At 43.6% G+C, this 576,716-nt stretch overlaps 1 protein-coding gene across 1 annotated transcript; it reads left to right on the top strand.

Annotated features, from left to right (window-relative positions):
• The first annotated feature begins 227,215 nt into the window (after window positions 1-227,215).
• HAPLN1 (hyaluronan and proteoglycan link protein 1) lies at window positions 227,216-557,706 on the top strand. Its single transcript, XM_085632424.1, has 5 exons — window positions 227,216-227,461; window positions 381,128-381,260; window positions 446,954-447,316; window positions 495,555-495,857; window positions 556,032-557,706. Exons 2-5 carry the CDS (start codon window positions 381,158-381,160, stop codon window positions 556,313-556,315), a joined length of 1,053 nt encoding a protein of 350 aa, XP_085488550.1. The 5' UTR covers window positions 227,216-227,461; window positions 381,128-381,157; the 3' UTR covers window positions 556,316-557,706.
• The last annotated feature ends 19,010 nt before the right edge of the window (window positions 557,707-576,716 follow it).

The raw sequence follows: 576,716 nt of genomic DNA, 5'->3' as shown, positions 1-576,716 counted from the left end.
TGGGGGGAAATGACATGCGGGCAGAGGGGAATGTCAGGCAGATTGCCACCACCATGCGGGCGGTGGCGATCCGCCCAACATCCTAATATATTGGAATCTCTTTTTGAAAGGGATGGAATGGGTTAACAGATTCTAACCATTCACAAGTGGACATAGTGCAGTCTAAAATGAAAGACATGATTTAATTTGCTGCCTTTCTCATGATCACAGAGTGCAAAGATGAAGAGGTTGCAGTTTCATGGTTGCTTTGCATGAGAGTGGTGTACCATTCTTGTGCTTAGTTTTTATCAATCCTAACAGTGTCAAAACTATCCAGAAAGAGCGAAAACAACAATATAATCTACAAACTGAATTCACTGGTATGTACATAACTTTTAATCCTTTATAAAAATTACATTAGAAATGAAGATGTATATGGGAGTGTGATAAAAAAGAGTATCACAGTGATATGAAAAAAAATATCAGATGAACTGTATCTATTAGAAAGTATGTGTTTAAGAGGTTAGAGGTGAATATTTTGGGAAGTAAAACACAAATGAAAAGGTGCCTCTTTATTACATTGTGTACAATATTGAAAAATAATAGTATAGTATTTTGGAAAGTTGCACTGAGGAACTAAGAATGTTTTAAATATCTAAACATCATGTGCAGAAGAGATAAATCTGTCTTTTAATAACATTATTAAACAGGAGTAGTGTAGTCATAAACAAAAGATGAGAACAAGTTGTCTGCCTGTATATGAATTATAAAGAAGTAATACTTGTTATGTATTTATTGGGAAGTGATTGTCAATGTGCTTGTCAACTTATATGACTGCTTTGCATATGCTTAGATGTGAGATATGGTTCTTGTAGTTGCAGATATCTATATTTATGGTGGGACTTTTGAGTTTACTTAAATATGCAGAGAGGTATATATTTTTGGAAAGATGGTTTGAAGGTGTACCCCTATTAAGAAATCACATATATGTTTACATGATGATCTATGTTCAGTAAGGCTGATGAAAATGTCACGTATATGATGTATTTTTTGTCTTTAAACATGGTTTGTTTAAAATTGAGAAGGATTAATAGTGCAGAATGCCTCTAGAGGTTATGTGCTATCTTCATTTGTAATGTAACTTTTGTTTGGAAAATGCTGAATATATGTTTTAGAAGCAAGAAAATTATTTGAGAAATGATGTAGCTATACCACTCACAAAAGGTTTTGTGCTTTGATTTTTTTTAATGTTTTCCATTTGAGAATCTTACTGACGCATGTGCATGCTTAGTAACAAGGCGATGTGCTCCTAGAGAGCCTTGTATGCAAGTATATACCAAGTGTAATATCTAGACTTTACTCACACATAGCTCAGTAGAAAAGCATATATACAGTACAACTGCTAGTTTGATACTGACAGAAGGAGATAACCAATGAGTCAGATATATAGTCATAACTGTTCTGTATCTAACAGTAATGAAGGTACTTTCACAGTCAGTCAGGCAGTATTCAGGCATGCATGCAATCACCCAGCCACTAGTGAGGCAGTCATGAAATCAGTGATTTAGTATCCATGGAGTTATTGAATTACCTTGACACTACACATGTACTCTTCAAATCATGGAGGCAGACATTATGTAGTCATTGAACTATGGAGTCACTACCTACACATTCATCTAATTACCCAGACACTAACCATTTACTTATGCAGTTAACAAGTTGCACCTGCACAAGTAACACTTGCGCAGAAGCTATGCAGTCATCTAAACGCACACTTACAACCCATGTAGTCATTGAAATACTGAGGCACACACATGAACTTATGCAAGCACTCAGACACTACTCATGCACTCATCTAATTACGCAGGGAGTACCATTGTAGTAAACCTGTTATCCATCCAGTAGCTATGCACTAATTTAATTACTGAAGGAATACTCTTACAATAAAACAATCACCCCAGCAGTACACGTACTTTCATCCAATCTCTCAAGCTTTAACAATAGAGTCATGCAGTCACTCAGACACTAGTCATGCACTCATGTAATCAGCCAGGCACTACTGATGCACTTATTTAATTATCCAGCCACTACCCATAAGTTATCTAAACACCCAGGAACTACCTGTTTGCTGAACCAAAACAAATGGTAGCCATGTAGTTATGAAATCACTGAAACACTAGTCATTCACTCATCCAATCTGCTAGGTGCTATGTATGTACTTAAACAATCGTGTCTACCCTATCCATGCACTCTATAAATCACCTATATACTATCTATGCACTCCTGCAATCATTCAGGCGCTAAAGTTGCACTCATGTATTCATCATCCAAGCAATATCTATGCATTTACTGAATTATTGAACCATAAGTCATGCACTTATCTAATGACTCAGGTACTACTCATGCACTAATCCAAACACCCAGATAGCAGTGATATACTCATGCAAACATGCAGGCAGTAACTATGCAGATATGGAATGACCCATGGAGTTCTGATATACTCAGGGAATCATCTAGGCAATACTTGAATCCTCAAAGAATCACTTAGGTACTACCTATACATAAAATTCAGTCATCCAGGGTGTATACATGTATTCAATCACAAACACGTGTTTTTACAAGTTTTACTGGGCAATATGTAGTCTTCCAGAACCATCTGGTGAATTATATACTGTAACACACTCTTTGCATGTAATTGGAAGAATCAGGGAGGTATATGCTATGATAGAGATTAACATGCAGATTGTTGTATGCACCATTTCCCAAAATTTAAATCTGATACATTTAAGTAGAACAGTATTGAGATACTAAATGCATCACTATCACAGTGGTAGAGAGGCCTCCAATAGCTCTTATGTTTTGTTTTCGTCTTAGAGTGTTGAGACACTGTATGTACTTGTACACTTGGGGCTAAATTTATAATAAAAGTAATGCAGCTTGGAGCCGCAAGCCATTTGGCTGCGCCATGCATCATTAGTTTCAAAGCACAAGGATGTATCATATTTACAACAATATGATAGATTCCTGTACCCTTCCCGTGCTGGTGCACACCTGGCTGCCATGTGCCAATGGAGGGTGCCTGTGTAGTGGGATGATTGTATTAGTGGAGGTAGGGACACCTTTCTGCAGAAAAACAATTGTGAGAGACATTTTCCTCTTTGTATGTGTGCTACAGAATATAGCATGCATAGAACCAGGAAAAAAGGAGGAGAAAGTAAAGTATTTCTCCTTGTTGCATCTGTGTGTGACTCTGATGCATTCCCAGGGTTACGAATTGTTGTAAATTTGGATATGTGGCAGAATCCATGGGTGTTGTGTGGGAATACCCACAGCAACACCGATGGCAAGGTTCTTTCATGTATAGTGCTGCCTGAAAAGTGCCCGTATTTATAAGACCATGAAAAGCTATGCAGAGTGGCTTTACTTGGCTTTGTAAATATGGAGCACCACATTATGGCGCCGGTGTGTAAAAAAAACCGACTCCCTGGAAAGTGCATGGGGCTTGTAAATATTCCTCCTTGCTGTTCATTTAAAAATGTAGGACACAAGGGATAAACTGTTCTTTCACCATATATAAGTGAGAAGTGAGATATGATGTAGCTGTGTTGTGTGACAGGGTGCTAAAATGTTAAAAGGTAACTAATAAATACAGTTTGGTGTTTTGCTCTGGGTTTGGTATATTGAGATTTAAGACTGCAACATAACATGAAAAATGTTTTTGTATTATGTGTAAGTCAGTACTAAAGTAGTTGGTAGATTGGCTAGGGTAAAAATGTAAACATACTTGTTTTTTTTACAGAACAATATCTACATAACTACACACAGTTACAGTGCCTACAAAAGCTCAGACTAAAAAGCAACAGAAGCAACTACAGTATGTTTGCAGAAATGAGTTACAAAAGCGGCAAAATGCAGAAAAAGAGGTGAATGAAAAAAGAGCTACTGGTAAGAGGACAAAGCCATTTCTAAAAAACATTTGCCAAGATTACAAAATAAAGAAAATGAAATTATGACTATGAGAAACAATGAGAGTGGACAAAGTGTAGATTGCAAGAATAGAAACGATTGTAAAAAACACGGATGCACCTTAGCCAGGAGACAGAAGTAGTTTCAGGAAATCAGAGCCAGAATGTTTCGTTGTAGAGTGGTTGTAAATCTACTAAGAAATTTGAAACAGTATAAAAGAAGGAGCGATGGCCTGAAGCAGAAAGAACAAGTTTAGAGAGTAGTTGATAAGGCTGTTGCTTTTAGAGAAAGCTTTTCATTTTGATTCAAAATAGAACGAAGACTCTTGACAAAATAGTGTTGTGCATGATGAGTCAAAACCAGAAGAAAAGATTAGTGAATAGAGGTAACTTTTGTACAATCTTTAGTGGAGAATAAATGGATAAATACTTCTAGTACTGAGACTTTCTTTAATGAAGAAAGCTATCTCCAGGATAACAGATTTGTTCATGCTATTGATGAAAGCGGACAATGATATAAAATGAAGAATTGCAGTCACTTAGCATAAGAGGTAATGATACCTAGAAATGTACAAGATGGTATTGCAGAAGAGGTACAAGGGAAGCATAGTCAGGCCCCTGTATACAGATGGAATTGTAGTAGTGTTTGTAGTATTAGACAGTAATCCATTGATATATTAAGGAAATACCTACGTATAAATCCAAGGTGAAGTTCAAAACACAAAATAAGTACTTTACAAGGTTTAGATACTTGTAAACTGAGAAAGCATACACATTTGCAGGGACACTCCCTTGCTTGTTTATCAAAGATAGTGTGCCAAAGCACCTTTAATGATTTTAGGATGTTAGCTGTACACCACGCAAAAATGCGAACTTTAGTTAGGAGGCAGTACAATGTGACAATTCCTGATTTATGTTTCAGAGAAATGAACACGTCACTTTTGCATGGTACTGTAGCAGAGGTAGAAAAGGTTTGTGATGATGTGCAGTTTTGTTTCTTTGGTCCAGAACAGGACTGTAGGGAAATTGAAGAGTTGATAACAGGAGGAGTTGTAGAACAGGAAAAAAGGTATTACAGTTGATAGTTTTGAAGATGAGATTACACAATTTAAGACAGTATGTGCTGAAAAAACAGAGTATATTTGTATATGATGTTGATGCACTCACTACAAGAATCAAATGAGGACTGTTGACTTACATTTAAAAAGTGAAATAGAGAATAATGATAACTGGCAAAAGATTGCACTGTACTTATTTGCAGAAGAAAGGTTTTACTTGTCCACACAACAACTGCTACAATAAATTAGAGGATAAAAAATGCCTGATAGAGCTGTGCATAGCAAGTTAAAAGCAGTTCCCATTTCAGAAGTACTTCAAGGTTTAAATATTTATGACTCCATTCTTATCCAAACTATCCATCCATTCCAGGCTATAGTAAGTATGAAGCCAAAAACAGGCAAGTTACCCCCAACAGAGCTGTAAAAATGTCTAAAAGGTAGTGTAGTGTATTTGCCATTAGATGTAATAAAAAAACATTGGAATGGTAGAGGTAGATAGATATTTAGGGGGCGGACTAGTAAGTCTTGTAAATCGCGTGCCTACCAAGAACAAGAAGATATGGTAGGGGTTAGTAGATATTACCAAAGTTAAAATAATAATTTATATTTGGTACAAAATCATGTTTACTATAGAAATGTAGAAATCCTGCAAGATATCACTCATATGGAGGCTCAGAGATTTCCATCAACAGGTCAGATTGAGAAGGTAGATCAGTTCAGAACAAAAGAAATGTATTAACATTATAGCATCAACCCTTTGCATTCTAAAGATGTTTTTGGTGATGCCACTGAGCTGTTTCAAATGAAGGAAGCAAAAGGAGCTCCATTAAGCGTGTGGGAAAAAAGTTTAAAAGCTTGGTATTTTCCACATCTTTTTCCAACTGGAGTAGGTGGCAGGTATGATGAATGGACTGCACAAATATGCGCAGCTGAGTATAGATCTAGTAGACTTTATTCAGAAGATCTTAGTTTTATACAAGATGTCGTTTCGGATTCCCAAGGAAATCACTGAAAAATACATACAATCTATGAAGAACAGAAGCGTCCAAGTACATTAATGACTACAATCCTGTGATTCTGAAGATGTGGAATACAAACATGGTTGTACAGTTTTCTGCAGACTCAATTGCTGTTGCACGCTACGTTATATCTAAGCCTGGGCGTAGTGGGCGCAGTGGGGCTATGTGGAGCAGCGTGTAGTGTGCCCAAATCTACGCACACTCGCGCGCTCCGCGTAGCCCCACTATGCGCCGCCCGCCTCCCGCCCACCCTCCTTTTAAAATAATATCATGCATGATAAAATAATTAAATGCAAAGACTTACCTGCAGCGCGGCGTCTCCGGGGCTACCTCTTCCTCGTTTCCAACTTCTTGTGACAAATGCGCATGCGCGGACGCCCGCACATGTGCATTTTTTGAGTGAACAAGTATGAAAGCTGTAAACAGGTAAAACAGTAAGACATTTGTCTATGTTAATTTAAAGTTTTGGTTAAAAAATATTATATGTTGTTTGCTTGCCAAATGTTTGAAATAAAATTCTAATACATTGTTGTCTGTTTCAATTTTTTCATATTGGTAGGAGGTCGAGATATATTACGTGTGCTAAATCACTAGTAAAGTGATAGATTCATTGGGTTCTACTCATCCCATCTCCTAGACACAACAGTTGCACTTGTGCAATCATCCAGCCACTGCATCAGCTGTCATCCAATCACTCAGGTACTGCCCTTGAATTCATCTAATCTCCCAGCTACTACCCAGGCGTTCATCCAATCACCCAGGTACTACACATGCACTATGCAATCACCCAAGCACTGTATGCACTCATCTACTCACTGAGACACTACCCATGTACTCATCCACTCACCAAGATACTACTAGTGACACATCCAATTACCCAGGCACTATCTGTGCACTCACCCAAATACGTATGCAGTGTCCATGCATTCATTCAATCACCCAGGCAATATCCATGCACTCATCCAATCACCAAGTCACAACCCTCGAACTCATCCAATGATCCAGGCACTACACTTGCACTCATTCAATATCCCAAGGGCTACACTTGCACTCATCCAGTCACCTATGCTCTACCCACACACTCATACAATCAATTCAATTCATTTCAACAACACTTTATTCCGTTACAACAATAACCATAAAAGCACATAAAAACATATTAAGATTATTAAAAACATATCATAGTATTTACAGAAAAACAATGGACCGAGTACATAATCATTAATTATATTACTCATTTGTTCACATCGTGATTGATTTCCTACAATTAAAAATATTTTTTTAAAAGACAGATACAGAAGCTATTACAAATTCAGTTTCTAGCTGTTGTAGAACCACAAACGCTGGGCGACATTGCTTCATACCATATGCTTTTAAGACAGGAACAATCCATAATTTTCTCTGTTCAGAGTAGAATTTGCCAAAAAATACCACATGTATAGTTGATTGTGCCGATATGTCATCACACGGGCATTTATCTAGCTCTCTTGACCAGTCGTATGTCTCTGGAAAGCTTAATGATCTATGCAGAATACCTAGGCGAAGACACATTAAAAAAAATCTATCATAATCGCCTGTCATCAAACATAAATACGGCTGCATTCTAAATGTTGTCAGTGTGAGATTATGTGCTTGCACCCTAATTTTGTTCATTTTCACACATAATCTCTTTTCACTCAATAAATTTAGACAATGATTTTTAAGGTCTTTCCTGGATATCGTGCTCATAGTGCTAGGATCATCATAAAATTCTTGGTGGCCTAATTTATATAAAAAAGATTTAAAGTATGACAGCCACCTAACTTGCTTCACCCCATCCAGGCCCATGCAATCTGTTAAAATCCAGCGATTAAACTGCATCTCCTCTGTGGTCCATATCCTATGCCACAACAGAACAGGTTGAATTTTTATAATATCTTCTAGATAGTGTAACCCTAGTTATATGTGGCATATGAAAGAGGAGGTACTCTTTGGGACCATCAACAGGAATCGTAAAAACATATTTTCAGCTACCTGAATAGGGCCCACATCAGCGTACTCCCAAATGCCAGCCCCATAGGAGGCAACAGTTACGCATTTTTCTTTATAAATATTTAACAATTCAACCGTGGGGCGTCTGCCTAATTTCCTACTAAAATTTGATAAGGCAGATAAAGTCCTTATATACAATAGTCTCCTAGTTTTGACTTCCTGTACCCATGACTCCGTATGGTCAAATAAAATTCCAAGGTAGGAAGAGGTCTTTGTACTTTCGATCCGCTTGTTATCAATAAATATTGTTCTAGACTTAGTGGACCCTGTACCGCAATTCATTTCAAATGTTTTCGATGAGTTAATAGTAAGGTCCCGATCCAACATAAAATTTGTGAAACTGGTAACGTACTTTTGAAGTCCCAATGGCGTGCGAGCCATAAGAACCGCATCATCTGCGTATAATAGTGAGGGAATGGGCCGTTTGCCAGCTACCGGTAGGTCCTTACATTCCTGAACTAAAACTTTGTCAAGACTATTTACATACAATGTGAAGAGGAAAGGTACAAGGACACAGCCTTGCCTCATGCCTCTCCTCACCCTAAAGTGTCTTGTGCATTCCCCCAACCCAAATCGGACCCTCGCCTTTGCCACTGAATAAAGCTGCCTTAGTAAAGAAATTAAAACCACATCTACACCCATCTCCTCTAAAATCATCCACAATTTATTATGTATCACACAATCAAACGACGCTCTTATGTCGACGAATGCCAAGTATAGAGTTCCCTTTTTTACCTTAATATATTTATTCATTCAAATGTTGAGTTTAAGGCCCTGCTCAATTGTACCTAACCTCTTGCGGAAGCGATATTGTAGGTCGCTTATTATTGACCGGTCCTCTGCCCAGTCCTGAAGTCTATTTAATAATACTCGGCCTATAATTTTCACGGTTGAGTCCAAACATACAATCAACCAGGCACTACCCATGCACTAATCCAATTACCCAGGCACTATCTGTGCACTCTCCCAATCACAGAGGCACTATCCATGCACTCATCCAATCGCTCAGACACTACTCTAGTGCTCATCCATTCACTGAGGCACTATCTATGCGCTCATCCACACACCCAGTCACTACTCATGCACTCATCCTATCACCCAGACAAAACAAATGCACTCATCCATTCACTCAGGCATTATCCATGCACTTATCCAATCACCCAGGCACTACCCTTACACTCATCCATTCACTCAGGTACTACACATGTGCTCATCGATTCACTCAGGCACTACCCACATACTCATCCAATGACCCACTCTCTACCCATGCACTCATCTATTCACCCAACACTAATCATGCCCATTTCCAATCACTCAGGTACTACCTTTGCACTCATCCAATCACCTAGCCCCTACCCATACACTCCTCCATTCACCCAGGCCCTACCCATGCACTCATCCTTTCTCCCAGACACTACCCATGCACTCATCCAATGATTCAGTCACTACCCATGCAATCATCCTTAAACCCTGACACTACCTATGCACTCATCCAATCACCTGGGCACTACTCATGCACTCACTCATTCACCCAGCCAATTATCCATGCACTCATCCATTCACTCAGGCACTATCCTTGTACTCATCCATTCACTGAGGCACTACCCATGCTCTCCTCCATTCACTCAGGCACTACCCATGCAATCATCCATTCTTCTCAGGCACTACCCATGCACACATCCATTCACCAAGGCACTCCTCCATTTACCTAGGCATTACTCATGCACTCACCCATTCTTCCAGGCACTACTCTTGCACTCACACAATCGCCCAGGCACTACCCTTGCACTCATCCATTCACTCAGTCACTACCCATGCACTCATCCATTCACTGAGGCACTACCTATGCACTCATAAAATGACACAGGACTTGCATTTTCATGCATTCAGACACACACTACGTTTGTACTCATCCATTCCCCCAGGCACTACCTTTGCACTCGTCCATTCCCCCTTATACTACCCATGCACTCATTCATTCAAACAGGCACTAACCATGCAGTCATTCATTCACCCAGCCATTATCCCTGCACTCATCCATTCACTGAAGCACTACCCATGCATGCCTCCATTCACCTAGGCACTGCCCATGCACTGATCAATTCACCCAGGCACTGCCCATGCACTCATCCACTCATACTGCCATTAGCCATGCACTTATCCATTCTATGAGGCACTACATTTGCGCTCATCTAATCACACAGGCAATACCCATGCACTCATCCAGTCACCCAGCTATTACTCATACATTCTTCCAATCACCCAGGTACTATCCATGCACTCACACAATCACCCAAGCACTACCCTTGCGCTTATCCATTCACTCAGGCACTACCCATGCACTCATCCATTCACTCAGGCATTATCAATGCACTCATCCATTCACCCAGGCCCTCCCATGCACACTTCCAGTCACCCAGTTGCTACCCTTGCACTCATCCATTCACCCAGGCACTAACCATGCACATTTCCAATCCCCAGGCACTACCTTTGCACTCATCCATTCCCCTTTACACTACCCATGCAGTCAGACATTCACCCAGGCACTAATCGTACATCCAATAATTTATCCAGACATTATCCATGCACTTATCAATTCACTGAGGCTCTACCTTTGCACTCATCCAGTCACAAGGCACTACCCATGCACTCTTCCACTCACCCAGGATTTACTCATGCACTCATCCAATCACCCAGACAGTACCCATGCACTCATCCAATCACCCAGGTACTATCCATGCACTCACACAATCACCCAAGCACTACCCTTGCACTTATCCATTCACTCAGGCACTACCCATGCACTCATCCATTCACTCAGGCATTATCAATGCACTCATCCATTCACCCAGGCCCTCCCATGCACACTTCTAGTCACCCAGTTGCTACCCTTGCACTCATCCATTCACCCAGGCAAAAACCATGCACATTTCCAATCCCCAGGCACTACCTTTGCACCCGTCCATTCCCCCTTATACTACCCATGCACTCATTCATTCAAACAGGCACTAACCCTGCACTCATTCATTCACCTAGCCATTATCCCTGCACTCATCCATTCACTGAAGCACTACCCATGCATGCCTCCATTCACCTAGGCACTGCCCATGCACTGATCAATTCACCCAGGCACTGCCCATGCACTCATCCACTCATACTGCCATTAGCCATGCACTTATCCATTCTATGAGGCACTACATTTGCGCTCATCTAATCACACAGGCAATACCCATGCACTCATCCAGTCACCCAGCTATTACTCATACATTCTTCCAATCACCCAGGTACTATCCATGCACTCACACAATCACCCAAGCACTACCCTTGCACTTATCCATTCACTCAGGCACTACCCATGCACTCATCCATTCACTCAGGCATTATCAATGCACTCATCCATTCACCCAGGCCCTCCCATGCACACTTCCAGTCACCCAGTTGCTACCCTTGCACTCATCCATTCACCCAGGCACTAACCATGCACATTTCCCATCCCCAGGCACTACCTTTGCACTCATCCATTCCCCTTTACACTACCCATGCAGTCAGTCATTCACCCAGGCACTAATCGTACATCCAATAATTTATCCAGACATTATCCATGCACTTATCAATTCACTGAGGCACTACCTTTGCACTCATCCAGTCACAAGGCACTACCCATGCACTCTTCCACTCACCCAGGAACTACTCATGCACTCATCCAATCACCCAGACAGTATCCATGCACTCATCCAGTCACCCAGGTACTACTCATACATTCTTCCAATCAACCAGGCACTATCCATTCACTCACACAATCACCCAGGCTCTACCCTTGCACTCATCCATTTACTCAAGCACTAACCATGCACATTTCCAATCCCCAGGAACTGCCTTTGCACTCATCCATTCCCCTTTACACTACCCATGCAGTCAGTCATTCACCCAGGCACTAATCGTACATCCAATAATTTATCCAGACATTATCCATGCACTTATCAATTCACTGAGGCACTACCTTTGCACTCATCCAGTCACCCAGGAACTACTCATGCACTCATCCAGTCACCCAGGTACTACTTATACATTCTTCCAATCAACCAGGCACTATCCATTCACTCACACAATCACCCAGGCACTACCCTTGCACTCATCCATTTACTCAAGCACTACCCATGCACTCATTCCTTCACTCAGGCATTATCCATGCACTCATCCATTCACACTCCCATCCACATATCCAATCACCCAGCCACTTCCCTTGCACCCATATATTCACTCAGGCACTACACATACATTCATCAATTGACTCAGGCACCACCCATACAATCATCCATTCACCCAGGCACTGCCCATGCACTCATCCTTTTTTCTAGGCACTACCCTTGCATTCTTCCATTCACTCAGGCACTATGCAAGTGCTCATCCATTCTCTCAGGCACTACCCATGCACTCATCCAATGACTCAGCCACTACCCATGCAATCATCCTTTCAACCAGACACTACCTATGCACTCATCCAATCACCTGGGCACTACTCATTCCCCAAGCCATTATCCATGCACTCATCCATTCACTGAGGCAGTACCCTTGTACGCATCCATTCACTGAGGCACTACCCATGCTCTCCTCCATTTACTAAGGCACTACCCATGTAATCATCCATTCTTCCAGGCACTACCCTTGCACTTATGCATTCACTGAGGCACTACCCATGAACTCCTCCATTTACACAGGTATTACTCATGCACTCATCCATTCTTCCAGGCACTACCCTTGTACTCACACAATCGCCCAGGCACTACCCTTGTACTCATCCATTCACTCAGTCACTACCCATGCACTCATCCATTCACTGAGGCACTACCCATACACTGATCCAATGACCCAGGAAGTACACTTGCATTCATGCATTAACACACACATTACACTTCCACTCATCCAATCCCCAGGCACTAACCCTGCACTCATTCATTCACCAAGCCATTATCCATGCACTCATCCATTCACTGAAGCACTACCCATGCATGCCTTGATTCACCCAGGCATGGCCCATGCACTGATTAATTCACCCAGGCTCTAACCCTGCACTCATTCATTCACCCATCCATTAGCCATGCACTTATCTATTCAGGGAGGCACTATAGTTGCACTCATCCATTCACTGAGGCACTACCAATGCACTCTTCCACTCACCCATGCACTACTCATGCACTAATCCAATCACCCAGGCAGTACCCATGGGCTCATCCAGTCACCCAGGTACTACTTATACATTCTTCCAATCACCAAGGCACTATCCATGCACTCGAACAATATCACCCAGGCACTCATACCTTCACTCACGGCTTATCCATGCACTCATCCATTCACCCAGGCCCTACCCATGCACACTTCCAGTTACCCAGTTCCTACCCTTGCACTTATCCATTCACTCAGGTAGTACGAATGTGTTCATCCATTCACTCAGGCACTACCCATGCACTCATTCAGTGACCCAGGCACTACCCATACACTCATTCCTGCACTCATGCATTCATCCAGGCACTACACATGCACACATCCAATCACCCAGGCACTACCCTTGCACTCATCCATTTACCCAGGCACTAACCATGCCCATACCCAATGCCCCAGGCACTACCTTTGCACTCATCCATTCCCCCTTATACTACCCATGCACTCATTCATTCACCATGGCACTAATCTTGCACTCATTCATTCACCCAGCTATTATGCATTCACTCATCCATTCACTGAGGCACCACCCTTGCACTCATCCATTCACAAATGCACTACCCATGCACGCCTCCATTCACCCATGCACTGCCCATGCACTTATCCGTTCACCCAGGCACTAACCCTGCACCCATTAATTTACCCAGCCATTGCCCATGCACTTATCAAATCACTGAAGCACTTCCTTTTTCCTCATCCATTCACCAAGGCACTACCCATACACTATTCCACTCACCCAGGAACTACTCATGCACTCATCCAATCACCCTCGCAGTACCCATGCACTCATCCAGTCACCCAGGTACTACTCATACATTCTTCCAATCAAACAGGCACTATCCATGCACTCACACAATCACCCAGCCACTACCCAAGCACTCATCAATTCACTCAGGCATTATCCATGCACTCAGCCCTTCACCCTGGCACTACCCATGCACACTTCCAATCACCCAGGCAGTACGTATGTGTTCATCCATTCACTCAGGCACTACCCACACACTCATCCAATGACCCAGGCATTACCCATGCACTCATTCCTTCACTCAGGCATTATCCATGCACTCATCCATTCACCGAGGCACAACCCATGCACATATCCAATCATCTAGGCACTACCCTTGCACCCATCTATTCACTAAGGCACTACACTTATGTTCAACCATTGACTCAGGCCCCACCCATACAATCATCCATTCACCCAGGTACTACACATGCACTCATCCTTTCTTCTAGGCACTACCCTTGCACTCATCCATTTACTCAGGCACTACACAAGTGCACATCCATTCTCTCAGGCACAACCCATGCACTCATCCAATGACTCAGCCACTACCCATGCAATCATCCTTTCACCCAGACACTACTTATGCACTCATCCAATCACCTGGGCACTACTCATGCACTCACTCATTCACCCAGCCATTATCCGTGCACTCATCTTTTCACTCAGGCACTACCCTTGTACTCATCCATTCACTGAGGCACTACCCATGCTCTCCTCCATTCACGCAGGCAATTCAATCATCCATTCTTCCAGGCACTACGCTTGCACTCATCCATTCACTGAGGCACTACCCATGCACTCATCCAATGACCCAGGAACTACACTTGCATTCATGCATTAACACAAATACTACACTTGCACTCATCCATTCACCCAGGCACTAACCATGCACATATCCAAGCCCCAGGCACTACCCATACACTCATTCCTTCACTCAGGCATTATCCTTGCACTCATCCATTCACTCAGGTACTACACAAGTGTACATCCATTCTCTCAGGCACAACCCATGCACTCATCCAATACTCAGCCACTACCCATGCAATCGTCCTTTCACCCAGACACTACTTATGCACTCATCCAATCACCTGGGCACTACTCATGAACTTACTCATTCACCCAGCCATTATCCATGCACTTATCCATTCACTCAGGCACTACCCTTGTACTCGTCCATTTTTCCAGGTACTACCCTTGCACTCATCCATTCACTGATGTACTACCCCTGCACTCCTCAATTTACCCAGGCATTACTCATGCACTCACCCATTCTTCCAGGCACTATCCTTGCACGCATCCATTCACTCAGTCACTACCCATGCACTCATCCATTCATTCAGGCACTACCCATACACTCATTCAATTCCCCAGGAACTACGCTTGCATTCATGCATTCACACACACACTACACTTGCACTCATTCATTCACCCAGGCACTAATCATGCACATTTCCAATCCCTAGGCATTACCTTTACACCCATCCATTCCCCCTTATACTACCCATGCACTCTTTCATTCACCCAGCCATTATCCATGTACTCATCCATTCACTGAAGCACTACCCATGCATGCCTCCATTTACCCAGGCAATGCCCATGCACTCATCTATTCACCCAGGCACTAAACCTGCACTCATTCATTCACCCAGGCCTTATCCATGCACTTATCCATTCAATGAGGTACTATATCTGCACTCACCCATTCACTGAGTCATTACTCATGCACTCTTCATCTCACCCAGGCACTACTCATGCACTCATCCAATTACCCAGGCAGTACCCATGCACTCATTCAGTCACCCAGGTACTACTCATACATTCCTCCAATCACCCAGGCATTATCCATGCACTCACACATTCACCTAGGCACTACCCTTGCACTCATCCACTCACTCAGGCATTATCCATGCACTCATCCATTCACCCAGGCCCTACCCTTGATTCGGGCACTACACATGCATTTCTCCATTCACTCAGGCACAACCCATATACTCATCCAGTGACCCAGGGTGTGCCAACTCACAAAATTGTTAAAAATAAATCCAGTTATTAATGTACTTTCTGATAAACACATAAGAAATCAAAATGGGAGTGGTATATTATATAAAAATAATGCAAAATACCCAAATATAGAAAGAAAATACAAATATCTTAGAGGTTCACTTAAAAAAATGGACGTTACAATTAAAAATAGAATTTTTTAAAATTTTATCAACTAAAAAACCAAAGGTTACAGGGAAGTTATCTCTCAAACAGAATTTGATAAAGTGGCACAAGGCATCACCTCAGGATCTCCCCTTGACCCTTTGCCTCCAAAAATTTGGAAAGCATGTGGGCACGAACTATTTCATACTCTCCGGATGATTTGTAATCAATCCCTCAGCTGTGGCTTCGTCCCCACTCCCTGGAAGCAAGCGCTCATCACCCCGCTACTAAAGAAACCTACGCTGAATCCAGAATGCCTGTCCAATTTCCGTCCCATATCACTTCTGCCCTTCCCGGTGAAGGTGCTTGAACGTTGGGTCAGTAACTGCCTCTCAACCCACCTCGAACAGCACCACATTCTGGACGAATTCCAATTTGGTTTTCGCCCAGCCCATGGCACTGAAACCGCTGTGCTCACTGCCATGGAGGAGCTTCGAATGCGTGCAGACAGGGGCCAAGCTGTGGCCTTGATTTTATTAGACCTGTCTGCCGCATTCGATACTGTCAACCATGGGATCCTGCTCGAGCGGTTGAGAGAGGCAGGGATCGACGGCACGGCCCTGATCTGGTTCCACTCTTACCTCAGTGACAGAAAACAGGCTGTATCCCTTCCCCCTTTCCAATCGGCCTTCTCCCCTGTCCCTCACGGTGTTCCCCAGGGCTCCTCTATCAGCCCGATTCTATTTAATGTTTACCTGAAACCTCTGGTCACTCTAATTAAATCACACAATATGACAACAGTAAACTATGCGGACGACACTCAGCTCCTCTTCTCTTGGGAGGGCGAAGACTCCATCTCCTTAGAAGCTTTCCATAACTGTCTAAGAGACACCGCAAGCTGGCTGCACAGAAACTCCCTCCAGTTTAATTCCTCGAAAACCGAGGTTCTGTTCTGCCCTACGAGCCGCATACCCCGCCCTCTGCCTGCCGAGTTTTGGCCCCCGGAAAACTCTAACAACCCGCCACCGGTCACCAGTGTTCGCAACCTGGGCGTCATGCTAAACCACCAACTAAGCATGGAAACGCAGGTCTCAAGGACAGTCGCTACCTGCTCAGGCCTTATGCGCTCATTGCGCAAAGTCCTGCCTCTATTACCACCTTCTGCCCGAGCATTGATAGTCAGGTGCACTATTCTTAGTCGCCTAGACTATTGTAATGCCCTGCTATTTGAATCCCCTGCGACACTACTGGACAGACTCCAACGAGTCCAGTCGGCAGCAGCCAAACTGGCTCTTGGCTGGACCAGGAGATCCTCAGCCACCGCAGCATTGGCTGAGCTGCATTGGCTGCCGTTGAAGCAACGTATTGCTTTTAAAGCCCTTTGCCTGGTCTTTAAGGCACTACACGGTGCCGGACCCAGACCTCTCCATCGTCTGTTCTCGTGGTACATTCCCACCAGAACACTTAGGTCTACAACCGCCTGCCTTGTGAAAGTGCCCAGATGTAAGAAGGCCAGGACTGGGGGAAGATCGTTCAGAGTAGCTGCAGCCAAGCTGTGGAACAGTCTGCCTGTCGATATTCGCCAAATCCCTCATCTCCTTCCCTTCAGGAAACGAATTAAAACATGGCTCTTTCCTCCTCCCCTTTAAATCCCCTGCCATAGTTCAAACCCCATTTAAGAACCCCAGGAGTAGCCAACAGCGCCAGGATACCTGCCAGGTGACAGTCGCGCTCTATAAATACTTTAAATAAATAAATAAAATAAATAAGTTATAGTTAAGAATTAGCATTTAAAACATCTTAGAAAATCACTGCAAAAAACAAAGGTTACAGGAACGTTATGGTTAGGCTGATATTTCACTTGTATAAAACCAGAGAAATTCAGCAGACACAGTTAGCTGAGCTGTCTAAAACCCATGCCCTCACAATGCACTGCTTATGACCTCACATATTACATCACTCATGGTATGGTCAGTGACATCACTGATGACATCTCAAATGACATCACTCATGATATCATTGATGACATCATCCACAGAATCTCTGATTCACCCACTCACATCCCCATGTAACCTTTCCTACACCAACCTCAACTTCTACCCTACCATTCTAAAAATCATTGACACACCCATATCAGTACTTACATACCCACTCACTGATTCATAGGTCTACACACATATCCACTCTGTCACATATACAGCCAATCGTACACCAAATCACTCACTAATAAATCCACTAATATATCTACTCATACAGCCACACAGCCACTCGCACACTCTCAGTCACACATAGAGCTAGTCACAGACCTACTCACTTACCCAGAGTCAATCGCACAGCCACTTACTCACCTATACAGTTATTCACACACCAACTCACTTATTCATACAGATACTAACACATACTTACTCACCTATAAAGTCACTGGCACAAGCACACATTCCATCATAAAGCCCCTCTCACAATCACTCACTCTCAGAGGATTACCCTGGGTATCTAGTTTTCAAAATGTGCAGGTTTGCTAGGTTTCCCTAGGTACCAGCTGAGTGAGGGTCCAAAATCCACAGCTAGGCACATTTCACTTAAAAACTCACATTGCATTTTGGGCCGTTTCCTGTGGCGGGCACTAGGTCTACCCACACAAGTGAGGTGTCATTTTTATCAGGAGACTTTAGGAAATGCTGGGCAGGTGGAAGTTTGTGGCTCCCCACAGATTCCAGAACTTTCCATCACCGGAAATTGAGGAATATTTTTTTTTTGCAAAGATTGATATTTACCAGGGATTTGTGGTAACAGAACCTGGTGGAAGCCGCACAAGTCACCCCATCCTGGATTTCCCTGGGTGTCTGTTTTAAAAAAAATTACATGTTTGCTAAGTTTCCCTAGTTGCTAGCTGAGCGAATGTCCAAAATCCATATATTTAGTTTGAAAAACATTGTTGATATAACAAATATGTAGCTAAATATGGAAACAAACTTACAATGCTGTTGTTCTATGTATTGCATTTTTTTTTAAAACACCATATCCACGTGCACTCAAGAGAGAGATTGGTTGAACCATCTTGCTCGCTGATCAAAGGACATGATCAGCTGAAGAGTAGCCATAAATTCTGTGACAGTCGTGTTGAAGCATGAGACTCATCTGACGCTTATTTCTAATGGAAATAAGGCTGGCAGCAGGCCTGTTCATATGCGTCTGTTGGTCTTAGGAATTTGATCATTTGGGTTTATTTATAAAGAAATTAGGAATGGGGATCATGTCTCCATAGCAAACGAACAAAACTTTTCTGTTCAGCGATCATTGTTTAGTGTGGGAGTTTATGAGTTTACAGGCAATTTTACATGGAGAAAGCAAATAAACCTAAGAAAATGTGAAACATGTTAATTGTATTATTATACATATTTCAAGAAAAAGTCAAAATGACTGAAAATACCATTGAAAAGTCAAGCCAGGAAAGCATAAGTAGAAAAATAATAAGCCATGAGTTGCATGATGCTGTCCAGGAAACAGTAACACAAGTACTAAGTAGAAAAAGGGAAATCAGATATGTAGATGAAGAAGAATATTTCTCTATTTCAGATCAGGAGTATCTTATTAGAGGTCCAGGAGGAAAATGTATAAAGGAAAAAGAAACATATGGATGGCAAGTCTAGTAAGAAAGGAATCCAAAGCAGCTCAATAAGAGTTGGTTTCCAAAATGACACAAAGTAAAGTCGGTTTAACACTGAGAGTGAATTTGATCCTAAGGATGAATTAGAAATGAGAGATGAAACATCCAATATGGATGAATATATCCTAGATTGGAAATATAAAGATTGTCGAGAAGATGAGTTTCATGACAATCACAAAAATAAGCATAGCGAGATAACTGCAGTGATAAATCCATTAGGAGAACACATATTTGACCCTAGAGATATAAGACACTCAAGGGGTAAGGATTGTTGGCCCTTAGACCATGTGTCTAATTATATAAAGAACATGACAAGGAGGCCCCTAGAGAAAGATCAGAGGAACATTATGAGGGAGAAATGCTCTCATTGGTGATAGACGGAAATTGGACCTTAACACCAAATCTTGACCCGGGAATAATGACATATCTCTTTAAAATGGGGAGAGACCCAAGAAAGGGTTTAGAGAGATCATTAAAGCAATGCCAGGACAGGGTTCTGGATATCCTGAGTCCACTGGCTAGAATTTTCAACACAATGCAAGATGCATATTTCAAGGCGAGTGATCAAAACATTAATTTACTAAGAGGGTAATGTCAGCGTATAATTTGTTTTTTAGGCAATGCAAATGCAGGGCTTCTGGCAGAAAGACGCAGAACAGTGCTAATGCATATTAACCCTAAATTTTGTGAATTAGCCAGAAAAGAGGCTAGTGACGAAGCCAAAGGATTACTATTCGGAGATGGGATGGTTAAATCCCTGAGTCAATACGTTCAGACTTTTACAAGTCTAGATAAAGCACAATATTCAATGTGCAGAGTATTTACAGCGAACAGTTTTTATGGTAAGGTTGGAAGGAGAAGGCACCCTTTCAGCCGAGCAAATTATAAGTCCCACTATCAAAAAATGGAATGTCAGGATACCATAGCTATAGAAACTATAGAGGGGAACCAAGAGGTGCCCAATTTTTATCCCCAACTAGGGAGAGGAGGAAAAGGTGGATCTGGTAGAGGAAGAAGTCAAAATACTAATTAGGGACAAGGTGAGTATGAGGACTGTTATTGGTTCTATCCCTAAAAAGGTGGGAGGAATGTTAAGATTTTTCTAAGCTCAATCGAGAGGATTACATAGGATACATGGGTATTAAAGGCAATAGAAGGTTATCAAATAGAATTTGATTCAGAATCATACCAGATGAAAGAACACGACAAACTGATTTTTTAAAAGACTGTGCAAGAGGACATTTTACAAATGATAGTGAAAGAATTGGCAGTTATACTCCGATATACACCAGTTGTTAGAGTGCACAAAGATAAGAGTTTCGACCACAGTCATGATAAGAGGAATGCAAAAATCATGTGGTCCATGGATTATGTTGACTATTCTATGAAACAAATAGGTGTGATCACACTGTACTTGAATATTTAGGCTATAATTTGTGTTTTTAATATAGTGAACTGATCCTGAAACCAATGGCACATTTATTTGCCAATAGTTTTAAAATATATAGTTTTAGTGAGGGAACTCATGACAAAAGTCATGCAGGGCCACTATTTCATCAGAGGAGGAGTCTGGGAAATTAGGGTTCATGTTCAAAGGTCATGAAACAAGCAATGCAAACACAGTGTAATAGCAGATGCTGAAGCAGAAGTGTAATGATACACTAATTGTGAGGTTAGCAGTCTAGAGACAGCATCAAATCTTACACCGGAAGTGTAGATAGTTTCTCTACTCCTATCAAAACTCTAGCATGTTGGCATGACTCGCTAACAGAATGAGCTCCTGCAGTTGAAAGCCATGGTGTCATATTATGGTTACGATGAACTGCCCCAAACTTCTCCACCTCACACCTTTAATAAGGTGCACCCAGTGCCAATGGATGTGTACTCTATTACCATCAATGTGCTGCTGCCATTACAGCTGCCAACTTGCCACTCCCCTAAAGGAGGTGTGTTACTGAAAGTCAGAGCTGCTGCTTGAAGCAGCTGCTCTGGTCTTTCAAAGTGCAGGCAACACCTACCTGCATTTCAAAAGGGGGGCAGTGATCCCCCAGTTCTGGAATGCAGTGAGTGACAACACCTACCTGCAGGGCTTTGTAGAAGGAGGTCTCTGAGACCCTTTATATCCCATCAAGAGAACTGCTATCAGGAGACACTCTGACCATGTGCCACCATTTTTGTGGTGCACAGTCAGTGTGCCTCCAGACAGCTTTCTGGAGTGTAGCCATGGTTCCAGCATAGAGGGCATTAGCGTAGTCCAGCCTGCTGCTGACCAGTGCCTGGGTGACTGTTCTCCTGATTTCGGTGGGGTTCCATCTGTAGATCTTGCGGAGCATTCGCAGGGTGTTAAAGCAGGAGGTGGAGACGGCATTGACTTGCGGGGTCATGGCGAGCGTTGAGTCCAGGATGAACCACAGACTGAGTGTGTGGCTTGTGGGCTCAGTCGGCCACCAGGAGTCATCCCATGCGGAGGGGGTGGAGCCGAGAATGAGGATGTCTGTCTTGTCCGAGTTCAGTTTCAGGTGGCTGGTCTTCATCCATTCTGCGACGGCCTTCCTTCCCACGTGGAGGTTGGATTTGGCGATGGCCGGGTCTTTAGTGAGAGAGAGGATCAGCTGCATAACGTCGGCGTACGAGACGATGTTGAGGTGGTGTGCTCGGACAATGTTAGCGAGCGGTGCCATATAGATGTTAAAAAGGGTTGGGCTGGGGATGATCCTTGGGGTACACCGCAGTGATCGTGGTGGCTTCGGATCAGTATGGGGGAGGCAGACTCTCTGGGTTCTGCCGGTGAGGAAGGAGGTGATCCAGTCCAGAGTTTTGCCTCGATCCCTGTGTCATGGAGGCGTGTGCAAACGGTGTGGTGGCAGACGGTGTCAAAAGCGGCCGAGAGGTCCAGGAGGATGAGGGCCGCGGTATCGCCCTTGTCCAGTATGGCCCTGATGTCGTCAGTGGCGGCGATGAGGGCGGTCTCGGTGCTGTGGTTGCTGCGGACGCCGGATTGGGATGAGTCCAGGATGTTGTTCTCCTCCAGGAAGAGGGTCAGTTGTTTGTTGGCGATCTTCTCAATAACTTTTGCGGGGAACGGGAGCAGGGAGATGGGTCGGAACTTCTTGAGGTCCTTTGGGTCTGCTTTGAGTTTCTTGAGGAGGGCGTTGATTTCGGCGTGTTTTCAGCTCTCTGGGAACGTGGAGGTCTTGAAGGAGCTGTTGATGATCTTTCAAAGTTGGGGTGCGATGATGGGGCTTGCCTTGTTGAAGATGTGGTGGGGCATGGGTCTGAAGGTGAGCCAGAGTGGATGGTGTTCATGATTTTGGCGGATTCTTCTTCACTGACGTTGTTCCAGGAGAGCAGAAGGTCGGTGCGTTCGGTAGGTGTTGATTCTGGGGTGTCGGCGTCTGCTGTTTGCATCTGGGTATCGAAGCTGTTGTAGATGTCTGCGATCTTGCAGTGGAGGAAGGCAGCCAGGGAGTTGCAGAGTTCTTGTGACGATGGTATGTCATTGGAGCTTGAGCTGGGGGTGGCGAGTTCTTTCACAATGTTGAAGAGCTCTTTGCTGTTGTGTGCATTGTCTATGCGTTCATTGAAGGAGGTTCTTTTGGAGGATCTGATGAGCTGATGGTGTCTGCGTCTGGCGTTCTTGAGGGCTGCGTTGCTGTCTGGTGTCTGGTGCCATTGCTTCTCGAGTTTTCTGCAGCTGTGCTTGGAGTTCTGAAGGTCGTCGTTGAACCAGATGGCTCTAGTGTCAGTGTGTCTGTTGGAGGGTTTCCTGATTGGGGCGAGGGTGTTGGTTCATAGTCTGAAGTTGTGGGCTGCTGCGTCGGTCTCGGAGGGTTCGGGAGGAGGGTCTCGGGCGAGTGCATCATGAGCTGGACTTCGGTGACTTTTTTCCAGTTGCTGTGTGGAATACATTGCGGTTGGTTGTGTGTGGTGTGTTTCTCAAAGGAGAAGTGGATGCAGTGGTGGTCGGTCCAGTGGAGTTCGGTGGTGTGGCTGAAGGTGACGTGGTGGCTGGCGGAGAAGATGGGGTTGAGTGTGTGTCCAGCAGAGTGGGTGGGTTTTGGGACGAGTTGTTTGAGTCTGAGGTTGGCGAGGTTGTCGATCAGTGTTGTGGAGTTGTTGTCGTTGGCGTTCTCTAGGTGGAAGTTCAGATCTCCGAGAAGGATGTAGTCTCTGGAGGCGATGGCGTGCGTGCTGATGAGGTCGGCGATAGATTCGCTGAACTGTGGTCGGGGGCCCGGGAGTCTGTAGATGAGGGTTCCTCTGAGGGTGGTGTTGTTGACGTGGATTTGGAAGTGTAGGTGTTCTGCCATGTTAAGGGCGTCTTCGGTGCTGGTTGATACTCTGATGGTGTCCTTGTGGATGATGGCGATTCCTCCTCCTGGATGGCTGATGCAAGTAGAGCATTGCTGTAGTCCAGTTTGATAATAATCAAGGCCTGGACAAGGGTTTTCCCAGCGGTGAGACCAAGATAGGAAAAAGCTTTCTTTAACAGATGCATCATACTAAAACAGCTGCCGCTGGTCTTTCCTGGACGGAGACTGATCTATTTTAAGACCAAGATACTTCACTACCTGTTTGGGTATAGGAGCAGGCCTAAGTCTTGAGGCAGCCATTCTGAGGTCCAAAGTTGCTGTTACTTTCAAAATAGTATGATCTCAGTTTTCTCTGCATTTAATTGCAGACAGTTAGTTATGTTATGTTATGTTAATTGCGATTTGTAAATGCCTAATACCGACAGGTCTCTAAGCCCTGAGAGAGAGTAGCCACAGCCCACCCCTATGAGTGAATGTTAGCCCCTGATCAGTCTGCGTTATGCCCAGCAATCTGTGAAGAGGAGGGTCTTCAGTTTTTTCCTGAAGGGGAGAAGGGCTTCTTCTAATCGGAGGTGGCCAGGCAACTTATTCCACAGTTGTAGGATAAGAAAGGAGAAGGCTCGTCCTCCTTTTCTTTGTGTGGTTAAACCGTGGGTAGGCCAATTGGCCATCCAGCGTGCAATAGCTTTCATACCATTTGAGAAGTGGTCTTTGATCCTGTCCAGGTTTTTGTATTTTTTGGGGGGCTTTTCACTAACGTTTGAAACAACTTTTTGGTGGATTACTTTTTGGAACTGTGCGGATTTGGGCAGAGATCTGTGGCAAAAAATATATAAGTTTATTTTATTCAATTACTATGCGTGGGAAATGTTACATATTTAAAAATATCGTTATGTTGATAGAATAGTATTGTTGTTTTGTAGAAACAATGTGATGTATTTTTAAAATTATGTGCAGGTAGTTTGTTATTTTGTTTTATGTATTAAATAAATTAAATAATTCTTAAAGAATAAGATTAATATTTGTATTATCTCATTGAGTAATGCAAAATGTAGAATTATTTTTTCACTGACAATAATATTTCACTACTTTAAAAAAAAATATGTTTACATTATTTTGGTGTATTATGTTGTCGTTTCTTAGATGCCTCATACATTTTAAATGTGGTTTAGAGGATATATTTGGCTATTACTTCTAAGTAATATACTCCTTTGTTGTTTACAAATAGTCTTACTTTGATTTGGAGATTTGTGTATATTTTTCTAGTTTGTTTTGTTAGTTTAGGACAGATTTCTGCAACAGATTGTTCTTGTTTTAGGGCTAGATTATGAGTTTGGCAGTCAGTTTAGGACAGATTTCTCCAACAGATTATTCTAGTCTTAGGGCCCGCTTATGAGTTTGGCAATCCAAGCGCCAGACCGCCATTGCGGCATCCCGACCACCTTATAAAGATTACACTGCTGGTGGTGTTGTGTCAGCGATGCCACGGGAGTGGCATGCTTCGACTCATAGCGAGCCTGAAGCATATGCCACTGATGTGGCAGCTCCACTTGCACATTGGGTGCACAGTGTACCATGCACTATGCCATGTATAGCACACAGTGCACGCATGACAGTGCAATAAGAGGGGGGCACAGCATATGTCCCCATGTGCTTTGGCCAATGGGCAAAAACACCCTGGGGCCCTTCATGCCTTTTAACCAACCTTTTCATGGTGGGATCCCCAACATGAAAAGGTCAGCGGAAAGGCAGGTAATGATTGGGACAGCGGTGTTGACATCAGCACCTTCTCCCATCCCCTCTGTCACTACTGCAGGATCCAGGATCATGGTGGTGGCAGCAGTCAAGTCGCACTCTGAACACCATAGTCATAATCGGGTGGTCGGACCACCGAGGAGGTGGTGAACGAACTGCCACCGCAATGACCCTAAATTCTTGGCAGATTTGCCCTTTTTGTGAGGGTCATAGTAATTTGTTTAGCGTAGGTTGAGTTCTGCCTAGTGTGGATTGGAAGGCATTATGCCATCCTTCCACTGCATTGTTTGTTTTTGCCTCCTGTGCCAAGGTGCTGTTATAAACATTCCACCATGGTATGTGAAATTTTTACTGCCATTTGTGTCCTGACCTATGTAGCCTGAATTCCCATGTGTCCTCGAAGTAGTCCATTAGGGGTGCTAGTTTCTCTTCATTATTCTGGCAATAGGGACTTTCTATTAGGATGTTGTAATGGTTGTCTACTTCTGTCAAAGGGACATAGGCTAGTGCAATTAGCTTTTTGATTTCAAAGGCAAATTGCATGTTGGTTGCGTATTTCACACTTGGGTCCTGATTATGAGATTGGTGGTTTGATGGCCACGTCCACTAGAAGACGGCAGTGCCAGCGGTCTTCTGACCACCGTATTATGAGTTGGTCATGGTGCCCGCAGTGTGGCTACGGAGGTCTTACAGCATAGGTAAATGGTTTTCTATACATATCAATGCCTGTGTGTGCATTATGACTGCATCTGTGTTGAATGCACACACATATGCATGATACATGTGAAAAATATCACTTATACATTGCCGGAGTCCTGCTGTCATGTGGGCTGTCTAGGAAATGTGTATATGGTACAAAAAGACTTACCTGTATATCACCTTAAACAGTACTGTAGCCCTCGGGGTGAACATGCTGCCGAGAAGGGAGGACCTGGGGAAAGGGATCCACTATGAACTCTGATGGGAAGAACAGGAAAGGGGTGAGTGTGCACCCCAAATTCTTCTTTTCCGCCGACTTGAAGACAGCAGTCCCACCGCCAACTTGTAATACGGGCGGCGGTGAGACTCCTATGTCCCACTCTATGGAAGCTTATTTTCTGCAGCTGCAACAACTGCGGTCTTTAGCAGTGTCAATGGTTCAACCGCGGTCTTTGCAAAGACAATCCGACAATTTCGAAATACAGCGATCGGACCGCCGAGCTCATGACAATTAGACTGCAATGGTAGGCATGGTGATTCCCAGACTGCCAAACTCGTAATCAGGCCCTACGTGCAGAATTCTGTAGGTGTCGCCAAATTCTTTCATTAGTAACATCTCTGTATGGCCGTTTTGGGGGTACATTTTTGGTATTAGATTGGATCATAGCTTGCTCGAAGTTAACATTAATTTTTGGGGGATTGTAGTTGTTGGTCTGTTGCTTAATGTGATTTAGCAGTTCCACATAGGTGCTGCCTTGTTTGTTTGGGAGTAATACACACAAAAGTTATGGTTTTTTTTTAGTTCACCATTCATGCTTTACAGTTGATGGAATTGTTTGGGACACGTTTTAAATGTGCAATACATCATCTATGTTTGACATTGGGTTAGTTTGAGTACGTTTCAGGGGTAGCAAATATAGGCATATGTTTTTCATGGCTTTTATTGTCAGATAATACAAATTCTTCCTCTCCGTGGGTGATTGTAAGCTGTGGTGGGATCTCTATCTCTTTGAATGTTTTAGGAGCAGGTAGGGTTTCACTAGTGGCCTTTTTATTGATAGTGTTAAGGCATTTTGAGATGGGTATTGATGGTAACTGCCCTGTTAAATGTTCAGGTACATGGAGCAGTATTTCTTCAAGTATTTGTGCTGTTGGTTCTTGGGAATTAGTGCTTGCTTCCCTTATACTTTCTAATACTTCTCTTACTTCTATTTCTGTTACATCTGGAGGGTGGTTATGCTCTTTTGCATTATTTACCAGTTTCCCCGGTACTTGCCCTCCCATAACATTGATTAGAATAATATTTGTTACATTTCCAATTTATATGTTCAGTAGAAGCTTTTTATTGACTGCACATGTATCTCATGTAACACAGTAAAGATTTCCCCTTCTGTGATGCTATAAATGTTGCACCTTTTGTCATTATTTCTTTATTTACTGTAATAACATGAATATAGTTATTAATACATATTTTTTATCAATGTACAGTTAAATAGACATTTTAGTTTTTTGAAACCTTCAAAGTATTGTCTCCGTGGAAAAAATTTCTTCAGCAAATAAAGGTAGTTTAATTTATTGCATGTATTCTATTTTTGATGTTTAAGGACGTTTAGGTTATTCTGAGTTTTAACTGTTGCTGTTTTAGTACATTTAAAGCAGTTTTTTAGATATACGTACTTATTTTGGTAATATTTGATGTGTGCTTATCGAAGAAGTGTAGTTAAAAGTTCGATAATCTGTAGAAAAGGATAAACATTAAAAACTGTATTAGTAATGGTTCAATAAAAATTGTTCATTAAGTTAAAATTATTTCAGTTCTAATTTTAAGTAAAGTAGTCCTTACTTGGAAAAGTGGATGCACGGTTGTATAGGTTGTAGGCTTCTCTGTTGCAGGGAAAATCCAGCATAGATTCCCATTTTTCAAATGGTTGGCTTTATTTAGCAATTTTTTCATTAATCTATAGTGGCTTTTCTATTGTTTGTTTAAACGGTTAAGCTAATATATTGGCTATAGTTTTGTGTAGTTTAATAATACTGCTTGTTTTAGCTATCTTTTAAAGTTTTTTTGCAGTTATGTCCTTAAAACACGAATAAATATTTTTTTTGCTCGTATTAGAGATAAATTATTTAATTTAATATTATATGTATTTATTTTAAGTAAAGAAATAATATTATTTGTAAATATAAATATTCGTTGAATGTAAGTAGGATGTAAATATATGTATTATATAATTAGGAGGAGTTTTATATTAATCAATTTCAAATTGATTACTTTAGTGAAGTAAAATATATATCTTTTTAAAATAAATTATAGTTATTAATATGGGATATATTTTTTGTCTGTTTGTTTAAATAATGTGTTTTTAGTATTTTTGCTATTTATTACTCCCTTTAGTGATATGTATGTCGTCAATATTTTTGATTTCTATATTTTTGACCTTGATGTTTATCATATGACATGATTGTATACTTATAATTTATTTTTAATCTTTATAAGGCCCGGTGTTGTTGCTCCACCTGCCACTACAGCAACATCTGCTCCTAGCAGTACAACTAACCCTGGACTGGTACTGCAAAGAAGATATGTACACATTGTTATGTTAAATGTGTGCTCTTTTACATTTGTATTTAAACTCTTCCTCTATTAATGACAGGCTGTGTGTCTTTTGTCACAGATCACTGTTGTCACCTTACTTAATATGTAATGCAAGTGATTGTTACCTTATGCATTGTTTTACAGACTTTTTCTTGGACTTGCCAGTGTAAGAGTAAAACTCTAAAATATCTGTTAGACCTTGTATAAACTTGCAGGAGAGCAATATTTGTGATTACTGAAGCCATATAAATAGCATCTTCTTATGTGAATTACAAAGAGTTACTACCCTATGTATGTCTCCTTCTCCTGTCAGGCTTCCGTCATCCAACATCCCCTAGTGTACACCTTAAGAACATACGCATCAGGGAACAACTTAGCAGCAGCTATTAGTACACTAATATCTGTTGGTCAGGTAGCTAAGTCCACAAACCTCTTATCTTAACATCTGCATCTTATCTTTAGTCCATTTAGTAACTCATTTATCTCAAATGTATTTATCTCAAATGTATAAGTGTATCTTATGTTAAAAGTCTTCTTATTGGTGTGGTATTTTCTTCCTGTCCATTACTTATTACTAATGTGTCCGTACTTGTAGTCATGATGACTTTTATAGATTTACAATACCCATTGAACATAAATCTCATTTATTTAGCTGCTGGATCTGGAGATATTTTGGAAACACCAAACACAAGGGCAAAGGTTCAGTAGCTGACCCCTCAGTGAATCTAACCTCTGTAACTGGAGCTTTTATGTTCACATCTTGGAGATATATTAATTCCATCTATAGATCAAACCCTACTTTCATATGTTTCTTATGCACAGATGGTACTAAGTTTATTATGTATTTGTAGAACATGGTTTATTTAAGTACTGTGTCAAAAATTTACTCAAAACTGTATTTAATGCACTTCAACTGTTGACATCTTGCAAGTGCTGGTATTATTTCACCAGATTATGATACAGAACCCTCTACAAGAGGAGGACAGTGGGTAAACTAAGGGTCCTCTAAGCATGTATGTCAAAGGCCAGCACTGCTTGACAAAAAGAGGATTAGCTGGTTGAGGAGCCAACTATCCTTAACTAGAGCAGTCAACAACATTCTGTGAAGAAAACAGAGTTGCCTGCCCCAGGAGGGTACATATGGACTCTGTGTTAGTCATCCACCATTCATCATTGACAAGAGAATATCCAACCATATAAATGCAGTTACCAAACTAGCATGTAAAGAGAAACATTATTTAACTAGCTAATCTCACACTTGCATACCCTGACCTGTATTCTGTACCCACCCCATGTGGGCATAGATAAGGTTCAAGATCCATATGTTTGGCACTATTGTACAACATGAAACAGGCTACTATAATCTTGCACGCAACTTCTAGGGAGTACACCAGCATACCCCTTGTTTGGTTAAGAAATCTGGATTATGATTTGAGGATCCGAGAAGCGCATTAAATAATGTCTGATATATGTATGTGTGCTCTATTGTACCTTTGTTGAGATAATGTTTTTGAATGCCTGTGAGGTTTATGAGATGGAGGAGGTGTTTTTTACTTACAACCCATAAATCCCCAGCAATGAACAAGAGATGATTGTCGGCAAATGTAGCTAGCTATCATAAGTACTTTCAAGTCAGCACACGCATCAGTGAAACAGCCCCGGGCATTGCAGACAGCGTACATGTTGATGGAGTACCAATGGTGTCTGTTATGGAAAAGGTGTGCTGTGTAGTAAGGACATGAAGTGTCACATGGGTGCAATCTATGGCACCTAAAACACCAGGGATAAGGCCAAAGGCAAAAAATTACTGTGCCATACTTTGCCATCCCCCAGTGACTGTGACGTTGTGATAAACTGGTGCATTTCTCTGTTGATGCATCTCTGTACCTAAAGCAAGCATCAAGACTCGCTTGTCTGTGAGATGTGAACATTGTCAGATGTGACCCTCTAAATATTTCTTGTATCTATGAAATAGAGTTGCAACTGTTGTAATCCTTGTTAATCTCCAGTATTTCTTCATATTTCAAAACTTTTAATATATATTTGTTTTTATTTGATCAATAGTATGATGATACACATACATAAAATCACATAGCAAAGAATATTCCATAAAAATGTTAAAAACACAAGAGCTTAAAATAGCATCAACTTCGTAATCCTATACAGCATTCAGTAAAAGGTTGTGAGATTATGACTTACATGATATAATTAAAAAGATTTCCATTTTTATCTGTAAAATCAAAGCTGTAAATTAAAAAAACAACAGCCATAAAAACAGTTCAACCCCGTCATTTCCCTACTTTCCCCCTGAGTGGCCGAAGCGCCGGCTTACTCTACATATTCAATGGACCTACGTCAAGATATTATTTTACCACTTTAGACCTCTGCCACCAGGCGCAAAAGCAGATATCATGATATTGTGAAAGTAAGCCATCTTGTCGTGCCTGACCTAAATATGCATACAGAATCAGAGGGGCGTGAAAAGGAGAGCAGTCGACAGGCCGAAATAATCCATGTTTTTCTTAGGTTTGCATAGGCGGAACAGAAGAAAAAAAAATGTTCTATATTCTCTGGGGTAGAGTGGCAAGATGGGCACAGAGGGGTCATAGTAACATTTGCCCAACTATTTTTTATTGCATTCAGTGGGAGGATCCCAATCCTAAATTGTATGTAAAGTGTTCGTGCCTGAGGGGGTTTAACATCATCCATATAGAAATCAAACTTAAAACAGCTCTTCACATTTAAAAAAATGGAGGTTAAAGTGCCAGGTGCCCTAATGTCAGTGCAAAAAGAACCAACAAAATCTCAATACCTTTTTTTTAACTGGTGTACCATTTTTTTTGTAATAGACTGCTGGTCCTTTCACATAATTCCCAGGCCCAGTCTGAATAGCCACTCCTTAACCTTATTAAACCAGATTAATCGCCCTGTATGTTTAAGAAGAGTAAGTAGTTCCCCCACTGCATCCTTTACAGGAATCTGGGTACTACTTGTCCAGAGTATTACCCAAACATATGCAAAAACAACAGTTGATGGACAGAATGAGGAACAATGTCATACATTCACCCCAGTACAGATATCAGGGCCTAAATCCATTTTTTTTGCTCAAAATGCCATTCCAGTTTGAACCCAGCCATATGGAAATCAGTCTTGACCCTGTGCCTCATAGGAGCAGTTCAGCCCAAACTTCCAAGCAAGGTCCTCCCTGGACTGGAAACAAGCATCCTAGGAACGGATTCGGGCTTTCAGCCCTCATCAGCCAGGATATCTTCATTCCAGTGGCATGGAGAGCACAGGACCCACATCTGGGCATGCCCGTCCCACTCTGGGTGACAAATGCAAAAACAACAGTTGATGGACAGAATGCAGAACAATGTCATACATTCACCCCAGTTCAGAGATCTGGGCCTAAATCCATAATTTTTTGCTCACCATGCCATTCCAGTTTGAACCCAGCCATATGCAAATCAGTCTTGACCCTGTGCCTTATGGGAAAAGTTCAGCATGAACTGCCAAGCCAGGTCCTCCCTGCACTGGAAACACGTATCCTAGGACCAGTTTCGGGCTTTCAGCCCTCCTCAGCCAGGATAGCTTGATTCCAGTGGCATCGAGAGCTTATGACCCACGTTTGGGCATACCCGTCCCACTTGGGGTGACAAATGTAAAAACAAAAGTTGATGGACAGAATGCAGAATAATGTCATACATTCACCCCAGTACAGAGATCTGGGCCTAAATCCATAATTTTTTTGCTCAACATGACATTCCAGTTTGAACCCAGCCATATGCAAATCAGTCTTGACCCTGTGCCTCATGGGAACAGTTCAGCCCGAACTGCCAAGCAAGGTCCTCCCTGGACTGGAAACAAGCATCCTAGGAACGGTTTCGGGCTTTCAGCCCTCATCCGCCAGAATAGCTTCATTCCAGTGGCATGGAGAGCACAGGACCCACGTCTGGGCATACCCGTCCCACTCTGGGTGACAAATGCAAAAACAGCAGTTGATGGACAGAATGCAGAACAATGTCATACATTCACCCCAGTACAGAGATCTGGGCCTAAATCCATCATTTTTTGCTCACCATGCCATTCCAGTTTGAACCCAGCCATATGCAAATCAGTCTTGACCCTGTGCCTTATGGGAAAAGTTCAGCCGAACTGCCAAGCCAGGTCCTCCCTGCACTGGAAACAAGTTTCCTAGGACCAATTTCGGGCTTTCAGCCCTCCTCAGCCAGGATAGCTTGATTCCAGTGCCATCGAGAGCTTATGACCCACGTTTGGGCATACCCGTCCCACTTGGGGTGACAAATGTAAAAACAAAAGTTGATGGACAGAATGCAGAATAATGTCATACATTCACCCCAGTGCAGAGATCTGGGCCTAAATCCATAATTTTTTTGCTCACCATGACATTCCAGTTTGAACCCAGCCATATGCAAATCAGTCTTGACCCTGTGCCTCATGGGAACAGTTCAGCCCGAACTGCCAAGCAAGGTCCTCCCTGGACTGGAAACAAGCATCCTAGGAACGGTTTTGGGCTTTCAGCTCTCATCCGCCAGAATAGCTTCATTCCAGTGGCATGGAGAGCACAGGACCCACGTCTGGGCATACCGTCCCACTCGGTGTGACAAATGCAAAAACAGCAGTTGATGGACAGAATGCAGAACAATGTCATACATTCACCCCAGTACAGAGATCTGGGCCTAAATCCATCATTTTTTGCTCACCATGCCATTCCAGTTTGAACCCAGCCATATGCAAATCAGTCTTGACCCTGTGCCTTATGGGAAAAGTTCAGCCGAACTGCCAAGCCAGGTCCTCCCTGCACTGGAAACAAGTTTCCTAGGACCAATTTCGGGCTTTCAGCCCTCATCAGCCAGGATAGGTTGATTCCAGTGGCATCGAGAGCTTATGACCCACGTTTGGGCATACCCGTCCTACTTGGGGTGACAAATGTAAAAACAAAAGTTGATGGACAGAATGCAGAATAATGTCATACATTCACCCCAGTACAGAGATCTGGGCCTAAATCCATCATTTTTTTGCTCACCATGACATTCCAGTTTGAACTCAAAACATAAGCACCTTGAGGACAGCGAAATGTGTAATAGGCTATAGACCAAGGTCAAGACGTAGAGGTAATAGTGGCGTATTCATTGGGAGGTTGAGGATCGCCCTTAAAAAATTATTTTCTGCAACCTCCAGTTGTTTCAAATGCTCCAGCCGCCACAGTTCTGCCCCATAGAAGGCCGCACCTAGGCCTTTAGCTCGATGTATTTCTAAGACAGTATTTACTTCTAGGGGAAAACAAAAATGATTATCAACAAATATATTTACTATGAGTCAAACATTAAACAGCAATTAGATTTATGTAAAAACAAAATACCCTTGCTTCAAAATTGGACAGGGATTTTACAGTAACAATCATGACAATATTAATGAGAAAACAAAAAAAACTGTATGACTTTACAAAGGATTTTGAGAGAAGGTTTCACTGTTTTGGATATTAATCTAGCGGTGGATATCTGCGCCTCCCATAACTCCTCATTACCGCTTCCTATACCCCTCTCATTTTGTAGTAGGTATTCATCATTTTCCAGACACTCCTCTTTGTCCCTTCCACATCACTACAAAAAACAATAGACTGGTCTATGGACAGAAAAAGATAGGAGTGGCAAAGGCATGGATGCCTGAATGTAGCCGTGTGACTATCATTTTATAGGATGCAAGTAGTAGTATGGAAGTACTACTATGTGTACCACTAAATGCAGGTTGTGAATAGGCTTCTTACAGTACAGTATTAGCAAGCCTTGTGGAAGGGGGAAGCACATGGAACTTTCGGCTAGCCACAGACAGTGAACATGTAGTTGTGATTTTTAAGAGATCTCTCTCTTGCTCCATTCATAGATGAAGAGATTCCAATGCAGCCAATGAAGTCTGAAAAAAAATGTTGGTGTAGTCTGATTGATGGAGGAGGGGAGCAAGTGCTCAATACAGAGAGCCTGATTCACAACAATAACTTACTTTTTTAAGTAATTTACACATTTGGGTAAGTTTGCTACTTTTTGCATATTTACGAAATCCCAGTGTAAGCTCCTACTAATAGAAAAGAAAGAGAAAAAAACCAAAAGTAAGTCCAGCGCTACACAAAGCTAACCACTGTTACTACAACACCCTCCTCTAGAACGTACATGGATGTGAGCAATCAAAATAAAACCCCAGAAGAAATAATTTATTAAAAATATTTAGAGGTAACAATTTAATGTTAAAAAGTAATAGAATAGCACATATTTATTATTTAATAAAGAATTATTTTAATACCCTATTTTGAATTACAAATTTATGTAACAATATGTTCTACTCAAATATAAATAGAATTGTTTTAATTAATTTAATACATTACTTATAATGAATAATAATGCATAATACGAATATTTTACCTTTAGGTGGGTATTTATTTTATAATTTAAACTTAAATTAAGTTAATAAGGTTCCACATTTAAAATAAATATATAAAATTATAAAATTTAAAAGAAAAATATTTTTATTATTTATTTTCGAGTTAAAAAACTCTTTTGCTTTTTCCCTATACTCTACCATGCAGAGATCTCTGGCCCAACGGCAGAATCCCCTCTCAATTGTTTTGAGACCGCATGAGACCTTTGCTGATTATAAGACTACGCTCAGATACTTCTTCTTAGTAATGTATGCTGTCTGTAACAAGGCTACTGATCTAAGCCTTATATTGGAATTTACCACTCATATTATATCTGCACAAAAGCAAGAGCAAGCTCATTAAGATTTTTCAGATGATTTTGAATATAAATTAGACGTACCAGAGCTACAGTCACAGGAAATTCCCTTATACCCAGGTTTAATAAAACCTCCCAGATCTCAACCAAGCATTGAAACAACCATATAAATTAGCCCAATTGACACATTTACCAATATTCACATACCTGGTACTGACTCTTGAGAGCCTTGAGAAAGCCCTAGGCCTGCACACCATGATAGGGAGAAACACGAACGAATAAGTCATACAAATTTACATTAAGTTCTGTTGATTAAATGTAGGATTAATGCCTGTTGGACTTGGCCCTTTTGGCCGGTTCACCCCTGAACTTTTTTTGCCTTAAGCTCTGAGATAGTGGTAGCGATTTTAGGCCTCTGGGCACTTTAGCACTGTGGCCCAGTGTAAAGTGCGTGCGTGCTCTGAGTGCGTGTGGTGAGATTGGCGTGCCCTCCCATAGGAATGCATGGGGGATATGTGTGTCCATGGTAATTCCTGGTATGAGAGGAGTGCAAGTTCGAGTTTAGTATGTGCGAACTCGTGAGTATAAATGCTGCGCAATAGTGTGCGCAGATTTATGGTCACTGGTGGAGAAATGCCACTTTTAGAAGTTGGCATTTCTGTGTACTGTGTGTCTACCTGCTTGATGTGAATGGCATGTCTGGCTTGTGATTGACAGTAGCTGAGAAGTGTGGGTGACTTCAGGAGACAGGGGGAGTCTGCCCAGTGGTGAATAGAGAGATCTGCATGCAGATGGGAGGGAGGGACCTGTATAGGGCTGTGCCTTCCCTCCACAATGCTGGCTCCGCCCCCTGTGGTGCGTCTGATCCCTGAGCCCCCACCTGACAAAGGAGAGAGGAGCTGAGCAAAACAGAGTGCTCCAAAGCTCCCCCAAATCAGTTCTGGCTGGTATCCCTAAGCCCTGTGCTGTTACACAAAGGGAAAAGTGGTATAAATATAGGGGCTGTGACCCCATGAAAATGTTCTGTTCTGTTCTTGATCCTGAGGGAGGGGGGCTTGCTGCTGCTGGGGCTCAGGAGGGACCGCAATGGGGGTGCCTCCCTGCTGGAGGGCCCTGTGTGCTGGCCCCTGGGCCCAGCTATGCCCCTGAGACTCTCCATGACACTTTGCTTGTATCCTGGAAGAGGCGCTTTATTCTCCCTTGGACTTTGGTGATAGCGCTTTGGCAGCGTTTTACTTTTCTTTTCCAGAGTGCTTCTATTTTTAGACTGACAGCCTGGAGCTGCGATCATCCTGGAGGGAATCCCCGGCGTAGGGATTCCCCAGCATCGCAGCATTTTATTGTTCCCTAGCGGGTGCCCACCCAGCTTATTTCTTTATTTAAAAGGCGGGTGCCCATCCCGCATTCTTATGGAGCTTTTGCGGATGCCCACCCACTCATCTCATTATTTTTCAGAGCGGGAGCCCACCGAGCGTTTCACCGCCGCGGCCCGAGTGAGTAATGGCTTCCGACCCGGAAGCCAGGCAAAGTTTGCCTGCTTCTGGGCGGGGCCGGCGGCGGGAGCAGAAGAAGCATAGGCAGAAGTGAGGATGGAGCCTTCCCCGCATCCCCGAGCACTGCGGCTAAGTCCCGGGTCCCAGGAGGGGGCCCGGGTGAAGAGAAGAGGCCGTAGAGACCGCCGATGGCAGCGTGGGGCTCCCAAAAGTGAAAGGGAAGCCCTGCGCCGCAAGAGGAGTGCTGCCGTTCCCGCAGCATAGAGAAGCGGCCGGATTCCCAGCGGGGCTCTCATCAGCGGAGAGAGCCCCGCGTGTTGCTGCCCAGATGAAGAGGAAATGTGGCCGAGGCCGCCAACAGCTACGGCAGCGCAGGGCTCTCAGGAGTCCAGGGAAGCACCGCGAGAGAAGTGCTGCCGCCGCAATGAGGAGAGTCCTGCCTTCGGTCCCCAGCCGGTGAGTGGGGCTCGAGGGATGTACTGCCTGGGAGAGGCACAGAGTCAGAGTGGCCCCGTCTGGCATCTTTTGTGCCACCGAGAGGGGCATCTTTTGTGTACAGAGCCTGTGTGGCTCCACATGGGGCAAGATATTTTAAAGGTCCCGTTGGGGCCAGAGGGCCTCGTAGTGCCGGGCCCTTATGTTGATTTCCAGCTGCCCTGCTTGCTAGGGGGCAGCTGCTATGTTTGTGGGGCATGTTGAGGTTCAAGAGCCATTGCGCTCCAACAAGGGGGGGCTAACTTGATATAAAAAGCCCTGTGTGGTGCCAGGGTCCAATGCTTGGGGCCAGTTTTATATGGCTAAGAGAGCCCCAGAAGGCACAGTAGTTTCGGGGCACCAGGGGGGTTCCCGAGAGCCAGTGGTGCCCGTGCCTGCATTTTTGTTGATCCTCAGCTGCACCGCACCAGCGCGAGTAGCTGCAACGTTGGCACATTGAAATAGAGGGCACAGTGAGTGCCAGGCCTCATTTTGAGATTCACAGCTGCCCAGCAAGTAGTGGGCAGCTGCAACGTTTAGGCCATTCTTTTCTTTGGGGGACATGTCTGAGTTAGGAGTGAGATGCACTCCTTTACCCCATATCTTCACAGCCACGCAGCACTTAGTGCCAGCTGCACGTTTAGGTTTGCGCAGTGGCGCCATTGGATTCAGCTGCTAGGCGGCAGCCCTAACATTCTGGACACAGGACGTTTGAGCCCCTTTGAGATGGCCAGTTAGCCAGGGGGACTGGGAGGTAAATAGGGCGCCAGGCCCTAATGTAATTTATGCCTCTACTATGGTCTTTCTTAGGAGACTATGTGCTAAATGTGATTTATGTGGTGCTAGGAAATGTTATTCATGTAGTATGATTTACGCACCCTGTTTATACCTCTAAATGTGGTTCTTGTGATTAAGAAGTTGGTTCGCATATTATGGTCTATGCTAGTGAGATTTATTTCCTAAAGTGAGTTATGCTTAGGAGGTGAGGGTCTAATGTGTTTAGACTTATGAGAGAATTGCATATTGTGTTTATGCTGGTGAGGTTGGTGCAGAATGTAATTTGCGCCTAATGTGATACTGTGTATAATGTAGTTTATGTTACAGGCTGATGCTAAGTACAGTGATTACTAGTGGTTACTGGTTGTGCGTTTATGATCTGTTTTACTTTTACTAAGTTCACTTTGTGATGGTTCTGACAGTGGTCCAGTGGGCCCTGTCAGGTGTATATAATCCCTTGTAAATATGACCCAGTGCCAGGTGGCACCATGTATATTATGTGTTCACTATTCTAATGTGTTATGAGAATACAAAGGCTATTTTTGATATAACCTTGTGTGGAGTTCCTTTTGTAGTGTGCCTGGGATGTTGTTGCTGGGTGCGTGCGCAAATTCTTTACACATGGCCTCCGGGATAAGCCTGACTGCTTGTGCCAAACTACCAAGGGGGTGAGCAGGGGTTATCTTTGGCATGTAACTCTCTTGCCCTGACTAGAGTGGTGGTCTCTGCCTGGCTTTGGGGCAAGCCTTAGCCAACCAGAGATCCCATTTCTAACAATGCCTCAATAAATTGTTTGAAATTTCTTGTGTCATGTTTTAAGTATTTGAAAAATAAATATTTAGGGCCCAATTACAAGTTTGTCGGTTCGGCGGCGGGACCGCCGCCTCCGCCACACCGCCAAACACGCGTGAGTACCATCTGCCGTATTGTGACTTTTTAGTGACTGGCAGGTGGCTCCTTTGGCGTTTCCCCAGCAGTGCCTATAATTTTATAGGCACTGCTGTGGGAACGCCCAAAAAAGTTCCAGCATGCCAGTGATGGCGGTTCCCGGGCAGAGTCAGCGTTCCCAGGGCGGCACGACTGTCAAGGTCGTAATGTGGCGGTCAGAATGGCCGGCCCACCACGAGTCTGGCGGTCCGAGGACTGACAGACTCGTAATGAGGCCCTTAGTGGTGAACATGTGTTTTTAAGATACACTGATATATAAATACTAAAGTCCACCAGAAGGAACAAAATGCACAGCAAGGGCCTGGCAGCGCATAAGGCGAATGTTGAGTGTTGTCCTACTTTATTACCCTTTGCTGCCTCTCAGTTACCTCCCGAGTATATCCCTGCTTCAAGAAACAATATTTCATCATTTTAAAAAGCGCACCGGTATTAACACTTGGGGGGACCTCTTCCATAATGGACGCTTCCGGTCTCTCGAACATGTCTTTCAGGGTCTGCAACAGACCCCGTTTGATGTCTTCCTGTCTATCCGCCTTCGTCTTGGAATTCGGTCTATAATTCCGGATTTCCCGGCGGAGCCGCAGCCGCTAGCCCCACTCCAATTAATGCTGAAAAGTAATTCAAATAAATGCCTTGTCTCCCTGATATATAGGACGGTGCATGCGCAGAGTGTACTGCCGGGCACGCTCTCTCTTATGCGGTGGAACGACGAACTGCGCCTTGTTTTGGCAGATGAACAATGGGAATATTGTTGCTTGCAAACTGAGAGGGTCTCGGCTAGCAGCAGGCTCCGCATACTTCATTATAAGTTTCTCCATAGACTATACTACACTCCAGTTAAGATGCACAGGTATAAGTTGCGGGACTCGGACAGATGCGATAGGTGTCACGCTCCTGGGGCAGATTTTCTTCATCTGGCGTGGGACTGCCCGGAGGTGCATGAGTACTGGGGGCAAGTTTTTGATGCTTTGGCTCTGATGACGAATACACGCATTGAACCTATGCCACTGATGGCGTTGCTTGGCTACGTCAAACCAGTGCAGTCGTTGCATCGTAAGTACGTAGCTCTTGCCCTGCTTATGGCCAAGAGACGGGTGGCCTGTCGCTGGGGTAGGGGACGAGCACCCAAATTCAAGACCTGGATTGCGGACTTGGTGACCTGCCAAGAAAGACTTACCACATATGCTGAAATGTTGCCCAGGGCCTCTAGACCTAGGGATATATGGGCCCCTTTGACATGCTACTTATTGTCGGGTAGGCAGGGGACAGCGTCCTCTGATGCAGACGTTTCCTCCTAGTGACTCTGCTCACTATGTTGGGAGGGACAGGTGGGTTCCCCTGGGCGGCAACCAGACAGATGTTTCCCGAGAGAGGTCCTGGGGTTGGTGGTACGAGCTCCTGAATAGAGATATGTATGGAAGTTATGGAGTCGGTGCTGGATTGCCGAATGTAAGAAGGAGGCGAGGTGAAGGCCCGGAATACATAGGTCTGAATGAGGGACCTTCTGATATACCTCACAGTGCGTTGCAAGCGGTACAGTTCATACCAAATGCATACAGAGTGCTGGAGTACACACAGGCCGCCTTACCTGCATTGGTGGGAAAGGATGACTAGCAGGGAAAGGAGATGAGTCCATGGAGTCTGGGGGGGACTTTCTACTCCATAGTGTGATGGCATTATAATGTGATGTATTGCTATATTTTGTAAACTGGTCTACTACTGTCAGTGTTAGGGAAACAACAATGCTACTGTTATAATGCGTAATGCTCGCAAAATCGATTGGAATGCTCTTTGTTTGAATGAAAACCAATAAACAGAAGTTTAAAAAAAAAAAAAATTGATGTCAATTATTCGGTGCCCTATTGACATAGTGGTTCTTGATTGGAGGCACACATTTGTTGGCATTTGAAGGGCATCATGATATTAATTGTTTTGTACATGGTTGATATTAATAAAATCAGGCCACATCGTCTCCCCGGGTAACAGTGGGGCTTGTTTGCAGGCCCCTTGCGCCGCCGGTGCGTCACTTTTAAAAAGGGAGGGGTGGCATACCGGTGGCGCAGGGGACTTGTTGGTAGGTCCAATGTTTTTAAGGCCTCTTTATTCAATATTCTACCAATTTTTGGTTTTTAATTGTGATTTTATTGGTGTCAATCATGTGTGGAGCAATGGCATGGTGCTTTTTGAATGTTAATGGATGTGTGTTTTTGGTTGGGAACCGTTGTTGTGTCACTGGGGCATTGAATGGTTGACAATACATCTTTGTATTTTTGTACCCTGGTCGTTACACTGAGTTTATTATTATCACATACATATATCACATTGGTATAATTAAGTTGCCTAGGAATTTATTTTTCATTGTGTATTACCCTGTCCTAGGAATTGTACTACCAATTTGTCAGGGGGTCCTTGTTACTCATGTAGTTTTAATTTGGCAATTCTAAGCATGCGCCTAGAAGTCCCGGCCGGCAAAGTGAAAAATGTCCTCCTCAAGGCATGGGCTAGTTGTCAAATCTACGATTGGAGGTTGCAAGGCTACTGGGGACGGGGTTGGGGAGAGAAAAGTGCCTGACAGACTTAAGCCTGGCAAACTCTCAAAGAACCCTTTCTTGGTCTGTCCTGAGAAACCCTGGCAGCTTCCTTGGCATATAACCTGGCATCACTGCCAAGCCTGCCTCGGCCTCTGGTTTCAGACCTAAACATAGAAAGAAGGATAATTGAGCGAGACATCAACTGTTTGGCTAAGATTTATGGGGTCCAACAGATAAGTTCCTCTGTTTGCAGTTGCTGGTGAGTGCATATCTGTCTGTACAACACTGGAGGGAGCAGACCAGGGGAAAAATTGATTCTTTAGTTTTCCACGACACTGCCACGACAAATGTCTTGATGTTCTTTTTTTCAATAAACCCCTTGAAGATTGCGAAGTTAAAGAGCCTGAAAAACTCACTCGAAAAGTTGACTTTGTTGTGAAAACCCATCCAAAAAATACTTACAACATGAAAATTCTAGAAGAGTGCAAAGTTGCAAAAACACTGACATCGTGTAAAGTGGACCGATTTTTACTTGAACCCTGTGTTTTAAAATAAAATAGAAACAAAGGAACACAATTAGTCCAAATAATTTAAATTACATGTGATTTGGAGGCCCAGGGGATCACGAAGAACTAAGACGTTCTTTTAGTGTGTTAGAACAAGTGAAGTTGGGCAGTTGATCACCCACGCTCAGGATGAATGCGCTCTGTCACACAGCGCCACACATCACCTAACTTCGTGCTGAATCCAGCGTGATCAATTTTCCAGAAAGCACTCAGAAAACTCTATTTTGTTTTCCTCCCCGAAGCTCATATTTCCCTGATTTGATAGATTCCGTGCTGTATAACTCGGCTCCGTCCTGCCCTGTTCCTTTTCCTCCCTGAAGCATTCTTCATTAAACTGGTGTTTTTGACAAACCGGAGCCTTGTCAGAACTGCCGCCTTCTGAATGGATTACTCTTCTTAAAGCAAGCGTCTAATCTCTCTTGCCACAAAAGCGGAAGCGGAACGTGTACGTTGTCTTTTTGACTGGGGAGCCATTGCTTTGCTGAAGGGATTTTCCTTTTCCCAGCTTTATCATCCAGGAAAGAGGGCGGCAGTGGAGCCGCTGCTATCAAAACAATAGCAAGGCATGCAGCTCACCAGCCAGAACCAAACAAGCCATCCATCTTTATTTTAGCACCATCAGAGCAAGGCTGGGGCCACTGCCAGAAAAGCTTTGTCTGGGATTTAACCGAGCTGAAAGTAGAAACACCTTCTTGTGTAGCTGTTTACAAGAAGGGCTGCGTATTCTCAAGTGTTTATTGCCCTGCGCTATGGGCGTTAATGGTTGCTAATTTCCCAGCCCCAATTAGGATCCTAGCCTTAAAGAAGGTGCAAATAAGGAGGGCAAATTTAAATAGTAAGAAGGCTATTAGTACCTGTCCCCTCAATCAAAGTCCTCCGCGCAGAGACAACCGCGCCAGTTCGGGTTGCTTCATGTCCCGGCTCCAATCTATCAATGCGTTTTTATCGCACTCAAATAGACAGTGCTTAATGGCTGCATGTTAAGCCTTCGGCTCCTGCATTGGACGAGAGGAGCTATTCATTGCTTCACTAGAATCCGCCTGATGCCTTTGCAGCATCACTAGTCTACGTTTCTAAAATAAAGAGCATTTAGGGCCTGTTACAAGTGTCCCATTAAATTAAGCACCTGTCGTGCAGGGAACCCAATTATAAGTGGTGCCGTGTTTATGGCACTTGGTGCCTACCAGAAGCAATCATATGTGCATCCTATCTTAAATGTCTGCACCACAAACATGCCGGGATTCAGCAGATGACAAAGGGGCAGGATTGTAGTGCGGAGAGTCACAGCGTCTGAATGTTATTCCCCAAAAGTCAGCTAAGACAATAATAATCACATTTGATAAATTCCAAACACCTCTATGTCAGATTGTATTGTGTGCAATAATTATCATATCCTACAAAGGGCACTCATGATCAGGCCTCTCACGTGACACAGTGTGTGAGCCAATCATTCAACAAGAAGTTTTCATGCAGTATGCCAGCTAGCATTAAATTAAATGAACACTGTGTCTCACAATCAGTGCAATTTACAGACTCCTCAGACTCTCTGTTCAATATTACATAAAAAGGCTTCCCTACTACGAATCCTTACAGCGTGGACAATTAGACACAACATTTGACACAAAGAAAGGACCATATTCCTAGTAAACACCACAAACTGTTATTGGTGCCAGCTCATACCTCCACCAACCCATTCTATTTATTTCCTGCAACAAGTCGAATGGAAATATGCTTCATTTTCCCCACACTACTATTCTACCAACAGCATATATTTCAGTGAAGACAACCATTCAACAAAAAAGTCAGACTTTTCTCCATGCAGAAAACATGTTAATTTTTTTAAGAGACTTAGATGTCTAACACGTTTCAGCTAAGGAGACACAAAGGTTATTTGCCGAGGAAACTCTTTCAGTGCACATGAAAACGTGGCCCAAAGACTGCTGAGATGCTAACAAGGACATGGAAAAAGAAGTGAGGAGAAACCCTAGCACAAGGAGAGTGTGGCTCTCGGCTAGACAGAAGATGGCTTTGGGCCCCAGCTGCTTAGCTTTCTGCGTGCATATGGATACTGTTAGAAATTGCGTTACTGGTTGACTGGGATGTGAGTCCTTGTAAGGCAGCAGCCACAATCCTAGTCAGGGTAAGGCACAAGCAAACCCAGAATGAACCCGTGCTCAACCCCTTGGTGGCTTGGCACAGAGCAGTCAGGCTTAAATTAGAGGCAATGTGTAAAGTATTTGTACAACACTCCAAAAGATAACGAAGAGAAAACACCAAGCAAAAAGAATATCACACCAGGTTAAGAGCATAGAGCAGAATTCAATAAATAAAACAAGACCAAAATGACAAAAATTTAATCAGGTGAAATGGAGTTATTCATTTTTAAAGAATAAACTTCAATATAGGCAGTAAAAGCATAAAGCGCTAACCACAGCTATCTGGTAAAATCCAAAAGTTCAGGCCGAGTGCGGGTAAGATACAGTCTCAGATTAGTCCTGCTGAAGGTCTGCCTTCTCAGGTTATGTGCTGAGGATCTGGTTCATGTTGGAGAGGGCTGACAGGACCAAGGACAACATCACTGATGATGGTCAGTGTGGCACAAGGTGTAGGTCTGGCATGAAGGATAGGCAGGCTAGAGCCTTGTGTTGGCGGTCCTCCGCACCAATTGATGCTTTCTGTGCAAAGAGATGGGCTGGCAGTGGCTCACACTGATTTTCAGTATGAGCTGCGTGGTTTCGTTGAAAGTGGGCCTATTTGGTGTCATGAAGAGCGTAAAAAGCTTGAATGTAAGAGCTCAATAGCCACACCAGGGGTCCAGGGCCTGAAAGGCACCTCTTGAGGTCAGGAACTCGCTGAAGAGAGGTCCAGGAGCTGTAGGGGAGACTTTCATGTCCCTGTGGCTCAGATCAGGAGGTCTGAAGGTACAGGTCTTCCTCCCCAGGCAACAGGGCAGCAGGCAGCAAGATAGCACAGTATGGCAGTAGCTCCTTCAGAGTAGAAGTCCAGCAGAGTGACAGTCCTTTCAGCAACACAGCAGTCCTTCATCCATCAGAGTATCAACAGGTCCAGACGTGTACTGAAGAATTGGTGCCTGAGGTCCTTCTTTTATACACTGATGCACTGGTTCTGGAAGGTGGGAGACGCTTCTAGACAGTGTGTTTGGAGTGCATGGAATTCCCTACCTCCCCTGCCATGGCTCCAAGCTGGCTGAAGTGACAGTGCAGGGTCGTTAGGCCCTTTATGTGGAGGCAGGACACAGCCTATTCAGGTGTAAACAATGCTGTGCCCAGCTCCACCCTACCATCCTGTCAGTGATAGCCCATTCAGTTACTCTTAAGCTCCCCATTGTGTGTGGCTGTCTAAGAGGAATACACAAAACCCAGCTACCAAATACACCCAGTCAAGTAATCAGAGACAGTCTGCAAGCACCAAATTGCTAAGGGAAGACATTCCTTCTTTCTAAAAGTGGTATTTTCAGAATTGCTGTTTAAAATCCGACTTCTCCACAAGTTAGACATTTAAATTGTGATTCCTGAGACATCAAGCATGAACCAGTCATCTCATCCCATTTCGAAACTACACTTACAAAATGTAATAAGGTAACTCCAATGTTATTCTCTGGGAGAGATAGGCCTTGCAGCAGTGAAAAACAATTTTTAGAGTTTTTCAATACAAGATACATACAACTTAAAAACACATGTCCAACCTTTTAAATACACTGCACCCTGCCCTCTGGATTGTCCAGGGCCTACCCTAGAAGTGATGTGGATGTATAAAAGGGAAGGTTTGGGCCTGGCAAAAGGTTTACTTTGCCAGGTCGAAAAGGAAGGTTAAAACCACACACACATGCTCAGCAATGGCAGGCAAGAGACATGTTTAAAGTGCTTATTAAGTGTGTGGCACAATCAGTGCCACAGGTCCACTAGTAGCATATGATTACAGAACCTGGACACAAATAGTGCACTTTACTAGAGACTTAAATTTGATATGGCAATTGGGTATAAGCCAATTTTATTATGTTTTAAGCAGCAAGCACAAGCACTTCAGCATTGGTTAGCAGTGATAAAGTGCACAGAGGCCTAAAGCCAACAAAAAGTAATTCAACAAAAATGGAAGGAGGACAGCAAAAGGCTTGTGGAAGACTTTTCAGAAAGAGCCATTTCCAACAGATACGTTGGTGTAAAGGTGAGCTTTGTGAGGCATCAGTGACTTACATATGCAATGAGACAGTAGCATGGTATTGCAGCAAGGCAATGTATAAAGCAACCCTTACATACAATGTTTGTGTCTATGCTTAGCAATGTTTGTCTGAATTATCCCCTTAAAGTGTCTTCCAATGTCTGGTGTTAAACTGCAAAGATAGACTTTCCCTGTAATGCTCAGTTTATAAGGCCATGGCTCAATAAAGTCGCTTACTTCGCCTCAGAAATCTTCAGTAGAAATAGGCAGTTTTCTCCATGCACTTTTAAAGCTTACTGAACACATCCCAAATGTATCCATCTTAGCCAGTGTCCAACCTCAGAGTTCTCCGTAGAGTTGTAAATGAGTGACACTGGAGCAAGTTTGAGTGCTCAAAGTCCAGTCTGTAGCACTCTAGGTTAGACAAGAGTTATGGGTAAAGCTCCTGTATCCTGGAGAGAGTTATGACTGGGTGTAGCTGACAGTTGAGCTTTGCGTATTTCTCCTATACAATGGGGAGCTTAGGTGTGACTGGATGGGCCACCACTGGCAGGATGGGTGGGAGGAGCTGGGCCCAGCCCCACTTACACTTTAATGGGCTGTGTCCTGTCTCCACACAAAAGGTTGCATACCCACTGTTCTAAGTCTGGAGCCAGGGTCAGGAAGGCAGGGCAACTGTGCACTTCAGCGCCAAGCCTCTAGAAGCTTATCCCGAATTTAAAGGCACAACTTGGTATAAATACTGGACCTCAGTCACCCTCTCTTCAGTATACTTCTGGACCTGTGGATACACTGCCAGTAATAAGGACTGGAGTTCTGCTACAAGGATTGCCACTCTGCTAGACTCCTGCTCCAAAGGAACTTGTGCCCTGCTGTGCTGCCCTCTTGCCTGGGGAAGGAGAACTGGACCTGCAACTTCATCTTGAACCCAGCACCACAAAGTGACTCCAAGGGCTAGTCTTCTGGCTCCCTGAGCTAAGCCTCAGGCTCATAAAAGACTCCTTAACATCCTGGACCAGGACCTAGACCCAGGTGTAGCGAGTTTCTGACCCAAAATTGGTACCTCTCTCTTCTCAACTGCAAACGGGCCATTTGCAAAGAGACCTGGTCACTTCCACAGCAATAACAAAATTAGTATGCAGTTCCTAATGTGCAAGCAGGCAATTTGTGTTGAAGAGTGAGCTCTAGTGTGAGGGTCTTTTTCCAACAAGGAGAAGTTTCTTCTCCCCTCCTTCATTCTAGTACTTACTAGAGCTCACCCTTCAACACAAATTGCCTGCTTGCACATTAGGAACTGCATACTAATTTTGTTATAGTTCTATCAACGGACCTGTATGCTGGACCTGGGTAATTAATCGTCCGCTTTTCCCCTTTTTTTGAATTCATGTTTGCACGGGCGCTGGCTCGTGGGATTTTTGATTAGGCTACCAGGAACATATCTTATGTTACTCTGGACCATATCTTTCGTTTTTACAGAGTTTGACTCACCCTCTTCTTATTTCTATCTATTTGTGTCCGTCCATTAGTTCCCCATACTAACCATATGGAGGACTACCAGGGACTGAGCTTCGGCGACGAAGCAGCAGCTGAGATTTTGAGAGCACCATCTCTACTAGGGCCTGATGGCAGCGTAGCCTCTGGTAGCCATTCAGAGGATTGGGCTTCATTAGCCAACTTGAAGCATGAGTGGCTTAAGATCACTCTACATGGGGCAATGATGACAGAGTACCTTAAAGCCAACATAGTCCCCAACGGCCTGATTGTCAATAATGTCCCACGTCTATTTCTTGAGGACACCCTTTTCAAAAAAGAATGGTTCCTAGTTGCAAGGAAATGCACTAGGGACTGGCTGATTCTCATAATTAATACAGCCAAGAGAATCGCGGATGCCCTCTTGATCAGGATCCAAACAGCAGAAGGGGCTATTAAAGTCATTGTCCAGACGGCAGCACCAAGAGTAAGCTGGCTGAGATAAATGCGGAAATAGCAGACAATCGTGAAAACTTAATGAAACAAAAAATTTCCAAACTTCAGAAGGATATTCAGAAATTTTCAACTGAGAAAGTCTATCCATATCTAAAAGCGGATTACATCGCCACAGTCACAAGTTATTCCTCAGATGAAGGCTCTACCTCATCACGTAGGGGGTCCTCTACCAACAGAGACTCTAGCACTGGGAGTTGGAATAACAGACAACACAGACCATTTCAAAATCAGGGATATGCACCCTACAATATACCACCATATCAGGGACCTCCCTTCTGGCAATTTCCCTTCTACCAACAAGGTCCCCTGCCCTTCTTCCAACCTGGGGTTGAGCAACCACCTTTTTTAGGCAGAGGTTGGGGCAGAGGAAGAGGGCGCAGAAGAGGACAAAAAAGAGTCCAATGGCAAGATCAACCGACACGATCGGTGGAGACCAGGAGCCAGACAAGGGGGAAGAGAAACTAATCATCAACCTCTCCGCGAGAACCTTAACAACAACAGAAGAGAGGGTCCTACAAAAAGGTCTGGGTTTTGTCCCGACCCCAAGGATTGACACGTTTCGAGACATATGTGAGGTACAGGGCTTCTTCCGTAAAATTTGTTTACAAGCCTTTTTTCAAAATCAAACACCATTATCCAACAATGACTCCGGTTTACATAGACCATCTACGTTTACACCCAATAACAGCATGGTTCCCAACGAAGTACTGACTTTTGAGAAAGCGGTACTCCAAGACCTTAATAATATGACAATCTCTACCCCTTTTCACAACCTAACTCGTGATGAAGACACTGCCATTAAGACCTAGGCAAGTGATACAGGCATCACCATTAAACAGGCTGATAAGGGTGGGGCCACAGTCATTATGTCTACTTCTGACTACAACGTAGAGTGCAATAGACAACTGAGTGATAGAAGGTATTACACTCCAATAGGAGAGGATCCCACTCCTAGGTTGAGCAGAATAATCTCTACAATGGTTTTTACTGCAGAAACTCAGGGGTGGATTACCAAAAAAGAAGCTGATTTCCTTATAACTAAGGAACCTATTACTCCTTATTTCTATTGCCTTCCGAAGATTCACAAAAACACCTCCCCGGTCCTGGCACGCCCCATAGTCTCAGGGATCGGATCCATTCTGGAACCACTGTCTAAATTTGTAGACCACTTTATACAACCACTGGTCAGGGCAACACCATCCTTCTTCAGGGACACCACAGATATGCTCCGTCTACTGGAGGGCACCCAACATCCAGAATCGATTGACCTCTTGGTCACACTGGATGTTGAGGCATTATACACCAATATCCCACAGAGAGCCACACTTGAGGTGATTGAAGATGCCTTGTCCAACAGCGAGTGGAGTTCGCAGACACCAGTAGCCTTTATACTAGAGTGTGCTACTCTAGCATTGACAGAAAACTACTTTGAGTTCAACTCCCAACTTTACCACCAAACACAAGGTACATCAATGGGCAGCACATTTGCGCCGAGCCTGGCATGTATGTACATGTCGGCGTTTGAAGACAGGGAGATTTTTCACACTGAGAATCCCTACCTGCAAAACATTGGCATGTGGAAAAGGTTCATTGATGATATCTTCATCCTCTGGAAAGGGGAAAGAGCAAAATGTGTTGAATTTTGTTCATGGATCAACACCTTGAACCCTTACTTGAGATTTACCAACACTATCTCTTCTTCAGTAATCCCTTTTCTTGACCTCACGATCAGATTAGAGGGTGATAATATCTCCACCACCCTCTATCGTAAACCAACCGATAGGTACAGTCTCCTACTTTTTAGTAGTCACCATCCGAGGACCCTGAGACAGAACTTACCTTTCGGACAGTTCCTTCGTATCCGAAGGAACTGCAGTAATCTTTCCGATTACAAAAAAGAATCGCACACATTGAAGAAAGACCTTCTCCTGCGTGAATATCCTAAAAAGATTGTTGATACTGCTTGCAAAAGAGCTTTAAACAATAACCGCGATAACCTGTTGGAAGACAGGGTCAAAGTACCAGATCCAGCGATAACTTGTGTCACAACATTTACTCCTGACTCGCATAGAATAAGAAAAATTATTTGCAAACACTGGAATATCCTGAATATAGGTACACTTAATCTTCCCACTCCATGTTTTGCTTTCAAACGAACAAGCAACATTAAAGATATCCTTATCCACACTAGGCCAAAGAAACAACCAATCATTCGCCAAAGCATCTTGTGAGGCCTTCCCCCGGTCGCGGGTCATTACCCCTGCGGCTCTTGTTCTGTCTGTCACCTCACCAAGGCGACAAAAAATCTGGAGTTTCCTAATGGGGTTTCGTGGACCATCAATGCACACACCAACTGCAACTCCTCTAATTGCATCTATTTGTTGCGGTGTAAATGCAACTTGCTCTATATCGGCATGACCACAAGACAGGTAAAAACATGTATAATGGAGCATAGGAGTAATTTCAGATGCTTGAAGAGTAACACCAAGATGACCACACACTTCAAAGACACACAACATTCACCAGACTCTTTCGAATGGGGTGTATTAGAGACTCATCCTGGAATAACAAAAAATGCTTTATTCCGCATTGAGCAACGATGGGTCCTACGATTAGCCACTGATAAAACCGGGCTAAATGAGAATATACCTTGGAGCCTTCTGACCTAAATCAGTCAAGGTGAAATCGTTTTGATACCTTGTTACAAGTAGCTCTGATTTGACATTAACCACTACTGTTAACAAGCAATGACCATATGGTATTTAATACAGCCATACGACCTAACCTTTGCCAAACGTTATCCTCTGGTGACTCACAGTACATAATAGAATCTATTTGTGTATTATCACGTTTCCATCTTTATAGCTACTGGGCACTTAGTCCCTGCTGAGGCTCACGACAGATTTACTCCATGAGCTGCCTTCTGTTCTGTACTGTTTTTAAACCCTACTCTGTGACTGCCCTTCACAATTAATACATGGGGTCATCAATACATGTTGGCACCTCCTTTATTTTTATTTTTAATCGCACAACATAAGCAGAACACACTGAGTCGGTATTCCACTCATACCACAGGGTGTTCTTGTGAGCAGCACACTCCGTTTATTCGGAGCTCTAAATTCTTAATTTTAATTTTCTTCTAAGGCTCCCCTTTACCTATTCTAGCATGCGTTGTAGCGGCATGACTGGTTTTTTGGGGGGTGCGGCGATTCCTGGGCTTTGGCTTGTGCGGTCGTGGAGGGTTCTCAGTGTTTCCCCTCCCAATATGGCGCCTATACCATGGTTACATTCTAGCCTTGCCCGCTGTTACGGTGAGGTAACCCAGAAGTCCTTCCCACCATTGTACGCCATCCACGGGTATATTACACGCTAGATGCCGGCATACATTTGTAATTCCCGGACCGGCGACGTGGGGGTAGGTCTACCACCACCTCCTTCATTGGAAACCGTGAGTACTAGCTATCCCTGACTAACCAAGTCTATGATTTTACGTGCCTTGCCCCCCCACATACCTGGCACCGCACTGTGTGGGTTCGTTGATTGCACGGGCTCGCGGCATTGTTTTCGCGGCGGCCAACACCAGCAACGCCCCGTAATCCTGACCTCCGCTGTATTGGTGATTGCGCCCGATTCTGCCCGCGCTGTCACATTGCCTTCATCGTTATTACACGGTGTTGTTTCAATTTACAGTCCTGGGTTGACACCCTCGCGCAGGACCCTGATAGGCACCTTGTTTGCACTCCTGACCTCACCGCGGTGATGATGGGGGCGGCGACCATGCCTGCCGGGGTACCACGCGACGTCCCCCTGGGCTCCTGTATTTTTTCTAACTTTTTTTTGCGCCCACCTTGGAGGCGTGGCACTATTAGAGTTCACTCTGAACCTTTGTTTTACCGATTGGACACGCAGATTCACTGTGTGGCCTCCTCGACCCTGGGCGCATAGGCCCGGGACTTTCTGTACAGTTCCTCATTTATCAATTATGTCTCTCTTCGTTTCGTTTATTTTTCGTTTTATATTAGGACACTACACCTTAGTGTCTCCACTAGCCGGATCTGATACCACATATCCATGACCCTATTGGGGTGAGTTAACTTTCTTTTGTGTGCTCCTCTTGCTGCCTCCGTTTTGTTTCATCTCACTGTTAAAAAACTGTATGGCAGACACGTAAATATGCATGTCACGAGCAATCTTATATAGCATGAGATTTGCATCATTATGCTGCATGTTCTGTCGTTTACAAATGTTATATATTTTGACTTGATTTTCTAATATTGTAAATTCGTTTTTTACTTTGCAGGCTGTGTTTTTAGAGTTATAGGTACCACACTTTCTTTGGGTGCTGTAAGGGTGGTCACCTGTATATTATACTTTAGACCACCACCACTTAAGTGTAGGTAGTTCTTTCTGGTCCTGACGAATTGCCGTCAAATAGACTCAAGGGCAAGAAACATGTTGACCACTTGACAGACGCAATTAACCGACATCCTTATAGTTGGTTTTATCGTTGGTTTGTCTTATTATTTTTAATTAGGTTAGGGGCCACGTTCATTAACATTTTCTGAGTGGATCTCCTCCCCTATTTTAGATTTCCCTACACATCACTATCACCTACACTATTTTAGGGCCCTCACACGCACTTCACCCACCGGCTTCTGGAAAAAAGATCTCCGCCAGGAAGGCCCCATCTCGGGTGCCGATCGGGGATTGCTGCGCCGCCCCGATAAGGAGCAGACCCGATGATGAAGCATGACACCTAGCTGGCTGGGTGTGTGAGGGTCTTTTTCCAACAAGGAGAAGTTTCTTCTCCCCTCCTTCATTCTAGTACTTACTAGAGCTCACTCTTCAACACAAATTGCCTGCTTGCACATTAGGAACTGCATACTAATTTTGTTATAGTTCTATCAACGGACCTGTATGCTGGACCTGGGTAAATAATCGTCCGCTTTTCCCCTTTTTTTGAATTCACTTCCACAGCAAATCAGCTCAAGGCTCCATCATCCTGACTCTTGGCACTGCAGCACTGACCGCTTGTGGGAAGCGCTACCACGAAGATCCAGCAATTCTTGCCCATGACGCCGGCCTGTTCCTCACACTTCGCGGACCGCATCCCGCAATGCTCTTGGTGCACCTCACAGCCCTCTATGACACAAATGGGACTCTTGGCACAAACTTAGGAAGATTAACCTTCAGCGGGACTAACCTGGAAAATATACAACCGGCGCTCGGCCTGAACTTTTGAATTCAATGTTGTCCAGCGCAATCAGATAGCCATGGTTGGCTCTTTGTGCTTTTAGATTTAATTTTTTACTTTAAAAATTAATAGTTTTGGTTCTACTGATTGCATTGTTGTCAATTTGATCTTATTTTATTTATTAGAGTCTTCTCTATTTGTCTAACCTTGTGTGGGATCTTTTTGTGTGGTATTTTTCACAGTTTTGTCTGCACAAATAATTTACACCTTGCCTCTAAGTTAAGCTGGACTGATCGGTGCCATGCTACCATGGGGGTTGAGCACAGGTTAAATTGAGGTTTACTTGTGCCTTACCCTGACAAGGATTGTGGTTGCTGCTTGACCAGGGTTCGCACTCCAGTCAACCAGTAACTATATTTTTTACAAATTGCTCACTGCAACTAACAAAAGCCTAACATAGCCATCTTAGAAACAACAAAAGTGTAAATATATATTAACATGTGCATGTGGAACAGCACACAGCGTGTAACATATGCTAACACAAACTATAGTCCTACTAAACAACAAGAACTGAAGCAGAAACAGCAGAAAATTCACAGAGAAACCCTTAATGCAGGAAAACCTAGTTCCTTCAACTGGTGAAGAAGTACGACATATTTGCAAAATGCAGACCACATCCAAAGAGACTTCTTAGCGCTGTAGAGGGAAGTGCAACAGGTAGCCAAAAACTGCCCCTGTAGAAACCCCGTGGAAGAACAGATTGATACACTTAATCTAGGTTGGAAAACGTGGTCTTGAGTTGCGTCCTGAAAGTAGGAAGTTTCCGTATTACTCTTAGGGATCGAGGCAACATGTTCACACAGAAGGAGCCTTGACTTCTAAAGATTGTCCCTCCCTGCTTTTGGAAAACGTTCTTGGATAATAGCGTAAATATTTATATTATATTTAATTATTATTCTTTTAAAAAGAAAAGCCCTCTAGATGTAACAATCCGATGCACCGTACAGTTAGGTTTTAAGAGCTGTATTTCGACCTAGGTGCCACCACAGATTACATATTCTGATAAACAATGTCAAACTGCTTGCTCTTACTGCCATTAGTAGCACCAGATTTTGCCAGATTCCTTTCAATTTCCCGCACAGGACGTACATTACGCCAGCAAATGCAAACAAATGGGAGCCACCTATCTACATATGACCTGGGACTGTTCAAAGTTGCAAGATTATTGGAAGTAAGTTGTAGATACTGGTGGATTTACAGTCTATCCACCAAACGTGTCTATTAGGTCTATCTGTGGGCGTATTAGAAATAAAATGAGGAGCAAAATGATAAATTCCAGCGTCCTACTGGTGAAAAGGCGATGAGCAATACACTGGATGAGCCATAGACCGACATCAGCGGAAAACCGGCTAAGAGATGTGGGGGAATGTAACACAGCAGAGGAACTCCGAATGACGCTCACTAGGTGAGATAAGAAATTACCAGAAGACTTTGAGACATGGCAGGATTTGCTCAACAACCTACAATTCCCCCAGACCATCATGATTTAGTGTGTAAACTTTAATATGACTTTTAAATCTTTGATTGAACTTGTGCACAGGGTAAATTAGAACAATGGTTCCACATAGACGTTTTCAGAAACTTTAGTCTACTATAATTGTTTGAGCATTGTATGAAAGACATAATGATGACATGCAACCTACAAAAAGCATATGTCTGATCTCCTTCATAATGATTTGCTACCGATTGTTTATTGTTATTCTTCTTATACTATCATCAATATATGGGGTATATTACTTACTCCCTTGCCGTATATAATAAGGAAATTGTAAGTCACAAAGGAGTCCCAGGACCATATAGAGGAACAATTCCAAAGGCCAAGTTCAGTTACAAGGTTTTGGCACTCTGAGGTGACTTGCAATATATTTATCATGTACAGTAGGTGGTACTTTACTCCTTATAAAGCATGGTTACACCATCCCTTTTCCAACAAACTACTTAAATCCTTGGTGGTTGCTCTTTCCTGTGAAAGAGAGAGCAAATTTGCAAACATGAATAAGAATAATAGAATTTCTAGTGCACAATTACACACATTAAAAAAAGCTGTTAGATATTTACTACAAAAAGATATTGGAAGCAGCTTAATACAAGTTCGGTTTTTTTTTAAAGGCACAGTAGAAACTTGTAGAAAGATTCTAACTTTTCTATAAGTACCCAAGAAGGTAAAAAAATGAACATGTTGCCTTAAATGTCTCCTTTCTTCTAGCCAATGTACAGCTCGAAAAACTGGGCAAAAGTTAATAAAGCAAAGTTCTGTTTTTGTCTGTAAACAGCTGTTTTAATTATTCTCTGTGGCCTAACCTGCCTTTCACTTGGCTGCTGGCTCTTGCAGCAGACATAGTGACTTCAGAACTCAGGTAGTTGAGTTCTGGCATCATTTCTTTATATTCGTTGACTTGGTGCATTAGTAGTCGCAGATTAAAAAGAAATTAGAGATTAATTTTTGTACAGGGATTGCAGAATCGTAGGTTTTATAAAGATATATATAGAAAACAAGGTCAAAGTCCTTGAGACCAAAGATTTGTCCTGCTAGTAGCATTTTGAATATGTTGAAACGTTTTAAATAATTTCTTAATCAGACTAAACTAGGCATTGGTGACTGTCATTCTTGATCTAAAGAAAGGAAAGTGAGCACTGTTTTAAAAATCGGGCTTTGGAGTTGAGTGTAATTTCTTGCTAGACAGTGAGTGCAAAACCTAACATGGTGCCCCACTTTTGAAGGGATTGTAGAACAGCCCATCAATTTAGAAGACACAATGGATTTCCAAGATAGATGATGCACTCCTATCAAAATTAATTCCAAGAGTGAGGCATTTTACTTTAATAAATGTTTGTTCATCACCCCACAACCTAACAGTTTTAAGGTCCTTCAGAAGGCAGGATATGCCTCTATCATTCTGATCCTCAATGTTGAATAGATCACTCAAACTATTCATCAGTCGCAGTTATTTCTACTTTCTGACAGTTTAAGTCCCTTGCATTTTCTCCGATCACCAATTCCTCACACTAGCCAGTTACTCCTGCTGCCCACCAATGTCAGCTTCTTTTTCAACCTACCAGTCACATATCCCTCTTCTGCTCACCTATACCCACTCCTCATACTGTACATCAGTGGCAGCTCCTCACTGCCCAGCAATGCTACCTCCTCTCACTGTACACCGATGCAATCTTCTCACTGCCTACCAATCACTACTTCCCACACTGCCCAATAGATCCAGCTCTCCATACTACTGTCCACTGCCGACTTTCTCACCTATGCAAATTCTCACACTGCACACAAATTACACCTCATTACACTAATGGTGATTTTCATATTGACAACTAAAACTAGTTCGATATGCACTTATCCAGTGCAACCTCTTCACACAGGCCACTAACACACTGTCCACTTGTGGTGGTTCTTCACATTTCACACTGACCATAAATCATTGCTCCTCATCTGCCAACTGGTTATGGTGCTGGAGCAGGGTTTTCTATTGAAAATGTATTGAGATTTAAACTCCAGTTTATGTTATATGTCATGATTAAAATTACTAATTTATAATCATTAATATTAATTTTGTTGAAAGTCTTGATTAACCAACATTACTAATGAAGAGAAAATTACACGCGGGAATGCATATATGTTGCTTTATTAATACGTGAACTAAATTGGTGAGCAAATTAATTAAATGGGTGTCGCAAAAGTGCTATTTGTTTCGTGTTTGCGCTTTTAAATAACGTGCTCTAATGCTTCTTTGTGTTGCAGACGGCTAGATAATTACATACACATAAGGGTATTAGTGGGGATTAACACTGTATAATCATTACGATGTGGTAACGTTGTTTTGTGTTTCTTTTAAATAAGATGGTCCGTTTTGGCATAAACCAAGATGGCCGCTATTTACAGCCTGCACTCGAGTGATTGAGATTTGACAAGAGGCCTTGCTGAACATGGTTGGAAGTCACCTGACCACAGCCTCTGTCTGAGTTAAAAGTTTCCGTGAGGACAGCAGCTCCGGGTTGCTTCCATTTGCCCTTGGAAAAGAATAAAGCCACAATGAACTGTGATAACTTGCGGTGGCTTCACTATGGTACCAAAGAAGAGCATTCATAAATGTATCGTTCTCTCAGCTCGAGTTTCCTTCTTCCGTGTTTTTATTTTTGTGATTTTTTCTGAGCGGAGGTTTTCTAAATGTTGCTAAACGACATCCTTTCCTGCTCGCTCTGCTCAGCGGCTCAACGGACATTCAGAATTTATTTGTTACTTTTATTTTGCAAGTTTTATTATAAATAATGTTAGACTAGGGAGGGTCTAAGGCCACTTCTTCCTGAACCTATGTTCGTGAGGATCGATGCTGATCGTGAGGACGGCGACTCGGGAGACTTTACTGAGAGACCTGTCCTGACCCTTTTAGCTAGAATAGGTAACTATGAGGATAATGATTTTGCTATTGATTGACTTTCATTTGAACTAATTTAGATAAACAACCATTTGTTTGAATTCCAGTGTCGGGTGGTTATTTCTTTGACATTTATTGGGTTTCAAATGTATTTCCTATGTTTTAAATCATGACTCAGGACAATTTCTTTATGGTTGCATTGACCTCGCTTTAGGTGCAGATTGGTTTAGGTTTCTCTCCTATATTCGGTGTGGATAAAGTAATAGAATGAATGTCAGTGTGATGGGCCCTAGCGTATGATGAGTGTATGTGCGTGCGACTGTGGATTTACTCTGTCCGTGGAAGTAGGGAGATTTTATATGCGCCGATCTGCAGCAGTTTCCTGGTAGCAGTATGATGGTTTTAGATTATTGTCTTGATCTGATAGATTGCTTGTACATAGGCTTTTGATTCATTGATTTATTGATTGATGTTGGTATATGTACTAATACTATATGTTGAGGTCATCGTATTGAGTTTTATGTAGTGTGTACGGCTTCTGGAACGTGGGGAGCTGGTGACGGTTCCGTAGTAGGGCAGAGGGAAGTGAGTGCTGCTCTCGGGAAAGACGGGATTGTTGGCCCTGTACGTATGCGGGGAGAAACGTGTGACAATTGAAGTTGCGCGTCACATTGTCTGGGTTCGGAATCAGTGACATCGTCGTGTGTTACTATTAGGGACATATTTTCAGTATAAAAGGAGTGTGTATGGTAGCGAAGGTTATCTGTGAAACTCTGGTCTTAAGTCCCAGGGATCCGTAAGGTTCGCCGTTAAAGCTTATCGCTGGAGGAGTAATAGGTATTCTCTGAGCTTGTCTGTAGGACTGGGCAGAGGTAAGCGCTGCTTGGTTAACGCGTGTTATAATTCTGTAGTGGGACAGACTGTTCACTGTTCTCGGGAAAGGCAGGATTCTGTGTGCATGTGCTACATTTTCTGGTGTGAAAGTGCGTGAATGTATGAGCATTTAGTTGATTGTGAGACTCTTTGGAGCAGTCCTAGAGGAAACAGTTAATGGATGCATGTTAGAAGGGCAGAGTAGAGGGATGTGCTACTGTGTCAGCGAAAGTAATAATTCCGTGGTAGGGCAGAGGCAAGCGCTGTTGTAGAGAGAATCGGGATTCTTGTGAGAAAGACTTTCTTTACTATTCTGTGGTTAGCGAAGCAGAGAATGGAGATGTTTATATGTTGTAACTAATAGATTTTGTAGAATCTGAAACGAAGTCTACTGAGAAGGCTTTGTAAAGGAGGGGTAGACGAGTGACAGGAGACAGAACAGAAGCGTCTGCAGCAACTACTGACGTCATACAGACCGCGCTGTGATTGGGTAGTGGATTGGAATAGTGCTCGCGCTAGGATTGGTGCGTTGGTGTGAGCCGCGCAGGGATTGGAAGGAGTACAGGGTGACGTAGACGCTCCAGGATTGGTGCGTTGGTGTGAGTGGCGCTGTTATTGGACAAAAGATCGTACAGTTGCGGAAAGGACTAGAGGGTTGTAGTGAACGGGAAAATGTATTATCAACCGGTGGAAAAGAAAAATAAATCCTTGTTCGGTAAAATTAAAAGATGGTTCGACAAGGATAAAAACATAATAACTAGAGAAGGTGAATTGCTACCTCCGACAAGAACCCCTGCATCCTTCATGGTTGCGAAATATGGGTATCATACCTGTATATGGTTAGATAATTGGGCTAAGTATACTAAAGAGGATGGTGTCTTAGCCTTCCCGGAACATGGTTCATTTAATCTGGCCGTGTTGAGAAATTTACGGGAAAAGATGATGTGTCTAGAGCCTAGACCAAGGCCGACACAGTTCGAGGCGTTGGTGGAATGGGAAGATGAGGTGCATGAGCAAGAAAAGCAGAGGAGTGGAGGCAATTATAGGTATATGTTCGGGAGGAAATATGATCGTGAGACTCATCGTGATCGAATGAGGAGATGCTAGTATGTCAGAGGGATTATATCCTATGAGAACTGTTGAAGAAGCGGAAGGGAGGAAAGGTGCAGAAAAGGTGCCTGATACAGAAGTGAGAAGGTATGGGGCTAATGATTATGAGGATGAGGTCTTGGATGACATGATTTATAAGAGACCACCTCCATCTAGACCTGAACCAGAAGAGAGTACGCCAGCTACTACTCCGGTAAGAGATACTTTACTAATTGTTAAAACTGAGGTTGTGACACCTGATCTGAAAAGTGGTAGCTCTTTCACGGAAAGGGAGAGAGAGAGAGAGCGAGAGAGAGAGAATCGAATTGGTGATGAGAAAACAAGAGAATTAGCCAGAACCACATCTGAGCTGACTGAGAAAATTAGAGAGCTGACGAAAAATCTTGAAGCTGTTACAGTGCCTGTAACAATTGGTCCGGTTGTGCCGATTTTTGATAAACAAAGGATGGGTGAAAAAGGTTTGACAGTTCCCTATGTAGGTAATGGTTTGGTTGGTTCTTGCACTTTGGAGGAATCAAGAATGAGGACTGGTGGAACTAATTTGAGGCAGTCGAGACATGACACATGTAGTGGAGGAACAGATGTACAGCCTAATTCAGGATTGAATACTGGTTGTTTGGGAGGAACGATTTTGGAACCACAGAGGATGGCAGAACAAGTGGGTGCAGTGAAAAAGTCTACTGAAATAACAGCTGAAGATTTGAATGATTGGTTGAAAGTTCTTCAAAAGAAGGATAAAGATTCACATGCAATTGATGTAGCCAGGTTGCGTATAGAATTGGAGGAGCTTATTGCAGGAACAATTCCTACAGAAATGTTAAAAAACCATCATGATGGAGAGTTGTTATTTATGTGCAAGAGTATCACCTGGAAGGCTAAAAGTACACATGACAGGTTAAGGGCAATAGCGAGTGAACAAGGAGTTGACATGGATAAGGTGAAAGCTTTGCAGAAGCCTTACAGGGTGGATTTCACCGACAAGGACATTGAGAATCTAAATGGTGTTGGTAGAACAGGGCAGATTAAGGAAATGATTGCCTTATTGCGAAAATGGGGTGATGTGGAAAAATGGAAGGATAGGTGGTACAAGAAAAGGGAAGATTCAGTGGACAGGACTTACTCAACTTTTCCCATGAGAGAAAAGGAAAAAACAGTGGATGCTTATCCTATGAGAGAGATTCCTGGAGGAGGATATGTACATGTCCCATGGACTAGACAGGATATTTTGTCATTTACGAATGATTTCCCTCGATTGAGAGAAAAGCCCGTCGAGTGGTATAGGCAGGTAGACAGGTTTGTGAAATTGTCAAAAGTGCTGTGGATTGACCTGAATAGTCTGTTTGATATAATTGTTCCAGCAGACTTGTGGGCAGAGTGTAAAATAGTTGTAGATTGGCCTGCTAAGGAGTACCCAAGAGATCCGAAAACGGGAGCACCAGACCCAGAGGTTATGAAGAAGTACGAGCAGGTAATTGTGTTCCTTTAAAAATAAGGTACCCCCGAAAGAGACAGACTGGGTTAAGATAGATCGAACACATCAGGAAGCAAAAGAATCAGTTCATGCTTTTTATGAAAGGCTGATACTGGCTTTCAAACAGTTTAGTGGAGATGAACACCTGGGTGACAAGGATTTGAGTCATTTTGTATACAGATTTGTATATGGCCTGAGACCTGAAATCAGTGAAAGAATACGTGAGCACACAGTTGATTGGCAGAGTAAAAAGATTGATGAAATCTTTAGACATGCAAAGTACTTCAGTGATGAGATTGAGGCAAAACAGAGAAAGCTGAAAGAGAAAGCAATGTGGGCACAGGTGAAAGTTGCTGAAAGACAAGAAGCACAGTTGGTGGAACAAGCGAATAATCCAGGAAATAGGCCCAGAAATGCAGGAAAAGGGAAGGGGAATCTAGAAGAAGCAAAGAAAAAGTTCCCTTGTCACAACAGTGGACAATTGGGGCATTGGAGATCCGAGTGTACCGATCCACCATTAGTGAGTAATGAGAATAAACCCTTGAATCAACAGGTGCAGAACGAGGGGTGTAATCAACAGCAACAACAGCAGAAGGTTGTCAGACAGCAGAGCCAAGAGCCAAAACAGCTCTTGCCGCAGAATAGAGGGTCCCAAAAGTATAACCAGGACTCAGGATTCTACAATGATGAGCAGGTAAACAAACCGAGACGTTCTAACCTGGTACAGCAGTACTGGTTAAAGAATGAGGGAAGTGAGTCTGAAGGGGACTATTGACGGTGCCGAAGAGAGGAGGAAGAGTGCATACTTGGTGCAACTCTAGAAAAAGACCAGGCAGGACCATTTTTAGATGGGAAAATAAATGGGGAGAGTGTTACTTTTTTGGTAGACACAGGAGCGACGAGATCAACTGTCAGGTCAGCAGATATTAGAAATCTTCCTCTCTCGGACGAAGCAATCCAAGTGGTTGGTGTAGCTAATACACAGATTAAGACTCGTCTTACCGAACCAGTAAGGGTAAGAATAGGGAAATTTTCAGACATGCACAGGTTTGTAGTTTGTGACACTAGTCCAGTGAACTTGTTAGGTAGGGACCTATTGTGCAAGATGATTTGTACAATTTTCTGTACTCCGGATGGAATAGCTTTTGAGACACCAGATGAGGATGTCTTGTACAGGATGACTCTAGACAATAGAGAGAGTGAGATTGTTGGTACATATGCTGTGTTTAATCCAGATGATTTAACTCAGGAGTTGAGACACACAGTGAAAACAGCGGTTTGGGATTTTACTGGAGAAGATGTGGGATTGATGAATAATGTAGATCCAGTGAAGATTTCAGTGAAAGAGGGGATTGTTTATCCTAATATCCCACAGTACAGATTGACACTAGAGATAATTGAAGGAATAACTCCTATAATTGACAAGATGATTCAACAGGGTGTTTTGAGAGAATTACTAAGTAGCCCGTGTAATTCACCGATAATGGGGCTAAAGAAACCTAATGGAAAGTTCAGGATTGTACAAGATTTGAGAAAAGTTAACAAAATTGTGGTGGCATGTTGTCCCATTCTGCCAAATCCTTCAGTGATTTTGTATCAGATTCCTCATGATGCTGAATGGTATACGGTAATTGATTTGTGTCATGCTTTCTTTTCAATTCCATTGCATCATGACAGCCAGCCGATTTTTGCATTTCGGTTTGGACAGCGTATTTTAGCATGGTGTCGTATCCCACAGGGGTATACAGAGAGTCCTTCGATATTCAATCAGTTATTTAAAAAATCATTGGAGAGTTTGATCATGCCTGAGAGCTCAGTACTAGTACAATACATCGATGACCTACTTGTGGCATCGAAAACACGTGAAGCTTGTGAAGTAGATACCATAGCTTTACTGAATCATCTGGCAGATGGAGGGTTAAAGGTATCTCCAGCCAAATTGCAGTTTTGCAAGAAAGAGGTGCATTATCTTGGACACAATATTGAGAAGGGTCTGAGAAAGGTGACCGATGACAGGATCAAAATAATCAGAGGAAGGAGAGCCCCGATGACCCAGAGAGAAGTGAGGATGTTTCTGGGGATGGTGGGTTATTGTCGTCAGTGGATAAGTAATTTCTCCCTGATAGCAAAGCCACTGATTAAACTGACCAAAAGTGAAGTGAAAGACCCATTGGAATTGGATGCAGAACAAATGGCAGCATTTGAAGAGTTGAAGAGCAGAATGTGTGAAGCTCCTGCTTTGGGAATGCCAGACTATGAGAAGGAGTTTGAGTTGTATTGCAGTGAGAGAAATGGATGTGCACTTTCAGTGTTAATTCAGAAACATGGGCAACTGAGAAGGCCAATTGCGTACTTCTCATCGACACTTGATCCCATAGCTGTGGGTTTGCCAGGTTGCCTGAAAGCAGTAGCTGCTACATGCAGAAGCTTGGAACAGAGTGAGGGTATAATAATGGGATATCCTGTAAGGGTATTCGTACCTCATGATGTGGCAATTCTTTTGACAAGAAGCAGGACTCAATATATGTCACATAGTCGGCTGACTAAATATGAGAAAATCATTCTGGGAGCATCAAATGTGACTCTCGAGAGATGTGTGAATGTGAATCCAGCAACTTTGTTGCCAGATGCTGACAATGTGAATGTGGGAGATGATGTTGATCATGATTGTTTGGATGTGTTTAACTACTGCACAAAACCAAGACCCGACATAAGAGATTTGCCATTACCTGAGAGTGATCATGTGTTGTTTGTGGATGGATCGTGTCTGAGAACTGATGATGGTGTGCTGAGTGCAGCATATGCGGTGTGCAAGGTTTCAGAAGTTATGGAAGCTTCGTCTTTAAAAGGAGTAAGATCTGCTCAAGTGGCTGAATTGGTGGCATTGACGAAAGCTTGCAAGATTGGGAAGAATCTGAGGGTGACTGTGCTGACTGATAGTCAGTATGGATTTGGAGTGGTTCATGATTTTGGCCAGCTTTGGCTACAGAGAGGTTTCTTGACGTCGAGTGGGACTCCAATAAAGAATGCTGAAGTGATTGGAAAGTTGCTTGAGGCAATACAGCTGCCTAAAGAATTAGCAGTTGTGAAGTGTGCAGCTCATGGACAAGGAGATGATTTTGTTACTCTTGGTAATCGTTTTGCCAATGACATAGCACAGTATTGTGCAAAGAACAATAATTCGATTAACAAGGGACGAGAAAAGGAGATGTCTTTTTGTTCTGTGATGTTTACTAATGTCCTAGAAACGTGGGATGAAGTGAAACAGTTGCAGGATGAAGCAGGAGATGAGGAAATGAGAGATTGGATCAAAGCAGGTTGTGCCCCAAGAGAGACAGATCATGTTTGGATCTATAGAGATGGTAGACCAGTCATGCCATATAGCATGCTGTCAACAATGGCAAGGATGTACCATGGTCAGGGACATCTGGGGAGGGACGCAATGATTAGGTCATTCAAACAAACCTGGTACAATGCAAAGTTCAGGCTTATTGCAGAAAGCATCTGTCAAAGATGTTTGATTTGTCAGCAGTTCAATACTGGGAAAAAGACAGTGGTGAGCCTAGGAACAATAGGCAGAGAAGGAGGTCCTTTTACCAGAATGCAAATAGATTTCATTGAAATGCCCCAAGTGAACAGATTGAGGTATGTTCTAGTGGTAGTCTGTTTGTTCTCGAGATGGGTGGAGGCCTATCCGACTAGGAGGAATGATGGAATAACAGTTGCAAAGTTACTGTTAAGAGAGTTGATTCCTAGGTATGGGTTCCCTGTGACAATTGAGTCTGACAGAGGTGGACACTTCTACAATGAGCTCATGGGTTTAATTTGTGAAGCATTGAGCATACAGCAGAAGCTACATTGTGCATACAGACCAGAGGCTTCTGGTGTCGTTGAACAGATGAATGGCACAATCAAAAACCGAATTGGTAAGATGTGTTTAGCCACTGGAATGAAATGGCCTGATGTCTTGCCTCTAGTGCTAATGACTATTAGGTCTACTCCAGATAGAACCACAGGGTTGAGTCCGCACAAAATATTAATGGGACGTGCGATGAGACATGCATTCGTGCCTGTCAATAAGTTGATGACAATAACTGATGACATGATTTTGGATTACTGTAAAGGCCTGGCTGACGCAATTCATTCTGTGTTTCACCAGGTTGGAGAAGACGCTACCACACTTGAGAAGAAGCAAGCCCATGATCTGAGTCCAGGGGACTGGGTGAGGATTAAGGTGCACAGGAGAAGAAATTGCTTGGTTACAAGGTGGGGAAGGCCAAGAGAAGTCATTCTGACTACGACAACTGCAGTAAAGTGTGCTGGTGTGAAGAACTGGGTTCATGCAAGTCATACTCTGAGAGTTCCAAATCCAAAAGATGGGACTGGTAAGGAGTATTTTGAAGAGTCAGATTCCAGTGATGATGCAGAAACTGAACCAGTGAGAAGAAAGAAGAATCCTGAAAGGGGTGAAGGAGAGAGAGAGTCAGGTGATTCTTTTTTCTTTCCAAGAGAGGCTTCAAGAGAAACATTTAGAGTCTCAGAGGAGAGATCAGATTCTGTAAGAGTGCCTGAAGTTCCAACGAACAGTGGAGAAGAAAGAGGAGAAAAGAGCAATTCCACAGAAACTACGCCTGAATCAGAGGTTGAAAATCCACTTGAGATAACACCTGAAGAAGCAGGGTCAGAAGAAGATAGAGAGGGACAGATTGCGGAAGACCCCCGAGGAGGTGTAGGGAACATTCCTGATAAGCTAGGTGAAGGGATAAGTAGACAGCAAGAAGATTGCATGTCGGAGACCCGAGGAGGGACAGAATTAGGGAAATCTCAATCAGTGGTGGAAAAGACTGTGGAGAAAAAAAGAATTGTTCATGGACAAGAGGCAAATGAGACAGAATCAGATGAGAGTGAGAATGAGAAATCAGAGGGTCGAGTTCTGAGAAAGAGAACTTGGATTGGAGAGAAATAATAAAGAAGTGAGACCGAAGAGGAGTGTAAGAGGAGATCTTTGGCCTAACAGAATAAAGAGGCTGAGGTACAGACTGACACGAGCAAGTGCAAGTTCAAGTTCATCGAAAGCTGAACAGGTGAACGAGGTGTCCAGTCAGAATCAAGCAAAAGGTGGAAAACAAAAGGTCTCAAAAGAACCGGAGGAGATTAAGAGAATCAGAAAATCTAACCAGAAGTATAGGTCACCGGAATGGACGTACGTGGCACTGTCTGAAGGCGAAGAGGCAGAGAGTCAAGGAAATCCAGAGGGGACCGTATTAGAAGTGGTTGAGGAGAAAACTGTTGGAATCCTGAAAGTTATCCTGACTGACATTGGAGAAGAGTCGGATGCACAGGATGTTGTTGAAGATCTGATACAATTTGATGTTGCTGAAGAAGAAGTGAAAAGTGATGAAAATCCAAACTGAGTGAACTGAAGGAGTCACTTGGAGGAAAGTGAAAAGAAAAAGTCTGAAATTAGCTGTTTGAAATAATCTAGTGTTCTAGTGTTTCAGTAGTGGAGTAGAAGAGGCTAAGTCAAAAGACACTGCCAAAGTAGTAAAATGGCTAACACAGAAAATAATCAAAGTAGATGTGCCTTCTTGAAAAGATGGTGTAGAATGTGCTGCTGCTGTACTGGATTATTAATGCTGTTATGGGATGTACTAGCTTTATTAGTTACTTTTAGGGTTACAATAGACACTTTTGGGATGCATACTGAGAATATAACTAACATAGAGAAGAATTCACAAAAAGTAGTTCCAACTAGAAGTAGTAACATTTACATACATAAAGATAGGTCAATTAATGATTTTTCTAGCAATGTTTTTTCAAAGTTGTTGTACGAATACGTAAAGACAATGGAATTTAGGGATTGCTACGTTTGTATGCAATTACCTGCGTCCGTTTCAGAGGGTGTTACTTATCACCATTTACCAGCTATGTATGGGATTTCATGTAGTGTGCTAAGTAGTGTTTTTTATTTGCTAGGGAAAATAGATTATGAGATGGTTAACAAAGATAACATTTTTGGGCAATTACCTATGGATAAGAAGCTGAATCCAGCTAGAGAAGCTAATATTTTTGGTGAGATTTTTATTGAGGCAGAAGAATTAACATTAGATTACATTTTTAGAAACAATTTAACCTGTAGTTTAAAGGAAGAGGAAAAGGCTTTCCTAGACTTGGTAGAGGAAAGGAGAGTGAGCATGCATGAGAAGGCAGGGAAATATAAAGTGAGTGAGACAATATGGGATATTGAGATGGGAAAGGAATTGAAAAATGGGGCCAGTCCAACTTTGGCTTTAGATGCACCACAGAATGGTAAACTATGCATTACCAGAAGGAGATCCCAATATGATAGTTATTTTGTTGGGACTAGTGAGTGTCATGATACATACTTTATTGCAACAGGATGGGGTTTTAAAGGTGGTGAAGATCCAGTTTTCCCGGGAGTGTATTATATTTGTGGGAACAGGGCTTATTACAGGTTGCCTGACCATTGGTATGGCACGTGTTATGTTGGCCTGGTCTTTCCGAAGATTTTTCATATAGATAGAATAGAAGATGTAGAACACATTAATCTACTAACACGTTTTAAGAGAGAAACTTGGTCAGAAATTGTAGGTGATATCTTTGGAGCTTTAATTCCAGCAGTGGGAATTTCTTTAAATGCATATGGAATTCGGAAACTGTCAACAGTGGTGGATCGCTTATCGACAAGTACCGCTGGAGGGTTTCTTTTGGTAAATACGGAGATGATTGCCGTACGTGCCATGTCTATGCAAAATCGACTTGCCCTTGATATTCTATTGGCCAAGGAGGGTGGAGTTTGTGGAATGCTGAAAGTTCAACATTGTTGCACTTACATTCCTGACGAAAGCAGAGATCTAAAGGTCTATATCAAAAAATATTACTGATTTGCATGAAGAATTAGTACCACTGGAAGCTGAAAGTATCTGGACTAAAATAGCTAATAAGCTACTAGCTGTTAAGAGTTTTATTGCTAAGATAGGTAGTACCATTATTGGTAAGATATTATTCCCTTTGACATGTGTGATTGTTGCTTTATTGCTGCTTAGATTAGGGTGTTTGTGTTGTAAAAACAGGGGAGGGGAAAAGAGAATAATTAGAGGAAATGCTGCAAAGAAACAAAAGAGGTCAAAAAGAGATCCACAAGAAATAGAATTAGAAGAATTGAGGGAGAGGGTTTATTTGGAGTCGAAGAGGGATGATGAAAGAGAATCTGGTGTTTAATGTTGTGTCATAAAAGACATTTTCAATTTCTCCTAAAATTGGGACTACATTTTTTTTGGGGTTGGTTTTTTGTGGTTATATATATCACCAAAGGGGGGATTGCTGGAGCAGGGTTTTCTATTGAAAATTTATTGAGATTTAAACTCCAGTTTATGTTATATGTCATGATTAAAATTACTAATTTATAATCATTAATATTAATTTTGTTGAAAGTCTTGATTAACCAACATTACTAATGAAGAGAAAATTACACGCGGGAATGCATATATGTTGCTTTATTAATACGTGAACTAAATTGGTGAGCAAATTAATTAAATGGGTGTCGCAAAAGTGCTATTTGTTTCGTGTTTGCAAGTTTTAAATAACGTGCTCTAATGCTTCTTTGTGTTGCAGACGGCTAGATAATTACATACACATAAGGGTGTTAGTGGGGATTAACACTGTATAATCATTACGATGTGGTTACGTTGTTTTGTGTTTCTTTTAATTAAGATGGTCCGTTTTGGCCTAAACCAAGATGGCCGCTATTTACAGCCTGCACTCGAGTGATTGAGATTTGACAAGAGGCCTTGCTGAACATGGTTGGAAGTCACCTGACCACAGCCTCTGTCTGAATTAAAAGTTTCTGTGAGGACAGCAGCTCCGGGTTGCTTCCAATTGCCCTTGGAAAAGAATAAAGCCACAATGAACTGTGATAACTTGCGGTGGCTTCACTATGGTACCAAGGAAGAGCATTCATAAATGTATCGTTCTCTCAGCTCGATTTTCTAAATGTTGCTAAACGACATCCTTTCCTGCTCGCTCTGCTCAGCGGCTCAACGGACATTCAGAATTTATTTGTTACTTTTATTTTGCAAGTTTTATTATAAATAATGTTAGACTAGGGAGGGTCTAAGGCCACTTCTTCCTGAACCTATGTTCGTGAGGATCGATGCTGATCGTGAGGACGGCGACTCGGGAGACTTTACTGAGAGACCTGTCCTGACCCTTTTAGCTAGAATAGGTAACTATGAGGATAATGATTTTGCTATTGATTGACTTTCATTTGAACTAATTTAGATAAACAACCATTTGTTTGAATTCCAGTGTCGGGTGGTTATTTCTTTGACATTTATTGGGTTTCAAATGTATTTCCTATGTTTTAAATCATGACTCAGGATAATTTCTTTATGGTTGCATTGACCTCGCTTTAGGTGCAGATTGGTTTAGGTTTCTCTCCTATATTCGGTGTGGATAAAGTAATAGAATGAATGTCAGTGTGATGGGCCCTAGCGTATGATGAGTGTATGTGCGTGCGACTGTGGATTTACTCTGTCCGTGGAAGTAGGGAGATTTTATATGCGCCGATCTGCAGCAGTTTCCTGGTAGCAGTATGATGGTTTTAGATTATTGTCTTGATCTGATAGATTGCTTGTACATAGGCTTTTGATTCATTGATTTATTGATTGATGTTGGTATATGTACTAATACTATATGTTGAGGTCGTCGTATTGAGTTTTATGTAGTGTGTACGGCTTCTGGAACGTGGGGAGCTGGTGACGGTTCCGTAGTAGGGCAGAGGGAAGTGAGTGCTGCTCTCGGGAAAGACGGGATTGTTGGCCCTGTACGTATGCGGGGAGAAACGTGTGACAATTGAAGTTGCGCGTCACATTGTCTGGGTTCGGAATCAGTGACATCGTCGTGTGTTACTATTAGGGACATATTTTCAGTATAAAAGGAGTGTGTATGGTAGCGAAGGTTATCTGTGAAACTCTGGTCTTAAGTCTCAGGGATCCGTAAGGTTCGCCGTTAAAGCTTATCGCTGGAGGAGTAATAGGTATTCTCTGAGCTTGTCTGTAGGACTGGGCAGAGGTAAGCGCTGCTTGGTTAACGCGTGTTATAATTCTGTAGTGGGACAGACTGTTCACTGTTCTCGGGAAAGGCAGGATTCTGTGTGCATGTGCTACATTTTCTGGTGTGAAAGTGCGTGAATGTATGAGCATTTAGTTGATTGTGAGACTCTTTGGAGCAGTCCTAGAGGAAACAGTTAATGGATGCATGTTAGAAGGGCAGAGTAGAGGGATGTGCTACTGTGTCAGCGAAAGTAATAATTCCGTGGTAGGGCAGAGGCAAGCGCTGTTGTAGAGAGAATCGGGATTCTTGTGAGAAAGACTTTCTTTACTATTCTGTGGTTAGCGAAGCAGAGAATGGAGATGTTTATATGTTGTAACTAATAGATTTTGTAGAATCTGAAACGAAGTCTACTGAGAAGGCTTTGTAAAGGAGGGGTAGACGAGTGACAGGAGACAGAACAGAAGCGTCTGCAGCAACTACTGACGTCATACAGACCGCGCTGTGATTGGGTAGTGGATTGGAATAGTGCTCGCGCTAGGATTGGTGCGTTGGTGTGAGCCGCGCAGGGATTGGAAGGAGTACAGGGTGACGTAGACGCTCCAGGATTGGTGCGTTGGTGTGAGTGGCGCTGTTATTGGACAAAAGATCGTACAGTTGCGGAAAGGACTAGAGGGTTGTAGTGAACGGGAAAATGTATTATCAACCGGTGGAAAAGAAAAAGAAATCCTTGTTCGGTAAAATTAAAAGATGGTTCGACAAGGATAAAAACATAATAACTAGAGAAGGTGAATTGCTACCTCCGACAAGAACCCCTGCATCCTTCATGGTTGCGAAATATGGGTATCATACCTGTATATGGTTAGATAATTGGGCTAAGTATACTAAAGAGGATGGTGTCTTAGCCTTCCCGGAACATGGTTCATTTAATCTGGCCGTGTTGAGAAATTTACGGGAAAAGATGATGTGTCTAGAGCCTAGACCAAGGCCGACACAGTTCGAGGCGTTGGTGGAATGGGAAGATGAGGTGCATGAGCAAGAAAAGCAGAGGAGTGGAGGCAATTATAGGTATATGTTCGGGAGGAAATATGATCGTGAGACTCATCGTGATCGAATGAGGAGATGGCGAGATGCTAGTATGTCAGAGGGATTATATCCTATGAGAACTGTTGAAGAAGCGGAAGGGAGGAAAGGTGCAGAAAAGGTGCCTGATACAGAAGTGAGAAGGTATGGGGCTAATGATTATGAGGATGAGGTCTTGGATGACATGATTTATAAGAGACCACCTCCATATAGACCTGAACCAGAAGAGAGTACGCCAGCTACTACTCCGGTAAGAGATACTTTACTAATTGTTAAAACTGAGGTTGTGACACCTGATCTGAAAAGTGGTAGCTCTTTCACGGAAAGGGAGAGAGAGAGAGAGCGAGAGAGAGAGAATCGAATTGGTGATGAGAAAACAAGAGAATTAGCCAGAACCACATCTGAGCTGACTGAGAAAATTAGAGAGCTGACGAAAAATCTTGAAGCTGTTACAGTGCCTGTAACAATTGGTCCGGTTGTGCCGATTTTTGATAAACAAAGGATGGGTGAAAAAGGTTTGACAGTTCCCTATGTAGGTAATGGTTTGGTTGGTTCTTGCACTTTGGAGGAATCAAGAATGAGGACTGGTGGAACTAATTTGAGGCAGTCGAGACATGACACATGTAGTGGAGGAACAGATGTACAGCCTAATTCAGGATTGAATACTGGTTGTTTGGGAGGAACGATTTTGGAACCACAGAGGATGGCAGAACAAGTGGGTGCAGTGAAAAAGTCTACTGAAATAACAGCTGAAGATTTGAATGATTGGTTGAAAGTTCTTCAAAAGAAGGATAAAGATTCACATGCAATTGATGTAGCCAGGTTGCGTATAGAATTGGAGGAGCTTATTGCAGGAACAATTCCTACAGAAATGTTAAAAAACCATCATGATGGAGAGTTGTTATTTATGTGCAAGAGTATCACCTGGAAGGCTAAAAGTACACATGACAGGTTAAGGGCAATAGCGAGTGAACAAGGAGTTGACATGGATAAGGTGAAAGCTTTGCAGAAGCCTTACAGGGTGGATTTCACCGACAAGGACATTGAGAATCTAAATGGTGTTGGTAGAACAGGGCAGATTAAGGAAATGATTGCCTTATTGCGAAAATGGGGTGATGTGGAAAAATGGAAGGATAGGTGGTACAAGAAAAGGGAAGATTCAGTGGACAGGACTTACTCAACTTTTCCCATGAGAGAAAAGGAAAAAACAGTGGATGCTTATCCTATGAGAGAGATTCCTGGAGGAGGATATGTACATGTCCCATGGACTAGACAGGATATTTTGTCATTTACGAATGATTTCCCTCGATTGAGAGAAAAGCCCGTCGAGTGGTATAGGCAGGTAGACAGGTTTGTGAAATTGTCAAAAGTGCTGTGGATTGACCTGAATAGTCTGTTTGATATAATTGTTCCAGCAGACTTGTGGGCAGAGTGTAAAATAGTTGTAGATTGGCCTGCTAAGGAGTACCCAAGAGATCCGAAAACGGGAGCACCAGACCCAGAGGTTATGAAGAAGTACGAGCAGGTAATTGTGTTCCTTTAAAAATAAGGTACCCCCGAAAGAGACAGACTGGGTTAAGATAGATCGAACACATCAGGAAGCAAAAGAATCAGTTCATGCTTTTTATGAAAGGCTGATACTGGCTTTCAAACAGTTTAGTGGAGATGAACACCTGGGTGACAAGGATTTGAGTCATTTTGTATACAGATTTGTATATGGCCTGAGACCTGAAATCAGTGAAAGAATACGTGAGCACACAGTTGATTGGCAGAGTAAAAAGATTGATGAAATCTTTAGACATGCAAAGTACTTCAGTGATGAGATTGAGGCAAAACAGAGAAAGCTGAAAGAGAAAGCAATGTGGGCACAGGTGAAAGTTGCTGAAAGACAAGAAGCACAGTTGGTGGAACAAGCGAATAATCCAGGAAATAGGCCCAGAAATGCAGGAAAAGGGAACGGGAATCTAGAAGAAGCAAAGAAAAAGTTCCCTTGTCACAACAGTGGACAATTGGGGCATTGGAGATCCGAGTGTACCGATCCACCATTAGTGAGTAATGAGAATAAACCCTTGAATCAACAGGTGCAGAACGAGGGGTGTAATCAACAGCAACAACAGCAGAAGGTTGTCAGACAGCAGAGCCAAGAGCCAAAACCGCACTTGCCGCAGAATATAGGGTCCCAAAAGTATAACCAGGACTCAGGATTCTACAATGATGAGCAGGTAAACAAACCGAGACGTTCTAACCTGGTACAGCAGTACTGGTTAAAGAATGAGGGAAGTGAGTCTGAAGGGGACTATTGACGGTGCCGAAGAGAGGAGGAAGAGTGCATACTTGGTGCAACTCTAGAAAAAGACCAGGCAGGACCATTTTTAGATGGGAAAATAAATGGGGAGAGTGTTACTTTTTTGGTAGACACAGGAGCGACGAGATCAACTGTCAGGTCAGCAGATATTAGAAATCTTCCTCTCTCGGACGAAGCAATCCAAGTGGTTGGTGTAGCTAATACACAGATTAAGACTCGTCTTACCGAACCAGTAAGGGTAAGAATAGGGAAATTTTCAGACATGCACAGGTTTGTAGTTTGTGACACTAGTCCAGTGAACTTGTTAGGTAGGGACCTATTGTGCAAGATGAATTGTACAATTTTCTGTACTCCGGATGGAATAGCTTTTGAGACACCAGATGAGGATGTCTTGTACAGGATGACTCTAGACAATAGAGAGAGTGAGATTGTTGGTACATATGCTGTGTTTAATCCAGATGATTTAACTCAGGAGTTGAGACACACAGTGAAAACAGCGGTTTGGGATTTTACTGGAGAAGATTTGGGATTGATGAATAATGTAGATCCAGTGAAGATTTCAGTGAAAGAGGGGATTGTTTATCCTAATATCCCACAGTACAGATTGACACTAGAGATAATTGAAGGAATAACTCCTATAATTGACAAGATGATTCAACAGGGTGTTTTGAGAGAATTACTAAGTAGCCCGTGTAATTCACCGATAATGGGGCTAAAGAAACCTAATGGAAAGTTCAGGATTGTACAAGATTTGAGAAAAGTTAACAAAATTGTGGTGGCATGTTGTCCCATTCTGCCAAATCCTTCAGTGATTTTGTATCAGATTCCTCATGATGCTGAATGGTATACGGTAATTGATTTGTGTCATGCTTTCTTTTCAATTCCATTGCATCATGACAGCCAGCCGATTTTTGCATTTCGGTTTGGACAGCGTATTTTAGCATGGTGTCGTATCCCACAGGGGTATACAGAGAGTCCTTCGATATTCAATCAGTTATTTAAAAAATCATTGGAGAGTTTGATCATGCCTGAGAGCTCAGTACTAGTACAATACATCGATGACCTACTTGTGGCATCGAAAACACGTGAAGCTTGTGAAGTAGATACCATAGCTTTACTGAATCATCTGGCAGATGGAGGGTTAAAGGTATCTCCAGCCAAATTGCAGTTTTGCAAGAAAGAGGTGCATTATCTTGGACACAATATTGAGAAGGGTCTGAGAAAGGTGACCGATGACAGGATCAAAATAATCAGAGGAAGGAGAGCCCCGATGACCCAGAGAGAAGTGAGGATGTTTCTGGGGATGGTGGGTTATTGTCGTCAGTGGATAAGTAATTTCTCCCTGATAGCAAAGCCACTGATTAAACTGACCAAAAGTGAAGTGAAAGACCCATTGGAATTGGATGCAGAACAAATGGCAGCATTTGAAGAGTTGAAGAGCAGAATGTGTGAAGCTCCTGCTTTGGGAATGCCAGACTATGAGAAGGAGTTTGAGTTGTATTGCAGTGAGAGAAATGGATGTGCACTTTCAGTGTTAATTCAGAAACATGGGCAACTGAGAAGGCCAATTGCGTACTTCTCATCGACACTTGATCCCATAGCTGTGGGTTTGCCAGGTTGCCTGAAAGCAGTAGCTGCTACATGCAGAAGCTTGGAACAGAGTGAGGGTATAATAATGGGATATCCTGTAAGGGTATTCGTACCTCATGATGTGGCAATTCTTTTGACAAGAAGCAGGACTCAATATATGTCACATAGTCGGCTGACTAAATATGAGAAAATCATTCTGGGAGCATCAAATGTGACTCTCGAGAGATGTGTGAATGTGAATCCAGCAACTTTGTTGCCAGATGCTGACAATGTGAATGTGGGAGATGATGTTGATCATGATTGTTTGGATGTGCTTGACTACTGCACAAAACCAAGACCCGACATAAGAGATTTGCCATTACCTGAGAGTGATCATGTGTTGTTTGTGGATGGATCGTGTCTGAGAACTGATGATGGTGTGCTGAGTGCAGCATATGCGGTGTGCAAGGTTTCAGAAGTTATGGAAGCTTCGTCTTTAAAAGGAGTAAGATCTGCTCAAGTGGCTGAATTGGTGGCATTGACGAAAGCTTGCAAGATTGGGAAGAATCTGAGGGTGACTGTGCTGACTGATAGTCAGTATGGATTTGGAGTGGTTCATGATTTTGGCCAGCTTTGGCTACAGAGAGGTTTCTTGACGTCGAGTGGGACTCCAATAAAGAATGCTGAAGTGATTGGAAAGTTGCTTGAGGCAATACAGCTGCCTAAAGAATTAGCAGTTGTGAAGTGTGCAGCTCATGGACAAGGAGATGATTTTGTTACTCTTGGTAATCGTTTTGCCAATGACATAGCACAGTATTGTGCAAAGAACAATAATTCGATTAACAAGGGACGAGAAAAGGAGATGTCTTTTTGTTCTGTGATGTTTACTAATGTCCTAGAAACGTGGGATGAAGTGAAACAGTTGCAGGATGAAGCAGGAGATGAGGAAATGAGAGATTGGATCAAAGCAGGTTGTGCCCCAAGAGAGACAGATCATGTTTGGATCTATAGAGATGGTAGACCAGTCATGCCATATAGCATGCTGTCAACAATGGCAAGGATGTACCATGGTCAGAGACATCTGGGGAGGGACGCAATGATAAGGTCATTCAAACAAACCTGGTACAATGCAAAGTTCAGGCTTATTGCAGAAAGCATCTGTCAAAGATGTTTGATTTGTCAGCAGTTCAATACTGGGAAAAAGACAGTGGTGAGCCTAGGAACAATAGGCAGAGAAGGAGGTCCTTTTACCAGAATGCAAATAGATTTCATTGAAATGCCCCAAGTGAACAGATTGAGGTATGTTCTAGTGGTAGTCTGTTTGTTCTCGAGATGGGTGGAGGCCTATCCGACTAGGAGGAATGATGGAATAACAGTTGCAAAGTTACTGTTAAGAGAGTTGATTCCTAGGTATGGGTTCCCTGTGACAATTGAGTCTGACAGAGGTGGACACTTCTACAATGAGCTCATGGGTTTAATTTGTGAAGCATTGAGCATACAGCAGAAGCTACATTGTGCATACAGACCAGAGGCTTCTGGTGTCGTTGAACAGATGAATGGCACAATCAAAAACCGAATTGGTAAGATGTGTTTAGCCACTGGAATGAAATGGCCTGATGTCTTGCCTCTAGTGCTAATGACTATTAGGTCTACTCCAGATAGAACCACAGGGTTGAGTCCGCACAAAATATTAATGGGACGTGCGATGAGACATGCATTCGTGCCTGTCAATAAGTTGATGACAATAACTGATGACATGATTTTGGATTACTGTAAAGGCCTGGCTGACGCAATTCATTCTGTGTTTCACCAGGTTGGAGAAGACGCTACCACACTTGAGAAGAAGCAAGCCCATGATCTGAGTCCAGGGGACTGGGTGAGGATTAAGGTGCACAGGAGAAGAAATTGCTTGGTTACAAGGTGGGGAAGGCCAAGAGAAGTCATTCTGACTACGACAACTGCAGTAAAGTGTGCTGGTGTGAAGAACTGGGTTCATGCAAGTCATACTCTGAGAGTTCCAAATCCAAAAGATGGGACTGGTAAGGAGTATTTTGAAGAGTCAGATTCCAGTGATGATGCAGAAACTGAACCAGTGAGAAGAAAGAAGAATCCTGAAAGGGGTGAAGGAGAGAGAGAGTCAGGTGATTCTTTTTTCTTTCCAAGAGAGGCTTCAAAGAGAAACATTTAGAGTCTCAGAGGAGAGATCAGATTCTGTAAGAGTGCCTGAAGTTCCAACGAACAGTGGAGAAGAAAGAGGAGAAAAGAGCAATTCCACAGAAACTACGCCTGAATCAGAGGTTGAAAATCCACTTGAGATAACACCTGAAGAAGCAGGGTCAGAAGAAGATAGAGAGGGACAGATTGCGGAAGACCCCCGAGGAGGTGTAGGGAACATTCCTGATAAGCTAGGTGAAGGGATAAGTAGACAGCAAGAAGATTGCGTGTCGGAGACCCGAGGAGGGACAGAATTAGGGAAATCTCAATCAGTGGTGGAAAAGACTGTGGAGAAAAAAAGAATTGTTCATGGACAAGAGGCAAATGAGACAGAATCAGATGAGAGTGAGAATGAGAAATCAGAGGGTCGAGTTCTGAGAAAGAGAACTTGGATTGGAGAGAAATAATAAAGAAGTGAGACCGAAGAGGAGTGTAAGAGGAGATCTTTGGCCTAACAGAATAAAGAGGCTGAGGTACAGACTGACACGAGCAAGTGCAAGTTCAAGTTCATCGAAAGCTGAACAGGTGAACGAGGTGTCCAGTCAGAATCAAGCAAAAGGTGGAAAACAAAAGGTCTCAAAAGAACCGGAGGAGATTAAGAGAATCAGAAAATCTAACCAGAAGTATAGGTCACCGGAATGGACGTACGTGGCACTGTCTGAAGGCGAAGAGGCAGAGAGTCAAGGAAATCCAGAGGGGACCGTATTAGAAGTGGTTGAGGAGAAAACTGTTGGAATCCTGAAAGTTATCCTGACTGACATTGGAGAAGAGTCGGATGCACAGGATGTTGTTGAAGATCTGATACAATTTGATGTTGCTGAAGAAGAAGTGAAAAGTGATGAAAATCCAAACTGAGTGAACTGAAGGAGTCACTTGGAGGAAAGTGAAAAGAAAAAGTCTGAAATTAGCTGTTTGAAATAATCTAGTGTTCTAGTGTTTCAGTAGTGGAGTAGAAGAGGCTAAGTCAAAAGACACTGCCAAAGTAGTAAAATGGCTAACACAGAAAATAATCAAAGTAGATGTGCCTTCTTGAAAAGATGGTGTAGAATGTGCTGCTGCTGTACTGGATTATTAATGCTGTTATGGGATGTACTAGCTTTATTAGTTACTTTTAGGGTTACAATAGACACTTTTGGGATGCATACTGAGAATATAACTAACATAGAGAAGAATTCACAAAAAGTAGTTCCAACTAGAAGTAGTAACATTTACATACATAAAGATAGGTCAATTAATGATTTTTCTAGCAATGTTTTTTCAAAGTTGTTGTACGAATACGTAAAGACAATGGAATTTAGGGATTGCTACGTTTGTATGCAATTACCTGCGTCCGTTTCAGATGGTGTTACTTATCACCATTTACCAGCTATGTATGGGATTTCATGTAGTGTGCTAAGTAGTGTTTTTTATTTGCTAGGGAAAATAGATTATGAGATGGTTAACAAAGATAACATTTTTGGGCAATTACCTATGGATAAGAAGCTGAATCCAGCTAGAGAAGCTAATATTTTTGGTGAGATTTTTATTGAGGCAGAAGAATTAACATTAGATTACATTTTTAGAAACAATTTAACCTGTAGTTTAAAGGAAGAGGAAAAGGCTTTCCTAGACTTGGTAGAGGAAAGGAGAGTGAGCATGCATGAGAAGGCAGGGAAATATAAAGTGAGTGAGACAATATGGGATATTGAGATGGGAAAGGAATTGAAAAATGGGGCCAGTCCAACTTTGGCTTTAGATGCACCACAGAATGGTAAACTATGCATTACCAGAAGGAGATCCCAATATGATAGTTATTTTGTTGGGACTAGTGAGTGTCATGATACATACTTTATTGCAACAGGATGGGGTTTTAAAGGTGGTGAAGATCCAGTTTTCCCGGGAGTGTATTATATTTGTGGGAACAGGGCTTATTACAGGTTGCCTGACCATTGGTATGGCACGTGTTATGTTGGCCTGGTCTTTCCGAAGATTTTTCATATAGATAGAATAGAAGATGTAGAACACATTAATCTACTAACACGTTTTAAGAGAGAAACTTGGTCAGAAATTGTAGGTGATATCTTTGGAGCTTTAATTCCAGCAGTGGGAATTTCTTTAAATGCATATGGAATTCGGAAACTGTCAACAGTGGTGGATCGCTTATCGACAAGTACCGCTGGAGGGTTTCTTTTGGTAAATACGGAGATGATTGCCGTACGTGCCATGTCTATGCAAAATCGACTTGCCCTTGATATTCTATTGGCCAAGGAGGGTGGAGTTTGTGGAATGCTGAAAGTTCAACATTGTTGCACTTACATTCCTGACGAAAGCAGAGATCTAAAGGTCTATATCAAAAAATATTACTGATTTGCATGAAGAATTAGTACCACTGGAAGCTGAAAGTATCTGAACTAAAATAGCTAATAAGCTACTAGCTGTTAAGAGTTTTATTGCTAAGATAGGTAGTACCATTATTGGTAAGATATTATTCCCTTTGACATGTGTGATTGTTGCTTTATTGCTGCTTAGATTAGGGTGTTTGTGTTGTAAAAACAGGGGAGGGGAAAAGAGAATAATTAGAGGAAATGCTGCAAAGAAACAAAAGAGGTCAAAAAGAGATCCACAAGAAATAGAATTAGAAGAATTGAGGGAGAGGGTTTATTTGGAGTCGAAGAGGGATGATGAAAGAGAATCTGGTGTTTAATGTTGTGTCATAAAAGACATTTTCAATTTCTCCTAAAATTGGGACTACATTTTTTTTGGGGTTGGTTTTTTGTGGTTATATATATCACCAAAGGGGGGATTGCTGGAGCAGGGTTTTCTATTGAAAATTTATTGAGATTTAAACTCCAGTTTATGTTATATGTCATGATTAAATTTACTAATTTATAATCATTAATATTAATTTTGTTGAAAGTCTTGATTAACCAACATTACTAATGAAGAGAAAATTACACGCGGGAATGCATATATGTTGCTTTATTAATACGTGAACTAAATTGGTGAGCAAATTAATTAAATGGGTGTCGCAAAAGTGCTATTTGTTTCGTGTTTGCAAGTTTTAAATAACGTGCTCTAATGCTTCTTTGTGTTGCAGACGGCTAGATAATTACATACACATAAGGGTGTTAGTGGGGATTAACACTGTATAATCATTACGATGTGGTTACGTTGTTTTGTGTTTCTTTTAATTAAGATGGTCCGTTTTGGCCTAAACCAAGATGGCCGCTATTTACAGCCTGCACTCGAGTGATTGAGATTTGACAAGAGGCCTTGCTGAACATGGTTGGAAGTCACCTGACCACAGCCTCTGTCTGAATTAAAAGTTTCTGTGAGGACAGCAGCTCCGGGTTGCTTCCAATTGCCCTTGGAAAAGAATAAAGCCACAATGAACTGTGATAACTTGCGGCGGCTTCACTATGGTACCAAGGAAGAGCATTCATAAATGTATCGTTCTCTCAGCTCGATTTTCTAAATGTTGCTAAACGACATCCTTTCCTGCTCGCTCTGCTCAGCGGCTCAACGGACATTCAGAATTTATTTGTTACTTTTATTTTGCAAGTTTTATTATAAATAATGTTAGACTAGGGAGGGTCTAAGGCCACTTCTTCCTGAACCTATGTTCGTGAGGATTGATGCTGATCGTGAGGACGGCGACTCGGGAGACTTTACTAAGAGACCTGTCGTGACCCTTTTAGCTAGAATAGGTAACTATGAGGATAATGATTTTGCTATTGATTGACTTTCATTTGAACTAATTTAGATAAACAATCATTTGTTTGAATTCCAGTGTCGGGTGGTTATTTCTTTGTCATTTATTGGGTTTCAAATGTATTTCCTATGTTTTAAATCATGACTCAGGACAATTTCTTTATGGTTGCATTGACCTCGCTTTAGGTGCAGATTGGTTTAGGTTTCTCTCCTATATTCGGTGTGGATAAAGTAATAGAATGAATGTCAGTGTGATGGGCCCTAGCGTATGATGAGTGTATGTGCGTGCGACTGTGGATTTACTCTGTCCGTGGAAGTAGGGAGATTTTATATGCGCCGATCTGCAGCAATGGCCCCTCACACTGTCTACAAGTGTGAACTCTTCCAGGGCCCTGCAGTGACAGTTTTTTATTAAACTACCTGCTATTGTCAGACCCCTTATTTTACCATCTTTATGCTCTCCTTATTATATCCACCAATGCAAATCTCCATACCTTCCCACTGTCCAGCAGTGCTTACAACTCATGTTACCCTCAAATATCCCTCAAAGCTGATCAAAGGGGGATGGGTGGCTTATCCTCCATGAGATGTTAGTCCTTGCCCTGTCTGTTGAGGTGGAAGCCATTGTTCTGACTGTGATTTTAATTTCAGGCTATAGCTTACCCTCTTCCATATTCTTGATTGATCTTCACTATCCCCTGCCTATATAACATTATGATTCTCACCTCCACTATTATGTTTCTGTAAGAAAAGGGGTTTCTGTGTGTGCAAGGTATTCAGCCAGGCCGGGCAGAACCCAGCACTCTAGTCAGAGTAAACTAGATGCACAACTGAGATAACCTGTGCTCACCCTCTGGTAACTTGGCACAGAGAAGACAAGCTTATCAAAAGATGCAATTAGTAAAGTATTTGTACAACACACACACACAATAACACAATTAATCCACCAAAAAAAGACACCACATCTGTTTATAAAAATAGCTTTCAGTATTATCAGCAAAACAAGACCAAAACAATATAAATACACAGTATACTTCTTCAGATCTGTGCATTCAAAGTTACAAGCGAAAAATGCAATGCTCGGTGCTCTCCCCATAGTTCACTGCTCATGCACAGTCACACTGGACCAAAGAGAAATGATAAAATGCTGATGGGGGGGGCCTGCACAGAGACTGCCACCCAGGATCAAGTACAAATAAGACCCCGAAGGTGGTGGAAGGGACTCAGTGGGCCATTCAGGCTGAGCTCTGTTAAAGGGGAGCCGCCTGCAAGTGAGCATGCGTCGACAAAGCACAGTACCTGGGAGCGTGTCGAAGAGTGGAAGCCCACAGTGCCTGGATTGATTCAGGAGTCAGTCTGCATGAGTTTATCATTGGGCCTCAGGAGCAGGGACCGCATTGTCAGCTAATCAGGATCTCCAGTGGTGGCTGACGCAGGGAGCACCTTGCGCCTCTGATATGTGGAAAGGGCTGACGAGCCTCACACTTCAAGACCAGCTCCTCGTTAAAAGGGTAATGCATCACAGTGAGCCAAGCTGAAGGCACTACAGCTGCAGTGAGTGCTGTGGTTATTGGCAGGCATTCAGCCGGTTGTTGAAGAAAGGAGCACAGAGTCCTCAGCAACAGGGGGAGTACTGGCCATTTTGAAAACAAAGTCACTTGTAGATGTGAGTCAGAATGGACTGCTTGACAATTGTAGAGCCCCTTCTGCTGTCAGGGGAGCTAGAAGTCTTTTCTGGCCTTGAGACTTGGCAAACAGGGGTCAAGCCAACAAGCCATCAGAGAACACAAGTAGTTAGCACAAGCGAGAGATAGCAGGTAGCAGGTGAGCACACAAGGCAAGTCGCAGAGTGGTAGTCCCTCCTGCAGCACAGCATTCAGAAAGCAGCAGGCCAACACAGCAAAGTAGTTAGCAAAGTGGCAGATCCTCCTGGCAGCACATCAGTCCTTCTGCAATGTTCAGATGTAGAGACACATGTGTGGTTAAAAGTCCCACACAGTGTCAGATTAGCAAGGGTCGGAGCCCCAGTTTTTATACTCAAAATTGCCTTTGATGTTGGCAGTGACTACAAAAGAACTCTCTGAAGTACACAAGGATCCCTTTCAGCCCAGTCCAGTTTGCCAGGTTAACCAGGGGGGTTAAAGCAGTGCTTTGTGTGAGTAAAGGACACAGCCTGTTCAGATGTAAGTGTGAGCCACCTCTCCCCTTCCTGCCCGAGAAGGCTATCAGAATGCAGTTGAATGCAGCTAAGTGTCCAGAATGCAGAGGAACCACACCTTCCTATGTTTGGGTTTGTCTAGAGGGAATGCACATAGGGTAACTGTCACCCAACTCAGACATGTATTGGAGACAGGCTGTCAGGCACAAAGATTATTAAGTACGGAGATATATCCACTTTCTAAAAGTGGCATTTCTAAAACAGTAATGTCAAATCCAAATTCACCAGTAAGGAGGATTATCATTACCATTCCAGACATATGAAACATGAAAAAGCTACTCTTCCACAATCAGGAATTACAGCTTAAAACAGAGGTCTTCAATCTGTGGTCGCGCTCTTCCTTTGCTAAAAGAAAACGTTCCAGACAGGGTCGTTAAAATGCCTTCCCTGGAGCGGTATTCAGGGACTCTCCCATGCTGGGAAACAGAAGCCAGGCAGACAGTTAAACTCACCAGTGTACTGCTGGCCTGAAAGAAATGCAAATATGCACAAGGAGTTAATCTGCAAATCCTTTACATTTGCAGATTAACTCGTTGTGCACATTTGCATTTCTTTCAGGCCAGCAGTACACTGGCAGAAAGGTGTGTTTAACTGTCTGCCTGGCTTTGATTTCTCAGGAAAGGAGAGTGCTGCTGAAGTTCATTTATTGAATCACTTGAAACTTTTTGAGTGGTAGTGCACAGAGTTAACTGAGCTGTGAAGTGCTTGCTTTTAACTGTCATTGTATTTACATAGCTTTTACTATCCCTGAGAATGTGTTGAAGGGACAGTTATGTTAAAAAAAAATGCATTACATAGGGTCTAGATATTACCAAATTTTATGGGCCTCATTTACAATGAATGGTGTAGGGCAGCTCCGCAAGCATTTTTGCTTCGCTGCCCTATGCCAATTTAAAAGGGCAGGATTGGACTGTATTTAAAAAATACAGTGCATTCCTTTCCTTTCTGGCAGCACACAATTTGGTGCCTAGCGCCAACGCAGGCACCCTTGCACCATGGTGCAAGAGTATCTGCATTGTTTGCAGGATTGTTTTTGTGAAAGAATTCACACCTTTCTGTGCAATAACAACTCATGGAGGCTTTTTCCTCTTTCTATGTGTGCCACACAAAGAAAGAGGAAACAATTGAGGAGAAATAAAGATGTTTCTCCTCATTATGCATCTCCTGGGGCAGCGTACAGTTTTGACACATCCTCAGGTTTACAGATGCTTGTAAATCTGGTAATGTGTCAAAACCCATGGGAAAACCCACCACAACGCGCATGGAACACCCCCACCCTCCCCGACGCAGTGTAAGTCAACACATCAACTTGCGCAGCGTTGCCTTACACCATATCTAGGAGTCCATGAAATGTGACACAAAATGACCTTGCGTGGCCTCATAGATATGGGTCTGCGCAAACAGAGCATCATAAAAAATTATTCAGCGCAAGTGGCTTATAAATAAGCCCCTATATTTTGAAAGCAGCCCATATATTCTGGAAGCACCATTTTATCATAAAACATTTTGCGCATTTTGTAGCAGTCTATCTTATACTGTGTGTAATGCAAGTATAAAATAAAAACGTACATATTCACAGGCTGTGAACTCACAGCACTAAAAATACACAAGTCACTATTTTCCACTACACCAACCATGCATTCGCCCCACCTACCTGCATCAGAAACCTCCGCGCAGCCGACCTAAATGCTGCCGCGGGTCAGAGTTCTTCTGCCGCCATCTCGCTAATCCCACAGGCCACGCCCACGGCGGGATGCCATGCCCCCACCCCCTCATTCAAATACAATGTGCATTCCCCGGACGTGCAGCGGACGCGCGCAGTGGGCGGGCCGGCGGCGCGCTGGTGGCGCGCCTAAGGCAAGCCCGTCTGCGCCCGTCTGCGCCCGTCTGCGCCCGTCTGCGCCCGTCCGCGCCAGGCCGGGACCAGGGCCCAGTCTCGCTGGCCACCCCATCCCATACTCACCTAACTCCCTCAGAGAATTGCAATTCCCCTACCCCCCGCCTTTCCCTGCTACCATCCGACAAATCTCTGCATCTGGCCTTGCACACACAGACCTACCTTCCCCTAGTAGGAGCACAACCCTTACCAAACCAGTGAGGAGTGACACTTTTATTCGTGTGCTGTACCTAAACACCCGCTCCCTGGTAAAACACCAATCTGACATCTACATCCTCTTGTCCATCGAGAAACCAGACGTACTTCTGCTCTACCACAGACTCTCTCCCTGATATCCTGGTGGCCCTCCCCCCTGATTATTACATCCTCCACGCTGACCGTACTGGTCTCCGTCCAGGGGGTGGGGTGGCAGCCATTATATCTAAACATCTTAATTTCATCTCTACATCTTCCCTTACCCTCCCGGAAGTAGATAATCTAGTTAGCAGTTTGAAAACTGACGTAGGAACCGTGATACTGCTTCTCATATATCGGCCCCCACCCTCCATGCCATCCTTCGCCACTTCACTGACTGAACAGCTGTCTGACTTATTGACACGGAACACCAGATTAGCTCTCTTTGGCGATTTTAATTACTGGTTTAATGATGCCAACGCCGGCCCCCACGCTACAGAACTCTTCGAAGCCCTTAATAGCCTCAATCTGACCCAACTAATTTCTTCACCCACCCACATCAAGGGCCACATCTTGGACCAGATTTGGACTCACAATCTAGCACTTACCCAGCCTTCCGTCTCCCCCTGCGTGTGGTCGGATCACCACCTAGTCGACACCACCCTTACCATCACTGGTAGTATTCCCGCCCCTTTGATGGCCGGTGGTTTCTCACGGAAATGGAACTCCTATGACTCAATAGGTTTCCTTTCGACCTTAGCCGACACCTGCCCAGCCATTCACACTCCAGTCAACATCGATGTGCTGGAAAGTGACATCGGCACTTGGCTAAAGTCGGCTAGCGATCAATTCGCCCCCCTAACTAAATTCCCCCGTACTAGACACAACAATTCCCATAGATGGTTCTCCGGCGACCTCAAGCAACTCAAACTGAAGGTCCACCAGCTGGAACGGACATGGAGACGTAACTATTCCCAGCCAGACAGACTCCAATTTACCATAGCACGCAGAGAATACAAAAATGCAATTTCCCTAGCTAAATCAGAACACTTCTCAAATAGAATTCTGTCTGCATATAATAAATCTAAGGAGGTTTTTAAAATCATGAATGAACTCACCACAGATGATAGAACTCTCCCTACCCAGACCCCTACCCAAGAGACCTGTGATGCTCTCAATCTTTTCTTTATTGAGAAAATTAACAAAATCAAGGACTCAATTACCCCCCTCCCACAGGCATCTCCACCAGACACCCCCCCCAATAATTCATCGACCTTCACTCACTTTCCCCCCCTCAATTCCCTTCTACTAGCGGAACTTGCGACCCGGGTAAAATCAGGTTCGCCATACGATTGCTGTCCCCCCTCTGTCCTAAGGGACGTCTGCCTTAAATTACCCGACTGCATCTTACCTCTGCTGAACGGTTGCCTCAGTACCGGTATTGCCCCCAGTTCCTTCAAGGAAGCCATTTTGGTGCCTCTCCTGAAGAAACCTGGCGCGGACCCAGCGGATCCATCTAACTACCGCCCCATTTCCCTCCTGCCCTACTTCTCTAAACTGACGGAGGCCTATGTCACTCGGCTTCTCTCCAACTTCATTGAGTCCTCCGGCCACTTAGAGCCTAATCAGGCCGGTTTCAGGCCTGCTCACTCTACCGAGGCCGTCATCCTGGCAGTTTTGGACACACTTAGGAGGAACGCAGACACAGGGACTCCCCAGGCCCTTGTACTCCTGGATCTATCGGCTGCGTTCGACACGGTGGACCACAACATCCTTCTTCACCGTGTCGAGCGTGCAGGCATCCAGGGACTGGCCCTCAGGTGGATACAGTCCTTCCTGACCGGCAGAACACAAGCTGTCCGTCTGGGCCCCTATACAGCAGCCAAAACCCCCATAACTTGTGGAGTTCCTCAAGGTTCCTCCCTGTCACCACTACTATTTAACCTCTACCTCCAACCCTTGATTTATTCACTTCAGAGCTGGGATATCACTATCTACAACTATGCTGACGACCTGCAGATCATTTTCCCACTCAACTCTCCGGATGCTGTCATCAGCTTCCAGTCCGTTATGTTACACATCCAGCAGTGGATGAACCCCAACCAACTAAAACTGAACCCGGGAAAAACATAACTCCTCCTCCCCGGCTCCAGCCCCTCTTACTGGGGCCCGCGGTTCTGGCCTAACGAATTAGGCCCCCCCCAGGTTCCTGCGAAATCAGTAAAGAGTCTTGGGGTGACTATCGACGCTGAACTTTCCCTCAACCCGCAAGTGGGTGCGGTGATCTCCTCATGCACGTTCCAGCTCCGAAAAATTCGTAAAGTTAGTCACCTCCTACCTCCAGCTGCCCTGGTGCAGGTTGTTATCTCCCTGGTACTCTCTCGCCTGGATTTTTCCAATTCCCTATACTTTGGACTTCCACAGTCACTACTGCGTCGCCTCCAGGTTATGCAGAACCAGGCAGCCCGTCTCATTTACAAAACTCCTATTTGTCAGTCGGCTAAACCCTTGTTACACAAACTCCACTGGCTACCCATAGAACAAAGGGCGGCTTTCAAGCTGGGCTGCCTCACGTTCAAATCCCTTCATGGCAGCAGCCCAGCGTTCTTGAAAACTCTCATTACCCCACACCACCCCACCCGCAATCTTCGTTCACCTCACTTACATCTGCTTGTCGCTCCTAAAATTAAAACTAATAAATTCGGCGGTCGCCGGTTTGCCCACCTAGTTCCCAAACACTGGAACCCTCTCCCCCTGTCCATTAAATCAAGTAGTTCCCTCCCCCACTTCAGAAAATTGCTAAAAACTTTCCTCTTCCCTCCCTCGGGCTAATCCCCGCCTCCTTTACTTCACACTCACGTTTGCCTCTAGCGCCAGGAAACCCACGGTGTCAGTGCGCTTTACAAATCTCATTTAACATAACATAACATAACATAACATGATTTAACCCGTTTGCGGCGGCACAAATGTCCATGCTGTGTGGATGGATTCTATGCGTGCAGAAATCGGACGGCCCCCAGCCGTCCGATGCACATGCCCACTGTGACATCAGACAGCCGGGGGCCTTCCGACGCATGGAACGCATTAATTCTGTGGCTCTCTAGTTTCATACATGCAGTGCATTAACTAATAGTTTTCATAATGTATTATAGTACATTTCCTACTGAGTAACAACTTTTTAAAATGTATTTATTATTCATTGAAGCTGCCTGTTATTTTATATGTAGCTACTGGATGGTGAAAGACCTAAAAAATATATGTATGTTTTAAATATGATGAATGATGTTCAGCCACCTCCAGTTACATGCAGCTGTAAATGCCAAGCTGTCAGCATCCCCTGCAATATAATATGGTTTTCCTCTAATGCCGTGCAATAAAGTTGCAGCCCATGCATTACAGCTATTATACCAAGGGCCACAGGAATTATGTGATTGTGAGGCCGCAGCGATTTTAGCATGATTATAGATTTATCGCAATTGCCATATAATCCATCATCTGCCACATAATCTGCTGATTTTAACCAAAAAACGTATTTATTCAAAAGGTTCAAAAGTTAATAAAAGGCAGCAACAGGTGCTGACGGTTAGTAGAAGGCCATTTGTAGAGCTGTGCTGATCACCTTTTTGTTGCTTATTACTATATTTGGGTGTTAAACTGGTACTAAGGAGGTGCAACCACAGATTTACTGTTTCTCTGGTAAACATTTATGGTTGTCAATGATACGGAGTACCAGGTTTCAGAAATTTTTGTTGGGTCCTTACGCCTAAAAAATGTTGGTGGGGGGTCTTGGCATCAAAACGTTTGAAGACCACTGGCTTAAAAGTATATTAAGGAATTCCCTGTGCTGGCATATGAGAGGGGTAGGCCTCACAGAAGTGGAAAACAAAATAGGCTGTTTGTCACTACCAGGACATGCAAAACATAAAAGTACATGTCCTACCTTTTACTTATATAACACCCTTTCCTTAAGGTTACTTAGGGCATAAATTAGTGTTGACTTATATGTAATAAAAGGGGAGTTTAAGGTTTGGCAAGTAGTTTTAAATGTCATGTCGAGGTGGCTGTAGAAGAACAAGGCCCTAATTTGTCAGATAAATAATTGCAATTTTTGCAAAAGCCATAGTACATAGAAACTTCCACTAGAACTTCCACACACTTAAAATCACAATGCATACAAGAGTATGAATCCTAGCAGGACATATGGATCCAACATTACATGAAAAGTTCTCTTATTGGGGGCGTGGCTTGACTGGGGCCGATGGCGGACTTTTGAGAGAAGAGCTCAGCACCAACTGCCTAATTATCCTGATTCACAGACCATTAGCGATGGGGCTGAGACACCGCACTGCTGCCAGCAGACCCGGGGGTACACACGTACAAAGCGGAACCACCTGAGTGGCTTCCTGAAGCCGGGAACAGCCCGTGGAGTAGACGGGTGCGGCCAGCGAGAGGAGGAGCCTGATTGGCTGGTAGGCTGCGGCGGCCTATCTATTATGGGAGGCCGCGGTGTGAACTGAAAAACAGGCCTCAGCTATGCCGCAAGACCCGACACACGTAGCGAAGCGGGGGTTACGGATCCAGGAGCGGCCCAGAGGCTGGGAGGAGGGCTCTGTGCACAGATCGCAGGAGTACCCGGGCTGGATGACCCTGAAGGTTGGAGTATCCTGAGCTCTGCTGCGGTGAAGGCCGCAGCTGCAGACTGGAGGGAGCCTTTTGAGAGGGGCAGAGCACCTGCGGGAGTGCTTGATCCAGAGAAGTGCCCCGGTGCGACTCGGGAGGAGAGGAGCTTACACCACGGACCAATTGGGTCGGCCCTGCCGTGGTGGGGAGCCCTGACCGGAGCAAGTAGAGGGGCGCGATTTCATCGGTCATTGACCTCTGGAGGGAAGAGCGAGGAGTGACCAGTGAATACCCACAACACCCCTGAGGCTGAGAGGTTCAGGGCGCAGATCGCGGCCCTAAAGAGATTAGATACTGAGGCCTAGACGGGTGAGAGGTGAGACTAAGATGGCTGGACACTGGCACCGGGCGCTCTAGAGCCTTGTTCCTTGAGGGGTCCGAAGACTTAAGCTGAGCGGGATCCGACAGGGGCCTCTTATTGCTGACGAGGGGCATGGACCGGGACGCTGGACATAAGATTGCACATGATACTGCGCAATTTGAAAAGCGCGCCAATGTGGTGGACGGCTGCGTGGCTGGCTGCGGGCTGGTTGGCTGATGGCGACAATAATGATATTCAGAGCGCACTTTTGGAGTCAAATGGTGAAGAGCTAACAGTGCTGGATTAGGAAGCTCGGCTGTCTGGTCGGCTACGCTGACCCCTGTGGGAGACTGATCACTGCTCAACGGTACGTAATCCTAGCCACAGTACAGAGACACTACCCTGCTTTAACACGTGATTACTCGATGTGAGGGGTATACAACCTTTACAACGCAACTTTTACAACGCACTACACTTACAACGCATTTTTTACAACGCAACATCCACTACAACGCATTCCATTACATCGCAGGACACTACAACGCATTTTTAAAAACTACCTTTACAACGCATTCCATTACATCGCATACTACCTTTACAACGCATACCATTACAACGCATAATATTACATTAATACCCCTACACTATCCAACACTTACCCTACTGTTGCACACCCTGGAGTTAGAATAGTAATTTTTACCCCTATACTATCCAACACTTACCCTACTGTTGCACCCCCTGGAGTTAGAATAGTAATTTTTACCCCTATACTATCCAACACCTACCCTACTGTTGCACCCCCTGGAGTTAGAATAGTAATTTTTACCCTATACTATCCAACACTTACCCTACTGTTGCACCCCCTGGAGTTAGAATAGTAATTTTTACCCCTATACTATCCAACACTTGCCCTACTGTTGCACCCCCTGGAGTTAGAATAGTAATTTTTACCCCTATACTATCCAACACTTACCCTACTGTTGCACCCCCTGGAGTTAGAATAGTAATTTTTACCCCTATACTATCCAACACTTACCCTACTGTTGCACCCCCTGGAGTTAGAATAGTAATTTTTACCCCTATACTATCCAACACTTGCCCTACTGTTGCACCCCCTGGAGTAAGATTAGTAATTTTTACCCCTATACTATCCAATACTTACCTTAAATGCAATGTAATATTATGCGTTGTAATGGTATGCGTTGTAAAGGTAGTATGCGATGTAATGGAATGCGTTGTAAAGGTAGTTTTTAAAAATGCGTTGTAGTGTCCTGCGATGTAATGGAATGCGTTGTAGTGGATGTTGCGTTGTAAAAAATGCATTGTAAGTGCATGCGTTGTAAAAGTGTGCGTTGTAACGACATACATCCATGTGAGGGAATGGCGCCGGCGGCAACACACTTGGGGTAGGGTGCAGCCGCCTTGAAAGTGTATGACAGTGCGGCTTTGGAACATGAACAGAGTGAGCCCCTGCACCAGCACACAACTAGTCAGCGGTGTGTTGAGGGTGCTGCCTGGGGGAGAGTAGAGGCCCATTCAATTACAATATTGGGAGGCAACCACCATGGGCAAACCCAGAAATAAAGTTGCAGGAGTAGTGATGGAACCTGAAACTAACGCAGATGATGGCTCACAGCAAGGCCAGGGGGACCCCATACAGCAGCAACTAAAACAGATCCTAGTTGCTATCACAGATACTAAAGCCCCCCTTCACCAGGATATCAGTACAATGGCGGTGGGCTTGGGCCTCCTCCGGGAGGAACATAAGAAACTGTCGGACAGGGATAAGAGGAGTGAAACTATCCTGGAGGAACTACAACCAGCGCAGAAGGCAACAGATCAACAACTACAAGCACTCACTGACCGACTCGAAACCCTTGAACGTAGAGCCGAGGATGGAGAGGGCTGCAATAGACGGAACAATGTACACGTCGTTGGAATGCCGGAAGGAACGGAAGGGGACGATATGGTGACCTATCTAGAACACTGGCTCCGAACAGTGGCAGCCCCCAGGGGCCTGACAACCTTCTTCTACACCTTGGAACGGGCCCACAGAGTCCCTGCAAGGCCACTAGCACAGGGGAGGCCACCTCGACCGATAGTGGCTCACCTGCTCCATTTTCGAAACCGGGACATACTGCTGCTACGAGCGAGGACAAATTGTCCCTACCAGGTGGACAATAGCAGGGTCACTTTATTTCCGGACTATACCTTAGAAGTACAACAGAAGCGAGCGTCCTACTTGGAGGTCAAGAAAGTGTTCCGAGAGGAGGGGCTGCAGTACTCCCTCATGTTCCCGGCCAGACTGCGAATTGCTCTGGACAATACCACTCATTACTTCGATTCCCCATCCGAGGTGTGGGACTGCGTCGAAGCTTACAAAGGGGGACTGACTTTGGCTGCGGCTCGTGGGGGCACGAAACAGCAGAACAAACCTAGAGGACAGCGAGGACAGCAATGGATTCGGAGACGAGCCCTGGTGAAGCCCGGCACTACGCAAGCATCGCAGGAGAGAGCCGCAGCACTGCGGGCGGTGTTGACGCTGTCGCAGACTTGCAGCCCCACTCTGATTGACGATGGTTCGGGCACACCCAAAGACTCGGAGGATAATGATTCGGACACCTCGGACAGGAGCAGTGTGAAGCTTCCGGTGGTAACCCCTCAGAGTGTAAATGACATTATATAACGCAGATGAGGGTGTCGATGCCTATTTAATAGTTATGCTTCCATTACATTACTCAGGATGTGGTCATATGCTAAATGAGTAACGTTGCAGCTGGGGCATAACAACTAGGTCTACGACCCCTAGACAAGCCGCGTCTACCACTACCTCTGAATTAGTCGGGGGAATTCAATATGTTAAGTTTATTAATCGTTTGGATGGGAGCTCATTCCATAGTTACTGTCCTTGGAGGGGGGAGTTGGAAGTGGGGTATTATTTTTGTGGGAACCAGACGTGACACTACTAACATCCTCATCCTAGGGGGGGGTGCAGAGATTACCATGGGGTCGTTAGGGGATTTGAAATGTATCACATGGAATGTCAAAGGGCTACACACAATGAACAGGTGCTATAAAGTACACTCATATTTGGTGCAGAGAGGTGTCCAATTAGCGTTCCTCCAAGAAAACCATATCACTGGACAGGAGGCCAAAGCAATACAGCGTAGATGAAGGGGGTGTATTCCGCGTTTGCACTCGGAGTATTGATCTGGATAAGAGCGGAGGTCCCCTTTCAACTAGTGCAACAGGTATTAGACCCGGAGGCTATGGTATTGGGTCCATTGAATGGGCAGGATTTGACATTGGGTAGTGTGTATGCACGAACTCAGAACAGTTGCCCTTTTTCGCTCAGCTCTCTGGGAAGCTTTCTTCATACCTGTCTGGGACAGTTATATTGGGGGGAGATTTTAATTTGGTTGCAGATGTAACTTTGGATAGGTCCCACCCGCCACTTTCCAACGCCATCACACGTAAAGTAGCTGGAGTCTGGAGGGACTGGCAATTACAATGGGGGCTAGTGGATACTTGGAGGGCACACCACCCGACTGACAGCGATTATTCTTACTTTTCCGCGCTCCACGAACGTCATATTTGATTAGATGCCATACTCTGCTCCCGGAAGTACACACAAAAATCACACATAGTGAGTACCTTACCAGAACAATATCAGACCACAACCCCCTGCTGATTGGGTTAAAATGGACACGGGTCCGACCCGCGATTCCTACCTGGCGCTTAAACCCAGAGCTCCTGGAGGATACAGTCTTTCGGGAAGCGATTCAAATTGGGGTGCAACAGTATTTCGCTGAAAATAAGGGCACAACATCATCGTTTACGGTTGAGTGGGATGCCTTCAAACAGTAGTGAGGGGACTATGCATAGCGAATGTGGCAGGGGTTAGGCATACTCTGCTTCAAGATCTGGAAGACGCAGACCAAAAGCTCCGAGCTCAGGAACCATTACGGCCAGAGCACTCAAACAGAGATAGGGACTTGTTGGAGGCGAGGGAAGCTGTGGCTATAAATGTAGAACGACTGCAAAGTTATGATTATAAAAAATATATCACACGTGCTCATACGGAATGAGATAAATCGGGCACTCTTTTGGCTTGGTTGGCCAATCCTGAGAGACGGGGATCGCTGATATTTGAGTTATCTAGCCCAGCGGGCGAGCTACATCGCACACAACAGGCAATCAATGATCAGTTCCTAGGATACTACACAGAGCTTTACCGGAGTGCTATGGTGGTAGACGAGGAGGTTCTTGACGGGTTTATCAGGGCAGCGGCACTTCCGGAGCTTGACAGAGCAGAGGCTGAGCAATTGGGACAGGCTATCATGCTGGTTGAAGTGCGGGGGGTGATCAAACACATGGCACGCAGGAAAACACCTGGAACGGACGGCCTACTGGTCGAGCTCTATCTAGCCTATATTGACTTGCTGGCACCCAAATTGGTGACCCTATACAACGAAGCTCGGGGGATGGGGAGGCTACCAGATACATCTCGGAAAGCACTGATAATCCCACTGCTAAAGCCCGGGAAGACGCCGTTCGATAGTATCAGACGGTGTATAGACCGCTGTCAATGCTTCTCACTGATTATAAGATCTTGAGTCGAATATTGCCGACCCGGTTGCTACCGTATATGGCCCGACTGGTCCACGAAGATCAGGCAGGTTTTATCCCGAAGCGGAACACAGCTATAAATGTGCGCAGGTTACTCCGCATCCTTGAAGCCGACACATACTCGAGGCAGGATGCTGCCATTTTTTCAGTAGATATGGAAAAGGCCTTTGATAGCCTTGAATGGTCCTATTTGTTTCGAGTTATGCGGGCAGTCGGGCTGGGAGACGGATTTGTGAACTGGACAGCACTATTATATAGAGCGTCTACGGCACTGGTTAAGACAGGTGGTCTGATCTCAGATAAATGTGAGGTGGGCCAGGGGACACGAAAGGGATGCCCCTTATCCCCACTTTTATTTGCTTTGGCCATTGAGCCGTTAGCGGCTCAGGCCAGGATGGGTGCAAGATATGAGGGTATCCAGGTTTATGGGAAAAAGCATTATATAGCCCTTTACGAGGACGATCGGGTCGCAGGCCTTAGGGTAAACTGGGGGAAGTCGTGCTTGTTTCCGGTTGCGCCGAGGGAGATGGGCCCACTGGCTACTAAGGGAGTGCAATGGTAGTCTACCTGCTTGACCTACCTGGGGACTCTCGTATACCATACTCAGGCAGATTTGTTAGAGGGTAACGTGGGCCGAGCTATACGGGGATTGCAGGGAAATATGGACTTCTGGAAGACACTTCCACTCTCGGTGGCAGGGAGAACAGCTCTCCTTAAGATGGTGGCATTGCCTCGACTTTTGTATTATTTTCGTACCCTCCCCATCTGGCTACCAGCAACAATTTTCAAACGATTGCAATCCATGATAACGAGTTTCCTCTGGAACAATGGTAGGCGACGAGTGGCCTTAAAAACGCTACTGCGCCCAAGGGGGGAAGGAGGCCTATCAGTGCCAGACTTCGAGACGTATTACTTAGCAGTACAGCTGCAATGGTTAATCCAGGCAGTAGCCAGGGAATTCCGAGGAGTGGGCAAGAGGGAAGATGGACGGGTGCCCAGAGGCCTGTTGGCTAGTATTATCTTGCAGCGACCATTCTCCTCGAGGATAACTACAATGGAGGTCAAGACGTTTAGGCTCTGCTGGAACAGAAACCAGCGGAGAGCGCAAATAGCACGTCCGTATAACCCCTGAGATACCCATTGCCATGTGTACTGCACTCCCTCATGGGGGAAACTGGTCAGCAATGCATCAGTGGAATGACCTGGGTCTGATGGCAATAGGAGACTTATATGATGACAATACATTGCTGTCCTTAGAGACACTGAGAGACCGATATGATTTGCCACGGGGGGACTATCTGATCCACTCAGCCTTGATAGCGGCCATACAAAAACACTGGGGAGAGGGGCTTTCTGAGCCAAAGGTCTCTATGGTCTGCCAATATGTAGTTCTAGCAGCAGGCACAATAAAGGCAATTACATGTCTATATTGTCGAATGACGCAAGAAGGGCTGGCTCCTCAGTTAGAGTTGAAACAAAAATGGGAAGATGACCTTGGCAGTGAGATTCCTGAGAAGGCATGGTCTGAAATAGTTGAAAGACCCTGGAAATATAACAGAAACGCTAGATTTCAGTTGGTCCAATTCATTGTATTACACAGAGCATATCTGACTCCAGCAAAAATTAATAAATACTTTAACATGCATACAGCACCCTGCCCCAGATATTGTAAAGAAGGAGCAGATATTAAGCATATGCTCAGGGACGGTCCCAACTTATTGATGTATTTTGAGGAAGTAATGGAGCTGCTTAGATAGATCACGGAGAGACACATTGATCTAGTACCGGGTCCTTGCTTGCTTCATTGGTTCCCCCACACATCTAAAACGAAGATCACCAGTAAGTTCTTAGATCTGGGGCTGGTACCAGCAAAAAGAGAAATCACTGCACATTGGAAAGATAAGCGAAGCCTGACCTTTCAACGGTGGAGAACAGTGTTTATCAGATGGGGAGAATGCGAAGGCATTGTGAGGTTACAATTAGCAAGTCGATCCCATAGCGATAAATCAGTTGAAGCAGCAAGAGCTTGGGAGGCACTCACCTTACAGTTGAGAACATCAGACACAGACTCTGAGGGGGACTCTGTGGAAAATGGGGAGAATTATTTGACCTGACATCAGTGTGCGAGAACTGCACGAGACGAAGCCGAGTCAGTCTGAGACTCGCATAAGATTTACTATGATCCATGGTGATACCAATGGGAACTCTTTAAATGTACTAAGGTTGCCTGATTTGGCATACTTGGTTGATATTACTACTAGTCTAGCATGACATATAAGTCACGTCTGAACGAGAGGGGGGAGGAGGGGACACGGCGAGTTAAATGGGAGGGGGGAATGGGTCTGGGTTGCTGGTAGTTTGTGATTGTTCCTACTGTGTTGCTGAGCTGAACGTTATTGCAGTTCAATGGATACAAAAGGTCTGTTTGCACGATTGGAGCTGTGATAGACTGCTCTGAGCTATTTACTTACGTAAATATAAGCTGTAGCAGCTCAGACTCACATACTGCAAAGTAATTGTGAATTTGTATGACTGATACTTTAATAATTGAGGAACCTACTATCCAGTATGTGTACGTTGCCTACTTGAATAAACACATGTTTAAAAAAAATATGAAAAGTTCTCTTATTGAGGGTGTGAAATCATAAATTGTCACACCAGAAGGTAATATTGGGCTATATAACTGGGAGCCATTAAAATAGATAAAGTGTCCGTAATGATCATGCATTACTTAGAAATTCTCTACAACTTTAAAAATCTAAAATCACATTCACCAATATTGCATGTTGTAAATAATAATATAACTGGGTGTCATTAAAATGCAATGAATAGGTCAGATCATAAAACTCATTTAAGACAAATGTCTATTCTGTAAGAGCATTTCAATGAACTTAGATAAAAACTTTACCAGCCTAATGTTCAAATGGATCTTGACCAGGTTCATTGCTGCCATACAAGCCTGTCTGTAGGACCACACATTAAGGGAATTGAAAGCTCTATGCAAGATGTCTCTGTGCTTTTGAATATGCATGATGTTTTTTTACCGATTGCACACAGTCAACAGGCAGAGTCTGTGGTAGCATCCCTTGCATGAGGTAAACAGGAATCAGCTGGGCTGGAATTCCTACATTGGGGTGACCCCTCAGTGCCAGTGAAATGCTCCTCTGTCAAACAAAGGAGTGATGTCATTTATATAATAAACATATTTTATTTTGCCATGTCGAACCCTCAGTCAGGCCACTATTGGTTTTTTTTTCTGTTGTGACAGCTCTTTTGCCGAATGGTCAAAACAAATAACAACATTTTGCGGATTGAACTTTGTCCTTGTACAGAATGTTCAAGCTATTTGATAATCTGTCTATGAAGTGGAAATGTATACAAAGTTGGTTTCAGAGAATGATATCCTGCAGAAAGAAAGCAAATTAACAATGTGAGCATGTAATATGGTGGTGTCTCTACCTGGGCTGATAATGTGAACACATAACATTGGAGGGGCTGCCCCTTATCTTGCCCACAAGGTGTCCCAAGTACATCAAAGACCCTTACCCTTTCTCACACTTACTTGCCCTGATAGTTAGGCCTGACTGTTGCAGAGCCTGGAGCAATTAACCAAGTGTTGGCAAAGCTCTTGAAAACAAGTTTCAAGGATGTGCTCCTTCAAAAATAAGTTGTAGAACCCTTCATAATACTTAACTTTGCTACCCCTCATCCAGCCCTTTGGTGCCTTACCAGCATCGTCCAAGACATCTACCCCTGTTTGTGTAAACAGTTTGTGACTGGTCCTGAACCATTGTTGGTAATTCTCAGCGGTAGGCCCAAAATTATTGACCAAAATGGTCTTCATGGCAGTTCAGCTAGTCTTGCCCTCCACCTCTAATGTAAGTAGTGTGTCCCTCTCCTCTGTGGGCATGTACTGCTGTCATGTGTCCCAGTTAGGCCTAGATTTTTGTGGTGAGCGCTGATGCGTCTTACCCATATGAGTTGTTTTACTCTTGGGTGACTTTTCCGGCGGTGAATTACGATGATACGTTTCATTCCTTTACTGCCACACAGCTACCTGCGGTCTATACCCCGTATAGGACACAAGAAATTCCATTCTCTGCCTGGCAGCATACCATTTGGTTTAATGGCGCTTTTCCCCCTGCGGTTGCACCGGCAAGAATGGGCCCGTTGTCTATTGCAGGGGCCACATGGCCGGTGCTGGCCGGCTTTACGCCTCATCCCCGCTATCTCACGGTAGCGGTGGCTGAGTTGCGCGTACTACACACAGCCCTGATTACAGTCCATAGGGCTTTGGTGCAGTACGTGTCACGCAACGTGCAGGTGGGGGAACCTGCTGTTGCGGGACAACCAACGGACCACCACGCGGTGGTTATTAGTCCTGTTATGGTTAATTCGGTGGTCGGCAAGCGCCCCCAGAATAAGGATGAATTTCCTTACTGGCTTGCTGAGAAATTTGACCAATTGGAGGCGGTTTTTCCGCATACCACTCCTGTGGAGAAACACAGGATACTCACCATTAGATTGCCGAAAGACTTGGTCCCAGATATGGCTGATTGCACAAACTGGGGCAAGGTCTTTGCCGCGACCTACTCAAAGTGCTATGGCACTCCGTCTATGTCTGTACTACCCTCCGTCATCAAAAAGGTTTAAGAGAATCACGGTGCGGAGGCTGCTATTGAATTGGGAATGAGGCTTGTCAACAGCTTCGATGTGGTATGTTCCATGGTGATGAGCAACCTCAAAGGAGATGCCATGCAGTTCCAAGTTGCTAATATGATGGACCGCGTGGATGAACTCGACAAGCCCAAGGAGTTCGCTAAAATAATTGCGAAAGGATACAGGACCGTGGGCCATAGTGCTTTGGGCGTAAAACCTACTGTAATCATTCCTGATATAGTACAACAAACTAAGGTGAGCTCGTCTACTAAAGACGAACGCCCCAATTTTCCTAAACAAAGTTGGCACGCAAAGAAACAGGGGAAGCAGCAACAGAAACAGGGGTCTTGTCCTGCCTCGCCCGTGCAGTTGTCCAGCCAACGCACATATGATCTGCACGATCGATCACGTATTAAGTCACCTGATAGATTTCAGGTTTCTGAACAACGCTCTCCTCGTTCTTCACAGGAAACATTGGCTTCACAATCCGGTGGCGGAGACCGTGGGAAAGGAAGGGGTGCCCAAGGTTGTCAGCAACCCCGACAGACTGACGGCAAAGGCAAGCAGGACGAGTCTGCATGTCAAAGACCCCCGTTTCAGAAGAAGAAAGTTGCTGCTCTAACAGCGAGGTATGCCACAGATAGTGGGGACGCAGCTTCAGAACCTGACATGGGCACTAACGCTGCTCGACAGCGCGGCGGAAGTTACAGTAGTGCGACGAGCACTGCGTCCATATCTGGTGGCGACAGCAACTGACACCTTCGTGAATATTGAAACTGCTGACACTCACGTGGCTCCCCCTGATAGACTGTATATAGTCCTCTTAATTGAAGGTGACATACAACGTACAATTCAAGTTTTTTTTGGGGATAATCTGACCACTTCCTATGATATTCTATTGGCGGAGGCAGATTGGCCCCCGGCTTTCGTTTTAGATGCTCCTAGAGGGGAGGAGATGATCCTCCTGTCCTTTGCGCACACAGTGCCGAAGGACAAAGCTAAAAAGTACGCGGGGGAGTGGGCTCAGGTGCTTGCACCTGCGTTATATCGTAATCAGGTTGGCTGGGATAAATTGTCTCCCAGCCATGAGATTCCGCTGCGGTCCACGCCCCAGCCACAACCCCAATACCCCATGCGTCGCGAAGCAAGACCTCACGTCGTGTCTATCCTTGAACAATTGGAATATCAAGGAGTAATTGAAATGTGTGTCACCTATGAATAATCCTTTATTCACTGTGACGAAGCCTGACGGGTCGTACTGCCTAGTTTTGGATTACCGGCATTTAAACTCTCATTGCCGGACATGCGCAGTACAAAATACCCACAGTTCGGCTCTCGTCGATAGTCTCATGAGAAAACGGTTTAAAACCACACTTAACATTTCCAATGGCTTTTACAGCCATAACCTGTCCTCTCTTAGTAGTGAGTGGACGGCATTTACCTCGGGTGGCAAACAAAAACACTTCAAAAGATTACCGATGGGCTATAAAAACATCCCTGGTGTCTTCGCCGCTCGCGTTGTCTCTCTGTTAGAGAGCATAGACCCTGATGCGTACTCGTATGTGGATGATATCTATCTCACAGATGACGAGTTGGAACAACATCTTCGTCGCGTGGATCGCATTATTGTTTTGTTTGCAGACTTCGGTTACAAATTCAACTTTGCGAAGTCTCACATTGCGGAATATACAGTGTTGTTCTTGGGATACGAACTCAACAATGAAGGTCGAGGATTGGCTCCACACTTCCTAGAGAAATGCGCATGTCTACGCGCTCCCACGACACTGAAGAAATTACAATCTCTGCTGGGTTTTCTGAATTTCGGTTGAACTTACGTTCCAGATTATGCCCAGCGTATCAAGCCGCTTTATGCCTTGATACAACCTACTTTTTCCAAATCATGTTGGCTGCCAGAGCATTCAGCTATATTGCAATCATTGCAAGCTGATCTTCTTGCTTCAAAATACTTACTGACGCGTGATAACCACACTAACCTGGTAATAAGGATTGTGCCGGGCGCAGTGGGTTTCACATACTTAACATTCAATGAGGACGACACCGTCCCCATTGCCTACAAGTCACACTTGTACACTTCAGCTGAACTGCGATTTTCCGCTGTCGAAAAAGTTCTGACGGCAGTACAGATGGCGATTCTGAAAGAACGAGCGCTGTCGCAAGGTAAACGCATGTTGGTGGTAACACCATATCCTGCCCTTGAGGCGGTGACAAAAGCAAGTGTACCAAATTCTAAAGCTTTGCATCCAAGGTGGATACAATGGGCCACTTCCTTGACATCGCCTGAAGTCACATATATCTTTGACGCGGCTCTACAGACTCAGGAGTTTTTACAGTATGAATTCGTCCATCCAGCAAACCTGTCTTTGCGCCCGCTCGAGGATTACCATTGTGTCATTTACACTGACGGTTCTGCGCAACCGGCTACTGGATCGAAGCACGCCTATTTAGCGGCCTGCGCAATTGTGGTCGGTACTTTCGTGAATGGTGAATTCAAATCCGATATGGTGCATACGCAGTCATTGGGTGATTGTACCGCACAGTTGGCGGAGCTTCGTGCTCTGGTGCTAGCGCTGGAGTTTGCTGATCCCCGAGTCACTACCCTTATAGTGAGTGATTCATTTTATTGTGTCCAATCTTACAACGACAATCTACATTTTTGGTCTAAGAATGACTACCATGATTCCAAAGGTAGCACGATAAAGCATAAAACGCTTTGGGTTCGAGTGGCAGAACTTAAAGAACATCTGCCTCTCGTGAATGTTATTCACACTCTTGGTCACCGAGTTGGTGTCCATGCTGTCGGCAACAGCTTGGCTGACGAGGCAGCAAAAACAGCAGTGGCAACATACTTAGTAGCAGCAGTTACAAGATCCAAAAGTAAGATGATGATGAAATCTTGGCAGCTATTGCTGCTACAGAGAAGGGAACGAAATTTCCTAGAGGTTTCCCTTCTTGTTACCATTATCGCTTAAGTCCTGATACCGTCCCTTTAGTGAGGATTAATGACATTGGTGACAGATTGATTCCCAACGTTGACTGCAGACCATCTTTGATACTAGCAGCTCACGAGGGCATGGCGTCTGCGCATGCCGGCGTTGCAGCTACTGTATCTCTGTTGCAACAACGTTACTGGTGGTGCGGTTTATATAAACAAGCCCGTGCTTATGTTCTTAACTGTGACATTTGCCAGCAGATAAAACCTGCGGCGCACCCACCACAAGCTCAGTTGTACATATCCAATAAACCACTGGGTTGTGTTTATTTGGATCATTGCGGTCCATTTACCTCTGATACTGCGTACAAATACATCTTGGTTGCAGTGGATTCGTGCACACGTTTTCTGTGGGTGTGGCCACAAAGGAGTGCTGATGCCCGCACTGTCATAAAGGATTTGCGTGTCTTTGTTGGAAGTTTTGCATGTGGTACCTTTCATTCTGATCATTGCCCTGCGTTCCCCTCTAAGGCGTACAAAGATGCCATGAGAAATTTGGGGGTCCAAGTCAAATTTTTGTCTCCATACCGACCTAAGTGTAATAGTGTAGTGGAGCGGATGAACCATGACTTAAAGCACTTAATAATCTCCCTAGAAAGTCTCTGGGTGGGTGGACCCCATACATGATGCTCTTTGGCATACGAATGTTTGTCCTGGACCTTGATGGTCTAGACATGGCGACGTCAGCCGCACCCTTTGACGTAGATGATCACTGTGCTGTATTGCAGAATCTTCAAGAAGCCAGAGACAGTCTAGCGAAGGAACACGTACCCTCCTCATCTGATGCTGCGCTTCAGATTCCAGTAGTCGGCTGGCTACCTCGACTTGGTGATTTGGTCCGTGAGAAGGTGGAGAACAAGAAGGAGTTTGGCCCCTCTTATCGTGCACCAGTTCCAGTGCTTGGTGTGCAGGGTACAAGAACAGTCATTTTACCTCCACTTCCTGGTCGCAAGGATAACAGGTACATCTCCGTTGACAATGTCAAGCTACAGCGAGTGGCCGATTCTTCTTAGTATGACACCAGCAGTTTCTTGCCCTTCGATGCTGAGAAATTCTGTTGTGGCCCCGTCTTCTGACACCTTGCCTGATGTTGCCATCGAGATGCATACAGTTACTGGTCCTTTATTGCCACCGGCACCTGTTGGTCTACCTGAAGATGTCGAGTATGCTTATCCTGCGGATGTTCCATTGCCTGTTTTACAATCCACCACAGTTACCCAGTCATGTTACTCTTTTGACAATACTTCAATGACTTCCATTACCCCGTCCAAGGTTTCGATTTTTGTGGCCTGGTTCAAAAGACATTTTTTAATTCCCCCTTGGACTTACATTTGGCTGTTGCTCATATGTATTTTTTTGTTTATGTCCATTGGCTTTGTGGTAGTGTTTTTTAGACTTATCAATGGACACTACCTGAAAGAACGCTCTACAATTAGACTAATTGATGGAACTTTGGCCCCCCACTCCTCATCACATATCATGAAAAGGGACCAGACTTTTGTGAACATTACTGCCTGGCCTGTACATGATGGAATAGCTTTGGATGCTGTAAAATTTCAAATTCATGGCCCCACCGAAGTAATCAATGTGCCAAATGTATTTTGCGTTTCTATGGGTGATGTCGTTAAGCAGAACATCCACTCGGATGACTGGGATGTTCAGGCCATAGAAGCGCTGTTTTCTGATTTGAAATATTATGCTGCGTTTGATGCTGAGATTTGTATTTAGATACTGCTAATTATGATGAGCAATTCTGTTATCAACATTATGGCACGCATTTCCTACACAAAGCAAATATGTTTAGAAATTTTGTAAATTTTACACAATGGTAACACTGTCCCACCCCTAGGCTGGGCAGCTCCGCCACATTAGTGGACAAATTCGCATATTTTTCTGATTTCAGTGTGTCAAATCTGGCCTCCTTTTATTTTAAGGTTGCACCTGAGTCTGCTTCTAAAGTTAGACTGACACACACCAAATTGTTGTATTCCAAGTCCTTTATGGACGAGTTGGCAATTGGAGGATATGATCTGTGGAAAGCTACTATCGATCTTAAATTGGTTTGGGGTTCTAAACCGTGGCAGGTACAGGGAACAGAAGCTTTGCATCGTGCCTGTCTTATCCCGAATCACGTTATTTTTAAATTCGTCCATTTTTCAGACCACCTGTTCTGGATTGGCTACTTCTAAAAAATTCAATTTTCCCTCCATTCCGGGTCTGGGTGCTTATCCAAATTGGGGTAATCATACGGATCTGTCCCATGCTACGTTGCAGTCATACATTTCCAACACATCCTTCAATATTTCTGAATTAAATCCGGAAGGGTGGTTGGTGTGGCAAACGAGTTTGGATTCCTGTCAACATCGGTCTCTGGATTTGGCACCGGGGTATAGTCAAGTTCGTGTAGACCCCCGTTTTGAGTCTTCTCACACTGTAACTACCTACTCAGTAGGAAAGTTATGCCAATCTTGGCTGCAACATTCCACCTTAGCATCTGTTAAACTTCATTTAGCACGATTAAATGACAAAATAGATTTGAATGATTTTGTTAAGGGTCCTGCAGTAGGCAGGTCCAAAAGATGGGTATATGCTATTTATAACGAGGTTTGGAAGTTGTCACAGATTGAGGCTGCATCCAGATTACATGCTATTGATCAAGCCAATATGGAAAAGGTATTGGCTGTCATAGATAATAGCATTAACACCCTGTCTTCCAGAATTTATACCTTAGATAATATTGTTTCATCTGTGGTAGACATTGTGCAGGATGATTTGTCTGTTTTGTATCATGGTCAGAATCAGTTGTGTTCTATTATGCAGTTTGCATGGACATTGCAGACGTTAAAGGCTGGGAAAGTCCCTTGGGATTACATGAATACTTCATCGTTGTTCCTTCCTTTTAATTTAACCGCAAAACAACAGTTCATGTCCATGAAAGATGCGACTTATTCGCTGCTACACATTGAAAAGTTAGAACCTTTACCTTTCTCTGTTGCTGAATTAAATTCCGCTGTGTGGCTTATACACGGGTTGATCACATTACCGTTCCCTCTGTTTAAGTTCAGTTCGTGAATGAAACATTATGCCCTTGGCAGATATGAAAAACTTGGTTCTGCCTTCCTGCACGAAGTTTGGTCATTCCCATTCACGTGTAGATGTGTGAGAGACGGAAAAGAGGTATACTTAAAAGGTGAAGAGTGCACTTCCACTCCGGATCACTCTGTTGTGTGTAGGCACATTCAATTGCATGGTGCATGTAATGTGCACGCTCCTAATTTAGCTTGCGTCCTGAAAGGGATCCCTGTGCCAGTTATAACACCGTCTTTTACGCGGCTTGCTAACGGTAGTTATTTGCTATTAAATAATGAAGCTTGCTGTGGGATGTTAGTGGGAATTCCCTACATAGTGACTGTATCACAGAGAGTGGTTTGCTGTAATAACGTCCTTTTCCCACCCCCGCATGGACGGCTCGATGTATCCATCTGGCCTTCCATTCCAACCTTGAAAGCAGAGTTCAATAAGATGAGCAGAATAAGGGCTCTATTGTCTCAAAAAGAAGTCGCGTTGACTTCATTCCGGGAAACATTTGTCCTTCACGTAGCAAACACGCGCACTGAGGTGCAAGCGCTTTTGAATACTGATCTCCTACTTCCTTTTGGGACCCTGATTCGGACTATCTTTAATGCCTCATCAACAAGTGGCCTGGCTCATTTTTTTTAAATTGTGGGCTCCGGCCTCGTGACCTCCTTTCAAACTATTTTTGGTGTGATCCCGGCATTTTTTCATTCTATTTTTTCCAGCGTCTTCGGAGGTCTCCCTTTGCTTCTCGCCCTCGTAGCTGGGGTACTTTTGTTGATCTGCGCACTACGCTATGGGTGCACAACTTGCGTCTCACACCAGCAGGTCCCGGCTGTTACATCTTCGTAACCGGATGCTTGAATACTATGGCACTTTACCACTGGCGACCTTAAGCATAGCCTATGGATTGTCCTTCCGGTTTCCCTACTTTACTTGTGTACAGCCTGTCTTTCATTGCCTAGATTGTCCATTCCAATGGGCTCTGGATTTGTGTCTGTCGAACTCGCTGTCTCCTGCCCTGGATTATGATCGGCTAATGAGCCCCTTAGTGGCTCATGAGTTGGACTGTTCTGGCGTCAGGATTATGGCCTGTGGAGCAGCACATGGAGTCCTTGGGAATTGGGACATCGGAATGGCTGCAAATGAATTCTTAGCGAGAAGTTATCTTGAAGAGCACGACAGTTGTCCTCGAATGGTACTGGAGGCTCCGATTGTCGAGGAGCATGTGTGTTCCTTCCCTGTGCTGAACAGGATGGCAGATAATTTTGCAGAACGTTCCAATGATTTCCTCTTGGAAGCTGTTGCAACTTATTGTGCTTACACGTTGATGGATTGACTTTTTGCACCTTCAATTTGTCCTACGTCCTTCAATGATGTTTTTTTTTATCCTTTAAATGTTTTTTTTCCATTCTTATTCTTTTTTCTTTGTTTTCTCTCATCGAAATTTTTCACTTACCTTATATGGACTTATAGTTCATGCCCTTGGTTCTGTTCTATCAAACTTGAACTCTGCGTTCTTGAAAGTGCGCCCCTACTGGTTAGTGGTCCGATCAAGGGGGGGGGTGTAGTGAAGATTGCTATCTATATACGTACAATGCTAAGTTAGCACAACCACGTGAGATGTTAGAAAGCCATCTTGCCGCTTTTGCTGCTTTTGCACACGACACTGTAGTCACATGTTATTAATCGAGAAAATGCTTGCTCGACTTTGCTTCACATGAGAACTGTCTGTTGTTCACATCTTGAACAGTGAGCAGCGACCTTGGTCTGTACATTGTGTAAAGAAACAGTCTGGGTCGCTAGACGTTGCATGTTGTTGGATTCAGGTTGATCGGCCCACTATTTAGCCATAACACGCACGCAGCTGCAAATACCTGAAAGTCGGGTGCTTTTAATATTGCAGTGTTACATGTTTTTCATTACATTCGGAAGAAGAGCTTTCCCAGGAGCAGAGCCTAGCTGATCCTGTGATGGGATCTCACTGAGCTGATCTTTACGGTATGGGATTCCCCATTCAAGCCTAGAGACCTTTTACTAGTCTAATAATAATAATATTAGTTTGCTAGGGAAAGGAAGGTGGCTGAGATCCACTGTCATTTTAGTATGATTACTCCTTTCATTTTCTATGGTATTGTAACTATGCTGATGGTTTTGATCTTAATCATTTGTCTGCTTATGTTAGCCAAAGTAGTGCATCTAAGGACACGAGGTTTATAAATAAACTCTTTAAACTTTACTGTGTCTCTGTTTATTCTGTTGTGGACTGATATGAGAATAATTACGAACAGGTATTTCTGATTCCCACCATTCCTGAGAATACCCTAAGTCGCTTGTTCTGGGTTGTCTATACATTGGGACCGCCGAGATAAACCTCGGATAATGAATGGGACACTGATGCTAGTCGGATAAGGGGTTCTGGGTTCTGAGGTGAGTTTTTGGTACACCACAATTCACTGAGGTCCTGGTTTCCTGTGCATAGTTCTGTGCATAAGCAGAATCCCTGCAACAGTCTTAGAAAGGGTAAGGGCAGGCACTGGTTTAGCACCCATGATTGGTGGCAGCAAAATAATACCTAGGGACAGAGAGGAAACCTTTGAACCTAAAATCTCCAAAGGGATTGTCCAAAAATATTCAGATATTGATGACATCACAGACTGGTTTGTAGATTTTGAGAGAGCTTGTAGCATGAGGAATGTCCGCTAAAAGCATTGGGGCTCTCTCCTTTGGGAACCGTTCTCTGGTAAATGCAGGGATGGACTACTGAGACTGAATGATGCAGAGACTGAATCTTATGCTCACAAGAAGGGTACACTGAATGAGGGCTTTGGACTCACCACTAAAGAATATTGAATTAAGTTCAGGGTTGTTCCAAAAACCTTGAGTCAGTCCTGGGTTGATTTTGTAGACTTTTCAGTAAAGACACTTGGTTGGTTACAAGGAATCCAGGTGCACCACTATGATGGGCTGTATAGTTTGATTATGAAAGAATACATTTTGAGTAAATATGTTTTTGAAAAATTGCACCAATACTTGGTAGACCAAGGTCCAACTTCTCCCCAAGAATTGGGAAAGGAGGCAGACCTCTGGGTCAAGACTAGGGTGAACAAAACTACCACTGCTGGGGGTGACCAAAAAGAAAGGGGTTACTAAACCTCCCAGGGGAAAGAGGGTGAACATCCTAAGGATAAAAATAAAGAGTCTTCTAAAGGCCCCCAACAACCTGCTAAGGAGGGTGGACCTTGAAACACTTCGCAACCAAAATCTGGATACTATGGGATGAATTGGTATCCCAAAAAAGTCATGGTGTTACAACTGTCAATGGACTGGACACTGAATTGGAGACTCTGCCTGTCCCAAAAATAATCCCCTTAGTACTGCTCTAGTTAGCACTATAAGAGTGAGTCTCCAGGTGGGATCCCTAACATACAGTGAGCAAATCAGAGTGGACACAGAAGCTACACTAGTCTCTTAGAGTGGGGTGGACCTTGCAACCTTAGCTGTTTGGCCTACTAACATGGAAAAATACAATCAGCAGCCCTTGCTTAATGGGATTAGGGAAGAAGCCCTGCTCGATACAGGTGCTAGTGTCACCTTGGTGACTGGAAAACTGGTATCTCCAGATTAGTACCTGACTGTTTGGACTTATCCAGTCACCAACACTGATAATGTCACTAAGGCCCATCCCATGGCGATGGTGTCCTTAGAATGGGGAGGTGTTACTGGCCTGAAAAAGGTAGTGGTCTCTTCTGCAACCCAGGTTGAATGTCTGCTAGGGAATGATCTGGAGCCCTCATCTTGGGCTGACGTTGAACTTAGGTCACACACACCCATGATAGGAATTCCTGAATGGGTGTGCATAACAACCCGATCACAGAGCAAGGCCCAGGGTAAAAAAGAGGTGTTGGAGCCTGAAATGATGGGAGGAAGGGCTCCTGCTCACTGAGGCCAAAGACCCCAAACCTGGTGCCACCAGGAGTGTGGCAGTGCCTCAGCAGTTCAGAGAGTGTCTTCTCACATTGGCCCATGACATCGCCCTAGATGGGCATCTTGCCTAGAGCAAAATTTGACAGCCACTTCTACTGGCCAAGCATGTTTCAGAAGGTGAAGGAATTTTGAAACTTTTGTGCCATCTGCCAAGCCAATGACAAAGCAGGTGGCCACCTAAAAGCCCTTTAATATTACTTCTACTCATACACCCACTTACACACTCACACACCCACTCACTCATCCTTACAACCACTTACACACCCACTCACTCACCCATACAACCACTCACACAGCCACTCACTTACCCATATACCTACTCACACAGCCGCTCACTCACCCATGTAGTCACTCACAGAGCCACTCACACATCCACTCACTCACCCATACAGGATCTCAAAAGAGCCACTCACACACCCACACAACCACTTACATACCCATTGATACATCCATACAAGCACTCACATGTCTACCCACTCGCCCATACAGCCAATCACACAGACTCTCCAATACAGCCACTCACTTATATAACTGAACACCCACTAAAACAGCCACTCATTCACCTATTCAAACATCCATTCACTCAAACAGCCACTTACACACACAGTCCCTCACCTATGCAGCCACTCACACAGCCACCCAGTCACCCATACAGTCACTCACACACCCACTCACCCACCCATTCAGCCACTCATACAGCCCTCACTCGCCCACACAGCCACTTACACAGCCACTGTGGGAAACTGGGTTCTTGTTGCAGTACCCCCTACTTGTTACCGGTTTTGCATTGCAACTTTGACTGAGGTGTATTGGGTCCCTGCTAACCAGGTTCCCAGTACCAGTGCTCGTTACCTAAAACTGTACAACAATTAAAACAAACTCAGCAACCCCTATTAGTCTCTGGCACCTGGGGCATTGGAACTGAAGAGGGTCCACCGGGGTTGCAGCACAAATTGTGCCACCACAGAGACCCCTCACCAACACCATACAAACTGCCTTTGCAGGCTGCATGTCTTGATTAAGAGAAAACGGAAGAGTTGACATGGCATGCAGCTCTCTGTGTCATGCTCCCAAACACTACATGAGATATAGTTAAGTCACCTCTACTGCAGGTCTTATAGCCCTATGGCAGGGTGCACTTTATCCCATGTGTAGATAGATCTGCATGAGCAGATATGACCCAAGCTGCCTTGAAAATAAAGTTGTACCTTCAAAGAGACTATGTGACGAGATTGCCACCTATTTCAAGGACAAGGTGACGAAGATAATCGATCTCTTTAGGGGCACTGACAGAGTGGCTGACGACTCTGGTAAGGGGGTGGCCCACGAGAGGCCAGGCAGGACTTGTTCTCTGACCCTCTTTCCACCTTTCTCAGACGAGTCGTTTGCTAAGACGGCAAACAGCATCTCGTCTGGCTCTCCCCTTGACCCTCTGCCCCAGAAGGCTTGGAAGCTATATGGCCATCCGACCTTCCCCTGGTTGCGTCAGATCTGCAATCAGTTGTTGGAAGAGGGCCTGGTCCCGGACAGCTGGAAACAGGCTGTTGTTTCCCCCCCTTATTAAAAAAACAACTCTGGACCCAATTGTTCCTGCCAGCTTTCGGCCTATCTCTCTCCTCCCGTTCCCTATCAAAATCTTAGAAAAGGCGGTGAGCAGGTCCCTCTCGAACTACCTAGAGGCTAACCTTCTGCTGGACACAGACTAGTTCGGTTTCCGCCCATGCCATGGAACCGAGTTTGCATTAGTCACCATGCTGGACTCGATGCGGGTGCGGGCTGACACAGGGAGCACCGCTGTCCTGGTGCTCCTGGATCTGTCAGCCGCATTCGATACCATGAGTCATAAAATTCTGTTGGGACAGCTGATGGAGGCTGGGGTGGGGGGCCAGGCATTACAGTGGCTTCGCTCCTATTTAGCGGGGAGACACCAAAAGGTGACTATGGGGCCTTTTGTCTCAGAGAACACACCCGTGGACTTTGGAGTTCCACAGGGTTCCAGCATCAGCCCCATCCTGTTCAATATATACTTGCAGCCGCTATTCTCCATCATCAAAGCATTCGGGGTGGAGCTGATTAACTATGCAGACGACACTCAACTGGCCTTCTCCCTGGAAGGTAAACGGGCAGTTCCTCTGGAGCAGTTCCAAAGCTGCATGAGGCAGACTACGGACTGGCTGCGGAGAAACTGCCTGCAGTTCAATGGAGACAAAACCGAGCTGCTGCTCTACGCACCAACAAAACAGATTCAACATCTACCAGTGGATTTCAGGCTCGCTCCAGACGCGGCCCCACTGATACCAGCTAGCACTGTACGGAATCTCTGGTTTTAATTGACAATAACCTCCAGCTGGATTCACAGGCTAGTAAAACATCCAGTACCTGTTTTGGTCTGCTGCGACTTCTATGCCGAATCCTTCCACTGCTGCCTGCCGACTCTCGCAACATGGTCGTCAGGAGCACCATTCTCAGCAGATTGGATTACTGCAACTCTCTGTACCTCGAAGCCCCCCAATACACTCTGCAGGGGTTACAGAGAGCTCAGTCAGCCGCTGCCAAGCTGGCACTTGGTCGCAAGTTTGATTCATCCTCCACTCAGGCACTAATAGGCACATGCATCATCATAGGGTTTTGCGATTCCTTAATAGCGATTATTAAGGAATCGCAATTAAGGAATAGCAAAACCCTATGCATGTAGGAATCGCTAAAGAAATAGCGATTCGAGCAAATTCCTTAATTGCGACTAGCAAATTGCGAGTCGCAATTAAGGAATGTCTTCCCATTCATTCCTATGGGCCTCCAGGCCCATAGGAATGAATTAGAGATTGCGGGAGCAATTTGCGAGTACCAGTAGGCACTCGCAAATTGCTCCCGCAATTTCGATGGTGCAAGGGTGTCCAAAGGACACCCTATTGCACCCATGTATGTTCACTCTGCACCAATGTTGCATACACACATGCTCTAAGGGCATGTGTGTGGGCAACATGAAACTTAGAAAAATGCAAATAAGTGCATTTTTCTAAGTTTTCGCAAATTACCATGAGGTCCAGCCTCATGGTAATTTGCTCACGCTAATAGCGTAATCGCTATTTTTTAAACTGTAATGCATTGCATTTAAGGAATCTCAATTAGGGATTCCTTAAATGCAATCGCTATTTAAGAAATCACAATAATTTGCGATTTCTTAAATTGCGAGTGGCAAGTTGTTTCATGCATCGCAAAAGCTATTTTTGCAATCGCAAACGGCCGATTTTTGCGATTCGCGCCGTTTGCGATCGCAAATAGCTTTGATGCATGTGCCTGAAAGAGAATTACACTGGTTACCTATTAGAGAAAGGGTCCTATTAAAGTCTCTCTGCCTGGTTCATAAGGCAATTTATGGAACAGGCCCGATCCCACTCCAGGATAGATTCTCATGGTACTCCCCCGCAAGGCAGCTGCGGTCATCCAAGGCCAACCTGCTGGCACAGCCCAGCTTTAAACGAGCCAGGCTGGGGGGGAGGGCTTTTAGGGTGGTTGGAGCCCAAAGCTGGAACGCGCTCCCACCCGAACTCAGACAGACGCAGTCACTGGTGGAATTCAGAAGGAGCCTTAAGACCTAGCTTTTCCCAGCAGCATGATGTCCCTGACCTTGCCCCCCCTGAGTGCTAATACATCTTGTCTGGTCAGAGCGCCTGGATACCCGTAGGGTTACAGTTTTCTGCGCTATATAAATACTCATACAATACAATACATTCAGAGAAAACAGAAGAGTTGACATGGCACGCAGCTCTCTGTGTCATGCTCCCAAACACTACATGAGATATAGTTAAGTCACCCCTACTGCAGGTCTTATAGCCCTAAGGCAGGGTGCACTTTATCCCATGTGTAGATAGATCTGCATGAGCAGATATGACCCTGCAATATCTGAGCCATTCTTGGATATTGTAAGTGCACAGGGAAGCCATAGAGAGTACATGGACTGGATGCTTGTCATTATGAGTTTCCTAGCTCCATGATAGCTTCACTGTGCCATAAGTTGTTTGGTACCAAACTTTGCATCTTAATAAATCCTCACTGATGCCAGTGTTGAATTTACAAATAAATGCCCACAGCACTGGTGTGGACTCTGACTACTTTTAGCCAGCCTGCCACCAGCAAACATGTTTCTGACCTCATGGAGTGAGAACCAGTGCTCTCAGAAGCCAGAAACAAAGCCTTCTCTGTGCGGAGGTGCTTCACACCTCCCCCAGACAGGAAAGCCATTCCAGAGCGGGAAGCTTCAAATGCGATGTCACCTTTGAAATGCCACTCAGGCCTCTCCAAATGGTGGAGGATGCAAACTCTCACTTTCCTGTTTCACATTTGGTGGGAGGACAGGCGGGAAAACTATTTAAATTAGGAGATGTGCTCATATTCAGCCAGCACCACCCCTACATTGGGGTGGGTGTTGTGAACACACTTTTCCAATTCCTCCATCTTGGGATGGAATTAATTAACCTATCAGGGCTAGGGTAGTGCCCCTTCTGTCAGGAAGTGGTCCCTTATCGAGTGTAGACACCCTAAAGGTCGGTAGTCCGTCGGCTACTACCTGTCTTCCCTCTGAACATCCCTAAATTTAGTATGTAGGTGGCATCCCTGGACCTTGCAACTTAGTTTCGAATGACCAAAGAAGAGCAATGACCCGAGAACGAATGACCTGCTGAAGAAAATCGGTGCTAAACCCTGCCAGCTGCTTCTAGGACTCAACCATTGTGGTCTGCTGTCTTGTCCTGCAACTGTGAGGCCTCCAAGAACCCCGGAGAACCTCCAGCCTTTGACAAATTGCTGAGTAGAGGAGATACTCCCCGGCAGATGCAGGACCCAAGCAAGAAGGGTTACATCAGCTCTGAAGGGTCAGACTCCCACCATCAAGTAAGAGGACACCAGGACCTACCGTAGTGCTGCTGTGCCAATACCTGTGGTACCGGACTCTCTACACCAGAGACCAAGAAGAAAGAGTCCAATCCGGACTCCAATGACACAGGACACAGACACACATTGAGGGACTTTGAAACCCCTGAAAACCCACTCTATGAGTGGCCCTACTGTCCTGGAATCATTTCTGCTACCTGCCTGCCCCTGACCGCGAGGACCATCTTGATGCACAATGATTGGCTGCCCTATCTGCTCTGCGACCTGCCCGCTCGGTCTAAGTAATGACAAACCAGCTGTGCTCCCATGGTTCTGAGGCCATTGCGACCTGCTCCTTTGAGTGGGACCCCCTGGACTTACCCTTAAGCCCAGCTGTGCAGTGCGTTTTCAGGTGGCTCCCTTCTTTATAGCGCCTCCTACCAACAACCTCAGCACCCTGCTGCTGGCCAAATACGGGATGCCCCTAACTTTTGTTGCTGGCACATTCGACCTGGCCTTACTACTTACCTAAATCCAGAAGGTGAACCTCAAGATCCCACTGCGTGATTTTCGATGCTTTTTCCTATTTTCTCCCATTTACTTCTATTGTGCTTAATTGCGCACAACAGTGATTTCTTTTGCAAACTTTCAAAATTCATAACTTAAAAAGTCTTTACCTGAGAACAAATTTCTTATTCTGAAAAGTTATACTAAAATTGATTTTACTTTTACAAATTGGTCTCTGATTTATTCTTGCGTGTGTGTCTCATTTATTTATTCTGTTAGTACAGCAAATGCTTAGCACTACCCTCTGCTATACCTAACTGCTCACCCACACTACGACAAATAGACTATTAGTATTATCTACTTTTACCACTTTATACCAATAAGGGATCCACTGGATTCTCTGCACAGTGTACTTTATTTTAGTACACTATACAGATAGCCAGCATCCTACATGGGTGGCAGTGGTGAGATCTATGACTTTGCATTTGCTGATACCACTCTGTCAATAAGTGACCACATGAGTAGATCTACAAAATTGCATTTAGCATAGTTGTATTTTTTTCAATTGGTCTACGTTTTACAAATGTCTCAAATTAACTGCTAGGGACTTGGCTATGTCCCTGAAACTAAGTGGTTAGAACTGTAAAAGTATTTTTACTATACTTAGGACAAAGTATTTTTGTTTAGGTTTTTTTTCCTCTCCAAATAGGTCCCAACTTTAGTAACAATAATGATTGATACAAAGAACCAGGTGCAGGAGCTCAGCCTGCCCCCTTATATGGACTTGACCTTTGCCAGATTAAGGACTCTCTGTAAAGAAGATGGTATCAACATTTGCTCTCATGCTACCATAGATAAACTTAGGCGGCTTTGGCAGCATTTGCGAGATAACCCTGATACAGTAGCTGAATCCTCAGAGGAGTAGAATACTGATGACCTGCCTAAGGATGTGAGAGAAACCTCCAAGTCAGACGCAGAGGATGAGCCCTCAGAGGAGGACCTTATGCTAGAAAGATTGGCCAGAAAGTTGAACTTAGAAGCTCAATTGATGGCCATAGAAAGACAAAGAAAAGAGAGGGGCATAGGACCCAACTCTAGTGGCAGCAATTTCGGAACTAGGGAGAGAGAGGATCCCTTTGATTTCAAATTCCCCAAAGGGAATGTTCCTAAATATTCAGATGGTGATGATATCACCAAATGGGTTATTGCCTTCAAAAGATGTTGTGTCAGTAGAAGGGTAGCCAGAAAGCACAGGGGCTCTCTCATGTGGGAGCCTTTCTCAGGTAAAAGCAGGGATAGAGTTGTGACATTGAACAAGGAAGATGCTGTGTATTATGAACTCATGGAGAGTACCCTGATTGAGGGCACTGAACTTACCACTAAACAATGCAGGATTAAATTCAGGGAGACTAAAAAAAGCCAGAGTCAGTGATGGGTTGATTTTGTGGACTTTTCACTGAAAACACCAGGTGGTTGGATAAAAGATTACAATGTACATGATTAGGATTGGCTTAATAATTTAATTATGAAGGAACATCTGTTAAGAAATTGTGTGCATGAAATGTTGCCTCAATACCTGGTGGACCTGGGACCAGTCACCAGCCTCTCCCCAAGAGTTGGGGGGAAAGGCTGATTAATGGGTGGGAGCGAGAGTGTCCAAAACTAGACACTGTGGGAGTGATCAAAATAAAAAGGCCAAAAAGACTGCCCCAAACATAAAAGTGGACTACTTTGAAAAAGTATGGAGTACTCTGTAGTCCCCCAAAAACCTGTACAGGAGGGGGCCCGCGTCACCTCACAAAACAAAAGTGGGTCCCAGGCTAAGAATTGGGACCCCACGAAGACTTGGTGCCTTAACTACAACAAGACTGGGCACCTAGCCAGGAACCCTTGCTATCCTAAAAACAAAACCCCTTGTGTAACTCTAGGGGTTGCCAGTGTAGCCTTTGATGGCGATTTCTCAGATGAGGAAGCCCTCTTAACCTTTAAATATGAAGTGGGCCTAGAAGTTGAGCTGGAGATTCGAGAGGGGAGTATACACTTACACCACGTACTGGTGAATGGAGTCTCAGCCACTGCACTGAGAGATACCTGTGCCAGTCAAACTGGTGTGCATGACAGGCTGGTTCTCTCCAATTAATTTATCTGAGGTGAGACAAAAAGAGTGAGTGTTAGCCAAGGGGAGGTGACTGTTAGGCTTAGGTCTGTAGAACCTGTATAAATAGCTTTTTCCCTTAGTTTGAGAAGGGTGGTAGTCGGTAAAGACCTCCCCCTTGACCGTCTCCTTGGAAATGACCACCCAGATGTTGGTCTGAGCCAAACAGAGGTACTGGTCAAGTGACAGACCTCACTCAAGGATTCTGGGGGGGCTGAACCTGCAGCTAGTGCAACATAAGAGAGAGTACCGAACATAAGAGAGATTATTCTAGATCCGGAGGGAAAGGTTCACGAATTAGTTGTGAAAGGTCAATTAAGGTTGGTGGCATGGCTGACTTCAGGAGAATATGGCAGGTGCATGGATTATCAAAAGAGTCTGAGGATCTTATCGCAGACTCATGGTCCAAGGGAACAACTAAGGTATATAGATCAGCAAGGTGAAGATGGTCTGGCTGGTGTGCTGAGAGGGATTTGGATTCTATATCAGCTTCTGTAGTTGAGGTGGTTAATTATCTGTCTGATTTGTATAAAAATGGTTTAGCCTACAATACTGTGAATATAAGCAGAACTGCAATTTCTGTAGGGCAAATTTTGGTGGATGGTTTGCCAGTAGGGCAACATGTGTTGGTAAGAACGTTGGTAAAGAGTGTGAGGATGGTTTTCCCGCCTAAGGCTAAGTACGCTGTGCTTTGGGATGTTTCTTTGGTCCTGAAAGAATAGATAGTTGGGGTGAAAATTCAACTTTGGATATTAAGTTTTTGTCTTGGAAGATGGCTATGCTTCTTTGTCTAGTTTCTTGTAGACGTGTGTCTGATATAAGGACTTTAGAAGTGGATTCTTGGTGTTATCAACCAGAGGGTGTATGCTTTGAGATAAGGAAAAGAACGAAAACTTTGTCTAGGACAATTTTTTATCCTCATTTGGAGAGCAGTTTTAATTAGTGTGTGGTGAGTTGTTTGAGAGAATATGAAAGAAGGACTTCTGGATTGAGGCATGTTGGTTGTTCTCAACTTTTAATCTCTTATAAAAAGCCTTTTAGACCTGTGTCGACTCCTACGTTGGCTAGGTGGGTGAGAGAAGTGATGATGAAGGCAGGAGTGGATGTGAGTGTCTTTGGTGCACATTCTGTTAGAGGAGCAATGGCAAGCAAAGCATTTATGAGAGGTTTTAGTTTAGGGGGAATAATGAAGGCAGCTGATTAGAGTAATGAATCAACATTTAAGAGGTTTTATTTTAAGCCAGTGGAGAATGTGTTATATAGAGTTTTGGATGAAGTTTGAACATGCATAATGTTGGCCTCCGGGCCTTGATGTAAAATGCAGATTTTCTACATTTAGAAATGGGTCGAAAATCATGATTTTAATAAAAGCACGGAGAGTTTATTAATTGTTTGTTTTTGCTATGCAGGATAAAGAAGAAGATTTTGTTCAAAGGAGAAGTTTGGAAAATCTTTAAGATTCTGCATCGAGTGGAGATTGGCAGATGGAAATTTGTTTAATATTTCAGGAAGAGACTTTGTTTTTTTGTCAGCAGCACCTAAAAGAGGAAGATGGCTGACAGTTCTAATGTGTTTATGCATGTTCAGCGTTCTAGAAGTTATTGGGATTCTAATTCTAGTGTTTTTTTGTTGCTGCTGTTTGGGAGCAATAAAAGGGAGCATGCATAATATTTGCCTTTATTAAAATCATGATTTTCTACCCATTTCTAAATGTGGAAAATCTGTATTTTATATAGTTATGTATCATGACGTATTCAACTGCTGGACCCCGCCTGCAAGACTTCTCTGTCCGTATAGAAGAATACATTTGGATTTACCTTGGAAAAGTGTTTGTGTTTGCAGGCTTCATTCCTGGATTATTTTGTGTTTGCAGGCTTCTTTCCTGGATTATTAAGCGCATGTGTTACATTGGCAATGAGCGGGCATGGAGCTATCTGTGGATTTATTGGCGGATTGTGGGATTTATTCACATTTCTATTGGTTACTGTGGCATGTTAAGTCTCCATGCATCCTATTGGAAACTGGTAGAAACTACAGCACTGTGCTGCGACGCTATTGGATAGATTCCCCTGCCTAACTTATTTCCTGGTTCAGGTGTTGAATTAGCCAATCACTAAGAGGCGTTTCAATCATCTGCCGACGTATTGGATTGCAGATATCCTTTCTGTTTTCTACAGCAATTTGGGTTCAGAAACGTGTATACTTGCATCCTTTACGGCGTACATCATGGTAGATGATTAACACTCAGTAGCACCCAATTAACACTTGTACATGATTGTGTTTTATGGAGTGTATTTGGAGAGTTGCAGATAAGGCTTCAAAGAAGAATTAAACTATGTGCTCACCTACCAGTGCAGTTATCATGGCATTTGTGGAGGTATTAAAATGGGAAAAATGTGGAACGGAAAAAAAACTTGCCTTATTAAAACATTGTCTTGGTGGGATGGGTTTACAATAGTTTAAGAACTTGCCAACTCCAGTTTATCCTGGTAATATCAATGCTTATCAATATGCATCTAAACAGTTGGGTTTAAGGTATGGTAAGAATACCAATATTGTAATGGAGATGTTTATATTTTATTCTAGGAAACAACTCATTGAATCTATTGAGAATTATGTTTCTGTACTTAGATCTCTTGCTGTCATTTGTAATTTTGAGCATATACCTTATGAACAAGTCCTAAGGGATCAACTTTTGATGAGATCTAATAATAGCAAAATTCAGGGAAGATTATAGACCACTTCCGATATGGCTTGAATGCTGCTATTGATATTGTGAAAGCAATTGAGCATTCTGAAAAATGTGTACATTAAATAAGTGGTAATGAAAACAATGAAGTGCATATTGTTTCAAAAGATGGTAATAAAGTGATAGAGTGATAAAGAAACCGTACTCACCTAAGAGTCAGGTCACACAAACAATTAAGGGAAGTATAGAGGGGTGAGATAAATTAGTAGGAATAGTATAAACTTATGTTATAAATGTGGTAGCAGTGGGCACTTAGGTAATGCAAAAGTATGCCCAGCAGTTATTAAAATTTGCTCAAGGTGTGGCAAGAAAGGGCATTTTAGCAGGGTATGTAGATCAGCTCCCAGAAGAGTGAATATGGTGTAAGGTTACGAAGATGGTGAGTGTTTATATGTCAATTATGAACAGGATATTAATACCGTTTTGAACATTTGTGGGAGTGAAAGCTATACTAAATTTCCTTCATGTGTAATCACTTTTGAAGGAGTTAGACTGCGTGTTTTGGTGGATTCCTGGGCTTGGTACACCATCATTTCACATTATATCATTAAGGAAAAATGGCCAATCAAAAGGTTACTAACCACAGATGGAGCACCTGGTGGGTATACCAGCCATAAAATTGATGTGGTTGGGTATTTTGAGGCCATTTTGAAATTTGCAGGACTTTGATCTTTTGGAAAGATCTATGTGGCCAGAAATAGACAATCTTTTTTAGGTTGGCCACATGAAAAAAAAATAGTGATCAGATTAGATCCCAGAGCTGATCCTCCTGCATATGCCATTGGATCTCATGAAACCAATGGTGATGATGCCTCTAATATTATTCACAATTTAAAATCACTATGTCCTAAGGTCTTTAGTGACAAGAAGGGAGAATATCTAGGGTTTAAAATTTCATTAAGTTTTCCAAGGATGCTATTCCTGTTTACCACAGGGTTAGAAATCTACCATTATCATACAGAAGCAAACTTAAGGACATGTTATATGATCTTTGTGCCAAAAACATCATTGAACCTGTAGAATCCTCACTATGGGTATCTCTGGTTGTGATTTCAGTCAAACCTTCCGGCGAACTGAGATTATGTGTTGGCTTGCGCAGTCTTACCAGTGTAATTTGAAAGGACGCTCATCCTCTCCCCAATTTGCATGAAATGGTCACCACCTTAACTCTGGCACAAGTGTTTTCTTGTATTGCTCTCGCTAGTGCTTACCACCAAGTCATCCTGGATGGGGACTTTAAAAATGTAGCAGCATTTATAACACCAGAAGGATTATTTAGATTTTGTCGCATGCCATTTGATCTTGCTAGTTCAGATTCTGTTTTCCAGAGAATTGTGAAAGAAACTCTGGATGGACTAATAGGCGTATCAACATTTCAGGACAACATATTGGTTTTTGGTAAAGATGCAGAAGAGCATGACCATAATTTAAAAAGGGTACTAGCAGCCTTATCATCAAAGGGTCTTACATTATGGTTTGACAAATATAGTTTAAAGAAAAGTGCAGCAACAGCAAAAGGGCAACAGCATCAGTGGGATTGCAATAAAACCCAAAAGAAACCATATGCAGAGCATTATCAATGCTCCTATTCCAAGCTCTAAGGAGCAGTTGGTAGCATTTTTTAGTCAGACAGAACTCTACCCAAAATTAATTCCAATTTATGCATCCAAAGTAGATCCATTCAGGTGTTTACTGTAAAAGAATGCGAAATTTGCATGCACTGAAGATATAACTGTAGCTTCTAAACTCTTGAAGGAGTTTGTGGTGAATGCACCATGTTTGAAATTGTTTGTTGGTAGAAAGCAGTGCATGGTAATGGTGGATGCCAGCAATTGTGGTTTGGGTGGTGTATTAATGCAAAGAGACAATTGCAAGGAATGGGTTGTTGCATATGAATTCAGAACATGGGGGGACGCAGAGAAGAACTACTCTGTTTTAGAAAGAGAGTTGTTAGCCTGTATCAGGGGTTCTGAACACTCTAGGACCTTCTTATCGGGTACTACATTTATCATTAAGACCGACCATAACCCCTTGTCTACATGATGGCACTGGGGGGAGGATGTTCCATGTCTGCAAGATTAGCAAGGTTTGCCTCTAGACTACAAAGTTTTGAGTACCAGTGGAATTTATGCATGGAAAAATTAATGTACATGCGGATTGCATGTCTATAGGTTGCCTAGACCTTCCGCTGATCATAAGGAGGCATACAAGGAGGATTGTGAAGAGGCTTTATCTCTAAGGGATGTTAATTTGATTGGCAGTGTTCAACCTACTGTACAAGAAGCAAAATGGATAGATGAAATGGAAAAGGATACTGAACTTAATATGGTGTTACATTGTATTTTGAATGGTTGGCCTGAGGAGAGGAATATGACGAGTGATATCATGGGGTATTCCAAGATACGGGAAGAGTTGGCTGTGGAAAATGGAATTGTGGTCAGAGGGGACAAGTTTGTTCCTTTTTATAATTTGAGAAAAAAATTGTTGATATGGCTAATGAAGTTCACATGGGGATTTCAAGCCCGAAAAGGAATGTCAATGAAAGTGTTTGGTGGCCAGGTTTTGATGTTTTTGTTGAACGTTAGGTAAGGTCGTGTGATCAGTGTGCCTTCAGTGACAAATCTGCTTCCTGAAGCTCCTTGGCATAAATTGGGTCTAGATAATACTGGCTCATTTGCTGTTTTGCCCATGCAGGAGGCTTTTGGTATTGTACCAATTGATTACTACTCCAAGTGGCCGGAGGTCAAGATGTTAAAAGTGGTAACGTCTGAGGGGGTGATGGAATATTTAGATAACATTTTCTGTAGGAAGGGTATTCCCCAAGAAGTTGTCACAGACAATGGATCTCAATTTACCAGTAAATGCATGAAGAACTATTTTGAAAGATGTAGTGTGACACAGAAGAGAATTGCAGCGTTCCACCCAGAAGTGAAAGGTCAGGTTGAAAGGTTTAACCGTGTGATTAAGGAAGCTATCCAATTGTCTGTAAAGTGGGGTCTGAATTGTAGAAATGCTGTACAATCTATGTTTTTAGCACATAGGACTTCCCCTAACTCAGCCCTTTCAAGTTATGGTGGGGACGCAAACCAGGTGCTAGGTTAGTACCCTAGTGGTTAAGGATGAAACAGGACAAGGTGGGTGAAGCTACCGAGGTGGATTTCAAAGGGATTCTTCATAGAATGGAGGAGTATAAGTCTAAAATTAAACAAGAATTGAGGAATAGGGAAGGTGCTGTGAGCAAACAGATTGTGAAAATTGGTATATATGGTCCACATCGAGAAATCCAGAACAGATGGTAAAGGTTGTAGCATCTGGTCGGATCCCACACGTGTCATTTAAGTCTTCATGAATGCTGTACGCATTGATGGGGAGAGTCTTTGGAATCTTAATAGGGTATCCTTATTTAAAGGTAGAGCGAGATGTTTGGATAACCTGCGGAGCAATGTGTTTTTGTATGTGAAGGAAATGGAAGGTAATAAATACACTGAGTCTGGTGTAGCTGGTAATATCAAGAACGCTCCCAGAAGTGTGAAATTGAGACGTCCACCCATAAGATTCCAGGACTATGTCTTAACCTAAAAAAATAAAAAATAAAGGAGGAAGGTGTATGAAGACTGCAAACACAAACAATTTCCAAGGTAAATCCAAATACTGTCAAGACACATAACTATATAAAATGCGCTACTCACTTGAATATACACTCCCACCAGCACAAGATCGTTAACAGTGTGTCACGCTTGTGTCTACTTCATAATAGCACAACAAATGTGAAAGTAAACAGGGGCACTGCACGTAGGCTAATGGCACGGTTATTCTCAATTTAAGTGGGATTGACAGCTGCCATATTGATTAATTGGACACATACATTACAGGCATGCCCTGAGACTTAGAGGTTCTTTTCCGATGGTGACTCACGGATGTAGGCCTAAATTCACAGAACATTACCAGTGGAGGACACAAGGAATTACATCCTTTCCCCCGTTCTATAAAGTCACAATCGCTTTATTTGGATCGCTTAACTACAAACGAACCACCAATCACAACCTGTTTTAGTCCCTTTCTCTATCTATTCTAACTTGTACGGATAAGATTCGACCTTTGGCCAATAGGGAGTAACTGAAAACCAAATCAGTGAGTTAATATGTAATAACTGGCATACACTGCAATTTATAGAAGGTCTTGTGTTAAAATAGTAACACAATTTCAAATTGGCATTTTATAAGATGCGCATGATGGTAATTCATAGTGTATATCACCTGCTCCATGTTTTCTGCTATCATATATTCTCTTAAAAAGAGAACAGATACCTTTTGGCTGATATATTCTATAAATGGTGCAAAATTAGTTAAAGAAAAATAAGCATGCTCAAATGCAGTAGAATACCGACAGAGCATTGAGGAATTCGCCGTCTTCTTCCACCGTGTGTGTTTGGGGCCAGCAAAGATGGCGCTGGTCGTAAACACATTGCTAAAATCAATGGTCTTCCATGCAGGACACCCAAATCAATTAATCCATCAATCAACGTGCTGTCTGCATTGCTCCTCGAGTCCCGCGTGCTTCGAGCCAGAGCAGCATTATTAGAGCTGACATTTAGTGTCCTCTTCCGGGGCGGGCTCCGGGCTCTGCAATTAGCAGAAGTGTGGCAGCTAGTCAATGAGCACGCTGTGCGGGAAACACACCAGAAAACACGCTCATGTTGTTTTATTCCTTAATAAAGAATGTCTCCTTGACAAATTTTGATCGTGTGAATTCAGCCGTGGCCTTCTTTTCTTAAGAAATCTCAGGGACCATTGCCTTAGGAGAAAACCCAAGGTCGTTGCAAAATTAAAATGCATTTAGCCGGAAGTACTTTTTTCGCAAATAGAGATACTGAAGTGGCTGTAATCACACCCCAATGTATATTCCTTCTGGCAATAGAGGAGGAGTAAACACACACAGGGGTTTCAAAAACCGTCCATGCCGGAAGTGAAATAAGACAGAGCACATAAAACAAATGCACAGGGATTAGTGAGCAGTTGAAATGGTTTGTGCTGGTCACTTAATTTTTTTTTCCATCAGAGATGTGTATGTTGAGGAGTTTTCCATTATTGTATTGCTTTTTTGTTCAGAGTACCTTTGAGATAGTGGTATGGGACGTAAACTATGGATGTGACTGAAGCAGTCACTATGAGTGCATTTCCCCAGATTAATCCAGCTGCAGCATCCTCACCAGCACCTAGACTGTGATGCCACATTCAGGGTTCCATTCACAAAGGCACTGGCTTGGTTACTGATTACAAGGGATTCACAAAAGGTAAAATCAATTCAATTCAATTTATGTGTTTATGTTTTGGAACTCAACTGAGGTCCTCATAAAAAATACAATGCATCCATTATAAACATTTACGCAAGAATTTGCAACAACATTCAAAACAATTTGAAAGGTCACAGCATGTAAAGTTCAAATAAACAAAGAGCTGCTGCATTAAAATGTCTAATTTATCACAAGGGAATCACGAAAGCAGCAGTCAGAAACCCTTTTACTGGTTCCCTATAAGAACCACCCTACAATAGTTTAGTAGTGTGCAGCAATCAATTCCACACAGGTCGTGGGGAATGGGCGTTTCAAGGTTTGCCTTCAAAGCTTGTGAACAGCCACAACCTGGTGAGTTTGTAGTTAGTATATGCCGGGGTTGAAGGAACGAAAGTCCAAGCTCCAGTCACATACCTGGGTACTACTTTCACAAACCCTGGGTCTCCAAAATGCGTCCATGTACTGCCATCATATTCTCAGAGTCTGTGATCATGATCAAGGTCTGTTCCCCTTTCTGATTAAATGGGCAAAACAAAATGATGCATTCTGGGAAAACATGGTGCCAAAGGAAAGGCAGTGAATTACTTCCTTGCAGCCTCTTTATGTTTTCCCAGAGCATAATGGTTATAATGGGTAAAAATATTCTACAGCTAAGGCCAGCAAATCATTTTGTGCATACCTTACAGCCGTACTGTGATTTTTGCAGAATGCTCAACAACAGACAACACAGAACCCACGTGAACAACATTGCTCAACGTTCACTCTGTAATCATTTAAGAGTTCCCAGAACCTGGAAGAACAATACCCCCTTATCACCCACTCCTTTCAATGTTGAGTGGACCCCAGCAGTTACTGCAGACCCTCACAGGTCTGTTGAAATATACCTAAATAGATGACTGCAAAATCTCTCAATTCTAAATCAGCCAGAGTTGGTCCTAAACAAAATGTGTCATTAATATGCAGTTAAATATTATAATATATTCAACTGAAACAAAAACATCAACATTTGTTTCATACTTGTACTGTGTACCTGCAGTGGGATTTACATAGTTTGTGTTATATTGTACTATAAATGTAGATGGTAATTGTTAAAAGGTAGGGGCGGTCGCAGTCGATAACCTTTCAAGTATTGCCCGGCGGTAATCGCCTCTTATACCATCCGATAATTAACCAACAAAGACGCAGGCGCCGGAGACTGGAAGGCAGGAAACAAAGTTTTATTCCGTCGGAGTAGAACACATCAGATCAGACAGCAAGGTATCGTCACGAGGTGCTCTAACCACATCTCTGAGGCCTGGCCTCTTATACACAGGTTTATGACTTTATTGCAGGTTTATCATACATGGCACATTCTTGAGATCGCTTTGATACAAGAAAGAACATCCTCAGAATCCCCACTTCAAGCTCGTTCCCACACGTATCTACAGTGGATGTCCCCACCCCACACGCAGTAGGAGATGGCTATCACGCAGCTGAACATTCCGCCAATTCCCGGGGGTGTGTGCGACTGGTCGGGTCTCAGGGGGTGGGGGGGGCCTTGATCTACTGTAATCCCTTTGATGTGGGGTGTTTCCTTTACAGTAGGGGCAATAAACTGCATCCGCAGGGCTAGGTGATGGCCTGAGATTGGTTCGGACAATTGGGCGCAGAGGAAGGGGGTTATCAAAGAGATGTATGACCATGTATGGGATGTCGGTCAGGCGTGGGATGTGGTTCCATGGCAGGGTCGCGCAGAAGGAGAGGGTTTTATGGCCCATGTATGAGAGAGCGGGGGAATGTTCGCAGCGCCAGGGGGACGCGCTGGCGATCGGCAATGAGCGGGGAGAGAGGCCAGGGTGCCTAAAATGGCTGCCGTGCGTCTTCCTGTGTGTCGCGCTGGGGGGAGACAAGATGGCGCAGATAATGTTCAGTTGCGAGCTACATTTCCACAGTCCTCCCTTTTAACATATCTCGCCAGCTTGTTTAGTTCGGATCTATCCCCATAATGCCACGAACTTCTATCTCGTATAGCGCTTTCATATGTTCTGCTTCAAAGTTCAGAGTCTTAGGGCAGATGCCGTTTATGAGAAGTGAATCCCCAGGCAACATCCACATAGGATCACAATTGGTATTAGGATAAACGCAAACAACTTCCACCCCCAACTTTTAATAGTGTCCCAAAACCAACTCCCAAGCGACCATCCTTCTTGCTCCTGATGAACCTCTGAGGAAAGTCTGTGGAGGTGTTCGATCGCCTTGTAGACTGAGGGTGAATTGTCCGGTACGTAGGTACAGCAGCTGGATCCAATGATGCGGCATGCTCCTCCACGATCAGCCAGAACCACATCTAGGACGAGGCAGTTCTGAAGAGCCACCAGGCGGACGGCCTGAAGCTCAGCGGTGTTGTTGGTGAGGATGCCGGCTGTAATGTTCATTGTGGTTTCGACTGCCTGGGTCAGGTGTCGGATGGCACGGCTGTTTGCCATTGGACCCCACAGTGGAACAAGTCCTTTTACTGCATCCATGAACTGTGCTCCAGTGGAGTCGGCTTGTACAATATCCTTGGCACGTTTCTGCCGATGATGGTTTGCTGGAGCCACATATGTCGGAGGAAGGACAAAAGCGATGTAGCAGGTGCCTCCCCAACCTTTCGGAAGCCAGGTGTAGGCCTTAGTACCACAGACGAAGTACATATTTGGGGAGGTAACAAAGGAGGGTGGATCAGCTGAGTCCAATGTTCGGGTGATGAGACAGGAACTGTGGCCCACCAGCTGTGTCCCCAGGCCTTCGAGGCACACAAGACCGGTGATGTTGAGGACGGATAGGGCCACTGTTAGGGTGGCGGCCGTTCGCTTCCGGAGGTAAGAGAAGGTGGGTCTGGCTGGGTTGTTGAACACCTGCATTTCAACTCGTTCTTTGGCAGGGATGTGTTTGATCTCAGAGGACATAAGGGGGCAGAAGTTCTTCCAGTTTTATTCAGCCAGAACCCATGGTAGAAGTGCGACACAGTTTTGCCGGAAGTGGCATTGTCCTTATAGCTTTCTTGCAGGAGGATTAGCCATGCGAGGCAGGAGCCATGGACAGAGAAAGGTGAAGGGATGAAAGGGATAGAGTGTCCAGTGGCATGTGGTAGCAATCCACAGATCCAGCAGTTAGTGGCATTGGCGGCAAGATTGTGTTGGTGGAGCAACTGCACGAAAGAGTTATTCCAGAACTCCTTACGCCTTTCTTGGAGTTGGGGTGAAAGTGAGACCAGATGGTGTTCTTTCATGGTGGTTGGTTGAACGGTGGTCAGCAATGTCTTATGGGCGGGTGCGCTCTCTTCCATGATCCAGAAGGTGACCATGAGGAGAAGGCAAAAGAGGAGGGTAATAAAAAGTGCAATAGTCTTTGAGCTGTGCATTCTGTTAGTCTTTGGGTTTTTGTAGTGGATATTCGGACGTCCGGTTGCTTCCATCATCTTCATGTCGGGCGCTTCCATCACCTTCAAGGGACTCGGTAGCGGGCAGAACCACAGACTTTGTTTAGTTTCTCTTCTGGAGGCCTTTGAGGTGATTAGGCTACCGGTTCGAGATTTCAACTTAGCTCGTGGTCTGTTAGCCGAAGTTCCCTCCCTTCGTCGCAGGTTATACCCTTCTTTGGATGGCACAGTGGGATCGGGGTATTTCATTAATTCAAGTGTCTCTGTATCCGGGTAGCAGCTCAGGGATGGTCGGTCTTTGTCCAGGAGTTCTTCTTGGCCGACGATGTTGCCGGTTGTCATCAGGGTCGGTGATACCTTTTTGCAATGATGTGCATGCAGCCAATTGCGCTTCCCCTCCACTCGAAGAGCTGTTCGGGTGGTGATCAGGACTTGCAGGGGGCCCGTCCACCGGGGCTCCAGACTCCTTGCGCGCTGGAAATTACGCACTAGGACGTAATCTCCGGGTTGGATATTGTGTCCGGGGCCCCTGGAAGCATCGGGAATGGCTTGCAGCACCTGCTGATGGATAACAGACAACGTTTTAGTTAGGTTGTACAAATAGTCAGACATGAGGACGTCCGGGACGTCGTGAATGGATGTTGGTTTTGGTGCAGTCCAAAGGTTCATGGGCCGCCCGAAGACGACCTCGTAGGGGGTTAAGTGGTGTTTGGTAGGAGTGGAACGCATTGATAGCAATGCTAGTGGGAGGGCGTCTGGCCATTTCAGTCCTGTGGTGGCAACTATTTTGGCTATTTTGAGCTACAATATGGCATTATGTCGCTCAACCAAGCCTGCAGATTGGGGGTGGAAGACCGCATGGAACTTTTGTTTTACACCCAACCCCTTTAGGATGAGTTGGATAACTTCGGCTACGAAGTGGGGGCCGTTGTCGCTCCACAAAATTCGACAAAGGCCGTAACGGGGGAAGAATTCTTTCAGCAATACCTTTGCGGTAGTCATAGCAGTGTTATCGCGGGTTGGGTAGGCCTCTACCCACTTGCTGAAAGCACACACAACGACAAGTACGTACTTCAGGCTTTGGCACCTTTCTAACTGGATGTAGTCCATCTGTAGGACCTCAAAGGGATGATTAGGAACCCCAAACCCTCCCCGGGGTACAGCAGTTCCTTTACCAGGGTTGTGTTGGAGGCATACCAGGCATTGTTGGACCAGGCGTTTGGCTGAGTCTGGGATCTTGTCGTTGTGCCAAACCTTAGAGATGAGTTCGATCATGGGGGCAGACCCTATGTGTGCGGGGGAGTGTGTCATGGTCAGCATGGGAATCAGGAATGAGTCGGGTAGCAACCATTTGTTCGTGTTTTTAGTTCGCCAGCAACCGTCATCATCCTTCAATCCCACCCGTGCCCATTCCGTCAATTCGTGTGGTGAGCTGGCTAATTGGATGTCCCTAATCGTTTCTCTAGCATCCTTCCATTTCTCAGTTTGTGACCTGGTCACGTACATGCGGGTCGTGGACCTATTCTCGGCTGTGGTTCGGGCAGTAATGTCAGCCAGTGCATTTCCCTGTCCTATAAGGTCTGTCACCTTCTTGTGTGCCTGGCATTTGATTACAGCCAGCCGTGTGGGGAGGAGGACTGCTTCGGTCAGAGCGGAGACTAGATCTCCATGTAGGATGGGTGTGCCATGGGAAGTCAGGAATCCCCTCTCCTTCCATAGGAGCCCAAAGTGGTGAACCACCCCGAAGGCATACTGGCTGTCGGTGTAAATGTTTGCGGTTGTCCCCGCTGCTAGGATGCATGCTCGGGTGAGAGCAATCAGTTCAGCCGCCTGTGCGGATCACTGTGTGATGCGGGCTGTCTCAACAACTGTTCGGGCCGTGGTAACTGCATAGGCGGCTGAGGTGGTGCCGTCGGCGAGCTTGATGCATGAGCCATCTACCCACAGCTCTCCGTCAGGATCTGGGAAGGCAGTATCTCGGAGGTCAACCCTACTCTTGGTCTGTTCGTCAGTGAGGGTCACACAGTCATGTATAGGGGACGCGTTGGGGTCAGTGTCAGGGAGAGGTAGCAGAGTAGCTGGATTCAGAGTGGTGCATCGTTTCAGTGTGATGTGGGGTGCAAGCAGAGTCAGTTCATAACCAGTCAGTCGTGCGCTAGTCAGGTGTTGAGTCTTGGTCTGGTTCAGGAGGGTGTCAACCGCATGGGGTACTAACACAGTGAGGGGGTTCGAGAGCACGATCCCCTCACTTTGCCGGATAGAGACAGCAGCGGCGGCTACTGCTCGAAGGCAGGCGGGCAAAGCTCTGGCTACAGGGTCAAGAGTGGCAGAGAAGTAGGCACAAGGGCGTTGTTTAGGACCTATGGCCTGGGTTAGGACAGACAACGCGCATCCCTCCCTTTCGTGGGTGTAGAGGGAGAAAGGTTTAGTGTAGTCTGGGGTTCCTAGGACTGGTGCTGAACAAAGGGCATTTCGCAATTCTTTGAAGGAAGACTGGCATTCGGGTGTCCAGGGGAGGGGGAAGGGGGCGTCTTTAGCTAGCAAGGAAAGCAGAGGTTTTACAATAAGGCTGAAGTTTGGCAACCACTGTCGACAGAAGGAGGTGAGGCCGACCAGGGACCGCACTTGCTTCTGAGTTTTGGGGACAGGGGTTTCTAAGATGGTCTGAATTCGGTCAGGTGTAAGTTTCCTCCCGTCTTTGGATAGGAGGTGGCCTAGGTATGTCACTTGGGGTTGGCAGAATTGTAACTTCTTCCTGGAGACCTTGTGACCGTTCTCCGCAAGGAAGTGGAGGAGGTGAATGGTGGCTGTGACTGCAAGTGGAGTGGTGTCGGCCGCCAAAAGAATGTCATCGACGTACTGTATTAACACCACTCCATCTGGTAGTTGGACTGCATCTAGTTGTCTCTTGAGGGCTTGGCTATAGATGCTGGGGCTCTCAGTGTAGCCTTGGGGTGCCCTACAGAATCTGTATGAACGGGCTTTTAGGGTGAAGCCGAACAGGTAGCGGCTGTCTGGGTGGATGGGGATGGAAAAAAATGCGTTCTTGAGATCAATAACAGTAAAGGTGGTGGCAGTGGACGGAATCAGGGTGAGGATGGTGGTGATGTCCGAGACCACGGGGTACTGAGGTATGACTACTTTGTTAACCTCTCGCAAGTCAACAATGAAGCGGTATGCTTTCTCATCTCCCTCGCCTTGCTTCTTTACAATAGGTAGGATAGGGCTGTTGCAAACATTACTGACTACTTCTTCTATCACTCCTGCATCGACTAGGGACTGGATGATTTCCACCAATGCCTTCTCGCCTTCGGGCGATACCCGATACTGTGGAAGCTTTGGGAGCACTGCGTCCGGTCGGGCAGTTATGTGTACGGGGTCGATCACCATGCGTCCTACGTCCGAGTCAGTTTTTGCCCATAGGTGTGAGGGTAACGTGTCGAGTAGGGACAAGTCAGCATTGGTTATGGAGAACATACGTCGTGTGAGACAAGACCTGAACAGATCCGGGTTATCGTGCAGGATGACTCGCACTCCGTCTGGGGAACATCTGATGGTAGCTCGGAAATGTTTTAGCAAATCAAGTCCCATGATAGCATCGGGGGTGTTGGAGGAGAGCAGGAATGTCGTGTCAGTGGTGTTACCTTCTAAGTCAAAGGAGATTGGTGCTGACAAGGGGTTAGTGGAGGGCGTTCCATCAAAGCCTATTGAGGTTACGTGTGAGCCAGACAAGGGTGCCCTAGGAATCAGTCGTTTAGATAACGCACTACGTGTCGCCCCAGTATCTACCAGAAATGGAGACTTTGTGCCCAAGACCTTAGCAGTGACGTAAGGACCTTGCTGGTCAACACAGAGTTCGACTGGATCCCTCCCTTGCCCCTGGCGGTCCTATGCAAAGTCATGGGTGTTTTCGTAGTCGGACTGCTGGCATTGGTTCTGTCGGGGGCGATCAAAGTTGTTTGGTCTGCCTGGCCTATCGTTGGCGGTGTCGTTCGTGTACCCTCGTCCCTGCCCTCTACTTCTGGGGTCATATGCTATGTCTCTGGTGTCTCTATTTTTGTTCATTTCCAGAAGGACCGGGCACTGGTATTTCCAGTGTCCGAACCCTCTACAGAACGCACATTGGTTCCCGTCTAAGTCTCTTCGTCCAGCGTAGGGTGCAGGTGTATGGTCTCTAGGGGGTAGCTTTCTAGGGGCGGTTGGTTGGTAATTCCCTTTAGAGGGCTCCCTTCCTATGGTCACCCCTTGCAACTGTGCTATCATTACCCTCTCCTTCAGTTCCTTTTTCTTTCTCTCGGACGCCCTATCATTCTCATTCTTTTGATGTTCGTAGTATTGGGCCATCTGGAGGATAGCTGCGGGTTTGGAGGCCGCCCAACTACTCTCACTGGTCTGTAGCTTCTGGGAGACTTCTTGTGACAGACCCTTCACGTAATTCTGGACAAAGAGGTGATGTCCGGTTGCAGTGGTCATGTCCTGGCCACTATAATCGGAAAACACTGTCTCGAATCGAGAGAAGTATTCAGACACATCCTCCTGGGGTTTCTGGCGACAGGCCGTCACTATTGACCAGTCTACCTTCCTTTCTGGGATTAGAGTCTTCAATTTCTGTACGATCTTGTCTGGGAGTTCCAATATGGCTTTTAGGGGTTTTTGTCCAGGTTCTCGCTGCTTATCTATGGTATCGAGTTGTACCCAGGTGTATCCGAACGGTTCAGCGTGGTCGACTTTCCGGATTTGCTTCCACACATCAGCCGGCAGACATAACCCGAAGAACAAATCGATATCCGCTAAGGTCATTATGGTTGAACCTAAGGCCGTACCTAGTTCGGTGTAGAAGGCCGTCGGGTTCTTTCTTAAGTCGGGTAGGGTTTTTCTAAAGGTCAAGATGTCTTGTCGGTCCCATGGTTGGTAAACCCAGTTATATACAACCCTCCCCTTCGCATCCTGGTGGTTGATGTCGTCGTGTGTTCCCTGACCTCGTGGGGGGACCCAGTAGGGGGCAGCTTCTTTGATGGGCATCATGGTATCAGCCTTCCCTGCCTGGGGTTCAGTTGCTATGGGGGCCTCTGCTTTGGTTGTCTGTCTGTGTTCTCTAAGATGCCGGAAGACTTCGAGTGTACGAGTGAAGAGGTTCGTCACATCGCCCTCTCCTTCCTCCCCAATGTCTACCTTCCTATACAAGGTCGCTAAGCCTTCGGGACCTCTATCTTGGTACCTATCCTCATAGGTATTCAGGGTGCGATAACAAAGTCGTACGACAAAGTGCCGTCTGCGGTTGTCAGCATACGAGTTGTACATCTCTGTTACATATTCCTCACTTTCTTTTCGTTCTACTAGTGTCCTTACTACCTTATCGATTCCGGCTTGTTCATCCTTTGTTAGTTGATTAATTCTGGCGGAATCTTTCTTTCTCATCTCAGGGTCATCTAACGTTATTGCTAACGTTGTGTTCAGTACGAGAGGCTCGGCCGGCGCGGAGGCCGTGAGGACCGAGGCCCTGGTACTGCTTTCACTTGCGTTTGGGGGTTGTGGGTGCTGTACTACAGGTTGGAAGGGGGCGTATGGAGGGGGCATGTAGATGATCGGGGGACCTAATAGTAATTCGTCATTCGCTCGTTGCTTGGAAGGTAACTCAGGGTAGAGCGTGAGGAGGTCCTAACAGGGCACTGGCCTGATGTTTCAGACTCTTGTTTTAGTTTAGCTTCCTTTCTCTCCTTTATCTCTTCCTCTAACTTTCTAGCGGCAAGGTGAGCTGCCTTTCGTAATTCCCTTTCTGCTTTTACTTCTTCCCTCTTTTTCCGTTGCGTTGCTTCTTTGCGCCACATGCCGATACTGTCAAGCATAGTAGGCGTTGTTTTATTACTACGTAGAGCTATTTCTAGTGTTTCTATTTTATGATCATCGAAGGATCCCATCAGTGGCCACTGACTCTCGGGGTCCCCTTTTGTATATTTATGCCATAGTTTGCTATAAGCTACGGCGACTAGTCCATATTTAGTGAACATGTCCTTATTAGGGGTGCCTTCCAGTGGAGCCGGATGGTTCACCTCTAATAAACGGTCCGGGCAGAACCAACTACCAATCAGTGGGGAGAAGACAGGCATGACGGGTTACAACGGGGACAAAAGTCTGCACTACCTATCTTTTCACTGCTTGCAAAGACTAGACAGAATATCTCTATTCCTCGTTATTTGCAAGCAGAGAATACCTCCAAAGAACCAATATCGAACAACTAGTGTTCGGACAATCAATCAATCAATCAATGGGGAGATAAAAATAGGCACGACGGGTTACAATGGGGACAAAAGTCTGCGTTACCTACCCTTCACTATTTGCAAAGACTAGACAGAATATTTCTATTCTACGTTATTTGCAAACAGAGAATATCTCAAAGAGCACTATTCTTCAAAACAATCAATGTTCGGACAATCAATCAGTGGGGAGATAAAAATAGGCACGACGGGTTACAATGGGGACAAAAGTCTGCGTTACCTACCCTTCACTATCTGCAAAGGAAGAGAGAGTATTTGTACTTTTCTCCGTTTGTAGACAGCGAATATCTCAAAGAGAACAATCAATAAGCAATACTAGTATTTTCAACCAATCAATCAATCGTTTCGCAATTTGTCGTGTTTCACGACCTTACCCGGACCGCATGGACAGTTTCTCGTCTTCCGCCTCCAGCGCCCGATCGTCCTCTACTCTCCGTATTTGCCGCGGCACTCCTCATGGTTCCCAGTCAGGACCGTAGATCACTCGAGAGAGGTCTGCTCGGAACCAGTGAAGTTCGGATGATCGGCTGCCAGACGAGGGTCTATCGGGCAGGAGCTCTCCCGATCGTTGCAGTCGTTCACTTTGTCGTCAGGACCTCTCCCACTGGATCCACGTGTCGCTGATGGGCCCCACGCTTGGGACGCCAATTGTTAAAAGGTAGGGGCGGTCGCAGTCGATAACCTTTCAAGTATTGCCCGGCGGTAATCGCCTCTTATACCATCCGATAATTAACCAACAAAGAGGCAGGCGTCGGAGACTGGAAGGCAGGAAACAAAGTTTTATTCTGTCGGAGTAGAACACATCAGATCAGACAGCAAGGTATCGTCACGAGGTGCTCTAACCACATCTCTGAGGCCTGGCCTCTTATACACAGGTTTATGACTTTATTGCAGGTTTATCATACATGGCACATTCTTGAGATCACTTTGATACAAGAAAGAACATCCTCAGAATCCCCACTTCAAGCTCGTTCCCACACGTATCTACAGTGGAAGTCCCCACCCCACACGCAGTAGGAGATGGCTATCACGCAGCTGGACATTCCGCCAATTCCCGGGGGTGTGTGCGACTGGTCGGGTCTCAGGGGGAGGGGGGGGGGCCTTGATCTACTGTAATCCCTTTGATGTGGGGTGTTTCCTTTACAGTAGGGGCAATAAACTGCATCCGCAGGGCTAGGTGATGGCCTGGGATTGGTTCGGACAATTGGGCGCAGAGGAAGGGGGTTATCAAAGAGATGTATGACCATGTATGGGATGTCGGTCAGGCGTGGGATGTGGTTCCATGGCAGGGTCGCGCAGAAGGAGAGGGTTTTATGGCCCATGTATGAGAGAGCGGGGGTGGCCGGCGCACGGGGGAATGTTCGCAGCGCCAGGGGGACGCGCTGGTGATCGGCAATGAGCGGGGAGAGAGGCCAGGGTGCCTAAAATGGCTGCCGTGCGTCTTCCTGTGTGTCGCGCTGGGGGGAGACAAGATGGCGCAGATAATGTTCAGTTGCGAGCTACATTTCCACAGTAATGACCTATTGAGGGACTACACACTCCATCTGGGGAGTATGTCATGTTTTTGCACACAAGGTATCAGCGTTTGCTTATTTGTAGTCCCAGTATATATCCAGATGATTTCTCTTGGGGAACAGACAAGACATGCACTCCATGTGCAGTCACAGCAGACTTGTCTTAGTGTGCCTCTGGCGTTAGTTTAGAGGCTAAAGTAAGTACAGATAAATAAGCTGCATTTATCCACCATATTAATCAATAAATATTTTCTGGTTTAGCCATACTCCCTTGTCCTTCTACACTGTCTGCCTGGCGCACGCTACGTCTCCCTTCTTTTCTCTACCTTTCTACCTCAGTTCCTCCGCCTGCTCATGTCCCCCCATGTCTTATTCTTTCTTACCCATGTATTTCCCTAACTTTTCTGCATGTTCTTTCACCTTTAGGAACATTCAACCATTTACTCAACCTTTTTCCCCATTCGACCACCTCTCTGAGCCTTAGATTGTCTACTTCTGCGCTCTACATTCTGCTTCATTGCTACCCAAAGGTGAAGACTTGTATTTTAATGAATGTGCTGCACAGTACTGAGTGTCCGGTAGAGGGGTGGGGTGCATTGAGTGGCCTGAGCTGAACACCTGCAGTGGGCGTGTTCCTCACTGTAAAGGTGAGTTATGGATAGTTGACAGGGTTGAGACATTTCTGGCAAAACAACACAGCTCAAGTCCACAGTGTGCAACACTTCTGCTGGCAGTATCCTGCATAGGTTTGCCAAATGTCTTGGAGAACAGCAGATGCCATTTGTTCATGTGTTAGTTCCGCTTTTGTCCTTGCTCCCCGGTTTAATGATAGAAGTCCTGCCTGACAGACAGAGTCTTTTCCTAGTCACCGCTATAGTATCCTTTGCCACACCTACTCTTTTACCTATTTAGGAAAGTGGGGGGAGCATAATGGAGCATAGCATGCCAGGCAGCATGTCCTATGGAGCCCCGGTGGTGGTATTGTAGTGTGTGCATGCAGTACAATGGGTCTTTAAAATTGTACTGCACTATTGTAGTTAGACATGGTGGGCGTATTTTAATCTTTTAGGGGCTTATTTACAAGCCCCTTGCGTCACCGGTGCGTCACTTTCCCCCATATTAAAAGTGGCGCCCTGGAGGCGCAAGGGGCTTGTAAATAAGCCCCTTAGTCTTCACCAACTCTAAGCAATCTTATTATTGGCCAGACAAGGCACTGCCAGTTAAAGGAAACACAAAGGGGCTTATTTACAAGCCCCTTGGGCCACCGCTGTGTCACTTTTAATATGGAAAAAAGTGACTTACCGGTTGCACAAGGGGCTTGTAAATAAGCCTCAAAGTTTCACATTCCTATGTCGCAGCGTCTTCAGTTTATCACTATAACATTTCAACTGAGGCAATCCAAATGTATTTGAAGATGGTCTGAAGGCTATTTTTTCACTGAAGTCTTTCATTGAATCTTTTTTAGGTCGAGCCTAGCGGTATCGTGTATGCTCTGCTGAGACTGCTGTAGTAGAGTATGGGAGAGAAGCCTCGCCCACTCTCCGCCCATATTTTTTATTGGCCTGTGTCATTGTCTTCCTAAATGCTGCCTTCAAATTAATCAATATACTTGTTAGTCCCTTCTTCGTACGGCCTTGTCTTCATTGGTAACCTCCCATGGCTACTGGCCCATTTTCTTTGGTTGTTACACAGGACCTGTTATTTAGTCTGTAAGCACTATTTACTTTATTGAGTTTCTCTTACTGCAGGCCAGACATGCGTTGCTTCAGCTGAAACCGCTTGTGTGTTTTTTAAGAAGCATGGCCACCCCTGTAATAGTGGCGCCTGCTTTTAATCACTTTAACCCGGCATTATCTCGTGTCTGTTTCAACCCCCCAAGGAAAATGGATTTAGAAATGATTTGCAAATTAAGTCATGTGAATTCCAGGTACAAATAATTGTGTGCTAACGGACTGTAGCTGACAACAGCATATCTGTGTTACATGTTATCTGTACTAAAGCCACCTAACGGGTTGTTTTTAAAGCCTGTTTTATTAACAACACCACAATCACCACCAATACCACCACCACCCATACCACCACCACAAATACCACCACCAATACCACTACCACCACCAATACCACCACCACCACCACCAATACCACCTCAACCAATACCAATACCACCACCAATACCAATACCACCGCCAATACCACCACCACCAATACCACAAATACCAATATCACCACCACCAATACCAATACCACCACCACCAATACCACCACCACCAATATCACCACCACCATCAATACCACCACCACCACCAATACCACCACCACCAATACCACCAATACGACCACCAATATCACCACCCCCAATACCATCACCACCACCAATGCCACCACCAATACCACCACCACCAATACCACCACCACCAATACCACTGCCAATACCAATACCACCACCACCAATACAACCACCACCACCAATTTCACCACCACCACCATCAATACCACCACCACCAATACCACCACAACCAATACCAAAACCAACAATACCTCAACTACCACCAACACCACCAATACCAACACCAACACCACCACCACCAATACCACCACCAATACCACCACCACCAATACCACCACAAATACCACCACCAACAATACCACTGCACATACCAATACCACAACCACCAATACCATTGTCAATACCAATACCATCACCACCAATACCCCCAACAGTACCAATACTGCCAATAGCATCACCACCAATACCACAATCACCAACACCACCACCACCACCAATACCAATACCACTACCAATATCACCACCACCACCAATACCACCACCACCAATACCACCGCAAATACCACCACCACCAACACCCTCAACAGTACCAATACCTCCACCACCAATACCAGTACCACCACCATCAATACCACCAATACCACAATCACCAATACCAATACCACCACCACCACCAATATCAATACATTACCAATACCACCACCATCAATACCACCACCACCACCAATACCACAACCAATACCAATACCACCACCAATACCACCACCACCAATACCACCAATATCACTACCACCACCAATACCACCACCACCAACAATACCACCACCAACAATACCACCACCAATGACACCACCAACAATACCACCACCAATACAACCAATATCAACCCCAATACCACCACCACCAATACCACCAATACCAATTCCACCTCTAATACCACCACCACCAATACCACCACCACCACCAATACCACTACCACCACCAATACCAGCACCAATAACACCAATATCACCATACCACCACCACCACCAATATCACAGATACCACCACCACCAATACCTCCACCTCCAATACCACCACCATCAATACCACCATCAAAACCACCAATACCACCACCACCAATACCAACACCTCCACCAATACCACCACCACTACCAATACCACCAATACCACCACCAATACAACCAACTCCTATACCACCAATACCACCACCTCCAATACCACCACCAATACCACAACCGGTACCCCCACCATCACCACCAATACCAACAATACCACTACCACCAATACCATCAATACCAATGCCTCCAATACCATCAATACCACCACCACCAATACCACCAAAACCAATACCACTGCCACCAATACCACTACCAATACCACCACCACCAGCAATACCACCAGCAATACCATCACAAATACCACCGCCACCAATATCACCAATACCACCACCACCACCACCACCACCATACCACCACCACCAATGCCACCACCAACACAATATCACCACCGCCAATGCCAATACCACCACCACCAATGCCACTAATACTAATACCACCAATACCACCTCCACCACCAATACCAATACCACCACCACCAATACCACCACAGCTAATACCAGTACCACCACCACCAATACCAATACCACCGCCACCAATACCACCACCACCAATACCACCAATGCCACCACCATCAACAATTCCACCACCACCAATTCCACCAATACCAGCACCACCAATAGCACCACCACCACCAATACCACCACCGCCACCAATTCCACCAGCAATACCATCACAAATACCACCGCCACCAATATCACCAATATAGTTAGTGTTTATAGCTTGGATCATATGTAACTCTCCCTTCACACTTTGTGTGTGTGTAATTTACAACACACACACATCTTCTTCACAGCACTATTTATCACTACTTTGAAGATGTCACAGGCTGGTCTCTTCCTCTGATAGTTACAATCTAACAAGCGGTTGAGAGGGCCCTTTATTGCAATGCAATAGGTCTTGCATTTGCGAGAGTTTAAGCTATTTGTAGCGTAAGTGACAATGCCTTTTATTTAAGTTTGAAAATCCAAAACATTAATAAAAGGCAATGCCAATAGCTCAAACTTGCATAACTGCAAGACCTATTGCATTGCAAATGCTTGTTTTACCATCTGTTTACAAGATTTGACTCTTTCCAGCAGCACACCAAGGATGTCCCTCGATCTTGGTGTCATTGCACGTGTTGAAGTAATAATAGCTACACCTCTGGCTCTTATGTTTGCTCTATCTTTAGGTTTGATCTGACATAAAAAATCAGATGATGTCAGAGTTCAATTTGACTTGGGCCAAAAACAGAGTTTCCTTTCAGGTTAAGAAGGCACTTTCTCAACGCTAATCATGGGAACAATTCTGCCTTCCCAAAACTGAAATGACTTCCAAATGAAGACTCATACCAAGGCATGATCAAGGTCGGAAGAAAAAAATTGCCATTAGAAAAACTATCAAATAACAGCAGGGTGTGCGCTGAAACATTAAAAACAAGATCAGTGTGTATTAATATTTACTAATGTGTCAGAAGAACTGCTCCTAAAGGATGTTGTTATGAATTGCAATGGTGCCTTTCTGTGTGGATATGCTGTAATATGTGTTATCTGTTTTGTATTTTATTTTCAGCGGAGCAAGAGGTGTCACAAATTGGTCAATTTAACCTGGTTTTGTTTTAAGAAAAGGCAATTGCGATGGCACTTTCCTTCAACAGCGAAAATGTCTGAACATAGGACCTTACTTAGAGTTCAGATAGGGAATTCTGTCGAAATGTGGCAATATTCCATCTGCTGTATTACTAGTTCAATAGGCTACAATGCACTTGTAATATGGTGGCCAGCACATCCAGGTTTGTGGCAGAGTATCCTGTTTGCCAGACTCTAAAAAGTGCCCTTAGGGGCCAGATGTACTATCATACTGGTCACAAAAAGTGGTTACAAATCACGCAACAAATGTTTAAGACCAGCATTTTATTCTGTGAAACAAATTATGTACTATTTAGTCACTTCACAAAATCACCAGTCACAAGGCTACAGCATGACCTGCCCAACAAATATTAAGTATGCAAGTCACAATTTCGACCCCCTGTTATTGCCTATAAACACAAGGATAGTGGCCTGCTTTTGCATTCCCAAACAGAAATCTTTTTTAAAGCCTCTCATGTTCCTTAAGGGAACCAGTGCTCCTATGCTATGTTAATAACTGTGCAATGGTTTGTAAATGTAACTACAGTCAAACACCACTGATATATTGCATAGAGAATCGCAACATGGAAAAAACGCCCCTTTTATGCTCCTTCCAAATTGCGATTCAGTATGGGTCAGAAAACCCATTTGACTAGTTGGAAAAACTATTCTGACTCATAAAATGGGGTTTGTACATTAGAAATAGCCATTAGAAACAGTCAGGGTTTGCGATCACATAATTGCTTTGTACAGCTGGCCCTTGGTACCTGCATTATCAGATAGTCACATTGCCAACTGCAGTTTAATTTCAATGCATCCGGCTACCTCTGAAAGCATCAGCCTAGCCTTCAGACTATCAGGAAATTGGTAGAATGGTAGAATGGCCAGTTCGCCCTGTATGTGATCTTATTTGTATTGATTTATTTTGCTCTGCTTTGAATAATTTTATTTTAGCATTCTTGTTTCATGTCTCTGTTGCATTAGTTAATAATTGCACTCTTATGAGTGTATGGTGAAGTACGTGGACATAACGTAGGGGAATATTATCAAGCATGGCATTAAAATTATCGCCGCTTTAGCGGCAGAAAACTGCCGCTAAAGCGGCGATAATGGGCTTGATAATATGCCCTTGAGAATTCCAATAAAAGCCCATGTTGACAGTAGAACATGGGCTTCTATTGGAATTCTCAAGAGCATATTATCAAGCCCATTATCGCCGCTTTAGCGGCAATTTTCTGCCACTAAAGCGGCGATCATTTTAACGCCGTTTCTTGATAATATGCCCCTTTGTTCTTTGCCACAGATTCCTCTCTTATCTTTACTAATTTTTCCACAGATTCCCTCTTAGCTCTGTCTGGTATTCCACGGATTCCTCTCCTAACTTTTATCGTTTTCCCACAGATTCCCTCTTAATGTTACTCTTCTTTCCACAGATTTGTCTCCTAACTTTGCTCATTTTTCCACAGATTTCCTCTCAACTTTGTACATATTTCACAGATTCCTCTCTTAACTTCACTCGTTTTCCAAAAGATTCCCTCTTAACTTTGTTCTTCTTTCCAAAGATTCCTTCCTAACTTTGTGGAGGGATGTGGAGTGTAGTTGCCAGGTGGGTTGGTGGAAGATAACTCTGTGGTTGAGGTAGGTGGGGCCTATGTTGTGGAGGGCTTTGTAGGCATAGGCGAGTAGTTTGAACTGGCACCGTATGTTTACAGGGAGCCAGTGAGGTGCTTTGAGGTGGGGTATCATGTGGACTCGTCTCTGGAGGTCGAGGATGAGTCTTGCTGCTGCATTCTGTTTGATCTGAAGTCTGTTCAGAAGTTGTGTGATGATCCCTACATCGAGGGTGTTTCCAGAGTCTAGGCAGGTCGTGATGAGTGCCTTGGTGACAGTGCATCTAGTGTCAGTGGGGAGCCTCTTGAAAATGTTGTTCAGCATGCGGAGAATGTGAAAGCATGCCAAAGAGACAGTGTTTATCTGATTTCTGATAAAAAGTTTGCTGTCAAAGATGATGCCTAGATTTTTTTACGTATTGTGCGGCTGTGGGAGGAGAGCAGAGTTTGGTTGGCCACCAAGTGTCATTTCAGCGGGAGGTGTTGCTCTCAAAGATGAAGACCTCTGTTTTCTCGTTGTTGAGCCTGATGCACTGCATATACCGGGTGACGTCGGTCATACATCTGAGGAAGTTTGCTTTGGTGGTGGTGTGGTCTGCGGCCATGGGCAGGATGAATGTGTGTCGTCAGCGTAGGAAACAATGTTCATTTCATGTGCTTTGACTAGGGTGGCTAGAGGGGCCATGTAAGTGTTAACGAGCTTTGGGCTTACAGATGATCCTTGGGGAACTCCGCAAATTATATCTTTTGGGGCTGAGAAGAAGGGGGAGGGCAGATTGTGAGAAACTGGCTCTGTATATACTGCTCCCAAATAGGTACAGCGTGTACAGAGTCCACAGTCCCCAGAGGTTTGGCAGAGGTTAAAGTTAGATATAACCTTACTCTCTAAAGTGGTAGCTTGGTCGAGCAGTAAAGCAGTATCAGAGGACACTGTAAAGCATTTGTTGTACACACTCAGTCAGCAAATGGTCTCACAAACTCAAGAACTGAACTCCAGGCCAATGGTTTGTATAAAAAAATATGTGGTTGTTTTATTTTAGAACCAACAATAGGTATCAAAATATACTTTCTTAGAATGAGAGGCTTTAGTTAAATACTTTTGCAATATGCAATTGACTTTTGTAGGTAATAGTTACAGGTTGTTGCAATAGGCAACACAATAATACATTGAGCTCAATGTGAATTTTAGGTTATTTGTATTAGATTACTTTCAGGATTACTTTTCTAATTCCAGGACTGGATCCTAGATTCAGTCTTGGGACAGGTCTTGGAAACAAGTGAGTACATTCGTTTTATTTACTGTTTTTTAGGCAATATTTTGCTATTTTAAAAGTTGACAGAAGAAATTTCAAAGAAAACAGTCAATGATTCCCGATGGGAGAAAATTCAAGTTACAGGTAGAGTACGTTCTCATTACTTTTGTAATCCAGGGCTGGGCTCCTAGGCTCAGTACTGGGACATCTATCTAAGACAGGTAAGTAATTAAGTTTTCACAGTTTGTATGATTTTTAAAGAATATTTGTAGTTTGCAAAAATCGACACTTAGAAGAAATTTCACAGAAAAACAGCCAAAGATTTCCTATGGAAGAAAATTGGGTTATTGGTAAGTACGGTTGTGAGTACGTTTCAGGGTCAGTGCTGGGTACCAAGAACCAGCACTGGGATCTCTCCTAATAGCAGGTGAGTATTTCCGTTTTCGTTACTCGGGTGATTTTAGGTGAATATCTTAAGTTTTAGAAACTCCGCACTTAGAAGAAATTTCAGATGAAACCAGTCAATGTTACCCTATGGAAGAAAATTGGGTTATCGGCTTTTGGGTAAGTACTCGACTGGCAGAGTTAAGGTTCTGGGCACAGACTCAGGGGTCCCCCAGGGTCAGGTTGGTACAGTTGTTACACCCTCAGCGGCACTTGGGCGGCCGGGTGCAGAGTGAGTTAGGCCCAATGTTATCCCATGGGAGGCAAGGGGGCCTTGGTTGGTGGCTGCTGACTACCAGGCCACGCGGCTGAGGGAGCTGGGCTCCTGGTCACTTGCTCAGGGCAAATGGGGAAGTAGGTAGGAGTAGAGGTTACACTGCCATGGCCACTCGGGCGGCTGGGTGCAGGGTGTTTTTGAGCCTTCGGGCGCTCAATGGATTTCAATGGGAAAGCTCCAGGATGAACAAAGGTTGCAAGCTCGGGGACGAAGATTCTTCAGGTGCCACCACTACTTCGAGAGGTAAGTTGGGTAGTTGGAGGATAGGTAGGTCCCCAGGAGTCGGGCACAGGAGGCCGCAGGGCGCCGGGTGCAGGGGTGCCTTTTGGTGTCGGGAAATCTTACCATCTGTTGATCGTGGTTGGGGGGGCCCCTGGTTCTGAGGCTGCAGGCGTCGTCAGGAGCATCAAGGTGAGTACTTGGGTGCCGGATTCGGGGTCACAGTTGCCGGGGGGACATCCTCGGGGTCTTTGTTCACTCCGGCACAGGCCAGGCTTGGCGGGTGCAGAGTGTGCAGGGTTCGCGGTTCCGGACTGGTGCCAGGGGTTAGAAACTAGCTTTGAGAAGAGCCACTGCTCATGGGAGTCCCAGATGCTCAGAGTCACAAGGTAGCCAGGTCCTCCGGAGTTTGTGAGGTGGCTGGCCGCAAGAGGTGCCGGGATTTAGCAGGAGCAGGTTTGAGGGTCGACAGGCCAGTAGGGCTGGGGCCAAAGCAGTTGGTGTCTTCCTCTTCTTAGCAGCTGCACGGCAGGTCTTCTTTCTTCTTGCTCTTCTTTGCTTTTTTGGAATCTGGAATCTCAAGAAGGAAGGTTCAGGGTGCCCCTAAATACTAGATTTAGGGGCATTACAGGTAGGTAAAGGGCAGGGACCAATAGGTCCCTGCCCTGGGGTGGGTACACGCACTATCCTGCCACTCTCCTGTGGGAGGGGGGCAGTAGCCTAGTCCTGATTGGGCAGGGCCTCCCATCTTCAAGATGGTGAGTGCCCGGAGATGTGCTTCACCTTGCCTCCCCCACCTGAGGGGTGGGGTTGGCAGGCTGGCACATTCCCTGTCCTTACTTGAGGTTTCCGGCCAGTCTTCCTGCCAGAGTGGGGGTCAGAACCGGTGGGGGTCAGTTTGCTGGGTACAGCAAGTGGCCTGGAGAAGCTCACAGAGGCGGCATGCCTTTGAAGCTTCCCCCTGCCCATCCTGGGAGAGGAGACCTAGCACCTCGCCCAGGATGTGCATTGTTGCAGGCCCAGGAGAGCGGGGGCTCTCCACCCAGGGGTCCAGCAACATGTCTGCTGTGTGGCAGCCTAGGCAGCCTCCCAGACCAGACGTGGATTGTAGGTTAGATTTCAGGGGGCATCTCTAAGATGCGCTCTGTAGTGCTTTGTACATTAAATCCCACACTGGCATCAGTGCGGGTTTAATGTGCTGAGAAGTTTGATACCAAATTTCTCAGCCTTCAGTGTTGCCATTATGGTGCTGTGGAGTTCGTGTTTGACGAGCTCTCATCACCATATACTCTTAAATGGCAGCACTGCACTTACAGTGCCCAGGAATGGACCTGGGTACTGTAGGGGCACAGGGCTCATGCTCCTGTGCCCACGCCACTGGCATATGGCACCCAGCTATAGGGGTGGCTGATGTATGCCAGGGCAGTGTAGGTTGTGGGCATGGCACACAGGGATGTGTGCCATGTCGACTCTTTGTTTTGTCTTGTACCCAGAGACTCAGCCTGCGAGGGCAGTGTGGTTGTGATAGGGTACAGGGCCTCTAAGGGTGGCACAATAAGTGCTGCAGCCCTTAGAGGCCTTCCCTGGTCACAACGCCCTGGGTACCTAGGGTTCCATTTACCAGGGGCTGACATGTGGCCAGGGTTTACCAATTTGGGATTTTAGGTTTTAGGGAAGGATCATAGGCCCTGGGCACCTGATTGGCAGGAGTCCAGGGCACACTCAGTCAAAGTACATTCAGCAATTCAGCAAAAAGTGGGGGCATACCATGCAAGAAAGATGGCACTTTCTCACACAGATGCTTTCGGTTCTTCGTGTAAGGACGGAAGTGATCCATTTGAGGGCTTTCCTTTGGATTCCCATCTGGTGGAGGCCAAGTAGGAGGGAGAAGTGGGACATTGTGTCAAAAGCTGCAGATAGGTCAAGCAGGAGCAGGGCTGCGGTTTTTCCCCTGTCCATGAGAGCTCTGATATCATCAGTGGCAGCCATAAGGGCAATCTCCTTGCTGTGCTTTGGGCAAAAGCCTGACTGTGAGAGGTCCAGGAGTTTGTTGGTTTCCAGGCGGTTGGTTAGTTGGATGTTTAAATCTTTTTCTAGCACTTTCACTAGGAAGGGGAGTATGGATATTGGCCGGTAGTTTTTGAGCTCTTCCGCTTTTGCAGAGGGTTTTTAAAGGAGCGGATTGACCTCTGTGTACTTCCAGCCGGCTGGGAATTTGTCAGCGTCACTGGAGGTGTTGATGATGATTGTGAGTTCCTTGCTGTTGGAGCTGATTCTCTGGTTGAACATGTGATGGGACAGGTATATACATATTGTCCCACTTAATCATGAAGCACAAGAAAGATGATAAAGATGCATTAAGCACATCGGAATGAACAATCTGTGAAAAGAAGAGCAAAGTTAAGAGTGAATCCGTGGTAAAACAAGTAAAGTTAGAGAGGAATCTGTGGAAAAACAAGCAAAGTTCAGAGGGAATCTGTAGAAAAACGAGCAAAGTTAGGGGAGGAATCTGTCAAAAGAAGAGCAAAGTTAAGAGGGGATCTGTAGGAAAACAATTACATTTCCTACAGATAACAACAAGAAGAGTAACAAGAAGAGCAAAGTTAAGAGGGAATCTGTAGGAAAACAATTACATTTCCTACAGATAACAACCCTGCATCCATAAAAGCAGGAGCAGCGAACGTGCATTGTCCCACGGTGCCACCAAACACTGAAAAAAACTCCTTCTGCAACTCTGAGCAACATCCACCCTCCAAGAGTTCAGACAGAAACTGAAAACCTGGCTGTTCAACAGATAGCCCACAGCACACCACCCCTATGCCCCCCAGGGTCTGGATACCCTCAAGGATGATAAACAGCACTTTACAAATCCTATTGTATTGTATTTAGATTGCACCACTTTAGTAGTTAATGCGTAAAAATGATATTTAGCTGTTTGTGACATCTGTAGTTTTTCCATTTTTAATTGATTTGTTGTCCGGAAGATATGGATGCTTTGTTGGCAAAATGACACTAGCCATCAGACGTTTTCTAAAATCATTACATACTTACATGTTTGCTCTATGTGTGTGAGTTTTCTCTTACAAAGATCTATTTTTATTCCATTTTATGTCTTTGCTTTAGTGGACATGCAGGGATTGTTCACAATGCTGTTTGCACACTAAACATCAGCTTTCGTGCTTAAATGACTTGACATATGAGGAAAATGTAGGTTTGGAGTTCAGAAAACATACATTTACACTCATAAATGCATTTATTGAAATAGGATACAGTTGATGAATACCAATTCATTGAATTTAAATATGTGTTCATTGTTCATTCGCACAATGAATTCATTCTGAGATCTAATGGGCCACTCCCACACTCAAGGACTTGGAAAAATAAGCTGGAGTTTCCAACAGGCTTAATTAACACTTTTTTTTATCACAAACCTGCATGCACCCTTCTGCTATTGCTGCTTCTGGAATGTTATGTAAGTGCTGTACATTTCCTTCCAGCCTATGAGCCATTCTAAAGATCTGCTGGCCTGCTAAGATGCTACAGGCTCCCCTCACTCTAACTCCTGCTATGAGTAATTATACATGCCATCCAATTGCCTACAGCAGTTATGGAGCCCTCTGCACAAATAAACATTTGTATAAGTCTGCAGAGAAAACTTGTATGACAAATACTAATCATCAAATATGCCACAATTATGCATATTAATTTATTTGTGCTCCGGAGGAGTTACATTATTTCAAAACACACTGAAAACATATTGAAATCTGTGATAAATCTAACCAAATTTTGCCCAGACGTGGCCTCTTTTTTATTTCTAAAAAGAAATCACATGTTTTAGTTGCAATGTTATTGGATGCCTGCCACAATACCTTATCAGGATAATCACTGTCTCTGAATCTGCTATGGATCTTTTGGTCTTCCTAATTGTTGAATCGATTTCTTTCACCCCTAAGAGCTCCCCATAGGAGATAGTCCATTTTAGACTTGTAAGATGGTGACTATCAGCATGCAATATAATATTCCCTGCTGTCTCCTTATGGTGCAATCTTATGGTGAGAGTTTTCTGTTCTACCAGGTGGATATAGGAGATATTCTATACTTTCCCAACTGATTTTTGTGTGAAACTCAGGTTCAGTTCATTAAACTGCAATCTCTGAATAAGTTTCTCCATGTTGTTCCTCTCTCCATCTCAAATGAGGAAAGGATCATAAATGTACCTAACTTATAAAATCATATCGGAGGTATATTGGTAATTTTCTTCTGTCCAAACCACCTGCTTTTCTCACCACCCCTTGAATAAATTTGTGCAGCTGGGGGTGAAGCAGGTGACCATCACAATCCTGAGATTTGGCAATAATGTATGTCATCAAAGATAAAAGATGTTCTTATCAAGACAAAACTTCATCATGCAGCTCAACATATGGGTGTTAGAAGCCAGTACTGATACTCGGCTGCACTTTCCTTTATTTCTTTACAGGATACCCCGTACTGCAGGGACCTGTTGTAAGTAGCGGAATAAGCGTTTCCGTTCCTGTTCTCAGCTTAAAACACTTTGACCTGGATTTGCTTGTCTATTACACAAGCGGTAAGTGTAGAATACCTTGCTAATTTGATATAAGGGATAGAATTTATTTGTTCGATTAGTGATATGGATATTGTTTTTGCGCCCTGTACTCCAGGGACCATTTGCATATATTGAGATCACTTTATCGATGTGAACACTTAATTCATGAAAATTGGAATATTGACGGCTCGAATGTTGGATATTTCATGATACCGATGGGTAAGCACTTTTATTGATATTGTGATATCAAAGGATTGCATGGAATTGGTTTTAAGACTATCTTGCGTTCCCTTACAGGGTTGTGATTGAGGTTTCACAATTTATATTAAAGACTTTGAGTTACTTTATAAAGAGAACCTTTACATGGAATCAAGATTGAATAGAGAGGTAAGCCTTACCTTGAGAGTATGTATTCGTGTTGCAATGGAGCTTGCAATGCACTTGTGGTTCATCAACAATTAATTGCACATTGGCTATTCTTATGGTTTTGTGCTGACTCACTTCCAGGAAGGTAACATTGTGGAATGGGATGTTTATGTAAATACTGGTTGAACATTCTGAACTTTACTAATGTATTTATATTTTGCTTATGTATTTTTTTTAGCATAGAACATATGCACAATTTCTCTGTTTTGACTAGTCCCTTGACGCACATAGGTTATGTGTGGGCTTACATCATGTAAAGTGTACTTATATTTAATTTTTGGTGTATTATAACAAGACTGTCTGTATTACTTCCAGCCCTGAGGAAGTCGTAGGGTTCATGCCCAAAGACGACGAAACGCGTTGACTTTACGGAATGGAAGATCTTGTGTAATAGAGGACGAACAAGCCCAAAGAAACGGAATTATTTGTTCCTTCATATTATTGTACTGCTTAGTCTTGCAGGTGGTTGGGTATGATATTTTTATATTTGGGTAAGAAATGAATAGTCAGTATTCAGGGTTTCTTGACTTTGAGAAAATGGTATTCATCAAAGTTGATAGGTCCACGTTCCATCCAATCTTGTAGCAAGTCATGATATTTTACAACAGATTGTTTATATTCTATATGAGCAATGGGTTCACACCAGGTTCAATCGTTTACTTGCCTGTTAACCTTGTTAATATAATTTCCTTCTTCAGGAGGAAAATTTTCCCTCCCTTATCTAATATCTTGATAAGGAGAGTACTATTATTCCTCAATACTTTGAGGGCATGTTGTTGTTGTTTGATGAGATTATATGTAATATTGGTATTTTTTGTTCCTTTAATTTCTTCATTTCAGAAATGAGGACCTCGTGATACAAATCTATGGTATCATGCAAAGTATTTAGATTGAATTTGCTTTTGAATTTAAAATCGAACCCCGTCTCTATTAGAGTTTCATTTTGTCAATTGTCAGGGAATTGCCTGTTGTATTTAGACTGTGTGTGTCAGTTTCTTGGATCACAACCTCGACCACAGAAAGAGAATCAATAGGTGAATAATATGTGACTGTGCTTGTTGGATTGTCCATTATATGTGTAACAAGTTGGTTATGCATGGTGAGTCATCAATGCCACCTATGTTTGAATTCCAATTATTAGAAACAACGATGTTAGTTTCTTTACTGTTATACTCAGTTTAACAAAGGCTATACATTTTCAGAATGAAGAGAAACAAGTCTATCCTAGTCTGACAATAATCAAACTGTACAGTCAGAAAAAAGGGTTGTAATTTTCCAAAACGGATTTCTCAGTGTCTGTAAGTGTATGCAGTGTAAGATTACCAACAGTTAGCTCACTCATTTTTGCTGTGTGGCAATCATTTTAGTTCAGTTGTCAATCTTTTATGGGCCTTTGCCCCCACCTCCTCATGTTCCTCGTCCTCAGGTCCCTTCCCTTCTCTTCCTCAGTCTTTTGGTCTGTCCCTTTTTTGAGTTCCTGGTTCCCTTTACAGAGTTTAAATTCTTCTAAAAAACTGCATTGCCGTAGCAAATTGCTGGATGTGCCTGGCGTATTGATGGTTTCTGAACTCACGTCTAGTTGGATTCTGTTGCCAGTTCCTAGGATTCTTTTTACTGGGATAATAGTCAGATCTCTTCTAGGGACATCTAACTTTTTAGGAAAAGTTGTGTATCCTCCTCTGTGCATAATGTTTATTGTCCCTGAGGAACTTCCTGCATAATATCTTCCTTGTGCTATTGTAGTTGTTCCATTGGAAAATCGTTTTTTGTGTTGCTAATAACTTTGGCCCCATTTGAAACATTCCAAAATGGTGCTACTTTTTGACTTGTTTCTGCATGGAAAGTTTTGGGGTGATCTGTCAAGCAGGGGCCAAGAAAAAAAGGGGTCCCAAAACTCAATATCCCCATGCATTTTCGATAGACTTGTTAGCGCCTCATAGGATTGACCAATTGGTATTTAAGACTAAACACCTCATCATACAGATTTACCTGTTTGGCATTCCAAATGGTGATTGACAGGTCATATGGACCCTTGCCACCGTGGTGCGAATGGAGCTTGAACAAAACATAAGTCATGCATAAATCATCAAAATCCATAATGTTCAGTCAATAATGATAGGTTGAAGAAGTTTTCAAAACCTTTATTTATCTTACAGAATTAGCATATTTTTATCATCTTTATTCAGGTAAATCAAGTTTACACAAATATTGAACCAAAGGTTGATTAGTGAGAGCATAAATCAACACACATGTTCCATAAAGGAGATCGTCACTAAACTAGCTGAAGGATCTAACCTATCCTACCCAGAGAAACCAAGGAAGAGTTTTTTTCAGAAAAGAGCAAGATTTTGGAGCATGTTAGAGAATAGAACTTCCCATTAAGAGTTGTTCTGGAAAACTCAGCCGAGTGCCACATAGTTGCATTAACAACTGTCAGATTATCAATGATAAAAGAATGATCATTCCAGGAGCATTGATCAGAGCAATTAGAATAAAGTCACCTTTAGCAAAAGCTGTCAGCAACAAAGAGCAAGAATAGGAAGCAACTCTCCTGCAGCAGAGTCATAAGGGGTCTCCTCTAACTCACTAAGCATACTCATTAATATAAAATCACACAATAATGTAGTGAAAATTAGGTGTGCGATTCCCTCTTTCAATAAAAACCACTCATCTGATGGTGTCGACAACAGCTGTTGCTTCTTCTCATTATTCCCACGGTAAACATTGAAGCCGGTAAATAAATAAATACTGTAGCCATTGTTGAAAACATGGTGGAAAGTTCTCATGAGAACCTTCTCACCTAAGCTAAAACTGTGTTCTGTGTCTAATGTGAATACAATGACTAGTCAGAGGCTGAAAAACAAATATATCAATGATGTTTTAGCTGAACATACATAGAATATATCTATATTATTGTTCATACTATCAGTCTATTCATTATGAATTCACAGCAGGGCTTATTGTTTTGTTAAATGATCTAATTAAGGGTGGGCATAGTGGGCGTAGTGGGGCTACGTGAAGCAGCGCGTAGTGTGCCCAAATCTACGCACACTACGCGCTCCGCGTAGCCCCACTACGTGCCACCCGCCTCCTGCCCGCCCTCCTTTTAAATCATACCCGCATGTAAAATAAATAAAAATTAAAGAGACTTACCTGAAGCGCGGCGTCTCCGGCGCTCCCTCTTCCTCATTTCCAACTTCTTCTGACAAATGCGCATGCACGGACGCCCGCGCATGCGCATTTCTTGCGAGAAATACGCATGCGCGGGCGTCCGCGCATGCGCATTTGTCAGAAGAAGTTGGAAATGAGGAAGAGGGAGCCCCGGAGACGCCGCGCTTCAGGTAAGTCTCTTTAATTTTTATTTATTTTACATGCAGGTATGATTTAAAAGGAGGGCGGGCGGGAGGCGGGTGGCGGGCGGCAGGCAGCTACGCTTCGCCCTGGCGTGTGCGTAGTGCTGCCTGCTTCGCCTACTTCGAAAACTGCGAAGCAGGCAGCGCTACGTACACTACGTGGGTGAAGCGTAGTGTTACGCCCAGGGTTAGATCTAGTATGGCATGATGAAACTAAGGAAATATAATCTTGAAATCAGCACATTCTCTAGCAGTATGCTGGTACTAGGCACAACACTCTAAATAAATGTATATTTAACTGTGAGCAAGAGTCAACAGTAATAAACTTGGGCTTATGCAAAAGAGGCACATTTAAGTATGATAGCCGGGTACAAAATATCTTCATGTTATTTTCACATACAATTAAGCAAGCACATTTTCCCTACATGTGCTTTACTAAGTTATTCTTTTAGCAAATACATTGCATTCTAATGAATACCTACACTTTATAAAGCAAGCACATTTTTAATACGTGCCATTTTCGATGTGAACACATCTCTTTTATCAAAGCTGAAATGCCTTCTAAAGTGATACTTTTACTTGTTTAAAGCAATACATAATATGGCCTAATAGGGCATGCAAGTCAAAATTTGTTTTTAAAACTAATTTCCTTTTTTTAATTTTTTTGTCCTTATATCACCAATGTCTGCAAAACCAGGCCTTTCTATGAAACCTGTCCCAACCTCAGGCCAGTTGCATATTATCTCCGGCCCTGACGATCCAGTCTTACCAGTTTCCTGGTTACTGGCTTCATGCTGGTGTAATCATAGGACTCACCCTTAAGTCATTGCCACTGGCCTCCATCTTTGGAAATCAACCCATATCCTACTACGGAATGCCCCCACAGATCCAGAGCTGAAGTCTATTGTACATACGCCTCTAACCGCCTGAAGCCAATCAAGTCCCTTGGGAGGTAGGGGATCCGTCCAGCGTTTACAATCTCTCTTCTGGCTAGGAGCGTCATAAAAAACAGTAGGGCCCTCCTAGCTCTTGTTAAATGCTGACTGGGGAGGGCTTCCAGCCCCATCAACCCCAATGTTAAGCTTAGCATTACATTCGCCCCACAAATATCCTTAACCAGATTCTCCGCCTCCTGCCAATAAGCCTGTAATTGTGGACACTTAAAAAATATATGTTGTTCATCGGCTCTTAAAAGACCACATCTACGGCATCTTGGTATCGGTTCTTGCACAAAATTTGCTATTCTCTGAGGCGTACAATAAAGCCTGTTGATAGTATAAAAAATTATTCAGTATCAGATTGCTTTTCTAACTACCAAGTACAACAGTTTTAAAGAAAATTGCCATACTGTTTGTAGCTCAGTCCCCTGAATGACTCCTTCCCATACCAAGTAAGGTGCCTTCAGTTACCTGTCTTCTTCGTTGTGTAGTGTCAAGTACTAATAAACAACCTCCTTTTTCCTTAGGGGAGCCATCCTGCAGTTTTTATTCAAATTCCCACCCTCTCCTAATCTCCTGTACATTGGCTGCGACCCAAGATGATAGCTGGAGGTACTTAAATCTAGAAAGAGAATTACCAGTCTTTGCCGCTAACACTTCCCAAGGCAGCATACCCTGCGCTGTTAAAATATCCCCCCATACTTCAATTTCAGCCCTCCTTAATGGAAGACTCAGCCCATCTTTAAGACACTCATATGTGCCTGGTAAGTTCCAGATTGGGAAGAAATCCAAAAAGTAGCCCATACCCAGAATCCTTTTAACTCCAAGTCAGAGGATTAGTGCTGCCTTTAAAATCTTCTACAAACCTTTTTTAAATCTTTTCTTGCACCAAACTTGTACAAAATACCTTTAGAATCCCACTCTCTTACCATCTCTTCCAGCATGTCTCCCCATTTTAAGAGCCCTGGTATACCTGGGAGCACCCTATAATTTTTTAACTGGACGGCCACACTGTATAGGTTTAGATCTGGGAAAGCCAATAAGCCCTTTTCAAGCCTACACCTCAATTTCTTCTAGGCAAGCCGAGCTCCTCTTGATGCCCAAATAAAACGGACTATTTTGCCCTAGATCTTATCGTATTGCTTCTAATTAATTTAGAATGATAATACCAAGATACCTAAACTCCTTCTGTACTTCTCCCCTCCAACCTGTTACATTCCATACATTACCCTGGACTTCAGGTTATTTACCAAATAACCACATAATGTCCCATATTCTTTCACCAAAATTGCCACCCTGGGAATAGTTTGGACCGGGCCTGAAGTAAATATTATAAAAGCATCTGCATACAATGCAATTTTATTTTTGTAACAACCCGAACTAAAAGGAATGACCTGGCCATCTCGCCGCAGAAGCTGAGCAAGTGGCTCGATATAGATATCAAACAATAGTGGAGAAAGAGGACAACCCTGCCGTGTGCACCTAGTGACCGTGAAGCTTCTTGTGAGGGAACCATTAAGAAGGATCCTATCTGTTGAATGCTCATATAAGGCTTCTAGTGTGGCAATAAAAAGGGGGCTAAAACCAATTATCACCAGGATTTCCCACAGATAAGCCCAGCAGACACGGTCAAAAGCCTTAGCCGCGTCTAATGTAACTATAGCCAGGGGGATTGACCAAGTTGTAGCAAGATCTATTCTACCAATTAATTGATGAGTAATTGCTGGGTAAGTTCATGGATATGCCTCTCTGGGACAAATCCCTTCTGGTCAGGGTGTACAACCTGAGGTGCAAGTTCAGCCAGTCTCCCTGCCAAAATGTTAGCAAATATCTTACGGCCCGATTCACAAAAGTAATCTGAGGCAAAATCCATACAAACTTGGTGTTTCCATTTGAACTAATTCAGGTTCTAACCCTGAAATGTTCTTTGTATAACTTTCTATTTCTTTGCTCTCATCTGGTATATATGCACAGCAGTGTGTTAATTTCAACATGTGACAGATTCCTCACTTATCAGCGAGTAATATGACTAAAGCAAGATGCTTCTTCAAAACCATGGACCATATAGTTTAGCGTTAATTAAGAGTAAAATTCCAGATGTGCTGGTTGCCACTTAGTCAACTACAGTTGCTAATTTCCTGATCATTTTGTCATTTAGGATAACTTCTACAGGTGATATCATTGCTCCGAAAATGTCTCCTACTAAACCAGCTTCTTTATTTGTTCTAAGTTTCTGTCTGTGTGCTGGTGGTAACGCTAATGCTTCTCAGCCTGTAACATGATACATTTTCGGACTTAGTATGCCTAAATAGCAGTTAATTAGCAGTTATTAGAAGGTAAGTGTTTTGTCCACTCCCCAAATTATAGTTTACGTCTCATTCACTTTAATGTTCTACACCCTACCTATCGCACTCTAGCATTGCTGCATCGAATGGGCATATCTCCAAACTCCCAATGCACACGTTGCCATGCCACTTCAGAATATTTTATTCATCTTGCCTGGCAATGCCCTGCTGTCGCAGCATACTGGGTGGAAGTGTTTGAGGTGATATGGAAAATCATACAAACGCTGCTGACCCCCTCGCCCCTGACTGGATTGTTGGGACACATGGCAGAAATAGCTAGCAGTTCTCGTAAACTCGTCGCCCTAATGCTCCACTTCGCCAAGCGCAGAGTTGCAATGTGCTAGTGCGGCACACTGGCGCCAAAGACACAAGATGGATTAAAGACATTTGTTATTGCCATGAACAATTGTCCAATTTCCGGGACTTAATGCCTCCTAGATCCTGCCCCAGAGACATTTGGGAGCCCTGTATAAACTATATTCGCCAACAGGAATCTACTTCTAACCCGTGAGTCTTCCTGCTGAATGACCCAGAGAGTAAATGTTCTCACACATACATTATTGTTGCCTATTATGATGTTGAATATAAGTGTGTCAATGCTGTAATTGCTATGCCAATATAACTAATCTGTATTCATGTGCACTAATTGCCAACAGTTATAAATAAAGTTTTTTTTTTTAAAAGTGTTTTGTCCACAAGTGTAGTAAACCCCTGGAATTGAGTTTTCATCTCCCTGTAATGTTTCCCATGTTCAACCTGTCAATTTGAATGTGTTCACAACTACTAATTCCTACATGTCTGGTCCTATTTAGTGTTCTTCTTTTGTAAAAACAAACCTTCCTTTTATATCGGCTGTCTAGTCTGAGTTTAGGGTAAACTATTTTCTTTGTGAATTCATTCTCTTCTTTTTTCCATACGTTTTGTAAAACGTCTCTGTTGTAATCTACCACATGGTACATTCCGGCCACCCCCATCCCCTACAGTTGTAATGTAACATTCAGAATGTTGTCATGAAGGCAGCCTTAGAATGTTGACGAGGTTGCCTTCACTTGATGTTCATGCCAGTAAGCTGAGGATGCAGTTACTTCTCGACTTGAATAAATATGATTAACCATAAAGATGAAGTTTGTAATTACTTCAGATGGCGACGAGGATGACGGGAGCTGTGACAGGGACAGCGTTGCATCTTCCCCTGTAATAACTTCGACTTACTGGTCTTAAGGAAAGTACTTCAGTCATCGCATTGAGGAGGCGATTTGACAGCGCTAGTACACCGGATTGTCACAGATGTGAGAAGACGATCTGACAGCGATCGCTTCAGCGGTGAGGAGATAAGCGAGGGGAGAGAGACTGGTCGATTTACCCTCCATCATCATACCCCTGTCACGGGGAGCGGAGCACTATATATTGGCGTGACCGCGACTGACAGCGCTTAAAGGTACAGTGGAAAATTATTGAGGAATGCTGCGTGATTAACGAACACACTCTTCATGGGATCAGCGTGAGAGTACAATAAGAGAAAAAGGATGACAGTGATGAAATGAGGGGTGTTGTACTAAGAGGAGCACCGAGAACCCTGGTGTCGTGTGTCCGGAGGTGGTGTTAAAGTCAGGAGGGGCTGAGGAAGTTCACGGACTTTGCTGAATTCTGAGCGTATGCCGCTCCAAGTGTACTGTTATCCGGGTGGCATCAGGGGCTCAGAGGAAAACATACCCCCGGTTCCCTCTCTCCTCATCATCATCCCTCCTCATTCCACTTCGAGCGCGGAAGCAGCTCCGACACTCGTAGGCAGCCGACGGTAGCGGACTCCCGCAGGACTAGGGGCGTATGCGAGCAAGCTGTACTTTCCCCGTATTTAGAGCGCGGAGTGAAGAATGAGGGAACAGAGGTGTAAGGGAATTACCAAGTAACTCAAAGTAAGGAGTGCATATTTACCTCAGCAGCAGACTTCTCCTCACAAGTTCGACATCGTCAGGCGGGTGAAGTAGGGTTTCGTCAATGCGCCACAGCGGCATGCTGGGAAATTCAGCAGACAAAGAAAGAGGACTAGGTTTTAGAGAAGAAAGTGAGTGAAATTGACAGGGGTTCTCTTTTCTGGTAGACTCAAGGTCTATGTGCTGAATATAGAGGAGTACATTTGGAATTCACTGACGGCATAAAGACATCAGAAGTGGATATTATTTTAAATAAATAGGGTATATTCCTGCTACCCAGAAGCTCAGCACTTTGCCTGCCTTTGCTTTTCAACTTTCTAGCCAGCCCATTCCTACAAATGGCAGGGGCAGGGATGAGTCAGCCGCCTCCATTCCTTAATGAGCTGGGAGAGCCTGAAATACCTTGGAAAAGATGGGAAGGAATTTTTAAGTCCTATTTAATAGCAATTGGAGGCGGGAATTTTTCTAATCTAAGAAAGCAACACATCCTTCTGCACAATCTGGGAGTACATGGAAGGAAGGTTTTTGAGGACATTACAGGCAGACAGGTGGAGGATGAAGGTAGTGGAGAAGATGAAGGGGTGGATGTGTATGAATACACATTAAGGAAACTAGAAGCTCACTTTAAAGTTAAGATAAATGTGGTGTTGGAAAGACACAAATTCTTTAAGAGGGCTCAAAGGAAGGAAGAGAAGGTGTCGTCATATATAGCAGCATTGAGAGGCATGGCAGCCACGTGTGAGTTTGGGCAACTTACGGACTCTCTTATTAGAGACCAATTGGTGAGATGCACCAATGAGGAGAAGGTTCAAGAAGAACTACTGACTAGAAACCCAGACTTGGAGGAAGCCATTAGTATTGCAAAGGGGTTGGAGCATACAGCACTGTGTATGAGAGAAATGAAAGTTTCAGAAGGAGCAAAAGAGAAAAGTATAGGGAAGGAGAATGTCAACGAGGAGGCTGTTTGTAAAGTAGAGAACAAGAACAGGGATTACACAGGAAATAAAGGGGAAGTCCTGAAGTGTTTTAGATGTGGTAACCCCAATCACCTGGCTAACAATTGGCGCTGCCCTGCCCGTAATGTAGTTTGCAGGAAGTGTAATAGGAAAGGACACTTTTCAAAAGTATGTAACGTAGGAACAAATAAAGTCCATGTAGTGGAGAACAGTGAGAGAGGGGAGGTTGAAGAAAAAAATTACATTTTTCAGCTGGAAGATGAAAATAAGGGAGAGCAGACACAGTATCCCACATGCGAGATAGAACTAAATGGGGAAAAGTTTAGAGTGTATGCTGACTCATGCTCCCCATTCACCCTGGTGGACAAAAACAGGTTTGAGGAGAAATTTGCAAAACACAAGCTCCTACTGGAAACAGCGGACATTGCCCCCATGGGTTACAATAGGGTACCTATACCATTGGAGGGGATGATAAGAATGAGGATCTCGTTTAAGGACAGACACACAGTAGGTAAAGTGTATGTTACCAAGGAAGGGTCCAGTCTATTGGGGTGGAAACACCAGAAGGAATTGGGAATAAAGCTTGACCCGAACAACCATGAGCAGGTGTTGTTGATAGACCCTCCAGTGGTGGGGTCAAATTTAGTAAAAGAATTCCCTGAAGTATTCAGTGACAAGCTAGGGGTACTGAAAAATTACATGCATAAAATTGAGTTGAAGGAAGGAGCTATTCCTGTGGTGCATAAGACTAGGTCGATCCCTTTACTTATGAGGGAACCCCTGAGACAGGAATTGGAAAAATTGGTGGAGCAAGGGGTCATACAGGAAGTAGAATGTGCGGCATGGTTGGCGCCCATTGTCATTACAAGTAAGGAGGGTGGAAAGAGCATCCGTCTATGTGTGGATCTCAGGACACTGAATGCCAACATCGTGGTGGACAGACACCCCTTACCAAGGATACATGAGATGTTGAGCACACTGCAAGGGGCTAAGTTTTTCAGTGTTCTTGACCTCTCATCGGCCTACCACCAAATCAAACTCCATCCGGAATCACAACCGTTAACGGCCTTCACCACCCCATTTGGAAACTACAAATTCTTAAGAATGCCCTTTGGGCTAGCATCTGCAGCATCGGCATTCCAAAGGGTGATGCAACACGTGTTGAAGGATTGTCCCAATTCATTGTGCTTCCAGGACGACATTCTAATCTATGGAGCTAATGAGAAGGAACACAATATGAATGCAGAAAGAGTTCTAAACAAATTAAAAGAGGTAGGGTTTACCACAAAGGAGAGCAAATGCAAAGTAGGTGTAACGGCTGTAGACTATCTGGGGCATACCATCTCAGAAGAAGGGATAAAACCAAAGATAGATCTCGTTGAAGCAGTACGTAAAGCACCTACACCATCAAGTAAAGAAGAGGTACTATCGTTCTTAGGCCTAGCGGAATACATGGCCAAATTCATTAAGAACTTTGCAATGCTAGCCAATCCCCTTAGAGAGATCTTAAAGAAGGACATACCGTTCGTGTGGGAGAAGACACAAGAACAGGCTTTTGAGGACATAAAGGAAGCAATAGTGGCGGCACCATATATTGGCAACTTTGATGTTACAAAAGACACTATAATAACCACGGATGCTAGTGGCAAAGGCATAGGTGCTATGCTTACACAAAGAGGAGATGGTGAAGTCAAAGTGGTAGCATTTGCTTCAAGAGTACTGTCAGCGGCGGAGGCTAACTACTCTACAATAGAGAAGGAGGCATTGGCGGTATATTGGGCAATAAAACATTTCAGCTTCTATGTGTGGGGATTGCCCTTTGAAGTATGCACTGACCATAAGCCTTTAATATTCTTGTTCGGCAACAAAGTCTTGGAAAACATGACTCCGAGGATTGTGAAATGGGTGCTAGGCTTACAGGGCTACAACTTCAAGACAAAGTATGTCCCGGGCCAACAGAACAAGGTGGCGGATTTTCTATCTAGAGCACCAGTAGGAAGCCATGAGGAGGAGGTCAAGAGCAATGAGGGAGTGTTAGAGGTCAAACTCCCAGCTATGACAAGGAGTCAGTGGGACTATCACCTGGAACAGGATAGCATTATCAATAGGGTGAAAGCTTGGACAATCAAAGGATGGCCCATGAAATGCAAGACTCTACCAGAAGACATACAGCCATACTGGAACGTAAGAAATGATCTGTCCATTGTGGATGGATACCTCCTCAAGTCAGGTAGGATTATACCACCAACGGGATTAAGAGGACAGATCATGGACCTGGCACATGAGGGGCACCTGGGAAGGAGCCTATGCAAGGCAAGACTGAGAGCGGAATATTGGTTCCCAGGAATGGATACACAAATGGAAGACAAGGTGAAGGAGTGCCATGCTTGTGGCATAAGTGATAAAACAAGATGTATCCGGAAATCTCCGCTTAGTCCCGTGGAAGTACCATGCGCTCCATGGGACAAGTTGGGATTTGACATCACAGGCCCCATAAGGGCTAAGGGACCCCAGCAATGGTACATCTTAGTACTTATAGACTACTACTCGAACTGGGTCACACACAAGTTCGTGACCAACATCAACACCAGATCATTGATTGAATTCTTGAACGATGTGTTTTCAAAGGAGGGCATCCCCTCCACCTTAGTCACTGACAATGGGGTCCAATTGGTATCGGAAGAGATGAAGGAATACCTGAAAGACATGTCTATAACACACATACGCACCCCTTTGTACTGCCCTAAAGCAAACGGAAAAGTGGAGAGGGCTAACAGGATGTTGAAAGAGTGTATACAACTAGCTGTGAAAGTGGGGAATCCTGTAGAGGGGGCTTTGAGAGACATGCTTTGGGCCTACCACACCACGCCTAGCCTCTCCACAGGTCACACGCCTTTTGAACTATTGAGGGGGAGAAGGGCGGGTTCCAAACTATCCCCCAACTGGATGATCCCCAAGAATCCGGTGGTGGTGGATCGAGAGGAAATAAGCAGGAGAATTGATGCCAGACAAGAGAAGTATAAAGGGTGGTACGACAGAAAGTGGGGGGTGCAGGAAAGATCTTTCAGAGAAGGACAAAGGGTGGTGATAAGGAGACCAACGAACATTGGGGGCAAGGAGGAGAAGTACTATGAACCTGGGAAAATAAGAGAGGTCAAAAGAAATGTGGTCATCATGGAGGATGGGAAAAAATGGAGCATGGACAGGGTGGCCAAGGGTCCCAGGGAAAGAGACCAAGCAGGAGAGGGAAGGTCTCTGGCCCAGAGTTCCCCAGCAGAAAGGGAGCAAGGAGGCAGGGAACTTAGGGATCGTAAACCCCCAAGTTGGCACAAGGAATTTCATATGAGTTAATAAAACTTTTCTTTGCCCTGCTATTGGGGCTGTGTTCGTCGGGGACGTTTAGGGGGAGCTCAGGTCTTCCATAAAAAAGGGAGATGTGTTGTAATCTACCACATGGTACATTCCGGCCACCCCCATCCCCTACAGTTGTAATGTAACATTCAGAATGTTGTCATGAAGGCAGCCTTAGAATGTTGACGAGGTTGCCTTCACTTGATGTTCATGCCAGTAAGCTGAGGATGCAGTTACTTCTCGACTTGAATAAATATGATTAACCATAAAGATGAAGTTTGTAATTACTTCAGTCTCCCTTTCTGTCTGTAGCTTTTGTCAAGTTCATGTATCTTTCTTCTAAAGCCATAATCTAAGTCTTTTCTATACGCATGTGTAGAAAGAAATAACACCAAGCTGCATCCATCATTTTTGCTTGTGAGTGTAAATTCATGTTTTCTATTAGAGACACTCTAGATAGCACTAAATAGTGGTTAGAATAGAAGTACTCGAAATGTCCTCACCTATAAACTAGTGAAAGCAAAATGCTACAGGCAACTGCATAAGACAAAGGTATGCAATAGTATGTGGCCTCTTCAAAAGCAGAAGTCGACAAGTGTGCGCAAACATAGCAATCTTTAACATCCTTAGCGTTAGTGTATTCTTGTAATAATCTAGAACACACATTAGTAGAGTAATCATCTTTCTTGTAACTAAAGAATGTTTAGTGAAAGTACTATCCCTAATATTGGCTGCAAGTGTATTAGTGACATTTTTGCTTGGTTGCTCTGAATCAGGTGTTAGGGAAAACCCTGTTAGTACTATTGTGATCATTATAACTGTTAAGAAAACTACACACATGATACATTTACACTTATTTCTGATGCAACACATTGTTCTGAGTCAGATGTTAATAACTTGCTGTACAGGATTAGTAGATGATTTTTCTTTTCTTAAAGCTGTTATTTCACTGTTATTTTATTTCTTTTAATTCCCCAGTTCCCCAATAGACAATCCTTAACCCTACTCCGTATTCTTCTAAAATGTTACCCATATTCTTCTGTAAACTTCTTCTTGGACCTAGGTTAGTTTTCTGTAAAACAAATAATTAAAACAAAAAACATCTAATAGGCATAATTCACATTTCGTTTTCATCTATTTCATTAAGTTCATTTTTATCTTTCAGATTGAGTGTTCCAAATTGTAATGTCTCTTCAGTTAAAGGGGTTCTAACAGTTCAGGATTCATGTTCTACAGTTCTTGCAAAGTGACATTCAATGCTGCATTTACATAGTAAGACAATTCAGGTGCTGAATATCTTCTGTAAGGTACTCGAGATCTTCTGGATCTTTTTAGAATTCAAAGATTTGGATCAAAATCACCTTCATCTTCTGTTTCACTCTCCTCATGCACTGTTTCTGGTGTCTGTGCTATTGATGAGCTTCTCCTCAGTCTCTCCTTCCCGGGACTCTTAGGTCACTGTGTTCTGCGGCAGAATCTTTTTATCCCAGAGCTCGTTCCTTCACTGGAATCTTGTTTATCTCTTTGTTCTGTGTCACAGATGCTTTCAGCATATGGTTGAGGTTCTGTATCATCTTTGTTGGAGACCTCAATGCCACTTTGCATCACCTCAGGCACTTGTCTTTCAGCTTGCTGATCTTCACCCCCCTCTTCCTTTTGCGCTAGTCTCTATGCTTCAGCAGGTGCTGGTGCTACAGGTCTAGGTGGTCAATCGGGCTGGTGGTGCGACCACTAAAGCTCAGTCTGTAGAGCTGCACATAACTTGTTCATCACTTCATTGTTGAAGTGTGTTCCTCTGTCTGACTCAAGAAGGACCGACCTCCCCAATCTTGGTATGGGTTCCCGTAACAACAGTTTAGCCACAGGAAGGCTGTCGTTTCTCCTGGTTGGGTAGGCTTCCACCCATCTTGAGAATGCACAGATGATCACTAGGATATATCTCAACCTGTTATGCAGAGGCGTTTTGATAAAATCCATCTGTAGTCTGTTAAATGGTCCATTTGATCTCCCTATGTGTGTGCTTCAAAAGTGTGTTCTTTTCCCTGCATTCAGCTGTTGAATCATAACACTCCTTCTGCAGTTCCCATCAGCAATGATTCGGAATATTGTGTTGCACCAACTCTGTCGAAAGTATCTAACTATGGCATCTCTTCCTAAATGTGTGTACCAATGCTAATAGTGTGTCATTGGAAACAACAAGCTATCACGTAACACTGGCCTTCATCTCCTGATATCCAGATGTCATTTGCATTCTTTATGCAGCCTGACCTGATCCACCCATTCTACTCTGCTTCGGACACATTTTCCTGTTCTCTTTTCCATTCCTCCCAAGTGTCAGTTATTTCCATCATCATTGCAAAAGCACTTTCTACCTCATATTTGCATGTGAAATCTCCATTAAATGTATATGCTAGCAGAAAGCAGTACCTGGCTATGGAGTCAGCATATCGGTTGCCCATGGCAACGTATCCACTGCCTGTTTGATGTCCTGGACATTTTACCACAGCAGTTTCACTAGGTTTTTGGAGTGCATCAAATAAGCTTTTAACAAGCTGTCTATTCCTGAATAGGGGTACCTGCTGTGGTAAGAAAGCCACGTTGCAACCGTTATTGCCCAAAATCATGTGCTACATCAAAACTATACTGGCTGTAAGTAAAGATGGTGACTCTCATTTGAGCAGATAAGCAATACGCTTGGGTGATGGCAATTAACAAGGCAACTTGTGCAGAGAAAACAGACTGAAACTAGGAAGCTTTTATCACATCATTTATGGTGAATACAACATATACTGCTCTTTGTGTGCCTTCATTTCTTCTCAGGCATGAACCATCCGCAAATAGGACAAAGTTGGGCTAATTTAGGGGTTCGTCGTTAATATCAGGTGTGGGTTTTGTGCATAGTCCAGTGACACTTTGGAAATCATGATCAAACCCTTCACAATTTTCACTTGATTGAGTTACAGGCAATTAGGTTGACATATTCAAAACATTGCAATGTTTTATCACAACATTCTCAGAAGCCAGAAGGCTCTGTTCATATCTTGTCAACCTATTGGGGATCAAATGCAGGGTTTTTGTTTTTGTCAATAATAGCTCCACAGAGTGTGGGACCATGACTGTTAAAGGGTCTGCCATCGCTATGTTCTTGCTCTTTTCCAAGCTTGTACTCACCATGACAACCACCTTTAAGCAGCCCAGGGACACCTACTGCTACAGGATCAAGTGGGGTAGAAAAAGAGGCCACAGGTCTTCGGACCCATCCATGAGTCTGTGTCAAAAGTGAGAGTGCACACCCATCTCTCTCACTGCAAAACAGAGTAAACCTTTTGTATAATCAGGCATTCCCAGAGCTGGGGCACAACACCATTTTTCTTTCAGATCTTTTAAAAGCTTTTGTACATTCGTTATCCCATGGAAGTGGATTAGACATATCTCAGTGTGTCAGCCTCAGTAGGTGCTTTGTCATCAAGGAAACGTTTGGTATCCACTGTCTACAGAAACCTGCAATTTCCAAAACTATTCTGATTTCTTTTTGTGTTTGTGGTGGATTCATCTGCAAGATGGATTCCACTCTCTCTGGTGACACCTTTCTGACTCCCTTCATGATAATGTGTTACAGATATTGAACTTCATTTTGACAGTACTGTAGTTTGCCTGAAGACACTCTGTGTCTGTTGTCTGCCAGGTGATTTAAGAGTAACATGGTATTGTACTTACAAGCATTGCATGTATCTGATGCTACCAGCAGGCCATCTGCATATTGGACAAGGGTAGACTCACTGGGCTTTTGCAATGCCTCAAGATTCCTTTTTAGGATTTCATTAAAAGTCGATGGACTCTCTCTATACCCTTGAGGGATGTGACACGACATGATTGTCTTCAGCTGGAAGACAAATGAAAACAGATTTTTTCTATCCTTGTGCAAATGCATTGAGAAGAAAACCTGACATAAATTAATGCTAGTGAACCATTCTGCAGTGCAGGGAATTTAGAAAAGCACAGTGGCATGATTCATTACCACTGGACCTCAAGGCACTACTATTTCATTCACCCGCCTCAAATCTTGGACAATTCTATACTTGCCATTCAACTATTGTAAACTCATAATGGGTGAATTACATGGGCTCCAAATCAACTCTCGTAGTATTCCTTTCTGAAGCATGTCATCAATTACTGGTTTTATTCCAGCAATGGTTTCGGTAGACAAATGATAGGGTGGTGTTCTGAGGTAAAAAGTATTTGGTTTTAATTTGATTTGGTCTGGTTCTACACCTTTTATAAGTCCAATGTATTTTCCTGTGAAATCCCAAACTTTGGCATTTATAGTATCTCTTAGGGCCTGATTACGAGTTTGGCTGCCTTGCGAACACTTGACTAACCGTGGCATAGGAGTGGCAGTTCAGTGTTTTGCCGATTATGACTTTGTAAGTTGTATCGGCGGTGGACTGCCGTCTGCACCAGGGAAAGTGGCACAGGTGCGCCACTACACATTTATGCTGAGCAGGGACAGGCACAGTCCCACTCAGCATATTTTGCGTTCCTGGACCACCAGCCTTTTCATGGCAGAGCCAAACAATGAAAAGACTGGCGGTGAAGGAACAAAGGGGTCCATACAGGGCCACCACATTCTGCCACCATGGGGATACATTCAGGAGGGCACAACATGTGCCCCTCTGTCTGTATTACCCCCGTTCCAGCACAGCATGGACGTCATTGTCCATGACGTGCTAGAACTTTTTGGCCATTCCCATTGTGGTGCCAGTTTTCAAGGTACCATCATGGGAAAGGCCAAAGGACTGCCAAATATATTACGAGTTGATTATACAAGTCGTAATGCAGTTGGCAGTCCATGCGTGGGTTTGGCGCATCGGAACCATTGCGTCAAACTAGTAATCAGGCTCTATGATCTTTAGGTAACTCTAATTGGCCAATAAAGGAGAAATTCCCACCTCAGCATTTTGCCTGATCATTTTAAAAATCTACATCTTCATCATGTGTTTGATGGATCGCTTTCCCCAAAACAGGCAAGTCTGCTTTTTCTATTGTTCTAACAGTGGAACGGGTAGCTCCTGTGTCGATCAAAAATGACACGTCGTGATCATAAACATTTGCATCTACAAATGAGCCAATCTGGTCTTCCTCTAAGATGGCACCAAGTGCGTAATCTTCTTCCTCTCTCAGGCACCCACATTGCAAATTATCAGAAACAAATTCATCAGTTTCGAATAAAGTGTATTGTCCTACACCATTCTGAATCTGACTCTGGAATTGTGGCCTAGCATTCTGAAACTGGTTTGCATTGAATTTCAGCATTTGATTTAAGCTAAACATGGGATTCCCCGTTTGTGCATTAGCAGAGGATGTCATTTGGGCTTGATTCTGCATGGAATTTTGCATCTGCTGCATAGGCATTCTTGGAACTGGTGTACCTTGGAAATTCAGCATTCATTATCCTACATTTTTAGGGTTAAATCGACATTCTAGTTTCCAGTGTTCCACCGTATGACAATTGTGACCGGCAGTAACCTTTTTCATTGCGGCATATCCATTCCAGATCTCATACCAATGGGAGCACCTCTATCTCTGCACGGGGCTCATTCATGCCAACTTGGTTACCTATAAATCCAGCCTGTAGAGTAACAACTCTGTTAGACCTGGCATCCATGGCGTGGTTTCCCCTGTCTTTTTGCCTGTACCGCCTGTATTTTGTGACTGTGTTTTGGATTTTGTTTTTGCTGGTTTAGATATCCTGGGCACTTTGCCACTGCTAATCAGTGCCAAAGTGCAAGTGTTCCTTGTTTAAATTGTAACTTTGATTGGTTCTCCATGATTGGCATATTTGATTAACTGGTAAGTCCCTAGTAAAGTGCACAGTGTGTACCGAGGGCCTGTAAATTAAATGCTACCAGTGGGCTAGCAGCAGTGATTGCGCCACCCACACAAGTAGCCTTTCGAATGTGTGTCAGACCTGCCACTGCAGTGTCTACGTGTGCAGTTTTTAACTGCCATGTCAACCTGGCAAGTGCACCCACTTGCCAAGCCCTAACCTTCCCTTTCCTAAAATGTAAAGCACCCCTAAGGTTGGCCCAAGGTACCCCCATGGGCAGGGTGCAGGGTATGTGAAAGGTAGGACATGTACTTGTGTATTTTACATGTCCAGATAGTGAAATAAAGTGTATTTCCTTTTTCAATCTTGCAAGGACTAGCTCTCCCATAGGCTATTATTAGAGCTGCCTTGTAACATTTTACAAGTATAACTTTTCACTGGGAACAGCTAGAGATTTGGAGTTCGGTCTCTCTGAACTCAGAATGTATTACCACACCTTTTAGTAAAGATGTTTTTCCTTTTACTAAAGATGGTTTTTAAATTGACTGTTTGAAAATGCCACTTTTAGAAAGTGGGTATTTTTTTTGTTTAACCGTCCTGTATGCCGACATCTGCTTGTGAATTCACCGTCTGGTTTTAGACTGACGGGGGCTGTTTGTGCATTCACTCCAGATGCTCATAAAAAGAGAGCTGAGGTGTGCCCTGCATATGCTGATGTGACATCCTGGCTATAATGGTAGGTGGAGTTGTCACTAGCACTTAAAAAGACTGCGGCTGCGCTGCACAATGCTGTCTCCATCCCCTGTAGTGTGGCTGGACCAGGGAGGGCAGAACTGGTTTTTACTGATCAAATGAGACTTTCTGAACAAGACTTCAAAAGGAAAAAGTGGTATAAGTATTAGACTGAAAACCCAAGGACTCTAAATTACTTCTGGATTAAGATGACCCTACCAAGAAGAAGAGTTGAAGAGCTGCCAGGAGGAGAACTGCACCTATGCTGTGTGTTGCTTTGTTGGGTTGGCCTGCAGTTGCTGCTTCTGTCTGTGGGCAGTGGAAAGGACTGGTTGTTTGTCTAGCTGTGGTATCCTGCTTAAAAAGATTCTCCAAGGGCTAGATGTAGAACTTGCCTCCTGTTAAGAAGTCTCAGAAACACAAAGACTTCACCTGCAGGTTCCTTGAACTCCACTGCTGGGAGTTCTGACCTGCCTTGTGGTGCCAAATCCAGCTCTGGGTCCTTGGAGGTTTTTTCTGCTCAAAAGAACCTCAAAGAACTAAAGAAACCTGCAAAATTGACGCTTCCTTCTTGCCGCTCTATTTTCCGATGCAGCACCGCTGTGTAGGAACAAATCTTGATGCACAGTCCTGTGTGGCTGAAGAATCCGATGCAGTGCCTGTCAATGGCCCGAAGAACCACCACATGCTGAGTTTGACACACCAGTCTGTGAAGTCGGAGACTCCCACACGGACTCTGATGCAGGCTATGCTGTGTGGTTAAAAGAAACGACGCATCGTGGGACCGCAGCTGAAGAAATTGATGCAGCGCCTGTTTGCCACCGCACACCACCCACAGACCAGAACTGTCTTTGAATCGACACATCACTTCCCCCTACAGTCTGGGTTCGAGGTATAACTTCTCCTGCGAACACCAGAACTGTCGCATCACCTCTCCAAGGACTCAGAAACAGATGCATCACTGTGTTTTCCGACACTTCCCTCCTCTGCGGCTGTTTTGCCTTGTGAATTTTGACGCATTCAAGGTACTTTGTGTAAAAATCACTCATCCATAGATTTTCTTGAAACCTTTTAAAAGTCATATTTTGAGTCACATTGCCTCTCAGATATGCTCATCTGCTCATCTGCTCATGCCAAGCTACGAAGGGGGTGGGCAGAGGTTATCTAGGTGTGTAACTCCCTTATTCTGACTAGAAGGGAGGCTCCCTACTTGGACAGTGTGCATACCTCTGCCAACTAGAGACCCCCCTTTTTAAAACACTCCCTGCATCGTTCATTGATTTCCTGCAAAAGACCTTTCTGAGCCAACCTAGTCTAAGCCAACATTAATTTCCCTTTTATTTTCCTCTGCTTCATGTCCAATTCATCACTGCAGTATTTTGCATAGTGCAAGATTTCGTCTAAAGACTTGGTCTGCCAGCAGATCACACTTTGGTAACGTAGGCACTCATTTCAGGTTTCTACCCTAATACGAACTGAGACAAAAAAAATACCCATATTGTTTTCTCAGGATACTCATATCCACTATGCTGTGTGAACACCTGCAGTAACCTCTCATAGTACTTATGAACGGTCTCCTTTGACTCTTCTGTTGTTCTTTATGGACCTCATGTATGAACGTTTTTTGCATTCGCAAATGGTGTGATTCGATAAAAATCAGCTGTTTGCAAATGCAAAATGGCCTTACCAAATGAATAAAAAGCATTCACAGGCCACACTTAGGTAATCACTGCCACAGGCTTGGAGGGCCTCAGATTCTTCCACAATGGCTGCGATCTGCGTAATTCCAAGGAGAATGACGAATCAGGCAGCAGCACAGAGAAGGAAGAGGAGACAATAACGTGTTCCCAGAATGTGCATTACCTTGTTTGCGAGACAGAGGATGAAATATTTGAAAAACATAAATTAATCCAGATACAATTTTAGAGTTAATAGATGAACTGCTACTACAACTGCAGCATTACACTCGTAGGCCCAATGCCATCCCCACTCAGGTGCAGGTCCTATGTTCCTTGTACCTCCTTGACTCAGGGAGCGATCAGGGGGTAAGAGTGGCACCTGGAGGGGTCTCCCAAAGTGTCAACAACATCACAGGCATTGCAGCAACAAAAATTAAAATTTTCCCAGGTAACCCAATTCCTGCACCTAATTGGGTGCATAGATGGGACACATGTAGCTATATTTCCCCCCTTGGTCAATGAGTATGTGTTCAGGAATAGGAAAAGTTACCATTCACTTAACATCCAAGTTATATGCAGTGCTTCTCACAGACATAGCAGCAAGATATCCAGGTAGTACATATGATTAATTCATCTTTAGAAATAGTGGTATACATTCACATCTGATTGGGGGTAAATTTGCAGGAGGATATCTACTAGATAAATGCATGTAACACAGTCCTGCAGGCACAATGGATGCAATGACACATTACAATCTCTTGCTCTTTCCCCTGTAGGTGATAGTGCATATGCTGTGCGCTCATTTATTCCTAGCCCATACCTGAATCCAACTACTCCAAGCGAGCACCATTACAATTCTGCGCAGAAAACTAAACGTAAAGTGATAAAGAGAGCCTATTCAAGAGTAGGTTCCGCTGCCTACATAAAAGTGGAGGTGCACTCAAGTACAGTACAGAAAGTAGCTTTAAAATTGTGGCAACATACATAATTGTTGCACAGCATTGAAACTACCAGAGGCATACCCTTGGACCTTTCAGATGACGATGAAGGGCCATGTAGATGACAGCAACCTGCAGATGGTTCAAAGGCAGCAGACAAAGATGTGCCGAAATAACACAGAATTATTTGTATCGTGAGTATTGATGAGACAATGCACTACACAATTTAACACCAATTGTATTTGTTTACCTTAATCTCAGGTAAAATCCATGCACACATGCCTTTTAATCAGTCTTAATTTTGAAAAAGAAATAACTCACAACTTGACACTAGTTGCCATCATAACAAAAAGGCAGCACTAACTGACATGTGCAATAGGTTACCTCACCTATTGGCATGCCATCTTCCAAGCCCTTTTTACTTTTTACGGGCACGCATAACACTGGACTGGTCAGTGCGTACACTGTCCTCCCTTAGTGAGGCTTCAGGAGCAGTATACCATTGTCTCGTACTGATTCGTCTGCATTCTGTCACTGGGACATTGACCCTGCTGAGGTTGGAGGCCTCCTCACTGTCCCCTACACCCAGTTCACTTGTCCCAGCTATTGTGGCTGTCTGCAAATGTTCAACAGAGTTCATGACCCACACCAATACCCTGGCCACGTGGCCACTAAAGTGGGCCATTTCCACCTGCATGGCCACAGTGCGTCTGGACAGGAGGGTTCTAGCAGTCCTCAGATGGTTTATTGCTCTGGTATAACCATACAAATGGCCCAGTATGTGGTTGTGCCATCTGCGGTGCATACTATGTTCTTTCTGCATCACCTTACAGTGATCCCTAATAGCATCTGTCATGTCCCTGATGTTGCCAGCATGTGCCCTCTGTCCTTCTGCCATTGTGATGTTCAGCTCTCTGTTGATGTCCTTAATGTCGACCATGTTGTTGCACCTTCACCATTGTGCCCTCGAGACCACCAAAGAGAGAGGAGCCCTCTCCTTACACAGATGGAACTTATGCTTTTGTTGTGCATCTCCTGCTGTAGATGTCACTGCGCTGCAAGTGGGAATGACCTCTTTGCGTGGATGCCTGTTCAGATGGGGGCTTATTTACAAAGCCCTTGCACCACCAGTGCATCACTTTTAATATGGGAAAAAGTGATGTCCCGGCGGTGCAAGGGGCTTGTAAATAAGCTCCATGGTGGGGAGCGCAGCTCTTCTTGGGTCTCTTCACCTTCTACCTCAAACTCTGGTAGTAGCAACACTGTGCTTCTGCGTGTTGTTGATGCAGGTGTTTGGGTTTGTGGGGCCATTGTGTCATCTTCCCCTGCCTGTGCCTGGTTCTCCTCTGCCACAAAGCCTGATGTGTTGTAAGACTGTGGCACTGGTGTATCTGTGACAGTAACAGAACTAGTTTTGTATGATGAGTGTACGCTCTTTGTTACATTTTGTGTTAAAATAAAAATTGTTTAATTTAGTAAAACACAGTATGTCTGTCATGTGCATGTAATACTTAACTGTGCCTATGCTCCTAGATTTTTCTGCCCGTTTTTGCATCTTGTGTTCCTGACTACAACTCCTATTATGCATTGCTGCATGGCAGCTAAGAAGTGGACTGGAGTGGCAGTTCAACAGCTTTACCTGGCCTTACTAAGAGTGATTTTTGTCACTTGTAGGGGGAAAGTGTACTTTAGCATGTATATTACTTTGGCTGGTGGTGGAGGTAGCTGAGGTGTTGATGTCCATGACACCAATGATGGATTCAGGCTGTAGAGTGGACTCCACCAATTCCTAGGGGGCATTGGCTTGGAAAGGGTGAAAGGTCCTCCGCCGGTCTTCTTTGCCTCAGCAAGCCTGATTGCCACCTTCTCCTTTGCCCTTATCAGCAAGTCATACCAGCACTTGCAAACTTCTCAATGGAGCACTGTATGACACCCACTGCGCTGATTTTTTCTTGGATTTCCAACAAGTTTTTCTGTTTCTCCAACTCTGGAACATGGAGGGAGTTCTTTCCAAACAACTTATTGGTGCTCTTCTCTACTTCCTCTAGTAGGACCACAAATTCTTTTTCACCACATCTTAGTTTTTTTTTCTGTCCTCAAGCCTCCTTTCTGTTCTCCTGGGATGCCATGCTGGGTAGCTGCGCCTACCTCTTCACTGTGGATGTGCTTCTAGGTGTTGAGCTCCTGTTCTCTGTCTCCTACTAAGCCTTAGACCCTCTACAACAGCATGGAAATCCTCACTTCCTGGTTATGAGGTTACCATGCTGCTCCTAAGGACGACATTCAGAATTAGCGATTACCTAATTGCAATTCTCTATTTGCAAATTTTGCAATTCAGCAATTGCTAATTGCGAATGTGAATCTTAGGTAATTGCTAACATTTCACGTTTTTTTACATACATCACATTTAGCAATTGCCTATTTGTGATTTGTTAAAAATCGCGAATAGGTAATTGAAAATTGTGAGTTTCATACATCTGGCCCTTAATCTTTAACCAATCAGTATGCTTTGGTAGTATTTTTATTTTCCCTTTCAAAATGATCATAACCACTTCATATTTCTCCATCACCAGTGGTGACGGTGCTCTTGTCCCTCTCTTTCTAGATGGTATCTTTTTGGCCATTGCACGGCTACGTTACATTTTCCCCAGAAGTCAGCTGGCAAAACAATATCAAACAAATTATCCAAATTCCTCCACAACACATTCAAAATCTTTATAAACCTTTCCACTTGTGCATACCGCTGCACTGGCTTGTCTCTCACTTTTGGAAAATTATTCATAAATAATGTCAGGCCACCTCTATTCCATGGCACATGTACATAAGTCCCTCAAGCTACTTCCCTGGCCGGATATGCTACTGCCTCATCCCCATTCAGTTCATCTTGTTTCTCCTCTGCATCTCTCTTCTTCATTTCATGTTTCTTTGCCCATCTAAGTTCCAACTTCTCCACATCCTTCCATGTGTGAATGCATTTGGTAAGTTCAAGACGGTGCAAACGCATTATGGTAATCCTTATGTTTCTATTGCTTGATCAATCTGCAATGCAGATTCACATTGTTAGAAAGAGCCATATCTTACTTCTTTGGTATCCTTGCCAAGCGGCACTTCAAGTCATCCCCTTACACAGGTCAGTTAACTCATTTCTCTGGTATTGATCCAGATGACCAATCTCCAGACAGCCCTTAATTAGCTATTCTAATTCAATTTTCAATTTTGTAATATCCATTGTTCTGTCTTTCCTTCTGTCCAATTCTTTTGGTTACTTCATGACCTCTGTTCTTTTCTCTCTGGTGGTTTCTTCAAGCCAAGCTGGTAAGTATCCCTCTTCAGAGACACTTAATTGATTAGAAGCTAAGGGAGTTGTAAAGACAAAAGTCCCTCCTCCATCTACTAAAGCCTGCACATTTTGTGGGGTTCGCCACAGAACTAACTATGTGTTTTGAGTTGTCAGTACATTTCTAACAACAGGTGTCATCAAAACTTCTGGCTTCCTCTCAATTTGGGGTGGTGTACTTGCAGTCACCTAAGGTACAACAGGATTATTCACAATAGGGACCACAGCTGGTGGTCGTCTCACAACTGACACAGCAATTTGTAAAACCAGTAAAGGTCGTTCAATGGAAATGGGTATGGATCCGCTGTAGCTATTGTCTGACTGGCACTAGCACTTAACTCTTCTGGATCAGAGAAACTAATAGGCTGTGGTGGTCAGGAAGACAGCATATGTTCAAATAACTTTTCTCCCGAATCTGTATCTGACCCATCTCCTTCTTGCCTAGCAGTATCCTGACTCATCTTTGCACCCTCTGATGTAAGAACTGCATATAATCTGGATCCTCCAATAATGCTCTTCCTCTATCTACGCTGTTCTTTTTCCTGTAGAGCATTTGAATAATTTTTCATTGCTCCCCATGTCCTTCTCTGACATTTCTCCTCTTTTTCTCGAGCTACTTCTCCCAAGCATGAAAAGCCTCATACTAAATGGGGTTGAGGTAGTGGCTTCATTTGGAACAATGTTTCTTTCAAAGGATCTAGAAATCTGGTATTAAATGCCCCATACCTAGGAAAGCTAAAAGCAAACAAGACATTAAACCATGCTCAGCAGTCATAATGTATACCGGAGCACTCTCAGGAGGTGCCTCCTTGCCTTTACGTACAGGAATAGTGACATCTGCTCTTACAAATTTCTTAAAATTCTTAAAACATTTTATGAAGACAATTTATTTTGCTAAATTTTCACAAAAACTCAAATGTTTGATTCAGTTCTATATACGTCAATTTTAGTTCACCAACCAAATGATAGCTAGTAATTTCACATGATTCCTTACCATATCCAATGTCAGTACTCAAATAGACAGTATCCTATCACAGTATGACACTGAAAAAACCCACTAGCCAATGGCAGCATGAAAGCACACCAAACATCCAATCCCAGCATGAAACTCTATGACATACAATTTCACTCCTCACAGCAGTCATCCTCCTTTAGAATTTTCTTCACATTTACACACTCTAAACATTTCCTTTTAACAACTTCTTGTTCTCTCTACTAAAGAAATGTAAGCATCACAACCACTCAAGAGTATTCTACACGCACAAGTAAATTCTCGACCAACGAATAGTCACACAGATCAATGCAGCTTCACCCGTTTGTGCATTACGGTTCCACTAACATAAACCAAGAATAATCAAACACAGCAGCTTGTCCCTATAGTTATCGATGGAAGTGATGGTATCCCACACTCCACATCTAACTCTCTGCAAATAAGTTGAAATCATTGGTTATTATCCTAGGATCTTTCAACTTCAATGAGCCTGAAACTTAACTCCTCTCATTTAACAAGTCAATGCTTCATTTACTCACTAATATACCTTCTATGAAAGACATTCAGAACCATGACACTCACAACCCCAACATTTTCACTCTATTAATACTCACACCTTCAAAACCGCAACCACCAATACTGTAATTGACTTTGAATTCTGCTTCGCCACGCCATCAGGATGTGGACACTGGAATTGGGGATTATTTTAATATAGCTTGGGTACTACTTTTAATGCTCCATTCAGGATGTGAGCCATATCCTCTGCTACCAGAATCTGTCAGTGCCTCATTTTTTTTTTTTTTTTTTTATTTAAGCGATTTCTAAAGCGCCTGGTGACCCAAGGGCATCCCCGCGCTATGTAGCTTGAATCCTGTTGAGAGGGGAGGAAGCCGAAGGGTATTATTTGGGGAACAGATGGGTCTTTAATTTTTTTCGGAACGCAAGGAAGTTGGATTCCAGTCTGAGGGCGCGAGGGAGTGCGTTCCAGCCCTTAGCCGCCTGAACTGAGAATTGACGACCTCCTGTGCGGACTTTTTTGAATCTGGGGATGCGGACTAGATTCTCATTTTGAGATCGTAGCGATCTGGTTGCTGTATAAGGAGTGATCATTTCGCTGAGGGTCGCAGGGCCAGATCCGTTGTAGAGCTTGTGTGTGATACACATTGCTTTAAAGTGCACCCTTTGGCGCACAGGCAGCCAATGCAGGGCTTTGAGGGCTGGCTTGGCGGATAATCTGGAGGGGGTGTTGGTAATCATGCGTGCTGCCGCGTTTTGTGTCCGCTGGAGTTTCGTGATGGTAGCCTCGGGGGCTCCCAAATAGACCAGATTGCTGTAGTCCAAACGGGACAACACTAGGCCTTGGATAAGGAGCTTTCTGGACATGGGTGGTAGTAAGGGCAGAATTTTACGGGTCGTCCGCATGAGCCCAAAGCATGTGCCCGAAGTTTTGGTTGCCTGGGTCTTCATTGTAAGCTGTGGCTCTAGCCATACCCCGAGTGTCTTGATTTCCGATTTGGGGGAGGGGATTTCGCCGAACACATCGGGCCATATCGTGGGAGGGATAGTTGTCCATTGCTTGCCGAGTAACATTACCTCAGTCTTGGTCCCATTCAGTTTCAAAGATGATTCGTTCATCCAGTTGTGGATGTTTATGAGGCAGTTGGTAAGATTTTCAGGATGGTCAATCAGCTGGGACAGGGAGACGACTAGTTGGGTGTCGTCAGCGTAACTCACCATTTTGATGTTAAAAGGTGTTACCACGTCCTCGAGGGGGGCCATATAGACGTTAAAAAGCGTCGGGCTTAGGGAGGAGCCCTGGGGAACGCCGCTAGTGAGTGGGAGGGTGGATGAGTGGTGGCTGTCATCCCATACTTGAAAGGTGCGTCCTGTAAGATAGGATTCGATCCATTTGATAGCTGTCCCGGTAAGTCCTGCATTTGTCAGTCTACTCAGAAGGACACGGTGGTTGACCGTGTCGAAGGCTGCACTTAGATCCAGGAGGATCACTGCCACTGATCCTCCTGAATCTAGTAGGCCCCTTGCCTCTTCAATCACTGCAAGGAGTGCGGTGTCAGTTCCATGGCCTGGGCGAAAACCGGTTTGGGATTGTCGGAGCAGTTTATTTGTTTCGAGGAACTGGGATAGTTGAATGTTTACCAATTTCTCGGTGACTTTACTAATGCCCGGGAGCAGGGATATTGGCCTATAGTTGGACAGGTCCGATGGATCTAGCTGGGGTTTTTTTAAGAGTGCTTTAACCACAGCACTCTTCCAGCTGTCGGGGACGGTTCCATGGGAGAACGAACAGTTGATAAGGTCCGTAATGGTAGGGACGATTACTGAGGCTACGGTCTTGAGGAACCTGATAGGGGCTGGGTCTAAGGGGGAACCACTTTTCATTTTAACTAAGGTTCGCTCAACCTCTACGTGGGTGACAGGTCGGAAAGTCTGAAGCGCAGAACGACAGATGCTTTCAGTCGATTCGGGGGAAGTGCTACTTTCCATAATGTAGGGGGTACTGGGGGGAGGGAGGGAGGCCAGGATCCGGGTGATTTTCTCGTTGAAAAAGTTGGCTAGCTCGTTACTTCTGTCAACTTTGGGGGTGATGGAGGAGGAGGTGGTGGGGACCTTGGTCAGCTCTTTGACGATCAGAAAAGATTCTCGGGCTGAATTGGATGCTTCTTGTATACGTGTGTAGTAGTAGGAAGCTTTGGCTGATTTGATAGCCTCTTTGTAAATTTTGACCGCAGATTGGTAGGCTTCTTTGTTGGCATGTTGCCAAGTCTTTCTCCAGAGTCGTTCGGCCTTTTTGCAATTTTTGCGCAGTGTTCTTAACTCTGCGGAGTACCATGGTGCTGAGCCATGTTTGCCGTTTTTATTCTCTCTATTTCTGAGTGGGAGTATAAGGTCTAGGGAGACGGTAATCCAGTCTCTGAATCTTTTATCAGCCGTGTTTGGGTCTTCGGCCTGGGCAGGGATGTTTTTTTCCAGGGTCCGGGCTCATAGGATTGGCCAAATGGTATTTAAGACTAAACACCCCGTCTTACAGATTTACCTGTTTGGAAATCTAGATGGTGCTTGACTGGTCATATGGGCCTTTGCCGCCATGGTGCAGATGTAACATGAACAAAACACAAGTCATAATAAATCATCAACTATCAGATCCTTAATGTTTCAGGTTAATCAATTTTACTGAAATATCGAATAAAAGGTTGAATAGTGACAGCATAAATCAACACACAGTGTTCCATAAAGGTGATCGTCACTAAACTAGCTAAAGGACCTAACCTACCCTACGCAGAGAAACCCATGAAGAGTTCCTTTAGGAAAAGAGCAAGATTTTGGAGCATAGTTAGAGAATGGAACTTCCCATAAAGAGTTTTTCTGGGAAACTCATCCAAGCTCCCCACAGTTGCAGTAACAACCATCAGATTAGCAATGATCGAAGAATGATCATTGAAGTAGCATTGATCAGAGGAATCAGAATAAAGTCACCTTTAACAATAGCTATCAGTAACAAAGAGCAAGAATAGGAAGTGACTATCCCACAGCTGAGTTATAAGGGGGTCATCTAACTCACTAAGAACACTCGCTAATACAAAATCACACAATAATATAGTGAAAAGTAGCAGGTGTTTCATTCCCTCTTCCAATGAAAACTGCTCGTACAATGATGTTGTCAAAATCAGTTACTTCTCCTCCCGATTTTCACTGTAAACACTGATGCAGGTACATAGTTAAACACTGCTGTAAACATGGAGAAAAGTTCTCATGAGAACCTTCTTACCTAAGCTAAAGCTGCGTTCTGTGTCTAATATGAATACAATAGCTAGTCATAGGCTAAAACGAATATATAAATTATGTTTTAGCTAAGCATACATAAAATATATCTATATTATTATTCATTCTATCGGTCTACCGATTATGAATTCACAGCAGGGTTTATTGTTTTGTTAAATAATCTAATATGGTATGATGAAGCTAAGGAAACATAATCTTGAAGTCAGCACATTCTCTTGCAGGATACTAGATAAAATGCCCTAAATAAATGTCTATTTCACTATGAGCAAAAGTTGAGAGAAATAAGCTTGGGCCTAAGCAAAAGGGGCACATTAAAGAATAATAACTGAGTACTAAAAAAAGGTCTTCTTGTTATTCTTATGTGCAATTAAGCGAACACATTTTCCTTACGTGTGATTTACTAAGACATTCTTTTAGCAAATTAATTGCGTTCTATTGAATTCTTCATGTTATAAAGCAAGCAAATTTTTTCTATCTGCCATTTTCTATGTGAAAAGATATTTTATCAAAGCTGAAATGCATTCTAAAGTGAATTGTTTACACGTTTAAAGCAAGCATAATTTTAATACGTGCCATTTTCTATGTGAAAACATTTCAACAGCATTTTAAATGCATTCTAAAAGTGCAATTCTAATATGGTCTGCAAGTCAAAATGTGGTTTTAAAACTCATATCTGACAGACTTCTTTAGACAAGGCGACAGCAAAAACTCCGGAATGGAATTACACCAGATTTTGCAGGTACCAGGATCTTGGTATGCAGATTATGCTTTTTGTGATTTGGTGTCAATCCATGCAGTACTTTTTGAGAAATTAATGTTAAATAAATATAAATATCTGGACAGTTGGTGTCCAGATATGCTCTGATTGGCCAATTTAAAGGGGACTAGTCAATCCTTATTGGTTGGTTTCAACAGGAACAATATGCTTTGGCAGCCATTACAAGTTTTAGGGACTTGGTCCCTTTGTCCTGTAAATTAATTTTAAAAATGTGTAATGAGTGAGCACACCTAGATCCCAAAGGGCTTGTGGGGGGTCCCAATGAGACCCCCTCCCCTTTATTAGCTAGCCACATAATGGACAACATGAGGCGGCAGCCATTCCAGGGCTTTGGGACATGGAACCCCATTGAAGTGCATTGTAGCGGATGGCAGACTGTGAGGGTCACAAAACGGAGCACATATAAAATGTGATAGTTGATTTCAGTTACAATATAAATCCTTTCTTGGAGGTACCGTACTTATTTTAGGAATTGTTGTGTGTTCTAAGGTGATTTTACCCAGTGAAAAATGCTGACCTTCTGCTGGGTTTTCATGAATCATATATGGGAGAAAACAGTTTTCTAATGATTTTCTAATAGAGGTTATAGAAGGTGATCCAAAAGCTCAAAAGAGAGCATATTTTCTGTAAATTTGCACTATGTTTCTCAGCCATGTGGGAATAAAGTCTGACATTCTGAATAAAACATGTACTTCCATCAGGAGCAGCCTGGCAGTTGGTTTCGCTGTGTTCTACTGCAGCCTCGCAAAGTGTTCTGATGAACAACTAGAGCGCTAACAGTCTTATGACAAAAGTGCAGAACACCTGAAGCCATCTTGATTGAATCAAAATGATAACATTTAATTTAGAAAAGAACAAAATGAGGGGGTTCATTTTATGATAGAAATTATGATCAGTACTGTAGAAAACAAAATTAGGACATATTTTAAATTAGTTCTCAAATATCTTCATGAAAACATTCTGACATGCAGACTGAAACATGCACTTTAAACACCAACAGCAAACTGTCAGTTAACTGCCTGGTGACCAGCAGCTTTACCACAGTGTTCTAATGAGCAATTGGAGTGCTAAGATTCAGAATTCATGCCAAACGTGTGGCACATCTGAACACCATGTTGAGCCGATGCTGAAACTCAAACCTGGTTCGCCAGTTAAAAAGAACTCTCCCCTGAGTGCAAAAAATAAAGTGATTGTTGGACTTGGCCCTGCATTTTGGCTGGCAGAGGGTTGTGTTGGACTTGGCCCTTTTTGCAGGGTCATCCCTGAACTTTTTGCCTTCCTCCTGTATTTTTTCTGACCTGTTTTTGTTGGTTTTATGACTCTGGGCACTTTACCACTGCTGATCAGTGCTAAAGTGCATATGCTCTCCCTATGGTAAAATTAAGTATGGATTAGTGATTCCATGATTGGTTAGTTTGGTTAACCTGTCAGACCCTAGTGTGCCCAGGGCTTGTAAATAAAATGCTGCTGGTGGGCTTGCAGCACTGGTTGTGCCACCCACAGAAGCAGCCTGTAAAAGTGTGTTTCAGGTCTGCCATTGCAGAGCCTGTGTGCAGTTTGGTATTGCCATGCTGGCTGGGCAAGTGCACCCACTTGCCAATCCCTAAACCTTCCCTTTTCTTCATATCAGATACCCCTATGGTAAGCCCAAGGGCAGGGTGCATTGTAAGTATAAGGTAGGACATGCCCTGGTGTGTGTGACATGTCCTAATATTGAATTACAGCCATTTTCGTTTTTCACTATTGCAAGGCTACCTGTTCCCCATAGGCCAGAATGGGCATTTGATTATTACATTGTATAATCCTAACTGACTCAGGGAACATGGTAGAAATTCAACTTTAGTATGCCTAAACTCAGGATGATAAAATACATCTTTTAGTGAAATTGGTTTTAACATTCTGTGTTTCAAAATACCACTTTCAGAAAGTAGGTATTTTCTTGTCTAACCATCCAAGCCTGCCTCTGCTAGGTTGTGTATTCCTTGTCTGGAGTTTGAGTGACAGGGGCGGGGGGATTCCAGGAGACAGGGTAAGTCAGCACAGGGTTAAATAGTGAGATCTGCATGCAGATGGGTGGGAGGAGTTGCACCTGGGACCTAAATAGGGCTGTGCCTTCCCTCCACGATGCTGGCTCCACGTCCTGTGGTGCATCTGATGTCTCTGCCCTGCGCTCTGAAAGGAAAGAAGGAGTCTTGTCAACAAAGTGCTCCAGGACTTACCAGAACTGATTTGGACTAGGCAAAGGTCACTCTACCTTCAGAGAACAAAGACAAACTAAGTATAAATATTGGGACTCAAACCCAAGAACTTTAGATCACTTTGGGAAACAAGAAGAAACCTTTGCTGAGGAGAGGAGCCAGAGAGACTATACCTTATCTTGAGGGATTGGCCTGCAGTGGTTGCCTGACTGCCAAAGGTAGGAGAAATGAACTTTATATATACTTTTAATCAACTTGTGAAGGATCTCCAAGGGCTTGAGAAAAGAGCTTGCCTCCTGCTGAAGTCTCAGGGACAACAGACTTCACCAACCAGCTCCCCAAGTGTTCTTTGAAAGTGCCTGCTGTTTCGCGAGACTTTCTGAGAGACTTTGTGTCTCAAGGAGCGACTCACGAGCAAGAAGCTTGTTACCGAACTGCCGCTGTCGCTTCACAATGAGAAAGCGCCTCGCATCGCCGGGGAAGAGGATCGCCGTCGCAGCAGACGCCGCCGCATCACTGGGAAGCGTGTTGCAGGGCGTGTCGCAGGGCCTGTCACAGTCCAGAAGAACCTTTGAGTCATCGCAGGGCCACCAAATCACCTTGCATCGCCGGAGAAGAGGATCGACATCGCATCAGATGCTGCCGCATCACCGGGAAGCATGTCACAGGGACTGTCGTGGCTTGCATCGTTGTCGAAGCAGCTCGCATCACCGGGGAAAAGGATTGATGTCGCATCAGACGCCGCCGCATCACCGGGAAGCGTGTCGCAGGGCCTGTAGTGGCTCGCATTGTTGCCAAAGCGTCTTGCATCACCGGAGAAGAGGATCGACGTCGCAGCAGACGCCGCCGCATCACCGAGAAGCGTGTTGCAGGGCCTGTCGGGGTCCGCATCGTGTCGCATCAAGAAAAAGACGCCATCTTTGTTTCATTGCACCGGATCTTCATCGCATCATGGCGTTGCGTGCCGCATCGCCACGGAAGCACAGTAAGAAACCAACGCATCACCTCCCCTCGCAGAGAAGAACCGATGCATCCCCTACGCAGCAGTAGGGACCATATGTATCACCGTTCTCGCGTGTAAGGAACCGTGCATCACCTTCCCTGCAACACTTTCAATGTATAACGTTACGCATCTTAAGGTACATTGAACTCAAAGTGTCGCATTTTAACATCTGAAGAGAACTAAGCTAATTCTACCATTTTAAGTACAGTATTGTGGATTTTTGTTATTTGTGGCCTTGTGATAAGTCTATATAAATAATACTTATTTTTGATATAAAACTTGTGTTGTGTCCATCTGTAGTGTTGTCACTTGATTACTGTATGTGTTCACAAATGATTTACACACTGCCTCTGAGATAAGTCTGTCTGCTCGTGCCAAGCTACCAAGGGGGTGAACAGGGGTTATTTTAGGAGTGTACCCCCTTACCCTGACTAGACGCAAGGCCCCCTTTTTGGACAAAGGTACCTACCTCTGCCAACTTGAGACCCCCAAATCTAACAGTGATCAAGCATAAATATAGCAAATAATTGAAAAGCGCTTTGTTGCTATTTTAGAACTCAGAAAATGTGTTCTAATTTTTATTTTTTTAGATCACTATCCATAATTTCCACTGGAAAAGGACCCCATCATTTTTATAATTTCTAAAGGAAATGCTTTAAGTGTTACAGTTTTGATTACACCAAGATGACGTCAGGCATGCCACACTCTTGTGATAAATATAGATTGTTTACAATCTCATTCTTCATTAGAACACTGTGGGGAGACAGAGCTAAGGGGCACGGACTCGGACAATGAGGGTAGGGATACGGGGCAGAGGCAGCAAGTTGACCACGATGGCCAGGCGTGATGGGCAGTGGGAGCACAACGGACAATGGAGGGCAGAGGAAAGGGCAGGGGCAACAAACCAACCATGCAAGAGAGGCTGTGGTAACACAACAGACCATTGAGGGCAGAAGAAAGAGGCAGTGGCAATACAATCATCCATGCCAACATGCCCAATTCAGGCTGGAGTCTCCTGATGTTTTTAAGCCCATAGGGCTTTATTTTAGCCATCTCCTGCCTAAAATTACCTCTTGTTCAAAGTACATCCATCGGTAAAATCAATTCCCCAGATTTTATTTCATAATCTCTCGCTTACCAAGTTCGAAATGTTAGCATGTGTGGTAAATTGGACCAAATAGGGCAGGAGAAATGGGGTAATGACGTAGACTCGGACAATAGAGGGCAGGAGGGTGGTGGACAGGGACACTAAACTGACCTTAAAAGGTCTGCAGCAGCACAATACACCACACAGGGCAAGTGGGAGGGCAATGCAGCATAACAGGCCATGAAAGCAATCATGAATCGACAGGCCCATCTTGATGGAATTGAAATGGAAATCTGAAAGCAAATCTCTACTGATGATACTGCAGTAAATTGGGAAATTAGAGAGCTTCATTACAAAAATGTTTCCCAAGGTGCCCATCAGAAAAAATGATGTAGCTCAATTATAGTCCAATTACAGAAGTGAGCAAAACGTTCATTTTTTTTAAAAAATTGTTTTTTTTACAGTTTAACACAGCGCAGACTTGACCCATAGGTACTGGAGTGTGTTACATGAGCATCAGTTACATTACACAAGGACACATTCATTTTGGTTTTAGGCATGGAGAGATCAAGTGTTTTGCCCAGAATCACAGGATGTTGAGCCAATGCTGCAACTCAAACCTGGTTCCTTAGGCGCAAAGTCAGTAGCGCTGCCATAATGCCATATCCTCTCCCTTAAGAGCAACAAATAATAAAGTGATCAAGTGGATAAGACACCCACCACGACAACTAACTTTGAAACATGCATGACTGCTGTAAATTCATAGATGAATATCAACTGCCTCAAACTAAACATGGAAAAAAATGAAGTAGTGATCTTCGGAAATAAAAAATCCCTTTGAGACTCCACTTGATGGTCAACTAACCTCAAGCCCTCACCTACCCCTACCGCCAATGCAAGAAATCTAGGAATCATCTTGGACAATAAGTTCAACATGACAGCCCAAGCAAATTCAGTAGCCTCCACCAGCTTACACATCCTCAAGATGCTATGAAAGATCTTCAAATGACTTCCTGTTAACACCAGGAAAACAACTACTCAGGTTTTTATCACCAACAGACTCGATTATGGAAACACTTTACACAAGAATGACAAGAAGTTACTCAACCAGCTTCATACTATCCAAATGTTGCAGCCAAACTCATACTTAACCTCCATCGCCACACCCACATCACCCCACACCTCAGAAAACTTCACTGGCTTCCAATCCACAATACACCCAATTTAAAGTGCTCACACACACACACACACACACACACACACACGCACACACACATACACACACACACATACATAGCTCTACCCAACATTGGCCCTGCATACACTTCTACACACCCCAAAAGTACCTCTGCTCAGCCGGCTTCTCAGTGGGAAGCATATCCCTCGTCCACAAAGCCACAACCGGAGGCCACACCATCTCTTATCTCAACCCTAAAGCATGGAAAATCTACATCACCACATCAGAGCCTCCACTACGCTTCTTGAATTCCACAGGAAGCTGAAAACCTGGCTCTTCGAACAACCTCCAGGTGGCAACTGCCTGGCCACCTACTAAGCACCTCAATATCCTCATAGGTAATTAGCTCACTATACAAGTCCTCCTATCACAACAATGTAACAAAGTAGGTCACTGTGATCAGCAGGTTTGACCTTGATCAGCAGGGATGACTCCTTTGAGCTCGGCAAAATGGTGGGGGTCTGAGTTTCCTTTTTCAAATTGCAGTGTCAAATCTTGCTTGAATGTCAAATCCTGCTTGACATACCTGCTGAGTTTACACATTACACCTGTAGTGCACGTGAAAGGTAGGCAACTGGATGAAAAGACAAATCTTGCATACCCACTGTCTGGTTGCTGTAAAGCCCTGCTTTTTTCCTACCAGACTTCTGTTTCTGGGTTTATTGGGATTATAGTGACTGCTTCAAATTAGATTTTTGTGTTAGATGTGGGAAGATACTGGTATTGCCATAATACTCTCCACACCCACGCCCACAGCCCTCAGAGCCATGTTTAGACTTTCACCATCTTGAAAATCCCCCAAGTGGGCAGGGTTGGCGCCTCAAACTTTTACTTCCTTAGTTAGGGTGCCCCCAGGAGTCCATTCCCACCCACAAGCGTGTGCCATGCATAAAATGTAGCATTTTCTGGCATTCACTTCAGAGCACCGCTGGACCAGAGGAAGAACAGAAGATGACTCAACCTGCTTTCTGTGACCTGAGAGGAGCCCTGAAGAGGACTGGACCAGCTCCCTCTTGTACCCTACAAGAAGACGTTTGCTCCAAGGGTCATAAGGCAAATCTCCTGTTCAACCTCCATGGATACAGAAAGCTACAAGAAGCCATTCCTGCAGCTGGCAGTTGGCCAGTGGCAACTGGACCTGGACCGGATCCTGCTGTTAGCCTCTGCTTGACACCCTGTGTGTCTCTAAGTGCCTCCCTTAAGGTCCTATGGGCTTTCGAAGTGTACTGCTGTGGTGGAATAGGTCCTAGGAGGCTTTAAAAGTGTACCCCTGTGGAGGATCGGGACTTAAAGGACTAAGTCACAAGGTAAGATCTTTGATCAAGACGAATATGTTAGATGTATCCGATCCGTGCTCCATCGCAGCCATCTTCAACTTGCACGTAAGTCCCAATCTACCACGACCATAGGCTATCATTTGCATTTTATGCTTCTTAGCGCTTTGCCTATTTAAAACTTTAAAAATTCATATCTCCGGTTACTCTTTTTGGATGATTTTTTGTTAATTTGAGACCATTTTATTTATATTTATTAAATTGTACTCTATTTTTTATAATTCTTTATGGAATTGTTATTGATTTGTATTTGGACTTTATTACTGTTTTGGTACTGCATAAATACTTTACACATTGTCCTAAGTTAAGGCTGTCTGCTCTCTACCATAGCTACCAGGGGGTTGAGGTCAGGCTAATTCAGTAGCTTTGATCGTTAACCTTGACAAGGGGTGTGATTATTCTTTGTTGTGGGTTGTCACCCATACCAAATAACAATCACATGTCTTACATAGGTGTTCAGCGTTTGGATCCGGGACTAGTGTTTTGCAGTACCACGCAGTTATTTAAGTTAAAGTCAAAAATCCCTTTTTAAATTAACATTAACATTTTTTATTGGCTTTTGATTTTTACTTGATCATTTTTTATTTTTCATAAATGGATTCCTTTGCTCAATGTTTGCAACTGTTATTTTTGGAAGCATGTAGCATCATGGTATCAGTAGTGCAGAGCTGAGGAGAATGTGCAAGGAAAGAAGGCTAAAGCTGAGCAGGGAGTCCAAGAAGGGCAACTACCACATTGCCCTCAGAGCATGAAAGGAAATATGCATACTGCAATTCACCTCACAGTAGCATAATGATGAGGAGGAATGGAAAAGAGGAGAAAAATGAAACCAACATTGATGAGGCTGGTGTGCCAGAGGAGTGTGTGTCACAAAGAACAGCTGCATCTGCATTGTCCAGAACAGGAAGCAGTGTGTCATTTCCCAGTTTGGCCCAGTCAAAGCTGCAGGACAGACAAGCACAGCTGGTCCTGGGAGCCAGTATGGCCTCTGAGTCCAGTGAAGATGGTAACAGTGAAAATAAAGTGGCAGGATAGGTAGAAGAGTTCACATCACCAAAGACCTTGTGGCTAATTATATGGTGGGGGATGACATAGATAAGTGATTTCAAGCAAATGACGTGACCCTACATATGTCACATTGGAGGATTGGAGGCTACTCTGTGAAAGCACCTGTCCATTTTGGGGAAGGGATGTCTTATTGACCATAGAAGCATCTGACTGTTGGACTTGGTCCTCTTTGCAGGGTTACCCCCATTTTTTTTTACTTCATGCCTCTTGTTTCTGGACCTGTTTTTTGTTGCCTTTTATGACTCTATGCACTTTAGTGCTGCTAACTAGTGCTAAAGTGCTTATGCTCTCGCCTTTAAACATGGTAAAATAGGACTGCAACTGATTAGCACATTTAATTTACTTACAAGTCCATAGTAAAGAGGCAAGACATGTACCCAGGGCATCTAAACTAAATGCTACTAGTGTGCCTGTAGCACTTACTGTGCCGCCCACCTACGTAGCCCTCTAAACATATCTCAGGCCTGTCATTGCAGAGCCTGTGTGTGCAGTTCACACTGCCACTTCGACATGGCAATACACACCTCTTGCCAGGCCTCAACCTTCCCTTTTTATACATATAAGTCATACCTAAGGTAGGCCAAATATGACCCAGAGACCAGGGTGCACTGAATTTAAAATACAGGACATCTCTGTTTATGTTGTACATTTCTTGGTAGTGAAAAACTCAAAATGTTGTTTTTCACTACTGCAAGGCCTATCTCGCCCCTAGGTTAGCATTGGGAGTACCTTATTACCTCTTTTAAGTGTAATTCCCAATTGTGAAGAAAGAAACTTTGTCAAGTTTAGTGTCACTAGACTCACAATTTAAAATCACAACTTATGACGAAGTTGGATTTTAAGATACAGTTTAGCAAATGTTACTTCTAGAAAGTTGGCATTTACTTACTTTAGCCATTTGGTCTCTGTTGCCTGACTCTGTTTAGTCTGGGTTGGGTGACAGTTAGGCTTTGTGTATTGCCTCTAGACAGCCACATTCAAAGGGAGTTAAGGTATGTCTTGAGGGGCCTTCCTGGAAGATGAAATGGAGGAGCTGGGCACAGCCTCACATTTAACACCTGAATAGGATGTCTCCTGTCCCCACACAAAGGGCTGCATACCCCTCTGTAGTGACTCTGGAGTCAGGGCAGGAAGGGAAGACCTCTGTGCACTTCAAAGCTTTCTTTGAAGTTTCCCCCCCCCTTCAAAGGCACAATTGGGCATAAATACTGGACCTCTGACCCCATGACTTTAGTACACTTCTGGACCTGTGACTACTCTGCCAGGAAGTTGCTGTGCTGCAGAAATGACTGCCACTCTGCTGAACATCTGCCTTGCTGTGCTCTTGTATTGCTGATCTGCCCTGCTTCTTACTCTTCCTCCTGCCTGGGTGAGAAGGACTGGACTCACATCACTTGAACCCGAGTGCCTCAAAGGGCCTGTTCTAAGTCTCATGGATATCAAAGATGTCAACTACCTGCAACAGCATTTGGACTCTACAAGCTGTGAGTCTGCCCTGCCAAGCTGGGCCACCCCAGTCCTGGACCCTTTGAAGTGAGGCCTAAGGTGCTTCTACAGCCTGAGCCCATGCATCCTCATCGGAAACGGTGCATCTTCCTTTGTGTGGATCGGAATTGGAGCATCTTCACCTTTGCATGGATCAAAACCGGTGCATCCTTGACTTTGCATGGATTGGAACAGGCACATTCTCGTCAAAACGTGGAAGAGAGCCAGTGCATCGCACTCGGAACCAGCCCATCACCTTCAGAATCAATTTAAAGCAAACAAGATGAGGGTGAAGGCTATTGATACCGCACCTGACAGATGAATAGTGTTTTTAATTAGAATTCATATAGTGCTACGAACCAAGGAGCACTCCCCTCTAGGCTCCCCAACCAGGAACAAGTCCTACCACAAAATTCAACACAAGAGGGTTCAGCACTATTCAAAAAGGCAATGAGATATATGAATAAATGTCCAAAACGTCGATGTAATTTTCTTTGAAAAATTCTTTTCTTTATTTTGTGTTTTCATAAGCATGAAGACTCATAGCCAACGCGTTTCGTCTCTTGAAAAGAGACTTCTTCAGGGCTATTGAAAAAACATATATAAAATATACTTTACTTCTTAGAAGATATTAGTATACATACAAAATTCAAAACAAAATCATTTAGAAACAACAACAAATAAAATGACTAGTTGTTAAATAGTTAACATTTATATAAAAATGCACAAAAATTGTCACTCGTTTCATAAAGAAGGGCCTATATACTTGAAAAAAGAATATTTATGCACCCTATTCGGATGTCCATTTATTAATCCAAATTTGTCATCATAAATCTTTATGTAATAATTAATATCATACCTTCAAAGATCGATATAGATTGTTTCTTTGTATAATTCAGACTGATAACTGAGAGTTCCAATATTTCAACAACCTTCTTATATGGTGAACATTGTCTAAAAAAGTAAATATATAACTAATAAAATGATATCAATTGATATCTACTCAACATATCTATACACTCATATATCATCACTTTTTGAATTCACAGTGTATGTACACGCATTATGAAGTTCAAGAGGCCAAATGAGTAAACATTGTATGTCTATAATTACCAGTGTTATATCATTGAATGTTCAAGCAACAGAAAAAATCACGAATTACTCGCTTGCAATTTTTTATAGCAAGATACATGAAGAAAAAAATGTAATACAGAAATTTCTAAAATGAGAGCAAAGACTAGATAGACCACATTAAAGTGTTGTGTAACCTTAAATGGCAAACCAGCAGTTGCATCATGCTACCTACAAGACAACTGCTACTGCCGTTTCACACAAAGCAGACAGTCCAATATAATGCATGTATTCCTTAATTAATTCCTTTTTTTATATAAAAAGATTCCTCTTTGGCTTAGCACAAACGAGAAAAGCGCGAGAAGTATACTAATCAACTACCCTTTATGGCAATATTTGCAGATTAGTGCAGGATACCATAGAAATATGAACCACTGAATTTAACCATATTCTTTAGGTATTGATTACAGTGCACGCGCATGGCTTCCCACTTATTAGTCAAGAGACAACATTATCTTGTCTACAAAAGAACGGCCATAAAAGATATTGGGCACCCCGCTTAATCATACAAATCCCATTGGAAGTTACACTATATTATCTATTTGTTGACACAACATTTATTGCGTATTGTTGAAACTGAAATATATAGTTCATCCTGATTGCTTTTGCAATTTGAGTTATAATTCCTTGATAGTTTTCATAATTCATTCGAACTTGGGTCAATTTTAGATAACATCCATTATTGACCCGTGTGTTAAAATAGATCTTGTATATAATTATACATAAAGCTGCAATAGGTTCTGTTCTTGAGATTTTGCTTTGTTTAAACTATCTAAGATGGCCGCGGTTCTTACATGCTTTTGTGGCGCTTGGGATTCGTATTTGATTTATGTGAGACGTAATTGTTCATTTGTTTGATGTAATTATAATCTATAATTGTTGACATCATAGTATAGAGCTAATCCAAAATAAAATTAGTTATTTGGATTATAACTTCTTTTATTATTCATGAGAACTTGAATTATTTCGAAATTCATGATACATATACTAGAATATCCTAACAGACTCGCTTATTTCACCATTCAAAGATGACCGCCGTTTTCACTTTTCATTTCGCTGCGTCTAAGGCCGTCATTTATTCCTATTGCCTAACAGGTGATGCATATCATAGAGTGGGGGATTTAATGTTTAGGTGCTCGGTTTATTACTTGAAATTGATGAGACTGAGAGTCACGTGCAACCATGCCCTCTTGGTGAGTTTATTTAAGGAATAGCAACCTTTTCTTTTACAGAAACGATAGTGAGGTTTCTCTACTAATAAGTGGGGATTGATATACTGAACATGCTCTCAGATTATTAGAGCACGTTTAAAAAAAAAAAATATATATATATATATTTTTATATAGATAGGATGTCTTTTTATATTATGTTCACGATTACAACATCGCGCGCACCTTAATCAATACCTAAATTGTTCATAAAGATGGCCGCCGCAACTCACAGATGTTTGTTGAGCCTGAGATGTTCAGTCTCCATAAATTTTTTATGTCTTTTGAGACTCGTTTTTAATTTATTCGAGACTCCTGAATTATATTGTCCATTTGTTGGATGTATTTTACTCACCGACTCGCCTATTTCACCATTTAAAGATGGCCGTCTCTTTTACCTCTCATTTTGCTGCACCTAAGGTCGTCGTTGATTTTTACTCCCTAACAGGTGATGTACATCATAGAGCGGGGGATTTAAACACACCCACGTTCAGGTGCTCGGTTTACCATTTGAAAACGATGAAACCGTGAATCACGGGCCACCATGCCACTCTGGTGAGTTCATCGAAGAAATAGTAACTTTTCTTTTGTAGACAAGATAATGTTGTCTCTCGACTAATAAGTGGGGAGCCATGCGCGTGCACTGTAATCAATACCTAAAGTATATGGTTAAATTCAGTGGTTCACATTGCTATGGTATCCTGCACTAATCTGCAAATATTGCCATATGGGTAGTTGATTAGTATACTTCTCGCGCTTTTCTCGTTTGTGCTAAGCCAAAGAGGAATCTTTTTATATAAAAAAAAGGAATTCATTAAGGAATGCATGCATAATATTGGACTGTCTGCTTTGTGTGAAACGGCAGTAGCAGTTGTCTTGTAGGTAGCATGATGCAACTGCTGGTTTGCCATTTAAGATTACACAACACTTTAATGTGGTCTATCTAGTCTTTGCCCTTATTTTAGAAATTTCTGTATTACATTTTTTTTCTTCATGTATCTTGCTATAAAAAATTGCAAGCGAGTAATTCGTGATTTTTTCTGTTGCTTGAACATTCAATGATATAACACTGGTAATTATAGACATACAATGTTTACTCATTTGGCCTCTTGAACTTCATAATGCGTGTACATACACTGTGAATTCAAAAAGTGATGATATATGAGTGTATAGATTTGTTGAGTAGATATCAATTGATATCATTTTATTAGTTATATATTTACTTTTTTAGCCAATGTTCACCATATAAGAAGGTGGTTGAAATATTGGAACTCTCAGTCATCAGTATGAATTATACAAAGAAACAATCTATATCAATCTTTGAAGGTATGATATTAATTATTACATAAAGATTTATGATGACAAATTTGGATTCATAAATGGACATCCGAATAGGGTGCATAAATATTCTTTTTTCAAGTATATAGGCCCTTCTTTATGAAACGAGTGACAATTTTTGTGCATTTTTATATAAATGTTAACTATTTAGCAACTAGTCACTTTATTTGTTGTTGTTTCTAAATGTTTTTGTTTTGAATTTTGTATGTATACTAATATCTTCTAAGAAGTAAAGTATATTTTATATATATGTTTTTTCAATAGCCCTGAAGAAGTCGCTTTTCAAGAGACGAAACGCGTTGGGTACGATTCTTCATGCTTATGAAAACACGAAATAAAGAAAATAATTTTTCAAAGAAAATTACATCAACGTTTTGGACATTTATTCATATATCTCATTGCCTTTTTGAATAGTGCTGAACCCTCTTGTGTTGACCTTCAGAATCAATGAATCGCCTGCTGCATGAGCAGTAGCTACGCATCACCTTCAGAACTGGTAGCTCGCACTCGGATTCTATCCATTGCCGCCACTGCATGGAGAATCTCGACGCATCGCGCCCAATGCATGGCTCGACACCAATGCATCCCTTTTGCTGCACCTGGCCTCTTCTTTGACATAGACATAAGCCCGGATCAAGAAACTTTGGTTCATCAAACTCAAATTAGACCTTGTATCCGGCCCGCGCTCCACTGCAGTCAGCCAGAACTTTTGACTTTGTCCTAGCACAGCGTGGCCAGACAACCCATTTAAGTGCTTATTGCTTCTAAGCCCTGTTTTAGATTTGTTCTTTAAAAATTCATTTCTCGACTTCTATATGTTGGATTTTTGTCATTTTGGTCTTGTTTTATTTATATAATTAAGCTCTGTTTTTCTAACTTGATGTTCAGTCTTTTGTGGTGTTTTCACTGTGCTACTGTTTGAAGTGTTACACACATGCTTTACACATTGTCTCATGTGAAGCCTGACTGCTCTCTGTCAAGCTACCAGAGGGTGAGCACAGGATAATTTAAACTTTGTTGTGAGATACCCTGACTAGGATTGTGGTTCCTGCTTGTACAGGGTGCGTACCTCTCCCAACTAGAAACCCAATTTCTAATAGAAATGTACTTTTACGTTTTATATGTCCTGTTAGTAAAAAACTCTTATGTTTGTTTTTCACTACTGCAAGGCCTACCTCTCCTATAGGATATCATTATTGCATTTATTAGGTGATATCTTTTGCTTGGAGACAGGTAGGAAAGTCATGTTTAGTCTCTAATGAATTGGAATTCTAAATCATCTTTAATGGTAAATTTAGATTCTGAAAATACCTCTTTTAGAAAGTTGCCATTTTCATATCCCAACTATTTCATGCCTGTGTCCTGGGTCACATGACAAGGTTCAGTTGACAGTTGGTCTTTGTGTACTCCTCTCAGGCAGCATAACAAAGGGGAACTTGGTGTTTGTCAAGATGGGGCATACTGCCATTATGGGAGGGGTGGAGTTGTTCCCTGTCCCACTTGCATTTCAAAGGAGCTACCCCATCATATGCACAAAAGACTTCACACTAGCCTTTTGCCACCCCAAACATTCCTGGACCAAATCAGAGTGAAAAGAAATTCCTGTACCATCAGTGGGGGGAAAACTCCAGATGTTTCGTCCTCTTCAAAAATGGTACCAGGTATAAAAATAGGACCCTTATCCCTACTCTTCAGTGCACTTCTGGACCTGTGGATACTACTGAAGCTGCATGAGGCCTGCCCTGCTCCCTTAGAAGGAAAGCTCAGACCTGCGCCCTTCATACCATAGTGACTCCAAGGGTCAGATGGCTGACCTCCTGTTCTGTGCACTATATAAGAAGAGGGGGTGACGCAGGGAGCAATTTGAGAGGTCCAGTAACTCGTGCTCCCAAGTAAATACTATCAATCTATTGGGAGTTACTGTTCCGATTAGGAAGGAAGAGTAAAGAAAAATAAGGGTAACTTAAGTTGTTCTACTACTCAGTCAGTGGGGGACAGTGTGTCCTTATCATAATGCCCTAACACACCCCAAAGGATGTCATGCTTCATCATTGGGCTGGTGCTCCTCGTCGGGCCGGTGCTTCAATGCTCTCCGGGTCCCCCGAAGGGTCACTTTTTTGGAGATCTTTTGATAAAGCTGTGTGCGTTTGTGGGGGTAAGTGGCAGTGAAGTCCTAAAAGTGAGATCTAAAAAATGACTGGAGGGGGTACAGAAGATATTTATTAAGGAAGTGATCCCTCTGTCATTGTTAAAAATACAAAAGATGTGGTGCAGGTGTGAGGGGTGTTATGTCCCTCAGTAGCTAGTTGTGTAGTATATCCCTAATGGATATACTTTAGGGCAATATGTTTTGTGCTTTCTCACAGTCTCTGGGGAGATCCAGAGCACTTCTTCAGGACCAATCAGTAGAGTTTTTAAAGATAGAACAGAAAGTGCAATGGCCTAGAGTGATCTAGTGCCACTAGAAAAAAAGAAGTAATACTCTGGAATGACAAAAGTAAGAATAAGTAGCATTATAAATATTTGTTGTTGGACTTGGCCCTTTTTGGCAGGTTCACCCTAAACTTTTTGCCTGTCTCCTAGCCTTTTCCCTGTGTAGTGTTGGTGGTTTTAGGCCTCTAGGCACTTTAGCACTGTGGTCCAATGTAAAGTGCGAGCGCTCTCTGGGTTACATTTGAAAGGTTGGCCTGCCCTCCCATAGGAATACATGGGGATAAGTGTGTCCATGGTAATTCCTGGTATGAGAGGAGTGCAGGGTCGAGTTTAGTATGTATGAACTCGCGAGGATAAATGCTGCCCAATGGTGTGCGCAGATTTATGGTGACTGGTGGAGAAATGCCACTTTTAGAAGTTGGCATTTCTGTGCGCTATGTGTCTGCCTGCCTGATGTGAATTGCATGTCTGGCTTGTGAGTGACAGGAGCTGAGAGGTGTGGGTGGCTCCAGGAGGGGCAGGGTGAGTAAGCACTGAGCTGAATGGGACACCTGGAGAAGGAGTGGTGGGAAGGGTAATCCCCTGACTCTGAATAGGATGGTGCTTCCCTAGTGAATGCTGGCTCCGCCCCCCTGTGGTGTGTCTGATGGCCAGCCCCCACCTGACAAAGGGGAAGAGGAGCTTGGCAATCAAAGTGCTCCAAATCCCCCCTAAACCACTTCTGACTGGTGTACCCAAGCCCTGTGCTGTGACACAAAGGAAATGTTAGTATAAATATGGGAATGTGACCCTATGTCGGTGTGCTGTTCCTGACTTGGGGGGGGCTGCTGCTGCTGGGCTCCAGGAGAAACCGCCACGGGGGACTGCCTCCCTGCTGGAGGGCCCTGTGTGCTGGCCTGCCTGGGCCCTGCCTTTGCCTCCTGAACTTTGGACTTTTCTCCCTGGGATTGCTTTCCCTGTATTGGGGAGAGTGCTGGAGACTTTGCCTTAGCGCTTAGAGAGTGCCTCTATTTTTAATTTGCAGCTCTGGGCTGCTGCCTGGGGATTCCCCCGCACTTTGGATTTAATTGTTGGCGGGTGCCCAACCCGCATTCTCGCTTATTTATCTAGCGGGTGCCCACCCCGCTCTAGGCACATTTTATGAGCGGGTGCCCACCCCACATTCGTGCCGCATTGATGACTTTTTTAGCGGGAGCCCACCCCGCATCTGTGCTCCGCTTGCCTTTGTTTTAGAGCGGGAGCCTACCACGCATTGCCGAGATCTGAAAAATAAATCACCGCCGCGGCCTGGGGAGAAGAAGTGCCGCAGATGCAAGGCGGAAATCAGGCAGCCTTGTCTGGACGTGGGCAGAGCTTCACCCGAGGTCCGGCCAGGACAGGAAGTCAGGTGAACTTGTGCAGGTTTGGAGGTGGGGCTCCCGTGACTGGAGGAGAGCCCCGCGTGTCTACCGAAGTACCGGTCCCAAGAAGGGGTACCGGGTGAGGCGAGTGCTGATTATGGCGCAGGGCTCCCGTGAGTGGAGAGAGCCCTGCAAGTGCAGCTGCCATCAGCGAGTAAGGTGGAGGGGGCCCGAGGCACACTGCCGGTGCCTGCCCCTGCCGCATGGGATTCCCGCCGCATTAAGGGAGAGCCACAGAAGCCTCCCCTGCGTGAGGGAGAAGCCTGCTGGGACCGGAGCAGTCAGACAAGAGCCCAATGAGTGGGGCTCAGCTGCATGATGGTTGGGGGGCGTGTCGGGGTACATTGTCGGTGCCCACCCCCCTGGGCCAGTGTGTGGTTGATTCTTTCCAGCTGCTCCATCTGATAGAGGGCAGCTGCAATGTGAAGTGTTTCCCGCTCCTCACAGTTGCGCCGCCGTTCTGGGCAACTGCATCTTGGGGGCATGTGTGTTTCATTCCCCACATTCCTGGAGGAGTCCCCGCAGGGGCCCCGGGTTAATTAGGCACGTGTAGTGCCAGTGCCATTTGGTCCTTCCCAGCTGCCCTGCGAGACCGCAGACAGCTGCAATGTTTGGGGGCATGTTGTGGTAATAAGGAGAGCAAGGAGTGAGATATACACCTGCTCACACCCCAGCGCTTTGCGCACTTTGCTTTGGCTGCTTTTGCAGCCAGCCCTGACTTTACAGGACATAGGGCATTTGAGCCCCTGTGAGAGGCCAGTTGGCCTAGGGTCAGTTTCTGTGCATTGTGCCCGCCGATTGGGGCACACTTTGTTTATGCTTGCGAGGCCTATTGCCTCATGTGATTATTGCATAATGTGGTTGTGTGCAAATTATGCCTAACCAAAGGTGGTTTATGCTAATGAGATTCATGCCTGATATGATTTAGGTGTCCCATGTTTTATTTTACAGGATCTAGTTCTCAGTACAGTATTTCGCCAGTAGTTACTGGTTGTGCGTTATGTAAGATTTACTTGTGCATTTCTGAAGGTTCTGACCGTGGCCCAATTGGCCCGGCCAGGTGTAAATAATCCCCTGTAAATACTGCCTGGTGCCAGTTGGCACAGTGTATATTGTGTGATTACTATTCTAGGTGTTTATGATAATACAATGGCTATTTTTGTATAACCTTGCGTGGAGTCCTTTTGTGGTGTGCCTAGTGTGTTGCTGCTGTTGGGTGTGTGTTGCGCAAACGCTTCACACATTGCCTCCGGGATAAGCCTGATTGCTCGTGCCAAGCTACCAAGGGAGTGAACAGAGGTTATCTTTGGCGTGTAGCTCCCTCGCCCTGACTAGAGTGGTGGTCTCTGCCTGGTTTTGGCACAAGCCTTAGCCAACCAGAGATCCCATTTCTAACATTGGTTGTCAGCGGTGAGGATAGGACTTGCGTTTGCGCAGTACCACAGCGACAAATGGCTTCATTACAAAACTGCATTTTAGATAGTCACATGTTTGGGGATTATTGTTTCTGAGTTTTATTTATTTATTTATTTTCTCCTAAAAGTGTCATTTTTGAATTACGTACCCCTGTTGCAGCTCTTGCACCTAGGTCTCCTGTGTTGCACTTGTGTCTGAAGTGCCCTGCCAAAATGGAGTCTGCCTTTAATGTTGATGATCTGTTTAAATACAGTATGTTGGAGCTGGTGGGGTTCTGTGAGGAGAGAGACATGGCAGTGAGTGGGTCAGACATAGAGTCAAAACTTCAGGGAAATCTGATCCAAAGGGAAAAGGATGAATGGGAATGTGAGCACGATGAGGAGAAGAGGGCCCTGGCCGCTCACCAAGAGGGTGGTAAATCTAAGCGTGGCCCTGGGGAGCCTGCACAGGAGGTAGAGAATGACAGGGCAGGGACGCCAGTAGAAAGTGAGGACCTCTTAGATAGGGAGTCCCTTGCTGGATCCAGTGCCTGGAGCAGCGCCCCATCCCTTTCCCTGTCCCCAGAGGAGTGGGTAGATAGGAGGGAAGAAAGGGAGTATCAGCTGGCTTTGGAAAAGCTCAGGTTAGAGCATGCCAAGGAGATAGCGCAGCTGAGTGTGGAGGAGAAAAAGTTAGAGACCGAGAGGGTCCTATCGCAGGAGAGGATGGAGGAGGCTGAGAGGGCCTTCGCCAGGGAAAAATTAGCTCGGGAGGGTAGATTATCCCCTGAGTGCAGTTGTAGTGTTCTGGAATCCCCAGTAAAGGTGGGGTCCAGTGGTGGCAGCAATATGGAGTCCAGTGCAGGAAGTCCCATTTCCAGTTCCCAAAGTATGGTACTTGTTCCCAGGAAGAGGCGTACAGGTTGAGATTCAGAGGCAGTAATAAACTGTCTCACCAGTCTTTGGGGGAGTTTGTGGATGAATGTGGTGATGCACTGGCCGATTGGGTGATGGCTAGCACAGTAGATGATTTTGATTATGACGGGCTGTCCAATTTGGTTGTCAAAGAGCACATGCTCAGTCATTGTTTTCCGGGGTTGCGCCAACACCTGTTGGGGTGTGAGTCCTCTGATCCCTGGGAGCTTGCACGCAAAGCAGACCTCTGGGTGGTGGCCAGAGGTTCTGAAGAGGCATTAGGGAGTGACCATAGGAGGAATGGTTCAGGTATCTTCCAACCCAGCGTGGTGGAAGTGGTGCAGAGTAGCCCAGCTAGGTCCCCTGATAGTGACGAGGTTGTAGGGCCTCACATCCTGTCTCGCAGGAGTGGGAGTAAGACTGGGCTGTGTCCCAAAGTGCCCCCACCTCAGTCTCCAGGACTGGATGGTTCCTTAAGAGAACACAAGGTAGGGAGCTTAGTCTGTCCTGATGGACCGTCCGTTGAGGGGGATCTCCCCCTGTTACGTGAGCTGGGAGTGCCTATAATCAGGCCTCCATCAGTTCTGGTCTCTGGCAGTGCCACTTCTATGGGGAGGGTGCAGAAGTCCGGATTAAGTAGTGAAAGGGGGAAAGAGTCCCCAGTGGAAGAATCATTGGGTCAGGGGCCAGCCAGAAGGGCTGAGTCACCAATGAGTGACCATGGTGATGCCACTTCTGTCCTGGGACATCTTCGCGCACTGTCGGAAGGACAGGAGGTCGCGAGCTCTGTGCCAGGCAGACTGTCACATGACACATTAGTTATGTGTCACCCTCAGGGGGGGCATGCGTGCTCCCCAGGAAGTCCTGGTTCCCCGGGCAATTGTCCGACCGAAGGGTAGCGTCCCTGGGTTGGGAGGCCAGGTTCAAATGTTTCCTGACCAGGAGGGAAGGGCAACTGTAAGCAGTGTCCTGACCAATGTAACTTCTAGGGGCGCCACTCCAGTTGGGAGGGTGCAGGACTCTGGAAGGGGGTGCAGAGGGAGGGAGTCCTCGCCTCTGACCCCCGTGCAGCCTGAGGGTTCAGATCTCAGGTTGGTAGACCAGTTGCTGGAGAGAGGTCCTGAACTGGTGGGAAAGTTGTGTTCTGAGGGTGCCTCTCAAAGGAGGAGAGCACGGAACCCTAGAAGGTGAGGTAGGGGAGGAGAGCCTTGCCTGTGACTTCTGGTCAGCCTGAGGGTGCGGACCCTAGGCTGGAGGATCAGTGGCAGTTTACAACTGCCCTGATGAGTGGTAGAGTGGAGAATGGGTACTATGTGCCTTAGGCTACCGCCCCCCACTCTGTGAGATGGCAAGGACCTGATAAGTCTGGATGGCCTAGGGCCTGGTCCTGGCCGAGGGCAGCTAGGGAGTACCAGTGGGGTAGCCTAGCTGGTCCTGCAAGCTTTTACAGAGGGAACCACATGGGTTCAGAGTGGTGTAGAACAGGAGGGTGTCCCTGCAGATGCGGGCTCGCGTCCGTGTTCTATCGCCCAAAGCAGGGAAGCCCATCAAGGTGGTGATTGGTCTACCCTGCGTTTTTCCTGAAAGGGGGTTGTGTTGGACTTGGCCCTTTTTGGCAGGTTCACCTCTAACTTTTTTCCTGTCTCCTAGCCTTTTCCCAGTGTAGTATTGGCGGTTTTAGGCCTCTAGACACTTTAGCACTGTGGTCCAGTGTAAAGTGCGTGCGCTCTCTGTGTTACATTTGAAAGGTTGGCCTGCCCTCCCATAAGAATGCATTGGGGATAAGTGTGTCCATGGTAATTACTGGTATGAGAGGAGTGCGGGGTCCAGTTTAGTATGTATGAACTCGCAAGGATAAATGCTGCGCAATGGTGTGCGCAGATTTATGGTGACCGGTGGAGAAATGCCACTTTTAGAAGTTGGCATTTCTGTGTGCTATGTGTCTGCCTGCCTGATGTGAATTGCATGTCTGGCTTGTGAGTGACAGGAGCTGAGAGGTGTGGGTGGCTCCAGGATGGGCAGGGTGAGTCAGCGCTGAGCTGAATGGGACACCTGGAGTAGGAGTGGTGAAGGGTAATCCCCTCACTCTGAATAGGATGGTACTTCCCTAGTGAATGCTGGCTCCACTCCCCTGTGGTGTGTCTGATGGCGAGCCCCCACCTGACAAAGAGGAAGAGGAGCTTGGCAATCAAAGTGCTCCCAATCCCCCCTAAACCAGTTCTGACTGGTGTACCCAAGCCCTGTGCTGTGACACAAAGGAAATGTTAGTATAAATATGGGAATGTGACCCTATGTCGGTGTGCTGTTCCTGACTTGGGGGGGGCTGCTGCTGCTGGGCTCCAGGAGAAACCGCCACGAGGGACTGCCTCCCTGCTGGAGGGCCCTGTGTGCTGGCCTGCCTGGGCCCTGCCTTTGCCTCCTGAACTTTGGACTTTCTCCCTGGGATTGCTTTCCCTGTATTGGGGAGAGTGCTGGAGACTTTGCCTTAGCGCTTAGAGAGTGCCTCTATTTTTAATTTGCAGCTCTGGGCTGCTGCCTGGGAATTCCCCTGCACTTTGGATTTAATTGTTGGCGGGTGCCCAACCCGCATTCTCGCTTATTTACCTAGCGGTTGCCCACCCCGCTCTAGGCACATTTTATGAGCGGGTGCCCACCCCGCATTCGTGCCGCATTGATGACTTTTTTAGCGGGAGCCCACCCCGCATCTGTGCTCCGCTTGCCTTTGTTTTAGAGCGGGAGCCTACCACGCATTGCCGAGATCTGAAAAAGAAATCACCGCCGTGGCCTGGGGAGAAGAAGTGCCGCAGATGCAAGGCGGAAATCAGGCAGCCTTGCCTGGACGTGGGCAGAGCTTCACCCGAGGTCCGGCCAGGACAGGAAGTCAGGTGAACTTGTGCAGGTTTGGAGGTGGGGCTCCCGTGACTGGAGGAGAGCCCCGCGTGTCTACCGAAGTACCGGTCCCAAGAAGGGGTACCGGGTGAGGCGAGTGCTAATTATGTCGCAGGGCTCCCGTGAGTGGAGAGAGCCCTGCAAGCGCAGCTGCCATCAGCGAGTAAGGTGGAGGGGGCCCGAGGCACACTGCCGGTGCCTGCCTCCGCCGCATGGGATTCCCGCCGCATCAAGGGAGAGTCACAGAAGCCTCCCCTGCGTGAGGGAGAAGCCTGCTGGGACCGGAGCAGTCAGACAAGAGCCCAATGAGTGGGGCTCAGCTGCATGATGGTTGGGGGGCGTGTCGGGGTACATTGTCGGTGCCCGCCCCCCTGGGCCAGTGCGTGGTTGATTCTTTCCAGCTGCCCCATCTGATAGAGGGCAGCTGCAATGTGAAGTGTTTCCCGCTCCTCACAGTTGCGCCGCCGTTCTGGGCAACTGCATCTTGGGGGCATGTGTGTTTCATTCCCCACATTCCTGGAGGAGTCCCCGCAGGGGCCCCGGGTTAATTAGGCACGTGTAGTGCCAGTGCCATTTGGTCCTTCCCAGCTGCCCTGCGAGACTGCTGACAGCTGCAACGTTTGGGGGCATGTTGTGGTAATAAGGAGAGCAAGGAGTGAGATATACACCTGCTCACACCCCAGCGCTTTGCGCACTTTGCTTTGGCTGCTTTTGCAGCCAGCCCTGACTTTACAGGACATAGGGCATTTGAGCCCCTGTGAGAGGCCAGTTGGCCTAGGGTCAGTTTCTGTGCATTGTGCCCGCCGATTGGGGCACACTTTGTTTATGCTTGCGAGTCCTATTGCCTCATGTGATTATTGCATAATGTGGTTGTGTGCAAATTATGCCTAACCAAAGGTGGTTTATGCTAATGAGATTCATGCCTGATATGATTTAGGTGTCCCATGCTTTATTTTACAGGATCTAGTTCTCAGTACAGTATTTCGCCAGTAGTTACTGGTTGTGCGTTATGTAAGATTTACTTGTGCATTTCTGAAGGTTCTGACCGTGGCCCAATTGGCCCGGCCAGGTGTAAATAATCCCCTGTAAATACTGCCTGGTGCCAGTTGGCACAGTGTATATTGTGTGATTACTATTCTAGGTGTTTATGATAATACAATGGCTATTTTTGTATAACCTTGCGTGGAGTCTTTTTGTGGTGTGCCTAGTGTGTTGCTGCTGTTGGGTGTGTGTTGCGCAAACGCTTTACACATTGCCTCCGGGATAAGCCTGACTGCTCGTGCCAAGCTACCAAGGGAGTGAACAGAGGTTATCTTTGGCATGTAGCTCCCTCGCCCTGACTAGAGTGGTGGTCTCTGCCTGGTTTTGGCGCAAGCCTTAGCCAACCAGAGATCCCATTTCTAACATTGGTTGTCAGCGGTGAGGATAGGACTTGCGTTTGCGCAGTACCACAGCGACAAATGGCTGCATTACAAAACTGCATTTTAGATAGTCACATGTTTGGGGATTATTGTTTCTGAGTTTTATTTATTTATTTATTTTCTCCTAAAAGTGTCATTTTTGAATTACGTACCCCTGTTGCAGCTCTTGCACCTAGGTCTCCTGTGTTGCACTTGTGTCTGAAGTGCCCTGCCAAAATGGAGTCTGCCTTTAATTTTGATGTTTAAATACAGTATGTTGGAGCTGGTGGGGTTCTGTGAGGAGAGAGACATGGCAGTGAGTGGGTCAGACATAGAGTCAAAACTTCAGGGAAATCTGATTCAAAGGAAAAAGGATGAATGGGAATGTGAGCACGATGAGGAGAAGAAGGCCCTGGCCGCTCACCAAGAGGGTGGTAAATCTAAGCGTGGCCCTGGGGAGCCTGCACAGGAGGTAGAGAATGACAGGGCAGGGACGCCAGTAGAAAGTGAGGACCTCATAGATAGGGAGTCCCTTGCTGGATCCAGTGCCTGGAGCAGCACCCCATCCCTTTCCCTGTCCCCAGAGGAGTGGGTAGATAGGAGGGAAGAAAGGGAGTATCAGCTGGCTTTGGAAAAGCTCAGGTTAGAGCATGCCTAGGAGATAGCGCAGCTGAGTGTGGAGGAGAGAAAGTTAGAGACCGAGAGGGTCCTATTGCAGGAGAGGATGGAGGAGGCTGAGAGGGCCTTCGCCAGGGAAAAATTAGCTCGGGAGGGTAGATTATCCCCTGAGTGCAGTTGTAGTGTTCTGGAATCCCCAGTAAAGGTGGGGTCCAGTGGTGGCAGCAATATGGAGTCCAGTGCAGGAAGTCCCATTTCCAGTTCCCAAAGTATGGTACTTGTTCCCAGGAAGAGGCGTACAGGTTGAGATTCAGAGGCAGTAAGAAACTGTCTCACCAGTCTTTGGGGGAGTTTGTGGATGAATGTGGTGATGCACTGGCCGATTGGGTGATGGCTAGCACAGTAGATGATTTTGATTATGACGGGCTGTCCAATTTGGTTGTCAAAGAGCACATGCTCAGTCATTGTTTTCCGGGGTTGCGCCAACACCTGTTGGGGTGTGAGTCCTCTGATCCCTGGGAGCTTGCACGCGAAGCAGACCTCTGGGTGGTGGCCAGAGGTTCTGAAGAGGCATTAGGGAGTGACCATAGGAGGAATGGTTCAGGTATCTTCCAACCCAGCGTGGTGGAAGTGGTGCAGAGTAGCCCAGCTAGGTTCCCTGATAGTGAGGAGGTTGTAGGGCCTCACATCCTGTCTCGCAGGAGTGGGAGTAAGACTGGGCTGTGTCCCAAAGTGCCCCCACCTCAGTCTCCAGGACTGGATGGTTCCTTAAGGGAACACAAGGTAGGGAGCTTAGTCTGTCCTGATGGACCGTCCGTTGAGGGGGATCTCCCCCTGTTACGTGAGCTGGGAGTGCCTGTAATCAGGCCTCCATCAGTTCTGGTCTCTGGCAGTGCCACTTCTGAGGGGAGGGTGCAGAAGTCCGTATTAAGTAGTGAAAGGGGGAAAGAGTCCCCAGTGGAATAATCATTGGGTCAGGGGCCAGCCAGAAGGGCTGAGTCACCAATGAGTGACCATGGTAATGCCACTTCTGTCCTGGGACATCTTCGCGCACTGTCGGAAGGACAGGAGGTCGCGAGCTCTGTGCCAGGCAGACTGTCACATGACACATTAGTTATGTGTCACCCTCAGGGGCATGCGTGCTCCCCAGGAAGTCCTGGTTCACCGGGCAATTGTCCGACCGAAGGGTAGCGTCCCTGGGTTGGGAGGCCAGGTTCAGATGTTTCCTGACCAGGAGGGAAGGGCAACTGTAAGCAGTGTCCTGACCAATGTAACTTCTAGGGGCGCCACTCCAGTTGGGAGGGTGCAGGACTCTGGAAGGGGGTGCAGAGGGAGGGAGTCCTCGCCTCTGACCCCCGTGCAGCCTGAGGGTTTAGATCTCAGGTTGGTAGACCAGTTGCTGGAGAGAGGTCCTGAACTGGTGGGAAAGTTGTGTTCTGAGGGTGCCTCTCAAAGGAGGAGAGCACGGAACCCTAGAAGGTGAGGTAGGGGAGGAGAGCCTTGCCTGTGACTTCTGGTCAGCCTGAGGGTGCGGACCCTAGGCTGGAGGATCAGTGGCAGTTTACAACTGCCCTGATGAGTGGTAGAGTGGAGAATGGGTACTATGTGCCTTAGGCTACCGCCCCCCACTCTGTGAGATGGCAAGGACCAGATAAGTCTGGATGGCCTAGGGCCTGGTCCTGGCTGAGGGCAGCTAGGGAGTACCAGTGGGGTAGCCTAGCTGGTCCTGCAAGCTTTTACAGAGGGAACCACATGGGTTCAGAGTGGTGTAGAACAGGAGGGTGTCCCTGCAGTTGCGGGCTCGTGTCCGTGTTCTATCGCCCAAAGCAGGGAAGCCCATCAAGGTGGTGATTGGTCTACCCTGCGTTTTTCCTGAAAGGGGGTTGTGTTGGACTTGGCCCTTTTTGGCAGGTTCACCTCTAACTTTTTTTCCTGTCTCCTAGCCTTTTCCCAGTGTAGTGTTGGCGGTTTTAGGCCTCTAGGCACTTTAGCACTGTGGTCCAGTGTAAAGTGCGTGCGCTCTCTGTGTTACATTTGAAAGGTTGGCCTGCCCTCCCATAAGAATGCATTGGGGATAAGTGTGTCCATGGTAATTACTGGTATGAGAGGAGTGCAGGGTCCAGTTTAGTATGTATGAACTCGCAAGGATAAATGCTGCGCATTGGTGTGCGCAGATTTATGGTGACCGGTGGAGAAATGCCACTTTTAGAAGTTGGCATTTCTGTGTGCTATGTGTCTGCCTGCCTGATGTGAATTGCATGTCTGGCTTGTGAGTGACAGGAGCTGAGAGGTGTGGGTGGCTCCAGGATGGGCAGGGTGAGTCAGCGCTGAGCTGAATGGGACACCTGGAGTAGGAGTGGTGAAGGGTAATCCCCTCACTCTGAATAGGATGGTACTTCCCTAGTGAATGCTGGCTCCACTCCCCTGTGGTGTGTCTGATGGCGAGCCCCCACCTGACAAAGAGGAAGAGGAGCTTGGCAAACAAAGTGCTCCAAATCCCTCCTAAACCAGTCCAGACTGGTGTACCCAAGTCCTGTGCTGTGACACAAAGGAAATGTTGGTATAAATATAGGGGCTGTGACCCCATGTCGGTGTGCTGTTCCAGACTTGGGGAGGGCCTGCTGCTGCTGGGCTCCAGGAGGAACCGCCACAAGGGACTCCCTCCCTGCTGGAGGGCCCTGTGTGCTGGCCTGCCTGGGCCCAGCCTTTGCCCCCTGAACTTTGGACTTTTCTCCCTGGGAGCGCTTTCCCAGTATTGGGGAGAATGCTGGAGACTTTGCCCTAGCGCTCAGAGAGCGCTTCTATTTTAATTTGCAGCACTGGGCTGCTGCCTGGGGATGCCCCCGCACTTTGAATTTAATTATTGGCGGGTGCCCACCCCGCATTCTCGCTTATTTACCTAGCGGGTGCCCACCCCGCTTTATGCACATTTTATGAGCGGGTGCCCACCCCGCATTCGTGCCGCATTGAGCATTCATTACTTTTTTAGCAGGAGCCCACCCAGTATCTGTGCTCCACTGGCCGGTGCCCACCCCGCAATTGCCTTTGTTTTAGAGCGGGAGCCTACCACGCATTGCCGAGATCTAAAAAAGAAATTACCGCCGCAGCCCGGGGAGAAGAAGTGTCGCAGACACGAGGCGGAAGCCAGGCAGCCTTGCCTGGACGTGGGCAGAGCTTCACCCGAGGTCCGGCCGTGACAGGAAGTCAGGTGAACTTGTGCAGGTTTGGAGGTGGGGCTCCCGTGACTGGAGGAGAGCCCCGCGTGTCTACTGAAGTCCCGGTCCCAAGAAGGGGGACCGGGTGAGGCGAGTGCTGATTGTGGCGCGGGGCTCCCGTGAGTGGAGAGATCCCTGCAAGTGCAGCTGCCGTCAGCGAGTAAGGCGGAGGGGGCCCGAGGCACACTGCCGGCACCTGTCCCTGCCGCATGGAATTCCTGCCGCATCAAGGGAGAACCGCGGAAGTCTCCCCTGCATGAGGGAGAAGCCTGCCGGGACTGGAGCAGTCAGACAAGAGCCCAGTGAGTGAGGCTCGGCTGCATGATGGTTGGGGGCGTGTCGGGGTACATTGTCGGTGCCTGCCCCCCTGGGCCAGTGCGTGGTTGATTCTTTCCAGCTGCCCCATCGGATAGAGGGCAGCTGCAATGCAAAGTGTTTCCTGCTCCTCACAGTTGTGCCGCCGTTGCAGGCAACTGCATCTTGGGGGCATGTGTGTTTCATTCCCCACATTCCTGGAGGAGTCCCCACAGGGGCTCCAGGTTGATTAGGCACATGTAGTGCCAGTGCCATTTGGTCCTTTCCAGCTGCCCTGCGAGAGCGCAAGCAGCTGCAATGTTTGGGGGCATGTTGTGGTAATAAGGAGAGCAAGGATTGAGATATACTCCTGCCTACACCCCAGCGCTTTGCTCACTTTGCTTTTGCTTTATTTGCAGCCTGCCCTGACTTTACGGGACATAGGGCATTTGAGCCCCTGTGAGAGGCCAGTTGGCCTGGGGCCAGTTTCAGATGTTGTGCCACCGATTGGGGCACACTGTGTTTATGCTTGCGAGGCCTATTACCTCATATGATTATTGCATAATATGGTTGTGTGCTAATTATGCCTAACCTAAGGTGGTTTATGCTAATGAGATTCATGCCTGATATGATTTAGGTGTCCCATGTTTTATGTTACAGGATCTAGTTCTCAGTACAGTATTTCGCCAGTAATTACTGGTTGTGCGTTATGTATGATTTACTTGTGCATTTCTGAAGGTTCTGACCGTGTCCCAATTGGCCCGGCCAGGTGTAAATAATCCCCTGTAAATACTGCCTGGTGCCAGTTGGCACAGTGTACATTGTGTGATTACTATTCTAGGTGTTTCTGATAATACAAAGGCTATTTTTATATAACCTTGTGTGGAGTCCTTTTGTGTTGTGCCTAGTGTGTTGCTGTTGTTGTGTGTGTGTTGAGCAAACGCTTTACACATTGCCTCCGGGATATGCCTGACTGCTCGTGCCAAGCTACCAAGGGAGTGAGCAGGGGTTATCTTTGGCGTGTAACTCCCTCGCCCTGACTAGAGTGGTGGTCTCTGCCTGACTTTGGCGCAAGCCTTAGCCAACCAGAGATCCCATTTCTAACATTTGTTTAGAATGCGTGAAATTACATTGTAAATTGACCTGGATCTCCCATTGGTGGGCCAAGTGCTTGTGATAATCTGCATAGTACATTCAGCAAATAATCTGTGTGGCTATGAGTGAGCTATGGAGAAATATATATCACATGACAAACAAACAAACTAAACAGATGGTGTAATTTTCATGGCTATGGCCACTCTGTCGAAATTTTCATAACACTGACACATGCGATTGGTATTAGTTTTATTATTATGCCATAGTTAGCCTAATATTGTTTCTGTGCAAATTGAAAACAAGAAAACTAAAGTTAGGTAAGTAATATCGCTAGGCCTCGCCATTGATGGCAAACCTCAGATCACTGCTTTGGTATAAGAAATGACTGTTATCTCACCCCTTAAATGCAGGGAAATTGCCCTATGAGAATTGGTCTGTGGGACAGTCGAGATCTATAGAGACATGGAAACGGCACTGTTAGATTTCAAAAGCTGCTACAGACCCTTGCACTCATGCTGCTCCCGCCAAACATTGTACTCAATGTGACTCGAGAAATTAGGAGCTGCTACACCTAGCGGCCTCACGCCGTCTCCGCCGGTACTATAAGTGTGATGGTGTTCTGCTTTTGAAGGGTTACGGGCGTTTCCGGTCACATGGGTGTATACTGAGTAACGAGGCTAATTGGAAAGTGTCCATGTGTATTCAGTCGCCATCTTGGAGTGGTGTCTTGGTATTGAGTTAGTATATATGAATACTAAGGTTAGACTTTTTGTCTATGAATTAATTATTGCAAATATTTGCAAAGGGATGGAAACACCTTTCCTCCTTATGAAGGCATATCCTGCGATTTTAAAGATAATGTGCACCCTATTCTCATCGTATGTGGTGATTTTGCAGTAATGTGGACTCAATAAAGACACATCAAAATTTTAAGGATGGACCAAGACTATTCATAGTTCTATCCATGGCAAACAGAAACGGACGTTTAAAATAATATTGTGCTTGTGGTAGTATGATGCTATAAAATGTGATGCTACTACGTTTCTCTCTATGGTGTATCATCACGAGAACAGAACCTGTAAGTGTATATGTACGTAATCTGTATGTGTTTTTCTCATTGGGGACCTTGGTATTGGACTCAATATGCAGAGACTGTGAAGCCTATTCCTCAATCGGTAAGGGTGTTTTATAAGTGTTATCAGTTCCCCTAGTGAGGCCAAGTTTTGTTAGTCGTGTTAAAGAAAGTTACAATAATATTTTGCCAGTCGTGTTTGAGAAAGTTACAATAAAGTTTTGTGATGGGTCAGGGGGATCTTGTTCCTGAGAGTCACGTTCTGAAAACAGAAAATTATGATGTTTTGTGATGAATCAGGGGGATCTTGTTCCTGAGAGTCACGTTCTGGAAACAGAGAATTATGATGTTATGGAGGGTAATCTGTGGATTCATAGTACCTCTATCCAGGGTATCTCATCATTGAGACCCTATATATTCATCTGCAGACGGTAGACCCACCTCTGCTCTCTCTGGAATAGTGTCCTCATATTCCATTGGGGGTTTTACTCTATGATGGTCCAGGTGATATGTTCTGGTGTGTGTCCCTTCTCTATGTAGTGTGAGCTCATTTTCGTTGTTCCTCGGTTGTAAAGAATGTTGCTCCTGTGTTCGTTGATTCTTTTTCTCACAGATCTTGTAGTCATTCCTACATAGAGTAAGTTACGGGGACATCTCACCATATACACACAGTTTTTTGTGTTACAGTTAGTGTGTGTTTGCTGTGTCCATTCTAAGTCACCAAATTGTAGATTCTTTGTGTGGGTGGTGTGTTTGCATACATTACAAGTGCCACAGGGGTAGTGCCCTTTTACTGTTGGTAAACCCCATGGTGTGGCTTGGTCCTCTGTCAGTCTTTTCTGTGGTCTTTTTGTGGACTACAAGGTCTTTTAGACTCTGTGTGCATTTAAACACAAATCTTGGGTGCTCCAGGTTCATGTCGCCTATATTGACAATGTGCCAATGTTTTAGCAAAATGTTCTTGACTTGCTTAGATTGAGGTGTGAAAGTTGTTTCGCACGTGATTACTTCATCCTTGGTTTTGGAATGGGTCTCTAGAAGTACCTTGGGGTGGTTATTGCGTGCCCGTTTCCTTGCCGATTTTATGATCTTTGTGGGTAATTCCTTCTCTCCAGGTTTACACTCAGTTGTTTTGCTTCAATGTCATAATCCTGGGTGGTGCTGCAATTCCTCCTAAGCCTCAGGAATTGACCGTGAAGTAGATTCTCTCTTAAGGCTTTGGGGTGGTGACTGTTGTATGGCAGCAAACTATTGCAGTGCGTAGGTTTTCGGTATGTTTTCGTGGAGAATTTCCCATCTTCCAGAGTGATTAGTAGATCTAAAAAGGGCATTCCTTTAGTTGAGGTGGAGAGGGTAAAATTAAGGAATGGATCCTGTTGGTTGATCCATGAATGGAATTCTTTGCAACATTCTTCCATGCCTGTCCATAGAACCAGTATGTTAACTATATAACGTTTCCTTTCCTTTATCTCCTTCTGGAAGGGATTTGTCCCAGTCTGGATATATAGAGCGTCAAAGTGTGCCATGTACAGGCGTGCCAAGCTTGGCGCAAATGTACTGCCCACACATGTCCCGTGGATTTGGTGAAAGAACTGATTCTGGAACTTAAAAAATTTGTTTTTCAAAGCTAGTTCAGTGCATTCCATGATGAAATTGATTGGTAGCGACATGGTGGAGTCGGTGATCCTCATGGTCTCGTCAACCACTCTGATTGTTGCTTCTTGAGGGATGTTTGTATACAATGCTTTGACATCTAGGGTGACCAATAGAGTAATCTCCTGGGGTTCTGGGATGTTCTCGATGAGGCAAATGGTTTCCTTGGTGTCTTGGTGAAAGGATGGTGTTTTTTGGACTAAAGGTCGCAAAAAATGGTCACAATATTGACTCACTAGTTCGAGGATTGAATTAATCCCCGATACTAACGAACTACCCAGCCGTGGCATTGTGTTCTTATGTATCTTGGGTAAGACATAGAAGTATGGAACAGTAGGGTTTGTGTTCACTAGGTAGTCTGCTTCATTCTGTGTTACCGAATCATTCGATAGAGCCTCATTGACCATGATGCTGATCCATCTTGTGAGGAAATCTGATGGGTCTATATCCATCTTCTGGTAATATGTAGTGTTGGCAAGTTGTCGGCTGCATTCATTGTTGTAATCATCAGTATTGAAGACAACAATTGCTCCTCCTATATCCACTGGTTTTATCATGATACCAGGGTCGTCATTGAGACCTTTCAAAGCTTTTCTTTCTCTTGCCGGGAGGTTGTCGAAAGTTCCCCTAGGTTGTATGCGATTGACCTCGCACAGGACAGCTTTCTCATATGTTAATATTTTGCTGGGTGTCATTGCTGTTGTGGGTGTAAACTTGTAAGGGTTCCGCAGGCCTGTGTCTGCTGTTGGCATGTCGATACGATTTTGGTCTTCTGTGTGGAAAAATGATCGTAACCTCAATTTTCTGAAAAAAACATGTAGTTCGCCCATGAGTTTAAATGGATCTTCTCTCGGGGTGGGGACGAAACCCAATCCTCTCTGTAGAACCGATTCTTCAGTGGTCGTCAGTGTACTGTTAAATTGACCACTAATTTTTCTTCGTCTGGCTCCGGGTTCGTCGTTGCTCCTCGTTGTCCTCCCACTGTACCTGTCTTTGGTTGTTTTTTCGCCTGCCTCTTCCTCTGCCCCTGCCTCTGTTCCAAAAAGGAGGAGGTTGTTGATGTTGATAGAAAGAAAGAGGAGGTAGTGGCCCATGGTAACCGGGATACCAGGGTGGAGGTGCTGGCGGGTATCCTTGCATTGGGTAGTTGTACATCGGTGGGATTGGTAGGAGTCCGGGTCCCCCTTGGTTGCTCTTCCAGCTTCCATTGCTAGAGGTGCTGCTAGATCTCTTTGATCTTGTTGATGTAGTGGAATCATCATCAGAGGAGGTGTCATTGTTGGTGCTCTTCCTTTGTGTGGGGGGTATACTTTTTCCCTCTTAAAGTTTTTTATATCCTTTTGTAATTTGTTAATTTTCTTTTGCAGTAGATATTCTTTATGGTCATTCATCTCTGTGTTGAGTTCTGCTAGTCGTGTCTTCCAGGCTGAGATGCTAATGGTCGATTTCAAAGCATTCTCTGCTATGTTTATTTTTATAATCAGTGCTTCAGAGAGACATTTTGCTGTGCTGATTATAAGCACAAGCCAGTCTCGTGTACACATACAGATTACGTACATATACACTTGCAGGTTCCGTTCTCGTGAGGATACACTATAGAGGAAAACAGTAGCATCACGTTTTAGAGCATCATACTACCACAAGCACCATATTATTTTAAATGTCCTTTTCTGTGCTCCATGGACAGAACTATGAAGACACTTGGTCCATCCTTAAAATTTTGGTGTGTCTTTATTGTGTCCACATTACTGCATCGTCACCACATACAATGAGAATAGGGCGCACATTATCTTTAAAATCGATGGACATGCCTCCATCAAGAGGAAAGGTGTTTCCATCCCTATTGCACATCTTTGCAATAATTAGTTCAAAGTGTAACCTTAGTATTCATATATCCTAACTCAATACCAAGACACCAGTCCAAGATGGCGACTGAATACACATGGACACTCTCCAATTAGCCTCGTTACTCAATATACACCCATGTGACCGGAAACACCCGTAACTCTTCAAAAGCAGAACACCGACACACTGATAGTACTGGCGGAGACGGCGTGAGGTCCCTAGGTGTAGCAGCTCCTGATTTCTCGAGTCACAATGTTTGGCGGGAGCAGCATGAGTGCGAGGAGCGGTAGTAGCATTTCAATTCTAACATTGCCATTTCCATATCTCTATAGAGCTCTAGTGACCCATAGACCGCTTCTCATGGGGCAATTTCCCTGCATTTAAGGGGTGAGATAACTGTCATTTCTTATACCAACGAAGTGATCTGAGGTTTGAGATCAATGGCGGGGCCTAGAGGTATTACTTACCTAACTTTTGTTTTTTTGTTTTCAATTTGCACAGAAACAATATTACGCTAACTATGGCATAATAATAAAACTAATACCAATCGCATGTGTCAGTGTTCTGAAAAATTCAACAGAGTGGCCATAGCCATGAAAATTACACCATCTGTTTATGTTTGTTTGTTTGTCATGTGACATATATTTCTCCATAGCTCACTCATAGTCACACGGATTTTTTGTGAAATGTATTATGCAGATTATCACAAGCACTTGGCCCACCAATAGGAGATCCAGGTCAATTAACAATGTAATTTCACGCATTCTAAACAAATATTTATAATGCTACTTACTTTTACTTTTGTTGTTCCAGAGTATTACTTCTTTTTTTCTAGTGGCACTAGATCACTCTAGGCCATTGGACTTTCTGTTCTATCTTTAAAAACTCTACTGATTGGTCCTGAAGAAGCGCTGTGGATCTCCCCAGAGACCGTGAGAAAGCGTGAAACATGTTGACCTAAAGTATATCCATTATGGATATACTACACAACTAGCTACAGAAGGACATAACACACCTCACACCTGCACCACATCTTTTGTATTTTTAACAATGACAGAGGGATCACTTCCTTAATAAATAGCTCCCCATGCACCCACACGGCTTTTCAAAAGATCTCTGAAAAAGTGAGCCTTCGGGGGACCCATACGGCATTGCAGCGCAGGCCCGATGAGGAGCACCAGCCCAACGATGAAGCATGACATCCTTTGGGGGGGGTGAGAGCATCATGATAAGGACACACTGTCCCTCATCGACTGAGTAGTAGAACAACTTAAGTTACCCTTATTATTCTTTACTCTTCCTTCCTCCTGTTCTGTGCTACAGGGGGACAACAAGCTCCAGAGGTGTCCCTGCACCCGACCAGCTGACCTGCTGCAATAGACTTGCCTCTGCCCTGCTGTCTTCTGCTGGAGTGAGTTCCTGATCCCCAAGAGGTACTTACCCAGGTCCTTGACCCTTGGATGGCGTCATATAAATATAGCTGTGCACACAAAATAGATTTATATTAGAAAAAAAATCATATTTAATCATCCAATTTTCCGTGTTTCTTCTTTACTTTTATATTCGAAAATACTCTTGTACTTTCACATTCCGATTGCTACAGCCTCAGCCAATTCATTTAATTCACATCAGTGGACTTCTTCAAGGCAGCAATACTATGCAACACATAAAAATCATATCAAATGACATATTAAAAACAACACCTTAAATCCATTCACAAACAAAAGAGGTTCCTTCACATAATGACATCCTATGTGTTACCACAACAAAAGAGAAGAACCATACTAACAAAACAGCATTCACTTAACGAGTGCACTTCATGAATCTCATTGTACAGATATTAATGACAAGTTGAAATATTGTAGCATAGAAGAGAAGGGAAAATTATAAATGAGTTAATGCACAAGCAAGAAAACTTATCGAACCCAAGTCACATTGAACCAAGGGATGGGTATAAGAAAAAGGAGGAGAGAGAGAGAGAGCAGTACACTTTCTTGACATTCCAATAGTGCCCATGTGACCCAATCAGTATTCAAAACCCATGACACATATAATTCAATTTCTACTGATAATGGTCCATCAAATTCCTCAAAGGCAGCAAATCTGCCTCTCCTTGTCTTTTTGATCACAAAGTCAGATTCCTTAATGGGAAATTTCAAAATGCACGTTGTGTAGCTAGACCTCATATCCAGGAACAGGCCAATCCTGTTCCAGACACCCAACAAACAAATGTGATACCATATGATTGTTTCATCTTTTATTGTTTTAATTCAATGGTAACCGTGTGAAACCTGTCAGAAAATGTGTGGGCTTTTCGTTAAATTGCATTAACATATTGAAATGGCTACAACACGGGGTTACTCGTCATATGAGGTCTTTTTCCCTTATATGCCCATGTCTGGAAGTGAATCAGATCATATTGGCATCGTCTGTAATATTGGTGACAATTGGCTCCATGATTTGTAAAAAGATCATTTCACGTTACATTGATACATACTTGAAGATCTTTTTTGAATAAAAGTGAACCAGTAATGGGGCATATTTTCTTGTTTTCTAGTATAAACTTGTTCCATCAAGATGGCGACTGGGTTAGGTTGACTGCGATCCGTTTGTTGTTGAAGTTTAAATTTAGAAATGTGATAGACTGTCAGGATTGCTAAAGACCAAGATCTTTCTCTCCGTCTGGTAAGTCAAGAACAGTTAACTGCAAGCATTAAGGAGAAAGGAGGCGTTACATGGAATGCGGCTTGGAGATTGAGAAACTCTAAGATGGCCGACACTCCAAGAGAGGTGACGGTCTAGTCTTTTGGGTGCTTGCCGCAGAATTCTACTAAGAGCACTCAACTTTAGCGCACTTCACCTGGATTTGTGGCACAGACACATCGTTTCTTCATGTTCCCCTGAGGTAGTTTAGTCAGGATAGCCTTTCATCTCTGTTTCGTCGTTTTTTGTGTGCGTTTTTTCTCCGTGCCTTATATCGCATAGTGACTAGCACCGGATTCTGCGCATTCGCCTTGCATACTACTCTCTTCGTCGAAGGGAGTGTTCGCTTGGTGCTCATGCGCCGTGAATTCTCCAGGAGTAGTCAGAAGTAAAAGGAAGCTCTGCCTTCAAACCCAGAGAGCAGTGCCTCAAGGAAATAACTGGAGTGCAACTTCTCTCTTCGTCGAAGGGAGTGTTCGCTTCGGTGTTCATGCGCCAAGAATACCACCGGAATGGTTGGAGTCGTCGGAAGCTTAGCTGAGGTGAGATTCAAACAGAAAGCAGTGATTTCTAAAGAAACAACCGGAGTGTACTGCAACTCATAAGAACAGACTGAGAACCTACTTCTGAATAAGCTAAGTACTATGAGAGTTCCTTAATGCTCAACCATTAAAGACTGTTGCAATATTCAGTAGAGGATAATATTATTACGAAATTTACAAGAACTTAATCTAATGATTGCTGTTGTTAAATACTTACCTGAAGGCGAAAACTCCTCCTGAGGTCATTTTCTTGAAAAGTAATAGAGAAACATATTAGAGAATAGAAGAGAAACGACCCTATTACAGTTTAGGTCTGTGCTAATACTCAACTAGCTTAATACATATATTCGTAAGTTTATAGCATAGAAAGCAGTAATTTAAGAAAAAAACATTGTTTTAGTTTCTTTCATTAGAAGCACAATAAGACTGTAAGAGGTAGTGCTGTTCCATAGAAGAAATCTAAAAGAGAAAACCAGAAGAGGTGCCAAGGCCAGAGTTATATAGGTATGTCTTGATAATCTTAGAATAATGCATACATGCACTCTGAGATTAGAATGTACAAGGCTAATTTCATTCTTGTCTTTTAGTTTTCTAGAACCTAAATCCGAAGCAGCATACTATCGCTAAGGAGAAAAAAAGGTGCAGAAATCTGATAATCTCTGGCAGTCCCTTCTTCTATTTGTTATTTTATCCAATTCCCCCTCGTGGAGATTTTTCCAAACACTTTACTGGTGGTGTTGGGGGTGTTTCCTGGAGGGGGCTTTGGGCGTAGGCATCTTCTGTTCCTGCGCAAGTATAAGGAAGCATCGCTCTGACATAGATCGATATCAATTGGGTTTGATATGTGTTATTTTGGATTCCAGTGACACAGAGTAATCTAAAGATTGTAGTGCTTCAAATCTGAGGAATCTGGATGGGAGAGGAAGTTTATCTCGCCGATATTATAATGTGCTGTATCTAATCTTTTACCATTTCAAGGTGGCGGATAATATTTGGTAACACATGGACATAATGGGTAGAGTAGTGACCTACCTCCACAAGTGTTCATCATAATTGATTTTGGAATTTTGCTATTTAAGTGAGATTTCTGGGACCTTTTGAGTTCTTTGTTTCATTTATGTGTTGAGTGCACCACTTTGATGTAGGACACAGATCCAGGTATGTTCAAAGTGTGTCCTGGTTAGATTGTGGAATGATAGTTGAGATGGGTGATCTGTAGGGAAGAGTATATGATTATTATAATACTTGGTTATGTCAGAATGTGCTTTATTTAACTTGTTTTCATTGTAAAATGGCGGATATATTTGGTGACACATTGGCTTTACAATTAAAGCAGTGATTTCTGGCTACAGATGTGTCACTACTGAGTCTGGTATTTAGCTCTTTAGGTGATATTTTCAGTACCTTCCAAGTTTTTGTGCTATACACATGTGGAAGCATACCACTTTTAAGTAGGACATGGATCCAGGTTAATTTTTGGTTGTGGGATGTATTTTGAATTGGCTAGTATGAAGTGAAGTGGATATGCTTTATGGAATGTTTGGTGGAAAGGTCTTTTGTGTAATATTGTGAATGTTTTAAAATAGGAGTATTTGAAAAAAACGTATGCGGCGTATGGTGTGATTGTTTTGTATGCTTTGTTGGCAATGTTTGGAGGGGTGTTTTATGAACCCTTCTCATGCTATGTGGGCAATGTTCATTGTGCTATTGGTTACTTATTATTTTTCTTCATGAGGGGCAGTAGATTATGTGGTGTTAGGGAGAGGATAGTGATACTATGGCTTGAATGGAGATGGGAGTGGTTTTAATAGAGGCGACACGCAATATTTGTCATTGGTACATTATGATGATTCATTAGGAAATACTCCTTGTTTACATGAGTTGTGATTGTATCAGTGATATCATATTGATTGGAATCATGAGACATGACATTGATATACATATTTATAGTATCATATTTGTTTTTTAGGTGCCTGGAACAGGACTGGCCTATTCCTGGATATGAGGTACCCAACATGCATTTTAAAATTTCCCAATGAGGAATCTGACTTTGGGATTGAAAAGACAAGGAGAGTCCAATTTGCTGCCCTCAAGAAATTTGATGGACCATTATCAGTAGAATTTGAATGGTATGTGTCGTGAGATTCAGAAACTGATTGGGTCACATGGGCACTATTATAATATCAAGATGGCGCAATCCTCTCTCGCCTCTTTTTCTTTTACCGTCCCTTGATTCAATTTGACTCGGGTTCAATAGGTTTTCTTGCTTGTGCATCAACTAATTTACAATTTTCTCTTCTCTTACAAGTTTACAAATTATCATTAATATTTGTACATTGAGATTAATGAATTGCACTCATGTTAAATAAATTCTTTTTTTGTGTGGTTCTTCACTTTTGTTGTGTTGACACATAGAATATCATTTTGTGAATGGTTTCTCATTTGTTTGTGAATGGATTTTTAGGTGTTGTTTTTAAGATATAATTATATATGATTTTCATGTATCACATTGTATTGCAGCCCTGAAGAAGTCCACCTATGTGGACGAAATGCGTTGGTTGAGACTGTAACAATTGGAATATGAATGAATAAGAGTAGTTTGAAGTATAAAAATAAAGAATAAACACAGAAAATAGGATGACCAGCAATGCAAGAGCTCGAGTTCACACTACAGCATCGATAGGCCACGGTGAACGACAATGCAAAGCTCCAGGAACAATTACTTCTGCGATGCCCGACAGGATCTTCACACTGCAGTGATGCCTGTGCTGCTCCTTGTGCTACAGCGATGACCATCTGTGATGCTTTCCCTGCTCCTTTGAACCTCCTCCACTGCAGACTGGACTCTTTGCGTCAGACTTTGAGAAAGTAACTTTTTCAGTGGGACTAACCTGGTCCCTCTATCCAGCTTGTGCTCCATTGTGGTAGGCCTGAATTTGTGACTTCCCCCCAGTCTAACCTTACCAGATAACAACAATTGGCAATTTGTGCTTTTGGGTGCTAGACTTACCTAAAACTTTGCAATTGCATATCTCCGGTTCTACTGATTGGATTTTTGTCACTTTGGTGTCGTCCTTTTATTTACCTTTTACTTTCTTTTTCTAAATTATTTTTGGATGTTTCTTTTTATGATTTCAATCTGTTACAGTTTGTGTGCTGCATAAATACTTTACACATTCCCTCTAAGTTAAACCTGACTGCTTTTTTGACAAGCTACCAGAGGGTTAAGTGCCGATTAATTTAGTTACTTTTGTGGCTCACCGGGACAATGACTGTGGTTTTTGCTTGAGAAGGGTCCTCGCCCATCACACTCAAAAGCCCAATTTCCTCCACTGAACAGATGAAGTATGCACCCATGAACGGACCTTATCTCTAAGTTGTATCTGACCCCTAAGAAGTATAACTTGAGGTTTAAGGATAGCCAGAAGCAGCCATGCCAGTAACGGGTGGATTTGGGGGATTCTTCCATCAAGGCATTTAGTTATGGGTGAAGGGCAGCAAAGTAAACCAGTATGACAGGCTGTACAATTTGGTTATGAAGGACAACATTTTAAGTACTTGTTTAACAGATTTCCACCAGCAGCTGATAGGCAATAAGCTCAGTGTGCCCAGAGAGCTTGGGAAGGACGCTGACCTCTTGATTAGCATCCAGGGTATCCAGGAATGTACCTGGGAGTGACTAAAGGAGGGGTGGTGTAGGCTACCCTCTGCAAATGGAAGGTTAAGGCTCGGATAATACAGAGAAGTCCCCAAAATGACCTTAAAAGAGTTTTTGATGGGAAGAGTATCCATGCATCTTTAGAGCACAGGAGGGGAGGTCTTGATAGGCAGAAACCCTGGGTGCCCTTTTACCCACCCTGGTGTTATGACTGTCACCAGTCAGAGCATCTGAAGGGTAGTTCTGTATTTCCCAGGAATCTACCCACCGTGGGAACTCCACAGGAGTGCCCAATGTAGCCCTGGGAGGGGGGTTTACCAGGAGGCGATGGTAGAGGGTGCTGCAGCATTCCCTTAGTTGGGAAGTGGACCAAGAAGGAAAGCTGGTGATCCCTGAGGATAGTAGACAGCGCTACTAGGAAGTAACAATCAATTGGGATCCTGTCACTTCTCTGCTGGGTATCTGTGTCAGCCAGATCATGGTTGTGGCCAGGCTGGTTTCACCAGAACAGTATTTGCCAGTGCAGGTCTATAAGGTGACTCAGACCCTGAAGCAGGACTTTTTCCATCCTAATGCCTAAATGTGGGTAGTTGCCCAGAGAAAGGTCTTTGTCTGACCGCAGTTGCTCATTGTCTGCATCCTAGGCAATGAGCTTCCCCTTTCTGAAAAATAGCTGGGAGGGATGGTTGCCCAGTACACCCCAAACACACAGTTTCTGGGGATCTTCCCCTAAAAAGGGGGTTGGCAGAATATGATGAAAAGTAAAGGTTAGGAGGTGGGCACTATCCACGGAGGGAGGACCAGTGAGTCTGGGGTTACCTACCCCAGGACACCCCACCTCACTGATTGGTGAGGTCACTTCTGGCCTGGAGGAGCTGCCTGAACTATCATAGAGACAAAGGTGAGGAGACCAGCACCAGGCAGACCACTTCAGGGCACTGCCACAATGGGTCACCTTTGAGGTGAACCGCGTGTCTGCCAGGAAGTCCTGGACTGCCAAGCACCTGTTCATTCTTAGGGTGCAAAACATGGAGATGGCATCTTAGATTCGGACATGCTGCATCCGCTAGATGCAGGCAAAAAACAACAAAAGAGTGTACGACAAACTCATTTAGTGAGTTGAAACATAAGAGAACAGAGAAAGCAGAAAGTGGAATCACTCTTGTGAATAAAAAGAACCCTCACTCACCAACCTGGTTGGTGACATGCTTCATCATTGGGTTCCCACCAGAGAGGCCGAATGCCTCCCTGGTGTGCTACAACGCCTGGTTACAGCAGAGTGAGTTTCTTTTAAGTGTGATGAAACAGGAAAAAGTGATTTAAAAAGGGCTTGGTTTAACCCAAAAAAACTTTATTTGCGGTAAACCAAGCATTGTTAAAATAGTGATTGGATGTCAAAGTAGTCTAGCCAAAATTAACCAGACTCATCCAAGGTGTAAGTGAATAAAATCATGGCCAACATGTTTCTGCCTCCTGACAGTTATTTTAGCGAGGCTTTCGTCAGGACCAAAACGAAAAAACACACCACCGCGGTATGCACATCCTAAGGTGCACCCTAACCTGTGATGTTTGTAAGGAATTGTTTCAGGACTTACAATTCGTAGTCAGGCTTCCCACTTTTCAGAAAGCCATATGTATTTTTAAGAAGAAGGGGAATTACCCCATGGGTCCGGACGGAGGGCGCGTACTTATAGTCACACTTACTCCAAAGTCCAATGCCCGCAACCGACCTACTTCTGCCCGAGGTCCAGCTATCGGGCAGAAGTAGGTCGGTTGCAGGCGTTGGACTTTGGAGTAAGTGTGACCATAAGTACGTGCCCCCCGTCCGGACCCATGGGGTAATTCCCCTTCTTCTTAAAATTACATATGGCTTTCTGAAAAGTGGGAAGCCCGACTACGAATTGTAAGTCCTGAAACAATTCCTTACAAACATCACAGGTTAGGGTGCACCCTAGGCTGTGCATACCGCCGTGGTGTTTTTTTTTTTTTAGTCCTGACGAAAGCCTCGCTAAAATAGCTGACAGGAGGCAGAAACATGTTGACCATGATTTTATTCACTTACACCTTGGATGAGTCTGGTTAATTTTGGCTAGACAACTGTGACATACAATCACTATTTTAACAGTGCTTGGTTTACCGCGAATATAAAGTTTTTGGGGGTTTAAACCAAGCCCTTTTTAAATCACTTTTCCCTGTTTCATCACACTTGAAAGAAACCCGCTCCGCTGTAACCAGGTGTTGTAGAGCACCAGGGAGGCATTCGGCCTCTCTGGTGGGAACCCAATGATGAAGCATGTCACCAACCAGGTTGGTGAGTGAGGATTGTTTTTATTCACAAGAGTGATTCCACTTTCTGCTTTCTCTGTTCTCTTACGTTTCAACTCACTAAATGAGTTTGGCGTGCACTCTTTTGTTGTTTTTTTGCTTAGATTTACCAGGGGGAATAAGAGTGTCTTATTTTCCCTCTCTCTCTTGTTGTTGAGATATATGCATCCGCTAGATGGCCATCATTCCCATATGAACCTATAGAGTTTCTCCTGCTTACTCAAATGGTTACGAATCCTGGAAGTAGGGAATGGATTTCCAGACTGTATGGGTAATATGCCGAATGTTGTGGTACAGCTATTATCGAGTCCCTTGGAAAACAAGGACTGAACTTGGGGGGGGGGGAGCTATATTAGACCTGATGTGTGGAACTTCTGCTACCCTGGACTAAACTAGTGCCTATGAGTTAGAGCCATAAACTGCTTCAGTTTACATTTATGAATCAACTGTTCTGCTCTCCCAGGTTTTTCACCAGAATAGACCCTAAGAGGCCTTCCCATTGCAGGTGTTTCATAAGAGATCCAGAGGTTTTTTTGCATCTGGAATGGGAATGTTCACTGACTGGGCCCGCTCTGAGGTATCTCAGATTGTCAGAGAGATAGTGATGCACAGGTAAGTTGCACTCCCCTAAAATTTCTTCTGGGATATAATAAATGCTTCCCTAAACCAATCGGAAGAGTTGTGCAGTGCTGATATTAATAACAACATGTTGAATGTTGTGGTTTCAGTTGAAAGGGACGATTCCAACGTGGAGAATTGGTTGAAGGATGCTGCGGTAGAATACACATCAATGCAGGCCCTACAAACACAACAAAGGGACATCTGGGGTCGAGTCAGACACTATCTAGCTCTTCTCTCTGATGGAAAGGATGCTGTGCGATGAGTGAGGTTGCTGAGTATAGTCTATGAGACACTATGGGCCGATGTTGGGATCTATAATTGTAACTGGGCATATGCACCCTACATGGGAAATATCTTGAACAAGCCCTGGAGCACCATTGTCCTGACCGGGTCACGTGCAGCACATAGAGCTACCTCGCCCCACTTCAGAGTGAATGACTTATTGATGGCAGCTGTCCATGTCCTACAGATGTCCAATCTATGGTAAGCCCACGGTATGCAGAATGCTTCGGGTTTCTTTTCCTTCTGTTTTCAAAATGTCTTATATAAATAATATAAAAACACAAACATGCTCCCTCAGCGGCAGATGCAACCACTGTGGTGGGGGCATCTCAGTTGCCCCGTTTGAGATATGTAACTTTGGTGGATTTCGTTCGCCACTAAAACGCTGGATGGACAATGCACTTCCCTTCCCTTAAAACAGGGCCCCTGGGCACGGCCTCAATATAGAAAGGCCGCTTAATTGCGCCTTATTTAAACCAGTTTCAAGTCATCCCTAAGAACGAAAATACTCTTGGAAAAAGCGTGTTTGCACTGGCCAAGATTGCAAAATAGTTCCCGCGTGAACATTGTTGTTACACATTGGTTTTCTTGCTCCATAATCTCATAATGTGTGTTTTGGCTTCACTCAGTCTCACTTACTTCATCCAGAAAAAGTGTGTCAAACTCTGCTCTATAAACGGGAAGATGTTTTCTGCGCCCTCTCCCTTTCCGAACAACCCTCGGTCCAGGCCCCTACGCATCATACCCCCCACGCAGATAATACCATAATGTCACTCTTGCATTTTCTCGAAGGTTCCGTCCTCCTCAGTCCTGTCTCCACCCAGGCGCGCTCATGACTGCAGCCTTTTACTTCCAAAGGTGTGCTCTGCCCAGCTCCATCAAAGCCGGCTCTGTAATTGAAGTCCCACGATACTTCCTCTCCAAAAAACTCTGTTTGCCCAGGGTGGGAATCAATGGCCTTACATTCTCCGCGCAGCTATAATGCTCGCTTGTTCTGGGGGAGTTGTTTTGCTATCTATTATGGTGCTCTGATGTGTTCCTGTGGTACCCATCTGGTTCTCATTTGTGCAAATGATTGATTTGAATTTGAATATTAGAACCCCACCCTTTCCCCCAAGTACTCCACGCTGTGTATAAGTAAGTCCCTGCTGCCCTTCTGTGTCAGGTGGCGCCATGCACTGTAAATTGTTTTACCACAGACAAAAGTTTCTGTAAATGAAGATCGGAATTCTTTCTTCTTCCCTCTTTAAGTGACAGGAGACCCGGACGTCCCCGCTCTACGCTGGACAGCGTTTCTTCTTCAAGACTGACTTTTAATACCCTTCCTCCGGGATCGGCAGCGCACTGCAGAGAACAAGAACAGGATAGGAAACTCTTCGGAACTGTGATGATCCAGTGGCAGTCGTAGAAAGTTATATTTCCAACAAAAATAGCATGTTTGGTGCTTCTGGGGTGATTGTTTGGACAGTTTCTGGGACAAGAAATTAACATACACAGAAGAATAATTCAGAAGGGGAAAAAAACGCGTTCTGAAGAGAAAAGCAACGTGTAGGGAGGACGGAGGCGCATCGCTGTGACCTGCAGCTTTCTGCGCACCCCTGTTGTCCTGGGCACTGCTCGGTGCGCGCGCGGAGCAGCAATTAGCAGGTCTTGGAGGCGTACTTTGGCTGTGACGTGGTGCTTTTCCTTTCCTCTCTCGGTGGGAAAGTGGCTTCCTCTTCCCTGGCTCAGGACCCTGTGCCATACAGAGAGCCACAGAGGCGCATTCTGGACATTCAGTGGGCACCACTTCGCAAGGTGAGCGCTCAGAGTGCGCAACAAGGATCCCACCGCCTGCTGCACGCACGCCCCTGCCCTCTGCCCTGTCACCTGGAGCTCCCCAGGGCATCTCGGAAAAGGTAACAACTTTTTCAGCACTTTCTAGCATGCGTCTGAGTTTCCCTAATTCTGCAGTGTATTAATCTAGCACGGTGCTCACATTTTAAGACCCATACTGGGCAACTTGAAGCTAACCTTACTAACTGACTTAACACCAAACCCTCTTTCATTTGTACGTTCTCTGTGCTAAAACATGCATGCCATTGCAATGCCAGGCTCCCTTTGAAGTGCAGCAGTGCCATAGCTTCAGGGCACTGAATTTAATTTCTGCGAATGGTTGCTTCATAACAGACAATCCGCTGGCTCGTGTGGCCTCGCCGCGTTCCAAGCATCTGAGCTCACCTTTGTAGTCAGTGGGGTCTGCAGGAAGCCGGGGAGCGGCGCAGGTGTGAGGGGGTGTGCGTGGGACGCTGCCTGGGACCCGCGCCTCGCGCTGCGTTCCAGCGCTGCTTTAATGGCTGGGGTGCCCTGCAGCCAGAAGACGCGTCATTTGGCACGCGCAACTAGTATTGCCCTGGCAACAGGCATCTTTATCTAAGCGATAACATCCTCGTTAAATGAGTGTAATGAGTTCTTTTATGCAAGCACCAAAAGACGATCCGCTCGTTGTATTTACACTGCTGATCCCGTGTGTGTATGATGGAGACAGCAGTGAAACTAAACCGCAAACCTTTCAATGATACAATTTGTATGTCTAACAGTTATGATGCTCAACAAAGGAGTAGTTGGCAGCTGTGTGCCTCCTACTTAGCCTTATTGAAGGTGCAAGACGTATAAAGCAACAATCTTCTCTTTCAGCTCTGAAAACTGCGCGCCCTGTTTGGATTTCACACAGACGCTCATTTATGCAGAGCTGATGAACGTGGCATCTGTGAACGAATCGAGCGCGTGTTCTTCGCCTGCGCGCACTCCCGGGCCCTGAAATAATATACAACGTGTCCAGCCCATATGGGACATCTCGCGCGGCAATAAGGGCGCCCGGGGTTCCCGAGTCTGATGTCTCTATGCCAAAGAGAGCTCGGTCTGTAGTGTGGCGAACTGTTCATTGGAGCAGCCCTGGGTGCTAACGGCGAGAGCGTCATCAAATATTAATCGAGGGAATTGATCTTTGTGTGACGATCATTCCTCGGTGGCTGGCGCTGCATTTTAAGCGCGGGGCGCCCATTTGATTGGCGTGTCAGTGACCACAGAGTGCGCCTAGTGTGGCCAGGGAGGAGCGGGGGTCCTGCTTCGGACGTCCGTAGCGCAGGGGTTGGCCCCGCGCTCCGATCTCTTGAAATGATATGCGGCGGGGACGGGGGCTGACAGAAAATTCCTGCACACGCTTTGCATTTAGATTAAACCCTTGCGCGGCGCTTAGGTTCATCATTTTAACAGCCGCATAATCTGAGGCGGGGGAGAGCTAACAGGCCCTCGCGAGGGGCAGCGCACCGCGTGTACTGGTGTCATGTTTTGTACGAAACATCACCTGCGGGGTGGAAGGCGCAGGGAGTCTGTCATGTGCTGAGTGGAAGCGCAGCCGCCATGTCACAGCCCCAGGCAGCGCCAGGGGCCTCGGCAGCAGTCTTTAGTGCGGTGGGCGGACGAGGAGCACAGAACAGCTCTCTTTCCGGAGACTTGGGTGTTAAAAACCTGTAACGTGGCAATGACTGGTCGATGTCTCAATAGAGCCTTTCACTGATTATAATCAGGGCTTCGAAGGGGAAAACATGAGTGCGTGTACTCATTAAACCGAGCACGGGGTGGGGCAAGGAGCAGGACTGGGGGCGGGGGGAGGGGGGTTGGGGTGTAGGGAAATGGTTATGTAGACAATTCTGCCATCTGTCATATATTCATGTTGCCCTTGTACTCGTGTTAGTTGGGTCACATTTCATATGTGTGCAAATTCCCTGTACACATGTGGCACAAGGCATACACAGACAACTCATTACCTGTCTCTGCTATGACCCTCTCTAGTGAGCAAGCAGCTAATTGCACTTAAAAGACATGCCATGTTTGAACTATGCTTTCTATGCCACAGGATTTTCAGTACAGATTTACCATAGTTAAGACTGTGTATAATGATATGCATAGTGTGATATTAGGCCTGCTGTGATATTTGCAAAGTACTGTTTGATCGTAGCCCTTGCTCTTTGATCAGGGACCAGCAGTGTTTGATTGTACGACAGCATTGTGCGTTGTTAAGCCACAGATGTCTGATCTTGTGCTTGGGTCAGAAACTTTCACTATGTTGTCTTCACTCAGTGCTGTGAGATCTTGACTCAGTCATGCAGGTTATTGACTGTTCTTTTGATCGCCAGTGTGTTCTTGGCTAAGCTCTGTGTGACGTTTATCCTGCATTGTATGCTCTTGCCCTGGCAACTAGTGGATTGTGGCCAAGCTGTGTCTGATATTGGCTCAGTAATGTATGACCTTCAATTATGGTGTATGGTCTTTGGCACGGGGCGTAACACAGGCCCCGCAGCCCCTGCTGGGCAGGGGGGCCCGAGCTGCAGGGGGCCCCCTCAGCACAGTACTCAGGCCTGAGAGCTCTGGATTCCATCTGGAGCGGGGGGCCCTCCATGTACCTTGCAGGGGGGCCCACTCTACTTTCATTACGCCACTGCTTTGGCAAGTAGTGTGTGTCCTTGTTTCACCACTGTGTGATCTTAAGCCATTCTGCCTGAACGTGATTGAGCCTCTGCTGATTCAGGCCAATGCCGGGTGATGTCGGACCACAGATATGCTATCTTGTTCCAGTGCTGTGGGGTGAAGGCTCAGCCCTGTCTGCTCTTGGCACAGTCATTTCAGAGTTTGCCCAGTGCTTTGTTCCCATAGAGGACGCAGTCGATGAACAGGTAAGGGTAGCTCATGGAAAGCAGCACACAGTACCTAATGAACAAACTCATGATGCAGGTGGGAGGATTTTCGCTTAAAATTATATTTTAAGTTTCTCATACTTTTCCCTTCACTCTGTTTTAAGCTAATCAGAAAATAAAAATATTGAAATGTAAATCTCTAAATTTGTCCCAGTTATTCCCAATTTACATGCAAACAATGGGGTCTTCATTGTGAGGGGTCACGGTCCTTCCACCTATCATTACTACCATGAAAGAGGATTGAGGGGGCTGTTCCTACAGAGCAGCTTCAACACTCAGCCACTCACACATCACTGCTTTCCCTGGTTTATTTTTGCTAAGTAATATCAAACAATATGTGTGCAGTTCTGAGCACCACTACTTTCTGCACCACAGTCTTCAAGCGCTCCTCAATTGAAGGGTTCCATCTTCATTTTTTCTGGCACACAATGGGCATCTTGATGCAGATATCTGTAGCACTATGGATGGGGAACACCAGCTCATGCCAACGGTTCCTCAGAATGAATTGACAGATTAAGAACCGTGCACATTGGTCATCACCATGGGTGATGTTGGACCAGCACAATGTTGTAGGCCAGCATTATGCGACAACAGGACTTTGGGATGTTGGGCATTGGTAGATGGTGAGTGAAGTAGGGCTATTGATGTATATTGGATGAGTGCTGTTTCATAATGGGGGATGTGCTTTGTAATACCAGGCCAGCACTGTGTCATACCCAGTGACGGCTCGCAGAGGGAGTGCTGTGGGGCGGTGGGCGGAGTGGGGGAGGGGCAGGGTGGGTGGGTAGTGGACTCGGACATACGGCAGAACAGAGTCAAGTATGCAAATGAATAAATACAACAATTTACCTTGCGCACGCTGCTTCGCCAACTTGGCGATGAAGCGCGTGCAAGGTAAATTATATTATTTGTTTATTTACTTACTTTACTCTGTTCCGTCAATTGTCCAGGTCCACTACCCTCCTACCCTGCCCCTCGCCCGCCCCGCCCTCCCCCGCCCCACCACACTGCCCGTCAGCACTCCCTCTGCGAGCCGCCACTGGATACCGCTAGAGCACCGTGTGATCCTAAATCTGTGTATTTAGATGGACTGGGACAGAAAGCTGTATTAAGATTAGTGCTTTTAATACACCAACATTATGTGCTGGGAATTGTTCGTACATCTCTTTAAATGCTGAGAAGCGCCAGTTTGATTATGTGAACAACTCAAGAGAGAGAAGTGTTTTAATTAGCCAAATGTACTGATTGCATGAGTGATTGCCTTGAACTTACATAATAACAGGCATTATTATACTGAGTTAGTTTATTAAAATTGACTGAAAGTGCATCTCTGGTTCTCTGGTCGTTGAATTTGAAAGCACCCTGCAGGGGTAGACCGAACCGGTCCAAGAGGATGTAGCTCCCCACTGTGACTATAGTGTGAAAGCATGCCTTCAGGGGCCAACCCTTCTTTACACAGTCAAATGGAGAAAGGGTTTAACTCTAGATAGACTCATAAAGAGGGGTGTGAGGACCTGCAGGGAAGAGACCCCAGCCCTGCAGGGAAGAGACCCCAGCCCTGCAGAGAAGGAGCCTCGGGACCTTCAGTGCAGCCACACCCGCCCAGCGACAGCACTATTAGTACTACTGAGGTAATGGCCGGTCAGGCCCGGCCATCCAGCGAAAGGCTCTGGAAATCTAAAACTAACGACTTACAGCAGTCGCAGCACATACCACGACAGATGATACATGTATTAACATAAACTGGATAAATCCTTAAAAAATGAAATGACTCCAAACAATAAATGATGCTGTGGTTTCTGCGCTTTGTGATGTTTGCAGCTTCTATTTGTATTTGTTTTGCACTAGGCACAGCACTCATGCATTGTGTTGTACTTGTGAACACCAGCACTAATAGGCACAAGACCAAGCAGGCATGCACACACCAAGCATACCACACACTTTCTTTAAAGGACCTTCTGAGAATGCCCACATCCTCTCTCTGTGTCGATTCCCCTCTCACACACACACAGGCAGTCATGCACTCACACTAAAGGGTCACAGCAGGGTTAACAATGTTTGTTTTAAATACTCCCCACCCCACGGCTTACTTCCTTTTGGCTCTGAGCTGGCTGCCTGGACTTCCGGTGTGTGCACAACTTCACATGTGTGATTTAGAGGTCAGGGCCTGGACAGACCCTGTTCTGACAATCACAGCGTGATACTGAGATCTCCAGCACCTGGACACCATGACATAATGCAAATGAGCTTCAGCGGTGACTAGCACAGGGCCACAGTGGAACTTTGGCCCTCAGGGTGGCCTTTAGACAGGCTCCACTTTCACAGCCTCGTCCTTAGCAACACTAACCCCACTGGGCCCACCAGTCTTGAGTACCGGTACTCTCCTCGGCAGTGAAAAAGTACCGCTGCTCAGGAAGTTAAGAAATAACGGGCGCTGGTACTCTGTACCTGTGAGCACCGGCACATCTAAAGCACTTATTATAGAACCCGGCCCTTGCACGGTGCACTTATGGGCACTGCACTTCCAGCAGCGCCATCATGGAGGATATACATTGAAACAAACAAGCTATAGTTAAGAACAAAGGTCTACAAATGTCAATGTGTTTTTTTACGTGACATTGGGCTACAGGTAGATAAAACACGTTCGCCGTGGAGAGTTGACCTTATAGAACCGGTAGTAAGCTCCTTTCAAACACCGGAGGTTTAACGGAATTTGCACAGCACTGGACTATCTCTGCCTGCGGTTCAATGCTTTCGGGGTGAGGGGCAGGCAGAGATCATTCGATGACGTCACCTACATGTGCTTTCGCACTTTGTATATCACGTGCCAGGAAGCCAGCGCGTCTCCATTAAGCGGAACATGTATATCACTGACTTACTTGCATGATTAAAGGGACTTCTTTCTGTTCTTAAAGGCGAGCGTTTAATGGGGACTCCAAAGCTACCTCGGTAGACATAACAAACATACTATTCGAATAAGAAGACAATTTTCATTAAAGGGATATGCCCCTCTTTCATACAGACAATATTTTGTTCACATCCCTGGCGAACTAAAACCCCCTCAAGAAAACCGCCTGCAGTTGGAAAGGCTCCGACTGCCTACAGACACCGGGCTTGTCTGCTTTCACCGCCAGCGACGGTTTGCAGAATTCTATCAAGGGCGCACAGTCTGTGTGAAAGGACTGCCCCCGCCCTCGGTCTACCACACCCCTCAACCCACCGCTAGGCCTGCGCATTAGACCCACCCATTAAAACCACAGTCCCACCCAAAATTATACACACAGATAAAAAGAGATAGAGAACACTGATCCTTTTAATGCCGTATCTGTCCCACAGTAGATGAAGGCGCTGCTGGGATGTACAGCGCGCAGTGTTACAGCTTCTAGGAGATACATCCGATGGTCGGTCCATTTTAACCAAGGGCCTTAGTACCAATGGCAACAGTACCATGCTGAGGCGTCAGATTTTTTTTAGTTTTCATTCATTTGTGTTTTTCTAATTTTAAATATGACGTATACCCTCTCAATGAATGCGCTGGATTAATATAAGTACAAACGTGCTCTGACGGGATAAATTCGTATTAGAATTTAATTAAAGGGAAGTTATTTAAATGTCGAATTGTGTTGTTTGGTCCATCAGTATCCGTAATAACAATGGCTGCTAGAGACAAGGCTTTTAAGTTGAAATTAAATGTGAACTTTCTAAAATACACGATACCCAGTCACTTCATTACTTTGAAATTGCAATACTCCGTTTGGTAAATCTTTCGGTGAGATGAGTTGCTTGCTGGGCACAGGTTCTCTCTGTTGCGCCTCTAGTGAATGATCAGACATGTCGGCTCCGAGTGTAGAAACTGTAGCGCAGTCTGGCACTTTGAAAAGGTGGCTTTTGACTCATACGCAACAGAATGTTCTCTGGGGTAAAAGAAGTCTTAATGTACTCAGGGTTTCAATCAATGGCGTTTAAGGCGGGCTGGAGGAAACAGCTGGCTAAACAAATATTAGAGTGTAGAGTAGATGCAATGGTATAAATTAATAATGCCGTTCTTTATTTACTCTATGAATGGCAAGTTTTGTGTAGGCCAGAAGCACCAAAGTTAGTCACTGTGTGCCACCTAGTGGATGACGAAAATATCGCATGCCACTGTGGTTTTCAAGGGAAACAAGATCTGTAACCGTCCCAGCGTATAAAGTAATTGCAACAAGTTAACTTTGTCCTATTTTAGTTGAAAAAAAACATCAAGATTGCATTCAAAGGACTTCTAGTTCCAGAGGAGCATAAAGACTAACGGTTTGAAATAAATAGAATGCTGGCTGCTGCATGGATGGGTGTGCTCGAAGCTGCCAGGTACGAGTAGCCACAGATAGCGGCATACACTATTCATAGACATTTTGAAGGCACTATTTTTGACAAACGTAACTGTTTACTTTGGATGAGTTTTGTGTGGATATTTGAAAGGTTTGAGGCGTTAAAATTCGCTTGATGTTCAAAGAAACAACCAGTCGCGTTTTACATTCGATGAGAAATGGGGCATTTGTAACTGTGCGTCGGGCAAGGAAAGACGACTGTTCACGATAACGCGGAGTTTACTGGAATCAAGGGGGAGGCTGTGTGAATTAGCAAAGTGAGCAAACTCACAACTTCACGAGTTTTTATTTTAAACTTCACGAGCTTTGAGAAGTTTGAATCTCACACAGTGTTGTTGTTTTAAACGGCAGATTTAACCAGGGGCATCCTAAGAATTTTGGGGGCCCTGGGCCCAACGTATTTTGGGGGGCAATATTCAGAACAGCTTTGATTTTGTGATCTAATTGCAGCTGTTTCATGCCCTCTTTGACCAGATGACCGATAATGCACAGGCATACTGGTCCAGATTCCACGAGTTTCTATCTATTAGACAGGGATTGTGATGTGTGTTTTCAATATTGCAATACAGCAGCAGCTCACTAATATTATTGCAAATGATCTCTGTGACCTTTCTCAAAGGTCCTGTTTTGATCTAAAAGGACGTTTTTTATGGATGTTGCATGGTGCTGAAAATAGACATTTCTCAGCAACATGTGTGCAATAGACTCCCACACATCACTCATATTAGAAATAAATTAAAGGCAAACAGTGTTTATCTATATTTGAGAATGATTCAAGGCCATCAGGAGAGGAGTGTGTAGAGAACAGAGCTGAATCTGTCAGGCGGCCCCCTTAAAAGCTGGGGCCCTGGGCCAGAGCCCACTTTGCCCATGCCTTACAGCATGTCTGGATTTAACAGCTATTAGTGGCAGAGCAAACCCGTCCTTGCAGCAGCAAATGCCCATACAGGGCAGGAGAATACTGAGGCTCGGAAGCAGTCCACTGTTCTCTGCCCCCAAAACAGTCCATGCATGCTGTGACTCCCTCCCTCCTGCCAATATATGAGCTATTCCCCTTTCTGCAAGGCATAATTTGCCACCACCCTCACACTATCCACTCGCACCACTGCACAGTTCTTATTTGCAGAGAGGTTGGCTGTAGCGACTACAGTAGTCATTTTATAGACAGGGTGTCCCACTCATAGAGAATTGTAGACAATGATTCATGCCATCATCCTACAGCTCCTTTAGGCAGGCGTAACAAGGAGAAATGTTTTAATTTCTCCTTGTTATTCTCTCTTTCCCTGTATGTTGTGTTTCACAACACACATACTAAGTTGGAAATACCATAAAGGGTAGTTTTTAGGTCTGGCCTGCAGGAAACGCGCATGCACTGTCACTTGGTGACGATCCATTATGGCAAAAAAAAAAAAACTCTAAAAAGGAGCTTTTAACCTTCCCATTAATTATTCAATGACTTCATTATCACTCTTCTTTGCTGCCTTCTAATTTAGCATTGCATGCGAGGCATCACTTTCTGTTACACTACCTTTTCTTTGCGTGGAGCATGGACCAAGTACAGATTCTTTATCTTAATCAGTGTCTGTCAGCTGTTCACGCTTGATTGAGGTATTATTTCTTCCTTTTTTAACATTTTCACATATCACAAACTCGATAGGACTCGAAGGTATCAAACCAAGACTTAGATAAGACATAACAAAGGTGTGAATTCCCGATCAAACAACATCCGATGAATGTAGGATATGCTATACCGTCCTGGCTGCAGAGTGGGACACAAACCTCCCACCACCACAAACAGCTCCTATCATTGTCCACCGGGAGGCACAGTGCAGAGGTCTCATTGCAGCATGGCTCCTGGTTCCACATAAATAGCTATACTTGTGAAGAGAGATGGTCAGATAGGCAATTCTCCTCCATTTTGTGGCAGTTTTCTGCAGCTGGGTTCAAACTGAAGCAGAATGGGCGACATGGCTGCTTGGTCAGAGGGGTAATGATCTTAGATAAGAAGGGTATCTCTGCAGTTAATAACTGCAAAACAGGTGGAACTCTTACAACCCTGTCCTCTCACAAGGACTCATCCTAGCAAGGAATGTACATGATAACTGACAGAATTCACCAGGATCCAGACAGTGCACCAAAAGGCATCCCAGAGGTCACATCTGAAGGCAGAGCACCAAACTGAGTGTACATCTCACAACACATTCATTGCATGCACGTAGTGAACCACAGTGCAGTACGAGCATCCCTAGTGCCCTGTTAGTCCGCTTTTCTCCTACATCACAGGTCTAACACAAACACCAAGACAGATATGCAAACACACATGCACACACACAGACGCACACACACACAGGAACACACACACACACACACACATACAGGCATATACACTCAGGCACACATAGGCACACAAACACACACAGACACATGCACACACATAGGTACACATGCAAACACACACAAACATGCACAGGTACACACAGACATGCACACACATGCACTCAAGCACAGTTCTAGTGCTTATAGTGATAAAGAAGAGCAGTGTTGCAATATCATCAATACCCACATAGTTACAGAAGTGAATCCTGTGATATTTGGAGCCAGAACAATATAAAGGTAAACTGGTGCTCAACTTGGGTGGCTGGGGTGTTGCGGTTCATAGCACTGTGTTGGCCAAGACCTGTCACCTTGATGGGGCTGCAGTAAAAGCTGACTGCTTTCAACACAACTACTCACAGAGCTGGCCTTTGCTCAGAGAGCATATATAAAGCCAACAGGTATCACCTAAGCATGATAAATTGGCTTTGTCAGTGTTTTTAGCCATGTTGTACAGCAGCCTACTTGCTGGGCGGCATGGTGAAAGTGTGCAAAAAGAGCTATGATGCAGTTAATGTTGGCTGCGTGATAATGCTTTTTTTCTACTTTCAATATAGCTGTACAACATGTCTGAAAAACATTAAAAAAACAAATCGTAAAGCAATTTGACTTTGTCGATTTTTTCTTTGCCAGGTTGTACAGCTGCATGGCTGCTGTGCAGGATGGTTGAAAGTAAAAAAAAATAAGTGCTAGGAAGCTGACGCAGTTTATCATATCATAGAAATGCTTTTAAATTTAGCTATGCTGTACAACATGGCTAAAGACGCATTGACAAAGCAAATAGATCTTGCATAGGCAAAACCTATTGACTTTACCAATGCTTGTTGTACTAGAATAGACCCTTGTTGTACAAAAACAATGCTAACAGAACGCAGACACCCTTGTCCTATGGTGCAAGGGTGTGTGCATTGGCACATGGCAGCTAAAATTGCACCTACACAGAGAGAGCAGAACAGCACTGCATCTTAGCACATGCTGTTCTGCTCTCTTCTTTTCACACAATGCAGCACAGCAACTTTACTTGCTGTGCTGTATTGCATGTTTTTTTAGTAAATCTAGGTCTGTGTGTTTAAGGGGTTTGGTGTAGGCTTGGGCAAAAGTTATAGTGTACTGACAATCTAGCATAGTTTCAGAAATGTAATTTTATCCTTGTTACGAGAAATTCCCAAAATTACGCTATTATGCCACGTCACAAATTTACCTCCTGTTCGCAGTACACATTTAGCACAAGTGCACAGTAAAAACATGAACCAAACAGATTGCAAGTGGTTGATGTTTGCAGTATTTGTGTTTTTTGCACAAAATCTTTGCATAATTACGTTAAATCATACTATGCAAATTTCAGGTGTTACTTGTTTGATGTTAGATACTTACATTTCTTTTATGTCTGTGGCACAATTTTATGCACATTCCAAGAGTGACACGCTGATGGAGTAATGTTTTTGTTCATATAGCCAAGAAGACAATAATAAAATGTGATTGTGCATAAACCACACTGAAATGCATGATTTGCACTTCAAGAAAAAATAACAGACAGACAAAATTGAGTATTGGAAAGGGACAGTTCATGTATGTAATGTCAGAGACCGACAGAGGTTCTGACTACATAATACTCAAAGTTTTGAACGGGTAAAAAAATATACTTCAAGGGCCCGAATCCACTGGTTTAGACCATACTGGTAAACAGACTCCAAGGGTCCGTCATCTTAGTGATGCTGCAGGCAGGGAAATAGACTCAAAGGGCCTCTGTATCCCGTCGTACAACAGGCAGGGAACTATGCTTTAAGCTCCTGAGTGGACTGGCAGGGAGGTAGACTTAAAGGGCCCAAGTCCATGGTTTTATATCAGGCAGAGAAGTGACTCACAGCACCTGAACCCAAGGCAATACATTAGGCAGGGAATAGACTCCAAAGTCCTGGGTCCATGGTGTTGCAGCAGGCAGAGAAATAAGCCAGCCAGAATCTCTGGTATTACAGCAGGCAGGGAACAAACATCAAGAGACTGCTATCCAGTTGTTACAGCCGGGTTAAAAAATGAGGTAACTTGTTGATTAGGGTTAGACCCTACTCAAGTAGCAACAACATTTCTTGTGAGGATGAAACACAAGCAAAGCCCAAATTAACCTATGCTTAACACTCTGTTACCTTGGCACAAAGCAGTCAGGCTTAACTTAGAGGCAATGTGCAAAGTATTTGTGCAGCACGCAAACAGCAATAATGTAAACACACAACACAAGAAAAATATCATACCAATTTAGAAAAATTGAGTAAAATGTGGTAAATTATCCTGGTGCAGGGGTCAAGATGGTTGGTGCCTTTTTCTGTCCCCGGGGTTCTGATCAGGAGGCCAGCCAACTAGCTCTTGGAGTCACTCTGGTGTATCATGGGTTCAAGTCTTGCTCACTCCGGCACCACGGCAGCAGAGCAGCAGGGTAGAAGAGTAGCAGGGCAGTATTTCTTGCAGCCGGGTAGGACATCAGTGTTCTAAGGAGTTGGGTCGGAAGGTCCACTACTTATACTTGGTGCCCACTTTGAAGTGGTAGAAGTTTCTAGAGTCCTTTCCCTACAGAGGTGTCTGGAATTTCCGGCATCACTACTCTGGGCCCAGCTTGTCTGGGGGCACAAAAGACTAGTGTGAAATGTGAGTGTGCTGAGGCAGAGTGTTTATGATGTGCAAGTGTGGTTGATGGAAGCTCCTCCCCCTTATGCAGTCAGAGATGGCCCATCTACTCAACACCTATTCCCCCCTTGTCTCACGGTTGGGGAGCAATATCCAAAGACCTATTGCCAGCTACACCTAGTCATGTGACCCAGGATACAGGCTCCAAATGGTTGGGTCAAGAAAATGCCAACTTTCTAAAAGTCGCATTTTCTGAATTGTGACTTTAAATCTGACTTTACATTATAGAGTGTTTTAAATTACAATTCTTTAGAGACCAAACTTGACATTCCTACCTGCTCCAAATGAAAGTTATCACTGGTTAACTCTAATAAGGTAACCCAATGTTATCCAATGGGGAAGGCAGGTCTTGCAGTAGTGTAAAACGAGTTTAAGTGTTTTTCACTGTCTGGACATGTAAAAATCAAAAGTACATGTCCAACGTTTTAAATACACTGCACAGTGCCTTATGGGCTGTTCAGGGCCTACCCTTGAGATAAATTATATATATATTAAACAGGAAGTTTTAGGTTTGTTAAAAGCTGCGTTTTGGCAGGTCAATATGGCAGTTTGAAACTGCACACACAAGCAGCAGCGGCAAGCTTTAGACATGTTTAAAAGTACTACATAAGTGGGTGGCACTATCACTGCTGACTTACTGCACACCGCATACACAATTCAATTAATTACTTATGTGGAATGGTGTCTGTAGTAATCAGGATAGATGAGTCCACATAAGTTTGAAGTAACTTTATTGAAGTTACAAATATAGCTGCAACAACCTTCAGCATACAGACTGATACTGGTTACATTTAGAACCCCAGTCATGATGCAGTTCTTTTACATCAAAGCTACATCATGGCATTCTAGATATTACCACATATCTTCCCCCTTATAGAATACAAAGAATAAAATAAAGGAACAATTTATCAAGATATAACTGTGAACTTTATACATTTCTAATCGATCTATTAACAGTTGTGTATAACACAATCACTGTATTAAAGATTCTATAATGGTATGAATTATACACATGTCCCAGAAATTCATAGATGGGAAACCTTACATAAGTTCCCAAAACTCCAGTTTTTTCCATCATCCAACTTAGCCACCGAACCCTTGACAGATATGACTTTACGAGGCTGAGAAAACTTACTCTCACCCTTCTTCACAAATCCAAATTTCTTTACCACAACCCAATCACCTTCTACAAATACCAATTCTTTAACACCTTTCCTAATGTCAAAAGCAGTCTTATTGTGTCGTTGACACTCAGCAGCCCTGGACCTCATATTATCTCTGTCCACCCAAACCTGGTTCTTTTCTTTTAACCACATAGGAGATTCCTTGGTGCCTGGTCCTCTTCCCTTTAAAGCAATAAAAGGAGAAATACCAGTCACTGAATGTGGTGTAATTCTATGTGCCCACATCATCCTCCATAGCTCATCTTTCCACGATAAACCATTGGATAATGAAAGTTGAATGCACTCCATGACAATACGATTTACCCTCTTCACAAGACCATTTGCTTGCGGACGGAATAAAGCAACTCTGTCATGAGAAATTCCAAAACTGACAAGAAAACTACTAATTTCAGAAGAAATTAATTGAACTCTATTGTCCGTCACTAGTACTTTTGGTACACCTTCCTCTAAAAAGACCTCTTTAAGAAACGTTATCACATTTGCAGTTGTGACCTGACCCATAGACTTACATGTAAACCATTTACTATGATAGTCCACTAATACCACTAAAAATCGACTACTCAAACCTAATTTTTCAACTGGACCTAATACATCTAGTGCCAATTTTTCCCATGGTCTCATTGGTAATTCTACACATTTCAAAGGTGGTTCTCTTGTAATTTTCACTTTATCGCTATTGCTGCATGCATAACAATCCTTTACCAAATCCTCAACATTCCTATCCATTTCAGGCCACCAGAAAGACTCTCTCAATCTCCTCTTCGTCAAGCTCCTACCTAAATGTCCTTCATGTACGATCCTTAACAACTTTCCCCTCAACTGCACAGGAGGGATTATCCTATTCCTTCTCAACACCTTATCACCTTGTACACTGAGCTCATCCTTTACTGATAAATAATTCTTATGTGATTCCACTTCACTAGAACTAGCCCAGTAATTCATAATGAGCTCCTTAAATTTCTTATATTCCTCATCTCTTCCTAGTGCTTCCTTCCATTCCTCCTGACTGATAGCGAATTCACTATCAATATTTACAACTAAATCTTCCAAAATCTCCACACAAGAGTTATCCTCAATCGGCATCCTGGAAAGACAGACCGCAACGACATTCCTCTTTCCACGCGCATACTCAACTACAAAGTTATAATCCAGCACAGACAGTAACCACCTTGATATGCGAGGAGTCACACTCCCATCTAATCCATGCCCACCTTTAAATGATGGTATGAATTATACACATGTCTCAGAAATTCATAGATGGGAAACCTTACATAAGTTCCCAAAACTCCAGTTTTTTCCATCATCCAACTTAGTCACCGAACCCTTGACAGATATGACTTTACGAGGCTGAGAAAACTTACTCTCACCCTTCTTCACAAATCCAAATGTCTTTACCACAACCCAATCACCTTCTACAAATACCAATTCTTTAACACCTTTCCTAATGTCAAAACCAGTCTTATTGTGTTGTTGACACTCAGCAGTACTGGACCTCATATTATCTCTGTCCACCCAAACCTGGTTCTTTTCTTTTAACCACATAGGAGATTCCTTGGTGCCTGGTCCTCTTCCCTTTAAAGCAATAAAAGGAGAAATACCAGTCAATTAATGTGGTGTAATTCTATGTGCCCACATCATCCTCCATAGCTCATCTTTCCACGATAAACCATTGGATAATGAAAGTTGAATGCACTCCATGACAATACGATTTACCCTCTCCACAAGACCATTTGCTTGCGGACGGAATAAAGCAACTCTGTCATGAGAAATTCCAAAACTGTCAAGAAAACTACTAATTTCAGAAGAAATTAATTGAACTCTATTGTCCGTCACTAGTACTTTTGGTACACCTTCCTCTAAAAAGACCTCTTTAAGAAATGTTATCACATTTGCAGTTGTGACCTGACCCATAGACTTACATGTAAACCATTTACTATGATAGTCCACTAATACCACTAAAAATCGATTACTCGAACCTAATTTTTCAACTGGACCTAATACATCTAGTGCCAATTTTTCTCATGGTCTCATTGGTAATTCTACACATTTCAAAGGTGGTTCTCTCGTAATTTTCACCTTATCGCTATTGCTACATGCATAACAATCCTTCACCAAATCCTCAACATTCCTATCCATTTCAGGCCACCAGAAAGACTCTCTCAATCTCCTCTTCGTCAAGCTCCTACCTAAATGTCCTTCATGTACGATCCTTAACAACTTTCGCCTCAACTGCACAGGAGGGATTATCCTATTCCTTCTCAACACCTTATCACCTTGTACACTGAGCTCATCCTTTACTGATAAATAATTCTTATGTGATTCCACTTCACTAGAACTAGCCCAGTAATTCATAATGAGCTCCTTAAGTTTCTTATATTCCTCATCTCTTCCTAGTGCTTCCTTCCATTCCTCCTGACTGATAGCGAATTCACTATCAATATTTACAACTAAATCTTCCAAAATCTCCACACAAGAGTTATCTTCAATCGGCATCCTGGAAAGACAGACCGCAACGACATTCCTCTTTCCACGCGCATACTCAACTACAAAGTTATAATCCAGCACAGACAGTAACCACCTTGATATGCGAGGAGTCACACTCCCATCTAATCCACGCCCACCTTTAAATGGTATGAATTATACACATGTCCCAGAAATTCATAGATGGGAAACCTTACATAAGTTCCCAAAACTCCAGTTTTTTCCATCATCTGACTTAGCCACCGAACCCTTGACAGATATCACTTTACGAGGCTGAGAAAACTTACTCTCACCCTTCTTCACAAATCCAAATTTCTTTACCACAACCCAATCGCCTTTTACAAATACCAATTCTTTAACACCTTTCCTAATGTCAAAAGCAGTCTTATTGCGTCATAGCAGAAAGTAAACACTTACAGTTGAGTAGATCAAAGGAATCTAGAAATTTCTTCTTCTTCAATAGCGCTAATTTCAAGTTTAGCGGCGTTCCAGAGGTGAAGGTTGTGCTTGTTAGATGCCCTCTGCGCAATTTCTCGTCGCCAAAATTTGTAGTAATCAGGATAGATGAGTCCACATAAGTTTGAAGTAACTTTATTGAAGTTACAAATATAGCTGCAACAACCTTCAGCACACAGACTGACACTGGTTACATTTAGAACTCCAGTCATAATGCAGTTCTTTTACATCATAGCTACATCATGACATTCTAGATATTACCACAGTGTCGTTGTTCATTTTTGCTTTTTTAATCTTCTGTATAACATACAAGAATTATGTCCTGCCTGAGCCTTTGCTTTTTGTTACTTTTTGTGTTTTATGTATTGCGTTGGATGCAGGATTGTGTAACACTTTATTTGTGTCTCAAACTGAAATATTATTAAAATATCCCTGTCCGGCTGGAAAGCCTTAATATAGCACTGGTTCAGAGTCTATATTTATTCCCTCTTGCTTGTATTCTTCCTGTCAGGGACAACTGTGTTTGTAACTTGCAGACCCACTGGTAGCATTTAATTTACAGGCTCTGGGTACAGGTAGCACCACTTTCCTAGGGGCGTAGAAGTACATTAAATGTTCCAATTGACGTTAAGCTAATGTTACCATGTTGAGAGGAGAGAGAGCACTGGAGAGCATTGGTAAAGTGCGCAGAGTCCTAAGGCCAGCACAAAGTTTCAGCAAAAACAGCAGGATTGAAGGCAAAATGTTGGGGGGAAACCATGCAAACAATGTCAGGTCCAACATCAGCCCAAAAAAATCTAGGGCTCACATACAAGCTTTTCAAAGACACCACTGTGGAATCGACACCGCAGGATCGCCAGACCAGGAGAAAACTAGTAATCCAGCAGACGGGTGGCGGTGAGCTTTGGCGGTCTCGCAGTGGGACGCTGGTGAGTTGGCCTGCTTCGAGACCGCCAAAGTCGTAATCAGGTCCTAAGTTGTGTGCCCCTAGTTTTGCAGCAGGCAGAAAATAGACTGCAAAGGACTGAGTCCACAGTTTTACAGCATTCAGGGAAATGCCAGAATTCAGGTGCATTGCTGATATTATGGGTCACCAGTATCTACATTTCTTTGAAGATTTTGCTCACTATGGCTGAAAATTACAAAGCAGCACCCTGTAGTGAATTGTTTGAATACATATTTGGATGTTTACTTATTGTGCAACTTTTCAAATGTGTTCATATCTACCTATTTACTTTTGGGCCTCCTCACATGAATCATGCTTTGCAGAATTGTGTGCAAACATTTTAGCTGGTGCTGCAAAATCTTAATTGTAGATTTTAATGTTCCTAATGATCAGAGTGTTGAGGCTTTTACCAAGGGAATCATGGATACCTTAGAGGTGATGATATGCTACCGATGGCTTACACAGGCAGTAGGCCATATCAGTTTGTGCTGAAGTGTCATACATTGATTTCTTGTCAATAGAGGGGAATTTTCATGGTCATGCCATTACATGGTTGACTTTTAAATACAGACATTATTAGAGGAACACAATTGACATCAGTTTTTTTTTTTTAAACAAAGTGATTATTTATTATGATTTTCTACAAGGCGCTACTCATCATTGATGAAAGATCTGGATAAAATTAACATGCGTCTTTGTAAGTCAGGAGAGAGCCTGCAAAACAAAATTGAAACATTCACTTAATATGATAGGCGAGACCATGGATTTTGTCACCGAACTGAAGAAGGTTGAGGTTGAATAAAAGTTACTAACAAGTAATCCATTTTGCTGCAAGACCAAATAAATTTGACATGGTCAAAAACATGCAACGGCAATAAATATTTTCAATAGTTATCCATCGAGCAGCTCTAGAGTCTAGCAGTCCAAATCAGTGTTCCAGTCACTGATGGTATTCCAAATCTTTATTTTTCTTCCATCTAGCCAACACATGTTTTATCTATCATGACTTCATCAGGGTTAGAAGACCGAATATAATTTCTCAGAGGGAAGAAGTCAAGATAAAGAAGACAAAATGGAAAGGTATTTACCAGAGAACTTATAGGAAGGTTATTATAGCATCAATATAAATCCTTCCTAAATTGTAGGTTTTCTAAAACAGAAATGAAATTCCAGAGCTGTCAAAAATATATAAATAGGCTCAAACATTTGGACCAGCCATGCAATTTCTAGCTGGCCTTCTCATACTTAGGGGCTGAGGGTCCAATTCAAAAGGCATTTTCGGTGAGTACTTGTGTCTTACGTGAGATTTTGGCATGTCTTGCTCATGAGTGTCTATGGCTAATAAAAGCTTACTAATGGAGATAAGACTATGTGAATCAAGTAATATCTGACTCCTGGAAATTTACAAATACGTCATATCTAAATGTGCCCTGCCATTGGCCTCAGGCACTACATGTAGCACCAGGGCATTTTTCCAGAATGATGGGCATTCAGGTCCATTCTAAATTGCTTTATGGGCCTTGAATTAACCAAGTTAGAAATTCACTTAACTTCCATTTAGATTTCTTGTTATCTATCACATCTCTCCATCAGAACTCCTACAGGATCCATCAGGTGCAGGGAATGGTGAACAGCCATCTCTCATATTGTAACACAGTCTCACTAGGTCCACCTAATAAATTATTCAATGCAAAGGATGGCAGTCCAACTGAAAGACCAGCTCCAAATGCTTGATTATGTGACCTCCACCTCCAAGGTCTCTGAGCCAATTGCTCATTCAGCAAAGTTCAACCATCAAAACACTTTTCTTTCTGTGCAGATGTCTGAAAGAGTGTGCTTCAACTTATCTTGGTATCAGAGCAGAGCAGCAGCTTGCAAGACCATAAATGTCAGGAGAACAATTGCTCCTGAAACTGCAGGCTGGGAGAAAATCTGTATTGGTGTTTGACATCAAGCCGTTTCTGTTCTGATCGATAGAATAACATTCACCTGTTCTGGCATGGCAGCCACAAAGCATTGTACATAAAAAAAACATTATTGCTACTCTGACGAATAGTAGTAGAATTTGCACTTTCCTTGACATTTGTGTTTTAATCTTTGATTTGGAGCTGCAGTCTGTACTGTTTCATTACCGACCAATCCCCAACAAGTGATATTTGTGTGGTGCATGAGCTGTTTATCACCATTTCTCAATTTGTGAAATTTATTGAGGCTTATTAGACTACCAACTGAAAGCATTCAGAGACTGCAACATTCTGCAGCTCTTCTCAAGACGTGTCCAAGATGTACGTGAAACCAGCCCATCGTCTCTTCATCGGCTGCCTTTAAAACAAGGAACTGAGTTTATATCTTTAAAGATACTTTCAATATTAAAGCCTTAAATAAGTGATGTCCTTTTTGTGCCATAAATTGACTCACCTGCAAACTTTGCTCTTCTCCTGCACCTTGCTTCTGAAGGTCCGCAGATTCATGAAATCCCCAGATAAGGGCATAGTTCTCTCTTACCAGACAGCGCAAGCTGTCTGGTTGTGAGTCTGGTTGTGAAAAGCCCTATTGTATGCCTACTGTGGGCTTAAAGCACGGCCACTACTTACCATTGGTTGACTTTATTGTCATTCTCATTCCCTTGCTTATTATTCATTAGCCTGTGTGGACTTTCCTTCCTCTCGTAATGTTTGACCCTCCTCTAGATCAAAGCCTCATTTCTTCTGTCCTTCCACGGCCGCTGTTCAGACATTACTTTTTTTTGTCAAGCACTCCATGACAGTGCATGCGTTTTCAAGATATCTCCCTTGTTTACATCTCCTACCACCTCCGCTAGGCACTGTGTTGATCTTTCTCACCCGTATGCTTCTCCCCACCCCCTTCATGTTGGGTTTGCTTTTGTGTGCTTCTCTCCCATGTTTTGACTCATCTGCTTCTTCTTTTTTTTTTAGCAGAGCAGAGCAGGAAAACAATACCAACAATTCATTAGTCATCAGGAGTAAAAAAAAACAGCATTTTACATTAATGTACATTCTTATTCATTTGTCAGCTGGAACCCATTTAAATACATACACATATCAATTAATCAGAATATTTGTTTCTTTTTTTCCCTTCCTTCCTTTTCTTTTCTCCCTTCTCTTTTTCTTAAAAAAAAGATTCCGGCAGGGCCATATGATAGTTTTCTAACCAAGCGACCAGGACCTACTACCAACGACAGAGTTCTTTCCCTAAAGTGCTCACATGCTATAATTACTTCCCTTAAATTTAGGGACATAAAGTGCAATCTGCTAAAGTGCTAGACATTTAAGTGCAACCGTGCCTTCCCTTATTTATGGGAGCATAAAGTGCTATATACATAGTTACTAAACACTATTAACATTATTACTACCTAAAGATCACTACTGGCTAAAAAACCCTTGATCACTTCTATCCATAATCCACAGAAATGCTGAAGAGCAACAATGATCCAACTGGCAACGGACATTGCGAGCTTAACACCCATGCTGCAGATGGTGGCATTAAAATGCTCCCCTAAAGATGGGGACAAAAAATGCCACGTACTAAAATGCTCCACTTCTGACATTATCTTATTGCACCGGCCCTCCTGGCATATCCTTCTTCAAACCTTCTTGTCTTTTGCATTTTATTTAACCATTTAAAATAGCATGGTACTTCTACAGATCTCCAATTTTGGAGAATTAAGGAACGAGCCACTATAAAGCAAATTGCGATGTATGTTTCTTCTGCTTTGGTCAAGTCTACCCTCACTTTAGAGATTCCAAGAAGAGCTACTTCTGCAGAACTTACACCAGAAAGCTTCAAGCTTTGGGCACATGAAGAGAATTTGTAGCCAGTCTCCCTCGCCTTGGGTCTGGCATCGAAAACATTTATTTTCTACTTCCGCATGACGTTTATTTAAAGTTTTCGGGGTATAATAGGCCAGCCACCTGGACAAGAAGGCCATCCTTTTAAAGTTGGCTGCTCTTAGGGCCTTACATCCTACCTGGGCTATTAACTGCCATTTCTGGTGGGAAAAGGAGCAATTAGTTTCCCCGGTTACTTTACCAAGAAATTCTTCAACCAAGGGGAGTGTCTTGCATTTGTTTAATAGAGAGTACCAGTTTCCTACCCCCTTTAATTTTGTTTTATATAAGGCATTCACCTGAATAATTGGCGCCCCACTTGATGTTAGATTGTATTTTTTAATGAAGTTTACAATCTGAAAAAACTCCAAAAACCCGGGCATATTTTGATTGCCAAATCTAATTTGGACCTCTTGCCAAGTAATTACTGTTAGCAGTCAAAAAATGAGTCAGATCTTCAAAACCACTATCCTTCCATCTTTTCAGCCGGTTAGAATGGATTTGGAGACCAAGGATTTTACATTCCTCTAACTTTAGAAAGGTAAACCCAGAGTAATCAGCTTGTTTAAAAAAAGAGTGCACTCTATACGAGTAATCATTAATCGTCTTATAGCGAGACTTTTTTGGTAGTTTGGCAGTTTTAAAAAAAATTGGGAGTTCTGAGCCGGATTCCCGAATCATCTTTTCCAGAAAAAATCTGTCCCGCTATCCACATCTCTTTCTCCCTGTTCTAGCTTATGGGGTGACAGACCATTGGGTCCCAGTAGGCGTGCTGTCAGGTCAAACATAGCTGCCTCATAATAAGTTCTAATATTAGGTAAGTCTAGACCCCTTTGATTTATTTCTAACTGTAATATGGACATTTTCACCCTAGAGGCCTTCTTTTTCCAGACGAATTCCCTGAACAAAGTGTCCATTTCTCTAAAATGTTTAGAATTAATATTCAGAGGAACATTTATGAGGAGGAATATTAAAAGGGGAAGTATAGACATTTTTAAAAGTCCTACACGACCAATTAAAGTTAAAGGTAAAAGGGTTCACTTATCTAACAGGGCTTTAATTTTATTTCGCATGACTAGGTAGTTCAGACTACATAGTTGTTCTACTTGATTAGAAACGTAGATACCCAAATATCTTATCGGCTCTACTTTTTGTGCCTGAGTTTTTAAATTAGGGGTAAGAAGTTGCAATTAGTGTTTAATATTAAAATCTCAGTCTTCTGCTGGTTTATTTTGTATCCCCCTATTTGTTTGAATTTACTAAATTCTTCCAGCACATTTTCCAAGTTCTGTTTATCTTGGCATAAATACAAAATAATGTCATCAGCAAAAAGTTTTAGTTTGGCCATCCCTTCGATTGGGGCTTTAATTTGGGGATTTCCACGGATTTTTATGGCCAAGGGCTCGATAAAGAAAGTAAACAAAATAGGCGACATCGGACAACCGTGTCGGGTTCCGCGATTTATATTGACTATCCCTATTAAGTCTCCATTAATGATAACCCGAGCTTGAGGACCTTGGTAAGTAATTCTCATCAGTCTTATAATTTGCTCCGGGATGCCAAATTTCCCCAAACCAAAAAAGAGCGTGTCCCAATTAACCAAGTTGAACGCCTTTTCAGCGTCGACCATTGAGATGAGGGTGGGAATTTGATTGCTGTTTAAGTATTCCAGAGCCTGGATTAAAAACCTAGTATTAGTGGACATAGATCTCCCCGCAACGAACCCAGTCTGGTCACAATGGATGAGAGCCTGTGCAACGAGGGTAAAGCGTTTACTCAAGATTTTCATTAGTATTTTAAAATCTGCATTCAGAAGACTGATTGGCCTATATGAGTTAATATTCTTTGCATTTTTCCCCTTTTTTACAAAGATAACCAAAATAGATTCCTTGAAACATGGGGGAACGCTACCTCCCTGTTTAATATTATTGAACAACTTCACAAGAAAAGGAGTCACATCCTTGATGAATGTTTTATAAAATTCGATTGGGAGCCCATCAGCTCCACAGGCTTTTGCCCCTGCAATCGATTTTACTATATCTATAATTTCTTGTTCGAATATGTCACGCTGAAGTTGTTCCACTAGTGTTCCAGTGAGAGTAGGAAGATTTACCTCTTTAAAATAATTAGAGATTAGCTCAGCTCCTACCTCATATCTAGTGGTGTAGAGCTGTGAATAGTGCTCTAAAAAGACCTGGGATATACCGTCTTTATCGATTATGGAGGCTCTAGTCTTGGATCGATAATTTCAGATATCAGGGCCGATTCCTGTTTGGTTTTGGTGGAGCCGGCGAGCATTCTTCCCACTGTTCGGCTCTCCTCATACACTCGCTGATGATAAGTTCTGGAGCTGACTATCTCTTCGATTAAAAAAACTCCTTCAGATAATACTTTGTCCTTTCTAACTGGACTCTAGCATTCCCCAATCCTGCAGATTGTGTATCTCTCCTGTGTAATGCATCTTCTACTGCCTGTTGGAGTTTAATGATTTTATCTCGCCTTTGTTTATTCCGGGCTGCTGAATACGCAATCATCTGCCCTTGAAGGGCTGCCTTAAACCCACCCCAAACTGAAAACATTTCTGCTGTGTTCTCATTTCTCTAAAAAAAACTCTGCTATCCATTCTTTAGTGTTGGCCACCCATTGGGGATCCTGCAGGAGGAGGCGATCCAATTGCCACCTGGATCGCCGCCTCCCGCACTCCTCAATCTCCACTTCGAGCTTAATGAGAGAGTGGTCGGAAAAAGGATTTATCCCTATTTTGATATCTGTGTAAATCAGGGATTGAGATAAAAGAAAGAAATCAATACGGGAGGCTGTATGAAATTGATTAGAGTAGCAAGTAAATTCCTGCTTAGTTGGATTGGAATTACGCCAGGGGTCTATCAAAAGATGTTCCTGGCCTAGTACCTGAAGGACTTTTTTGGTTTTCGGTTTCAACTCTTTTTTATTTTTATTAGAGGTATCTTTCTTTAAATCCTGAATAAAATTAAAATCCCCACCCATAATTATCTTTCCCGGTGCCCCCCTAATTATCTCACTAATTTTAAGTAAAGCTGTGATATCATCTACAATTGGGCCATAGTCATTAATAACATTGAATATTGTACCATTTAATTTGGCCTCAATCCAGATCCACCTTCCATGGGGATCTCTCTGAATTTGGCCAAATTCCCAAGGAAGATCTCTAGCAAAATAAACAGCTACTCCTCTTTTAGCCACCCCCGCTGAGGCAAAAAAGGCATGAGAGTACGATCTAGGGAGGAATAACTTTGGGGAATTGGTTTTTAGATGCGTTTCCTGCAGGAATAATACTTGGGGTGAAAAAGAGCCTAACCACCGTACTTTTGCTTATTTAGAATCCCTTTAACATTAATTGAAATAATGCCGCACTTGTTTGGCATTTGTTTTTCCCCCTAAACAGAATGTCTGTCAGGTATACAAAACATACACCTAATTCCACACTCCTAACAGTCTTTTCCAAAGAGTCCCCGCTACTGCTCATTTTACTGCTGTGTCCCCCCGACCCACCTCTACCCCAAACCCTGAAACCCACCCAAGAAATGTGGGGACCCCTTCTAGCCCCGCTATCCACATCTCTTCCTCCCTGTTCTAGCTTATGGGGTGCCCTAGTTCTGCACCCTAGGTAAACTACCCCACCCCCCCACACAGAGGATTAGACCCAGTGGATACAAATTTAACATTATTCATTCCGTAGATTAAATCAAAACAGTATAATCTCAAATTAGTAACATCTTTCAGCAATTCCTGAGCTTCTTCAACCCGGGAGAGCATATGAAATTTGCCTTTGACCAGCACCCTTAACTTTGATTGCTGTGCAATGGATGCCTGGGCCCCTTGTGCTTTAAATAAAAACAGGAGCTTAACAAATTCTATACGTCTACAAGCTGCCCCTGCTGACATGTCTGGAAAGATCCAACATTTAGTACCCTCGTCAATAGCAAACTGTTTCTGCTGAATTGCTTTAGTCAATGCAATTTTCTGTGGCATGATCGTGTCTAGGGAGGCTATGGAGATCCCCGCCTCTCCGTAGTCCAGGTGAATGATACTTCGCCCCCCGGAGGGAAGACTGCAGTGGATCATGTGGAGCGAAGAGGGCAATGGCGACCACGGACCACGGAGGACGCAAGCTGAAACTCTCCTGAAAGCTTGAAATACTGGACGTGAAAGTGCTCGGCGTTCAGCGGCGGGCCAAGTCAGCGTCCAGGCGTCCAGGCTAACATCGAAGTTAAATCGAGTGCCACGGATGGATGGGAATCACTGCCTTAAATACCAGGAGCTAACCGGCGGTAACATTGCATCTCTTGCGATCGGTAAGAGAGGATCTGAGGTGTTAGCGCCAAAGCATCTATAGCAGCAGCATAATGGATGAAATTTAACACTGCTCGATGCAAATAATCCTCTTCTCTTGCTCATTAAAGGATACAAAGAGAATTGAAATATTTTAGATACCCAAATACTTACACAAATACAAAAATAAATATTGAGCTGTGGCAGCAGTGTGACGTTAAGACTTTTGGCTGACATTTGATATTTGGTGAATTGGTGGGCAGTTGGGATATTTAAAAGATTTCAAAGCAGAATGGGAAGACATTTAAAACAAACCAACGCTGTCGCAAGGGTTTATGTAGCAATAGGAATGAAAGCCAAAAAACGTAATTTGCAAGCTAAGGGGACATCAGCCACGGCGAAAACCCCAGGCGTCTCAAACCGTTCTGGATTAATCTCGAGCTCTGAGAGTTCTACGGTAGAACCGTTTGAGCCGCAATTACTACAAAGGGGGTGGACCCGATCTCTGTAACCGACGGAGCCCACGAGGCAATGGAGGGGCAGACTTGTGAACCCACGCCAGGAAGTAATAAGGCTGAGCTAAGATACTGTAAAGACTTTCCGCTGTTCGTTAAAAAAAAGTAGTCAGCCCATACAGCCCCCTGCAATTCTACTCCCCTCACTGGCAACCTCAGTCCCACCAGCAACACCAGAGGAGGATATAACAATTAATTCCTTTGAAAGGTTGCACATTTCTCCACCCGCCGAGGCCTCGCCTCTAGCCCCGGCACCCTCTGTCCCACCTAATCTTGAAGAGGAGAGTTCACCATCCTGTAATGCAAATGCAGTCGCCGTAGCAGATCAGCTACTGCTCTCTGATCGAACCTCTTTGGCAGTAAACAGCCCTGAACAACAGCTAGAAAGCTCACAGCAATTTCAGGAATGTTCTGGTGTATCCACAGAGAAGGGCCAGGAATCATTAAATCTGATGAGTAAGAATGGGGTTAAAAATTTGCAAGAGAAACCAGAGCTTCCATCCTCCAGGGTCAATTCTCAACAGATGGAAATTCAAGATTTCCTTAATCTCATATTGGACGAGATTCTGGAAATGAAAAAGTTCCAGGCACACAAGACAGCCTTCTTCCATCTTAGGGTGGAAAAAATCGAGGAATCAATCTCAGGCATTCCCGCAAGGCTCGAAGAGGCACTCATCTGCTTCTTCCTCGAGTACTGCTTCTCCCTCTCACTCTCCAGCTCCCCGTTGTTGCCCCCTCTCCCTACCTGTGGTATTTTTCAATTCATTTATTTTTTGTGGTGGACCAGGTAGTCCATTTCTGCTGGTCTTAGAAAGGCTTTTGCACTATGTCTATTTTCTTTATTTTAGTTAGCAATCCATTGCGGATTGGTGAAAAAAGGAGACCCACATTATCACTTTAAAAAAAACTTTTTAACATGCTGCTCAGTATAATACTGATGGTTTACGGCAGGGGTCTCCAACCTTTTGTGTAGTGAGAGCTACTTCTGGTCAGTGAAAATCGTTGTGAGCTACTAAACCCCAAGCAACTCGCACATTTTTCCGAGAGACCCCCACACGCCCAATTTCATTGATTTTAAGCCTAATTTCTTCAGAGCCCATACTGTGGTTTGAACAAAATACTAAAGAGTTCCCGTCTAGATTGGTCTAGTGGGGCCTTCTAAGGTCTAGCATGGGAATGTGCTCCCTCAGTAGAGTTGTCTGGTGGACTGGTCATGAAGGCTGAACCCGGTTCCCCAGTTCCAAATTCGACAGCCCTGGCCATAGTGCCACATCCTCTTCCCCACTGAACACCATACTTCCCCACTGAGAGAAACTTTCACTGCCTTCAGCTATAACCTAATTGTGCCAGCTATAAACACTTGGATGTGGCTCAATTCAAATTATGCACTTGATAAGAGTAATATGCTGACTAAAAAAAAAAGTTAAAGCAACCACTCATAGGGAATGCAAGATTAAGTAAACAAAGCATGTGAAATGTAAGCAGAAACAACATCGTTAAATCAGCGAGTGGTTTTACCTGAAAAGTTAAGGACATGACTAGAGGGCCCTGAAGGGAACCGTTTCAATGTCCATTGCTTATATTACAAAACGTAAACAGTATGGTTTAAAGACCACGTCCATAAACACAGAGCCATGGTACACATTGTGTTTACCAATCCACCCATCAACCAGGTATTGCAGTACCTCCAGGAATGGTACACGTTCCCACCTGGGGACAATAATGCTGTTCAAAGAAAGACGAGAAAATAAAAGTAGCGGTTCACTGGCAAACACTGTAAAGTGATGCTGATGTATTTGGATGTAAATAAAACCAATCTGGCCACTTTGCAACCCCTCTGTCTTGCTTTATTTAGTTATGTATTTATTTTTCATATTTAAAACCTTCTATTTCTCTCCATCCCGCTGCACTTTGGAATAGAAAAATGTCAGAAAAAGGGCATTTCTCGCAAGAATGTTTTTCTTTTTTGGATCCATTTCACAGGGAAGCAACTAAATGAAAGAAGGAAAGAGAGGTTGTGAACCGTTTCTTCAAGTCACGGTTTTCAGTAAGTGAGAAGCAAGACAATAAGAGAGGGGGGGACAGCTGCCAGCACAAAAAAGAAGAGGACATTGCCCGAGTCCTGTTCCTTCTCTGCCCGTCCCCGAACATCCACGAAAGCAAGCCGAGCCTTATTTGAATGCCTTTGTCCGCCCCGAAAATAGTGCCGCCTGGGGCGGACCGCCCCCACGGCCCCACCCTAGCTATGCCACTGAATATCGGCCCAGCCCCAGTCAGTGCCTAAAAAAACTTTTACATTTTAAACGTTGCCTGCCACTGCGCTTTTTTACTGAAGGCAGATCTAAAGTGCAGTGGCTGACAACGCTAAAATCAAAAGGCCTTGCAAGCACTGAGTGCTTTTACCCGGCGACTCGGCTCATGCAGGGTCAGGGGCCCCTCTTACCTCAGAGCTGCTCTGGGAGGCCCAAGTGAAGTCAGTGGAGTGGAAGATGATGGGAAGCGCGGTGCCAGCCTGGAAAAGGCAGGTGGCGCGTTAGTGGGAGGAAAAACTTCATGGTCTTCAGCCCGCCCCACCCCAGCTAAGCTCACTACAGCCAATCAGAGCAGCTGGTTTGTGTGAGGGCGGGCAAGGGCTGTTTAGTTGTGGAAAAGGGCTGAAAGTTGTTAAAGAAAATGACAGGATACAAAATAAAATTGTAAATGACGTCTCAAAAATTAAATAGCAGCGCGAGCTACTCTCAGAGGGTCGGCGAGCTACCGGTAGCTCGCGATCGGCCTGTTGGAGACCCCTGGTTTACGGCAAGGCTAAAAGACATTTGTAAAGCTAATAGTTCTCAAAGACGAGACCTATTGGCTTTGACATTGCTTGTTTGGTACTAGGGTCTGCTTTTGGAGCACCATACTTGTTTGCCTTTGCCAACAATAACATAATTTGGCATTCAGGAAAGAATTAACTGAATACCTGTTCTTAAATGAAATCTGAAAAGGCATCCAACATTTTGGTATTCTATCAGATTTTGCTACTATGTTATGTGTTTGCTCGCTTAGCACCAAGTGGCTTTGGAAGTGTTTTTGCAATTTACTAGATTAAATAACCTAACCGAACACAAAATATAATGAAATTACATAGCATTTTTTTAGTTTTAATCGCCATTGTGTGTTTTCTTACAAGCCTTCTTGATGTACGAAAATTACAGCTGCTGTTCAAAGAACATCCTTTAGAAGAATCAGACACTTTAGCTCTTAGTCAATAACGTCAACTATAAATAAACTAAGTATGAGCAATTGGGGTTGTGCCGTAGTGCTTTTCACAGTTATACTCAATGTTTCTCTTGTATGTGCAATAGACAGACGAATTGTATAACACTTTACGTGCTGAAGCCAGAAACAGCTGCCAAATTCACAAACGCACCCTTCAAGCCAGAGTGGTGTTGAGTACACACAAAAAATGCGCTATTTTAGTTTTAGTCTTATGCCAAAATAAATACACGATTGAAACACTGACATAAGAAGTTCAGTTCAGTAAAAGGGACTGGCATGTCTAATACACACAGATTAGAAAAGGAATCAGTTTTTAGAAGTTTTTTTCAATAATAATGACTAGTTTATTTCTGTAACTACAAACTACTATATTAAGACACAAACCACAGCCAGTTAAAATTGAGTCATTCAAACTGATAGTAAATAAATTACATTTCCCCAAAAATTCCAAACTATTAAAATGCTACATCTGTTATCCAAATTTATTTGATTATTATTTTCATTAATATTCATCGGTATTGGTGAACTTTCCAAGAAGTAGATTTATTGCTTTATTACAATAAGCCAGTGTAGCGTTTAAGTAGTGGAGTCCGGACAGGACGGATGGTTGCACCACTACAGCAAGGTCTGTTGTGGAATGAAGACTTTTGTCCTGTAGAGGCCGGAGTTGTGTTTGTGCAGTTTAAGGCATGGTATTTGCGTAGTTTGTGGATATTTAATCGCCTATCAAGAATAAATCCACGGCTTTTACTGAAATGTATGATAGCTGTTTTTAGTTGAGTATGTACAGGAAATCAACCCAGTCCTTAATTGGAGTGATGTAGTATGGAGAGTAGATGAGCAAAAACTGAACCTGATGGGCAGCAGTTGGTCACCTGGAGAAGAGGCTTTTTGTTCTTTTTTTTAAGCTTAGAAAGCTTTATTTAATATCATAAGCCAAGTAAAACATCATTACAGAGAGAATCAAAGGCAGTGTAACAAAACAATAGAATAACATTGAATTCTTACAATATTAACAAGTGCCAAAAGGGAAGTAGGGAATATACTTAGAGGAAAAGCTTTTAAAGGTTTTTTAACTAATGGGCAGGGAGGGGCAGAGAAGAGAAAAGAAAAAAGGAAGGGGAAGGGAGGGAGAAAGGCAATCAATATACAAAGTAAATCTCCTGTAATTAACGTGAACTAATAAATGTATATATATAAAAAAAAGCTGTATATTGGTCATGAATAAAAAAGGATATAAAAGCAAGATATTCAAGGGACAATTTGAGAGAGAAAGTTAGTTAACGGCAACCATAACAAATCTTTTTTGATCAGAAAAGGTACAGTGGTGGCAAAAGCACGATCCAGCTGATGGTGGTGGCATAATAAGTTCCATCATGCATTGTGTGAAATCTTTGAAGTGTGTTTCCAATTGGTTGTAATTATCTGTAGAGAAATGACTATATACAAATCTATAAATTTACGCACATTACAATGAACATTCCATATAGGTGCAGCACCACCCAGAAAGATATGAACAATCTCAAGGGGTTGGTCAGTAGCTAATATTTCATTTCATTTAGACCAAATACGGGACCAAAGGGATTTAACTAACGGGCAGTGAAAGAACATATGAAGAAAATCACTATTGGCATAAGAGCATGACCAGCATTTTTTAGAATCAATTAATTTAAAACTATATAAGTCAGAAGGGGTAAAAAAAAGTCTATTGTAAAAGAAGTACAAAATCTGTGTGGTGCTAGCAGAACGTGAAGCAGTGTGCAACTTAGACCACAAGGAATTCCAAACCTGAAGGGGAAACTCTTGGGCTAGATCCTTTTCCCATGAAAGTTCAAGTTTAGATTTGATTCTTTCAACAGGAGGACGGGAAAGTAATTTGTAAATAGCAGCAGCTTTAAGAGGAATAGAGAAATCAGGCAATGGGAAAAGGGTTGTGTCAGTAGTAGACAGAGAAGCACTTTGAGAAATAAAGAAGGCTAAGGAGATTTTAAGCAAGGGATACTGAGAGGAGTGTGCATTGGAAAGATGAAAGGAGGCACGAATGTCAGAGAAGTCACGCAAGGTATTATTGCTAAGTAAGCGATCGTAAGTAATAATGCCTTTATCAATCCATTCTTTCCAAAAAAGTGCTCTATGATTAATCTTTAAGGATTTGTTATACCAGATTGGAATTGAGGAATGAAACTCCGACTGCGAGAGGGAAGAGCGAAAAACTGAGAGAGCAAGTGTTATAGAGTGCTTGAAGGTAGGGGTGAGAAAACGTTGCGGGGGCTGAGATAAGCGAGTAGCCGTAACAAATGAGAAGGGTGAAAGTTGCGCAAGTTCTATAGAGCTCCAAGCTGTTAGGGGAGGGTCAGACAAATCAGATAGAAAAGGCCAGATTTGCTTTAAAGTAAAAGCGGAGTGAAATCGAGTGAGGTTAGGGAAGTTAACTCCACCCAAATCTTTGGGTTGTTGGAGACGGGAGAGAGAGATCCTCGCTTTGCGTTTATTCCATAAGAATGTTGTAAAAATACGGTTTATTGTTTTAAAAAAGTAGAGTGGAAGGGAAATTGGAAGCATTGAAAGGTAAAAATTTACAGTAGGAAGAAGCATCATTTTGATAGTGGCTAGCCTCCCCCACCAGGATAAGAAAAGGGGGGACCAGCTATCTATAAGGGAAGAGAGCTTTTTAACTATATCTTTCTGATTAAGCTTAACATTTTCTCTGATGGTGTTAGCATAAAGAATACCTAAGCATTTAATATGACCAGAATTCCATTCAAAGCCAGATCCCTGAAACATATGAGGAAGGCAAAATCTGTTAAGTGGTAGAATCTCAGATTTATCTATGTTAAGTTTATATCCAGAAACCATAGAACATTCTTGTAACAAGGAAAAGAGTGAAGGTAAAGAGGTGGACGGGTTAGAAATATAAAGTAAAATATCATCTGCATAGGCCGTAAACTTAATATCAATGTTCTTAAATATGAAGCCAGTATATGATGATGAACATCGGATTTTTTCTAGAAAGGGTTCTAACGCAAGAATAAAATGAAGAGGAGAGAGAGGACAACCTTGTCTGGTGCCTCTATGCAGAGAGAAATAAGGAGATTGAGAACCATTGACCCAGATAGAAGTAGAGGAAGCAGAGTATAATAATTGAACATATTGAATAATGGGAGGGCTAAAGCCATGCCACCTCAACGCACCAAACATAAAATCCCAGCACACTCTATCGAACGCTTTCTCAGCATCTAATGTAATAGCAGCGACTGGGGAGTCCATCTTTGAGGCCAAGTGAATAATGTTAAGGAAAGTTCTCGAATTATCAGTAATGGACCTGCCTTTAATGAACCCAGATTGATAAATGTTGGTGAGGTCGGGAATAATTTTATTAATACGAGAGGCCAAAACTTTAGCATAAATTTTACAGTCGGTGTTAATTAAAGAGATAGGTCGATAATTTTTACAGGGAGAGGGATCTTTATCCTTTTTAGGGATTAAACATAACATTGCCTATGTGAAAGAACCTTTGGACTCTCCTTGTGCAATAAAGTAAGTAATCAAAGAAAATAAATGTGGTAACAAGATATCCTTAAAGTGCAGATAGAAACAAACCGTAAAACCATCTGGGCCATGAGTTTTATCTTTGGGAAGAAGAGTAATAGCATTAAGTAGTTATTTTTCTGAGAGGGGAGCGTCCAGGGAAGAAAGATCCGTAGAACTATCTGAGGACCTGGGAATAGACTGAAAGAAGGAATCAATTTGAGTGGGAGAGGGAACAGATTCTTGAGTATAAAGTGAAGAATAATATTGAACAAAACAATCGAGAATTTTATCGTCAGTGTACTGATGATTCCCATATGAATCAATAATGGTTATTATTTTAGATTTTTGATTTTTTTAATTTTAAGGTAAGTAGCGAGAGATTTGCCAACCTTGTTGTGTCCCCCATACATTTTGGCATGAAAATTGAGAAGATTATTACACGCAGAGTCCCAAGAGGGTTTGTTGTATTGCAGTTTTTGCTTTAATGAGAGAAGAGAGTGTTTCTGAGGAATTATTGGTAAAGTAAAGATGCTCTAGGTCTTTGATTTGCTTAAGAATTTGGGCTGACTTAGATAAGGCTGTTTTCTTTTTCCGGGATACAAAATCAATAATAAAACCTCTAGCAGCAGCCTTGAAGGCATCCCAAATAAAATGAAAATGAGAGTAGAATGAAGATTGTTTATAAAGAAATCCTCTGCAAAGAGTGTAAATTGCTCAGTAAATTGTGGGTCTAGGAGGAGTGAGTTATTGAAGCGCCAGCGCCTAGAGGTGGGAGTAGGTGAGGGAAAATCCATGTCAATTATGACAGGGGCATGGTCAGATATAAGAATAGAGCCTATTTCTGAGTTAGTCATAAATTTAAGGGCATGTTGTGTGAGAAAAATATAGTCAATACGGGAGTGTGATGAGTGCACTGGAGAAAAAAATGAAAATTCTAAGGTGTCGGGATGAGAAAGTCTCCATGAGTCTATAAGGCCTCTAGAAGAGATGGCCTTAAAAAAGGACATTTGCATCTTATTCGGGACATATCTGGTGAGTGATTTACGATCTAGAAAGGGGTCCATGAGTTGATTACAGTCACTGCCCACAATCAAATCATCACTTGCATGAGAGGAAAGAAGCGTAGAAAAGTCCCTCCAGAAGGATAAATCTATACCGTTAGGACCATAAACATTACAGAAGGAAAATTGTGTATTATTACCAGTAACATCTAAAATTAACCACCTGCCACAAGTGTCATGGAGCTCATTATGTAACTGAACAGACAATGACTTATGAAACAAAATAGGAACACCGTTTTTACTGTTTACTGCCGGAGAACAAAACGCCTCCCCAACCCATTGTCTACGTAGTGAAGATAAATCTTGTGAATTAAGGTGAGTTTCTTGTAATAGTGCAACATGACATTTCAATCTTGCTAAATGAGATAAAACACGTTGTTTTTTTAACAGGGTTTCGAATACCTTTAACATTCCAGGAAATAACACGAAGACCGTTCATTTCTGGAAGTAAAGTAAGGATAAGCAGAAAGAGGTATGGAATTTAAAACAGAGTGGAGAATGAGAAGAAAACTGAAAATAGATGTTGAATGAATGTGACACAGAAGGGATAGCCAGAAACGAAGAAACTGAAGCAGGTGACCACCACGGATAAGGTGACAGAAATATAGAAAGAAAACACTGAAGTACCATAAGCAGAAATAGAAAAAAATAAAATGTGGAGTGGGTTAGATAGTGTGAATGTTGCCAAAAGAAATAGAGATGATAGGGATAAAAAGGAATGAGGAAAGGAGCAAAAGGTAGGGGAAGGGGGAAGAAAGGGAGAGGAAAAAGGAAAGAATAAAGAGGAGGATAAGGGGGGGCAGAGACCCCCAGAAGGCATCCAGAGGAGGATGGCAAAAAGCCAATGGGCTTTAGCCACAAGGATTAGTTGAACAAAAAACATTGATGTGAGAGGGGGGTGACGAAGAACAAGACAGCCGCACTAAGAAGAGACACATAAGAGAACAAATTGCCACAAGGAAGAAAAATGAAAAACGAAAAACTATAAATTACAAGGCTAGAACTTATGGCAATCAAATAGAACAAATGAAGGAACTTACCAACCATCTAGGGAAAGAAAAGAGCAACAGAATGGTATAAACACTGTATACAGCAGGACGGAACAAAGGATGACCTTGACAATAACACCACATGGGGGAATCCTGTAAGACAAGAGGAAAAAAAAGGAGTGAGCAAAAGAAGCACAAGAACTATACAACATATACTAGAATAAATTTAGAACAAGACTCTATAGTCAGATATAAAAAAAAACACAGTTAGGGTTTGCTCAATTCCATGAGTTCTCTTTTGTGAGTATGAATGAACTTCCGCAGATCAGCAGGATCTTCAAAACTAAAAGTTCTGTCCTTATAGGTCACTTTGAAAAAACAAGGGTGAATTAGACCGTAGCGTGCATTCATGGATCTCAATGCAGGTCTAAGATCCAAAAATTCCTTTCGACGAGAAGCAGTAGGTTTAGAGACATCTTGAGTAAAAAAGACCTTGTGACCAGACCAAATCATTTGCTTGTGTTGCTTAGCAGCCTGGAGAATCGACATAAGATCTGAGTATAGAAGGAAATATGCAATGATTCCTCGAAGTTTAGCCGCAGAAGATGTATTCTTCGGCCCCAAACGATTAGCACGTTGTATGTTAAAGTCTGAAGATTTTGGGAGGCCAACAATTTGAAGAACTTGAGATTTCAAGAATTGGATCATATCCGACCCTTCCGAACCTTCCGGAATACCATAAATGTGCAGGTTGTTGCGCTTATTACGATTTTCCAAATCTTCCGCGACCCTCTTGAGCTGGCCAACTTCTTTGGTGAGAGTGTCAATTTTAGCAACAACATCTTGAGCATCACTGATCTTCTGCTCCACATCAGAAAGTCTTGTATCCAAACTAGACCACTTGTCATCTAACCTCTGTGTGTTAACAGTGTCTGCCATAAAAGGACGGATAAGACGTAGCTCTTCCATGATGTCCTCAAGAGTAAGAGGCAGCGGAGACTTAGTTGGGGAAGGCGGGTCTTTTTTGGTACGTTTGACAGAAGAAATATTTGTATCTTTCCTTCCTCCTGAGGAGCCTCCATGAGATTTATTTGAGTGTGCGACGTCCATATTGATGGTGTCACGGCTAATAATGACAGATGATGACAAATGGAGGATTGCAGGCAGAACAGCAATAATGTTAATGAAGCAGTAGTAAGAGGAAGTGTAGCACAAAAAGAGGAACAGAAAATGACAATTCCAAAGTACAACACAGCGATGAATAGCGGCGAAAAATGGGGTGCCGGAAACACGCCTCAGGAGAAGAGCGAATTGTCAATGAGAGTGGAAAAAAAAGGAACCAGCAACACCAGCAGCACCAGATTGACCCTATAATAGGGGATTAGATCATATTGTTGAAGCAAACTGGGGACGTCACTTGAGAAATGCACACAATAGTCTCCTTTCAATAGTTATTGGAAGATTTGATGTTAGGATACCATAAAGGCATTAAAATAGTCCAACAGCGAACAAAAACCATTATAAAAAGATGGCTTAGTGTGAAACAAAAGCAGCCTCTACTTTAATGGCGTTGAAATACATCAAGGAGCAGGCTAAGGGACTCAATTGCAGCAAAAAAAGAAAAAAAAACGCTGCATAAAAAACAAAATGGCGGGCGCCATCTGAGGGGAGCAGAATTGAGCAAATAAAATGTCAAAAAAGACCGCATTTCGGTCTAAAAACTTGCCAAGTTAATCTCTGCCATCTCCCATGTCAAAATCCATCCTGGAAACGAAGCTCCGTCGCGTTAGCGAGCTTCCTTCATGCTCGAATCGGCTCGATCTGTCGGAGCTCTTCACCTGACGGCCATCTTGAATCGCCGCGCCGCGTGCTCCTCCAGGCTTTTTGTTCTTTATCCTTGGCATACGTGGCAGAGTTGAGTACTAACACCCCAGGACTTTTATGATCAAATACGATGTTGAAATATTTCATTATTGCGATGGAAGGCTGTAAGCATGGAGCTTACAGAGTGGTTTGGCTCGCTCCAGTCGAGGCTTTATAGCACCAACAAATGCGTTGGTAGCAGAATTTATCAGGTGCACACTGATGTGTTCAATTAAGGTGGAACGGTAGCAACATGGGGGATAGTGAATATATATCAGAATGTATTAGAACATTGGAATGTTGGGAGCTCCGTTGAAAACAATGGAGTGCTCCGGGCTTCTAAAGGTCGGTAAAAGCCCGGAGCTCCAACATTCCAATGTTGTCATTCAGAGATGTTGTTGTGAACAAAAGGCCTCACGGAGCCTGAGGGGATTTGAATCCCCTCGGGCTCTGTGAGGACTTTGTTTTACAAATTAGAATATTCTGCCCTCTAGGGGCAGAATTTTCGAATAGCTTTAGAGCCATCCTTAGCGGGCACTACGGGCCATTAAAGGCCCACTCCCTTATTAAAGGCTCTTACCTTTGGCTAGGGCCTTTAACTCTGGAGCAGGCCTTTAATGGCTGGTAGAGCCCGCTACGGCGGGCTCTGAGGCAACATTCTGTAGGAGTGGGAGTGATAAACGTGAGTTCCAGTACCAAGCATTGGAAAGTGGAGTAAGATTAGGATTTAGGCATCTGCTTATGGATGGATGTTTTGAGGTTCTTAGCTTCTTCATGGTAAATCTAGCCTTCATGGTCTGAGCGTATAATGGAGTATTCAGTGCCCAGGAAAGCTTTACATACGTAAGTGGTATTTTTATAGACTTAACCCAGTAGAAAGGCAGCAGAGTGCTCTACATGGTAAAAGACAAACATAAACTGAGCGACAGGTAGGAGAGGTAGCTGGTTTGTGACTGTAATCCATAATGCTTTTTGAAAATTTGGTAAATAAGGTTTCTGTCAAACATGAGGTGGAATTTGAGGGAGACAATTGTATCAGAAATCTTAATATAGTGTTGGCCCACTTACCTGTACTTATGCAGTAGGCACTTGAGGGGAGAGATAGTTACCTTACTGGAGAGGAGTTTGTGGATCTCAGTGAGATTCATTGATGCAGGCTTTCCCTTAGGCTGCTGATGGTAAAGAAAAATGGATTTGTTACCCATGATAATGACGATGTGAGAAGCGGTAACAGTAAATAAGGATGTCTTGATCATAAAATGTTTGGAAGTGTAACTATTTAATGGGTAAGACTTCGCTTCAAATAATGAGAGCGGGTTGTCTGTAATTATGAGGCCCTGCGTTGCTTCTTGGGACAGCGCACATGGCTTTCAAGTTGGTAGGGGTGGAATTCAAGAAAATCCAAGGTAGTCTAAGTGTCTTCCGAGGGTAGATCTGGTGCATCAGAGGGCCAATAATTATGAGATCAACAAAGAAAGTCCAATTAATTGGTTAGAATCTTATGGGTGATTGAAGTGTAATCTTGGAAAGGAGAGATGGGCCATTGTGTCTTTAAGTTTGTAATCCAAAGTTGTCCTGAATAGGCCTAGTGGCAGTGAGGTAGATGTAGAGAGTTAAAGCATTGCATATGTTTCAGGGTAATGTTGGTGCCGGACATGCCATGGCCAGTTGGCAGGGAAAGAAGGAGGGAGAGTAAGGTAAGGGATGTTGTCTATAATATTGATGCAAGTAGTCTTGGTGTAAGACTGAATATTTGAATAAGTGTGAACAGAAAAATTAGGAGAAAGAACAGATTTGGCTATGAGCAAGGAACAGAGAGTGGCCAAGTGAGAAAAATATGAGAAGAGGATTTGGACAAGGGAGAGCATTGCGGGAAAAGACAGGAGAAGGATTAATGGAGTGATATAGGCGGAGGGCATCTAATGGAAGAAGGAGGTAGGGTAGTGGCTGGTGAAGTTAATTGTTGTTGAAGGAAGATGGCATTTCACACATCAACAAATGCTAGTGTAAGTCAAACAATTTCCATTGTTAAAATTTTTAAGTGACAACTTTGTTTTTGTGAGGGAAAGGAGGTGCTTAGTTTGAGCAGTAATTGAAGGAAAGCACATATTGAGTGGCATATTCAAAATCAGGAAGAGAAGAGGGGGTGAAATTGTGACTAGCCTTAACTTATATCTGAATTCAAAACATTGTAATAGCATTTAGCATTATGCAGTGATGCAAAGTAAATAACAAACGGTATTACCATTATGAAGTTGGAGTCCACCATCATTTGATTTTGGTTAGAAGGCCCACTAACTTGAGATAAATTACCGGACTGTGATACAGGAAAAGAAAACAAAGTTATTATCATACAATTACTTTTTAGAACAGTGATCGTTATCAAGTAAAATCTGGAGTTCTGAAGTAGCTTCAAGTTAATTCCCGAAAACCAGTGAAGAAAGAGTAAAGATACATTTCGACAACAGTTTTAGCAGTGCATATTGTGATTGAAAGACACATGGAGAAGATACAAGGGTGGGTCTCTAAACTTGAGCTAAGGACCTTCAGGGAGCGAGGAGCCCTTTAATTAACACCCCATTTAACTATACAGTTAATACCAGGAACTTAGTTACATAGTAGGTTCACGCTTATATTTCCAGCAAATTCATTCAGAAAAGCTGCCAGGTAAGAAGCAGTGGATAGGATATGGTGGGAAGATTATAGATTACATAGCTAGCAAAACGATTCGGAAATAAAGAGAGATTCTATAAAAAATACAGACAAGAGTGGCATAAACCACATGCCGCATAAAAATGGTGACCAAGAGTTGAAAAAGTTAATGTTAAGGTTAGAAGAATAACAAACGATACAGCAATGATTTTGAGGGAAAGAATGACAAATGAGTTGCTGAGCAAAACAATGTTGCATTAGATGACGGATTTGTTTAACAAAATACCCTGCCAGTTCTAAATAAATAGTCCAACTGTTCATGAACTTTTCTGCAGATCAGTTTGGTCAGCATATTCTCAGCCTCCATAGCCACCAGTGGGGTCTCAACACACTCCCAATGTGTAAGCACCAAGACCCACAAATTGTATACACTACTTTACACAGGATGGAAATGGCACAATATGGCCCTAATCTACTCACAAGCAACCCATAGTCCACAAAATAACTTTCCTCTGTTATTGGTAACTATTGAGGTCAATGGGGATTTGGGTCATCATAGTCCAAAGCATATTTACTATGTTGTGCCGCAGACAATTTATGTACATATGTTCTTGCTTGCTTGTGTCTGCTGCTCGGAAATTCTTAAACAATGTTTTGGTCCAGCAATTTTGACTGGTCTTTTATCAGCTAATGAAAATAGGCTATTTTGTGGTACCGCTCTGATTTGCTGCTATCATCCTAAAGCATAACTATGGACAGCTGGCACCTTCCTGGATCAATGAATGAATTAATCAGGATTTATAAAGTGTGCTAATCACCCAATATGGTATCCAGGTGCTCGCAAGCCCCTGAGGCTTATTCGAGCAGCCAGGTCTTGAGGGCTATTCGGAATTCCGGAAGTGAGGTGATGGTCCGGAGGTGTGTGGGGAGGCTGTTCCAGGTCTTTGCTGCGATGTGGGAGTAGGAGCATCCTCCAATTCTGCTTCAGTAGATGTGGGGAGTATGGGCAAGTGAAAGGGAGGCAGAGCGTAGGCTTCTTGATGGTTGGTGGAAGTTCAGACGGTGGTTAATGTAGGTGGGTCCTTGGTTGTGTATAGCCTTGTGTGCATGGGTCAGCAGCTTGAATTGGCATCTTTTCTGTATGGGGAGCCAGTAGAGTTTCCCACATCACGTGGGTAATTCAGGGAAGGCCAAGGATGAGTATGGCTGTGGCGTTCTGCATAGTCTGAAGTCTCTGTCGAAGGTGCGTAGAGGGCAATGCTGTAGGCCAGTTGGTTGGTGATCTGTGGTTTCATGGTGAGAATATTGTCAATGATGATTCCAAGGTTTCAGGCATGGTTGGAAGGAGTGGGTGTGGGACCTAGGTCTGATGACCACAAGGAGTCATTCCATGTGTTGCTACTGTTGCCAAACATCAATATTTCCATCTTGTGTGTGTCCAGCTGCAGGCAGATGCTGTTCATCCAGTTGGTGTCATTTGTCATGCATCTGTGCAAGTTTGTTCTGGTGGTGGTGTAGTCGTCAGTGAGTGAGAGAATGAGTTGGGTGTCGTCTGTGTGGGAAATTATGTTGAGACAGTGAGATCTGTTGATGTTTGCCAGTGGGGTCATATATGTTTTGAAGAGCATGGGGCTGAGGGATGAGCCCTGGGATATACCACAGGTGATCTCCTTGGGTTCAGAGGTGAACGGTGTGAGGTGGATCCTCTAGGTGAGGAAAGAGGTGATCCATCTGAGCACATCCCCTTGGATGCAGATGTGGTGGAGTCTTTCAATCAGTGTGGGGTGGGATACAGTGTTGAAGGCTGCCAAGAGGTCGAGGAGGTTCAAAGCTGCTGTTTTTCCTCGGCCAAGGAGTGTTTGGATGTCGTAGGTGGCTGCGATCAGGGACGTTTCAGGACTGTGATTGCTGAGGAAGCCGGATTGGGAGGCATGGAGTAGCTGGTTTTGCTCCTGGTGTGTTATGAGTTGATTGTTGATGATCTTTTTCCAGTACCTTTGCCTGGAATGGGAGCAGGGAGATTGGCAGGTACCCTTTGAGTTTGCTGGGGTCAGCAGAGAGTTTTTTTAGTGGCGGTCTCACTTCGGGATGCTACCAGGCATACAGAAATGTTGCATTGGTGATAGAGATGTTGAGTAGGGAGTTCCTGGCCGATCCTTTGGTTTCCAAGGTTGAAGATGTGGTGCGGGAGTGGGTCTGTGGGAACGCCCGAGTGGATGGATTTCATGGTTGAAGTGGTTTCCGGGTGGGGAGGATGTTCCAGGTGGTCAGTGGGTGGTTCGTGTCGGTTACAGTGGTGGCGTCTGTCAAGGAAGTCCCTGAGTTTGCAGGAAGTCACAACTTTTTTCTGTGTTTGAGCTTCAAATTTGCTCGATTCTCTGGGATGCCTGTAGAGATGATTACTGTTAATTTGGAAAACAAATTCCACTCTTGAAGTGGACAAAAAACTGCAGAATGTGTACTTCTTGTATTTTAGAAAACAGTTTAGCTTGCCCTTGCTTACAAATTCTCAGCTGCTTTGGTAATTTAGGGCCTTAATTTTAAAGCTATTTTGCAGTCACAACCGCTCCATTTTGCAAAATCAGGGCCTTTGCAACCACAAAATAGCTTTTGGGTATGTTCAAAACCCAAATTGCGATTCATCATCTTGTTTCTGAATCACAAAACAGGTTTGCAAATACATACCAAATCGCAAATTGAAAGGGGTGAGTTAGGGTGACCCTTCTAATTTGTGATTTGTGATAGTATGTAGTAATGGTTTGCGACCACAAATGTGGTCGCGAATCATTGATAGGTTACAACACCTCAAAGGAGGTGGTAACCCACTGGCAAACAAGAATGGACCCATTTGTCAATGTTGTGAAAAACATTTTTTAGGAGTAAGTGCTGGTCCTTGGGACCATTTCTTACTCGTAAAAAATGTTTTAAAAAACGTTTACTTTTTGAAAGCATCCTGCTTTCCTGTAAATAAAACAGGCTATGTTTAAAAAAAAAATGCTTTATTTAAAAGGAATATAGCTGTTTACAACACTATGTGGTACATTGCGTGCTATTACAACATGGTTGTTACAATGACCACGTTGTAAGTACGCAATGCATTTACATCACAAGTTTTAACAACGAGTTCCACTAGGAGGTGCTCTAGACTTAGGAATAGTATAATTTACTATTCCTTCTCCAGTTTACGCAACAATAGGGAAGGTGTTGGAATTAATTTCCAATACCTCTACGCCCCCTAGTGGAATTCATTGTATAGACTTGAGCAAATGCATCGCGTGGTAACAACGAGGTCGTAGTAATGACCACATTGTAAAGGTATCCTGGTGTAATGACCGCGTTGTGAAGGTTGTTTCCCATTTAAAAGCATTCATAGAAATGGTGGCTTTGTGGTCCCAACAGGCCACCACTCCTTTGCCTGCAGTGATTGATAGTGGGTCACAATTTACGACCTACTCATGCATATTAATAAGCAAGCAAATTACAACTCCCTACGAATCAACATTTTGTGAACAACATGCTTTAACATATGTTGGTTCACAAAAAACGAATTCATTCTGTGAAAGTCGGTGTGCAAATTGCAACCACTTTTGCTGAAAGTAAAAGCCCCTTATTTTAAAATATTTAAAATTCTAGCAATAATATATTCTTGTTTCTAGGAATTCAGTCTTCCAGGTACCCACAGTCCATTCTAAAAAAATTTGGTCACATTCTTCGCATTTTCTGCAACGGAGCAGAAAATGTTTTTTCTGACCCTAGCTTTCTATTCTTCTCTGACTTTAAATGATCCGATTTTAACTGTGCTCAATCTTACCTTTTCAAGCTTCACTTCTTGCAAGATATTCTTGATCTTTTTACTTTCCATCATAAGGTTCAGATACTTAACACTGTTGTGTCAGCTAGTCCAGATTGCTGCTACTTAGTCTGTCTTGATTTACCAACATATCAAATCCACAGTTTGTAATTAATTCAAAATTATGCTGCAAGCCTACCTCTTGGCCTTCCTCCTAGACTTCACATCCCGCCATCTTTGACCACACTGCACTGGCTGCCAGTAAAAGAGTGGGTTTTATTCATATCATTGTGCATAAATATATCTTTAATCCTCACGTATAACCATTAAACCAACAACTTTGGTAACATTGTGCCAATCATTTTCTGAGATCTAAAAAGCAATATCTCCTAGATATCCCAAGGTTTCATCTAAAGACATTTGGTGTTAGGGCTTTCTCAATAGCAGCTGCTATTAAACAGAACTCCCTGCCACTATACCTACATCAAGAATCAAATCTATCTAAGTTTTGGGAGCTTTTGACAGTCTCCACCTAGCAAATATTGACCCATCTTTCTGTTATGTACTTCGTCTTCTTTATAGTGTCTATCCTTTTAGGAGATCTTGGGTTTATCAATGTCAAGATACCCCATGTAGGGTGCATGTTGTGCTACATCAATTCAAGCCCTTAACCTAAAGGCATTTGGTTTCTGTAATTATGTGACGTGGTCCACCTGCTGAGGTGCAAATGGATGACTGGGCAATGATTCCCTGACCATACAGCTGATTTAAATTGAAATATTTCTTCCTCCCAAAATGTTAATTACCTTATATTTTTAATTCTTTCGTTTTGAAAAAAAAGTTGTACACATCCTGCTATTAAGCAATATATTTCTAGCAATCAACTGTTTGCATTGATGTAGCTGGAAATCTTTGGGCCTGATTCAAAACGGTTGCGTGCTAGAAAGTGTACCTAAAATGTGCAAATACCCCGTTATATGAGTTTATTTCAATATTTGAAATTCGAAAATAGTGGTGTTACACTCATAAAAAGATTTGCCCCATATGGATTTTCATGTGTGTAATTTTACTTCCAAATACAAGCAGTGGGGGGTGTGAAGGGGGCTTGAGTGTCACAGTGCACTATTGCCTTGAAACTTTGTGTAGATCTATAAATTAACTCGATTGTAGGTATTCACAAGCTTCTCTCCGACCCATTCTCACAGTGGAAAAGATCAGAGATTTACTCTTGTGACTCGTGTCCTATGAGTGGCTTGAATGGGGATTCTGTAGTTACAAACTGAGGCCAGGCACCAAAAAAGGAATTAAGTCCAATGCCTATATCAGCTGAATAACGAAGATCCTTTCTTTGAATTTCTTCTGTTTGATATTGAAGCAGCCGTTTTATTGTTTGTGCCTCGGAGCTAGTAATATTCTCTTTTACCGCAAATATGATTATTTGCACTGTAGATCTGTCTGCAATGGTTACATTCTCTACCAAGAAATGCTTCTTTTGTTTAATCATCTTTATTTAAGATATATCTTGCTGGAATGTACACTATATCACATTTGTCATAATGAAATAGAGCTCATGTAACTTACTATCTAATTGTACAAGCTAATTATAAGTAATCAGACAACTGGATGTTGTGATTGTGCCACTTTTACCCGTTTAATGATGGACTTTAATGACAAATGTGTTAATGTAGAACTGAGACTTGAGCTGTTTATTTACTCGCAGTAAGACCCCTCTCCAAAGTCCAAAATATCGAACAATATATAGTCTGATTCTTAAAATATATGTCTGAGTGGAGGAAACAGAACTTGTAAAAACACACTAATGGGTACTATGTTGTTCTGTTGTATTATTATTCATGCTGGTACTGACTCTGTCTCCTTATGTTTGCTCTGCCCTAAGTGCTGCCAGCATCAACAGAAGTCCATATCTGCACTGACTCACAGCAGGCAGCGAATATATTTATGTATATGTATTTACGCATTTAGGGGCATATTTGCAATAACTGGCGCATCCCTGCATATCAGCAGGGATGCGCCAGTTATTGTGCGCCACAGCTCCGCCACCATGGATGCGCCGCATTTACAATGCGGCGCACAATGGGGCAAAAACGGCACAGATGCATGACGCATCTGTACCGTAAAAGTGGCGCATTGCTGGAGTTGCGTCGCAAGCGCGACGCAGCTCCAGCAATGCTCTGGGGGGGCCTATCTTGTTAATGCTGCGTCAATCCTTACGCCTGCTTCAGGCAGGCACAGGGTTTTAACGCAGCATGGCCGTAAACGTGACTGAGTGAAATCTTGTAGATTTCACTCAGCCACTTTTAGGAGGCGTTCCTGCGCTAGAACGCACCCCCCCCCTGCGCAGGAACGCCTACATGTGGCGCAGGGCTTTACAACGTGACGCATCTCCCAGATGCGTCACGTTGTAAGTACCCCGCACCATGGCACAGGATTTGCGATGCCGCTGCATCACAAAAGTGACGCAACGGCGGCGTAAATGAGGCACAAGGGGCTTGTAAATCTGCCCCTTCGTATTTATAGAGCGCATTATACCAGAAGGCGTCAAAGCAATAGCATAGAGAATAAGCAACTACAAGGAATCTAGACCAGAATTCAGCCATCACGGAGGAGAGAAGAGCCAAGTTTTCATTTGCTCAAGAAAAGCAACATGGGAGGATAAATTTGCAATGTGGGTTGGCAGTATGTTCCACAACTTGGACAAAAACGGAACGACCACCTCGCCTAGTTTTTCAAAATCTGTCACATTCCTAAAACAAGAAGTCCTCAGCTGTCTCTTGGAAATATACCAATAGAAGGGAGTTCCCAGGGGCAGCGGGCTCCTGGGGATGAAGAGCAGTATGAACCAGACGGGGGCTTTAAGGGTCACTCGTTTACTGAATGGCAACCAGTGAAGGTACCAAATGCCTTCCCCGACTGGCACACTTTTGGGAGCATCCAGGATCAGTTGAGCAGCCGCATTCTGAATGATCTGAGGTCCATTCAGTGTGGACTTACTGGTGTTTAAATAGAGAGAATTACAATAGTCAAGGAGCAATTTGATGAGCGCAATGACCACTGCCACTCTGAGTTCAGTTTGTATGAAGGGAAATAGATTTTTCAATATTTTGATGAAAAAGAAGCAGGAACTTAAGATCCTCATATCCTGATTATCAAAAGATAGATTACTGTCAAAAATCACCCCTAGATTGTTTGCCAAACTGACTGAATTAGGTAGGGGGCCACAAGTCTCTGCCCACCACAGTTCTGACCATACCCAAGCAGTTTCACCAAAAATGTAAATCTCTGTCTTATCGGCATTCAGTTGCAGGGAGTTTTCTTTCATCCAGATGTTAATATCAGTCATTCAGCATATAAACCTTGCTCCCACCAGCGGTATGTCATATGCTATGCAAATAATGATTTGAGTGTTGTCCACACAGGACAGAACCTGAAAACCAAAAAAACGAGCCAGCTTGGTCAGGAGGGCAACATATAGATTAAACAGGGTAGGACAAAGCGAGGAGCCATGCAGAACCCCACAAGACGCTGGAATGATTCTGCCCTGAAATTCCTGCAACTCACGGTATGGATCCTGGGGTCAGAGGTCCCCCGTTATTCTTCTCTCTTGCTCAGGTCTGTAAAGACCCAACAAGGAGAGGAGATGATGAGCCATGATCGGCAATGTCATCACCTCCTCTCTGACTTCAGACCAGATGATGGCGTCAGACCAGCTCTCACCACTGCAGTGCATCAGAACTCTGTGTTCACTTCTCTGAAATAAGGGAAGTGACAAATGAAACTTGTTTTTGTGTGCTGTCAAACAGAACGTTTATTGTTTTTCACCAGGAAGCAAGGTGCAGTGCAGTGCACTTTACTCATAGAGATGTGCCAGACATGGAACAGGCAAGCAAAGTCTAGGCACTTCTTTATATGCCTTCAACAGATGTATTTGAGTGCAAGTAGTTAGCGATTACTGCATGACCAGCAGGCACTCACAACATATGGGGAATCAGCTTGCCTTGGAGTTGAAACATCTGCACACATTAATCCTTCTGCTAAGATTTACTTGAATCTATCTCTAATTTTCTACCAATGTTTAAGAGAGAAGGGCACGATGTGTGAAAAGGCATGTTGCAGATAGCGTAGGCAAATTTTAAACCAACTGTTTGTGACCTGCCTTTATTTTGCAATTTACCGTAAGCACTAATAAGTAACATTGCAAAATATCAACTTGCAGGATGTCAAAGAAAGACCTGTCCTACAAATATTATGTTGACAGATTGCTTTTTGTGAACACTGTGATAGGCTACACATAGAAATATGGTAGTCTGCAATGAAGTGCTGATCACCACCCACGCATATGAATTCCCAAATGGAAAACCTTTTATTAAAGAAAGCTATTTTCCGTAAAAGAAATAGACACGGCTTTGGAAACAAAAATGTATCCTGTTTGAGAAGATGTCAAAGGGAGCACGCAGTGATCTCCGGGACCACTACTTACTCTCCCCGAGACCACCCAACACATTTCTCAAAGGGGGGGCTGGCCAACAGGGCATCTTCCTGTGAAGTGGGCGTCCACGCTTGCCTTTTTATCCAGGAGTATAATTATTTAAGCCCACAGCTTTACAAGGCTTCAATCCTCTATACATGACCCTATCCAGGAAGTGGTGTCATAGCGTACCAAGGTTGAAAGCATGTCTATGTCTTTTCTCTTCCAGTGTGCCCTGGTACTATGGCCAATACTGCAGTCGGACACATTGTGATGAGGCCTGAACAGGCACCATAACTATGAACCCATGCATTCTAATGCCCGTGGAACACACAACTAGAAGCGAGTTCCAAACCAGTGAACCAAAGTTTAAAATGCGCTCTTCCAAAAATAAACATGATTTGCGCTTCACACTTCCAGAATGGGGAGGAGAGCATGTAATTAACATTTTTGAAGAACTTTCTGAGGGAGAGTAGAGTGACATCCAGCGAAAAATAAACGAGAAAGGTCTCTCTGAGAGGACCAGCTCTATCTCAATACTTTGGCCCAGAAGTCAAGAGCCCGTGAATGGTGCACATTTCCAAATGTACGAATCAAAGTGTCAAATCTGCCTAAAATCACGTGGTCAGATCCTGAATAACTTGCCTGAAGTAGGTACCTTCTTTCTATACTAGTGTGTAAGCAAGGGGCTGGGCACACGCCTCTGGCACACTGGCACTGATCATTACTGATCAGAGGGGCACCGAAAGAGAGGGCTCAGCCGGCCACAGGGGTGTGCCCTGGGGAGTGCAGAGAGGAGGTGGCAGCCTCAGCAGTGCAGTTTGTTCCCTTCGCCTCCCATGGAGTTCAACGTGTCCCACTGCACTTCAGGCACAGAATGCGTTTCAGCTCTCCACAGAAGCCAAGTTCATCACTGCGGGTCTAGGGCCAATGCCAGACCATCACTGGTGCAGTGCGGCTACAGCCTCTGGCGCGGGGAGCAGTACTGTGCTGTTGTTGGCCTGCTACAATGTCCAATAAATGCCAAACTCTACTCGGATCTCAATATTTGGATCCCATCTCCAGGTTTGTGTAACAAACCAAGATTAGGGGAGTTCCTCGGCTGTGGCCGACGTGCCAGAGGTTGTCTTTCTATGCAGGCAGTGGTCAGCAATCATTGGTGGAGTGGGTGCAGTGTCCCACAGCCCAGTGGGATGAGGGGCCTCTTGAACCTCCAGCAAGGCTGTCTTGTACTGCCGCTCGAGAGGGACAATTGTTCATTGATGCGTCTGGACCCACGACGGCCTTGCTATATCACTAAAATGTATTTTTCTCTAATCCTGCATGTGGTGGGTGTGATATTTTTGACATGTGATACATCTCACACACACACACACACACGCACACACGCACACACACACACACACACAGTATAGTGAGGAAAAATCGATGATTGCACAGCCTCGTCTGGGTCCAACTGAAATGCCTCATCCCATCTCGACCCAAGGTTCCAAAGAGATGAAACGCTTCCTGCAGTGTATGAGACGTGCTTCTTTCACCCCAACGACTTGCAGCGCGGGGTGATTCCTGATGAATAACAAAAGAGTGATCTCGTTTCACCCATTCCAAAGTGCTATTTACATTTCGAAAAGACCAATGGTTGTTTTAATTGATGGAAATCTCTGGTTGTTCGATGTATTTGAATTTGCATTTGTGTCCCATCCTGTAGCGTTGGCTGTGTTGGATAAAAGGTCATTATCTATCCACTTTTAGCTTCTAAGGAGAAAGAAAGATCTAGCAACTAATATCAAAATGTATGCATCAAATTGGACCTACCGTGCACAGCAGGCCACATCTCACTCAGCTCCTGACCCCCGCCCTCCCTCTCCTCTCTGAACTTTGCACCGCCCCATGCTATCTCTTAAGATTTATTTAAACGTGGCTCTTCAGCTCTTTCCGGCACCCCGGGGGCACGCACATGAATTCACCTTTCATTGGTAAGTGACGTAGGCTTGATGGCTGATGAATGTGACTTCAGTGCAGGGCATAATCAGTGCCCTGTACTGTGGGTCATGGGTCCAGCTCTCGGGAATGTACTCTTAAAGCTTATTTCACCACCCTGAGCAAACTGGTAAAACAGCATGTCACGTCACCAGCGCTTCCATTAAAAAAATTAATGCAAGGGCCCAAAGTTATTCTTCAGTGCCCCCGTCCAGCCAGCCTTAAAATACCAAGGCGGACTTCCTGTCTCTGTATCTCACTCTTACAAGTTCTCTTCCATGGGGCAGATTTATGTTTGACTTGCGCCTCATTTACGCCGCCGTTGCGTCACTTTTGTGACGCAGCAGCGCCGCAAATCCTGCGCCATGGTGCGGGGTATTTATAACGTGAGGCATCTGGGAGATGCGTCACGTTGTAAAGCCCTGCGCCACATGTAGGCGTTCCAGGGCAGGTGGGGGCGTTCCTGCGCAGGAACGCCTCCTAAAAGTGGCTGAGTGAAATCTACAAGATTTCACTCAGTCACTTTTGAGCCCATGCTGCGTCAAAACCCTGCGCCTGCTTGATGCAGGCGTAAGGATTGACGCAGCATTGTGCAGATAGGGCCCCCCAGAGCAACTCCATCAATGCGCCACTTTTACGGCACAGATGCGTGACGCATCTGTGCCGCTTTTGCCCCATGGTGCGCCGCATTATGAATGCGGCGCATCCATGATGGCGGAGCTGGGGCGCAAAATAACTGGCTGCATCCCTGCTGATATGCAGGGATGCGTCAGTTATTATAAATATGCCCCTCAGTTTCTCCCTTTGTCACTATTTTACTGTCTTTTCCTGTCTCATCCTTCCTCCTTTCTCTGCCTTTCTCTAGCTCTGTTTCAGAGTCTGACAGAGGAAAAAGTAGTCCGCACCCCAGAAAGGAGGCGTGTGCTCACCGCCTGCAGCCGCCCCACACGTTAGCGTTGCGAGTCACTGTGTAATGGTATCTAGCAGCTAGTTTTTGAAGAATGGAACGCTCACAATAAGTCCACCTCCTCCAGGGGCAGGATCCTGCGATGTTGGCGCTCTGAGTGCACTGTGTTGCATCAGAGAGTGTGAGATCCTCGCTGTGACACATGGGACGACCCTACCCTCCTCAGTGAAGCAGAGAGATGCCCGTGTCTTCAACTGTGTCTGCCTCATTAAGCTCAGGTGCTGCTCCGAGCCGACTTTGATGTAAAACATTGTTTTCAGCGCTGTCTTTCAGTGATCTTGAAAGTAAATTACAGGACCCACTAGGCCTGTAATTAAGTGGCATAACTATGCGTGTACTCCTTCAAAAGCGGCCGAGCTGAACGTTGTTTCGACCCATCACACTTATAAATATTTACTGGGAATGAGAGGGAGTCAATGCAGCAAATCTCTTCTTGCATGTGTGCCTCGTTTAGCGCGGATACATGTCTGTATCACAGGTGGCTGCGGCACGCTTCAACGGATGCCTGCAGGGCAGTCTGTGAGGCCAGAGCAGCGCAGGTACTTTCCATGGTTACCAGCATCATGTACAATATCTGCTGCTAATTTGCGGATAAGTGAGATACGGTTTATTTACGGAGAGGTACGGATGTGTAAACATAATGTGTGCATAAGGTGTAATTGTCACAAATAAATAAAATAAAGCAATTTACTAAACTAATTGCTTAGCATATCATGAGATACGCATACAGAAATGTAAAATTGTAAGATTTGGCCAATTGAACGAGAAGGATGTGTGCGAAGGCACTTCTTGACCACCTTTGGTCATGCGTGTCCATGACCGCGGAGCCGCCAGTGGGTCTGAATGTCAACAAGGAGCCCTGGAGCGTGTCAATGTCAGCATGCTACACATTTGTGGGCTTATCTATGTCTAGTTGCACTGTTAGTAAATCTATATTGTGGGAAAAATAGGATCAGAGGGTGCACGTGAAAATGAGTTACATTGGAATGTGGGTTATTAGTAATGGTAAATATGCATCTACCACTGGCAATAAGGCCACTAACAAAGCCTAGGGCTCAGAATAGGTCTCAGTCAATTATTCCCATGCTCAACCCTTGGTAGCTTGGTAGCTTGGCTGCGATAAGGCAGGCTTAACTTAAGATACAGGTATTTAAAGCACTTAAAAATACCAATTAAGACACAACACACAATAAAAATTCCACATCGATTGATAAAAATAGGAAATATTTGTAGCTTTAAAATGACATCAAAACATCAATCCAATGTAGGGAACCCGAGATATGATTTTTTAAAGATTTAGCACCATATAGCACTTAGAATCCTATAGCGCCACCTTGTTACATCAGGTCGCACTTGACCGGGACAAAGTCAAAGTTTAAGCCGATCGCAATGGAGCCCTGCTTGGATACCCCTCATGGTAGGCCTCATTCAAGATATTACCTTCTGACCTAGAAACATTTCTGGAGCTTTTTCTCCCAGGGTTCATCTATGCTCTTCACCAGTCTTGGTCCAGTGAGTGTTTGCCGGCTAGCTTTCCGGGGAACTCCTGGTCAAACTCTGGAAGTCGGACCTCCAGAGCTTTTCAGCGGGATGAACCAGCAGGGCAGGCCGGCTCATGGTTGAAGTTAAACGGCTTGGCTCTCGCAGCTGAATTGGTCCCCTATGGATCTCTTTCCACAATTGCTCCAAACTTCTGGAATTTCTTCCTGAAGTTCTTCTTGGGGATCCAAAGTGTCCAAAACACAATTCAAGGGTCTGGAATCTCCAAATGGTCCTTGAAATGTGACTTCAGTTCCCACAATCCACTTGGATGAAACCCTTACAAATCCACTGGATGAACTCCAGCCTGGGGATTCTTGGTGGTGATGGAGTAGGTGATCTCTGTTGACCTGTAGCTTGCAGGGAGTCCACTCTCTATTCATCCTGAATGCAAGGTACATCCATACATCCAGACAATGCAGCAGGCACAGTCAGTCAGAATGCAGGACCTGATGGTGCAAATCAAGTTTCCAACTTGGGAAGCTTCCTTTTTCTTTAAGTTTCAAGCATCAGATCTGAGAGGCTCTGCATCTCTTATATATTTATTCTGTTTTCTCTGGGGTCAAGCAGGAGATGACACCTGTCCAATGAGGCGCAGGGCACACCACAGAGCATGACTACTTCCTTCAAAGTGTAGCATAATCTTCTCACAGAAAGCAGTATTTCTCCAAAATTCATATGGCTGGATTCTCAGCGGAGGAATCACAAGGAGATGATGGACGGAGCGCTGAAACTTTTCAGACACTCACCTACAGTTTCTGCCCAATAATGAGTCAGAACAAATACTGTTTACAAAAAAGACTTACTATTAAAAGAACTTGTCAAAGGACAGACAAGATGCACTAAGAGTGAAATAGGTAGGAATATTTAGAGTGTTATAGATAAACCAGAGTTGTAGAGTTCCCTTCACCAAATGTCATTTTAAGATAACCCAATACAGGTTACGAGAAAGAAATGTGACCAAGATGGAAAACTCAAGTGTAGCAGCAAGATTTCTATATATGTTCAGATCCCAAATTACAGATCAACTAGACTCCACACCACTATCTTAACATCGATAAACCCAGAAGGGCGGCCATCTATGGAGTCCCCAAAATTCATAAACACAGTACAGACCCTCCATACAGACCCATAGTTACCACCATTGGGTCTGTTACAGAGCCTCTATCGAAGTACATAGATACCATTCTAAGACCCTATGTTCCTAAGATTCCATCATATATTCAAGACACTCGAGACATAATAAATAAAGTAGAAGATCTACCTTTTAATGCCTCGAAATACACCATGGTCACAATGGACATAGAAGCTCTGTATAGCAATATCCCACAGTTAGAACCCATTGAAGCAGTTACTTTGTTTATGGACATATTTGAGATTGACTGTCCCAAGCTGTTCATCTTAGAATGTCTAAGAGTGGTCCTTACAGAAAACACTTTTGAGTTTAACGGATCACTCTACAAACAAACAAAGGGAGTAAGTATGGGGGCGTTTTGTGCCCCCACAGTGGCTAATACTTATATGGCTCTATTCGAAAAACGCTATATTGACAACGAGATTGCCCCCTTTAGCGAATCAATAAGCTATTGGTCCAGATATATAGACGATGTCTTTTTTATCTGGACAGCAAATCCAGACGATATCCCTGAATTTGTATCCTGGCTCAACCTGTGTGATTCTAACATCCTTTTCACAGCCAATTCCAGCAACAACAAGGTGGAATATCTAGATATAGTGATCCAGAATAGAGTAGATCATCTAGAAGTGGATCTATACTCTAAACCCACAGCTCTCAACACATAGTTGCATTTTGACAGTTACCATCATGGGGTGCAAAAAACAAGCATTCCTTTTGGACAGTTGCTGCGTTTACGCAGGAACTGTACCAATGTAAATGATTTTGACACCAGAGCAATAGAAATGAAAGCCAAATTTGTAGCTCATGGTTATCCTAAACGACTAGTTTGTGACTCATACAAACGAGCACGATACTATGATAGGCTACATCTACTGACGCCACAAACTCAGAAACCCAACTCCAGACTGGTTTTTGTTAAGCGTCACTCTACAGTAAATGAGAGAAATCGCCACATTATTAATTCTAATTGGCACATCTTAAACGGTACCAGAGAAAGAGAAGCCTGCATACAAAAACCACTTTTCGGGTACAGAAATAACAACAACCTTAAAGACCTCATTGTTCAGTCCTGTATGCCCATTAAGCCTAAAACTACCACTCAAACATCTATCTTAGGCAATAAATTACCCACTGGAAATTCCAAATGTATGTCCTGTGTGGTTTGTCAATTTGCCTTCGAAACTAGTAACTTCACCTTTAATGACATCACTCTAGAAATGAACACCTTAACCAACTGCAAGACTTCTAATATCATCTATCTTATCCTTTGTCACTGTAATAAGGGATATGTAGGAGAAACTGCACGATCAATGACCACTCGATTAACAGAACACAGGTCAGCCATTCGTAACCACAAAACACAGGCCCCATTGATTAAACACTATATGGAGGCAAGCCATACCACCGAAGATATACGATGGTTGATTCTGGAGAAAATACGGATCAATTCAGGAAACATAAGTACCAATATACGCAAACATAGAGAGGTATACTGGATAGTCTCTTTGGATACTTATAAGAATTGGATGAATAATGAAATTACTTGGGACGACGTGATCAGATATAACATCTGAAATTGTCCCATTCATATTTCTGTATCCGTCCCAATATTGATGATGATATATGTTAAGATGGCTATATCATCTGCTGCAAGCGGTACCATTAATTTTTGGGTTTTTCTGATATTTTAACACTGTATCTGAACTTTCTACTTTTCAGTTAGAGAAAATGAGTATCGGATCACCCTATATAAAATTATGGGTTACTATTTAATTATGTACTTTCATATTCATATTTTTACATTTCATGATTCATTCTTGATTTCAACAATTATATATTTCTTTGTCAATCAATCAATCAGACGTTTGTTAAGTGCGAATACTCACCCGTAAGGGTATCCAGGGGCGGGGGGGCTTAGCAGGCTCCAGTCCATTAAGGGGGGTCTGTCGAAGAGCCAGGTTTTGAGGTTTCTTGCAAAGATGGGGAGCGATGTTGTCTGTTTGCGGTGGAGAGGCAGGGCGTTCCAGACTCGGTCTGCGAGGAAGGAGAAGGAGCGGCCTCCCGATCTGGTCTTTCTGGTGTGGGGACCACAGCATAGGACAGCTGGGCAGATCGTAGGGTCCTCTGGGGTGCGTGGAATTTGAGTTGGCTGTTCAGGTATGCTGGTCCGGTGTCGTGGAGGGCTTTGTGGGCTTGGGTGAGCATCTTGAAGGTGACTCAAGCTTTGATGGGGAGCCAGTGGAGTGTGCGCAGGTGCTGGGAGATGTGACAAGTCGAGGGCCAGTCTTGCGGCGGCGTTCTGGATGTTCTGTAGCTTGCGGGTGAGGTTTTTGTTTATTCCGGCGTAGAGTGCATTGTCGTAGTCGTATCTGCTGGTGACCAGGGCATGAGTGACGGTCTTTCTGTGTTCGAGGGGGATCCATTTGAAGGTCTTACGTAGGAGGCAGAGGGTGTGGAAGCAGGAGGACGAGACAGAGTTGATCTGGCGGTCCATTTTTAGCTCGGAGCCCAGGATGATTCCCAGGTTGCGTGTGTGGTCCGTGGGGTTGGGCAGGCTTCCGAGGGCGGGGGGCCACCAGGTGTCGTTCCATGCATCGGGGTTTGGGCCCATGATGAGTACTTCTGTTTTGTTGGTATTTAGTTGTAGGCAGCTATTTTTCATCCATTTGGCAACGGCTTCCATGCCTTCTCGAAAATTGTGTCTGGCGGTATTGGGTTCGTCGGATAGGGAGAGGATGAGTTGGGTGTCGTCTGTGTATGACACAATGTTGAGTCCATAGGTTTTGACGATGGGGGCAAACGGAGCCATGTAGACGTGTAGAGTGTAGGGCTGAGGAAGGACCCCTGGGGGACTCTGCAGGTGATAGGTGTGGGGTCGGAGAGGAAAGGGGGGAGTCTGATCCGCTTCGTTCTGCTGGAGAGGAAGGAGCAAATCCAGTTGAGGGCCTTGTCTTGGATCCCTGCGTCGTGGAGTCTGCGTATTAGGGTGCGGTGAGAGACTGACCTATGTTGTCTTATGAACACTCAAAGATGGCCGCCGATTTTGGTTGCACACTCTTTTATTGTGGTTGATATCTAACTAACAGAGTCATTTGTTTTGTGATCTCTTGTCGGTACCCGTAATCACCATTTTCATCCGTTATAAATATATTAATGATAATTTATGTAATGATGGCGATACCATCTGTTGCCATCAGTTTTATCCATCTGTGTTCACATTACCATTATTTGTTCTCCTGACATCTTGACATTGGACCAGATTTAGTCACATTTTAGTTATACTAATTGAGAACCTGATGACCCCATATCAAATTATGGGCATTTAATTATGTACCCATTCATTTATATTTTCCCGCATTTTGATTCATTCTTGACTACACTATAAATACAATCTTTTTCGCCTACACCATGATGTTTCAGGAACACTCTAAGATGGCCGCTGGATTTATCTATACAGCCTTCTTTTGTGATCTACATTTAACTAACAGGGCTACCCGTTTTTTGACCTCGTGTTGGCATCCGTAATTATCCCCCATGCAGGCTTTCGCCTTGGCGCGTTTTGTTCCCGGCAGCTATTTAACCACGACTGACACAAATGTTTACGGTAGATACCATCGGCGCACTCCATGCCATGGATGATAGGCAGCGCTGACCTTTGGACCTTATTAAAACCTTTTCCTGGGCCTGGTTTTTCGACCACCTTACAAAGACAGCTCTTGCGGGTGATGGGAGGATTCGCTTATGCCCGCTTCAATTGTAAGAATATTTAGGAATTGTTTCCGACCCCCAGCTCTACAGGCCGGATGTAAAAATATTTTCTCACACCATACTAAGTGTGGTCCTGAAACTTAATACACCAATCTTAGTAACACTATTTTTGCCCTATATTCTTCCCAGTCCTCTTATTTTGCGCTATTATCACCTGGCCATCTTGTTATGAGCATTTTTTGGACCCTGCTTGCTCGCCTAAACTCCTACTCTTACTTCCATCTTCCCTAGATTGGGACACCGGCATCCTAATGTGTTCATATGTGAGAAACGGCTGCTTTCCTTTTATTGCCCCAATTTCTTATATAGGTAAACATCCACTCTCTCGTTTTTTGCTCTATTTATTCACCACATCTATTCACAACTATCAGTATTGACGCTCCATTAGCCCTACCACTAGAGCAATGATACGGATTTTCTCTTTGTTTCTTACAGTACAGGCATAGTTTTACATCTCGCCTTCCTTTGCCTGCTCATCTGTATCTGTGTTAGCGGATCCTTATTAGACTACATACCACAGCACTTGATTAATTGACCTTTCATCTTGATACGTGTTACCGGCTACCACCCCTATAGGTAAGCATTATAGCAGTCAAGTTGCAGAAATTACGCTGCATATCAGATACACTTAATGTCTCCTTGCAGGAAAGTAGGGCACCATTTTGAAAGTCATCTAAACATTCCTTTATTTCTGTTCCTTTTATAGGTCTTTTTAAAATTCTACCATTACTACGCTTTTATCATTTACTGCTACTGGTCAGACTATCCTTGGTATCCATTAAGGTAAATTAATCTCCCATCAAAGCCTCTCATTCAAGTCGTCTTTGAATACTAGCAACTCATGCATGTATCAAGTGGTGTGGAGTCTAGTTGATCTGTAATTTGGGATCTCAACATATATAGATATCTTGCTGCTACACTTGAGTTTTCCATCTTGGTCAAAAAAATTTCTTCTATTGGGTCATCGTAAAATGACATTTGGTGAAGAGAACTCTACAACTCTGGCTTATCTATAACACTTTAAATATTCCCACCTATTTCACTCTTAGTGCATCTTTTCTGTCCTGTGACAAGTTCTTTTAATAGTAAGCCTTTTTTTCTTAAACGATATTTGTTCTGTCTCCCTTTTTTTATTTTTTTGTCCTCATCTCACCATTTAAGCCTCTGTGGATCTTATGAAGCCGCTATAAATAACTGTGGGCCTCCCAGCTTACCACATTCGCATTGGTCCCCCCGACCGATCCCTTTTTCATAAGGGAGCTTGGTGTAATCATTGGACCAGTTATATTAATCTTAAGTTTCGACCCCAACTCATAAGAGGATGCCAGATGTTAGATGGCTTATCCTCTACAGCTTCATATTCCAGTCGGGCCATAGCAAACGTGGCTTTAAGCCAGTCCAACCTTTTCGGTGATTGGGGGTCTTTCCATTTCTTACAAATCTCTCTCCTAGCTAATAGAACCAGATATAGTAATAGACCTCTATGTGACTGTGAAACTGTTTGGCAAATTATACCATCATCTCCAAAGAAAACTAATGGGATGTTAACATCAATATTGATCTTAAAAATATCTCGGAGAGAGTCACCAACCTCCTTCCAGATGATTTCCAATTCTGGACACTCAAAAAAGACATGTAGATCATCGGCCAAAGGTAGCAGGCATCTCGGACACTTGGGAGGGGGAGCTGAGACAAAAAACTTAGCTATCTTTGCTGGAGTATAGTACAGTCTGTTGATAACAAAGAAATGGTTCTTTTTTAGACTAGCAGGTTTGACATGCTTATATAATACCTTCAAGGAGGGCTCAAAAAGGGAATCTATTGAGGAGCCAAGGGGGGTTTGGGTCCACACCATCGTTGAAGAAGGAATCTCCTGATCTTCAGCTTCTAATAAATGATGATACCATACTGAGATTTCCTTCCTCAATGGGTGGATAGATTGACACAACCTTTCAACCTCCCTGTTTCCTCTAACTTCCCCTTTTTCTGCATTGAACCAGGACACTAACTGTATATATTTAAATCTAGAAAATCCAGCTCCGATCCTGGTTCTCAAATATTCCCAGGGATGTATCCCCTCGGAGTCTGCCAACTCCGACCAGGTGTTAATACCGGCCCTCTTCATAGGCAACGCCAAACTGTCTCTGAGGCAGCCCGGTGTTCCGGGCACATCCCAAATGGGGGCAAGATCAGAATAGTATCCTATCCCCCATCTGAGTCTGACCTTATACCACAACTCCAAGGCTGCCCTCAAAACCTTCAGGCGAACTCGCTTGAAGAACTTTGGATCACCAACCTTATATAAAAAAGCCTGGCCCCCTTCCCCTCCTTCAGCTCTCACCAGCTCCCCCAGCAGTCTACCCCAATCTGACTCCTCTGGTTTCACAAGTAGCATCCGGATGCTTTTAAACTGGAAAGCCACCGCATAAAGTCTAATATCGGGAAGGGCCAACCCCCCTTTACTAAGTCTGCGTCTTAGTTTCTTCCAAAATTTTGCATATTACTAGAATGCCATTGAGCTCTACACTTTGCGTCCAATTTGCCTCTATATACCTGTCGTGCTTCATCTAAGTCCCTCAGGACTTGCGATAAACGCTCTGGATCTCCATTACTTAATCCATTTCTCTCATTCTCCAACTGACTTATTTTCCCCTCAATACCTTTGAGTACCCCAGCCTCCACTCTATTCTTAAACCTTGAGGTAAAGGTTCTGACTCTTTATTGGGCAGAAACTGTAGTAGAACCTACTCATGTTATTCACATGATTTTTTCTATAGACACCCTGTTTAGGTTTCATTATTAATATTTACATGGCTTCCTGATGAAGACACATAGCCAAAACGCGCGTAGGACATTGAACTTTCAAGAGCCATGCCAATGAATTGAAGTGATTTGTTTTGTATTATCCATGTTTCTCGTTTTACATAAAGAATGTTTAAACTTTGTATGACATTTTTACATACATGTGTACTATTAGGCACATTGTGAATGTATTAGCATGACTGAATATTCACTTTAAGAAACATGTACATCCAATGTAGCGAAATGTACTGAATACATCACTATTGTGCACATTGAGATATTGTGCGCAGGGGAAAATGTTTATTTTTCTTTCTCCTTTTTACCATATATATTAAAAAAATTAATAAAAAATATTTTTGTTACCTAAACACTTGGGTGGTTATATATAGGCCTGGGCGAAGCACTACGCTACGCTCGCGTAGTTTGCGAAGTTCGCGCTACTTCGCGCTACGCGAACTGCACGTAGCACAGTGCGAACACGCGTAGCGTAGTGTTGCGTAGTGCTGTGGTCATTTTTTGCTTGCTCGCGGTCCTCAACGTCAAGTTGGCGACCGCGAGCAAGCAAAATGACATCCTGGCGAGACTTTTTCCTTGTTCGCGATCGCGAGCATGGAAAATAAACCTCCCGGCGAGATTCCCAACGCGAGAAGGTCAGGTTTCTCATTGCGAGGGGTCGCGTATGCTCGCGACCGCTCGCGATGAGAAACTACCAGTTCGCGTTGAGAAAGCTGCAGCTCGAGTAAAAATCTACTCGAGCAGCAGAAAACTACAGCTCGCACTGTGCAAGATGCCATTTTCAATGATTGCACAGTGCCGGTTGCTTGTCCGCATTGTGCAATCATTGAAAACAACATCTTGCACAGTGCGAACATGTTACTTCGCAGTTCGCGAAGTGCTACGCGTAGCTCGCGTAGTGCGAACTTCACTTTGCGTAGCTTCGCGAAGTGCTACTTCGCGAACTACGCCCACCCTTAGTTATATATTGCTTATGTAAACCCTAGGTCCACGTTTGTAATCAATTTCCTAAATGTCTTGTTTACAACTGACACTCCTCTGGTAGCGGGAGAGCAGTCCTCTGGGACACAAAGTGGGACTCAAGCAGCTATGCTGTTCTCTGAAGAACAAGGCAGTCCTCCTTCTGTGATGTCCACAGGTCTATAAGTGTACTCAAGAGTGTCTCTGGAGGTCCGGGGATTCCCTATACTACCCCATGGCTGATTCTCAAAAGGCAAGCGCTTTAAAGTGTAAGTACAGCTCCACTCCCCACCACCCTGGCAGGATGGCCCATCTTTTCTGTACATAATCCCCTTTTGTTTCACTGTCTGGAAAAGCGAAAAGCAGAGCCATTCCCAGTCATGTAACCCAAGATACTGGTAGAAGGCACATATGGTAAGGACAAGAAAATGACACCTTTTGAAGGTAGCATTTTCGGAACTGTGGCTTAAAATCCGATTTTACCATTAGAGGGAATTTAAAATTGCAATGAATTTGAGTCTAAATACCACATTTCTATCTTCTCCCAATTAAAAGTTATAACGTATTAAATGTAATAAGGTAGCCCCATTTTAGTAATCCAGAGAGAGGTCTTGCATAATTGAAAAATGACTTTAGGAGATTTTCACTATTAGGACAAGTGAAACTTAAATCCACAAGTCCCACTTTTTAAATACAATGCACCCTGCCCAATGGGCATTTACAGCCTACTGTAGGGATGACTTATATGTAATAAAGAGGAAGGTTTAGGTCTGGCAAAAGGTTTATTTTGCTAGGTCGAATTTACAGTTTAAAACTGCACTACTGACTGCAGTGTGTTGCAAAGTAACTTCTCCCCACGAAGAAAGATGCAGATGCTTGGAAAGTGAGTTCAAGTAGATTTATTCTAAGTTGTAGGTTAACAGCTCATCCACCCAACCGTCAGCAAGTTAATCACCACACTGACTCTAACATTCTACTCTCTATCATACAGTCACTTAACATTCTAGAACACTAGAGATCCCACCGAGATGCAGTGACATGTAACCAAGAAAAGGAGAAAGCCTTTACAACATATCTCCCTCCTTTACACAACACAGAAGAGAACAAAAACAAAATGAAGATAACATATACATCCCAAAACATAACACATTACATAACATAATCATTCAAGTAAGACGGAGTGCGTGAAACCCTGTTGGGCCTCATAGTCCCCTCCGGAGTCACTTCCCCCTTTTGGATAACATGAGAGGAGTTTAAAACCTTTGCATTACATGGAGCAACACGTCCCAGATTCCACACCCTGTGATCGGAGGTTCTTATAGCATTGTCAAAAACTCTTGTAACTCTTATAGGCTTTGAGAATTTGGAACCAGAGACACAAAACCCTGGTCTTTTGATCCGAACAAAATCACCAACCTTAACCTTTGTGGACTTAACGGCGTGACGCTTGTCATAGTTCTCTTTACTCTTTAAACATTTCAAATCTTCTTTCTCTTGCCATGATGTAGAATCCAACCTTACACCTTTATCAGAAAGAAACCTGTTCACCCAGGGAGGTTCTAAAAAAGTATCAGGATCCCTTCCCCGAAACAACAGAAAAGGAGACTTGCCTGTAGTGGTATGGGGTGCAAAACGATACACACAAACTCTTTTCGAAACTTCATCCTTCCAATTGAGCCCACTTAATTTGGCTAGAGACACAGTTTCTTTTAAAACCCTATTGAAGCGTTCAACAGTGCCATTGGATTCAGGGTGATACAAAGCACACTTTTTATGAGTAATGCCACAATTACTGAGAAAAGACTCCATATCACTCGAGACAAGTTGTACCCCATTGTCTGTGAGTAAGGTTTCAGGAATTCCTTCTTTATCAATGAGATCTTTAAGACAATTAATAATAGTGCTGGTGTTAACATTCTTTACAAAAAAAATTTCCGGCCACCTTGAAAATAGATCGATGACAACAACAATAAAAGTGTCGGACCCATCGCCATGAATGGGACCTAAAATGTCAAGGGCTATGTCCTTCCAGGGACCAGTAGGACGAGATCTCTTCTCCATAGGTTGTGTCCTAGTCTTCAAACTTTTTTCGCTAAGGGAACACTGGACACACTCTCTAACTAAATGTTCTATTTGAGAGTCAAGCCCTGGCCACCAGTAACTGGAGCGTACTCTCTCTTTGGTTTTGGAGATGCCTAAATGTGCCTCATGTGCTAGATCTAATATTTCCTTCCTCAGGGATACCGGAGGAACTAGCCTATGACCTCTCAGCAAAAATCCTTCACAGCAGGAGAGTTGGTCCTTAACTGACCAAATGTCTTTCACCGAGACTCCGCCTTGTTCTCTATAACTCCAACCATCACAAATAAGTTTCAAAACATGTTGGATTATGGTATCATTCTTGCAGGCATCCAACCAACGCTCTTGAGAGATTACATTGTAATCCACCCCACAAACAAAATCATTAGGATGACCAAACGACGGATCACCATTCTCACCAGATACGTCAGATTGGTTAGTAGGAACTAGCCTTGACAGAGTATCTGCTACAAAATTATCAGAGCCAGGAACATGTTTGACAATAAAGTCAAACCCCTGCAAACCAACAACCCATTTCGAGATCCTAGGAGATATGGAGTCAATGCCCTTGTTCGTCAACACCTCACAAAGAGGTTTGTGATCAGTTCTCACAACAAAAGAAGTACCCCACAGGAACTTTTTCAATTTTTTAATAGCCCAGTGTACCGCAAGAGCTTCACGTTCAATCACTGAGTATCGACATTCCGCACCCTTCAAACACCTAGAAATGAACATGATAGTGTTGTCGGGGAATGTACCACCTTGATACAGGACTGCACCAATTCCTTTTAAACTTGCATCGGTTGAAATAATGGAGCTTTTGTTCGGATCAAAATTCCGGAGATTTGGTGCATTCTGTAATCTGAGCTTTATGTCATTAAACTCTTTATTGCAAAGTTCATCCCAAACAAACTTTTCTCCCTTTTTTAGCAGACTTCTCATGTTGAAAGTGGCTTCAGCAAAATTCTTAATGAACTTGTTGTAGTACTCAGCCATCCCAAGAAAACGCATGAGTTCTTCTTTAGAAGAGGGAGCCATTAAACCTTTGATGGTGTTCACCAGATCAGTTTTAGGAACTACACCATCAGCACTGATGGTATGTCCTAAATAATCAATTTTGCTAAGACCAAATTTACATTTCTCTCGTTTAATAGTCAAATTGTGTGTAGTGAGTCTGTCTAACACTTGCCTGACCCTCTTGCCATGTTCAGTTACGTCTGAACCGTATACCAAAATGTCATCCTGGTATACACAGACCCCAGAGATGTTAACTAAGACCTTTTTCATGACACGCTGGAAGACTGAGGCAGCAGAAACTAAACCAAACGGGAGCCTTATGAACCGAAATGTTCCAAAGGGGGTGACGAAAGCTGTTAAATCCCTTGAGGATTCATCAAGTAGAATTTGGTGGTATGCCGAAGTAAGATCGATAGAACTGAAAATCTTAGCGTCACCTACCATGCTCAACAACTCGGATATGTTTGGCAGAGGATACCTGTCCACAAGTACACACTTGTTGAGTTGTCTGAGATCAATACAAAGTCTCAGGGATCCGTCAGCCTTCCTGGCGGCCACTACCGGAGCTAACCATGATGTCCCCTCTACTTCCTAAATGATGCCCTGGGACTTAAGTTTGTTTAATTCCTTAAGCATGTCTTCCCTGACAGTAAAAGGAACATTGCGCACCTTACTAGATACTGGAACTGAACCTGGAGATAATTTAATTTTGTGACAATAGCCCTTAAGACAGCCTAATTTGTCCCCGAACACCTGTGGATATTCTCTTATTAAAAGAGATTGTAAGGATGCATCATCAACAGATACAACAGCTTTCCGCTCTTTGAGAAGGATGGGGGGAGAATTATTTGGATCTAACATGACCCCTAAATCTTTTTGATGCCACCAGCTGATGATGCTATCTCCTTTCTTCGAGACATAGACTCTCCCTGCAGTGAAACGACTCTCATATTCTATGAGCCCATCAAAATACCCTCTTAGTTCAATGGGATCACCTCCATATGCAGTTGGACGAATGTCAGGCCTTAATCATTTAATTTTCCCACTCAAATTGTCATCAAAGAATTTACTCGAGACAATGGTAATCTTTGCTCCTGAGTCAAACAATACCTTGGTTTTTTGACCTTCCACTGAAATGAAATCCAATGGTCCATCACCACCAACTTGGACTACAATCTGCCCACACTCGAAATCATGCTGGTCAGACACGTTTCCATCAGAAAATTCACTGACACTCTTTTTTGAAACTTTGATCCTACAAGCATTGACAAAATGACCCTTCTTTTTGCAATAAGAGCACACAGCATTTAAGGCAGGACAAGACTTGTCATTGGCCCAGTGAGAAGTACTGTTACACCTATAACACTTATTCTCTTTATTAAAACTGGTTCGAGACTTATTACTAGTTTTCTGTTTGAATTTTGAATTAGTTTGAGAGTCTTTCGCTTTTGAGTTTACATCTGTATTGACCACAGAAACTTCTTTGTTGAGATCTTTGTTGAGATCTTTTTTGATCTCTTTTACACATTGTAGAGAGTGTTCTATCCTCTTTGCCACTACTAAAACTTCATCTAAAGATGGTTCATCCTTCATCCAGAGTTCATCACGCACTTTTTCAGAAACACATCCAAGCATGAACTGATCCCGTATCCTTTCCTCCATGTGAACATCAAATTTACAGGAGGAAGCTAGGCGCCTAAGATCAGTTACGTAATTCTCTATGTTTTCACCTTCTTTTTGCATACGCTTACCAAAATGATAGCGTTCTAAAATGGTGCTGACCTTTGGTAAATAATGTGCATGAAGTTTATAAATACACTGTTCAAATTCGTTCAAACCAGATGCAACACCGTCAGGGACGTCCGGAAGATGATCGAATACATCCTGCCCTTCCGAACCAAGACAGTGCATGAGTAAAGCCGTCTTCCTTTCAACACTGAGAGAGGTGCCACACACACGAGCATATCGCTCAAAGACTTTTTTCCATTTGGACCATTTGATAGGTGGGTCACCTGGTGACTGCAAAAAAAATGGAGCTGCTGTTACGTTCTGCATTATCAGATGTTTGTAAGGTCAAAACGAGAACAGAGAAATGAAAATGTGAAGTAACACAAATAGAAATAAAATTAGAGTCTAGAATATACTTAACTTGGGCTGATGAAATTGAACAATTGTAAATTACCCAAGTTTAGAAAAACGATTGTATATTATGTGTTTCAGTAGTCTGTTATTTATCAATAATAATGGATGTACAGAAAATGCTGTTTGATATACACTAACTGAGCTATGAGAACATCAATGCGCGTGTATCTGGTATGTAAGATGAATCTAATACATTTATCACACTATATCATAAAGAAAAATATATGATGAGTACTAACACAAAACCCTAGAAGTACTCTTTCACGAAAGAGCAATAAAAGAAACTGAGGTGTTTTCACAACAGAATATTGTAAGCTGTGAGCTGTGCGCATCAGCGCAGTGCTTTTAAAACGTTTTGACACGCTTTAATCAAACTTGGAACTGTGCGTGTCAGGGTAGTTGTAAGTAGAATTCACTAGAAGAGCTGACAAGCATACGGCTGTGCGTGTCAGCGCTGTAACACCGGAGTCATTTGACACACTCAAGTTATGTAAATTGAGACTGTGTGTGTCAGTGTAGATGTACAGTGGATCCACTATCAACCAGCTGAGCAAACCAAGAAGAGTTGGCAAGGAAGAGGCTGTGCGCGTCAGCGCTGTGACATCGAAGTAATTTGACACGTTCAACAGAATATAGTAAGCTGTGAGCTGTGCGCATCAGCGCTGTGCCTTTAAAACAGTTTGACACGCTTTGATCATGAAACTTGGAACTGTGCGTGTCCGATCCCTAAATCTTTTAGCACTGTATCGGCAAGACGACAAAGCCCGAGTGACAGACTTGTTGACTGGTTGCTTAGAAACCATGTATTCATCAGCCAATCATATGCGCGATGCAAGCGTTCCGAGCCTCCTTTTTGTCTGACGCTGCTCTAGATGCGAAGCGTTTTGGTGTGGGGCACGTCAGGCATAAGACGTCACCGTCATGAAAATGGAGGAGCTGAACACGGAGAAACAAGAATTCTGAAAGACGAAACAGCGCGAGTGTCGTAGTAAGTGACATTCAAATTTAAATAGTCAGTAAAACGTACGATGAAAGTTTTAAAATGAATTTGGCCCGTATATTTACTGACAAAACCAACACTAAAGGTTGGAGAGGCAAAACAGTAGAATTAAAAGGATTTAAATGTTAGAGAGACACACAGGGTTTTTTTTTTAAGTCAATAAATTAAAGCGCGGTGAGGCCACAATGCAGAGTTGAAGTTGAATAGTTTGTCACTAGTTTTTTGTGATAAGTATTAAATAAGGAACATTCTTACTTGAAAGTTTAGTCCTGTTCACAGTAAATGAAACAGATTGGTCTTGAAGATGTAGATGAGGGTTGGAGTTGAGCTGATGATGATCCCAGTCGTCGCCAGTGTTGCAAAGTAACTTCTCCCCACGAAGAAAGATGCAGATGCTTGGAAAGTGAGTTCAAGTAGATTTATTCTAAGTTGTAGGTTAACAGCTCATCCTCCCAACCGTCAGCAAGTTAATCACCACACTGACTCTAACATTCTAATCTCTATCATACAGTCACTTAACATTCTAGAACACTAGAGATCCCACCGAGATGCAGTGACATGTAACCAAGAAAAGGAGAAAGCCTTTACAACACAGTGGTTGGCCTAATATATTTGTAAAAGATGACTTCAGTGGGCGGCACATTGAGTGCTGCTGGCCCATTAGTAGCATTTGATTTACAGGCCCTGGGTACATATAGTACAGTTTAATGCGGACTTACAAGTAAATTAACTGTGCCAATTAGGTGTAAGCCAGTTTTCCATGCTTGAAGTAGAGAGCACGAGCACTTTAGCATTGGTTAGCAGTGGTAAACTGTGCAGAATCCTAATGCTAACTAAAACAGGTTCAGCAACAGAAGGCAAAAACACTGGAGGACACCCTGCAAAAAGGGCCAGGTCCAACATGCCAACAATACTGAATTCAGAATCCAAGAGGGTTGAAGGCAAAAGGTTTAGGGGAAGATTACGCCAAAGATATCAGTTCTAACAGACACATCATGCCACTTATTAGCTATGCATCATTATAAACTGTGGAGTGGAGGATTTTTCATTTAAAAATATGCAAGCTGGTTTCACATAGCCTACACCTGGGGAAACCAATGTTGACCACAAGAGCTGCAACTATGCCAGCTTTTTAGAATGACCACTGAGTACAGAAATGATTCCCATTTAAATTCATTGTATCTCAAGCTGATATCCTAACTCCCTGGCATGTTGATATTCAATATCCTGGCATGCCTCAGAACCTGTAAGATCAATGTTTCACATCCCTTGTCTAGATCAAGACTACAGCTAAATAAGTCCTTAAGTTTGGTCTACGATTGTCAAATAGACTACTAATAGGATCATTTAGAGTTCAGGCAGACAGATACTCTGATTAAGTAAGAGTAGAAAGTAGAAAGTGTTGGATCTTTAGGTGAAACACCTACATTGTGCAATTGGGAGCAGACGAACTACAGGTAATTTGAGCTGTAGACTACAACACTTTAAAAACTGTACCACTTGAACTCTAAGAACAGTGTCCACAATTAGTCGATGTGCCTTTTGATGCACGGCTTTACCTGGAGGAGATTTTTACAATGTCGGACATCCTCCAGATTTTTTAGTTTTGTCTTATGGGATATTACAAATGACAGTACCTGCTACCAAGAAGGTGCTGCCTTTTGGAAGGATGCCCTTGCACAGCATCTCCCTGAAATCAGTGCAGGAAGACATGGTATAAAGCAATGGCCTGATGTACCATAAAAATAAACTATAGGACTATACCTACCAATAGTCCCAATACCATTACCAAATAATCAGTCAGTTGGCAATGAAGAAGGTTCAATCATTTATTCTATAGAGGAGCCTCTCCGAACCTCACCCATCAGGTGCGCCGAGAAGACTGTTGGCTCGTATTCAAACATGAGGTTATATACTTTTCAGTTCAACACATACAATCACTGTAAAAGGAAAAATACCAGTTGGCCCTAGTGCTCCAAGGAAGGACCATATATGGCACACATCCGATCAGTACAAAGGCTTGACTATCTGTTACACAGGAGGTCAGGAAGAGTGACTCCCTTTCGTCTTGGTGCCTGGGAGCGTAGGCACGGCGCCTACAGGAATGTGCTTATAGCCCCCAAAGCCAGATGCGACCTTGAGTCTTAGAACAGTCGAGTAAAACAGCCTACCTTCAGCTGCTACCAGAAACTCAGATGAGCTGGGGCCTGACAGCTGCACGTGATCAACACGTGATCTCGGCCCGTGCTCAAGCATATAATCAGAAGATGGCGTCTGTATGGTTCTCGGCCTACTCTTTTAGCAACAGATATACGGGGAGGAAAAACGAATTTCCTCCAAGCAAAAGCATATATATATATATATATATATCAAACAGGGAATATACATATAGATGCATCATGCTAACATAATATAGGTCCGATACCCCTTATATACGGGAGATCTACCTTTTTTTATCCCTCAGGCCACTCTATACAAAACCTTTGAGCTACACCTGCACCTGCACCTGGGTTATAACTCAACCCTAATTCTAGTGAGGAGCTTGCACTTTGAGAAGTCTGGTAGCAAAAGGGTACTGAAATGGTATATTCTGATACCTTTGTTCCTACCCCTTCAGTGTAGTTGCAGGCCCTCTTTGAAAAGTTGGAATAATGGTCAGTATGCCTGTTTTCAGGGCAAAATACCCATTGTTCCCTTGTGAACAACTCTCCTCTTCTATGCTGCACAAATAGCTGAGGCGTGATTAAGATAGGGGCTTCTTGTATTCACTGTCAATTCCAATACAATTTATTTTTAAATTATAGGCACATGCCCGTGATCTTTCAAAAGCTGTTTAGCTGTTATAGGGAGGGGATGCAGGCAAACCTTCTGCTTAAGATTCCATAAAGGACTTTTGCTAATACCTGAGTATTGTTCTGTTTTTTGTGGTGCAGTCTGGACTCTAAAAATCAGTTGGACGTTCTTTAGGTTTTGAGCTGAACCTCAGTGGGAGCTGCAACAATCACAGTCTTTAACCATGTGAAGGTTGTGGCACACTGTAGAGCAGATATTGTTGGCAAGTTGGTAATTGTTCCACTTTAACCAGCTGTAAAAATATCATATCCTTGTCAGGCTGCAAAATGTCCAAGTAGGCAACAGTCCAAGTGCAAGCATATTACCGCATCTGGGGGCTCAGTTGGTAAAAATTCAACACGTACGACCATATTACGAGTCAGGAGGATAAAAGATGCGGGGATAACAGGTAGGGGGAATATACACATATCCACCTATTACATGTTAATGCCCATGGAATGGGGAGCACTGAGCGTATCCCAATTTAGTGACCTTTTAGCAGGTGGTAAATGTGTTTGAGAGGGCGATTAATGTAGAGGTGGGTAAGGGGGTGTGGTGAATATTTGCATGAAAGGAAGGATGTTGCGTGTCAGGGGGTAGCATTACATGCTCCCCTGTACATTGGTAGAAGGCCAGATGGTGGCTGATGACTAGAGCTAGGCACCACTCCGTCTTCTGTGTTTTTGTGTTGATTCATTCATGTAAGGGAGCTCCCATATTCGCCCCATCTGTCTACTAATTCCAGGGGGCAAATGCTGTGGCTTGCCCAGCCTGGGAGGAATACACAAAAGTCATTATTTGTCTGAACCTTGTAACCGCTTTAATTGTACAATACACAACCTTTGCCTGCAAACAGTACAGGTATGGGAGGAACCCCCAAAGAGTGTCGCAAGATTTCTCCTCAACCAGAATCCAGTGTCCCACAGCAGTGGAGACTGAGAAACTCTTTTGTGCTTAGGGTCATGTTTGGGAACAGGAACCTGGAAACTATATCTTTCCTGGAAGAGCTTCTTTGCAACCACCTTGAAGAAAGGAGTTCCCTGATTGCTGGCGGGACACTAGTGGTACAAGTTCAGGCCCATAACACCTGGTTGGACGGAATTCCCTAAAATGTCCTCAGTGTCCTGAAAGGTCCCATCCTTCTATAAAAGGGGGGGGGGGCTCATTGAGTTCATTCTGAACCAGTCAGTGGGCCTGTACGAGAATTGGCAAAAATCTGCAAACTTGTTCAATGACCAGAGCCAGTTGAACAGATTTTTTAATCGTCATTCACTATTTTGGCAATATAACAATCTCTCTTAAATAAGTTATTTTTCCCGGATAACCAAACACAGACCACACGACAATGTTCTGTCTGCCTGCTTCTTTATATTCATCAGCAGGCTCATAGGGTAGACAGCAGTCGGAGGCGGGGAGGGCATTGCTCTGTATGAAGTATGTTCTTCGCTGCACGTAGCATGAATTGGTAGATATGTTGTAAAGTCTGAGGCTGTCTCTGGAAATCACGGGTAAGAGGACGCTGTCCAAGTTTAAGAAATGCGAAGGCTAAAAACAGCTTTTATTTGAATCTATGAAAGGCAAGACTGTGCTGGGCACACGACAGGCCCTGACTGGGGCACTCTGTGTTCTGTGCTTTTTGAGGGGCAGTGTTCAGCTTTCTATCTGTAAAATGCGCCAGTGTGTTCTCCTTATTTAATCCCTTGCTCTGAAAGGCGGATTGTTCCCTCGGCTCCCTGGTCACTGCTGCCTGGTGGATGCTGACTGGAGGGTTTGTGCACCGAGCCTTTCATGAATGTTTGTAGATCCTTCTGAAAAGCTGCTTCTGTACTGCTGACTCAGCCCTTCAGCGAGGGACACAACAGCAAGTTGTGCAATCTACCAACGAGGACAGATGCACGTCTTTGCCACCAGCAGTGAAACGACGATTCACCACCCCTCTGCTTCATAATACTGGCCATTGACCTGGGAATGGGGAACAAGATGCAGACCTATGAACCCCGGGTTCGTTTCCTGCCTGGGATTGCATATTCCTGACCCAAAACCAGGCCTTTTAGCACTGCCAAGCAGGGGTGCACCAGGGCAATGCTGGGAAAAGCATGATCTGCTCCCCCTTGGTGCAGGTGTGGGTGCGGGTGAGCACAGCAGAACCTCTTCTTACTGCCTCTGCCTGGAGTTAGCCATGCACAAATGCACCTGGTAAACCCGGGTGTGCTGTACCCAGGAGTATCAGATCAGGAACCACCAGGCCACGTGTAGTTGCCCAACGCAGGATCTTGTAATCTTTATCCCCAGAGAGTCTCAGAGAGCTCCCGCCGTCGCACAAAAGGCCATTAACTAAACAGAAGTCAAATGCAAGCCAGGAATAGGGTAGGTGTGCATGTCAGAAACTGTGCAGTACTCAAGGGAGGTGGAGAAGCATCGGTGGGCTTGGGTTGGATTCTCAAAACAAGACTAGAGCATGGTGAGGGGCGTGATGCAGACCCCTGCAGCTCCTTCAGCGCTGGGGTCCCCCAACCCTTCAGCGACCCCTATTTAGCACAAAACCAATGAATATCTATGGGATAATGGACTCAGGGGCCCCTCATCATATTTTGCGGGCAACCCTATCATTTTTCATTACCCCACTCAGCATTGTGTGACAATGTGGGGTAGAGCAGGAGGATATGTGGGGAAAGGATTTATTAGGAGGGTTTGTTGGCATGAGGGACATGGCATAAAATGTAGATTCTTGCTGAGGAATAATAGCACATGGCCGATTTCTACTTTCTATTTTTTTAAATAGTTTTTCCACACAAGAGCGACCCCATTTCTCTTCACAATCTGCAATTCTATAGACTTTAGCTCAAAAAGATCCAAAACAGTTATAAATATACTCCAACTCAGAGATGAAGTAAAGCCAGCATCGCACAGGGCCAACAACTGATACCAAAACACCCTCCAATTGAAAATAAAGGAAGCATGAACTTAAAAAAAGCCCATAGGAATAAATGTTAAATTAAAAAAACGTATTTTAACTTTTAAGCATATGAATACATCTAATTTCATGTTAAATAAATCTATGGAAATATTATTTAATTAGTGCATCGTAAATTATGTTAATAGTCTTTCTTTTAAAATTTAAACATTAATGTAACTATTTCTTTTTAAATATTAAATTATTTTATGCATAAATTATTTTTACCTCATTTTCAATGAATATGAATGTTATTCTTTAGTTGGGAATTTTTAAGTGTTTAGAAAAAAAAACTATTTACTGTACTAAAAATATATAAAAAAAGTAAATTAAAAATTACTTTAATAATATTGTACCATATTTTTTATTTTTGTTGTGCATTTAATATTAATATTTTGAATTAATTTTATATTAATATTTAGCATTACACATTCCCACTAATTTACTTTTAAGTTGAATAAATGTTTAAACTTTTCCTCATACTTTACTAAAGGAAGATCTCTGTCTTAGCAGTGGAGACCCCTGCCTGCTTGTGAACGTTTTAGTGTTTCACTGATGCACCAACTACTGAAAGTTTTGCTTTTATTTATCCTGCTGGGCATTGATCACATGTAGCAATTTAGAAGGATTTTGGCTTTGCGTCTGCTGTGAATAATTCCGACTGGGACCAATAATCCTCCATAAGCTTTTCTGTCAGAGAGCTGTAGCCAAATAGTATGCAGGGCCAGGACCCATGCCAACCATCTGCATATTTATTAGAAATTTGTTGCTCGGTGGACTCCTTGAATACCGATGCCTTTTCTCTGAGTGAGGGACCTACATATTGTATAGCTGCTGAACAGATTAGTGCAAAGTATTTTGGCCTTTCCACATTTAAGCAGTTTTCTCAACCCCTCCCAGGCGACGAGTTGCCTCCCCCTCCCTTAGTCATTTTTCCAACTGCGCCCCTTTGACCTTTAAACACATCATGGACAACTTTCTTGGTGCCAAAAAAGGTCGCACTTAAACATTTTATACATTTGTTTCTCGTGGTCATACATAACATTTCTGTTTCTTCACTTAATGATTTGCCCTCGTGTCTCCTTCAGTCCATTTTTGGTTGTTATCTGCTATCAGACAGATCACCTTTTTGAAGGGGGGGCCCAATAACACGGCCACTGTTGCCAAGGGGTTAGGATTCAGCTTGCTACCGACTTGGTGGGTGTCCGTCCGGACTTGAACCGGCCGTAAGTGCCGTCCCGCTTGCCTTCAGTGCCATCTTGGCCCCTCCCTGCTCTTCGGGGTCTTTGCTATGTGACATCCCAAGGACCCCATGTGAGCACCTCCACTTTCCAGCCTGCGGCTGAGTTTTGCCTCTTGCTCCTTTGGTACCCTTGCCGTGAGGCATCCCACTGTGAGAGAGAAGTGCAGGGCAGCGGGAGACATTCTGAGGAAGTGACAAAGACTACATGAGTGGAGGTTACAGTTTGAGGTAAGAGTGATGGACTGAGGAAAGAGAAGACAGCAGATTGCATTGAATATTATCATAAAATGTGGGGGAAGAAGGACTAGTGCATTGGGGTAACTGTATGTATGGAAGTGAGCACAAGTTACAAGCCAAGGAATAAGATCGAGGCAGACGTGACCAAGGCCAGACAGGCCGTTGCGTGCACCAGTCGTTATCTTGGTGGACCGGAAGGGTGGGTCCAGTTTTGGATGGGTGGGGGCCATTTTTGTTACCAATATCACAAACTGCTGTAATATCGCCCCTGTAACAAAAAGCAGCAGCAGAATTTCCCACCAGCTCCTCCCCCTCTCCCCCGCCGCCAGCCCGATGTAACTGTCAAGGTTGGTTTGCTTTACCAGTCCAGCCCTGGACATGACAGTATGAGAACAAGTTCTTGGAAAGAATGGAGGCATGTGCATGTAAATGTGTGTGAAAAAAAGAAATGGGTAAGGAAAGAGAGGCAATAAGAAATGGGAGTCACTGTTTGCTTGGGAGTAAAAAAAGACTAAAAGGTCAGAAGCATGCAGAACAGAGGGGGACAGATTGTCTGGGATTGCTAGAAAGAGAGAGCAACAATACTCATGACTGTCAAAGATGGAGAAATACATGTTAGGCAGACAGATAGAAGAGAACAACATTTACTTTGCTGAGCTGTGCGAGAGAGTGGAGCAGGAAAGAAAGTGAAGGCGGATGAAGAAATGCTGTTTTTTTCATCTAAGAGGCCCAGAACAAGATCTCTGTGAAAGGGAGAACTGCAGGAAAAGAGAAAAACCTATGCCCTTGGCGAGTCTGATTTTGTTGCCTACCCTACTAGGGGCCTTGTGAGAAACCACGATATCTGCCCTAATAGCACTCCAGCAGGCTGAGTGACAAAGGAGGAGGCTAGACTCAGGATACACTCATAGAGGGGTAAACAAAGAGTCAGGCTCTGTTTATATGAGGCATAGAAACAGAAGAAGGGCTCAGCAACATGAGTAGTTGGCAACATAAAAGTAAGTGTATGCAGAAAAGAGGATGATGTATTGGAAACAAAGATGGATAACGTCCTGTAGATGTGGTCAAAGAAAGTGAAGATAGTAATACAATTATGTTGGACCGGGCTGTCTCAGCAGGGTCACCCCAGGGTTTTGCCTACCTTTCTTGAAGACGTTTTTGATGGTTTGTAAGATTGTTCACTTTTTCCCTTCTAATGAGTGGTAAAGTGCGTGTGCTCTCCCTTTTTAAACATAGTAAAATTGGCCTATACAGATTGGTACATTAATTTACTTGCAAGCTCCTAGTGTATGATACGGTGTTCACCCACGACCTGTAAATTAAATTGTACTAGTGGGCTGCAGCACCCATTGTGCTACCCATTAAAACAGTACTGTAAAAAGTTGTCTTAGGCCTGCTACTGCAGCCTGTAGCGATGGTTTGAACTGCCAATTGCATGAGGCAAAGTAAACCTTTTGCCAGGCCTAAACCTTCCTTTTTAATACATATCAGTCGCCACTAGGGTAGGCCCTAAAAAGCCCTTAGGGCAGGGTGCATGGTATTTAAATAGTAGAACATGTGTGTTTCAGTTTTACCTTTCCAGACAGTACAAAACTCCTAAAGTGGCTTTCATTTTGTAAGGCTGTCTCTCTCATAGATTAACGCTGGGTTACCTTGTTACGCCTAATAAGTGATATTTTGAGTTTGAATAAATAAAGAGAAATACTTCCTCTCAATCAAATTGTAATTTAAAATCTTCTTTAATAGTATAGTCAGGTTTCAGGTTACTATTCTGAAAATGGCACTTGTATAAAGTCTGCATTCTTCTGCATAAACCAAATGTGCCTTTCTGCCATCCAAATGACTGTCAATGGCTCTCCTGAGTGTTTGTGTATTCCTTCCAGACATGGGGCAAAAGCACCAAGGGTGTGGGGCAGAGTGTCCCTCTTCTGAGCAGGATATCCTGGGGGTTGTACTCAGCCTTCCTGAGCTTCAAAGGATAGCCAAAGGCATATGCCTACCCCATTCCTGACTTCTAAGGGCTGCCTGCCCTGCCACTGTCAAACGTAGCTCACTCCAAGGCTTAACTGTCCTTTGTTACCCTAGACAGTTTGGCACCAACCTCAGGAAAGGGGGAACATTAGACAAAGGGAGCATGGCAACAGGAATAAAAGATGCACCTTCACAAGCTCTCAACAGAACATTCTTGGATCAGTGGAAGATGCAGATGAAGGTATGTCCTGCTGTCTGAAGAAGGAAGATTGGACCTGCTTGCCTTTAATCCAGGGTCCACTGAAGTGAGTCCAAGGGAAGGCTGACAGGCCTCGTGTGTGAGTTACTGGGACACAGCAAGCTACCAGAGGCCTCTCCAGCAACTTCTGAGCTGACCAGCACCAACTGGTCAGTGCTGCTGACATCTGTTGGATGCCCCTACAGGTTCTGGACCCTTGGGTGGCATTAGAGAGTACTCCTCCTGCCTCAAAATAAACAAGTCCTGACTTCCTGGTGAAGATCCAGATGTTTTGGGCTGTTTGAAACATGAATGAACTCCTCGTTTTGCCTGACGACCACCTGCAATGCTCACTGATGCAAATCTCCAGCAAGAAACTGCTTTTGGTATGAGCTCCAAGATCCAGGGCCAGCAGTGACTGTATGCATCGCCCCTCATCCACCAACCTAGTTGGTAACATGCTTCATCATAGGGTTCTCACCAAGGATGCCGAGTGCATCCTAGGTGTGCTACGATGCCTGATTACAGTGGAGCTTGATTTTTTAGTTTTTTTGTGGGTGATAATTTGTGAACTTGAAGTGAATTTAAAACGATCCCCAGAGAAGCCCTCCTAAATAGGAGAATTGTATTAATGGAAGCCTGGGACAGGGTTAAAAATGGACTGTGGGTGTTTTTGAGGTAACAATGATCTCATACATTCTTCAACTGGTCTACATGTTTCAGCTAAATGTGGTTTGATTAGAATTGCTTTTTGTCAGGACCAAATAGTGAAAGGGTCATAGGAAATTCAACCTTTGGTGTAGTGAAAACACGTGCGCTAAGGTGTGTTTGATAAGTGAGAAGGATTTTCCTCTATTATTTGGGTGAAACTATAACTTACGGGTTTACCCCACACATAATACCTGTTGAGAAAAAAATTGACATGACATTTATTACGGTTATTACTGTGCAGTAATGTTTCAATAATGTCGTTTGTGATGTAAAACCACCATCACACTCTCTTGATAGTGCTTATCCATGCGTAAAGATCAATAGTCCCCGCATGTCACCAGTGAATTGGCTACTTATCAGTGCTCACTGAAAAAGTGTCATCATTGTCAGTAATTATACATTAAATAACTTATTCTGCAAAAGCTTTTTTCGTTTTCCATGCATGCATACTTGCATGCATCGTCTGCATGCGTCAGAACTAGGCCTGGGCGGTAAATTCCGTTCCGCTCGCGGAATTTGCGGAATTTGCGGAATTTGCAGAATTTGCGTAATTTCGCGTTCCACGGAGAACGCGAAATTGCTAAAAAGTCTGCTTTCCGCGATTTCGCGAAATCTTTGCTTGTTCGCGATCTCAAAATGCGTGTTCGCAAGATATTTCTCCCCGAGCACGCAAACAGCAATTGTGAACAGGAAAAAAGCATCGCGAACAAGCAATTCCGCGTGTTCGCGGAATTTCTGCGTGTTCGCGAAGATTTTTTACCGTTTCGCGGAGATTTGCGTAGCGCAATTCCGCAAATTCCGCCCACCCCTAGTCAGAACATATGTGCTTGATCTTAAAATTATTTTCAGCACTCAATATTTCCATGTATTTGGAAATCAGCATGCCAAATTCGGGTGTGACCTCTTGAATATACAATAAAACTGTGATCACATAAATGCAGTGTGTAAACAATCTTTCTCTGGCAGAGAAAACAAGATGGCAAAAGTATCAGAATTGATATGTAGAACAAACGTGTCACGTAATTTAAATAGCTTATTCGATTTGTTTCTTAAGTGAGTAACATGGATCACGGCCGGGGACGGTGCCTGTAGTCAAACTCTAAATGAAAGGTATAGGGAAAATAGAAGAATGACTCCTGCCTGGCCACTATCTCATCTGGTCATTGGGAAAAAATCATCAGGTTCCCCCGTTTCCCACTTAGTTTGTCAAGGTCCACCGTTCATGTTGTATACCTACTTCAGTCCTAACACGGGATCCCGGAGATGGGCCCCTGGCTGCTTCTCGTGTCTAAATACTACTTGCAAGCACGGTCCTGGGTCTGATGTCTTACGTGTGCGTATGCTTGATGACGTCAGAGGTTGGCCTCGGGTTTGTTAACCCTTTTAGGGCCAATGGCTTATAACGGTGCATTTTAAACTTAGCTGTGCCACTGGATGTCAGTTATCAAGATCACTTCGGTAGATTAGATCATCAGATGCTAAGTGATGATGTAAATGGAAGTGAAATCAACCTGAACTAATTTAGTTGTAAAAGGCCATGATCTCTATAAAAGTTATCAATTGCCCAGAGTAATAAAGGTATCGCCAAAAAACGAAAGAAGGGGGTGGGGGTTTCCATTTTAGAAAAAGTTTTTTAGACAAAATGTTGTTGGTATAGTCTTATTAGTTGGTACTAAAATATATAGTAAGTTATAATGGTCATTTTTTCAATGGTAACAAGGAATTTGGTATTGGTGGAATTAGACTACGCGCCCATTATTCAGAGCATTCCACAGGATGTTGTTGTTTAATCCCTGTTTATGCGTGGACGAGCGATAGAACCTTCTTTGTTCTTTTTCAAAAAGCCTGGCCTGTAGGTTTTGTAAAATGTGTTCAATGACAACCCATCTTAAGTCATTGGTAGTATTCGGTTTGCATCTTATGTTGCTGCAGTGTTTGCAAATTCTCGTCTTCACCTTTCTGTTGGTCATGCCAATATATCTTAGATCGCACGGACAGATAATCATATATATGACATTTATTGAATTGCAGTTGGTATGTTTCTTGAGCTGCCAGGTCTTGCCTGGTTCCAGATTCAGAATCTTCGTCGAAGTTGTAAAATGACATACACTGCAGTTAGTACAAGGATAGTGTTCTGTTATGCTTGGAAGATCCCAAGCATTAAGAACCTAGTTGGACAGATTTTACGGTGGCTTTTTGTGGGGAGTCGACACTAGGCAATCCTTTATGCTTCTAGCTTTTTTTTAAAGAAAAAAGAGGCTTCTCCCATTCAAGTTTGCCTGTTTGTAATATGCGGCAGTGTTTGTTGATCACTTTTTTCACTTAATTGGAGACGGTACTGTAAGTAGTTACACAAGTGAGTGATATTGCCGTCTTTGTCCTAGATGGTTCTTTGAGCGGGGCGTCTCTGTTCTGGTTGCGTGCTCGATTTTGGGAAGTCTTTATTATTTTCTCAGGGTAATTGCGATCTCTCGGTTTTTTTATACGTTATTTGCTTGGGGGTGATACCTGAAATTCCTTCTAGGACGGAGGAATTGTCCGTAAGGTAAATTCTCTTTTAGAGCCCTAGGACTATCACATTTAAGTAAGGTATTTTTTGCCGTAGGTTTAGGTCTTTGGTTTCAGTTTTCCATTCTCTAAGGTGATTGTAATGTCCAAGAAGGTAATGGTATTCCTGTTTGTGCAGCATGTGAATTTAAAGTTCATATCGCAGTTGTTAATCCATTCAGGGAAAGTGGCCAGAGTGTCCTCTTGTGCATGCCAAATTATCAAGATATCATCTATGTATCGTTTCCAAAATGTTATTCTTCCTGAAAAGGGGTTGTTGATGTTTATAATATGTGTCTTTTCAAAATTATAGACATAAGGTCCTGCCACCCTTGGATCAAATGTGTTGCCCATGGAAGGCCCGTAGGTTTGTAGAAATAAGTCTCTATCACTCTATCACAAAGGCTTTTGGGGTTATGAAATCCCAAGTGATTTCTTCTAAAGCCTTTTTGAATGACTGCAATGGTGTCATCTTGGGGGAGGCTGGTATATAGACTCTTTATGTCCAGACTGACCAACAAGCAGGTATTTTGGCCGTAGTTAATCTCTTTCAGAAGTGTTAGGAGGTCCCTTGTATCCTTGAGATAGGTGGATGTATTCTGTACTAAAGGTTTCAAAAAGAAATCGCAGAATCGTAATAGCGGTTCAAGAAGTGATCCGATTCCGGAAACAATAGGACAACCTGGGAGTGGTGTCCTTTCTTTGCGTATTTTGGGTACTGTATAAAAATATCGAATTTTCACATTTTTTGTGAATTAGAAATCTGCTTCTAGTTTAGAGATGAAACCCTCGTCTCGGCATTTTCTACCAGGAGTTTGATTTTTTCTGTCAGGCCTTGTAATGGGTCGTGTTGAAGTCGTTTGCTGTTAAAAACCTCTTGGTTTGTCTTTTTCATGATGCTGTTTTGTACATAGCTTATATTGGAAGCCTGTTCCTATTGTTGATTTGTATTAATTAGGGGAGAAGAGTGAGCTTTCACATAACTCTTCGCGATCTGCATTTGTTGAATTGTGGATGCATTGACACACGAAGATTCAGTGATGACAAGCTCTTCACACCGAACAACGACCGTACACAATGTCCAACCAGATCCTTTCATCGACTTCTACCATGAAGATCTGCAGCAGCTCCCCGTGTGGGCTTGTACTCAGAGAAGGTTAAATCTTCAGTAGAACAGACTAGGTCCTTCAATCTGACCTACACTCCATTGTGGTCAGCCTGAACATGTGATTTTCCCTAGCCCAGCGTGATGAAATAACCATAATTGGCGCTTTGTGGTTTTTGGGCCTATTTTCAACCCAAACATTAAAATTCATAACTCTTGTGCTACTGATTGGTTTTTTGACATATTGATGCCATTCTATGTATTAATATTTATTGACCTATTTATTTACTAATCTTTACCCAATTTTTCTAAATTGTTTTAGGATTTTTATTGTGTTGCGTCTTCACTTTACTACTGTTTGAGTGCTGTAGAACTACTTTACACATGGCCTCTAAGTTAAGCCTGACTGTTTTTGGGCCAAGCTATCAGAGTTTTAAGAACAGTGGACTTTTGCGGCTCACCCTGACAGGGATTGTGTTTATTAATTAAGATGGGCTGTCACCCCTCTCAACTAATAACCCAATTTGTTACAAACTGTACACAGAGTTGCCTGCTGCCTTTTCAGATAGGAGAAAAGAAAGAGGAAATAGCCTGACTGTGACTACTTATCACCTATAAACCAAATGTAAGTATTTTCTTAGTGTAAAAATAGCCAGATATTCTATATAGGCATTAAACATTCCTAGGGGCTTTTAAAAATTAAATGTGGTAAGTAGAGCTTGTAAAGCACTAGCGTGAAAAAGTCAGAAATCATTTTCTCATTCACGTGTCAAACAATTATTATAAAGAAATAACACCATTCCAAAATGGCTGCAACATTCTTTTACTCGTAAAGGCAGCTAATGGTATATAGAAAATACAGAAAACAAAAGCACTCTATAGGAGGAATGCATTTTAGAAAAACAGCCTTCTCAACAATCCAGCACAACCCACAGAAGAAAGAAAGTGCTTATGTTGAGTACAAAATACCTTAAAAAAACAAGAGACAAGAGGCGTTTGGTAAAACAGGAACAGCTTATTTAATTAAATGTAGCGGCCGGTAGAAGAGTTACAGTCATGGGGTCTGAGGACTGTCTTAATTTACATTCAATTGGCATCCTTCTTAAATACAATTTTCATCAGGTTGTGAAGTTCTCTGGCGAATCATATATGGTGAGTAATGTTGGTTGCTACCCTAGAGTCATAAATTAATGGTCACCTGGCTATTAGAGGTGGGCCTTGACCTTGTGCCAACTCAATGTAGTTGGTGGGTAACATGTCAAGATGTGTAACATGGGGAGCGCGTGATCACTGAGTGTGCTGTGTTCTGATTGCCTATATGTTCCTAACTAATGTGTCATCTGACTTTTGTGATGTTTTAAGAGTGTGCAGACCCCCGCAGGCCATGTGTGCTTTATTGTGGTCATCCTCTCTTGACCATTGTAATTTTTCTGTGCCTATCTGTGGGATTGATCTAGGGTTTCTTGTTCGTGCAGTTATCTGCCAGCTAAGCGCCATACCACCTGTGACCTATAAATCAGTAATCCCGTACCTGGGTCTCCGAGCTTGCCTGACTATGTATTTGTGAGGAGAGGTTTTTGTGGCGTTCATGATGGGCGATTTCGTTAATGGGGACGTGATTTTGTGTTCATAAATGAATGTATAATTTTCTATATTAACGCTGTTGTTTTTCATATTAACACTTACTTGAACAACTGTATGAATAAAAGCTGTACAACACCTTGTCAGATCTTATTTTTGGGTAAATCATATTGTTTGCATGAAAATACATGAAAACACAAGATGTAGTCTAGACCTGTATGATAGTGCATGTAGATACTTACTTACATTATACTTTAAGTAATCTTTCTTTCTGACACGGAAAGTGCTGCTATTCCTGAGAAAAGCCTATCCCCAAGATGGTGTTTCTATTCACCAAACAGCCTCTGCTTGATGGTCCTGCTGTAGAAAACAAAGCACCACATGCGTTGCAGGGGATACACTCTCTTGGATGCAGAATAATATACCAAAGGGCCAGAGAAAAATACCCGTATGGGCTGATTCTGGATGGGATAGCAAAGCCTTAAAACACAGGGCTACGCAGGGTGGCTCAAACAATCTTGTCTAGCTGAAGAGGGCTGAACCAAAGCCCTAGCCATGTATTTTGTGAACAATAGGCTTCAACATAGCTAACACTGTCAAGCCAGACCTACAAATGGGCTTGGGGCTGCTGGGTGCTTCTCTGCAGAGAAAATTAAAACTTATAAATTGATACTCTAGCAGTTTACCAAACTAGATTGCCCATAGGTTCCCTTTCTATTTCCAAGCCATTCGTCTCTACAAGCTTAAAGCAGGAGGTTAATATTTGCAGTAGTTCTTACACATCCAGTAGCTACCCCAGTTCGTGGCAATTGTATTGCAAGTTCAAAGTGTGTGCAGTGTGCATCTGATTTCCAATAGGAAAAGGGACACTTCTTTAAACAAAATAGATACATATATACTAGGCTAACATTTAAGAAAACGTTGTCTCAGATTTGAAGTTCTTCGATCAAAACATAAACTATGTCTGACTTTTCAAAATCGAGAACAGATTATCAAATGAATGCTGGAGGCTTTCTGATGTATTCCTCTAAAGAATGCAATAGACATTAGTGCTTTCAAGACTGCACTGCAACAGCCTCCCCGCCTTGCCACTGTCAGGCTGTCGCTCAGCAGTGACATATTACTGAGGGGTGGTTGGCACAGCCTTTCCATGGAACAACATTATCCCCTCACAGGATGTGTGTCTGTGCATTTTGACAGTCAAACAAACTGCAGAAGAATAAGGCTCTGTCTTGCCATGAAATACTCTTTGTACGTGTAAAAAGGATATGTAGCAGAGGGCATCGAACGGCACGCGGGCTATAAATGATGTGACATAAGAAACAATGTTCTTTTAAAAAGGGGCTTCGGAGATCACACCAGGCATAAATGTGGCAAGAAGTAGCGAGAGAACCAAGCTATTACTGTTCTGACTTATTTTTTCCATTGGCTTCAGAGTACTTCCAATACCATACAGTTGAAAAGAAGATACCTCAATATATGTTGAGTGCTTTGTCTTGGAGACTCAGTGATTGACTCAATTGTCCCTCAGGATCCTTCCTGTTAATATATTATTTCATGAAATGTGTTTTTTTCTGTGCATTATGTTTGCCACATTGGTGGTGTACACATTTTAAAACTACTCAGTCCACTTTTTTTAAGTTTCTTTATTTAATTGATTTGTTTTGTGCTAATCATGTTCCCAGGCAGCATCACAGTACTAGATTAGTTGGATCAGTCGAATCCTAGATACAGAGAGGTGGGTGTGTGGTGTCACAAACACTACGAATTGAGCAATGACAGCCCATGGCAGCTGCAACAAAAAGGCTGTCGAATTAATTTTTGCTATTTGATTGCACATTTTGCAGTGTGATCAAAGTCAGAAGCCCCCGTTCCTTGCTACAGAAACGTGTGTGCTGGTTTGAAAACACTGTTAAGAATCGCTTTCTTTTGACTCGTGTGCAATTCCAGGTACATTGTGACTTTTTAATGACAACCCCAACTGATGCCATATTTCATAAAGTGGACACTATATGCCTGAAGCATTGCATGTAACCCCTATCCATGCTTTACTCATTCTGTCATGCGTTGGCATCACGAGAATTACTTTCCACAATCCATGTTCCACATGGCTTTACTGCTTTGTCCTTGTCCTGAAAGTGTATACTGATATTGACACTTAATTTACAATTAAATGCCCTAAAGCTATAGGGGCCAATTTTAAGAGGACAAAATGCCCACATAGCTAAAGATTTTCATGAAACAAATAATATATTCTGGGTATATTAGACAAGAGTAAAAGGAAATGGAATAACTTTTGGCCACCAGTAGTAATTTTGCTTTCTATGTGGGTTCCTAAGGTTTTTTTTACTTTTTGTGGACTAAGTAATTCATCTGTCATTTTTTACTCTGGGCATTTTGATACTCTGTTCATTCTCAGAGTCACAAAAAAGCTAGTAAAATTGGTCACATCCAATTAGCTTATCTAATTAGCACAAGAAGTTCAACATGTTCATGTAATTTAGTGGGCTGCAATGTCCATTTACCCCACCATCGTGCTACTGAAAATCTTTGGAAATCAAGACTCCACGTTCACCTTTGTGGATTGGGTGGCTGCAACTTGAAACCCCGCAATAGCACGTCAGAGTGAAGTATATGTTATCTAATCCATAAAATAACTTTTTCTCCAACAAGTAGAAACAATATTTATACATTAGATTGGTCATCTCTACATGCACCTTGTGGGCCACAGGGTCGGTATAAAAAAGACATACTAAATATTAAAATAACAAAAGAACGTATGTCCCTTCACTAAACACATAGAGTGCTGTTTTTACTGCCTAGTTGAATTATACTATAATTATACATTGAAGAGGTGGGAAACTATTCTCTGCAACTGAAATAATACAACTGCTTCTAAGAGCAAGAGGGTTTGGGATGGGTAATCAGTAGTCCCTCATCTGTAAATTCTACAATTAGGAGTGGAAAATACAGGTGGCCAAACAAAAAGCCCTGGCAGGAGTCTTACTTTGGACACTGAAATGTCAGTAGAGGCTAAGGTGCAGAAGCCTTTCATCAGGGAAAATCTCTACCCTTTCCCTTACATCATGTTCCTGGATAAGGTGGAGGGGTGGTTCCTAATTTCTGTAGGGCAGGTGTGGGAAGAGAGTAGGTGCTTTAGAAAGTGTAGTCAAACTCCTTCCATGCCTGGTCAAACATTTCTGCGATAGTTTGCAAACATGCTAGGCAGAAAGTGATGAAAATGTGTGATAGCTGCTGATGGGTGTTCCGCAGGCGTTAGGACATAACATGTCATCATTCATTGGTTAATGCACTGGATACAACACCATCAGCTCCTCAGAACACTCCTAGACCTGGAAGACTCAGAAGAGGGAGAACGTGTCCTCTCTGGTCTACCAGTGAAGAAACATGAGATGCCTCCCACTTCCACTCAAGCCCGGGGACGGGAAATCTTCTCCAATGGTCAGTTGGCTGGCTTTCTGTCCTGCATAAAGGGACACAAAAGCCTGAAAAATGGGTCCTCCTTCCATAGGAGAACCAGCTGACCAGTTGTGAGTAGACTGATCTGTACTCTAGAAACCTTCTATGGAAGCCTGGGTGCTGTGAAAGAGTGCATGAGTGACTTTTTCAACATCTTCAATAATTGAGGCATTGTCATATTTTTGGCCTTCCAAATTCGGATTACGATGCGGCCGGTCCCAAATCGGAAACGATGGCGGATGGACGGAAGTCTGTCCACATTAGTGTCATATTACAATGGTGCAACATCCCTAGCAAACCAGTTACACACTTTCTCACACTATCATACACAAATTGGTTATTTTGGGTGTATTAACAAACGTACAGATAACTAAATGCAAACTCTCTACACTTATAGAGGCACATACAATGGATCTAAATGAATTTGTTGTAAGCATTGCATAACATTTCAGGAATTTAATCTGTTAATTTTCTTTTGCATGTGTATGGAAAGGGAAGCTATATGTGGGAAAAATATTGTAGGAAAATAATCCCCATTTTATAAAAAATAATTCATGTGTAGCATATGAAGTATGAGCATGACACACATTTGGTTAGGACAATGGATGAATACACTGTTCATTGTGAAGTTATGCATGTGGGAGTGTACTTATTACAACCTGCATGTGTTAAACATGAGCTGAAAGGAAGTGTATAGGCTAAAAGTGATAAATTAAAGACATGAATATATATAACATTTGCACTTTTGCAATGTGCACTTCATTCTTTCCTGCCTCTAGAGCTTCATACATCTGCACCATGCTCTTCAGCAGGGAGATGTCTTGAAAAGCAGTGTATTTCTGAAGTAGCACCTCTTCACAGTACTCAAGGGGCTGGTGGTGCACTGCTGTATCAGCACATAGGTTTTGGGGCAGGATCAGTTTTGCTGTCAATGTAATTATTTCCAATGAAGTCATGACACCTTTAATATCAATCCCAATGATGTAAAATGTTATTAGAACATTGTAATTTTTACACTGGAGGCTCCTCCGCTAAGGTGGAGGAGCGTCACCCCACTGCCATAACAGCTAAAGAAATGAAAAAATAAAATGATAATAATGTTATATTATTATCATTTTAATTTGTCCTCCTGCTGTGGCAGCTGTGGGAGGGGTTGGGGCTGCAGAGCAGGGGAGGAGTGTTAGAACACTCCTAAGTGCGCGATGACTGTTTGGTCGGCTCTCTCAGGCGCCCAAAAAAGTAATGCTCTCTTTCCTTGTTCTCCATGCATGCTGCATTACAGCCTGTATGGAGAACATGCCCACCCCTCCCGCCCCTAGGTGAGCACAGTGTCATGTTGCTCAGACCAATCACAATGCTGCATTGCATCAAAAGGTGAGAAATTGCAGGGACGGTCTTGTTTGAAAGAACTGTGCAAGTTCCGCTTCCAGCAGCAGGCGTGTGATCCCATCCGTATAAAGCACAACCAGGCCCCAATTGTTTCCTCCCGAGAATCCTTATTATAGTCACTGGTGGGGCGGTGAACCTGTCCGGCTCAACTGCGGATGCTCAATGACCTCAGAAGCAGGTGCTCCGCTCTCCATTATTATGAGCCTGGGACTGGCGGCGGCATGGATAAAATGTGGGCTCTCTAGATATAAATGCTTTGGTTTCTCGGAAACCTTTCCCTGACTGCCATGTGCTGCCCGAAGCTCGCCCTGGACGCCACACATTCATCACTCTATTGTCTTGTACAAACAGAAGAGAACCTGGAACTTTAAGAGAATATCAGCTGGCTAGATGGCGCAAATTACAAGATCCATTGCTGAGCACAAGCGGCCACTTTACTTGGATTGTTGTGCAAGGTAAAAGCCTGGTCCTCTAATACAATAAGAAAATACCCCAACAATACCAGCTGTAAAGCTCTCACCCCGACCCTTAAACCTCATTTAATTGCAAATACTTTCCCCATTCAACAACTCATACCATCAATAGCCCATAGTTATTCATTCTTCATGCATCCATCCATATCAAGTCCTTTGAGCATCTTTTGCCGCTGAGTGTTTTCAGTATAGTAACACTGCAAATAGTCTCCGTGGCACCCTCCACGTTCTCATATACGAGGTCCGAATTTGATCTTAAAGAAACGAAGTTATAGATGTTCAGTGAAACATAAACACAACATTTCTCTGCATATGTGTGTAATAGACTCTCTCTCACACATCACCCACATTAGCTAAAAACTTAAAGGGCCCCAAAGGCGAGACAGATTGCATTGCAAATACTTGTTCTGAGGTTGACACCTATGCATTTTGACAGTAAATGGGCTTTATTGTACTGAGCCGTAGTCTATTTTTCGATAATTTGTTCTACAGTTTTGCTTTTAGTCTACAATTTGATTCCATTTTGTCCTTGGCTACAGTTTGTATAAATGACATTTGTAGCGAGACTCGCGAGAGTAGTTTCCTAAGTAGAAATTAAAACATGTTTTATCATTTGCAGCTTTTCAGAACTTTTACTAATATCTCTTTCTGAGGTGCGATGAAGGCTTATGCCAGCTTAATGCAGTTTTGTTTTCTTAAATAATGCGCTCATGTTGTCACTTTTATGTAGTTCCCACTGTGTTAACATATTAAGTGTTATCTCTAAATTCCAGTTTCCTGCATATCTTTTTTTGTAGAATAGTAATCATTTTCCTTTGCACTGTTCTGTGACCAAAACGTTCAATAAATCTCACATCCAGCACTGCACAATACTGCCAACACACACGGGCAGATTTTTCTACATTTTGGGGCAACCCAGTGCAGCAAACAAAGTGACAGTGCTGGGTTGCATCAAAGGGTGAGAGAAAGGCTAAGACACAAACAGTGCGACATCCACTAAGATGGCATCTCTGTTCTCTCCCTCACCCACTAGTGCACTTTGGACTGCCATGCACCAATGCACACACTCATAGTGCATAGGTGTGTGCGTTGTGTCAAGCATAGGTGTTGTACTTAAAGGGGCTTTTTCAATACAAGAACCCCGCTTTAATATTCATCCTGTTTGTATGTCTACTGTACAGTGCATCAAACATGCAAAGTTGGAACAACCCATGGTACTCCCATTTGACATAAAGTGGTACATAGCACTAATATGTGGTATGTTGGGAACCCATGAGTTATTGCATGGAAAGGCCTATGTACTACACATGGCTTGATCCTTTGTCACAAAGTGTTGCACAGTGTTACTTTAGCTAACTTTCAAACGTAAATCATGATTTGCAGTGGAAAGTTAATTCCACTACAACATTCTGGGGGGCCATATTTACATGCCCCTATCGCCACTGGAGCGTCACTTTTATGGACGCTCTGGCGGCGCATAGCCATTTTCCATATTTACAAGGTGGGGCTAAGCCTCTAAGTGTGGCTTAACGCCACCTTGTAAATATGCCCCTTTCTGCCTCCGTCCTCTGTGGCAAAGGTGCGTGCTATGGGTGTTGTTGTGGGTGTTCAACGGGAACACCCATTGTTATTTGACGCTGTCCCAGATTTTCAAGGCTGAGGCAGAACCAAAAACGGATGCTGTGGAATACCAGGGGTTTAAGTGGATATACGAGGAGAAATTATTAATTTCTCCTTGTTTTTTGCTCTTCCCATGTATGCTTCATTCTGCAGCACACATAGAAAAAGCAAATCACCATAATTGATTGTTGATTGTCCTGCACATTAACATTCGTCCCTGCAGCGCAGGCACCCTTGCAACATGGCAGCAGGGTACCTGCGCTGGCGATAGGCTGCTTTTTTGTGCCAGCGCTTGGGGAAACACAGAGGTGCACCGTATTCTTGAGAATATGGCACATTCCCGTGTTTTATAAAATGTCAGAGCTTCCAAATTTGGCGTAACTCCACACTCCAACATTTTTTTGTAAATATGCCCCACTGTTTGCATCGTTTTTATGACACAGGCCCAGTGCAAAGTGTTCGTAAATCTGGGCCATAATGTGTACATAGACTGGTTTCAGATTGGGAAACAACCTTAACAACCCAATCATTACAACGCATGCCATTACATTGCATGCCGTTGCAATGCAAAAGTTGTGCAGCAGTGGGTAGAAGGTGTTGGAGCTAACTCCAACACCTTCTCTACTGTTGCACACACTGGAGTTGGAATAGAAAATTAATCTATTCCAACTTCCAGCGCCCCCCCCCCCCCCAACAGAAAGTCGGAGTAAAAGTTTGTGTTGCAACAGCATGCAATGTAATGGCATGAGTTGTAACGTCACATATCCGTAAAGATTACAAAACCTACAGCTTCATCTTTCAAAGCTCCTTACATTAAACTCATTAAATCGTATAAAAATGTGTATTAAAACACAAAACATTGGAGGAGGTGGGCGATTTATAGAGGCTTGGACCTAGAGCCCCCAACTGGGGGGGATGTTGCTGTTAAGGGTTAATTGGGCAGGAATGTGGCGTGGGATGTAGAGGGTTCGGCGGCAGATGTTGTTCATGGGCGGGCGAATACCTGTTATTAAATGTGTAGTGCAAGACAGTGCATTGGGGGGGGGGGTGTTTGTTTCTTCATTATTTCAGTGTTGTATAAGGCATATACTAAAAGTCGACGCAATACTTCTATTGTATCATGTAGCAGTCTGCCATTGGGTTACAGAGCTCTGCATTGTATTCGACAGTTGACACATTAAAAACTGTTGTTAAAAAAAACACATAATACACAAGCATTGGCATAGCCAATAGGTCTCGCCTTTGTGACCTTATAAGTGTTTAGCCATGCAGTATATTCTCTTGCCATCTTTCTCCATGCTGGCTGTCAAATCCAACGCTGACCTGATAAAAAGGCATTTTACAGAACCTATGTACAAGAGCCGGCGGCGAATGATTGGAATAGTTAATGAATAAACCTGTATTACCTAACTTTGCAAACTGCATCACCCTGAATTAATTATGTATTGTGTAACTCTGCAAACTGACTCACCTACAGACATGCGCTCTATGGAAGAGTGAAATGATGAATGAATTAACTTGTATTGTGTAACGACATACTGAATCGCGTTGAGATGTACATTCTTTGAAAGAGTAATATGAATGAATAAACCTGTATCCTGTGACTTTGCCCACTGAATTAATCATGTAGAGGCATGAGTTTTTCTTAAAGAATGAGTGCACAGATTGCTCTAAAAATATAGGTATTGAGAATTTTCTCCTGAGAAGAATCTTTGGTAGACTGCATGCAATGAGCACAGCGGGATGTCGTGCATTCTTTGACGTGCAGGGAGAGCACATTTTGAACCGTCTGCACTTTAGAAATAAGACCGCCTGGAACACAAAGGTGTATTAGAATAACACATTACCTAAATAGGCTTGTTTGCAAAAAGCAAAACTGCAGGGTAAAATTTTTGATTTGTAGGCCACCTTTCTCTTTTGATTCAAACCGTATGAAGGGATCCATGATCTAAGCTGTAATACCCACAGTTACAGAGCCAAGAGGAACTTGCAGGCAGCTTTGTACAAATGTTTTATTAGATTTGCTGCATCATGTGAAGCCTGCGGCCCACCTGGTGCGGTGCATCCAGGCCCTGCTCTGAAGTGCTGGGGGCTGACACAGATGGATGCTGCCTCTGGTGCATTCCCTGCGTGGGATGGACATTGTTGGAAACATCGAGGCGCGAGATCAGAAGTCCAGTTCAGAAAGCATCCAGTGTGCATAGGGAAAGAGAGCGTGTTGTGTGTTTGTCTGGGGCCTGACCTTTGGAGATTGGTGAAAAGCCACCGTATGAGCTTGCTGAAGTGAGGATGGCTGTTGTCTGCACAGAGCTGCTGGAAAATGAAACTGCTGAACTGGTGTCTCGTCGGAAGAGGTCCAGGGTAGGAGGAGAGAACCAACTAGCTATCCTTGGGGAGAGGCGCAGGAGTGTTTGAGGTAGGAGGAAGTGTGGCAAAAGTCCTGTATTTTTCGAAGACCACCTTTTCCCGCATGGGCCATCCGTGTCCCACCTTTTGCAGGACTGTCCCAAAGTTGACCGTTTGAGGTGCAGTGTTATTAATTGGAACAGCGGGTTGCATAGGTCGGAGCAGAAATTGCAGTGTCTTTAGGTTCTCTCGCAGACCACGCCGTTTACTTAAAATATAAATATGGTGACTGCTGGACATGGATATTATTTTATTTATATTGATGTAAGGAGGTTTACTGGTATTTTCCTTACAGTTGAATACAATGCAGCCTCAATGGAAATGGTGCCACATGTTATCTTTACCAACGTGACGCTTTTTGCAGAATTGCCGCCACAGTCTTTAGTTATGACTCGCTATGTAACACCACAGCTCTGGTTTGCGGGCATCTTTTAACACTGTACATTAAAGAACCTTAGTTATAATGTTTTTCACAAACTTGCTCGACATCATGTGGTAGGCCGAGAACTCCGAAGCTGCAGCACTCTAAGTACCATGCACAAAGTTTAGGCACATTAATTTGTGTGAGACAGTGAAACAGTGGGAAGCCCAGAGGCAAGGGTTTGGCCCGAGTCGAGTCAGACAATAAACGAAACTGGCTCTGGAGGCAGCGCTCTGCCCACGAGTGGCGAGGAAACGGTGTAAAGAACAAGCACGTGCCACTGCGAACCATCTCTTTTGAATTATCGCGCAGGCCACGATAATTCAAAACAGATGGCGCCCATGCGGGTAACCGCAAGCATTAGGTCGTGAGCAGAGCAAAGCCGGGACATGCATCCTCCTTTGCCCAATTGTGTGCTGTCTTTGTTAGAAAGACCCACGCAAAGGCCAATAGCCTGTGACAAAAACAAAAGCACACGCACGAGCGTGTGGTCATATTTTTGAAGCCCTTACATAAAGTATCGCAGAGCAGCGCATGCGCGCTGAGCTAGGCTCGACCTAATAATAACAAAAAGGGAGACACCAAGAGCAATTACCCCCAAAAATGCTTCTCATGACACATCAACTGGCGAAATTTTCAGGGCAGTCTTTAAGCCAGGAAGTGTGAAGACGCCCTGGGATGGATTTAGAGTAATGCTTTCAGTACTTAGAATAGTCCCCGGGGAAGACAGTATTACAGTTCATTCGTTATTTCATTTTTTTCTGCATTTTCAATTGTAGTACAAGTCATATATACTTCATGACTGCACTTAGAGTTTTTCTGTACAATTACAATACGGACACTTTTATAAATTATTGAACGCTAAACGGAGGATTAAAACACAGCCAGTGCGTTACAGCAGCTTACCCGTCTTCAACTCGGCGCACTTCCACCTCTCGGCGCACCCGCTTCGCGGGTGCCCCTTCGCCTGTGTTGAGCAGGGGAACACACTTGGCATTTGTGAGGAGCACCGAGGCAGTGGGGAGGAGGAGCGGCACCAGGCGTGTGGCTGCAGCGGGGCTGCGAGTGTGCGGGGACTTCAATTACCAGAAGCCCCTGCTAGACCGACGGAGAGCTTCCGGTCCGCTCTCCCTGCTGGCCCGCCCCCCGCCCTCCTGAGGCTTCATAGCATCAGTTTGCAGCCAAGCGTGTGGGACACTTTTATAAATTATTGAACGCTAAACGGAGGATTAAAACACAGCCAGTGCGTTACAGCAGCTTACCCGTCTTCAACTCGGCGCACTTCCACCTCTCGGCGCACCCGCTTCGCGGGTGCCCCTTCGCCTGTGTTGAGGAGGGGAACACACTTGGCTTTTGTGAGGAGCACCGAGGCAGTGGGGAGGAGGAGCGGCACCAGGCGTGTGGCTGCAGCGGGGCTGCGAGTGTGCGGGGACTTCAATTACCAGAAGCCCCTGCTAGACCGACGGAGAGCTTCCGGTCCGCTCTCCCTGCTGGCCCGCCCCCCGCCCTCCTGAGGCTTCATAGCATCAGTTTGCAGCCAAGCGTGTGGGACACTTTTATAAATTATTGAACGCTAAACGGAGGATTAAAACACAGCCAGTGCGTTACAGCATCTTACCCGTCTTCAACTCGGCGCACTTCCACCTCTCGGCGCACCCGCTTCGCGGGTGCCCCTTCGCCTGTGTTGAGGAGGGGAACACACTTGGCATTTGTGAGGAGCACCGAGGCAGTGGGGAGGAGGAGCGGCACCAGGCGTGTGGCTGCAGCGGGGCTGCGAGTGTGCGGGGACTTCAATTACCAGAAGCCCCTGCTAGACCGACGGAGAGCTTCCGGTCCGCTCTCCCTGCTGGCCCGCCCCCCGCCCTCCTGAGGCTTCATAGCATCAGTTTGCAGCCAAGCGTGTGGGACACTTTTATAAATTATTGAACGCTAAACGGAGGATTAAAACACAGCCAGTGCGTTACAGCATCTTACCCGTCTTCAACTCGGCGCACTTCCACCTCTCGGCGCACCCGCTTCGCGGGTGCCCCTTCGCCTGTGTTGAGGAGGGGAACACACTTGGCATTTGTGAGGAGCACCGAGGCAGTGGGGAGGAGGAGCGGCACCAGGCGTGTGGCTGCAGCGGGGCTGCGAGTGTGCGGGGACTTCAATTACCAGAAGCCCCTGCTAGACCGACGGAGAGCTTTCGGTCCGCTCTCCCTGCTGGCCCGCCCCCCGCCCTCCTGAGGCTTCATAACAACATCCTACTCCCGCAGCGCGAGACGCAGCCCGGGCGAAGACGGGCAAAGACAGGGCCGTTTTAGGCCGTTAGAGACCGTGTAAGACCGGACCGGGCCATTCCTCTTGGCTTTTAATTTTTGTGTTACATTAGCTGGCCTTCCTGCACTACTCACATATATTCGTAAAATCCCTCTCACACAATGTTCTCGCGTGAAACTAGGAGTAAGGCTACTAAGATCTCCAAAAAGGCTACTGGCACCCTAGATGATTTTATCACCAGGACCAATCTCTCAATTGATAATGAAATAACCAAACTGCAGCACAAAGTCTCAATAGAACTTGAGAGTGCTAGGAGGCTCTCATCTGAATTTGCACTCGGAAAAAAATCTTCTCTAGGCAGTATTGCAACCTCCAAAACGCCTGATCGCATTACTGGCATAAAACCAATTATAATCTCGGCTGAGGTTCACTCAACAGCAGATGAAACAACTCCTCTTAATTATCAGGAACCTCCTGGGCCTTCTGTTAGAGCCGAAACTGGAAGTCTATCACTGCTGAATTTTCCAAAGGAGAGTGCTGAGGATATCGCAAATGAGGAGCCCTGTCAGCTACTAGCTGAGATAGAGTCTAATAAAGGCAAGTCATCTGCCAAGGCTGCATCAAAGCACAAAAGAAAACGCAAACACCTAACCGCTTTCGCTAGGAAAAAAGCAAAAGTAGCCCTTAGCCATAATATCACGGGGGGAACTCCAAGTATGCCTATTGCAACAACTGACATTGTACACGATGTAGCCCCAGCAATTGTAGAAAATACTAATGCTATCATAGATGAACAAATCTCTATCAGCATGTCTGATCACTCAGCTAGTGAGGGGCAAAGAGTCTCGTCTGATATGGCAGAACAAGATGGTGGAAGAGAAGAATTTTTAAAAATAGTGTGGGAGACGCTAAAGAGACTACTCAAACCACTAGAAGTCAGGCTTACTGACATTGAGAACCAACTACTTGAAGTTGAGAAAAGTGTTATCACTTTGTCAAGTTTAAGCCTTAACTGTACTGATGTGCCTAGAGCCATCCAACAAACTCCAGTTCCCGCCCCGGCCTTAACAATAAACACATATTCATCGATTGTGCAGCAAAAAAAGGAGGGGATAGTAGGGAATACTAATGTCAAACAACCAATTAGTAGTACTAAAGATAAACCTAATCCAACTCCCTCAACTTCTACTGCTGTAAATGCTACCAGTAAACCTTTACAGAAAAAGCAGGTACATAGTAAGACTTCTCAATTGCCAATTGTTCCCTCTACCCACTCCTCCAACCAGAGCGTATTAGTCCCAAATAAATCTCGATCTAATCCGCCTGCATTTTCCCATATTACTTCTGTAAGCAATCAATCCCTGCCAGATAAATCTTCTATAAATACCACTCATAAGTCAAACCACCAGTCTAGCCATATGTACAGTAACTTTAGAGGAGGGTATATAGATCTGCCCCCAGACGCTAGTCCATTTGTAGTCGTCCTCACAGGGGTACCAGAATTGGATAGCCAATATGAAGAAAATTTCCAATCTTTAAAAAATAAAGTGATTTTTTGGCTAGACAAATATAAACCCATTCCTAACCAGATGAAAAGTAAGATTCTTATGGTTAGGAGGGTACCATGGGTAGGGCCAACGGCCAAATCAACCACGGGTGACTGTATTGTCATATCCTTCGAAGAACCCCAAAGTGCTGAACTAATATGCAATTGGAAATCGTACGGTGTGAATCCTTCCATCGAAGCTAGACCCCTATCATTTTTTTACCCTTTACCTAGACCCATTCATCATGTCCCCAAGTGGAACTATGTCAACCATTATTATGGCAGTGCTCCCAATTTGGCTAGACATGGTGATTATAATATGTGGTCTGGCATTACCACCTCCAATAGATTCAGTTGCCTTGATGCTGTCGATTGACTTGCCACTATGCCTGACTGTATCTCTAATTTATATGACACCTTCTGTAGCATGGACAAAGGTAATACCAAATTAAAAAATGTCCTACATTTGCATGATGAAGATCAGACCATTAAGGTTAGGATGCATAGGACGATCTCAAATCCCCAGAACGTGGAATTATCTTACAAAGCCGGAAATGTATGCTATAGTAAAGCTAAGGGTGGTCCGGCTGGGGGATCCAATACCGTAGTGAAAGAAAGAGTCAGGGATGCAGAGAAAGACATGCTAAATCCACAGCTAGGCATTTTATCTAAACAGTGTGTAGTCAATCCCTCCCATGTCACTCAGAGTCTATCACCTCGTCTACTTATTCTATCTTGGAACATCGCAGGTGTTTGTAAGAACTTAAAAGACCCTGACTGGGCAGACTATATTGACATCTGTGATATTTGTCTGCTACAAGAAACTTGGGCGACAGAAGTTCCACATCGGGTAGGATATAAAACTTATGGTATTGAGGCAGTACAGTCCGATCGAGGAAGACCATCGGGGGGCCTATTAATTTGGCTAAAAATCACCTTGGCCATGCAGGTTGATCTTGTTGACACAGGCTCTCCCGATATCTTGGCCCTAAGGGTTACTCCACCCTGTGGAAACAAATGTTACATCATTAATGTTTACAACAGACCGATCGGCCACTCCAAGGTTTCACCAACACTTGAAGCCCTGGATCTCCTCTTGAAAAACGTAGTTGGAGACATCCCGGTTATCTTGGGAGGAGACTTAAATTGTAATTACGAACCTGCTCTGGGCATCTCTGATGTGTTCGAAGATGAGGACCAAGCGTATAATATCCCAGCTTGGTACCTCAAAATCTGTTAAATACTCCACATTGGCCAGCCAATTATTAAGACTCACCGCAGACCACGGCCTTAGAGCAGGAAATGGCCGTCTCCCATCGGACTTGCAAAAACAACCAACCTTCTCTAAAGCTAAAAGCAATCTAGATTTTGTACTTGTTTCTCTTAGCATCTGGCATTTTTTGATCGATCTGAAAGTAGTAAGCAGGGGGGAAAGCGATCACTATCCTTTGGAACTTTACATCAATATGAATTTGGTTAGTGATACTACTACAACATCTACTGTAAGCACGTGTGAGGACGTCCATATAAACAACAACAGACGTGCAGTAAGATGGTCATGTGTTCTGGCGGATGGTAAGGCCTTAGCGTTGGTATACTCTCTTTTAGAGCAAACGTTTGCACACACAGTTGACCATGCCTTCTTACCTGAACATTTTGATCATTTTGTTGATCTCCACAAAATCTTCTTTTCAGAACTAAAAACGTATCTATCAGATATGCCGAGAAAAAAACAACAAATTATAAGAGTGGCTAATCACGGAAAGTTATGGTATGACCACTCGTGTAGGATTGCTAAAAGAAACTTATTGCTTGCCATTAAAAACAAGGCAAAAGAAGAAGTTAATCTTGCAAGGGTTGAATACAAACGTATACTTAAAACATCTAAAAGACTATGGGAAGAATCAATTTGGGTTGAAATGTTAGCTGCAGCAAAAAGTAATGATAATGTTGGCTTCTGGAGGCTGGTGGCTAATGGGGGGCATGCTGGGAGAGTTGTGAAAGATGTATTCCTGGATGAGATGACCTGTGTAACTCACTTTACAAATCTTTATAAACAATACGATGGCGACAGTAAAGGGAGTTTAAGGTGCCCCCCCTATATTGATTCTCCCATTATTGAACCCCTCAATTTTACATTGGATGAGACAGTAAGGGCGATCAACGAACTTAAAAACACCAAAGCCCCTGGTCCTGATAAAATACCGGGGGATCTTTACAAACATGAAGTTGACGTCTGGGCCCCATATGTGAACCGCCTTTTTAATGTTTTATCATCAAACTGCAACTTTCCTGATAGTTGGCGTGCAGCGGAGGTTGTGTTAATATTTAAAAAGGGGGATAGATTGACACCCTCTAACTACAGACCTATCAGTCTGATGGACACGCTCCAAAAATTATATGCTAAACACTTGCTATTCAGGATCAACGATTGGCTGGAAGACTCGAACATAATTTCCAAATTTCAAGCTGGTTTTAGGAGTAGGACCAGCACTATTGACCAAATTTTTCGATTTTGTTGTCTGATTTGGAAGTATGTGCACATTAAAAAAGGTCACCTGTATGTTGCCTTCGTTGACCTGAGGGCTGCATTCGATCTTGTCCCACGCAGTCTACTTTGGAAAACTCTAAGAGAAATGGGTCTACCGGGATGCCTCCTAGCCCAAATAGTTGAGCTGCATGCTGATAACTTTGCAAACATCAGGTGGGGCCCTAATGGCGAGCTAACACGCAATATTCCCATTGAACGCGGGGTTCGCCAGGGATGTGTCCTGGCCCCTACCTTGTTTTCGCTGTTTATTAATGATGCCCCTGCTTATTTGAATGTGTGTGTTAACGATTCGCCGCAGCTCAATGGTGAAAGGGTGCCTGCGTTGCTTTTCGCAGATGATACATTACTTATATCTCAAACAAAAAAGGGCCTCCAGGCACTCCTTAATTCCTTCAGTCGCTATTGTCAGATAAAGGGCCTGGAAATCAATGCTGACAAAACAAAATGCATGTCATTAAATCCCAGTATGCCAGATAGAGGGTCTTTAACCCTGAATAGCCAAAAACTAGATATTGTGGAAAACTTTTCCTATCTGGGTGTTGTGCTCGATTCCAAACTAAGTTGGAAAGCCCAAATCGAGAAAAGCAAGATAACATATGCCCAAAATGCTAAGCCAATTTTATGTAAAATGAATACTAGCACGAGTAAAAGTGTAACCCCGGTTTTAGAACTTTTTAAATTTAAAATACAATCTGCTGTGCTATATGGAGCAGAGATATGGGGCGCATGGGCCAAGAATAGCTTTCAAAATCTGGACAACAAATTCATGCGTGCTTCTGTAAGGGTCCCTAATAGTACACCTCTTTTACCTCTCCAACTGGACCTGAACTTTAAGAGAACAGACCATCTAGCTATCTTAAGACCATTAATATTCTGGGTTAGGCTTTGGTCCACCCCGGAATTGATAGAATATAGAAATGGTCTACATGAACTGATGACTCTTGATTCTTTTAATTCCATCCAATGGCTAGTGCATATTAAAAAATGGTTTACACTCCTGGGCTTATATTTCATGTGGGAGGCTCCCGACAAATTGCCCACCTCTTCTAAACTAATAGTTAAGCGAGTTTTTTGGACCCACATGAACAGAAATTTAGTGGATGGAATTAGTGTAGGCTCCGCAGTCCAGTTCTTTTTGTCAGTTAAGGATGAGTTCCGTTTTGAACCATTCCTGGACGAGATAGAGCCTCCCATTGCAAAAACCCTTTATTTAAAGTTCAGATATGGGATACTTATGCTTAATTACAACACCGAAAGATGGGCACAAAAAAGATTGGGAGAAGTGAATGTTAAAAAGGGGTGTTGCCCTATGTGTTCCAATGTCTGTTCTGAGAATGAGGCTCATATGTTTTTTGTTTGTAGCACCTACATGAATGCTAGAAAGAAATGGCTAAAACCAATGTGTAACCTTTTGGGAACCAGGTCCTGCGCTATAGCCTTTAGGATCATGAAAAGTAACTCAACCCAGTACATTGTATTTAGCATAAGTAAATTTCTATACTCTGCCTACATAACTCGTAAGAAACAAGGACAGGTACTTTGAGTTGGAAATGTGTATATGTTTACAAATCTCTTACATTTTTAATATTTTTATATATTTTTAAAAATTGAAATGAAATGAATTGTAAAAGGTATTCTTTTTTTGTGCACTATTCTCTTAAATTGCTGCTATGTTTACAGTTTGATTTTTTTTAATGTATGTATGTGACTTTTATGGCCAAAATGGCCGAAATAAAGTAATAATAATAATAATACTGCCACCTGGCGTTCGGAAATACATTTCGGTGAAACATAATCAGATCCACATTTTACATCTGTCAAGCATCCCCCCCTTTATTTAAAAATGTAAATGTGTCCGTGTTTTCCTAGCACGGTACACATCTTTACACTGTTGGGTAACTTATTCAGGATTTGTCGAGATTGCCAGTAGGATGCTCCGGGCAGTCCACCTGTCTGTCCTTCGCCCAGCTCTGCACACCGTAAGCATGATGTGCAAGGTGGGCACCTTCAGCAAAGTGGGCACGAACGAGCAGCGGGCCAGCTCTAAGCTGTCAGGGGCCAAGCCTCAAAGCCTTAATGCAGCGCCCATCCGGCATTGACTGGTCATAAGAGATTTAATTGAGATTGTCAATTTTTGAATTCAGTGCCGTCACTATGAAATGAATGTTAGGATCATTTGAGAAACGTCTGAGCAAATAAATAGTAGTAAATTTAGACTTGTAGGAGGCTCCACCATGGAGGCGAGACATGTACATCTACACTTGGAAAGAGTGAATCTTAAAAAATAGTGTCGATTTCCACCTGGTGCAGCAATATATTTGCAGTTGAGTAAATCTAAGTGGGAAAATGTGCCTGCTTAATGTTTACTGTAAATGGAAGAAATGTACTAGTGGCTTCATGAAAGGCAAAACCTTCAGAAAGGGTAAGTGGACTTCAACACACATTTCGAGTAGCCGGGCGATATAATAAGTAATCTTAAAGGTGTAGTAGTCTTAAAAGTGCAGTAAATGGATTATTGACAAATTAACACCCCTTTCTGCTTTAAAGTTTTATATTTTGGAGCAGCTTTAAGCGAGGGCTAAAGAGATGTCAAATCTATCCCCAAATCCTTACAAGAGTGACTGACTTTCTTTACACAAAATATAAATCTTAGTATATTGAGGTATTGTAGCGATATCACTACTTAGAAACATCAAATACACATTAGAATACTTTTTTTGCGAAAAAATCATAGTAAACCAAATATTTACACAAGCAATTGCACTAAACATACGATAGAAGAAGATTGTGTAGGCAAAGGAAGGGACTAGATGTGTTTCAAACAACTGTCAGGTTAATATCTATCAGAGTGATGCCTTCAGTGGCCATGCCTTACTTTGGTACCTGCACCGATATAATACAACTACTGCAATACACGCACAGAGTACCACTCTGCTGTGCAAGCATTTCACGGCTGCCATGGAGGCACGTTCACTGCAAAAAAATCAACCCCACAGCTAAGCTAACACTAAAAACACGGGTTCCTCTTCACACTGTTAAGTGTCTTAACTAATTGTATAGCAGAAAGGACTGATCTATTTCACATCCATATATAGAATCTAGCATTCTAAATGTGTTTCAATGTGACAGAAAAAGGGTGGAAATAAAAGACAGAAAGGACAAAAGAAAGAACATAAGAAAGAAACAAAAACAAGCATTGGCATAGCCAATAGTTCTCGCCTTTGGGACCTTATAAGTGTTTAGTCATGTAACAGTTGCATGACTAAATACTTATAAGGTCCCAAAAGCGAGACCTATTGGCTATGCAAAAAGGCCGCACAAGCGAAAGCAATCGCGGTAAAGCGTGGCGCGCGCGCCAGCGCACATGCACTATAGCTCTAGGCTGGCCTGGTAGCACTTTTTGGAGCCCTCTCAATAAGTCTCTCCAGACCAGCGCATGCGCTGGGTCAGGCGAGACCTAATAAGTCTCGCCAGACCAGCGCATGTGCTGAGTCAGGCGAGACCTAAAAAGGAAACAAAGAGGCAGAAAGCAATTCTTTTGCCCTACATGAGCAACAGTTTTCAAATGTTCACCATACATGTCATACTTTGACCTGTTTATTGTTAGCATTTAACAAGACCATGATCCACATGCATGCTTTGTTTGAGAAATAGCAACATTTTGTCTGGTTATAGCTTAGTGTGATTAATAGCTATCCGCTGTAATGATATCACTTGGTTGGAATCCATCTCGTTTCATTATCAGTGAATGTGTTTGCATTCATAATCATGAAACAAACCATTCCTTGTGGTGGCTGTCACTTTCTGCCTTATAATTATGCTTTTGTTCCAGTGGCGTAACAATAGCCCCTGCAGCCCTCTTGGTGTGGAAGGTCCTCGAGCTCCAAGGAACCCCTTCCCGCACTATGCATGGGTGGCAGACCCCTGACCTGAGAGCTACTGACTAGGTCTGGAGCATTGGGGAGCCCCTCTATGTACTTTACAGGGGGGCTTCAAGTTTCCTTATGCCACTGTTTCATTCAGTGTAAATTTATGACACCTCAAAAATTAAAACATAATATATTGTTTAGAATGTTGTATTGGTATGTTGTATTTTGGCTAAAGAACCCTCTTTTTTAAATCATTTTAACATACATGTAATACTCTGCAAATTGACCTTCAAAATACATATAAAATGCTAAACAAATATGGTATAAATCCATTAAAGCAAAGGATATTATAGTAAAAATCCTATTCAGAAGCTTCAAAATAAAAATATCAGTTTATCAGATGCTACTGGTATTCTTCCTGTCTATTGGACAGAGCCTACGAATCACCCACATGGAAGTTGGGACTATCATGAAGAAGCAACAACTACTTTTGCAGGGAATCTGTTTTCAGACATTTTTCAGCTGAAGAATGCCTAAATCAGATAGGCATTTTGTCAGCTGAAATTTAAAGGCGGTAGTATGGTGCAAGATGGGAGGCATAGTGTTCCAAAGCTTGATTCCATCAACACTGAGCAATTTGCCACCACATGTAGAGCTCATCCAGATATGCAGCAGAGCAGTATACTATACTTGAGAAGATCACAGCATGAATTTTGGATACAAGATGAGATGAATTTCAAAACATTTAAGTGTTGGCCACATCACAGAGTTGGAAATGAGATGCTTTGGTCATAGCAGCAAATGATTGTGAAGAGTCAGTCAGTACTCTAAGGTTCCCTACTGTTTGCCAAGATAGAGGCGGCTCACTACGTTCAATTATTTAGAGGCCAATATCTTGTTGCATTTAGCTGATAACATAATTTTGGTTTTGCTGGTGTGAGGCATCCATTTTCTTCTATCTTTCAGGCATGGAGTTACTTTGGGATTCTAAGTCTACCTGCATATGAAACAAGTTGTGGTTTATTCTAGTCCATCTGATACTGGAGATCATGGGCATCAATCAGATGAGAGAGTGGGATAATGTAGATATTAAACAAGAGGGAAGAGCGAGCACAGCCATGGGGAATGCCACAGGTCAAACAACAAGTTACAGCTCAAAACAGATCAAGCTGAAGGCACCAGACCTGGTCATTTAAAAATGAAGAGTCTTTGGGCCTGATTTAGATCCTGGCGGATGGGCTACTTCGTCACAAGGGTGGCGGATATCCCGTCCGTCGAAATATATATCCCATTATATCCTATAGGATTTCTATTTCAGCAGATGGGATATCCGTCACCGTTGTGATAGATTAACCCGTCTACCAAGATCTAAATCAAACCCTATATCTCTGCCTCCCACTTCCACATCCGATTCTAATCTCTGACACAGCAGCCAAAGGTCTACAGAGCCAAATGGCGTGTAATGATCCAGTAGAATCAGTGCTGTTGGCTGACCATTATCCCGTACTACACGCATTTGTTCCTGAATAAATGAAATGACAGTCTCTGTACCCTGTTAGGGCCCGAAGTCTGATTGACACTTATCAAACAATAGGTTCTGGTCAGTATAGTTCTGTAGCTGCAACGTCGCAATCATTTCTGATATTTTTACTAAAATTGGGAGATTTGAGCTTCACTACAGATTAGTGTGCAAATTCTGATCAAGCATAGGTTTGTTTTACAGAGGTATTTCTTTTGCTTGTTTTAATGAAGCAGGATATATGCACCACATTGCAAAAAACACTTAACATGATGAAAATATAATTTGAAAATATCTTGATATTGTTCCAGAAGAGTATCCTGACTCGAATTTGTTGTCTTCATCCTGTACTAAAGTGTATTGCTCATCAATCCCAATATTAATATTTTCAGTATGAGACTGCCCTTTCCTTAAGTCAGTATTGATGAGCAAAAGTCTTGGAATTCATCCAAAAATGCAGCATTGACTTGAGGCGGCTAATAGACCACTACTAAGAGTTGCCTACTAACATTTGTGACAAAGGGCATTTTTGACCACTGATCTAGTATTAAAAAGAGTAAATTGAGAGATCTAGCTTCTTGTGCTCTCTCTAAACAGACCTCCCACAATTTTATGATAAAAAAAAATTGCAGATTGGCCTCTTTTGTAAACTTTCAGCCTTTTTTGTAAAAGTGTGTCGAAAATTGGAGTTTATAAAAAGACAGGGCTGTCCCTTTTTTTACTGGCTCTGCGTTGCCGCTCAGCCAGTAAAAGGAGGATGAGCAGCAGGCTAGCAGGAAGCAAAGGTGTTAATTTGCTCCGTTGCCTGTCTTGTAAATCCACAGAACTCCCTCCTGTGCAAATAGCCGGCGGCCCATCTCACTCTGTGGACTGTGCAGGCCCTTGGATTTTACTCCTGCTCGTCACCCTCCACTGCATTTTGTCACTCCTACCCCTCCCTCGCCTCTCCTCTTTCCACTTCCCTTCATCTCCTGTTCACTCCTAACCTCTACCCATGTATCCCCTTCTGTTTGTTTTGCATCTCATTATACAGCAGGAACTTGACCCCAGGGCATTAGAGTGCTTTTCATGAGCCGCAGATTATATCACACTAGGTCAGATTCATTTTTTCCCTGTTTGTTATGTAGGCCCAGGGAAATTAAGTGATTTGCCCTGAACCACACAATGTTTAGCATGATTCACCAGTTCCAAAGTACTTAATTCTGGGCATTAGGCCATATCCCATCTCCTCTGCAACTCCCCATATGCTGCCCCATGACTCCTGTCTTGCTTTTCTCCTCCGATGACTCATCAGGCCCTCCCACAAAGACTCTTCTGCCCCCATCCCCTCCTGTGCCACACCTCACAACCTTTCCTGCCTTCATGCTGCAGGGAATGCAGTTGTCTGATTTCAGAGAGAGCAGAGGTTTCATATTGCAATTTGCACTCTGTTGCATTGGACATCTTCCTATACAAGGTGCTGGGCTGCTGGAGACTCTGCGAGGTTGCAGATTGTGATATTGCACAGTCTGCAGCAGTGTCAGAGCAAAGGCTGTGCAGTATTGTTGTGGCAAAAGCAAAAAGAACAAATGATGGACGGAATGCAGAACAATGCAAACATTAACCCCCAGCCATAAAGATCTGGGTTTCATTCATTGTTTTTTGCTCACCATGCCACCCCAGTTTGATATGATGATATGATACCAGTATTTGTAAAGTGCAAACAATTACCCTTAAGGATGTCAAGGCACTGGGGGCCGTTGGGAAGCTTAAGCGAGCTATTGCCCAGAGTCACATGGTGCTGAGCTAACCTGCCACTGGCGCTGTGGATCGAACTGTGAGTCCCGGTGTTCTGGAGTCAGCAGCCCTGGCCGCTGCACCACACCACTTCCTCTAGTTTGGACCCAGCCATATGCAAATCAGTCTTGACCCTGTCCCTCATGGGAACAGTCCAGCCCAAACTGCCAAGCCAGGTCCTCCCTGGACCGGAAACAAGCATCCCGGGACGGGTTTTGGGGTATAACTCCTCATCAGCCAGGCTAGCTTGAATCGAATGGCGCAAGTGAGCACAAGACCTATGTCTAAGCATACCATTCCAACTTAGGGCAACAAAAGCAAAAAGAACAAATGATGGACGAAATGCTAAACAATGCAAACATTCACCCCCAGTCACAAAGATCTTTTTCTTACCACGCGCCCGAGTTTGGACCCAGACATGTTCCTCATGGGAACAGTCCAGCCCGAAATGCCAAGCCAGTTTATGCCTGGACCGGAAAGAGTCAATCTGGGACCGTTACTGGGGTATTACCCCTCATCAGCCAGGCTGGCTTGAATCCAGTGGTGCAGTGAACATGGGACCCACTTCTGACCACACCATTCCCACTTAGGGTGAGAAAAGCAGAAAGAACAAATGATGGATGGAATGCTAAACAATGCATATATTCATTCCCAGTCACAAAGATCTGGGTTTGATCCAGCATTTTTTTGCTAACCACACTACCACAGTTTGGACCCAGCTATATGCAAATCAGCAATGACTCTGTTCCTCATGGAAACAGTCCAGCGTCAACTGCCAAGCCAGGTCCTCCCTGGACTGGAAACAAGCATCCTGGGACTAGTTTTAGGGTATCACCCCTCATCAGCCAGGGTAGCTTGAATCCAGTGGTGCAGTGAGCACGGGACCCACTTCTGAGCATACCCTTCCCACTTATGGTGTCAAAAGCAAAAAGAACAAATGATGGACAGAATGCTGAACAATGCAAACATTCACCACCAATCACAAAGATCCCGTGAGGAGCAGGGTCAAGACTTATTTCCATATAGCTATGTTCAAACTTGGGTGGAATAGTGAGCTAAAGAGCAATGGGTTCAACCCAGATCTCCTGATTGGGAGGGAGTGGTTGAAAAGTTTCAGCACTTCGTCCATCATTTTGTTGTGTTTGGATTTTTGTGGCAGGCATTTGTCTGTCTAATTAATCACTTCCTTTGTGCATAACACTTTAATAATCAAAATAAAAGCAAAGTGGCTCAGCAAAACTGACAATGCTTTCACCCTTAGATGAGGAGCCTTGATAGATGCCTGTGCGATAGATGCCCTGGAAGTACTCAACTAAGTGGAATCCAAGAATCTCAATGCCTTCTGGGTCTGCTGCCAATCAGCACCTTATCTCTTTTATATCAATATTCATAGATTTTAAGGTAAACTATCAGGTAGCATACACTGGTTAGGGTTAAAGGTGAAACCGAAGCAGTCATTTTGCGATCTCTGTTTGACTCTTCCTTTGGCATACACATTTCGAGTGATGTCACATTGTGGCGTCTTTCTTGAGACTGCTGCCACATTATGCTGTATTTTTTTAGACTGCTGTCACATTATGCTGTCTGTTTTGCGACTCTAATCACATTATGCTGTCTTCCATGAATGCATACAAGCCACAGCAGTGTACTTTTATCTCGCAGGAGGTGCCAGACTATCTCCTCGTTTCCATTTAACGACCTTTTGTCGTAAGAAGCGAGCTATTAATATGTTAAACAGTTCAGAGACTAGACAGGGTTTCTAAGCTTGCTGACTTTTGTCTATATCGCAATGCAATTTAATAGCACATTTCAGTCAATTTTGCCCGCTGACCCAGCCATTTCCTGTACCATCCACATTACAAACCAACCTACGGTCTGCTTCAGCATCAATTGGTGTCACCAACGAGGTGGGGAAGAAGATAAAGGATAAGAGAGATGCTAATTGTGTCCAAATGAATCTGTTTTTATGCTGTTTTATAATTATGTAGCCATTCCCCACACAGCTAGACTCTTCTTCTGTGTTTTTTATACGTAAAGCTAAGAAGCTCCTGTGCGCGCTGTGCACAATTCAGAGTAATTCATAAATTTAGAACAAAATTAACATCTTACGTTATTTCTGTTTTCCCCCAAAAATGTGGCAAACAAGTTAAAAATATCATACAGTTGATCGAGTGTTTATCTTTAATTTATGCCTGACATTTTTCTTGTTAGTCACCCCCCCCCCAGAAAAGATGATGCGGGATAGGATCTGTGAAAGAGGCTTTCATTAAAAGGTTGCACTATAGTACTATGGGGGACATTTACAATGAAATGGCACACTGTGGTGCCACAAGCAATTTTGCTGCACTGAGCTGCACCATTTCAGAAATGCAGGGATGCACTGTATTTACAGGAATATGGCACACCCCTGTGCTCTCCCCTGCGCCGGTGCTGAAACAGCAGCCGTGCATCAATGCAGGCACCCTTGCACCATGTTGCAAGTGTGCCTGCGTTTCAGGGATGATTGTGTTTATGCAGGAAGGGACACCTTTCTGCACAAAACAATCAATAATGGAGTTTTGTTCCTTCTATATGTGCTGCAGAATGCAGCCCACATTGAAAGAGCATAAAACAAAGAGAAATAAAAGCATTTCTCCTCATTGCACCACTTTACTTCCTCCCCTTGAAAGGTGTTCATTTTTGGTACTGCCTCAGATTTATCAATCCTTGTAAATTTGGGGCATTGTTAAAAATCAATGGGTGCTTGTTAGATCTGGGGGTCTCTAGTTGGCAGGGTAGGTACCACTGTCCAAGTAGGGACCCTTGCTTCTAGTCAGGGAAAGGGGGATACACTGTTAAGATAACCCCTGCTCACCCTCTAGGTAGCTTGGCCGGAGCAGTCTAGGCTATCAAAGGCAATGTGTAAAGTATTTGTACCAACACTCACAGTAACACAGTGAAAACACCACAGATTTACTCCACACCAGTTTTAGAAAAATAAGGTATCTTTACTAAAAACTTCACAAGACCAAATACTACAGAAAAACCAACATACAATTAAAAAGGTTACTTCAAAGATAGTTCAAGAGTTTGTAGAAAGTACTCCAGGATGTAAAAGTCAGTGTCCTGCACAATGCGACTCTCAATGCACAAAATGCGACACTCTCGTGCCCAACAGTACCTGTAGTTGTGTTAAGGTTCCCAAAAGCTATAACAAGGAAGATGGCAAAGGCGATGCGATACTCCTGAGATCTTGGGGAGGCTTTGCAGCAGCCCTGCTTCACGCAGCAGAGGTGGATGCGCTGGCTCCGATCTGTAGGGGGAGGATGCGATGACTTTGGCTTTCGTTGTGTAGGTTTCTTAGGGGGAAGCTTCACGCACAGGTACGATGCGACGATCTTCGATGCGGCGCGATGCGCGGCATTGACTTCTGGCGCCGCAACCCTCGATGCGTCACGGGACTGGACTCTGCGTCGACACACGCAGCGACTGGATACTTTCACGCACCGGCAGTGGTGCGGCCCGCAAGCTGGTTCTGCGACGACCCTCGCAGCGTCAGGAATCTTCACGCACCGGGACGATGCTCGACGCACTCGGCGATGCGGGGACTCCGGGTGCTGCGATGACGCCGCGATGAAATTCTTCTCGCACACTCGCTCTTGCGACTCGCAATCGGATGATGCTTTGGGTACCAGTTACTCTTGTTCACGCTTCTGCTTTCCGGCTCCCAAACACAGCAAAACGACCTCCTGAAGCCCCAAGACTAGGCATGCACTCCAAGGCAGGTCAGAACTCCCTCAGCAGAGTTCCAGGGGAGCTGGTGGTGAAGTCCTTTTGTTCCTGGGACTTCTGAACAGGGAGCCAGCTCTTCTCAGGCCCTTGGAGATCAGAATCAAAAGAAGGGGACACAGCAAAGTCCTTCCCCTCTCCTTGGCAGCAAAGCAAAACAGCAAGCAGGCAGTCTTCTCCTCTTCAGTTCCTTCCAGCTTTCTCCTTGGCAGAGGTTCCTTCTCAGTTCCACAGTGTCCACAGTGACCTAACGTTTAGGTGTCTGGGGTCCTCTTCTTATACCCCTCCAAGTCTTTGTCTCTCTTTGTTTCAGTGGGGGGATTCCCCTGCTCAAACCGGTTCCTGGGTGTGCTCTGCCCTGGAGCACCTGGTTCCTTTCAGAGTCAGGGGCAGGGTCGTTAGACGCTCAGCAGTAGGTGGAGCCTTCTTTGTGCTGGCAGAGGCAGAGTGCTCAGCCTGGCCAGCAGGGGGTGGAGCCAGCATTGTGCTGGCAGAGGCAGCCCTACTGAAACCCAGGGGCTACTCCTCCCACCCATTTAGTGCAGATCTCCCTATTCACCCTGCTGCTGACTCATCCAGACTCCTGGAGCCACCTAGCCCATCACATGACACCAGTCAGCCAATCTGCACACAGGCACACAGGAAGGTTAAACAGGAGAATAGCTACTTTCTAAAAAGTGCTATTCTCACACAATGAATTTAAAAACCATCTTGCTAAAAATATGTATAATTAAAACACAAAGATACCAAACTTGGATTTTCCATCTTACCTTTAGGGGAAGATAGGCATGTAAACAGCCTCCCCCATTCGGTCCTATGGGCAAGATAGCCTCTCAGCAGTGAAAAACGAAAATGGCTGTAATTCACTACCAGGGCATGTTACACACCTCAGTACATGCCCTACCTTTCAGATACACTGCACCCAGCCCAGAGGGTACCTAGGGCCACCATAGGGATGCCTGATATGTACAGAAAGAGAAGGATAAGGCCTGGTCAGTGGTTGCACTGGCCAGGTCGACATGGCAGTTCTGGACTGCACATGGGCACTGCAAGCAGGCCTAAGACATCATTTTAGGGCTAGTCCTGTGGGTGGCACAATCAGTGCTGCAGCCTACTAGTAGCATTTGAATCACCAGCCCTGGCACACTCAGTGCACTTTACTAGGGGCTGACAGGTGAAACAAATATACCAATCATGGATAACCAATCACTATAACAATTTATACAGAGAGCATATGCACTTTAGCACTGATCAGCAGTGGTAAAGTGCCCAGAGTCCTATTGCCAACAACCACGGGTCAGAAAAAATAAAGTAGGAAGAAGCAAAAAGTTTGGGAATAACCCTGCAAAAAGGGCCATTTCCAACAGTGCTGCATGGGGACACCCACAGCAACACCCATAACACTTTCCTTTAACTGCGTAAAAAGAGGGTCATATTTACAAGGCTGTGTAAAGTAATGCAAAGTGGCTTTGCATGACCTTGTAAATATGGGTTAGTGCACAGCGCCAACAGAGCATAGGAAAAAATGATGCACCGGTAGTGCTGGGGGCATATGAATAATCATGGTACTATCATAGGTGGCTGTATCTCGTGATTCCACATTTCAAAGGCCAGAATGAGGAATAAAGTGCACTTTAAGGCACACACAATGTTATATTTGACCTTTTCTTCCCACGAACATACTTTCAAGTAAGCCCTGGAAGGATATTCAGGTCGGTGAACAATTCTCACCCATTTGAATCCAAATTTGGGGTAATTGTGCATTGAATGTGAGACTAGGTCCCTCATTAAGAGTGGCCTGATAAACAATTCTTTTTCCCTCCCAATGAGTTACAGATACAAGAATACAGGTAATCTAGTCTGGTACAAATTGGAGCCTGGAGGTCCACTAAGAAAAATGTGGAATTACCTGAGAATTGGCAACTCGATGTCGAGTTCTGCAGTTATTTCAAATGTTCCTCTGTATTTCCATGCTGAGATTTTGGCTGTTTTCAGCAGCGGAAATCTCTCAGCTGAAAGTAAAGTAGAAATTTCGTAATGGGGGTCTAAATGTCAGCTAATCTCCTGCTTAAAGGTTGCTCAAAAGCAAATATATGAAAAAATACTGAAGAAAAGCTTTGGTTTTCATTCCCAAATGAGTTACAGCGCACTTAAATATTTGGAGAAATTCCAAGTAAAAACAAACTCTGGGCTCCATGGAACATTAGGAATGCTCTGAATCCCAGGTTGCAAATTTAGTGACAGATGCCTCCAGGTGGATAAACTCAAAGGAATTCAGAGATGGCATCGCTGATGCTCCTATCTGAACAATAGCGGCTACATCACTTTCCAACATTACACAAGACCTCTCTCCCCCTACACATATGGTCATCTGCCTTGAAAGTCCCATCAAAATGGCAACACATTTCAGCGTTGTGATTGGTCTGAGCGCCATGGATCCACGCTTAGTCACGGAATGGGAGCCTGGGCATTTTCTCCACCCTGGCTGTAATGCAGCCTGAATGAAGAACATGCAGAGTGTGCCTGAGTGTTTTGGACTGCCCCAGAAGGCCAGCCAAACAGTCATTGCGCACTTGGAGTGGCCAACCACTCTTCTTCTCTGTGAGCAGAGCAGTCCCACCCGCCACAGAAAGCTGTGCAGCAGGAACAAATACAATGATAATAACCTCACTTTATTATTATTGTATTTGTTCTTTCTCTCACTGATTTGAGGCAGTGGGGCGATGCTCCTCCGCCTTAGCAGAGGAGCCACCACTGGGAGGGAGTCAGTAAAAGGGGTGTTGCCAATGAAGCAAAGAGAGTCATTCCTTCCAAGAGATGCGGCCTATGTAAATAATGATATGGTTTAAAAGATGTCACAGCATGCCATCTTACCAATAATTGTGTGACTGTGTGTTTTCACTTATTACGTGGGCAGAACACATAACAGTCCACATATTTACCTACACCAAGCCAGATGTATTGCGTTTGCCAATGCTTTTTAGTTGTATTGGTGAACTTAATAACAACAACGATTTTATTTTGAATACTCAGAATATTTCAATTCTAAACATTTGCAAGGACTGTGGAAGGGCTAGAGGTCTTCGGAGTTTCACAATCACTCCTAATTTGCCCTTCAGACAACTTTCCTCTTTAGTCTCTCACTCTGTTAGACACAGCCTTTTTCTCCCTACATCTTTCAGAAAGACTACATCTGAATATCTCATGTCATCTCTTTCCTCTTCAGCAGCATCTTTTCACTTTCTCCTTCTACACGTACTTGTTTTCATATACTCTACTTCATCCTCCCCGTATACAACACACAGTTACATACAGACACATTTTCTTTTCTTTATGGGACTGTCCATATTTCAATAGCTGTGTTTCTCATTTGCACACTTTTCCAAAATTACAGCTTGCACATATGTGAACGTCTCTCTGTGCTCGCTGCAGACAGGCCAAGGACTAGGCGTGCACGAAGTCTAAACATCCTCATGACCCACTGACAGGAACTGTTACAAACTTGTAGTGCCTTCAACCTTATCTTAAGAGTACTCAACTTTGTCCTGCCTTAAACACTCACCTGCATACTGAACTCACCAGACACATGGAATCAACTCAGTTCACAGTCTGCACTATTTGAAGGTCATGTGTTGCACACAAAAAACTACAGAAACAATTGGCCTCATTTATGAAAAGTGTTGCATAGCTGCGATAAAACAGCAATGCAACACTTTTCACTGTGCCCTACTTGCAACACCATGGATGTGCCATATTTACTGTACGGTGCTGTATGTCGCAAGGAGTGACAGATGCCTCAGAATTCCTGACGTATCTGTCGGCACAAAAGTCAAGCATTGCTGGAGTTGTGTTGCAAGTAATTCGTACCTCCAGCAATGCATGGGGGAAGCCTTTACACATTGCACTGCGTCGACCCTACGCCTACTATGAGGCAGACGTTAATGTTTTGACGCAGTGGCGTCTTAGAATCTGTTGGATTTCACTGCGCCACTTGAACGATGCTTTCTTGTGGGGGAATGCCCACCCTGCATACATTATACGTAAGGCTTCCGGTTTTACTGATTTTTATAGGTAAATACAGACAGAAAACAATGTGTTTCCTGTCTGTATTTAATTTTAAAAGCGGAAAAATACTGAAAATGGTGCTTCTTTTGAGAGACTCTACATGCTGTCTTTCATAAATTCCAGACAACAGCTGAGCAGATAGACAGTATGAAGATTTAAAAAAGAGAATGAGATTTCCTTAAATACAGGCATATGCTAACATATATTTGTAGTATAACGCTCATAAGTACCTGTGAGTGTATTGATTTGTTATAAGTGGCTGTTTAATTTGCTAAAACATGACAGGCATCCATGTATTAGTGCACGTCAAAGAGTTAAATAAACGTAGAAATATACCATTTTACAGCTCCATTTATTATCAAAACGCACAATAAATATGGATAAATACCAATGATTTGGCCCAAAAATAAATATGGATAAATACAGACGGAAATGTTCAAAAAATGAAAACCATATAACCGGGAGCCCTAATTATATGTGACGCAGGTATGATGCCGTGCAGGCGTTTACAAGATGACGCATCTGTCTAGATGCATCTCTCTGTAAGTATGGCACAACGTGGCACATTGTTTACTCCGCCGCTGCATCACAAAAAGTGATACAACGATGCTGCAAAAGTGTTGCAAGGGGCTCATAAATAAGCCCCAACATCTTTTTTTTTTTTTTTTAAATAAAATACTTTTAGGGAATATAAGAGGAAGTAATCATGTGAAGTGGAAACAGGTACATAAGGTTTTACCATCGCTGTAGAGAAATCGATTTGTTTTTTGACCTGCAAAGTTAAGGACATGAATATACAGCCTGATAGAGACCTGTTTCAAAGTAGTTTTTTATTGCTACTGGGTTTGAAATCTGGCAGAATCCAACACAACTAAAGTCCTTATATAAGTGCTCACAAGAACAACGTTCACTCTGGTCATGGTTGTTGGTCTGCTAGGAAAAACATTAAGGCCCTCCTTACAAGCTGAGGGATAAACTCTGACCCCTGAGCATACACGTTTACACAGGCATCGGAAGTATGAGTAATGGTATTTACCACATGTGGTAAATGTCTCACATATTCCTATTAACTTCTAATGTGGGCCTTGGGTATTCCACTTCAACATAATTCCATAACATTGTACATCACCATATTGCAGTTTGTCGGCTCTAACAACGCCTTGTATTTCAGTGTGATTTTGATAATCTGCAATATGGATTTCATTTTTTTTTTAAAAAGAACAAGACCCTGGTCTGTTTTCTGTCTTAGACTAAGTTGATCTCATGGTGAACATTTCCCAAGCATTCCAATGTCACATGATACCCTGTACAAGAGAATGGTGCCCCTAATTGGAAACACCTTTTGTATAGCATTGCCAAATTGTGTGACCCACTCAACTACCCTTCTTTGGAGATCTGCTATTAAAGTATTACTTATTTTTCAAAATGGTGATCAATTCGATCAATTTCCCACTGTATCACTAGTTAAAAGGCAGCCTTTCAAAAATGTAAAACTACACGCCATTAAGACACATGAAATAACGAAATGGAACGACACTGTCATTCGAGTGCACCATGCCATTGTACTATGTGAAATATGACTTTAGGAGAAAATTATATTTTTAGTGGAAGGCACTGCACACCCTGATCTTTAATGGATGTAAACATCTAAATGAAAACGCTGTATTAACCCATCAAAAATGTAATTTTCACTGGGAAATTTGTGGGGGAGATATTTTCTCCAGAACTTTAAAGAGGTGCTCGGAAAGTATGAACTTTCCGACCTTACAACTGATGAGTGGACAGGGATTCAAAAGAAAACTCTCTCAGCATCCCCCACCTTAATTCATTATAGAGCTAAAATACAGAAATGTGTCTATGTACTTTCCTTTCTCCTTATTTACTCTGCATCAGAATAACCATATGACTTACTGCTGTCACCTCAATTTTACTCTGGCTTGACTGCCCATCTTTCTGCATACATATTGTTACTAATTCTTTAACATTAACATTGCTTGGTGGTAAGCATGCTCCATCACAACAGCGACTGAGCACGTTGCTACCAATATAATGATCTGTAAGCTGAATTTATCTGCGGGTGGCAATGGCGGAGACTACTCCACGTCTGCCGAGGTCTAATTACTCTGATGGCCCTACGGAGTAAGGGCCTTGGGAGAAATCATCATATACCCACCCATCCAATTTAGATGGGTTGACATACAGCCCTTTTTAGTGCCCATCAATGGCAGGAAAACCCTGGCGATATGGAGCAGCAGAAAACTAAAAATGTCCCCCACGCCATAGGAGATGACTCCTGTGGCGAGGAAGGCCTTGTTTTTTTTGTTGTTTTTTTTATAAAATCAAAACCGCTTTAGAATTTTGCTTTTTAAAATAAAAAAGTTAGGAAACTTTACTATACGGCTCAATAATGTTGGACGGAGCCTTACAATGAAGTTCCAATACATTCACATGAACTGCCTTAAGGTGGGTCCTCTGAATGGTAGAAAAATCTGTCGGGCTGATGGACATTTCTAAATGTGGTAGGCAGGTACTCTGTCAGGGAGGTAGAGTAATTTACTCCATTGCCTCGATGGAGCACAATTAATCCATCAAATCATAAATAAAGCCTCATAGTCTTTACTTGAAGAATGGGCTAGATAAGTATGATACTTGTAAGGTCTTACGTTGGAAGAAAATATTTTTGGGGGTTGTATAAAAAAGGCTACATGAGCAGCACAAAATAAAGTGTTCTGTTGAGAAATGAAACCTAATAAAAAATCTATACTGTATGCACAAGCTTTCTTGATATTAGTTCAAGTAAATTATTGATTCATATACTACTGGTGTTATATTGGAGCCCAATCTACTTTGTGTATGTTGGACTCTTAGTACAGTGGGACAGTCTTACATAAGATGAATGCCCCTAAGCTCAAGAGATCAAAAACAAGAGCCACAAACTGAGGCAGCCATCTTCGGGACAGAGTTTATTAACTCACCAACTGACTAACAAATGCATTTTCCTTTGTTCCATTTAGTTTGCACCGCTTATGGCTCTCTTCATCCCTTTCTACCTTATTGAACACCCCTGCTGCCCTTGATCAGCTAAAACTCTGCAGTCCAAAAGCATGCTTGTCCACTGTCAACCAGCTCACAATCACTCATTGTAGTTTGTCATTCCTCTGCTCAGGGTTGCATTGTGCCGATTCTCCTCTGATGCCTTCAGCATAACATCATCTCAGCTTTAGGGTGGCCTGTGCAACACACAGTTTTAATATCTCCTTTCCTGAAATCGTTACATGGTTTTCCTGTTTATCACTTACATTCAAAAGGAAGGATTTTTTCTTCACAAATTGAATCTTTTTCTTGTTAAGGCTATTTTCTAATGTGTCAAATATGGAAGGGGTTGCCACCATCCACAAGCAATTTCAAAGACGTTTTGCAGTTATGAAGCATTATGGGGCAGAGACGTTTACCATTTAACTAAATGGGTGAGATGCAAGACACATGGTGGTAATGGAATTATCACCTACATCAGTCTCTTTCTGGACTAACTGCCCCAAAGAAATCAAGGCAGATGCTTGCCTTTTCCTCTTGCTTGCTCCTTGGGTTTTTACCTCAATCTCGTGGCCCACTGCATAAAGGTCCTGTCAGACCTGGCATCTTTGGCATGATTTCCCCTGTCTTTTTGCTTCTGACCTCTTGTTTTTTGACTGTGTGGTGCATTTCGTTTTCGCTGGTTTTAGGACTCTGGAAAAAGTAAATGGGGAAACCCTGTGTCCCTCAGAACCTGGGCAAACATACGATAAACTATAAATGGTTCTGTCAGGTAGAGCAATTGCTTTGAAATTGTGTGGTATTAATCATGAAAAATCACAGTTGATAAATCCAATATATTTCTATGTTGATTTTGGATGGACCCTCAATGACAAGAATATTTCGATGTGAACGTTATTTTTACTTTTTCTTTTTCTGAGAATCATATATGGCTGTCACAATTCATTAGGCAGCAAATTACATCAGTGACAAAACATTGAGTGAATAAAGTGACAAAGTGACATAGGTGACTAGGTGAGATTTCTACATTAGTGATACTAGACATACACTTATATACACTATATATAGAAGACACCTGTAAAAAGTGGGGTCTGTCCTTTTCAATTCTAAATATAGCGTTTCCGGTGTACATTAAAAAAAATATATTTTTAAATCTTGGAGCCAGTAAAACTAACAGACATAGACAGAAAAGTACGTCAACGTTTCGACCCAGTTAAGTGCACAATTAGGAAGCGTCACGGTGGGTCTTCTTCAGAATGGGCAGACAACGAAGATAGACAGCCGAATATAGACACTCCCAATACAGAGTGAGTGTTAAAAATGAATACACCATGCGTTGATGGTCCAAGATCCTTCAGTGTGGAGATTAGTTTACTGAGGGTGCAGCAAAGGCAGTGCCAGGACTCACCATGCTGGTAATATCAAGTCTCCATGGGATGAATCCAAGAGACAGAGACCAAGCCCACCAAGTTCGATTTGAACCTATATCTTGAATTGCCTTCCCAAGCTCCAAATATCTATCTGCTCCCAATGGGAAACTACACTCAAAAGATATTTCAAGGCAATCCCCATGTTACCCTATGGGAGAGATAGTCCTTGCAATAGTGAAAAACAGTATTTCACTATTATGACATGTAAAACACAGCAGTACAGTACAGGCACAGAATTTCCCTCCAGAGGAGACAACAGACAAGTGCAGCAGCAGTTGGAACCACAAACTTAAATGAAGATATGAAATTGGCAAGTTGACCATCAAGGCAACACAAAGCGCTTACGAATACAAGCAATGAGTAAACGAGCAACGGACAAACCAAGAATGGATCTAGTCTTTGTCCTGAAGAGAACCCCACTATTGATAAGGGAGAACTAAACGCGTTGACAAGATCTCTTGGGAAAAAGACCTACAGGAAAAGGACTAGTCAGTGGGAACATTGGTAGACCACGACTATCCCACTATATGTCTAAGTCATGTTTGAAGTCCCCAGGAGTTATCATCTGCAAGAGGCAACTTTCAGATTGAGTGATTCATAGCCTCTGCCAATTGATTTTATGAACAGATTACTGGCACAAAGAGTTCTTTCCTTGATTAAGTCTTGAAAATTTTCACACAAAATGTCACTATTATTTGTTGATTTTGCTATTTCTTTGAAAATTTGTCACGGTATATTATGTTATATGCTTGTAACAGTTATGTGTGTATATACAAAATACAAAAAAGTCATCCTTTTATAACATGGTATAAGCTGTAGTATATGTTGAAATGATTTAAGAAAATAATGTGAATTAACACAAGCGCCAAGAAAATTAAGTTATTGGACCCTGTTTTGGAATCATTAATCATGTTAATGAGGCAGCTAGAATTCATTTTTTGTTTACATGATAGAGGGGCCCAAACTAGTTGCCCATTAGGGCCCAACCCCTTCAAATACATCACTTTCTAAAGGTGGCATTTTCAAACATGCAATATAAAAACCAACTTCACCAAACATGTATTTTTAAATTTTGAGTTCAGGGACCCCAAACTCCAAATCCCTATCTGCTCCCAATGGGAAATTACACTTATAAGATATTTCAAGGCAATCCTAATGATACCATATGGAAGAGATAGTCCTTGCAATAGTGAAAAACGAAATTAGCAGTATATCACTATTAGGACATGTAAAACACAACAGCACATGTCCCACCTTGTAAATACACTGCACCCTTGGGCTTCCCTGGGCTTACCTTAAGGGTTACTTACATGTAGGAAAAGTAAAAGGGAAGGTTTATACCTGGCAAATAGGTGCACTTGCCAAGTCGAAATCGCAGTTTAAAACTGCACATACAGTCACTGCAGTGGCAGGTCTGAGAAATGCTCCCAGGGCTACTCATGATGGTGGCATAATCAGTGCTGCAGGCCCAATAGTAGCATTTGATTTACAGGCCCAGGGCAAGACCTGGTGCACTTTACAAGGGTCTTAATAGTAAATCAAATATGGCAAGCATGGATAAACCAAACATCAATGCAATTTACACAGGGAGCACTTGCACTTTAGCACTGGTCAGCAGTGCCCAGAGTCCTAAAACCTGTCGGTTAGAGCAATTGCTTTGAAATTGTGTGGTATTAATCATGAAAAAACACAGTTGATAAATACAATACATTTCTATGTTGATTTAGGATGGAACCTCAATGACAAGAACATTTTGATATGAACTTCATTTTTACTTTTCTCTTTTTCTAGGAATCATATATGGCTGTCACAATTCAACAGGCAGCAAATGACATCAGTGACAAAACATTGAGTGAATAAAGCGACAAAGTGACATAGGTGACTGTGTGAGATTTCTACATAAGTGATACTAGACATACACTTATAGACACAATATACAGAAGACAACTGTAAAAAGTGGGGTCTGTCCTTTTCAATTCCAAATATAGAGTTTCCTGTCTACATTAAATGTTTTTTTTGTTTAAATCTTGGAGCCAGTAAACCTACTGGACATAGACAGAAAAGTATGTTGATGTTTTGAACCAGTTAAGTACACAATTAGGAAGCGTCACGGCGGGTCTTCTTCAGGACAGGCAGAAAATGAAGATAGACAGCCGAAGACAGGCACTCCCAATACAGAGTGAGTATTAAAAATGAATACATCATGCGTTGATGGTCCAAGATCCTTCAGTGTGGAGATTATTTCACTGAGGGTGCAGCAAAGGCAGTGCAGGGACTCACCATGCTGGTAAAATCAAGTCTCTGTGGGATGAATCCAAGAGGCAGAGACCACGCCATCAAGTCCGATTTGAATTTATATCATGAATTGCCTTCCTAAAAGAAATGGTAATTCAATATCCTTAGAAAATATCATATGATTTAGTTGCACAATGAATGCATAACTCCTGGGGTGAGCTGACAGGTCTTTTTAAGACTCTGAACTCACACTTTAAAAATACATCTTTTGTGAAGACGGTTTTTAAATTGCGTGTTTGAAAATGCCACATTTTGAAAGTGGGCATTTACTTGCTTAATCATTCTGTGCCTCTGCCTGTATGTATAACCCACGTCTGGGTTGGTTGACAGTTGTCACACAAAGGGAGCTGAGGTGTGCCTTGTAAATCCTGATGGACTATTACCAGGCCGAGGGTCCTTCCTGAGCTAGAGTGGTGGGAGGAGTTGTCACTGACACTGGACTAGGGCTGTGCCTGTCCTTACACAAAGCTGTCTCTACCCCCCTGTAGTGTGGCTGGAGCCAGGTCAGGGAAAGGCAGGACCTTGTGCAATACAAAGAGTGTCCTTTGAGGTTTGCCTACTTCAAAGGCAGAAACGGCTATAAGTATTGCACCTCTGACACCCCAAAAGCAAAACACTCCTGGACTAAGGACACTCTGCCAGGAAGAAGAGCTGGATGCTGTAGGAAGGACTGCCACTCTGCATGTTGCTGTTGTGCTGGCCTACTTCTTACTGCTTCTGTTCTGTGAGTTAAAGGACTGGACTTTACTTTCTGTATCCTGCCTCCAAGGTTCTTCAAGGGCTTGTGCGTGCCAAGGGCATGAGCAGGGGTCATTTTATCTTTATCCTTACTCTGACTAGAGAGAGGGTCCCCACTGCCAACTGAGTCCCAATTTCTAACATTGGTGGCAGCAGTGGGATAGCACTTGTTTGTGAGCTTTGAATATAGTGATTGATGCAAACTACCTCCATATCACAGATTATTACCATTACGCAACCATATACGGTTTTTGATTTTTCTCTTCTTTGCAACTCCTGAGTTTGAACCACAAACATGTATCAGTCTAGCGAGCCATAAGTTTTACCTGCAGACTCTGTTTTTAAGGAGGAGAAGCTGTAAACCTATATGGTGCATCAACTCAAAAGTACCTGCAAGAATTTGAAGTTTCTTTTAAAGGCCTCAGTAAAAAGGAGGAGATGCAAAAGGTGCTGAGGGCCTGGTTGGCATCAAGAAAGGCTGGTGGGACTACAGAGAAGGAGAATTATGATGTGGAGGAACAGAACCTGCATGAGAATTTTTTGAATTAGGATCTACCTGACACTTAACAGGGCAAGCAGCGGTATTTCTTCTAGAGGTCTGTCCCCAGAGGAGCTGGAAGATAGGTGGGAAGCTGGGAGACATCCGATGGCGCTGGAAAGGCTCAAGATGGAGCATGAAAGGGAGAACCAAAAGGAGAAATTGGCAATAGAGGAGCGGAAAACCATGCTAATTCAGGAGGTGTGCTTAAAGGGGTATAAGTATTGGACCTCTGACACCCGAAAAGCAGAACACTTCTACAAGAAGGACATTCTGAAGGGAATAAGAGCTGGATGCTGTACGAGGGACAGCCACTCTGACTGCTACTTTGTTGTGTTGGCCTGCTGCTTGTTGCTTCTGTCACGGGAGTGAAAGGAGTGGACTTTGTTCTCTGTATCCTGCTTCCAATGTTCTCTAAGGGCTTGTGTGTGCTTGCCTCCTGTTAATAAGTCTCAGGCCCATCAAAAACTTCACCTAGCAGTGCCTGGGCTCTTCTGCTGAGAGCCCTGACTTGCCAAGTGGTACCAAGTCCAGTCCTTGATAGCGTAACCTGCTTAGAAAATCCTTGCAATGAGTTTCAGCGCCCATTTTCTCAATGCTGCTCCGATGTGTGGCTATAAAATTGGCATAGCACCACAGTGTATATGCTGCACCTGCTTTGTGGCTGAAAAATCACCGCAGTCCGAGTCCCGAGCACAGTGTAACCGACGTCCGCGGCACTTCCTCTGGCGCAGTCCCTGCTTCACCGCTGAAGAATCAACACATTGCCTGCTTCACGGCGGTGAAATTGATGCAGTGCATGCTTCGCCATTGAGTCAGTGTGTCTAGATTTTCGACGCATCATCCTTCAACGCCGTCTCTTCACCAAAATTGCCTAGCTGTAAGGAACCGAAGCTCCGTGTCTGGAGATCAATGCATCACGTCTCCTTCAATGTAACAAACCGACGCATCACCTCCCCTGACAGTAAGGAACCAACCCATCACCTCCCCTACATAGCAGTAAGGAACCAACGCATCACCTCCCCTGGCAGTAAGGAACCGAGGCAACACTTTGCTTTTCTGGCACTTTCCCTCCCCTTTCCCTGTTTTATTTTTGAATTTTGACGCATTCAAGGTACTTAGGGCTAAAAGAAGTAAGGAATCGAGGCAACACTTTGCTTTTCTGGCACTTTCCCTATTTTATTTTTGAATTTTGGCGCATTCAAGGTACTTAGGGCTAAAAGAAGTAAGGAACCGAGGCAACACTTTGCTTTTCTGGCACTTTCCCTCCCCTTTCCCTGTTTTATCTTTGAATTTTGACATATTCAAGGTACTTAGGGCTAAAGGAAACGCATCCATAGATTTCCATGAACTGAACTTATTTAACCTTTGAAAAGTGATATCTTTACTTGTGTGTGTTGGAGTTTTGTAATTTTGGTCTTGTTTTATTCAGATAAATATTGGCTATTTTTCTAAACTGGTGTGTCCTCCTTTTGTAGTGCTGTCACTGTATTACTGTGTGTGTATGTGCAAATGCTTTACACATTGTCCTGAAATAAACCTGATTGCTCATGCCAAGCTACCAACGGGTTGAGCAGGGGTTATATTAGCTGTGTGACTCCCTTACCCTGACTAGATTGAGGGTCTCTACTTGGACAGGATGCAAGCCACTGTCAACTTGAGACCCCATTTCTAAGAGGCTCCATTTTGCATTAACTCACTGGAGGTTCCTGCCTCCTGTCCAGCTACAGTTTCCACTCCCCAGTTCATTCTATGCTCTAACTATCCTCTCTAAACCGGTATTTTTACCTTGCTGTAATTGTCCTGTTATTGCAGTTGACCCTTTTACCAGTCTATGCTCCTAGTTTTCGTCCTTCTCTGTAGACTCCTGTTTACTCACCTCATGTCTTCCAAGCACTCTTCCAACCAATAGTAGGCAGTCTCACAAGGCTCTGTTTATTCTCCTGAGCCTGCAGGTGTCGTGCCAGGCAGACAGTATTGTATGTCTCTGGATCTGCACAGCAAGTTCTTTCTCATATTTATGCCATTTGCTTTCCACATATCACATTTAGATAATAAAATATTTCAGGAAATCATTAAAAAAAGTGATCATACTTTCCGAGAGACAGAGTACATAAAGCTCTATTTCTATGCAAATAACTGGCACAGCGGTGTATTGCTTCATGCAGCATGCTTCTGCTAAGCATTGACATTTAAAAGCGATTATATCTTTTAAGAAACTCTTTTTCTATTTTTAAAGTTTCTCCCTTTTATAAATTCTAATTGCTTCCTTATTTAGCTAAACAATCTTGTACAGTGTTTTAAGGCTGGCGTTCGTGCTGTCAATCATGCAAATGGCACGTGTGCGTGCCTGTGTTTGCATGTGTAGGTGCAGCAGAATGGTTTCAACACATCAAAACACCATTTGTACCTCTGGTTTTGGTTGTATAATGTGGTGTGGGACCGCTGCCTCCTATAGAAGTCTCACCCAGTGTAATGCTCTTTGCAAAATCATTTTGAGATATAACCTCCAGTGCCTACGCTTTAAAATGAAGTCAAATGCTGTATACAGCTGAGGTAAGAGAGGTAAGCAGGTTGTGCACAAACGTGCACACACGTCTGTGCGTATGTGCAGAGTGAGCCAGGACATCTGTTCTCTAAATCAACCTGGCATCTGTGCACATGTAGCACTGTGAAAATTAGGCTCAGATTAAGTTGTTATAATTTCATTGGAGAATAGGAGGAACTGCAACACTAACCCTACTAAAGTGAATTGTGTGTAATGTTTTCCTGTACACTTCATATGGTAAATTGTGTGTTTAATGTAGCGCAATTGGTAAAGTATATAGGGTCAATTTTAATGACATGATTCTAAATAATGTATCCCAGTATCCAAATATACGACATTTCTGGGTTCTTTAATATACTCACATTTTGGCTTGTTTCTCAGAGCCAGCACTTAATGAGATTTCTGATGGGAGAGCCCCCTGCATTTCTGTTGGACTATTACTGTTGCAGATGCTTGACAAGTGGACTTTGCAGACTCCTGTTGTTGCGCATAGTCACCCTACAAGTGGCAAAAGGCGAATGCAGGCCATGAAATTGGTCTGCTGTGGAGGATCTTGGGGCTGCTCTCAGGAAGATCCCTGATCAAGAGATTCCCAGTGCTGGACAGAAGGGTAAGCCCAGGTCTCTACAGATGAGCTGCTGCCCAGAAAGAGAAAGTAGTCCTGCCAGCGCTTGCCAGGAGACTATGCAAAAATTATAAAAATCGAGTCAGAAGGTCCTGGAGAGTGGCCCTGCTGGATGCAGTATGTCACCAGGAGTGGAACACTTCGAATCCCAACAAAAATGGTTTGATGGGGCCAGAGATATCCTGAACTGGAGGAGTATCTCGTGCCCTAGGCCTACTGGCTCCCAAAACCATCAGAAAATCCTGAATGTATGACGCCACATCACATACATTTACAACGTGGTATTTTACATCACGTTCGTTACAACGCAAGTTACAACGACTTGCGCTGGAGGGCGCTGGACTTAGGAATAGTATGATTTACTATTCCAACTCCAGTGTGTGTAACCGTAGGGAAGGTGTTGGAATAGTAAATCATACTATTACTTAGGTTAGAGCGCCATCCAGCGCAAGTCATTGTAACGACTTGCGTTGTAATGACTGCGATGTAAAGGCATTGCGATGCAATTCCCGCGTTGTAATGGATGCCTCTTGAAAAGTCCAAGCATAATTGTTCTGTGACCCTGGGGAAATCTTTGTATGTTGGGTTCCCTGGGGACCTGAGCATGTCTTAGCACTAACTATGAGTTGTTTGCTTTAGAAGTGTAGGAACTGAAAGAGGGCCCCCTGCAGATTTGAGAACCAGAAGAAAAACACCCCTTGGCTTTGGGGAGTCCCCTGGCCTTCCTAAAACAGTAAAGTGGAGAGAGGGTGCTCCATGGCAACTGGAGCATTTTCCACTTCCTGCAAATGCAGAGAGAGGGGCACAAGAAGAACAGGAACAAGTTGTTCTCAGCCGGGCCCGGGAAGCACGGAGCTAATTGGCCTGTAGGCCAAAGGACTATGTAGCCACTGGGACTGCTGGCCTTTCAGAGAAGCGTATTGTACTAATGCTCTTGAGAACTAATGTAGCTGCATTGCTCAAAAAATAAACGGCGCTATCCATATCATGGAAATCTGAAAGAAGTAAAAAATAACCTTGGGGCACCATAGTAGCGGAATTGTATCCAGTAAGCCTCCACAGGGGGAGGCAAGTAAAATTTGAAGATTTTCATGCGGATGCCACAAAGTACCAGGGCTCCCGCACTATATCTGAAATGTGTCTTTCCACCTAAAAGAAGCAGAGCAACCCATAAGCCCTCTGTGCAGGGATATATTTAATAAAGTCAGTAAGTATGTCTTTTGATTATGAAAAACCATTCACGTGTACTGTAGCAGGCAGAATTTAAGGGTACTTTAGGATCCGAGTCTGCCGGTATTTAAAATTGCAGCTAACGGGAACAGACCAGATCTAGAGGGTCATTTGCCCCCTGTGACATTTATTTTGGCGACACAGTTGGCACACTGGTTATTTGCCTCCTGCTTTTACTTTGATTACACCCAGAAACCTCGTGAGGCAGCCATCTTAAATCTGGTGGTAGGTAGGATGATGAAAAGCATTATCCATGTGCAGTCGGTGCATTCATGCAACGCTGAATATTTTTGAATCGCCTCTATGGTTGAGTTTGTGCAAGACAAATCAAGAACCGGAAGTGCTAATGAAGCTGTGCCACTCCTGCCCTTTTCCTTTGTACTGCACATTTGCACATTAACCGGCGTCATTGGCCTGTGCATATAGCAATAAAACTTAATCTGAGCTTTGATCAGGAGATGCAACCTTCTGGGGCAGAAAGCGAGCATTTCCAGGGAGACATTTGTCGATGAAGCTGACCGAAGTGCAGATATCGAACAACAGGGAGCTAAGAGCAACTTTTGGTTTGCTTTCAAGTACCATCTATTCTGCAAGAACTGTTCTCTCGGCTCACCTTGATACATTATTCCTGTAGACATATATCACCCAAAACAGAAGTACCCGCAGCTTGAAGAAAATGGATACACGCTCCAAGTTGTCAACAAAGTATCTTGTATTTGCAGTCCATTTCTTAAGCCACTGCGGCTCGTGCAACGTTAAAGCTAAGTGGGTGTACTTCTGTCACGCTTCATTGCCAATAGCGCTCTTGACACAGCAGGCCTTTATATTATCCACTATAAACAACTGCAGCCAAAGATGCCAAACGGGTTGTGGCTCAGGGAAATTGACAAGCAGCAGAAGGGGATTGAAGTAACCGATCAGGAAAACAGATTACCAAAAGCAGCTTTGGGATGTGAAACACAGACACACAATTCATTATTGAGTTTGTTAACGAGAAATAAAGTCAACACATCTGAAGTGCCTACTGCAGAATTGCAATTTACCTAAACATGATGGCCAAAAATGTTAGCTAAGAGCATGCGTGACTGTATTAATAAACAAAGTGTGCCATCACACCTCATTAATTGAAACAATGACCCTTTAAATGAGATTGCACAATGTCAAGATAGGGTTTGGGTAATTTTTTTTCCATGTGCAGATAAGTTTAACGTAATGAATGGGCAAAACAGGGTTTTTCTACAAACTGAACATTTGTTTTTGCAAGAAAAACAGATTTTCTAAGATGAATATATGTTAGCACCTCTCTATTCCCTGTTCGTAAATTCTCATTCATTTCCCTAAGCATTTCCCTACATATTTTCTGCTAAAAATGTAAGCTCTGGTACATTTCTAATGCATTTCCTGATTGTTAGCTCAGGGCCAAGAGAGGTTTTTTCAATTTCTCGGGATGCTAGTGAGTAACAGCATCGAATCACTTGTGTTTTTTTTAGAGTTTGTTACATTTTGTACAAATTGTCTTATTATAACCTTTTAATTTTAATACAATTTTATGTGTGTGTTTGTGTGTGTGTGTGGTGTAGTGTGTGTGTGGGTGCCTTGCTGGACCTGTGTCCGGAGCCTGGATGCGTCGCTAGACCTGCGTCTGGAGCATGGAGTGGGATGCAGAGGAGCTGTGGAGTCGATGAGCCGTGGCGGTAGACATTGAGGTGCGGCGATTGCCCGTACCTGGTGGTGAAATCTGGCCAGTCGCATGGAGACACATTGCTGACCTGTGTAAGAAGACTGCTTTGCGCCCCTTGGAGCTGTGAATGGTAGAGGCGCTCCTGCGCACCAACGTAGGGAGGTCTGCATCGCATACTACGATCCACCACTACACCAGGGTGCACAGAGAGGATTACCAACAGTCGGCGGCACCTCTCTACATCACAGGCCGGATGAAGTTGCGCTGTACGGATGCTGTGGAGGGTGAGGCCCATGAGCTGCACCAAACTTGTGTTGCAGGAGCACTGCAAGTTCACGCCTAAGGGGGCCCTGCTGCATCAACTATATTGGGAGGTTCACCAGTGGACTTGTCGGCGACTGCTGTACCCACGCTTGTGAAATCCCACCTGACTGAGGCTCCTGCTGGCTGAGTCACAGATTTGGGGAGAGTTTAGCGGATTGCACCATGGTGTCAATGTCCAGGTAAGGAGAAGGTGGGACACATAGCGGAGGAGGCCCGGGGGTTGAGTTGCCCAGGCCTAGAACCTGTATATGACGCACCCCCAGTGTCGGCTTATCTGCTATGGTGGAAGAGCGTTGCCCCACTGCTTCCAAGCAGTGCAAGAAGAGGAACAATCATCACATGATGATAACATCCTGATGATATTGTGCCATGTTTCCTTTGCGGGTACTGCTCCACTTATTGAGCAGGGCAGGGGCGGAGTGGCATGCCCACTCAAGTGTGCAGTGACTGGTTGGTTGGCCCACACAGGCCACACAAAGCAGTCATGCGCACTGTCCTGTCCACAATGCAGGCTGCATTACAGCCTGCATAGAGAACATGCCCTCACCTCCAGACCCTGGCTGAACGCCTCATCCCGGCGCCAATCACCAATCCCAACGCCGCATTTCAGCGTTGTGATTTGCTTAATGGAGTGAGCCTGGCTGCAAACTTCCTGTTCATGGAAGCAGTCTCAGGAGAGCAGGAGCAACGAAGACACGGGACCCAGCCTCGAGGTAAGAATTCTCTCATCTAAATATTTACAACACCCGCTCACACACACACACCCGTGTCTAAGCCCTTTCCAGTGCTCTTTCCGGAGTTTCCCACCTGCCAGCTGTCCAGCCCCCCGCAGCACTTCACAATGGCTGCCGCTGTGCGGCCATGCGCCGTGGGTATACCACTGGTGTGCCAAAGGTATATATGGAGTTACGACGCATACCATTATATCGCATTCAATTACAATGCATATTAATACTAGGCATATTGCAACAGTAGGGAAGGTGTTGGATTGCGGAGATGTAAACATTACCATTCCCACTTCAGTGTGTGCAACCCTAAGACTAACCCTTGCACCCCAAAGCAAACCCTGAACCCGAAAATTAATCTTTGAGCCCCCAAAACACACCCTAAAAATCATATTTGACCCAAATTCACACCCCAATTTTCATGATTGACCCCAAAACACACCCCAAATTCCAAATTGTACCCCATAATACACCCCACATTTCATCTTCAACACCCAAAACCCATACCCACCCTAAAAATTAAAAATACCCCATTACTGACCTCACAATGTGTTGTACTGGAATGCGATGTAAAGGCACCTGCGTTGTTGGATTTGCATTATAAAGGCATTACGATGTAATGCCTGCGTTATAACGGAAGTCTCCCGTGCCAAAGGCAAGCCCATCTGTGTCCGTCTGCCCCTGGACCGCGCTCAGCACCAAAGACCCTTCCTCTCAGACACTCCACCCCTACGGCACCAGCATCCTCCTCGCCATCAACCCTGGACGCCACATCGTCTGCCAGTACCAACATCTGCTCCAGACCAGACATCGTCATCGCCATCACTGACGGCTACTAAATCACCCACCAGGACCACCCCAACCGTCCAGGAGGAGGCATTGCCATCACCTACAGAAGCACACTCCGACTGACCACGCACTCTAATGACCCAAAGGTGACCATGGGACACCTCAACTTCCAGATCCGGACCAACCCCAACTCCATCCTCTGAGGCACCCTGATCTGCAGGCCCCCGGGCCATGGACACCCATTCTCTGATACCATTGTAGACCTCATTGCACACCAGGCTCTCCCATCCACCGACGACATCCTACTTGGCGAACTCAAGTTCCACCTGGACAACCTCAGTGATAAGAACACTACCCCCTCCTGGGGTTACTCACCCAACATCAGACTCAAGCAGCTAGTCACCGCAGCAAGCCACATAGCAGGACACACGGTCGAGCACATCTCCCACCATCGGGACCTTCAACTACTGCCACACCACTGGACTCCCCTGGACCGGCTATCATTGTACACATCACTTCTTCACCATACCCACCATACACAACCGCCATCATCGCCCCCTAGCAGCTGGATCAAGACCACCGAAGTACATCTCATCAACTCCCTCAGCACCACCACTCTGCCAACGCTTACAGACGATGACATCGCAGCGCGCAACCGCCACCGATGGATCTCCACCTGCGCCAACACCTGGGCACCCCTCAAAAACGGCACTGCATCAGTACCTTATGCCTGCATGATGGCAGGCGTAAGGGTGACGCAGTGCCACAGGTATAGGCTGGCCACATTTATTGCTGGAGTTGTGTCATGGTTGTGACTCAACTGCAGCAATGGGTGACTTTAGCGCAGACAGATATGTCAGGATTCCAGACGTATCTGTCATTACTTGCGTCATGGAGCACTGTCCATTAAATACAGCGCATCCGTGGTGTCGCAAGAAGGGGGTAGTGAAAAGTTTTGCAACGCTGTCTTGTCACAGCTCTGCAACACTTTTCGTAAGTGAGGCCCAGGAATGTGCACTGTCTTATTGATGGTGCGCAGTCCTGCCCTATAGTTCTGTCACAGGGCAACACAGCATCATTGCTTGCAGCGCGGTCCAGCAACAAAACCTGCTGAAATGAGGCCCCAAGGGTTACCTTCATTTTTAAGATCAGTTATTTTCTGGTCTTAAAAAACTGCCTCTAACTGCAGTTAGAGGCAGTTTTTGTTGGTCCTCCAAACTTAAGGAATCCCCTTGTAGATATCGCTAAGTGGGGTTAGCGGCCGTTTTTGCAACGGAACGCCTCGCTTGCATGCCATTATCACTAACAGAAATGGCGATCTTTATAATGGACGTTTTCTCCGGAAAACTGCCGCTAACAGAGGTTAGCGGCAGCTTGTACATAAGGCAATAAGAATCTCGCTGTAAAACCATTGGGAAAGTGCCTCTAAGGCGGCGTTAACTCCTTCTACATATGCCCCTTTGTTTTACTTTTACTCATATATATAATTATTTTTTTATATGTCTCTCTTTTTCTGCATTCTGGCTGCTGTATTCCTTAATCTATTTATTTATTTTGTGTATATTGCATAATTTTTGTACATTTTGTGAGTTTGTCCCACCTTGACTGGCAATTCAACAATATTTCACTTCTAAAATATTATCCACATGTGTAAAATATGATCATTGACTAAGAAAGTGTTCACTGGCTTGGAACAGAAGAAACACCTCGTCAACAGCAGAACTGTTTGTTATGTGTCTATTTTTCTACATTCTGGCAGCTGTATTCGTTAATTTAATTATTTATTTGGTATATATTGCATCATTTTTTTTTACATTTTGTGAGGTTGTACCACCTTAACAGCAATTTATCAATATTTAATTTCTAAAATATTATACACATGTGTAAAGTATGATCAGTGACTAAGAAAGTATTTACCAGCTTTGAATATACGAAACACCCATCAACATTTTTTTAAGAACTCTAGAGTTTAAGGACATCAGCAGGTGAAATTCCGATCAATTGTCTTTATAACATTTAGTATTTCAATTACAATTTAATATTTCCCTTAACTTTTACTGATTGCAATTTCTAAGTCGTCATACAGTTGGAAAAACAAATATTTGAAACATACAAATAGGTCTATTCTTCAGAAAAAAATAGCTGGGTGTATCCTGGATATCTACTCTGGCTTCAATGAATAATGATAGATACTTACTATGATCTTAAGAACACTCTAAATTACACGTAATTGGATTTATACCAAAGTATGCATTGTTATACAAACCAGTTCCTCTACCAGATTTGTACTGATGCAAATTACTAATCAAATAGCTATTGGAACAAAATTTGCAAGCATTTGTTTGGTTGGAAATATATACACCTTCTCAATCTAAAACAATGTGCAAATGTTATTTTTTTTTATTTATACTGCTCATTACTCCTCAATGCTCATTACTCCTGTTTAAGCTAAGCATGTTTCTGTCTTTACAGACTGGTCCACCTAGTCTTGTCAATCCAAAGAAGGTAATATCTTGGATATGTTATTTAGTGTTATGTTGTTGCTTGCTTTATTGGTCTCAGTGTGGTACAAAATCAGCAAAATTCTCGATTTGTATATTATTTTTTAGCTTTGTAAGATATTACTTGGTTCTAGTGCTATTACTACTAATGTTCATGATAACAGGGTTAGGATTTTTGACCTAATTCTAGTCATTCAAATTAAGCTAATTACTCCCTGTTCAAAAATATTTTCTAAACTTTCTTAGGAGAAATGGACTTTGTGACAATCATAGATCTAATGATGCCGTACTTTTGAAATATAAAGTAAGTAAGATAAAAAGGGATATCTTCTGGTTGCCTTTTCATAATTTCTCATGGCATATGAATCAAACAGATGATATATAGAGTATGGAAATCAATTTATGACCACCCATAAGTATATCTCCCTTAGGTTTTAACTTTTAGTCTGTTTTGTTAATAATATTATATAAAGTTTTATTTTTTCCAATTCTCTTTCTTACTTTTTTTCCTTCCTTCCATCCCGTTCACTGTCTTTTTTGAAGGCCATTTGAAAAACAGCCTCTTAATCAGTAGAAAACTATGCTTTAAGGTGTATCCCACTTTGTGTGCATGCTGTAGAATGCAGCATACATTCAAAGAGGGAAAAACAAGAAGAAATTAAAACAATACCCCTTGTTACACCAGGCTTTTGGCACAAATCGCCGGGTAAACTTCTTTGTAGATCGGGATTTGTGTCAGAATTCTTATGTGGCTACACAGGAATGCCCATGCACTATTCATGGAAAGTCCCCTTAACATAAAGTAACGCAAAGCAGTGCATTGCACAGGTTTTATTACTTTTGGTTACAATCCAACACGTCATTCCAGGAGTACACCTTGAAGCATGCATCTGGCACAGATTTCCAGGCATACTTCTGGGATTGGTTGTGAACGGCAAATAAATCTAAAAATATTTTCGGAAAGAGGTGTAAATCATCATCTGTATTTCTATATTTATTTGGTATTCATTCTATCTATCTATCTATCTATCTATCTATCTATCTATCTATCTATCTATCTATCTATCTATCTATCTATCTATCTATCTATCTATCTATCTATCTATCTATCTATCTATCTATCTATCTATCTATCTATCTATCTATCTATCTATCAACCTATTGTTCTATATATCCTCAAGAGATGAATAATTATTTCTCTATTTAAAGAATATTGAACTGAATCAAGTTGACTTCCCATTATACTATTTGTACAAGGGCAGAATAAATCAATACTTTTTTTGTTACTTCTATTTTTTGTACTTCGAAAATATATGGTTCTCAGACTGTGTTGCTTCCACTGCGTGGTACAGGATACATCTTGGTAGCTACCTTAAACTAAAAATGAATGATGAGAGGCTTTGGGAACCAGGTGGGCAAGGCTTCTCAATAAAACTGACAACTAAAATAGAGTTGATCATGATATTTTGGTTGTCTGACACAAGTTACTTAGGAGCTCTGGCAATGCCAAGGAATAATTTCCCTCCTTCCTGACTGACTATACACAGGTGGTTTCTTTGCCACCATACTAATCAGTGGTGCTCCCAGATCTATAGGAGGTCACTCGGAGTTCTTTGTTCTCCACCAATCTATTTAATAATTTTTCACAACTTTTGATTTAAAAAAAAATTCTAACATGGAAAACATCCAATTCTTTGACTTTCCATGCTACAGTTACCGGAGCATGTATAATATTATACTTAGACTATGGCACTCCCCTTTACTTGTCTTATTCACAGTTCTAGAAATTACAGCAAATGGAAAATATGGCTGTTAAGCACCTTTTGCAACTTGAAGAAATGTAATCATATTTCAGTCCTGGCACTCACTAAATTGGTTGCCAGTAGTGCAACATTTAAAATTTAAGGTCCTTTGCATTGATCACAAAGTATTTTACACAACGGGTCGGCCATTCTGTGAATTATCTCAGTCCGTTGGTACCCTCTAGAGCTATGAGATGTTGGATAATATTTCTCCTTCATGCCACTCTTTTCATTGCATTCACTGTAGAGGACACACTTTAGAACTCTTGGGCCTAAACTAGATTCGTCCTCTAGTAGAGCTGTTTAAAATTAGTAACACACTTCTGAATAGGCCTTTAAACTAATTACTTATTTAAAAGCCAGTTTTGTTTTATATTGGTGTCACCTAACAGTTGTAGAGGCCTTTTTCCTATCTTTTGTTGCATTATGGAGGATTTAGTGACTGTAAGCTCAAATACCTTTAATAAATACGTACATAAATGATTTCAATATGAGGAGTGTATTGGACACAGTGAGATAGTAGATTATTAGTTGGGGTAGATGGTAGTCCACCAAAATAATAATGGAACTATTCTTGTTTGGTTCAGTAAAGGTTTTAGTAATTTAAACCTGAGTTCAATGCCTGGTAGCTATAGCACAAGTCAGACAGGCTTAACTTTAGAAAAGGTGTTAAGCATTTATATTACCTAAGCAATTAAGAAAAGTCAGAAACTCAACACAATAAAAATACAACTCTAATTTATAGTATATAATTTAATGACATCAAAACAACAAAAATCCAATAAGGGGAGCTAGAGATATGAATTTTTAAAGTGTTAAATACAAATAGCACTAAAACAAGCAAAGCGCCAACTGCTGCCAACTGCTGCAAACTGGTCGCGCTAGACTGGTACAAATGAATTGTTTGATGCCAACAGCGATGGAGCCTGGGTCAGATAGGAGCACCAAGTTGGTCCCAGTCAAAGAGATACCTTTGGACTTAGAACTTTTTATAGAAACAATCCATCATCGACTAGTCATTGATGGGGAAATCTGCAAGCTGGATACAAAGCAGGGCTCAACGATAGTAGGTTGCTGAGGTGCAGGGACTCTGTACGGTCATTAACAAAAACAGGAAAGGTCAGAGCAGGAAAAGTCTGACATCCATGCCAGAAAGACCTTGACATCGATCAGATACTGCTTGACATTGGTCCCTCCTTTCAAACTTAGACACTTTATTGGAAGTCTGATTTTCTCACAACGGGGCAAACCATTAAGTGGCGGCCCACTGGTGATTCACCGTCAATGCTTGCATCATCGAAGGCACGCCCAGTCTCTGATGCTCCAGACAGAAAGCAGTGTTCTGAAGGTCGGTGCACATGGAAGCCACACTTATGCCTGGCACTAGCCAGAGAATGGGTAACTACTGGCCTCTCCCTGACCAATAGGGAAAAAGTTCCCTAGGGTAACCCACACAATTGCAGAAGTTCTATGTGCCCTACTGCAAAGAATACCACTTTTCTTCCACAGGTCCAGAAGTGAACTATGGGTGCCACATTTATACCTAGTGTCAGCATGTGCATGTGTAAACTCCTGGACACTTCCTAACCAATGGGGTAAACGTTCCCTGGGGTGACCCTATCCACTTCTGCAGCACTTCCTGTGTGATTTATTTTAATCAATCCCACAGTGGCCTACTTGGCTTGATGTCTTGTTGTCCGCGTGTTGTCATATATGAGACATAGAGATGTTCGGTCCCCCATGTCAGGTGTCCAGCCCCTTCTGAAACACATGGATGCTGTGGCTGAATTGGTTCCCCTCCCCACTGGGGGGGATATTTACTGCCCCCCCTTTGACCACATCACTACTCCACTATGACTACTACCACAGATTTACAACTGTCTACTCTGACGTGGAACGTTAACGGGCTAGGGGCGTAGTGTCACAGTACTTAAAGAGACATGCACCAGATATAGTCCTGCTGCAGGAAACCCATCTTATAGGTAATAGTTGCAAGGCTCTCAGCAGGTGAGGTTATAAACTATTGGTGCACGTGGGATTTACTTTTGGATCAAGGGGGGGACTGGTATCCTAGTGCGCAAGGGCCTAGCACTTGCACCCACCCGTACCTGGGTGGACCCACAGGGCAGATTTGCTGTTCTTGAGGCCTCCTGGAAGGGGAGGGTGTTGAATGTGGTTTCGGTATATATCCCCCCTGCCCTGGGAAAGGAGGCACTTGGCGACTTAGGTAAACTGCTGCTGGACCTACCGGACGGCACCCTGATAATGGGAGGTGATTTTAACTTGACTATGGACGACACGGTAGACAGACATCCCCAACGACCAAATGCCCGACCAAACACTCTCATGGCAGAAATCACTCAGGCCATGGGACTAGCAGACATCTGGCATTCACTGCAACCACACATGACATACTACACCCCCTACTCCAATGCACACAAGAGCATGTCTCGCATAGACTACTTCCTTACACTTTTTACGGATGTGGGTCACTTTCAAAATCCTCGCGGGCTCCCACGGGGGATCTCGGACCACTCCCCGGTGTGGGTCGAGCTTACCTTCCACCGCCAAAAACAGCATAGCTCTATAGTTATATATCCGTTGCTTCTTAAGATACCTGATATAAAAGAACATTTAGCTGAACACACAGACCACTACTTTGCAGAAAACCTTGGGTCGGTAGAGTCAGCACAGACAATTTGGGAGGCGTATAAAGTGGTATTGAAAGGCCACGCCTCGGCACTCAAAATGGGTCATATACAAAGCCATAACGAACACATCCTTGAGATTGAGAGCGAACTACAACAGGTAGAATCACTTCATAACTCCTCGCCCAGTGACACCACTGCGCACCGCTTGACTATTAAACGCCTGGAGTATAAAGCCCTGTTCCGGGAAGAGGCAAGGGTGCGACTCCTTTCTACATGACACGGGGTGTATGAGATGGGGAGAGAGCAGGGAGGATGCTGGCTTGGCTCAAACGTAGAGCAGGAATACAGATGGGTGCCCGTATTATCCACCGCCACAGACTCGAGGGTTTCCGACTCACAAGAAATTGCAGATATGTTCGCGAGCCATTTCGAGAAGGTATATACACCCTCCACTACTTATACGTTGCAAGACTCCCAGCAACTACTTATGGACAGTAATCTGCCCACCTTGTCCGCAACTGAAATAGCCAAGCTGGAGGCCGACATCACAAATGAGGAACTCTGCAAAGCCATTTTTAGTGTACAATCCGGGAAAGCGATGGGGCTAATGGTATTCTGATAGAGTTCCTCAAATCTATGGCAGTGAAACTAGCCCCCCACCTCAACCTTATGTATTCGGAAAGCCTTGAGAAGGGCGTGCAGCCACCGGATCAGAGACTAGTGTCTATAGTATTGATACGAAAGCCCGGGAAGGCAGCGGATTGTTGTGGGTCGTATAGACAGATCTCCTTAATAAATGTGGAGGCTAAGATCTTAGCGAAACTGTTGGCCTCCCGCCTAAAAGCAGTTCTGCCCTCCCTGATCCATGGAGTCCAGTCTAGTTTTGTGCCGGGTCGAAACACGGCGTTGAATATTCACCGGGCGCACAATGTACTTGCGAGACAACCTTATGTGGAGGAAGACGCAGTAATTATGTCCTTAGATGCCTCTATGGCATTTGATTCTATAGAATGGCCATACCGTTTTGAAGTACTTGCGTGCTTCGGCTTTGACCCCAAGTTTGTAGCCTGGGTTGGCCTGCTCTATACTGACCTTAGAGGACAGGTGCGGGTGAATAATCATACGTTGAGGGAGTTCAAGTTGCACCGGGGGACTAGACAGGGCTGCCCCCTAACTCCTCTGCTGATCGTGCTTGTTCTTGAGCCGCTACTGGCATGGCTAAGGCGAGACGTAACCTTAAGATGCCTGAAATGGGATGAGGACGCTGAGGACAGAATATCGCTATATGCAGACGATATCCTAGTCTATTTAGCTTCCCCATACTCTTCGATCCACAACCTACTCCACATTTTTACCAATTTCGGGAAATACTCCGGCTATGCCATCAATTGGGCAAAATCAATACTTTTTGTTATTCATGGCCCACACCTAAACTACCTACAGGATGTAATGTGGAGGTGACCAGGGATGGGTTTAGATACCTGGGGACCTTCATCATCCCAGTCCCAAAAGATTTTTAGGAAAAAATTCTTGCCGCCCCCTTGCAAAGATTTAAAGATGGTTGAGGTGGATTAATTTGAACTACCGTGTGTATAAAGCTGTGCAACTCGCAGACCCGCAAATAGTGGGTCACATTCAGTCATTTACGTAAAGTGCCAAGGAACGGAGCACTAATCGGGTGCATGCACGCTGAACTAGATTAATTTAAAAGGAACCCTACGGATAAAAGGAGAGGGTGTGCTTTGGGTTATCACTTTTCTGGACTTATATTGGCCGTTCCAACCCCATTAGCACCCCAAGTGGGAGAATAATGAAGAAACTGAGGACTTCAGATATACGTCAAAGGATGCTTGCTAAAAAGATGGCTACGGTGGATTTACTGAAAACTATTTTTGTTTTCATGATTAGTTCTGGACACTAGTTTATTACATGGTCACTATCTCGTTTTTAAGCTTATATTTGCACAAAGTGTTAATTGCATGGTTTAGTTAATTGCATGGTTTGCATATAGAGAATGATGGTGGCAATTTAAATGTCAAATGAGCGTGTGGGCTATGAAACAGGAGGGGCTGACCTTACACGTGATATTTTTTCACCAATGACATACGGGTGAGTTGGAGAAAGTTCATTTAAATAACGTACGTTGGGTACTGGTTGGGTAATATGGAGAATAAGCTTGCACAAGAAAAGTAGCGGTGGCAGGTTTACATCAGGTACGTGGAGGGAATGATGCAGGTTAGGTATATTTGCGAGGGAAATGAGGATTTGGTGGTTTTTGTTTTTGTTATTTAAAAAAAACGCAATTGAAAAAAAAACGCAATTTCGTTGGTAATGGGGGAGGGAACTTGGGGAGTAGAACTGGGGTGACTGCAAATCTTTGTTTTTGGCATAGGGTTTAATAAGTATTTAGATTACCACGAGGCAGTAAGCATTTCTATTGCACATAATATTTGTATCACGGGAAGGGTTACGAATTAAGTCGTTTTCATTTAGGAGCAAAGGTTATGTAGGTAGTTTGAGCACGGGTGGGATGATGAGATAGAGAGGATGTTGTTTGTTTGTTTTTTCAAATTATTTTTTAAGGGAATAAATAGGACAATGTCACAGAAATGAAATTTAAGTTATGTTGGATGTAAAACAATGTGGCTGACATGCATTTTTTAAATCATAGATACCCCTGACGAAGGCTAACGAGCCGAAATGCATTGGGTTGTGATGTGTGGACTCTATGGGAGCATTCAAATTCTTTAACGGCTCATTGATAGCCTGGATTGGCAATCATAAAGCAAATAACATGCATAAGAATGATGAATTTTGTACCCTTTGACGTCAGTGGAGAGGTGTGGCTCACTGGTTAGAGGCGGCAGATCCGTAAGCAGAGAATCGGCCAGGGACCAGGGTTCAATTCCCGACGCGGCAGGGTCGTGGACCAGGGTCAAAACGGACTCGATAATTCTCGCCTCGGTACCTACTCTAACCAGGAACACACTCGGCAACTCTGGGCATTAGCTTGCCTCATCTCCACAACGGCCCCCCACATTCGCTGGGGATGCCTGGTTTCACCTTGGAGATACCCTGGAGGGACCATCTCACAGGGATAGCCAGGACGGGTTCCCCAGCGGTCTACAGCGCCAGGACGCCTCAGGGCAGCAGTGCGCTTTACAAGACACATACATTTACATACATTTACACGAAATGGAAAAACTTTGGAATAAATATGGATGAACTTGAACAAAATATGGTTGAGGTGGATTAATTTGAACTACCGTGTGTATAAAGCTGTGCAACTCGCAGACCCGCAAATAGTGGGTCACATTCAGTCAAAGATTTAAAGAAGACATCAAACATTGGAGATCGCTACCATTGTCGTTATGTGGTTGGGCGGCCCTATTTTAAATGCTAGCATTGCCATGGTTCCTGTACTCACTCCAAAATTGCCCATATCCTATCCCTGACTCATATTTTGTCAGTGTGGAGACGGAGGTTCGGACACTGTTGTGGGATGAAGGGATGCCGCGTATCGCCCTAGGGAAAATGACGAAGAGCTGGTACGATGGAGGCATTGCACTCCCAGACCTACGCCTTTATTGTTGGGCGTCGCAATTAGTGGCAAATAACCACTGGTTATACAGGCCCCCATCGAGCCCGGTATACCATCTAGAGCTATATCAGACTGGGCGAGAGGGCTACCTAGGAGCCCTATACACCAAACCCCGTAAAGGGAGGTACCTGGGTCCAATGGCTCATATGACTTCCATTTGGCAGTTAGCTAACAAACGCCTGGGTTGGCAGGGGAGGTTAACGAAAGCTACGTCTCCATGGTCATCTCAGCAACTGGGATTGTTGTGTTATCAGGCAGGGTTTGAAAGATGGGCTATAATAGGGATCTCCACTGTTGGGGACCTCCTACAGAAAGGGAAATTACTAACATTTAAGGAATTACAAGTGAAACACGAACTGGCACCCAATGAAATCTTCTGATATTTACAAATCAGACATGCGCTTAATACAGCCCTAACAGACCAGATGACTGTCCCTGACACGTCCCCTCTGGAGGATCGACTTCTGTCTGAGCCCCTCCTGACTAAGGCCATTTGCCTTACATACCGCAATCTGTGTAATAACTTACCAGACCCCTTCCTGACCCTTAGAAATCAATGGCAATTAGATTTAGGACAACTTGATGACGAGGTCTGGCAGACCGCCTTGATGCCCCCTAGAGAGGCTGCCATTAACCAATGCTTTCGACTGATTCAACTGAAGGTCCTCCATAGAACATACCTCACTGGGGTGACGTTGGCCAAGATAGGGACTCGACAGGATGCGCTTTGCTTGCGAGGGTGTAACCAAGTTTCCACATTTTACCACACACTATGGGATTGCCCCTACATATGGTACATTTGGGAGCGAGCTACGACCAAGATGCAAGAAACACTGGGAAAACCACTTGAGTTGACACCCCCATTGGGAATCCTGACCATTTGGGAGGCAACTGGCCTCACGGACATAGAACAACAATTCACCACCCTGGGGTATACTCTGGTTAAAAGAGCCATCGCTATGAAATGGGGGACAGCAGACAAGCCGTTGCTAATTGAATGAGTGGCGGAAATGGACAAATGTATGGTAGCTGAAAAATAAGTCTACAAAAATAGAGGATGCCCTAAGAAATGGGAAAAAAAGTGGGGGGCCTGGAATGCCTATCGGGGGGGACTGTGCATTTAGCCAACGGTGGAACTTGAACTGTCAGCAAGACGAACCACTGGATTGTAATATTTGATTGTGTTGTAGCATATATAACAGCATTTTTCTCTTTCATACTACAACTGTATATCATAAGATCTGTATGTGACTATTGTTATGTTATGTTACCAATAACATTTTATACAAAAAAACACGAAGATGGCAGAACCCAAATGAGAAAACCCTCCCCCTAAGGCTGATTTGTGAGCAACATCTGCTGATAGCAAAAAGAACAAATGATGGGTGGAATGCTGAACAATGCAAATATTCACCGCCAGTCATAAGGATCGAGGTTTATTACACCATCCTTCGCTCACCATGCCACTCCAATTTGGACCCAGCCATATGCAAGTCAGTCTTCACCCTGTTCCTCAGAGGAACAGTCCAATCTAAACTGTCAAGCCAGGTCCTTCCTGAACTGGAAACAATCATTCTGGGACCGGTTTTGGGGCATCACCCATCATCAGCCAGGCTTGCTTGAAAACAGAGGAACGGTGAGGACGGGACCCTCGTCTGGGCATACCCTTCCCACTTAGGACAACAAAAGCAAAACGAACAGATGATGGGTGGAATGCTCAACAAATAAAACATTCACCCCCAGTCACAGATCTGTGTTTAATCCATTATTTTATTGGTCTGCACACCACCCCATTTTATACTGGATCCTGGGACTGGTTTTGGGGAAAACAATGGATTAGACCCAGATCTTTTGCTAGGGGTGAACATTTGATTTGTTGGGCATTCCGTTCATCATATGTTCTTTTTGCTTTTGTCACCCTAAATGGGAAGGGTATGCACAGATGTGGGACCCGTGGTCACTGTGCCACTGGATCAAGCTAGCCTGGCTGATGAGAGTTAATACCCCGAAACTGGTCCTAGGATGTTTGTTTCTGGTCCAGTGAGGACCTGGCCTGGCAGTTCGGGCTGGACTGTCCTCATGGGCAGCAGGGTCAAGACTGATTTTCATGGGACTGGGTCCAAACTGGGGCAGCATTGGAGCAAAAACCACAATGGATTAAACCCATATCTGTGACTGGGGTGAATGTTTGATTAGTTCAGCATGTCATCCATCATCTGTTCTTTTTACATCTGCAAATGACACAGCAGGTCTCTTTGAAGATAGTTAAGTTTCTGAGCACTGTTGTCAGAGGAACAAGGCACCTCCCCACAGACAAGCCCTCTCTGTCAGCTCTGGGTACCAATTCATACTTAATCAAAGTGCTATACAGTTCCTGGATGACAGTGGGAAGCTCAGGCAAATTGGCTTTTATAGGCTTTAGGCAGGCTAAAAGTAACTTTTTAAAAGTACCTTTTGTCAAATATTTGTTGCAAATCTGACTTAGTAAATGAATTGGATTGGTAATAACTATTTTAAAAAGTCCAAGAATGAACTTCTTAATTTGGGGGCAGATTTATGAGGCCCGTTGCGTCATCGGAACGTCACTTTTTGTGACGTTCCGTGGCGCAGAAGCCTGCGTGATATTTATCAGGCAGCACTGAGCCACTTTTTTTGGCTTAATGCTGCCTCATAAATATCAGTCCCTTTAACGCAGTGTTCTGCGTTAAAGGGGCGTGCAATGGGTGTTGCTGGGGGCGTTCCCAGCAACATCCATGGCCTTTTGACACTGCCCCAGATTTACGAGAAATCGTAAATCTGAGGCAGTGCCAAAAGCTTACGCCTCCCCAGGGGAGGCGTAAGGGAGGCGCAACGGGGAGAAATATCTTTATTTCTCCTCGTTTTTCCTTTTTCTATGTGTGCTGCATTCTGCAGCACCCATACAAAGAGGAAAAACCTCTTGTGATTATTTTTGTACAGAAAGGTTTCCCTTCCTGTACAAAAATATTCATCCCTGTAACGCAGGCACCCTTGCACCATGGTGCAGAGGTGCCTGCGTTGGCGCAGGCAGCCCATTGTGCGCAGGCGCAGGGGAAAAGGACAGGAATGCGCCGCATTTTATAGATACGGCGCATCCCTGCCCTTTTCTTTTGCCGTAGGGAAGCACAGCAGGAAGGCCTGCTGCGCTTCCCTACGGCAAAACCTCATAAATGAGGCCCGAGGTTTCTAGTTGGAGAGAACTTTATTAACTTTAATAAAGTATCCCAAATGCTTTCCCATGGTACAGCTAACCCTGCTACAGTGAAAATAGCTTTTTAGGCATTTCACTGAAAGGACATGTTCAAAATGTAACTTTTATACGTTCTTATTTTAAATAACATTCATTGTGCCTTATGGGCATTCAATACCTCCTTAAAGGTGACCTAATAATTTTTAAAGGAGGGCTAAGGCCTTTCAAAAGAAGTGATTTTGACAAGTCGAATTTGCAGTTTAAACATGCACATCCAAATTACTGGTAGGAGGCCGACAGTCATGTTTTGCATTGTCACTTTAGTGGTGGTAAAACATGTGCTAATCTCCAATAGTGACACTTTACTTACAGGCCCTTGGTACATTTTGTACCATATACTAGGGACTTAAAGGTATGCTAAAGTTGCCTCTAAGGAGTATAACCAATTTCAACATGCTTTAGGGATCAGAGCACATGCACTGGGGTTTGGTTAGCAGATATCCAGTGCACAGAGTCTACAAAACCAATAGCATCAGTCCAAAACATGGCAGTGATTATGCCTAAAATACATACCCTTATTGAGAAAGGAGGCATTTATCATAAGCAAATGCCTGCATCGAGTGAGAAGAAGAACTGTTTTATGATAGGTAGGAAAAGGCTCTTCAAGCAGGTTTTATGGTTTGACTTTGAGGGCTGATAATGAGACTTTATTCACCTGCAAGGATCTGAATTTTTTTAGTGCAAATTTGAAATCAATTAATTTGAAATGGTTCAATGGAGATGCATTCGCAGTATTTAGAAATTGGAGTAGTATTTGAGGGGATGAGAACCCACTTCAAAAAATAATAACAATCCTTACCAGGATGAAATACAAAAGTCACTAATTTAACCTGTGCTGAACAGTCTGGTAACTAGGCACATACAGTTAGGCAATGTGAAAAATCCAAAACTATTTTAGAAAAAAAGAGTACATTTTAATAAATAAAATTACACCAAAGAATTAAAAATGCAATAGGTAGAACTGAAGATATGATTTTTTTTTCAATTTGAAATAAAAATAGCAGCAAAAAGCATAATTCTCCAACCGCTGTAATCTGATTGTGCTAGACCGAGTCAAAGTCAAAAGTTAAAGCCAGCCGCAATGAATTGCTGGTCGGATACAGAGACCAGGTTCATCCCAATGCAAAATTTACCTTCTGACTTTTTTATGAAGAAAAGTGGTTGTCGACTAATCATTGACAAGGCAATGTGCAAGCAGTTCTGATGAGGAGCTCGACGGCAGTGGGTTGCTGAAGAGCAGAGCCCCGGTGCTGTCATTGATGAAGGCAGTAAAGCTCCAAGCGGACAAATTCTATGCCCAGGAAGACCTCGCCATCGATGGGGTGCTGCACGGCATCTGTCTCAATCAAGCCCTCCATGTTCAGACTTAGAAACTTTTTGGGGAAGTCATATCTCCTTCAACACGCCAAACCAGCAAGCTGAGGCCAACCGGTGATTTAAAGTCAACAGCTGCGGCTTCAGTGGTGATCCCTGTCCGTTCTCCAGGCAGAAAGTTGACAAAAGTTTTTAAATCCCAGATTTTGAAGTTTGGCCAAGAGGAGTACATTCTAACCTCAGCCAAGAGTTTAACCCATATCACTTGGGGGTCATTAATCACTCCAACAGAAGCCACCAGGATAGATGCAGTTGGAGCTGGTCAGCTGGGCTCTTTCAAGAAAGTGGTCTTTGTAGAGCGTTTATGTCCCTGACATGAGGTCAGTCAATGGACCCCTGTAGTCCACTTCTTTGTCCTGGGTACAAGTGCGAGCAGGGCCAGCCCCTAGGGTTCTCCTTACAGGTAACAACAGCAGATGCAGTCCTTCTTCTGTCTTCCACAGGTCCATCATTGTTCTCAGGAGTGGTCTATGAGGTCCACTTTTATGCCCAGTGCTAGCCTGTGAGTGGAGGGCCCAGCCTTTATCCATCCCCAAACTGTTCCTGGTCAGTTCCTCTACCTCCACTGGAATTGGTACTAGCTTGACTAGAGGGATATAGGGGATGCAGGCCTAGGTATGAGCTTTATCAGCCAGTAACCAGGTTGGCATCCTTGGAAACTCAGGGAGGGGTTGCGCACAGCCCCTCATGTCATCCTGTTATGGTGTGGTCCCCTCCCGACTCCCGGGGGTCTGCTTTACAGCTTTACAGTGTTCCTTTAGTAGGTGGCACATTGAGTGGTACACCAGGCAAGTAGCATTTAATTTACAGGCCCTGGGAGCATGTAGTACTGTATACTAGGGACTTATAAGTAAATTAAATGTGTCAATTAGATATATACCAATGTTACCATGTTAAAAAGGGAGAATGCAAGCACTTTACGAATGGTTGGCAGCAGTGACCTGCATAGAGAAATATGGCCCACAAAACTGATTCAGCAAAACAAAGCAAAAATCTTGGGTGACCCTGAATAAAGGGCAAATATCCAACATCTAGCCCGTCAACAGATCATTTCAAAGTGATTGGGACTCTCATATGGTATTATGTAAAACAACAGGGCTAGACAGCTTTTAATCCATTTTCATATATATTTTTTTTTAATATCTCTTGCTTTGTTGGAGTCCGTTTTGATGCACTTTCAGCAGCATTTTGACTTTCTTGAGATCTTTGTGATAGCCTTTCCTATGTCTCTTGAATCGAATGTTACCTTTTTCAGGTGGTGTCTTACACCCTTAATGTTCCAATTTCAGCTGATATGCTTTCATTTGCGAAGTTCACCACTGACCTATCGGATAGTGGATTTTATGTCCAACTTCGAGTTCATCAGTTTGAATGGGACCGGATTGATCAGTGAACATAATATGTTGAGGTTGAGGTTTTCAAGCAAAACATTGCCTGATTAGTTCATTTTGGATTGTCCAAATGTGCCTTAACCCCCCACTAAGCACATGGGCAGAGGACCCTCGCTGAGCTGCGTTGTGAAACCATCATGCTGGGGGCAAAGAGAGTGGGAGGCACAACATGATTTTAGAACTAAGAAAGAGATAACTTAGTGGTTAAACCAGGACTGTGATAACAATGCCAAGGTAGATGTTCCTACATAACCTTTGAATTCAAGATTCAGTATCTGTCCGAGAGTACGCAATGTCTCTCTTGTTACTGGGTTGAGGTTCAGTGTTTCCATATTTTCAGGTAAGTCTGTCTCTGGTTTAGACTCTGGTCAGCCAAGCTACAAGCTGAAGTCAAACATAAGCCAGATTTGTTTATACAGACTTGAACTAAATTGTCAGGTAAAGGAACTCATTTGTGAATATAGAAAACAACACTACTGCATTGATGATTGATCCATTCAGGCTTATTTCACAGTGGGTAACCACACTCTTGAAGGAGAGTATAGGATGCAAGTAAGTTCCATGAAAGTCACTATTCATGCAGATAATTACAAATCCAATACAACAGACCACTGAGGGTGATAATTCAATGTCCATCAAATCATGTTTCATTTAGGCCTGTTATGTGATTATGATAAGGACTGTTTTGGTTTTGCCTACCTTCCAGCTACTGCATTTATCTAGGGAGAGCATTTCTGTAAACATCATATTTGAATGAATTCCAGAGCCTGTTCCTGTTTATAAGATGTAGCAGTTCAATTTCCCCAAGCACGTTTCCCACTACTTTTGTGCTGGTCCACAACTTGGCCTAATAGTGACCTCAGTTATAGGCTCTGATTCTAAGTTGTGTGAAATATGGTGGGGTATCTACCATGGCTGATAAATACTATTACCCCAGAGGCCATAATACTTTCCAAACATTTGTCTTGGAGATGAAGCATAACACAGAGAACCAGTACTTTATATACAGAATGCTCCATGGTTTGCTCATTTCAGGGACTTTCCTGACAACTTTCAGCACGTTTGACCTTCTGGATTCTGTCAATTGGGACAATGGAACCACCATTACACCATTTGGAATTCTGATCCCTGGGAAAACTCCTGTTTGCATAGAGACCAGAATGTAGCTCTGCTTTTGTATTCGCTGACATCTGAGAAAGTTGAGCCTGGATAAGAAAGCCATCTTTGTTGCGTTTGCAAATGGCCTGATTCGCAGAATTGGTCTGTTTGCAGAAGCAAAAAGGCATTTTCAAATGTACAAAGTCCAAATTATGATTCTGTAAACTGTTTCAAAATTGCAATTTGGGATCGCAAATTGGTATTTGAATAGGACGTGTTTAGGGCCTCCCTTCCTCATTCCAATTCACATTGGTATGCACAAATGTTTTGCGATGCAAACATTTGCATTTTGCCACAAACTCAAAGTTAGTGATAAGCCATTCCCAAAGATACCCCCTGGGACCTTTTCCTTTTAGAGAATGAAAACATTTATATTTTTGACAACTGACTATTAAAAAATGAAATAGAATACTTTTTTTAAAACGTATCCCGTTTTCCTTTAAAGAAAATGTGCTCCATTTAAAAAAAAAAAAAGATTGCTTCATTTAAAAGCAATCTCAGACATGGTGGTCTGCTGACCCCAGTTGACCACCACTCCTGTGATTTTTGCTATTGGGTCGCAAACTGAGACATACCTCTAATGGGATGAGTCTATTTGCAACCACCTGAGAATCACAGAAAGTATAAAACACAAATTCATACTTTAGTGTTTGTGATTGCCACCTAGCAAATCATTAAAAAACGTAAGTTGGTAATTGCAACCACTAAGCTTTGTATGTCTGGCCCTAAATTTGCAGGCAGTAGGAGTCTGTGGGTGTGGTATGGATGTGTTGGTATGGGCATCAGCAAGGCTTTAATTTGGAGGTATTGGCTGGGTGTCTGCAACAGGATGGACATAGAAGTTTAGAGTGGGCATTGTGGTCAATGGCATTTGGGCCCTATCACCACTTATTGTAAGGGAGTGGTTAAGCCAGATGATTCTTATAAAGCGATAGGTAGAACTTATAGGTGGTTCCTAAGCTTCATGGCAAGGGGATTGGAGGCGAAAGAGGACTACAATTGTGTCCAGCGTTGATGTCAAAGCAATGCACTTTTGGCTGTCACTGAAATAAACAAGAGGGTCTGAGGCGATAGAGATGGTATGGAGAAGGCAGACATTTGCACTTTTAGCCGATATGGCTATCAGATATCTGCACTTGTAGCCACTGTGGGTCTGCAAATAAATCTAGCTGATTTTGGCGCTTTAGTGGTTCCCAAGTGTCACATCTGGGATGGGTTTGCTAGGTTTAGCGTAATGAGCTTTATTGTCCCTAAAAAAATTGTGGGTTACTTATTTTGCCTTATATTTTATTTCTTCATTTGATTGTTGGTTTGTTTGACTTCTACCCTCACTTGATCAGCTCAGAAAATCACAACATACCTCGGAAAGTCAAATTTGTTTATATTCCTAGATTAGCGTAAACTAGTTCTTATACCTATTTATTTTCTCATTATTTTATAGAACAAGGGAGAGGTATATTTAATTCATATGAGGGGAGAATCACTTTTAATGTTATGTTTTGGAAAAATAGGGGTAAATAGTTTATATAAGTGGCCACAAGGATAGCGTCACTTCCGAGTGCCCGATTGGGAGAAATTATAGGTTGCCTGCGTCTCTGGAAGGAGCCACTCAGAATTATGAACTCCGGGATTATAAAACCTTATAATTACTTGCCTTATCACAGTCCTGTTATTGTTATTGTTATTGTTATTGTTATTTTAATTTTATACCGCGCCTAATCACCTGCAGGCCTCTAAGCGCCCGGAAAGATGGAATAGGACAATAACACAACAGGTCAGAACAAAAGATCGCATTGGATTAAGCCATGCTCAGGCTTCTCCTGAACAGTAGCGTTTTCAGGCTCTTTCGAAATTTTAAGAGGTTTCCTTCCTCACGTAGCCCTCCAGGCAAGTTGTTCCACAGCTGGGGAACCAATACCGAGAAGGCTCTGCCTCCCTTCGTCACTAGCCTGTACCGAGAGCAAGTCAGCAACTGCAGGTCCGAGGACCGAAGTGATCTCGTCGGGCAGTACAGTTGTAGGCGCTCCTTGATATAGGCCGGAGCCTTACCGTAGATGACCTTATGGGCTATACACAGACTCTTGAATTCCACTCTCTCTTTTATTGGAAGCCAATGTAGGTTTTGTAGTAGAGGAGTGGCTCTAGACCTCCTAGGGAGTCTAAAAATCAGTCGGGCAGCATCATTCATTAGAATCTGAAGCCTATTAGTAAGGGTTTTCGGTAGGCCAAGATAGAGGGCATTCCCATAGTCAATTCTGGAAATGATAGTGGCAGTTACTATTGAGCGCATCATGGGCTCTGAAAGGATAGGGGATAACTTCCGCAGTTGCCGGATGATATTAGTACAGCTGCCTACCACCGTCGCGATCTGAGGCGCCATGATTTAAAGCAATGTGGGCACTTACCCTAAGGTGGCTGCACCAGGTCAACTATTAAACTTCCAGTGCCCCATTGAGTTAGACTTTAAGGATTACTTAGCAATATTGATCTGTAAATCCATACTTTTATGGGCTAATGGACTATAGCACAGCAGCTTCATTATTGTTAATTTGTGCAAGACTCATACTATGAATAGAAAACTACCTCCCACACACAGTGTGAGACACAGACCAACAAATTCTCCACTATATATCTATTGCTAATTGCAATATTGCCCTCTGTACCCTATTGCAGATGGTGTTGTGCGCCACGTCTTCTTACACCTCTTAACTCTATCCCGGTCCTAGGTTTCAGCCAGCTCATGGTTGCTGACCACCTCTCTTCGCTGCCCTGATGATTACTGGTTAGGTATTGAGTGAATTCAATTGACAGTAATGCATGAACAGCATGAGGATTAGATCCAGTCAGGGAGACAGCTTCTAAGCCATGATTTGCGACTCCATGGACTGACCCTTGTGGGGCACTACTTCAGTCAGTGATTTTTCTGATTATTGGGTAGTTGACTGCTTGGAAAAGGTTGATTGACCTTCAACGGAAAAAGGCTGAATGAGCCCCAGATCCATGAATTTCCACCCAGTTTGACCTTTTGGGGTACATAGGTTAAGAATTATTCCATGACCCTTTCCAGAATGTTGATTGTATAGTTCAGCTTTGTTATTTTTACCTGTGTCTTGCCAACCTAAACCTTACCGACTATTTGAAGTACATTTGAAATGTAAATGTTGCAAAATATTTCAAACAAGGTTTTGGACATTTTCAACTGACGTCTTCATAACTACATTCTCTGAGCTCAGGGTGTGTTTGTTCATCATATTCAAGCACACACGCTTTAGGGTCTTGCTTTTGCAGAGGAGCTAAGAAATTAACGAATATTTTATTAAACTTTTTAACAAGTAAAGTTGATAATTTTAATTTCACACCTGATTCAGAACAGCTGGACTTTTGAATTACAACTAATACAGGTAGTTTTACAGACAAGCATGAAAAAATGTGCCTTGCACTCCCCACATCCCTGAGGTGGTAGGGGTCTCCTGGCACAGATAAAGATCAGGCGGCATGCATTGCTTCTCACTGGGACACTGGATATTGAGTGTGGAACAAAAAACTGAGCCTCTAGACCTTCCATGAGTCTCCCTGCAATATCGGTCAAGCAGGCAAGGCCTATACAACAGACGAAGGAGGGACAGTATACAGTGGCGGCTCGTCGTGGTAGTACTACGGGGGTGGGGAGGGCGATGGTGGGAGGCTAGTGGACTCAGACATACGACAGACAGAACTCAGAGTGAGGCTTACTCTGAGTTCTGTCTGTCGTATGTCCGAGTCCGCTACCCCTCTCACCCTGCCTCTCCCCCGCACCACCCCACCGCCCCGCAGCACTCCCTCGGTGAGCCGCCACTGACAGTATACACTAGATACATTATATATTCATCATTACAACCGCAGTAAATGTGGCATTTCCAGAAACAATTAGTTGGAAAAATAAATACACTTAAGACTGTCACACCAAAAAAAGTAACACACATGATGAAAACCACATATTTCGAAGACACATGTACAATACGCATTACCGTACTGTTTATAATCAGTGTCCTCAAAAACAATATTCATAAACTATTCAGGTAAGTATCTTTTCTTCTAGGAAGCATTGAACATTATTCTTTGGAGTAGTGGCACCATGCATTGCCCACGAGCTGTCCAGAGTGCTGAAGTAATTGGCAGATGAACATTTGTGAACCGATTACTTGAGGAGGAGTCACCTCCTTTGCAACTAGGGCCATTGGAATTATGTGGCAGGAGGGGGCCAAATCATGTGGCAGCGTTGACTTAATTATATGGCAAGAAAAGGCAAATTATCAGGCGTAATTCGGCAAATTGATAGTGCTACTTCATTATTTTGAAATTTTTTCACTTGTTATCACCGTCTGGGCACCTCATTTTAACACCCAAACATAACAATAAGCAATAGAAATGTGAGAAGTCAACCTTTGTAAAGGACCTTTGTAAAGGACCTTTGACTGCACGAAAAAACGTGTCACTGCGATTTTAGTCACTTTTGAACCCTTGAGTTAGAAACAATTTTTTTGTTAAAATCTGCAGATTATGGAGCAGATGATGATTATGTGGCAAATGCGGCAGATCCATAACTGTGCAAAAAACGCTGTGGCCGTGCAATCGCATAATTCCAGTGGCTTTGCTAATAACCGGCTTTCTTAGAGTTATACAAGCTGTCTTTGAGAAATATCATGGTTCAAGGGAGAAGCTCTGTGGGGCCTGGCAGTTGATTGGCTTTACATTTAGTCTGATGGATAATAACTATTTCAGCATGTTTATCTTTGTATACTCTCCTCATATTGAAGTTTATTTGAGTGATCTCTTTTAACTGTTTATGAGTTTGTTTGGTTGATGTTTGTCTTTATCTATTAGAAATAGTGGGTTTGGTTCATGATCTGATTGTCAGCTAGCAAAATTTGTGTGAGTTCAGGGATGCGGGTGGCCGCTGACACTACAGTTTATGTTATTTTGCATTTAGCGATATTTTCTTAGCAGAAAATGCACACTCGCATCCATTTTTGATCCGAGGGTCCATTTTTCACTAAGAAAATAGTGCTAAATGCCGGGAGTGAGTTGGAGGGGGGAATCATACTGCTATTTATATTTTGCTGCAGTTCGCGCTATTTCTTAGCACAAAATGCATCCTCGGTCTATTTTTGACCCAAGGGTGCACTTTTGCAATATGAAAATAAATAGTGCTAAATGACTCCCCCCCCCCTAATTATGCAGAATGCCGCTTAATTTTTCAGTATTTTCGCGTAATTGCATTGCGTCAAATCACGCGCGATGTGCTGGCCCCTACTCTAAAGCGTCAACGGCACTCCGTGCAACCAGTTTAACCTGGGGTACGATGCACCGAATGCTTACAGCTGCACGGAATGGTCTCAGCGGAAATCCATTCATATTAATGTTTAGGGCTCCCTCTGCAGAGAGACACTCTTGCAGAGTCCTTTTCATTATAATGCCCGCGTGCCACATTAACATTTAACGAGATAGTAGTTGAAGAGGCTGCCCCATCCTGTGCCTTTTCTCTTCCTTTTCTATCTTCGGGGTCCTCTTGCCTAATTCCAGCTGGGATGCAGGCCGAGGTCTCCCCTGCAGCCCGCGGCTCTGCTGAGTGCTGACACTGTACCTGGCGCACCCGGAGTGAGTGCGTCAGCATTCTGGGGGGAATGAAGGGAAATCAATCATGGCAGCTGCAGCACCAGCAGATACGCTGCGCGCGCATGGGGCTAGCAGTGCATTGCGCACAATGGGCCGCCCGACACTTGGTAAGTGGGTCTGCATACATGCCTCAGTGAGCTAGGCACATTATAACAGAGCCCTGATGTTTTCGCGCATCCTCTAAAGTTACATGAAGTTTGCTAATAAAAGGTTCAGGAAGGCTGGAGTTTGATAGAATATTGTCCTGGCAGCACACAAACCTTAACCGTGACATTTTCCCCAAATAAAGACTGCAATGCTGCGGAACAGAAGGGCTGCTTTAAGAAGTCCAGTAGGCACGGGCACTGAGTGTCTTTTTGCAGAAACGCATGGTCTGTGCTTAGCGTTTGCTTTTATATGAATCTTAAACCTTCACATGTGGTTCTGTTCATGTTCCGTGCCTGCATCAATGTGGGAAGCATGCATGCTGATGGTTGGACTACTGACCTATAAGGGCTTGGTGTCAGCAGTGCTGGCCAGCAAAGGGTTAAAGCGAGTTGTTACAAAGTAAGCTTTTCAGGTTCAGTAGGACGGCTAAGTGTGCGAGGCTGGGCTCGGTATGTTTATAGCAGTGCTATTTATAACAAGGAGAGGGCATGTAACATGTAGCAGCGGGCACAGTGCACGGTCCCCAAATTTCACCAGCCTCTCTTGTGTGTGATGCTCCCGCAGTGAGGAAGAAGCGTTTGGGGCAGTGCGACGATGAAGGCTCTGCTGCTGCTGCTGCTGGTCTGGGGCTGCTGGGCTGAACACCACCACACCGAGGGCACCTCTCACGAGCTGGACAGGATCGTGCACATCCAAGGTAAGCAGATGCCTCTCGAAAAGTGCCTTGCTGATTTCTTTACGCTCTCTGCTCTCTCGCGCACGGCTCATGTTATGCTGCATCAACTTTTCCCCGTGTACTTTCTCCCCTCTTCCTCCGCATCACACACCACAGCTGCGCCTGAAAACAAACGGTGTCGTTTCACCCATTAATGCCTGCGAAGCACCGGGGCCACCTGGACGCATCCCGAGGAGGTCCGCGTGCCGGACGTCTGCTACAATGGCCAACAGGGCGCGCGCAGCCAAGCGAGGGTCGCGTTCCCCAGTTACCTTTAGACTCAAAAGGCACTGCGCACGTTGAGTGCTGCATCGCTGCATACGAGGAGGCCGGGGAGTTTACTGCAGGACCAAGCGATGAAGGGGAGAGCCGCGCGAATGTCAGGCGAAGTGCTTTCAAGACTTTAGGGCATGTGTTTGCAATGTCCCGGAAAATTGCAAAATGTTTTTTTAATTAAATATAAAACATCGTGACTGAAACATATTTAGCACTACATATTACCAAACAAATGAAAAGTGACTCATGTAAAAGGAAACAAGGAGAAACCGAAGGCGCTCATATTTTCCATCGTGCTGGGTTACTTAACGTCCCTCTGCAGTGTGCTGTTGGTTCTGGGTTTATTTGCAGTGGAAGGCTCGCAGCTCAGGCAGAATGCAGTCTGCAGTGCAATGCAGCTGTTTTTTTTCAGTCCCAGCTTCAATAGTTGAAGACTGCGCTGCGAGAAGAGAACCACAGCAGGGACGCAGCAAATAGCAAACACCAATAAAACATGAGCACTCCTGCCGCATACCCGAGTCCTGGCCAGGTCCAAAGTAACACTTTTAGCTATGCATGTCACACACCACAGGTAAGCCGCCGCCATCCACCCCTTGCCATGGACCCTCACGGGTTGAAACATGAACTTGGACGTTGTTTGCGATAAGGCTTTGCATAGTTCCCTTTCAGCGCCTGTTTATTTTAATCAAGGTCATAAGTACTGTTTTCTTTTAAATGGTGGATTCGCCATAACTTCGCGTGTATGAACATATTGCAACCAATATCCATATTCTGGTGTTTGAGTTTCTACTTTCTCAAGTAGAATTTCCATCTAATAATTACAGTGTTTACTTTGCTACTGTACAGTGAATATTATACCTACTAGAATCTGGCAGTTTATTCCTTTATGTTTTAACAAACAATGCAATCTTTAGTAATAACTAGTTTGTCCCTAAGTAAAACCTTTACTGAGTATGATACATTTATAACTGAATAAAAGTATTTACTCTGTTAAAGAAATATTCACCTTCCAAAAATCTATACTTGGTGGAAATTCTAAAGACCTTGTGCATCGAACTCCCCTTTTACTTCCATTAATCACCATCCACAGTGCTTCCCTCACTTGATTTCTTCACTGTGGAGCACACGAGTGGCTCAGCGCTGACCCAGGGTGCTTCTGCACAGCTCTGTTTCTGACTCCTTCTCAATGGGATGGGGCAGGGATTCATTTGTAAAAGAATTAGTGCCTGGACCCAAAGCTCTGCCCAGAAGCCTGTGGCTGGTGCACTAAAATATCAGCGTGCTGAATACCAAAGATGTGTGGTTTCCAGTCCACCTGATGCCTCTCTAGCCTGCTACCAGACACTCCCTGGCCCTTTGTCCCACTATTGCAGGTTCCTGACTTATCCCTGTGTGACAGTTTTTCAGTTTTTCTCTTCCTCCTCCTAATCCCGGCCCCTTGAAATAACGTTGTAAAAAAATAGCTGTCCAGAAAGTTTAATTTTTGATTTGTGTTTTTGGATCATTAGAGAAGTAATTTAGCTTGGGTAGACATTGTTGATCCGGGCCAAATTTTTCTGGACAATATTTTTGGTGGATGTGTTGCAGTGATCATGAAATATTTCAGGAACCATGAGACCTATATACTTCATTTTGGTGTCAAAACATAGGTTTTGTGGGTCACGTAGTCTTATAGAGACAGAAAATAACTCCTCAGAGCAACCCATTTGCCATTTTCCAAAATGGTGGCTATAATAGAGGAAGAAGAGACATATAGAAACAAAAGAAATAATATGGTTTTTAATCATTTTATGTAGACACCAAACAATGTTTATACTCAGAATATGAAAATAAATAATGTTTATCACTCCTTTTTTAGACTCATTTTCATAGTTCACTTTATTTATTTGTTTCAGCAATTGCTCATGGTACATTTGCAGAATGGTGAACATTTAAGAAGAGTTTATAGGCAATGACATCTTTTTGTATCACAGGTTACGCAAGTACATGTACGTGCAAGTTCTGTGTGTAGAGCCTTTCGAAATTTCATACATTTTAGCACCGCATCCACATCTTTCCAACCAAATTCACATTGATCTTTATCTTTATATGCATGATCCAAAACATATACACATCTTCTGCTCAAATAGAACGCTTTTGTAGTGTGTCCACTCACAAAATATGACGTCGGTGGAGGTCATTTAGCTGGACTGATCTCTTAAACTTCCTTTACCGAAGATAGTCAAATATGTGATGGTCAGAAATCATTTTCTACAGAAGCTTAAGGTATTTTTCTACATATTTAAAGTCACATTCATCTTCTGTCTCAGAAAATCTTAGTAGAAACTTTACAGATTCAGCAGTTAAAGCTCCAAGCTTTTTTCCAATTTTGCTCATAGTGTCATCACCCATACGAATATGTGCCTTGATAAGAACACTGGGCAGCTTGGGTCAAGTTTCTTGTACAGAATATGAAGCAGGATGTGTTCCATAACGTATCCATAACTCTGACAATCCTTGACTTATCAACATTGCAATAAATCTAAGTAGCACAATAATAACATCTGTGTCATTTGACAGTTCAATGAATTGATTGGAACCATTTTAAACAGCCCACTCAACATGTGGCATAACACGGAGGTCAGATTCCTCCAATTTGCTGCTAAACTCTTGAACAATATGACCTGTACCTGTTGAATGTATCTCTACAGGCACCAACTGCTCATTGCCAATCATTCCACTTGCAATAATTGGACATTCATTGTTCACGGAAGCATCAGCAATGTTTGGTGAGTTGACATCTCCAAGGTTATCTTGCTTGATGTTGATGACCAGAATTTATCAAGTTGCTCAGGTATAGGTGTTGAATATTTGTTGCAGGCAAGGTCAATTGTTCCACTTGTAGACATTTGTCTAATTCTGTTATATTCTTTGACACCTAGTTCGTGATAACTGTCAAAGACAATGTGCAGTTCTTGCAAGGTGCACACTGACTTTGATATCTGTAGAACAATCTGAACGACATTTCTGAAGTTTTTCAAGAAATTATGACCATTCACAATTGTGAAATATAATCCCCAACAACAGCAGTTTTCAATGAGGCCACCTTTTCAAACTGAAATTCTTCAGAAGAAAGTTTTTTCAAGCTCTCGTACAAGTTTGTGCTGCACTGGTTTGGTTGCAGCATCTCCATCAAATAATGAGTTTGTTGGAAGAAGATCATGCAACAGAATGTCCTTGATCAATTCACCACTTTCTTTTCCATCATCCATCTGTCTATGTGCATGCAAAAGTTGATTTTTGAAACCTGTTTTGTAGTGGCTGGTTGGATGAAACTCTTACTATGGCAATTAAAGCATGGAAGATTAGCTTTAGTGGTTATGTCAAACAGTGTTTTCTCTTTCAGTATAAATTACTTCTGTTTCAGTTCTGCATATAGTTTTGATCCATGCTCCTGGACATCTATTAGATGTGTCTTTACAAATTTATCCACATATTGTTCGGTCACAAAGTTGAGTAGTCACACAGGCTCAGTCATTTCAAAGAGGTTTCCTTGCTGCTGCATGAAATGAAGAAGGATGTCCATATGTGTACTAAAACATGCCCTTCTTTTTCCCAAGAGTTCATGATGAGGAACAGTTTCTCAATGGTCCAATTTTGAATTTCTCATCTCTCTGAAAACATTGCAAATAGAAAGGACTACATGATAAACTATCTGACATTGAGCAACATATTCACTTTTACGTATCTGTCCAATAATTTCCTAGGACATTTTCTGTGATCTCTGGATCATTTGCTCCAGTTGTCTTTGGATGAATTTTCTGTGGCAGTATGGTTTTCCACCTCTAGATTCTTCACTCTTTCCAAATACCAAGACCCATATCTCAGATAGTTTATATAATCGAATTCGCAAAACACAGTAATCAGTAATTCCACAGTCTACACGTGCAGCTCCCAATCACCTTCCAGATTAGCATGTACCAAGTTTTTCACTAGAGGTAACATGTGTAAACCATTTCCTCAGTACTTTCAAAGTTTTGATTTTTCTTCACATTCTTTGACAAACTCTATGAACTTGCTTTTCAGGTTTTCGGATTTTGAACTGAGTGTATTGAACATTGCCTGGCATTATGTCTTTTGAATGAAGTGCACCCTGAACCTTGTTCAATTCTGAGATAAGATATGCAAAACCTAATTTCTCATTCTTGTTCTAGAAAGCATTTCAACATAATGTGTCTACAGCCTCAGATATGTTGAGCATACCATGTAACAAACAAACATAATGAGTTCTGCTTTATACTGATTGGCCAGTTTTGTTTCCAAATATTTCAGTCTCAATAAGTGCATGGTCTATGCCACATTGACTGAGATAACGTCTTGTATACTGCAACACAATTTTTGTCATGTGGAAAACACCCATCATTGGATAAAAGTAATCAAATTATACTGGAGTGCTCATAAAAATGTCAGCTAAAATACGGAAAACACCTTCATCGTAGAAAATCGGTGGGATATGCTGGTCTGGAAGCTGAGCACCCTCATTTTGGAAATTGTTTGGAGCTGTGTATAGTGTTGCGTAGTTTGTGACTGAAGATGGTATTACTGGTAAAAACCCAACCTTCTTCAGTGTGATGGTATTGTGGGAGATCAGAGCATGAATTCCAGCCCAAGGAGAAACTGTCTTTTCTTCATCCTTCAGTCTGCACTGAATAAGCGATAAGATAAATTCAGTCAAATCAGTTTTGCGGACCACAGCATCAGGTGGAAGAAGCTCCATGTCCTCAGCCACTTGAAACGTTCTGGTAGACTGGGACCTGTTGATGGCTTGTAGTGATTTTGCACACGTTGACAAGGCAGTTGGATTAGAAGCTTGCAGCTTCATTTGTTTATGCCTACAGCTGACACAGCTTGTATTCCAGCATCTACTTCATAGGGACAGTCTTGAAAAAGCACCATGGCAGTATCATGTGTGCTGGATGTTCCAGACAAAAAGAACTGTCCTCAAATTCAAAGTCATCAGGAGCAGCGATGATAAATTCTTTCCTGGTAAAGTGAATTGGAAGTGGGGTGCTGTCCGATACACAAGATTTTACAGCATGAGCTGCTAACAAGTTTCTGCCCCATACTATGTCATCCTATTCATTGAAATGATTAGCTCTCTACTTTTGCTTTTGGTATAGATTGTGTCAGCAGTCATCATGTGCAGTGGAGTTTTCTTTTTGCCGTGATGTAATTAGTAAAACATGATTTGGAAAAGACAATTCAATAGCATAATTTTTTTTTTTTTTAGGAATTTTATATAGCACTAGCTGGACCCGAGGGAATCAGAGTGCTTACGTCAAGTAAATGATGTGCAAGTAGGCAGTACAGAGCATAGTAAAACATGGGGATTGAGCCGGGTATAGGGCAAACAGAGGCCCAGTCGCGCAGAGGGGGCATGGAGGGTGCAGGTCAAACAAGACGGACCTCCAAGAGTTTCTTTGTTCACACAGAACGAGTGTCCAAAAAGTTGTCTTGATCCGAGTCAGTGTCACCGGTCAAAAATTACAGTTAGATAGAGTGCCATCTAGGGTGTATCATTGGCTCCTATCGGTTCGCTCGAGAGCGATCGAGGAAGAGGACTTTGAGCAGATTTTTGAATTTTGGAAATGAGGGGATCGTTCTGATGTGGGGAGGGATGGAGTTCCAGATTTTGGGGGCTTTTCCGGCAAATGATTTTGCCGCGTTTTTTTGCTTGCGAGTTTTCAGTGGGATGAGTAGCAGAGTGTTGGAGCTCCTGAGGTTCCTGGACTTGCCGGCCCTTTTGAGTTTGACAGCCAGGTATTCCGGTTTGCCTGTGTGCAGGGCTTTGTGGGTGAGGCAGGCTGTTCTGAATCTGGCTCTCAACTCAATTGGGAGCCATTTGAGTTCTCTAAGTGTGGGGGAGATGTGATCAAATTTCTTAGTTCCAGTGACCATTCTCGCTGCTGCATTAAAGGTTGTTTTCAGGGGGGCGAGGTGGGATTTTGCTGTCCCAGTCAGGGCTGCAATCCCATAGTCAATTCTGGAGAGCACCAGTGCTTGGGTGGCTTGTTGAAGGTCCTTTGGCGGGAAGAAGGGTTTTAGTTTGTACAGTAATTTCAAATTGAGGAAGGCACTATTTGTGGATCTTGTAATATGTTTTTTCATGTCCAGTTTCGGGTCTAGGGTGATACCTAGAGATTTTACCGAATCCGTGAGGATGAGGTTACCATTGAGGGCATCAATAGCTTCGAGCCATTCTGCGATTTGTGGGTTTTCGTCCTTGTTGGAGATAAGGAGTATTTCTGTTTTATCTTGATTGAGTTTCAGGTGATTGTTTGCAAGCCAGTATTGTACCTCTCTCAGCGTGGCGTTGAGTCTCTGGATGTCATCAATGGAGGTGGTTTCCAGATAGAGTTGAATGTCATCCGCATATAGGTGGAAAGGGATGTTGGATTTCCTGAGTAGAGTGGTAAGGGGTTTAATGTAAATATTGAAAAGCTGAGGGGAGAGTACTGATCCTTGTGGGACACCCCTGTTGACGGGGTGGAGGTCGGACTCAAAGTTTTTAATTTTTATTCTTTGTGAGCGATTGTGGAGAGAGGAAGAGAACCAGTGGAGGACCGTCTCTTCAAGACCAGCCCTTTCTTGTAGAACCTTGATGAGCAGTTTGTGATCGACTGTATCGAATGCGGCCGATAGGTCTAGGAGGATGAGAGGGCAGCATTGGTCCGAGTCAAGTGACTTGTGTAGATCGTCTATGACATTGAGGATTGCGGTTTCATTGCTGCAGCCCTTTCTGAAGCCCGATTGGTGAGGATCTAGGAGATTGATGTTGTCCAAGTGTTGGGTCAGCTGAGGAAGTACACATCTTTCTAGGATTTTGGACAGAAGAGGTAAGTTCGATACAGGTCTAAAGTTGTTCAGATCCTCAGTCGCTAGACCTGGCTTTTTCAGCAGTGGAGTGACTTGGCCAACTTTGAGGCAGTCTGGAACGACTCCTGAGCTCAGTGAGCTGTTAATGATCTTGCACCATAGCGGAGCTAGGACGAGCTTTAGGTCCTTGGTCAATTGAGGGGGTAAGTGATCCAGGGCGTGGGATGAGGGTTTAACGTTGGAGATTAGTTTGATTTTCTCTGCTTCCTGAATAGCAATGAAGGAAGACCATTGTTTTGGGGGGGTTTAGGGAGGCACAATCGTTTGATTCAGATGCCTGGATCTCGGCGAAGGGAATGAGATTTGTGCCAAGTGAGAGGTCGATCTTAGCGATTTTGTCATTGAAAAATATGGCAGCGTTCATTGGATTATAGCAACAACAAGGAAACCTAGGGTCAAAAAAACAAGAACAATACAAGAAAAGGCAAGTCGAGCACTTTCTCATAAGTGATAAATCCCATCAGCCACCATGTTAGTAGCCCACATCATCTGGGATAAGATAGCCCTTGCTGGGCCCTTCAATGAATCAGGGCTACAGACTAAGTAGGCAAACAAAACCTATCTATCTAAGATTTGGTGTCTGACATCAGGTTTTGATATGGCTATCTTCTATTTAAGTGGTGGTGCTGGAAGCAGTGCAACTAAAAAGTGAAAAGTGAAATAGTAAAATCATCTACTAGGACAGAAACATTGTTTTAATAGTATCTGTCCGAGCATTTTCTGTCTTAGTAGATGATTTTACTATTTCACTTTTCACTTTTTGGGTGCATCTTAGATAGATAGATAGGTTTTGTTTGCCTACTTAGGCTGTAGCCCTGATTCATTGAAGGGCTCAGCAAGGGCTATCTTATCTCAGATGATGTGGGCTACTAACATGGTGGCTGATGGGATTTATCACTTATGAGAAAGTGCTTGACTTGCCTTTTCTTGTATTGTTCTTGTTTTTTTGCTATAGTATACAGGAGATTCAGGGATTAGAAACCTAGTGGTCTTTAAATATATTTCCCTGAGACCCCCTTCGATATATTTGGGTAACTCTCAATATATCTTGTTATTCACAGCGTTCATTGGATGCCTGAGTTGAGGATGTCGCTGGCTTAGATGTTTTTTTCCTGATCATATTGAAGAGCTCTTTGGGTCGTTTTTTTGCGGTGTCTAGTGTAGAGCAAAAGAAAGATGTCTTTTTGTTCTTAATGTGCTTTTTGTAGTTCCTGCGGGCTGCTTGGAGTTGATCGCGATAGAGGGCCGTGGGATTGTTTCTCCAGATTCTTTCTGAGGCTCTTAGATGTCTTTTTTCTTCATTGATGTCAGTGCAAAACCATGATCTGGATGGAATGCTCCTGGATTTTTTTAGTTTCAGAGGTGCAAGACTGTCTATGTCATCCTATTCATTGAAATGATTAGCTCTCTACTTTTGCTTTTGGTATAGATTGTGTCAGCAGTCATCATGTGCAGTGGAGTTTTCTTTTTGCCGTGATGTAATTAGTAAAACATGATTTGGAAAAGACAATTCAATAGCATAATTTTTTTTTTTTTTAGGAATTTTATATAGCACTAGCTGGACCCGAGGGAATCAGAGTGCTTACGTCAAGTAAATGATGTGCAAGTAGGCAGTAGAGAGCATAGTAAAACATGGGGATTGAGCCGGGTATAGGGCAAACAGAGGCCCAGTCGCGCAGAGGGGGCATGGAGGGTGCAGGTCAAACAAGACGGACCTCCAAGAGTTTCTTTGTTCACACAGAACGAGTGTCCAAAAAGTTGTCTTGATCCGAGTCAGTGTCACCGGTCAAAAATTACAGTTAGATAGAGTGCCATCTAGGGTGTATCATTGGCTCCTATCGGTTCGCTCGAGAGCGATCGAGGAAGAGGACTTTGAGCAGATTTTTGAATTTTGGAAATGAGGGGATCGTTCTGATGTGGGGAGGGATGGAGTTCCAGATTTTGGGGGCTTTTCCGGCAAATGATTTTGCCGCGTCTTTTTGCTTGCGAGTTTTCAGTGGGATGAGTAGCAGAGTGTTGGAGCTCCTGAGGTTCCTGGACTTGCCGGCCCTTTTGAGTTTGACAGCCAGGTATTCCGGTTTGCCTGTGTGCAGGGCTTTGTGGGTGAGGCAGGCTGTTCTGAATCTGGCTCTCAACTCAATTGGGAGCCATTTGAGTTCTCTAAGTGTGGGGGAGATGTGATCAAATTTCTTAGTTCCAGTGACCATTCTCGCTGCTGCATTAAAGGTTGTTTTCAGGGGGGCGAGGTGGGATTTTGCTGTCCCAGTCAGGGCTGCAATCCCATAGTCAATTCTGGAGAGCACCAGTGCTTGGGTGGCTTGTTGAAGGTCCTTTGGCGGGAAGAAGGGTTTTAGTTTGTACAGTAATTTCAAATTGAGGAAGGCACTATTTGTGGATCTTGTAATATGTTTTTTCATGTCCAGTTTCGGGTCTAGGGTGATACCTAGAGATTTTACCGAATCCGTGAGGATGAGGTTACCATTGAGGGCATCAATAGCTTCGAGCCATTCTGCGATTTGTGGGTTTTCGTCCTTGTTGGAGATAAGGAGTATTTCTGTTTTATCTTGATTGAGTTTCAGGTGATTGTTTGCAAGCCAGTATTGTACCTCTCTCAGCGTGGCGTTGAGTCTCTGGATGTCATCAATGGAGGTGGTTTCCAGATAGAGTTGAATGTCATCCGCATATAGGTGGAAAGGGATGTTGGATTTCCTGAGTAGAGTGGTAAGGGGTTTAATGTAAATATTGAAAAGCTGAGGGGAGAGTACTGATCCTTGTGGGACACCCCTGTTGACGGGGTGGAGGTCGGACTCAAAGTTTTTAATTTTTATTCTTTGTGAGCGATTGTGGAGAGAGGAAGAGAACCAGTGGAGGACCGTCTCTTCAAGACCAGCCCTTTCTTGTAGAACCTTGATGAGCAGTTTGTGATCGACTGTATCGAATGCGGCCGATAGGTCTAGGAGGATGAGAGGGCAGCATTGGTCCGAGTCAAGTGACTTGTGTAGATCGTCTATGACATTGAGGATTGCGGTTTCATTGCTGCAGCCCTTTCTGAAGCCCGATTGGTGAGGATCTAGGAGATTGATGTTGTCCAAGTGTTGGGTCAGCTGAGGAAGTACACATCTTTCTAGGATTTTGGACAGAAGAGGTAAGTTCGATACAGGTCTAAAGTTGTTCAGATCCTCAGTCGCTAGACCTGGCTTTTTCAGCAGTGGAGTGACTTGGCCAACTTTGAGGCAGTCTGGAACGGCTCCTGAGCTCAGTGAGCTGTTAATGATCTTGCACCATAGCGGAGCTAGGACGAGCTTTAGGTCCTTGGTCAATTGAGGGGGTAAGTGATCCAGGGCGTGGGATGAGGGTTTAACGTTGGAGATTAGTTTGATTTTCTCTGCTTCCTGAATAGCAATGAAGGAAGACCATTGTTTTGGGGGGGTTTAGGGAGGCACAATCGTTTGATTCAGATGCCTGGATCTCGGCGAAGGGAATGAGATTTGTGCCAAGTGAGAGGTCGATCTTAGCGATTTTGTCATTGAAAAATATGGCAGCGTTCATTGGATTATAGCAACAACAAGGAAACCTAGGGTCAAAAAAACAAGAACAATACAAGAAAAGGCAAGTCGAGCACTTTCTCATAAGTGATAAATCCCATCAGCCACCATGTTAGTAGCCCACATCATCTGGGATAAGATAGCCCTTGCTGGGCCCTTCAATGAATCAGGGCTACAGACTAAGTAGGCAAACAAAACCTATCTATCTAAGATTTGGTGTCTGACATCAGGTTTTGATATGGCTATCTTCTATTTAAGTGGTGGTGCTGGAAGCAGTGCAACTAAAAAGTGAAAAGTGAAATAGTAAAATCATCTACTAGGACAGAAACATTGTTTTAATAGTATCTGTCCGAGCATTTTCTGTCTTAGTAGATGATTTTACTATTTCACTTTTCACTTTTTGGGTGCATCTTAGATAGATAGATAGGTTTTGTTTGCCTACTTAGTCTGTAGCCCTGATTCATTGAAGGGCTCAGCAAGGGCTATCTTATCTCAGATGATGTGGGCTACTAACATGGTGGCTGATGGGATTTATCACTTATGAGAAAGTGCTTGACTTGCCTTTTCTTGTATTGTTCTTGTTTTTTTGCTATAGTATACAGGAGATTCAGGGATTAGAAACCTAGTGGTCTTTAAATATATTTCACTGAGACCCCCTTCGATATATTTGGGTAACTCTCAATATATCTTGTTATTCACAGCGTTCATTGGATGCCTGAGTTGAGGATGTTGCTGGCTTAGATGTTTTTTTCCTGATCATATTGAAGAGCTCTTTGGGTCGTTTTTTTGCGGTGTCTAGTGTAGAGCAAAAGAAAGATGTCTTTTTGTTCTTAATGTGCTTTTTGTAGTTCCTGCGGGCTGCTTGGAGTTGATCGCGATGGAGGGCCGTGGGATTGTTTCTCCAGATTCTTTCTGAGGCTCTTAGATGTCTTTTTTCTTCATTGATGTCAGTGCAAAACCATGATCTGGATGGAATGCTCCTGGATTTTTTTAGTTTCAGAGGTGCAAGACTGTCTAGGGTGAGCGTCATGTTAGAGTTATAAAGAGAGGCGAGTTCAATAGTTGAGAGGTGATCAGTGATGTTGGGGAGGAGCGAGCTTATTCTTTCTTCTAGAGCAGCTCGAGGGATCTGAGCTGTGTTACTAACCCATTTGGGGGGGTCCTGCTTGGGGTGTTGAGTTAGGAACTCTTGGTTGATGCAAAAAAGGATGATGTGATGGTCAGACCAGTCTACAGGAAGGATGTGGTCAATGGTGATTGCATTGCTTTCGGCAATAATTGCGTCGAGTTTTGCTCCTCTGTGATGAGTTTCTTCTGAGCAGTGTTGGGTCAGATTATTTTCTAGTAGGAGGTTGTTTAGGGATTGAATGAACAGCTTTTTTGTTTCATTCCATCTTAGATTGAGGTCACCTAGAATTATATTGTTTGAGTTACCGAGTGCTCAATGTGCAATCAAGTCAGAAAGGTGTTCCCCGAATTCAGAGGAGTTGCCTGGGGAGTGGTAAAGGAGATGGCAAATTGATGGCCTGTTATCCCATGTCTTGACTGAGAGACACTCAAAGGTGTTATACAGGCAAGATGCAATTTCCGTGATGGAGATGATGTTCTTGTGAATGATTGCTATGCCCCCTCCCCTTTGCTCTAGTCGGTCTTTGTTGATAAATGTGAATCCAGGAGGCACCAGCATATCCATGCTGGGGTAAGAGAGATTGTTGAGCCAGGTCTCCATGATGAATGCTATGTCTATGTCATGGTAGAGGATGGCTTCTGATAGTTCAGATGCATGTTTGGTGGCCGATCTACAGTTTAGGAGCATGCAGTTAATGGGGACCCTTCTTTGATTGGATTCTTAGTAGACGGGGCTCTGAGAAAAGAGGTTAGGTGGGTTGGGGGTCTAGGGTCTCTCGGTGGAGGGTGTTCTCTTCCGACTCCCGTAATTACTTGGATCATAGATTTGGGGGAGGAATTAAAGGGAGAGTCATAGGTTGAGGCTAGGTATGCCGCTTCCCGAGAGGAAAGTGCGGCTTTTGCTCTTCTGGGTCTCTCAGAGCGATTTTCGGTACCCATGCTGTTGGTTGAAGGCCAGGACCTGGGGGGGACAGGGGACTCCCTGGGGGCGATGCCTTGGCAAGCTCGGGATAGGTGAGAGTAGGCGGTGCTGTGGGCAGCTGGGTGGGCTTTCGGATCATGACCAGATTGGATAAAGTTTTGTTCAGGCCACGGATCAGGGTTTCAAGCTGAGTTTCCAGGAGGTTTAGGCGCTGCGTCGTGATATCCACGGTGGGAGGTAGGGAGTCTGGGGCAGCATTGCCAGAGGGGGAGGGAGGTGGGTCCCAATCATGGTGGCTATTAGGGGAGAAGCTTCCTGGTATGTCTCTGGGAGTAATCATGAGCAGGGGGAGTACAGGCTTATGACAAGGGTTAGGCCTCGTGTGGCCAGAGGGCGTAGTGGGGCTGAAGGGAGACTGAGCTTGGGGGCGAGGCTTGCTCCTGGATGGCAGGTTGGGATGAGAGGGGGGGGCATGAGTGGGAGGGTCATCTGCCAGTGAGGATGGGATCTTTGATCGGAGGTGTAGCATTGTGGGAGGTGCCTCGGGAGGACGGGGATGGGGATCTCGAAGGGGATGTGAGAAGGGTCTGGCATCTCACCTGCTGTGAAAGGCTCACTGGGGGGAGGGAGGGTCAGACCGGGTCGTGTGATGTGCAAGGGTGCCTTTTTTAGCGAAAGGAAGAGGGAATCAAAAACCTCGAGGTTATCATTGTTAGCCTGTATCAGGACTGTGCCGTTCAAGTAGATGGTTATGGAGATGTTACCACTCAGCGTCTGATGATTCGGGATAGAGGACGTCAATTTGCGGCTATGGGATGTGATGGTGGTTTTGGAGATGTGGAGATGTGTGTTGAGGATGGTGATCCAGTAGTCAGGTCTTTCAGTGTGGAAGATGAGGTCCATTTTGATCTTTCCTTTAGAGGAGCAGTGGAAGGTATCTCCGAATATTGTTTCGGGGTGCTGTCTGATCAGTCTATGTTTGAAGTGTCTCTTCGCTTTGCCAGTGAGGTTGGAGGGGAAGGAGATCGCGAATGATTTCAGCTCGTGGGGTGTCTGATACTTCGGTGTTCGAGGGGTGACAGCCATTCGCGTGGCCGGTGGCATTTTGTCTGGGTTATGAGGGAGGATGGTTCCCTCAGGGGTGTAAAGGAGAGAATGTCTTGTGGAGGGGAGAGTGCTATCTAGTCAGATGGGGGGGTTGGTGAGCTCGAGGAGTTACCTCCTGGTGGGAAGAGACCAGGGGGGGGCGGGTGGAGTAGGGCTTCATCAAGGACCAGGTTTGCAAGATGGTGTTAGTCTGGTATCTTTGGGAGGGGGCCAGTGTCGATAAGGGTACTCTCTAAAGGTGGCAGGGACACCTCTGCCGTGATGTGACGGTGGTTCAGAGATTAGATCCCGGGTGGTCATTTCGGGGAAGGGTGTCTGGAGGTTGCCTACACTACTCTTTTGGTCCTTGGGAGCGTTAGGGGGTAAAGGATTAGGACTCTCTAGAAGCTAGTCCAAGTATTGTCCCTGGTAGCCATTTCGGGGACAGGCACCTAGGGGCTGCCTACACTGACCTGTGAGTCTTTGTTGCGCTGTCTGGCGCGATAACGGGGTATTGGCTCGAGGCCCTCTTGTGGTCGGTCTTTGGCGAGATCTTCAAGGCTCCCCAGAGGTAATCATGAGAAACTCGATGAGTTCAACCGAGGGTGGCCATCTTAGTGACAGGCACTTTAGAGCATTCAGGGCAGGTCTCGTAGGGTTGCTTCAGACCTGCGCTCGTGTGACCCGGGGAGCTGGCGTGATTGGCTTGTAGGGCCTGGAAGCTGGGAACGATCTGAGGAGTAATTTTGTCTCTGCTGAAGGGAGAATTAATTTTTTCGTGGGGATGGTGGCCAATTACAGGGTCAGGCACAGTGAAATCTTGCTTCTTTGAGACACAGGGCTCAGCTCCTGCCTCGGGACAGCCTCTTTACTGTCTGGGGTCAAGCAGGGCCAGCTTTACTGTAGTATCAGGGCCTCATAGTCAGGGTCTCATGGGGGTCTTTGTGAGGGCTCATTATTGGGAAATCATGGCAGCCATTACTGAGTCAGGCAGCAAGGGCTTATAGAGTGTCAAGTCCCGGGGCTCCTCTCCCTCCTCGGGACAGCCTGGTTACCGTCGAGGGTCGCAAATGACCCGTCTTCCGGTGATCAGGAGGTTCCAGGCTACCAGGGGTCTTCAGTGTCTTTAAAGCTGGCTAAATTCCTGTAGTATGTCTGCAATTGGCGGACATTACGGGGTCAGGAAGCAGGGGCTCCTAAAGTGTTGCGTCCCGGGGGCTCCGCTTCCGTTTCAGGGCAACCTGGTTTTTGTTAGGGGTCGCAGATGACCCGCCTCAGGAGGCTCCAGGCTACCGGGAGTCTTCTTGTGGCCTTAGTGTTGTCTGCTTCCTGTCGAGCGTCTGCAGTTGGCGGCCATTACGGGGTCAGGCAGCAGGGGCTCCAAAAGTGCTGCGTCCCGGGGCTCCGCTCCCGTTATGGGACAGTCTGGTTTAGGTCAAGTGTTGCAGATGACCCGCCCTATCCTGGTCGTGAGGCTTCAGGCTGCCGGGGGTCTTCTAGTGGCCTTAATGTTGGCCACTTCCTGTTGTGCATCTGCACTCTGCGGCCATTACAGGGACAGGCGTCACTGCTGCGGCTGATGGCGGTGACGATGCCAAGACTCCTAGATGATGCATTGGACTTGGCTACAGAGAGTCTTCGGATCCGCCAAACCTCTCCGTCTGGCTCAGCAGGTCCGGAAATGAAGGTCTCCACTGGCGGTGGAGCTCCGTGAACCACAAGGTACAGTCCCGAGGGGAAGGACCCTCGTCGTGGAACCGAGCTTCCCTTGTCTCAAGTTGGCCCGGTGAGTAGGTCAGACAACCGTCTCTTCAGGGTGGGCTGGGGGAGCTTAATCCGGACGGGATTTACACTATTTACATATAGTGATCCCGGCGCCTGGAGCTCAGTCCTGGGGCTGTCTTCCACTTCTTCGCTTATATCTTCAAAACCATCATCAATGTTGCTGGCTTCTGTTCCAAACTCAAGAACTTTAGTTTGTAACAGTTTTGCTTTGCTGACATTAAACAATGATGTAAATAATGTTAAGAAAACATCTGGCATTCTTGTTGATATCCATGATTTGGGGAGCTCTGGGGCATCTCAAATTTTTACATTAAATCCCAAATCTAAACCTTTCAGGACTTTTCTTAAAATGGTTTCTGTTGCTTTTACTGCATCATGTGAACTTATTTTGGAAGCAAGAACTTCAGGAATTAGTCTGACAAAAACAAATCCTGTCATTGTACATTCTCACCAGAAAATCCTTATTGTCATTGTTATGGATCAGTCCAGTTTCATCAATGTTGATCATTATTTCTCTGAACTCACTGAGGGGCATATTCTCAAGGACTCATCGCCGATTTAGCGGCACTTTTCTGCCACGAAAGTGGCAATAGTTATTTTGCCCCATTCACAAGCCTGCGCTAACAGCTGACATCGTCAGTTTACATGCGATAGCTGCCGCTAAAAACATCGCCAAGGTTGACAGCAAAAACTAACGTTAATCATATGCAGAGTAGGCGTTCCCATCCACAAAACTCATGATAACACTACTTCACGATATTCTCAACGACCAGCCAGATCGGCGATGCGGGCCAAACACAGGTGATAAGGCACATTAGCAGCAGGGACTTAAGACCTGCTTTTTTCTGGTCTTAAGAATGACAACATCCTGCAGTAGAAAGGGAGCCCAACCCAGAGCCACATCTGAAGACCAACAGATGCCATGGAGCTACTAATCATGCAGCTTGGAGACCCAAGAGTGCTTCCTGCTGTGTGGTCTGTGCAGGGGGTGGGATCTCCTTGATGCAGCTGGGCTGCCCTGCTCCTGGGGGTGGGGTGCTGAGGGAGGCTGTCCATGAGCTGTTGGAGAGCGTCAGTGTCGATGGTGTGGAGGTCCTCTTCATCATCAGTGAAGAGATATACGGTCTGCTCTGCAGGAGGTGTTGATTCTCCCTCTGCAATGTAAAGGGGAGATGCAGTTTAACAGTGTGTTCCATGTATGTTCACACATTGGACAAGTTTACAGACAGACTGCATGACAATGTACATTGTGACTGTTTGGGAGGAGATGCCTATTTGATGTGGGACAGTGGACATTTCTACACCATGAGGTTGTACTTGTACATTTTCACCTCACAGTTTCCTGCTATGCCAAATGTGATTGGCCAGTTTCTACACACAAGCGGCAGCAGTTGTGTCCTCTGTTCTGTTGTGAAAGTGTTGCAGTTTGTACCACATTGTTGTCAATGTTGATGTGCTCTGATTCTAATGTGTGTGTGCTGCATTGTGGGAGAGTCACCTCTGCAGCCCTGATTTTGCTGGCTCTTACCCCTTTCAGGCGGTGTACCTTTCACTTCTGTACTCATACAGTGCTAAGATGTTGCAGACTTGGGTAAATTGGGCTCTTGATGGGAGTTGGGACTCTTGGGCAAGGTTTGTCTGCAGATGTCTTGTTGACGTCAGGGGTTGTCTGTGCACGTGGATGTGTCAGAGTGTGACCTGCTCCTTTAAGGATGTGGTCCACACTCAGCAACCTCAGTGTCATGGCGTGCACCATGTCATGATGATTGGACTGCAGCCATGCTAATCGTCATGCAGTGTCACTTGCATTGTCAGTGTGGCTCATGGACCCACAGCTTTTCTGGGTTCAGCACATGTGCATGGGTTTGTTGTGAGATTAGTGATGTGTGGGGAGGGCCCCCTCTGGGCACATTGTCGACGGGGGCCTACTTGCTATTTCTATGTGCGCTGCAGTATGCCAAGGAGATCAAGGACATGATCCAGAGTCATTGTGGGTGTGCACTGTGCTATACTTAATTGTGCATGTGTGCCATTGTGCCCATCTCCCACCCGCCCCCCAGTCCCTGGTCGTTACTCACCCTGTTGCTGTTGGGTCAGGTCATGTTGAGCAGTGTCTGGTCCTTCAACTCCTGCCACTGTCTCCCCACTGATGACTGTGGACACCATTTCCTTCATCTCATCCAGCTCCTGCTGCGGCGCTAGACTCCCACCTCCAGTCTGCAATGTGGCTTTCCGGTTGTTAGCGAGTTTCAGCTTGGTTTTGCGCTTCATATCATTCCAGTGCTTCTTGCAGTCATCAACTTCCCTTTTCTTCACTCCGACTGCATTCACCTTGGCCAAGATGGACTGGCATATTGCATTTTTGTTGCCAATGACACAGTGGAGGTGATGAACAATTGTTGGTGGTGTTCTATCACCTCTGTAATCAGGATCTTGTTTTCCTGCGGAGTGAATCGCGGGTTCCTCTTCTTCTCCTTGCCCTTCTCCTTCCCCAAGATCCCTGGCTGGTCGTCTGGGTGGTTTGTGGGGTTCTGGTTGGCCTCTGTAGTTGCTCCAGCTTCCTCCATTATGCTTCTTAGTCCTTTTTCTTTTTTTGTGTGCAGCTTTTATGGTGAATTTTCCCTCCTGACGTGGGAATAGCACTCCTGGCGCTGATTATCACAGATATTTCTATCGCAGTTGGGCCCATCGCAACTTTTTTCACGTTCGGGTTTCTTTTTTTATCGGCATCCCAGTAATTTTAACGTGGACATGTGACGCTTTATCGGGAAACTATCGCCTGTTGCTGTCATGTTGAGACTACGCCGTTAACACAGCGTTAGTTTCCTGCGATTGACGGTGTTATGTAAAATTGTGTTAGCCTAGGTTGTGGCTTTAACACTTTATTGCTTTTTCAAAGGGTGCAAACTTTACTGAAGGCAGATGGTTAGGTTGCTGCTGGGAGTTCATTTTAAATTTAGGTTATCAAATGTATGCATGCATGCAGTTCAGATGGGCATACAAATCCACTGCAAATACATTCACCTCGCTGTTTAGATCAGCTACTCAGCTGAAAACTTCACCTTGGAAGAAACTAGCTGCAGATACAAACATGCTTTTCCTTTGAGACTCACATATTCTGTACTTTGTTTTTTCATCAATTCCTTTGGCCCTTGTTCTGGCTAAACAACAGATAATACATTGTGATCCTCTGCTTTCTGATCAGTTGATAGAGGTAGACGAGGGGTAGCCATTGATCTTCTAAGTGGATGGGCATATATTCCAGAATTTTTTCAATTGTATACGACTTGTAGCACTTGTTGTTACAATGATAACTTTGAACCGCTTCACCCATCAGTTTCAATCTTTTCTTAACTTCATCTTGCCGTATTTCTGCAGCATCTTGAATTCTCTTCTGTCCGGTCGCAGTTGATGTTAACATTTCTTTCGGATAAGTGTGGCATATGGCACAATTTTCTTTTTTGAAGGAGTTAGATTTTGTACACAGCAACACTCTGACAGGAGTCAAAGATCCTCTGCTAGCACCTGCTTCACTCATGTTTGCGAATTTGAATCAACGGAAAACCTGAAACTAAAACAGTATTAAAATTAATTCTCAATATGATGGCTAAAACACATCATTATAGAGCCGCCATTTTGAAAAATGGTAGACGGGTTGCTCTGAGGAGTTATTTTCTGTCTCTATAAGACTACTTGACCCCCAAAACCTATGTTTTGACACCAAAATCAAGTATACAGGTCTCATGGTACCTGAAATATTACATCATCACTGCAACACATCTGCCATTTTTAGACATATCGTCCAGAAAAATTCGGCCCGGATTAGCAATGTTTACTTAAGTTAAATTACTTCTTTAATGAGCCAAAAACACAAATCAAAAACGAAAATCTCTGGAAAACAATTTTTGTATGGTGATATATCAGGGGGGCAGGACTATCCGTCTTCTGCTATGAATGTTTCCCTCTCCTGCTGTCAGTCAAAGTCTGATAAGGAAAAATAAGTGACTGTGGCCTTTGCCAGGAACCACCTTCCCAAATTAAGCACTGGGCAGGAGTGTGTGATTGGAAGATTGGTCAACTTAAATAGAAAAACTCTCTGGGTTTTATCATATGAGACGTAGGCCCATGAGGCAAGTTCCTTTTTTGGCCCAAATATCAGGTTGCAATTGACATGTGATTCCAAGCTAGGCATGTCAAACTATTTGCATACGGTGTGACAAATGTGTGATAAATAGCATGATAAATTATAATTCAATTTGCAATGTTAATTCCTCTACTGTTGTCAGTATCCCATGGAGTAATGTGCTATCCTTCCGCAAAGTACTTCAGCACCTTGTCAGTGGTGGAAAGGGTTGTACAAATGCCAATGCAATATGATACAATTAAACAAAAATGAGGAGTGGATTAAAATGGCGTACACAGATTTGGGCTTCTGTCGTTAATGGGTAAACACAATAGAGGTTTAAACAGTGCTTCTGTTGCTCATGGTATTACTCTACATGGCATTTTACTCGCGGCTGAACAGTGCCTCTAATGGTTATTCCTTATTGCGCCTCGGTGGTCTCACACCAAGTACCATTGGTGGGAACTCTTTCCCTCTAGAGCAGAAGCCTTCTAACCTTTTTGCTCAGTGCCTCGCAAAGCAAAATATTGTGAAGTTGGAACCTCCTCTAAAACGTTATGGCAAGGAATGAGGAGCAGGTAATTGCAGGGGGCAGAGCTTATGACAGTGGTTCCCAAACCTTTTCGACCCGCGGCTCCCTTGACACATTGGCCATTGCCCGTAGCTCCCCACTGTTACTCTTTTTGGAGGGCGGGGGGATGTAAGCTGGGCCTCAGGAGTACTTGCATTTTTCTCCCTGAAAATAATTGGGATGAAGCTGATGAATGTCTTATAATCATATACACAGGGTGTTTCGTATTACTAAGGTGGTGCCTCTAATAAAATATTCCTAGTTACACTCCTTTGCTCATGTCTTTTTTAGAGTACGCTCTCAAACTTTTTTATCCCACTTACTGTGCTAGATAGCAACCCTGTGAATGTTGGCCCCATTACCAAAGTGTTTCTGTGCTTGAAGAATATTTGCATGCACTTCCATTTCTACCCATGTCATACGTGTCAAAACACCTATCTCAGCAGGGGGACTCATGATTTTTTAAACCACATACTGCTTTATTTTTGCTGCCTTATCCCTAAAATTGCCTCCAAATTAATGCAAATAAAATAAATTCCTCACATTTTTGTTTTAAATGTCCCTCTTTCTTTCTTTCTTCCAAATGTTGGCATTATTTGCCAAATATGGTGTTTTACCTCCCCGTGCTCAAGGAGGGAGCAGGCCTGTCTGGAAATGTGCGAGTACTAAAAGAAATGTATACTGGAAGTACCTATGATTCAAATACAAATGTCAATACTTAATAATACTTAATAATACTTAGTGTGTTTAATAGACAGGACAACTGTACTTTCCAGATAACTTGCATGGGTGTAAAGTGCATTTGGAAAAAAATGAAACTATTAACGAGTCTAACAAAAAAAATCAGGCATCTTCCGCATACTTTGAGAGTGTTGGAATGTGGGGATCCAGTGAAATATGGAGGTCATCTCCCTCGACATGACATCAATTAATCACTATGTTTACAGCTTTAGGCATGTCACTTGCAAATCATCAACATCATGCATTTAAGTCTAATTAGTTTAACTGAAGCCAACAACTCCTACAACATTTAATGCATTAAAGTGCTTGGTGTGCGGCTCCCCTGGCTAGATTTTACGGCTCCCTAGGGAGCCTCGGCACACAGTTTGGGAACCACTGGCTTATGAGATCATTTTAAAGTTATTTTTTCTTTAGTTCCTAATGATAATATATATGAGACTTATAAAAAGGCAAATCCATCAAGCAAAACCAGAAATCGACCCAAAACGTCTCCTTGTAACTTGGTAGTGTTGAGCTCCTTTCACTGCTGGGCCCCAATGCAACTGAAACCGCTGTGTAAAGGATAGCTGTGACCCTGAGTAGCAGGCTATTTTCTTTACCTCTTCCACCCCTTCCAACCATGCCTGATCATTAGTCCAATCTTGAAACAGGCTCTGTTCTCTTTTTTTTTTTTTGGGGGGGGGGGGGGGGTTTATATAGTGCAAACCTGGCCCAAGGTAACTAGAGCACTTTATATTACAAAATATTAGATAAATGTTTTCAAGCACAGGGAAATTAAGTGATTTTCCCAGAATCATAGGATGTTGAGCCGATGCCAGGACTTAAACCTGGTTCTCCATTTCCAAAGTTTGTTAGTCTCATCGATATGCCACATCACCTCTCTTTCAGAAACAAATTAGCTTCCAGATGTTTCTGTTTTTTTGTAGCAATGTTGCCCTAGGCCCTAATTCTAGCAAGAAAAATTGTGCTCCATACCCTTTTAGTCCCTCAGACCCTGGGACCCCAGTTTTGCTGTACCAACTTCGCTAATGACAGTTACTGACTTGGGAGGTTGGGCTCTTTCCTCTGCCCTTTATTAAAAACATGGGCTCCCATCTTGCTGCATCCCCTTTCAATCCATCTCCCTGATGCTCAAACTAAGATGTCTCCTCTGCTTCAATTTTCCTCTCCCTTGACAATTGCTCTGAGACACAAATCAATACTGGTACAGCAAGTTTGCATTGGGTCTTATTGCAGCGAAGGGTAGTAAAACAGCCATATTTGGGGTTTTAGTTGGTCCCTCATACCACTCGATCCTAGTGCCACTGCACACCAGCACCAATGATACCTACAGCTTTGCGAAGTAGGCTGTCTGCTCTGCCTACTCCATTGGGCCATCACTTACAGCTTGAGGCAAAAATCAGGCTTTCTACCCCGTTGTCTAAAACAAAATTAGGAAAAAAGTCCCACATCTTGCCCATGTCCTGTTGCTTGGGTCCTGTTCTGTGTGCAGCAAGCAAGATCTTGGCCATAGTACTATCAAATGGGATTCCAATTTCACTCTTTTTTTAATAAGACAGCCATATTTGGGGTGCAGTGGCCTCTGACACCCCTGGCCCCAGTGCCACTGCACCTACTGCACCAATGCTAGTGATGACCTTTAAAGAAAAAGACCCCCATACATATTTCCCTGGCCCCCATCCCCAGGCGGTCTCTCAAAGGGCGCTGTCCATTTGTAAACACAAAAATAAGGACACACATCTCTTCGACACTCTTTACGGATCTGGTTCTTTCCTGTTTATCCTGGGCCATTACTCTGAGGCCCCAGGGATCAAGACGACCAAGGCTCTCCGTCTGAATGGATCCCTGCTGACCTCCTCCCTGCTACCACGAGTAACCAGCCTTTTATAAAAAACAATCATACCTTAAGAGCTAAGTCATACCTTGAGATGCTGCTGCCTGAAAGTGAAAGTGTGGCGGCTGGGGTGGGGAACTCCTTTGCGGTAAAGCCAAGAGAGGAACAGAAAACTCAAGAAGAAGCAAGTCTTCTCACCACTGTACCTGCTACCTAAAAGAAATGTAAATGTGTACAATCTGTTACTTATTACTGAAAAAATAAATATATATATATATATATATATATATATATATATATATATATATATATAGCGATTTGCATATGGACAGTACATTTTTGCAACACGATGGGACCTTGTAGCACTATAAATACATAATCACTATTCTTCACTGCAACATCCAAGATTCAGTTCTGTGACTCTCTGGTGGAAAGAAGTTGTGGGGGCGATTAGTGCAATAGTGCTTTTTACGGTTATTTTTTAACTTAGTGGAGTCTGTCTTTTAAATTGTTTTCGTGTGTACTTACTGTTGGGGGAATTGATGCTTGCCTGTCAGCATGCTGCACCATGCATGAAGGGCCTGTTAGAGCTTGTGCGTTCTGGAAAGGGACTGTTAGAGCCTGTGTGTCCTCGATCAGTGGCTATCTTTAGTTGCCATGGTGAAGAATTGGTCAGCACTCTAGTGCTGATCACATGAGCATTGCTCCTTTTAACAGGCCAGTGTGGGGATGTGCCTAGGACAAGCCCGTCTGTGGTCTTTTGTGTCTGTATGGCACCAGGGGCCAAGGATGCTGCCCACTCTAAAACAGTTAGTGAGCATATGGTCTACTCCACGTTTGAGCTCCTACAGCATCACCATATGGGAAATTGAGAGGGGTGTGGCAGCATGGACCCTATGAACACCATTAAGTTGTGCTGCTCTCACTGCATTTGAGAATCTGAAACTGGGGGATGATTGCAGAGCTGACCTATAATGGGGGCGAGAAGAACACATGGAAATGGAAGAGAAGGTTTCCCTCTGCTGGTCATTGATTGATGCCTGCTCCATGATGAAACATGGAATCTGAAATTTGTGAACTGATAATTGGCGCTCAGCTAGACTGTCTGTAACAGAGATGTGGGCAAGAAATGTTTTGGGTTGTGACCTAGCAGCTGACACTCCTCCGGCAACACTATGGTGGGACTAAATTGGGCTACTCAGAGAAGAGAGGGCCTAACTACTATTCTTAGGGACCAGTGGAGCTGCTCCTTAGAAACGGTCAATACTCAACTGTAGAGGGGTATGAGGTGGGTCATTTTGGAATCAAAAGTAACCTCATACATGTTTTTACAGGGTTATTGGTCTACCACCCTCCAGGGCTTAGAATAGAGTTTTTAAAGAATTGGAATCAGGTGTTGGAACCTTTCATCTCCTGCCCACAATTCACCTGCATGGGGAATTTTCATTTTTACTTAGAAGAGAGCTGCAACGACACTAGGGCCCTTGCAGACCTGATGAACAGTTTTAGCTTCTGCCAACAGGTGGTCTTCTCAACCCACATAGTGGGACATACACTGGATGGCATCTACACCAATCACATGGCCCTGTCGGTAAGCGACTGCCTTCCTCTAATTTGGATGGAACATTATGTGGCGGGGTTGGGAGTGCAGGGTAAAAAGGTGGAAATTGTGAGACAAAACATTTGCACCATTTATAGACAGTCTAATGAAATCTCAGGCTAAAGGACTTGGCGGTCAGGGTCAGACAGCAGAGGATTTTAATAAATGGGTGTGGTCAGCTATTGATGTGGTAGCACCCACTGGTTCTCAGAGAGTTTGAAACCCCTCCAACGGCAATGCTGTAGGCAAGAACAGAGGTGGAGAATGTTACCTACTTCAGAAGAAAAGGTTAAATGTAAAGTGGTGATTCAGAAATACAAATGTGCAATCAAAGAGGCAAAATCTTCATACTTCTCTCTTAAAATGAGATCTGTGATAAATGCACCCAGGGAATTGTTTAAGCTGCTCAACAGGAGTTAGAGAACTCTCAAGATTTCTCCAATTGGGTGTGCTCTCTGAACTCCCAATCAGTGAGGAATGTGCAGCTCTCTTATCTGTGGAAGATGATTCCTCCTGGCAGGCCCCACTAATGGTTAATTGTCCTCTTTTCTGGTTTGTCGACAGCTAAAATTATAATTCTCTTGTGAAAAATTACTTCAGGATCCCCAGATGATCCTTGCCCACTTACAGTGCTGCAACTTGCACCAGAGGCAATTTCTGCTTTTTTGGAGAAATATTATGCTCACGTGCTGGAGTCCAGAGTTTATTCCCGGTACTGGACAGGGGCGATTATCTTTCCCCCTAAAAAGAAACCAAATGGGGACCAGGGAGACCTGAAAAACCTCTGTGCCTTCTCCCTGTTGCCTGTTCCTGCAAACATTCTTGAGAGGCACATAAATCAGGAATTTGTACAGTTTTTCACAGATCATGAGCTTTTGGATCGCTCACAGAATAGGTTCAGGAGGAACAGCAGCACTGAATCAGCACTGATGGCAGCAGCAGATTCCATTCGCCGCTAAGTGGATCTGGGAGGCACGACAATTCTAGTTATGCTAGATTTATCCACAGCCTTTGACACGATCTCGCCACTGCGATTTGTGCAAAGACTCCATCAGGGCGGGCTGAGGGGTTCTACCTTATATCTTTTGGAATCCTTTCTGGTGAAAAGGACCCAAATAGTGAGCTGTGGGGACTTTAGGGATTAACCTTTCCAGCTTTCCTCTGGGGTCCAGCAAGTGCCCTTCCTCAGTCCCACATTATTTACTCTTAATGTGGCCACTCTTGCAAAACTCGCTTGCTCCTTTGGTTTTCATGTATTATCCTATATGGACGATACCCAAACCATTGTTTCTATATCTGGCGATTTGGCAGTTGTAGAGGACAAGTTTAGGTTCGCATGGTAGAAGTCAGCACCTGGATGTGTGACAATTGGCTCAAGATGAACACAGAGAAGACAGATTGTGATCTTCCGGTTGGAGAACCCTGTTTGGACTGACCATTGGTGGCCGGAGACATGCGGTCCAGTACCTGCTCTGGAAACCTCTTCTAAAAAACTGGGGGTGATTTTCGATAACAATCTCACATTCGACTCACAGGTCAATAGGACAGTGAGCTACTGTCTCTTGATCATCAAGAGCAATAGGAAGATCTTCCTCTTCCTTCCTGAGAAAAGTTAGGAAAAGTTAGGAATGTCAATGGCCATTGCGCTCATAACATCACACCTTTACTACTGTAACGATCTGTATTTGAACGCCAACCTCTATTCGTCTAACAAACTCAAGGTCATTCAAAAAGCTGGTGCCAGGCGTTCCTACACGGATAGAGGGATAGTGAAAAATGCACTTACACTCAGTGTGGAAGCGGTTGATATTTAAACCCCCGTTTCCAATGGTATCTTGCCAGAGATCGGATGGGCAGAGGAAAGTGATTGGTTCCTGCTTCAGGAAGGTTAGATGGGGTGAGCGTGCCTCCCCTGTGGAAGCGGCCAGGATATCAAACACTCTCCCTGTACATATTGTTAGCATTAATTCTTACTTCACATTTTGCAAGCATGTGAAAACCATCCTTTTTCACAACCATAATGGCCTTTGCTGGTCTACCCCGTTTGTTCTTGCTGCTTATAGTGCTTTGATGCCTTTAGGTTATACGCACTTCACAAATTAAAATTACAATTACACACAGATATCTGCAACGATCACATTAGCTAAACGAGGTTTCATAGCACAAAAGAGTACATTTTACACAGATTAGTTTAACTTCATTTAATTTTTATTTTAAGGTGCCCACCCTTTTTTATCCACTTGAGGCGCTGCATGTAAATTATTTTCAGTCCATAAAGTGCCAAATAAACAAGGTCACCCTTCCAAGCCATATTCATTGGAAGTCCCATGGGGGCTTGCCATACTGTTTGAAGACCTCTGAGCTACAGACATGCAAGTCTTGGAACACATTCCCAAAGAGAATAAAGATAATCAAAGTCAGGAATATTTCAGAATAGCAATAGAGACCTGAGTGTTCCCAAAATCCGAACAAAGCTGACTACAACTCTTGGGGCCTCATGTAGGTAGCCAAATACCGGTCGGTAACGGCCGATTTTCGGTAATTTTACCGTTACCGACCGGTATTTTGGCTAATGGTATGTAGGGGGACAATTTTTGGTGTCGGAATTTACCGAATCGTTAAAATTACCGAATCGGTAATAATACCGAATCGGTAATGTTACCGAATCGGTAACTTTTCCGAATCGGTAATTTTACCGATTCGGTAAATTCCGACACCAAAATCGAGATGTAGGGGGAGTGTGTGGGTGTGTTTTAGAGTCGGTATTTACCACCAACTTTTAGTTGGTGGTAAATAATTAAAGTATGTATTAATGCATTTTTACGCGCGTAGCAGTGTGCAATGTGGCATACATACATGCCCTTAGGGCATGTATGTGTGCCACATGTGCACACATGGCCGAATCAGGGGTGCAACAGGGTGTCAATGTGACACCCTGCCACCCATGCAAGTGTTCCCCCCATTACCAAATCGGTATTTACCGATTCGGTAATGAGGCATACCTTCCCATCAATGGGAAGGTATGCCTCATTACCGAATCGGTAAATACCGATTCGGTAATTACCGAATAGTAACGAATCGGTAAAAAATACCGACTCATTACCTACATACGAGTTACCACTTCTAAAATACCGATTCGGTATCGTTCGGTATTTTAGAAGTGGTAACTGGTATGCTACCTACATGAGGCCCTAAGTGATTTGCCTGTGTAGCCTGTGAAATTATCCCTCACTCTCACTTAGCACCACCCTTCATCAGTAAGACACTAATGCTGATGTATGACACCGTGCCAGTCATCGGGTACCCTCTTTTGATCTCTCACACAACACCAAAACTCAACACTAAATAGATGCCACTGCAGCTAATACCTTTCTCTATCTATTCACTGGAAAAATAGTACTTGTAGTTTCCATTGCCCATAGCATGGTTCACTGCTGCTCTAACTCTTCCTCCAGAGGTTGCCACCTGTTGAACCTGGATGAACACAATATAATCAATTAATTTTGGTTTAACAAATGATCCAGGATATGGGTCATCCTATTGCTCTTGTTTCGACTCAATAGTATGGTTTGCTTTAGGCATTACAATAACTCCAGAAGTTGGACTTCTCTTACTCCTGGAAACACTCTAAATTGATTTAGTGGTGGTTTAGCTGTGGTTTGAGAGGTTGGTCTTTCACCATAGTAATTTGTGAAGTACCATCCCTTGGTATTCCATGTAAAACCTTACTCTCACTACCATAATAGGAATAAGAGTTCAAATCATTGGTATTCATATCACCAAAAAAAGACTTTGATTCTCCTAAAATGTGACGCTTAAAACCTCACAACACACTAGCTTATACTGCAAAGCTACCCTGAGCACCAGTGCATGATTTGTAAAATATAGCATGCTGGTGCCAAAAGCTCTGCTCAGAAGCCCATGGCCAGTGCAAAAAAATGGCACACACCTACTACCAAGGCTGCATAGTCCTAAATCAACCTCAGACTTCTTTAATACACTGCCAGATGCTCCCTGCCCATTTATCAGACTTCTGCAAGTCCATGCATTCTCCTTTTGTGAAGGCTTTTCCATCTTTCTCTTCCTCCTTCTTTACTATTTGGGTCCAATTATGATACAGCCTGTAAAGACTCTGACCTTTGGTCAGAGCCTTTAGGGCCTCATCATAATGGGCCAGTCGATTTTCTTTCTGACCACCTCATTATGATGCAGGCGGTCGGAAAGGAACCTGGTCAGTCATTCTGGCTGGCTTCCAACCGGCTCGGACAACCTGTCCGCCAGTCAGAATCCGACTAGTAATCTCAAGGGCCAGTGTGTCTGACATGGAAACCATGTCAGAAAGCATGTTAGGGGGCCCTCAGCAGGGCTCACTTTGGTGCACACCCTCCAGTTGGAGGCTAAGGTGGCACCTATGGTGCCCCCCTGTTGATCCCTGCACCTTGTGGCAGGCACCTTGAGGTGCCTGCAATAGGGTGCAGGGATGAACTACATTTCCCATTTTCTATGGCAGCATGCATTACTGACGGTTTATGGCCGTAATGCATGCTCCCATAGTGAAATATCGGGATCGCCGACTGGTTGTCGGTAGGTCCCATGACCGAGTTGGGCAGAAGTGATTTCGCCCAACATCATAAGGATCCCCTTTGTGTGTATTTCACTCTCTTGCTCTTGGAAAATGTCTGATCAGGAGAAATAAGTGCTGGTCCCTGAAAATGAGTGCTGGTGGCCCCATTAGCAACCAGCAGCTCAAATTAAGCAATGCTTACCAATCTCTATTCCATACCACGTCTTACATAGAATGCTGCCATATACTACTGCTGCATGTGTGGAGCACACTCTCTGGGCATTACAGATAGCATGAAAACACTATGCTTTAGTTGCCAGTACAAAAACACTCTTCCTCGTACATGTACTGAAAGATTTGTTCTTCTCTGGCTGACTATTTGGAGAGATCCTCCGGCCATCAACGAGAAGTATTAAAAGCTCTGTAGAAATGCTACAATACAATTTACACATGCTTAGTTGCTTGTGTTGTTTGTACATGCACAGCTTGCATACACTGGACAATTTTCAAAACAAGAATCAAACATGAAATCTGGAGAGAATAGTTTTGATGAATAGTGTGAAAGTCTTATTGGCACACCCTTGACCATGTTTCAGGTTAAACAAATAGGAAATTCACTCCCTGGAATGCATTTCAGGGTGTGCAAGTGGGAATTTCATGCTATTTGCCAACACACATTTTAGATCTATAAGAATTAGGATTATCTTCTCCCAAACCTTTTACCTTTCTTCTCCATTGTTGATGATCTTGATTTTTGTAGGCTTTAGGACTCTGTGCAAATTACCACTGCTAACTAGAGCTAAAGTTCTTGGGCTCTCTCTCCTTTACCTATGGTAAAATTGGCTTACACGCAATAGGCACATTTAAGTTACTTGGCCCCTGCCACGCCTAATCTCTCTATTGTGGGGCTGTCTGGGAGAAATAAACAAAGTCCAACTGTCAATTACACCCATTCATGTGAGCCAGGAACAGGCTGAAGTCACCAAATAGGTCAGGAGAATACCAACTTTATAAAAGTGGCATCTTCAAAATTGTAACTTAAAATCCAATTTAACCATAAAAGAGGATTTGTATTTAACATTTCTCGGACAGCAAACATGAAATGTCACTATCCCCAATCAAAAGTTAGCACTTATTAAATGTACTAAGGTAGACCAATGTTATCCTATGGGAGAGGTAGGCTTGGCAGTCGTGCAAATCAAATTGAAGAGTTTCCACATTCCAACCTTTTAAACGCACTGCACCCATCCCACTGGGCTGTGTAGGGCCTAGCCTAGGGATGACATGTGTATTAAAAGGGAAGGTTTAGGCCTGGCAAAATGTTTATTTTACCAAGTGAAAAGGCAGTTCAAAACTGCACACACAGTCTGCAGTGGCTGGCCTGAGACATGTATAAAGGGCTACTTGAGTGGGTGGCGCAATGAGTACTGCAGGCCTGCTAGTAGCATTTAGTTTGCAGGCCCTGGGTACATACAGTACAGTACCACATTACTAGGGACTTATAAGTAAATGAAGTGTGCCAATTAAGTGTAAGTCAATTTGACCATGTTTAAAAGAGAGATAACAAGCACCTTATCACTGTTTAACAGTGTTGAAGTACACAGAGTCCTTAGAGTCAACACAAATGAGTTCAGGAAATAGGAGAGTGAAGGCGAAAAGTTTGGAGATGACCCTGCTGAAAGGGCCAAGTCCAGCAGGGGCCTATTACTTGGGTAGGACTAACATCCTCCCCAACTAATAACTCATTTTGTACACTATCTATTGATGCATTCCTGCCCTAGAACACATGGTTGAGCATTTCTAGGAGAGAAGTTACCATGAAAATATAATATTTGTGACTTTCTACAAACAAGTTGGTTTGTGGCTGTTTCAAGCATTGTTTGGGAAATCTATGAATGTTCCTCTGTTCTATTATTCAGCATACCATACATTTATGCTATTATGTATTTTCTATATTCACCATGCGGTAACAATGAAAGTGAATTTTGCAAATATAAAATCCCACTTATCCAAACTTTTCTATATGCAGCTACTTTACACTTTGGGGCTTAGAACATGTGTAAGTGAGGCATCTTGACTCAAATATTTGTAGCATTTTCAAGTTGAAGACTTAGGGCATCATTTAGAGTTGTGCTATAACTGGGCATCCACCAGAAATTGGTGACTGCCACCTTTCAACTTACCCTGGATTCTCCCAACTCAATTAGAATGGGGAACCTCTGAACTGAGAACTGATGCTGAATCTAGCACTGGAAACATCTTCCTGGTGGGCTAGTAGCAGCAGACCACAGATCTATGGTGTTGGAAGGCCCTTGCTTTTTAGGGAGGGCCTTCCAACTGGCTGTCATGCATGGTATGGTTGTTCCAGAAAGGGGAAAAAAGAATAGCCCCATTTTACTGGAAGTAAACTCTCAGCTCACCAGGATCATAGGTTTCATTTTTTTTGTTTTTAACAACAATCTCAATTTAGGGGATCTGTGTTTGGAAAAAGAAAAACATTCCATTTGGCCTGCCATAACATAATGGTATTACTGGCACTGTGCGTTTCCACTGAACATCCTATGGTTGTGGCATTTTCAGTCATTAATGGCCAATGCATCATTTGCAAACCATAAATGTGACAGATGGGCTGGGATGGCAAAAAGGACCTTTGCAGCCCCAGTGGTTTGGTATTCCTTCTGCGTAGCCCTAAATAAGATCTTAATTGTTATGGACATTGTGAGAGGTGCTACAATCAATAAAGCAAAACACAATGCAATTAAAAGAATGAAGATCAATTTAGAAAAAGGACTTCCTAGCATTATTGAACACTGCGCTAAAACATCAAGAAAAACAAAATGAACAAAATCAACCAAAAATATCTGTAACTCTTCTCACTTAATCTGAATAGGAGCACAATTACCCCAGAACGTTATTGGGGTAGTTGCAGGGCTATATGAATTGACAGAAAATGCAGAAATTATTATGTATGCATCTCGTTGGACTGAGATAAAAAAAAAACTAGTGTAAATCACCAGTGTGGCAGGTTGACATGAATATTTAAAGAAAGTCTCACAGTAATCATCTCAATCTTGCATTTGGCAAAAACTTTACAAAGTTTGAGAAGCTGAGTTTCAAGGAGAAGTGATGTCAATCGGAAACAGTTCCCCTCCTGGATTGGAAGGTAAATTTGTTGATATAACTTGTGCTGGATGGCTTTCCTTAGTATTCTACCTACCTACCATATCAACTCCTGTCATCATAATGTCTTGGTCAAAATGTATTTATGTAAAAATTTCGAAGGTAGCTATATCTTATTTTCTTTATTATAAAATTGAAGAGTAGAATATTGTTTACTCGTATATCATTATTATTAGGGTATGGTATTGTATTGGATTAATATTTTTATTTTATTATATACGTTGCCGCAAAATAATAAAAAAGTATAAAGTTTGTTTTTTTTGTGTATTTTTGTGTGTAGTTATGTATTATAATATATGAATTATTGTCAATTGAATAATACTAATGAATAAATGTAACATTTTATTTGTTTTTAATTGTTTATTTTTTTCAAACTATTTATTCAATTTTATTTTGGTTCCGAGGTTTATTTGCACAGATGGTAGCTATTGTTTTCAATTATATGCTAATTAAAGCTAATTGATTAATATCTCAAATAATTTATACATTAATTTACATTGTTATTCGTATTTGGACATTAACTGATTTTAAATTTACATAATACTAACATTTGAAAAAAAATTGTTTATATGTATATTTCCTAGAAAAAACATGAATTCTAATAGGTTGGATATATCTGTGAATGGGTAGGTAGGTTTGAATTTAAATACTTAAACTGACAAACGAATTGCCTATATTTTGGTCTAAAATTTGTTTTGTAGTTGATGTTGTTGTACTTTGTATTATATGTATATAACATCTATTTTGGATGTCAAGGTTTTGGCAACAATATTTTTGTACTACAGTATTTTATTGTCGCTATTTCATCACACAACCCTTTCCACTGTTACGTTTTTTCTTGTGGAGTTGACCATATTTGACTATTTTAAATGGGAACTGTTTCAGTTTGCAGTTGAGATTATACTGGCCCATGTGTAATGCAGCATCACTTGACACAACCCTCACAGGAGGCAGTATAAAAATGGCACCAGGGCATGCAACCAGTCCTGCAGCACTTCAGATCAAATAGCAGTAGTAACATAGCAAACAAAATCCTTTTAACATATTTAAAACCATACCTAACTTTTGCTGAAATAACCAAAAATTGGGCTTTTTGATTAAAAATCCGACTTGCATATATTGGCTTAGGAACAACATAGGGGCATATTATCAAGCCAGGCGATAAAATTATCGCCGCTTTAGCGGCAGAAAACTGCCGCTAAAACAGCGATAATGGGCTTGATAATATGCTCTATGGAATTCCAATTGAAGCTCAGGTTAAATGTGAAGGACGTCTAACATATCAAGCCCATTATCACCGTTTTAGCGGCAGTTTTCTGCTGCTAAAGCGGCGATAATTTTATCGCCTGGCTTGATAATATGCCCCCAAGATAGTAAACCACAAACCCATCAGCAATATCAAATAATACAAATGACACAAAAAGTAGTTCTTGAAAGGTTGATCGTTTTTGCCTCTTGAACTGGAGCCTCCCCAAACCAGTTATTCTAGGCATGCTCCTTGAACAGTGTATGTAACTACATTTCTCACAGATAAAGGAGTGACGTACAGTCATTATATTTGCTGCATGCAGGGCAGTAACTATTTAGGTACAGCAGCCCAGCCAACCGAACACTATCAGTAGGAGGGAAAATAAAAAAACACCTCATTACTTATCAGGTAGTTTGCAAGGGGAAGGAGGAATATTGAGACCACTGGCCAACAGAAACTCCTTTTTATTTCCATGTCAAAGACAGGACACAGTGTGAAAGGAACGTAGATGCAGACCTTCTCATCAACTCACTGGTTCCTTTCAAATATTTTCAGAGGTTTTTTTTCTGATTGGAGATATTCTGATGCCTAATTATAATGGGGACACAGATGGGCAGGCTTGACGGGCCAAGAAACCCTTTCACAAGCTTGAAATTCTTACAAAAAAGTCCTTATTCTGATAGCATTAGACATAAGTTAGAAGAAGTGCTTCAAATCCATACAGGAGGCAGCAGTTGAAGTATGCACTGTGGAATGCTCTCCCCCTCTCACTTCGCTCCAATCCAGATCTTTTCTCATTTCGCAAAAACCTGAAGACACTGCTGTTCGCTAAATCCTGCGTATCTTAGCTCCTTCATCTTTCACCTCTCTGATCAACTTAGCGCTTGGACGCCTGCGGGCAGCAATCGCGCTTAATAAATATTTTTACAATTACAATTACAATTACACGTAGAACCACCAGATTGGCTCTGCACCACAATTTCTCAACAATAAAGTACGTAATTCAATATGTAGATAATTATTCAAAGAAAAACAAATTTGATATGAAAAATCCCTGCTAATGTATTTATTTTCCATTTTAACCAAAGGTCATCACCCAATGCGTTTTGTCCTCTAGACATAGGACTTCTTCAGGGCTGTTCTGGGAAGATATAGGAGGGGCCAGAATATGGTCTCGCGTCTGATGGCTACTCGGGAGACCGCGTTCGGTTTCGATCCAAGTCGTACTGGATATTATCCACTATTAGTATGAGCTCTTAATTGCACTCATCGACTTTATATTACTCTACCTCTTTGGTTATCATGCATTTTGGTCTCGAACATCACGTTGTACATAATTTTGGATATTGGATATTTGCATAGCCCTATATCATTTTCTTTTGGATTACCTATAAAATACTGTGAAAAGCCCTGAAGAAGTCCTATGTCTAGAGGACGAAATGCGTTGGCTGATGACCTTTGGTTAAAATGGAATAAAAAAGAAGAATATAACAAGGCGACTTTGCATTAGCAGAGATTTTCTGTATCAAAATAGTTTTTCTTTGAAAAATTATCTACATATTGAGTTACGGACTTTATTTTTGACAGATTGTGGTGCAGTACCACTCTGGTGGTTCTTTGTCTTGTATCCCCTTTAGTGGGGAGGTGCCCAGGGACAGTGGGTACATTTGGCTTTCGGCACACAAAATTGTTTCTGGTTTATATTATATGGGTGATTGGCTGTACGGGTGCTGCAATTCGTATATGGTCTACTGTCCATCATCTTGAAGTATGCACATCTAGGTTCAGGGATGCTCATCAACAAGAACAGTAATGCCTCATTTTTTAGGGCTTCCACCACAGAGAAATAAGAATGCTGCTTAATCATATAGGAAAACACAAACAACTGCAGATGCCGTACACCTGTTATCTGAGAAAGAACTGAGGGGGACCGGTTTTCCCTTAGATCTCTCGAGGCTTTAGCCATTCTCAGGAATCTGGGAAGCTAATCTCTTAAAAATCCATTCTAAGATTGTGGTACAAAGAGTACTTTATATAAACCACTGTTGTTGTTAAAGTTCTCATCAGGCAGTAAGGAGGAGAAAGTTCTCATGACAGTGTGGAGAAATCTAGTGCCAGTGCCCCACTGGCACTAGATCTTTACTGTTGATCTTGAATCGAGGAGCTAAAGATCTTGTCTTCTTTTAAATGTACAGCTAGGGACCCAGAAGAGCTTCTGCAATTTTGGGAGGATCCAGGAAGAAATACAACATTTGGTGAATGTGGGATTTAGAAATAATTTATCCCCCAGTGGACCGAGACAACGTGCCAAAGCAACCCAAAAAATGCAACCCCTGGGCTGCTCTTTCCAATTTCTCCCCATTTGGAACATTTGAGTGGATGGGGTGGATATGCTGCTAGAAATATACATTTTACATTTTGGAGTCATGTTCAACTACAATATCCATCCTTGCCCCGCTGAAGAATTTTGAACTTAAATAACATTTCTAAGTCAGTAGGTGTTTCTGTTGATAAGGACAGGCATTTCACCATTATGAAATTGTTGCTCAAGCATGGTTGGCTGCAAAGGTTACATTACTACTGGTCCTCTATAGAAACTGACCACTACCAACCTGCAGCTATTACAAGAGCATGGGCCGCTGTTTTGAGATCTGCAGTGGTGAGGAATGGTTTTAGTTTAGTTTTAGAGCATGGAGTTGAAGGTTAGATACTCTGATAGTGGCAATGATGTGCTTTTGCATGGAGAGGTCATTGTCCAAGGATATTCCTAGTGATTTAGCTCAGTGGATAATGTGTGGGGTACAGCTCAGGGCAGTAAGGAGTGGGAGCCAATCGTTGATCCTGGGGGCAATACTGAGTGGAGAGATCAGACCAGATTCTGTTTTTAGGGTGTTATGCTTAAGGGGGTTGCGAGTCAGCCATTGTTGTGTTCTTGAGGATTTTGATGTAATCAGGAGAGGTGACTTTCATGTAAAGTTGAGTATCATCTGCATTCATATGGTAGGAGATGTGAGCGAGTCTTAGGATTTCGGTCAAGTGCTCCATGTATGGGATGAAAAGTGTTGGGGAGAGAGTGGAACCTTGGGGGACGTCTAGCATGCCTAGGGACTAATCAGACAGAGTGCGATTAATTATAACCCACTGGGATTGGTTGTGAAGGAATGAGGAGAACCATTTTTACACAGTGCTGGAGAGACCCACCCTAAGTTCTAATGAGTTCAGAAGTGTATTATGATTGACAGTGTCAAACGCAGCTGACATGGCCCAGTACTATTAGTAAGCAAGATTTGTTCTGATCGAGAGAGCAAAGAGGATCATAACAATGTGTACCAGGGCGGTTTTAGTACCATAGCCTGGTCTGAAACCCGATTGACACTAGTCGAGGAGTTGGAATTGCTCGATGTGATTGCAAAGTTTTAGGTGCACACATTTCTAGAATAGTTTAGCCAAAGTTGTGATGTTGGAGATGGGGTGATAATTGTTAGGAACAGATTAGTTGGTATTGTTTTTTTTATAGATAGGAGTGACTTGATCAGGTTTTAGGCAGTCAGGTATGGAGCCTTGGGTAAGTGAGTGTTAGAAATGGGGGTCTCTAGTTGACAAAGGTTTGCACTTTTGTCCAAATAGGGACCCTTCCTTTTAGTCAGGATAAGGGTCATGGCCTTCTAAAATGACCCCTGCTCACCCCCTTGGTAGCTTGGCAAGAGCTGTCAGGCTTTATCTCAGAGGCAGTGTGTAAAGCATGTGCACATAACCAACAGTAATACAGTGAAAACGCTACAAAAGGACACCACACCAGTTTAGAAAAATAACCAATATTCCTCTACGCAAACAAGACAATAAACGATAAAAATCCACCATACATTTCTGAGAAATATCAATACTCAAAAATAGACTTGAAATACAGTTCCTTGAAGGCAGTAGCTCCATCCAGTGGTACCGCGGTGCTGAGAACAACCAAATGCACCAGGGTCAGTTGACCACGTTGGTGCGGACCGGTGTCGGTGTCAGAAGACTTGTGAACAGTACCTTGTTGTTCTGGCCAACCACTGCAGTGTGCAGAGGTGGTGGCGGTCATCAAGGCTGCGGTGCGAGGCAGAGTGGTGCAGAGGGTGGTGCCCACAGGTCACGGTGCATGCAGCGGCTCGGTGGCAGTCATTGTTGTCGGTGAGACTAGGGTTGTGGTGCAAAGTGCAGCGGTGCCCTCTGCGGTGCTGACGGTCACAGTGCAAGCTTCGGCAGCTGTTGCGGTTCGGCAGTCGATGGGGCTGGCATAGGTGGGCTACGTTGTGGGACGAGGCAGGGCTACGTGTAGCTTGCATGTGGTGCCCAGAGACCACAGTGCAGGCCGCGGTAGCAATATCAGCTGGCAACCGCGTTGTCAGTGAGACCAGGGTTGTGGAGTGAGGAGGTGCATAGTGCGGTGCCTACAGGTCGCTGTGCAAGCAGCAGCTCGGTGGCGGCAGCGGTTGTCATCGTCGGTGAGACCAGGGTTTTGGTGCGACCAGGGTTTTGGTGCAAAATGCAGCAGTGCCCTCTGCAGTGCCTTCAAGTCATGGAACCGTTGGCGGTCTTTCTGCGCGGTGTACGGTTGTGGTCTCCCTCTGTGTCTACTGAGACACACGGTCCCAGGGGCAGTACCCAGAGGAAAGTGAATTCTTTGTTGTCCCTGAGACTTTGTGAATAGGAGGCAAGCTCTATCTCAAGTCCTTGGAGATATTCAGCAACAAGTGAAAAAAGTTCAGTCCAGTGCTTTTACTGTCCAGGGCAGAATCAGCAACTGCAGGCCAACTCAGCAAAGCAACAGAACAGCAAAGTTGCAGTACATTCTTGTTGCAGTTCTTTTAGCTCCTTGATCCAAGCGAGTTCTAAAGTTCTGGGGTCTGGGCCCCAATATTTATACTGCATTTCACTTTGTTCTTTGGGGCAGAGAGTGTCTGTGCTTAGTCCAAACCTGTTTGGTCCTCTCTGGGCCAGCTTTCCAGCAGGAGGTGGAGACAGCATTGTCCAAGAGAGACCAGGCCCATCCAGGTGCAAGGAAATCTCTTCCCACTACTCTAAATGCAGCCCAGGTCTATTCAGCCCTGCCTGACTCATCCAGGAAAGCAGGACACACCTCAACCCTCCCAGTGGCTATCTACAGTGAATGTGCATCCCCAGCCCCTGTCACTCCAAAGCCAGACAGTCAGTCCACAACCCAGAAGAGTCACACAGAATGGCTAAGCAAGAAAATACCCACTTTCTAAAAGTGGTATTTTCAAATACACAACATAAAAGTCATCTTTACTAAAAGATGCATTTTTACATTCTGAGGTCAGGCATACTAAACTCAATTTCTCTATCTTGTCCCAATGGGAATTTGTACTTGCAAGATGTTACAAAGAATCTCCCATTCTATCCTATGGGACAGATAGCCTTTCCATAGTGAAAAACAGAAAACACTATATTTCACTATCAGTATATGTCACATACATTTCCTACCTTTCACATACACTGCATCCTGCCCCCAGGGTATTTTGGCCTACCTTAGGATGTCTTACATGTAAAAAAGGGAAGGTTAGGGCCTGGCAAGTGTGTGCAGCTTCCAAGTCGGCATGGCAGTCACAACTGTGCACAGACACTGCAGTGGTAGGTCTGAGAGCCCTTTGAAGGTCTGCTTATGTGGGTGGCACAATCAGTGCCGCAGGCCCACAAGCAGAATTTGATTTACAGGCCCTGGCACACACAGTGCACTGTACTAGGGACTTGGTAGTAAATCAAATAAGTCAATTATGGAAACACCAATCCAAAATAACAATTTACACAGAGAGCATATGCACTTTAGCAATGAATAGTAGTGCTGAAGTTCCCAGCGTTCTAAAACCAACAAACATAGGAGGCCAAAAAGCTAAAAGTCTGGGGGTAAACCTGTTAAAAAAGCCAAGTCTAACAGTGAGGTATTGATAATCCATGTCCATAAGGGTAAAAGGAGGTGGATTAACTTTTTGAGAAGTTTGGAGGGAAGGGGATCACTGACATGATTTGAGTATTTTAGAGAAGTTAGAAAATGTGATATGTCATTTTCATCAAAAGTTTTAATGCTCGATCAGGCTTCATTTTTTTTAGGTTTGTGGGGAGAGGATGTCTGGCATTCTCCCTGATCGAGGGGTAAGGGATGTGTTGGAGATAATCAAGGGAAGAGTTTCAGGGCATTGTGCATCTCGGTGGTGATTAACATGGTTTTCCCAGCAAAGAAGGAGGAAACATTTTCACAATTGGGTAGTGTTTGTTTTCAGGGGATGTGGCAGTACTTTGTCTGGTCATTTGATTTTTGTTAAGTTCGAACAGTTTTTTGGATGATTTATTGCAGAGTCAAGTTGATGTTGAAAGAATGTTGCTTTGGAGCTTCTAATGTGTCTATTGTAGGCACTTCCTCTTTGTCATAGAAGTTTAAGGTTAGTCATAGAAGGAGTATGTCTCCAAGCTCTTTCAGCAAGTCTGAGTCATCCGCTTTCCTTGTTAAGGTTGCAGCTGAACCAAGGGTTGAACCAAGGGTTGGACAGTTGGACAGGATTCTCTTTAGTTGGTGTCCATTATTTAATCATCGAGTTGTTGTAGTGATTAGTGAGGTCATGAGCATCAAGCATGTTGGGGGGGCAGGTTGTGGTTACTAATAGCTGGCAGCATGGATAAATCAAATGTGGGTGTCCCTGACCCAATGTTTTGCTTTTTTAGGTTGGCCCCTAGAGCTAACCGCTGTTTCAGATATAACAAAGGTGATGCAATGGTGTTGAGCTGCAGGGCATGGTGGATTTGATTTGAGTGGTGTTTTCTTTAGTGGTGATTAAATCTAAGGTGATCATCATCTGCTTGAATTTCAGTATCCCACTCTGTCAGTCTATATAATAACTTTATATCTCAAATCTCTACATTATTCACACTTGTAGATTATTGCATGGAATTAGAATTTGTTTTTGTACAATTCTCTACGCTTGCAGTATGCAGATGAATTGAAATATATCCATTCATCTCTGGGTGTAGTCAAAAGTAGCTGTAGGACAAATAAATAGACGATTCATAAGAACACTCACATCCATATAATCAAGGGGTCTTTCTGAAGGGTTAATCACTTGCTTGCCTTTGTTTGTTTAATATGTTTTGTTCTTCTGACCCTATCACTCCACTTTCTTGGTAGTTACATTTCCTTTTCCTGGTTTCGCCTCCTCATCTCATTCCGTGCCACCTCTTACCTTTTCTCTTTTGCCTATTGGGCATTATTTATTGTGATGTTGAGCCCTGCCTCAATTCAAGAGTAGACAGAGCAAAATATAAATTATACTGGCATAATTTGGGTATTTTCTTGTATTTCGCATTATGCCTGTGTTGGACCTGGTCCTTTTTAGCAGGGTTGTCTCCAAACATTTTGCCTTCTTACTCCTATTTTCTCTGACCTTTTTGTGTTGGTTTTAGAACTCTGGGCACCTTCACATTGCTTACCATTGCTGACGAGTGCTAAATTGCATATGCTTTCAGTCCAAAATACATTGGTGATTGGTTTATCCAGGAGCGGCATACTTGATTTACATTAAGTCCCTAGTAAAGTGCATCAGGTGTGCCCTGGGCCTGTGAATCAAAGGCTACTAGTGGGCCCTCAGCACTGATTTTATCGCCCACATGAGTAGCCCTGCAAACATGTCTCAGACCTGCCACTGCAGTGTCTGTGTTTGCAGTTTTAAACTGCCATTTCAACCTGGCAAATACAACCACTTGCCAGACCCAAACCTTCCCTTTTACTACATGGAAGTCACCCCTAAGGTAGGCCCAAGGCAGCCCCATGGGCAGTGTGCAGTGCATTTAATAGGTAGGACATGTACTGGTGTCTTTTACATGTCCTAATAGTGTAATTCTGCTACTTTCATTTTTCACTATTGCAAGGACTATCTCTCCCATAAGGTAACATAGGGATTGCCTCAAAATATATTTTGTGTGTAATTTCCCATTGGGAGCTGATAGAGATTTGAAACTTGGCGTCTTTGAACTCACAATTTAAAAAGACATCTTTTTGTGAAGTTGGCTGTTAAATTGTGTGTCAGAAAATGCCACTTTTAGAAAGTGGGTATTTTCTTGCTTATCCATTGTGTGCCTCTGCCTGTCTGGCGAATCGACGTCTGGGTTGGCTGACAGTTGGGCTCTCGTGCATTCTCTCTAGACAGTCACACAAAGGAAGCTGAGGAGTTCTTTGCATATCCTGATGGACCATCACCAGAGTGATGGGCCATCCTGAGCTAGAGTGGTGGGACGAGTTGTCACTGACACCTGAATAGGTCTGTGCCTGTCCTCACACAAAGCTGTCTCCACCCCCCTGTAATGTGTCTGGAGCCAGGTCATGAAAAGGCTAGGTCTTGCGCATTACAAAGACTTTACTTTGAAGTTTGCCTACTTTAAAGGCAGAAAGGGGTATAAGTATTGGACCACTGACACTCTCAAATCAGAACACTTCTAGACTGAGGACAATATGCCAGGAAGAAGAGCTGGATCCTTTAGGAGGGACTGACACTCTACCCTTTGTTATACTGGCCTGCTGCTTGCTGTTTCTGTACTGGAAGTGAAAGGAATTAAATTTGATTTCTGTATCCTGTTTCCAATGTTCTCTAAGGGCTTCTTTGTGCTTGCCTCCTGTTAAGAAGTCTCTGGTCCATCAAAGACTTCACCTATCAGTGCCTGGGCTCTTCTGCTGAGAGTCCTGACTTGCCATGTGGTGCTAAATCCAATCCCTGGGCACTTGGAATGTGGTGAACTGAAGGAGAAATTCCCAGCATTGACTCCCAGCCCCTGTTTTTATCGATGCAGCGCTACAAACTTTGATACATTTCTGCTGTCAGCACCGGGACATGGTTCCTCATCAGTGCATCGCCCATGGCTTTCACCACAGACCCCAGCTTTCTGTCACAGCACGTCAGAAGAACCGCAAAAGCGTGAGTTTCGAGCACTGCATCACCAAAGTACATGATGTACCACTCCAACTCAAACTCAACGTCCTTGGGCACCACTTTTTCCTTCGAGGTTGCCTAGCAGTAAGGAACCGAGGCCGCGTGTTCGGAGAGCAACGCATCACCTTCCCTGACATTAAGGAACCATCACACCATCTTATCTGTGCAGCAGTAAGGAACCACTGCATCACCTACCCTGCATAGCCGTAAGGAACTGACGCATCACCTAACCTGGGAGTAAGGAACCAACGCATCCCTTTGTTTTTCCAGCACCTCACCTCACCAGTGCCTGTTTCGTCTTTGAATTTTGACGTATCCAAGGTACTTTGTGCAAAGTGACGCATCCATAGATTGCCATGGACTGAAATGATTTAACCTTCAAAAAGTGATATCTTTACTTGAGTATGGTGGATTTTTGTCATTTTGGTCTTGTTTTATTGAGATGAATATTAACTATTTCTCTAAAATTGTGTGGACTTATTTTGTCTTGTTTACACTGTGTTACTGTGTGTGTTTTTGGAAATGCTTTACACGTTGCCTCTGAGATTAGTATGACCACTCGAGCCAAGCTACCAAGTGGGCGAGCATGGGTTTTCTTAGCTGTGTAATCCTCTTACCCTGACTAGAGTGAGGGTCCCTACCTGGAAAGGGTGCAAACCACTGCCAGCCAGAGACCCTATTTCTAACAGCCTGTTATATAAAATCCTGAAATTACGACATTATGCTACTTTGCTTAATTACTTTCTATTTGCACAAAACAATTACAGCGAACAGAACACAAGCAATTGTTGTTAGCAGTGCTTTGCTTAAGAGCATCCTTGTGGCAACAAAATTACGAGGGGGACACATTTTATGCAAACATGTATTTCAAATTGAAGGACTTGCATTTCACATAATTATGGATAATTTCACATAATCTTTCTGAAATTTTACAATAATTACACAAAAGCAAATTATGTAGATTTCACGCACCCCTATTCAAGAAGTGAAATTCTTGCACCTTTGTCTATGTTCATGCTGTTGATGATCTGTTAATAATGGACATGGATCGGTGGGACCGTCATCCATGACCAAGACTGTTGCTGAAATGCACTGGGTATTCGTGTTTGTTGTTCGGAGGTACTCTCTGAAGAAATACATTTGCAAGAGGCCTGTGAATGCGATTTCTGGCAGTGTTGGATTTTGAAGGGCTAGATACTAATCGCATGCCAACAAATGAAAGAGCATGGAAAATGTTGTACTTCTGTTGGGTGAGATTTACTATTCCAGCTCCTAATTTAAAATAAATAATTCTTACATATAAAATATAATAATTCTGTACACATTTTTTTAAATGTCAAAATGATTTGTAGTCTTCTGTGCCAGATTTTATCCTTATCTTTTTTAATTGACTTAATAACATTTGAGTTTTCTGGCAATGTACTCAGAAAGGCAAGTAATTTGCCAGACTTCTCTCCAGTTTCAAAAGCCTTGAACTGAAAGGGAAAGGCTATACTATTTACTTTAGCATTGGAAACGATGCTTTACTCATTTTAGGTATTCAGAAACTGCAGTTTTGTAGTTATGTCCAGCATTACACATGACCATCCACTCGTACTTCAAAACTCTCCCATTGAGAATAACAGAGATAGGGACTTAAACAAAAGCCTAAGGAAATATTGTTACACTAAATAAATTGTTTAAGCAATTTAAAGATATCAATAAATATACATTTATGTTAAAAAAATAAAAATAGTACTTATTTTTTAGTTAATTATAAGATAATGAATAGCCAATTTCAAATTAAAATAATAATGTAATGTTGCATACCCTATTTTGTCAGTAAAAAGTAATGTAATCTTACATTATTTATTAAATGTAGTTGACCAAGTGTATTGCTTTACTTACTACAAAGGTGTAAGTTACTACACAAATTCAGTTTGAGAATAGCAGAAAGTAGTAAACATACTCAAAAGTGTAAACTTATTAAAAAGTGCAGTTTGTAAATCAGGCCCCATGTGTCAATATTTTGAAGAACTTGATACAGCAGAGTGCAGAGATACCATAACATGTTTACAGTTTGCTACATGACTAAACAGGTAAATTAAAAATGCGTGCTAAAAAAACTCTCACATTGCCTTTATTTTCACTCTTGTATCTCTCTCTTCATTTACCTCTGCTTAAAAATATGGATTTGGTAATGCAATTCAGTGTTTTTTTACTCTATGGGGCTCATTACGATGCAGTCAGAAATGGCTCAGGAGATGTTCCAACCACATTGTAATAAAACGGTCGAATTCCTTTCTGACCGACCCATTATGATGGAGTCGGTCGGAAAGAAATGTGACCTGTCATTCCGACTGGCTTCTGATGGGTTGGGAGAGCCCATCCACCAGTCGGAATGCTTTCAGTAATTCAAAGGGTGGCTCTTTCTGCCATGTCAGGCTGAGACAGCCTATCTACTCTGGCCTTTCTGATAAAGAAAGGCTGTCAGAAGTTGACTTTGGGGACCCCAGCAGGGGCCCCTTTGGTGCACGGCCTCCGGTTGGAGGCCGAGTTGATCATGCACTTTATGGTAGGAACCTTGAGGTGCCTGCCACAATGTGCAGGGATGAACTGCACCTCGCATTTTTACAATGGGAGCATGCATTTTGGTCAGTTGTAAAGTATAGGAGAGCAACTGAACAGTGTTTGGTCGCATCCTAATTAGTCAGTCTGGACCACCAACCAGGTGTCGGTCGGTCCCTTGACCGAGACGATATCTGACATCGTAATAGGGCCCTCTGGGCCAGATGTGCGGATCTGCCCATTTGCAATCTCCAAAATGCGTTTTGACATGTATCACGCAATAAGAATTCGCAATATGGATAATCGCAATTATTTGCGATTACCTAAATTGTGAATACAGTTAGGGAATCGCAATTTGCAATTCCCTAAATGCTATTTGTGTAGCCTTCGCAAATTGCGATATCTCTTTAAGGAAACGCAAATTACCAACAACTTCAAGTTGGTGGTAATTTGCGATTTTCTGTTAAAATGCACTGTTTTGCATTATTTTAAGTGCCATGTGGTGCATATACATGTCCTGTTTCAGGGGTGCAGCAGGGTGTCCTTTTGGAACCCTTGCACCCTTGAAATTGCATGCGCAATTTTCGAGTACCTATTGGGTACTCGCAAATTGCGCATGCAATTTCCATTCATTCCTATGGTCCTATTGGACCATAGAAATTAATGGGAAGCCATTCCTTATTTGTGACTCACAATTTGTGAGTCGCAAATAAAGAATCCGTAGGAATCGCTCTTTGAAATGCGAATCCTACATACATTGCATTTTGCGAGTCCTTAATAGCAAATCGGTAAAATTCGCTATTAAGACTCGCAAAATGCAAGGTTGATACATCTGGCCTTTAGTTCTTTCGTTTTTAAGTGCCATACACACACACAATAATGATGATCCATTCCCCCAATATATACTAAAAAGGGAAGACACATGGGAATTTAGAAACAGTTTTTTCTTCATTTATTGTTATTCTAACAGAGATTTAGTAGCCAATTGACAGGGTTCTGAGTCAATACGGGGATGCTGCTTCACATGTGCCAAAATGACAGAACAATGTGTAACCCTTACATGCCTCCCAACAACAATGAGATTGTCCTGTCTGCCATGTTCATTTTGGTCATTAAGATGAAAATGCATAACATATGTTTCTGACCACACCATGCCCTCTACATCTTCTTAAGAGGAGCTCCTTTACCAGGTCTGTATTCGCAGCGCAGCTGGGTTTTTAACATATTGGTACCAATTCTTCATGTAGAGAGTGAGCTATGACTCCATCAAGAGGACCTTTACTCACTCACCTCACACTGTTGTCTATGTTGTGCATCATTCTGCCAAAAGCCCCCCCCCAGAAGAGCTTCTATGTTTTCCCAACACTGTCAAAGCCTACCTGGGAGGCTTCAATATGTAAACTGCTTTGATGCATGCAAAAATGGAACCAGAATTTATGAATACTCGAGTTTGCATGTGTTGGCACATTAAAGCCAGATCTAGGGGCTTAGCCGATGCTTGTTTTTATTGTAGCTTAACGTGGAACAGACAGATTGCTCACACGTTTGGTTGTTCAAATAATATGGGCACAACCAGTCAAGCAAATAATGTATTAAAAAAGTAAGCTAAAAATAAAGTAGCTGAATATTTGATTTAGTAGCCTCTTGAGACACCACACTAGTAGCAGGTAGCCCAATGTCTGGTCGCCTTGAATAGAAGATTCATAATAAGTAGTCACATGGGGGTGCCCAGAGCCGTATAACAACGAAAGTTCTTGCAGCAGCAGCAGCTGAGATTAAGGAGTGATATGTGCTCTTACTCCCAAAGCTTCAATGTTTTCTTGGAGACTTAATTTCGAGGACATTATTGGTAACAATAATACACCAGCCTCAGAACCGACGAACCACCCACCAATAAAGACCCCAACCACCTCCGATGCATCCTACTGAACAACCGCTCCGCACGCAAACACGCCGTCGAGCTCTGGGACCTGCTCGACACATCATCCCCGGACGTCGCCTTCCTGACAGAGACCTGGATGAACGACTCCTCCGCACTGACTTCACCATAGCCATCCCAGACAGCTACAAGATCACCCGCACCAATGGAATCGGAAGAGAAATCGCCATCGTCCACAAGAACAGCATCAGGGTCTCAACCAGCACCGACGACACTCTCAGCACCGCATTTCCAGATCCACACAGACCCCAACTCCACCCTCAGAGGCACCGTTGTCTACCGACCACCCGGACCCCACCCCCAGTTCAGCGACTCCATTGCCAACTTCATCAGCATGCACGCCCTGACCTCCACTGACTACATCCTTCTCAGAGACCTGAACTTTCACCTTGAGAACAACGACAGCAACTCCACAACCCTGATTGAGAACCCTGCCAACTTCGGACTGAGGAAACTTGTCACCACGCCCACCCAATCTGCCGGCCACACGCTCGACCCCGTCTTCTCCTCAAGCCCGCACGTCTCCTTCAACCACACCACCGAACTCCCCTGGACCGACCACCGCTGCCTCCACTTTACCTTCCAGAAACCCACCACACACCACCACACCCAACAGATCCCCCGCCGCTGCTTGAGCAAAATCACCGAAGACAAACTACGTGCAAACCTCACCCTCAGCCCACCCACCGAACCATCCAACACCGACGACGCGGCCCACAGCCTCAGACACTGGATCGATGACTGCACCAACACCCTCGCCCCGCTGAAGAAATCCCCCCCACAGAGACACCAGCAAGAGGGCCAGCTGGTTCACCCCAGAATTTCTAGCCTCCAAGCAAGCTTGCCAGAAACTAAAGAAGAAATGGCACAGTGAACAGACTCCGGACAGCCACGCAGCACACAAGGACGCCATCCGCAACCGACCCACCTCATCAGGGCTGCCAAGAGGACCACCTTCCAAGACCGCCTCGGCAACAACGCACACAATAGCAAGGAGCTCTTAACATCGAGAAGGAACTCTCCAACCCCAACTCCAACACCAACGACATCCCGCCGTCGCAAGCCCTGTGCGACTCCCTCGCCACTTTCTTCCACCACAAGATAGCAGACATCCATGCCAGCTTCAACACCCAGACAGCCCCAACAGACAGCAACACAACAGACTCTCCGTACACCATCGACCACTACCCCCTGCTAGCCTGCGCCAGCGTGAGCATCGATGACACCATCAAGACCATGAGCACAATCCACTCCGGCTCTCCGTCAGACCCATTCCCGAACCACGTCTTCAACAAAGCAAGCAGCTCCATCGCACCCCACCTGCGGAACGTCATCAATGTCACCCTCGAGACTGCGACCTTCCCAGAAAGCTGGAAACAGGCCGAGATTAACGCTATACTCAAAAAACCCAAGGCAGACCCAAGAGACCTCAAGAACTTCCGGCACATCTCCCTGCTCCCAACAGACAGCTAACCCGATACCTCAAAGAGAACAGAATCCTGGACCCTTCCCAGTCAGGGTTCCGCAGCAACCATAGCACCGAGACCGCCCTCATTGCCGCCACCGACGACATCAAGACCTGCTGGACAATGGTGAGAGCATAGCACTCATCCTCCGAGACCTCTCCGCCGCCTTCAACACCATCTGCCACCGCACACTAAGTGCACGCTCCACGCCGCAGGGATCTGAGACAAGGCTCTGGAATGGACCACCTCCTTCCTCTCCGGCAGAACCCAGAGCGTCCGCCTCCCCATTCCGATCTGAAGCCTCTGAGATCATCTGCGGCGTACCCCAGGGATCCTCCCTCAGTCCGCCACTGTTCAACATTTACATGGCCCCGCTCGCACACGTCGCCCGACAGCACGACCTCAACATAATCTCCTACCCCAATCTCCTACCCCAACGGCACTCAACTGATCCTCTCCCTCACCAAGGACCCCATCACCGTCAGAACCAACCTCCACAAATTAATGAAGGCCGTCGCCGACTGGATGAAGAGCAGCCGTCTGAAGCTGAACTCGGACAAGACGGAGGTCCTCATCCTCGGCTCCAACCCTTCAGCCTGGGACGACTCCTGGTGGCCGACGGCACTGGGGGCAGCCCCGACACCCACTGACCACACAACCTGCGAATCATCCTTGACTCAATGACCAAGCAAGTCAATGCTGTCTCCTCCTCCTGCTTCAACACCCTCCACATGCTCCGCAAGATCTACAGATGGATCCCGACAGATACTAGAAAGACAGTCACCCAGGCCCTCGTCAGCAGCAGACTAGACTACGGAAACGCCCACTACGCGGGAGCCCCGAACAAGCTCATCAAACGGCTACAACGCATCCAAAACACCTTGACACGACTGATCCTCGACATACCATGCCACGGCCACATCACCCCCCACCTGAGAAACCTGCACTGGCTCCCTGTCAACAAGAGGATATCCTTCAAGCTCCTCATCCATGCACACAAGGCACTCCACAAGACTGGCCCAGCCTACCTCAACAGACGACGTTCCTTCTACATCCCCAACCGCCAGCTACGCTCCGCCGACCTCTCACTCGCCACCATCCCGCACATCCGAAGAACAACCACCGGTGGGAGATCCTTCTCCCACTGAGCTGCCAAGACATGGAACTCCCTCCCACTGAGCCTACGATAGACCCAAGACCTGCTGACCTTCAGGAGGATTCTCAAGACCTGGCTGTTTGACCAGTAGCTTCCCCCCACCTCCCCAGCGCCTATAGACACTCGCGGGTATGTAGTGCGCTTTATAAATGACTAATTGATTGATTGATTGATTGATTGATTGATTGATTGATTGATTGATTGATTGAACAGTGTACAGCCTATGACACACACATAAAAGGGAAAGTATTGGCAACAAGAGTGAAAATGTGACATGCACACACTGTAGGAAAATAAGATCTTTTTTGTGGTGTAACCCCTGACTTTTACCTCAATTGTTTTTGCTGGCTGTAGAACTCTTAGAAGGATACCCTTCCTAACTAGCACTAAAAAAGCCTGTTCTCCTCCTTTCAACATGATTAAACTGGTGTAACCTAATTTGCATATTTAACCTACTTGTATATCCCCAGTATATGGTACAAAGTATCCCAAGGGCCTGTCGGTTACATATCACGACTGGACTACAACACCTATTGTGCCATCCACTGCAGTGACAATGTAAAACCTCTTCAGGCCTACCATCATAGCCTGACTAAAACAGTTTTATATTACAATTCAAACAGTGAAATTAAACCCTTTTAACAGGTGTACACCTTGTTTAAGTGTTGATAAGTCACCACTAAGTAGGCCCTACTGTCAAAAGGGCACTGTGGATTGTATTTAAAAGTAGGAAATGTAAAAATGTAATGTTAAACTTGTCCTCACAGTGAAAAAGGCCCAAGAAACTATTTTCAGTGGCATAGAAGAACACTGAGATGCAATATTAAATGTAATAATGTTACCATTATCTATGAAACACCTGTACATGTTATGGTTGGACACTTATTGGTGTTTATTAAAAGCTCAATTCACTAGTGAAGTCACATTTCTAATAAATATTGTAGGAAAGGTACTTTTCCATGTCTAAAGCTTCCAGAGGTTTATTTGTATTAATAGCCCTCTGAGTGCTTAACCCTGAATGAGGTGTGAAAACTCCTCCCGGAGCAGGAGAAAAAGACTTGGGTGTGGGGAGATGTTTTTGTTCCTCTCGCAAGATGGCCATTTGGGCAGTACTTTAACTTCAAATGGGCCTCACTGTCCTAGGCAGTTTTTAGATGACACCTTCTTTGATACCTCTGTCATCTAGGCTCCAATACCACTGGGAAGGGAGCTTCTGCAACAGAACTGGTTTGAAGTGACCACAACAAAGGTTCTTTTTATTTTCATGGCTACCCCTCAGGGGTGTGTACACAGTCTCTGCACAAGGGGAGAAGGGTTTCACTGTCTTGGATGTAGGCAGACAGTCTCTGTGGGATTGTTTACAGTATGTCACACACGAAATGCAGCAAAAGTGGATAGGGTTACCACTGGGTACATTTTCCCTATTGGTTGTGGAGTGGCCAGGCGATTGCCCCAACCAATGGATGATGTCAAGATTAACTATGGTATCCCCAGTACACACCTCAGACTCTACTTGACCCGTGGAAGACCAGAAGAGGACTGAACCTGTCATCTGAGACTTGAAAAGAAGCCTGAAGAAATGGGACGGTTCTCCTTCTTGTACCCTTGACAGAGAAGTGGACTCCAAGGGTCATAAAGTTGACATCAAGTTCAAGCTACAGGGAATAAGTTACAAGAGGCCTTTCCTACAACTGCCAAGCTGACCAGTTCTAAATGACCCTGCACTGGACTCTGGTGGTGGCTTCTGCTGAAGTGAGTCTTGACCCCATGTGCTGTTTCTGAAAACCTGACACCTGGGGTTTTGTCAAAGTGTACTCATCCTAACAACCTGAGACACCTTGGACTTAGGATCTTTTTGGCTTCAAACATTGTGTAGGTGATTTCAACTCTGTAAATATATGTGAGTTACCTATTTGTGTTGTGGTGTTTTTGAGATGTGTAATATTATGTGCCTAAGCCACCTTAAATGTGTTAAGGAGGTTCACTTTTGTGAATAGAAGACTTTACATTTTCACATTTCTTAGGAATGCTATGTAATTCACCTGCCAGCAAAATTCAATCAATTGCTCCAGCTGGTGATGCATCCCACCAGTCAATACAATTGACTGAATAATTTACTTTTACATAATGAAAAAAATAGCAGTCAAGCAAGATATGTAGTAACAGTTCTATAAAACTATTACAGAAACATCACTGCGTATTCTATTAACTCTGCAACAGTAATAACAATAAATTAAAATGGGCACATTCACAATCCAATAGTTTCTTTGTTATGCTGCGGCATTTTAGGCTAAGTGGAACTGGTAGTCAACTCGCTGGCAGTGCAGCTTGTTAGAAGGTGAAGACAGAAGTCACCATTACAAGCCGCATTTAAAAACCCCATGTGGATGGAAAACACATTCATAGAATGACGCAGCATGGTGGCCATTTTAGTAGGAGTATGAACTGCTGTGATTTTGGTTAACGCTACAATTCCATCTGTACGAAAGAACACATAATTGGCAAATCCATTAAAAGTCCCAATCTATTTAAGAAAATATAAAATGAAAATCTTAGCACTATTACTTTTTAGCGAATATTAAGGGCACAAGTACCTAAACGACTTGGAAAGTCTATCTTTATGGTGAGCTTACTATTCCGACGGCCATGTTTGTAGAGTGCAGAGATTCAATTATTTAAGTTGCGGTTGATAGGGAACCGCATCTTGTGGTATATTAACTATTTACGCCTCTCTTGTCTACTTGATAAGGCTTATACCATGAGCTTGTACCATGATGGTAAAACCTACTGTTGGTAATGCTGTCAATGGATTATTCACAATTTTCCTATAAATTTTGCCTATGTGTACTGTGGGACGGCTGTTCCGGAGGCTGGGTGGAAGAGTACAAATATGTAATTAGCTGAAAGCTGATCCATCAAGAACCATGGCCTGTGGTAAATAAACTATCTACACTATCGCTGTACACACAATCAATAAGGCTTGTTGCATGAGGCAGGAGAGGTGGAGGTATGGATACAAGTAAGTTAATTGCCAGTACCGACGGGTTTTGCTGCTAACAAAGAAATTGTGTGTAATTTAAATTAAATGTTTTTCATGACCTGGAAGGGAATGAGCATATCATTTGAATGCATTTGAGAAGGAAAATGTAATTAAAACACAACTGAAAAACAAACGCTAAAAAAAACAAATACAATGCAAACAGGATAATATGAATACCTTTTCAAGCTCAAATAACTCAAAAAGTAGTTCAACAAACAGATGCTATAAAACTAACTTAAGGAGTGGGACTGTACTTGGCCAGTGCTCTCGGGGAGGGACGACAGTAGAAGAGGCATGACAAATGCATGCCTTAAACCAATCGGGAAAAAAAATTCATGACTGACAATGCAGACAGCAAATAGCAAGAAGGGGGACAAACTTGAAGTCCACAGACTGATTAAGGCAGGCCTCGAAGATACAGTGCATGTGCTGTCTAGGCTCATCCTAAAAACCAACATGTTTTCTTTGCACACCCCAGCTTTGGTTTTGAGTCATTTTAAATCAAGCCTCAAAGAAAATTCGAAAATTCGCTGAAAATATTTTGTCTACCAAGATTGTAGAACACAATGGTAGAAGAAAGAGGTAGAAAGACCACTGCACCGGCCTCCAGCATAACTATATAACACAAAAAGGCAGGGTGTGGTTGCTATATCCCAGAATCCTCTGCAGAAGAAATACCCCGGGTCTGGATAACAGTGGTCCATAAGGTAAAGGAGGGGCATGGCCATGGATATTAAGATCCTTGCAACCCCATATTTTTCTTCATGTTTCTTAATTATATTAATCGCTAAATACAAGGGTACTTAGTGGTATACCATGAGGTATTTTTATTTAGTAACTGGACCACTTTTATCCAGAAAAAATAAGAAGACCTAGAACTCCTTTGGGACAGCCCAACCAGGGGTCGGGTCTGCCTGGTGGTATTATTCTATCAGGGTGGAACGAGGTGGCCTATGATGAAGCATGTCACATTACGTGACTGAGCCCACCTCGTCAAATTCCTGGAATTGCCTTTCTCAATAGGAGACACATAATACTGTTCAAAGACCAGATCTAAAAAACTAAAAGATAGTTTTAAAAATGTAATTTAAAGGGACTTCATGGTTATTATAAAAAATTGTGAACATACCAAAATTCGACATTTCAGGTTATCGAGGCATCCAGCGCACTTCTCTACATGCCCTGCTCATAGCCTCACTTATGACGTCAGAAATTACTTTACAGTAACAGTAAGTGTGGCATCATTTTTGATGTAACAAATTCCATTCTGTTTGAAACTAAAGAAGCTGTATCCTTTTTAAATATGTGAAATGTTGAAGATAGCCTTTTTTTAGATATGAGTATAGTAGGGACATCTACAGTAGTTATGCTGTATTACAATTGGTCTGTATTTAATGTGTTTATTGATATTTATTGCTTGTAAATATAACTAAAACAGCCTTTGCAATCAGTTCAGATTCTTACTGTGGTACTGTAGATCCCGAAGTCATTTATGGATTGTAAATAGTTAATAGGGGTAAGACAGTCTTATAACTGTCTCCAATACATATGTTGATATGCATTGTTTGGAAATGTATGTACTGGAGCCCTTATGTCCACACGGTTAGTGTAAGGATATACAGACACTGTAAGTTGTACTGTAACCACATAATTGCAAATAACATCTGTGAAGGCGTCATTGATTAGTGTATGCAACTGTGGTATCTTTTCTTTAAAAGATATGTATATATCGAGAACATGCAGCTGATGATAGTGGTTCTACTGTCTTCACTTTTTAAACTATACTGTGATTTCAACTTCAGATTATCAATCAATCAGCATTTATAAAGTGCAGCACTATCCATTTCATAGAGGTATCTGGGATCTGAGGGTTTCATGTCTCTGTTGAAAAGCCAGGTCTTGAGTCTGTTTCTGAAGCCCACGAGGGAGGGTGCTGTTCGGAGGTGGAGTGGCAGGTAAATTCAGGATTTGGTGGTGCTGTAGGAGAAGAAGCAGCCCCTGCTTCGGCAGTGACGGAAGCAGGGGATGTGCGCATGGGCAAGTGAGGAGGAGTGCAGGTGCTTTGTGGATGGACGGAAGTTCAGTCGATGGTTGATGTACGACAGTCCTTGATCGTGTAGAGCTTTGTAGGTGTGCGTGAGGATCTTGAACAGGTATCTTTTCTGGAAGGGGAGCCAGAAGAGGTTTCTGAGCTGAGGGGTGATGTGGGTCCGTTTGGGGAAGTCCAGGGTGTGTCTGGCTGCGACATTCTGTATGGTCTGGATTCTTCGGAGGAGCTGGGTGGAGATGCCAGCTTAGCGAACGTTGTTGTAGTTGAGGTGGCTGGTGACGAGGCCCTGAGTGGCAGAGTTTCTGGTGCTTACAGGGATCCAACTGAAAATACTGTAGAGTATGCAGAGGGTGTGGAAACAGGCTGAGGTGACTACGTTGATTTTTCATGGACAGTTCACTGTTGAGGATAATGTCTAGTTTGTGTGCACAGTCTGTTGGTGTGGGTGTTGTTCTGAGTTCTGCTTGCCACCAGCTGTGTTCCCAGACAGAGGTGTTATCCCCTGCAGACTGATAAGATGTTTACTAGTATGTTGTGGTTGACTGCCAAAACCTGCAAAGGAATCAAGCATGGCCAAATGACAGTAGTAGTCAGTAGTAGTTGGTCATGTGATTGCTTGGCCTGTTACTAGTATAGTTGCTATATCTAAGCTTCAGAATTGTCTGACCTTGATTTAGTAGTGGCAAAGGAGAGATTCACTAATTGTATTTTCTATTAGATTGTAGGGGTTAAAGTGCAGAGTCATTACCAAAGCTGTCCCATACCACCCACTTTAAACTTTTGTCCTATGATTCTATGGTCTTGTGGTTCCATGGTTCCCTGCATCTTCGTGTTTTAACTTTTTCGAGTTTTACGAGAGCCTTAATCTCTAAAGTCCCCTCAGACTGCTTATCGTTCGCTACTCAGGAATGGCATTAAATCTGCACTTACCCACTACAGTGAGGTGGCGGACCACTAAATTCTCTTTCTGGGCAAGTACCAAACCGCTAGGAGATACAGCGAGGGGGAAAGACCTGGCCGTATTTTGGCCCAAATGCTTCGGCCTCCATATAGTAAGGCCTACATCACGGACCTTAGCTCTTCTACCAACCAAACACTCACTACCACCTCAGAAATTCAGGAAAAATTTCTTGACTACTTCAAGGCCCTTTACACTTCCAAAATAGATCATGATCCCACAGCACAGGAAGAGTATTTATCGGAAATTGCATTAGTGTACCTTGAGAAGCACATGCAAGATTTCCTAGCATAGCCAATCTCCGAAGCCGACGTGCTGGCCGCCATTGAAGCCCTCCGATCCTCCTCTGCCCCTGGGTTAGACGGCTTCACAGGAGACTTCTACAAGACATATATAGGTCTTCTGGCACCTCAACTCATTGAGGTGTACATGGAGGTCCTAGAGACCCTGCATGAGACCGTCATTATTCTTCTCCCCAAGCCGGGTAAAGATCCACAAATTTGTGGGTCCTATAGGTCTCTGTTATTATCAAACTTGGATTACAAAATCCTGGCTAAGGTTATCGCAATGCGCTGGTCTTAATTGATGGTATTCATTATCTCCCCTGCCCAATCCGGTTTTGGCTCCGCAGGTCTACATTGCTCAATCTCGCGTGGTCTGCAATTTAACACCAGCCCTCTCCTCGTTTTGCTTTACGCAGTCGACACCGTTCTTTATGTAAGGTAGCCTCAGGTCAATTCAAAACCTCTAATACGGGAAATAATCCAATTTGGTTGATACTCAGGCCTTAGCATTAACTGGCATAAGTTGGTGATTTTCCCCTTGACTCCCAGCACCAAGCCCTGGGAGTTTGAATTCCCCCTGGAGTGGTGCACGGACTCCGTAAAATACTTGGGCATTCAAATCCAAGGAGACACAGCTCTAACCATACGCCCCAACTACGGGCTAGCAGTCAGCTCCCTTGAAGTGCAAATAAAGAGCGGGCTGAGGTTGCCGTTATCCATCGCGGGTAGAGTTGCGATTCTTAGGATGGTGGTCCTGCCCAAGTTTTTATATCTTTTTAACAACATCCCAATTCCCCTCCCCAACCGCTTTTTTCTGACACTAAGATCCCTCCTTATTAAATTAGTATGGGGGTAAACATGCTCACGTTTGGTGGCAGGTACTTACACTCCCCTATGAGAGAGGGGGTTGCGGAGTCCCAGATCTCCATTTATACTATCTTGTAGCCCAATGTAGCTACACCTATGCTTGGTACCACCCTGATGCCAGGATCCCATTTCTTCATCCGAAATCCGACTTTGTCTTGCCCGAGAAACTATCCACGGTGTTTCCCAAAGGCGTTCCTAGAGACTCAAAGGACATTCAGACTGTGTCCACCACCAGTTGGGCTTGGGAGAAGCTGAGGCGAGTTACTGGCACTGCCACACTGTATTCCACTTTCGTCCCACTCCCCAATGCCCGGTGGCTCCCAATAACAGGGGAGAAAGTGGTAAAGCGTACGTTAACTAAATTTGAGATTCCGAAACTGCGGGATCTATACCCTGATGGCCAAGCCTACTTGGTGCAGGACGTGGACCGTTTCCCCGACGCCACATTTATGGACAGCTTCATACTGAATAGGGTGCATTCGGCTCTGCGCGCCGCGCTACCTGGTTTCCCCAATTGAACCACAATCATTTGCTCCTCTGTCTCTGATCATAGACAGCAAACAAGGAATTCCCCTCATCTCTAAACTGTATAAAGCCTGTTCAGAACTCATCCCGGTGAACGATGACATGCTCCGTTGAGACTGGGAGGGCGATCTCGGTCGCCCAATCACGGATGATCAATGGGCTGCATGCTGCGCGGTCAAGAAGGATGTCTCCCTCAACAGTAGACACAAACTACTACATTTTAAATTCTTGCCCAGAATGTACATTACCCCGACCAAATCCCATAAATTGGACCAATCCCGAACCCATTCCTGTCACTAATGCATGGCACCTCATGCTGATTTTGTACATCTTACATGAACCTGCCCACTCCTACAGTCGTATTGGGAACCAGTAAACAAGGCTCTAAACGAAATGATCAATCTGTCCCTAGTTCCCATCCCAGAAGTGGCTCTGCAGGGCTATGTGGTCAATTTTCCCCGAAAGGTGAGGAAATTTGTGACCCTCAGTCTATTATTAGCCAAAAGAGAGGTGGCTATTCATTGGGGCCAGAGATCAGTCCCTACACTGAAGAGCTGGATGGGTAGTTTGGCATCATGCAACACTAATAGCGAGATATACGCTTCCACTCTACCCTCCTCATCTCGCCCCAGGGACATCTGGGGTCCATTCAGGGCATACGTGAAGTCACATCAGCAATCACCTGTTAACCACCTAGCACAAGGCATTGTCCCGACTGGGGTGGGCTAATCGGGCCGTTGTTTTACAACACATATAATACATGGTATAGCGAATGTTATAGTGATGAAGATTTATTTGCAACGACTCTGCTTTTATGTCCATAATGCATTGGGTGTGATGAATGACAACTGGACGGATGGGCAAATCTCCTACATTGTGGGGTTAACTGTGAATATGGGACTTTGTTTTTTCTTCACTATCGGATGGGACTCTTTGATATCAAAATGCATGACTTTTCTGTACATCCTTGCCTAAGTACTGCTCGAAAGTGTGAACTGTGACAGTGACCAACCATATTCATATTGTTTACATGTGAAAATGTATAAATAAAGTTAAAAAAATAAAAACTGCACTTACGGGTGGAGATTCTGAGTTTCAATCTGTGATCATTTACTTTTGCTAGAGTGATTATTGCAAGACAGAAGTTATCTACTGTCCACATATGACAACCCTATCTCCCATTTCCTCCTCCTCTGTTTGTTCCCTTGACTATCTGGAAGGATTCTGTCAGAACAGCCCTTCAGCAAGGTGCACACAGGCAGGTACAACTGCATTGAATTCCAGGTATTGGACATCCCCAGGCTACTGTCTGAACACTGACATTTTGCTCCAGTTTCAGTGGATGGTTTCTTTGAATCTGAAGGGAGCATTCATTTTGACTGTGAGTGGGACTTGCTTCAGACTAGACATATAAGCTGGAGCAGCCCTTCAGCTTGTTAGATTTCTTCTGGATGAGGACAATCATTGACTTTGCTGCTGTTGTACTGCTAGAATGCAGGTCTAAGTGCAGTACATTTCAGCATGACTAGATATAATCCAGCAAAAGACACACAATTGATGGACGAAATGCAGAACAAATCAAAACATTCACCCCCAGTCAAGAGATTTGGGTTAAATCCATCATTCTTTTGCTCACCATGCCACCCCAGTTTAAACCAGGCCATATGCAAATCAGTCTTGATCCTGTCCCTGGACCAGAAACAAGCATCCTGGGACCAGTTTCATGGCATCACCGTTCATCAGCCCGGTTAGCTTGAATCCAGTATTATAGAGAGTACAGGAGTCAGGACCCACGTCTGGGCATACCCTTCCCACTTAGGGCGACATCTGCAAAAGAAACAATTGATGGACGGAATGCTGTACAATGCAAACATTCACCCCCAGTCACAAGGATCTGGGTTTAATCCATCATTCTTTTGCTCACCACACAGGGTCAAGACTGATTTGCATATGGCTGGGTTCAAACTGGAATGGCATGGTAAGCAAAAAAACAATGAATTTAGTCCCAGATCTCTGTACTGGGGTGAATGTTTGACATTGTTCTGCATTCTGTCCATCAATTGTTCTTTTTGTATTTGTCACCCCGAGTGGGACGGTATGCCCAGACATGGGTCCCGTGCTCTCTATACCACTGGAGTCAAGCTATCCTGGCTGATGAGGGCTGAAAGCCCAAAACTGGTCTTACGATGCTTGTTTCCAGTCCAGGGAGGACCTGGTCTGGCAGTTCGGGCTGGACTGTTCCCATTGGGTGCAGGGTCAAGACTGATTTGCATATGGCTGGGTCCAAACTGGAATGGCATGGTGAGCAAAGAAACGATGGATTTAGTCCCAGATCTCTGGACTGAGGTGAATGTTTGACATTGTTCTGCATTCTGTCCATCAATTGTTCTTTTTGCATAGATATAATCCAGGGCACCCTTTGTGAAGCTGGCCTGTCCTGCTTTTGCTTTACCTATGTTAAAGGGCCAGTCTCCCCAAGGAGTCAAGAAACATGGACACAACACCTAGAAGCCCTCTTTCTCACCAAAGGATAGAGGAAGACATCCCAAGAAATCTACTGCTATTAATGTGGGAGAGTTGAGTGGTGTGTGTGCCCAATGAGCTCACTACCTTTCTGCATTACCCTTTGTTTGTTTTTTATTCAATTGACCCTGTTTTTGTGGTGACCCAAAATCCAGCTGCCCAGTATGGTCTGACGGGAGTCCCACACGCTCTTATGAGGGTCAAGTATTGGTCTGCTCAATCATCGATGAACCAGGGCTCCATGTGCATGGAACCAGCTGACCCATAGCATCTGTGATCTCCCCCCCATAAGTAGCCCAATACCACCACGTTGGGTTTCACATCACTAACTGTAAGCACAGAAAATAGGTTTACAAACAATACGGTTGCAAACAGTAAACATTACCTGCTTCTATCAAAGTTACTCCATTTTGATGGGAGGGTTGTGATCTCACATTTTGTTATGTATTCAGCAGTGCAAGCTTGTGGTCACGATCATTATGTTTTTGTGAACACTCCCTATCCTCAACAACAGTTATGTAGTTGCATTTTGTAGTACTCTTTGTTTTACTACAGAATTGTTCAAGTGTTGCAAGTCATCTAGTGATCAAGAGAGGTACATTCTGTGAACTTGCAGGGCCTCTGGTTTTCCTGCTATATAGTGTTACATTGATTGTTTATTTGTAATATGCTGTATCATTTGAGGTACTATTTGTATTGTAAAGAAACATATAAATATATGTATGTATATAATTAAGTAAATATTAAAGCATTTTGTACTCATAGCTCTGATGAAATGTAGACCTCTTTCCTCCTTACATTTCCTCCCTCAGCTGAGCCTTGACATCGTGGCCACATTTTTTCAAAGTGTCAAGGAGGCTTAGTTAGACCAAATTTCTATCACAGATGAAATATCTAATACTAGGTTAGTATAGCGTTCTAGCATTCTTGCTGTTAGAGTGCTTGGTGAACCCTCTCTCTGTTGGTCCAGGAATGGAAGTTGTGTTACTGGACAGTGTTTAGCAAAGTTGTTGGGGTAGAGATTATCTGTTAACCAAGGAAGATTTCTCTAGTTATATTTGTGGTGGGGAAGATACCGTATCCAAAGCATATGTGGATTATGTTAAGTAGCAGTGTTAGCCCTTCTAGGTTGTACTACTAAATATCGACCCATAGAATATTGTGGTATAAGAATATTGAGGACAGAATATTGAGGGACGAAATATTGAAAGATAAATACATACACTATACTATACAAACACAATATTCCTAACTCCACACCTACGTCTCTTATAGATATATTTATTTCCCCAAGGTGCATATACGTGGTTAGGTATATAAAATGTAGACTTACTTATCTGTCAATATTTTTTCCTTGATAGTTTGTCCCATCAATATTCTGGTTTCGGCATTCAGGGTGCACACCGACTTAGTTTGGGAAGGTGTTTCATGATTTTGTGGCTTTACGGAAAGTAAGGATGTTGGCTAAGTGTGCACACATTAGGAGGAGGTCCATTTCTGGAGGACATAAGGGGTATTGGCTAAATGTTGTTTGTTTAGTGCCATTGATGTGACGCATGAACATGTCATTTTGATAATGAAAAACGTATTGCTGCCGGTTTATTTGTCGGTTGTGTGGTATGCTCAGGGGTACAGGATTGGGATGGCGCAATATTTGATTGCCTAAAAGATGGCTTTGCGCCTGTTCAGTGCTACCAATATGGCTTCCACTCTACCCTCCTCATCTCGCCCCAGGGACATCTGGGGTCCATTCAGGGCATACGTGAAGTCACATCAGCAATCACCTGTTAACCACCTAGCACAAGGCATTGTCCCGACTGGGGTGGGCTAATCGGGCCGTTGTTTTACAACACATATAATACATGGTATAGCGAATGTTATAGTGATGAAGATTTATTTGCAACGACTCTGCTTTTATGTCCATAATGCATTGGGTGTGATGAATGACAACTGGACGGATGGGCAAATCTCCTACATTGTGGGGTTAACTGTGAATATGGGACTTTGTTTTTTCTTCACTATCGGATGGGACTCTTTGATATCAAAATGCATGACTTTTCTGTACATCCTTGCCTAAGTACTGCTCGAAAGTGTGAACTGTGACAGTGACCAACCATATTCATATTGTTTACATGTGAAAATGTATAAATAAAGTTAAAAAAATAAAAACTGCACTTACGGGTGGAGATTCTGAGTTTCAATCTGTGATCATTTACTTTTGCTAGAGTGATTATTGCAAGACAGAAGTTATCTACTGTCCACATATGACAACCCTATCTCCCATTTCCTCCTCCTCTGTTTGTTCCCTTGACTATCTGGAAGGATTCTGTCAGAACAGCCCTTCAGCAAGGTGCACACAGGCAGGTACAACTGCATTGAATTCCAGGTATTGGACATCCCCAGGCTACTGTCTGAACACTGACATTTTGCTCCAGTTTCAGTGGATGGTTTCTTTGAATCTGAAGGGAGCATTCATTTTGACTGTGAGTGGGACTTGCTTCAGACTAGACATATAAGCTGGAGCAGCCCTTCAGCTTGTTAGATTTCTTCTGGATGAGGACAATCATTGACTTTGCTGCTGTTGTACTGCTAGAATGCAGGTCTAAGTGCAGTACATTTCAGCATGACTAGATATAATCCAGCAAAAGACACACAATTGATGGACGAAATGCAGAACAAATCAAAACATTCACCCCCAGTCAAGAGATTTGGGTTAAATCCATCATTCTTTTGCTCACCATGCCACCCCAGTTTAAACCAGGCCATATGCAAATCAGTCTTGATCCTGTCCCTGGACCAGAAACAAGCATCCTGGGACCAGTTTCATGGCATCACCGTTCATCAGCCCGGTTAGCTTGAATCCAGTATTATAGAGAGTACAGGAGTCAGGACCCACGTCTGGGCATACCCTTCCCACTTAGGGCGACATCTGCAAAAGAAACAATTGATGGACGGAATGCTGTACAATGCAAACATTCACCCCCAGTCACAAGGATCTGGGTTTAATCCATCATTCTTTTGCTCACCACACAGGGTCAAGACTGATTTGCATATGGCTGGGTTCAAACTGGAATGGCATGGTAAGCAAAAAAACAATGAATTTAGTCCCAGATCTCTGTACTGGGGTGAATGTTTGACATTGTTCTGCATTCTGTCCATCAATTGTTCTTTTTGTATTTGTCACCCCGAGTGGGACGGTATGCCCAGACATGGGTCCCGTGCTCTCTATACCACTGGAGTCAAGCTATCCTGGCTGATGAGGGCTGAAAGCCCAAAACTGGTCTTACGATGCTTGTTTCCAGTCCAGGGAGGACCTGGTCTGGCAGTTCGGGCTGGACTGTTCCCATTGGGTGCAGGGTCAAGACTGATTTGCATATGGCTGGGTCCAAACTGGAATGGCATGGTGAGCAAAGAAACGATGGATTTAGTCCCAGATCTCTGGACTGAGGTGAATGTTTGACATTGTTCTGCATTCTGTCCATCAATTGTTCTTTTTGCATAGATATAATCCAGGGCACCCTTTGTGAAGCTGGCCTGTCCTGCTTTTGCTTTACCTATGTTAAAGGGCCAGTCTCCCCAAGGAGTCAAGAAACATGGACACAACACCTAGAAGCCCTCTTTCTCACCAAAGGATAGAGGAAGACATCCCAAGAAATCTACTGCTATTAATGTGGGAGAGTTGAGTGGTGTGTGTGCCCAATGAGCTCACTACCTTTCTGCATTACCCTTTGTTTGTTTTTTATTCAATTGACCCTGTTTTTGTGGTGACCCAAAATCCAGCTGCCCAGTATGGTCTGACGGGAGTCCCACACGCTCTTATGAGGGTCAAGTATTGGTCTGCTCAATCATCGATGAACCAGGGCTCCATGTGCATGGAACCAGCTGACCCATAGCATCTGTGATCTCCCCCCCATAAGTAGCCCAATACCACCACGTTGGGTTTCACATCACTAACTGTAAGCACAGAAAATAGGTTTACAAACAATACGGTTGCAAACAGTAAACATTACCTGCTTCTATCAAAGTTACTCCATTTTGATGGGAGGGTTGTGATCTCACATTTTGTTATGTATTCAGCAGTGCAAGCTTGTGGTCACGATCATTATGTTTTTGTGAACACTCCCTATCCTCAACAACAGTTATGTAGTTGCATTTTGTAGTACTCTTTGTTTTACTACAGAATTGTTCAAGTGTTGCAAGTCATCTAGTGATCAAGAGAGGTACATTCTGTGAACTTGCAGGGCCTCTGGTTTTCCTGCTATATAGTGTTACATTGATTGTTTATTTGTAATATGCTGTATCATTTGAGGTACTATTTGTATTGTAAAGAAACATATAAATATATGTATGTATATAATTAAGTAAATATTAAAGCATTTTGTACTCATAGCTCTGATGAAATGTAGACCTCTTTCCTCCTTACATTTCCTCCCTCAGCTGAGCCTTGACATCGTGGCCACATTTTTTCAAAGTGTCAAGGAGGCTTAGTTAGACCAAATTTCTATCACAGATGAAATATCTAATACTAGGTTAGTATAGCGTTCTAGCATTCTTGCTGTTAGAGTGCTTGGTGAACCCTCTCTCTGTTGGTCCAGGAATGGAAGTTGTGTTACTGGACAGTGTTTAGCAAAGTTGTTGGGGTAGAGATTATCTGTTAACCAAGGAAGATTTCTCTAGTTATATTTGTGGTGGGGAAGATACCGTATCCAAAGCATATGTGGATTATGTTAAGTAGCAGTGTTAGCCCTTCTAGGTTGTACTACTAAATATCGACCCATAGAATATTGTGGTATAAGAATATTGAGGACAGAATATTGAGGGACGAAATATTGAAAGATAAATACATACACTATACTATACAAACACAATATTCCTAACTCCACACCTACGTCTCTTATAGATATATTTATTTCCCCAAGGTGCATATACGTGGTTAGGTATATAAAATGTAGACTTACTTATCTGTCAATATTTTTTCCTTGATAGTTTGTCCCATCAATATTCTGGTTTCGGCATTCAGGGTGCACACCGACTTAGTTTGGGAAGGTGTTTCATGATTTTGTGGCTTTACGGAAAGTAAGGATGTTGGCTAAGTGTGCACACATTAGGAGGAGGTCCATTTCTGGAGGACATAAGGGGTATTGGCTAAATGTTGTTTGTTTAGTGCCATTGATGTGACGCATGAACATGTCATTTTGATAATGAAAAACGTATTGCTGCCGGTTTATTTGTCGGTTGTGTGGTATGCTCAGGGGTACAGGATTGGGATGGCGCAATATTTGATTGCCTAAAAGATGGCTTTGCGCCTGTTCAGTGCTACCAATATGGTTGAGTTGTAGTGTGCGGCTTGGCTTCTGGTAATGTCGCTCCTCTATGCATAGCAGAAACGTTCAGGTTGAAGAGACCATTTGGACAGGGTAGTCCCTGATTTACTGGAGCTTACTGATGGACTTTGGGATGTGTTTTATCTCAGCGCCTACTTGTGCTAAAACATATCAATAAGCAATAAGGCTACAGAATGTGATGCAGTGACCGATTTTGTCTTTCCATTGTGTTCTACATTTTTCTATGCCACATAATTCTGTCAATGCCTTGCTGCATAATTCACCTGGTTGTGTCTATGCTTATTTATGCTTACCAGCAGTGAATCACAGCATTCCAAATGTAATTTTGAGGAGCGTATATATGGTCAATTCTTATGCAATCAGATGCGTTTTCCAAAAATAGTTGATGGGTACAGCCATAATTATTACTTTTTGTATCTTCTATCCAAAACATTTCTCTTAGAATACTATCCACAGTAATTTGCATCTGTTTTTCTTCTTCTCGCAGAGAATGGACCGCGCCTGCGCTTGATGGCCGAACAAACCAAAGTTGTTTCGCACCGGGGGGGCAATGCCACGCTGCCATGCACATTTTTCCGAGACTATGCGGGATCTGCCTCGCACAAGCTCCGGATAAAGTGGACGAAACTGACCTCAGATTACCTCAAAGAGCTGGATGTCTACGTGTCGATGGGGCATCACAAGAGGAGCTACGGCAGCTACCAGGGAAGGGTTTACCTGCAGGAAGCTACTGAAAACGATGCTTCGCTCGTGATTACTGCACTAACCCTAGAAGACTATGGGAGATACAAGTGCGAGGTGATTGAAGGACTGGAAGACGACACAGCTGTAGTAGCACTGGATTTGCAAGGTGAGAGGCAGTATTGTGTTCATTCATTCATTCATGCTACTGAGCGAGAACAACAAATGCTTAGTATTATAATTATTCTACTTTTAAAAGTTCTCTTTTGATGAACAGACAGTATTAGGATTATAATGGTATTTCCTGTTTTGGACCTAGAATCCTTTGTGAAGGATTTATAGATGTCATTCTTCTTGCATAGGGCAGAAGAAGTAGCACAATATGTCTCTCCTAGAGCAGTCCTATATGCACAGGGGACTTGGCATCGTGTGTAAATCCTGCTACACTGGTTTGCTGAAGTTCAGGCTAGCAATATCAGAGTATCCTCTCATGCTTAGAACAGCGCCACTGGCACAGCCGCAGCAGAACAGGGCAAAGGAGCTCTGATGCAGGGAAGCACCATCGCAACGGGAGTCCTGGCACAGGGCAGCACCACACTTAAAGCAGTAAACAGCGTTTACCACAAAACTTTTTCCCCGCAGGGAATTACAACGTGGTCGTTACAACGACCATGTTTTAATTCCGCATACCATTACTCCACAAGTCGGAACAACGACTTGCGGAGGGGGGAGAAGGTGTTGGATTTAAAAGACTGGAGTTGGAATAGTAAATTAGACTATTCCAACATCCAGCGCCCCCTAACAACAACTTGCGGGGTAATGGTATGCGGAATTACAACGCGGTCGTTGTAACGACCGCGTTGTAATTCCCTGCGGGGAAAAAGACTGCGGGATAATGAGGCATATTCCACTTAAAGCGGTCTTGGCATAGGACAGCACCACTGGCATTTAGTCAGGATATTTGACTACACAACTCAGATAGCAGCTCTGTAAGTAGGACAGAGCAGTGTCAGAGTCTCCCTTTGGAAGGCAGGCTGCTCTCCATGCCGCTGGAGTCAAGCCAGCCTGGCTGATGAAGGAGAAAACCCTGAAACCGGTCCTAAGATGCTTGTTTCGGGTTCGGGAAGGACCTGGTTTAGCAGTTCGGGCTGGACTATTGCCATTGGGAGCAGGGTCAAGACTGACTTGCATATGGCTGGGTTTAAACTTGAATGACATGGGGAGCAAGAAAACGATGGATTTAGGCCCAGATCTCTGTACTGGTGTGAGTGTTTGACATTGTTCAACATTCTGTCCATCAATTGTTCGTTTTGCATTCTTCCTTTTGCGGGAGGAGCTGAGCATGGTTCTCCTCTCTTGTGCAAGTGAATTCACCAATGCTTGGCTATTCCCCCATTCCCTTGCTCGTCATGCCCTCAAAACTACAGCTGAATGAAGCTTGTAAAACCCTAGCGGGGACAGCATGTTGGTATGCCCATATCTATTATCATTAGTATTATTAATATTATTATTATTACTATTATTGTTATGTGGAATAAAGAAAACTGGCATAGTGTCTGGAGCAGCATTTGTCTTTGTTGATGATAATAACCATATCTGTATGGCAAGCCTGGACCACAAAGTAATCCGCCCTGCACACTCCAAGGGAAGCAGGGTGCATGGGAAGTTACAAAGGGATCTATTATTTTAGTGATTCAATGATAGAGGGAGGTACACTATTTATGGTCATTTTTAGCTATGTCGATTGGCAGTCACATACTATCAAATATATTTCCTGCAGGAGACTTCAACTGATTTTTGGTTGATAATAGATATGTTGCTGTAAGAAGGAAATTCATGTTCTAGCTCCCTGCTGGGTAGTTCAAGAAATAATACACCCGATTAGATACGACAGATGAAAGCAATGGGAAGGTATGTGCTTTTGGTCCTTCTAGCACACCACTCTGTTATAAGTATACCTTGCAATGCGCAATCTTTTTCCATGGCGAAGAGTTCCTTGGTGTTGTGGGAGTTGGACAGGATTCTGTCCCCAATGAAGTTTCCCTTACTTGATTTAATGAGGTGGTGGTGTGCCCTGGTGGCGGCCTTGTAGGTGGAGAGTGCTTCTGGGGTTTTGCTGTTTCTCCATGTTTTCTCAAGTTGTCGGCAAGATTGCTTGGATTTCGGAGTTCCATGGTGAACCAGATCGCTTTGGCGTTGTATCGTCTGTCAGAGTATTGGAGGGGGACAAGGGTGTTGGCGCAGTTGGCGATTCATTGCTGAAGGTCATTTGCTGTTGTGTTGGCATCGGTCGTGATAGGGGGAGGAGTGTAGCTGAGTACCGAGGTGAGGTGAGGTGATTTTGCTCAAGTTTCTGCTTGGGATCCATGGCGTGGGCTTGTGTGTGGTGGGTTTCGAGAAGGAGAAATTGATGCAGTGGTGGACCATCCAGAGCAGTTCCATGGTGTGACGGAAGATAGGGTCGAGAGTGTGTGCTGCCGTGTGCTGGGGGTGCAGATGAGTTGCTTCAGTCCAATGATGGTGAGGGGAAGAGGGGTAATGGTTGATGTAAATCCACGTCACCCAGGCAACACTACTCAACATGATTAATATGCTGTCTTCCTCTTTAAATGTAATGACGGCCTCCGTTCTTGCTGTCTTTGATGGATTAAGGATTGCTTAGGTGCATGCCATCAGTTCAGTTTTGGCCTGTAGCTGCTGGCCTAGCCACCAGCAGCCATTAAACTGTATTACGTTGTGGAATTCCCTACTTTTAATTCACAACAATGGCTTGTCAATCCTCCTGGCTCCTTGCCATTGACTTACTAATATCTCTCCAGGCTGCGCTGTAGTCCAGTCCAGTTTGGGTTTTATGAAGGGGCCAGGCACAATTAGTCAGAAGTTAGCTCTCTTATATTGTGCTTTTACCTGTGTAAGATCTGATGCAGGAAAAGGAGACAGTCTATGAAGGTGTGACACTAGTACATCCTTGAGGAATGCATTAACATTGAGCTGTATCACCACAGTTTGGAGAAAATATGTAAATCACATATCAACGTTCTGGTGCACAATTACCCCTTACCCACTCTGGCACCCAGGGTGCTCTCCTGTGCTGCCGTATGCTTGTTCATCAGTTACACATCATGTCCCAGCTCTGTGCCCTCACATTTCTCACGTTTCCACCAAGGCCTCATGACTTCATATTATACGCACATCTCTCCTGTTTCCACTGAATCCTGGTTTTGAGTTTTCTGAACTTAAAATCATACCATCTGAACGGAGCTGTTACTGTGGATAAAACTATCGCCCTATTTACAAGAGAGTGCAAACATGCATAATCACATGTTAGCACCCTTTTTCCCACCGCCTCCCTTTGCATCTCTAATAAGATGCAAAGTGGGCATCACTGGGCGTACCCCGGATGGACTACCTTGCAAATATTGCTGATGTTCACATCGCGATATTTACAAGGCAGCCCACAGGATTTTAGCAGACGTTAGATTTTGGCGAAAACTGATGTTTTTGCCAAAATCTAACGTCTGCTAAAATCCTGACTTACCTATGTTTGATATAGGGGGTGGATTATGCTGCTACGACCACAGGGTCGTATCAGCAATGTTATCAATGTTTTGCAGGGAACATCCCTGAAAAACCATCGATGTTCCCTGCAAAATGGCGCTAACCTCGCTATCTCTGGAATTTTTATCGCCCTGGAGAAACGAGTTGTTAATAACGCGCTACCAGGGCGATAAATTCCAGAGAAAGCCTGTGATAAGAAATTTATCGCTAAGCAGGGCCAGCGATAATTATCGCTGGCCGTTGATACTATGCCCCTTTGAAGAGCTATCTCAGTTTTAAAAAAGAGGGAACAAGGACAGCGTGCAACTTAGATGGCGCTACTTCGCATGCTCGACAGCCACAGATTGCTTTATTGATACAGGTCCTGGTTCGGTAAAGAGACTCACATTATAGAAAACCTAGGAATATTATCAGTGCATTGAAAGCCATATTATTCCCAGAAGATGATTGTCCTAGCTCAATCTCCAAAAATGTGCCACGGAGAACAAGATGATTTAAATTGAAGTACATAGTATGTCAATGGATGAATGTGATGTTATCAATCTAATCTTTGTATTCTGTTTACTGCTTGTGTTTGCTGGTCTGGATAAAACATACAGCAGGGATTCCAAAGTTTGCCAAAAAAAGTTTACATTTTTTTCTAGATAGGTGCGGGAAATGGGTCATCATGGAGGGGTTTGAGTGCGATTGATTCTTTGTAGCTTCTGATTCTTCACTGGCCCTGATTATAGTCCCTTGCATACTGACATAAGGTACCTGCAGCTGACAGGAGGCTGAATATCGTGAAAAGAGGATCACTCACTCGTGGGTGCACATTTATGCATTCATTACGACGACTGTTCCTTAATCATCTCAGACTTTAACAGACGATTGTTAAATATTGCCCCACATGTGCATCAAGCATTTGGTTTACACAATAATGTTAATTTCCTCAAGCTACTTTCATCCAAAAGATACAGGAGGTACAGGTACATTAGGGATCAATGGCACGTCTTTGCATCGGCATATGCCTGTAGTCCCTAAAACTGGTGTCAGGGTGTGAATACAGTCCTTTGCAGTGTGCAAACCAAGTGATTTGTGGTGCGTCTTGAAAGATAGGCTATGATATGTCCAACCTAACTACTGTGGCCTAATGAGATGCATACCTGTGCTGAACCTTCACAACTACAGCACACGTTGGCCACGTAACCAGAATTAGCGTAGGCTTATCACTGTTTATAGACTTCCTCAGAGGAAGCCTTGCTGCCCATCCTCAGGCCATTTTGAAAAAGAACAAACACAATGTCTGAAAAAAGAGAAGGGAGCTGACGTGTACAATGCAGGAACATTTGCAATCATTTTAGCTCTACTCAAAATCGGTTTTTATAGTGAGGAGGTTTCTGCCAGACCCAAAGAATTCTTTACCTTGCAGAACATCTCAGGATCGCGTTCCTAGCAGGTGCTGGGATCTCTTTGAAGTAGGGTGGGCTGGAATCAGCCGCGGCCTGTGCAGGTAAGAGCGGCGGGGCCGGGGGATTGGCTTTTCCCTCACATCTTATGCCCACAACATTCAAATTGTTGTTTACCAATGACACTAAAACAGGACCATAATTCCACAACTGCATGTTAGCAAAAACGCTCCAAAACTGAATTCAGGGAAGGCGGAGGTTCTTCTATTTGGTCATCAAAACTCTTTTTGGTCCATGGACTGGTGGCCACGAAAACTGGGCCCACTCTTGGCCCCCGCCACGAAAGCCTGCAACTAAGGGGTTATAATAGATGACAAACTGTTCTATACAGACCATGTAAACTCAATGGCTTCCTCTGCAATTTAATTTATGCCCTAAAAATCATAAAAAAAGTTCTCCCCTACATTCCTCCTGACCTGCAGAAAGCAGTTGTTACTTCCCATGTTGTTGCAAAACTTGACTACTGTAACAGCCTACACCTAATATGCAAGAACGACTATTGAATGACATACAAACAGTGCAGAACACAGGTGCTCGACTGCTCCTGAAAATCATCAAATTTCAGGCAGCATCCAGGGGACTCAAGAAACTTCCACTGGCTCCCAGTCATACAGAGAATCGCTTTTAAAGCCTTAAGCATCACCTACGATGCTCTGAACAATCTGGGTCCAGCTTTTTTGAAGTATTGTCTTAACTGGCGTAACCCAACAGGACCCTACGATCAGCTCTATCCAAAAACCTGGTGACCCCCAGATTTAACAAAACCTCCAGGGGTGACACAAGCTTCGCATTCGGAGCAAACAAAGCATGGAACTCCCTGCCTCTCAATTCAAAATCTTCACCAAATATTTTAGCTTTTCGAAAAGCCTTAAAAACCTGGCTATTCGATTTGTCAGTGGCCTCCGTCTCAATGGACAGCAGAGCAAGCGCCAAGAAACCTATGGGAATTCGAGCGCTCTATAATCTCCTTTAACATTGACATTAACTACCTTTACAGCTGCATAATGAAACTTGAGGGTCCCCCCTGCAAAGTACCCGAAGGGCCCCCTCTCTGGACCTACTGTGGAGCACTCAGGCCAGGATACCATGCTGAGGGCCCCCCACCCTGCAGCTTGGGACTGTGGGGGCCTTTGTTACTGCCAGTGTACCTTTACCTTATTTGCATAATTTAGTTTCTGAGGTTTTTGGGGGATTTGCGCCTAACCACCTGTAGTAAACTACTGTGCACACAGCTAGGGTTGTACAGTTCTTATCTTAAACCTCCCTTTATCACCTACACAGGTTGTGGAGGACAAAACCACAATTCCTAGATAAATAACAGCTCGACACACAATTTGTCAATGGTTTCATCTCTTAATTTGGCGCATTTATTTCTGATATATCATTGATGTTGTATCTGCAAAAAACATTACACTTGTGACCATGGTTTGCCTTGTTCTAAAGCCAGAGGAACACCCTTCGTCGGCTGAACTCCTTTGTACGTAGTGGACAACCCCTCCTTCTAGAGTTGCAGCCAATAGGATGCCTCGGCAATGAGCCAACCTTTACATCTGTTCCCCATGGAAATTCAATTTGGGTTAAGGGGACTTAATTAATACCTTACTGCTCCAATCAGACTTTGATAGGAGACGCCAGGCTGGGCCGAGATGTAACCAGTGCCGCGCGCTGCAGCATGGGAGGGCCTGGGACAGGGTTTATGAGGCTGCGCTCTGTTTACAGTCAGTGAGTCTCAGGTCAGCAATGGAAACGAACAAAGAAGAGGCGGCCAATTGAGCAAAGAGTCTAAACATCTTTTAAAAGCAGGTTAACACATGTTTTAAAGAAGGAGACAGTATTATTTTAATAAAACCGTAAGCGGAGAATGAGTGGAAATGGGCTTCCTGGCATTTTTCCACTTAAAAATTCACAAAGCTCCAGTCCTTGTAAAACCTAGAAGTATAAATACAGTTTAAAGTGGTGGGGTCACGTTCGCTGGGCCTGTACTCACTCATTGCAGGTTTTCCATTTCATTTAGCAGGCTTTGCACTGCAGAAAGCAAGAGTCTCTCTATGCGAATATATTAGTGGAATGATTCAATTTACAAGCTAGGGCCCTCGAGAGGCATGTTTCCTGTGAACACTGAGGTGTGCAAAATTTATTCGGGGCTAAAATTATCACCTATTGTGAGTTTTGCCCCCACAACATGCGGATGTTGGCGTTAACGGCACCAACATCCTAATTTTTCCTTTTGTTTCCCCCCGGTTAATATCAGCTCATGTGATCTGCCAAATGTATCCATGTAATGTGTATTTTATTGGACCCGATAATTCGGATGTATTCGGTGAAACGAGTTAGTGCACGTGTCACAATTATAGAGCACCTACTACTGAGGGCCTATATATTATCATGCTAAAATACTGCCAAATCGAGTCAGTGATACCTTATGACTGGCGAGTAAACGTAACAGAAATATTTTATTCTGATTTCAACATATTTTTTCTAATATAATAGTTCTGAGGTAATCAGGTTCAGACTTATTAATACAAGCACAAATGTCTGTGTACACATCAATGTACGCAATGTACGCAATTGTTAAATGTTCTAGCTATTTTGCTAGCTGGACAATATCCTCTTCCAATATTTGCATGAAAGCGCACACCACACGAGTTTAAATTAATTCTTCAAATGTTCCACTCTTAGCTTGAAAGGAGTAAAGTTTTTACAGACTAACAGCCTTATGAGGGCGGTGAGTGAATGGTGTAGCGGCCTAGTTGCCGCTGGAGTCTTCTTCACCCTGAGACCTTTAGCCCGGATGGGCTTGTGCACAATGTAGCACGCTCTGGCAGTGGTGTAACGAAACTTAAGGGCCCCCCCCTGCAAAGATCATGGCGGGGCCCCCCATGCTCCAGACTCAATCAGGAGCTCTCAGGCCAGAGGTGCGGTACCTGGTGGATAATAAAAGTGGTGCGGCAGAAAGCTGCGATCTATGTTGAAGGAGCAAGTGAGCACAACAAGCACACCTAAGTGAAAGAGGAGTGTTCGGTATTGGACTTCTTGAGGGGGCTCTCCCCCAGGAAGAAATAACTCCCCCAGCAAGAAACCAAAAAAAAAGTTCAAGTGGTGCATTGCATTTACAGCATACATATCAAGACAGCTTGGTATCACATTTTGGAAAACAGGAGTTCGAATGGCACAATCTACAACGCAAGGTTCCAGACATTTCACTGGAAACAAGCCAAAAGATACCAATGGCATAATACTGAATAGCCTGGTTTAAAAAATCCTGTCCCTTCGCGGCTCAGTACAGAGCTGTTCCTCACAGGACACCCTTCTGAATACATATCTCCATCCATACTTATTAGTATGCAGAGCTCTAGTTAGGATAAAGCTGACATCCCCAGATACTCAGTATAGGACTTCTCAGCTAAGATGAATGAATGAAGGGGATTTATAAAGCGCAAAACAGCTGCTCAAGCAGAAGCGTCCTGGCGCTAAGTGCAGTCCTATCTGTTCAGTTCATGCTACATGTTAAGTTCAGAGCTCTCCACTCAGCAAATAACAGGGCTCATTGCTCAGCACAGAACCCACTGAACAGTATGGGCCCCCCTCTTCTATACAAGACCCATTACTCACTAAAGGGTTAATTGGTGAGTACAATGTTCCCCATCAGCACAGAACGTCCTTCACAACTCCAGATTCCATGCACACTCCTATTTCTACATTGGCTGGTTGCTTCATGTTAGACTTGGCATCCTTAGCGTGGTTTCCCCTGATTTTTTCCATCTACCTCCTGCATGTGTACGAGATTTTGTTTTTGCTGGTCTAGATGCTTTGGGCACTTTGCCACTGCTGATCAGGGTCAAAGTGCAAGTGCTCCTTGTGTAAATTGTGATTATGATTGGTTATTTATGATTGGCATATTTGATTTACTGGTAAGTCCCTAGTAAAATGCACTGAGTGTGCCAGGGCTGGTAAACCAAATCCTATTAGTGGTCTTGCAGCACTGGTAGTGCCACTCACATGAGTAGCCCTGTAAATGTGTCTCAGACCTGCCACCGTAGTGTACGTGTGTGCAGTTTTAAACTGCCATGTTGACCTGGCAAGTGCACCCACTTGCCAGGCCCAAACCTTCCTTTTTCCTACATGTAAGGCATGATTCAGGTATGCCCAAGGTATCCCCATGGGAAGGGTGCAGTGTAGGTGAAACGTAGGACATGTCCTGGTGTGTTTTTCACTGTTGAAAGAGTGTCTGCCCCATAGGTAAACATAGGAGCAGCCTTGTAACATTTTACAAGTGTAACTTGCCATTTGGACAAGATAATTCAGAATTTAATAACACACCTTTTAGAAAGGTGGTTTTTAATTTGTGTGCTTGAAAGTGGCACTTTTAGAAAGTAGGCATTTACTTGTTTAACCAACCTGTGTGCCCTGCCTGTTTGTTTACTCACCGTCTGGTTTTTGGAGTGACAGGTGCTGTGAATGTACATTTACATTAGACAGTCGCAAGGGGGTTTGAGGTGTGCCATTCCTTGCCTGGGTGACTCATATCCAGGCTGAATAGACCTTGTTTGTGTTTAAAGTGGTGGGAGGGGTTTCACTAGCACTTGAATAGGCTGTGTCTCCTTTTCACAATGTTGTCTCCACCTCCTGCAGTCAAGCTGGACCAAGGAGGCCGGGACTGGGCTCAGAGACCCTTCCCACAAAGAGAGCAATGAGAAAATGGAGTATAAGTATTGGATCTAAAACCCCAAGACTTTAGATCACTTCTGGAAACAAGCGGACCCTGCTGAGAAGCAGAGCTGAAGAGCTGTGTGAGGAGTGCTTTTTTGTGTGAGGGGTGGGTCGGCCTGCAGTTGCTGTTTCTGTCTGTGACCGAAGAAAAGGACTGACTCTTTTTATCCTGCTGTGGTATCTTGCTTGGGAATAATCTCCATGGGCTTATGTGTGCTTGCCTCCTGTTTTGGAAGACTCAGGGACATCAAAGTCTTCAATGAGCTTTACAGGGAATTTCCTTGAGCTTTACTGGAAATTCCCTTGTGCTTTACTGAGAGATCCCCAGTGCTTTACTTATTTGGGGAGTTTTCCTGCCGTTCCCTTCGTGGAAACCTCCCTCTGCTTAGCTCCTTGGAAGCCGAATAAACTTTTATCTTTCTTGAAGTTCTGGGCTGAGCCTCCACCCGCTGTGTGCAGAGTCTAAGGTTGGAGAAGATCTGGAAGTGCAAACGCGGCCGCTCATCAGGGAAGCCAGCGCAAAGGAATCCTCAGCGTTGCCAGGGAACTAGCGTGGCTGAACAGAGTTCCCCACATTTCCTAGCAACAAACCCCGGAGGCCGAAGAAGACACAGCATCATCAGCGGCCGCCCAACCAGCCAGCCCCCTCGAGTAGAGTCCACGGGGCTAGGCGGAGCAGGACGATATGCCGGTGACCGGAGCAGGGGGCCAACACAGCGCGAACTACTACAGGTGCGGCGCCTCACGCCTTCCGCCTCGGTGCAAATCTTTTGGGGGCATTTTCTTTATTTGCCTGCATTTTGCTGTGATGTGTGGGCAGGCAACCTGAATACCTGAAACAACAACCTCGCACCGGAACTGTGTGCTCAAGGACCATTGGCACCAAAGTGCTGACAATAACGTGGTAATCCTGGTGTTGTTCCTTTGCTACACATGGGTATTGTTGATGGTGATAACTGTTATTTCTTTTCCCCTTCTGAAGACAATCAAACAAGTGTCTGGTTTGCAGTGGAAGTGTTTTGATGTGATAAGCAACCTAAAAGTGTGTGTTACAATGTTGTAACTGTTATGCTTATCATAATTGCCTAGTTGGAAAACCGATTGTGATGTGATTTTTATGTAATCTGTTTATATATAATAAAGGGGATATTTTTATATACTACTGAGTGGAGTCTCTTTTGTAGTGTGTGTAGTGTGTTACTGGTGTGTGTGTGTTGCACAAACTCTTTGCACATTGCAACTGGGATAAGCCTGACTCCTCTGTCAAGCTACCAAGCGGGTGAGCAGGGGTTATCTTGGGTGTGTAACTCCCTTATCCTGAATGGAATGGTGGTTTCTGACTGGCTTGGGTGCATACCTTAGCCAACCAGAAACTCAATTTCTAACACTTCATCTCTTGAATGTTATGCCTATTCCTTCTGAAGTCTTCCAAGATTTAGGAGAAACAGAGAAAAACGATCAAACACTTCACACAAATGGCTTCTAATCTGACAAGAGAGACACTGACGTACAATGAAATACACACAGAGAATAGAACATCTGTATATGGATAAAAGCAGCTTCCCAAAGGAATCAGGAGACGTCAGAGACAACATTTGGAGGGATTCTAGCACAAGGAATATCTGTCTAGAATAGAGGAAAAGCTCAGAGACATCCTTAAGTTTTAGGTGATTGAAATGCAAGGGACACAATGGATCAGGTACAGGGGCATAAAGAGAGTACCCATCAAGAAGAAAGACTCACTCTTTCAAAGAGAGGAAGGGAGAGTGCAAGTTCAAGGGGAATGATCATGTCAAATCAGAACGAGGGTGTTCTAGTGGAGAAGAGATCCTGTGGCATGGGTGAAATATCAAGGTGCATGTCCGCAGAAAGTGAGGACAGGTAGGCATAGAGAGAATGTCAGCTCTAAGGAACACTTCCATAGGGATGGGACAGTTACAAGGCAAGTGAACATAGCTAGTGAATCAGAGCATGTCCAATCAATTGAAGAATGTGAACAGATGGATCAGGTACAAGAAGATGCACTTTCAAGTATTACGGAACATGTTCAAGGAGAGGGAACATGCCCAAATACAAGGAAAGCATGTGTCTCAACATCTATGAAATCTCTGAAGGCAACGGCGATAGAGTTTGTGTTTAGTCATGGTAGGTATTTGCTCAGAAAATGCATGGATTGCAAAAATGGACTGGGGGGAGAGGGCCAAACTGGATGAGGGCACCAACAAGATTTCAAGCCCTAAGGCCTAGCTTAAACCAATAACTGCAATCACATACTTCTCTTTAAATAAATGTGCTTCAGACACTACAGAAAGCTCTACAAATGCACACACTGTAAACAAGTGCCTCCATTTCAAACATAGCTCTGTAAATGCACTGCTGCCATGCTCTGTATCAATGCACTGCTGCTCAAGCTCTGAAACACTGGCATAGCTCAGGTAATGTACTTCAAGAAGGCCAAGTTGAAGCAAATAGTACTAAGGCCCAGGCAAAGTTTAAGCAATTCATGTACGTTTTGGCCTGTAACACCCACTGATTTCCGAAAAAACCCTCTGCTCATATATAGACCTCCCAACATCTTGGAGCTCCCGTGCTATGCAGAATCTCTTTTATTTTGCTTTTAGGAGCAAAGCCCACAGGAATGTGGGAGTGACTGGAAGTTGCACATGTAGTGGAAGGAGAATGATTGAGACAGAAGCAGCTGATGAGGTAAAGGAGTCACTGAAAAAGGAAAGAGAAGTCAGGATGGTGAGGGAAAGGAGTTCTCTTTCTTTTACATATATAAACATCTACCCACAGACAGCTACACATGAGCACACACACACACACCTCAGCCGTGACCACCTCATGTGTCACAAATCTTCTATTATTTGGCAACTCCGGATTTACATTGATGTTGGAACTCCTCTACGAATCTCAGTGAGCAAAGAAGCTGACATCGAGGAAACCTGTGCAGCTTGCTGTAACTCCGGAATAGGAAAGGAGTCTAGTATGTCAGAACAATAATCCGGGGCGGTGGCAGTTTTGTGGGGAGACCTATCATATGCAGCGTTGCCAGCCAGCAGTAAATTGTAAAAAAAAAAAAGTATTTATTCTGCACTTTCTTCCAAACTTGAATCATATTGAATTCTGTGACTCGTTGGCTTAAGGTTATCAAAAAAATGAAATACCAAGCCCAGATACGACCGAGCAGCCTGCTATTCAAAAAGGTATTGCAGGTGTCATGAGATCACTTTACATTTCTGTGTTCTAATATCGGACATAGAGATGGGTAGCTGTCTCTAGAAAAGTTTATTTCAATCCTTAATGCATGCTTATAAAGTAAAATAAATGTGGGCCTTTGTCAACAGCAGGTAATATTAGGCCTCCTATTTGCTTTCGAATTGTGGTCAATGAGGTTGGCATCACATAGTGATAAAGGAATTTCTCACCAGACTTCACATGGACATGCCCACCTCTCCTGGAGTCCAAGCGGCCACATGCCAGTTATACACTGCTGATGAGTTCCCAGTCAGGAGGTCATCTAGGGCCTGGGTCAGGATTAAACAGCTCTTAAAAGTGACACAAGTTTCTTATAGTGCTAGGGGTATAAGTGGGAAGAAAACACCGTGGGGGGGCTTTCAAAAAGGCGTGGCCAATGCAATTAAGGGCGTGGCTTAAAACACGTAAGCTAAAAATCTGTGCTTAGCATAGTGTGTGGCCCGACTTGTATTTTGCTGTTTCTGTCAATGCATCCAGATATATGATACAACAAGTAACATCATACCTACAAGTCAGGACTATTGACTGTGCCAATGGTTGTTAGTTACATAAGATAAACAAGCAACAACTATGGCTTGTATGTAATATTGAAAAAGCTTCCACTTAAAGCCCTGGTGACACTACGACAATGTTGCTGCTCCTGCGTTCAATCAATCAATCAATCAGTCACTTGTAAAGCGCACTACTTACCCATGAGGGTCTCAAGGCGCTGAGGGGAGGGGGGTGCTGCTACTGCTCGAAGAGCCAGGTCTTGAGGAGTCTTCTGTAGGTGAGCAGGTCTTGGGTCTGTCGCAGGTGGGTAGGGAGGGTGTTGCAGGTCTTGGCGGCAAGGAAGGAGAAGGATCTGCCGCCGGAGGTTATTCGTTGGATGCGGGGGACGGCTGCGAGGGCGAGGCTGGCAGAGCGGAGCTGGCGGGTGGGGGTGTAGAAGCTGAGTCTGCTGTTCAGGTAGGCTGGTCCGGTGTTGTGGAGTGCTTTGTGTACGTGGGTGAGGAGCTTGAAGGTGATCTCTTGTTAACGGGGAGCCAGTGCAGGTCTCTCAGGTGGGGGGCGATGTGGCTGCGACGAGGGATGTTGAGGATCAGTCGGGTGGAGGCGTTTTGGATGCGTTGTAGTCGTTGTAGGTGTTTGGCAGGGATTCCTGCGTAGAGTGCGTTGCCGTAGTCCAGACTGCTGCTGACGAGGGCTTGGGTCACTGTTCTTCTTGTTTCGGTCGGGATCCATTTGTAGATCCTTCGGAGCATGCGGAGGGTGTTGTAGCAGGAGGAGGAGATGGCGTTGACCTGCTTTGACATGGAGAGGGAGGAGTCGAGAATGAATACTAGGTTGCGTGCGTGGTCTGTGGGTGTCGGTGCTGTTCCCAGTGTGGTCGGCCACCAGGAGTCGTCCCAGGCAGAGAGGGTGGGGCCGAGGATGAGGACCTCTGTCTTGTCCGAGTTCAGTTTCAGATGGCTGCTCCTCATCCACTCGGCGACGGCCTTCATTCCCTCGTGGAGGTTGGTTTTGGCGGTGTGCGGGTCCTTGGTGAGGGAGAGGATGAGCTGAGTGTTGTCGGCGTAGGAGATGATGTTGAGGTCGTGCTGGTGGGCCACTTGTGCGAGGGGGGCCATGTAGATGTTGAACAGGGTCGGGCTGAGGGATGAGCCCTGGGGTACACCGCAGATGATGTCGGTGGCTTCAGATCGGAAGGGTGGGAGGCGGACTCTCTGGGTTCTGCCGGAGAGGACGGACGTGGTCCAGTCGAGGACCTTCTCTCGGATTCCAGCTTCTTGGAGGCGTGTCTTTAGTGTGCGGTGGCAGACCGTGTCGAAGGCGGCTGGCAGGTCCAGGAGGATGAGGGCTGATGTTTCGCCATTGTCAAGTTGGCGCCTGATGTCATCTGTGGCGGCGATGAGGGCTGTCTCGGTGCTGTGGTTTTGTCTGAATCCGGACTGGGACGGGTCTAAGATGTTGTTGTCCTCGAGGTGGCGGGTCAGTTGCATGTTGGCGATTTTCTCGATGACCTTCGCAGGGAAGGGGAGCAGGGAGATGGGCCGGAAGTTCTTGAGGTCCTTGTGGTCCGCCTTGGGCTTCTTGAGGAGGGCGTTGATTTCGGCGTGCTTCCAGGTTTCCGGGAATGTCGCTGTTTCGAAGGAGATGTTGATGACCTTCCGTAGTTGGGGTGCGATGGTTGCGTCCGCTTTGTTGAATACGTGGTGTGGGCAGGGGTCCGATGGTGATCCTTAGTGGATGGAGTTCATGGACGTGCGCGTCTCGTCGTCGTTGACATTGGACCAGAAGGTCAGGTGGTTGGTGCTGGTGGTGTTCGAGGGGGTGTTGGAGTCTGGCGTTGTCGGGGCGTTCGAGGTGTTGAAGCTGTCATGGATGTCGGCTATCTTGCGGTGGAAGAAGGTGGCCAGTGAGTCGCACAGATCGTGAGAGGGCGGGATGTCGTTGGTGTTTGCGCTGGGGTTGGAGAGTTCATTCACTATGTTGAATAGCTTGTTGCTGTCGTGTGCGTTGTTGTCCAGGTGGGCTTTAAAGGAGGATCGCTTGGCTGTTCTGATGAGGTGGGGATGTCTGCTGATGGCGTCCTTGTGGGCTGCGTGGCTGTCCGGTGTACGTTCGTGGAGCCATTTCTTCTCCAGTTTCCGGCATGTGCGTTTGGAGGTCTGGAGCTCCTCAGTGAACCATGTGGCTTTCCTGCTGGTGTGGTTGTTGGAGGGTTTCTTGAGCGGGTGAGGGTGTTGGCGCAGTCGTTGATCCACTGTCTGAGGTTGCTGGCGGCGGCGTCTGGGTTGGTGGGGTTGGTGGGAGGGTTCTGGGCGAGGGTGGAGGTCAGCTGGTCTTCGGTGACTTTGCTCCAGCAGCGGCAGGGCAGCTGTTGGGTTCAATGGTGCGTGGTTGGTTTCTGAAAGGTGAAATAGGTGCAGCTGTGGTCGGTCCAGTGGAGTTCGGTGGTGTGGTTGAAGGCTACGTGGGTGCTTGTGGTGAAGACGGGGTCAAGCATGTGGCCGGCGGCATGGGTGGGTGCGATGACGAGTTGTCTGAGGCCGAGGTTGTCGAGGTTGTCGATCAGGGTGGTGGAGTTGGCGTCGTTGTTGTTCTCGAGGTGGAAGTGATAGAGATCAGGGTGTATATAATATCCCTACTTCCACGGATAGAGTAATCTCACAGTTACACGCACATACATTCTTCATACACTAGGGCCCATTTCACTAACATACGCTCAAATACTCTACCAGCAATAACCTGTGGAAAGAAAAACTCCTAAACTAAACACCCTGCATCTATATCGAGGTCGATAAGATCTGGTTATTGTGACTGCCCTTAAACATAATCTAAACAATCTATACAATAATAATCAAAATATAATACTTAATGATTGACAAGAAATAATAACCAACACCATATTCAAAATTATATTGCTTTATCTAAAATTAGTCAAAAAAAATCAATCAGAATAAATCATTTTTCTCATAGTTACCTATTCTAGCTAAATGTCAGAACGGGTCAGGACAAGTCTCTCGGTAAAGTCTCTCAAGACGAAGTCCTCTCAGCAACGATCCTCACCAACGCAGATTCGGAACGCGGCAAAAGGCAAATGGCAAGTGGCAAAAACCCTCTCTAGGCTAACAATTCTTATAGTGAATTAAACAAAAGAAAGACACATTTTGTATTGACTTCTTCCGTCGAACCTCTGAGCAAAGCGAGAAGGAAAGGATGTAGTATCGCTACATTTGAAAATCTCCGCTCAGGAAAAATCACAAAATAAACATAACGGAACAGGAACCAAAAAATACAACTGTATCTTGTAGTTTCCACATTTTCCTCGGCAATGAGATCATAGTTCAGAGTCTTTCTTTAAAGCTCCTTTGTTTCCCAAAGCTGCCAAGGACGTTTCATTTCATTTGGAGATCGCCCAAAACTGCTGCTGTCCTCACGGAAAGTTTTAACCAGGCAAAGCAAGGACTGTGGTCAGCTGACTTCAGGACCATATTCAGCAAGGCTCTCTCTCGTCACAGTTTTCTACTCGAGGCCAGGCTCTACATGTCGGCCATCTTTACTTAGGCCACAATAGGCCACAATAGACCATCTTAATTAAAAGAGACAAAACAACGTTACCACAGCATAGTGATTGAACAGTGTTAACCCCACTAATACCCTTATGTGTATGTAATTATCTAGCTCTTACAACATAGAAAAGCATTAATTCAAAAAGCGTTTTGTGCTTAAAAATAAACAGCACACAGCAATCTTTAAACATGTAAACACGCACATTATTATTAAACAGCACACTTATGCGTTCCCACGTGTAATTCTCTCTTGTTAAAACAAACAAGTTGATTAGTATAAACACTTACACAAGAGAAATAATTAATAATTAATAATTAATAAATTAATATAACAAATAGACATGCCAGAGCTTCAAAACCCAGTTAATTTTCAAACTGAAAACTCTGCTCTAGCAATCCCCCCTTTGGTGATTTTATTACCAAATAAACCCAAAAAAAAAAATTAGTGAAAATTTAGTCCCATTTTAGGAGAAATCGGAAATGTCTTTTTCTCCTTACACAACACTACACACCAGTCACTCTTTCATCATCCCTCTTTGTTTCTAAATAAACACTCTCCCTCAATTCTTCTAATTCAATTTCTTGTGGTTCTCTTTTCAACCTTTTGTTTTTCTTCTCTTTATTTAATTTCTTCTTCCCTCTCCTGTTTTTACAACACACACACACTAATCTCAGTATCAATAGAGCAACAATTATACAAGTTAAAGGAAACAATATTCTACCTATAATAGTACTACCTATTTTTGCAATAAAATCTTTAACAGCTATCACTTTATTAGCTATTTTAGTCCATAAACTCTCAGCTTCAAGTGGTACTAATTCTTCATGCAAATCAGTAATATTTTTGATATAGACCTTCAGGTCTTTGCTTTCGTCTGGAATGTAAGTGCAACAATGTTGAACTTTCAGCATTCCACAAACTCCACCCTCCTTGGCCAATAGAATATCAAGGGCAAGTCGATTTTGAATTGACATGGCACGTACGGCACTTAATTCCGTATTCACTAAAAGAAACCCTCCAGCGGTATTTGTCGATAAGCGATCCACCACTGTTGACAGTTTCCGAATTCCATAAGCATTTAAAGAAATTCCCACTGCTGGAATTAAAACCCCAAAAATATCACCCACTATTTCAGACCAGGTTTCTCTCTTGAAACGCATTAGTAAATTAATATGTTCTACATCTCTTATTTTATCTATATGGAAAATTTTTGGAAAGACCAGGCCCACATAACACGTGCCATACCAATGGTCAGGCAACTTGTAATAAGCCTTGTTCCCACAAACATAATACACTCCTGGGAAAACTGTATCTTCTCCACCTCTGAAACCCCAACCTGTTGCAATGAAGTATGTATCATGGCACTCACTAGTCCCAACAAAATATGTATCATATTGGGATTTCCTCCTTGTAATGCATAGCTTACCCTTCTGTGGTGCATCTAGAGCTAAAGTTGGACTATCCCCATTTCTCATTTCTTTTCCCATCTCAATGTCCCAAATTGTCTCACTTACTTTATGTTTCCCTGCTTTCTCATGCATGTTCAATCTCTACCATATCCAGGAAAGCTTTCTCCTCTTCTTTCAGACTGCAAGTTAAATTATTCTTAAAAATGTAATCTAATGTTAATCCTTTCTCTTCAATAAAAATTTCACCAAAAGTGTTAGCTTCTTTAGCTGGATTCAGCTCTTTGTTCATTGGCAAATGCCCAAAAATACTATCTCTGTTAGACATCTTATAATCTATTTTCCCTAACAAATAGAAAACACTACTTAATATACTACATGAAATACCATATGTAGCTGGCAAATGATGATAAGTAACACCCTCTGAAACGGATGCAGGTAATTGCATACAAACGTAGCAATCCCTAACTTCCATTGTTTTCACATATTCGTATACCAACTTCGAAAAAACATTACTAGAAAAATTATTAATTGACCTATCTTTGTGTATGTAAGTATTACTAATTCTAGTCGGAACTACTTTTTGCGAATTCTTCTCTATATCTGTCATATTTTCTGTATGCATCTCAAATGTAACTTTAAAAGTAACTAATAAAACTAAAACTCCCCATAGTAGCATTAATAATCCAGTACAGCAGCAGCAGCACATTCTACACCATCTTTTAAAGAAGGCACATCTACTTTGATTATCTTCTATGTTAGCCATTTTACTACTTTGACCTTGTCTTTTGACTTAGCCTCTACTACTCCACTACTGTAATTTCCCAACTTTGGATTACTTCAGACAACTGAATTTCAGACTTTCTCCTTTCACTTTTTCTCCAAGTGATTTCTCAGTTCACTCAATTTGGATATTCATCAGTTTTCACTTCTTCTTCTTCAGCAACATCAAATTGTATCAGATCATCAAAAACATCCTGTGCATCTGACTCTTCTCCAATGTCAGTCAAGATAACTTTTAAGATTCCAACAGTTCCTTCTTTTTCCTCAACCACTTTTCTCAAGATCCCCTCCGGATTATCTCGAGTCACTGTTTCTTCTTCTCCTTCTTCAGACAGTGCCACATAAGACCATTCCGGTGATCTGTACTTTTGGTTGGGTCTTCTTATTCTTTTTATTTCCTCAGGTTCTCTTGATTCTTCTTGCTCCTTTCTTTTTACTTCATTTTGACTCGATACTTCATTCACTTGTTCAGCTTTTGATGTATTTGCTCTTATTACTCTGTATTTCAATCTCTTTACTCTGTTGTTAGGCCAACGATCTCCTTTTATCACCTTTTTCGGCCTAATTTCTTTATTATTTCTTTCTCCAATCCAAGTTCTCTTTCTCAGAACTCGACCCTCTGTTTGTTCATTCTCACTCTCATCCAATTCTGTTTCAAGTGCCTTCTGTTTTCGTTTTCTAGCAGTTTTCTTTTTCTCCACAGTTTCTTTCACCACTGTTTGAGACTTCCCTACTCCTGTCCCTCCTCGGGTCTCCGACACGCAATCTTCTTGCTGTCTACTTGTCCCTTCACCTAGCTTGTCAAGAATGTTCCCTACACCTCCTCGGGGGTCTTCCGCAATCTGTCCCTCTCTATCTTCTTCTGACCCTGCTTCTTTAGGTATAATCTCAAGTGGTTCTTCAGTCTCCTCCTCTTCTGATTCAGGAGTAATCTCTGTGGAATTGCTCTTTTCTTTTTTCTTCACTGCTTTTTGAAATTTCAGGCTCTCTTACCGAATCTGATCTCCTTTCTGAGACTCCCAATGGTTCTCTTGAAGCTTTTTCTGCTTCTTTTCTCACTTGTTCTGTATCTTCATCATCACTGGAATCCGATTCTTCAAAGTACTCTTTACCAGTTCCCTCTTTTGGGTTTGGAACTCTCAGAGTATGACTTGCATGCACCCAGTTTTTCACACCAGCACATTTCACTGCAGTTGTCGTAGTTAGAATGACTTGTCTCGGCCTTCCCCACCTTGGAACTAAGCAATTTCTTCTTCTGTGCACCTTAATCCTCACCCAGTCTCCTGGACTCAGATCATGGGCTTGCTTCTTCTCAAGTGTGGTAGCTTCTTCTCCAACCTGGTGAAACACAGAATGAACTGCGTCAGCCAGGCCTTTACAGTAATCCAAAATCATGTCATCAGTTATTGTCATCAACTTATTGACAGGTACAAATGCATGGCGCATTGCACGTCCCATGATTATTTCGTGCGGACTTAAACCAGTAGTTCTATCTGGAGTAGATCTAATAGTCATTAGCACTAGAGGCAAGACGTCGGGCCATTTCATTCCAGTGGCTAAGCACATTTTACCAATCCTGTTCTTGATTGTGCCGTTTATCTGCTCAACCACACCAGAAGCCTCTGGTCTGTATGCACAATGTAGCTTCTGCTGTATGCTTAATGCTTCACAAATCAAACTCATGAGTTCATTATAGAAATGTCCACCTCTATCAGACTCAATCGTTACTGGAAACCCGTACCTAGGAATCAACTCTCTTAACAGTAATTTTGCCACTGTTACTCCATCATTTCTCCTAGTCGGATAGGCCTCAACCCATCTTGAAAACAAACAAACTACCACTAGAACATACCTCAGTCTGTTCACTTGGGGCATTTCAATGAAATCAATCTGCATTCTTGTAAAAGGACCTCCTTCTCTGCCTATTGTTCCCAGACTCACCACTGTCTTTTTCCCAGTGTTAAATTGCTGACAAATCAAACACCTTTGACAGATGCTCTCTGCAATTGTCCTGAACTTTGCATTGTACCAGGTCTGCTTGAACGACCTGATCATCGCATCCCTCCCCAAATGTCCCTGGCCATGATACATTCTTGCCATTGACGACAAAATGGAGTTTGGCATTACTGGTCTGCCATCCCTATAGACCCAAACATGGTCTGTTTCTCTTGGAGCACATCCTGCCTTAATCCAATCTTTTTTCTCTTCCTCTCCTGCCTCATCCTGCAACTGTTTCACTTCATCCCATGTCTCTAAGACATTAGTAAACATCACAGAGCAAAAAGACATTTCACCCTCTCGTTCCCGATTAATAGACTGATTGTACTTCGCACAGTATTTAGCAATGTCATTGGCATAACGGTTTCCAACCGTTACAAAATCTTCTCCCTGTCCATGGGCAGCACACTTTACAACTGCTAACTCCTTAGGCAGCTGTATCGCCTCAAGTAATTTCCCAATCACTTCAGCATTCTTTATTGTAGTTCCACTCGATGTCAAGAAACCTCTTTGTAGCCAAAGCTGGCCAAAATCATGCACAACTCCAAATCCATACTGACTATCAGTCATCACAGTCGTCCTCAAATCTTTCCCAATTTCACAAGCTTTTGTCAATGCCACCAATTCAGCAACTTGTGCAGATTTCACTCCTTTCAATGGTGATGCTTCCATAACCTCTGAAACTTTGCACACCGCATATGCTGCACATAGCACACCATCATCATTTCTCAGGCATGGACCATCCACAAACAACACATGATCACTCTCATGCAAGGGAAGATCCCTTATTTCTGGTCTCGGTTTTGTACAGTAATCAAGCACATCCAAACAATCGTGATCATCTTCTGTTTTCACACCCATATTTTCAATATCCGGCAAAAGTGTTGCTGGATTCACATTTACACATCTCTCAAGAGTCACATTCGATGCTCCTAGAATCACTTTCTCATATTTAGTCAGCCGACTATGTGACATGCACTGAGTTCTGCTTCTTGTCAAAAGAATTGCCACATTGTGAGGTACGAATACCCTTACAGGATATCCCATTATGATTCCCTCACTCTGTTCCAGACTCCTGCATGTTGCAGCCACAGATTTCAGACAACCTGGTAAACCCACAGCTACAGGGTCAAGTGTCGATGAGAAGTACGCAATAGGCCTTCTCAGTAATCCATGCTTCTGAATTAACACTGAAAGTGCACATCCATTTCTCTCACTGCAGTACAATTCAAACTCCTTCTCGTAGTCAGGCATACCCAAAGCTGGAGCCTCACACATTCTATTTTTGAGCTCTTCAAATGCTGCCATTTGTTCTCCATCTAGTTCCAATGGATCTGTCATCTCACTTTTTGTCAGTCTAATCAGTGGCTTTGCTATCAGCGAAAAATTAATTATCCACTGACGACAATAACCCACCATACCCAGGAACATTCTCACTTCCCTCTGGATCTTTGGGGCTTTCATTTCCCTGATGATTCTGATTCTGTCATCAGTCACTTTTCTCAGACCTTTTTCAATATTGTGTCCAAGATAATGCACCTCATTCTTGCAAAATTGCAATTTGGCTGGAGATACCTTTAACCCTCCATCTGCCAGATGATTCAGTAAAGCTATGGTATCTACTTCACAAGCTTCACGTGTCTTTGATGCCACAAGTAGGTCATCAATATATTGTACTAGTACTGAATTTTCAGGCATGATCAAACTCTCCAACGATTTTTTCAACAACTGATTGAATATCGAAGGACTCTCTGTATACCCCTGTGGGATACGACACCATGCTAAAATACGCTGGCCAAACCTAAATGCAAAAATCGGCTGGCTGTCATGATGCAATGGAATTGAAAAGAACGCATGACACAAATCAATCACTGTATACCACTCAGCATCATGTGGAATCTGATACAGGATCACTGATGGATTTGGCACGATAGGACAACATGCCACCACAATTTGATTAACTTTTCTCAGATCTTGTACGATCCTAAATTTCCCATTAGGCTTCTTTAGCCCCATTATCGGTGAATTACACGGACTACTCAGTAGTTCTCTCAGGACTCCCTGCTGAATCATTTTTTCAATTATAGGAGTTATTCCTTCAATTATTTCTGGTGTCATTTTGTACTGAGGAATGTTAGGATATGTAATTCCCTCTTTCACTGCAATTTTCACTGGATCTACATTATTCATCAATCCCACATCCTCTCCAGTAAAATCCCAAACTGTCCTTTTCACTGTGTCCCTCAGCTCTCGATGCAAATCCTCTGGATCAAACACAGCAAATGCACCAATTAACTCACTTTCCCTATTTTCTAGAGTCACTCGGTACAAAACATCCTCATCTGGTGTTTCAAAAGCTATTCCATCCGGTGTACCGAAAATTTGCAGTTCATCTTGCACAACAGGTCCCTACCTAACAGGTTCACTGGACTCGTGTCACAGACAATAAATCTGTGCATGTTTGAAAATTTCCCTATCTGTACTCTTACTGGTTCCGTAAGACGTGTCCTGATTTGTGTATTGGCTACACCAACTACTTGGATTGCTTCATCCGAGAGAGGAAGATTTCTAACATCTGTTGACCTGACAGTTGATCTCGTCGCACCTGTGTCTACCAAAAAAGTAACACTCTCTTCATTTATTTTCCCATCTACAAATGGTCCTGCCTGGTCTATTTCTAGAGTTGCACCAAGTATGCACTCTTCCTCCTCTCTTCGGCACCGTCAATAATCACCCTCAGATTCACTCCCTTCATTCTTTAACAAGTACTGTTGTACCTGATTAGAACGCCTTGGTTTGTTTACCTGTTCATCATTGTAGAATCCTGAATCCTGATTATACCTTTGTGACCCTCTATTCTGCGGCAAGGGCGGTTTTGGCTCTTGACTCTGCTGTCTCACAACTTTCTGCTGTTGCTGCTGTTGATTACTTCCTTCACTCTGCACCTGTTGATTTAAGGGTTTATTCTCATTACTCGCTAATGGTGGATTGGTACACTCAGATCTCCAATGTCCCAGTTGGCCACAGTTGTGACATGGGAACTTCTTTTTTGCTTCCTCAAGATTCCCCTTTCCTTTCCCTGCATATCTAGGTCTATTCCCTGCATTATTTCCTGGATTATTTGCCTGTTCCATCAACTGTGCTTCCTGTCTTTCTGCAACTTTCACTTGTGCCCACATTGCTTTCTCTTTCAGCTTTCTTTGTTTTGCTTCAATTTCATCACTGAAGTATTTCGCATGTCTCAAAATCTCATCTATTTTCTTACTCTGCCAATCCACTGTGTGCTCACGAATTCTCTCACCAATTTCAGGTCTCAGGCCATATACAAATCTGTATACAAAATGACTCAAATCTTTGTCACCCAGGTGTTCATCTCCACTGAATTGTTTAAACGCCAGTATCAGCCTCTCGTAAAAAGCATGAACTGATTCTTTTGCTTCCTGTTGTGTTCTATCTATTTTTACCCAGTCTGTCTCTTTTGCAGGTACTTTACTCTTCAGGTATACCATCACCTGATCATACTTTCTCATTACCTCTGGATCTGGTGCTCCTGTTCTTGGATCTCTTGGATATTCCTCAGTAGGCCAACTCACAACTATTTTACACTCAGTCCACAAGTCTGCTGGAACAATTATATCAAACAGACTATTCAGGTCAATCCACAGCACTTTTGACAATTTCACAAACCTATCTACCTGCCTATACCACTCGACGGGCTTTTCTCTCAATCGAGGGAAATCATTCGTAAATGATAACATATCCTGTCTGGTCCATGGAACATGTACATATCCTCCTCCAGGTATTTCTCTCATAGGATAATTATCCACTGGTTTCTCTTTTTCTCTTACTGGAAATGCTGAATAAGTTGTTCTATCTTCAGATTCCTCTCTTTTCTTATACCACCTATCCTTCCATTTTTCTACATCTCCCCATCTTCGCAATAACGCAACCATTTCTTTAATCTGTCCTGTTCTACCAGTTGCATTCAAATTTTCAATATCCTTTTCTGTAAAATCCATCCTGTAGGTTTTTTGCAAAGCTTTCACTTTATCAATGTCAACTCCCTGTTCATTCGCTATTGCTCTTAACCTGTCATGTGTATTTCTCGCTCTCCAGGTAATATTTTTGCACATGAACATTAATTCACCATCATGATGACTCTTAAGAATTTCTGTTGGAACTGTCCCTGTAACAAGCTCTTCTAATTCTACACGTAACCTAGCCACATCAATTGCTTGTGAATCTTTATCCTTTTTCTGAAGAACTTTCATCCAATCATTCAAATCTTCAGCTGTTATTCCAGTAGTTTTTCTCACTGGAACCACTCTCTTTTGCGGTTCTAAAATTGGCATCCCTGAACAACTAGCTTCACTAGCATCCAATATTTCACTACATGTGTCATGTCTGGATTGTCTCAGGTCACTACTTTTTGTCCTTTTTCCTGAATCTCCTGAAGGACCAACTGAACTTATCAAATTATTCCCAACATATGGAATCACCAAACCATTTTCACCTATTCTCTGCTTGTCAAACACAGGCATAACCGGACCTATGGTTACAGGCACCGTAACAGCTTCCAGATTCTTCGTTAACTCCCTAATCTTTTCGATCAGCTCTGTTGTAGTTCTGGCTAGTTCTCTTGCATTTTCGTCACCACTTCGATTCCCTCTCTTCCTGAAAGAATTACCACTTCTTGATTCAGATGTCACATTTTCTGTCTCAATGATACAAACTGTATCTCTTATCTCTTATCTTATGCTGGCTATCCAACTTTCAACAGGTTTGCCTGCCTTGAGGATGTCGATTGACTTCCACAGGAAGGCTCCATTTCTGTTTCATTGCCCCCATTGCTTCCACCTTCTAATCATCATCCTTTTTCCCCTGTTTCTATTTCTCTTCCTATCACCACCCCTATTTCTCCGACTCTGCCTGTGCCACCTCCTTATAAAAATCTACCACCCTCTTCCAATTGTATAACAAAACATAAGGTGCTTTCATGGAATTTAGCTGGCCTACCCAGCAAGCTTGATTGCCCAATTTGGGGTTCCTTCATAGATCTTCACCAAATTTGTTGTTTCCAAGAAACCTGGGCAAGACAAGATTACCATCGACTGGGCTATGCTACCTATTCAATTCCTGCAGTGAGGTCAGGGCGTGGCCGCCCTTCTGGCGGCCTGACTATTTGGGTTGCTATTTATTTAGGTTGTACTGTTACTAAATTTGAAACTGGGTCGGACGACATTCTATGTATAATACTGGATTGGGCCCTAGACAAAAAACTGGCGGTGATTAATGTATACGCCAGACCCGTGAATTTTTGTGCGGAATCCCGGGTGATTGAGGCCCTTTCGAATGTTTTAACTAGAATACCCGATCATATAATGCTTCTTATAGTTGGTGATTTTAATTCTCATTTTGAACCACTCCAGGGCTTGGTGGATCAAATCAACCAGGAAGAGGATGAAATCTGGAATATCCCTCAGGTTTCCGGCCCAATGGCTAGGGCCTGGACACCTTTGGCTATTCAGATTACCTCCCTGACAATGGTCCACTCTATTAGGGCTTGCAATGGTCGAACTACCTTAGATAACCCTCCTAAGCCCACATTTAATAAACCTGGTAGAGAGGCTAGGCTTGATTACATTTTTGTTCAAGCCAAGGATTGGAATAGAGTTCTAGATTTTCAAGTCATCCCAAGGGGGGAGAGCGACCATAATCCTCTCGTACTGGATGTCTCATTATCTGGTTTATCCCCTCAGGTTCCGGCGCTTCCATCTAACTCGGAGCCTTCGGATTCAGCTATTCTCTCTAATAATAAGCGGAGAATTAAATGGAGTAAAATGGTTCGTAATGATAAAGAAATATCCAAAGTCTATGCTGCCGTCGCCTCGGTTTTAAACAATATAGTGGGGATTCTTGATCAGCATTCCCCCCCAAACTACTGTGAGGACTTGGCAACTGCCCACCAGGATCTGTTTTCTATGCTGTCTGGGCTATTTAACCCTATTATACCCTGTAAAAAGGGATCTGTCAAACAGCCCAATTGGTACAATAAGACTTGTAGATTGGCAAAGAGCGACCTGCTAGGGGCTATAAAGAACAAGGCTCCCAAGGCTGACATCCAACACAAGAGACAGACCTATAGATCCCTGATACGTTCTGCTAAACTGGAATGGGCTACTGAAAATTGGGAGAATCTAACCTCTGCCCTAAAATCAAGAGATTCGAGGAGATTTTGGTCGATTGTATCCACTGGGACAATTGAACCCGCTCCAATTGTAAATAACAACATTGCTCCAGAAGCCTGGGAAATCCACTTTAGCACTCTCTACAGGGCCCCGTTGTCTGCCCCTGTAAGCCCACTATACATAGTACCCAGCCGAGATCATCAAATATTTTCGCTAACTGAAATCCAGCTTGCAATTTCCCAACTTCCTGCGGGGAAAGCACCCGGATTGGATGGGGTACCGGGTGATTTGTACAAGCATGAACCTAGTATATGGGCACCTTATCTTACATTATTGTTCAATGCCATTTTGAACGGCTTGCCAATCCCCTCTACTTGGTTAGGCGCCAAAGTTGTGCCTATTTTCAAAAAAGGTTCTCCATTGTTGCCAGGGAATTACAGGCCTATTAGCTTGATAGATGTTGCACAAAAACTTTTCTCGAGGCTGATCCTGAACCGTATTATGGATTGGGTTGAGTCGTCTGAGATCTTGAGCAACTACCAAGCAGGCTTTCGAAAGAGCATTTCCACAACCGATCAGATCTTTAGGTTGTGTATGCTCTACTGGAAAACAGTAAAGATAGAGGGGGGGTCCTTATACACAGTTTTTGTGGATCTCCGCGCGGCTTTCGACCTTGTTCCCCGCATAAAATTATGGGCCGTGCTACAGGATTTAGGACTTCCAGGGCACCTCTTGCATACACTTGTGCATCTCCACACCAACAACTATGCGAGTGTAAGATGTGGGAGGGGTGGCAGCCTCTCAGCTAGTTTCCCTGTCGAAAGGGGGGTAAGGCAGGGGTGTGTCCTGGCGCCCACCCTCTTTTGCCTTTATGTAAACGGTCTCATCTCTCATTTAAACAAGGTACCCAATAGAGATGCCCCACGCCTTGCGGGTACTGCCATCTCGGCCATTATGTTTGCCGATGACACGTTGCTTCTAGCTAAGACCCCTATGGGGCTACAACGCGTCTTGGACGGTTTTGTATCCTTTTGTAACGATCGGGGGTTGGAGATCAACACGGCTAAGACTAAATTTATGATCTTCAACCCCCCGAGGTCTTTACGACCTAATCCTACTATAAATGGAACCAGCTTAGAAAGAGTCCACACTTTCGAGTACTTGGGTCTAACACTCAATGAGAAAATGACCTGGTCTCACCATCAGACCAAATTAAATCTAAAGTTAAATCAAAGGGTAGGGGGAATCCTGAAATTATGGAATCAATCCATGACGCACCCGATTGGCCCGCCTATGGAAATTTATAAATTGCAGGCTCGCGGGGCTTTAATCTATGGCGGTGAACTCTGGGGCATTGATTGTGCCCCTGAGATTGTCGTTACGGAAAATAAGTTCTTAAGGAGCCTGTCCGCCCTTCCACCCAGCACACCCTTACTTCCCCTTAGGCTCGATATGGGACTAAGATCGATAAGGGAGGAACTCGGCGTGAAGCCTCTAACGTTTTGGAGGCGTCTTTGGACAACCCCTGAACTCTTGAGTTATCGCTCTGAACTTTTGGAACTCTATCTTCATCCAGCCCTGGGTAAAATCCCATGGCTGAATTATGTTAAAAATGAATTTGCTAAGCTGGGGTTACAGACCCATTGGACAAAACCCCTAGAATCATGTGCGACCATACCCCGCAAAGAACTAGTGGCTCTCTACCACAATTTTAATCTCTCGGTTACTATTGCTAATGAGAATTTGGGATCTATGACAACTACATTTTTAACTATCAAGGACCACTATTTACTAGAAACTGTCCTGAATGACATTAATCCTGTCGCCCTGAGAAAATTATTCTTACAATGGCGATATAATGCACTCCCAGTTAGAGCACTTACCAGTAGATGGCATCCCCCTACTGTAAAAAATTGTCCTACATGCTCTAGTGAGCTGGAGGACGATATTCATTTAATGTTTTTTTGCCCTATGTACACGAAATCAAGGAATAAATGGATTGTTCCCATCTGTAGGAGCTGGGGATTCAGACGATATTTAGATGCCTATAGGCTGCTAAAAAGTGATCTATCTTCTCGCACTGTCTTTGCTATCAGCAAGTATTTGGCAGCAATATGGCATATTAGAAGAATCCATCTTACGGAATGAAATGTAATTGTTTATCATACACTAGGTTTATGTTCCAATCCATTTATTATTATCTATTTGCAATTGTATTTTCCCTAGGTTTTGTGTATCTTTTACTTATGAATGACTTTCTTTTTGAAAGATAACCTTTGTGACTTCAATGTATTTGTATGTTCTTTTATGATTTACATAATCGAAATAAAGATTTAAAAGAAAGTATCTCTTATCGGAGAAACAACTGGTGTACTCTCATCTGGTTCTGGTCTATATGGAGGTGGTCTTTTGTAAATCATGTCATTCAAGACCTCATCCTCATATTCATTAACTCCATATCTTCTCATTTCTGACTCAGGAACCCTCTCTGCTCCCCCTTCAACTGTTCTCATCGGATATAATCCCTCTGACATACTAGCATCTCGCCACCTTTTCATTCGATCATGATGAGTCTCACGATCATGTCTCCTCCCAAACATGTACCTGTACTGTCCTCAAGATCTCTGTTTTTCTCGCTCATGTACTTCCTCTTCCCATTCCACTAAAGCCTCAAACTGTGTAGGTCTTGGTTTCGGGTCTAGACATAACATCTTTTCCCGTAAATTTCTCAACACGGCCAGATTAAATGAACCATGTTCTGGAAATGCTAGAACACCATCCTCTTTGGTATATCTAACCCAATTCTCCAACCATATACAGGTATGATACCCATATTTTGCAGCCATGTAGGATGCAGGTGTTTTCGTTGGAGGTAACAATTCACCCTCTCTCGTCTTAACATCTTTATCCTTGTTAAACCACTTTTTAATTTTTCCAAAGAATGTTTTCTTCTTTTTCTCTTCTTAGTAATACATTTTAGCTTTTACCAAAACTTCTACTCTTTTCCCGTATTACAAATATACAATACGAATTTTTAACCAATAACAGCGCGACTCACACTAACGCACCAATCCTGGAGCGTCTACGTCACTAGAATAGCTCTTCCAATCCTTGCGCGGCTCACACCAACGCACCAATCCCAGCGCGAACACTATTCTGATCTATTATCCAATCAGAGCGCGGTCTTCCTGACGTCAGCAGTCGCTGCAGTCGCTTGTCTCCTGTCTCCTGTCACTCGTCTACCCCTCCTTTACAAAATCTTTTCAGTAGACTTCGTGTCAAAATTTCTACAAAATCTATTAGTTACAACATATAAACATCTCCATTGTCTGCTTCGCTAACCACAGAATAGTAAAGGAAATCTATTTCACAAGAACCATCAAACTTTCATACATCTCTTAACTGTTTCCTCCAGGACTTATCCAAAGAGTCTTACAATCAATTAAATGTATATGCATTCACGCACATTCATACAAGAAAATATAGTACATACACACAGAATCCTGCTTCCCGAGAACAGCGAACAATCTGCTCCACTACAGAATTATAACACACGTTAACCAAGCAGCTTACCCCTGCCCAGTTCCTCAAACAAGCTCAGAGAATACCTATTACTCCTCCCGCGATAAGCTTTAACGGTGAACCTTACGGATCCCTGGGACTTAAGACCAGAGTTTCACAGATAACCTTCACTACCATACACACTCCTTATATACCAGAAATATATTCTAATAGTAACATACAATAATGTCACTGATTCCGAACTCAGACAATGTGAATTTTCCTGCATACATACAGGACCAACAATCCCGTCTTTCCCGAGAGCAGCATATACTTCCCTCTGCCCTACTACGGAACTGCTACTAGCTTCCAAGTTCCAGAAGCACTACATATAACTCAACATGACGACTCCAACATATAATATTAGTACATATACCAACATCAATAATCAATAATCAATATGTAATCTAATCAGATCAAGACAATCATCAATAACCATCCTACTCTGCTACCAGGAAATTGATAGAGATCCGGGTGTATATAATATCCCTACTTCCACGGATAGAGTAATCTCACAGTTACACGCACATACATTCTTCATACACTAGGGCCCATTTCACTAACATACGCTCAAATACTCTACCAGCAATAACCTGTGGAAAGAAAAACTCCTAAACTAAACACCCTGCATCTATATCGAGGTCGATAAGATCTGGTTATTGTGACTACCCTTAAACATAATCTAAACAATCTATACAATAATAATCAAAATATAATACTTAATGATTGACAAGAAAAAATAACCAACACCATATTCAAAATTATATTGCTTTATCTAAAATTAGTCAAAAAAAATCAATCAGAATAAATCATTTTTCTCATAGTTACCTATTCTAGCTAAATGTCAGAACGGGTCAGGACAAGTCTCTCGGTAAAGTCTCTCAAGACGAAGTCCTCTCAGCAACGATCCTCACCAACGCAGATTCGGAACGCGGCAAAAGGCAAATGGCAAGTGGCAAAAACCCTCTCTAGGCTAACAATTCTTATAGTGAATTAAACAAAAGAAAGACACATTTTGTATTGACTTCTTCCATCGAACCTCTGAGCAAAGCGAGAAGGAAAGGATGTAGTATCGCTACATTTGAAAATCTCCGCTCAGGAAAAATCACAAAATAAACATAACGGAACAGGAACTAAAAAATTAAACTGTATCTTGTAGTTTCCACATTTTCCTCGGCAATGAGATCATAGTTCAGAGTCTTTCTTTAAAGCTCCTTTGTTTCCCAAAGCTGCCAAGGACGTTTCATTTCATTTGGAGATCGCCCAAAACTGCTGCTGTCCTCACAGAAAGTTTTAACCAGGCAAAGCAAGGACTGTGGTCAGCTGACTTCAGGACCATATTCAGCAAGGCTCTCTCTCGTCACAGTTTTCTACTCGAGGCCAGGCTCTACATGTCGGCCATCTTTACTTAGGCCACAATAGGCCACAATAGACCATCTTAATTAAAAGAGACAAAACAACATTACCACAGCATAGTGATTGAACAGTGTTAACCCCACTAATACCCTTATGTGTATGTAATTATCTAGCTCTTACAACATAGAAAAGCATTAATTCAAAAAGCGTTTTGTGCTTAAAAATAAACAGCACACAGCAATCTTTAAACATGTAAACACGCACATTATTATTAAACAGCACACTTATGCGTTCCCACGTGTAATTCTCTCTTGTTAAAACAAACGAGTTGATTAGTATAAACACTTACACAAGACAAATAATTAATAATTAATAATTAATAAATTAATATAACAAATAGACATGCCAGAGCTTCAAAACCCAGTTAATTTTCAAACTGAAAACTCTGCTCTAGCAGAAGTTCAGGTCCCCGAGGAGGATGTAGTCCGTGGAGGCAAGTGCGTAGGTGCTGGCGAGGTCGGCGATGAAGTCGCAGAACTGAGCTCGGGGTCCGGGGGGTCTGTAGACGAGTGTTCATCTGAGGGTGGTGTTGGGGTAGATGTTGATCCGGAAGTGCAGTTGTTCGGCGGTGTTGAGGGTGTCGTCTGCGTGGATGTAGCACGGGAGGGTGGACTTGTGGACGATGGCTAGACCTCCTCCAATTCCGTTGGCACGATCCCTGCGGGTGATCTTGTAGCCGTCCGGGATGGCTATGGCGATGTCGGGCACCGAGGAGTCATTCCACCAAGTCTCGGTCAGGAAGGCAACGTCTGGGGCGGAGGTGTCGAGCAGGTCCCAGAGCTCGACGGCGTGTTTGCGTGCGGAGCGGGTGTTGAGGAGGATGCAGCGAAGGTGGTTGGGTCCGGTCTTTGGAGGTTTGGTGGTTCTGTTGCAGGTGAAGTTGCAGGTGCAGCAAGAGAAAGGTCCGTGGGTGCGCTTCGGGGCGGCTGGAAGCAGCGGTTGTCACGGCCGATGTTGAGTGCGAGGAAAGTGCTGGCGTCGTATCGGAGTCTGGCGTCCAGGGGTTCTGGCGCTGGGCGCGATCCAGGCGCGGACGGGTGCAGACAGGCTTGCCTCTGGCACGCCAGCGGTGCGACCGCTGGCCGCCATTAAAGGCGGGGAGGGAGGGAGGATCAGCTGGGAGGCGGGAGCGGGCCGGTGAGGGGGCAGGCCGCAGGGGAGCAGCAGCGGGGAACAGGCTGAGGGGAAACAGAAGAGAAGAGGGGGAGGGGGAATGAGCTGGAAGCGAGGGCAACAGTACAGTACAGAATCACAAAAAGGAAAACACGCACTGAATCAAAGGGGCAACTGTACAGTACAGAATCACAAGGCAGGCACTAAATCAGATAGGGCACAACTAGAGGTGGGCGGAATTTGCAAAATTCACTTTCGCAAATTATTGCGAAAATTTTAAAAAATCTCCGCAAACACGCGGAAATATCGCGAAGATGCAGAAGTTTTTTTCCCGCCTGTTCGCGGTATTTTCTGCGTGGTCACGGCTCTCCAACTTACCCATGCGGCTGCTCGCGGGCGTGGCCATCTTGTTTTCACTTGTCTCGCTGTGCATAATCGCGAGAAGAAAGACGTGATCGTGCGACGAATGACGTTACTGCGGGCACGAACTGTTGCGAGACAGCGCAAATGGCTACCAACAATCCAACATCTCGTGGAGAACGCGACCAGATCGGGAAAACTTGTCGGCGAACGCGGGGATTCAGGTAAGGCGATCGCGCGCACGCGAGAATGTATTATTTTACAGCACGAGCAAGCAAAAAATTTCCGGTAAAATGCGGATTGCGGAAATTTGGGCATTTTCACGCTCTCCGCGGAACGCGAAAATGTCAAATTATCGCAATTTCCGCGAGCGGAACGGAATTTTAGCCCAGGCCTAGGCACAACAGACAGCAGTATCGAACTCACTCCGCGTTTCAAAAAGAGAAGGGAATTCCAGAGAGAAAAGGACTCTCTTTAAAGGATTTCCCTTCCCCTACAATGCTCACCTGGCATGACGTCATGCCGTAACTTCTCCACTAGTGAGAAGTGAGCAGCGCACATCAATGTGCCTGCTGTCACTGCAGTCCGGAACAAACGGACTGCCTGTGCCAGGGCACAAAACAGAGCCCGATAGAGACCCGTTTCGAGGCCCTCTTTAAAAAACTGCCAGTGCTCAACACCGGTGAGACCCGGCCCACTTAAAGCCCTGTACAGCACTCTCCCAATGTTTGATCATCAGGAGCAAATTAATGAAGGGGGGTGTAACACTGTAACTATAATCCAAGTACCCCATTCAGCATCAAAGTCCTGCACTGACTTGGCCTTTCACGTAGGATAAAAAGATACCAACGTGCAGACAGAACAGAAGAAAAATGCACACACAAGCGGACCTGTCTATGACTAAAGGGCCATACTACACATGTGCACAGACGCAGCTGCAGGACTCCTTCATTTTGTCATCTCAGAGCAAATAAACCATAGGGCGGGTGGAGACTGCTCTATTGTGCATGCGGTTGCTAGACTCTACATTGACCTTCCTTGTCCTGCCTGTCGCTCTGCTGTACTTATCCTGCCTTGGGCCACATCAGCCAATGCCCCAGTAGAACCATGCATAAAATCGCAACGCCTACCATCGTGACATCACTAATCTGTACTTTGCCTCAAAGGCGAATCACTCCACACACCCACCCGGAACATGTGTAGTTGACCCAGCCCCTAAAAACTCGAGAAATGTTTTTGATAATAATACAGACAGACAGCTCTGTGATGAACATTTACCCTATATTTGACTTTTGCTGCTGCAACGCCGCTTAAGATCCCTATTACTAATCTCCCATGCCATGCCAAAGGGGGCCCCCTGGAGCTCGGGGCCCCCCGCACCGCGGGGGCTGCGGGGGCAATTGTTACACCACTGCTCTCTGGCCAGGCGTGGCCAGAGAGTATATAATAAAGGGGCGGAAGTCGCTCGAGGCTTTTCCCCGCCCCTACCAGCATACTGTATGAGCTGTATCATTTGTTGTCCCTTAGGCATAGGCCCCAAACTTCACGCCACTACAAATGGTATCGTGTTTCAACAGCCTTTACAAAAAGGAGCACTTACACCTATTTATTGATTGATTTGGGATTTTGCAGTGCACTATTGTGTAGCTGTTAGGCTACTTCACAGCGCTGGCATTGATTACACAAGTAGATAGAAAGTAGAGGAGGGAGTTAGTGATGCAGTCTGATCAGATGGGCAACAGCCAATCACATATTCTTCGTTTGCTGCCACACTTGTGAACAGCCAATGAAGGTAAGTATAAATAGCTCTCTTTTTCAAAAGCCCCCTGGACTGCATTTGGTTGGGTTCAGATCTTCTACCTGGTAAAGAATGTTAATGATGCAATATAAATGCATATGCAAGAGTACCTGTTCTTGTACCATGAATATCACAATAAAAGCTAACGCTATCCTGACAAAATAAGTAAGAAAACGTTTAGATGAGCTTTAAAGATCAGAAAGGCCTGTATGACGGCTTTAGCTCAATTATAATCAATATCATCCTCAGCATAGACAGTGCATATCATTTCATCATGCACTAATGAGTATCGATAATTTCTAGTTGACAATCTTACTTGTCACTCTCCAAACCACAGTGGTGTATTTGATTACTGTAGCGAAAAACACAGCTTTAAACTTTCATAGAGGATTCTAATAATGATGGTGATTGCAATGTACATTCATTTTTATGTATATTAATTTTTATTGGAAAAGGAACAAATGATGGCTGGACTGCTGAACAATGCAAACATTCATCTCCTATCACAATGATCTGGGTTTAATCCATCGTTCTTTTGCTCACCACGCCACCCCAGTTTGGACCCAGCCATATGCAAATCAGTCTTGACCCTGTGCCTCATGGTAACAGTCCAGACTGAACTGCCAAGCCAGGTCCTCCCTGGACAGGAAACAAGCATCCTGGGACCGGTTTCGGGGCTCACCCCTCATCAGCCAGGCTAGCTTGAATCCAAAGGTGCAGTGAGCACGGGACCCACGTCTGGGCATACCCTTCCCACTTAGGGCGACAAAAACAAAAGGAACAAATGATGGGCGGAATGCTGAACAATGCAAACATTCACCCCCTGTCACAAACATCTGGGTTTAATCCATTTTTCTTTTGCTCACCACGCCACCTCAGTATGGACCCAGCCATATGCTAATTTGTCTTGACCCTGTGCCTCATGGGAACATTCCAGACTGAACTGCCAAGCCAGGTCCTCCCTGGACCGGAAACAAGCATCCTGGGACCAGTTTCAGGCCATCACCCCTCATCAGCCGGGCTAGCTTGAATCCAGTAGCGCAGTGAGCATGGGACCCACGTCTGGGCATACCCTTCCCACTTAGGGCGAGGAAAGCAGAAAGAACAAATGATGGACAGAATGCTGAACAATGCAAACATTCACCCCATCACAAAGATCTGGGTTTAATCCATCGTTCTTTTGCTCACCACGCCAACCCAGTTTGGACCCAACCATATGCAAATCATTCTATGTGCCTCATGGTAACAGTCCAGACCGCACTGCCAAGCCAGGTGCTCCCTGGACCGGAAACAAGCATCCTGGGACCGGTTTGGGGGCATCACCCATCATCAGCCAGGCTAGCTTGAATTCAGTGGCGCAGTGAGCACAGGAACCACTTCTGGGCAAACCCTTCCCTCTAGGGTGACAAAAGGAACAAATGACAGACGGAATGCTGAACAATGCAAACATTCACCCCCTGTCACAAAGATCTGGGTTTAATCCATCGTTCTTTTGCTCACCACGCCACTCCAGTTTATATGTCCTTGGAGTGAAAGGTAGTACTTTTGTCCATTGAGAATCTATATATGATTATCTGGAATCAAATAGCTGACTTAAAAAAACACCTACATACAAACATACTTTACCTCAGATAGATTGACTTCTCAAAAGCTCAGATGGCTCTACCTCTTCCATTTTCTCCTGATATCCAATGTATACCCACTGGGGTTTGCACCTTGTACTCTGCTCTTATGCTAACCAGCTAGGATTGCTCTTTAAAAATTCTGAAACATACATACACACATAGAGAAGTCAGAATTGGGAAAGTAATTTAATATGAAATACTGTCCTACTTTTCATGTATTCCTACTTTGAGTTATTGGCCGCTTAAGTTATGACTTCAAGAAAAAAAAAGAACTACCAAATCTGCTTTTTAATTTAGTCTTGCACATGGCAGTCTTGGTAAAATAAAAGCAAACAAGTTTTACCAGTAGTCAATATCTGTACAACACATTTCATTAGTATGCCCCAGATGAAGTCAGAATGATCAAGAGATGCTCCTGCCTTCATCCTCTTAATTTTGACAGCACCTTTGGTATTATGTCACATTTTCTATTACACATATACCTTTTCAAATGTGGTATGAAAGACAACCCCTTATATTACCTTTCCTCCTTTCTTATCTCTTATTCATAGGCAGTACACAGGCTTTCCATCCATTCGATTTCAAACCCCAGATTTGTGGAGTCCCCAGGGCTCCTTTTGAGCCCCACTTTGTTCAGCATCCATGTGTCTTCCTTGGCTAAGATCATAGATACTCCTTTGCCCCTATGCTTATGGCATGTGCTGTCAGCACTCAGTTTTGCTTAGGCTTGACTTCAATCTTCGGCAGGGCCAAGCCAACATTTGAGTCTGCCTCTATGATGTTGCCTCCTTGATGAAATCTACCTGACATGTTAAATTCTGAGAAAATGTAGGTTATGAATGTGGGTGGTCCCCATCTATTGGGACCTCCTCCTGGTGGTCACCTAATCAAGGACCTAGGCTCACTCTGTCAAGAGGAAAATGCTTACCCCTTCCACCTCTTGAATTCAGGAACACTTTGGTCCAGTCAGTCATCCTCTCTAGACCGTACCAGATGAACTACCTTTGTATTAGTTTCCCTTAATATCTTCTGTCCAAAGTTCAAGCTCTGTAAAATTCAGCAGTTCATCTTATTCTCAACCTCCCTCTCCATATATTTAATTCAGCCTTTCTCGTCTAACTGTATTGACTCCCTATTCGGCAACACTCCATTTTCAATGCACTCTGCCTTTGTCAGTGTTTATCAATCTTCTGGTTCTCTTTATTTTCAGAAAACGCTTTCAATCAACATTACATCTCACTCTCTTCATTCTCCATCCATTAACCTGCTGGTTATTGATGTCTGCCATTCTAGAATGGGTGGTTACTCCCTTTCTTACCTACTAAAGTACTAGAACCATCTCTCCCTTCCTCTAAACAAACACTAAACCTTTCTGTTGTTACACAAGTTTTTAATAACCTTTCTTCTTCCTTCTAAATGAGCTTAGCTCACCACAGCTCTTTTCTTTTGTCAGTTTAATGCCAGGAGACTCATTTAGATATTTGAGCAAATTAAGAAAACAATTAATCAATCAATCAATCAATTTAGGACTACATTATGAGTTAGTTTGCAATCTGGCCATAAATTGTGCACCACCTAATTAATAATATCACAGGGTGTGTTATTTTCACAGTGTGAGACTCCCTTCCAATCTCAAGTTTCAGTGCTGGCAATGAGGAATAACCACAGAAATTGCTATTTATGCACTGCTACCCAATGATATTCCCCTCAGTATCAGCGATTACTCCCACCTAAATGTTGTCTTCTTTTCACAGAAGAAATGTGTTCAAGACAAATGCCAAAGGCCCATTTAACTCCCAATCCTGATTCAAGTAAAAACTCCAGCAAACCCATAATGAGGACCTTGAAGTTTCTTTTCAGCTGTCACACTACTGTAGCTTAAAGCAAACATGCACCTACTTGGCTAGCGGCAAAGCGCTAGTTCACATGTATTGGGTCCATCTACAATTCAGTAACTTAAGGCAAGCAATCAACAGACAAATTTGCATAGAGTCTACTTTGTCATGGTTTAAGGCAAAAGTATGTTTTACCTGATCTAGTAGTCTCAATTTTCAGGTGTAATTGTTAGCCAAATAATTCAATCACTCAGACTATGTAAGCAAAATAAATTATAATGCAAAGTAAAACAGATAATAAGATATGAAACAAGTCTTTGAATTATTACTTAAGCCTATTCCATATCCTCTCTTTCCTTTTTGAATCACCATTTCTGGATAAATTATATTTGGATGTCTCAATTAGCAATTGCCTCTGTTGTGTAAATACAATGGCTATACTCCTTTATAAACTGCCATCATTTTGTGTTTACACTGGCTCTGTATTATATAGTATTTACATCTGCACCAGAAGTTATATTTAGGCACCAGACTCCTCAGTTAAGTGCCCACTTTTCTCTTTGATTAATTGATTTCCATTGTGCACAAATTTGATATTAAGGGGCCGATTACAATGCGGCCCCTAAGAGCTCTTCAGGGCCGTATTGTAATGGGCCGTTTGGTTTCCTTTCTGACCGCCTCATTATGTTGGAGGAGGTTGGAAAGGAAACTGGATGGTCATTCGGGCTATCTTCCAATGGGATCAGAGAGCCTGTCCACCAGTCGGGAGCCAGCTAGTAATCTCAAGGGCAGGCCTTTCTGCCCTTGAGATTACAATGCATGTTTACGGCATGGTTTTCATATCAGCCTGTCCGACATAGAAACCATGTTGAAATCGTGTTTGGGGGTGCCCCAGCAGGGCCCCCTTTGGTGCACGGCCTCCAGTTTGAGGCTGAGGGGGCACCAATGGTGCCTCTTTGTTGATCGCTGCACCATATGGCAGGCACCTATGAAAGTGAATAATATTCCTTTGGAAAAGGAAACCCTTATAAACTTTATAAGCACACCCTCTTTAGATCACAATACATTTCTAAGAGAACCTAGAAACCCAGTAGCTGTTGTACAAGTGGAAGGCAGTTCACCAGAAAAATTTATAATAAGTTCAGACAGTGCCAACAATTGTTTAGTCAAGAAAACCACACAATATAATTTCCAAACCACTTTAGAAAAAATAGAAACCAATGTGATAAGTAAAACTATACAATATCAATAAAAATCATATAATGGGAACTGGAGATATGCATTTTTAAAGGTTTGTACCAACAAGCACAAAGGAAACATACACTACCAATGTACATTTTCAATTTGCAGTTGATCAGGATCTTCATACAATTTTAAGCAGACCAAGATGGAGTGGGATCTCAAAGTAAGCCAAGTGGGTCATACTGGTCAAAGTTAAGAATCATCATTTTTTGATGCTCTAAGTTCTCCAGTGGGGCAATTCTGTCCGGTCCTCTTGTACTCGAGGACCGGACAGACTGATCTAGCTGCGGCTGTACTACGGCTCGGAGCGGTGTGCTTTTACTGAAAATTACGGATTTGCTCACTTCGAAGCAAGGATACTAGACTCACTCGCAGTCTTAAGCATGTGGGATGGAATTATCACCACATGGAAAGTTGCTACCAATGACATTGAAGCCTTCAGAAAGTCGTGGGACGATTTCACAGTTTGTGCGACGAAACACGTGTTTTCTGATCAGAAAGAAAAGAATAAAAGAAAGTGAAGATTTCTGAAACTGTGTTTATAATTTGTGCATATTTGCATTGGTAATTAATATTACTCTACAGATGTGCTGAGGATTTTGTGAATTATCAAAATCTATTTTCACATTAAGTTAATTAAATCAAGGGAAAATAGTGTTTAACCATTTCTCATAGCTATGGCTCTTTCTGGAAAGTGCAGCTGTACTTACACCCTGATAAAAGCTTTTGGACAGATTTCCATTATGAAGATGTGCTACACCCAATGTGCATTATTATGCCACCTTTTTATATACTAAACTCCCATCCTTGTTGACTAACAAATAACACATTAGGGATCAGTTACCTAATATACAAAAACTGATTATTTTACATGGTTCAGACATTTTTTCTTGCCATGCTTTGCTGCAGTGGTTTTAAACTGCAGCTCGGCCAAAACACAATGGGGCTCCTTGAAGCCATATATTTTTGTAATCTATGTGGGTGGTGCAAACACACACTGCAGCCTTCATATGTCATTTAACATCCACTCCACTAGTGCAATTTTAGGGCCAATTTCCAATGGCCTAGAGTGTTAATTAAGCCTCTTAATCAAAACATAATAATGATGGCTTCGCAATTGAATATGTGACCAGAAAATGCTGTACTTTGTTAAAAAGTGGTAAATTAGGATCCTGTTATGTGGATAAGATGTTTGCTCCTTTTCAATTGGGAGCATTGAATATTTTTGATAGCCAGCAAATGCCTAACTGTGGTCAGCAAATGTCTAAAAGTTCTCCTTTTCTGCCACAGTAAAATTGGGGTTTTGAATTCCAATGGATCTTCTTTATTTATTCCTCTTTATTTTTGTATTCCTAATTATGTATTCTGCAACAGTCATGTGTCACTAGCTTTGGGTTTGATTCTAAATTGATACTCACAGCGTTTGGAATCAACGTGGGAATGGAGAATGGCTCCCACACTATGTCTCAGCAGGTGTTACTCGTTTTTAAGTAGAGATAGGAGAACATTAACTTGAACTGAAAACAGACGTAAGGTTTAAGTAGGTGCAAAGCAACTTTAACTGACTCTGAGAAATGTGTATTATTAGTTGGGGTGGTTATGAGGCCTCACTATGAGAAACTGGGTTACTGGTTCAGGGTGGAGAAACCCTATTCAAGCAGCAACCACAAATCTTGTCAGGGTAAAACACGCAAACCCCAAATTAAAGTGTACTTACTCCTATGGTAGCTTGACCCAAAAGCAGCAAGGCTTCACTTAGAGGCAATGTGTAAAGTTGTAGTTAGCACTCAAGCAGGATTAAAGTGAAAACAAAACACAAGGACAATTCCACACCAATTTAAAACAATAGAGTAAAATGTAATACATTATTTTCAACTCAACTGACAAAAATACAAAACGTAGAACCAGAGATCTGCAATTTTAAAGGTATAGGTGAATAGTTTGCTTAAAAACTCAAAGTGCCAACTGTGGTTATCTGGTCGCTTTGGGAGGGGAAAAAGTCACAAGTTCAGATCAATTGCAATAGAGCTTGGGCATGATAAAGGGACCAAGCTAGTCCCACTGATGAATGTACCTTAAGAGAGGGTTGTGGAGCGGTGCGCCACCCAGCGGCGGTTCTGAGTAGCAATGTGAGGCTCGAGTCAGAGACGCATTGCACAGTTGTGGTTCTAATCCTGTGATGTGGGCTTGCATCGAGGCTCCATTGTGCTGCATCAGTTCTGATGAGATGCTGCAGGTTCTGCATCGAGGAGGCATTGCACAGTGGCAGTTCTGGTGAATTGTGCAGGCTGCAATGAGAGCTTGCGATGAGGCTGCGTTGTGCTGCATCTGTTCCGATGAGATACTGCAAAGAGCTGCGCCGGATTAGCATAGCACAGTGTCAAATCTAAATAGACCAAAGTGGTGTTGCAGGACACCTTTAGCTCCACTTTCAAGAGTGCAGGACTAGAGAGCCACCATTTGGGGGGTGAGGACTCACAGCGGGCAGAGTATGGGTGCAGGGTTCAAGATGGTTGGAATCTTTTCTGTCCCTGAGATTCCGTTCAGAAAGCCAGCCTACTAGCCCCTGGAGTCACACTGGTGGTCCTGGGTTCAAGATAGTCCAGTCCTTTTCACTCAGGCCACAGGACAGCAGAGTAGCAGGACAGCAGAGCAGTTCTTCTTGTGAGCAGAGCAGAGCAGTCCGTCTTCTGAGTCTTCCACAGGCCCAGAAGTGTTGGGTCTGAAGATCCACTATTTATACCTGGTGCACACTTTGAAGTGGGAGCAGCTTCTAGGGTCCTTCCCTACAGAGGTGTCTGGAATTTACCGCCTTACTGGCCTGTCCCCAGCTTGTCTGGGGGCACAATAGACTGGTGTTTATCCCTGTGTGAGTGTGCTGAGACAGAGTCTTTGGGATGTGCAAGTGTGGTAGGGGAAAGCTCCTCCCCTCATACTGACAGAGATGGCCCATCCTGCCAACACATTATTAGCCTTTGTATCACTGTCTAGGATTAATACTCAAAGACCAACTGCCAGCTATGTTTACTCATGTGTCCCAGGATACAGGCACCAAATGGTTGGGACAAGAAAATGAAACAATTCTAAAAGTGGCATTTTCAAAAGTGTGACTTAACATCCAACTTTACCATTAAAAGGGTTTTTAACTTGAACTTCTTTAGATACCAAACTCGAATTTCCTACTGAACCCCAATTTAAAGTTATCACTTATTGAATTATATAAGGTTACTCAATGTTATTCTATGAGAGAGGTAGACCTCACAGTAGTGAAAAACATTTTAGGAGTTTTTCAAAACTAGGACAGAGGCCTGGCAAAATTTTGATTTTGCCAGTTTGAAATTGCATTTTAAAACTGCAGACACAGGCTGGTCTGGGGCATGTTTTAAAAGGATACTTAAGAGGGTGGCACAATCGGTTCCGTAGGCCCACTATTAGACCTTATTTTACAGGCCCTGGGTACTTGTAATACCACTTTACTAGGGACTCACAAGAAAATTAAATGTTACAAATGGATGTAAGCCAATTTCACCATGTTTAAAGGAGCGATCACAAGCACTTTAACACTTAGCAGTGGTAAAGTGCACAGTGTCCTAAAGCCAACAAAAACGAATTCAGCAAAAACAGGAGGACTCCAAAAAGTTTTAAATGTTTAAAACTTTTGTGAATCCGTGCCTTTCCCTCTAAGCGGTAGTCGTTGATCCAACTGGACACATGGAGCCCTTCCCAGCTACAGCTCCCAGCTTTTCCTCACTGGAATATTTTGAGAACATAAAAGTGACTAATTCTAAATGTAAACCTTGGACTAGGCTGAGGCCATAAATCTATTCAATCTGCAAAGCAATGTTGGTGGGTATGAAATTCAGTTGTATACTTCTCAGAGCTTTTGGCGCTAAAACCTTTGACTTCAGCAGGAGTTTGATAATGACATATCTAACCTTGAGGGATGCTCCGAGGCCACAGACCTCAGCAATGCACCACGGAAGGACTTTTATTTACATTTTTGAGATTAATTCAGAATGTTAAAGACTTTGACCAGGATGACCCGCTTAGCTTATCTGACCTTCACTCCATCGCAGTCATCCTAAAACCATGCCTTAGTCCTGTGCGACCATGAAAATATGTTTTTCAAGGCACTATACATTTTTGAAGTTTTTTGTACTTAAAACTCCTGTCCCCATTATCTGATTTTAATGATTTTTATGTCTTTTTGCTCATTAAATTGTCTCTATTTTTCAAAATTGATTCATGAATTTTATTGTGTCTTTTTTCCAGACTTTGAAATGGTATGGTAATGCTTGAACTTAACACATGGTTCTCTGGGTATTGCCTGCTGCTTGTACCATAGCAATCTGCAGGTTCATAAAAGATCCTCTACAAACTGTGTTTTGGCTTACCCAGATTGTGTTTATTAAGTTTATACGGGCCAAACTCTCCCAAATAAATACATCAATCTGTGACAGTAATCTTGAAATCATCAAGTTTGCTATGAATCTAATGAAGTGAAAGACCTACCACTAGCTTGCTTATGCCTGACAAAAAGTGCACAGTTCCACCTCACTTTTGCCAGTGATGGTCATTAGTGTATGAATATCTTGATACAGTCCGTCCTTGAAAGCCATAAGAAATAATACCTTGCAAAATAAATGTAAAATGTGTGAGTTTGAACAAATATTAAATATATTTTTAACTTTATAAAGGTTACTTGCGACCACCATAGGTATGTGCATTTACACTTTGTTCGATAAAAAGGATATCCGAAACATTTGCTTGTAAACATCCTTAATATTTTCATGATGTGAAACTCAGACAACTGATATCGACTGTTTCTCTTCATTAAGCCAAATCCCCAAGAGTTCCCTTTTCAAATTTTACCCACACACACACACGCACACACACATGCACACACACATGCGCACACACACCCACAAGTCACTTCCCAACCAAGGCCCAGCAACAACTGCATCCAGCTCTACTCCATGCCCAGACCCCTCCGTTCTGCCAGTCTTCTCCTTGCATCAACAGAGCCGGAGGCATACCTTTCTCCTAACTCACCCTCAAATCCTGGAATGAACATCCCACCACATCAGAACCTCCAGCTCCGTCCTTAAATTCAGGAAGTAACTGAAGAATTGGCTCTTCTACTAGACCTCAGACAGGCCAGGATTCCCCCTTCACAGGCACCAATAAACACTTACCAGTGATATGTATGCCCTACAAATAACTATGACATAACATGCATGATTGTGCAGAAGCAGTCAACTCAATTACTATGAAATGACACCCTTACACATCGACTAGAAGGTCCAATCTATATTATATCTCACCAATATAATTGTTTTAGGAGTGAAGGGATATCCATTCAATCCAGAACATTTGAGCACTGACGTAGGTAGAAATGCCCAGGGTTTTTGTGAACTTTGAAATCAGGGTTCAGAAAAAAGAACATTATTTTTAAGGTTCCTTTAAGGTTACCATATATATGGGAAATTAGGCGCTGCTCTGATTCAGAAGTGTAAATTATTTATACCTTTATTTAGAGATTTCTCAGCCATTATTAACTATCGAGTTTACTAGACATTACAATACAAAAGAAAGTATGTTAACACAGAGAATGTTTCCTATATACATCCTCTAAAAAACAAATGTTACTGCTAAAGCTACTGGAGCTAAAATGAAACAAAAGTATTTGCAGCTTCAATTATACAAATACTTTTATCATGAAACAACAGGCATAAAAACTTCTTTGCATTGCAAAATGTTTAGGACAATATGAAAGAATATGAAATGGGACATTAGATACAATTGTATCTTTTACAATGTTACCCTTGCATCTGCACATATTTATATTCTGATTATTCTGTGCTTTGTAAAAGGTTAAGATTGGAAGACAAAAGCCTCAGTCTGAGTAATGCATGCATATATTTGGAGTTCATGACAAGTAATTAATAAGAGCTAACACCCACATGTTTTACATTTTACCCATAATTAGCAATTATTTCCCACTCACATAATTCAAGCCCAATAGAGCCGATTTCAATAATGTGTTTTCTTTAGGGAGGATCGTGTCTGTCCCCTGATCCAGAAAAGTTAAATCTAACTAGCAGCAAATGTCACAATTCAAAGCAAAAATCAGTAACTGAAGGCCATATTTTTCATCTCATGCATGATCACTATCCTGCAGTTCCCTTATCAAGCACTTTCAACAGATGCTATACCTTCTTGTACCAATGTTTAAAAAATGTAGTGCTTGCACATTAGCACTACCACTGAATGACTGAAGAAACACATCCATCTCACGTGCAAATGTTGCAGTGCACCAGGGTAGTCGAACTGCTCTCTTTAATAGAGTTTCTCCCAGTCTATCATATTTACCAGTTGAATCCAAGGTAGTTACAAGGGGCCCTAGAAAGCACTACGACTTATCTTAGCCCTATATGGCAATATCAACAGCCCTACCGATAACCCATTGTACAGAGTATTGAAAAGGATCTGGCCTCCCATTGACATTAAGGCATTACTGTCCATGGCTTCCTTATGATCTTCCTATTCAGGGTATTTGCATTATTTAATTATAGCCAATGGGTGACTGCTTAAGGACAGGACCAAGTCCTACTTTTCCCAAGTATCCAAGTCTGGGCTCTGCATGTGTTGATTATCAGTCAGTTGACACTAACATATTTGTTCAATAGATCCAATTGACTTTGAAATCCCATCTTGTTTCTGTCCAGGATCACAAGGCCATCAGAGTAAAAAAGAATGGCTTATAAATTGTGAGCCTACCTTCTAAATGCAGCTTCTAGGATTTAAATGTGCCTTGGGCAGATCACTCGAAAATAAGGAGAAAGGCAGAAGGGCTAAAACATACATTTGCTTAAATCCATTTTCAACTGGAAATGTAGGTATCAGTGAGCAGGGAATATCTAAAGGTACTTGATTCCAGGTGGAGCTGTAAAGCTGAGAATCTTAAACAACAACTCCTCAGAATCCCCATTGCCTTCAATTTTCACCACAACAGATCTCTATGAATGGAATCAAATGCATCATGTAAGTCGACAAAATTAGTGTATAGGTTACCCTCCACTGTTTTCATTAACTAGGTACCATAGTAAATAATATGGTCCAAAGTGTCCACTCTGTTTCTAAACCCAATTTGCTCCCAAGGAATAAGCCAATTATTAGTTGTCCCTCCCTCTTGATGAAATGATAGAGCAAGATCTTACCAAAAGTATAAAAAAGGGAGATTAAATGATATTTATATTTATAAAGTTTTATATAGCGCGAACAAGATCCCAAGGGATATCAGAGCACTTTACAATCAAACTAGATCTAGAGGCTAATAAAGTAACAACCACAAGATGAAAACACAAATGTGTGCGTGGCTCTTGTCTGCCACCTTTCTTGAAGATCGGATTTATATGGAAGCTTGTTCAAGAGGAAGGTAGTGAACCAGTATGCATTATGATTTGAAACTATATATAAAAAAGCTTTGCCACACACGAAGGGTTTCTTTTAACAACTGTACTTGGAACCTTCCTCAGTCCAGCGACCCTACTATTCTTTAATTTCATTATTATTTTAACCATTTTGTCCTTTGAGATACAATTCATTAGCCTGTAATCAATGGTGAATTCAATCTCTATTAGTACACTGTTTGATGGACATTTAAATAGCTGAACTAAATGGTTCATCCATCCTAATTGTGATAGAGTGAGAACTAAGTCACTGTCTTTAACAACCCCCTCTTTCCAATAACAAGCATGCTTTATGTTTAGCTCTATGCAGTCATGTGTGTAAGTCTGGTGCTCAATCGAGATGGCCCATGCAGATTAGTAGGGTAAGGAGGCTTATAGTACAAAAATATAAATGTACACATCATCATACAGTAGAGATATACTTTGCATTACAAAACAGCATGACCAGCAATAACCTCTGAGTAAAGTATGGCAAGGTATTTGTAAATGTAATTTGCCTTTTATTTTATTATCTCTGCCCTCTTGTGTTTACTGCTGTGCATAATTATATATAATTTTTATGATTTTCATATTATTCCAGGTGTTGTTTACCCTTACTTTCCTCGACTCGGACGATACAACCTGAACTTCCACGAGGCTCAACAGGCTTGTCATGATCAAGACTCTATCATTGCCTCATTTGATCAACTTTATGATGCCTGGAGGTCGGGATTAGACTGGTGCAATGCGGGCTGGCTCAGCGATGGATCTGTGCAGTATCCCATCACCAATCCACGAGAACCATGTGGTGGTAGAAACACCGTCCCTGGTGTCAGGAATTATGGTTATCGGGACAAAGATAAAAGCAGATATGATGTTTTCTGTTTTACATCAAACTTTAAAGGTAATGATGATTTGAATATAATTTGTTGCATTATATGTTTAAAGAAATTAAGTGTTCAGTGTGAGCAAAAAGTAATGCACATAAGTCAAATTTGATTATTTGAAGCTGCATAAGCAAAGCCTTGCAATAACAATGTCAGTAATCTATTTCTAGAGAGCAGACATTCAACATGTTTGGGGTTAATAAACAGCTACTTGTCACTCATGAAACCAAACTTCACAGATTTCCCGGAGTACTCCTTGTCGACATTTACACATGCAGGTTTTCCAATGGTGAAATATCTGCATGAGTAAGGTAGGCAGAAATGTATAGTTGAATATTTAGGGGCCTATTAGCATGGCAGGCGGATCGCCAACACACCCCACTGGACGGCCTTTTACCCCCCACCACATTAGCATGGCGGGGGGTACCGCGGCAGACAGAAAGACCGTCTACCGCTTTTCTGCCAGTAGGCAATCGTCCTGATTGCCTACCGGGCGGAAAAGGCCCATAATATGGTGGCGGTGCTTTGCAGGCACCGCCATCCATATTAGCATATGGCATTTTCAATGCCTTTCCAAGGCATGCGGTTTTTGCTTCGGGGGCCCGTAGCGAGCCCCCAGGGGGTTGGGGGCTGCACTTGGGGGGTATGTATGGTAACCCCCAACATTGGCATGGACAAGGTGGCAGGCACCTCGCGGTGCCTGTCATGTTGTGCATACCAATGCACAACATGCATATATTGCATTGTGGTGGGTGCTGCTTACAGCACCGCATGCCGCAATGCAATATATGCTGGATGCCACCGCCACTGCGGTGGTGGCATCCTAATTGCCATGGCGGGACCGCCGCACCTCTGGCGGTTGGTCCCATGTACCATTATGGTGGTGGGCGGACAAAGTCCGCCCGCCATCGTAATGGACCCCTTAGTGTTGTGCTTGAGTTATGCACTGCAAAATAATTTCTTCCATTGTAGAAACACTTTTTTTCTAAACTCCATGACATTTGGAGATTTTTTTATGTCCATTTCATCCCCCAAAAGAGAAGAAACAGACCAGTAGATTGGGGTTAGAAGGGGCTGGGCTAGGATTGTTCCTAGCCGCTCTCAAACTGATTTCGACTTCCTTCTTGATTCAGTTTCAGACCACACCTTTGTCTCCCCATACGCCTTCTCCCAAAAGAAGAATTGGGAGACAATGACGCTGTGTCTCTGTGCCACTGCAAGGAGACATGCACTGTTTGGATTTTCTTTAACCTAAGAAATCATTTAAACAATGTCTGAGTCCTTACTGGAGTCTATACAGTTTTGACTGCATGCCAGCAAGGAGCCTAGAAGCTATTTGGTTTTTTTCATAGCCTCAGTAAAAACCTAAAATGAGCCCAGATGTTTACTGGTTCGCAAATATTTACAAGTCTGAATCCTTAGTGAAGAGCACCAATGCAGTCTGGGGTTTTTCTTATCCTCAGAAAAATTTAAATTGTGCCCAACTCTTTACTGGGGCACAGACACAAACAGATTTCTGCCAGTGCAAGGAACATGGATCTGGCTCCACATTGGGGCATGCAAACACTTGTTTTGGCCTGGAGTCATCGAGCACCTAGGAAACTATTGCAACCACAAACACTTAAGAACTCTAGACACCTGAAGGTGTACTGGGTGGAGTCGCTTGCAAAGATGCCTCCGTTTTATTTTCTCCAGAACTATCTGCACAGGTCAAACTTTGGTTATGAAAAAGATTTTCACACATTTCTGTGATGTAAACGTATAGAATGTGTGGGAAACAGCAAACTTCCCACCACCCAATGTTTCCAAAAATGTTGAATTTTAAAAGTTGTTTTTATTAGATGCACTGTTTAATTTATCTAACTGTACCATACAAATTCTTCAGTTACAATTAATGCTTCTCATCCCTATAAGCTCCTAACTAGCCCACAACACTACCACCCCTAACCTCCAACCCCTTACTACTTCTTTACACACCCTTCCCTGTACTTTACAAATCTTGTGCTGCCCCTTAACACTACCCTCCTCTGAGCCCCAGTAACTCCTTACCACATCTTAACTCCACTATTCTGCGAACCCTACAAATTCTTTACTACACTTCACACTACACTTCTAGTAACCATAAAAACCTTTCTTTTCTTTCATGCTTCCCATTTCCAAACCAAAAAAATCCCAAACCACACCTCAATGGTAACCTTCCCAGAATCCTAAAAAACCCAATAACCCCTGAATGCTACCCTTATGGCCAGAGCTGCCATCCATGAAACTGGGGAACCACATTCATATACTCAAGATCCACTGATTCTAGACAAATCGATTAATCTCCCTGTGAATAGAAAAAACTGACATTGTGTAATGTTATCTGGTGCTCATTTAAAGTGCCATAATGCTGTTCGGCTAAGTTCATGATATATAACAATTGTAATAAAAAACTCTAAAACCCCTAGCTTTCCCATAAGTCTAAATCTCTGAACCCTACAAACCCTATACTACCCCTTAAAACTACCATTCCTTGAATCCTAAAAACGTAACTGCAAATGCACTTTTCTACTTTAGCAGAAGGATGGTCCTTGACCCGGTTCTCAGTACACTTAGCATTGCCCTATAAGGTTAGAGTAGATTAGATTAAGTTTATAAAGCGCAACGATTGCCCAAAGGGCATCTTGGCACTAGCAACAGAACTGCAAGAGTCACCAAAGCAAAAGACAGAAAAGGAAGGAAAATATTTGTATGGGGAGGAGAAGATCCAGGTTTTTAGCTGTTTTCTAAAACTAATAAGGTTCAGCTGAGACCAGAGATTCAGTGGCAGTTAATTCCACAGTGTAGCCGTGGCATGTATAAAGTATATACCGCCCCAAGAAGCTTTATGAATCCTAGACACTACCATAGTCATAGATGAAGCTGAATGCAAACATCTATTAGGAGAGATCCATCAAATATTATTCTGTAAGTATTCAGGGCCAGTTCCATGAAGGGCTTCATGTGCCACACAAAGCAATTTGAACAGAAAGGACAGCATTTTCTGAGTTCTTTGCAGCCATAAATTTTCTTTATTCTATATTTTCAGTAGACAACATTTTTGATACTTCCTTTTTTTGTTTCCAAAAATTGTTACTACTTTTACCCCACAATATTTTTACGGCAAACCGAAACATCATGTTCATTGCAGTCTTCCAGCCAGACAATCAAGGTGAATGAGGTTTGTCACCAAACAATAGAAACCCAAGGAAGTATTGCTGTATGGTTCTGATGTGTTTCCGTGCAGTCCAGGTTTGATATCTGTAACTAAAAGGCTGGCACAATTAACTAGCATTTTGCTTGCAGCTGCTTTCCAAAATTGTGAAAAGCACTGCACTCAGTTTATGGCCTTTTGTAAGCCTAAAGCCACAGAAAGCCTATACATATCTGCTAGTCTTAAGCTCAGGAGACCTAGAAGGACAAAGTTTGAGGTCAAGTCTTGGCAGGGATGTGTTCCCAAGTGAAGGAGGGTAGAGGGATTTGCCATGTTTTAGAGTGACAAGTGCTAAAAATCTAACATCATGTTCAGAGTGTTCTATTGCTTAGCCTGAAAGGATAAGGGGATTTGGTTTTCAAAAATACATTCCATAGGTTGTACTGAATTAGACAAATAAATAGTTTTAATACTTTCCAATGTTGTGTGTTTCCTGCATGACCCAGTGTAGTTTTCCCTATTTTTGCCTAACCATGCCTCGTTTTCTTTTGCACATGTTACTACTACCATAAACATGCTGGCTTTTGTGCCACATTGTACTTTTATACAGAACCTATATATGTTTTTGTGTTCTGTTCTTTTCCTGGTATTTGGTCTGAAAATCATATACAAGGGCAAACAAGAATGTCCCTTGTTGTTCTTTCTGGTCAGCCACTAGCACCTAGACAGAACACAGACATGCAGCTCTTGTTTATGCACACATGTCTTGTCATATAGGTGAGCACATGAGCCAAACACACACACATGGAACAAGAAGTCTGAGACAAGATCACTGCATCTGCTGAGATGTAGAGCGTCCATCTGTGTATGCTGATGTATGGGGTCTGCCACTAATCCCAGAGATCTTATATATATACAACTTAACCGTGAAATCTTAAGAGACATCCTCAAACTGGATCATGAATTTGAAATATGCTGGTTGAAATATATTAAAGATTTCACGAATAATATGGGACATGCGGGCTATTTTGACGACCCCTTGTCTATGGGTAATATTTCCAGAAAAGCCTTTAAAAAGTCTTGTATGGCTCATCTGGAGGCAATCAGATTTGCTGGAGAATCCTCACGACCAATGGTATTTCAAAACCAAATGCTGTTAAGTACCCACGGCATTCAGCCTTATTTAACCCATATGCCAAACGGGTATGATAGATTAGTTCTGACTCGTTTCAGACTTAACACCTTCCATCGTCTGGTAAGCTTTCCCTAAAATTCTGTGGCCTTGCCCGTGTGACGAGGTCTCTCAGCAAACCACTTTGCACGTAGCAATATTCTGTAAATTCTACATTGCAAACAGAAGGAGATGGATCATTCCCATCTTAAAATTATGGGGTCTGAGGCAATGCCGCCCAGCTTTTATCGCACTACAGATTTTAGACATCGAACGTTTTACAAGAGAAATAGTCTAATTTTTAAAAAGTATAATCAGGTGTAGGAAACAATTTTAATGCGTCAATGTTAAACGACAGGACATAGCATCATATAAAGCCTGATTTTAATATATATATATATATATATATATATCGAACCAAGTTGCCCTTAAGCTTAAGGACGCCACTCCACGAGAAACAGGCTCTCAAAACCAATTTATTAATGAGACCGGCTCCGGCTTTTCAATGATTTACATCCCGACGCGTTTCAAAGCTCCCGCTTCTTCTTCAAAGGGAAACACCATCTGTTAGCCACAGAAGCGCGCAGCACACCTTCCATCCTTTTTGCATTTATTTTCTTAATTGAACCCTCCAGTGGGCCTCGCCCTCGCAGGTGAGTAATTCCCAATGCATTATGGGAATTGAAGACTTTATGCTGAACCAATTCTCCCCCATCGGTGGGGTCCGTTTTGCTGGCAGTTCATTACTTCAAAGTGTTCTTGATTATTATGTTTAAGCCCTCCAGTGGGCCTCAAAAAGTCAGGCTGGTCCTCAAAATAAAATTTCTCGTGCTGCAAACAGGTTAGGCACAATTCCCACCTTGCAGACCCATATTCCTTTAATGGTGGTGCAATCCTTCACAGCAGGGCAGACATGTTAGAAAATCGAACCAAGTTGCCCTCAAGGTTAAGGACGCCAGTCCACGAGAAACAGGCTCTCAAAACCATTTTATTAATGAGACCGGCTCCGGCTTTTCAATGATTTACATCCCGACGCTTTTCAAAGCTCCCGCTTCTTCTTCAAAGGGAAACACCATCTGTCAGCAACGGAAGCGCGCAGCACACCTTCCATCCTTTTTGCATTTCTTTCCTTAATTGAACCCTCCAGTGGGCCTCGCCCTCGCAGGTGAGTAATTCCCAATGCATTATGGGAATGGAAGTCTTTGTGCTGAACCAATTCTCCCCCATCGGTGGGGTCCGTTTTGCTGGCAGTTCATTATTTCAAAGTGTTCTTGATTCTTATGTTTAAGCCCTCCAGTGGGCCTCAAAAAGTCAGGCTCATCCCCAATATAAACTTTCTCGTGCTGCAAACAGGTTAGGCACAATTCCCACCTTGCAGACCCATATTCCTTTAATGGCGGTGCAATCCGTCACGGCGAGGCTGCAGTGTTAGAAAATCGAACCAAGTTGCCCTCAAGCTTAAGGACGCCACTCCATGAGAAACAGGCTCTCAAAACCAATTTATTAATGAGAGCGGCTCCGGCTTTTCAATGATTTACATCCCGGCGCGTTTCAAAGCTCCCGCTTCTTCTTCAAAGGGAAACACCATCTGTCAGCCACGGAAGCGCACAGCACACCTTCCATCCTTTTTGCATTTCTTTCCTTAATTGAACCCTCCAGTGGGCCTCGCCCTCGCAGGTGAGTAATTCCCAATGCATTATGGGAATTGAAGTCTTTGTGCTGAACCAATTCTCCCCCATCGGTGGGGTCCAATTCTCCCCCATCGGTGGGGTCCGTTTTGCTGGCAGTTCATTATTTCAAAGTGTTCTTGATTATTATGTTTAAGCCCTCCAGTGGGCCTCAAAAAGTCAGGCTGGTCCCCAATATATAATTTCTCGTGCTGCAAACAGGTTAGGCACAATTTCCACCTTGCAGACCCATATTCCTTTAATGGCGGTGCAATCCTTCACGGCGGGGCTGCCGTGTTAGAAAATCGAACCAAGTTGCCCTCAAGCTTAAAGACGCCACTCCACGAGAAACAGGCTCTCAAAACCAGTTTATTAATGAGACCGGCTCCGGCTTTTCAATGATTTACATCCCGACGCGTTTCAAGGGAAACACCATCTGTCAGCCACGGAAGCACGCAGCACACCTTCCATCCTTTCTGCATTTCTTTCCTTAATTGAACCCTCCAGTGGGCCTCGCCCTCGCAGGTGAGTAATTCCCAATGCATTATGGGAATGGAAGTCTTTGTGCTGATAATGCATTGGGAATTACTCACCTGCGAGGGCAAATAAATATTTGTAATATAGCTAAAGATTAATGGAAGAAGACATGGGTAAATAAGTGTCTAAATACAGTGATGTAATATCTGACGTCATCAGCAGAGGATTGCGGTCGGGTGAGTTATAGTTAGGATGATATGAAGGGATATCATAAAGCAGGAATATAAATGCTAGGACTTTGCCACTTTACTGCTATATGAATACGTATAGAAGTGTGATGCATGCTTGTTGTAGAAATGATGGTCCAAATACATGAACCCAAAAATATGTTACAATTTGAGTGATGTCAGAAAATTGTATGGTGTTAAAGTTTGGGATATCAAGATGTTTTTGGATAGGATTTGAGAATTGTTTTAAGAAATTGTAAAAAGTCGTAAAACAGGAATTGTAATGGGATACTTCATTGTCCACCGTCTCAAAACGCCATGTAATGCCAGTGTAACATCTGCCAATTTGTTATATTTTGTCTTGTTTTTTCGAGGAAAATATTTGCACTATGGGAATACCCCTTCTAGTGCATCACCACCTAGTTTAGGGATGTTCGCATCCCATTCTCACCCTACAATCATATTCACATGTGCAAATCGTGAAAAGTTTCAGGATTGCCGTGGGCCTCAAAAACATTTGTGAATCCTCAACTTCTGTGCACAAACTGACCAAGTTATACACCCTGGAAGGGCAACTGATATCAGATTGCATCACAATAATCTTGCTACATTCTGAGGTACTGAGGTAGGAGTATATAGATTTACGAACGTAAAGTCACATTTCATCAACACAAAATAATTTGCTCTCATAATTCATGCTATTTAAACATGTCAGGTCCATTTTCACGCGCTTTGTAAATGTGCCTATCCGATGGATGACTATCAGATGCGAATTAACTCATACTCACTAGAATTTATTTCCCTTTCATTATGAAAGTTAGAGAATTCAGAGGACACATACACGTTTTCAACGTGTACTCACTTCTATTAAGTTTTTATTTTGCTTGGTGCTGATTCACAGACTTGATTTTTTCTGAACTTGATAAATTCTATCAATATTTTGAAACGTCCAAACAATGTTCTGGTGCTGTGGCTGCTAAACGAGTTCAAACATTTGTCTGGTGTAAACATGCCCCCTTTCCATTAGGAGTTATATTTTCTTTTCTTGTAATCACAGAATCCTCTGGTAAAACAACTCCAGATGTTAACACTGCACATCTGTATTGCATAAAACTTCCCCATTAAATGTTCATTGTCCACTTCTCAGTTAATTCCTTATCTACACTTAAGGGAAAAGATAGAGACTGCTGGAAATCTGTCTCACCAACTCGGCAGATGTCCTCTAAGTCCAGATAAATATCACTATGAAGTTGAATCTTCCTTTTGAATGGCCACATTGTACTGGCGCTTCCTACATTTCCATCTTTTTTTATATTCTTAAATTATAAAGAATGTGCATTTTGGAGGCGGGTGCACCACTAGTAACAATATAGGGCAATCAGTGACCCCCCCCCCCCCTTGCTTCAAAATACATAAACAGAGGAGTGTAAACTGTAGGAGCTAGTTATAGCTCAAACATTAGTTATATCAAATATATTTTCCAAATATGTTATTAGCGAGCCCAGTAAGGTATGCATTTGCTTTGAGAGTTGTGTTGGAACCTGCAGAACTCACTCAGCCTTTTATTCCTCTTATGCAGATGCAAACACTGTTATACAAGATGATAACTGACAGTTAAAACACTAGTGCCTGGGAACATTTGTGACAGGAAGCACTATATAAACATATACATTTTTATAGTGGCTTGTCACTACTTTTTAAATGATATGGTTAGGCACAAGCGGGTATATCATTGGCAAAACGACAATGTGCTCAGGTTTTCCCAAGGGCGGCATGGTAACTCTTTAACACGTAAACCCGGTGATGGGCACAAAGTCATGTTGGTAGATTTTGGCTTCAAATGTTGGCATTTTATAGCATAATGGGACAGAAGCTGCAAAACTGAAGTTTATCCAGAAATGGACCACTAGGATCATGGATGCCTGTCACATGGTAGACCAGGAAATCCTGCATGGAAAATACAATACCAAGCTAGTCCACTGCTTTAAATTGTCTGACTCCTGCAGACTACAAAATAAAGGAAATATATCTCTGAATGATGCTAAAATGGAGATTATGATTCTGATTGGAGGCAAACAAGACATTTCTTGTTTTGGGACTCCAGCCCTTGAGACATCTCACCTTTTGTAAAAATATAAAGAAACTAGACCTAACCTTTGACTGAAACGTAAATATCTCCTATGTATATTAAAACAGTCCTCAGTGACACAAAAGTTTAACTATACATGCTCGGAAAGAACAAGAAGTCATTTCTACTAACTGGCCACCGAGCGAAACTTACAGATTTCTAGAGTATAGCTCAGCTCACAAATAATTTCTTCCAGTAGAAAAGGCTAATGGATTACTTCTCCTCTTATCGAGATGCTGCTTCTCAGATGATAGCCTCTAAAAATGCTTTCAACACGGCACTGGTACCCATACACAGTGTTTGTCTTCAGATGATTAAAAAGCGACAAAGAAGCTGAGTTGTGCTGATAATGATGATTTACATTGTGTAAATGAGCCCAGAACTCATAACCTTCCAGTGCCATATTTCTTACTGAACATGTTAGAAAATTAGTATTCAATAAATGTATTTGTAAGTGAGTTTAAATTCGAATATACGGCAAAAAGAGCAAAAAAGCCAACAAAGAACTCAAGATTGTCTCAAGGTGTCTGAACACCACCACTTTGTCTTGCATCAGATGATACTAATCATAAAGCCGAAAACTATTAAAATGAAGGTTCTTCTTCCAACCAACACCACCTCTGACACTGTCCCATGGTCATTAGCATCTTTGTATTAATATTAGGCGAATAAAGGTAAAGAATTAGAAGCAAACTGAAATATCACCAGGTGAAGGACAGGGAGCGGTAGAGAAGGGGCGCTGAAGTTTCCTGAATGTAACTATTGTGGTTTATTTTTGCATTAAAGCTCTTCAGCAAAGATCTTTACACATATTACATTTATCATTCACAATATGTTTGGAATAATTTAAAGTGAATCAATATTTATTCATAACCTTGTAGCAAAACGTCCAAATTGGCACTTGTGGCTATGCTTCATCTAATGAGGTTTTGTGTTGCAAATGTTTTCTATACATACATTTCTATCGGTGTTATTTTCCTTCAGGCTAGATCTGCAGAACTTAATTAGTTAAAAACTCGTTCATAACATTATTACTGATTATAAATCAGTGCCGATGTAAGCCGGTAAAGGCCAAATGCGCTGCATCAACTTACAAAAATGACTTTGTAAATAAAATGGATTTAATTTTCCAGCGCATGGATGACCTTTCTGGGTTTCTCGACATAGAAATTAAAGGCAATTGGAAATCGGAATTATAATGGAAAATAGTGTCCTCTAAAGCATTTGTTTTAATCACAAATGAAAAAAAGCGCAGCAGAATACTTAATAAATGAAGAATAATAATAGTATATAGATTTATATGTAATATGCATTTCTTAAAAATATGTTCTGATGGGTAACATTGACATAACTCAGTTTTCTCAGTTTTAAAATGGAACTTTCAACTTCCACCAAAATAATCCAGCCTCTGTACATCAGAGGGTTTTATCCCCTAGAGGAGAACGCAAATGGACCTGTCTCATCAATATTCAAGAGGCAGGTCACAATTTAGGACGCGTTGTGAATGGCTTCAATCACTGGGATGGTGTCCTGCTGGGATCATCATTTTTAGGGCTTGGGGGCAGGACATTTTTTGGGACTTATGGGGAGTTGGGGTAGTTTTTAGGGCTTAGAGGAGGGCGGGTACTTTTTAGGGCTCGGGCGGTCGGGGTAGTTTGTAGGGCTTAGGGGAGGCGGGGTATTTTTTAGGACCGGGGGCATGGGCGTTTTTAGGGCCTAGGGGGAGGGGGTTGGTTTTCGTGTGGAGAGGAGGTAGTTTTAGGACTCAGGGTGGGGGCAGGGGTCGAGAGTTAAGACTTGCCTGTCAAGTCTCACCACAGATATGTCTTTACCATATATGCCTTAACAATGCATAATTCATTGTAAAGGCATGCGTGGTAAAGTCATATGCATGGTAAAGGCTTGAGTGTTTGAGACCGTGTGGAACCGGCATGCATCGTATAAACGCAAGTGTGGTAAACACATGCGTAGTTCCATCAGACAATCATCTGCGATTGCTTTTTAAATAAAGCAATATTTTTTCTGTAATGAAGCACATTTTCCTTAAAGAAAAATGGAATGCATTTCAAAAATAAAAATAAAAGCTACCTTTTCATTTCTTAAGAGTAGGCAGTGGTACGTGGGACCACTGCCCATTCTTAAAAAATGTTGGCACACACATTCACAAAGTAGAAGGGGCCCTTGGGGACTCCTTTCCGTTTGCGAAAGGGTTACCATTAACTTGAGGTTAGTGGTAACTACGAATGTTTTGCTGCTGCATTCCCGGCATTCATTTATATCAGTGCAATTCGGTACTAGGAAGAGACCGAATCGCAAAAGCAAAATGCGATTTAGTGACAAATTACCAAGTCTCATTTTGCCCTCTGTACATGGCAAAATGCATTTTACTGCAACGCAAATGGTCCACTGGGCTGTTTGCGACCGGTAATATGCTTCATACATCTGGCCCTAGATGAAAAGACATCCTTTGGACTAGATTGTCTCTGGTTTAGCTCTAGTACAGCTTTGGGAAGTTGAAAGTGCCACAAGATTGCTTCTGTGAGAATAATGGTACAGCGAAATTGGTGTAGCAGAGCAGTAACTGAGCAGGCAAAGTTCAATTACACTAGCAGAGCATGTATGAGTGTTATGTGTTTCTCAGAAATATAGGTCCCTTTTGCAAATATTTACTATCGGAATGAAAAGGAGAATGTGAGATTAAGTTCCTGATTATTAGTGCTCGGTCATAAGACCGTCGTACTCTCGCTGGCAGTGGTCCTTCTGTTGCATTATGACTTTAAAAGCCGTTGCAGAGGAGGACCGCCGGCTGCACCATTGTCTGGTGGGGGCAGAGGTAAGCCATAATGTAAGAAGCTCAGTAGGACTGGCGCAGTCCCACTGAGCATATTACGAGTTCCTGCATCGACAGCCATTTCGTGGCGGGAGCCCCACCACAAATAGGCTGGCCATGCAGGAACATCCCCTCCATCATGTGGATACATTCAGGGAGGTGGAAACATGTGCTCCCCTGTCTGTATTCCCCCAAAATTTCAGCATGGCATGGTCATCACCGTCCATGCCATACTGGAACTTATTTTTGCCAGTCCCATTGCAGTGTCTGTTTTCCAGGCACTGCCATGGGAAAGGCAAAGGACCACCCGCTTTACACAAGTTCAACTCGTAGTAAGGTGGGCGGTCCTTGTGCGGCTTTGGCGGTGCTGTGTCGGTGAAGAGCCGGCACAGCACCGCCAAACTCGTAATCAGCACCTAAGACACTAATGCCTACATTTACTAAAAATCATGCAATGCAACCTTGCATGAAAATCTGAAAATATTGCTGCTGAAGCAGCAGAAAATAGTGCAGCATTATATTTCATAGCATAATGTACTGATGATGTAGTTGGACATTCTTGTGCTAAATGTACTGTCTTTGCTTGACGTTAAATACAATTTGTGTCTCAGTGCAAAGGTGAGCAAGCAATAATGCTGCGTAGCATGTTTCGTTTTCACAAAAATTACTCATAATATGTGTGAAAAAATCCATTATAATGTGGTTCAGCACTTGCATCACATTTTGTTGCAAAAATCCTTTTGCACATACTATTTCAGCAGTGGAGTGCTTTGTGTCTCTTTGGATCACGTAGCAAGCTTGCGAAACACACCTGGGGGCTACCTGTGGAAATTTTCTCTAAATCTGGGCAAAGAGCATAACACTGAAACTAGCCATCTCATTTTGTCCATGCCAACATCTTCATGAGGCAAATCGTTCTTTAAGATTCTCTTTTGGATGTTAGATCCAAGCTGTGGTAGGAAGAATATGTGGTGGAATGTTTGTGCAACTTATTCATTGTTCAACAGATTTTTAATTTCTCCTTTTTTCATCCAAAACACATTGACAAACATTGAGAATACGATGCAATAAGTAATATAATGTAAGTAATGTAATGTAATGCCTCTTCTCCCGGTTTCCTATCTCTTCCTCTTACACCCCTCTCCCTTTACATCAATCACACGACTCATGTGGGGGACCTTCTCACATTTCAAAAGACCTACAGTGAAGTCTCTAAAATCATGCACCTGTTTTAGACCCCTTTCCTTTAGTTCTCCCATCTCCATTTTTCTGATATTATGTTATATTCGTTACTCACAATCGCTTGGTTGAACAAACCTCTATTTAATCCTAACATACGGGCTCATTACGATGGAGGACGGACTGGTTCCGTCTGCCGTAGTGGTGGAAACTGGGACCGTCTGCCATGCATGTGGCGGTCCCGCATACCCTATTATGATGGGACCACCACTGCGGCGGTCCTGTTCCACACCCTTAACATTGCAGCAGTGGCTGCTGAGAGCATGTTGTGCATTTCACTGCACTACGTAGCAGCCACTACACTGGGCCTGCCACTTGGAGCTGTGAAATGTTGGGGGTACCATGGGTACCCCCCCAGTGCACCCTCACCTCCCCCCAACACAAGGGGGGCCTGCAACAGGCCCCCAAAACCAAACTCCGCCTGCCTTTCAACGGCGGTTGCACCGCTGCAGAAAGGCTGGCTGGAGACCTCATCATAATTTAGCAGACAGTGCTTGCTAGGCACCGCCACCATTTTGTGGATACAGACCGCTCCCCTGGGCAATCATAACGATTGCCTGTGGTGGTTCCGTGGCGGACGGATTTGCCTCCTCCGTGGTCACGGTCTGAATCCCACCGCCACTGTAATATAGCGGTGGGAGAATCGCGGTCCACAGGGCCGGCGGACCTCACTGCCAGCCCGGCGGTGGCGGTCCTCCCGTCATCATAATGAGCCCCATAGATAGCAAAATAAAGGCACTCTGACCCTCTCAAAGCCCTTAAAGACGCCTGACATGGTATGCGCTAACTTTTTATGGAGCACTTCAGTATGGGGGAACCTGCTATGACACGTAATATATAAAAATAAAAAAATAATTATTTTATAGTACCCTGTCACTAGAAACAAACTCATTTTTTGTCCTCAATGGGGCGTATCATTGGTAAAGCATCAGCCTGTTGAATTCTTCCCTATGCAGGACTGTTAGTTTGCGCCTTCGTCCAGGTGATGGTAGGTTCAAAGTCATGTTCATAAATTAAAGTGAAAAATGCCTGCCTTGTTTAGCAAATTAAATGACCCCACAGGAGTATTGGGCAATTAAACATTTTATACTGGTAAATGGAAATTTAGTCCATCTCCATCACCCATATACGAATAGAGTTAAAGCTCTAATCTTAAAGTATTTCAAACAAGGGGTTTCTACTGAAAATAAAAGCCAGGCTGCCTGATCCTTTTCCTCTGTCCACTCACATCATTCAAGTATCATTTCTGGGAATAAATGAGTGTTGAAAAATAGAAATATTATCAATTCGTGATCCGAGCCCAGGGCGAATGAATCATGGTGCAGCTTTTGTTTGTCACCAGATATGTTTCTTTTTGGTGCTTTGCAATTTACATCAAAATGATACCAAGGCAGAGACAAATCATATTTTACATGATAGGCATGTTATATGTATATTTTGTTACATCTCCTTGTTATTTCATCTTAATGTGTCTTTGCACCAAGGATAAATGTGTTTGGCGCACCTTATATAATATTTATTACTATGTGTTTACTCACATAAACCTGCTTCCACGCTCCTATTGATATTGCAGCTAGGGTGGGTTTGCACCTAAATGTGATTTTGCCCTAAATATGTTTGTTTTGCACCTAAAGGTGTTTCCTCACTCCGTCCGATGTTGCAACAAGAGTAAAGGTGGGCAGTTAACTCTGCTGAGCCAGCGGTGTTTGTGGAGGTTTATAACTCCGCACTCCGTTTCGAATGCGAAGTTTTCAAAAACTCTGCACTCGCAGTGGAGTGGAGTTTACCGGTGCAGAGGAGTCTAGGACTCAACTCCTAAATGGTGTCCTGCAGAATCCTACTCCTGCTGCTAGCAACACTCCACTTCTGCGGCTCTGAGAATTCAATTAACCGCAAGAACTGCAGTGCACATGGCACATTGCATGAAGGCATGCCTGACCTCTAGTGGGATTTCATAGGGTTAGGCATGCCTTCACGCAATATGCCATGCACACACTGTTCTTGCTGTTAATTGAATTCTACGAGCTGGAGCAGCGGTAGAAGAGTTCAGCCAGGAGCAGGAACCAGGAAGGAAGGCAGTGGCACTGGTGGCTAGGAGACTGGCAGGCATACTGCACTGCTGTGGACAGTCGGTGCCACCATACACACCCACCAAGGAGGAGGCTCAGGACAGGTAAGGTCAGGCCTTACTACGTGGGGGCAGGCTGGGGTAGGGGGGAGCATGGAGGTGCGGAGGGTCTGGGGTGGCAATGAGTGGTGCAAGTAACTCCGCCAGGCCATGAATCTCTGCTGAATTTCAATGAGTTTTCCAGTAACTCTGTGAAATTCCGAGGAGTCCAACTCTGTCAGCTCCGCCCAGGGTTAAACAAGAGTGATTTTGCACCTAAAAGTGATTTATTTACACTTAAGTGGATTTTGCATCTAATTGTGATTTGTGCTCCAACAAGTGATTACACAATTCTGATGATTCTGCACCAAGATTTTGTGTTTTGCTTCTAAATTGAATGTAGTAAGCTAGTAAAAGTGTTTCCACAATCCTCCTGTAGCTATTCTAAATGTGATTTCACACATAATAATTTCTTCACTATTGAATTACAAAAATATATGTATAAAAATAATAAATTAACTTAAAGTACAGCAAAACTTGAAAAGTCTGAGTTTATTAAATCCAACTTAAATCTACATATATTATCTTCCTTATACATATATACCTTCCATGTACTTTATCTTTATATTTATTACTTTACTTCTAATTCAGCATCACCAATGCACTACCCTATATCTCACCCTATACCTCTCTCAATTTATCCTCTACCTCCACTCTCCGACTCATCCAAAACCTCATTCCACTACTCTCTCCAATGCACTACACTATGTCTCAACCTATACCTCTCTAAATATATCCTATAGATCCACTCTACGACTCATCCCAAAGCCCATTCTACTAGTATGATCCACAAAATAACCCTTTCTAGTTTCTTTCCTCCTCTACTCCTCTTTGCATAATCTCATACCTCTTTTATTATTTAGATCTCCCAAACAATCCTTTCTAACCCTTTCCCTCTGACTCTACCCCCTCCACCTCCCCTTTTACTCATCTCAAACCTCGTCCTACTGCTACAAAAAAATGCTTTCTAAACCCTTTCCTCTTCTGTCTCTCTACTATCCTTTTCAATCTGACTAACAGGCTAACATGTCCATCGCTTAAATGCATTTTATATTTCCCTATACTAATTCCCTACTAATCGTGTTTCAGTTCCGGAGTAACGAGCTACCCTCCAGAAAGCACTTTGACACCTCATCAGAGGTAGCAAATGCTAAATAAATGCAAACCCTTAACTCTTCTACCCCTCCACTATCCTTTTTCAATCCAAATAAGACACTCACATGTCCACCACTGAAATTAATTTAAATATCGCTCTATAATAATTCTTCACTAATTCTTTTTTGGTTCCGGAGTAGTGTGCTACTCGCCGAAAAAGCCCAGGGCCACATCGGAAGTGCAACAGATGCCATGGAGCCACTCATCATGCGGCCCGGACACCCAAGAGGGCCACAACACCCACCGCCACCACTCCCCAGACCACCCCACCCTGGCACCCCCGAACAAAGACATGCCACATCACCTGCACCAAAACATGTACAAAATAATCTGCTTGATGTCGCACAATCACAACTGGTGAAATGCATGTGTCGTCACAGAAATGAGCATCACACATTCGCTTTCGAAGCAACAAATGAAACTTTATTAAAATGAACACTGAAATGAAATGAAGACACATGGCGGCTCCCCTCGGGACACTCCGTAGGTCACAGCCTGCAAGACAAAAAGCATGATGAGAAGGTGTGTCCTGCGCACATCAAAGGACAGAGAGAGAGCGAAGGAGAGAGGGAGAGAGGAAGAGAGGGAGAGAGAGGAAGAGAGGGAGAGAAAGTGAGAGAGGGATAGAGAGGGTGAGAGGGAGAGAGAGAGGAAGAGAGGGAGAGAGGGAGAGAGAGAGACAGAGAGGAAGAGAGGGAGAGAGAGTGCCACCCCTGCGCACCCAGGCCACACTGCTCACCTGCTACCACCGGTGTGTCTCCAACCACTTGCCGGTAGGTATAGCAGTACACCAGGTCACACATCTGAGTCAGAGCCGTCATCTGAAACAGAGTCCAGATACATGTATGTATGTACGTATGAGTTCTTATATAGCGCTCGACTTACCCTTGGGCATCTCGGCGCTTGCATTGGGAACCCGTCCTGGCTTTTTCCCTGTGAGATAACCCGTACTGGGCATCCCCAAGGTGAAAGCCAGGCATCCCGCCGCGGGGGGGGCCGTAGTGGAGATTAAGCAAGCTATTGCCCAGAGATGCAGAGTGTGAACCCATGATTCGAGTAGGCACCGAAGTGAGAATTATCGAGTCCGTGGACACTTGGGCTCAGACCCTGCCGCGTCGGGAATTGAACCCTGGTCCCGGGTCTGACCTCTGCTTCAGGGTATGCCTCCTCTAACCAGTGAAACATTAAAGGGACACAATTAGACGAACAACTCCAAAGAGTTCGAATGCCATTTAATCACATCGAACATGTTAAGATGTTTCAAATGGAATCAGCAAATTTAAGCAACAATTTGAAGAAGTAAAACAAGTGCCCAAGGAAAGGATGGGGGAGTGAGTGAAATAGTGCGGAATTTGGAAGGAAGTGAACACAGTGGTAAAATTACTATATTGCACTCAAATTGGACGGCATACATAAGTCTCTGCCGTATTTAGAACACAGATTCAATCAAAATCACAATATCTACAATTCTCAGTAATGCCATATAGAAACAATCACAGTGCATCATGTACTGTTGACGATATTGGCCAAAGACGTTGAGTCGACGTTTCGACCCCTTGAGTGTTGTAGGTGTTGGATGCAACCTTACGAAGTGGGGTCTTCATCAGGACTGGGATAAACACAAAGGGAGGGTGGGCACCTGAAGAAACAAAAGTATAAATGAGTTTAAACTCATCAATCCTTTATTCAGGGGAGCTAAAGTATATTGAAGTGTCAACAAAAGTTACCATTTCTGTCGGAGGACAGGCCTCTAAGACGTCCGAAGGTCGTCAAAGAGAGAGGGATTCAAAACTCCTCGGCGGTAACGAACGGTCGTAGAGAGTGGTGAACACCTAAAATAAAGTTAGGTGAATCAAAATACTGAACCAGAGTAGTTAGTTCAATGAATGGTCGCTCCCATAGTAAGCGAAAAGTAATTTACCATAGACCGCAACTCTTGGGGGTTGTGTCTTATACTTCGTGAAAAAACATTGCCTGGAGATCAAGCCAGGTAATCTGGATGGTCGAACTGCTGGAAATAAATCACCGCTAGTTCACCAACAGGGAACGAATCTAAACAGAGGAAAAGACAAATCGGTTGGTTGGGAGGGGGAGGACCTGCAGGTGAAAAATCACAAAGGGCGCTGGAGATTGCACTATTCTAGGAAGGTATACGGTAAAACATCTCAGTCTAGTGAGTGAATCCCGTAGGATCGTGAGGACCATAGAATTAATATTGGAGCATGGTTGATACTAGAAATAGTATAATACGCACTGAGTTGGGACAAAGTGTCGGGCGCCGACACAGCATGTCATGTACTACATGCGAACATATCATACCAAAATAAACAGGGCAGGGTGTCTAAGACAGTGTACAGAACCCCAATGCCAGCATGAAAGTTGGAGATAGCTTACCCTACGTCTCAGCGTCTGCTGCATCAGTTAATGGAGAGTGCGCGGACGGGGCACATCATTAAATAGGGAGACGCGCGGTGAACGCGTGATCTCCGTTACCGTGCTGGCGCTAGATGCCGGTTGATAACCGTAATGGAGAAAAGACTATAGTTGGAAGAGTCACGGAGTAAACAACGTCTTAAAATTATGCAGTCACGGAAGTATGTAACGTGTGAGTCTAACAAATCACAGAGATGGCAAAGATAGCTCAACCAGAAACATTGTAATTAGTATATATATTGTATACCCAGACGATTTAACATTTCTCATTGGTGCAAATTAGAGAACAACAAAACTTTACATGAGGAAAAATCTGTTGGGAAGAGAAACAGATATAATGTATCTATATTTGATGCAAAATGTCCACACAATCAATGAGTTTAGCAGATCTTGAGCACGGCAAACATGTAAACATTATAGCGTAAAGAGCAATATATGTAGTCATTTATGAGCATGTAGATTAAGAGATATAACAGATTCTCATCATATTAGTGAAAGAGATAATAACTTCTTAACCTTGGGAGAGGAGAGAAACAGACATATCGAAAACAGATATAGCTCACACTAATTACACGCGGAGGACTGCTAATTGGGCGTTACTGCCATCAAGTTCATTAAGCCCATTGACCACCGTGTCCATCATAGACATCCATTTGGATTCTCTCACATTGAGAATGGCTGATAGGTTACCGCCTCTGGGGCCCAGCTTAACCTTCTCGAGAACTAGCCATTTGAGATCATCCGGTTTATGATTTTTAGAGGTACAGTGTTCAACGAGGGGGGCACCCGCCACGTTGCACCGGATTCTGCTGTGGTGCTGCAGAATTCAAGCTTTCACCTTTTGTTGTGTCTGACCAATATAGAGTAAGTCGCAGGGGCAACTGATACCATAAATTACATTGGAGGAGTTACAATTCGTAAAAGAACTGAGAGTGATCGAATGTCCTCTATAAGCAAAGATCTTCGTTGTGTCAGTGGAATCGCAGGCCTTGCAGTGGCCACACTTAAAATGTCCGATCACTGGTGGTAAGCTCCAAAGTTCTTGGATAGTCTGTGTTGTTGCTGTTTCTAGAAAGGAGTGGACTACATAGTCCTTCACATTCCTCGCTTTCTTGAAGGAGTGCATCGGCGGGTTCGGTTGGTCGATGTCATCAGCTACTAATTTCCAATGCTTGTTAATCACTTTCTTGATTTCGTTACTCCGTGTCGAGAAAGTGGTGACACAAATCATTCTCTCTAATGCGGAATCTTGTTTAGCCTTAGGTGTTAGGAGGGTTTCACGGGGATTGAACCATGCCCTCTTGCGTGCCTTCTTAACCAGTCTCCTGGGGTATCCCCTAACTAATAGACGATTGCTCAGATCCTCAGATTCAACAAGGTAATCCTCCTTTTTGGTACAGTTTCTGCGGATCCTCAGAAACTGTCCAAAAGGTAAGTTATCCCTAAGACCACGTGGGTGGTGGCTACTGTATCTAAGTAGGGAGTTACGTTCTGCAGGTTTCCGATACAATGTTGTGTGCAATTTGTTGTCCTCACAGTAGATTTTGACGTCCAGGAAAGCAAGTTCTTTGGCATCCGAGTGTATCGTAAACTGGATGTTGTCGTTGCGTAAATTGAGCCATTCATGGAAAACCGCCAACTCAGTGGCGTCTCCATTCCAAATCAGGAGAATATCGTCAATGTAGCGTCTCCATAAATTGATCTTGCCAGAGAAAGGATTGTTGGTAAAGATAAATTGGCGTTCAAAGTGATCCATGAAGAGTATTGCTAGATCTGGAGCAAAGGCTGCTCCCATGGCAACACCTTTAGTTTGAATGTAGAAATCTCCTTGGAAAATAAAAAAAATTGTTTGCATAGCAATCGTCAAAAGTAGAATTATAAACTCTGTTGGAACTCTCATAGGTGCTGGTCTGGTGTTAAGGACTTCGGTCATCACCTCCAGTGCCGGTATCTGGGGAATGCTGGTATACAGGGACACGATGTCGCAGGTCACCAGTAACTGGGTACTTGGATCAAAGGGTAGTTGGTCGACCAAGTTGATCGTCTGCATCGTATCCCTAAGATAGGCCTCAGTTTCCTCCGCCAGTGGTTTCAGGAAGAAATCCACATATTTACATAATGGTTCCAATAGGGAGCCGCATCCTGAGACAATCGGGCGTCCAGGTGGTTTATGGAGATCCTTATGAATTTTGGGTAGGGTGTATATAGTGGGCAAACGAGGGTATTTCTGATTGAGATACTCAAACTCGAGTTTGCTCAGTATACCATGTCCGTAAGCTTCGGAGGTAATTTGCAGAATTTCTTCTGCCAGATCTTTAGTTGGATCAGATCGTAATTTGGAGTAGCTCACACCATCTCGGAGTTGCCTCAAGATCTCATCCTTGTATGCAGTTGTATCTTGAATGACGATCGCACCCCCCTTGTCGGCAGCCTTTATTACAATATCTCTATTGTTCTTCAATTTGGTTAACGCTGTTCGTTCCAATTTCCTGGTGTTGGGGATGGTATGTTTGTAGTTACACAATAGTTTATTCACGTCGGTTAGTATCATGTTCTCATAAGCCAAAATCTTGCTGGACATCGCACTAGTGGGTGGGACAAAGGTGGAGGGGGCCCTGAGCCCAGTGGCCGACTGTATTGCATCAGAGGCAGAATGTTTGAAAAAATATCTCAAACAAATCTTTCTAAAGAAGGCATGTAATTCGACCTTAGTATCAAAGCTGTTAGGATGAGACGTTGGTATGAAGGAGAGCCCCTTCGAAAGAATACGTTCTTCATCTTCAGTCAATGCGTACGATGAAATATTCACCAATGGGTTATCCTTTTCTACCATCTGTAGACCTTGCGTCTGGTTGATATTTCTCCATGGTTCTCCGTCTGAAAACGCACCTGCTTGCCTGCCGATGCTCTGCCTCTCTCCCAGTTGGTTGTATTGGATTGTCGACCTCTTTGTGGGCCCCTTTGCCACGGGCCTCGTCCTCTGGGGGGTCTCCATTGACCCTCGTCTAAAAAAGAGGGAGGGTAATAGCCTTGTGGGGGATACCAATTTTCACGGTAACCTTGGTCAGAGCTGGTAGATGGTTGCTCGTTGTCACTTCCAGAACTACCTGACGATTCAGAGAAGTTGGTAAAGTTCCTTCTGCCTCTGTAAGGGCCTCTGCCCCTGCCTGTGAATCTGCCTTGATTATCCTGCTTGTAGTAATCCTCTGTTAGGTAGGGATAGGTGTTCTTTTTCTCATAGAAGCGGATGTCTTTCGCAAGTTTGTCCAATTTTTTGTTCTGAGTTGTGAGCTCAAAGTCTTTTAAAGATTTAGCCAAATTAGCCAATGCCTCCTTGGCGTTAGCTAGGGTAGAATCACCGGCAATTTCCTGTTTGAGGGAGGAAATTTCTCTGGACAGTGATTGTACTTGTTCCGCTGCCGTCTCGACTCCCAACACCATCCAGTGTCGTGAGGCGTTGTTAGCCACAAAACTAAAACCTTCTTTGAATTTTGGTATATCGACAAAAATGGCTGGTTCGTTCTTAATCTGTAGACCGACTGGTATTACATTGGCCTGTAGATATTTAGTGAGTAGGTGACCATGAAGGCGGGTACGTATTAACTTCTTCTCAAGGCGTTCTAAACGTGCCACTTTGTCGTTCAGCGTAAAGTCAATATTGGGGGTATCTGACGATAAAAATTGATTAGCAGGGTCCTGTAACAACCGATTAATATAATCCTCTGTGTATGAAAGAGTCTCACTCTCTGCCATCTTCTGAAGAGTGATTAATCACAGAAAGACCTCGCAGGTGTGCACCTGCTCTGAAGTAGTAAATATAAAGGGTCAACCCATATGTAGTCACTGGGACCTGGGTAGGGAACAGTATAGAGAAAAGTGGTCCCAGCATACAATTCATTCAAAGCAAAACATTAAAGGGACACAATTAGACGAACAACTCCAAAGAGTTCGAATGCCATTTAATCACATCGAACATGTTAAGATGTTTCAAATGGAATCAGCAAATTTAAGCAACAATTTGAAGAAGTAAAACAAGTGCCCAAGGAAAGGATGGGGGAGTGAGTGAAATAGTGCGGAATTTGGAAGGAAGTGAACACAGTGGTAAAATTACTATATTGCACTCAAATTGGACGGCATACATAAGTCTCTGCCGTATTTAGAACACAGATTCAATCAAAATCACAATATCTACAATTCTCAGTAATGCCATATAGAAACAATCACAGTGCATCATGTACTGTTGACGATATTGGCCAAAGACGTTGAGTCGACGTTTCGACCCCTTGAGTGTTGTAGGTGTTGGATGCAACCTTACGAAGTGGGGTCTTCATCAGGACTGGGATAAACACAAAGGGAGGGTGGGCACCTGAAGAAACAAAAGTATAAATGAGTTTAAACTCATCAATCCTTTATTCAGGGGAGCTAAAGTATATTGAAGTGTCAACAAAAGTTACCATTTCTGTCGGAGGACAGGCCTCTAAGACGTCCGAAGGTCGTCAAAGAGAGAGGGATTCAAAACTCCTCGGCGGTAACGAACGGTCGTAGAGAGTGGTGAACACCTAAAATAAAGTTAGGTGAATCAAAATACTGAACCAGAGTAGTTAGTTCAATGAATGGTCGCTCCCATAGTAAGCGAAAAGTAATTTACCATAGACCGCAACTCTTGGGGGTTGTGTCTTATACTTCGTGAAAAAACATTGCCTGGAGATCAAGCCAGGTAATCTGGATGGTCGAACTGCTGGAAATAAATCACCGCTAGTTCACCAACAGGGAACGAATCTAAACAGAGGAAAAGACAAATCGGTTGGTTGGGAGGGGGAGGACCTGCAGGTGAAAAATCACAAAGGGCGCTGGAGATTGCACTATTCTAGGAAGGTATACGGTAAAACATCTCAGTCTAGTGAGTGAATCCCGTAGGATCGTGAGGACCATAGAATTAATTTTGGAGCATGGTTGATACTAGAAATAGTATAATACGCACTGAGTTGGGACAAAGTGTCGGGCGCCGACACAGCATGTCATGTACTACATGCGAACATATCATACCAAAATAAACAGGGCAGGGTGTCTAAGACAGTGTACAGAACCCCAATGCCAGCATGAAAGTTGGAGATAGCTTACCCTACGTCTCAGCGTCTGCTGCATCAGTTAATGGAGAGTGCGCGGACGGGGCACATCATTAAATAGGGAGACGCGCGGTGAACGCGTGATCTCCGTTACCGTGCTGGCGCTAGATGCCGGTTGATAACCGTAATGGAGAAAAGACTATAGTTGGAAGAGTCACGGAGTAAACAACGTCTTAAAATTATGCAGTCACGGAAGTATGTAACGTGTGAGTCTAACAAATCACAGAGATGGCAAAGATAGCTCAACCAGAAACATTGTAATTAGTATATATATTGTATACCCAGACGATTTAACATTTCTCATTGGTGCAAATTAGAGAACAACAAAACTTTACATGAGGAAAAATCTGTTGGGAAGAGAAACAGATATAATGTATCTATATTTGATGCAAAATGTCCACACAATCAATGAGTTTAGCAGATCTTGAGCACGGCAAACATGTAAACATTATAGCGTAAAGAGCAATATATGTAGTCATTTATGAGCATGTAGATTAAGAGATATAACAGATTCTCATCATATTAGTGAAAGAGATAATAACTTCTTAACCTTGGGAGAGGAGAGAAACAGACATATCGAAAACAGATATAGCTCACACTAATTACACGCGGAGGACTGCTAATTGGGCGTTACTGCCATCAAGTTCATTAAGCCCATTGACCACCGTGTCCATCATAGACATCCATTTGGATTCTCTCACATTGAGAATGGCTGATAGGTTACCGCCTCTGGGGCCCAGCTTAACCTTCTCGAGAACTAGCCATTTGAGATCATCCGGTTTATGATTTTTAGAGGTACAGTGTTCAACGAGGGGGGCACCCGCCACGTTGCACCGGATTCTGCTGTGGTGCTGCAGAATTCTAGCTTTCACCTTTTGTTGTGTCTGACCAATATAGAGTAAGTCGCAGGGGCAACTGATACCATAAATTACATTGGAGGAGTTACAATTCGTAAAAGAACTGAGAGTGATCGAATGTCCTCTATAAGCAAAGATCTTCGTTGTGTCAGTGGAATCGCAGGCCTTGCAGTGGCCACACTTAAAATGTCCGATCACTGGTGGTAAGCTCCAAAGTTCTTGGATAGTCTGTGTTGTTGCTGTTTCTAGAAAGGAGTGGACTACATAGTCCTTCACATTCCTCGCTTTCTTGAAGGAGTGCATCGGCGGGTTCGGTTGGTCGATGTCATCAGCTACTAATTTCCAATGCTTGTTAATCACTTTCTTGATTTCGTTACTCCGTGTCGAGAAAGTGGTGACACAAATCATTCTCTCTAATGCGGAATCTTGTTTAGCCTTAGGTGTTAGGAGGGTTTCACGGGGATTGAACCATGCCCTCTTGCGTGCCTTCTTAACCAGTCTCCTGGGGTATCCCCTAACTAATAGACGATTGCTCAGATCCTCAGATTCAACAAGGTAATCCTCCTTTTTGGTACAGTTTCTGCGGATCCTCAGAAACTGTCCAAAAGGTAAGTTATCCCTAAGACCACGTGGGTGGTGGCTACTGTATCTAAGTAGGGAGTTACGTTCTGCAGGTTTCCGATACAATGTTGTGTGCAATTTGTTGTCCTCACAGTAGATTTTGACGTCCAGGAAAGCAAGTTCTTTGGCATCCGAGTGTATCGTAAACTGGATGTTGTCATTGCGTAAATTGAGCCATTCATGGAAAACCGCCAACTCAGTGGCGTCTCCATTCCAAATCAGGAGAATATCGTCAATGTAGCGTCTCCATAAATTGATCTTGCCAGAGAAAGGATTGTTGGTAAAGATAAATTGGCGTTCAAAGTGATCCATGAAGAGTATTGCTAGATCTGGAGCAAAGGCTGCTCCCATGGCAACACCTTTAGTTTGAATGTAGAAATCTCCTTGGAAAATAAAAAAAAATTTTTTGCATAGCAATCGTCAAAAGTAGAATTATAAACTCTGTTGGAACTCTCATAGGTGCTGGTCTCTTTCATACACAGAGGATTATATTAATCGGTTGTTACAGGACCCTGCTAATCAATTTTTATCGTCAGATACCCCCAATATTGACTTTACGCTGAACGACAAAGTGGCACGTTTAGAACGCCTTGAGAAGAAGTTAATACGTACCCGCCTTCATGGTCACCTACTCACTAAATATCTACAGGCCAATGTAATACCAGTCGGTCTACAGATTAAGAACGAACCAGCCATTTTTGTCGATATACCAAAATTCAAAGAAGGTTTTAGTTTTGTGGCTAACAACGCCTCACGACACTGGATGGTGTTGGGAGTCGAGACGGCAGCGGAACAAGTACAATCACTGTCCAGAGAAATTTCCTCCCTCAAACAGGAAATTGCCGGTGATTCTACCCTAGCTAACGCCAAGGAGGCCTTGGCAAATTTGGCTAAATCTTTAAAAGACTTTGAGCTCACAACTCAGAACAAAAAATTGGACAAACTTGCGAAAGACATCCGCTTCTATGAGAAAAAGAACACCTATCCCTACCTAACAGAGGATTACTACAAGCAGGATAATCAAGGCAGATTCACAGGCAGGGGCAGAGGCCCTTACAGAGGCAGAAGGAACTTTACCAACTTCTCTGAATCGTCAGGTAGTTCTGGAAGTGACAACGAGCAACCATCTACCAGCTCTGACCAAGGTTACCGTGAAAATTGGTATCCCCCACAAGGCTATTACCCTCCCTCTTTTTTAGACGAGGGTCAATGGAGACCCCCCAGAGGACGAGGCCCGTGGCAAAGGGGCCCACAAAGAGGTCGACAATCCAATACAACCAACTGGGAGAGAGGCAGAGCATCGGCAGGCAAGCAGGTGCGTTTTCAGACGGAGAACCATGGAGAAATATCAACCAGACGCAAGGTCTACAGATGGTAGAAAAGGATAACCCATTGGTGAATATTTCATCGTACGCATTGACTGAAGATGAAGAACGTATTCTTTCGAAGGGGCTCTCCTTCATACCAACGTCTCATCCTAACAGCTTTGATACTAAGGTCGAATTACATGCCTTCTTTAGAAAGATTCGTTTGAGATATTTTTTCAAACATTCTGCCTCTGATGCAATACAGTCGGCCACTGGGCTCAGGGCCCCCTCCACCTTTGTCCCACCCACTAGTGCGATGTCCAGCAAGATTTTGGCTTATGAGAACATGGTACTAACCGACGTGAATAAACTATTGTGTAACTACAAACATACCATCCCCAACACCAGGAAATTGGAACGAACAGCGTTAACCAAATTGAAGAACAATAGAGATATTGTAATAAAGGCTGCCGACAAGGGGGGTGCGATCGTCATTCAAGATACAACTGCATACAAGGATGAGATCTTGAGGCAACTCCGAGATGGTGTGAGCTACTCCAAATTACGATCTGATCCAACTAAAGATCTGGCAGAAGAAATTCTGCAAATTACCTCCGAAGCTTACGGACATGGTATACTGAGCAAACTCGAGTTTGAGTATCTCAATCAGAAATACCCTCGTTTGCCCACTATATACACCCTACCCAAAATTCATAAGGATCTCCATAAACCACCTGGACGCCCGATTGTCTCAGGATGCGGCTCCATATTGGAACCATTATGTAAATATGTGGATTTCTTCCTGAAACCACTGGCGGAGGAAACTGAGGCCTATCTTAGGGATACGATGCAGACGATCAACTTGGTCGACCAACTACCCTTTGATCCAAGTACCCAGTTACTGGTGACCTGCGACATCGTGTCCCTGTATACCAGCATTCCCCAGATACCGGCACTGGAGGTGATGACCGAAGTCCTTAACACCAGACCAGCACCTATGAGAGTTCCAACAGAGTTTATAATTCTACTTTTGACGATTGCTATGCAAAAAAATTTTTTTATTTTCCAAGGAGATTTCTACATTCAAACTAAAGGTGTTGCCATGGGAGCAGCCTTTGCTCCAGATCTAGCAATACTCTTCATGGATCACTTTGAACGCCAATTTATCTTTACCAACAATCCTTTCTCTGGCAAGATCAATTTATGGAGACGCTACATTGACGATATTCTCCTGATTTGGAATGGAGACGCCACTGAGTTGGCGGTTTTCCATGAATGGCTCAATTTACGCAACGACAACATCCAGTTTACGATACACTCGGATGCCAAAGAACTTGCTTTCCTGGACGTCAAAATCTACTGTGAGGACAACAAATTGCACACAACATTGTATCGGAAACCTGCAGAACGTAACTCCCTACTTAGATACAGTAGCCACCACCCACGTGGTCTTAGGGATAACTTACCTTTTGGACAGTTTCTGAGGATCCGCAGAAACTGTACCAAAAAGGAGGATTACCTTGTTGAATCTGAGGATCTGAGCAATCGTCTATTAGTTAGGGGATACCCCAGGAGACTGGTTAAGAAGGCACGCAAGAGGGCATGGTTCAATCCCCGTGAAACCCTCCTAACACCTAAGGCTAAACAAGATTCCGCATTAGAGAGAATGATTTGTGTCACCACTTTCTCGACACGGAGTAACGAAATCAAGAAAGTGATTAACAAGCATTGGAAATTAGTAGCTGATGACATCGACCAACCGAACCCGCCGATGCACTCCTTCAAGAAAGCGAGGAATGTGAAGGACTATGTAGTCCACTCCTTTCTAGAAACAGCAACAACACAGACTATCCAAGAACTTTGGAGCTTACCACCAGTGATCGGACATTTTAAGTGTGGCCACTGCAAGGCCTGCGATTCCACTGACACAACGAAGATCTTTGCTTATAGAGGACATTCGATCACTCTCAGTTCTTTTACGAATTGTAACTCCTCCAATGTAATTTATGGTATCAGTTGCCCCTGCGACTTACTCTATATTGGTCAGACACAACAAAAGGTGAAAGCTAGAATTCTGCAGCACCACAGCAGAATCCGGTGCAACGTGGCGGGTGCCCCCCTCGTTGAACACTGTACCTCTAAAAATCATAAACCGGATGATCTCAAATGGCTAGTTCTCGAGAAGGTTAAGCTGGGCCCCAGAGGCGGTAACCTATCAGCCATTCTCAATGTGAGAGAATCCAAATGGATGTCTATGATGGACACGGTGGTCAATGGGCTTAATGAACTTGATGGCAGTAACGCCCAATTAGCAGTCCTCCGCGTGTAATTAGTGTGAGCATATCTGTTTTCGATATGTCTGTTTCTCTCCTCTCCCAAGGTTAAGAAGTTATTATCTCTTTCACTAATATGATGAGAATCTGTTATATCTCTTAATCTACATGCTCATAAATGACTACATATATTGCTCTTTACGCTATAATGTTTACATGTTTGCCGTGCTCAAGATCTGCTAAACTCATTGATTGTGTGGACATTTTGCATCAAATATAGATACATTATATCTGTTTCTCTTCCCAACAGATTTTTCCTCATGTAAAGTTTTGTTGTTCTCTAATTTGCACCAATGAGAAATGTTAAATCGTCTGGGTATACAATATATATACTAATTACAATGTTTCTGGTTGAGCTATCTTTGCCATCTCTGTGATTTGTTAGACTCACACGTTACATACTTCCGTGACTGCATAATTTTAAGACGTTGTTTACTCCGTGACTCTTCCAACTATAGTCTTTTCTCCATTACGGTTATCAACCGGCATCTAGCGCCAGCACGGTAACGGAGATCACGCGTTCACCGCGCGTCTCCCTATTTAATGATGTGCCCCGTCCGCGCACTCTCCATTAACTGATGCAGCAGACGCTGAGACGTAGGGTAAGCTATCTCCAACTTTCATGCTGGCATTGGGGTTCTGTACACTGTCTTAGACACCCTGCCCTGTTTATTTTGGTATGATATGTTCGCATGTAGTACATGACATGCTGTGTCGGCGCCCGACACTTTGTCCCAACTCAGTGCGTATTATACTATTTCTAGTATCAACCATGCTCCAATATTAATTCTATGGTCCTCACGATCCTACGGGATTCACTCACTAGACTGAGATGTTTTACCGTATACCTTCCTAGAATAGTGCAATCTCCAGCGCCCTTTGTGATTTTTCACCTGCAGGTCCTCCCCCTCCCAACCAACCGATTTGTCTTTTCCTCTGTTTAGATTCGTTCCCTGTTGGTGAACTAGCGGTGATTTATTTCCAGCAGTTCGACCATCCAGATTACCTGGCTTGATCTCCAGGCAATGTTTTTTCACGAAGTATAAGACACAACCCCCAAGAGTTGCGGTCTATGGTAAATTACTTTTCGCTTACTATGGGAGCGACCATTCATTGAACTAACTACTCTGGTTCAGTATTTTGATTCACCTAACTTTATTTTAGGTGTTCACCACTCTCTACGACCGTTCGTTACCGCCGAGGAGTTTTGAATCCCTCTCTCTTTGACGACCTTCGGACGTCTTAGAGGCCTGTCCTCCGACAGAAATGGTAACTTTTGTTGACACTTCAATATACTTTAGCTCCCCTGAATAAAGGATTGATGAGTTTAAACTCATTTATACTTTTGTTTCTTCAGGTGCCCACCCTCCCTTTGTGTTTATCCCAGTCCTGATGAAGACCCCACTTCGTAAGGTTGCATCCAACACCTACAACACTCAAGGGGTCGAAACGTCGACTCAACGTCTTTGGCCAATATCGTCAACAGTACATGATGCACTGTGATTGTTTCTATATGGCATTACTGAGAATTGTAGATATTGTGATTTTGATTGAATCTGTGTTCTAAATACGGCAGAGACTTATGTATGCCGTCCAATTTGAGTGCAATATAGTAATTTTACCACTGTGTTCACTTCCTTCCAAATTCCGCACTATTTCACTCACTCCCCCATCCTTTCCTTGGGCACTTGTTTTACTTCTTCAAATTGTTGCTTAAATTTGCTGATTCCATTTGAAACATCTTAACATGTTCGATGTGATTAAATGGCATTCGAACTCTTTGGAGTTGTTCGTCTAATTGTGTCCCTTTAATGTTTTGCTTTGAATGAATTGTATGCTGGGACCACTTTTCTCTATACTGTTCCCTACCCAGGTCCCAGTGACTACATATGGGTTGACCCTTTATATTTACTCCTCTAACCAGTGAGCCACACTTCTCCGAATGGCACAGTACACACACTTGCACAAGACAACAGCGCCTGCCCGTCCATGCACACCCAGGCAGAGGCACCCCTCCCGCTGCCCATCGGAGCATGCCCGCCCATGCACACCCAGGCAGAGGCACCCCTCCCACGGCCCATCAGAGCATGCCTGCCCATGCACACCCAGGCCTCACTGCTCACCTTCTGCCTCCGGCGTGTAGACAGGATGTCCCACCATGTGCCGCTGCAGGCCACAAGCCCGGGACCTGCGGACATGGCACCCTCCACACCATGCAGCCACGCTCCAGAGGCCACCAGGGCTCACATCTGGTGCTGGGTCTTGATTACTCCATGGCATAGGACAAACCAGTGCACCCGGCCTACACTGCGGTCCAGCAGAGCACACAAAACATGAGTTGTCCGGACCGTCGGGATGGGGCATCATTGCAGGCTTCCCACCCGCTCAGCAGCTTAAGGTGCCACTGACTCAGTGCACCCAGAAGCCACCGTCCCGTGTCGGGGTGCCTGTGCCGGCCACAATGCTCCGGGTGTGACTAACCCTGTGCAACCCCAGTCAGCACCACATGGTGGTAGCCACTTGCCGTACGCAAAGCCTCGGGTGCCACCAACCCTGTGCGCATCAACTCATGGGCCATTTATGATTGAGAACCTTGAAGCGTCCATCATCCAATCACCACCGGAAGAGGGGAATGTGACGTCGTCAGCCCCTTATGTTGGTGGAGTCACATGGCCAGTGACGCATGTGCTGGACGGGTGTGGTGTGTGTGCAAAACTGCCCTCAGGGAGTGGCTGTGACATGCTGACAACTAGACCAGTGACCTGCACACCACCAGCGAGTACGCCTGCGACGGGTAGCAATGAGGGCCCCCCCTCGGAGCATAAGCGGAGTGGTCTGGCCTGCCATGCGCCGGACCAGCGCAGGGCTTGCAACAATGACTCGTGGGCTCTGGGCATGGTTCAGTCCATGTCCGGACAAGGAAGTGAGTGATGCGTGTGTCCCTGTTGTAGTGTCCACGGAACCCGGTACAAAAAATGCAATGTAGCACCCTCTGACTGGCATCCCACAGGATGAGCAAAATTGACGCAAGGGAAATCACTGTCCCTACATTCATCCACACATGCATACATGACTGATGAAAGACATGATACAGCAGTGCGTCACTGGATGTTTTATGCACATCCTGTCCACTTCTGCAGCTGGAGCAGTAAAGGGCAATGCTGAGCACAGTACACAATATGGGCCTCTCGGAGGGCCAGCCAGAGTCCATCCGGGGATTACTAGTCCTGTGGAAGGGAAGGGTACAGTCCCCCATCTGTCCGCCATATCATTGGTCATCGAACACAATGTGACAGTCCATGTCGCTGTCCAAGGTGAGTGCATCGGAGTGTCTCGTGGATCAGTGGAAGGTCATGAGGCCATGTGCGGCACCAAGCAGAAACAGGCCAGGTGGCGGAAATGAATACTAGTGCCTCCTGATCACAAACCCATCCACGTCCTTGAACCCGGATATGTGCTCTGCCCCACCTGTGGGTGTTGCAGTACTGGCTGCAGCACTGTGTGCCACTGACACATCAGTTGCCTGAGTGGATGCACCTGCTTCACTGGGAGGCACTGACCACCAGGGGGCAGGGATGTGGATGATGTGGGTACAGCAGCATTAATCAGCGCCATGCATTGTGGCGGCAATGCCATGATGGAGGTCTGCAGGGCATGATAGATCCCAGCTACATTTCGATGATGTACAGCGGTGGCTGCCATCCTTTCCGCCTCCATCCGCATCATATCCTCCATGAGCTTTTGCATGTGTGCCAGCTCATGGCTGGCATCGCTGGAGCCACTCTTAATGGACAGCTGTTCTTCCCTCTGTGCCATGACTCCAGTGATGTCAGTCAGGGCTCGTTGGAGACCATGGGGCGGACATAGACACCCTAGGATGGCGTCCAGTTTGGCAGCCATGATGCCAAAGCCTACCCACACCTGCTCAGCCGCTCCCTCTGGCACTTCAGCACACGGCGTTGGAAGGCCATGTGTTGTTCCAGGGGGTCTTGGGAGAGTGCCAGGGCTGTGGGTGCTTCCTGCGGGGTGGTTCTCTCATCGATGTAGCTGGGCTGCCCTGATCCTTGAGGTGAGTGGCGGATGAGGTCAATGATGTCTTGGATGGTTTTGGTGTCGATGCTGGTGTTGTCCTCCTCATCATCAGTGAAGAGTGGCTGGGACTGCTTTGCAGGAGGTGTTGACGATCCCCTGCGATGTGAAAGGGAGATGGTGTGTTACAATGTGTCCACATGTATGTAGCCGTATGATGCATGTTGACATTCAGACAGCATGGCATTGTACATTGTGACAGTCTGTAGGTCTGGTCGAGGAGCCAGGGTCATTGTGGGTGTGTACTGTGCCCTGCTTGATTGTGCATGTCTGCCATTGTGCCCCTCTCCACCCATCCCCCCAGTACCTGGTGGTTACTCACCCTCTTGCGGTTGTGTTGTGTCCTGTCGAGCAGTGTCCGCTCCCCCGACTCCAGCCACAGTCTCCACACTGATGACTGTCGACACCAGCTCCTCCATGTCATCCAGCTTCAGCTGTGACGCTGGGCCCCCACCTCCGGTCTGCGTTGCTGGCTTCTGGTTGGCGTAGAGATTCTCCTTGGTCTTCCGCTTGATGTCATTCCATCGCCTCTTGACCTCGTCCATTGTCCGCTTGTGCTCTCTGACGGCATTCACCTTGTCGACGATGTCCCGCCATATTCCAGTTTTGGTGCCCAATGACACGTTGGAGTTGTTGATGGTTTCCATCACCTCCGTGACTATGATCCTGTTCGCCTGTGGACTGACCTTCATCTTCCTCATCTTCTTGTCCTTGCCCTTCCCTGTCCCCGAGGTCCCAGGCTAGTCGTCCGGGGTGCTTGTGGGGTTGCGCTCGTCCTCTGCGCCTGCTCCGGCTGCCTCCATGGTGCTTGGGTGTTGGTCAGATTGTGGTTTTTTTTCTCCTACTTTTATGGTGATTTTTCCCGCCTGCCATGTGTGTGTTGCAGGCCTGGCGCTGCTTATCGCTGATTTCCTCATCACGCTTTGGCCCATTGTGTGTTTTTTGGTGTTGTGGTTTGTGGTTTTATCGCCGTCATGGTGGTTGGATTCGAGACATTGTCCGCGGTTTCGGCAGACTATCACTTGCTACCGCTTTATTGTGAATTTCACGTTGTCATGGGGTTATTTTCCCGCGATGGGCTGCGATATTGAAAGTTGCGTAACACTACTCTTGCAGTAGTTATCACACGTTCTTGTGAATATGCTCCTTAGTGTGTTGTTTTCTTGACTTCAAATTGTTGCCATTGCTTGAACTTAACACTCACTTCTCGTGGGAAGGGGTGCAAATGGCTTACAGCTTGTGCCCTCTTCCTACAGTGATAGTCACATTTCTAACAATGAGGAATCCCTGTAAACCTTGTATCTATTGCTATGCATCTGCCACTACCACGTCAGTGTATTACTCTAACTTCTCAGCATCTTTTTTTAATGTAGTCAACATACTCTTTCCACATTAAATGTAACTGCAAACAAAATGAAAAATACTTTAAATGTGTAACATTACAATGTCCACTGAACAATGTCTACATACTTTAGTTTCATTTATGCTTAATTTTTTACCTAATTTATATGTATGTGACTAATTTACGATATGGTGTTACCAATAACAACAGAAGCATCAGACTGCACATGATGTACATTTATTTCACTCAATCAGCATGCATCATGTCATATAAATTTCATCTTTCTCCATTATGAATTCTAATGCAATTCTCAATACATCATTTAAACTTTTTTTGTATTTGCATTTGTCAGGCACTTCATAACACTGGCCAGTGCATTTGCAGATAGATAGCACACCACTCCATGGGTATGCTTGGATGTAAGAGTCAGGGATTCTAATCTGGCCCAAGGGACGAATGCTTCAATGTCATACTTGATGACAAGAATTGTGATGTTATGGTTTCTCAGGAACTATGGTGTGCCTATGAGCGGTTGTCTGATAGACGCATGTATTGATAAACCGCGCGAGCCTCTGCCACGCAGCCCTAACCACGAATGTGTCTTAACCACTCATTCCTTTACCACACAATTTTGTGGTAAATGCATGAATGGAAAGGGGGCATGCGTAGCTAAGGTCATCACTACTCCAACTCCACTTCCATTAAGGGCCCGTGTACATATCACACGTGCGGGCAACCTATTTCTCCCTGTTTACGGTATGATTGTGTTCTCCACAGCTCCCCTCCGTCTTTGTTATTAAATGTTTTCCCTTCATACATGGCCAGGGATAGCTTTCTTGAATATCTCCGCCCACCATGCTTTTTGGCAGCACTTGACTTCTCGTAGGAAACAGTGTGTCAGCAAAAGGGTGAAACAGAAAATCAACAGAGCTAGAATCGGAAACACACTCCAGTAACAGTATGAAAAGCAACACTTTTTACACCCACATTCAATCTGAGCTACTTAGTTAACATTTCTTGTAAAGTGCCAGCAAGGATATGTACAGATGTTGGGCATGTCCCCGAGAAAGACTGCGAAAAGGCTGTTCTCAATATTTATTTTGTTTCTATTCATTGACCCTTTGTAGGGCCAAAAAATTGTAGCCTGCAAAGTGCTTTTGACTAAAATGTCAACATTGTAGGGTGACCAGATTTAATAAACCATAAATGGGAACACCTCACAACCATAGAAGTAGGTCTATACTTCTACCCAGCACAGAATGACTTAAGACAGTGCTCGCCAACAACGAATCATCCCTGCCCTCCCAAGCCCTAAAACTTCTCCGCCCTCCCCTAAACCCTAAAACCTATCCCGACATCCTAGCCCTAAAAACCACCCGCCCTCCCCAAAGCCTTAAAACTATCCTGACCCTGAGCCCTAAAAACTACTCCGCACTCCCCTAAGACCTTAAAACAACCCAGACCCCCCTGAGCCCGAAAACGTACCCGATCCCCCAGCCCTGAAAATGACCCGACGCCCTCAGCCCTGTACCCCATTTACCTCACTGCGTCCTCTCCAGATCCTTCCTTGTTTTGCCTAGCAGCTAGACCGTGCATTGCTTTAACTATGCATATGCTTGGTTAAGGCATATTCGTGGTTAATGCAAGTGAGTTAGTGCTTGAGTTGTCAGAACACCTGTGGCTCTGCCCGCGTTGTTCCGACTCTTTCCCCCTATGGACTGTTGTAAACTAAAACAGTGAGACATAGAGTGCTTACGCTTACTTAGATGAATAGTTTTGTGAATGCAGAATTGTCTTTGTGTGAAGTATTTATTGTCAGTTTCATATTGAAGAATGATTTATTTATAAAACTGAGCTCTCATGAAAGCAATATTATTGCCCATACACATTTAATGGAATCAAAAAATATAAAGTACTTCAAATTTCAATTAGCTTAAGAAATGTCACATTTGAAAATTATCCTATATAATTCGTCACACACAATAGGCTCTTGAGAAGATTGTTTCTGTAAGAAATACTGCAGTGTCTTCACAATGTAAATTAAAGTAAACACTCACTTTCAAGGTCCAAATAACACAGTCTATCAACTTGTATAAACTTTGCTTTGCAGTGTGTGGCTACACATGGACTGTGGGGTAGCCAGATGTTTGGCAAGAACAAACAATGTCTGACAGTGATTAATAGAGTTTTCTTTGAAACAATTCATAATGGCGTTGTTTCTTGTTCTTAGCAATCTGCTTCAATTACTCTTAATTTTAATGCAAGGTTCTTCCAAAAAAGAAGAAAGGGTACAACTAAAGAACTCAGGAAAGTATTGCATTTGGTTTCCTGCAGCTTTACAACATTTGCGCAGCGCCTTGCTGTTAGTATCATTCCCCCAAAGCAAGACACATTGTTTAACAGTACCACTTGCATGATCTTGATTATGTTGAATGTGGCTGTCCTTCAAATATAATACTGGCCTAGTGCTAAAATGGGCTTTCTGGTTGTCAGAGTATGCACCCTGTACAAGCAGGAACCACTACTCTAGATAGGGTAAGCTAGATATACACTAAAAGATAACCTGTGCTCACCCTCTGGTAGCTTGGCACAGAGCAGTCACGCTTATCTAATGAGGCAATGTGTAAAGTATGTGTACAAAACACACACCCAGTAAAACCATTAAAACACCTCAAAAATACTTCACACGATTGTAAAAATAGATGATGTTTTTATGAGTAAATAAAGACCAAAATGACTAAAATCCAATACGTAGAAGCAGAATTATGAATTTTCAAAGTAAAATTCAAAAGTAGTGCTTAGAAGCAAATAACCCTTAGTGGTTACTTGAGGTCATGCTTGACGGGAGTAAATCCAAAATTCAGACCAACAGCAATGGAGGGCATGCCGGCTACAGGACTCATGCAGGTTCCACTGAAAACAGTTCTTGGATGGGGGAGCTAGCTTTGATGTTGAAGACTCAATGTGCCGGTTCTGATCCACACAAGTGAAGAAGGCTTCATTGATGAACCCCTTTATGATGCAGGCGCTGTGTTGTTGTTGAGCCGCGCTGTCCATCATTGTTGAGCCATACAGTTGAAGCGATGTCATCCATGAGTCCCTGCGTTGGCTTCAAAGGGCAATGTGTCGGTTCCGAGAAGTTCAAAGTCATCACTGCGTCCATTTGGATGTTTCTGTACAGCAGAAGTCACCTTTCAGGGGTCCAGGACTGAATTGGCATCGCTTTGCAGGGCAGGACTCACAGATTGTGAGTCAAGGTGCTGTTGCAGGTTTGGAGGCAGTCTTTGATGGCCCTGAGACTTCAGAACATGGGACAAGCCTGCAACCCTTGGAGTCACTCTGGGTTAAAGTGAGATGGGTCCAGTCCTCATCCCCAGCATGGCAAGGAACAGCGGGCAGCAGTGCAGAGCAGCACAGCAAAGCACAAAAGCAGTTCTACCAGAGCAGCAGTCAAGCAGAGTGGCAATCCTGGTAGAACAGCAGTCTTTGTTTCTGGCAGAGTTCTTTACAGGTCCAGTACTGTAGTGTCTTGCTAGGGTCAGAGCCATAGTACTTAAACCCAGTTGTGCCTTTGAAGTGGGAGTGACTTCAAAAAAGGGTCTTTGAAGTGCATACTGGCCCTTACTTCACTGGCTTCAGACTATCAGTAGGGGGCAATCAGCCCTTTGTTTGGGAAACAGTACACTACCTATTCTGGTGTAAGTCTCAGCTCCCCCCTCTCTTCCTGCCCAGATGACTGCTGATGAGTTGTCTGTTACACCTACCCTTCCTGTGTTTGCGGCTGTCTAGAGGGAATGTACAATGTATAGCTATCACCTACCCCAGATGTGTATTGGAGCCTGGCTGCGGGCACACAGAGCAGTAAGAGCAGAAAAATGTCCACTTTCTAAAAGTTACATTTCTAAAACAGATTTATCACTACCATTGCAAAGATATAAAGGATGATGCAGCTACTTCTTTCTAAGCAGGTCTCACAGCTTAAAAGGGTATTAGGGATTCCCAATGCTAGCCTATGAGAGGAGTAGGCCTTACAGTAGTGAACAACTAGTTGGGTGTTTGTCACTACTAAGACATGCAAAACTTACCAGTACATGTCTTACCATTTACTTACACAGTACCCTGCCCTGTGCTACCTAGGGCCTACCTTAGGGGTGATATGTGTAAGAAAAGGGAGTTTAAGGCTTGCCCAAGGTTTTTAAATGCCAAGCTGAAGTGGCAGTAAACTGCACACATATGCCCTGCAATGGCAGGCATGGGACAGGTTTGAAAGGCTACTGGTGTGGGTGGCACAATCAGTGCTGCAGGCCCACTAGTAGCATTTGGGTTGCAGGCCCTGGGTATATGGTATACAGCTTTCCAAGGGACGTACAGGCATACTAAATTGCCAATTGTATATACACTATATACAACAATATTACCCTGTTTAGGGGAGAAGCACATGCACTTTAGAACTGGTCAGCAGTGGTAAAGTGCTCAGAGTCCGAAGGCCAGGAAAAAAAGTTCAGCAAAAAAAGGAGGAGGAAGGCAAACTGTTTGGGGTAACCCGTCTGAGAGGGCAATTTTCCAACACACCCCCCTCCAGCCTAAAGCCAGGGTAGACTAATTAACACCTTGATGTACTTCCCTTCTTAGGGCGATAGAACATGTGCAATGGCCAACTACTGCAGTGACACTTACTGGTTCTATGCCTTTCTAATCCCAGATTGATCCCTCTGCCTATGCTCTCTGGTCCACTGAACCGGCTCATGGGAAACCCTTCTCTCATCTGAGGACCCCATCTGTACTGCACCTAACTTTCATCTGCTCACAGATGCATCCCAGTAGGCAGGTAGTACCACCATGGACAACAAAGTGATATCATCTATTCCACCTCTTGGGTCTGACTTCTGTGCCCAATCTAAGGAGAACTCTTTCCACAAGGACAGCAACCAGCAAAGGCCGCTGACAGCTGTCAGTGTCAGGAGCCAGGCCACAGGCCATTTGGGACCTATAACCTCTGAGATTTCTCAGAGTGGGAGACAGCACCCTCAAGTGACTTGCATCCTTTTTCTGCTCTCCGTCCCACCAGATCAGTGGTGATATCCTACACCTGGTCCATCAACCCAGGATCTCTACCCTTAGGGTGAACATGTGCCTGGCAAGCCAGGACTTCCAGGGGAGTATAACTACCTCCCTTGTCAGGGGAAACACATTCTGTATGTGTTGTGCAAGATTTGGCCTGGTGCAGATCTACAGCCCTCTGTCCCTGTGGCAGTGCATGAAGTTCCCCCATGTCAGAAGTGGCCTTGCCAGGGCAAGTCTTGGGGTGCTCTGATCTCAGAGCTGGCAACCACTGTCCCACTGGTCCTCCTACTGGGGACTGTGTCCACCTCCTGACCCTACCTCTGGTCATTTGCACTCTCTGCTGTGGAGTTGTACCCCCAGAAAACACAACTGCTAGGGCGCTCGTGGCAGCACCTCCCCCGCAGCTCTGCTGACACTGTGTAGCTCCCATCAGTGGAAGGTCTCTTGGCATAGGCCAGGCTCCCCTGCTTGTGCTCCCTCTGGGAACATTCCAAGCTCTGGGACTGGAAATAGGGTACCGTAGACCTTTGCCCACCCCACCTCTCCTCCTACTCTTAGAAGGGACATGGGACCCTTCCTCCCCAATATACCTGTACCTGTCTGGGGCACGGTGAACCTCCCTCTCACACTGTTGAAGTGCCCTTCAGAGAGAGCCATTTGCCAACACCTAGTGAATGTATCTGCTTGCATTTAGAAGTGTTGACTGGCCATATATACAGGTAAATTGTTGACTAAAGTGGAGTGAGGTTCAAAAAGGCTTACCCTGCTATTCACAAAGGTGAGTCAAGTCTTGGCTATCATTTTCATAGCTTGGACATCCTCAAGGTTAAAACCTGCATTCTGTTTTGGCAGTAAAAGAAAAAAATGGACAATGTCAACAGTCATGAGATGTGAAGTAAAGCCACAACATTTTCAGGTCTGTCAAACAAAAATGATTCCTGTGATGGGTTTACTTTTGACGTAATAAAGCACCCTAACAATTTTATGTGAACTCAGTATACCTCATATAACATTTCTATTTTCAGCTTTTTAGATAATCCATACATCTTTTTGATGGTTAGGAAACACACAATCAGTCAATAATGAAAGACTGTTCTCTAATAGAGGTTGTTCATACCACAAGAAGTAACAATAGTAAATCTTTTATGTCAGGGGGTCCCACAGCATCTTCAATGTAAATGTGTAAAATTGAAAGCTATCTACAATAGTGTGCCTTAGCCTGATGCAGACTGAACAAATTACAGTATCAACTTAAATATTTTACAGTTTCTGAATTAATCTTTTGTGAGAGGCCTGTGAAATGTACCTAGTTTACCACATTAAAACGTCTGGGTAATCCTCATATACCCTTTACTGAGAGGTCTTTAAAGTGATCTTAGTTATCCTCTCACTGCTTTGAGTGAACCCCATAGATTTAAGCTGATGGGTCTCTGATAATCTCTTGCAATGCACCTAACACTTGTGGGTGGACCCCATAGACCCATTTAAGACCCATTTTTGTGTGATCTATGAAATTTCCTGGTTTGCCCCTCATTGCTTCTTGGTGGACCCCTTAGGCCCGGTGCGGAGGGGTGTGGGACATTTTCTTACACTCCCCCATCACTTCTGGGTGGACCTGATAAACCCTCTTCTGGGGGGTCTATGAATTTTTCTAGCTTTTCTAATCATCGGTTCTTGGTTGACCTCATAGACCCTCTACGGATGGGGGATGATGAAAGTTCTTCACTTCCATCACGTCTTGGTGTAACCTCTAGGCCATTTACTTAGGGATCTGAGAAATAATCCTGATTTACCCCTCACCACTTCTGTTACACCTTAAATTCCCTTTACTAGGGGTCTGTACAATATCCTTTTTTAGCTCCAACCACTTCAGGTTGCACCTATAGACATGCAGTGAGTTATTAGTGAAATGTCCTGTTTTATCCCTCACCGTGTCTGCATGGGCCCCATAAAAAGTAACCCTGAGCAGAGAACTCTGCTCCGCCAGTGGAGTTTGTGGAGTTTTACCAACTCTGCGGAGTTCAGGCAAAACTCTGACTCTGCAGCAGAGCGGAGTTAACCGGCCCCTGACTTAGGCCTGCAAGCAGTAAAAAAAAAATACTTACCTGCTGTGACGTCTCTAGGCTGTCCTTCTCCTCGCTGTGGTCTCTCTCTCTCCTCCTTGACGTCCTCTTCCACACAAACCCCAACGATGTACATCTTGGGAGGACTGCACATGCGCACGCGCAGTTCTTTCAAGACATACAACGTGGGGTTTGCAAGGACGGTAAGGACGAGGAGGGGAGAGAGACCACAGTAAAGAGGAAGGCAGTCCAGAGATGCCACAGCAGGTAAGTGCTTTTTTTATTGCTTTTTAAATGTAAATTAGGGTGGGTGGAAGGGAGCGGAGCAGAGCGGAGTTCCACTGAGTTTTTCCAACTCCTTGGAACTCCGCGTAGTGCCAACACTGTATGGGCTTAATAAAACGTCTGTTGAGGGGAGGTATAAAATGTGCTAACTAGCTCGCTAACCACTTCTAGCTGGAACCCCATAGACCCTTTACTGTGAGGTCTGGGAAAATTCAACCAATCACTGCCATGAACCATTGAGAACATGTACTCGCATATTTATTATTTCGCCTGATAGGTGGGCGAGTCACTTTGAAGGGACATATATGATTGCACTGTCTCAGACTTTGCTAGAGCAGATATGAGACCATGTGAGAAAGTCTTCAAAATGTTATTTCTGTAGGACAAAATATTCAAAGTAACTTTCGCCTCTCAAAAGATAAAGCACTAGGTCCTAATGGAAATCCCCCAAACTTATATATTGTCAATCCTCACGTTTGTGCCCTATTGCTTGCACAAACCATAAATGCTGTAATAAAAGACATCTTAGTCACAATCTATAATTATTCCTGCCTTTAAAAAGGGGTATAAGAGTGAACCCCATTTCTACAGACCAACATTGCTAATTGATTCTGCCCTGAAGGTCATTGGTCCTGAACAGACTAATCACATGAGGAGAGGATCACCATATACTCTCAGTCCTATAGTATGGTTTCAGGCCAGGGCTGCGTACCAATGACCAGTGTCTTTACCCAAATCTTCTTGTGAATATATATACAGTGGTAACATCGGGGTCCATACTCTTTGAGGACCTCTCCTCTGCATTTGACTGACTTAATTGGGACACATTGTGGCGCATTCTACTGAGTCTAGGAGGTAATCTGGGTACTAAATATTTCTAAAGTGATTTAAATTTGAATATGTCTGCCACAGTCAGATATAATGCTAATGGTTCCTGTTCTGAGACATTACAATTTAAACGGGGGTAAGACAAGTGTGTATCCTCACCCCTTTGTTGTTTACTTTCTATATTGATGATTTGGAAAAGTTCTTATCTAAGAATATATATTTGCACTGTGTACGGACGAGCCTCCATCCCCACATAATAAGATGACAATGATGCGGTTCTACTTGCGAGAACCACCTAAAGGCTGCAATAATTATTGAATTCCTTTGTTAATTTTATGAATTCCTTAGACTTGCCTACTGTTGGACTTGGCCATCTCAACAAGGTCACCCTAAAACATTTTGCCTTATCCCCTCCTGTTTGGCTGAATTTGTTTTGTTGTCCTTAGGACTCTGTGCACTTTACCACTGCTAACAAGTCCTAAAGGACTTGCGCTCTCTCCTTTAAACATGGTCAAATTGGCTTACACCCAATTGGCACATTTAAGTTACTTACAAGTCCCTAGTAAAGTTTTACTACATGTCCCTAGGGACTGTAAATTAAATGCTACTAATAGGCCTGCAGCACTTATTATGCCCCCTCACTCAAGTAGCCTTTTTAAACATCTATTAGTCATGCCATTACAGCCTTTCTGTAGATTTAAACTGCCAATTCTACGTGGCAAAATTACCCCTTACTCAAGCCTAAAACTCACTTTTTAATACATACCCCTCTGGTTGGCCCTAAACAGTCCATAGGGCAGGGAGCATTGTATATAAAAACATTTACTTTCAAGTTTTACATGTGTTGGTAGTGAAAAACTCACAAATTTGTTCACTACTGTGAATCCTTCCTATTCCATAGAACCTCATAGATTTACCTTATTACATTTAATAAGTGATAGTTTTTATTGGGAGAAGGTGGAAATGTCATGTTTGGTGTCTAAGAAATTGTAATTTAAATTCTGTTCTAATGGTAAAGTTGGATTTTAGGCACTGAAAATGCCACCTTTAGAAAGTTGGCATTTTCTTATCCTAACCATTTGGTTCCTGCAACCTGTTTCTCAGGTCACATGACTATAGTTGGCAGTTGGTGTTTGTGTATTCCTCCCAGACAGCCACACAATAGAGGGTCTGGATGTTGGCAGGATGGGTCATCCTGAATTGATGAGAGGGGTTGATCTGTCACCTGTCTCACTTGCACTTCAAAGACACTGCCTTAGCGCACACACAAAGGACTTCACACTAACCTATTGTACCTGCAGACAGAGGGAAGGGAGGCAAGAAATTCCAGACACTTCAGTAGAGGTGAAACTCTAGAAGTCTCTTCCACTTCACAGGGCGAACCAGGTATAAACAAGCATTTGCAATGCAATCGGTCTTGCCTTTGGAACCTTATATGTATTTAGCTATGCAGCAAATTAGCCTTGGTGCTAAAACATCCACTGTTCTTTAAAATGGAGGGAAAGGAAGCACCAAACTGCATGACATGCCAGTTATGGGAACACATGGAGAGAAATATTGCCTTTCAGCTGGAAATGGTATAGTACAAAGCCATTTTTAATATAAAATCAGGGCCCTCGGTGGTCATATCACTGAAAATACAAAATTTAAAAAAAATATTATTGTCTACGGGTGCTCGTGAAAGACAATTTCTATGGACTGGAATTTAGAGAATGCTAAAGTGATTCTTGAATTTTACTGACCTCTGCTGGTCGTTTTCTACCAAGAAAGTTAAATAGAGGCAGTTGCCAGAAAAATACAAAACAATAAAGTCCCTCAGCAGAAAGCAATTCTGTAATTTACTGACCTCTGCTGGTTGTTTTCTATCATGACAGTTAATTAGAGGCAGTTGAACAGAAAAAAAGTCCCTAAGCGGAAGCAGACAAGTCCTAGGGCTGATGTCCAGAGCCCACAAAGTACATACACATATAATTATATACTAAAGTCTTTAAGTATATACTAAAGTATATAAGTATATACTAACGTATATACATGAGGTCTTGAATGCTTGACCTAAAAAGGGGCCCTCACTCCCAATCTTCGGTACACTCCTGGACCTGTGTATGCTACAGAAGAAAGACTGCTCTGCTGCCAGACGACTGCCCTGCTGCTTGAGCAGTGCCTTGCTGTCTGAGAAGGAAAAATGGACCTGCTTACCTTCATCCCATGCCGACCTGAGTGACAGTTGACTGACTTCCTGATGGAGCTACAAGGTTATAACAAGCTCAAGAGGCCTCCCTGCACCTGCACAGCTGACCTGCTGCAATTGGACCTGCCTGAGCCTTGTAGCTCTCTGTTGGAGTGAGCTCCTTATCATTTAAAGATGCTCCCACGGTCCAGGACCATTGTCTGGCATCAGTCTGAGCTCTTCCCCAGAAGAAAAGGTGAAATCCTGAACTTTGGCACTTTGCGATGGCAAAAGGGGCCCCTTCATGCCGAGACACTGCATCCTGCAATGACCACCAATCTGAAGCTCTGGTGAAGACCAACACTTCTGGCCACAGTGACTCCAAATCACTCCAAATCGGCTCCATAGTCCTTACCCTCTTTGTTGACTGGCTTGTAACACCATTTTCTCAAGTTTCACATCCTAAAGGAAAATGTAGTTTCAGTCTGGGATATGCATTGCCATTTCCAGTGTGGCCTCTTTAAATGCAAATGCAGGCAGAGGTCTTTTCCTTGAAGGAAGTAAAGATAAAAATTCAGACACATTGTAGGTCACTAATTATCAGGATGGAGAGGAGCTGAGCCTAGCATTTAACTCAAACTTATTTGCTGTTCAGGCTGCATTCCCTGCCATCCAGAGATCTGAAAGCAGAGGGCCCTCTAGGGTGCAATCATGCACAAGGGCGTACAGTGAAGTGAATTTCTCCTGATTAAACCTTTATTTTCCAGCCGTTAAATATTGATTAGCAGTTTCAATTAGTGAACGAGCCCTAGAATACTTCACATGAATAGCCACAACATTATTTAGCCAGATTGCGGGCTCTCTAGGAAATCAAAGTGAAGCATCCGTTCATCACAGGTATAAGGGTGACTAAAGGGGACCACGCATTCTTAGACATTAGAGAGGCTTCTACTGAGTACTAATAATTGTAGGAACTTCTGAATAATCACAATAATTTCATATCAATTGTTCAGAAACTGCTCCCTAAACAGTGGTTTTAATAGATTTTTGGCCACTCGCGTTTTATGTCACATTTGCTGGTTTTTTTATCACAACAAACTTTGAACAAGGCCTGGGCGGTAAATTCTGTTCCGCTCGCGGAATTTGCAGAATTTGTGAATTTGTGAATTTTTTGCTTGTTTGTGCTTTCAAAATGCTTGTTCGCAAGATATTTCTCCCCGAGCACACAAACAGCGTTCGCGGACAAGTAAAAAGCATCGCGAACGTGCGGAACAAGCAATTCCACATGTTCGCGGAACTTTTGCGTGCTCGCGGAGATTTTTTACCATTTCGCGGAGCTTTGCCTGGCGCGACTATGCAAATTCCACCCACCACACCACAGCAAAAAATAATAAACATTCTGTTCCGGCACAACAAATATGGCATGCCCTCTACAAACCTCTCTGGCTAGCATTGGCTTCTTCACTGACAGTTTGGAGATCCCCACCAGTCAGACAGGGATCTCTGACTATGGAGGGGGGTTGCTCCATGCGAGAGCGGAGATTATAGTCTCTTCTCCAAGTGCCCCCCGTTCTTCATTTAACACAAGCCTGATATTTTTCGAGAATTCAAACAGGTGGGTAGCTGCCTATGAGATTGTGCTAGACACCCATGAACATAAATGAACTTCCAGCAAATAACTGCATGGAGGCAGGATTACTCCTCAGATCTCCTCTCAGGCTGTTCTACAGCCTCTGATTTTACAGCTCTGTTTTGATTTTCCTTTTATCTCCTGGTCTAAAAAAGATGGCTGTCCAATTTCTCTTGCACAGTAAAGATTAAAAAAAAATATATATCATTATTGTTATAGTCCTTTGATGCATCTCTGCTCGGGATACTCGTAAAAACTATAAAGACTAAAACATTGAAATGAAATTACAATGACAAAGGATTGCAGTCGCAAAGATGGAGCAATAGTTTCACCATTTCTGCAAAGAGTAAATCACTTTCTCATTTTTGCACCCAAATGAAAATGAATCAGGTTATCTTTGTACTGTGTATAGCTTACCTTATTTTATATACTGTGAACAAAAAAATGTTTGTCCAAGAAATACTGTACTCAACAATTTAAGGGATATATATAGATGGCGATATAATGTTGATTGGCATACCTCTACGAAGAGCAGTGGGCAGGACTCGTGAATACAGAGGACACATGTGGATATTTAGGTCCTCATTAGGATGTGCTCAATATTCCTCCTTGTAATGTTGCTCCCAGAAGTGATTACAAGCGGGACCATCTGGGTGCCCTTAAAAAATGAAGGACTACCAGGGGAATCGATCCCACCCCCCAAACCCGGTTGCTCCAAATTTCTTCATGGATTTTGACAACCATCTCTGTATGGAAACGAACATATTTACGGAGTTTCCCTCAGATTTCATAATTTCGATACAGCCAGTAATTACTTTTCCTTGCCCCATTGGAATTAATATTTATTTATGCATTTTTTATATACCAAGAACTTTACCCAAAGGTGTCAGAGCGCTTTACAATAGAACCAGTTACATTACATAAGGACTTCAGAGTACATGAATTACATAAAAGATACAAACAGATAAACACTAAATTTGCATAAGAATGATAGTAAGTACATACGTTTACTACAGATACTAGGGGTTAGGGTTACATATATAAAAGTTGCAAATTCACTCAAGGTTAAATTTTAAGAAAAGTTGAAGCGATTAGGGTTGGACAAATATATATTACATATTTACAGAGCATGATCTCCTCGCCATTGCTGAGGTTCTTGCCTTCAGCGTGGCCTTCTGGGTGTTGTTGCTCTCACGGGCGGTGATCTTGGGCCTGGAGGGATCCCGAGGTGGTGATGGCCAGATGACCTCCATGCATACAAAGTGGGGAGCAAGCCTTGCCGGTTCTCCCCTGGCACTGCAACATGCAGGCTGGGGGAAGCTGAATCGCAGAGGTGTGCAGTGATGGTCTCCTCACCTCCAATATGGCCACCATACTATATACTATTTAGTCCACCGGGGCACTCCTCTCGATTCACTGGCCACTCCCATACAGTCCAGGGCAAGAACCAGGCGACACCAGTAGCCAGTTAGCGCGTGCAAACCCCCTAAAAGCACCAAGGGATCGCTGCTACACTCACCTGCACAGGTCAGGCCCTCCAGTCCTTGACACAGGTCTTTCTCCACGGGCCCTGTCCAGTATCTGCCGGAAATACTCAAACACGCTGATCGTTGGGGGCCACCCCCCCCCCTCACTACAAGGGCACTTCAGAAGGACCGCACTCCTCAGGCTCCAGCATAGAGGATTGCGCATTACCAGGCTCCAAGCCCTGGCCGCCGCCATCTTGGCTGTTACCAAACGTAGTCCTGGCCCGGCTGACATCACAGGCAGGAAACTGCAATCTCACTCCCCGCAGGTGGGCAGGGGGGCAAGGGGAATGGCGCCAAGGGCTGCTGGATCCCCTCAAGAGACCATTCTTAATAAGGGTTTTAGATTGTGGATTATGAAAATCTTTACACTTTCCAAGAGCCAAAAGGAGATCATCGGTGGAAGTAGGCATAGTCTAGAAGTTGTGCTGAGTTTTGAGATGTCTACAGATTTTAAACACCAGAAGCATGAGGATCACATCAGCTGGTGGGGGTATGGAATTGTAGTGGTAACACTGCCCTCTTGTGGCCGTTTGATGTATTCCAATTTTGTCAGCACTTTATTCTTCACCTTCTAAGTAAAGGGCTATGTTTTGTTATGATTCTTTATATTATGGTGTCAGACTCATGTATTAAGTGATGTCTTCAGTCCAGTTTTAGAGTTAAGCATTGGAATGTAAATGTTGGAATATAGGGATGTTGGGCTGTACATCACCGGGGCAGCTGAGAGAAGAGTGTGGGCCCTCTTGGGATTAAGCTGTCATTGTATTATCTTTAATAAATAGACATACATTGGAGATACCAGAAACTGTATTTGGCGTTGATCTTTTTCACAGATTTGGCGACGAGTTTAAAGAATACAATGTTAGGTGGAAGGTAGAGCTGATGTGCTGTGAATCACTGGGGCAGGTCACATAGGAGCCAGTGCCATCTTGGGTTGAATTTGTCTTTATATTAACATCAGCAAATATTCAGTGGAGCTTCCGGAAGCTGGATTTGCTGTTGGTCTTTTTACAGGTTATGAAATTCCTACCCTAAAAAGAATATTTGATATCATTTTTCGAACATTTTAAAGTTTGTATTTATCCCGTTTTTGAGCAATAGGTAGCTCTTTAAGGACTAGTTTTACCAATGCCCCTACCCTGTTTTTACTTGTTTTCGAATGATTTATTCAATACGCTTTTTCATCATTTTTTTAATCTGTGTTCTTGTTTACTTGTACTTAACGTCGTGGTAGTCCAGTCAAGAGGTGAATTGCAAACCATGTTTGCATTTATTAAACAGGGTTTACCTCTAGGGAGATTGTGCGTACAGTCACATAGTAGGCAAATGTCAAAAATATATAACATTTTGATTCTGACATATTTTTCCTTGGTGGAAAATTGGGCCCATATTTACTAGCACTTGCACCATCGCAAACTGCGGCTCAAAAAACTATTTACTGAGCAAACACGGGTAGCTTTTTTATGCAAAGCCTGATCTACTAGGATACCCAGACCAGGCTTTGTGTCGAAAACGCCTCCTTGATGCAGGTGCTAACAAGGAAAAATGTTTTCATTTCTTCAAAATAACCTATGTATTAAATGTCTGCTGAAGTTTACAGCGTGGAGGCATAGGAATGTGTACAGGAATTATATGCTTCCAGCAGAAATCCTATGACAGCATACACTCACATTTGCCAGGTCGTGCGCATGTACGGCAGAATTTAAGGTTCAAATTTAGTAACATTTTGCATCGTGAGGTGCTTTTTCTTGCCACACCCACGAAGCAAAATAATAGTTCAGATTTACAAAGCCACACAGGGTCCGATTAGCATCGCCTTTCATGGCATTGTATTAACAAGAAACACAACACAGTTTCTAGTGCTGTGTTGCATTACCCTGCTTTTGGATGGCGTTTATGGGTGGAGCATGGGTATTTCCATGCATTCACCCATGTACCTTGACACAAACACAGATTTAGTAAAAGCAGTTAACCAGGGTTGGCGCCAAAATGGTGCTTCTACTAGAGAGAGGCATAACGAGGAAAAATATCTTCATTTCTCCTTATTGCTTCCTCTTTTCATATGTGCAGAATTCTGCAGCAGAAATGCAAAGAGGAATATGTCTCTGAGGGTAGTTTTTGTGCAGGAAGGTATCCCTTTCTGCACAAAACAATCCTGACCACAGCGCCAGCACCCTTATGGCATGACTCAAGGGTGCCTGCACTGGTGCTAACATCATTTTTTGTGTTCTCCATTTGATTGCGAAAATTATTAGCATATATTGGGGCAGATTTATGTTAGACTTGCGCCACTTATGCGCCGCCGTTGCGTCACTTTTGTGACGCAGCGGCGGCGTAAACCATGCGCCATGTTGCGCCTTATTTACAACGTGACGCATCTAGGGAGATGCGTCACGTTGTAAAGCCCTGCGCTACATTAAACCTGCGTCAGGTTTAATGTATGCAGGGTGGGCGTTCCATCGGAAAAAACATCGGAAAAGTGACGCAGTGAAATCTACAAGATGTCACTGAGTCACTTTTCCGACGCTGCTGCGTCAAAACCTTGCGCCTGCTTGAAGCAGGCATAAGGCATGATGCAGCATGTTAGGTATGGGCAGCCCCTAAACATTGCTGGAGTTGCGTCGTGCTTGCGACGCGACTCCAGCAATGCGCCGCCCTTACGCCATCAGATGCGTCACGCATCTGTTTATCCTTGCGCCACGATGCGCTGCAGAAAATGACTTCAGGCATATCTACTTCTGTCTTTTGTTATAATGTTGTTATAATGTTTGATAAGGAATCTGTTGTTACTCATGGTTAATGAGTGATTGGGAGCAGAACAGAGGGTATCCATCCAAACCATTTTTCTTATTTATGCAAAATGTGGCAAACAGAATAATTTGTAGCCAAATAGCTTCAAATAAATTACAAATGGCATGAGTATTCAATTCTAAATTACTTTTGAGCTCTCCATTACAGTATTTATATATATTTTGATCTCTGTTATCAACAGCAACTATTTCCTACTATGACTTGTAGCCTGTCAGACCTGCCATCCTTGGTGTAGTTCCCCCCCAAACAGTTTGCCTTCCCTCCTTCTGGTTTGCTGAATTCGTTTTTGTTGGCCTTAGGACTCTGCACACTGCACCACTGCTAACCATGGCTAAAGTGCTTGTGCTCACTCCTCTAAACGTGCTAAAATTGACTTTGCACTAAATTGACACCTTTAATTAACGTTTAAGTCCCTAGTAAAGTGGTACGACATGTATGTGTCTATGTCTATGTGAGGATACTTGTAGAGCGCACTGATACTCCAAGGAGTGTCCTGGCCCTGAAGCTGAAAGGTAGCAACATGGAAGAAAGGTTAGGGGAAGGAGAAAAGCCAGGTTTTCAGTTTTTTTATGGAACGGGTATAAATCCAATGATTCTCAGATGGAGGGGCATTTTGTTCCAGTGAGAGGGTCCAAGGTAGGAGAGAGCCCTTCCTCCCGATCTAGTCTTTTTGAAACAGGGAATATTGACTAGCAGCAGATTAGAGGAGCGAAGATTTCTACGTGGGGTATAGAAGGAAATCCTGCATTTGAGGTAAGCTGGTCCTGCCCCGTATAGGGCTTTCTGTGTGATGAGCAGAGTTTTAAAGACTATTCTTTTCCTTACAGGGAGCCAATGTACCTGTGACTTGTGAATTAAATGTTACTAATGGGCCTATGTTAGAAATTAGGTTGCTGGTTGGAAGAGGTATGCTCCCTGTCCAAGCAGGAACCAGAATCCTAGTGAGGGTAAGTCAGATATACACCCTAAATTAACCTGTGCTCACTGTCTGGTAGCTTGGCACAGAACAGTCAGGCTTAACTTAAGAAGTAATGTGTAAAGTATTTGTGCAGCACTTCAAACAGTAAAACAGTGGAAACACCACACAAAGAGATACCACACCTGATTTTAAAAAATAGAGCTTAATTTAATGAACAAAACAAGAGCACAAGACAAAAATCAAATAAGTATAACTGGAGTTATGAATTTTCAAAGAATATCTTGAAGTGTAGCGCTTAAAAGCATAAAGCGCCAACCAGGGCTATCTAGTCACGCAAGACTGGGTCAAATCCAAATGTTCAGGCTGACCCCGATGGACTGCAGTTCTGCTACAGGGACCAACCGTATCTTGATGAAAAGTACCTTGTTGCGTTGTGACAAAGACCAGATGCGTGGAGTAGAGAAGGCGATCCATAGCCGTCAATCCCTTCAGATGTAGGCTAGCATCAGTTCCAAGCCGCAAATGTCGGAGATGCGTCATCGTCAAACACCAATATGTAGCCGATGCATCTTCATTGAGCCACGCAGTTCGAGGATGCTTTGGGAACTGGAGGTGATGCACAGCCTGTGATGCGATGTTTTTGGTCTTTGCAGCAGCTGCAATGCGTCGGTGTCGTGGGTGATGTGCCGGTTCCGAGGCATGCAATGACGGCAATGTGTGGGTTTTGGCAGTTGCAGGACTTTATACCCACTTCCAAGGACCCATGACTGGATTGGCAAGAGTGTAGGTGCTAATAATGAGTGGATTACATTTTTTATGTCCCTGAGACTTCCAACAGGAAGCAAGCCAGCAATCCCTTTGAGTCACTTTGATTCTGGGTTGCAGAGATGCAGACCCAGTATTTCTCACTCCCAGGCAACAGCGGCAGTAGGTCAGCACAGCAGAGCAGGAGTCCAGAAGAGTGACAGTCCTTTCAGCAGCACATCAGTCCTTCTTCCTGGCAGAAAATCCTCATGTCCAGAAGTGCATTGACTTGGTAGTGTCAGGGGTCCAGTAATTATACCCAGTTGTGCATTTGAAGTAGGGGAGAATGCCAAGAGGGGCCTTTGAAGTGCACAGAGTCCCTGTCTTTCCTTCTTTAGCTCCAGGAGTGTGATTCCAGAGACACTAAATGTGGTGGTCCCATCTGTTTCCAATTGGAAAGTACACATACAAGATGCAATAAGGTAATTCCAAACTTAACCTATGGAGAGATAGGTCTTTGCAGTAGTGAAAAACGAATATAAGAGTTTTTCACTACCATGACATGTAAAGCTTAAAAAAAGTGCATGTCCTAATTTTTGAATAAACTGCGCATTGCCCTTGGGCTGCCCAAGACCTACCCTAGGTGGGACTTATATGTATTCAAAAGGAATGTTCGGGCCCAGCAAGAGGGTTAACTTTTCAGGTCGACATGGCAGTTTTAAACTGCATACACAAGCTCTGCAATAGCAGGCCAGAGACATGTTTAAAGGGCTACTGAAGTGGGTGTCACAATCAGTGCTACAGGCCACCAATAGAATTTAATAACAGGCCCTGGGCACATGTAGTGCACTTTACTGGGGACATATAAGTAAATGATTAGGGTTGGGTGGAATTTGCGTAGTTGCGTTACGCAAAGTTCTGCGAAACGGTAAAAATCTCCACGGGCTGCGCAGAATTCCGCGAGCACGCGGAATTGCTTGTTCCGCCTGTTCACGATGCGTTTTTCCTGTTCGGGGATGGTGTTTGCGGGCTCAGGGGGAAATATCTCGCAAACTTGCCCATGTGGTCGCCTATTGGCGCGGCCATCTTGTTTCACTTGTCCTGCCCGCTCGTGATGCGTGTTTCCAGTCCGCGACCGCAGATGTCCGATGGCGCATCCGAATGATGTGTTCACGATCGCACAGTCTCGCGGGATCGTGCGGCCAGGTACCAAAATCTCGTGGCGCACGCGAACGGATAGGAAAACTCGGCGGCGAACGTCGCTACTGCGCACACGAACATGCATTTTGAAAGCGCAAACAAGGAAAAAATTCCGCTACGCCATGGATCACGGAATTTTGGGCAATTCTGCGTTCTCTGCGGAAATGCCAAAATTCTGCAAATTCCGCGAGCGGAGCGGAATTTACCGCCCAGGCATATAAATTAAATGGTTATATGATAGAGGTACACATGTCTAAACCACACGTGCCTCTACCACGCAGCCCAAACCACATATGCGTCTTAACCACGCATTCCCTTACCACGCAATTTTTTGGTAAAGGCATGAATGATAAGGGGTTATGCAAGGCTAAGGTCGCCACTACTCTGACCCCCTATCCTGCCTTAATCCCTAAATTACAAACCCCTCCACCTTGAGGCCCAAAACCTTCCCTAAATATTACCCTTCTACTGCCCTGAGGCCTAAAACCCTGCCCCTCAACAGACACTACCCTAACCCCCTCCCTGTGCTGTCCCTAAAACTACCCCAACGCCTTATACTGCCCGGAGGCCTAAAACCCAACCCCTAATTAAAAAACTACCCCAACCCCCCTGAGCCCTAAAAACTACCCTGCCCTCCTCCAAGCCAAAAAAACAACCCCATCTACCCATTTCCCTCCCCTGAGGCCTAAACCCCTGCCCCTTAACATACACTTTCCGACCCCCTGCGCTGTCCCAAACATTACCCCAACCCCTTCCACTGCCCTGGGCCTAAAACACTAACCCCTGATTAAAAAACTACCCTGACCCCCCTGAGCTCTAAAAACCACCCTGTCCTCTCCTAAGCCCTAAAATCGAACCCGACCACCCGAGTCCTAAAAACTACCCAACCCCCCAGACCTGAGAACTACCCTGTCACACCAGTCCTGAAAACTACACCCTAACCCTTACAAACTACCCCCAAAACCTGGCCCCAGCCCCAACTCCACTTACCTCACCACATCTTCTCCTGATCCTTCCACTTCCTGCTTGTGCCTAGCATCAAGCAGCAGCTAGACCACACATATGCGTGGTTAAGGCATATGCGTGGTTAACGTAAGCGTGGTAGTGCTCGCATTGTCGGAACACGTGTGGCTCTCCCCACGTTGATCCGACTGCTTTCCAAAATAAATATGCCAATTGTAGATATGCCAATGTTACCTTGTTTAAGGTAGAGAGCACATGCACTTTAGCACTGGTTAGCAGTGGTAAAGTCCCCAGAGTACTAAAGCCAGCAAAAATGAGGTCAGCAAAACAGGATGTCAGAATGCAAGAAAATCAGTGGAAAGCATGCCAAGGATGCTAGGTCTAACAGCATGCAGCATGTATTGTGCCACCCACTTAAGTAGCCTTTTTAAACATTTCTTGGGCCTGCCATTGTAGCCTGTTTGCAGTTCTAAACTGACATTTTGACCTGGCAAAATAAATAATTTGCCAGTCCTAAAATTCCTTTTTATTACCCCTGGATTATGCCCTAAAGGCTTATAGGGAACGTTGCATTATACTTAAAAGGGAGGACATGTGGGTTTGAGTTTTACGAGTCCTGGTAGTGAAAAACTCCCAAAGATGTTTTCACCACTTTACGCCTTATCTCTCTCGTTGACTAGCACTGGGTTACCTTATTACATTTAATAACTGCTAACTTTGGATTTGGAACAGGTAGAGTGGACGTTTAGACTCAAATGAATAGAAATGTAAAATTCTCTTTAATGGTAAGTCAGTTTTAAAGTCACAATTCTGAAAATACTGCTTTTAAAAAGTTTACATTTTCTTGCCCTAACCAGTTATGCCTTCTGTCAGTGTCAAGGGTCAAATGACTTAAATGGCTAGCTGTTGGGCTTTGTGTATTCCTCCTAGAAAGTGACACAAAGAGGACTAGCTGTAGGCAGGATGGGCCATCCTACCAGGATGGATGGTGATGGAGCTGTGACCTGCCCCACTTGCACTTCAAAGTGCTTGCCTCCAGCAGATAGCAAAGCCCGTTAAAGTGTAAGTGGGCCTGGGTGGCCCATCCTGTCCACACATAAGCCCCATTTGAGTCACTGTCTGGAAGGAATGAACAAACTTGCACAGCAGAGCAATTCACAGTCATGTGACCCAGGACACAGGCAGAAGGCACAGACGGTTAAGACAAGAAAATACTGACTTCCTGAAAGTGCCATTTTCAGAATTGTGATCTAAAATCCGATTTCACCGTTAAAGAGGTTTATAAATTACAATTAATTTGAGTGCAAACTAGGCCTGGGCGGCAAATTCCGTTCCGCTCGCGGAATTTGCGTAATTTGCGTAATTTCGCGTTCCGCGGAGAACGCGAAATTGCTCAGAAGTCTGCTTTCCGCGATTTCGCGAAATTTTTGCTTGTTCGCGTTCTCAAAATGCATGTTCGCGAGATATTTCTCCTCGAGCACGCAAACAGCAATTGCGAACAGGAAAAAAGCATCGCGAACAAGCAATTTCGCGTGTTCGCGGAATTTCTGCGTGTTCGCGGAGATTTTTTACCGTTTCGCGGAGATTTGCGTAACGCAATTCCGCAAATTCCGCCCACCCCTAGTGCAAACAGCATATTTCTATCTGCTCCCAATCTAAAGTTAGCATTTATTAAATGGGGTAAGGTAACCCAGTGTTAGTCAATGGGAAGATAATTTTTAAAGCAGTGAGAAACAATTTACACCCTCACACTGCTGAAATGAACATTCATACACATGTGACCTAGAACTTGAATTAAAATTTTTGGCATTTAATGTTACATATACTTGTCAGCTTCGTCTGTCGGTCTGGAAGGTGAGAGGCAGGGTTGGAGGAATCAGGGTATCCCCGAGCATTTAACTTTGGCAATTCAGCAGTCCCGAAAGCCGTCTAGTCTCAAGTCCTACAGTTGTCATTGGGGTAGTTTCCATCGTTGGTGTCAGGGTCTGACGTTGTCTCTGCTGTTGTGTCCCTTGACTGATGTCCTTCAGTTTCTGGGAGGGGTTAGAGAAGGGGTTGTCTGTCTCCACTTTGCAGGCTCAGTGGGCTGCTATCCGGGTTTTCCGTTCCCCTTGGGGGAATTTGTCTGATGTAAACGACCTGGTTTCCCGATTGCTGCACCGTTTTTCCTTGTCCCATCCTGTGGTGTGTCCTTCTTTTCCTTTTTGGGACCTCCCTTTGGTGTTGAGAGTTTTTTGTGGTGGCCATTACTTCGGCCAGATGCCTGGGGAAGTTGGGAGCTTTGATGGCTCGGGAGCCTTTTCTGTCCTTTTCTAACGATGGGGGTGGTCCTGCGTTTGGATTTGTCCTTTGTTCCCAAAGTTCCTTCTCATTTCCATCACTCCCAGGAACTGGTCTTGCCTGCTTTGTGTGTGGAGTAGGTGGTGGGGGGTGGTGGTGGTGGGCTTTGTTGGATGTTTGCCAGGCGTTGCCGATCTATGTATATTGTGCTTATCCTTTTTGTCAGTCTGACTCCCAGTTTGTTTCTTTTGAAGTTTCCTCTCAGGGGTGCAGTGCTTCTTCCTCCTCAATTGATCACTGGCTGAAGCAGGTTATCGTGTTGGCCTCCCTTTCGGACTCCCCTCCTCTGGCTGGGGTTCAAGGGCAATCCTAGCAGCACTATGGTTCTTTGCTTAGAATTGTTTTTATGGGAACAAGAGGCTGTACATAGAACTGTATTATACAAAGGGTCCTGGTTCTTTACCAGCACCTTTTGGGTAAGGATGGGGGGGGGCATGTGGTTGGAATAGTAATTGTTTCATCCCTATGTTTACATTTGATATCACATTTAAAATTCAGGGCTTCTGATTTTCCTGCTCACCTACTTAGTTTTCCTTCCTTATAACCCTTGTTTATTCCACTTCAACCTGGATATTCTGTAAATTGTATTTAGCGGCATTAGTCAGATCATTTACCACCCACTTTTTCTCTACAGTTTTACTAGCTCTCCAATGTGTCAAATCTCTACCCCGTCAACAGTCTCTCACTGCTTCCTACAAGGTGACCACAAGGCTTTCCTTTCTCACAGCCTTTGTAATGCTCATTAATATCTCAAAAAGAGTCTCTTCATGCACACCTGTATATATCTTAGTATTGCCCTCATTATGAGTGGCCCATTATGAGTGGCCCATTAAATTCGATCAGCCTGGTAACAGGAGTTTCAAAGACCATTGGAATTATGAGTTCAGTGGCAGCACTGTTTGGAAGTGAGGTTACGTGCTGAGGTTCTCCGGGTGGAACATTGGGGAAAAACGTGTGGCAACCTGTAATGAAAGTTTGATATCTGTATGTTATTCTCCTAAAACTCCTAATTCACTTTATTTAACCCCCTTCTAATTATTGAAACCCTGATAATTATATCCAGAGGAAGGGGCGATGAGAGGGGTACGTATAAGACACTGATTTAACTGTGTTTTTTCTATTTTGTTGTCACTTGCACCATACTGGCCATATGTGCAGTATTTTTGTAAATACATATTCACAATAATTATAATTTCTTTAGTCACATTTTAACAAGAAGGTAATTCAACTCAGGTTATGTGGCAACATGCCACCACTTTCAGTAAGATGGAATGTGCTACATAATTGCCATACATTATTACAACTGCTGCTTATCCTGGAACTTAAATTCACATTAAAAGAAAATAAAATTATTTCTATGGATACTCACCAAAATGTACAGTTAATTTCCTATGATTGGGAAAAGACAAGTCTACTCGTTTCATGTGAAGGAAAAATTTGTTTTTCTGTAATGCAAAAAAAAGGTAAAATCTTCATGTTTTAAGCAGAGATGATAGGGAACAACGAGTGAGAAAACTATTTTCATAATGAGAAAATAAGTTTAATATACGAACACTTATTTGCATTCATTTATCAAAATTTAGCAATTGGATTTCTAAGCACCCAAGGAAATATATAAATCATACACTTCATTGACGACTCTAGAAATTCATCCTTTCCAAATATGTTGGAAATGTGCCCCAAAAGTTAAGAGTACTTCTTCTGGAGCAAATTTCTTAATTTTCAACCCTGTTTTTAGTAAATCTGTACCATGGTTTCTCGTTTTTGCTGCTTTGCTTTTTCATATGTGCTTTTCAGTGTGAGCAGGAAGAGAAGAACTCCTTTCGAGGCTGTCTGATCCTAAATTATTAACTGAAGGAAATCAAGGCAATAAAAGTTTCAGTGAAAAAACCCGGGCTTTCTCTCTCATAGTTAAGCACAAAGCAAAAGGGTTTACCTCAGAAGAGATATGTATATAACATGCTTAAGTAGTACCAAATGAACAATAAAATGAAGAAACTGATCAGTAAAATTCCAAAAGAAAACCATTTTAATGAACAAAATAAGACCTAAATGATACACATAATATCGGGGGAATCGGAGCGGTGGACTTTAAAATTTTAAAGGTCAAAAAGCATCCATTGTACGCGCTGTGGCGGTCCCTTGGCAGTGCTGTATTAGGGATCACATTTGAGCCTTTTTACTGCACCACCGGAGTACCGCCATGCTGCCCGCCCACCAGACCTTGATTTTACACGTAATCTGGTGGGCGAGTGGCTGCTCTGTTTGGAGATTTGGGAGAGGGGCGGTGGTGTGGCGGCCCACTCCCACACCGCCAAACTCGTAATCTGGCCCTTAAGCTTTCAGCCGCTGAAATGCCAAGTGGCAATTCATCATATCTTTGGTGTTCCAGCGGATCTTGTAATTCTGATGAGGTCAGTAACTCCAGTTACCATATGGGAACTGTAGAGGCACTTGCAATGAGGCCCACGGTGCCATGAAGTCCACTGAACCAAAAGAATTTCCGCATACAGTATGAAGTGGTGCTCAGTTCACGTCATTAATGGATTCCCTAGGCCCCTCTTTTCTGCATATGCAATTAACATCTGATCCATGTCTTTTGCAAATGTGCACTTTGAAATATCCCCTGTGTGTGTTTCCAAAGTGATTGATGGTTATAATAGGTTGTGTATTCACAGTTTTCATAATCATCTATTTGATTGTAACTAAATATTCTTTGCTATTTTCATAGATAAATAAGTTATATTTTTGTGCTGAAAATAATACAATTACCCTTTAGGATTTTGTTTCCATCCATGACCCTTTTTCTATGGAGTCAGAGCTGTACATTGAACTCTTAAATTTCTCAAGACTTTCATAGAAAGTGATATGCAAGTCTTACTTTACTAGTTGGACAAGATTTAAATCTACAAATGTTGCATTTGATAAATCTGTTAACAACCCTGCATAGAAAGATATTATCTGGTGTGTTAAATATCTGTTGTAAGCCATCTAAGACTGTGATTATCAAAAGACTGTGGAATGTTGGAAAGATCTGGGGAAAGTTATGCTTGAATATCAAAAAAATTACAGTAAAAATATTTACAGGAGCGGTCCGTGCAGGTAAGAGCAGTGGGGCGGTGATGCGGGGTGGGGGGATTTGACAATTAAATAAATAATACATTTTCCTTTGTCATCGTCTGTTGAAAAAGCCTCACCGCTCTTACCTGCATGGGACGCTCCTGAATAGTTAGCAATTCTGGATGACCATTAAATAGTCAGAATCCATTTTAATAGTCTATTTCCTCTCCATTTTTTTTCCTCGCAGGACGTTTCTATTACCTAATCCACCACACAAAGCTGACTTACGATGAAGCGGTACAGGCTTGCCTGAATGATGGATCTCAGATCGCTAAAGTAGGCCAGATGTTTGCGGCATGGAAACTCCTAGGCTACGACCGCTGCGATGCCGGCTGGCTGGCTGATGGCAGCGTGCGCTACCCAATCTCCAGACCAAGGAGACGCTGCAGCCCCGACGAAGCCGCGATTCGCTTTGTAGGCTTCCCAGACAAAAAGCACAAGTTGTATGGTGTCTATTGCTTTAGAGCATAAAACGGAACGTACCGTAAAGCACAACAGTATTAAAAACAAAATCATTAAGAACATGTGAAAGATTTATTTTCAGTATGAACTCATGCAAGTTACCAAAACTGTGATAAACTTTTTTACTCACTGTAAAAAGTCATTTTCATATGTCCAAGTCATTTGTTTTGTTTGTGGGCGGGGATGGGGTGGGCTATGGGGGAATGGGTTTGTAAAGGTATCATTCCATAGATATGATAAATTAATATAATATTGTTGAAAAGTATATGTAAAGAAGCTTTAGCTATAACATGTGCAAGAGGCATCCACCCAAGCAAAAGTATAGTTTCAGGAATGGGGCATGCAAAAGCTTGATGATGGCATATACTGTTTGTTTCCTAGGGTGTTTCAGTTTACTGTTGCCCGCACAGTAGCAGTGTTTCATTTCTAATCTCGGGAATTAAAATGACCTTGCACACCTCTGACTGCTGATCCCAGATTGTAAGCCACCACCACTGTAGCGGTGCTGAGTGCTTGGTTTGAGAGATTCAGGAGTCAGTAGGCGCTAGAAACCAATGGTGTCACTAGATTTCATCAATATCTGCTGTGCTCTGAGATCAATGCATGGGCATGTTTCTGGTGCTGCACTTCTATGTTCACACTTACAAAATGACCAGTCAAAAATGTTAGCGAGAAAACAAAGAAACATGCCTGAAGTTTGCATTTATTTATTGCATGTTGGAGGTTATTTGGTACAGACTCCTTTTCGAGCACATTTACCCCACTCGATAAGACTACATTAAGCAATATTGTCTTGTCACAGATTTCTGTGAGAATTTTTCTAAAGCATCTAATATTTAAACTATAATGGGGTGTAATTTTCAAAATGTTCATATTATAACACAATATGCTTCAAAACAGGGTTTGATTACATTTCCTAATGAAAAGGCTCAGGCGGAACCCAGGTGCTCTTCCACACAAGCAAGCACAGCTAGATGTCTTAAAGCCAGTGATCGTTTTATTGTTGATCAAACAATATGTACCATGCTAGTCATGAACAAACATGTCAACAACTCCTACGCGCTTTTTCACATTTAAATGACTGCAGCCTGTGATGTGTCATATTTCCCTCCATTGGATTCACTGCGCTGTTCTCAAACTCCAGGGCCATTTTGCATCTACTCAGGGCAGTTACACCAATGAACTGCTGGTCAGAAAAATACTGTACAACCTATCAGCTTGATTTTCCATTATCCTTTTAATTGTTATTATATCTATAAAAGAACATTAAACATATTTAATATTTCTGTTAGTTTTATTTACACTTCACAAGAGATGTTATTTGGAAAGCCTAAAGGCAAACAATAAAGGCATTATGAGAAAACAATAAAACATTTGATCCAAACGAACAGTGAAACACATTTTTGTGCCTTTGAATCATTTTTGAAGTCTAGTTTGTAGTCATGTGAGATGATTGTCAACATCTGCTTGAGATCTTTGTTTTCACATACCTGCGAATTTGGTGATTCTATCTACATTAGATTCCTTCCAAATTAAATTATTTCTCCTATAACTTTCTTAATAAGTGTTCTTGACTCTGTTTTATCATCTAACATGTTTCATTAATTATTTATATGCACATTTGACTAATTTATAATGTTCTCAAAGGACTTCATTTCAGACCATACGCCTATCTTGTCTCCAGTCTTCTGGACATGTCCCTTTCACAACCATACAAATTCATTTAGGCAAGTCCTTACCTGTGATTTGTACTGTCTCACAACAAGTTCAACGTTTGTGCTTTTAAATCTAGCATTTTGTTTGAACGCCCCTCAAATTTGCCCCAGTTTTAAGCCACTTTGACATTATCTAAACCGATGCTCCAATTTAATCCTGCATTGAGACATTTAACACCTCATCTCCCAACCTCAATTGCCATTCAGGTGTCCTGCATCTTGTGTGTGGCTTTTTAGTTGGCTAGTTTGAATCTTAGCTGCCACAACATTGAAATGTCTTCTAAACCATTCCTTATTTCTAGGTCTGGTTAGGGATAGAGAGACCTTTATCTGATTGCTAGACCTTTAGTTAGGTCTGGCTAGAGCCAACTATAGCATGTGCCACATGTCATATAAAGAAGACAACTATTCCATGGAGAAGGCCTTTGGGTCAGCTGCTTTTAGCCATTATCTGTTTTCGGTCAACCGCCTCCAGTCATTAATTACTTGAAATGCCATTCATAATTTGAACCTGTTCCCATCACAGAAACTTGAAGAATGAACGTTTACTCTTAAAAATTGTTGTGGATTTCGAGCTTACTGGTGCTTGTAACAGGAGTCTGTCTCCAGAATCAAACCTGAGGCAAGCGTCTCTTGTCAGTCACTGCAAACAACTGGATTGCAGATGTAAGAGCCCAATCAGTACACCGCTGGTAGTCCCCGCTCTGCTGGTCCGGTGCGGCCAGGGAGCTGGTTGCTAATGGCAGGGTACTGGTGTTAAACGTGGCAGTCATCTTGGAATACTGTTAGTTTTTCTAAATCCACAGGACATTCAGGACCAGTGCTGAAAGTAGCAGTCATCTTGGAATACATTTTGAAGATAGCCACATTCAGAACCATTGCTAAATGTGGTAGCCATCATGGATTAGTGTTATATTTTCGAGGTAGCCATCCCTTTGAGGAATAGTGATGAAAGTAACCAACAACGCTGAACCAACCGAAGAGTGGTGTCAGACCTGTGTGCCTCTGTCATCACTGCTCCTCTGCTACCAGTGAGTGTGTAACTTGGTATGTAGACGGACAGATACTACCAAACGGCCAGTCTGCTTCTGTGCTGGCCATGTCATCAGCATTTCCCAAAGTGAATCTTGCTTTTCTTCACAAGGCTACACGATGCATTTATTTAAAATGTGATCCACAAATACAAAACATAAATTTCTTGAAACATACATAAGTATACAAAATATTCAGCTTTGTATTTTATTTTTCTGCCTTCTTATCTCTTAATCACATTACTGTCTGGGGGTGAGGTTGAAAAACGTGGCGCCAAACAAGCATTTACTATCTGCATTTGTCCTGGAGCAGCTCTGGAAGTGTGTGAACATTTTTCCACAAGAAGTTTTTTTTATGTATCAGGGATATGGGTAAAGGAAGGGTAGAGGGCACTGAGGTCCAGACACATATGACAGGATGGCAGGTGGAATCAGAAGATACAGTTTAATAAAAGAAACCTCATTGATTTGTAGTTACAGAAACTCTGAAAAGAACATTGGTCATTTGTTTTTGGAAGCAGCTATCTGAGTGCCTTTTCAGCATTAACTGTTTGAATTGTTCCTTGTTGGCTGTTTGCCCTGAAAATAGTATTGTTACATGTTGAACAATGTGGATCATTTCAAGCTTTCTGTTTTTTTGTTAGCCAAACTCAGTAACAAATGCCTATGAAGATGCAACAACTGCTGCATTTTCCGCAGTAGAGGTGTTATGATTTCAGGTCTGTAGCCCAACAGCTACTCATAATGTCTTGTCCCTTGAGACCAAGAAACAAAAAGATCCATCATACGTAATAAAGTCACTGTCTTGTTGGGTTCAATTACAGGTTTCAGTAGCCTGGTAACTATGGCACAGAGAAACCAGGCTTAACATAGAAAAAATTTGGAAATCATTAAAAAATACCAAGCAATTAAAAAGTCAAAAACACAAGATTATAATAATCATGCTCCAATTTAGCAAAATAGAGCATAATTTAATTAACGAAATACCACGAAAATGACAAAATCCAATAGGGGAAATGGAAATATGAAGTTTTAAAGATTCATGGGAAAATAACACAAAAATGCGCAAAGCACCAGTGGTAGTCAATGGTCTCGGTAGACTGGGGGCTAGGTGCAATTTCATGCCAACAGTTATGGAGCGCAGGTTGTATACAGCATCCAGGTTCAACCTAGTCAGAAGTTTTATCTTGGGACTTAGTCAATTTTCTGAAAGTCAAAATCATTCAGCAGGGTCAGGCAGCAGGCTGTGTCCATGGAAGTCCTCATAATTCAGGTAGGCATTGGTCGAGCTCCAGCTGAAGTTGGTGGAAGCATCTTAGAGTGGGAGAAATTTAAATTTCACGTTCAGGGAAGTTCTCCTGCCGGTTTGCTATGTATGGCTCCTTTGCCCATTTTAGATTTTTATTTACAGATTTAATCCTTTTTTGGAGCTCAGAATCCTCCAGCAGTGCAAGGCTGTAGCTATATTTGGCACCGAGTTCCATGAGGCCAGATACCTTCTCTCTGAGTTCAGCTCGAGTGGGATTTTCTGCTTCAGCGAATCTCAGATAAGAGGACACTTGTTTTCTGTAGTTAGTACAGTTGATACTGGTAAGCTTGGCAATTCAAGGAAAAGGCCTCTTGCACCTCTTTGTGGCTCTGTAGAGTGCACAGGTCAGCAAACGGACCCTTCAAGATCACTTCTTTGCCCTGGGTGCAAGGATAAGCAAGTCCTTCAGGGTTCATCTTAAGTCATGATAGCAAGTCCAGTACTTTTCTGTTCCTGTGTAGGTCCAGAAAGAGTTCCCCTGAAGGTGCCTGAGGATGCTACAATGTTGCCTGCCACTAGCTAGTGGGGAAGGAAGGGGCGACTACTGAATCTCCCCAAACCAATGGTACAAACATTCCCAGGGTAACGTTCCCAGCTGCTCCTGTGTGTCCTTCTGTAAACAATCTCAAAGTGCCCCTCACTTTCAGAATCCAAGATGAAGAAACCCTTCCCTTATGCAGAACATGTGTGCCTAGCCAGAGGCATAGCGACTGTAATGAACAGTGCCCTCCTTCTTGGTCACTTCAAACCAATTATAGGGGCAGTTTCTTCTCACTCTGTGTGGTGCCTGCCTGACTGGGACCCTCTGAATGGACTTCACTGGCTGAGCTACAGTTGGAGGGCTAATGCAAATTTGCCTCCAGGAGTTTTTGACAGGAAAAAGGCAACTTTTTAAATGTTCCTTAGCCATAATATTTATTAAAACTTCAACTTCACCACTGAGTTATGTTTTAACTTAATATTAAAATAGCTGTGTAATCATTTCTCTAACTAGTCCCTAACTGTAAATAGCAAAATTACCATTTAAAGTCACCTCCTAGTGTTTGCCTATGGGCCAGCAATCCTTGCTACAGTGTAAATAGCTTTCGGGTGCTGGTCACTGTCAGGACATGTTAACTTTGCATTTCTACAAGCCCTACTTTTAAATATCGCAAACCCTGCCTTGTGGGCTACAAGGTCTACATGGTGTGACTTATTAATTATTAAAAGTAAGGTTATCTTCTGTCAAAAGGTTTTTATTTTGACAGGTTAGGTTGCAGGATTTACCCTGCAGCATCTACGATACAGTGGTAGACCAGGAGTAACTTTTGCCTGGTTGCACTAATGGATTGCACAGTAGTGCTGTGTTCCATAGGTGACATTTAACTCTCCATGCCATGAGTGTATTGTTGACACCATATACTATGGCCTTAAATGAAACGTAAATATGGAGTTAGTCAATTTCAACATGTTTCAGGAGTCAGTGCATGTCATGGGGCCTGGTTAGCAGTAAAAAAAACAGCAGCAGCAGTCCACAAAAAATGGTGGTGACAAAACAAAATGAAGCACTTTCACAATACCACCATTTTTTTTAGTATTTTGACAGTATCCAAAGTGACCAGGCCTTGATTTAATCCTATTGCTTGGGAGGAATCACATTTTTTTCTCACTCACCGCTCACTTGCAGTTGATCTAAGAGGGTCTTAGACTGGGCCTACCTGATAAGATAATAACCTAAAACAGCGACATCCACAGAAGATTCCTTTTTAGGTCTAGCTAGAGACAGATTTCTCTAGCTTTAACTGACATAGGCATACATGTATAATTAGTAGGGAATATTTACAAGAACTGACTCATATATTGATGCGTCAGATTTCCTACGCCTGCTGCAAATGCCCGAACAATGCCATGGATGCGCTACATTTACAATACAGAGCTCCATGGCACAAGGATCCACGGATACATCAGAAATTCTGATGCATCTGTCAGCCCTAAAGTGATGTATTGTTGGAGTTGGTCGTAAGACTGATGCAACTCCAGCAGTACATCAGAACACAGAGGCCCTGCATCAATCCTTACGCGTGGTTTGAGAAGGCTTTGGTATTTTTACACAGTCAAGTCGTACATTTCACTACATCAGTTCTACGTGGCTTTTAACGTGGGGATGCCTATCCTGCATACATTGTGACTGGCGGAGGTATAATGTGAGGCAGGCCTCTCCAAACTGACGCACTGGGTCCAACGTGTCAGTTTGTAAATATGGAGCAGTATGGAGCACTGATTGCACTGCCACTGCCTCAAAAAAATTACGATGCGGTGGTGCCTGATCCTTGTAAATATGCCCCATAGTTTGTGCAAATTAGAGATATAAACACGGATTACAAGTAATTCGGAGCAGAATTAATGCATGTTTTTATATCAACATACACCAAGTGCATCGCCTTAGCAAAGGTTTTTACTTTCTGACAAAACTAGTACTCTTTGATCTAGGCTCCGTTTATTCTGTTTGTGCATTTACTACGTGTTCTTGCTTTCAGTGATGGTTTTGTTACGGACCTATTGAGAAAATTACACACGATGTAGATGCGGTGTATGACTGTATGCACATTGGATTGTTGGTCAATTTTGTTGCATAAAAATAGCTGAAAGCCTACACCATCAATTTCCTGATGAATGTGAGAAAGAACGGATATTTTGACTGCTATTGCTCTGCCATCTGGCTTTTGAAAAAGGAGAATAGCTGCTGTCAGGAATATTAAAGTAACACAGGAGGGTGCAAGAGTTGCAGAGAAAAAAGGAAAGAGTGGATGTACTAAAAACATTTGAACAAGTTCAACAGGAGTACCCTGCAAGTAATGGCTGAGTAAAAGTTGGATGAAGAAAACATCCTGAAAATGTTGGTTCCTTTTCTGCACCAATTCCTGTATTGCTTTAACTCCACAGGAAATGTTCCTTTATGTCATGCTTTCTTGCGCTACTGTTTCCTTTCATGGAGCAGACAATGAAAAAAGTGTGTGAGGAACAACACTGCACCAGGTTTTCGAAAAGCCATTGCTGAAGTGGTGTAAGGGCATGTTTCTTTATCATTAGGGAGCATATTCACAAGGAAAGTGGCGAAGATTGTCGATAAGCCAAGAAGGCTAACGACATGCTCTGTCACTTTAGAAACGCATGGCTGTACCGTATTTACAAGAATATGGTGCAGCCCTGCGTTTCTCCCTGCGCTGGCACTAACTTTAGCTGTCTACCGCCAACACAGGCACCCTTGCACCATAGTGCAAGGGTGTCTGCGTTGAGGGATTGTTTATGTGCAGGAAGGTGCACTTCCTGCACATAAACATAAACTTCTATGTATGCTGCTTAATGCAGCACACATAAAAGTTGTACAACGTTATTTTTTAACAACACCTTCCTTCACATAAACAATCAGAGCGTTTTGCTGTTTCCATGTGTGCTGCACGACGCAGCACACATGGAAACAGCAAAAACGAGGAGAAATTAAACATTTCTCCTCATTGCGCCAAGGTAAGACCAGGTTTTCACTAGTCTTAATTTTGGCACCACCCCATATTTACACCACCCTTGTAAATATGGGCAGTGTCAAAATCAATGGGTAATACCCATTGACCTCCTCTTTCCCGCTAAGTATAGCGTGAAAGGGGGCCTTATTTACAAGACAGCGTTAAGCCATGATCAGTGGCTTAGTGCTGCCTTGTAAATAAGGCAAAGCCTGTATTGCCACCACAATGTCTTTAAAGGTGATGCTGTGGTGGCGACAGGGGTTTGTAAATATGTCCCTACATCTTTTGAAAACTTTGGTGGATGACTGGCTTGCACCCACACCAGAATCACACAATCAACATCAAGGGAAAATTAGCAATTGATGGTAAAATGTAACACAATTTTGGTCCTTGATAGTCACTGTTAAGACACTTCTGTTGCAACCTTCACATATGGGACATATAGCATTGAATTCCTTTGTGCAGAAATATATTATGCATAATAAATGTCACTTCTTTTCTGAAAGAACCTCTGGGCCACATGTACAGTCGTCAGGTTTTGTGACTACAAATTGCGAGTTTTAGTGACTCGCATTTTGTGAGTTGCAAAACCTGATGTGCAACAGTGTCTCAGACACTGTTTGTGATCCGCAAATGGGTCGCCAGGGACCTGCCTCATTAATATCCATGAGGCAGGTCACAATTTGTGACCCATTGGGAATGGCCTTACACTCACAGGGATGGAGGCCTGCTAGGTTCTGCAGACCACTGTGTCTGTGACTGCTTTTTAAATAAAACAGTTTCCTTTTAAATGCATCCCGTTTTTCTTAAAGAAAAATGGGACGCATTTCAAAAATAAAAATGTAAAGTTTTCTTTTCATTTTTTTAGACTGGGCAGTGGTACGTGGGATTACTGCCTGCTCTGAAAGATTTCTAGCACCCCCATTGACACTCTGTTCTTTTTAGCAGGTCAGCCGTGTCCTCCTCTTTGAGGCCGGACATGCTGGGATTCAGATAACACAATGTACTGTGTGCATATTTATCAAACTTTCACACAGTGCAGTAAGTCACCTTGCTGTGCTGCATGAAAGGAAAGAGGCGGGAATGCGCCATATTTAACATTATATGGTGCATTGCAGACAGGATTGTTTTTGTGCAGGTAGGGGCATCTTCCTGCACAAAAACAATCCTCTGAGGCATTTTCCTATTTCAATGTGTGCTGCAGAATGCGTCTGCCACATTTGAAACAACATCGGGACACTCTAGGGTTACCTCACTGAGCACTTAAAATGTCACCACAGAATTCTCGCAGGAATTCACACTCCTTGTTAGTGAGCCACAGTGCTTCATTAAAGTGACATATATCCTGGTGGTATTATCCTTCTTAGGGACATCTGTTAAAGATGAATGCGAAATGCTTGTGTGATGGAAAATGTATGCATTTACCAAGCATGCCAGTTCCACGCCGTCTCAATAATGCAAGTATTATCTTTGACTATGACTTTGCCATGCATGCCTATACAATGAATTATGCGTTGTTAAGGCAAGTATGGTACAGACATATCTGTGGTTAAGACTTGACAGGTAAGTCTTAGACCCCTGCCCCCGCCCTGACTCCTAAAACTACCCCTTCTCCCTGAGTCCTAAAACATCCCTGCCCTCCATCCTAAAAACGACCTGCCCCCCCTACGCCATCAAAACTACCCTGACCCCACTGAGCCCTAAAAACTACCCAGCCCTCCCCTTAGCTCTAAACATTACCCCAACCCCCCTGAGCCCTAAAAACTACCCTTCCCCAAGCCCTAAAACATATTATGATCCCTGCCCCCCACCCTGCTCCCTAAAATGGCCCCCAAGCCCCGCCCTGACATCAAAAACCATCCCCTTCCTCCTAAAAAATAACGCCCTCCCCCAGCCATGGAAACTACCCCCAGCCATGGAAACTACCCCCAGCCCTGAAAACTACCTCAACACCCAAGCCCTAAAAACGACCCCAAAACCCTCAGCCCTGGAAACTACCCCGAACCCCCCAGCCTTAAAAACTACCCAACCCCCCAGGCCTGAAAACTACCCTGACCTCCCAAGCCCTGAAAACAACCCCCTCAGTCCTAAAAACAACCCTGACCCTCCCCCAAACCATACAAACTAACCCCCTTCAAAACCCGGCCCCAGCCCCACATACATCACCATGTCACGTCCTCTCCCGATCCTTACTGCTTCCTGCTTCTGCCAGCCAGCAGCTAGAACGCTCACTGCCTTAACCACGCAAATGCGTGGTTAAGGCAAGCGTGGTAGGACTTACGAAGTTGGAACATGTGTAGCTCTGGCTGCGTTGTTCCAACTGTTTCCCATGTGAAATGCATGTGGACATGAGTCACAGTTCAAATAATAAGGTGTGGCATTACAAACTGTCCTTCTAGCCATTGCAACACGAATCACATATACACACACATGACAACAGTTTAGAATATGTAAGTGGGAGATTAAAAAAAAAACATCAGGAGAATGGATTTTTCCCATGATTATAGTGAAGCATAGGTAATTTCAGGCGGCAGACAGTTACATAAGTACATTTTGGACTTAAAAAATCGAGAGAGAATCTCCTGCCTGAATCTGGTGTCTCGGCATACATGTATCCACATACTCCTCTTTTGTGTCCACACCACCGATACCCTCAATTGGCATCACTTCAATGTGTATATGAGTTTATCCTAAAAGTCCATTTCAGTTTGCTTCGTTATGATCCTCTGCGATGTTCTTTTATTTTTGTGATGTTTCCTTTATATGCCTTTTTATGCTAGAACCGATTTACACTTTATTTCATTTTACCAATACAACGCCATTGAACTTTCACAATATTTTCATTCGAATATGATCTTTAACAGAAAAGGGAATGCACTGGGGCACTTTGGCAATTGTTTTATGTGCAAATGTTTCAGGTTCATGTTGTGCACTTGCACAAAGGGCATTTGGTACTAGTAAAGATAGGATTCCCAGCTTTACTACTTCTAAAGGAAGGTTGTGGAACAAGGAGCAACAATTTGAAAGGACAGTTGGAATTTTCCGCTACAATTGAACTGGTAATAGGAGGGACTCTTTTCCCCACCGTGATATTCACAAACTAACTTAGAGCTCATCCAGTGTCAGAGACAGAAACCAGATTTACCACTTGATGATAAGGGGCACCTGGAGACATTCTCTGCAAGTTGTGAAACTGAGGAGGGGAGCCAGCGTCTGCAGTGATCCCCATCTAGTTATCACTCCTGTAAAGCTGAAACTCAGAAAAACAGAAAACAAATCACCAGGAAAACAACACTTTGATGTGGAAAAATTACTGTATCCCATGACCGAGAAGGCATTCCTATTGAAAATCAAAAACAGGTTCAAACTCCTGGCAGACACAGAAGATCAGTCTGAACCAGCTGCAGATACAGTCAAAAGGAAATGGGAACAAGTATCTTCAATATATGTGAATAGCAGTGAAACATCCCTGAGGACCAAGCCATAGGACAGGAAAGAAAGAATAAGACAATATATGGCAAGCTATTGAAGAAAGGAGGGCAGCAAAAAAATAAACTAATGGAGGTCAAATCTCAGAGGCTGTAGGGGAATTATTAGTAACAGTGCCTAGTAGCAAATAGAGAAGTCGAAAGAATGGCAGGAAGGGACAAGCAGGCGTACATGGATAATCCTGCCAACCAAACAGAGGAGGCAGCCGGTAAAGGAGAACCGATGAAGGTCTTCAAGATCAAGAGGATAGTCAGTGGTAAATCTTGTTCAACATTCAACACCTCATGGACAAGAAAGACAGGCTACTTACAGCAGGAAAAAAGAAGAATGTTGCCTCAGGCTCTGACACAGGGCGTATCAAATGTATCTGACATATGCCAAAAGTTAGCCTGCTCTAAGCTCAACATCAAAACTAGACTTATGGAGAAAAATATGAACAGTCTACAAAAATTTCACTTATCTCAATATGAGAGTGGGGATAAGATTGGCAAAATTTTAGCATACAAAATTGCTGATGATAAATCTAAAACATCTATAAAAGAAATTAAGGGTCCAAACAACATGGTTTATACTCAACCCGAGCAGATTCTCCAGCAATTCGTAGCTTTCTATAGTGCACTATATACTCCAGAGGAGCAGCCTGATTCGAGTAAGATCCAAGAATATCTGGATACTAACGTAATTAAAGGCAAACAGATCGTAAACACGGCCCTGCTCTCTGAAAATATTACAGAGCAAGAGATTAGAAAAGCGATTGCTACACTACCCTTAGGTAAAGCTGCTGGTGAAGATACCATTCCACTAGACATCTATAAAAAATGCTCGGAGGAAATCCTGCCATTACTTACTGAAGTGATCAGTAATGTTGGGATAACCGGGAAGGCTCCTAAATCCTGGAACACTACCAGGATTGTTTTTTTTCTAAAAAAAGGGTAAACCTGGGGATCTATGTGGGTCTTATCGACCCAGTTCACTTATTAATACAGATGCTAAGATTTTTGCCAAGGTACTTGCTATTCGACTAGCTCCACTTATCCCTCATTTGGTATCCCCTTATCAACACGGTTTCGTTATGGGAAGGGATACTACCGCTCATATCAATATGGCTATTACTGCATTCGACGTGGCCAGGTCCGGACCCACCCCACTCGGTATGATTCTTTTGGATGCTGAAAAGGCTTTCGATCGAGTGGGGTGGGAATTTCTCTGGTCAACGCTGATCACTATGGGTTTCCATGGTCAATTTCTCAAATGGCTTCAGGCTCTATATGATTACCCTACAGCTAGGCTCTGTTATGCTGGGCTAACTTCCGCTAGCTTCTCAATATTTCGTGGCACCCGGCAAGGGTGTCCACTATCACCCTTGCTATTTACGTTATCGTTGGAACCTTTCCTCGTCGCCCTACAAGCTAATCCCAATATTACTCCCTTCATACACGGTCAGAAACGGCTAAAAATTACGGCGTATGCCGATGATATCGCGGTCTACTCAACTAATATACCGACAGCTATACTGGGAATCACCGAGGAGGCTAACAAATTCGGCATAGTTTCCGGTTATAAACTTAACTCACATAAAACACAAGTCATTCTGAATCATACACCTCCGACTCAGATAGCTGGTACCTGTAGAACAGCCACTTATCTTGGCATTAAAATCTCTTCTGATACTAATGAGATAATTAAACTCAATTATGAGACTCTTCTCAAAGAAACCGTTACAACTCTAAAAAAGTGGCACAAGGTTCCCTTAAGTATGGTCGGTAGGATTAATCTAATTAAAATGAATATACTACCTACATTTTTATACTTATTTAGGTCCATACCTCTCCTCGTTAATAACACATTCTTCAAACGACTGGATGGGATTTTCAGCAGCTATATCTGGGGATATAAGAAGGCTCGCAGGTCAATTAATCTTCTCAAACTACCTCTTAATCAAGGTGGTTTGACCTTCCCCGACTTTAGATTATACTATTTCTCGGCCTTCCTGAGTCGTCTTCGCAGCCTGCTGATTCGCGATAAGCAAGCGTTTTATTGCTACCAATTTGCTTTAGGCGAGGATTCTAATATGTTTCTAGCCAAAACTAACGACCCAAACTATTTTAAACGGGTAAAATTCAAGACTGTCAGAGACACTGTCAAAATATGGCAACTTATCCTGGCCAAATGCAATACGTCCTTGTTTCATCCTCAATTACCTCTATGGGCCAACCCTGGTCTCCCGGAGATATTCCATGATGGTATATTTTATAAGTGGAAAGTCGCTGGAATCGAAACACTTGGGGACCTTTACGGTAATGATGGACTACTGGCCTTCGAGACACTAAGAATTATCTTTAAATTACCTTTAACTGCACAGTTCAAATACATTCAGATACACGATTACTTAATACGTAAAATAAAGTTACTAAATATTGCAGATTCAGATATTTGGAACTGCTTCTATCCTAATAAAGTTAGATCACTCATTAGTCTTGGCTATAAAGTTTTTACCTCGCTTAAATTGGACGACTGTGGGAATATCGCGGATAAATGGAGTTCCCGCTTGGGTTTGAATATATCTGCTAATCAGATATCATCTTCGTTAAGTAGTTTTAACCGCTCGGTTCAGTCTTCCAGCTTGCGACTACAACAATATAAAACGATATTTCAGTTATACTATACTCCCGAAAAATTTTCCAAATGGTCCAGTAATCGTCCCAACAGCGAACGGACTAGGTGTCCCAAATGTGACCTACTAGCTGCCAATCTCGAACATATGATGTTCACGTGTCCCCGACTTACTGAATTCTGGTCTAAAGTTAGCCAGGGTATCACGCAGATTCTGTCACAACCAATTACAATAAGTTTGACTAACGTACTGCTCGGCACTCCCCTGTTGAATTATTCATCTGTAGACTCACAAACTGACCTTATCAATATTTTAATCGGTTGTGCCAGACTCACTATTGCTAGGACATGGATCTCAAATAACCCACCACACGTGATGGAGTGGTGGCTCCTTGTTAAAAAAATTCATACCATGGAAACTTCTCTGGCTAAGATCAGAGGTCACAAATTTCTTCAAAAAATTTACAGAATTTGGGGCGCCTCAACTCTATGTAAAGATTGATGAACACAAATCTGTATGTAATCGGGTCGACTCGGACAAAGCTGGTAGGATTGCCGATTTGTTTATATATGCCCTTCTTTGATTTGTCTGACTGATTTGACTAATTTGTTTTATTGTTTGTTACTCAAATTATTACTTGTTGTCCCGGTCTTCTGTCCTGATCTCAATAAAAATTTAAAAAAAAAAAAAAAAATCAAAAACAGGTTCAAACTCCTGGCAGACACAGAAGATCAGTCTGAACCAGCTGCAGATACAGTCAAAAGAAAATGGGAACAAGTATCTTCAATATATGTGAAGAGCAGTGAAACATCCCTGAGGACCAAGCCATAGGACAGGAAAGAAAGAATAAGACAATATATGGCAAGCTATTGAAAAAATGAGGGCAGCAAAAAAATAAACTAATGGAGGTCAAATCTCAGAGGCTGTAGGGGAATTATTAGTAACAGTGCCTAGTAGCAAATAGAGAAGTCGAAAGAATGGCAGGAAGGGACAAGCAGGCGTACATGGATAATCCTGCCAACCAAACAGAGGAGGCAGCCGGTAAAGGAGAACCGATGAAGGTCTTCAAGATCAAGAGGATAGTCAGTGGTAAATCTTGTTCAACATTCAACACCTCATGGACAAGAAAGACAGGCTACTTACAGCAGGAAAAAAGAAGAATGTTGCCTCAGGCTCTGACACAGGGCGTATCAAATGTATCTGACATATGCCAAAAGTTAGCCTGCTCTAAGCTCAACATCAAAACTAGACTTATGGAGAAAAATATGAACAGTCTACAAAAATTTCACTTATCTCAATATGAGAGTGGGGATAAGATTGGCAAAATTTTAGCATACAAAATTGCTGATGATAAATCTAAAACATCTATAAAAGAAATTAAGGGTCCAAACAACATGGTTTATACTCAACCCGAGCAGATTCTCCAGCAATTCGTAGCTTTCTATAGTGCACTATATACTCCAGAGGAGCAGCCTGATTCGAGTAAGATCCAAGAATATCTGGATACTAACGTAATTAAAGGCAAACAGATCGTAAACACGGCCCTGCTCTCTGAAAATATTACAGAGCAAGAGATTAGAAAAGCGATTGCTACACTACCCTTAGGTAAAGCTGCTGGTGAAGATACCATTCCACTAGACATCTATAAAAAATGCTCGGAGGAAATCCTGCCATTACTTACTGAAGTGATCAGTAATGTTGGGATAACCGGGAAGGCTCCTAAATCCTGGAACACTACCAGGATTGTTTTTTTTCTAAAAAAAGGGTAAACCTGGGGATCTATGTGGGTCTTATCGACCCAGTTCACTTATTAATACAGATGCTAAGATTTTTGCCAAGGTACTTGCTATTCGACTAGCTCCACTTATCCCTCATTTGGTATCCCCTTATCAACACGGTTTCGTTATGGGAAGGGATACTACCGCTCATATCAATATGGCTATTACTGCATTCGACGTGGCCAGGTCCGGACCCACCCCACTCGGTATGATTCTTTTGGATGCTGAAAAGGCTTTCGATCGAGTGGGGTGGGAATTTCTCTGGTCAACGCTGATCACTATGGGTTTCCATGGTCAATTTCTCAAATGGCTTCAGGCTCTATATGATTACCCTACAGCTAGGCTCTGTTATGCTGGGCTAACTTCCGCTAGCTTCTCAATATTTCGTGGCACCCGGCAAGGGTGTCCACTATCACCCTTGCTATTTGCGTTATCGTTGGAACCTTTCCTCGTCGCCCTACAAGCTAATCCCAATATTACTCCCTTCATACACGGTCAGAAACGGCTAAAAATTACGGCGTATGCCGATGATATCGCGGTCTACTCAACTAATATACCGACAGCTATACTGGGAATCACCGAGGAGGCTAACAAATTCGGCATAGTTTCCGGTTATAAACTTAACTCACATAAAACACAAGTCATTCTGAATCATACACCTCCGACTCAGATAGCTGGTACCTGTAGAACAGCCACTTATCTTGGCATTAAAATCTCTTCTGATACTAATGAGATAATTAAACTCAATTATGAGGCTCTTCTCAAAGAAACCGTTACAACTCTAAAAAAGTGGCACAAGGTTCCCTTAAGTATGGTCGGTAGGATTAATCTAATTAAAATGAATATACTACCTAAATTTTTATACTTATTTAGGTCCATACCTCTCCTCGTTAATAACACATTCTTCAAACGACTGGATGGGATTTTCAGCAGCTATATCTGGGGATATAAGAAGGCTCGCAGGTCAATTAATCTTCTCAAACTACCTCTTAATCAAGGTGGTTTGACCTTCCCCGACTTTAGATTATACTATTTCTCGGCCTTCCTGAGTCGTCTTCGCAGCCTGCTGATTCACGATAAGCAAGCGTTTTATTGCTACCAATTTGCTTTAGGCGAGGATTCTAATATGTTTCTAGCCAAAACTAACGACCCAAACTATTTTAAACGGGTAAAATTCAAGACTGTCAGAGACACTGTCAAAATATGGCAACTTATCCTGGCCAAATGCAATACGTCCTTGTTTCATCCTCAATTACCTCTATGGGCCAACCCTGGTCTCCCGGAGATATTCCATGATGGTATATTTTATAAGTGGAAAGTCGCTGGAATCGAAACACTTGGGGACCTTTACGGTAATGATGGACTACTGGCCTTCGAGACACTAAGAATTATCTTTAAATTACCTTTAACTGCACAGTTCAAATACATTCAGATACACGATTACTTAATACGTAAAATAAAGTTACTAAATATTGCAGATTCAGATATTTGGAACTGCTTCTATCCTAATAAAGTTAGATCACTCATTAGTCTTGGCTATAAAGTTTTTACCTCGCTTAAATTGGACGACTGTGGGAATATCGCGGATAAATGGAGTTCCCGCTTGGGTTTGAATATATCTGCTAATCAGATATCATCTTCGTTAAGTAGTTTTAACCGCTCGGTTCAGTCTTCCAGCTTGCGACTACAACAATATAAAACGATATTTCAGTTATACTATACTCCCGAAAAAATTTCCAAATGGTCCAGTAATCGTCCCAACAGCGAACGGACTAGGTGTCCCAAATGTGACCTACTAGCTGCCAATCTCGAACATATGATGTTCACGTGTCCCCGACTTACTGAATTCTGGTCTAAAGTTAGCCAGGGTATCACGCAGATTCTGTCACAACCAATTACAATAAGTTTGACTAACGTACTGCTCGGCACTCCCCTTTTGAATTATTCATCTGTAGACTCACAAACTGACCTTATCAATATTTTAATCGGTTGTGCCAGACTCACTATTGCTAGGACATGGATCTCAAATAACCCACCACACGTGATGGAGTGGTGGCTCCTTGTTAAAAAAATTCATACCATGGAAACTTCTCTGGCTAAGATCAGAGGTCACAAATTTCTTCAAAAAATTTACAGAATTTGGGGCGCCTCAACTCTATGTAAAGATTGATGAACACAAATCTGTATGTAATCGGGTCGACTCGGACAAAGCTGGTAGGATTGCCGATTTGTTTATATATGCCCTTCTTTGATTTGTCTGACTGATTTGACTAATTTGTTTTATTGTTTGTTACTCAAATTATTACTTGTTGTCCCGGTCTTCTGTCCTGATCTCAATAAAAATTAAAAAAAAAAAAAATCAAAAACAGGTTCAAACTCCTGGCAGACACAGAAGATCAGTCTGAACCAGCTGCAGATACAGTCAAAAGAAAATGGGAACAAGTATCTTCAATATATGTGAAGAGCAGTGAAACATCCCTGAGGACCAAGCCATAGGACAGGAAAGAATGAATAAGACAATATATGGCAAGCTATTGAAGAAAGGAGGGCAGCAAAAAAGAAACTAATGGAGGTCAAATCTCAGAGGCTGTAGGGGAATTATTAGTAACAGTGCCTAGTAGCAAATAGAGAAGTCGAAAGAATGGCAGGAAGGGACAAGCAGGCGTACATGGATAATCCTGCCAACCAAACAGAGGAGGCAGCCGGTAAAGGAGAACCGATGAAGGTCTTCAAGATCAAGAGGATAGTCAGTGGTAAATCTTGTTCAACATTCAACACCTCATGGACAAGAAAGACAGGCTACTTACAGCAGGAAAAAAGAAGAATGCTGCGCTGAGCACTTAAAAAACGTCTTGAACAGACCAGTACCGACAAGAGAAGTGGCCATCCAAGATTCAAGATCCAGACTTGGAAGCGAACATTGCCCCACAACAGATAGAAGAAATACCCACTGCCATACATGCTTTCAAGAATGGAAAAGCTACTGGTCAAGACAACCTAAATGCATAAATGTTCAAGGCGGAACCTGAAACATTAATCAAGATCCTCCAACAACTGGTCACATCATTTTGGGAGGGAAAGACATTACCAGACAACTGCAACCAAGGCATCATCATCATCATCATCAAGATTCCACGGAAGGGAGCATTGCCCAACTGTAACAACTGGCATGGAAACACCCCCATTAAATCCAAAGGAAACTCCTGATGAAACAGCACACTTTTGATTCTGTGGACAAGCTGTTTGGAATAGAAAAGGCTGGCTTCCGCAAGGTTATAGGACGTGTTGATCAGATCCTTACCCTGTGTAGTGCACTGAGTGACAGAGACAACTATATATACGCTTCTTTTTCTGTCACATGTCTGTATTCAGATTTTAAAATAAACCAGGAACATTAGTAGCAACGTCCATCAAATGAAATGTTCCTTCAGTACAGGTATCCATTGCACCATGAAACAGTAACATTCAATATATATAATCAGACAAATCCTTCCTGTATGAGCAGGAAGAGGCACCCGAGGATTATGGTCTTTAACCCCCAGTGACGGCTCCTCTGCTAAGGCAGAGAAGTGTCGCCCCACGTATATAGGTTCTTTTGTTCGCATGCGTTTACAATGCATGCCATAACAACACGGTCGTTACAAGGACCGTGCTGTTATTTCGCATACCGTTACAACGCAAGTCGGAACAACGACTTGCTTTTAGGGGGCGCTGGATATTGGAATAGTATAATTTATTATTCCAACTCAAGTCTGTGTGGACACTAGGGAAGGTGTTGGATTTTAAATCCAACACCTACTTCCCCCTAACACAAGTTGTTCTTCCGACTTGCATTGTAACGGTATGCGAAATAACAACGCGGTCGTTGTAACGACCACGTTGTTATTTCGCATGCGTTGTTTAGCATGCGAACAAAACGCTGTTTACCTTGCTCCCTGCTTTTCAGCAGTGAAAAACCTCAATGTGATTATCATTTTATGTTATCCTGCTGCGGCAGCTTTGTGGGCAAGGCGGGCCAGACTGCTTACACAGGAGCAGGGGGAGGAGTGGTTTGCCCACTCCAAGTGCCCATGAATGTTTGGCCGGCCGTCTCAGGCCGGCTAAACATTCATGCACACTTTGCATGTTCTCCACCCAGGCTGCATTACATCCTGAGTGGAGAACATGCCCAGACTCCCACTGCCTGTCTGAGCGCTGAACCACGGCAATCAGACCTATCACAACGCTGCACTGCAGAATTGTGATTGGCAATCGGGAGCCTGGTGCTTCTGCTTCCTGTTCTGGCTGGGAGAGACGACGGAGGAGAACGTGCCAATCAGGTAAGTTTTTTTCATTTTTTTTACCTCCTCACCCCCACCCTGCCTTTCTCTTTTTTTTTACACCCCCATCACCCTCCACCGCTGCCTCCTTGCCCCCGATCAGTGCCGGCCACCATTGTTAATCCCGTTCAAAGGTCTGCTGTGACCCAACATCCTTTCTGGTTACCAGTAAGAAGCAGTGACCAGAAGGTAGATAACAATCCAATGCAGTGATTCTACAACAAATTTAAGAGATGGTAGATCTTAAAGGATAATGGAGTTGGACAGGGTAAAGAGAAAACAGAATCCAGGAACTACTTTGCCACCAGCTGTGAGGGATGGTATATATGATGCTATCTCTGGGTTGAGGGCGGTGACAGATCACATACACAGTACCGCACCAGTGATACATATAAAACCCAAAGTCATCTGTCGTGAATGATCAGGATAGGCACCCGGTGGGGTAGGGGGTCAGGGGCATTTATTTAGGGAAAGGGAGGATAGTCTCCAAATCCAGTATCATAGAAGTCAGTTTAATCCTGACAGTCAGAGTCAGTGATGAAGATACCAAAGCTACCATCCTGGCTGTGACATTTTAGGTCTCTCACTGCGGTGTGCACCTTGGAGACATTTTCTCCGAAGTTCTTGTAAGAATGGTAGCTTACTGTTCAGTCTA

This window comes from Triturus cristatus, chromosome 2_1, assembly GCF_964204655.1.
Source record: "Triturus cristatus chromosome 2_1, aTriCri1.1, whole genome shotgun sequence".
NCBI lineage: Eukaryota > Metazoa > Chordata > Amphibia > Caudata > Salamandridae > Triturus > Triturus cristatus.
The sequence above is the reverse complement of the archived record's forward strand: the minus strand, read 5'-3'. Positions and strand labels throughout refer to the sequence as shown.

What these genes read in the sequence shown, in the direction of transcription:
- HAPLN1 (XM_085632424.1), top strand. Translation starts at nt 381,158, where the DNA reads ATGAAGGCTCTGCTGCTGCTGCTGCTGGTCTGGGGCTGCTGGGCTGAA. An exon ending in CAGGATCGTGCACATCCAAG is followed by an intron (nt 381,261 to 446,953) that starts GTAAGCAGATGC and finishes TTCTTCTCGCAG; the next exon opens with AGAATGGACCGCGCCTGCGC. An exon ending in AGTAGCACTGGATTTGCAAG is followed by an intron (nt 447,317 to 495,554) that starts GTGAGAGGCAGT and finishes ATATTATTCCAG; the next exon opens with GTGTTGTTTACCCTTACTTT.